Source organism: Phoca vitulina, unplaced genomic scaffold (assembly GCF_004348235.1).
Source record: "Phoca vitulina isolate PV1807 unplaced genomic scaffold, GSC_HSeal_1.0 scaffold5, whole genome shotgun sequence".
NCBI classification, from domain to species: Eukaryota; Metazoa; Chordata; class Mammalia; order Carnivora; family Phocidae; genus Phoca; species Phoca vitulina.
The window spans coordinates 65340143-65908996 of NW_022589708.1; the positions used below are offsets into that span (position 1 = coordinate 65340143).

A 568854-nucleotide genomic window follows, 5' to 3' on the forward strand; every position below is an offset into this window, starting at 1 on the left:
GTGGCTGGGAACTCAACAGAAGACCTGAGGAGTGCAAGCCATACATCCTGGCTCCTTGCTGCTCTCAGTCCCCTTTTCCTTTCAACATGAAGAGCAAGGCTACTAGATCCATTGTTAAAGCTCTGTTTTTTCCAGTGCTGCTTCCCATGATCCTGAACTTCATGCAGGTGTCCAAATTTGTTTCTAAATTATGCTCTTCCAAGTAAGTTCAACTCTCAGCCTAGGAGGAAGAGTTAGTTGAGCCTTAGCCCATAAAAAAAGAGCAGGTTTTTCCTTTGTAGAATCAACTTGGCTGGTCGTGAGACAGTGGCAGTGTTATTTTTACAATGAAAAAGGTGCAAGGAGTTTGCCTAGAAAAAGTGACAGCTTGCAGGTTTCCCACTGGTGATATAACAGACATTGTCCCTGTTTGAACAAGGAGGAAGGGCAGAAGCAAACATTTATTGAGCCCTTTCTGTGGCCCAGGGAAATTACTAGACTTTTTCTTGAGGAGAAAGACTTAGTCTACCTCACTTCTATATCCTCAATGTCAGCCATCTTGCTGGATGGATGATGGATGGAGGCACAGGCGCTTGGATGTGGAGCCAAGAGATATAAGGGTCTGAATTTGAGTAATGGCTATGAGAAAGGAAAGCAAGGGACATAGTCAAGCACTTAGGAACCCGTTTGAAGTAAAGACAAATGGGAGAATGAAAGTTGATGTTTAGCCATCACTATAGTTTTCATTAATAGTTTATCAGTCTGTTTACATCTATTTCCTTCCCCTCTTTTCTAATATATGAGTTAGGTGGTCTCCCAGCATGGCAGAAACGACAGTACTTGGTAATGTTTATAAACACAACTATTGTATGTTTAAAGGAGAACACTCAAATGTTGAATAACTCAAGAATTATCCAGTCATGTATTAATTTGTTCAGCAACTATTTATTTGAGAGGCATTGTTTTAAATGCTGGGAGCACAACTGTAGGTGAGGCATAGTCTTTTTTACCGTCTACATCCAGGAGCTTCGAGTCTACTGGGAGAGACAGGAAAACAGAATTATGGTGGGGTTTGGTGGGTGTTATGACAGGGGAAAATGTAAGGTACTACTGGGTACCTGTAAGCATCAGGCATCCATTCAGGGGACTCATGGGAGGCTTTTGAGGATAGTAACATCTAAGATATCCTCCTCTCTGAAGTACTTGCCTCTTAATGTTGTGGTGAAGGTTAAACGAGATATGTGTACAAGTCCCTAAAACAGTGCCCTGGCATATACCAAGCATTCAATGCCGGGTTGTGATAATTGTGGTGATAATGATTAAGCTGAGATTTTAAGAACCAGGAGGCATAGCTAAGCCAGATGGCGGAGATGTGGGGACTAGTGAGGGAGATGAGTTTTCAGGCAGTGAGAACTGCTTTTGCAAAGGTACCAAGGAAAGGATTGCATAGCACAAATGGAGGAGTAAAGGAAATTCCACAGGGCTGTTCATGGAGTTCAGGTGTGGGATGGAGAAAGAATGGAGCAAAGAGGACAGCCAAGGGCCATGTGATACTGCCTTGATTGAACTTACCATGGTGCTCACTGCTGTCATGATATTGACATAATCAGATTTTCATTTTAGAATCACTGCTCTGGCTTCAGTGAATTAAAGGCAGAATGAATTGAAGGGGGCTAAAACCACTTGGGGGAAGGGGGTGGCTATTTAGTAATTCAGGCAAGAGATGGCCAGAAATAAGTCATTGGCAGTGGGAATGAAGAGAAGTAGACAAATCTGATTAATGTTAAGGGGGCAGAGTTAGCAAGACTTGGTAGATGTTCCGGTATGGGGGTTGTGAAGAAGTAAGGCTAACACCTAGGTTTCTGGACAGGTAGTACCGATGGCCACTGAGGGAACACAGGGAAAGAACATTTGGAGATCTGGTGCTGGAAGATGACAGTTGTATGTGGGGACATGTTGTGTGTAGGGTATCCGCATGGAGGTAGCCAAGAGGCATTCAGATTTGGGTAGCAGAGGTGGGAGATCTGGATGAGAGATGATGTGGTCTGCAGAGTCATCACCCTGGGATGGGGGAATGTTAAAGTTGGGGATTCAAACATTAAATGGTGGGATTGGCCTGGATGACTCATAAGGGCCTTCTAACCCTGCAATTTTATTATAATTCATCATAAGGAGTCACTCGGGCAGGCCCATGGTGTTTCATGGCATTGTAAGTTACCAGAGATTCGAGATGCTCTGGTAAAACCCTCAAAGGCAGAGGGCACAACTTGCCAGTGGCAGCTGTGTTTGTTTGCTGGTTGTTTTTTGAATTGTGGGAAGTTTCTCTGAATCTCTAAGTTCTGAAAAATTCAAAACTCAGGCAATACTAGGTCTATTCCTAGTGTGACAAAATAGCAACCAACTGCTCAGGTAGGTAGTGCCTACCCCTCTTTGTGGGGCATCAGTTTTACTCTGGTCATTTCCCACCTAGCTTGCCTCATTCATTGAAGTGACTCACCTGGTCTCTGTAGGTATTCTGGTGTGACTCCCATATAGGGAAATCACTTTGGGGAAGGGATGGGGGTGGGGCACAGCATGTTAAAATTCAGATTCCCAGGCCATACCCCACAGGGTCAAATTGGTAGACTTGGCTGGGCTAATACTCGGGAATCCACATTTTAACACGGCCAGATGTGTTGTGGGTATCTGATTATCCTACTTAAAAACCCAAAGGACATAGGGACACCTAGGTGGCTCAGTCAGTTAAGCGTCAGACTTTAGATTTCAGCTCAGGTCAGGATCTCAGGGTGGTGAGATTGAGCCCTGTGTTGGGCTCTGTGCTGGGTGTGGAGCCTGCTTGGGATTCTCTCTCTCCCTCTGCCCCCCCCCCAACTTGTGCACACACTCTCTTTCTCTTGTCTGTCTCTAAAAAAAGAAAGAAAGAGAAAGAAAGAAAGAAGAAAGAAAAAGAAGAAAGAAAAAACAAAAAACCCAATGCACATAAATGGATGCAGATACTCATAGAGGATACATAAACAGAATAGACAGAGAGTAAAACCATACATCACTGACTTCCAAACCTGGCCGTGCATCATAAGCACTTGTAGATTTATGAAAACTATACATATCAGGACTCCTGTCCCAGAAATTCTGATTCCATATCTCTAGAATGGGGCTTAGTACCCAGAATAGAATGATTCTGATAGGCAGCCAGGTCTGAGAGCCACTGTTAGATTTATAACCTGCTAATCACATGTATGTTAAGGGCTGATGTCAAGAGGTGAAGCATGAGGAGCATAGCTCTCCTAAACTAGATAGGTCGGCGTTGAGAGAATAATTACTTCCACACTCGTTGATTAAGAAAGGTTTTGCTGAGGAGGTGAGTTTCAGAAACTGCTTTGGTGAGTCAGATAATTAGGTAAAAACATTTCATGCCCAGAGTATAGCTGTGGGAAAACTCAAAGGTTCAAGAGCAGACCCAGAGAGTTTTGAGTAAGTATAACTATGAAGAGTGAAAACCAAAAAAAAAGTAAGGGAGGGTTTTGCTCCCTTTGGTTCATATTGATGACAGTGGAAACTGCTTACATGAAGGCAGGTGATTTCTCATTTTTATTAAATCTTTCACATTTTATAAAATTACTCTAAAGCTATTGTTAAAACCAGAATGCCACTTTTGCAAAATAATATTGGAAAACATGTCATTTCTTTGAATACTTGACATTGACATATCATAAAATCTTGAGGCCAGAATCTGTCAATTTTCTGTGCAACTCTTGGGCACACCATTGGTTTTCTCTTTTTCCTTCTGCCAGTCTCCCTGTTACATGGAATAAGGAAGCCGGAAGCCCACGGATCACCTTGGTTGATCCGGTATCAAGAGCTTGTTTCATCACCACGGAAATATGACACTCCCATGGAAGACAGCGAAACCTCTTATTTCTGTATTTTTGAAGGTTCTTTTTATATCCCAGAATAATGTTCTTTCTGAAAACAAAAAACAGGAAGACACACACGTGATCACATTACTTAGTATCGTGTATGCTGCTGAATTTTACTCTTCAGATTCCAGAAAAAAAATTTTTCATATTTTGCTGGAAACAAAGATTTCTAGAAGTCAGATTATAAACTAGGTGGGCTTGAGCACTGCTGGGAGAAACTTCAGGGAAACAGACTTCAAAAATGCACAGATAAACTTGTTCTGAAAAGTCTGCTAAACCGTATATCCTAAGAAGTCCCTGCAACCAGATATTCCTTTCCACTTATTTCTTCCCCAAATAGTCTTAAGGCTAATGTGAGGGTGTTGGGAGGAGTGTGTTTTTTCAAACACTGAATTCTGTCTCCTTTCATCCTGTCTCAGGCTATTTTCTTGTGTCTCAAAATAATAGCCCAAATCTTTAAAAATTCTAGGGTTTAAGCCTTATGAGACCCCATGCCACTTTTAAACCCCAACAAAAGATCTCAGTACTGCAAGCACTGTGAAAAGTCCTTGCCAGTTATTTTCCCCCATAGATCTGAAGTTGATCTCAGTTTTGAACTAGAAACTCCTGGAAAGGAGAAAATCTTTCCCATAGCCATGTGTATGTCGGGGTAGGTGCAAACGAGAATAAACATTGATTTTTCCCCCCCGCTTAGGCTTTGGTCTCCTACTGTGTTTCTCATGTTGTGGTATTCTAATACTCTTAAACCTGTTGTTTATAAAGCATTAAGGGGTGAAAAACCCATAGGATTCACTTCCCTATAAGTAATTATGTTTTTAAAAATACTTTTATTTACTATAATCAAAAAAAGCCAATGTGATTGAAGCATTGGTTTTTATCTCCTCATGGAGCACTATAGACCTACTCTTTTATGATATCTAATTGGTAAAATAATGATTTTAAACATCTTGCTAAAAAGACACTCCAGACTTTTTTCCAGTGTAAAAGGAAGTTCAATTAATTTATAGGGTTAGTGAGTCCAGACCTGGACAAAAATGCCTCTAAGCTTTCGATAGAGTCAAAGGAAGGGGTCAGGGGGGAGATATCAATTAAGCTATTTCTTTTTTTTTTTTTTTAAAGATTTTATTTATTTGACAGAGAGAGACACAGTGAGAGAGGGAACACAAGCAGGGGGAGTGGGAGAGGGAGAAGCAGGCTTCCTGCCGAGCAGGGAGCCCGATGCGGGGCTCGATCCCAGGACCCTAGGATCATGACCTGAGCCGAAGGCAGACGCTTAACGACTGAGCCACCCAGGCGCCCCAATTAAGCTATTTCTTTTTCTTTAGAAGTAAAAGATAGTGTTTGAGAAATTTGAACATATTATCTTGGCATTAAAAAAGCCTTTTTAGGGGCGCCTGGGTGGCTCAGTCATTAAGCGTCTGCCTTCGGCTCAGGTCATGATCCCAGAGTCCTGGGATGGAGCCCCGCATCGGCTCCCTGCTTGGCGGGAAGCCTGCTTCTCCCTCTCCCACTCCCCCTGCTTGTGTTCCCTCTCTCACTATCTCTCTCTCTGTCAAATAAATAAATAAAAAATCTTTAAAAAAAAAAAAAAAGCCTTTTTAAAGGGTTAATCCTAATCTTAAGTAACTGAGAAACGACTGCAGGATTTGTTCTGAGCTCAAAATACTCCCTTGCTTTCTTGAGTCATGTGAGAAGAATTGTATATGGGGAAGGGAATTCCTTTCTTGACCATCACTGCCCTCACTCTCTGTAGCAAGAGCTGAGTTTCAATGTAAATATTATTACTGGCCACAAGACTTCCCAGCTCCTTTTTAAAAACCTTTGCCACAGAACCTGACTGGCAGAGAATGTGTTTGTACTTAGTATCACTATCAATTCTCCCTAAAATGGAAAACAAAGGATGCAATAAAATGCTGCTCTCGGGGTGGGATTGTGTCAGCCCAAGGGGCAGTTACAGGGAGATCATGTTGAAGGATTTGTACTTACAACCTTGGCTCTGGTCCAGCTAAGGCTGGGAAAAATACTCCCAGTTCCCCAGCTCTGCAGCAAATGATGTAAATTCACTCTACAAGGAGGCACGTCCTCTGGCCTTGTTTGGGGGAGATGAACTTGAAGGTGCTTGTATGAATGGTTTGCTTGTTGAGGCTCAAAATAGATCACAGAAAGAGGGTACCTAACCAGGTTAACTGCATTAGAGAAATGGAGTTAAAATGTTAAATCTCAGCTACTAGAATTGGCTTTGTGTCATTTGGGTGTTTCCTTCAAATGCTAATGGCAGCTCAAGAATACTAATCAGATCCCATTGGCAAAGCCAAGCTAGTCACAGTGGGCTTCCAGCTGCAAATTCTTTTTCACTGTCTACACATGGATATTCTGCTACCCCTTAAAGGCAAGGCCAAGCCATGGGTGATTGTGTTCCTTCTGTGGCCAGTCCAGGCTTCCCACAGTATGTCCCTAATACGACTTGCTCTTTTACATTTCCCTGGCCCTCACCTCTTCATCATCAATGCCTGATGCTCTTGCTCTGTTCAGCTCTGGATGACTGCCTTACACGTGGGCCCCTAAGCTTCCCAGAGTGGTTGAGTGTCTTGGAAAAAGCATGAGGTTAGAGGTCAGAGTGGCTTGATTGAAGCCTAGTTCCACCACTTATTAGTGGCGTAAATTTGAGCTAATTATTTACTTAGTTGCACCTGTTTCCTCTTCTGTAAAATGCAAGTGACAGTATTCACTTAGTTGATCAGGTTCTGAGGACTGACGATAATGTGTATAAAGTTCCTGTAATGCAGTAGACCCTCCCTAAGGGGTAGTTGCTATTATTTTGCTGCAAGAGAATTTTTGCTTCCCTTCCTGCAGCCTCTCTGCTCACCAGGACAACGTCTACACAGGAGGAAGAAGAATCACAGTTCTCAATATCATTTCATGCCACTCTTCCAGCTTTGTAGGACCCAAAAGAGTGAGGGTCTCTCTCAGAAGCTGCCTTCCTTCCTCTGTGACTAGCCGGAAGAGCAGAACACTTATATTTGAGACCCTCTTCCCCATTGCCCACCACTTCCCACACCTCCCACCAGAGTCAGGCTGAAGCATTTTTGTAGCAGGGAGGGAATAAGCAATTTGGATTCTCCACATGATTCTAGGGTTGTTAAGGAGCCTACTCCTGGGTTATTCATCTCCAGGTCCAGGGTTTCTCTTCCACCATCATATGCCAGCTTTAGGGTCTCATTTATGTGAGAGGCAGCATGGCACATTTGAACCCCAGCTCCATTGCTCTGGTCTTTATTCAGGGCTCGTGAGTACTCAGTTTCTCTGAGCCTCATTTTTCTCATCTGTGGAGCTAATACCTAACTTGCAAGTTTGTTCTGAGGGTTAGAGAAAATGCACACAACATGTCATTGAGGATAGCACCTTTCCCATAGTAGGGGCTCAATAAATAAAACAAATTGCTCGTTATACTTTCTTACTCCTTTTTGCACAAGCTTCGCTCTCTGCCCCTTCTTTGCTGAAAGCATGCAGCATCCCACTGGTCGTTTCCCCGCATAATTTCTGCTTTCTTGCCCTTCTTACTTAGACCCACAGACACCATCAACCAACACTAACCATTCGTGCCTTTTTGATCTTATCAAAGATTTTAATTTGTTTTATAAGAGTAACATGGGTTTATAACATTGAAACAAAATTGTATAACATAGAGTAAAAATCTCTTTCTTCCCCTGAAATCGTGCTCTCTCTCGAGGTAACCGCTCTTAACAGATTGGTATGTTTCCTTCTGGATTTTCTTTTATGCACACAAAAACATATGAATTATGCACGTGGAAAGACATTTAGATTTCTTACAAAATTAGAATCATAGAATACTGTTCTGCATTCATTTTTTTCCCCTACTTAGCTTGTTTATGGATATTTTCCATACCGGTATGTCAAGACTTCATTCTTTTATTTAATTATTTATTTATTAAAATTTTATTTATTTATTATGACAGACAGAGACAGACAGCGAGAGAGGGAACACAAGCAGGGGGAATGGGAGAGGGAAAAGCAGGCTTCCCGTGGAGCAGGGAGCCCGATGCAGGGCTCGATCCCAGGACCCTAGGATCATGACCCAAGCCGAAGGCAGACGCTCAACGACTGAGCCACCTAGGCGCCCCAAGACTTCATTCTTTTAAATAGCTGAGTTTGTGTTCTATTTTAAGAATATCTCAAAATATATTTAACCAGTTTCCCAATGACAGATTTATTTTTTCTTCATTTTTAAATTTTTTTACAAACTATTACAATAAACAACATAATTATATCTCTGCATGATTATCAAAATATATCTGTGTGATATATTCAGCCAAGAAATACTTACTGAGAACCCTCCACATAATAGGCACTGTTCTAGCAAACTCCTTAACTTCAAGGAGCTTAATTTCTAAGGGGGCAATACCTGAAATAAATAAATATAAAATGCCATGTCAGCTAGTCATGAGCTGTGATAAATACCTTAAGGAAGAGAGAAAGTGGGGACAGGGATGGTTTGGATGCTATTTTAGATAAACAGGTCAGGGGAGAGAAGTTGAAAAGTTGGCATTTGGAAGAAACTTGACTAAAGTCAGATAGCAAGCTGTTTTAGTGATCTGGGGAGAGAGCATTCCAGGTAAGAGGCCCAAGCACTACAAAGGCTCTGGGGTGGGTGTATTTGAGGAGGAGAAGCGAGGACCATGAGGCTCGAGTGGAATGGAGGAGAGAATGGGGGCCAATATGATGTAGATTCTCAAAGCCTGTGGTTTCCTAACAGATGGAAGCCTGTCTAAGATAGAGCAGGGAGGCACGTGATCTGAGGTACGTTTTGAAAGGGCTAGTGCAACTGCTGGGCAGAGTGTAGACTGGGGACCCAGAGCAGAAGTGGAGAGATGCAGTTAGAACACTCTTTCAGTAATCCAGGCAACTGATGATGGTGCTTTGACTATGAGCGCTGAAACGTAGTTATTAAAAATAAAGGTTTGGATGGGCTAGTGAAGATATCAATCTGATGGGAGGGGTTCAAGAGAGAATGGGAGAAGAGATAGAGGCATCAAGAATAGACAGCTCTAAATGGAGTTTTGCCGTGAAGGAGGGTTGGGAAATGGGGCAGTGGCTGGGAGGTATGTCTGGTTAGAATAGGAGAAATTTCTGCATGTCTGTATGCTGATAGAAATTATCCTGTGAAGAAGGACATATTTATAAGGCAACTCCTTTGAGTAAAGCCAGAGGATTGCGGAGACAAGGGCAGGTGTATCCTGTTGGTGGTGGTAGGAGGGAAGGCAGCATACGTGAGCCCAAGTGCGGGAGAGGGGATAGATGTGATGGTGGGAGTTTTGGAAGGCTGAAGAAGAGAGGAGGATGTTTGACATAGCTTTCTAGGAGAATGGGCGCATGAATAAACTATGGCAGCATAGGGTTGTTGTGCAGCACGAGCCCTCACTTGAAGCATGTGGTCATGAACTGAAGTGAGACCAGTCAGCACGTGTTTGTTTTTATTCCAGGCAGATTCAACTGCCTGGAGGATGCTGTTGAATAGGCAGAGATTTAACTGGGGTCTCACTAAGCACTTTTGACGGAGAAGATACGGTCTAGAGAATCAGTGGAGTATACAAGACAGTCACGATAATGAAGAACGAGGGAGCACAACATAATGTATAAACCTATTGAAAAACTCTGTTTTACACCTGAAACTAACTTAACATTGTATGTCAACTGTACTCAAAATATATATACATATATATTAGAGAGCGTGCAAATGCATGCTTGTGAGAGTGTGGGGGCCTGGGGGCAAAGGGAGAGGGAGAGAGAGTCCTAAACAGGCTCCATGCCTAGTGTGGAGCCCCATGTGTAGCTTGATCTCATGACCTTGAGATCTTGACCTGAGCCAAAATTAAGAGTCGGATGTCCAACCAACTGAGCCACTCAGATGCTCTCCCCCAATTTTTTTAAAAAAAGTATCATTTGGGGGGAAAAAAGAACTGGGGAATGTTGGCTAGGTAAGGAGGGTGGGAAGGACATGGTAAAGAGGATGAGTGGATTGAGGTCTTTGTCCTGTATAGATAAAAAAAATCGTCGGCTTCACAGCACTAGATAGAGCACTGAGATGTAAGGATAAAGGTAGGGGGTAAGATCAGATGTAGTGGTTAGAGAATGGGATACTCAGCATCGTGGGTATGGAGTGGGTGCTCTTATTGGTATAACTTTGGGAGTGTTCTTTCTCATTTGTGAGAAAGTGACCATACAAGGTTATTGAGAGAACACATACACCAGTAACTACAGCAAGGTCTCATTTATCTAATAGTGTCAGCAGTTGAGAATCATATCCTGGAATATGAACATTCCATAAAACAAATACTTAAAGCATATGTTTTATTTTGATAATTTTGATAAAATTCTTTCTAATGGCCATTTAACTGAGTAGCTTTGATCTTATCACTAAGAGAGATTGTACTTGAATAGAATATGTGCAGAGAGAGAGAAAGAACACAGGAAAGTGAGAGAGATTGTGAGTACTTTAAGGAAGTGCCAATATTTTCAGAGAGCAACCATTTCCAGGGAGTTAGACTTTATAAGGTAATAAATTTCTATTTTTATTATTTATTTATTTATTTATTTTTAAAGATTTTATTTATTTGACAGAGAGAGACACAGCGAGAGAGGGAACATAAGCAGGGAGAGCAGGAGAGGGAGAAGCAGGCTTCCCGCGGAGCAGGGAGCCTGATGTGGGGCTTGATCCCAGGACCCTGGGATCATGACCTGAGCCGGAGGCAGACGCTTAATGACTGAGCCACCCAGGCGCCCCATAAATTTCTATTTTTATAGCAGATGTAGGAAGGGGACTCTAATTATTTACTGATCAGTTGTTTATTTCCAGTCGATAGCAATTAGTAGGAAACTAAAGACATAGAAACACAGTAAGAGACCCAGATTAATGTAACCCCAGATACAGAGTTCAGGAATACGAAGTAAGTGCCAAGTACTCAATGTGCTGAGAAAGAAGGATAAGTCCTTAGGTTGATAGAATGTGACTGGATCTAGATGAAGCCTCCTCTTGAGTTGAATGGTAAGTACTTTAAAACGGGAGGATAAAGTTAGCATTTCAAGTATGTTAAGGGAAAGTAGATTGTTCCAGAAGCAGTGATGGGACCACTGCTAGCTATTTGGGAGAAAAGATAGAAGCAGTAAAGCTGCATTCCTACCTCATTCAACATAATTAATTCCTGATATATTAAAGAGTTAGGAATTAAAAATCAAAAGAGTTATTAAACAGATGTATGTTTTTATAAACTTGAAGTGGTGACTTCTTTTAAAGAATGGTAATGAAACCCAGACCCATGTGATTAAACATATACACACACACACCATATTTTTAATTAATATGACTGGCAAATGGCTTATTTCTCCAGTATATAAAGAGCTCTTTAAATCAATAAGGAAAAGACAAGCAACCAGAAAGAAAAATGGGCAAAGTTAATAAACCACATTTTCATAAAGAAGCATAAGGAAAACAAATGTATGAAAAGATGTTTATGATAATCATTGATAAGTAAAAACAATGAGCTATTTCCCCACTACTAGATTTGGCAAAGGTTATAAACTGTAACTCAGTATGGGCAAGGGAGTGGGGGAAAACTGTCACATGTGGGCAGGAGTTTAAATTTGCATCACCTTTTTGGCAATGTTGGTCAAGATTTTAAATGTACATACTTGTAATTCCACAATCCCATATCTAGGAATTCATTGTAAGTTCAAGACCTTCTTCTCCTCCAGAGGTGACATAAGGGCATAAAGACAGCTTGCCTTTTTCCCTCCAATCACAACACAATCTGCCCCACCACTGCAAGTGAAACCAATCCCCAGAGGCAATAATTAGAAACAATTGCCCCTACCAGGCCACGGGGACGAACTACTCCCATGCCTGTTTAATTCAGTCTCCACCAGAAGTCCTAAGGTTCTCATGTTACTCTCTCACCATTATAGCTCTTGACATTTCCTATTGGACCCAACCTCCCACCCCAACTTGAACCCAAACTCTTCTTCTGGAATCCAGTCATCAGCAAAATCCTTTGTACCACACTCCTTTCTAGGCCTCCCCCTTTATCCCCATCCTGGGTCTCATCCCCTCTTGACTCAAGGAAATCCCTCTAGCAATTGCCCCCCCCCCGTCCTTGAACACTGGATAGTCCCTTTGTACAGAGTAGATCTCATAGCACAATAAACATGCTTTAATATCTCCCATTAAAAAGAAAAAACCCAGGGCGCCTGGGTGGCTCAGTTGGTTAGGTGACTGCCTTCCGCTCAGGTCATGATCCTGGAGTCCCGGGATCGAGTTCCGCATCGGGCTCCCTGCTCAGCGGGGAGTCTGCTATTCCCTCTGACCCTCCCCCCTCTCATGCTCTCTCTCTCTCTCTCATTCTCTCTCTCAAATAAATAAATAAAAAATCTTGGGCGCCTGGGTGGCTCAGTTGGTTAAGCGACTGCCTTCGGCTCAGGTCATGATCCTGGAGTCCCGGGATCGAGTCCCGCATCGGGCTCCCTGCTCAGCAGGGAGTCTGCTTCTCCCTCTGACCCTCCTCCCTCTCATGCTCTCTGTCTCTCATTCTCTCTCTCTCAAATAAATAAATAAAATCTTTAAAAAAGAAAAGAAAAGAAAAAACCCAAAGGACGCCTGGCTGGCTTAGTTGGTAGAACATGCAACTCTTGATCTTAGGGACATGAGTTCAAGCCCCACGTAGGGCAGGCATCCTACTTCAAAAGCAAACAAACAAATAGAAATATTTTGACTCTACTTCCTTCTCCACACTCCACTCTCCACCTACACTCACTGCCTTCCAGTTACCACTCCATTTCTCTAGTCTACTTAGGAGGAAAACTCCTTGAGAGAATTGTTTTTTGTTTTTTGTTTTTTTAAGATTTTATTTATTTATTTGACAGCGAGAGAGGGAACACAAGCAGGGGGAGTGGGAGAGGGAGAAGCAGGTTTCCCGCCAAGCAGGGAGCCCGATGTGGGACTCCATCCCAGGACCCCAGGATCATGACCTGAGCCGAAGGCAGATGCTTAATGACTGAGCCACCCAGGTGCCCCCAAAATTGTTTTATGCTTGCCTTCTTCATCACCTCTCATTCTCTCTCTCTAAGCATTTTTACTGAAGTATAATTAACCTCCTGAAAGGTGCACAAATAGTAGGTATACAACCCAATGAATTATCACAAAGTGAACATACAGTGAACCAACACCCAGGTCAAGAAATAGAACACTCTCTACACACCAGAAAACTTATTCCCTCTTCTACTTACTATACACTCCCTCCTCCCCCAAAATAGCTATCATTACTTTTAACACATCGTCTTGCCTGTTCTGAAAAATTGCTTTGGAATAATACGTATTTATTTGAAATAATATGTATTTCTTTGTGCGTATTTTCGTTTGCCCATTATTATGTTTGTGAGATTTAATCAAGTTGTGGTGTGTATCGGGCTAGATCACATAGGGCCTAGTAGGGCCTGAGGATTTATTTTCTGAGTGAAATGAAACCCTTGGAAGGTTTTAACAGAGGAGCAACAAGATACGATTTTTGCACTAAAAATCTCATTCAGCTGCTACCTTGAGAATAGATTGAGCTGGAGAGTGAGGATGAAAATGAAAGCAGAGAGATTGGTTAGGAAACTGTTGCAACAATCCTATCACATTATTCTCCAGCTTTAAAAAGAAGAGGCATTTTAGGTCAGTCCCTCAGTGGAGCTAAACAGAGCAATAATAAACCAAGCTCAGTGTTGGACTGCAATAATTAGGCCAGCTATCACAATTTAGGCCCAGAAAATAATTAACACCTTCACAACAAAAATAGCCTTTGGAAACAACTGTAATTTAAAAAATTAAAATAGGATAAGATAATTTATGACTGAGAATAAATAGAATTTCAGTATTCTGAAAATTTGTGTCTGAAAAGCAATTAATACTACATCAAACACAAAAAACATACTCAAGGCCAGAAAACCAAACTAATTTCAGCTCCAGGAGGGAAGGACAGGATGGTAATGCTCATCAAAAACTGATTGAGAAGCAGTATTAAATCTACAGATTGCCTGGACATACCTATTGGAGGTACAGTAACACACTATCAAGCATTTTGCATTACTGTTTACATTTATTCTTGTTATTCTTAGCACTTGTGGCAAAGAAAAAAAAACAAAAATTTGTTTTCTTTGTAAAAAGTGTCTTTATTTCTTTAAGGATTTTTATTTATTCATTTAAGAGAGAGAGAGAGAGAGTGTGAGCACAAGCAGGGGGAGGGGCAGAGGGAGAGGGAGAAGCAGGCTTCCCGCTGAGCAGGGAGCCCAACTCGGGTCTCGATCCCAGGACCCTGAGATCCTGACCTGAACTGAAGGCAGATGCTTAACCAACTGAGCCACGCAGGCGCCCTGGTAACAAGTGTTTTTAAATGACTTGGTTGAAACCAAGGATTACATGTGTTTGGGTTTTCATCTGTGACGGCACATTTTGTCTTGGTCCTGAGAGTTCCCAGCTTTTGAAATGGAAATTTTAACATTTTTGCTCAGATTCAAATATTTGGTCCTGCGTTGGTTTTTGTAGCACTCTGGACAAGAAATAGGGCTGGGACTTGATGGATTTTATATCTGGGAACATTACAGACCCCAATTTAAATCATACACAAAAACCAACTCAAAATGGATTAAAGACAGAAACCATAAATCTCCTAGAAGAAAACATAGGTGGTGAGCTCTTTGACATTGGTCTTAGAGGTACTTTTTTGGATTTGACACCTAAAGCAAAGGCAACAAAAGCAAAAATCAACATGTGGGGCTACATCAGACTTAAAAGCTATCCCTGCACACCCGCTTGGATGCCTGTTATCAAAAGACAAGAGCAAATGTTGGCAAGAATGTGGAGAAAAGGGAACCCTCGCGCACTGTTGGTGGGAATGCAAACTGGTACAGCCACTGTGGGAAACAGTGTGGAGGTTCACAAAAAATTACAAAAGAACTATATAATTCAGCCATCCCATCTCTGAGTATGTGTCCAAAGGAAACAAAACCATTATCTTGAAGAGATATGTGTATCCCCATGTTCATTGCAGCATTATGCATGATAGCCAAGGTGTGGGAGTAACTTGTGTTGATGGACGGATGAAGGGATAAAGAAAATATGATATATATATATATGATAAATTTATTTTATATATTTATATATAAATATATATATATCCTAATATATTTATACATATAAAATATTTAGTCTCTTTTAAAAAGATTTTATTTATTTGAGAGAGAGAGGGAGAGATAACAAGAGCACAAGGGAGGAGCAGAGGGGAAGAGACAAGCAGACTCCATGCTGAGCATGGAGCCCAGTGTGGGGCTTGATCCCACCATCCTGAGATCATGACCTGAGCTGAAATCAAGAGTCGGATGCTTAACTGATGGAACCATCCAGGTGCCCCAAAATATTATTTAGTCTTAAAAAAGAAATCCTGTTATTGGCAACAGTATGGATGAACCTAAAGGGCATTATGCTAAGTGAAATATGCCAGACAAAAAAAGACAAATACTGCATGGTATTACTTATATGTGAAATTTAAAAAAAAAGAAGAAAACTCATAGTAAAAAAGTGGTTGCTAGGGGCTAGGATATAGAAGAAATGGGGAGAGAGAGAGGGAGGAGGGTGGGGGAGGGGCAAAGGGAGAGAATCTCAAGCAGACTCCCCACTGAACACAAAGCCAGACTCGGGGCTCAATCTCATGACCCCAAGATCATGGCCTGAGCCAAAACCATGAGCTGGACACTCAACCGACTGAGCCACCCAGGGGCCCCATGGTTTTCTTAAAGTAACTCAAAACCTGAATATTGCCGTCCCTACATCAACTGCTCAGAATATTTATTTTTCCTACCAACCAGTTGAGTACAATGCCTTTGTATCGTCTGACCAAAAAAGGTGAATCAAATGACACTCTGAAGCCCGGTTAGACATGAAGTCAACAGTGTAAGAGCTTTGGAGTCAGACAAGCCTCTATCATTAATGAGTGGGTGACTACCAACAGGTAGCCTTACCCCTCTACACTTTGGTCTCCTCATTTGAGGAGGAGTTTAATAGAGCCTGCCTCTCCAGGTCGTGGGAAAATTCATTGAAAAAATGGGCCTGGCACACTGTCACCATTCATTATGTGTTAGCTGCTATGATTATTGTTGCTGATGATGTTATTGTTCCCTTCTGAGGCCAGTGGGGGCAAATGAGTTTTGTGTCAATAGATAACCCCACCAAATCCTACTGGGTAAGCAGCTGCTTCTGCTTCTTTCTCAGGCTGCTTTGTTGGACTTCCTGCCTGCTGGAGGCACCAATCAATAACACAGATGGAGCCCCGCATGTGAGATGAGGCAAGGGGAGGGAGTTTGTAAGAGACGGAGGTGATCACTGAAAAAGTCACGGCAGGTCTATAAACCCAGCACCCCATGTGCTCAGGAAACACTAGCATTAAATTGGTCTTTCTCTCTACATCTGGAGTCTCTAATAAACTTTTAAGCTTTGTAAAGACAGAGAGCATCTCCTCTCTTTCTTGAGTCCCTCCACATGGCTGATTTTAGGTAGCTAAGTCAGCAGCCCTCAATCTTTTTTCTACTGATTCGTACGGTGGATGCCATTCACAGGACTGCTCAGGTTCACAGGGATGTTCAAGGTTCGGTGGCATTCCCAACATACCAGCAAGTGGTAATTCTACTTTATTCCCTGTCCAGAATGCAAGGGAGAGTGACAAATATAGGAACACACTTTAGCTAGCTCCAATTCACTTTTAAAAAAATAAATTTTCATGTCTATCTTTACTGTTAGTAATAAGTTACTTTTGACACCTCACTGATCACCGTCACCATTTTGACAAGCAGCTTTCTGGATGCAATATGATTAAACGAGCCAGGGAGCTAGCTATAAGGAGATAGGATGAGAAGAGTATGGGGATGTTTATCAGTGTTTCCCTGCAAGTGTTATGGGGCTTTTCAACTTGACCCTCCTGCAGGAGCAGAAAGTTTCTTGCCAAAAGGGGCTTAAAGGACTCTTCCTTTCTCTTCAGCAGATCACAACCTGCATAGAAAACAGGAATTAATTCTCAGATGGGAGCAGTGATTTCAATGGCTGATGTCCAAGATAAAAAAAGAAGAATCCTAATGTTTGTATGATACCAACTTCTGAAAATAATGTTTGGCCAACTTTCTTGCATAATGGGAATATGAGAAAGGCACAGAATAATTATGAAAGGGGGAGGCTTGGAGAAGTGAGCTGTATCAGGTCAAAGAAGATGGCCAAGAGGGTTGGGGCCCAATTAACATACTGTGTGAAAAGACACCGGGTCATAGAGGGGGCTGTGGGTTAAAGCAAAGCAGAAGCCGAACTCTTGATTACTTTACCCCAATCAGCCCTCTTCCTCCCTCTTGGTAAATGAGCCAGAAAGCTTTGAGTCATCCTTGACCCCTCTCTTTCCCTCAGACCCTCCATCTGATTGATGAGTAAATGCTGTCTGCTCAAGTTTTAAAATCTTACTGGAACCTGACCACTTCACACCATCTGCTCTGTAACTGTTCTCATCCAAGCCACCAGTATCTCCAACCTGGGTTATTGCAACAGCCTCCTAACCAGTCTCTCTGCTTCCCCCCTTGCCCCTTACAATGTTTTTTTTTTTTTTTTCCACACAGTAACCAGAGTTATCTTTTTAATATTTAAATCAGATGTCATTCCTTTGCAAACCTCCAGTGGCCTCTCATTTCATTCACTGAAAGCCAAAGTCTTTGCCTTGGGTGTGAGAGACCTTGGATGACCTTGACCCTTGCAACCTTTTTCACATCATCTCAGACAACTGTTCCCTCAGACAACTCACTCTGCTCCAATCCCAGTGGTCAACCCAGTGTTCCTTGAATAAGCCTACCTCAGGCACTTTGCACTTGGAATTCTTTCTACAAATTATTTTCTTCCAGAAATTTGCTTGGCTAACATTTCATTCAAGTCACTGCTCAAAGCCTTCATTACCAAAGAGGCCTTGCCCTTCTTTATGGGCACCTTGATCTTAGGTGCTTCAGCAGTCAATACTTGTGAACAAATTAGCAATGTTGAACTGTGCAAAATTTCTAGAAATTTTTTGGTGTGTTGTGTTGTGTTTTAAGGACCTCAAATAGAAAGCTTCTATATCAGAGATTAGTGAAGGTCAGTTTTTTGTTTATTATCCTCAGCACATTGTTGCATTTCCATCACAAACTCCTTCTTTACTTATTTTAAAGAATGGTAATTTGGGGACTTTTGGAATTTAAATCCATTTTTAAACACAGGTATGTATTTTTGTAACTTGTTTTTCACACTGGCACTGATTGTATTTTATCCACCCCTTAGTTCCAGAGACCCTTAATTACAGAAAGCACAGGGAAGCACAAGATGAAGCAAATTGTATTGATGAGAAGGAAAATAGCAAATTAATAGACCTAATGACTTGGAATCTAAGATATGTATGAAGGGCTTTTTTTCTCCCCACTTCTTCAAAGCATAGGTAGGTATAATGTTATGTGGAGTCAGGAAAGTCATAACTCATTTTGACAATTTAAACCCCCAAAGCTCTTTATTTATGAGGCTTTGGGTATTTTGTATTCACCTAATTCCATCACGTGGTGACAATTATGCTCGGGCGTAGATTCCTGCATGGAAATAGGCATCCCCTAATTGTGTTCACACAGACCTTTTGCATCTCAAGAGGGATGAGCAGCTGTTGTGGAGTCTGATGAGCCTGGTTCTGAGTGAGAAGGAGCCCTGAAGAGACCCTGGTGGGGATGGAGGGAGGGCATAGGGCGATTTCCATTTGGGGAGCCCAGGGGAGAGTGCAGCATGCCTTCATTACAGGACCTTCCCACCAACCTCCTGGCAGTGCTCCACGCTCAGGGCTGGGGGAGGATGGCCAGGCTGTACCTCGGCCCCGGCAGCATCCTCCTGCTCTGGGGAGACTCCATGGTGACCTCTGCCCTAGGGCCTGACGGCTGGGGGGGCCCAGCGCCCCCCACCCCTGCTGTCACTCTTAGGTGGCCAGTGATTAGGAATCAGCTCTGTCGTCCATGTGGGAGGCACATGACCCAGCTTGATATGCAGTCTGTGAGCCAGTGCCTGGAAATTTCCTTCACAGTCTGCTTTTGCATCTAGAAACCCAAGGTTAGTAAAGTAATATGTTCAACTCCTACCCCTGGGGCTGCGAAAAGTGGTGTAGCTCTGCAAACCACTGCTTTCAGGAAGTTCGTTCTTTCTCCGCCACCCTAGTTGTAGTGACATTCTCTCGGTTCTTTCTCTTTCCCTGACCAGGAAGATACTGAAAGAAGTACAGCTGTAGTGGCTGATTGCCGCCAGATGGGGAGGCCGCCATGCTGGTTACCACTAACACCCTGACCACCCAGGGCCAGTGATCCTCAGCTTCCTCAGTTGTGAAATAAAGCATTTAAATAAGTTGCTTACATTTCAGTTGCTCTCTGAGCATTCATCAGACTCCAAAAATTGAGGCAGTTTCTCACACTGAGGTCAGTAGAAATTCCATCTGCTATTTCCACATGGCAATAGTTTTGTTAATGTAAGCGACAATTGACCAATTTGCCAGGTATCGATTTTGGTAAAAATTTTAACATTTTTTTTTTCTTTTTCTCTTTTTCTCTCTCTCTTTTTTTTTTTTTTTTAGCTTTCTTGAGGTATAATTGACAAGTAAAATCATAATATATTTATTTTTTTAAAAAGATTTTATTTGAGAGACAGAGAGTGAGCAAGAGAGAGAGCACAAGCAGGAGGAGGGGCAGAGGAAAAGGGAGAAGCAGACTCCCCGCTGAGCAGGGAACCCGATGTGGGGCTCGATCCCAGGACCCTGGGATCATGACCTGAGCTGAAGGCAGACGCTTAACGACTGAGCCACCCAGGCGCCCCCCCACCCAGGTATCGATTTTGGTAAAAATTTTAACATTCTTTTTTTTTCTTTCTCTTTCTCTCTCTCTCTTTTTTTTTTTTAGCTTTCTTGAGGTAAAACTGACAAGTAAAATCATAATATATTTAAAGCATACAATGATATAAATGTGTGAAATGATTCCCACAATCCAATTAACACATCTCTCACCTCACATATTTACCTTTTTGTATGTGTGTGAGAACACTTTTCTACTCTTAGCAAATTTCAGGTATACAATACAGTGTAATCAACTATAGCCAACATTAGATCCTCAAACTTTATTCATCCTACAGCTGAAAGTTGTACCCTCTTACCAACCTTTCCTCCATTTCTCTCAACCCCTAACCCCCGACAATCACCATTCTACTCTCTGTTTCTACGAACTTGACTTTTTTTTAAAATGATTTTACATATAAGTGATACTATGAAGTATTTGTCTTTCTCTGGCTTATTTCACTTAGAATAATGCCCTCTAGGTTCATTCATGTTGTTGCAAATAACAGGATTTCCTTCTTTTTAGAGACTGAATAACATTCCAGTGTGTGTGTGTGTGTGTGTGTGTGTGTGTGTGTGTGTATGTACATACATGCATTTTTCTTATCCCTTTTTCTGTCCACAGACCCTTAAGTTGTTTTCATACCTTGGCTATCATGAATAATGCTACGATGAACATGAGTATAGATATCTTTTTGAGATAATGGTTTTGTTTCCTTTGGATACATATCCAGAGATGGGATGAATTATATAGGAGATCTATATTTAATTTTTTGAGGAATGTCCATTTTTTTCCCACAGTGGCTGTGCCAGTTTACATTCCCACCAACAGTGTACAAGAGTTTCCTTTTCTCCACATTCTTGCCAGCATTTATCTCTTTTGTCTTTTTGATAACACATAGCCTAACAGGTGTGAGGTGATAGCTTGTTGTGGTTTTGATTTGCATTTCCCTAATGATTAGCAATGTTGAGCATCTTTTCATGTACCAGTTGGCCATTTGGATGACTTCTTTGGAAAAATGTCTGTTCAGGTTCTTTGCCCATTTTAAACTGGGTTATTTTTTTTTCTCTTGAATTATATGAGTTTGTATATTTTGGATATTAACCCCTATTGGATATATAGTTTGCAAATATTTTCTCATATTCCATAGGTTGCCTTTTCATTTTGTTGATCGTTTCCTTTGCTATGCAGAAGCTTTTTAGTCTGATGTAGTCCCACTTGTTGATTTTTTGCTTTTGTTGCCTTTACTTTAGGTGTCAAATCCAAGAAGTCATCACCAACACCAATGTCAAGGAGCTTACTACCTATGTTGTCTTCTAGAAGTTTTACAATTTCAGGTGTTATGTTCAAGTCTTTAATGCATTTTGAATTGACTTGGGTAAGATAGACATCCAGTTTCATTTGTTTGCATGTGGATATCCAGTTTTCCCAAAATCATTTGAAAAGACTCTTCCTTCCCCATTTTATATTCTTGGCACTTCTGCCAAAAAATTAATTAATCTTATATGCATGGGTTTATTTTATGTGAGCACCATCTTGTTTTGATTACTATAGCTTTGTAATATAGTTTGAGATCAGGAAGTATGATGCCTCGAGCTTTATTCTTTTTCAAGATTGCTTTGGCTGTTCAGGGTCTTTTGTGGTTCCATACAAATTTCAGGATTGTTTGTCTTATTTCTGTGAAAAATGCCATTGAAATTTTGCATTGAATCTATAGATCACTTTGAATAGTATGGACACTTTAATGATACTAATTTTTTCAATCCAATAAATAGAATAGCTATTTATTTGTGTTTTCTTCAGTTTCTTTCATCAGTGTTTTACAATTTTCAGTAGATGGATCTTTCACTTCCTTATTTCTAAGTATTTTATTCTTTTTTTTTTAAAGATTTTATTTATTTGTTTGACAGAGAGAGACACAGTGAGAGAGGGAACACGAGCAGGGGGAGTGGGAGAGGGAGAAGCAGGCTTCTGGGGGAGCAGGGAGCCCAATGCAGGGCTCGATCCTAGGACCCTGGGATCATGACCTGAGCCAAAAGCAGACGCCCAACTGACTGAGCCACCCAGGCACCCCTATTTTGTTCTTTTTTATGAGATTGTAAATGGAACTGTTTTCTTAATTTCTCTAGTAGTTTATTATCAGTGTATGGAAATACAACTGATGTTTGATATTGGTTTTGTATCTTGCAACTTCACTGAATTTATTAGTTCTAACAGTTTTTTGGTAGAGTCTCTCAGGTTTTCTATATATAGTATCTTGTCATCTGCAAATAAAGACAATTTTACCTCTTCCTTTCCAATTTGGATGATGTTTATTCTTTTTTTTTCCCTTTTCCTAATTGCTCTGGGTAGGACTTCCAGTACTATGTTGAATAAAAGTGGCAAGAGTGAATATCCTTGTCTTTTTCCTGATCTTAGAGGAAAAGCTTTCAGTTTTTCATCATTGAGTGTGATGTTAGCTGTCGGCTTGTCATATATGGCCTTTATTATGTTGAGGAATATTCCACCTATATTTAATTTGTTGAGAGTTTTTATCATAAATTTTATCATATTGAATTTTATCAAATGCTTTTTCTGCATCTGTTGAGATAATTATAGGACTTTTATCTTTCATTTTGTTTGTGTTGTATCACATTGATTGATTTGTGGATATTGAGCGATCCTTGCATCCCAGGAATAAATCACACTTGATCACAGTGTATGATCCTTTAAATCTACTATTGAATTTGGCTTGCTAATATTTTATTGAGTACTTTGGCATTTACTGTCTTGATTTTTCATATTGCATTAGAGTTTCCCAGATCACTTGGCCTTGGGACAGAAGAGGAGAATTAATAGTCACTGTGGGGCTTGGTTCTATTTAGTTACCCTGAATCTTTCCCAAGCTAGCTCTCAGGACTCATGTACTTTGTTCCTACTGCCACTCTTCCTCCATCCCCTGCTTCTTGGTACTTACTCAGGTCAGGCCCCGGGGGAACGGTACTTAGGGTCTTGGTAAATATTTTGCCTTCCCCATTTGCTCTTAGGGATGGTCTCCATCTTCTTTCTTTATTTGTTCATTTTATTAATTTCAGAAACCCCAGAATCTGATCCTGGCCCTCCTCCATCAGATTGGAGGAAGTTTGAGCCTCCTCCCAAGTGTTTTCTTGCAAAGTGGCTCACACAACGGCTTGTTTGAGTCAAGCCTCAGGGAAGATCCCTGATTCCATCATCAGTTCTTCCATCCCCTGGGAATAATCCATCTCATAATTTACCATATTCCACAACATCTGTTTAAGTTCCCTCAAGCATCTGGCAACTTAGCCTCCTACAAGAGACATGGAATTTGGGACCCATAGACTTGACTTTGAGTTCTGGCTCTTCTACATACAAACTGTGACTGGGACACTTTGCTGGTCTGAATCTTAGTTTGCTCGTCTGTAAAATGGGAATAGTAAGAGTTTTATAGGAATCAAATAAAAGAACATATGACAAAGGAGTCTGTGGACTTTATTATTTTTATTTACTTTTTTAAAGATTTTATTTATTTAAGAGAGAGATCACAAGCAGGGGGAGCAGCAGAGGGAGAGGGATAAGCAGGCTCCCCGCTGAACAGGGAGTACGATGTGGGGTTCGATCCCAGGACCTTGGGATTATGACCTGAGCTGAAGGCAGATGCTTAACTGACTGAGCCACCCAGGTGCCCCTGGACTTTAAAGCATTATACAATGGTTTTTGTTTGTGCTTATTTTTTTGTTTTAATGTAGTAGAGTGTGCTAACTAGAAGCACAACTTTTTGGAGTTAGACTTCTGTTTGAAGCCAGGCTTTACTATTTACTGATTTTGTAACCATGGATAAGTGACTTTAACCCCTTTTTACCCCAGCTTTAACATCTATAAAATAGATGAGATAGAGGAGAAAACAATATGTGTATTTTAGAATTATTGAAATATTAAGTGAGATCATATACATTAAGCACTTAATTATAGTTTTTAACATATCATAATAAATAGTGCTTGTTTTTTTTCATTATTATGGTGATTTTTGTCTTCATTATAAGACTATTGCTGACTCTAAGGATGTTTTTGACCTCAAAAGTGGATCCTTCAGACTTTTAATATACCTCGTTTTGTTACCCACCTCAGAATGTTTATCTTTAGAAATAAATGCATATAAATTTGTCTCACTTAATTTCAGTGTGTAGAAAATATTTTTTCAGTAGTTGGAAAATAATAAAAATATAATGCACTAGCTTCTTAGCAGCTGAGATTATTTAAGTTGACTATTGGTTCTTAAATTCAATAAAAAATTTACCAGGAAACTCATGGAAGAATCAATCCTCAGAGACCGGCGTTCTAAGAGAAGGCCTTTGCTGTGGGAATGATAGACCTGAAGTAAGTATTTTGATAGAACAGTCGAGCAAAGGAAACTAAAAAGAGCTTTTGCCTAAAGCCCTTTGCCAATAAACCAAAAGGCTTCATCATTCGGTATGTGTGTCAAGATTGTTCAGGGGACTTGTTGGGGAAATGTAGTCCCGCATTAGGATGGGACCTCTAGGAGATGCTGTCATGGGGCATGTCTTTTGTCTCCACAAGTGGCCCTTCTGAGGAAAATGAGATTTCTGACCATGAAATATTGCTTCTGGAATAGAAAACAATAGTTGCTTTTGCTCACGCATCTGTGGTTAGCTAAACGGTTGCTGGGGGCCGGCTGCTCTAGCATCTCCATGGGGCAGCTAGTCTCTGTGCATGGAACGTCTTCAGCAGGCTTGTTTTCAGGGCAGTTACAGGAAGCAAGAGAACAAATGAAAGGTGTGCTTATGTTTGAGGCCCAGGTTTCAAAGTCTCTTTTGTCGCATTCCATTGGCAGAAGCAACAGAATGGAAAGCCAGCCTAGACGGAAGAGGAGAGAAACTAGACCCCCTTGTGATGAGAGGAACCGCAAAATCACACTGTGAAGGGAGAGACAATGGATCACCACCATCTTTGCAATTCACCACATATAGTAAAACTGCTATGTTGCTCTCTAAATAAGCTATGGCCATTTTTCTTCCCTCTTGCTTGTATGTTGAGAGTTTCTGTTCCCCTACATCCTTGGCAACACTTGCTAGCATACAGTCAGTTTTTTTTTAATCAGTCTGATAGTAAAAGCTAACGGGTATCACATTGTTATTTGATTTTAATTTTCTTATTGCTAGTGAGGTTGAGCATATCTTTATATATCTATTAGCAATTTGGGTTTCTTCTGAGAATTACCAAATCATATCCTGCTAATTTTTATATTTGTTTGACTTGTTTTGCTTTATTTTTATAATTCCTTTATATTCTGATTCTTTAAATGCCATTATCACTGCAAACTTCTTCCTCTTCATTCATTTGTCCTTTTAACTTTGCTTCTCATGTCATCTGCCTTGGGCAAAAATGTTGTGTTTTTATGCAGTGAAATATGCCCATCTTTTCATTTATGAGTTGTGCTTTTTGTGAGTTAAGTCGCTCTCAATTTCAAGACCTTTAATATATTACCCCATTTCTTTCTAAAAATAGTTTTAAAATTTGCCTTTTTATATTCAATTCCCTCATATATCTGGGATTTGTTTCTGTTTATCATATGAAGGCAAGGATCTAAGTTTACTTTCACTTTACCAATATTCTCAATCCACTTTTTGAAGAGTGCATCTTTCTCCCACTGGTTTTGGTGCCATCCCTGTCACATATCAAGACTCCCGATGTGAATGGGACTGTTTCTAGACTCTGGAAGTTCCATTGACTTGTCTGCTGTGACACAAAAAAATGTGTTTTATTTATGATAATTTGACTATGGAATAGTTTCTAATGAATAAGAATACTTTCTATTCTTTTTCAAGATTGCTCAGCTATTTGTATGTCTGTACTTTTCTGTATGAATTCTATGTATACAAGCATTTTAAAAAATCTACTTCACTTTTGACTTTTCTGTTCTGAAATGCAGTGGGCACACATCCAGCAAATGGCAGTTTTCACTGGACACATAGAGCTTACTCCTCCCAAATTCATGGTCATTCCCGTCAAGGGGACCTGTGCCCAGTGGACAAGGGCTGGAACTAGATTCTGCTATACCACCTCTCATCCTGGTAGAGCCATTTCTCTGTTTCTCAGTGTTCCTACTTGCTGAATAATGCTACTACTGTAGAATCTTTAAAAGAGTAGGAATGTTTCTTTAAAAGTAAATAATTACTATAAATCCTATTTCTAATTAGAATTCTAGTACTTTCTGAGTTCATATATAATTCCTCATCTCAGATGTCTCAGAATTTAGCCTCTTCACTTAGTCATTCAGCAAATATTTACTTAGGGCCTATTACAGGGCTGTTACTGCTTAGGTTCAAGGGATAAAATAGCTTACTCAGCAGTTCTCTGAAAAAGAAGAGACACATTTTAATTTTATATGTGAAGGAACTAAAGCACACAAAAAAATCTGTTAAACTAATTTGATTCAATACAAGTTGCATTTGCTGAGTGCTGACAAAAGTTCCATCTCAGACTACAGGGTAATGTGGTAGGTTCTCAGAGATGGGAGTGTAGAAGATGAAGAAGAAAGGTCTTCCCTTCAAGGCTGTTCTCATCCACCATGACACGTTAACAGTCTACATGTAGACATTACACTTGAATCCACAGAAGACCACTTGCCTCCTTTCTGGGCAGATTTTGATTTCTTCCTCAAGCAGGTAGACTCTAAATTGGCTTTTGAAGAATGGCTTCTAAATGGCTTTTGAAGTATCATTGTCTGATTTCTTTCTTTCTTTCTTTTTTTTTTTTTTTTTTTAAGATTTATTTATTTATTTATTTATTTGAGATAGAGAGTGAGAGCTGGGAGACCGGGAGAAGGAAAGGGAGAAGCAAACTCCCTGCTGAGCAAGAAGCCCGACGCAGGGCTCGATCCCAGGACTCTGGGATCAGGACCTGAGTCAAAGGCAGACACTCAACCAACTGAGCCACTCAGGTGCCCCCACTGTCTGATTTCTAAGGAGATTATCCTGTGCGACATACTGAGAGCCAGAGGAGATACTGGAGCAAAAGGGACCTTGGGAAAAATACACATTGCACAGATAGGAGGAGAAGAGGATGTTAGGCTGGTTGGAATGCAGCTAGTATTGGGAACATACAGAGGTGGAATGAGTCCGTTCTCCTGTACCTCCAGGCTAGTAGAAGTCAGTGGATTAGGAGACCAGACATAAATTAAAATCATGTGCTGGCTCTCAGTGCTTTCTCATTGCAATGCTAATTCCTTTCTAAAAGTAACTCCGGTGTAATCTCCTCTTCAAACCCTTTTATAATTCACCACCTAGACTTAACCATTCTTCCATTCATTCCTGCTGTACTCTGTGCATTTTAAAATCATAACATCTGTAATTGTCAGCACACATGTTGATGTGTCTATCTCCCTGAGAATAGGGACTTCGTCTTTTGGGTTTTGTGTCCTTAGCAACTAGCACAGTGCTTATTAGTTGAATGAAATTTTGTTGACCAACTCACCAGTTAATCGCTATTTTCTACATATCCCTATTTCTGCATATTTAATGCATCTTATGAGGTAGTAATCTGTAGCACTGATGTGACCCTTTGGTCACAGAATCTTGTGATTTTGTGGGTGTTGATGCAGAGTGTGATGTGATCCTGAAAAGAAAGCTCACAGTGCAGAGACAATGGTCATTGAGCCACATGTCTCAAACTAATCTAGGCCTTGTTGAGATTTATAGGAAAGATATTTTCTTGGTAATTGGACATTTTCTTCCTAAATCCATGTACTTACCTTGTTCTATAAATTTCAAACTCAAATAACTCAAACTTGTTTTAAAAAAAAATCTAAGAAAACCAAGTAAGTCTGGTGTTTCCTATATTTAGATTTTCTTCTGTTTTTAGATTAAACATTCCTTCTGCATTTCCCAGATACCCTTTATGATATTTGTCTTGAACTTTGAATGAGTGTTCATTTTGACATAGATGGTGTAACACAGCTAGGAAAGTCATTAACTATATCTTCCCTGAGCAAAGAAGGGAAGTTGATTTTGTCAACTTGATAAGTATTTACTAAGACTTTGCCATGAGTCAAGTGCCATTCTAAGGAAGAGGAAATATATTGAGGTTAAAAATTTTGAAGTATACTTATACCCTTCAAAGGGCACACTGCAGTTCTGTTGGGGAATCAAGACAAAGCTCAGAAAGCTGCAAATAAGACAAAATAAAAACATAAGGCACCGGGTAGTTCAGAATATAAGTGCTGGAGGGATCAGAGGAGGAAGCAATGAGTGAAAGGATCTTGAGAGGAGGTAGGACAGATTCATGGGCTTTGGAGTCAAATAAATCTTGTTATGAATCCTAGTTCTACTGTCACTAAGTAGACATGTAACCTAGGGCAAGTGACATAACCTATAAACCTCATTTTACTCATTTGCAAAACTGGGCTACTATCTACCTCACAGATTATCACAAATAAAGAATAGGGTAGCATATGTAAAGCACAAGTGTCTGGTACATCAGTGGGCTCAATAAATACAAGCTACTTTTATAACTAAGAAAATTAGAGAAACTATGTTCAACTACCGTCACCAGAAACATAGTTAATAATAATAATAATAAGTAATAGTGAACCCCCATGTGCCAGGCATTCTGTTAAGTACTCTCCATGCATTTTCTTGTGTAGTGTTTACAACTGTATGAAAATTATTATCACTTTAATTTTACAAAAGGGAAAAATCAAAGGGAAGTTGCTTAAGTTTTTAAAAATTTCACAATTAGTAAATTTGACTTTTAAACAGGTCCTATATGTAACTGACACTAGACAAGTTTAATCTTCATTCAGGATCAGAATTTATCTGAGATTTGAATGCTGTTGCTGATCTGTACATACTTAGTCAATTTTTAGACTTCAGTTCCCTTCTCAGTTTGAGTATTTTTTTTTTTGAAGTTTTTTATTTATTTATTTGACAGAGAGAGACACAGCGAGAGAGGGAATACAAGCAGGGGGAGTGGAGAAGGAGAAGCAGGCTTCAGGCTGAGCAGTGAGCCCGATGCGGGGCTCGATCCCAGGACCCTGGGATCATGACCTGAGCAGAAGGCAGATGCTTAATGACTGAGCCACCGAGGCGCCCCTCTCAGTTTGAGTATTATTTAACAAAACCAAAGGCCTGTTTTATAAAGTCAGCTTCTTAATGAACTTCAGTCTGCTCTTGGACTCTTGTTGGATATTGAGGCATAACCTGGTAGCTTGATGCTATTGCTGATCTCAGCTTATTGATTAGGACCTTAGGAACAAAATCAGGCCATGTTATGTTAAAACATCCTCTGGAGGACTAGCCATGATCAATACTTCCATTAACCTGCCAGAGAGAAACCATGTCCAAGCAGGCATAGGTAGAAAATTGGGAGTGAGTGTGAGGTACCTGGCCAGGCTAAGAATGAGATAATGAATATAAGAGAAACAAGACATACCAACACCTCACTTCCTATTAATATTAAAGGAACTGCACTTTACAGACAGAGGACTAGTAACTCTGTCCAAAAAGTGCTTAAAGATAGAAAAATATCAAATCAACATGAAGCTACTGTAAAAAGAAAATAAAATCAAACATTTTAGCTAACAAGTATTCTCCTCCAAAAACTAACAACAAAGCAGTAGAACACTATAACACTACACTCCAAACTGAACTAAATAGTCTCTAATAAGCATTTTGAGATATTAAAAACACTCCTAATTAAAACTTATAAAACTAAAAACAAAAATGGACAAAACAAACCATGCAAAGAATGCAATAAAAGATGATCAAGCTCTGAAAGAAATCCAATAAAGCATTAGGGACCAAGAGAGAGCAGAGTTGAATGGAAATCTAATAAAGACATTTAGGCAGGAAAACAACAAAGAAAATGAAAATGAGATAAAAAGAAGTAAAAAAGGAGCGCCTGAGTTGCTCACACAATTGAGCATCCAACTCTTGGTTTTGAGTCAGGTCATGATCTCATGGGGTGGGATGGAACGCTGTGTTGAGCTCTGCACTTAGCAGAGAGCCTGCTTGAGATTCACTCTCTCTGACCCTCCCCCTACTCGTGAGCATGCTCTCTCTCTCTCAAATAAATAAATCTTTAAAAAAACGAAGAAGTAAAAAAATGTTAAAGGAAAGTGGTAGAAGTGAACAACAGGCAAGGAAGGTCTGATGCATATATAACAAAATAATTGTGCAAGACTGCTGAATCACAGATCTGTACCTCTGAAACAAATAATGCAATATATGTTAAGAAAGAAAAAAAGAAGAAGTAGCAGAAGGGGAAGAATGAAGGGGGGGAAATCGGAGGGGGAGACAAACCATGAGAGACAATGGACTCTGAAAAATAAACTGAGGGTTCTAGAGGGGAGGGGGTGGGAGGATGGGTTAGCCTGGTGATGGGTATTAAAGAGGGCACGTTCTGCATGGAGCACTGGGTGTTATCCACAAACAATGAATCATGGAACACTACATCAAAAACTAATGATGTAATGTATGGTGATTAATATAACAATAAAAAATTTACAAAATAATGGAACAGAACTAATATTTAAAAGTATAATATAAGAAATCTTAATGAAGACAAGAGAAAACAAGTCAACTTAGTGAAAAGGCTGAGCAGGTACCTGAAAAGATTAACTATGATACATAACCCTAGTAAAATAAAGAAAAGTCCCCAGGGCATCCAGGCAAAAAGATCACATTACCAGTAAAAGTAAGAAAATTAGGCTAGCATCAGATTTATCAAGAGCCATATACAAGGGAAAGAAATAATGGAGCAACAATTTTAAGAAACTCAAGGAAATAAAATGTGAGCCAAGGATTTTTTTTTTTTATCCTGCCAAGATGTTCTTCAAGTACTAAGACTATTTAAAAAATCAAAACAAAAACAGTTTTGCACATACAACAACTCAAAGCAAACTGTACACACAAGTACTTTCTGAGCAATCTACTAAGGATGAACCTCGGAAGACTTGGCAAAAGATGGCAAGAATTTAAGATATTTAAGTGTAAAGCTAATATGTAAAGCAAAGATGGGGACATTGGTGGAAGAATAATATGTAAAGGCAATATGTTCTGATGAAGTAGAATGAATATAACCAAAAAATGAGAGAAGAAAGAAAAAAAATAAGATCATTGATCGACTCTCTTATCAGTAATTGGTGAGTATCGAAGGATACCATTTTAAACTGACAAACTTGTAAGAGGTTAAATAAAAAAAAAAAAAGGAGGGTGCTTGGGTGGCTCAGTCGGTTAAGCGACTGCCTTCGGCTCAGGTCATGATCCTAGAGTCCCAGGATCGAGTCCTACATCAGGCTCCCTGCTCAGTGGGGAGTCTGCTTCTCCCTCTGACCCTCCCCCCTCTCATGCTCTCTCTCTCTCTCATTCTATCTTTCTCAAATAAATAATAAAAAAATAAAATCTAAAAAAAAAAGAAAAATTAATGGCACGGTAAATGATAAAAATACAAAACACTCACTAGAGCAAAAATGCAAATCTTCCTAAACACCAAAACAAATGAAGCAAGGAAGACACACCAAATAAAGATAAAAGCAAAGTAAATGCAGCATAATACACATAAAATAATTTGACAGGATTGAGACTACACAAATCACTCATATCAATAAATGTGAGTGGGTTTTCACTCATCCATTAAAAGAGAATAATTTCAAGTAGGCTCCTAATGCAAAATCCAACTCTATGCTGTTTACAAGGAGAGTAGCTATAGCACCTCTGCTTTAAGCCAGACTGGCCTCTGGGCTGTGTAGACCTTGCTCATTATGCTGGTTCCCTGCACAACTGCTCAGAGAGTGTCCTTGCTGTGTGGACCCCAAGTGTATTGAAAGATTCTGGAAAAAATATCTTGTGCGATTTATTGCTCTATCTATTGGGGAGATTTAGAATGTTTTAGCCCACAGGGTCTTTATTATAGAGCCCTGGAGGAAAAATTCCTGCCAGGCTTTTATTTTAAGAACGATTTTATGTCTTTTGAGTAATGTGTTAGTTTTTAATTTTAAAAACATGACGCTTGGAATGCTTGGCAGTAAGTTATATCTTAATGGGAAACAAGTGCATATGTCATGAGTTTTTTTGTTTCAGCCTCATTCTACTCTCTTTTATATGCCCACCTTTATTTTTCTTATATAATTTCCAGCTCCACCTTTTGTAATCTTATTATATTTTATCTTTTTAACCTGCCTTAAATTATTTATGGAGAGGATGCAGCATAAAAGAATAAATCAGTGAAATATTTCAAATCTGAAAGCAGGGGGAGCAGCAGGCAGAGGGAGAGGGAGAAGCAGGCTCCCCGCCGAGCTGGGAGCCCGATGCAGGACTCGATCCCAGGACCCTGGGACCATGACCTGAGCCGAAGGCAGATGCTTAACTGACTGAGCCACCCAGGCGCCCCTCCTGTTGACTTTTAAGGGTGGAAGTCTTAATACTGAGGCAAGTTTTTCTATACTCTTATTAGTTTGTTTCTTGCTTCAGGAGAATATTTTAAGATCCTTAGTTTTATAACTTTTTCTCAAAGGGTTTCTCTACTAAACTTGAAAAAAAATTATATTTTTAGCCTCCACTGTGTTTTCTTCTTGTGCTTTTTCCTCTCTCAATTTTATAAAGAGAGAGTCCAGTGCCAAATAGTGTTTATATTTAAAATACACTGTACCTAAGTATTTATAGATATGAATTTTGTTTTTTTTTAATACTTTTAACTACTTTTTCTGTACTTGTACCCTCCTGTAAGATGAGATTGGCCTTTTCCGCTCATTCTCCTGTTCCCTTCTTCACCAGTGGCCAAGTCAAGTTGCTGTAGCATTAATTCTTATTTAGTAAGAAAATGCATAACTTATAAGCAAAAAAAAAAAAGATTAACAGGACACACTGTAAAGACTTCAAGGATATGAGAACTAACACATAGCAAGAGAAAATATATTCGTTCACTATTCAGCAGACACTTATTGACCACGTACTATGTTGCAGTCACTAACCCCTCTGGGGACAAAGTGCTGAGAAAACACAGCAACATAGTTTTTGACTTCACAAATATTGGCAGGGAAGACAGCAAGCAGATTTGCAAGAAGGCAAGTAAATAATAATGTAGTGAGTATTGTGATGGGGTAGAGTGCATGGTATGGTAGCACCCCAGAGGCCACCTAGCCTAGACTTGGGTCAGAAGGTCTTCCTGGTGGAAGTAACGTCCAGGATGAGAACTTGAGAATGAGTAAGCAGAAGAAAGAAAAGGAAGGAAGGAAGGAAGGAAGGAAGGGAGGGAGGGAGGGAGGGAGGAAGGAAGAAAGAATGGAAGGGAGAGCAGGAGAGAGAGAAAGAAAATAAAATGGGGGGGAGGAAGGAAAAAAGAAAAATAGAAAATGGAAAGTGAAGAGAATTAGGAGAAAGTTTTAAGCATAGAAAACAAATTATTGTTAAGAAAAAGCTTGGCATGGGGCACCTGGGTGGCTCAGTCGGTTAAGCCTCTGACTCTTGATTTCGGCTCAGGTCATGATCTCAGGGTTGTGAGCTCAAGCCCCATGTGGAGCTCTGTGCTGAGGGTGGAGCCTGCTTAAGATTCTCCCTCTCACCCTCTCCCTCTGCACCCCCGAACACTGCTTGTGTGCGCTCTCTCTCTAAAAAAAAAAAAAAAAAAAAAAAAGAGAAGAGAAGGAAAAGCTTGGCATGTTGGGGAACTGAATATGCATTATTATGGCTATAATACAGAGTTCAAGATTGAGAAGGATAGTGTAGGAGAGAAACCATAAAGCTCTCAGTGCTTCCCAAGCTATTTGTTGTGAAAACCAGTTTTTAAAATTTCCCAATCTGTTGCCAACCCATACTTTAGTAAATTACTGGGTAAAGGAATGACTGATGGCATGTTTGCATGTCGTGGCAATATCAAATGACTATAAAGGTTCCTAACTGCTACTCTGTTTCTGTCCTGACCTTGTGGGGACCAATAACAGCTGGTCAATCCTCAGCAGTCCAGGGCCATGCTTGAAGAGGACTGTTGCATGTCATTATTCACATCCCTATCCTGAGAGTAGTAGTGTGGAACCAAAGAAAGTTAGTCTGGGGAGGGATACTTGACTGCAATGTGCAAATGTCTGGTTTTCCCTTTAAAACTCTTCCCCCTTTTAATCTTCCCCCTTTTAATCACCTTTATCTGGCTTAGATATTCTTTCCTATAAGTCACCCATCCCAAACCATTCCTGAAGGGGTTAGCATAGTCTGGACCTCCTTTGGGTCATCAGAAATCAGCTCCATATGAGTAGCTCCAAAATCTGGGGTTGAATCCTGTGATAATCCCTAGCATTTTCACTTGAATATAGAGCTTCCAGAGTTGGCTTGGGGCCTGGTGAGGCTCCAAGGGGCTTGTGTCTCTAGTAAGACTTCTGTATCAAATATGAGCTCCTAAGGTTTTTCTGATCTCGCAGTTACAGTGGTCTTAGGACTCTGTTCTTCGTTCAGGACTAGGATATGGAAATGATACAGAAATTCCTGAAATAGTTGTCACTTTATTCAGTAGCAGTGATTATACAGATTTCTACAATCTGGAATTATAAATTTTCAACAGAAAATCTTCAACAGGGATTAAAAATACCCATTTAGGCTTAAGCTGAGAAAGCAGACACTTTTCTTAGATATTGTTAAGGGCCCAGATAAAGTAAAATTAGCACATAGGGGATTGCTTTTGGATAGGATGTACAAAGTTGCAAGAGAACATCAATGCTACCCTAACAATAAGAAAAAGAGGATATGCTACCAAAAAAGAAGGAAGGAAGGAAGGAAGGAAGGAAGGAAGGAAGGAAGGAAGGAAAAGGAAAAAGGAAAGGAAATGAAAAAGGAAAGGGAAGGGAAAGGAAGGAAAGGAAAAGAAAGGAAGAATCAGAGAATTGAAGGTACAAAGAAACCTTAATGAACTATTTCCAAAAATTGATGGGTCCTTCCCAGAAGCAGAGACTCATGAATGCTTTCATCCCCAGTGGAGTGATGGGAAGAGAAGCAATAGATCACGGAGGAGGAGAAATCAGCTGGCTGAATTTTTATATAAGTATCAACAAATATTTATTTATTGAGGTATAATTGAGGTACATATTTAAAGTGCACAATCTGATAAACTTTGACAAATATCTGTACCTGTGTAACCATCCCCACAATCAGAATAATAAACATACCCACTGCCCACAAGTTTTCTCCTGCCCCTTGATGATTCCTCCTTCCTGCCCCTCATCCTATATCAAGGCAACCATTGATCTGCTTAATATCACTAAGGAATAGTTGCATTTTTTAGAGTTTATATGAATGGATTCTGTAGTAATTATTCTTTTTTTTTAATCTGGCTTTTTTTTTACACAGCATAATTATTTTGAGATTTACCTGTATTTTATGTATCAGTATTCTATTCCTTTTTTAAAAAAATTTTATTTATTAGTTGACAGAGAGGGAACACAAGCAGGAGGAGTGGGAGAGAGAGAAGCAGAGGCCCTGATGAGCAGGGAGCCCAATGCGGGGCTCGATCCCAGGACCCTGGGATCATGACCTGAGCCGAAGGCAGATGCTTAATGACTGAGCCACCCAGGTGCCCCTCCATTCCTTTTTTTGGCTAAGTACTATTCTACTGTATGGTTGTACCACAATTTATTGATCATTCACTTACTGATGGACATTTGGCTTGCTTCCAGTTTAGGACTATTACAAATAAAGCTGCTACAAATATTCCTGACCATGTATTTTTTGGAAATATACTTTCATTTCTTTGGAATAATTAGCAATAGAATGGCTGGATCATATGGTGGGGTATATGTTCACATTTTTAAGAAATGGCCAAAGTGTTTTCTGAGGTGGTTGTGCCATTTTACTTTCCCCCAGTAGTAAATGAGTCCCAATCCTTCCACATCCTTGTCAACACCTGGTAAGTCCAGTCTTTTAGCCATTCTAATGGATGTTTAGTGATATCTTGTTGGCTTGGTTTACATTTACTTCACAACTAATGATGTTGACCTTATTTGCCATCAGTATATATCCTTTTGTCCATTCAAATCTTTTCCCCACTTTTTAATTAGGTTGTTTATCTTCTTATTGAACTTCTGGGTTGTTTGCATATTCTGCATTCAAGTCCTTCATCAGAAATATGATATGCAAATATTTTCTCAAATCAATGACTTTATCTTTTCATTCTTTTAATATCTTAAGAATTTGTTCCATTTCTCTTAGTATCTTTAATTTTGATAAAATATATTTTATCTTTTTTTTTAATAGATTATGCTTTTGGCATTGTATCTAAGACAGATTTCCCTGTCCCAAGGTCACAGAGATTTCTCCTATGTTTTCTTCTAGAGGTATTATATTTTTAGTTTTCACAGTTTTTAATGGCTTATTTTTTTATTTTAAGTATAATTAACATACAGTATTATATTGATTTCAGATGTACAATATAATGATTCAACAGTCCTATACATTATTACTCAGTGCTCACCCCAATAAGTGTATTCTTAATCCCCTTCATCTTTTTCATCTCTCCCCCACCCACCTCCCCTTTGCTAATCACCAGAATCAGACTATTGCAGTTTATGTAGCTTATCGTAGAGTGGTATAAAGGCTGTATGTAAGTTCCAAATATAGCATTTGGAATTCTTAGATCCACTTTTGACCAGTGTGATGAATCATATAATTTGAACAATAGCTAACATTAGGAAAAAAGAAAATAAAAAAGAACCTGATTTCTGGGTTTTGGTAATTTTTTTACAAATACAATAATCATTGTAGGACAAATTCTCTTGATGTGTTTACTTATATTAGTTTTGTTCCAACTGTGAGTTACATTATGTTACTCTACCCTCAGTACATTTCTTTTTTATTTTCCCCACCTCCTTGCTTTTTATTCATCGTCCCTGAAATGCATTTGCCTTCTAGGCACTTTCTAGGCTTAATGGTATAGTAGAAGGAGTTCTGAATTTTGAGACAGATTTGCCCCCAAATCTTTATTCTCCAACCTTATAATTATGAGAACTTTTGGAAAGTTACTTTACCTGTCAGTGAACATAATGTTCTTAAATAAAAATGGAGCTGAAATCCTATGTCAGACAACTGATGGGAGGATTAAACGAGGGAATGCACACAAAGTGGCTGCCATTCAGTAGACCCTCAGCAAATGTTCATTCTCTTTCTTTTTCATTATGTAATAATATAGTAACATAATGTTGATCTGAAGTTATGATACAATAAATTTAGAAGGTTAGATCTAATTTTTTCTAGTAACTCTAGTAACTCTTACTTCTATCACTAAATTTCAATGTTTTTGTTAATTTCAAACTCTTAAACCAATGATTCACACTTAAAAGGTGAACTCCTGAGATGGGTCCTGATACTTGTTGTAAATATAGAATTTAACACATAAGTAGATAAATTTGGAACCAATATAGTTCACTCTTTTGGCGAATTATGCCTTCCTGATAATACGTGCACAATTGTATTGATATGAGAAAAAAGCAGGGGAAACATGACATTTACTTTTATATGATATGTTCCATAATTGGGAGGTGAAGTGGAAATAGAAGATATTCTTTTTTAAAAAATTTTTTTATTTGAATATAGTTGACACATGATATCACATTAGTTTCAGGTGTACAACATAGTGACTCAGCATCTCTATACATCATGCTGTGCTCCCCACAAGTGTAACTACCATCTGTCACTGTACAGCACTATTACAGTATCATTGACTAGATTCCCTATGCTGTGCCTTTTATTCCCATGACTTAATTCATTCCATAGCTGGAAGCCTGTATCTCCCACTCCCCTTCACCCATTTTGCTCATTTCCCCGCCACACTTCCCTCTGGCAACCATCAGTTTGTTCTCTGTGTTTATAGATCTGATTTTGGTTTTAGTTTGTTTGTTTATTCATTTGTTTTTTAGATTCCACATATGAGTGAAATTATATGGTATTTGTCCTCCTCAGTCTGACTTATTTCACTTAGCATAATGCCCTATAGGTCCATGTATGTTGTCACAAAGCGTTGCAAGTTATATATCCAGTAAGGGGTTAATATCCAAAATACATAAAGAACTTACACAACTCAACACCCAAAAAACAAACTACAATTAAAAAAATGGGCAGAAGACCTGAATTTTTCCAAAGAAGATATACAGATGGCCAGCAGATGCATGAAGAGATGCTCAGTATCACTGATCATCAGGGAAATGTAAATCAAAACCACAATGAGATATCACCTAACACCTGTCAGAATGGCTAGAATCAAAAGGATAAGAAATAACAAGTGTACACAAGGATATGGAGAAAAAAGAACTCTCGTGCACTGTGGGTGGGAATGTAAATTGGTGCAGCCACTGTGGGTAACAGTACAGAGGTTCCTCCAAAAACAGAAATACCGTATGATCCAGTAATTCTACTATACTGGGTATTTACCCAAAAAAATGAAAACACTAATTGCTATTTTTTCTAGATTTGGTAAATTGTATTTTCTAAGAATTGATTTCATCTAAGCTTTAAAGTGTATTGGTGTCAAGTTGTTTTAATATCCTCTCATTATCTTTTAAATACCTGCAGCATCTGAAGTTATGTCCATTTTTTAATTCCTATTACTATGAATTTTCACCTTCCTTATTTTATTGTTACTTGATATTGCCAAAGGTTGACTATTTTATTAGTATTTTTAAGGAACCAACTTTTGTCTTTGGTGATTCTCTGTATTGTATCTTTGTTTTCTGTAACATTAAGTCAGCTCTGTATCAGTTTTCTATTGCTGTGTGACAAATGACCGCAAACTTAGCAACCTGAGTAACACCCATTTATTATCCTAAGTCTGGACATGAGTTAGCTGGATCCTCTGCTCAGAGACCCCACTCTGCTCCTGGGCTGAAATCAAGATGTTGGCTAGGTCTCTGATTCTCATCTGAGGCCTGGGATTCTCTTCCAAGCTCACTGGTTTTAACAGAATTTGTGGTTACATGACTGTGGTGCCCCCATTTTCTTGCTAGCTGGTGACTGAGACCATTCTCAGCTTCTAGCAACCAAACACAGTTCTTTGCCATGTGGGGCTGTTCACAGCGTGGCTATGTGCTTTGTTTCAAACCAGCAGGAGAATCCCTGCTGAAGTTTTGAATCTCTTTGACTTCCGTCTCTGACCTCTAGATCCTCTTTTAAAAGGGTTCACCCAGTTAGGTAATGCCCACCCACATGCAACAACAGGGGATTAGATTGGGTGTGTATACAAGGACAGAAATCTTGAGAGTCATCTTAGAATTTTCCTACCAGAAGTTCTTATATTTATTTTTAAAAGAAACACTTATGTTGGTTTTATTCTGCTGTTTTCTTTATAACTTCTGAAATTAGATGCTTAGTTCATTGGTTTTCTGAAGTATTTCTCAAAATCCATTATAATTTCTTTTTTAAGCAATGCATTATTAAAAGTGTATTTGAAATTTTTTAAATGTATGGATTTTTAAATCTATTTTCCTTTAATTATTAATTTCCTTCTTAATTGCATTGTAGGAGAGAATATGTTGACTGTATGATATCAATACTTGAAAACTTCTTGAAATTTTTTCCATTTTCTTATTATAATGCTGTCAATGTTTTCCTTATATTAATGAGGTCATGTTATTTTGTGTATACCTACTCATGACCATTGTATGTTCTTGATCAATTAAATCTTTTATCACTATGTAAGACCTCCTTATCACTAGAAATTTTTACCTTAATATACTTGTCTCAACTTTGTTACTCTTTGTGTGGTATAATTTTTCTATCCTTATACTTATTTATTTATTTTTAAAGATTTTATTTATTTGACAGAGAGAGACACAGTGAGAGAGGGAACACAAGCAGGGGGAGCGGGAGAGGGAGAAGCAGGCTTCCCGCAGAGCAGGGAGCCCGATGCGGGGCTCAGTCCCAGGACCCCGGGATCATGACCTGAGCCGAAAGCAGATGCTTAACAACTGAGCCACCCAGGCACTCCTCTATCCTTATATTTAAAATTTTATTGTGTCATTATAGTTTAGATGTGTCTCTTATCAACATATATATCTGGATTTAAAAAATCAAGTCTAGAAACTTGGCCTGCTAATTGGAGTTTTCAGTGCAGTTGTATTTTTGTCATTACTAGCTGGTTAATTCCAGCATCTTATATGCTTTCTATTTCTTCTGCTGTTCTGTTTTTTTAAAATTCTCCTTCCACATCTTATTTTACATTAATTAGAAAAAATAATAGAATTATTTTGGAGTAAGATTATTAATAATTAATAACATTATTATTTTGGAAATTACACATCCTAATCTATTTTTTGTGATTCTTATAGATATGTATGCATTCAAATTTAATCTGTTAATACATAAATTTAATCAGCATTTTAGTTCTCCTTTGAAACTCAAAACATTTAAAATTCTAACCATCTCTCCCAAACATTGAATTCTAGTTCCATCTTTTTGTAACTCCACATTATTATTTTTATACATTTACTGTTATCATTTCTTTGCCATTCATTTCTTTTACCACCTGAATGAATTCTTTTATTCTAGAAATACATTTTTTTTTTTAGAATTTAAGTGAGATTTATAGGTGGTAAACATTTTCAGTTTTACTTTCTCTGAAAAATATCTTTATACCACTCTTATTCTTTTTTAAAATATATATTTTATTTATTTATTTGAGAGAGAGAGCATGAGTGGGGGTGGGGAGGGGCAGAGGGAGAAGCAGGCACCCCACTGAGCAGAGAGCCTGACATGGGGCTTGATCCCAGGACCCCGGGATCATGACTTGAGCGTAAGATAGACACTTAACTGACTGAGCCACCAGGCACTCCTATACCACTCTTATTCTTGAAGATGATTTTCTTTGGTTTGTAATTATAATTGATAATTACCTGGTCTTGGCACCTTGAAGATGTCATTCCTCTGTTCTCTGGCTTCCATTTCATTCCCTTTTGGACAAAGTTGCCCATATTATTTGCAGTAGTTTTGTTCTATGAAGTTGCTGTAAACACTGAATTAGCCAATACTGAACTATTGTTCCTAGAGGGAATATAGGGTTAGGTTTCTTTTTTTTTTTTTTTTTTTTTTATTTGACAGAGAGAGACACAGTGAGAGAGGGAACACAAGCAGGGGGAGTGGGAGAGGGAGAAGCAGGCTCCCCGCTGAGCAGGGAGCCCGATGCGGGGCTAGATCCCAGGACCCTGGGATCATGACCTGAGCCGAAGGCAGACGCTTAACGACTGAGCCACCCAGGCGCCCTAGGGTTAGGTTTCTGTGAGCTTCTGGTCACATTTTCATCAGTGATCAATATATAATCTTGTTTTATATGTGTTTCATACATATTGTTGATTCATTAACATTGAACTCACAAGCCAGCAGCACGATAACCCATGACTGAAGGAAGCTTATCTGTTAGGCCCATCACAACCTTCTTGCACTTAGGAACCGTAAGATAGCACTTCAGCACCAAGCTTGGGAGGCATTTTCAATTGCAAAATCACCAAAAAAAAGCACAAAAATGGGGAAGATGAGGCACTCAATAGACTGTGAAAAAGACACAAGTTTGCCCTATGAGAGCTGAAATAAGACGAGGCCTCCCAGCCGGACCTCAGCTGGGAACATGTGTTGGGAAAGTCTAGTATTTTGCCAGTCTGTGCATGTCCATGAATAACCATGCAAGGGCTGCAAGTATTGATTTTGGGGTTACAAATAAATTTTAGCACATAGATAAATTTGGAAATAGGGAATCCGTGACGAGCCAGGGTCAATGTAATTAATCTTATTTTCTCAGTTTTTGTGCTCTATAGTTTCACTATAAACTATAGTTACAAACCATAAACATAAGCTATTCTAGTGAAGAAAGAAGCTTCTTCAAATATTCCCTGTCCCATTCTCTCTTTCTCTCTTTCAGGAACTCTACTTAGATGTATTTTTTGAAATTTTTACTAAATTAGCATTTATGACTCTTAACTATTATTTAACATCTTCTATGTCTTCATTCCTCTGTGTTGCATTATGCATAATTCTTTGGATCTAATTTCTGGTTTGCTAAATCTTTTCTCAACTGTACAAATCTGCTGATAGAGCCATTGCTCAGATTTTAATTTGTTATTTTATTTTTAATTTTTACAAATTCTTTTGGATACTTTTTTTTCAAAGATACTTAGGCTTTTTCATCATCCCTTGCTCTTGGTTTACACTTCGTATCCTCTCTTTTATTTCTTTAAGCATATTATGTCCATATTTATATTTTCTATCCCATGCTTGATAATACCACTAACTGAAATCATTTTGATTCTGATTTTATTTTCTGCTATTTTATTTTCTAACTCATAGCACCCACAACGCCTTCTTTACTGATATATTTTATGATTTTTTTTAAACCAAAAGACTATGTATTTTGGAAGTTTATTAGTAATTTTTTGAGGCCTAGACTGTAGATGGGTTTCTTCAATGAGGATTTCGTTTTCTTCTCCTAAGTGCTTGGAGACCATTTAAACCAAGTTGAGTACTTGAAGGTTTTTCAAGCCACCAGGACTGTAGAAACTTAGACAGCTAACCTCCATGAATCCCAGCCTGTGTACCTAAATTCTTAGGGAGTATTCTTCTTTTCTACCTAATACCAAATTCTGAGACAGGGAATCTTTTGCTGAGAGTGCAGCCCTTTCCAGTCACAACTTTATGAACAGGGTTTCCTTTTTAGTGTCTCCTATTGAGTGTGTTCTAGGCTTTGCCTCCTGCCTCGGGAGGCTGTGAACACTGAAACCCGGTGTGCTTAGGGTAAAGCCAGTTCCGCTTCCTTTCCCTTCTGCGTATTTGTTACTTGAATCATGCTTACTGATTTTTTAAAAAACAATGTATTCACTCATTTGGCCTCATGTTTTATTAGAACCAAGAAGGATAGGGTGGTGTTTAGTGTCACATACGTTATATATTATTAACATACCAGGTTTTTTTTCTATTTAAGACTCTTTTTTTGTATTATATGAAAAAGTTTAGAGGAATATATATATACACACACACACATATACATACATATATATATATATATATATATAACTTTGATTTTTTTTTTCACCTAGAAGATTATCAACAGCAGAAATTTAGTAAATTTCTCTTTGTTTGGAAGATACCTTTCAGAATCCACTTCCACAAATATAAAACAAAACAAAACAAAATAAAACACAACGTGGGATACATTCAAAAGTTGCCAAAGATTCTTTGATTTCATGGATGAAGTTATTCAGTCCACACGCATATTTGATAAAAGGACAATCACTGTTGTCTGAGCTCAGGTCTAAAAAGTCCTAGGTGTTTCTGGTTCTGTAGTTCTCCTACATTCCCAGAGTACTTACATAACTATTGTGATTTCTTAAGTACATACTTATGAATGTCCTATAGAATCAGTGAGAGATCTCAGGGAATGAGAATCAGCAGACTGGTATATTTTAATGTAAATGTGCCTTAATGCTTATAAAAAGCGAATCGTCTACTTCTGGAAGAAACTTCTGGAAGAATGTGGCAAAATAAAATTCTATTCAAATGCATTTTAGCAAAGGTGACTATTTTGAGGTTAATTTTAGGATCCTTAAGTAAAATTTTCCTTTGCTGGGGGAACTCCTCCATGCCTTGGAGCAGTGATAGAATGTACAAATATACATTTAAAAATTATTTTTCTGAAATGACTGTATCAAAAACAACCTATACTTTTAAATGTTTTTCACTTGGAGATGCTGTATTTAATCCATGGATTTAAAAAAATCCATGGATTTAGATACCTTAATAAGCTGAGATTCACATCACAAGAGAAACATAGTAAATACGTAACAGCCGGAAGTTTCACTCCCACCCACTGTTCTTTCCTGCCTCCCTCTCCTAGTGAGACCTTGAAAGTGAAATTGTTCTTATTCCCCTGTGCTTCTCCAATATGCTCCCATAGCAGCCAGGGAAGCAAGAGGAGCTTTGAAACATGCAACTCTGATCTGGCCCGTTTTCTGTTTCAAACCCTTCAGTGATTTCCCTTTTCTCTTAGGACAGGCTCCACATTCCTTAATATGGCTCACGGACCCTGGACCCTGAATCACTGGCACCTGCCCGCCTTCACAGCCCTCCTCCCTCCAGCCTTCTGCAGCCACTCCGCCCACCTCCTGCTCCTAGAACAAGCTACTTCCCACTCAGTCTTCACAGGGCTATTTTTTCTGCTTGGAATCATACTCTTCCACTCTGTTGCCTGGCTAGCTTCAGGTCTCTGCTTAAATGTTACTTCCTCCGGGAAGCGTTCTCTGAAGCTCTTTGTTCTTTTCTTTCCCAGTACTTAGCCGTTTTGAAATTAAATAATTATTTGTGTAAGTATGTTTAACATCGGTCTCCCTACAGGCTGTCAATGCCATGGGCAACGAATACTTGTGATTCTACCTCATGACTGCATTCCTGCCCCCGAGCACAGTGCCTGGCACATTGGAGACACTGGACAATTACTTATTGGATGAATGGATGGATGAATGAATGATAAAATGGTGTGGAAGTCCAGGATACAAGCCTAGATGTAAAAACACAGATTTTAGCTATCACCGGATTTCTAGACATTTATTTGCTGTAGGAGGGTTTAGCCTCTGTAATTACCAAGTACATTGAGAGAGTCATTTGCCATCAATGGTCAACCTGGAGAGAGATCTTGGGCATCCTGAGCTGACAGAACCTGCTGTGACCGTGTTCCTGTTGAAAGCTTTTATCAACAACTGAGATGAGGATGTTGGTGTAGCGTTAACAACACCGACAAAAAAGGCTGCAGCAAGTGACATAATGTGTCCAAAAAGATCTCACTCAACAGGTTAGAAAGGTGGATCAAATTTAATAAGGAAAAATACAGAACATTGGACTTCGGTGCCCCACATCCGACTGAACAAATACAGGATAAAGACCTTAAGAGCAAAACATATGAAATGCGTGGAGATTTTAACTGACCGCATGAGTCAGTCATGTGGCCTGCCTGCCAGAGATGCTGATTTGATGTTAGGCTCCTTTAATAGAAGCAATGTGTGGAGAAGGATGGCAGTCACGGAACTTCCCCAGTCGGACCACCCTTGCGGGGGCCACGTCCAGTTCTGAGAAGCAGATGTTGAGGGAGAGTAGAATTTGGTAGAATGTAATAGGGCTGTCAAATAAAAGGCAGGACCACTGGATTGTCATAGATGGAAAGAAAAGACCTGGGGCCACCAGGGAAATTCCAGGGAAGTGTCTCTCAATTTAATGTGAGGATGCCCAGCAGGGAAGTGGGCTGTGCTGAGCTCCCCTCTGCTAAAGGAAATGACACGTTAGGAATTACACAGGAAAGCGCAAACTTGAGTTTGGGAAGCTCTCTTGTGGGCTCAGGGAGGGCATCTCAAGGTGGGAGAGTCCCTTCCTCCTTTGTGTAGTTCGGCCCCTCAGGATATTTGGAGTGCCAAGCCAGAGATACATGGCCAGTTAAATAATTATTTATAGAGATCTCGTCCATTGTGTCTGGAATTCCCTGATCGAGACTCACTCTTAGAGGATAATCTTATTTGTCCTTATTTTTGTCACATGGGCCACCATTAGAAGCAACAGAGAGGGGGCGGAAAGACCCCTGTTATAGAAGGAATTCATGCATGGGGGAAAAACTGGACAGGATGCTGTCAAGGTCCCTCAGCACTGCGTTTCTGTCTTCCCAGTAGAAGGCAGAAGAAGTAAGTGCTCTGAAATTAGGGGGAATTAAGAGAAGATGTGGGAAATACCATAAAGAACCTTTATCATACACAGGACGAAATACAAGGAAAATTAGAATGATGATCATATTCTATAAAGCTGTTTTTCACAACTGTGGTGGTCGATAAATATGTTTGGGTACCCCAACCCAGGAGCACTGTATCCCTTGGCCCCAGAGAGGACTGCAGGGAGATTATGAATGAGACACAGTAAATTCCCCTTCTAGAGAGAAAAACAGAAAGTGCATCTCTTCCTGCTAATATCCCATTTTCTGTTATTCTCTTTGAATCTACATGATGGAGCTTATTTTCTATGAAGAAGCCAATAAAATGTACCTGAAAAGAGATACATGGTCAACTAAAAATTATTTTTCTTTAGTTCTCTTTCTCTTCCTTGGTTTGGACCTGAAAACTTACTTTCAGGGGGAAAAAAAAAAAGCAAACACATGTAGCTAAAATTGTCCATCAGCCTGTGTCAGAGGGTGACATGCAAATATTCTCATTAAAGTTTAGCTCAGGATAGATACATTTGATGATACTCATCTCTAAAGGAAGCAGTGTTCACAACAGCAAAGAGTTGTTCTCTCTCTCTGTTATGAAATAATAAATTCATTGATTAAAAGACTGCATTTTCCAAAAGAGACTTCAGACTAGAATTTGGTATTGCTTTCCAAGCATATGGCCATAGCAATTGGAAAACTGACTTGAATTTTAAAACAGGGATTTTAAAATGGAGTTGGGCTTGACATTTATTAGCTGCCTATTGGCAAATGACGTAACTTGCCTATGCCTAAATTCCTTCATCCATAAGGTAAGGTTAATGATGCCTACCTTGAATGGTTCTTACAAGTGTGAAATAAGAAAATGTATAGATGCCCCCGCACAGCATAAAAGCAAGCACTCAGCTAATAGGAGTCACTGACAGAGCTGGGACCACACTGTTGTCAGTCTTGCGGGGTGCAGAACTGTGGCCGCCTGGAGCAGCAATCGGGGTGCACGGCTTAAATAGCATTAGCTTTGGGGAGTTGGAGAGAGATCTCCATTAACTTCAGATTTTCATGAGGGAAGGACACATTAATTCCAGTCACTTCTTTGATCGATACCCTGGTCATATAAAGGAAGTAACATCAGTTTTTGAAAATTACTTGAATTAGGAGTTTTCTGGTTAAATTTCATTGAACTTCCTAGAAGTAATTTAGGCACTTCTGTACTTACTTCGGTCTGGTCACTGGGTGCCACTTAGCACCTGCTTGCTGTTCTGACGAAATGAGCCAGTGGGGACTACTGAGTGTGCTCATCAATTCTCAGTGCCCTTGGTTCCCTGAAAGAGTTAATGATGCCCAACTACATCTAGTGAGAGCAATCTGAGAGAGTCAAACTCAAAGGTGGGTTTTTGTTTGTTTGTTTTTTAAACACATTATCTACATGTCCCAGGTAGGTCAGCTAGGAAGGTGGTAAGATATGGTTGAATTACTTGAAGTGCTTAAGAAATGACCCTGATAGAATATTCATAGGGGTTAGGAAACGGAATTTATTTCTTGGTTTAGCATTTTGGCAGAAATTACTTGGCATTTGTCACTTGCAAGATAAATAGAAGTTCTGATTTCTGTTCTCAAGAAAATACACTTGGCTCCTTTCTCTGCGCTTACCCCTTGGCCCTCATTTTGTATTAGAATTTGAATGGGGTAGGCTCAGTACTTCGCATTTAGTCCATTTGATGAGTTCATGTACTCTCATCCCTGGGTTATTAAATAGTTCAAAGATAAATATTGCAGCAACTTGTTGAATATGCAACATGCATCTCATTTGAGTGGCATTTTATAACAAATGGTGATTATTTAGTATTTACATATACTTTGAAAGTATTTCAGATTAGCTCTTATTAATAATGAGTGGTCAAGTATGTAACTGGGCTCAATGGGCAAGAGAAAAATAAAATTTTGATTTTCCACAAAAAGGTTCAAGCTCGGGAAGACAGAAAAATACCTATGTGTCTTTGTATATGTATGCATATGTGGGACAGACACATGTCGCAAGCGGCATGACTGAAGGAGATTAACTGGACAAAAATTTAGGCTGCCTAGTGAACCAGGCTAAGGTTTCATGGAAGTCAGCGACCTGCTCTCACTCCCTGGGCGTTTGTGCAAAGACTGGAGGAAGCTGTCAACAGCCTGGATTCTGATAACATTCCTGCCCCAGGAGGGAAGGCTTGTGATGAGCTCATGGGGCTTTCCAGCGCTGACCGCCAGCCCCGGCAACCACGAGTTCTCCAGTAGTGAAAACTGGCCTCTAAGTTATCAAGCGTCTATTGTAGCATATTCGGCTCTAAACAGAGGTCACTATTTTAAGGGTGACTCAAGTCCTGGGGTCAAATGGAGATGACTGATGGGGTCAATGAACACAGCTGGTCCTTCCCAATAAGGGGACTGAGGGTGACACTGGCGTGTGTAGATTGTGAGGGTCCGGGGTTGGTCCTCCCTGGAGGAACTGCATGGATGCATCTTGGACAAGAGTGATGAGAGTGCATTACGTTGGCTTCCATAATCCTGGGAAAGTGTTAAATCATGAAGTCACATAAAGTGTGAGTGTGTGTGTGGGGGGGGGAGGGGGCTGTGCAGGGGAGGAGGACGTAATTGTTTCCCTTGTCTCCCCTGAGGGAGGGGGACTCACCGCTGCGCCATCTCGCACTTTTCCTGGCTCAGACCTGGCCCCGTCCACGTTCTCTTCCTCTGTCCGCAGGCCCCCAGCCGATCTTGCCCTATCTGCAGACGACCACTCCTGAGGAATGGGGAGGTTGGGGGGCTTGTTCAGGCCAGCCGCACGCAGGTCGCTGCGGTCGGGGAGGGCGCGGGGAGGAGGAGGACCCCGGGCGCAGCCGTGGTGGGTGCGCCCTGCCAAGAAGGGCGGGGGCGCCGGAGCGCGCACGCGGAGTGGGAGAAGGAGGGAGCGGGGAGGGCGTGTGAGAGAGAGAGAGAGCCACAAGAGAAGGGAGCGCGCCCGCCGCCGCCGCCCTCCTCCGGAGAAAGCTGGAGTGAGGCTGTGCGAAGCGCCGCATTTCAATGAGAACCGGCAGAGGCACATCCCTGCACTAGCGGCTGCAGCCCAGACGCCCGCGCTCCAGCAGCTGCTGCAGCCCAGCCCCGGCCCCGCCGCCGCCCCGCAGCCCCGCAGCCCCGCAGCTCCGCAGCCCCGCAGCCCCGCAGCCCCGGCCGCGCCCCGCCGGGTGAGGACAGCACCAGGAGGCGGCCCCGAGCGCGGCCACAAAGACCCCGGGCGGCGTCTCTCCGCGGACCGGTGCGTGCTTTGCCTTCGCTGGGGAAGGGAGCTGCGGGCAGGGCCGGCCGAAGGGTGGGGGTGGCGGGGGGCCTCCGCTGGGGGCTCGCAGCGCCCGCTCCTCCCGCAGCCGCGGGGCGCCGAGGTAGCCCGGGGCGTGGAGGGCAGGGCGGGCGCCCCCCTCGGCCCGCCGCCGCCGCCCAGCCCGCCGTTCCTCGAAAGGCGCTGCCCTGCCGTGGCCAGTGTGTACGGGCGGCCCCGGGGCTGCTGGCACCTGCCTCTTTTGTCTGGTGCCACCGGGCTTGAAACGGGGAGTAGGGCGCGCGCCCCCCACCCTCCCCGCCAGGCTTTTCGCCACGCTGTTAGTGGAGATGGAGAGCCTGGGCGGAGGAGCTGGGCGAGGTGTTTGTCATTGTCAGAACTGGCCGCGGAGCGAGGACCAAGTCTTCGCCTAGAAGGAGTGGCCGGGCCAGGCCTCTTATTGTGTGTGTGCTTTCCTGTGTGCCCGGGAGGGTGGTGTGCTTGAAGATGGGGCGATCTGTGCGTGGTGGGTGGCTGCAGTGTGGGTGTTGCAAGTACATTTGCAGGGTCTCAAGTTCCTTCAGGGACAGCGAGGCTGCCTCAAGTACAAATTAGTACCTGCAGTGCTAAAAGCATGCGGAGAGGAAATGGCATTTTCCTCCTAGTGGGAGCGCACGCACAGCCCTGCATTGCCCCACAAAAGAGGCTGCTTTTGAAAACCAGGTTTGCGCGGAATCACTGCTGGATTTGGAAAGGCAACGCTTGTAAGAGATGGAGCAAATGAAAGGTTTCATTCAAACCGGCTCCCTCTCTCCGCACCTGTGAGTGTGTGTCTAGATTATGGTGCACACGCGTTTAGCGGCCACACTGCAGGGTGTTCCGTGAATACGCTTTATGAATGTTCCTAAATATATCGCCTTTCCACTGGAAAGGAAAGTAGGACAAGCTTTAAAGTATGAAATGTCACATGAAGGTGGTCAGAAGGGATTTTAAGAGGGGTTATATGTAGGAACCTTATAAAAGATTGGCACACATCCTGTGATATCTGTGTCCGAGGTGGTGCATGCCCTCTGAAGGGGTGTGTGTGTGTGTGTATGTGTGTGTGTGTGTGTGTGTGCGCGCGCCTCTTATTCCACCCCTGCCCATCCACCTGCATCTTAATCCCACTGGCAAAATATCCCTTGGGACTTCCAGGTCCAGCATCTGTTTCGATGTGGTAATCTTTATGATGAATTATTTCTTGGGGTGTGTGTGTGTGTTTGTGGAAATCTCTGAAGCAGGAACTCATATCCTTATCTAGAGAATGATGAACACAGACGTTCCTCAAAATGGTGAGAAATCCCACAGAAGACAATTGAGGATTCTTGGCATGGAGGTGTTTATAGGAAAATCTCTGATAAGAGCCAGACCCCCTTCTTCCCCTCCCAGTGTCTGTGATCTCTGTGGCTCCGGCCGTGCGGTTACCTTCTTGGTACTGTGACACATGTGTGCCCAGGGCCCTGGCCATCGATGGGCTGTGAATGTGTGTCTCTGTGCCTTAGTGGTTTCCTGGGCAGGAAGCAAGAACCTGTGGAAGCCCAGGGAATCTCCAGGAGCTCGTGGTTCAGCTATATAAGTAAGCCAACTGCAGAGCTGAGCCAGCCCAGGCAAGAGAAGGAACACCTATTTTGATGTTGCACATAATTATGGGAACATTAGGGTGTGTAGTGTGGTTTTTGACATTCATTTAGTGGTAGCTGTAGCCTTGAAAATGATTCCACTTTGAGTGTGGTTTTTCTTCATCACCAACATCATTGCTTCCTTTTGGGCAGGCTCAGAAGGGAAGTCAGAGATGTGCTTGTCCTGGTTGAACATACACGATCAAGTGTGAAGAAATACACAAATAAAACAAAATCAACTTTTGTCTATTTTAAAATTGACTTTTTTTTTTCATTTGGTGTAGAACTCTTGGTTCTAAAAGCCTGATTCCTCTAGGGAATTCCAACAGTTGCTAAATTATTTGGCTTTTGCAAATTGTAGATCGGTAAAATCCCCTTCAGACTACATCAGCACTCTCTGGTGACACAATTGTGTCATCCTTTGCTGTGGTCCTGCTTGTTGTCTCTTGGTTCATATAGATTTGGGAGGAAACCCCTCGGGTTGGAAGATGGATTACTGCCTTTAAAAATAAAACAGAAGCTTCAAAAGCCAACCTGGCCTTTATAATAAGCGAAGTTTGAAGAGCTTAGTGAGGTGGTATGAGTACTCCCCCCGTCACCGACCACACACCCCTTTTGGAATACAAAAGAGCTCATTTTGAGAGGAGATTAAAAAAAAGTAGGAGCAATGATACCATGGGCAATGGTTGGTTCTGTTACTTAGTTAATATTGGTTCTGTTAGTTAATAGCTGCCTCAAGAACTGGATCACTGTTTTGAAGTTATCCAACTTCAAAATCAATGAAACTGGTTCATATATACCTATGTATGGTATCACTTTTTCTGGAAAATACAAATTTAGGCTATTATGAGTTATTAAGAGACATGAGGTAGTTTTCATGTTTGGAGGAAAAAAATACACTGAACTAATGATCGGTCCAGGTTTGAGTCCCACTCTGCCCCCCCGACCCCTCCGGGTCAGCAGTAGAATGATGAGCAGGTGACGACATTAGCGGCCTGGTGACCACTGCCCCCTCTGCCTGCAGAGGACTTTCCTCAGTTAAGTGGCCTCCCCAAGGTCACAGACCTAGTTAAGAGTGAGGGCTTTAAAAACCCCTATTTTTATAGGTGACCCTCTAGGGAGGCTCTCAGGGGGCCTGGCCTCTAAGACACAGCGCATGGGGCAGAAAGGAGGGAGCACCAGCTTCAGAGTCAGTCTGAGTAAACCTAGGTTCAAATCCCAACTCCCTCAATTATGACTCTGGGACCCTGGATCTATCCCGTACTTGCCTTCAGTCATAATAATATTACCGACCTCATTGGATTGCTGTGAGGTTTAGAAGGGAATTTTTAGCATATTATGCAATTGATTGCTGAATAGTAGTGTCAGGCACATCATAGACATTCAATAAACCCTAGCTTTTTCCACTTCATTTCAGGAGTCCACAATCTCTAGCAATGCTTTTAAACATGAATTTTGAGCTACTCTGAATGGATCAGAGGTTGTCTACTCAGGGTCAAGGAAAGGTCGGGGAGGCTTGGCAGTACTTTTGGTTAGTTTGGACTGACCTTCAGACAGGCAACATCATCTATGTGGTGGGATTTGGGGAGCACTCGTAAGGTTCTTGCCCCAGATTTTCCATTTCCCTATATTATTGTATTTCAACATGCCTGAAATTTTGTCATCGAAACTTCTTTCCTTTGAATGTTTTCTAGATTGACCTTTAAAATCCTGATCCCCTGCAAGGGTCAACATCACAAGCCTTTATCACCTAACCCCTTAGCAAGGATGAATTGATCTCACAGGCAGCTTGCTGGTGACGGTGCTCCATAGAAAGTAAAATGGGGACCATGGGGGTGCAAGCATATCTTTCAGAAGGTCATGAGAGGAAAATCAGGCAGACTCCCAAGGAGCTTTCCTTACCAGAAGGGGGGGATTCTATTCCTACTAGTTCTTTCTGTGACAGAGTTAAGAACAGAAAAGCAGATTTTATTAATAAAAAACATTAATACTTATCACATGCTAGACAGCCTCCCAAGTGCTTCATGTATTCATACTTAATATTAATTATGAGGTAGGTATGATTGGCATTCCTATGTGTAGTTGAGGAAGCAAGGCTTTAAAGATGTTGATCCAAACTTGATCCTGTACCAATCTTGAGAAGTACTTGATCAACATCTCTAAGCCTCAATTCCCTCAACCACGAAAACAGAGTGGAAAGAAAGGCAGAGCCCTCCCAAAAGTAACTTTTATCCCTTCTGTTCTTTTTCCTCTTCCTCCACAAACTTTTTCTGCTTTTTTTAACCCAACTTATCCGAAGCACGAAATGTAAGCAAATGAGTTATGGTGAAATCACTTTTTAAAAAGCTGCTATGGAATATGTGAATATGTTGGACATTCTTAAGCTGGTAGAAGCTGGGGATTGATTCAGTTTGCTCTCTATCTGGCCAGAGGGAGCACAAAACTTCGTGAACTTATTTATAACCTGTTAAATGCTGACCCCCTCCTTTTGGTTCCCGGCCCAGCACCACTTCTTATCATCAGCCCTATGGTAATATGCAAGCTTATCTTCCATCTGCCACCAGAGTGATCACCCTGTAGGGAGGTCTGGGCTTTGGAGTCAAGCAAACCTGGGTGGGAGGACTTGGTTCGAGCATTTCGGAGAAATTTTCTGTGCCTCGTTTTCTTCATCTGTAGATAGGGATACTACTACTCTGAATGGTTTGTTGTGACTTGGAAATAACAGCTGTTCAAAGCCTGAAAGGGGGAGGTGGTCACGCCATAGGAGCTGTTTCTAACTAAACCAGGGTTGATTGATAAGCTCTTTCCACAGGGGCTGCCTCTTCTGCTTCTTCCTTGTCTTCCTTCTCTTCCAACTCGATAACTCATATTAAATATATCATCAATTACAGCAGTAGTTCCACCAGCTGCTCTTGCGCTGAGCCTTTCAAACCGTGGTCTTAAAATAACATCAGTATGTGTCTCTGTTTGTTTTTTTTTCTTTTCCTTCTGTGCCTCCCAGGTTCCACTTTAACTCCGTCATGTCCTTCGGCAGAGACATGGAGCTGGAACACTTTGATGAGCGGGATAAGGCTCAGAGATACAGCAGAGGGTCGCGGGTGAACGGGCTGCCCAGCCCAACGCACAGCGCCCACTGCAGCTTCTACCGAACCCGCACGCTGCAGACCCTCAGCTCAGAGAAGAAGGCCAAGAAAGTTCGTTTCTATCGAAATGGAGACAGATACTTCAAAGGGATTGTGTATGCCATCTCCCCAGACCGCTTCCGATCTTTTGAGGCCCTGCTGGCTGACTTGACCCGAACTCTGTCGGATAACGTGAATTTGCCCCAGGGAGTGAGAACAATCTACACCATTGATGGGCTCAAGAAGATTTCCAGCCTGGACCAGCTGGTGGAAGGTGAGCGCTCACTCCCAAGTGACCCTAGAGGATGCGTTCTCTCATGTTTCCACGTTGTTCTGGGCACCTGCACTTGATTGATCTCTAAGAGGTAGCATTCAGCCCAAGCCTGTGATCCTTATTGTTCACACATTTGGGAGTTCACTTTGCTGTACTGTGGTGTAAAAAGAAAAAAAAACAACCCACTAATGGTATTAGGTCAGGCATCTTATAATAATGGACTGAAGGGAAAAGTGTCTTAATTCTCCAGCATTTTCTGTTCCTTTTGTCATTCTCATGCTACATTTTAAAAGTCCCTTTTTATATCTTTAATCACATTGTTCATATTCATTTCTGGATGCAAATGAACTTTTGCTGTCATGATGTCTGAAATTACTTGAACTGAAAATAACCAATGGATTGTGAGATTTTTGAGTGGAAAGGAACCTTACATAGGTATTGAACCCATTAATTCTGTCACCAGAAACTGGGGCCCAGAAACTTCGAGTGCCGTATCTGTGGTTACGTGGTGAGGTCGTGTTCATACTGGACTAGCAATTAGGTTTTCTGGCATTTCTTTCCCATATGGTGCTTCCTTTTACGTTTAAAGGATTGTTGTCTTTCTCTGGTATTTGAAGCTATAAAGGCATTAGTCTGTTCAGTGTATTGTTTTCCAAAGTCGAATTTAGGTTAAAAGTCATTATCTGTTGTAGACATTTCATGTGGAAAGAGGACTGTTTGAGTCCTCACGTGAGACCTGGTATCTTGTGCCAGCAAAGTAGGTAGACTCGCTTCAGTACCAACCCCATTTGAACAGCACAGAAAGCCTCTAATCACCTTAGAAATCATAAGCAAAGTAAAAGGACGTGGAGAGAGATAATGGGTTAAATTCATGCTAAGGTGCAAATGAGGATGGCTGATCCTCTTTGGACAGTAGGAGTTCCTAAGTCTGAGGTGTTCGGGTCACAACGAAGCAGCACTCAGCACAGAGGAGCATGGAAAGGGAAGTTCAGAGTTTGGGAAGTGCTTGACTTCACCCTGAGTTCCTACTCACTCCAGATACATTTGCCTGGGCCTGTTGTCTTCCTGGATCCTGGAGGAATGCCATGCACGTCATGTCCTCCCTCTCTCGTGCAGGTAGCAGGAAGCATCCCTTTCAGGGGCCTGCAGAGTTTGGGGTTCCTCAGCCCTGACCACACACAGGCGAGCCCTCTTGTCCTCCTGTGGAACCAGGATCTGTACGTGATTCAGGGCTGAGCGAGTCTGTCTCTTTCTCCCATTTTCCTTCCCTTTATCCCTTGGCAGGGATGCCAGTCCGGTCACAGTATGACGGGACTTGAGAGGGTGTGGAGAGCCTGGCTTTGGTGTGTTTATTATGTGGGAATTCACATCTCTTTTCAATGACTCGTCACCCTGCCAAGATGCCTGTAGACTTGGCCTTTTTCCTTCTATTCAGATGTTGGCACTTTCAGTAAATTAAAGGGGAAGACTGAACATGAAATCTCTCTGCATCAGCTTTGATTTTTGTGCTCTGCCCTTTTCCTGACCTTGGAAAATACAGGGATAAATAAAACATTTGGTGGGCTATTCTAAGGGACCTGGATAAAGGTGAAATGCAAAGTCAGGTGCATGATCAGTCACCAAACCATCCCTTTGAGGACTGATGGTAGTAGAGACAAAATATGCCAAGATCCCCAGGCACATTGTGAGGCGGCCGGGCTGGGCTTCTCACTCTGTTCTAGAATCACTTGCGTAGCATCTATGGGGTGGGGCGGTGTCCTTCAGTCAGTTGTCCACCCAGAGCGGATCTTTACTGAGAAGTGGCCAGAGATATTCCCAGGGTTCCTGTCCACCCAGGAGAGAGTGTGAGGGGTGGGAGGAAACAAGGGTTCTTTACATACAAGGAGCGGCAACATCATGGCTTGCTTGCCACCATCTTCTTTGTTGGTTTTTTAACACCAAATAATGCCTGCCCTAAGAGACCGCCGTCTCAAGGATAATAATGACAGCTCACAGTTATGGAGCGTGTGTCTTGCATGTATGAATACGTTTCATTCACACAGTGATCCTAGGAGCTAGGAACGGTGATCATCCTTACACTACGATGAGAAAAGTGAGGCACAGTGTGGTTAAGTGACCTGCTCAAAGTCACACAGCAAGAAATGGTAGAGTTAGGATTTGAACCCAGGAAGGCTGGTGCCAGAGCTTGAACTCATAACTGCCACTAATAAGATACCAAGTGGGGTAATCTTAGTGGCTTTGAAATGAACTTTTATTGTGGTAGATTATTCTTGAAAACAAATGTTTTTAACCTTGACTTAATTCCAGGAATGACAGCTACGGCTCCCAGAAACACCTTAATATTTTCATTTACCTCCAAATACTTTGCTCTCCAATCAATATGAAGCAACTGCATATTGACTACTCTGATGTTAAAAAATGACCTTTTGGAAAAAAAAATGCTTTTTTCTGATTGAATGAATGATAACTTCAGGACAGTGTGTACGTTCACATATCGGCTGTGTTTTTTAAAGAAATCCAGTTTAAACAGATTTTTTTCTCGTTTATAATTCTGACAGCATGCAGCTGCCCTTAGTGTTGAAGTAGCTGGAAATTCATTTAGATCGGCCTCTTTGTCAATTACATTTTTGCTTAGTCTGTTAAAATGCAAACGGTTGCTTCATATTCATCATTAGGTTCATATCTCTCACTTTACATACTAATTTTATGTAAACGTCAATGCATGTTATTAGCTTCTCATTTCCTTTTCCAATATGCTGATGTTTGAGTTTTAAATTAAATCCTTTTAGTGGATGCAGTGACAAGTGTATTTGACTTGTAATTTTTTTTTTAAGTTTGTTCTTTCTCACTTACCTCAGACTCAGAATTCTGAATTACGATGACATATGTGAGTTTCTTTATTTATAACAGTCTCATGGTCACTGGCACTGTTCTGTTATTATTATCCACAGATTATTATGCCTAAATTTGGTTTAAGTGCATTGACAGAGCTGGCTCTTTGCCTCAAGTATAAATGTATGAGTGAGTTTGTGTGTGTCTGGGTGTGTATGATTGTAAGTGTGTCTCTTTATGCATGTTTTATATACCCACACACACATGCACACATGTATGTAAGAGCACACAATGGATAGCAGTTTTAATTGTTTGCTTTCCAAATGGCCGTAATACATTAAAAAAATCAGGATAATTAATAAGGAAAGTGGAATTGCAGTCCTATTTCTGCAAGTGGTTCACCTTGAGACGTGGCCTCATTTTCCCAATATTGCCTCTTTTCCCCCAATTTTACACGATTTGTGTTCCACCGTAGGTGTGTAAATGTTGTGAAGGTAAATGAAGAAATAACATTTAAAACCTTTAAACTCTTAGGAGAAAGATGTAATATAAATCCCAAACATTGACTGATTGATTTTGTTCTTTATCAGATGCTCAAGCTTCACTGATGTATACATGTGTTGGGGGTGAACCATCCACCCCCCCTACTTTTAAATAGGCTTTATTTTTAGTTTAGTTTTAGGTTCACAGCAAAATTGGGCAGAAGGTACAGAGATTTCCCATATGTCCCCTTCCCTCAGCACATGACCAGTCTCTCCCATTGTCATCAGAGTGGTGCATTTGTTATAATTGATGAATCTACACTGACACCTCTTTAGCACCAAAAGTCCAGGGTTTACACTAGGGCTCACTCTTGGTGTTGTGTGTTCTATGGATTTTGACAACACTGTAATGACATGTGTGCACCATTGTAGCATCATCCAGAATAGTTTTACTGCCCTAAAAATCCTCTGTGCTCCACCTTTTCATCCTCCCCAACCCCTGGCAACCATTAATCTATTTGCTGTCTTAAATAGGCATTCTTCTAACATCTTATGTGAATGTAGATATAAGAGGGCCAGGGCATTTCCTGTAAGCATTAACATAAATGCTATTCAGGTATGTTGTCTCCTGGATATAAGTAAGTTAATTTGTACATCAGTTCTGTATGTATTAGAAATGAGTCCCCTTCTTTCTCAGCTCTCTTATGCACCTTGATCCCCCACTTCACCATGGACACTGTCTGACTCCGGAGCTGGAGTGTTAGGGCTGTTCCCAAGTCCCCATCAGAGTTAACTTCTCAAGAACAAGCCCACACTTCGCCCCACAGTTAGGGAATCTCTAACCACGATTTCCGGTCACCCAGTTCTCTTGACAATTTTTCTTCCCCTTGATGTGGTGTCATCGATTTCTTTCTGTAATTCACTGGCTTCTTCTTTGCCTCTCCCTGCTAGAGTAAAAGTTTTAAATGAATCCTGGGATGGCTGTAAAGCGTACTGTCTCTAAAATTCCCCTCCAGCAAATGGCTTACTAGTTCTGTTGTGGTTGTGGTTGTTGTTTTTGTTTTTGTTTTTGAGTATCATGTCAGAGATACCAGGTTAAGGATATACATATCATTTGCCCAGAAGGTAACTTATGTGCTTGCGGCTCTGCCCCTCGCTTTGTGCGCTTAGCAGTACATCATATCATACAGCTAGAACTACTGTGTCCTTTTTACTGACTTCATAGTATTCCTTTATACAAATGTACCCTCATTTATTTAACCAGTCTTTTATTGATGGGCTTGTATTGATAGGTTTTGACCAATCCTTTGTTATCAGACACAGTTTTGCAGTGAATATCCTTGGATTTAAGTTTTCTATCCCATGTAGGAGAATCTTTGTAGGATAAATTCCTAGAAGTCATACTGCTGGGTAGAGAGGTACGAGCATTAGACTCTTAAGAGCTGTTGCAGATTTTCATAGATGTGGTACCAGTTTATACTCCCATCGGTAACATATGAGACTGACTGTTTTCCTATACCCTCAACAAGACAGTGTTTTATTTAATGTTTTGCTACTTGCCAACCTATTATAAAAAGAAAAGCATGTATCCACTTATAGTTTTAATTTTCATCTTTTCATATGATTAAAAATGCATTTGTATTTCTTTTTCTATGTGTTGTTTCTTCATAGCTTTTGACCTTTTTTCTACCAGGTTGGGGTCTTTTTTTTATTGACTTGTAAGACTTTTTTATTTTAGAGCTATTAGCCTTTTGGGATATTAATTGAAAGTTTTTTTCCTGGATTGTCCTTTATGTAGTGATGTTGCTTATTATGTTCTTTGCCATGCAGATTGAAAAAAATTGAAATAATCAAAAGTATCAGCCTTTTCATTTATGGCATGATTTTCATGCCTCTTGGGTTGTACTCTGAGATTATAAAGCTGTTTCCCTCATTTTCTGCTAGTATTTTTATGTTTTCATTTAAAAAAGTATTGTAATGGATGTCATATTCATACAGTGTGGGAGGTAGGGGTTCAATTTAACCTTTTTCTAGGATACATCCTCATTTTTAAAAGTTTTTATTTTGAAACTAATGTAGACTTATTAGAAGTGTCATAAAAATAGTTTTCATATGCCCTTTCATATGCCCTTCCCACAGTGGAACATCATACACAACCATGGCACAATGATTAAAAATAAAAGTTATCTTTGGATATCCTTGGATACTAGTTATGCTAGTAACTACAGGTTTTTTTCAGATTTCATCAATTTTCCCCTTACTGGCCTTTTATTTTTGGTTCCAGAATCACATGTTGCATTCAGTTGTTAACGTCTTCTTCATCTCTGCCAAGCTTTGACAGTTCTTCAGTCTTTCCTTGTCTCTATGGCCATTTTGAAGAGTACTGGTCAGTCATAGAATGTCCTTCAATTTGGGTGTAGCTGATGGTTAGATTGAAGTTAGGTATTTGTGGCGGGAATTCTACAGAAATGATGCTGTGTTCCTTTTGGTGCATCATTTCGGGGTCCAGGATGTTGCTGTGTCTTGTTACTGGTGCGATTAGCCATGATCAATTGGTAAAGTGGTGTCTGCCAGTTACCTTCACTCTAAAGTTACTCTTTTCCCCCCTTTGCAATGAATACATATTTGGGGGAGAAACTTTGGGCTATGTGAATCTCTTGTTTCTCCTTAAATTTTGCCCATGAATTTTGGCATTTACTGGTGGATTTGCCTACAGCAACTGTTGCGGTGGTGTTCAAATGGTGAATTTCTATTTCCCTCTTTACTTGTCTTACCCTTAAACGTAGGTGTCCTCTACTTTTCCTGTCTTTGGGTCTACTGTGATGTCATCAACTCTTATTATTTTAACCACTCTTTTTTTAAATTTTATTTTATTATGTTATGTTAGTCACCACACATTACATCATTAGTTTTTGATGTAGTGTTCCATGATTCCTTGTTTGAGTATAACACCCAGTGCTCCATGCAGAACGTGCCCTCCTTAATACCCATCACCGGGCTAACCCATCCCCTCACCCCCCTCCCCTCTAAAACCCTCAGTTTGTTTCTCAGAGTCCATAGTCTGTCATGGTTCATCTCTCCCTCCGATTTCCCCTCCTTCATTTTTCCCTTCCTACTATCTTCTTTTTTTTTTTTTTTTTAACATATAATGTATTATTTGTTTCAGGGGTACAGGTCTGTGATTCATCAATCTTACACAATTCACAGTGCTGACCCTAGCACATACCCTCCCCAATGTCCATCACCCAGCCACCCCAACCCTCCTACCCCCCTCCACTCCAGCAACCCTCGGTTTGTTTCCTGAGATTAAGAGTCTCTTATGGTTTTTCTCCCTCTCTGGTTTCATCTTGTTTCATTTTTTCCTCCCTTCCCCTATGATCCTCTGTCTTGTTTCTCAAATTCCTCATATCAGTGAGATCATATGATACTTGTCTTTCTCTGATTGACTTATTTCGCTTAGCATAATACCCTCTAGTTCCAGCCACATTGTTGCAAATGGCAAGATTTCACTTTTTTGGTGGCTGCATAATATTCCATTGTATATATATACACCACATCTTCTTCATCCATTCATCTGTTGATGGACATCTTGGCTCTTTCCATAGTTTGGCTATTGTGGACATTGCTGCTATAAACATTGGGGTGCACATACCCCTTCGGATCCCTACATTTGTATCTTTGGGGTAAATACCCAGTAGTGCAATTGCTGGGTCATAGGGTAGCTCCCTTTTCAACTTTTTGAGGAACCTCCATACTGTTTTCCAGAGTGGCTGCACCAGCTTGCATTCCCACCAACAGTGTAGGAGGTTAACCACTCTTTTAAGGCCCATTTCTTCCAAATAATAATAAAACCTTTCTTCTTCACTCCTACCACCTGGATATACTTAACTGATACTTCAGTTGTTAGTCCTTTCAAACTCAGCCTGCATACATGTGACCTCATTCTTTTCCACTACCCAGAATTCATTCCTCTTCTCATATTCTAGATCTTGTGAAATGGTGTCAACATCAGTATTATAGTTTTCAAGTCTCATCACTGTTTTAACAGTATTGCTGTTTTTTTACTGCAGGAGCGATACATTCTTATACACTGAGCATTGTAGAAAATTTGAAAGATGCAAAAACATTTAAAAAAATTAAATAATAACTCTTCATATTCCTACCACTTGAGTCTTGTTGTCTCTTCCCAGCACTATTACAATGGGCTCATAAGCTAAAAATACATATCTTAGTTTCTCTTTTGCAATTTGTTTTCTCCTCTTTATGGAATCTGTATTTGTCCCTGCTTTTCCATTCCAGAGCCTCTCTTAGGTCAGATCCTTTAGGACACACATGTGTCCCAGACAGTAGTCTTTTTTTTTTTAATTTAATTTTATTATGTTATGTTAGTCACCATACATTACATCATTAGTTTCTGATGTAGTGTTCCATGATTCCTTGTTTGCGTATAACACCCAGTATTCCATTCAATACATGCCCTCCTTAATACCTATCACCTGGCTAACCCATCCCCCCACCCCCTTCCCCTCTAAAACCCTCAGTTTGTTTCTCAGAGTCCATAGTCTGTCATGGTTCATCTCCCCCTCTGATTCCCCCCCTTCATTTTTCCCTTCCTACTATCCTCTTCTTTTTTTTTTTTTTTAAACATATAATGTATTATTTGTTTCAAAGGTACAGGTCTGTGCCATACAGTAGTCTTTAAACCAGTTTTCCTGCCTATAAACCTGGCCACAGACAGACCACTTTGTGCTATACCTTTGCTTCATAATGGCTCTCCACTTAGATGTAGAATACAGCCCACAGTCTTTAATGGATTTCTCTCAGTGACCCTGCTCCTGCCCCTTCCTTTCTGTCCGTGTCTCCTATTACCCATTGATACACTTAGCAGTGAGTTTGACTGGGCTCTTTGCTTGTGCTCTCCCATCCCCAGGCTTCCCTTCTCTCCTGCAAGGGCGATAGGATGGTGCTCTCCCGAGGGTGTGTAATGTCATGGTTAAGTTATGGCTCTGGAGTCAGACCACCTGCATTTGAGTCCTGGCTCTACTTTTGCTAGCCATGTGACCTTGAGCCGGCTGTCTATCTCTCTGTGCCTCATTGTGCCCTGTGATAAGTGGTGTGTTAATACTTAGCTCATAGGGTTGTGTTGAGGATTACAGGTTAAACAGCATGGGTTAGAACAGGATCTGCTACATGGCAGACATTCACATAACCTCTTCTGCCAATGCTGTCTCCATACTCATCCCTCAGCCTGCAGATATGCAAATCTCCCACAATCTAAAAAAATTCTTGCCTGGTCTTTCTGACCTCTCAAACCCAGAGGTGTCCTGTGATAAGAAATATCTGTATATGCTGTCTATAGTTGCTCAGCTTCCAGTCATACTTCAACTCCTTGATTAGCATCATGACACTGTAATATACTTATTTATTTTATACCAAAGTCTCTGCCATTGGAGTCCTCACTGCCTAGCATGGTAGTTTTAAGTACTCAATAAATATTATGGGAAGAAAGAGGAAAGAGAATGAATGGATGGAAGAATGGATGAATGAATGAATGAATGAATGAAAGGAAGCCAGCATCACTACCCAACTGAAGTGGCCATTATAGGGCCACATGTGGCCTTTTAGTGGCTAGGCCAGGGATCTCTAAGGAATTCTTATCCTCAATGCTGTCCCTGGAGCATTGGATGCTCATGTCTGGGTCTCTTCCAGTCACACACTTACCGCCTTTCATTTTCCATGGCTCCAAGGCACCTGATTTCTCTTCATTCCCTTCAGTGGCTCCTCCATCTCTGGGCACTCTTTAGAGACTGGTGTTGCCCTGGATTTCTTCTTGTCCAGTCGGGCATGGTCTCCCCTGGAGTGTTTTCTTCAGTTCCATCTCTGTAGCTGCCATATGCATCACCCTCCAAACTCCAGGCTTTTATTTCTAACTGCTTGCTGGAAATCTCCAACTAGTTGGCTCCTAGGAACTTTAAATTTAGTATGTGCACAGCCAAATTAATATCTTTCCTTACCATCACATCCAAACCTGGTTCCCTTCTTACTTTACCTATGGTGGTATATGGGAAGTCAACCAAAATGGAAGTTCTAGTGTCATCATTTCATTTTTGTCATTTTGACTCAGATTCCCTTGGTTCCCACATCCAGACAGTTGCCAATTCTACCATCTAGTCAACTGATTCTATCTGCTAAGTTCTCCTCATTGCACCCACTCCTCTCTGCCCCTAGTGCAGATGTGTAAAGTTCAATTCTCCGTCTCCTCTCTTGGTCTGTTATACCAGCTTTCTCAACTTCTCTCTTCCCACGTCCTACCTTCAGCCCTCCCTTTACATTGAAGCCAGTGCGAGCTTTCTGAAACTTGGGTCTGATCATGCACAAAAACTTTGACCTTGGACCCTACCACAATCTTACTCTAACTTGTTTGTCCATAAAACAATTTTTATTTTTTGAGAAAGACATGGTAATATCTCACAGACTGTCCCCTTACTGTGCAGTGTAGTAGAGAATATTATTATTTTATTTTTATCTGAAATGCTGTCCTCTTTCTTTTCTGCTGTGGAAAATCTTACCCTCACTTCCAAGGCCAGCATGAATTCCATTTCTTCTTTATTGAAGTGGGACGTGGGAAGTGATTTCCTTCTCTCCTGAGTTAGGGTTGCCTGGACCGCTTATTTGGCAATTATCACTTCCTGCCTTGTGATGAATTCTTTTCATATATGCATCTTGCTTTCTAAGCTCTTTACAAGCTCATGACTTAGGAGTCTTTTTACTCCCCAGAGTGGCAAATTCAGATTTTGTACCTCTTATTGGAAATTTAGGAGTTTGTAGTTAATTTTTAGTTTTCATGGCTACTACTGTATGTGCTTGTTGCAGTTTTGTTGGTTTTTATTTTATTTTATTTTTAAATTTTTTTTTAAATTGAAAATTTTTTTATTTTTTTGCAGTTTTGTTATTTGTTATTCTGTTTTTAGGAGAAATTTTTAGCAATGAGTATATACATTTTCATGGTTCCAAATACAGTTGGCCAGCCATGTTGCTTTCAAAAAGGGTTGTTATCGATTTATAATGGCCCTAGTGGTGTTTTCTAATTTCTGTGTATTTTGTCTTTATCCTTTGTCATATATTTTGGTACTCTGTATTTTTGTAAATTTTAATAAGCTTTGCCCAGTATAGTAACCCATTGTTCTGTATAGATCCTCAGTCTGTTTTCCCCTTTTTATTTTAGTTTCTCTACTTTTCAGAACACTTTTAAATTTAAAATTTTGGATCTTTTTTTTTTCTTTATTTTTCTGTTGTATTGAATTTGAGAACTTGACATTTTCCACAGGACTGCATACACATTCAAATTTTATTTTCTGGAAGCTTATTTTTATGTACTCTTATATTATGAAAGACTTCCATGGAAGAATGACCCAAAGAACCTTTGGGGAAACTTTTCTCTTGCCTTTAATAACACTATCAAAATCCTCTTCTTAAATCAGGGCCTTTTGATAGATTATGAAATGTTGCCATGTTTATTTGAGGTAAGCTCATAAAATATAATATCCAGAAGGCAACTTTATATTTTGTTCTGTAAATAATATCTTCATGTAGTTTTACTCAGTTTATTTTTAGAGGTCTCAATACATATTTGAGTCTTTCCCAGTTTTTACTACAATTCACACTAGTAAATTTTAATTGCTAGAGTTTTTAATGAGAAACTTTATTCTCTGGAAAAATGAAATTTTTATAGGCATCTCTCACCTAAGATACTTTTGAATATGCCACATTTGGAACTTAAAGAAGTCCTAGAGGAGGTAGCAACCAGAGATTAGGTCATTTTCAGACTGAGGTCAAGTGATGTTACATATGACATTTACAAGTCGCACCCTGAACCAATGAAAAAGCTCCAGCAGTAAGGGGAAATAGAGCAAACTTCTAGAATCTCCTAATATGGGATCTTGTGGAGGGATACCTTTCTAGCTCATTCATCACAGGCCTGGTTAATCAGGAAGCTGGTACCACATTCCTGGAAGTTTTCAGTAGTGACTTAGATTATTTCTTTTAAGTGGAAATCCTTTAATTTCATAATGGGAGCTGATGGCCAAGGAGAATTAACTTTACAGATTTTTAAATAATAAACTTTGTTAGAGAACATTTATTTCCATACTTTGAATAACAGCAATATAATAAATTTACAAATGCATGTGTGATTTTTTGAAAACAAATAAAACATAGAACCTTCAGTATCTCAAAAATAATCTAATATGCTTACACAGAAATCATTCCATTTTTCCAAGATCCCCAAAATACCTAGATCTCTCAGGGAAGAAATTACCATATTCTGTATTTTAGTAGGCATTGGTCAGATCCAAACATGATATCATGTTTTATTTCCTTACTTTTTTTTCTTTTAACTGTCATTTTCTTTATCTTTATCTTTGCTTAAAAGCAAATGTTAGTTTTTTTGGCTTTTGTAAATGCCATAGCAATCCAGACAGATGCTGCTTCTGCAGCTCTTGCTATTTGTTGGGGTGCCTTGGACACCCAGAATATTAAATTTCAAGTTGAGGATCAGTCTTAACACAAAGATTTTTGGCTTGAATACACTGGAACAAAACCAGCAGTATGATAACCAACCAGCAAGTCATTATGTTTGGTAATTCCCAGCTCTACGTCTAAATAGACTGTTATACCATTTCCTTTAAACCATCAATGATCTTTCCGTCTTGCCATCCTTTTTAAGGTTCACCTAGAGTAAATAATCCCAAACTTTCAAAGCAAATTAGGGGTCCTAAAATGCTGGTCACGAATTCTAACCTGTGTGTGGGTTTTCCCCATACATCCCCCAATCAAATCCAAGTTGTCACCGACTTGGATTGGCCAAAAGATAAGAGGTTCCCATGACCCCCTCCTTTGGTTCAATTAATTTGCTAGAGTGGCTCACAGAACTCAGGCGAACATTTTACTTCTGGGATTACCAGTTTATTATAATAGTATATAATTTAGGAAGAGCCAGATGGAAGAGATGCATCAGGCAAGGACTGTGGAAAGGGCTTGGAGCTTCCATGTTCTCTGAGCTCACCACTCCCATTCAATCTTAATATGTTCACCAACTGGAAGCCCTCTGAACACTGTCCTTTTTTTTTAATGGATGCTCCATTACACAGGCACAATTGATAAAAAATCACTGGATTCGGGGCGCCTTGGTGGCTCAGTCGTTAAGTGTCTGCCTTCTGCTCAGGTCATGGTTCCAGGGTCCTGGGATCGAGCCCCACATCGGGCTCCCTCTTGGTGGGAAGCTGCTTCTCCCTCTCCCACTCCCCCTGCTTGTGTTCGCTCTCTCACTGTCTCTCTCTCTGTCAAATAAATAAATAAAATCTTTAAAAAAAAAAAATCACTGGATTCAACTACTAGAGCCTCCCTCTAAAGTCAGGGAGGTGGACTGAAATCTTCTACCCTCTCATCACACTGATTGTTCCCCTGGCATCCAGCCCCCATCCTCAGGTGCTTGCTGCAGCCTCCTCATTAACATAAACTAAAGTGTGGTTGAAAGGGGACTTGTTATGCATATCAAGATATCTTTATTGCTCTAATCACTTAGGAAATTCCAAGGGTTTTAGCAGCTCTGTGCCAGAAATAGTTTGAAGACCAAGTATATATTTTTTATTATAAATCACAGCATCAGACCATTTTGCTCAAATATACTTTGGTTTTGCTAAATTACCTTTTATTTTATTGTTGCAATATAAATTACACCATAAAACTTTGGGACGGCTTAGTGTGTATGAAAAGTTTATTACAGTAACTACAAGTATTGCTTTATTTATTTTTCAATAGCCTTTAATACCCATACCTCTGTCAGGACTTGAATGCAACCTATTGATGATTCTCTAATCAAGAATATAACATAGGGGTGCCTGGGTGGCTTAGTTGGTTAAGTGTCTGTCTTCAGCTCAGGTCATGATCCCAGGGTCCTGGGATTGAGCCCCTCATCGGGCTCCCTGCTTGGGGGGAAGCCTGCTTCTCCCTCTCCCACTCCCCCTGCTTGTGTTCCCTCTCTCATGCTGCCTCTCTCTGTCAAATAAATAAATAAAATCTTAAAAAAAAAAAAAGAATATAACATATCTCTTAAGTCTTGGCCCCATTTAAGGAGAGATTAAACACTGGAGACTCTGGGGCGCCTGGGTGGCTCAGTTGGTTAAGCGACTGCCTTCGGCTCAGGTCATGATCCTGGAGTCCCGGGATCGAGTCCCGCATCGGGCTCCCTGCTCGGCAGGGAGTCTGCTTCTCCCTCTGACCCTCCCCCCCTCATGTGCTCTCTCTCTCAGTCTCTCTCTCTCAAATAAATAAATAAATAAAATCTAAAAAAAAAAATAAAATAAAATAAACACTGGAGACTCAGCTATTTGACCAAATTAAGACTATGTATTCTTTCCATTCAGAACAATTACATTTGCTAACTTACAGTTGTCAATGATATTAGCACATTAATTGAAAAGTTATTTTCTAACAAAGTCAGAAAATCAACTTTAAATTGAATTAAGACAAGGCAGTAACTCTAGTGGTGGGAAGCAGTTCAGAATTTTTATCAAAAGAAAAGTTTTCAGGGGCGCCTGGCTGGCTCAGTGGGTTAAGAGGCTGCCTTCAGCTCAGGTCATGATCCCAGCGTCCTGGGATCCAGCCCTGCATTGGGCTCTCTGTTCAGTGGGGAGCCTGTTTCTCCCTCTGCCTCTTCCTGCCGCTTCCCCTGCTTGTGCTCTCTCACTCTCTGTCAAATAAATAAATAAAATCTTTAGAAAATAAATAAATAAAAGTTTTCAGAATGTGGGGTCAAATAAGCCTTTAATGTAAATATATTTGCACAATTTAATAGAAACTTTTTTAGCATAAGGAAACCCATCTTGCCTTACTGAATTCCTGAATAGTGTAGTAGATCCGAAACGGCATCAGTGAGTGGTGTGTGATCTTGGGTTTGGTGGCCAGCTCTGTCCTCTCCTCAAAGTGCTGTCACTTTCCTTGTAGCACAAGATGGCTCTTTATTGGAGTCTCACACCCTTCCTCCAAGATTCCTTTGCGGTCTTTGAATCTGGTGAACCAGGCAGAGGAACCACTAAGTGAGCACAGATTTAACTAAGTTTCTTCCCACTCTTGTTGCTTGAACTGAATCAGCATTACCTTCTCAAAGTTGTCATGCTTCAAAATTTTTTCAGTGTTCTTTAAGAAGACGTAAAAAAAGGCGTTTAGTTTCTTGTTTAACAAACCCACTCCACATTGTTAATGTGAGTACCTTAAAATTCCTCACTTTCCTAATTATATACTTTTTAAAGTTAAAAAGGTTTTTTGTTGTTGTTGGAGTGTAAACCACTCACTTTGTTTTTATTTTAATTTTTAGCTTAGGATATAAACTTACAAATAATCAGACAAGTGCCTATCTCCGATTAACACAGAATTCTGACAGACGGGTTTTGCCTGCTCTATTTTGGGCTGTGTGTGCCTTGTTGAGGACCATTTGGGGCATCCTCATATTGAGATGGACCCAAAGTGACGTCTACTGGTAACTAGTTAGAAACAATTAACACCTTATAATGTACGACCGGCTCACTGATTTCTAGTGATTTTCTTTTTTAATATTCCTTTCAGGCTGACTGCACAATCAGGGTAATGCAGCCTTAGAGGGGGTTTTTCACTTGTGTAGCAGTTTTGTATTTGAGATCACTCTGACCTCTGTTATCTAGTCTGTTCTTCACAAAGAACCGGGTGAGCTGAGTCACCACTGGAATAGGCTTCATCTGATGGATGGATAAACTACCACTGAGAAGACTAAGGGACTTGTCCAAGGTCACATGCTTGGAGAGGCCAGAGCTCAGACTTCCATTTCTCTTCCCGCCAGAGCATTCGCACAGTCTCTCCACAAAGCCTCAGAAGCACTGCTGTGGTGGGGATCCCCATGCATATGTTTTTGGTATCTACATACATCTTAAGAAAAGCATAGTTGGGACCAGTAATAATCTGTTAGGTGAATAAAAAAAGGGTTTGCTAAATTTACTATTTGTACAACTTCTAGTGAGACATGGTGTATAAACACACACTAGAGTATATTCTAAAAGCACTTACAGAGTAAATGTTTGATAACATGTATAGCTGTGCTTTTCTATTTTTGAAACACTGGTTCAATTATTTTTATGTGGATATGGTGGCCTTGGATGCTTGCACTATTAATTTAAAAATAGGACAAGGATTTAGATAAAAGTAAATGGGCTGTGTAGGATTAGTCCTAGGTCACTTCACCTGCAATTATGAAAGCTTTTTAGCATTTTAACTATTCCCTGTTACAGACTAACACAAAAAAAGCCATTATAAAATCTTTAACTTCAAAATGCATTGACCTAACTTTATGAAATATATATATATATGGGATCATTTGTTTTATGATTTATCATCACTTGGTACATGTGTTACTTTCTTTTTTGTGTGAGCCACATCTACTTGTGGTCTGAGTTTTTTCATTAAACGATTCTGTGTTAAGGAGTCATTTTTAATAAAATCTAATTTAATTGATTAATTTCTTTTCCTTTTTTCTTAACCCCAGCTTTACTGGGTTATAACTGACAAAATTGTAAGATATTTAAAGCATACCTCATGACGATTTGATATATGTATATATTGTGAAAGATTCCCTCCATCATTAATTAACACATTCTTTATTTACCTCATGCATTTATCTTTTTTCATTTAAGTTCTACTCTCAGCAAATTTCAGTTATACCACAGTATATAGTCACCATGTTATTCATTAGATCCTCGGACCTTATTCATCTTATGTAATTACATTGATTTTAGAGTCAGTTTCTGAAGCTACAGTTTATAAGTTAACCATTCTCAAAATCTTTTATCTGAAAACAAATATGAATTGGCTTACTAGTGTATGTGGATCCCTGTGCTTGGCCCCGTGTAGATGGGAGGAAAGGCAGCGTGGTTGTTACAGGACCCGGGTCCTTGGACCCAGCAACGGTAGAAACGAGGCTGGAGCCAGTATTTAAAAGCACAGGCCAGGCTTTATTGGGGCAACAGCTGCAGCTGAAGGTGTCAGACTGACTCCCGCAACAACAGCCAGGGAGAGTTTTAAAGGAGCCCAGGCGGGAAAGGAGCCCTGTTCAAGCGTGTAGGGCGGGAAATACGGGAATTGGGCGCGCAGGCGCAGTTGACAGACATGCGGCTCCAAACACCCTGTTTCCTTTGCGTGTTAAGTCTCCACCTCGGGGTGTGATTTTTAGCATTGCAGTGAGGGAAAGGTAACTGTTGGCCTCACCATGGTCCATCTGAGGGGCCCTGACTTAGCGATCAAAACTCCAGCTGGTCTGGGTGGTTTGGGTGACCAGAGGCTTCCTCCAGGAAGTCATTATTGCTTGAGGGGTAGTTTTGTTTTCCTTCCGGGGATGCTATGCCCCTTGGGGCTTTTGCCTGATTAAGAGATAAGCTGGAAAAAAGAGCTTCAGGAAAACTGTGGGACAGAGGTTGGTGGGTCCAAGCAGGTGATCAGCAAAGGTCAGGTCTTGGGGTCTAGCTGGTGACAGTTATTTTGCTTGCTTTTGGAATTTTACTTGACTTTACAAAATGTTCAGCACACACTCCCATCAAAGTTATAAGTTACATAGTTGTTTTTTTTTTTTTTTTTTTTTAATTTGAGTATAGCTGACACACAATGTTACATTACTGTCAGGTGTACAACACAGTGATTCAGCTCCTCTGTACCTTTGTTATGCTGTGCTCAGCACGACTGTAGCTACCGGCTGTTACCATACAGTCAAGTCCCGAACTGTTATAAGAAGCTGTTTTCTGATCCAATTTAGGTTTTCAAATTATGTTATTATTTACATTATTACTAAATGTAGGTACCTCTGATTTTGAAGTTTTCTGCAAATATAAATACCCCCAAATCCCAAAGAATACTTTCTTTTTTGAATTCAATTTTATTCCTGAGGTCGACTCAGTATCAGTATTTCTGTCAGAAAAAAGCAGTCGGAAAACAAAGAAAGGGAAGAATGATCACTTTCCCCCTCTAGGATATCAATCTGTTGTTGACAGAGCCAGATTAGAAGTAAAAAAAATCTTTCTTTTCCTTAAATGTGATCATGCTTCCATTGTTTAAGAAGTCACACCTCACTCTCACTTCTGGTAGAAAAGGAAACATCAAAGACTAGGGAAAAGGAAATGAGTTTACCTCAGTGTAAATTTAAATGTATTTCTCTCTTCCTTAGGAGAGAGCTATGTGTGTGGCTCAATAGAGCCCTTCAAGAAGCTGGAGTACACCAAGAACGTGAACCCCAACTGGTCCGTGAATGTCAAGACCACCTCGGCTTCCCGGGCGGTGTCCTCACTGGCCACTGCCAAAGGGAGCCCTTCGGAGGTGCGGGAGAATAAGGATTTCATTCGGCCCAAGCTGGTCACCATCATCCGAAGTGGGGTGAAGCCACGGAAAGCTGTCAGGATTCTGCTGAACAAGAAAACCGCCCATTCCTTTGAGCAGGTTCTCACTGATATAACTGATGCCATCAAGCTGGACTCGGGAGTGGTGAAACGCCTGTACACCCTGGATGGGAAACAGGTAAGAGAGGTGTCCTGGTATGACTCTGACTATAGGAAAGAACCAGGGAGTTGGGGGATCTGTGTGGCATGGGGGTGGTGGGGTGGAGGAGGGAATGTGAAACACGCCTTTTGCTGAAGTTGAGGGAGTTGGGTCATGTGGTCAACAAATACGTAGCTGTTGGCCTCAAACCAGACCAAAGATAGAGGTAGACAGGATTAACCATAGGAATAAAGTAAAATACCTGTCTCTGAAGCTTAAATGATTACTCACAGATTTCTGTATTTTCAGTTATTAATTGCTTAACATAAAAGTGCTTTTTTGCCATCTGTTTTCAATTTTTTACGTGGTAATGTCTTATAGCCTTAAGCATGACTGAGATGTGAACTCTGACCATTAGAGAAAAATCTAATTTCCTTTCTTTGGCCTAAATAATACTTTATGTCTCAGTAATGTTCACTAGTGAGATTTATTTAAATTTTATAGATTTTTAAGTACATATCAAAGGGATGAAATATTTCCATCTGAATGGCTTTAAAAGGCATATTTCTAGAATATTATACAACTTGTATTGAAAACATAATTTCAGAATTAACAGTGAAGAGGGAGGTGTTTTTTAGCTATGGAATGGACATTGGTTGACTTGGATGAGAGGACATTAAATGTGAGTTGCTCAGGTGAACTTAAAGGGAAGTCTTGTGTGGACTTTTGTAAAGGTTCGACAGAGCCCTGATAGTGAGCTGAATATATATATATATCACTGGATATATACTGATATATGTACAGTGCAATTTGCTGGTCATTCAGAGTTTATGTGTCTTTTTATTTAAGATGATAATTTTTAGTGTACAATCCTTGCTTGAAATTTAGTTTTTAATGTGCATCTGTCCACATAGTTTTTAAAAATTATTTTGAGGGATAATTTGTATGTAGAGTGCATATTAAAAATCAAAACTAGATTCATAAATTGAAAGGTTAATCTTTAAAAAAATTAATGGTTAATCTTTATTAAATAGAAGACAAGTTCTTGAAGGCTAACACACATTCAAATTTTATGAATTAGATGCAATTACTAGAAAGAGTGTTAGTCATGAAAGAATTCCTCCCCTAGGGATCCATTCAAATGCTCTAAATTACAAAATTCATTAGGCAAGAAGGAATATCTGCCAGTTGTTCATTTATATTCACCAATCTTCTGCTTGTCTCATAAAACTTGTCTCCTCTAAGTGTCATGTGGAGAAGAATTCTGAGGGATGAAATTCTCAATCTTCTAGATCTAAGAGGGTGTAGCCTGAATGTCACTGATCAAAAGTCCATTGCTAGCTTACGAATTATAGCAACATAAGATGGCAGGGCTCACATTTAAACGTTTGAGCCCTTCGGTGGCTCCTTTTGTAATAAGTCACTCAACCATCTTGTAGTTCTGCATTTTTGTATATTGGATTTTCTCAAGATGACAGCTTACCTATTTTCACAAAAAGTAAAATTTACAACAACGAATACAAATTGATATATCTTCCTCCCCCGCTCACTTCAGAATTTTGGGGGTTCCAAATTGCTACACACTGAATCTAAAAATGAGCTTTAGTTATGTTAGCTAAATTCTGCCATCAACTCATCATTTGTTTATTCCAAGAATGAATTCCTAGATTAGGTACTATGATGTTCTCAATATTTTTCTTCTTTTTAGGAATTTAATGTTTGTATTTTGTAATAGCTGTTTTTGCTGTTGTTTACATGTAAATAATACAATGTAATGGAAAATAATCCAAGGTTTATTGTCAAAAGACCACAATTCAAGTCTTGGTTTGGCCAGATTATTTATGTTTTTAGCAAATCACTTCACTGAGCCTCGTACTCAGCAGTAAAACATAGATAAAATGATCACTTCTGTTTCATAGAGTGCTTGTGGGGACAACTATAATAATACACGTGAAAGCAATTTTGAACTATAATAATGATCACAGCTTTATTTACATTATTCTAAATGTCTTGCATGTATTAACATGTTTAATCCTCATAACAGCTCGATTACTATCTCTGTTTAACAGAGGAACAGAGGAGAATGCTAAGGCACAGAACTTGTTAAAAAAAACAAAACATGTCCAAGACCACACAGATATAAATGGCAGAGTTGGGATTTGAACCTGTCTCTCTCCAGAGCTCATTGCTCTTAACCACTGTACCACAGAAGATTATATTAAAACACTAAAGGGATGTACATATACTGAGAAAGAATTTTCAAGTGAGTAATTTGTCCAGGGAATATCATCTGAAAGTTTTCTGCTTTGTATTGTTTTCCTGCAGTCATTCTGCTAATGGTTTTATTCAGCTTTGTGTGTGTGTGTGTGTGTGTGTGTGTGTGTGTGTAGCATTCGATTTGCTGTTGTGGCATTTCCTCTGTTGTGGCATGTTCTCTTCATAGTGGTGAAAAGCTGCAGAGGCATTGGAAGACAGAGTGGAAGGAATATAAAGACTTTTTGCTTGGGTTCCCAGTAGGAACAAAGATGCTTCCTCATGGACCCCAGGAGTCTTTAGAAGCATTTCTGCTCATAAGAGAAATCTGCCCCCATGAGAGGTTTGTTAGAGTAGAGTGCTTTGACAGCCTTGGCAGAGACCAAGGCTTGATAAGCCTCTGAGAATGAACCACTTTCCTCCAAGCCTTCCTGCGGCATGATGCTCTGCCAGGTGGACTGGCAGCCCATGCCGCCACCATTTTACCCTGCCCACTGTGGCATCGGGGTCCACGTGCTGTCAACAGGACATTATCCTTGAGATCACTCATCTCACCTCTTTGTTTGTTTGTTTTGATCGTGTAACAACTCTCGTAACAACTCCAAAAATCCAATGCTCAGTAAAGATTTTAAAGGTAATTTTTTTTTTTGTATTGAGGAAACAGAATTGCTTAAAAAATTAATAGGTTGAGTGCGTTGAGTAAATGAGTTGAGAGCAAGTGACACGTAAGGCAGGGATGGCTTTTCAGATTGCCTTCAGGCAGCTTGTGGATGTATCCCTGGGCTGGAGACTGGTGACTCCGGGCTTTTTGACAACAGAACAGTGACAAATGAACCGTGAGCACGTGCCTGCTGTTACATGGGCAGCGAAGGGATGGCGCTGGAGGGCGGAGGCCACATGCCCTTCTCACGTGTTCCTCCTACCACTCAGCCTCCTTGCTCAGTTGCCTTTGGGTGTGCTTTAAGCCCTAACCAAGAGTTCATTATACAGTGCTTTCATTGTTGTTGTTGAGGTTTTTAGGCCCAGATAAGGAAATCAACATACTGGATCCTGCACCATGTAGAAAACATTTTGCAGGAAGCTGCAGTTTCCGCAGGTGACTGTTGAGGCTCCTAAGCAGCCTACTGGTGAGCAGACCCTTTCTAACCCTTTCAACTCCGTTCTTTAGTTAGGGGCATTGAAGCTTCAGTAAAAGGTTGCTGCAGCCTTGTCTCCTCCTCACACCTTTCAGGGGGCCTCTGCTCACCGTGTGATCAGGCACTTTCACCAGCAAGGCTGGGAGGTCAAGGAAATGCTTGCCTTGTCTTCATTTCAGTGATGCATTATTTATCTGGGCCTCGATTAAGGGCCCTCAAAGAAGGAAAGAGGGCATTTTCTAGCTGAAGCTTATAATCACGTTCCTTTTCTCCATATCCGAAGGGAGCTTTTGCAGGCTGTGAGGATCTTTTCCTCTTGCCCTAGTCCAGGCACTGGATGTTGGGATTTTTCTGTGGGTTATTCACTCACCCTGCCAAGCAGCCACTCCCAGAGGTCGTTTAGTGTATGACTATTTTTTAAGTGATTGAAATAAACCCAAAAGGTACAAGATTTGCTGCAAAAGATACACTCGTATATCTCCTGACTCCTTTTTTGGAACAGCTAATCTGGCTGTCTTGAGCTGTTGAATCTTCTAATTCTGTGATTACTGAATCCTTGCTTAGAAATACAAACAACAGCAAATCTTAGAATAGCTAGTGCCTAAGCAGGCGATTTATACTATAAAAATCACAGATAAGGCACTTCCCAATGACCTCCCCTTCCCCACTGAAATAGAGCAACGACAAGCTCAATTGCTCTTTAAGTAGAAAAGGTATGCACATCCCCATGGTATCTATTCGTCAGTATTGTAGATCCATACAAAATAGCGGCATCCATTAGTAGCAGAGGAGAAACTCACTCAAAGAGGTTATATTTTTATCTTGCAGACATGTCACGTAGATCATGCATTTTGTAAAATCCACCACTGCTAGCATGCTAGAATGAGCAAACGGCTTATTGTTTTCCTAATACAGGACACACTAGGAGTCACTGAGCTAAAGTAAAGGTACTCATAAACTGATTTAGACCGGTAAACCGTGAGAACAGGCATCATAACTGCTGCCTTCCTCTGTTTGGGTGGCTATAACAAAATACCACAGTTTGGGTGGCTTATATACAACAAAAATTTATTTCTCACAGTTCTGGAGGCTGAAGTCCAATATTGGTGTGCCAGCAGACCTGGTCTGGTGAGAACCCACTTCCTGGTTCAGAAAAAATGCCTTTTGCAGTGTCTTCACATGGCAGGAGGGGCTAAGGTGCCCTTGGGCCTCTTTTATAAGGGTACTAATCCCATACCTGAGAGCTTCGCCCATATGTCCTAATCACCTCCCAGAGGCCCCACGTCTTAACGCCATCCCCTTAGGGGTTAGATCTCATTATATGGATTCTGGGGGGACACAGACATTCAGACTATAGTGCTGTGTAAAGGAAATCCCAGTAGCTGTCAGTATGTTCATCAGTCTTCTCGGTGTCTTTTGATCACTGAATCCCCTTGTCTATTATAAACACAAAGCTCGAAAGATGCTTGTAAATGAATCATAATAATTGCAGCCATTTATTTTAGGTAATTGGTATATAAGCTTATTGGAATTCAGGAAATGGTAATCTGATCGATAGGAATCTATCAATCAGATATCACAAGATGGTCTTTGATTTTTTCCTTTTGGCTTTTTTTTTTTTTTTTAAAGATTATTTGTTTATTTGAGTGAGAGAGAGAGAGCGCTTGTGTGCATGTGAGGGAGTTGGGGGAGGGACAGAGGGAGAGGGAGAGAAGCGCAAGCAGACTCCCCGCTGAGTGCAGAGCCCAATGTGGGGCTTGATCCCACGACCCTGAGATCATGACCTGATCCAAAACCAAGAGCCGGCCACTTAACCGACTGAGCCATCCAGGCGCCCCTCCTCTTTTGGTTTTTAACACCTATTTCTAATCTGAAGTAAGAACGATTTGGTTCAACCTTGAGTTTAGAGACCTTAGAACGTTTCTTCCCCTCACACCTTAAAACCAAGTGGTACATGTAGCTACTGCCTTTACCTTGGCTATTAGCAATTAACGAGCATAGAAAATGTGGAAGTCGGACGTTTTCAAGTGGAAAGGAAGGAATTTAGGATGTGTCAGGATTTGGTTGGACTAGAAAATGAGATTTTCTGTCGCTGTTGGTAATAGTGGCTTTTTCCCTTTTTTTTTTTTTTAAATAAAACTTCTGTGACAGCTCTAATTAACTTCTTCAAGCATATTTAAAGCCTTCGTTCTTGGTCGACAGATTTTTTTTACTATATGATTTGATATATTATCTATGTTGTGAAAGTGAATGTAACACCTTTTAGTTTTGTTTGCAATTGATATAAAAACACAGTTGATACAAATAATTTAGCTTACATTTTAAAATGTCAAATTAAAATTTCCTGCAAAATCTCAGAGCACATGTTAAGCCATCCTCATGATTTGTTAGAGCTCTGAATTGATGGGAAGTCTTAGCTGTTTTCAAAGAAAAAGGAGCTTAAGAGTAATCATGATATTTCACTTAGAGAATTAAAGTGTCTGGGATAGAATGGGCTATTTTAGGTTACATACTTTATGTTGATATTCAGGATTTATAAGCTACACCTGTCCTTACATAGATATTAATTCCCCCAAATAGAGAAAAGTTAAGTCCTTTTGTTCCAGTCTGAGCAACTCTGATAATGTAATTAATTATGTATCCCTGCGGTGGTATATATTTTAAGGCTTAGTCTCAGCAAAAGTCAGTTTTCTGTAAATTGAATACTGATTTGCTATAACATGAATTCTGAGTTCCTCTGTGTCCCACTCTAGGACTGGAGATGTGTTCCCTGAGCCCTCTCTCTAATATGCTGAGGGTGCTTTGGGCACTTTGACAGGACCCTGGGCTTGGGGTCATCTCCTAATGGTGACTTCTGCCTTGCAAAGGCCGAGAGCCCTGATTTGGCCCCTGAGTCTCCTGTACCCTGAGGGAGCATGCTGGAATGCTATAAAGAACTTGGACTTTAGAGTCAGCTGGGCCTGCGCTCAGATTTCTGTCTGAGAAATCTCCCTTCATCTGAAAAATTAACTTAGTTCCCCACTTAACTGATTACTTAAGTTCAAAAATTCTGTATATCGAATCTACTTATAATGAGGGAATTTGCTTTGGTATGCTGTAATTTAAACATGGGTATGTGAAGTAACATAAGATAGAGGAAGAACACTAGTTTTTATTATTATTATTATTATTTTTTAAAGATTTTATTTATTTATTTGACAGAGAGAGACACAGAGAGAGAGGGAACACAAGCAGGGGGAGTGGGAGAGGGAGAAGCAGGATCCCCACGGAGCAGGGAGCCTGATGCAGGGCTTGATCCCAGGACCTTGGGATCATGACCTGAGCCAAAGGCAGACACTTAACGACTGAGCCACCCAGGTGCCCAAGAACACCAGTTTTTATAAACTAGTTTCAAACACCTAGTTGTCTGTCCTTTACCCGTAGACATAGTGGAATCTATTCTTCCATTGGAGAGAATTAAGTCTATGATACTCAGTTTTCTCATCTGTACAATGAGAATAGTAACAATACTGCTTTATTAATTGTCATGAGGATTAAATGAACCAGTCCACATGACAAAACTCAGCACTGTGGTGTAGGTACTGAATTATCAGTATTTATTATACCTGAAAAGCTCAGGGTAAATTGTTTTTGAAAAATAAATCATATTTTATGTGCTGAGGGGATGAACTATTTAAAATGATCTTTTGGGGCACCTGGATGGCTCCATCGGTTAAACATCCAGCTCTTGATCTCAGGTCAGGTCTTGATCTCAGAGTTGTGAGTTCGGGCCCACGTTGGGCTCCATGCTGGACGTGAGTCTACTTAAAAAAAAATAAAATAAAATTATCTTTTAATAATGATTAATCATATCTACCTTTGTAAATGTGGCTTTTCACATGAAAATACTTCATAGTGCAATGAGAACAGCATGGAATTTGAGATAAAATGCTTATAAGATCAAATTCTGACTTTTTACTCATTAGCTGTGTGGTCTTTTGCAAGTCAATAACATTCTCTGAATTTCAGTTTCCTCTTTAAAATGATAATATATACCTCATAATATTGGTGGGATAATTAATTAAGAAAATACATAGGGGCGCCTGGGTAGCTCAGTTGGTTAAGCGTTCATCTCTTGATTTCAGCTCAGGTCATGATCTCAGGGTCGTGTGATGGAGCCCTGCATTGGGCTCCGTGCTCAGCAGGGAGTCTGCTGGAGATTCTGTCCCTCTCCCTCTGCCTCTTCCCCTCCTTACCCAAATGAATAAATCTTTAAAAAGAAAATATGTATATAAAGGCCCTGGCTTGACCTATGGTAGTTCCTCTATAAATATTAGTCCTTCTCCCTTCTGCTTTCCTAGTCCAGGCTTTCTTAAAAGTATAGGACATTTATAGTTGCATAAGTTTGTCAGTGTAGATTTGATCATCTTGCATTGTTTCCATTTCCTGTACTATAACTAAAACTACTAATGACTCTATTTTTATCATTCCATTAATTGTCATTCAGTTGTGAATGTAATTTAGCTGTTATTCCTTAAGGGTATCTTATTGGTGACCCATTATACCAATATAGTGATATTAACATTATTATTACTATCACTGGTTGAACACCAGTATGCCTGGTGCTCTGAGCTAGTTGCTATATGAATATTTATCTCATTGAATCATCACCACAGCTCTGCAGAAAGCAAGAACCTTCTCATTTGTCAAGATTCAGTTCAAAGGTGGCCTCGTCTACAAAACATTTCTTGACTTGCCCATGTAGAACTGACAGCTCAGAGGGCTCCATTCCTGTCCATTGTAGATAGTCCTGCAATTCTTGATTATGCTGGCCTGTTGACGGTCATCGTGCCATGCCTCCCCCTTTAGAATTTAGAGGATGAGGCTAAGGAAGGTGTCTTCTTGGCCTCTGAATCTCAAGGGCCTAACGTGGTAAATGCTTGTTCAATAAATGACTAAATGGATGATTGACCAGTTGGCCATGTGCCACGCATTTGGCATTAGTGCATTGCTTCCAGGGGTTCTGTGAAGTACAGGTCATGGCCATTTAGGAACTCCATGGTTACTGCAGACTGTGGTCGTGTGTAGCTGTCAGCCACGATGGTGCTCTCTGTAGTGAACCACAGCTTGTAAGGTGCTCATCACGGTGCTTGTTTTCTAGCTCAGGCTCCTGCTTCATTAAAGACGCTAGGATAATTTAAAAAAAAATTCATCTGCCAATTTTAGAGCATTTCCTCTATTGAAAGAACTTTTATTCTATGGGAAAACAATATTCTGTTAGAACATTTTCACTGACTGAGCCAGGAGAATTGCTCTAAATCTTCCTGACATTGCCTCAGCCATCCAGTGAATAAAGAGAAGAGCTAATCAATATGTCGTATGGATTTAAAAATCGGGCCAATAAGAGATTTGCATGAATAGCATCTGGCCCAATTATTGCAGAGATGCAGACCTACAGTGTTCAAGGGTGTTTGTGGTGGTCGAGGACAATATGTTACAGCAGATTTTTCTGATTAGTTTAAATTCTTGAAACTAAGTTATATGAAAGAAGGCAGTTTCAGAAATTAAATGGAACTTAAAATATCCAATTTTAAATCTGAACTATGTTGTAAACAACATGCCATAGAAACAAAGGGACAGATGGGAGATTTATGTTTTAATTGGCTTTTTCTATTATAGGATTAATATAGATCATAGTAAAGAATATTAAAGTAAGTGAGAAAATATTAAGATAAAATGACTCAGTCTCATTGATGAGGTGGCACTCATTAATATATTGGCTTTATTTCCTTTGTTTTAAAAAAAAATTCTGATCCTACTCTGTATATAATTTGGTCTCTTGCTTGTAATTTCATGTGATATTATGCACATTCATGTAGGGAAATGTCTTGAAATTAATAAGCCATTTCCTCTCTAACTTTGTTATTGCCCAGTGCAAGATCCTTGGAAGGCAAGTTGTCTGATATGCTTTCCCCTTTAGTAACTCATCTGCAGAACTTCTATCTGTGTTCTGACTTATGGCTGAGAATAATAGTGTTCTAAAGTCAGACTGAAAAGCGAACACAGAATAGTGACTCTTGAGATGTTGTTCAATATAATCAGTTAGTGGAGGTTAAAAGTATCTCAGAATTCATCCACACGGTCTAGAACCATCTTGGAAAAAAACTATAGACATTTTCCAAAACCTGCCTGATGAAATAAGTCTGTTTAAGTTTCCACGAATACCAGATAACTTAGGCTTATAAGGGCAATGGGAGGACAATAACCATGATCCTTTATGAGTCTTTCCTGAAGGAAAAAACACAAGGTAATTTTCTTTCCATGCCAAATCATTTCTGCTTTGTGTTATAACCATTTGTGCAGTTGTGTAAGACAGGAACAGCCTAGGGAAAGAAGACAATGCTTTATTGACTTCTGTATTCTTGGCTACCCTTGTGAGATGCTTAATATTTATTAAATGACATTTCTTTTTTTGTTGTTTTTATTTAAATCCCAGTTAGTTAACACATAGTGTAATATTAGTTTCAGGTGTAGTATAGTGATTCAACACTTCTATACGACACCTGGTGCTCATCACAGCGAGTGCACTCCTTCATCGCCATCACCTAGTTCACCCATTCCCCCCCCCATCTCCCCTCTGGTAGCCATGTTTGTTCTCTATAGTTAAGAATCTGTTTCTTGGTTTGCCTCCCTCCCTCCCTCCCTCCCTCCCTCTCTCTCTTTCTTTCTTTCTCCCTTGGCTTGTTTGTTCTTGATTTTAACTTGTGGCTCAGAGTCTGATATGTATGTAGTATTACAGAACTTTAGGGCCTGGACTGCCCTGACAAGAGATTGTTCTGCTCTTTCTTTTTCTCTACTTGGAAGACCATAAACTAAACTTACCTTGGCAGGTAGTAAGATAAAATCAATATTTTATCTTTAGAAAATCTCGTAGGAAGAAGATAACTCAAGGTAAGCATTATCTTTTTTTTTAAAAAAAAGGTAGACATTGAATGTATTTTCAAAATAATAGCATGGGAACTGGTGTCCGCTTTCAGAGTAATAGTATGAGAACTGGTAACTAGTTACATACCAGAAACAAGTTGTAAAAAGTCCTGCTGTATGCTCAGGTAAACGCTTCAGCCACATTCTTAAAAGCCTTGCTACCAAGAGTGGCCTGAGGACAGTGGCAGTAATGCCACCAGAGAGTCTGTAGAAATGCAGACTCTCAGGCCCCAACCTAGATTTACCGAAGCAGAATATGCATTTTTAACGAGATCTTCAGGGGATCCATATTTTCTTTAAAGATGAGGAAGCAGTGCTTAGGCAACTAAGCAGTACTAATGGAACATTAATCCAAAGACCTAAGGATGGTAAATCCAGGCTGTTACTTGGTAGATGGAATGACATTAATTTTGGCTTATTTAGCAGTTTCATTTGCATACTGTGAACATCAATGTTAACATCAACTAGCAAGATATGACCACCACCCACAATGGTTTGGAAAGCACCATTCCATTAGTATGAAATGCGTGCCCACTGCAATCCAGCCTCAATGGGCTGCCGGTGTGTGGGGGATGGATAACTTCCTCTATGGAGAATAAATGAAAGTTAAGAGATTCAGGTAAGGCTGAGCAATTACTGTGGAAATGCTGATCCTGATGAGATATTAATGCACATGGTTGCCACAGAGTCCATATGCATGCTGTTAGAAGTTATCTTTATGCTCCCCTCAATAGGCTGCACAGATTTAATATTTTCCTCATGGTTTTTCTGAGTATCTTCCATGGGGATGATTGGAAGTCATTAAAACTCTTCCTGAGAGTTGATTTTAGATCTCCTAACTGTTGTCAGGCAGAATCTCTATGCATGGGAAAATTCTCAACATGGAAGATGTCCAGAAGAACATGGGGAAATTTTTAATATGCACCGGGAATAGAGGGGTAACTTTTGAAAATAATTTCTGGCTAGCATGCCTAGGGATTTAATGGCCAAGAGTCTTCTGTATCACAGATGCTGCTGCTGAGAACAACAATGGATGGGGTAAACTGGTGTGAAGTAATCACCTAGCAATCAAAATTGTAGTGGTTTTCTTATAATGCAGCCTGGGAGGTTAAGAGATGGAGGTGATGCACCCTACTTAATTCAGCTGTCGGCTGGCAATGAGTGCAAACCACTTAGGCAGATATGGCTTTGCAAACAGCCACACAATGCCCAGTGACCCCATCAACAAAGACTTCTTTGAATGGGAAGGTCAACTCTATCTCTGGGGTTATGGCTCCAAATTGGGGGAAAAATAAGCTCTAGAAATAAATGGAGTCTCTATACAGAACCAATAGAAAGTTGATTTTTGCCATTGGCTGATGCAGTGGCTCTGGGAAAAGTAAAATTACATATTTCTCAAGACTTTTCTGGAATTGATGTGCTGTGAAAGGGATAGCATGGGCATGTTGGGCATTTTGTCTTTTAGTAACATCATTATTTTCTTCTATAGCAAAAATTCCTTTTCTCTTTTATCTACCTTTCATGACAAATTGGTAGATTAGGCCACCCTGTATTTAAAAAATACATCTCTTTAGGGGTGTCTGGGGTGCTCAGTCAGTTGAGTGTCCGATTCTTGATTTTGGCTCAGGTTATGGTCTCAGGGTTGTGAGATCGAGCCTCATGTCGGGCTCGTGCTCAGCATGGAGTTGGCTTGAGATTCTCTCTTTTCCACTCCTTCTGCCCCTCCCTCTGCTTGTGCCTCCCTCTCTCTAAATAAAATCTTTAAAAAAAATGAAAAATACATCTCTTTATTAAATTCTTGTTGGAATTGGCTACAAGTTATTAACCTTATAGGAAAAGAGAAGATCTCATGGCATATACTCATGCCTCTGTGATACTCTCAGGTGGAGGAAATCTAATCTCATACATTATTTTATTGTGTAGTGCCCATTGTTAATAGTGGTCAAAGAAGTGAAGACCTGTGGCAAAGTGTGTTAGGTGAACCGATTATTGACAGAGTAATCTTTGATTTTGCAAAATTGGATCAAGAGTTTCACATGGGTTCTGTTGAGATGGTCATGCTTTAATGTTTTATTTTAAGTGCCTTCTAATATTAAGAATGTGCATGTTCTTGTAGATTGGTGAGATCAGTAGACATCTGTTGAGCATGGGCTCTGTGCCAGGTGTTGGGAATATCACAGTTTTCTTTCACCGGGTAGTGCGAACACTTGGAAGAATTTCTCATGATGGGGTCATAAGAGGTGGAGTCCTTTTAGGACTTTCTGAATTCACTGCTTGAGAAACTTGCATTTCCATATTTGTGTGTTCATATAAGTAGAAGATGACTGACATAGTTAATTTTATTTGAGGATATCCTTGTATTATTTGGAAATGTGACTGTCAAAAACCACTCTTAAGCAACGTTACCTCTGTATTTTAAATAACTAAAGGATATATTCTATTTTATACTATAATTAATAACACTTCCAGTGCATTCAGATTATAAATAATATTAAAAGCCTATTTTTGTGAACCAGCATGCTAGTAAATGGCTTTACTTTTAAATTAGTTCCTGTGCTGAGAGCTTGTGGCATATTTTTAGAAGCCTTGAAAATATAATAATGTCTTAGCCCTCAGTTTCACCAGCCTGTACTTTCCTAGTGATGTGTACTGGCAGTCAGGTCTGTAAAATGACTATTTATTTCCTCTGTCAAAATGAGATGGAAGTTATCAAGACTTTACAAGATTATCAAAATGTATGGGAAATTGACTTGGGGGTTTTTACCTGGACATTCATACATTTTGGGGCACAAAAGGATAAGGGGAAGAAGTAGGGGAAGTGTTAATATGTTTTGAGAATCACCAACAGTAATAATACTGTGTTCTCAAGGTTTTAAAATAACTTTTTTTTAAAAGGAAAAATGAGGCCTTACCCTGTATATTTAAATGATTATATTAGAAATAGAATATAGAAATAGAATATAGAAATAGAATATAGATAGAAATTCTCTGGTGTTCCTCTCACTTAGAAGGACCTTACTGTAAATGGATTCTGTCTGTCTGACCTTTCTTTTGTCCTGTTTGCCTTATAATTTGGTTTAACACCAGCTGAAGAAAGTGTGTCAGACCCGTTCTGGGATGTCACCCTGGCTCTGTGCCAGCAGATGAGCACTGTCACATTGTGTAATGAATCAAAAGTTGGAAGATATTTCGCTGGAAACAGTTGGCATGAGCATTGCTGAGTAATTGGTCCTCCAGTGAGGTACAGGACTGGAGCTGTCCCTGGGTGCGAGGCTTTGTAGGAAAGAGAACAAAATCGTCTGTACATCGAACCCAACGCAGGGATAATAGCATCAGCAAGAACAGAACAGCAGCTAGGATTTCTTTTTTTTTTTAATTTTTTTATTGTTATGTTAATCCCCATACATTACATCATTAGTTTTAGATGTAGTGTTCCATGATTCATTGTTTGTGCATAACACCCAGTGCTCCATGCAGAACGTGCCCTCCTCAATACCCATCACCAGGCTAACCCATCCTCCCACCCCCCTCCCCTCTAGAACCCTCAGTTTGTTTTTCAGAGTCCATCATCTCTCATGGTTCTTCTCCCCCTCCGATTTCCCCCCCTTCATTCTTCCCCTCCTGCTACATTCTTCTTCTTCTTTTTTTCTTTCTTAACATATATTGCATTATTTGTTTCAGAGGTACAGATCTGAGATTCAACAGTCTTGCACAATTCACAGCGCTTATCAGAACACATACCCTCCCCAGTGTCCATCACCCAGTCACCCCATCCCTCCCACCCCACCCCCCACTCCAGCAACCCTCAGTTTGTTTCCTGAGATTAAGAATTCCTCATATCAGTGAGGTCATATGATACATGTCTTTCTCTGTTTGACTTATTTCGCTCAGCAGCTAGGATTTCTTGAATGCCTACTTTATCCCAGGCCCTCACTAGAGATTTCCCTTTTTCCATTTCAACAAAATCGTGTGATGTACACCACTGTTATCTCCATGTTACGGGCGCAGGAACCAGGGAGGGGAAAGTAACAAGCCTACCCATGTGGTTAGTACGTGATTGAGGCCAACCTACACTCACAACCACAGTGCCAAACCTGGCTTTATATGGTGTTTTGAAAATGTTTTGAGTATATAAAATTCACAGGCATCCATTTTTTGGTAAGAATGCTCATGATTCAGTGCTGTTTTATCTACTTTACCCATTGGAGTTTTAAAATACATCCCTTCTGAAATTATCAAATTCTAGTGATCTGTCAATATGAAAGCTTGAGTGGGTTGCCAAAAGAGTAGTAAATGTTGAGAAAGCTACTGAAGTGTCTTGCTTTGATTTCTTCTCAGTTTTTCTTCCTATTTTGATTGTTGGTTATGAAATTAATCCATTTCCAGTAATTTTAAAAATCATCGAGGAATCTTTTTTTTTTTAAGTTGTCATAAAGATTTTTATTCCCAACAATGGAAAAAGAATGTTCTTAATGTAACTCATCACCAAGAAATACAACTGTTTTATAGAACGGGAATATGGTTGAACTTTTAAACATGTCAACTTTAAGGATTTTATTTATTTATTTGACAGAGAGAGAGAGAGAGGGCACAAGCAGGGGGAGCAGCAGAGAGAGAGGGAGAAGCTGAGCAGGGAGCCTGACATGGGGCTTGATCCCGGGACCCTGAAATCATGACCTGAGCCAAAGGCAGACGCTTAACCAACTGGGTCACCCAGGAGCCCCAAACATGTCAACTTTAAAAAATATTTATAGCTTTATTAAGGTATAACTTTTTTTTTTTTTTAAAGATTTTATTTATTTGACATAGATAGAGACAGTGAGAGAGGGAACACAAGCAGGGGGAGTGGGAGAGGGAGAAGCAGGCTTCCCACGGAGCAGGGATCCTGATGCGGGGCTCGATCCCAGGACCCTGGGATCATGACCTGAGCCGAAGGCAGATGCTTAACGACTGAGCCACCCAGGCGCCCAAGGTATAACTTTTATACCATAACATTTATCCATTGTAAGCGTACTTTTAAATGATTTTTTTATTATTATGTTAATCACCATACCTTACATCATTAGTTTTTGATGTAGTGTTCCATGATTCATTGTTTGCATATAACACCCAGTGCTCCATGCAGAACATGCCCTCTTTAATGCCCATCACCAGGCTAACCCATCCCCCCACCCCGCCTCCCCTCTAGAACCCTCCGTTTGTTTCTCAGAGTCCATCCTCTCTCATGATTTTAAGAAATTTCGAAAGTAGTGCAGCCGTCACCACAATCCAGTGTTCGGATGCTTTCACCACAGAAGGTTCCTCATATGCCCACTGGCAATCATTTCTCACTCCCACCTCCCAGCCCAGCAACCACTGAGCTGCTTTTAAATTGCCTCAGCTTTGGGGCTCCCAGGTGGCTCAGATGGTTAAGCGTCTGCCTTCGGCTCAGGTCATGATCCCAGGGTCCTGGGATCGAGCCCCGCATCGGGCTCCTGGCTCAGCGAGGAGCCTGCTTCTCCCTCTCCCTCTGCCTCTCTCCCTGCTCATGCTTTCTCTCTCTGTATCTCTGTGTCTCAAATGAATAAATAAAATCTTTAAAAAAAATTAAATTGCCTCAGCTTTTAAGTATTGACCTCGCCTTTCAATATGCCTTTATAGAAAAGACCCTTTTTTGCCTTTGAAGTCATGTGTATAATTACGGATTTACTAAGTACATCATGCTTTAACCTTTACTATGATCTTCATCGTCTGCAGCTCCGTGTGAAGAGCCCTGGGTTTCACTGAGTTTTATAAGCAACTTACAGCAGAGAAGATTATGCAGCCAGCTTTAGCACAGTGAACCACTTATTATCTTTGCACTCCTTGCACATATGGCATTTCTGAATTAATTCCAAACTTAGGCAACTAAGAGGAAAAACATTGAATGTTTGTGGCAGGATGGAATAATACTTGTTGTCCTCTGATGCCCCATGGGTGCTCCTCCGAGGTCTGGTCTGCACTCTTGCGTTCTGCACGCTCCATTTGGCAATACTTCGCTACAGTCCAAAATACCATTTATAGGCTGATTAGATTTCAAATTATATTAACATATTTCAAGCTGTATATCTTTTTGCTTTTCATAGTTAAAATATGCTTTCCATGTGCTTTGTCTTTTTCCTGGGTGAGATCCAATTATTTTGTAATCTCTGTCTTCCCCTCTTCATGGCGGTTTTCCCACTTGTCCTTTCATCGCTTTACTATTCAAGATCTTTGAGAGCTTTTTTATTACCTAGTTCTCTCTTCTCAAGGAAGGAGACTTCATTGTGAATTCCAATATGTTGCCGTATAATAAAGCTGCACCTGGGGGGTGGGGGTGGGGCAGGATTCTGTTCGTTGAACCATCATCATTGCAATCCAGGGTTCAGCTGCTGCTGGCTTTTGGAGTCCAGAGAGGCTTGTATATTCACTGTAATATTCAATATTTATGTACATATATTTATCTCCTATATCCTCTTTCTTGCTGTTCAAGGCCGTCTCTAAACCCAAAACAAGACTGAGTCTCCCCTGTGAGACTTCCCACAGGGTGGGGAAGAGAAGCTGGTCTCTGGCCAAGATCCAAAGGCCCTGGGCTCATTTCTAGGCATGATTTTGAGGTTGACGAGATGTTCAGATTGCTATCCAGGATTTTCTCACTTTCTTACCTTCTTGGTGATCTGCCCATCCACAGAACCAAAGGATTTATGGTGGTGGGTGGCTACATTGGAAAGAATCATGTATAGAAACTCTTTATAACTCGTTTACAGTTTTTAAGGCCCCCCCTTTTGGCTAGGTCTATTACTAAGATGAATGGTCTTTATTATAACTCCCTTTAGCTAAAGCTGACAACAAAGAATAACAATAATAAAATGGAAAAAAAATGGACTAATCCAATGATTTAAAGCAAACCAAAACCCTGTATCTTTAGCTGAGGTTTTCTTGTTTTATCTACAACAGTGGCTCTTAAATTTGGGGGATTACCTTCCCCTTTGAGAGTCTCATGAATGCCATGACCTGGGAATACTAGCCCCAAGAGAGTTGCACTTCCCAGGTGAGGTGGCATTTAATTTTTCTATTATGTGCTTATTAGTGTTCAGTCTTTTATTCTTGTATCCTTTTGGGGGGATTTATATGTCTTTGGTATTTACTGATCCAGTGATATAAATCAAATCTTATTTTAGATTACTTTTAATTTCCTTGTATTTAATAGTGATTTTCTTGATACAGCTAGGAGCTTGAGCCCAGAAAGAGATGAGAGGGTAAATTGTGCCACGTGTATTCTTTTTTTTTTAAGATTTTATTTATTTATTCATGAGAGACAGACAGAGAGAGAGAGGCAGAGGCACAGGGAGAAGCAGGCTCCCCGCTGAACAGGGAGCCTGATGTGGGACTCAATCCCAGGACCCTGGATTCATGACCTGAGATGAAGGCAGATGCTTAACCAACTGAGCCACCTAGGCACCCCAAGAATTTTATTTCCTTTTCATGGAGGGATTACTGAATTCAGTTGGGCAGGGGTTTGCTTTCTTTCACTTGCCTCTTTATCAAAACAAAAAGTCTCATGCTTCAGTACAAAGGAAGACACAAATGGAGGGTCCTTCTTCAGACTATCTCCACTTTGTTTTTTCCTTTATAAAGATTTTATTTTATTTTATTTATTTATTTATTTGAGAGAAGGAGCGCAAGTCGGGGTGGAGGGGCAGAGGGAGAGGGAGAGGCAGATTCCCTGCTGACCTGGGAGCTGGATGTGGGGCTCAATCCCAGGACCCTGGGATCATGACCTGAGCCCAAGGCAGATGCTTAACCCACTGAGCCACCCTGGCACCCCTCCGCTGTGTTTTTTCTTCTCCATTTTCCTTCACACTTAAATTTTTTTCCTTTCTTTTGAGCCTTTAGTTTGTGTGAGATCATCTCATTTTTGTTCTCATCTAATTCTTGCACTTCTAGGAAATCGCATTTCTGGCTTTAAATTGGACTTTCTTTTACAACAGATGCTCACCAGGGCTCTTCATCATTTTGTTCTGGACAACACATTTTCAAAATGGTTAAGTGCTTCCCAGCTGATGGTTCTGGAAGTCCTTAGGGGGCCCATAAATGTGTTCCAGTAATGGCGTTTGTTTTAGTATCTTAAAAAAACTGCAAACATATTTGCTGCTTAAAAACTTTACCCTTTTTTTTTTTTTTAAAGATTTTATTTATTTGACAGAGAGAGAGAGAGAGAGCACAAGCAGGATGAGTGGCAGGCAGAGGGAGAGGGAGAAGCAGGCTCTCTCCATGGAGCAAGGAGCCCGACGTGGGGCTCAATCCCAGGACCCTGGGATCATGACCTGAGCCGAAGGCAGACGCTTAACCGACTGAGCCACCCAGGCGCCCCTTAAAAACTTTACACTTAAAAAGGAATCAATTTTAGGGTGTGTCAAGAAGCCTTGCATAGCAGTGAGTGGAGATCAGGTGAGAGTCCCCAGGACCTGTTTCTGAGTTGGCCTCTGATTGAGTGAAATGCTACGAGTGAATAGCATGGTTTTGACCATTATATAACTTTAAACTGGCTTTATTCTAAACCATATATTGTGAAATTTATATTCGTAATGAACCACTGGTTAAGAATAGGAAGTTAATAAGGAGCAGAATATAAAGTGATGATAATACCACTTTTTATATAGTAACATTAAGGTGTTTCTAGTACTTGAGAAAATGTAATGATAATTTTATCCAGTTTAATTTTTATTTACTGAGGTTAAAACTATTGACTTTGAACATTACTAAACAGGGTGATATTTTTTTGGTGCAAAATGTAAATCAGGTCACAAAGGCAGGGTTTTTTGGGGGGGGTTTGTAACGGGTATTTTAATTTGTCTACATTTTAATATAGAGTTGACTCTAATACCAAATAAGATATTGTCATTTTTTTGGTGATCAATTATGTATTTGCCTCATAAATTAAAAATCACTTAGAAACGTAACAAAGGTTGATTGGGAAGAACAAACTTTGTCTTAATATTTCATATATTATCCAAATTCTTTTGTTATTTCTTATTTACATTAAAACATTTTATTTAAAAAAACCATCATTCAAAAATGTCAAAATTATTTAACACGTTCTTAGGATGTTCAAAGAGTTGAATAGTTTTAGAAAGGGATTCTTGGGGAAAAAAGGGTGGGTACATGGTAATGCATTATAAAGGGGTGATTGAATGTCAGGAAGCTAACAGTGCCGTGGGAATATCTTGAACCTCGTGTCTCTAACATGGTACTTTGATTTTATCAGATGTTTGGTAAATGTTTATTCATGAAAGGAATTTACGTTTAACATTTGGTGCTTTAATCATATAGTACCATTTTCATTTAAAATATGCAAGTCATACTACAATACAAGGAAAGTTAACCAGGTGGCTTGGAGCCAATATGGGAACCCTCAACTACAAGACTCGTGATAGCAAGATATCCTTTCACAGATCCCAAGACCTCATACTGCTAAACGAGGTGTTGGTTTTACACACATGGTGACTTCTTTCAGTCTAAGGGAAAAATATGCCTACTTTATTATTCCAGGAGACTTCATAAATAATTTGCCAATCTCTTCCAAATAAGGTACCTTGCCAACTTTTTAGAAGTCAGCTATGTGAGCACTCCTGCCTTCCCCTGTCTTCAAGTAATAGTAACGTGAACCAATTACATATTTAAGGTTTGATATAGAAGTAAGAATTTCAAGAACTCTTCATGACCCATTGTGTGAATAGTTTTGAAGCACTGTTATTGTTTCTGTCCCTTGGTCAATAAGGCCTAATTCTCAAGGATGTTAACAGTACCTTCCTATCTACAGCCACTTTTATCCTTGACTTGTCTTATTTTCAAGGTCTCTTTTACTCAGTTCATGCCTATTTTGTGTGGCCTGGACTCCTGACTAGTATTCATAGGTTGTTTAGAAGGTAGAATTTATAGAATTTCGGGTCTGATTAGATGTGGGCAAGGAGAGAGAGAAGTGAAGAAAAGGAAAAGGAAAGAAAATGCATCTCAGGTGAATGAAGGCTCTGCTTTAGGCAGGAGGGTAGAGAGAGGTGGTATTAAAAGTTAAATAATAGAATATGCTGATGCATATTCAGCAATCTGCTATGTGCTAGGGTCTGTGTTACATGCTTCATACCCGTTATTAACCTAAATCTCACGCTAATCTTATGAGGTAAGTTCTTTTTTTTTTTTTTTCTCTTTAGAACAGCTGAGGAAACTGAACTTTGGATGGGTTTGTAATACATTCAATGTAACACAGCTAGAAAATAATTTAAAAGCCAGAACTCTTATGTACTCTTCCCTTCCAGTGGGGAAAATGAAGCAGGTTTGGAGTTGTGTAGAGTTCAACAGGATCACATGCTGCCAAGCAATTAAACAAAATAAAGTCTGCAGAATATTGGCAAGAAGCACATATAGAGGACATTCTAGGCAAAAGGAACAGCATATGGTAAAGGCCTGGGGTAGGGAAGCAAGGGGATTGGCCTAGAATGATGATGGATGTATTGGATTTGGGGAGCGTTGGTAGCAAGTACAGGAAATAGGAAGATAGATAAATAGGTGGAAAGTGATAGCAGCGCGGGGAGGAATGGGTAGGTAGTGGTGAGAATGGGAAGGGAGATCGGGTTTAATAAGACACGGCAGCTTTCTTAGTGTCTACGTAGAGTGCTTCATCATACGGAACATTTCACACTAGGAGAAGTGACTGTTTTCTTTATGTACCTCATTTCATACATATTTGTACCTGGGGCATGTTGCGACTGAAAGAACTTTTCTAGATTAACTTTACAAACACACAGAGAAGCAAACAGAAGATGTTTCTCTGAAGTTTGGGTTGGCATTTTCCATGTTTATGGCCAAACGTGGATTCAAAGTTGAAGATGAGGCAGTTGTCACATAAGAAGATATTATGTGCCAGGCATCGAGGATGCAAAGATAAGTAAGACAGAGCTCCTCCCTCAAGGTGGGGGCCCCCTTCTCCCATTTCTTGCCATTTCTCCATGCACACCCTAAATCCCAGTTCTCTAAAAATCCCAATGGTCTGTAGATCCCCAGTCCCTCTTACTGAAATGCCCTCCCCCTGGTTTTCCTGGTGACTCCTCTCTTAAGACAAGCTCTACTGGAGCATTTAGACATCTCTGTACATAGAGAGTGAGCAGCTCTGTCGGGCGATAGGTCCAACATCTCCAGCTGTGAGAGTTTTCATCCAGAAAGCCCTGAATGTCCAGACCCAAAGATAAGTATTTTCCTTTTTGTCTCTATCCTTCACCAGACCGGTAAAGCCCAAATGCCTTTCCTTCCCACATCAGTAAACCTACAACTGTTAGGTCAGCTGTAGGGCATCTGATAGTTTATCAAGATAGAGTGCGTTCCATTTCCTTAATAGGTTGTCAGTATGATGTTCATTCCCACAAAGCATGCAGCACATTTGGGTACTATGGTAATTGAAAAAACACAATCTGGATTACTAAAATTTGTTAATCCTCTCCCGTTGGACTGCAGTAATGATTAGTCACCAGCAGAGTAAAAAGCTTTGGTTCTTTCATGCTGGTAAATGGAGATCAAAGTGTCATCAGCCTTTCCCACTAGCTATTGTGGGAGTCACTCTGGTACCAGAGGAAATAAGATTTTGTCTTGTTTCATAGCTTAACTGTTGGAGAGAAAAAAAAAATCAAATTGGGTTATAGGTATTATTGGTGTGTGGCAAGAGCCGGTGCCTCAGAAACAAAAGGGACGGTAGAGAAATAAGTGACCAGCACTGCCAGTTGTAGGTTTCTTTGTACAGAGAGGGAAAAAAAAAGAAAAAAACAAGAAAAAAGAAGGTGCCTTTGCCAGAGAATTGCAGCGGAAAGAGGAGGGTGATGGGAAACTTGAAGCAAAAAGGAACGTTTCACAAATGGACAGCCTGGCGCTCCCCTTGGAAGATAGTGCTGTGGAGAAGGTATTGAGGGAGAGGAATAACTGGAGAGCGTTGCACAGGGAAGAAACATACAGATTCTGTTTCCAGTAGTAGTTCGAGTTATATCAACTGTGCAACGTATGCTGGGGAAAGGCCTGTGTTTCTGTCGGGGGCTACCAGGCCAATGGGTCCTGGGCCACTGGGCCTGTTTCTCCTGGGTCACCCAACTATTTATAATGTGGGTTTTTCCAGTCAAGCAGGGAGGAGCTTACCTATTTATTCATAAATAATAGGAGATTACGCAGAGGAAGAGTGATTTGAAGTGGACCAGCAAGCAGGACTATTGAAGATAGTATTAGAAAAAAAATATATATATATATAAATCTACTCTAATTCATATTAATGATGCTGGTAAAAGTCATTTAAACTGATTTTAGACTTTTTTCTTTCAAACTTGCAGCTATAAATAGCACCAGTGATGGTAAGTAAATTGGGAATGTTTTTCAAAAATACAGACTAAAATTTTATGTCTTTTATTGGTGACTGGTATTTCGTGTTTTTTTAAAAAGTGTTCAGAAAAATGTAGAATCCATATGAACATGGGAATAGAGATTAGAGGTGAGAAGGAATATAATGTGCCGAGGAAATGGTTGCACTGGAAAGCTGGGCTAAGAATAGTTCGAGTTCTCCAGTTATTATGAGCTAAGACGTAAATGGAAACGTGGTTGTCATGGGGCTCATTAGCAACAGAATAAAGTATTTGGGTTTGTCGAGAGATACAGATATTTTCCTAGCACTGGTGTTAAGATTCCATTCCCTCAGTATATCCAGGTACCCCTGGGAACCCTCCCACGTCGTGCAGGCCCCCTGGCTTTCTCTCCCCACCTCGGCCGCCTTCTGCGTGTCCTGCCGCTCTGCTCTCCTGCAGGCCGTGGCTCACCATCTCACCACCTGCTTCCCCAGACTGTGGTTCTCTGCCCCACACCACTTCTTCCCCAGCGTGGAAAAGAGCCCATTCTTTCATTCCCCGCAGCAGAGCGAAGGCCACATTATGATATTTAACAAAACTTTCTGGAAGGCTTTTACATGAAACAATGGTGAGGGAAAAGCCTTCAAACTGGACCCTCCACGGGACTGCCCCTGAAGTCCAGAGCCAAGTTCCTCTCTAGCGTGGTGGGAGCACCTGCTCACCTGCCCGAAGCGGGAATGCCCTCCGTCTGTCTGCCCATTCCTCCCGAGATGCAGGCCCCTGCCTGCAGACCCTCCCCCGGAAATAAGAAGGAAATTTCCCTAAAAGCAAATGCTGTGTGCAGGGCTGCCCCTCACCTGACACCCTTTAGTTACCATGCAGGGCTGCTCGCTCCTTCCAGTCTTGAACCGTCTTTCAGGATAGAACATTGGCTTTACCTTTGCACAGCCGCAGGCCCTTAAAGTATTTTCTGTCACATGTCAGTGATCGGTCTCCGAAGGTGAATTTGGATCTTTAATTCTGAAGAAACACCTAACTTTATCATTTTACTGCATCAGATTAAAAAAAAAAATTGTCGGGCGCTTGGGTGGCTCAGTGGGTTAAGCATTTGCCTTTGGCTTGGGTCATGATTTCAGGGTCCTAGGATCGAGTCCCACGTCGGGCTCCCTGCTCAGTGTGGAGTCTGCTTCTCGCTCTGCCTCTACCCCTCCCCCCTTTTCGTGCTCTCTCTCTCTCTTGCTCTCTCTCTTGCTCTCACTCTCTCTCTCTCAAACAAATGAATAACATCTTTAAAAAAAAAACCCTGTCATTCAGACCCAGCCACAGCATGCTATGTGCACGGGCATCCTGGTCCTACCCAAGGGCTACCCTACCATTTTTGCTAAAAACAAAAAACCACAGGTTGTGTCTCTTGCTCTCTGGTCTCTAACCACCTTCATCGCCTTCTCCTTATTTTCCGGAGGACCTTTGTCATCGGCCCTGTTGGAGCCCTGGGAGAAGGGTGTGTCCACAGCTGGACATGGGTGTGCTAATATTAAGTATCCACTTCACCCGGCCGACCCCCAGCCAAGCCCTTCTCATGTTGGAAGAGAGTCAGGACAAGAGAGGAGCAAATGTCGGCCTCCAGGAGGCTTCTCAGTGAGACAAAGGCATCGATATCCACGGAGCTCCTTCTGGGCACCAGCAGGCCACATGGCCTCGTCCTCCAGTCACACCTCTCCACATTGCTATCTGTCGTTAGGCTGCAAATTTCTTACAGTCAGAAGATGGGTCTTTTCATGTTTCTGTGCCCACCAATGCTTTCCTATAGGAGATGCTCAGAAATCGGTTACCCAATTATTACCTCACACCGTTACCTAACACTTAATTGCAACATGGGTGAAGAAATCACAGGTCCCTTTACAAGAGCTTGTTTTCTTTGTGGCAACACCTTTGCTGGAAGATCAATGCCCTGTTCTGTTGCACACTTTGCATCCCATTTGGGTAGATCTGCAAGTAATCTCTATCACTTAGAGTGTTTTAAAAGCTGTCCAGAAAACAGTTTATTTCCAGCTGAAGTGTGAAGCTTTGAAATCTTCTTATGCAGACTTGTCTGGGAACTGATTGTCTCTCCCCTGTGCTTTGTCCCAACACCTGAGGTATTCTGGAACCCAGGAGATCCTGGGTTGTACAGAGGTGAACTCCAGAGGGCTAGCGCAGGTAGTGTTTTAAGTCACAGCTCCCGACACTGAGTCAGTTTGTTGAAGGAACTAATTAAATAATGCTCATAACTGGCAAACAGTGATGTCGGTTGGGTGAACAGTGATCCTGGCTGTTGAGCTGAATGGGGAACAAAACAAACACAGGAAGAGGATCTAGTTGTAGCTGGTGAAGGAGGAGCGTTTTCTACCTAATGTAGAGTGATAATAGGAATTTTTTATTAAAATTGTCTGCCCTTGATGTGAATGCCACAGAGTTGGTTTGTGTCAAGATTTTTCTTTAGGTGTTTCTTCACAAAAGTATTTTATAACTGGGTAACTAACTGAAAATAAACAATGTGCAAATGAAATACTCTGTTTCCGCTTCCTGTCTATTCAGCATTGCCAGAACACCGAGAAAATAGGAATCCAAAGGAAGAATGAGGGGGCAGCTTCCGGAGTTAGTGCCAAGCGCTCCTGAGTTGCCCACTGGGCCTGTCGCACTCTCGGTTTGCCCTTTCCAAGGCTTCATTAGCAACAAGCAAGCTTACTGTGCTTCATGGCAGACGGTAGCTTTCTTGGTGTATCCCAACCGTCATTTCACTTGATAACACTAAGGATATTGGTAGTTGTCCCCTCAGTTACAAAGAACAGTGTGCAGGCAATTTGGGGCTTGATTTCTGATGGACAGCGTGAGGGTAAATGGTGGCAAACAGCGGCAGGCCTGGGAATTTTATGGTGGAAGTTTGACAGATCGTTATAGATGGACTTCTCCCCTGTTGGGGAAGGTGGCACAGAGCTGGCCTCTAGCCTCTGTTTACCATTAGTAATCTTTACCTTTTAGAGCAGTTTGCAGAATCTGTGCAGTATGGTTTCCTTCATCATCATCATCATCATCATAATAATAATCATAATCATAATAAAAACCCCTAGGAAGTGTATCCATGCGGAAGAAGGTTTAGAAAACACCACAACAATTGGATGAGATGTTACCTCTGAGAAAGACAGTGGGACTGAAGTCTATAAAGGGTTCATTTGTTTTGTATCATTTGATTTGTTCACAATATACATGTGTTTTAAGTATAAAAGATAAAAGTCTCCAAAAACAACTTTTAGAGCACATAGGCTTTTGTTTCAGACTTTTCCAAGGGGGGAAAATCGGTACATTTCACTGACGTAATTTTGAGGTAAAAATCATTATTTTAAAATATTGATAACAAATACTGCTTTGGGAGTCCTCAGGCATATTTATAATATCTAAGTTTATCTAAAAGTGGATACTTAAAGAAAACATCAGTTATTAATAATTTATCTTTGGCAATAAGGTGATAATAAGACATTTGTTTTCCCTGACAGGTGGTATATATTTATAGGGTAGTTTGGGCTTCAAAGTCTTATCTTGACTTATAGAATCACGTAACGTTTTTTGAGAATGGAATGGTAATTTGATTTAATTTTTGATGGGAAAGTGGTCTATATAAATCTAACCTAGGAGTAGTTAAAAAAAAATTAAACTAGATACCATATAATCAATAGTAGTGAAGACTGTTGTGCATTGGCTTGTTGCTTTCATATCAGCTTTTATACCTTGCTTGGTTTACATCTTTCTTCGTGTGACACACTGATCCCTTGTTCTAATAAGGATTTAGTGGGACCATAGATAATCGCAGAGTGATTGTAGCTTTCACAAGTGTAATTAACTTCTTGTAAAGTACAGTTCTGCAGGACAAATCTTGAAATAGAATAACTATTTCCAGATCTGGGCTTTTATCCTCAGCCTTTATAAGTTCCTCCCACCTCTATGCTGTCAGCTTAGTGATTCTTCTGAGAAGACTTCCAGAACCTTAACTTGCTTTCTTGCCTCTTCTTTTTAACCATTTCTTTCAGCAGACTATACATAAGAATTTTTAAAAAGATTTCTGCAAGTTCTGATTCGTGTGCACCCAGTGATGTATATCAGCCGCTTGAAAAATCAAACATCCAGCTGTTGTCCTTTGGAGTCCAATTTCTAAATCATTAACTGTAAGGGAATAAAGGAGATGGAAGGAGATGTTCCTAGCTACTATCTGGTGATTCTTGCATGGATTCTTTTTCCTCATGCTTTTCATTCTGCCAGGGAAAAATCATTCATAAATGTTTATCAACATTTCTGCATAAGTTTTTGAAAGCCTCTGGAATCATTTGACTTTTCCTTTATGATAGTCTAATCCCAAGTGTATGTTTGCCTTAGTCTATTTTTAATGTCAAGAGACAAATTTATTTTCCTTTTGATAAAAATGGTTGTTTGAGAAAGGGGAGTCTCAATTTGACCTATCTCTATGCTTTTCTAGCACATTCTAATTGGGTACAAAAATAACAACACAGAAATTTAGAGAAATCCAGGAGGAAATGAACTTGTTGACTTGGAGACAGCAGATACATCTCACTAATCCTGTGCTTAATAGAATGCACAGAGCGTCTTAAAGAAACAAGTTTCCCATCCCCACTTTAGAAGACCAAGAGTAGGGATAAGAAGCCCAGATACTAAATACCATAGTGGATGGCGCATAAATATCTGTTGAATTAGAAGAAAAAGGAATAAGAAAATGCAAGGGAAAATACTGTTCCTCGAGGAGTTTCATGGATCATCTACTTGCTCTGTGGTGATATTGCAGAGTTGGCTAGAATGTGAATAACACAATTGTACGTTTCTTAGAATCTCTTCCATGTTCAATCCTGTTGAGTTGCATTTGTAAAGTTTATAGCACCTATGTTTTGATTATTGCATGGTCATTAATTGGCAGCATAGGCAATCGACATTTTATTACAGCCATTTATATTTTTATTATCATCATGGATAGTGAATCCCTCTCTGTCCTATAGGCTGGTCTTTCAGACTAGGGGACTGGAGTTGAACTGACAAGGGGTCCAGCAGAGTATTTAATCATAAGATGGCAGAAAAGTTGCAGAGACTTGAACACATGGGACAGTTGAAAACACACTAGAATTTTTTCAGTATATTTTAGGTAATTTTCTCACCCTTTCAGGTCAATGACCTAGGACTTAAAGGCTCTGATGGAGACCATTTAGGGCTAGAGGCCACCATCATGGTCTGTTACAATAACCTAGCCTTTTCCTCCTTAAATAAGATGCTTCCTTATGGCCTAGTGAAGAACGGATTGTTCACTCTTTGAACTACCCTTCCATAAAGACTTTCTAAATAATCACTTTGGAATGTGTGGGTACATTTTTCAATATTGAACAGGTGGTTGGGGAATTCAACTGAGATTTCAGAGATTCTTATGCTCAAAAGGTTTTTAAAGAAACAGCTTTTGTGGTCAGAGCCCATTCCTTATAACTCTGACTCATTAAGGTTTCTGAGGCAACTGTTGTCTTTTTCTAACCATGGCCATCTACTTGTATTCCCTTCTGTCCACATGGGAGCAAGGAAACAAAGTGAGGGATGCAGAAGAGAAAATGCTAGATGGGTAGCTAGGGTTCATCTGGCTCAGGTTTTCATCTAATCTAGTGCATGAATTTGACTCTTTTTTTTTTTTAAGATTTTATTTATTTATTTGATAGAGAGAGACACAGCGAGGGAGGGAACGCAAGCAGGGGGAGTGGGAGAGGGAGAAGCAGGCTTTCTGTGGAGCAGGGAGCCCGATGTGGGGCTCGATCCCAGGATCCTGGGATCATGACCCGAGCCAAAGGCAGACGCCTAACAACTCTTTTTTATATGAAAATATTTTAGTAATTTTAGTGCTTCTGCCAGTTACCCTTGTAGTGAGGTTTGAAAACTATGCTCTGTTAGGGTAGTCTAACCAAGAACTGTCTCAGAGAGGAGGCATTTGATGACATCGTCAGGCCTTCTTGATGCAGGGAGTCTGGGGAAATGGCTTGTCTATGTGCACTTTATAGAGAATTTAAGTGACAAATGACAAGTCTAAGTAATTGCTAAAATAGCAACGCTGGAGATAAGATTATCTAGAGAGGGCAGACTGTAAGCCTCTCCACCCTCAGTAGCTAACGCTTATCCAGTGCTTGCTCTCGGTAGGATGCTACCAGTTCTCTTCACATCATTTTGATCTGATAGCATTGTTGTTCCTGACTCCAGATGACTGGAGCAAATGGAATGTTAAAGGAAAACCACGTTTTCTCTAAGGGATGCCTGTCTAAGTCAGTCTCTGCTTAATTTCTACAATATTTCTGCTTAAGTTGAATGAGTGTTATTTTTCCTGGAAGAGGTGAGAGCATAGTCCAACAGTGGCTTGATGCTATCCTTTGTACACTGTAAGACCTTTGTGTGCTTGTGTGGTGGGGATGGGAACAGGAAGTAGAGACGGTGGTTCCTAGTGCTTTCTACCCACACATAGGTTAGTAGTCTAGAACAATGAAACTTGCCAAGAAGGCCATTGCTGTGAAGTGAGGACCTACTTTTTAAGGCCACATTTTCCGCATATGACTTTTAAATTGGAACTAGGAAAATTTGCATTTCAAAGCCACCCATTAGCCTTGTATACTTTTGAACTGTTGGTGGTCTTCTTAAGTAGATTTCAGCATACTTAATTTTTTATAATATGTGACTTTGAATTTTTTTCTGCTTCATTTGATCTTTTTATAATCTGGCCAAAAAGTTATTTAATAAAGCACTAAGTAATGACTGTGTCTTCAGAATTCACATTATTTCCATAAGGCTTTATGATATTAGACTATATTAATGAGGTGTTAGGAAAAAAGGACTAATTTGAAGGAAAATATACTTGAGTCAAATTGAGTGTTGGTTTCATTATATTAATAATTATTTAATTCTATTTTTTCTCTTAAAAATAAAAAATATTGCTTTCATTTTAACCATTTAATTAATGTTACACTAAATTTTTATATGCATTGAAATACTTATTTTGTGATACGAATGATACACAAAGCTTCTATCAAAAGTCTCTAAATTTAAAGTACGGTTTCTTGACCCTACACAATTGACATTTTGGGCCAGGTAAGTCTTTGTTGTAGGGGGCTGCTGTATGCTTTGTAGGATGTTTGCCAGTATTCACCATCTCTGCCCAATGTAGTAAGAAAAGAAAAGGAAATTCGTGCTGGAGTCCTCACGGCGGCTACACCAGCAGGCACTAAAACCTTGCCCTTCTTGTGAAATGTCTTTTTATCTTGTATTGAAAATGCAGCTTCTATGTGGGTGCAGGATTACTGTAAGAAAGGCATATCAATAAACTCTAATATGATTTGAGACAAAGTGAAGTCATTATATGATAAAGCAGAAGGAAGGTGAGGGATCTAATGCTACCAAAGGACAGTTTGGTAATTTTAGAAAGAAGTTTGGCTTAAAAAATGTCAAGATGACAGGAGAAGCAGCTTCTGTAGACCAAGAGGCAGCAGAAGAGTTCCCAGATATCATTAAGGAAATCACTGAGGAGAAAGGATGTCTGCCTGAACAGGTTTTTTTTTTTTTTTAAGATTATTTATTTATTTATTTATTTGACAGAGAGAGACACAGCGAGAGAGGGAACACAAGCAGGGAGAGTGGGAGAAGGAGAAGCAGGCTTCCCGCTGGGCAGGGAGCCCGATGTGGGGCTCGATCCCAGGACCCTGGGATCATGCCTGAGCTGAAGGCAGATGCCCAGTGAGTGAGCCACCCAAGTGCCCCAGCCTGAACAGTTTTTAATGCAAATGAAAGTGCCCGATTCTGGAAAATATTACCACAAATGGTATTTGTTAAAGGAAGAGAAGTGAGCAGCAGGGTTTGAGGCAGGAAGGGAGAGTCTGGCTCTAGTGTTCTGTGCCAGTGCAGTTAGGTTTATGATCAGCACTGCCCTTATTTATAAAGCTGCTAACGCCTGAGCCTTGAAGGGAAAAGATAAACACCAGCTGCTAGTCTTTTGGTTGTACAACAAGAGGGCCTGGACAACAGGAACTCTTCTTCTGCATTGGTTCCACTGATGCTTGGTTCCTGAAGTCAGGAACTACCCTGCCAGTAAGGAACTGCCTCTTGTAGTTCTTTTGATATTGGATAATGCCTCTGGCCACACAGGACTCCATGAGTTCAACACTGAAGGTGTCATCAAAGTGGTCTACTTGCCCCCAAACAGTGTCTCTAACTCAGCCTATAGCTCAGGGGGTCATAAGGACACACTGTGCTTTATGGAGAGGATTGTCAACCCTGTGGAACAGAACCCCAATAGAGAGATCACTGTGAAAGTCTAGAAGGATTACACCATTGAAGATGCTTCTGTAACAATGGTTGTTACAGAAAAAGCTGTGAGAGCTATCAAGCCTGAAACCATAAATTCCCGCTGGAGAAAACTGTGTTCAGATGTTGTGCATGACTTCGCAGGCTTTATGACAGAGCCAATCAAGGAAGTCATGAAAGAGATTGTGGATATAGCAGACAAGGTTGGGTGGGGGGGTGAAGGGTTTCAGTATATGGATCATGAAGAAATTCAAATGCTAATAGACATCACACCAGAGGAATGAACAGAAGGCCACTTGGTGAAGATGAATGCTTCGGAACCAGTGCCAGACGATGAGGAAGAAGGCGCAGAAGAAGCAGAGCCAGAAAACAAATTGACATTAGAGCCATCTGGCAGAAGGGTTCTGATGACTCAAGACCACTTTCGACTTCTTTTGTGACATGGACCCTTCTCTGATATGGGCACTGAAACTAAAGCAAACAGTGGAAGAAGGATTGGTGCCATGTAGAAACATTCTCAGAGAAATGAAAAATCAAGTAAGTCAGACAGAAATTATGGCGTATTTCCATGAAGTTTCATTGAGTGTGCCTGCCCCCCCCCCGCCTCCCCATCTGCCTCCTTCTCCCACCTCTGCCTCCCGAGACAGCAAGACTAGCTTCCCCTCTTCCTCCTTCTCCTCAGCCTACTCAACATGAGGATGACAATGATGAAGACCTTTATGATGATCCACTTCCACTTAATGAATAATAGTCATCATGCTGTACAGTGAATAAACTTACCTGTTTGTGGCTGTGTGTGAGTGTGTTTGTGTGAACATCTAATAACTGTACGACAAAAACCTGTATGAGACATTTTTGTGTCATCATCGTCATCATTGCCTAAGTTATTCATCATGTAGAACATTGTGTGCAAGACTTGTATGGAAGTGGACAGCCTATTATTAGGTAGGTGTAAGGTGAATGATACTTAGTATAAAGCCAATAATGTGTTAGTGTTCTTACTGTTTTAAAATTTTGCTACCTTACCTTACAGTATGCCTCTCTCCGAACTGGAGAGACTGGGTATCGGCCTATCTTCACAGGTAAGTGGTTTTTGCAAAAAATATAACAGTGTTTCCAAAACTGTATTATGAATTTGACTGTAATACTGTACGCCATAAAAATTTTATAACAATTATTAGTGTATAGGCTAGGCTACCGTGAGGCAATTGTATTGATTACTCTAGGCTGTCGTAAAGCAAACATATTCCTGCTTCTTCGTTATCAGTGTACAAATTGTTATACCTGTAAATAAATACGAATTTCTTTTTCATATTATCTTTTCATTTTCGATGACTAATGTTAGTAATATATATAACGTCTACAGCATTTTGTATTATATAAGACTATTGATGTAGGTACTGACAGATGATTCATCTTGTAAACAGGCAACATAAAGTATTGATAAATATAGTATAGCACTGTGTGTTTTCTCTTCCTTATGATTTTCTTAGTAACATATTCTTTTCTCTAGTTTACTTTATTGTAAGAATATAATATACAATACATATAACATACAAAATATGTGCTAATTGACAGTTTATGTTATTAGTAAGGCTTTTGGTCGACTGTAGGCTATTTGTAGTTAAGTTTTTGGGGAGTCAAAAGTTATATGGAGTTTTTTTGGCTGTGCATGGGATCAGTGCCTCTAACCCCCTCATTGTTCAAGGGTCAACTGTAGTTGAACTTTAGACTGCTAAAGAAAACTGACACATCAGATTCAAAATGCTATTGACCTTGATGACTATTTCCTTATAATATCCTAGACATAAGTAGGAGAATCCATGATGGACAAGAAGCTTCTTGTTTTGTTCCTAATTTCCACGTTTTGATTTTTGACATTAACAGATATTTCTACCTTGATCTTCCTGCTTTGATGTTCATTGATGCCAAATTCTCTTGGTTTTTATGCTGTTCCTTTGATCTGTTTGTTTTCCTTTCTGCCTCTCCACCCTACTACGGGCTGTCCCCCACAGGCTAGTTAGTCCTGGTCTCCTTTTTCTTTCTTCCTTCTTCATTAATCTCAGTTTTTAAATGCAGGCCCATGATCCCTTTTCTGCTAGTCCCAGTCCCCAAAAGCTGTGGAAACAGGAATTTTTGTCATTACTCATTTGTTGGCAAAACTTAACCCCAGTTCATGTGAGGCTATTTTATAGTCCTATTTCTCCCATCCAATGTGAATGTATATACATGTCACTGCAGACTGATTAATATGCTTATCATGGGAAGCTGCCTCAGATTCCACTGGCAGGGACAAGTAATATGTGATATATGTACTGTACTATTTTTTTCTAAAATCTGAAAAATTCAGGATTTTCAAATGCTGCTGGTTCCCCAAGCATTGGATAAGGTATGACTGTATTATTTTCATGTGGGATATCACAAATCAGTAGCTTTTAATGCACTCTCTCTTTTTGTTCATGCCAGATCTCACTAAACTAATTTTGGACCATATCCTTTGAATGAGTAGAATGGAAATTTTGGTTGATAGGTCCATTAACAAATGTGCACCAGATGACATGGAGTAGTACCAGATAAGCAACTTACTAGAGATGTATGACTCATTTAAATGATTAAGAATTGATATTCACAAAATGAAGAAAGATATTTTATTTACCAAGGAGTAAGATTACAAGTCAAAGCTTGCCAAGAGCATCTTATACCTGAAAAAGCTAAGACAGTCATTCATTCTACTGATAAATGTAGGCTTATTTTTAGTTCTAGAACCCAAAAAGAAGTTCTGTTTTAACTGACTCCTTTCTTCAAAGCTACTTAACCTTGTGCCCTATTTTATATAAATTCAGGATCTGCAAATCCAGATGTGGTCGTAAGGAAAATCAGTGATTATTTATTTTACAAAAGCATTCATACTAATCTCCCTTTAGATAGTAAGCTTCTTTAGTGTATTTTTAAATTGAGATACAATTGATAGAACATTCTATTAGTTTTAGATGTACAACATAATAATTTGATAAATGTATATATTGAGAAACGATCACCATAGTAAGTCTTGTTAATATCTATCGCCACGTATTGTTATAATTTTTTTCTTTTTTTTAAAGATTTTATTTTATTTATTTGACAGAGAGAGAGACAGCGAGAGAGGGAACACAAGCAGGGGGAATGGCAGAGGGAGAAGCAGGCTTCCCGCAGAGCAGGGAGCCCGATGCCGGGCTTGATTCCAGGACCCTGAGATCATGACCTGAGCTGAAGGCAGACGCTTAACGACTGAGCCACCCCAGCGCCCCTATAATTTTTTTTCTTGTGATGAGAACTTTTAATATTTACTCCATTAGCAGCTTTCAAATATAAAATACAGTATTGTTGATAGTAGTCACCATCCTATATGTTACATTCCTGGGACTTATTTATTTTGTAACAGGACGTTTGTACCTTTTGACCTCCTTGGCCCATTTCACCCACCCCTATCCCTCATTAATGATCTCTTGCTTGCCTTTTGTGTAACTCCAGCTACTAATGGAGCCTTTTTTCAATGCTTGAAATAATGTATTTAAAATTATGGCAATTCATTTTCCTTGCTTTAGGAAACGCTGTTCCTGTTGGTCTTGTTGCTACTGAGTACTCCTGTCCTCAAAACCTGGGATTGTCTTAATGTCTCCTTTTCTCTACTTACCCTGCCTGTTCAATTCCTAAGCCTTTCTAGGTCCTCATGCACAAGTTTCTTTTCATTTCCATTATCGTGATCAGTGATTTTAGTCTTGAGCTGCCACAGCAGCCTCCATTTTGTGCATGGTCCTTTTCTACTTCAGGGACCTGTTGTGAGTCCACAGAGTAATAGCGGTGGGGTCACCACAACCGTCCACACCTGGGCTTAGCTCCAGCCCTCGGGCACCTGGGCTCCTCTGCTCCAGCAAGAAACACACACCCTTTAATGTCCTGTGTTTGGGGGCTGTATCCTGTTTTTTGTTTACTTTCTCTCACTGACAGAATTGCCGTTTCTCTCAGAATCAGTGTCCATCATGCCCTGCAGTTTCATCTTCTCTAAATGATGATCACACTCCTTCAGTGTGATGAGTCACAATGTAGAGAGGGATGCATTCCTGAAGACCTAGGAAAAGGGCAGAGTCATCAAATTCAAGCCTGATTTCCTTGTATGCATAAATGGACAGCATTATTAATATTTTATATCAAAATTTGAAGTCTATATAAAATAAGGACATTTGGGGGCACCTGGGTGGTTCTGTCGGTTAAGCGTCCAGTTCTTGATTTGAGCTCAGGGTCTTGAGATTGAGCCCCATGTTGGGATCTGTGCTCAGTGGGGAGTCTGCTTCTCTCCTTCTCCCTCTCTTTCTGCCCCTCCTCCTGCTCATGCTTGTGCACGCTGTGCTCTCTCTCTGCCAAATCAATCAATCAATTAATCAATCTTAAAAAAAATAAGGCCATTTGGGAACTCTACCAAAAACTAACCTGACTGTATTTCCATCAGCACTTTGCTTGTAGTTTGCAGTGTTTTACCATCCACCTTACTCTAGTACGCAGATACTTCATTTACACATAGCTCATCCTCCAAACACCCCGAAAAATTTTCAGGATATTCAGCTTGTAAATCACTTTTAATAATAATTTGATAAAATATCATGGTTTTCTTGTGGCTGAGATGAAAGACTAGTGGGAGGGTTTCTACCCTTTAAGGACTCTAACCAACTAGTGCAAATGACAGATCATTGCCAACTTGGAGGGGTTTCAGTTGCATCACCAAGTTATTTAGATGCTCTTAACACACTTCGGTCTGTGTGCTCAAGAAGACATAATTGGTAGACTTATTTTCTTAGTCAGTTAGACTACTATAACAAAATATCATCGACTAGGTGGGTGGAACAACAAACATTTATTTCCCCCAGTTCTAGAGGCTGGAAAGTCCCAGATCAAGGAGCCAGCAGATTTGGTGTCTGGTGAAAGCCCTCTTGTTGTCTTGTAGATGTCCACCTTCACACTGTATGGCAGAGAGGATGCTCCAGGGTTTCTTTCTCTTCCTATAATGTACTAATCCCTTCATGGAGCTTTACCCTCATAATTTCCTCTAAACCTAATTATCTCCCAAAGGCTTCACCTCCAGATACCACTACAATGGGAATTAGGGCTTCAACATAATGAATTTTGGGGAAGCACAGGCATTCAGTCCATAGTACTTATTTTACTAAGTTACAAGTTAGTGAGAGAATCAGATGATGGGTCACACAAAACCATATTAATGTTTGTGATATTGTAATCTCTCCATTTATGTCCCCAATATCAGTTATGTAAGTATTGGTCAGGGCAATAGCTTGACATTAATTTATGGGGAAATGACACGGATTTTGTTAACCAGAACGGACCAACCATATATTATTACTTGCTAAGGCAAACCCAGAGGAGACATATGAAGCAGAGTATGTGGCCCTAGGGGGTTGACTGTCTCACTGCATTCTTCCAAGTGTAAGTCTGTGTTTACAATGCTGACTGCATCTGGTTCTCCTTCCACTTTCTTCCATTACACCTTCTTCATGGCTTTAATACAGCATTTTAAAAAATACTATTTCTTCCTATTTACATGTCTTTTACTCTAATAGACTTTCAGCTGCCTGAGGACTAGAACTGTCTATTCATTCTGCTTTCTCCAGCACTAGCAGAGTGGTTAGTACTTAATACCCTCTTAGTACACAGTTATGGAAATGTCTCAGTGACCCATTTCCAGGGGGATGTTGGCAAGCCAGTGTGCATCTAGAGGGGGGCAAGTAGATTGCCAAAAATTCTTGAATCCAAATTACATAAGAAGTATTTGGTGAAACAATGAATCATGGAACACTATATCTAAAACTAATGATGTAATGTATGGGGATTAACATAACAATAAAAAAATTAAAAAAAAAATAAAGTACTTAAATAAAAAAAAAAAAGAAGTATTTGGTGAACTGGGATTGTTTGGTCTGGAAAATAATTATGAGTACTCAATATGTTACAATTAGGGGAACAAAGACCATGAGCTGCCGAAAGGACATAAAGCACAGTGGTTAAGAGTTAGCAGTGTGACTCTAGGCAAGTCTAGGTGTAACCATTTGTAAAATGGGGCAGAACACAGTGAGCACCTCACTGGCTGGTTGAGAAGTACTTAGCACTTGGAGAAGTCCTGGTACCAAGTGCTCAGTAAATGGCGCCACTTTCTCTACTTCTCTGCCTACTTTTCCTCTTTCCCCTCTCTTTCTCTTTCCCCCTTCTCTTTAGCCCTCAATAGGAGGATTATTATATCTGTTTTATAGGCAAGAAAGATAAGGTTAGAAGGGTTTAATGATTTGTTTGAAATTTCTTAGGAAGATGTGAAAGAAACTATAGTCTAGGTGTTGGTCCATTCTTTCTTTTTAAAAAAATTTTTTTAGAGAGGGAGGGGGAGGAGCAGAGAGAGAGGAAGAGAATCTTAAGCAGGCTCCATACCCAGTGTGGAGCCTGATGCAGGGCTCAATCTCATGACCCTGAGATCATGACCTGAGCCAAATCAAGAGTTGGATGCTTCGCTGACTGAGCCACCCAGGCGCCCCCGTCCATTCTTTCTTGGACAGGATGACCACCTTCAGATATCAGAGTATCATGTAAAAAATGGAGACAAGTTAGAGCGTGCTGCTTCGAAGGGCAGAGCAAGGACTAATGGGTAGGTGTTACCCAGGTGAGGTATAGGGCAGCAGGTGCAATCTGAATTTCTAACCATTGGAGCTGTTAGAATCATGAATTTCCTGTTGTTAGGAAAGTGTACGTGCAGTAAGTGGGGAAGCAGAATAATAGTTAACAGGGCTGGAATGAGGTAATTTACCCACTGGGGCAGAGAACCATACTAGATGCCTCTAAGTCCCTTCTGAATTTAAACCTATACTCTTCTTTTTTTTTTTTTTTTTTTTAAAGATTTTATTTATTTGAGAGAGAGAGAATGAGAGAGAGTGAGCACATGAGAGGGGGGAGGGTCAGAGGGAGAAGCAGGCTCCCTGCCGAACAGGGAGCCCGATGCGGGACTCGATCCAGGGACTCCAGGATCATGACCTGAGCCGAAGGCAGTCGCTTAACCAACTGAGCCACCCAGGCGCCCAAACCTATACTCTTCTTATGTCTTTCTCTTTCCCTTGCATCTGGAATGGCACTGTGCAGATGACAAGGAATCAGCAAATCATTGAATTAGTATAATTTCAGTACTGATACAGGAACCAAGGTCTTTTTATATTCTGCCAGGGAGAACCAGGTTTGAAAAATTGTTCTCTTAAAATATGTGGAAGAAGAATTCTCAGGACTATAGAATGAGAATTGCACACAATAGCAGAGATGGAAGGAGAACACAAATGCAATTAGAGCTTTTCAGGAATCCAGCAAATGACTATTTGCATTAATTCTCAGATTGTTTTTGAGAATTGAGCCATCTGCAGTTTTCAGGCACTGGTTCCATTCAATAAGGAAGACTAGGGAAGTGAAGATGATATTTGAAAATAAGGTATGTGACAGTTGTGAATGTGCCCATAAATATTAGTGTGAGTTCTACCTATTCCAAAGAGACAACAGAAATTTGACATCTTTTATGTTACTGACATACTGAATTGGTAACCCTATGTCAGTCAGCACTTCTTTTTTTTTTTTTTTTAAGATTTTATTTATTTGGGAGAGAAAGAAAGAGAGAGAGCACGAGTGAGAGGAAAGGGACAAAGGGAAGGGAGAAGCAGAGTCACCACTCGATCCCAGGACCCTGGGATCATGATCTGAGCCCAAGGCAGACACTTAACCGACTGAGCAGCTCAGGTGCCTGTCAGTTGGCATTTCTTTGCATAAATTTCAAAACATAATTTTCTCTCTGTTAAACACAGTTTTTCCATGCACCAATTTCTGTTTACTCTATTTCCTTAAGAAAAAGTAAGTAGTCTTACGGATTTAAAAAAAAGTGTGATAGGGGTAAGAAATACAAGATACATTGAAAGGAAGTCAGTAAGACAACACTAGCGTTTATTAAGCATTATTAAGCATTTATTATTTACGCTGTGCTTCAGCTGTTATTCATACAATCTCATTTAATTCTTATTAATTCCATCCATATTTTATGTCTGAGGATTTGAGGCTCACAGGTTAAATAACTCAAGGCTTTGCAATAAAGAAGTCCTGATCTATCTTAAGAGGCAGACAATAGAGAGAAATTTTTCATACAAATGGTCCATTCCTTTGCCTTTATAAAATTGTTTGGGAGCTCTAAGTTATAAGGCAGTTGGGGGCATGTGACATATGCTTGATTTCCCAGAATTGTCAGATGTAGCTTATAAATAATGCTTATGTTTATTGGTTTCATCCTCGCTCATATTTCCCCTCATTCTGTGCTCCCATATACTACTCCCTACATGAGAAAAATGTGTTATTCAGGAAGCCATAGTAATAGTGTACAAGAAGTAATGGAAACAAACCTGACAATATATATCTCCTTGTTTTATACAGGAGTGAAGTCTATAGAACTCTCCTTGTGATCTGGAAGGAATTTATATTTTGCAGGTGATTCTAAAAATATTCTTTTCTTTTTAAAGATTTTATTTATTTATTTGACAGAAAGAGAGACATGGCGAGAGAGGGAACACAAGCAGGGGGAGTGGGAGAGGGAGAAGCAGGCTTCCTGCAGAGCAGGGAACCCGATACAGGGCTCGATCCCAGGACCCTGGGATCATGATCTGAGCCGAAGGCAGACACTTAACGACTGAGCCACCCAGGCGCCCCTCTAAAAATATTCTTTACCTTCAAAAACCATCTGTTTTTTTTTTTTTTAAACACAAATTTTTTATGCTATTCCTCATTTGAATTCTAAAAATGTGTTTGCCACCCTTTCTTCAGAAAGAGGCAGTGGATGGGGTAATGTGGCATACTTGAATTTTTTCCCCTTAAACATTTAAAAATAAAGTAGTTGTGCCATTCCACTGGTAGGAATTCAGCAGCAATGATAAGAATAGAGTTACCTTCTGTGTCTAATATTGCCTTTATAGTTGCTTTGTTTCCTAGTTTTATAAATTGAGCTTTCCGGTTTCCGTGGAAACCCAATTGTCGACATGGGTTGCTAAGGAGCAGCCTTTGCTGCACAAAGCATAAGGAGCTGTGAGTCTGCTACCGAGTGACTTCATTCTTGGCAGTGACAGGCAGTGGGAATCTTAGTACTTGTACGAGGGAGGCCTCCATCTTGATTTTCAGCCTGAAGGATCCCGATGGATTTTCCTGACCTTTCTTAGCCTGACAGTTAGGCTTAGGTATAGGTGCTTATGGGAACTGACAATTGTGTAGTATCCAGAGCATCTAAGCTCTCATCTCTGTTTCATCAATCACTTGATGTCAATGACTTATTCAACAAAAGAGAACCTATTGCTACAGTTACAAGACACCAAAGAAGCTTTACGGTCTTCTTCCTTAAATTTAGCATTGGGCCCTCATGAAAGGAAGTCAACTGGTCGTCTTTGTAAATCAGTGTGATCGTATGATACTGATATTGGATTGTGTATGATCTACATTTTCTAATATTCCAGTTGGAAGTGGTATAAATTATAGTGCATGCACCACTTTCCCAATTAAAAAAAAAATAACCTAGAAACTGTAACCGACCTTTTTCTGTATTTATGTACAACAGATATTGTAGTTCTTCTAGAGATAATTTCTTAACTCGGCTCATACAGTTTTTTTGACTATGATTTTATAAGCTATTTTAGGCATAGTAATTCAGGTGCAGATCTGCCTGTCATGTCCACGTCCTTGTCTACTTCATGGGTGCGTGATGCATTAGGACGTCAGTGATGTGTGAGTCTTTGAGGTCAGAAGTAGAAAGGTTCTTATTTTTAAAGTAGATGCTAAGGACAAGTGCAAGCTCCATTTCCATATCTCAGGTGTGAGTCAGCCAGAGCCCTTGGCTGTCAGGCCTGGAGGGCTGATTTGGGTTACAGCAGGTGGTGATGCAATTAAACCCTGACTGAGCACCATCCACCCTCCTTGCTTGGTTTTGGTTGATAGCATTCTGTAAATTCCTCATATTGCATTAATTATCTATTGGAGATGCTCAAATATAAGCAGGTTATTTTGTGGCCCCAAATAATTGAGACTATTGTTCCTCATTGGACATATTAGTTACCCTCTCAACCTCAAGTTCATTATCTATAATGTTGGGCAAATAGTAATATATTGATTGTAGGTCATCATAGGACTAAGTGAGATGATACATGTGAAATGTTTAGTTAGGTATCTAGGCCATACGAGGCCCTTAAAAATAGTATCTGTTCTCCAGAAGAGGCAAATCTATACACATAGAAAGTAGATTAGTGGTTGTCTGGGGCTGGAGTTGGGAGCAGAGGATGACTGCTCACTGACATGAGGAATCTTTCTGGGTTGATAAAAGTGTTCTCAAACTGGATCATGGTAATGGTTGCACACTGTATATATATTGACTAAAAATCATCGTACACTTACCATGGGTGAATTTTGTGACTAAAAGTTATTGAACTGTACCCTTCAAATGGGTGGATTTTATCATGTGAAAATTATACCTTAATAAAGCTGTTTAAAAAAGTAGTAGCTATAAGTAATAGCAGATCTGTTTTCCCCTTCCTTTTCTCATAAATTATTTGTTGCTTAACTTGAGATTATTTAAATGTAATTTAAATGGCGATGGCATGTACATTGATTTTTGAATGAATTTTAATGTGTGCATATATAAAAATGAATTTGAGTATGTTTGTATTTCTCCAACCATGCTAATCCCAAGACGAGAAACAATTAAAGCATTTTAAGTTGACCAAGTTCTTATTAACTTTTAAAATAAGTCACCTCGATAAGGCAAGTTACTTCCTGGTGTGAAGGGATAAGTAGGTGTGTCTGTGAATGATATCCTCACACAGTGGGAGGTCTTCGCTGTGCCATAATTTGTTTCTCATAGGCTGTCTTTGATGTACTAGTAATATCTTAGAGGATATTATTTAAGCCAGAATATTCCAGAATCCATGTAATGATGAGCATGGATAATAATGAAATTCTATTGTACGTGTACATATTATGCCACAACAGAACATAATTACTTTCATGATGATCTTACAGAATTTCTAGTTATCTGGAAACCTTGACTTTTCATGACGGTGTGAAGGTAGCAAAATAATTACTGTGTTTTTATAACTGACCCAGATCAAATTCTTTTAAAGCAGTAGAGCTGTTAGTTGCAGAGTATCTCACTGTTATTCTGCTTTTGAGACTCGTGTTCATTTGACTGGGCTGTATGTATTTATTCAGTGCAACCATTTTATTGCATGCCTAATACGTGTCAGTGATTTTCTGGATGTTGTGGGTAGAGCTGTGAAGAAGGTAGAAATTCAGCTTTAGATGTGCTAAGTTTAAGACCTCTGTGCTAGTCCTACAAGGAGAGATGCTGAAAGGGCAGTTCATTCAAGTCTGGAATTCAGGAGAGAGATGTGGGCTGAAGATATAAATTAGGAAGAGTTAGCAGATAATATTTAAAGCCGTGAAAAAACGGATGAGCTCGCCAAGGAAATGAGAGTCACAAGAGAAGAGTTCCAAGGAACAACCTTAATTTTGCCGTGCTCCGGAAACAGCAGATCAAGGAAAAGACAAGACGCCACATACAGGACTGAGGAGGGGTGACCAGCTAGATGAGGGCATCAGCAGATGCTGGAAGCTGAGTGAAGGCAGTACCCAGAGGGCAGTGGCACCTGGACGTATGCTGCCAATGGCTAAGGGAAGATGAGTCCTGAGAACAGATGACTGAATATAATAACCGAGGGACATTGACGATCTTGATAAGAGCAGTGTGGATAGAAAGGTGGGGCCGAAGCCTGATGTAGGTAGAGAGTCTAGGAAGAAGCGAGAGGGGAGAAATTGGAAAAACAGAGACAACTCTTTCTGGAAGGAATGGGGAGGAAGCTGGTGAAGGAAGTTATGTAATATGGATGGCTTTAATCAGGTATTTGGATCTGTAAACATTGACCATTTGATCTACATGGACTAATTTAGATAATAATTTCTTTGTTATGCCTATCTCGATTATACACAATCACTAGTATTTTTTGAGTTTCAATTTGCAAGTTGTCAGTTTCTACAATACAATTCAAGTTATCACGTTGTGTGTGGGTTAATTAATGTAAATATTCCCCACAACCAAAAAGCAGTATAATCTAGTGTTTGAGTCCATTCACCTTATGTCATTCAGCCCGGGATTTGAGTCTCTGTTCTGCTCCCTCTTGGCTGTGTGAGCCAGGAAATTAGTTTAGTTGTTCTAAGGCTTGGCTTCCTCATCTGTAAAATTGGGGTGGCAGAAATCCTTATCTTGTAGAGTTTTGTGAACTGACATGAAATACTGTAGTTAAAGTGCTTAGGCCCACAGTAGCACCTGTATAAACTTCCCAGGAAAGGCTAGCTGTTACTATGGCTATTAATTTATATTTTGACATGAAGTAATGTAATGAAGTAGAAAGATCACAGGATTTGGAATTGGCCATCCTTGGGTTTCTACCCCATTTCGTCATCCACCATCTGTGTGTGTTGCTTCACATTGTTGAATTTGTTTCCTTATGTCTGATGATGATGATGATGATACTTAGGGGATTAAATAATATGTTTATAAGCACATGGTATCTTATAAAGTGCTGTACAAATATTAATTTCACTTATTTTAAATGAGATTGTCTTTTCAATGTGTTAGGCTTCTTACATTCGATTTATATATTAAGAAAGAATAAATCTTAACACATTTCTGCAGTTTTAAGTGTTTAATTTCAGGGGAGGTTTGGGTTCCAAAGAGAATGAAGGTATCCAATGGCAATGTAAGAAAATATGTTAACATTATTTATGGTAAAAAAATTTTGAAATGTTAAAGATGCTACAAAAGAGAAGAATAGAAATGTGCACCCTATTACACATATATGCAATTATATAAAATTTATTTTCCATATGGATTGGCTCAAGTGGCCTAGCCTACCAGGAGCCAAGCAGGTTGTCTTTTATCTTTCCACCAGAACACTACATCCCTTAGGTCTCTTTATAAAGATGGAGAAAAATGATACATAACAGCTGGTAAAAAAAACCCAAAGATACTGTAAGTGAGGTCAGCCAATCATCTAAGAAACCTTCCAAGTAAGAATAACCTAATGGGAAAAAAAGAGGTTCGTGTGGCCTTGTTTGGTAAAAATCTGTCCCAATCTCATACAAATTCTATGATTGAAAACTGAAGTGACTCAACTCACTTTTGACCCCTCTTGGTCATCTTTCAGGAATGTAGAAGAGCTAATACTAGTGCTGTTACCACAAGTTCATGTTTGTGTAGCACTCAGATCTTTTCAAAAACACTTCCCTGGGCTTCGTTGCCCGTAATTCTCAGAACCATCTCATGAGATCAGTTTTGGAGTTAGCCTTATATTCATTTTAAGAAGAAGCAAACTGGTTTCTATGGGAGATGACATTATTGTCTTTGGGTCAGAGCTGGGACTGAGGCCACTTGAGGAAGTTGGTGACCTACAGGCTCTTGTTTCACCTTTTCAGACGCTATGCGACAAATGGGAATTGTAAAGTTCTGAGCTTCCTTGGAGACCCGAGGATTTAATTCTTCTCAATAGCACAAGTCTCTTGAGTCAAAATTGTATCTAAACTCCCTCTCTTTTCACCAGACACACAGTTCGCCCTCAAGAACTCTTTGTTGACTAGCTGATTGCAGTATTCTCTTGGAGCCCAGGTGATAATTCTAGTTCATTGCTGCTCCTGAGGCTCAGCACTCGTTTTAAAGGAATAACACCAGATTCTAGCATTTAAATTCTTTGAGATCGTATATCTTGCAGGTCACTATGGAATATACACAACAAGTTAAATACTATCGCTACTCTGAGAGGGATAGAGAGGGAACAAGAAGACAGCTAGATGGTAGTTCCAAAGCAACGTCAACATAAGCATTGAAGTTGTGACACAACCTGAGTAAATGCAAGGTCATAGTGGGAACAGGTGGATGGTTGAGAGACAGGAGGCTGGACCTGTTTCTTGGAAGGGGAGTCAAAGTTGATGGGTGGAGAGGAAGAGAAAGGGTGTTTCAGGGGAAGGGGACAGGGAAAGCAGTGGTGCCAGTGAAAGTGGGAAGGGGAGGTAAGGCCATCTTGGTGGAGGTCATGCAAGTCATTTCCTGTTACTTTCTCAGTGACTCGGTGTCACCTCAGGAGCAAGCTCTGTGGCTTTCACGTGGCCTAATAACTTGGTGATAACCAAAATGTATTTTAACAAATTAAGTCATATTCTCATTGAAGAAAGAGCCTTGAAGAGCATTCTTGGTTTCTTCATTTCTTGTCTATTTCTGGCAGAGTTATGTAGCTTAATTTGAAGTCAATCTACTATCATTTGGGTTCAGGAAGAGGATTGTGTTTTGAAAGAATCAAAATCCGTTGAAGCTTTTACCTCCATTTTAATTACGGTTCAAAATAGCATTTTCCAAGAATGATTTTTCTGGACCCTGCTTTTCCAACAAAACTTTGTGCTTGGTTTCTTTCTCCATCACTGCTCAATTCTTATAGTACCTCAGTTTCTTCCAACAAATGGAAATTAATGCTAAGTATCTCATGTGAGTAAGAGGATGCAATTATTATGATGTCATGTGCAAATCGTGTACACTGGAAAGTGCTTTAGATTACCCTAAAATGATACTATATCTATAACTTTGACCTGACTGCTGTATTTGACTCTACTACCCTAAAGTGATATTATATTTTTAAATGTAAGTCAAATGAAAGCTATACTTTTATTTTATTTTTTAATTTTTTTTTTTAAGATTTTATTTATTTATTTGACAGAGAAAGTGAGAGAGCACAAGCAGGGGGAGCGGGAGAAGGAGCGGGAGAAGCAGGCTCCCTGCTGAGCAGGGAGCCCGATGCGGGGCTTGATCCCAGGACCCTGGGATCATGACCTGAGCTGAAGGCAGATACTTAACCATCTGAGCCACACAGGTGCCCCGCTATACTTTTATTTGATTGCTGTCTTTGGAAATAGTAACATGCATTTTATTATTATTTTTTCCCTTTGTCTTAGCTTATCTTCACATAATCCTGAAGTTTTTAGTTTATGCAAACTAGGTTAGTGTGTTTTGAAAGACCATGTACCTCATAGCATCCATTACTCATGCTCTTAGAAAGAGGATTTGAAATGAATTATGGATTTTTTTCCTGCATCTTTAAAAAAAGCACTCTGGAAGGTTATTGTAGAGAACACATTTAATTTGAATTATTGTGTCTTAGGCCCTGTCATGAGGAGTTTTTTTAAAGCTTTCTTTGTTGATCAAGTTAACTATTTATTAAATATTGGAGATTTCTTTGTAAAAGAATTATGAAAGTTTGTATAAAAGACTGCTCTGCCAAGATTCAGACAAAGCAAAGCTAAATAGTAGAATTAAAAAAAAAATCTAAGGATTTGATTTTTGGCCTGTAAAAACTGTTATATGAGTTTTACATAGAAGTCATTCAAAGCTGAGTTGAAGATTTATTTAGAGAGGCTTATATTCACTGAATACCAAACAGTTCTTTTTATTGTGGCTTTGTTTAAAGAGTTTAGGATTGATTTACATGGCCTCTTATTTATAACCTGAGACCAAGACAGTGTAGCCAGCCAAAGTGATGTGCAGTGTCAAAAGCATTTTAACTAGACACAGTGAAATTCATCTTTGTTGCCCAGCATGAAACTAACCAGGTCATCTGTTGCCAAAATAATAGGAACAGTATGCTTTTATAGGCTTAGCACATTTGGTTGTGCTTTTTTATACCATAAATTTTCAAAAATATAAAATATAAATATAAAATGCTGGAATCCAAACTTGGTATTGTGGATTTTTTAAATGCTCATCAGTTTGGTCATACTTTCTAATTATGTTCTTCTGAATACCTAATTTTTTTCTTTCTACACTTTAAAAATATGAACACTTTTTATGTGTGTAGTTCTTCTGTGCTCCCTAATGTTTAGACTGGTAACTTTTTGTTTTCCACTAAAGCATATGCCCAGCACCCCTACCTCTGACTGAAGAACAAAACTGATTTTGGGGAGTGAGGTGGGGGAGGGAGCTCTTCTCATTTAGTAGAGTGGTTTCGGACGAGGTAGCAGAGAATGTTTCATGTTGTCATCTCCTAGGGCAGAAGGGACAGCCTAAGAGAAGCAGATTGGAAATCTAATGGAAAGACAGAGCCCTGGCATTTTGGCTGTCCCTAGGAGATAGAGCTGTGGTATGGTACCAGAGCTCACATTCTTCAAAGCTATTAGCCTTACTTGCTGAATTATGCCAAAAAGAAAGAAAGAATGGAAGGAAAGTGGGGGGGAGAAGGAAGGGAGGAGAAAGGAAAAGAAGGAATGAAAGAAAGAGGGTATGAAGGAAGAAGAAATAGAGAGAGAAAGAAAGACAGAGAGAAAGAAAAGAAAGAAGAAAGAAAGAAAGAAAGAAAGAAAGAAAGAAAGAAAGAAAGAAAGAAAGAAAGAAAGAAAGAAAAACGACAGGAAGGAAGGGAGGGAGGAGAAAGGGAAAGAAGGAACGAAAGAAAGGTTATGAAGGAAGGAGAACGAGAGAGAGAAAGGAAGGACGGAAGGAAGAAGGAAAGAAAGGAAGAAAAGGAGGGAAGGATGGGAGGAGAAAGAAGAGAGAAAAAGAAAAGAAGCCTGTTATTAGCACAGATTCCTTCCAGACCTCCCAATTTATGATGGAAGAAAATGTAGATGCCTGATTTATTTGAGCCAGGCTGAGCTCATTCAGAGAGGAATGTACTAGTGGTTACTTCAAAGGCTAGTACAGTATCTTGTTTCTTATTATGACAAGATGTGTTTGGGAAAGTGGTGCCATTTACTCTCGTTTTACAGTCCAGGAAAGTAATGTTGTTCCCAATGATTGACAAGGCAGCTACAGCTGTGGATTCTAGTATTCCGGGTCCAGTCTGGTCCAGAATGCCCTCGTGGGAAGAACTGTAACTTGGGTGGGAAAGCCCTGGGTTGACCTCAGGCCCCCCCTCCTTACTGCTTTATTGTGGAAAAGGATTTGACCTTTCTAACTTTTAGGTGCCTGGTCTGATGAAATACTGTGTTCAACATACTTCATGAGGTTATTTGAGGTGCAGATGACACCATGTATAATATAACCATTGGAAAATTGTAAATCGCTACTCAAACTAGAAGTGATGATGTTGTTGTTGTTGTTATTCTAATATCTGGGACTTACTTTTTTTTAGTGTCTTTTTTTTTTCTGTGCAAATATAGCATTTGGTAAAAGAGGAAACATTTTAAAACAGCTATAGTTGTATACCTCAGACCTTTACCTATTGCTATTAGCATTTTGATATAGTCATATATAAATGATGAAGACTGTACATAGATATCCTTCTATATATTCAATTTGATATCTGTTCCTTTTCCATAATATAATGGCATATATATTTTTCTGTGTTACAATGTAATTTCAATGGTTATTTAATTGTTGGCAGTTTAGAGTTTGCAAATTTTTTTTTTTTTTTTTTTTTAAAGATTTTATTTATTTATTTGAGAGAGAATGAGAGAGAGCACATGAGAGGGGGGAGGGTCAGAGGGAGAAGCAGACTCCCCGCTGAGCAGGGAGCCCGATGTGGGACTCGATCCTGGGACTCCAGGATCATGACCTGAGCCGAAGGCAGTCGCCCAACCAACTGAGCCACCCAGGCGCCCGAGTTTGCAAAATTTTTAAAAGGATGTGTCATACTATCCAGATGGGTCTTTACCTAATTGTCTTAAGTCTTATCATAGATTCTTAGAGGCTGGGCAAGGGCGGTGGTGGTGGTGTTGAGTCTCTACATCAGTCATTGAAGGTTGTCTTCCAAACCATTCTTCCTTTCGTAATTTCTTTTCGCTCTTATATAGGAAGAACAACCCAGATTCCAAGTTGTAGGAATGAATACTAGCTAGCATTTATTGCATGCTTATTCTGGGCCCAGCACACGTTTAACATGTAATAGCTGTTTTAATCATCACAAGAACACTAACATAGGTGCTATTATTATCCCCATTGTATAGATGAGTAAACTGAGGCACACAGTGGTTAAGTAACTTAGCTAAGATCACATAGTGAGTGAATTTTGAAGCTAGGGTTTAAACTTAGGTATCTTCTCTGGGAAGTCCTTAGCATTACATGACACAGGTAGCTGAGAAACACGACCTATATATTTTGTTCAGCTATTACATATTTACAATATGTCTAAGGTCAGGAATTCCAGAGACAGCATTTTTTTATGGAAGAGTAAGTGTTTGGAAAACATTTCCAGCATTATTTAGGAAAGTGGATGAATCATGATGACCATTGCCTTTCCTGATTTAATCACATTTGAAGGAAGGTAATGAACTCAAAGTAATGGTGTTGCAATCCTGGTTTTACTTGAAAATAAAATTCTTGGGGTGCCTAGGTGGCTCAGTCGGTTAAGCATCTGCCTTTGGTTCAGGTCGTGATCCCGGGGTCCTGGGATCGAGCCCCACATCGGGCTCCCTGCTCAGCCAGGAGCCTGCTTCTCCCTCTCCCTCTGTTCCCCTGTTCCTGCCTCTCTTTCTATCTCAAATAAATAAATAAAATCTTTTAAAAAAAAGAAAAAATTATCATGATTGGAGTTAAGTTTACTGTTATGCAATAAATATGAAGATTTTACACAGAATTTTCATGTTTCATTACTTTTTTTTTTTGGTACAATAGACCCTGTTATTCCTTGTCCAGAGTAAGGAGGAAGTTACCCCTTTCCTTTGCTGTTTTCTGCCTTCTTATAAACTAAAGTTCAGTGGACCTTTGTCTTATTTGCAACTTGGCGGTATTAGTATTGAGCAAGAGCAAATTTATGATGAACAATTTGCTATACATGTTTCCCTCTGGCCACTTGCTTGACTGCAATATACTCAATGATGCTTAAAGCTTTGTAGGTTTTCAGATGAGCGGCTGCATTATTTTACCTTACTTGCTAAACCCAGTGAATACCTCTAGTCAGTCTTGTTACAGCAGGAATGTGATGATATATGAGTAGAATTTATCAAATAATGCAGAGCTCTTCCCAACACCCTCTTCCTTTTTTTTTTGTGAGAACTGTTTGGCATACGTTTATTACTTTTCATTTTACTTGATTATTACAGATTAATTATAGCTGTCGAAGCACCAAAACCTACCCTATAAGTCATGTTTTAAAAATGTAATCATCTGTTTAATGGATTTATGAAACTCTTTCTGGGGATTTCTTCCAACAACATCCACTAATCATTTCACGTATGCATGCAATAAAGATTTACTGCTTGTGTTTTATGTGCCAAGGTGAGTGCTAGGAACTGGGTCTATGTTAATGAATAGCCTGTAACTTGGAAGCCTTTTAAAAGGTGGAATTGCTAACTAGATATTCTGAAAATACACCAGATATTATTGTCCAAAAGGAGAACAGTTCTTTTCAGCTCTTTCCACATTTTTTTTTTTCAAAAGGGGGTACCGGCAGCCCTTCCTCTTATAGTGAAAAGAAACAAATCCCCTTTATACTGACCATTTCTCTAACTCCCATCTAGCAAGGTGGGCACTTCGGCAGGGATGGTAACTTCTGAAATATCGGGCATGCCTGTACGCTTCTTAGACCTCCTTGCCCCTTGACCTATGCCACAGCTTCTCTGAAAATAAGAGTCTCAGGGCGTCGAAATTGCTGGGAAGCAGAGTAACTGTGCATAATTTTTCTTTCATATATTTCAAAAATGGTTGGAGCCCAACCAAAGCCATAATCTAGTGATCTAACTTCCTCAAGAGGCAGAGAAGTCATTTGAAAGGAAGAAGATTCTGAATCGCCTTTGGCTTTTCCTATTTTTTCCCCCTACCCTTTATAATGTCTCTGGGACATCTGGGGGCACTGAACCTCCAGCTTGAGGTATCATCTAGAACCTTCCAAGGTATCTAAGAGTCAAATCTAAATGTACTTTGCAGTATCCTGGTGACATTGGAGGACCTCTCTGTTAAAAGTTAATAATTTTTAGCTTAGCTTAGATGATGGAAATCACGATCAATATCAAAATAATTTTGTTTCCACATGCACACGGTGCCGTATTGCCTCCAGGCAAGTCAAATTAAACAGACACGGGCCCTGTTCTTACACTATTGGCCGCATTGTTACAGACAGGCAACCAAAGGACATCAGATGCAGACATCAGCAAACAAACGCATGAATGAAGACCTTGCATTGTTTGTGGTCATCTGAGGAAATGTACTCTTTAAGTGTGTAGGTAACAGTTGGGTCAAGGTTATTGATTTTTGATATTAGAAGATGTCAGAGTGAACGTATTGTGAAATTGGAATGTCAAATGTGAATGATGGTTTGTATCTTCAGCTTTTATTTAAAGTAGACCAAGGCTCATCCCAAAGCAGTTTCCACGTGGACTCCTGTCTGTGGCCAGTTCTCTTCTCTGTTGCTTTTTAATCTGAGCCATCAGAGTGTGCATTTGCCATTAATCACTGTCAACAGCATCATCCTCACAGCTATTATTTGGGTGTCTTTGGGTGTCAGGCAGGCACTTTATGTAATTATCTCTAATTCTCACAGAAGCTCTGCTGCAAGGTGTTATTATTTACATTTTAACAATCAACCAATAGGTTTAATTTTCAAAGGGACATATTAAGTAATAGTTGAGACTCCAACTGTCAGGACATAGCACCCATGTCCCTCTCATTCCAGCACAGATGGGGCTTCCTCACGCTTCCCTGTATTGTTCTCTCCTGGCTTTGTGTTTGCTTGTGAACCCTGTCTCTTCCTCTGTGAGTTCAGAAATGATCCATTTATTGAGTCATTTAGCAGTGATTTATTGGGTACTATTCTCAGCATTGACAGTAGAGCAATAAACAAGACAGCATGTCCCTGACCCCAGTATGGGTATCCACATTCCAGTGGACGCCAGGCAACACCCAGTTACCCATAGGAAGGCTTGGGCAAGGGGGCATGATTTAGGGTTGTCTGAATCTTTCTATATAGATCATTGATGAGTGAAATTTAAAAACAATTCTGTAACCCCTGGGCTTCTTAGAATTAAGTATAGTGTTTCTTAAACATCAAAGCCACCATATAAATAAGTGTGGTTGAAAGAACTGGGGTGTTTCCAGACAAGAATGACATTTTAAGATGACAGGGAGCTCAACTAAAGTGGGAATCACAACCAGGACTTGATCAGAATTGTACCTGACAGAAACATTCCAAATTTAGACAGAGTTCTCAGAGGGCTGCTTAATAGATGAAAAGTCTGAAAAATAGGACTTTTGGGATTCCAAGGCATTGTGGTGACTTAAATGGTATTTTATGAAAGATGACACATTGATGGGGGACTTTGAAATATACTATGGTATGATTTAGTGCCAAAAAAATCTCTGGCTACCACTTAGGTTTGAGTAGATGCTAGGTTACTGTATTAAATGTTTGGTTGTTTGGAATAATGATATGTTGGGCTTCCTGTCAAGCACTAAATTGAGACAAACATTCACACATCATCACTTTACTTCTGTCTGTGTTGTGGCATTTAAACTAGAAATTGTCTCTGCCAGTTCTTCCAGATATAATATCATTCTTATGATATTAAGAGTCCTGTGGACTGCTATACCTACTAGAATTATTTGTCAGTCACTTTTCAGTTGGAAGGAGAGATGGAGAGACAGTAGCTAACAACAACAACAAAAACCCAAAACAAACAAACAAACAAACAAAACAATCCAACTGGAAATTTGTGGAGCATTGGGACTTCAAAATATTTTGGTTATAGTTTAAGTGCTTTCTCAGTCATCAGACTGCATGGTATGAACAACTAGCTATTTAATCTAATTTCAGAAAAGAGAGTAAGCATTTGTCTTTAGGTGCCTCTTTACTTATTATAACAAAAAAACATGTGTAACAGGGTATTCTTTTTTTTTTAATGTGCTAAGACTTATTTTAAGATTAGATCTTGCAACTGGCCATAGATGAGAAGAAATTTCAGTTCTGAGTTCAGGAATGTCAGGGTGGAACTAGTTAGCTGTTGCTGTATGCTGGTGACCTCAGTTTCAAGACTTCTATCCAGCCTCCTTGCTCTATATGCCCTCCCTCAACCCCACCACCATGACCATCCCCACGTGCTTTTTCTTGGTTTTGTACGGTTCTACACCTGATTTCTAAGCAGGTGTTGCATTAATCACAACTGATGTAATGATTACTTCATCATCTAGCCTGTGGACCATTTCTGCCAGTCCTTGCAGTCATTATATCCTGGTATTTGCTGGACTCAAAGTAAATACTCTCTATGTTTTCCTGCCTGCATTCTTGGCTGGCTGAGCTATGGCCACAGCTATGTATTTCTTTGATTGGCATCCTATCAAGTAAAATATGGAGTGTCTGTGTTTGATGAACATCCAGAAGTCTGGATTTGCATACTCAGGGAGAGCTCAATGATTAATTGCTCTGATATATAAGGCTGATAAAATAGGAAAAAAATATGCTTTCTGGTTACTGTATCACTGAAAGTGGGAAGTTTGTTTTTAAAAGGCAGTCAACGGTGGGGCTGTGTCAGAGTAACCTGATACAGAGTAATTAATCAATGGTTGAATACATTGTTGATTAATAGGCATTTTATTATTAAAATACTGGAATTCACCAGAAACACATTAGATACCTCATGTGAATTGAATATTGCTATTCTACCTCTAGATAGAATTTTAAAATTAAGTCCTCTTCGTTATGGAAAACCTTATGTACAAATATGGAGTACTTCTTCAGGCTGTGGGGTATTCTGAAAATCAGGGAATACCTGGGTTAGCACAATAGAAGCAAGAATTTCCCCCTTATTCCAACTACTTGCAGTCCATCTATACAACCACTTCCTATGGTGAGTGGAGTTAAGGATTACACTGGTAAACCTGTCAGAACTCACCTTCAGTTCTTCTTCCCTACTTCCGGTCAAGCTCTCTATATTCCAGACTTAAATCCCACAAATAAAGATGAAGGGTTATCTTTTGTGTTTATATTTCTTTCCCCTGAAGCTGGCAGCTGACCACCAGGGTCTACTGGAGAAAACAGTTTCCTGGAAGGATGAAGACCTTGATTTTATTTCCAGGCCTACTGTGATGATTTCACAGAATACTGGCTTATAAACTGCTCTTGGCTTTTTGGGAGAAAGGTGTTATTTAAATGCCAAGTTTCTAACATTAAGATTTCTCTGTGCAGCAATAAAGTGTGTATTTGTATTACTGTGTGAAGGGAGCATGGATGAGAAAGTGGAGCAGTGCCACAGGGAATTAGAAGGAGAGAGCGTTCCCAGTTTTTATCCTCATCTGACTTAAAGAATATTTCTATACAAATGACCCCAAGCATACAATGACATCATTCTGGGGTTTAGCCCCTAATTTTATTTAGTTTCTTATCAGCAAAGGGGGCTGTATGGCCATAACACCATGACTGATGGATTTTAGTGATGGGTTTTGCAAAATGTGATATGCCATCTGATTTGGAGAGATCATTCCAATAATTCTAAACTCACAGGGTGGTCTTCCTGTGTAGGCAGAGTTTTGGGGGTGGAAATTTTTTTAGAAAAGTAACGGAATCAATCAAATATTACCATTATTGCCATGGGTGCTAATTGAGGAATCTACTAGATTCCTTAAGTTTCTCCTGGCTGCCATCACCCCATTTTAGTCGTTTCTTATACCCATGGACCTCTAACATCCTCACCTTATTCTCAGCCTATGTCTAGAATTGCTTCACCCTTTCTCGATTCATGCCTCACTCCAGACTAATTTCAGATATTAGCATCACATTTGTTAATCTGCCTTCTGGTTTTATCCTTCTCTCAGCCCTGAGTCCTGACACTGCCTTTGGCACTGATCTCTAGCTTTTATCTCCTACTAAAACTCATTCTTGCTTCTCACATAGCCCTGCTCTTGGCTACTCTGGGAGAAGTTTACTTCCTCAGTTCCTCGGGCTCCTAGAACCTGTCCCAGCTCAGACATTTGTGGCCAGTATTACAAGGAGTTTGGCTCTGTCCGCTGAATGGAAACTGGACTTTATTGCCCTCCACAGAGATGCCCCTACCCCATGTGCTCTTGTATAAATTGTATTCTTTAAAAACCTAGTTCAAATCCCACCTGCTCCATTAACTTTCTCAGTACCACCAGCCAGCCCACAGCTTTCCTCTCTCCTCCGAAGGACAGTTTATGAACTGTCCTATTCTATTGGTGTTTACTGCTACCGCTTAGGATATGTCTAGATACAAGGACAAAATGAAGTGACTATTTATATACAGCTTGTTTTACCCCCTCCCCCAATCTATAAACATCTGGAGGGCAGAAGGCATGCTGTGCATCTTCACATTCTATATAGCCTTTATCACAAGGCTATACTTCTAACAGACAGATATTCATGACTGACTGACAAAGCCAAGTGGTCACAGGAAGAAAGATAAGCTCAGCCTGAATACAGAGCTTTGAAATCTCTTTTTCCCTCATGCTTTATTCTGCAAACTAAAACCCATGCTGGCTAAAGAGCGTGGCTTTAATTCATTCCATAAATCCAATATAGTAATATTGAATAAATTCAGTCTAGTCCTCATCTGAACTCTTCATGGGCTAAAAGCACAAATAATTTTTCATGGGTGCCTCACATAAAGCAAGGCCTGAGCAAAGATTTAGATCTCTTTAATGCAGAAAATGTTGTAGCTCATTTTCCCTATACCAGGGGCTTTATGAGTGGAATTTTTACACCTTATTTACCAACCTGATTGAATAATTGAGGCCTGCCTTAAATCATGTTCATTTCCAATGTGTATGGTTTATATGCATAAATAAATGTATATGCCATGCATACATTTAAGTAAGCAATTGCTAATATTCAGGATTCACCTCTCTGGAATCTCTTTAACCTTGCCTATATATGCAGGTCTTTTTGTTTTGTTTTGTTTTTAAAGGAAAGTGCAGATTGGAGTGCAGTCACTCCTGTGAAAGAATAAATCTTTGAAGTGAAGGAAAAGGGGTGGGAAGAGTTATGTTGCTGTCCATGGTTCTGATTCATGTTGCAAGAGAAGATAGATTCATTTGTCAAACACACCACTGATAGTAGTTGACAGAGTAATAATAATGGTGATGATGGTGAGAATAGATAATAAGAGAGAACTATTTTAAAACAATATTAAAATTTTAAACACTGACCATATTTCACACATACGTATCTGAGTGTGTGTGTGCCCATGTGCACACACCTACTTGGGGGTGATCCGTGGAAATGGTTCTAAAGTAGTATGTTTTGGTCCTCAAGGTTTGAATAATATGCTGCCATTTATGTAAAAAGGGAGAATATATACACACATAAGCATACATACATACACATGTATGTAAGTATATATATATATATATATATATATATATATATACACTTGTATTATATATTTTTGAGTGCACTTTGAGGTTTGGATGATATAATTTTATTACCTATTCAACAGTCAATTTAAAAAAGCTTATATATTCTTATATTTATGATATTCCCTGTTTTCAAAATTCTGTGATAAACTAGAACTGTTTTAAAATAGAAATGAAATACTGCTTACCCGACTTTAACCCCAGTGTGATCTGGCAAGCTCTACTGAAGTTAGAATGAAGTGAGATAGTCCTACAGCTGACACAAAGAAATAGCATGTGACATGGATTTACAACAATGTGGTGTCTGAATTTGTTAGGCCTAACAGAAGTAGAGGAGATAAATCAAACACTAGCACATTGGTGTTTTTAGGAACCTGTGAAGTGCTGAGAAAATTATGTTTTACCCCCCTTATTATTATTCAGTTCCAAAGGGAAAGAAAAATGTAAATGCTAGTAAAAAATAGACACTGAGTTCATACCTCAGTTTGTTGAAAGAAGGGGAGGAGGCTGATGAGGAACAACCTGTATGGGGCAGCTATTTTGCTCCTGCTGGTTTTCTAATAGGGTCCTGTGGCTGGGATACAGCTAGAGTTTGAACGTGATAAAAGTAGCAGTAGAGAGCAGAAAAACAAAGTCCGTGATACCTCAAATCTGAGGTGAAATTTCAAAGCCTATTCTGCTAGTGCATCAGGCTTGCTATGTCAGAAACCGAATCATTATTTCTCCATTTTCCCATCTCCAGCCCGGCCCCTCCTCCTTGAGCCCCTTATGTCTGGTAATGGTTGTTCTCCTGGCCATTCAAGCTCAAAGCCTTCAATTCCTCTCAAACCTCTCTCTGTGTTTGCCTTTCAAGTAGCCCTAGTGGCCAGTTTTGTGAAATCTGTCTCTCATATCTACCCCTTCTCATAATTCCTACTGCATTTCCCATGGCTCTGGCCCTTATTACTCTTACAGAGATGAGTAGTCTCTCACCTGGTCCCCACACCAGGGAGAATAGTGTGGCAGTAGAAATGCTGGGGCTGCATCCAGATTCCTAGGTTCATATCCCCACCCCACTACTCAGTAGTAAGGATTTGATAGAGACTTTCCTAGCTTCAGTGTCCGCAGCTCTCAAATAGACATAATGATTGTAGTTATCTCATTTTTTCTCAGGTCTCTTCTCATGCTCACCTCTTCTGAGAGGTTTTCTCTGACTCTCCTATCTAAGATAACATCCCCATCACTCTGTCCCTTCGCCTCACTTTATTTTGCTTTATAACATTTATGACCACTGGACATTCTCTCAACTCTTTGGTTGGTTGGTTGTCTGTCTATATTCACCCCCAGAATGTGAGTTCCATGGACACAGATATCTTGCCTATGATTTTGTTCATGGTTCTAGCTCAATGCCTAAAGAATTCTCAGGAGATAGTAGGTACTCAATAATTGCATGTTGAATGAATGACTAAATAAATATACAGTCTATTGTAAGTATTAATTGAGATCATGTATCAAAGTGCATTACCCAGAAAGTAATGAGGATTACCTTTCACAGTCCTCATTATCATTTTCTCCTCTAGGTGATCCTGAATGACCCTGATAATCTTACCAAACATTGCTCTGCTGAAAGTCCATCACTGACCTCCCCTTGCCCTCTCCCAGGTTGGGTGAATGTTCTTCAGCTCAGTGTCCAACTTTCACTATAATAAGGACTCAGCTATGCTGTGAGGTTCTGAGATTTTACCCTACTTGCAAGCTAACAAGTTAGCCTGCAGCAGTTTCGTAGAGGCTGGCTGGAGACATGAGTCTTCTGAGTCTGAGGCAAAGATTGTTATTCCCATCACAACAACATGAGCTTCATGTTCTCATTAGTTTCCCACCAGTTCCGTGGAGGTGATCTGAAGTGGCCCAGGTGAATGCTGGGTGTGCAGTGGCGTTGTGTCGCTGCTGAGAAATCCCAAGATTAGAAAACCCCCCAATCTTATAATAGGGCTGCTACCAAATCCTTGCCCCAGAGAGAGAACACATTTAATATGCTGATCAGAAACAAATCTGCCCTCTACCCTGTAAGACATCACCTGTATCTTCCAAGACTGGTTTGCCTATATGCATATTTTTGGAAAGATAGTTTAGGACTAAACAGATGGGTAGAAATGTCATAGAGAATTGCTCCCCAATTCTCCCTTTCTATACTTATCTTCCGTGACTCTCACATTTCTCCCGTATTACACCAAACCTCAGCACATGCCTTTTTTTTTTTTTGGATTATGTGGTCTCCTTGCTTTATGCCTGTGTGTAGATTTTTCCTTCTAAGTTCTTCCAGGTGAAACCTAGTCTCTTCTTTAAGATCCATCTATTCCCCTAATATCTGCATAGCCTGCCTGTTTGCTTCCTGAAGGTCTGTGCTTAAAAGCCCCCTTAATAACAGAGAGGAGTTTACCTTACTTAAAATAGAAGCCTGCCCCTGCCCAGCAGCACAATCCTCTTTACCATTATTGTTCTGTGACATACATTCCCTTGTTTGTGATCTGTCTTCCCCATCAAGAATCTAAGCTCCTTGAAAATAAAGACTTTGAATGTTTGGTATTCTGCTACAACCTCAGCCCCCCGACCCCCGTGGCCCCCACTAGACAGTACTTGACACATAGTAGGTGGTAAATAACAATTGGTTGATTCTTTGAGTTGGTTTTGTATTTCATTTTCTCCATAGCTTTTTCCAGGTTTGCGAAGTGGAATGTGATCTCTCTGTCCGCTGAACCTTAATTCTATCTCACTCATTCTTCTCTGTGATGATGATCTTTTTCTGCCTCTCGTTATAGATCTTTATTCTCTATCAGACTGTTATTTGAGTAGCTTCTTTTTTTTTTTTTAAATTTAAATTTATTTTATTCACTGAAACTAAGAAGCCCGTTGCATAATAACATAGATAAGAGACTTTTAATGAGAAGAGGTGAGAAGAGTGGCATTGTTTTGCATTTTTTAGAAATCTCTTTAATGTCTAGCTTCATGGAAAACAGCTGTAGCTCCCTATCTGCTTCTGCATCCAATCTGATGTGATACATCGTTTTGGTTGAAGGAGGTGAAGAAAATTCGGCTGTTATTTGAGTAGCTTCTTAGTACCTCACACAGTCCTTCCTTTTAATATAGGCACTCAATAATTGTGCATGGCATTTCATTGTAAGTGAGGAGACCGAGTTGCCCAAAATATAGCACTCCTTTTGATCCTGGCTTACTTAGCTATATGTCTTGGGTAATTGGAATGTACTCCCTAACAGAAGTTAGAGGAAATAACTGATGTCAGTTGGTAGAAACTAAGGGAAAAGAGGTTTTAGCTGAATATAAAACAAATGGAATTTTCCAAAAGTAGTGACTGCCTCAGAGCCACCTGAATGTCCCTGAATATGTTCTGTCACAGAACTCAGGCTAGGTGACTGCTTAGCAGGAGGCTGACAGCAGATTTAAGTACAGAACTGGGTCTGGGGAGTGGGATATGGTTTGACTAGGGTGTTCGAGGACGTCCCTTCCACAGTTTAGATTCTATGACTTCTATGTGCATATAATTTACCCATCCATCACATAAGGATATGGAACAGCATGTTCTGAACCAGGAGGACAGTTGCTTTTCCATCCTTTAGGTGGGGCTTCAATTCTTTTGTCTTTTAAATCCCGCAACACTTTGAATATATCTCTTAAACTTCTCTCCTTTTATTTCAGTATTTGTTTATAGATGTCTGTCTTTCTAGGAAACCATGTACCCCTTAAGAGTGAAAACCATGTCCTATTTAAATTCCTATTCCTTTTATCTGACCTAGAGTCTTAGTTGGGGCTCATTGGATTTTTAAAGAAGGACTGAATAATCATTCTGAGGTTCGCACGTTCTCTATCATTGATATTCAAGTTTTTGAGCACTATTTTTGCTATCTGGACTTGTTGTGTGACCCAGAAATATTGCCTTTCTTTCCCAAATGTTATCCCCACTACTTTGCTGTTCTAAAATGAATTCATCCTTGACTCTCTTTAGGATGATGATGATTTTTTTTCTGCTAGTAGTAATGCTTTTCAAAGAGAAGAATAGTTCTGTCGTCAGATCAAATAAGGACATTCAATAAAAGGAAGCATCTTAAATGGCTATGAGTGGTGGGGGGATATTTACAAAATTAATAGCAGTTGCATTGGCTACCTTTAAGGTGATAGGAATGGAATAGCAGGTGGAGTTGCATTCTGAATCACCTAGGAGACTCAAGCTCCCTGAGAACAGCAACCTTTAATTCTGTGGAGGTAATGAACTTTCATTAAAGGTCTTTTCCTCTTATGTAAGATAGGGTCTTTTTTTGAACAGATTAATTCCCTTCTAAGGTTCTTTTTTAAAAAAATTAATCTGTAAACATAGCTCTCTAGATGGCTATCATTATAATAAGGACAGTATTGAAATTCAGAAAGCTGCTATTGAGAAAAAGGGGGCATTGTACTTTTAGTCTGAAGAAAGATGAAGGTGAACAGTACCTTAGTGTTCATTCTCAATGTTACTTTGATTTTTCACTTCTATAAAGCAAGCTCTCTTTCTTCTGCTCACATCTGAGTAATTTCAGAGGAAAAAACATGTGCTGGTTGAGATTTGGTGAATGAATGAGCAGAATGAAAAGAACAGTGAATTTCAAAAAATTATCATAATTATTAACAAATAAGACTGCACTTGAGATTAGGGATGGAGACTAATATACTATACAGAGGCTTTTATGACCTAAACTGGCAAGAATCGAGTGAGACAAATGTACATATGTGTTGTTAAAGAAAAAGACATTTACTTGTCCATAAAGGGAAATAATCTTTTGTTACCTGAAGCTGTGAATATGGTTGAGCAGTGAGGTTAGTTATTCAAGTGGGGTGATTGGTGAGGTTTGGTAATTGAGGAATCATTGGTGCTTTTCATTCTGATGTGTTGAAGAACTGAGGATTCTCTGGAGACCCTGATAACCGGATAGGCAAAAAATGAATCCTTAAAGATTATGCAAACATGAGCTAGAAGGATTAGTGTATAAGGAGAGGATATTATTTTTCCCCATTTTCTAAATTTCTGAAGTATCTATTTATTTTGTAGTAAATGATATGAAAGGATATAACTGGTGCTTTCTCATTAAACACAGGTAGTATTTTGGGTGGAGTAAAATGTGTTTCTGCCTCTGTAGCATCATCCCGAGTTCACTGAGGTATCATTGTTGTGGATGACTCGTGAAATGTCACCGTGCTCACAGGCAGAATCTGGAGGTTTAATGTTTTGTGTTTTTTTATATGATCCCATTGGCATTTCTCACTCTGACTGGCTCACCTGGTTCACTAGACCTCCAGACAACAGATTATCTGTCCTCTATCATCCTTCAATTCTCAGAACGTGATACAGTTCTTAACAGGCAGAAGACACTCAGTAAATGTAGAAATGAACTGAGTTGGTTTAATCACAAGGGACACTGGTCAAAGATGGTGTGTGCCAGGGCAAATCCCATAATTTGAAGGAAAACTCAAACCTCATGCATAATGGAGGAAGGGATTAACTTAATCCTTGGAAATAAAGGGAAAGCACATTTAAAAGACAAATGAAATAATGGGGTCTAATCCTCACATGTCAAGACTGTCTGAATGTGTAGATTTTATGGCAGATAAAGGAATTGGCACTGGGATTCTTAAATGTTGAGAAGGAAATTATGATTTTGGCATTTTCTGAAATTGGTTGGTCATTACTCAGTGGTTTAGAAGGAGTATTAAAACTGAAATAAACTCTCCCTGATTCTCACTGTTGAATTTAATTTCTTCTCCATCATTGTTGCTGTTCAAGTCCACAAAGAATTTAACTTCCAAACGCGAACATCAGATTCATATGCTATGCCTGTGTTGAGACTTCTATTCGATGATGTGCTTATTTAACTTGTGTGTTCTCAAGTAGCTTTTTAGTATAGGAAAATATTTCAGGTTGACCAAGAAGTCCTACTTTTCTCTACTCCACAGATTTAATTATTTAAAAGTTATCATTAAAGAATCAACTACTAATGGGCTAAAAGAGTCTAATGATGACACCAGACACGTGGTAAATTTTTGTTCCGTGATACAGTGAAAGTTGAATGATGCTTTAACACAATAAGCACCAATTATATAGTAGAGCTGGCTTGTACCAGCTTGCTTGAGCTGATTGTTAAAATTTCAAGGATTTTCTGAGCTAGTTGTTAAACATTTGGTAGCTTGAAATTGGCCATAGATTTCATGGTGGGAGTATTTACATCATGGAGATCAGCAGTGACCACAAATCAAGACCCTTCGCTCACCCACCCCTACCTGGAAAGCAAGTTGTTAAACATTTACTAGCCCTCCACTGGTAGTTAAGTCCCATTTTTATTAAATGATTTTTAAATCAAGCATAGTATGTTAGAGCGCTTATTCTTTATTTTCATCATGACAACTCTACAATTATTGCCACGTTTGCTATCTTTCTATAACCAATTTCTTCAAGGTAATAGCTTATACATTTTTTGAAAAATACTTTTTAAAAACCACAAATATGATCTTAAAGAAAATTCAGTTATAAAACTGAATAATTTAGTAGATCTTTTAAAGCATCGTTAGCCTAAGATAAAATTTTCAAGAGATAAAATCTGGTACACAAAAAGTCATATACAAAGGCAATAGATGATGAAGGTATAAAAATGTGAATTTTGATTTAATTTTTTATTTTATTTTTTTTATTTTTTATTTATTTATTTTTTAAAGATTTTATTTATTTATTTGGGAGAGAGAGAATGAGAGAGACAGCACATGAAAGGGGGGAGGGTCAGAGGGAGAAGCAGACTCCCTGCCGAGCAGGGAGCCCGATGTGGGACTCGATCCAGGGACTCCAGGATCATGACCTGAGCCGAAGGCAGTCGCTCAACCAACTGAGCCACCCAGGCGCCCCTGATTTAATTTTTTAGATAGAAATTGGCAAAGAGTTCTGTTAGACCACATGGGACAGCCAGGGAGCTGTGTTAGGGGAACAGAGCACTAGAAAGTAGGATGGACAAAGAATTGGAAAGTTTATTTTAGAAAATAATACTTTAACGGAAGGGGTCTAGCAACAATCAGATTCTCACAGTGCATTAAATGTCTCCTGAAAGTTTGCTAGATGCTTTCAGATACGCATCTACTCTTTCAGGTCATTAGGGTTTGGGCACAGATTGGCAAATTCTTAGAAAATAATCAGAATATGGCTCATGTTTCTTATGCAGCCACACTTGCCCCAAATGGTCAGGTACAGTACAAACCAGTCTAAAATAATTCAGTCTCTTCAGCCCAGCATCTTATAATCAGCCAGTCCAGACATAATGGCTTCCTTTTTCTGCAGTGCTTTGTTACGTTTTCTTGTATTTCACTATTGTCTTTGGAAAGTGGTGTAGAGGAGGATAAGATGCAAAGTGCATGGAAGCTATGAGATATAGTTTAAAGGGAGGGGGAGAAACAGAATGGGGTAAGAGGAGAAGAGAGAGTAAATAATTATGAGTAGGAAGTATTATGTGAATCCGCTCCCAGCCCCCTCCACTTCCAGCCCTGCTGAATAGATTTACAAAGCCAAGGCTATTTCCACAGCAGAAGGAGGCAGAGAAGGGAGCTCTGAGAACTTTGAAGTGATTGCTCACAGGTGCTGTGTGACCCCTGGCTTACAAATACTCAAGAATAATAAAAGTTGTAAACTTGAACACTGTGAGGGCTCTTGGCCATCACAGACAAAGAAAGAGAGACATTGACTTTCCCAAGAACACACAGCTCTACACACAGAGTCTACAAATACCCTGGAAATTATTTTTGAGTTGAGTGAAACACTCTGTCAAATGGCTCTTACCGGTTTAGAAGTTCACTACTGTGAGGGAAAGACAAGACTGAGAATATACAGTCTTTATCCACAGGGCAATATTCGGAGTCAGGAAGTCGAAATATAATCTACATGCCATAACCATGCAAAGGGAAATATAAAGAGAATTACTCCACATAAAGTAAAATAATATTGTCTTCAAGTATATATTGAGATATATAATAGTTGTTGATTCCCTAAGCAATATTAAAAGAATGTTTTAATTTTTTTAGTTGTTTGTTTCCTAGACTAAAATGTAAAATATTCTCAAGAACTTTGTCAATAAATGCTTCTTCCCTGGTTCATGGTTTCCAGTTTTAGCCCCTATCCAGTGCTGAATATAACAGTTGGCTCCAGCTCAGCTACCATGGAATATTTAGCCAGAGAAAAGTGTGAGTTTAGCAGTGAGGCATGGAGTTGAGCTGCCCATGCAAAATGCCTGTGGATCTGACAGCCCCCTCCCTGGAAAGATGCAATTGCCTTCTCCTTCTGAGAGCTGATTTTTCTGCGTGTAAACTTGATTCTCACTTTACCGCCACTGCTGGCCTTTTTATGACATGTTGATGGGTTTGGAGTTTCAAGTTTCAGTTTCATTCTGTTGGTCTGGTTTCATTAGCCCCAGTCCTTCTCCCTGAAGTTAGTTATTTTATATTTTAAGTCAGGAGTTACTAAAAATAGAAAATGAAAAATCATTAACTTGAAAGGAATGGGGTCATCACACACTCCCCTGAGGGCTGTGAGTCTTGGATTTCTGTTAAAAGATTTGATGCAGCCACTTTGTAGGATGTCCCACTTAATTTTCTTTGCCATCACTTGTCCCTCATGTGCTCTATCCTGGCAAAGCCATCAGATTTCAGAGCAAAGGGTTAATGAAATTTCAAACTACTGATTTACTTTTTGGCTTCTTAGAGGATGTGATTTATGGATCTGGGCAATGCCACAAAGTCATGGAAGTATTTTAAGGGATGTGCTAGATTTAGCATTGTCTATTAAGCCATCGTCATAAAATTATCACTGTTCAGGCGCTCTTTGGCTCTGTATGTTATAATTTGCATTAATTTAGACACTATTGAATGATTAGAGAACCATAAAGTGCCATTAAAATTACTTCAGCAGTTTGCATTGTGACATTCAAATTAGTCACATGTTTCTAACTAAATGTTAGGCCACAAAAAAATTGTGTGTTTGCTATTGCAAGCTTACTAGGCAAGGAGGGAAATGTTAGAAAAGTAAGTAAATATTCATCCCAGCCAGTTCTGGTAACTTCTTTTACTGAACTGATGTTTAGGTTTTTGTGATGACACTGGAGGAACCTTATTATTTAATTATAAACATAGGGTTTGTTTAAAAATGCCACACTGCAAGATGGAAGCTATTCATCTGTCCTAGAATTGGGCTATGAATTAACTAAACTGTGCTCAGACAGTTGAAATTTCAATTTTCTTCAATATACATTTACTGGGCACCTTTACTGAGCATTGCATTTGACTCTGAGGAACATTTACTGGATGGCAAAAAGTTTAAAGCTGAAATATGCAAAGTCAGGTTTTGACTGAGAAGATTGGTACTTTATTGTATTCTCGTTAATCTCTACTTTGTTCATTAATTTGCTTGATTTTTAAATTTTTAAAAATTTCTTTTCTAAAAATATATATGTACGCTGAAATGCTTAGGGGAAGTCTACTGATGTCGGCAACTTACTTTTTTTTTTTTTTAAAGATTTTATTTATTTGACAGAGAGAGAGAGACAGCGAGAGAGGGAACATAAGCAGGGGGAGTGGGAGAGGGAGAAGCAGGCTTCCCGTGGAGCAGGGAGCCCGATGCGGGGCTCGATCCCAGGACCCTGGGATCATGACCTGAGCTGAAGGCACATGCTTAACGACTGAGCCACCCAGGCGCCATGTCTGCAACTTACTTTGAAATGAATCAAAAAAGAAGATGGATTTTGGACCAATAGAACAATGTATAGATGGATAGATATTCATGAGACAAGTAGGAGAAAATGCCAATGGCAGAATCTGGGTGTTGGGTATACAGTTGTTCACTGTAAAAATTCTTTCAACTTTACTGTATGTTTGAAAATTTCCAAAATACAATTTTGAAAAAAGACGATCTCTACCCCTATTCAGCTTAAGGAGGAGAATATTATTCCTGCGTCTGAAGCCAGTTTAATTTTACTATAAGGGATATATTTATTTTTATTTGTGACAAAGTAGTAAATACATGTACTTAGAAATCAAATGGTGCTAAAAGATTTATTACAAAGCAAAGGTTTGCTTAGCCCACCTTACTGTACAAATGTGGTGCCATAGACTTTTTTTTAAAGCTATTTTGGGTATTTACCTCCATATTTCTTTTAAAAATGTGTTTATTCTGCTATTTCTTCATTTATCAAGTTTTTACATTATTTTTTACTTTTTTGATAAATGAAGATTTATTTTCATTATATTTCCCTTAATTTCCCTCCCTCCCCCTGAAGCATCCACATCACAAATGTTTATTAAGTCAGTGGTCAGCATTTACATTTTATTCCTGAGTCAAGAAGTATACTATCACTGTTTCATTTCTTACACATTTTCCTTTTCTTGTTTGGAGTTATTAATGGCTTCATTTTTAAAAATTTGCCTAGTTTTGAGATATGTCAAACACTAATCAAATGATTTTCATATGCTTAAATGCATCAAAGTATCCACTAATTATATTCCTTTTGGCAACATTTCTTGAAAGCCTCCATTCTCCTATTCATTATTGCATTGAACTTTGGCCTTCTGCACAACCATCTTTCCCTTCACCATTTTCTTGAGACCCTCATTTTGACCTTTCAACTGCTCTATAGTGAAAGGGGATGTAAAACAAACTTAACTACCTAAATATTAAGCATGGCTATGTTACTCCATTTGAATTTTTTTAACGGTTTTATTTATTTATTTGGGTGGGGGAGGCAGAGGGAGAGAGAGAAAGCCAAGCAAACTCTGTGCTGAGCATGGGGCCTGACTCAGGACTGGATCCCAGGACCCTGAGATCATGACCTGAGCCAAAATCAAAAGTTGGATGCTCAACTGACTGGGCCACCCAGGTGCCCCTCTCCATCTGAATTTTAAATTGACTACAAATTTAATATGAGTTAACAAATATATGCTTTTATGGAATAAAAGTACTTAACTAATCTCAATAATTGAATATTAAATACATTAAATGTATTTAGATGTTTTCTACCAGAACTCATTGGGAGAAGAAGTTAATGAAGATGGAATAGAATCAACAAAACATTTCTTTGACTTCATTTAAAATGAATGACTCTGAGTTTCCTTATGATCCCCTTTGCTTCTTCAAGATGCAGAATGCATGAGGCACAACTTTTATTTAGGGGTCCCACTAGGTGCCTCTTTGAGGCCTCTTTTATGAGGGAATTCATTGGAAAGCCTCTGGCTTAGTGGTGTTGTCCTTAACATTTGGTTGTTTTATGGACTCGTGGCTTTTTATGCCCTTTGGTAAGCCCTGGTCACAGCATTGTTATTTGAACATTCTCTCTCTTCAGTGTTTTAGAGAGGCTTCGGGAGCCACCCTACCTTTATTAGTTCTTGATAAAGCTAAGTGCATATATAGAACAATGGATAGTACTTTCATGGGAGGTAGAGACTGTTGGCTGAGGATGGGTAATTGTGACTTTCTAAGGCTAGGTGGTGGTGGTTACAAATCTGGCCACTGGTTTCTCAACCACATTAATCAGCAAATAAATATCCTTTCTTTGAATCAGGTTACAATTTTATTTTTATTTTAAGATTTTATTTATTTATTTATTTGACAGCGAGAGAGAGACAGTGAGAGAGGGAACACAAGCAGGGGGAGTGGGAGAGGGAGAAGCAGGCTTCCTGCCGAGCAGGGAGCCCAATGCGGGGCTTGATCCCAGGACCTTGGGATCATGACCTGAGCCGAAGGCAGACGCTCAATGACTGAGCCACCCAGGCGTCCCCAGGTTACAATTTTAAAAAAAGGAAACATGAAAGTAATTTTAGGCATACTTTATTATGTGAGACATAGGTAGACAGACATAATTTAACATTTATGTTTGGAAACTTTGGATATGTTTGGAAATAGCCTGTGACACAGTCTCAGAAATCACTGTCTTCAGTATATAAAACTGGACCAAGTGCCAGATGTCCTGTGTGGCCTGTGCTTATCTTGTATGTCACCATCCCTTCTGGGGTGCAGACCTGGGCCACTGAAGCAAAGCTCTGGCTTTGCACTTTGTTCACAGTCCCTATCTGTCCAGTCTTCAATTCAATTTGTTCCAGCAATGAAGGGAATGGAGTAGTCAAGGCAACGTTTCCCCTGCTCTTATTTTTAAAAGTAGGGAAAGAAGAGGAGAGAAAATAATGAAAATCGTTATAGATGGAGCCATCTCTGAGAGAGTGTGTTTATAAACTTAGATTCTTTCTAATGCAGAATTATTTTCTTAAAGATACAGTTTATCTCCCTAGAAGCTAAAATGTGAGATGTTCCAACATGTAGATTTATATAAAATTTATTATAGTAACTGGGTTTAGGTTTAGGGGTGTGTGTGTGTGTGTGTGTGTGTGTGTGTGTGTGTGTGTGTGATAAGCACCATGAATAAACTTAGTGGCTGGAGACATTAAACATAATGTTCAAAATACCTGGGAACCTAGAATAAAGTATAATTCTATTTTAAATATTCTGGCATCTAGAATAAAATAAAACAGCTTAATATATTTATCTTCCTTTTCTTTGTAAAGGACAATGGATATGACAAAACAATCTAACTGTATTACGAATGTGTGGAACAACCTCACTGCAGGAAGTGGGGGAAAGGTGCTGACCTAAACGACTTTAGGAATGAGGGAGCCTGTAGGACTGAAGGCAAAAGAAATAGTGCAGAAACACTGTCCTGTAGTTGATAAAATGGCTTCCTTTTTTTTTCTTTTAAAGATTTTATTTATTTATTTGAGAGAGACAGAGATAATGACAGATATAGTGAGAGAGAACAGGAGTGGGGAGGAGAGGGAGAAGCAGGCTCCCTGCTGAGCAGGGAGCCCGATGTGGGGCTCGATCCCAGGACCCTGAGATCATGACCTGAGCCGAAGGCAGACATTTAATTGACTGAGCCACCCAGGTGCCCTGATAAAATTGTTTCCTATTGGAGTAGGGTTAAGAATTCTGATACGGCTATACATATGTAGTGGAATCGAACAATTAGGTAAATGGAAGGCAGATGGTGAAAGCCAGGATTCTCACTATTGGAGTGAAATTTCACAGATAAGCAAGGGGAGAAGGCTAAAATGACCCAAGGACTTATGGATTAGAGTTGGAGACATCAGTATGACTCACATTGAACTTAATATAGATACAGATATTACATATAGAAATATTTTAAAATATGTGTATTTACATGGGATAGTATGCACACATATATTTCCTTGCTCTGTCAGTTAAGAAGGCTTAGAAGCAACAACACCCCAGTAACAATGAGTACATCTACTTCCCAGTCTTGGTTTTTAATACCATTGTCCAATAAAAGGAACCAGAAGAGGCTGATTCTAGGACTGGAACAGAATATTCACAAGATGAATTTGGAGCATCTTGTAGTGCCAGAAACAAGGAAGTGCTTTAAAAACAAAACAAATCCACAATGTCAGAGGAACACAGGCGCCAACTGGAAGAGCTCCCAATGGCCAAACTGGAACAATTTGAGCAATACATTAAATAGAGTAGTATTGGATTATAACCAAATGTATAAATATCCATGAGTCCATACTGATATAAGTAATTGACTGAACAAACAAATTAATAGCAGAGACAATTCATGCAAAAGGATTCTAAAAAAACTTATGTGGATATTCTGCCCTCAAGAAGATGGAGCTTAACTCCCTAGTCCTTTAAGTGTGGGCTGCAAATAGTAACTTCTGTTTAAAGAGGACAGTATGGAAAGAAGAATAAAAGATTAACTTTATGGTTGAGAAACCTGACAAACACTACCTCAGCCAGGTGATCAGGGTCAACATCAACAGTGGTAAGTCATGTTGATAGTATGTACTCTTAATATAATGTGATAACTCAACTGCTGTGGTCTTCCTCCCCCGAAAACCCATTCCCCAGTCTAAACACCAGAAAAACATCAAGCAAATCCCAATTGAGGGCTATTCTACGAATATCTGGCTAGTATTCCTCAAAACTTTCAAGGTCATCAAAAGCAGGGAAAATCTAATTAACTGCCCTATCCAAGAGAAGCCTTTAAGAGACATAATGATTAAATATAATGTGGTATCATGACAGAGATCTTAGAAAAGAAAAAATGGATAAGGTAAAAACTAAGGAAATCTGAATAAAGTGTGCACTTTAGTTTAAAAAGTTTGGTGCATTCATTGTAATACTACAAGACATAATACCAGTACTAATGCAACACCAATACAGAATATTAATAATAGGGGAAACTGAGAGTGGGGCATATAGGAACTCTGTATTATCTTTGCATTATTTTCCGAAAATCTAAAACTGTTCTAAAAATGAAGTTTATTTATTTTTTTAAAGGTTTTATTTATTTATTTGAGAGAGAGAGAGAGCATGAGTGGGGAGAGCAGCAGAGGGCAAGGGAGCCCAACTTGGTGCCCCATCCCAGGATCCCGAGATCATGACCTAAGCCTAAGGCAGATGCTCAACCGACTGAGCCACCAGGTGCCTCTGAAGTTTATTTTTTTAAAAAAGTAGGTGTTTGGGGGTTCCTAGGTGGCTCAGTCGCTAAGCATCTGCCTTTGACTCGGGTCATGATCCCAGGGTCCTGGGATCGGGCCCTGCATTGGGATCCCTGCTCGGTGGGGAGCCTGCTTCTCTCTCTCCCTCTGCCCCTCCCCCTACTTGTGCTCACTCTCTGTCAAATAAATAAATAAAATCTTTAAAAAAATAAAAAATAAAAAGTAGGTGTTTGGATGCTCATAGCAAAAGTCAAACTAATAAACAATGGTATACATGTGTAGTTTACATCCAAGACTCTCTCTCATTTAAAGCTAGAAAAAGTTGGGGTGCCTGGGTGGCTCAGTCAGTTGACTAAGGCTGACTCTTGATTTCGGCTCAGGTCATGATCTCAGGGTTGTGGGATCGAGCCCCGAGTCGGGCTCCATACTCAGTGCGGAGTCTGCCTGGGATTCTCTCTCTCCCTCTCCCTCTGCTTCTCCCCACTCCCTCTCAAATGAATAAATTAAAAAAAAACAACTTTAAAAAATAAAACTAGGAAACGCTGTTAACGAATATTGGGGGAAATCTCATCTTAAAAATCCTATAGATGCCAATAGATGGAAATCCCTTCCAGATACTCACTTTTCTGAAGATACTCTCAGTACAATAGATGTGATTTCAGTATTGTCATTTTGCTGAACCAAGGGGCTGGAAGAGTATTGCGTTTTATGAAATTCACTTTGGTGCCTGAATCTAACTGATAATATGATAAATTTAAGGAAAAGGAAAGTTATTTGTGTTATATAAATGTTACTTAGTAGAGCCACCTCAATTTTAATTTTAATTTTTTATTTATTTTTATTTATTTTTTTTATTATTATGTTATGTTAATCACCATACATTACATCATTAGTTTTTGATGAGCCACCTCAATTTTAAATTTAGGGCAATAATATATACATTATTCGACACTGAGTTCAGAAGCATTTTGCCAGTAAAGGATTTACTTTATGCAGCAATATATAAATGGCTCTCGGGCATACCTTCAGAATTTTGTGATGAAGTTAGGTCTTTATTTAACTGAGTCGAAGATCATTTTTTGGACTTGTAGCTTGTTTTGGAGCTAGAAGGGCAGTGTATCTGTGTGTGCCCATGTGTGTGTACACACATGCATACCAACCTTGACTATGCCTCACTGTAAATACAACATTTTACCAAGAAAAATGACAGAAATGTAAATTTGAAAGGAATTTAAAAAGACCGTGTTTGCCTCCCTAGTTCAGCTTTAGAAGAAAGCAGTGCCGAAAAAAAATCACCAATGTTCGCACATTTTGAAGAGTGTGAATTTTATTCACCATTTTGCTTTTTATACCAGAGACCAGATGCTGCTTTTTGGAAGAGTGAAACATTTCATCCAGAATCGTCTGCATCTCAGTATAGTTCTAATGGCAGAAGAAATCCTACCAGATTATGTCCTTTGATTTTCACAGATTTTATTCAGAAGATTTGGCAATGGGTGGCAGTTTCACACTTCAGAAAGCCATGGTTGGCCAAGAGTTATTTCTGGAATTTTCTTTTAAAGCCTGAATGTTTTTGAGATTCTCTGTGTTCCTAAGTCAATCCCCTAGTCACTCCTTACCTGAAGTGAGATATTTGTATCTTTTTTAAGTCACTTTTTAAGGTTGAAAACTGCATTTGCTAGAAACAAAGACCAGAAAGCCAGCTGAGCATCTGAAAGGGTTCTCCTTTCGTAGGCACCTGGTCTAATGACTGGTGCCAAGTCACGTAAAGTACCTTCTTTCTGCGTGGAATATGGGATGTGAATTGTAAAATGTTAGACATAAATTCTGCCCACAGGGCTTTACTTTCCAAAATGGATGACAGAGATCATTGGCTCTGGAGTCAGAGAAACTTCATTCAAGTTTCAAAACTGCCACTTCCTAGCTACGTGGACTTGGGCACCTTCTTCACTTCTCTACACTTCAGTTTCCTCATTTGCAGGGTGGAAAGAAAAAATAGCATCTAACGCCCTGGGTTAGTTTTTAGTGTTAAACGGGTAGTACTGTGCTTCTCGCAGTACCCAGTAAAAATTAAGTAAATGTCAGCCATTTTCATTATTATGCTGGCATTTATGGAAAACACACCAGGACCTACCTGAATAGTGCCACCAAGTATATGGCCTCTAAAAGATCAGTTGTGTATAAGTTGCTTAAGAATGCATACTACAGGGGCGCCTGTGTGGCTCAGTTGGTTAAGCGACTGCCTTCGGCTCAGGTCATGATCCCAAGGTCCTGGGATCAAGCCCCGCATCGGGCTCCCTGCTCCGCGGGAAGCCCGCTTCTCCCTCTCCCACTCCCCCTACTTGTGTTCCCCCTCTTGATGTCTCTCTCTCTCTCTCTGTCAATTAAATAAATAAATAAAATCTTAAAAAAAAAAAAAAAGAATGCATACTACAAAAACCTCCGAGATTCTGTGTTTGATTAAAAGAAAAAATGTGTCAAGAAATGCCAGTGTTTCTTTGGTTCTTGGCTTACAAGAAAGTTGTGCCCCAGAGGCCCTCAGTATTTTCACTTCTCTTTCCCCATTAGAACCAGGCTCTGGAGCTCTTGCCCCACTGTGTTTGGATCTTGGGATTCGTGCCAGGAAGCCCTTATTCCTTTAGCCACTGAGCAAACAGGCTCAAGCATGGGCCCTAGCACAAGCCTCAGGGGGCGGGAGTGGACCCATGCACATCACCCACCACCTTCGCTCTTGCTGCTCGGTGCACAGAGCCCTCCCCTACCTCTCTGAGCCACACCTGTCCCTAAGGCCTGGCTTAGCAAGGTCACCTGAGGCAAGCCACTGAGCTTTTCTTGGACTTGGCTTCCTCCTTTGAAAGATGAGAAGGCTGCAAAAGATAATCTTGATGGCCTCTGGCCTCGCTGTCATTCTTCAGGTTCAGTAAATTATCAGACTTCTATTAAGTAAAACTAAATGGCATGATCAGCGACCTTCAAGAGGCTTTCTGTCTCCATGAAACCTTCCTTTCTCTGCCATTCCAGGCTACAGGTCACTGTATCTCAAATTCTTAATCTGTGATACACAATTTTGTACTTTCAGTGTATATTTCATTTCTCTAGTTGTTTTATGCATGTGAGCTGTATTTCCTCAGCAACACTAGAAGTTCTTTAAGGGAAGGGATAACTTTTTTTTTTTTTTTAACCTCCCTAAGGAACTTTACCAAAATGACATTGAAGATGAACTTATTCATTAAAATTAATAATTCTACATAGTATGTAATGTTTAACATATGGAATCTAATAGCTTAACATGTAAATGAAATATGATTCTGCACACACACACAAACCCTTTTTGTTTCAAAAACACATAAAAATATAAGGAGTCATTGTTATTAAAATCTGTAGCAGATGGTGTTACAGTGTTTTGTAGAAAATCAAGATATTATTAGGTTTGCCATTCAAGAATTTCAAAGAAACAACATTTTATTACCAATGGGTATAATGGACAATATCTATTTGGACAATATTATTATATATATATATATATAAGTGTCAGCATATAGCCGAGGAGAGTAGTGATCCATAGTCTTGCTTTACCACTTTTATGTAGTATGTAACTCAAATTGCCCTAAAATCCATGCTGACCATAGTTGACTACTGCTTTTCTAGGAATTAAAAGGATACATAAAAGTAGTCAGTGGCATAAGTAGCAACCTGATTTCCTTTTGCAACAAAATGATAAAAGCACAGACTGAATGTTAAATAAACCATTAGATTCAAGCTTTAAATTATTTGGAGCCCTCAGTACTACTTAGGAGCCCTATCAATGAAAAATGCTGGGAGAGCCAGAACAGGATAATTAAAAAGAAACTAGTTATCAGATATTTTATGTAAGTAATAAGACTTAGGTTTCTGTTCTAAGTTAAATTTTCAAATCTTGGGAGGCCAGGAGAGTCCTGAAAAGATACTCAAAGTGTGACTATATAAATATTGTGTAATAGATGTTATCAAAAAGGAGTGAGGGGAGCAGTGTGAGTAGAGACTGGGCAAGGAAGAGAAGGACAGAACCCAGAGAGAGACAGAGACAGAGAGACAGAGGTAGAAAGGGAGAGGAAAGAAAGTCAAAGATGGACACACAGAGAGAAATGAGTGAAGGTGGGCCGATGGACGGGGAAACAATGAGCTAGATTCACACCGTAATGGGGAAAGAGGCAGAGATGGAGAGCAGCTGACTTTGGTGAGCAGAAGTGCTTGAAGATGGCAGAGTTTTGTGGTGCCCCTTGACATTTGGCTGATATTTTCATATTTTCCTACACTTGCACCTTAGCAACACCTTTTATTTTAAATGGCAAGTGGTAGTGGTGTGCTTGTCCCTGGCCCATGTTAAATATGCAGACATTTTGTGATCCGGTCATTAAATTTTTAGTAGTTTGGAATCAGCCCAGGTGGGAGAATTTACACCTTGGAAATTGGCAAATGAAAACTTTTTTTTTTTTTTTTTTTCCTGGAGGGCCAGTGTATTAGCATACCAATTAGAGGAGGACTTGGCTAGATAAAATTTGCATGAAATTCATTTTATTTTCCTGCTCATTTGTATGTGTGATTGATGTCAAGACTTACATCCTTCAAAATTTAGGGGATAGAATTGATCTTTGGGCCAATTTTATAATTTAAAACAGTATGCAAATCCAAGGCTCCAACATCTGCAGTTAGGATTAACATTAGAGGCATACTTATCATCACTTCCAGGAGATCATCTCAAAGAAAACTGGATAAATTGAGGAAAACTGACTTTTGTTATTTCAGAAATAAAAACAGAAGTACAAGAAAAGTATATTGTACAAGAGTTATTCATATTTATTTTGATGTGAGGATATATTTAGTACCTTGGTTGTGGTGATGGTATTATGGGTGTATGCATACGTCCAAACTCATCAAGATATGTACATTAAATATATGTAATGTTTTGTGTATCAGTTATACCTCAATAAAGCCAAAGAAGACTTACTCATTTTTAAATCTAACTCAAAATGCTAATGTTGATAGGCAATAACTTAAAAATTCTGATTTAATTATTATTGATTCCATTTGGGAGAAAAGCCCCGAGAAGTCTTGCATTTGTTTGTTCATTCTTTTTTTTTTTTTTTTTAATTCATTTATTTGAGAGAGAGAGAGAGAGAGAGAGATCATGAGCAGGGGAGAAGAGTAGAGGGAGAACTGCAGGCTCCCTGCTCAGCAGGGAGTCCGACGCGGGACTCAATCCCAGGACACTGGGATCATGACCAGAGCTGAAGGCAGCCACTTAACTGACTGAGCCACCCAGGCGTCCTGTTTGTTCCTTCTTATAGTTGCATTAATACACATGATACTTCTTTCAACTGGAGTTTGTTTCACATTTTTTATACTCATGACTTTAATGATAACATTTTGAGTTGGCTTTAAAATATCTAGTTCACTAGTGGACATGCCTGAATCAGGACTTTCACCTTCTGGCTCTCTGCTTTTTTCCATGATGTGTCACATAGATATAAAGGATGACTAGTTTGCTCATTTACTTATTATGCTTATATTATTTTCAGGAAATGTTCAAAATACTTTATATTTGATGAAGTTTTATATTTTAAAATAGACCTAATAGTTATTGACTGCTAACTCTTAACAGGCTGTAGCCTGCACTTCATTTAGTTTTTGTCTTTACAAAACTTCACAGCAATCCCATAGGGTAGGTATTATTACCCCCTTTTCCATCCCCAGAAAGGAGAGTTACTTGCTTAGGGTCACACCCACAGTAAGTTTAAGTGGTTTAAATTCTAAAGCTTAAATTCTTGGCACTATACCAGGCTGTGTCCCGTGTAGTATGTGATCTTAATCTTCCTAATACCTTGTGAAGAATACAGAGCCGGTATTATCACTGTTTTATAGATTAAGTTTTTACAAAGGCTTAGAGGCAACAAGTGACTTAAAACGAGAAAGCTAGAAAGGTCTTCTGACTCTCTTCCGGTGCTCCTCCCCACATGGACAAAATTACAAGAGCAATAACAAAATTAGAATGAGGTCATCATATCTAACTTGATGTGAAACTTTAGTAGGACATTATTTCAGACTCATAAAAGCTTCTTCTGGATGAGTACAAACCACATATAAATGTCTTTAAGTGGTTCCTATTTCAAAAGCAAGTGTGTAGGCCAAGAAAGAAGTCTTTAGTTGTTGGTTGCCTGCTTCAGTCAGAGTATGTTTGGCAGACGGTGTGTTGTGTTCATCAATCCTGTTCCTTCTGGGAAATACTCAGTTCTCAGCTATCCACACTCCCCTTTTACTGGGCCCCCGCTACTGCCTTAGGAAAATGAGACATTTCATTTTTGCTTTTTATTACAAGGGATTATTCTTAGGGAGTTGAAAAGAATTCTCTGTTCCCAAGGAATTTATAGTCACCCCAATTCACACCTTGCATTTGTGACAAAAGAAAGTAGAGACAAAAATGCATAAGACATCAAGAGTGTTGGCCGAGAGGGTGTCCTCCTAGTGGGGCTGAATTGAGAGGAGCCCCTTCTCTGCTTTCCTTTCCTGGCATGGATCAAGGGATCACTGGACACTGGGAAAGGGGACTGTTTCTCCCAGGGAGCATGACGGAATCTGCTTGGCCTATATGCCTCAGAACTGCCCAGCTGATGGGGGCGTTTGTTGCAAAAGCAGTTATGAGAGCCAGAACTCAATGTCACGCTAAGAATCTTCAGATTTACTTTTTTTTTCAGACTATAAAAATAGTAGTAGATACTTGGGCTTAAAAACTGATTATTAGAAACATAGTACCTAATTTCTAGTTGACAACTCACTGTGGGGTTCTGAGCCAGCCAGAGCAGTGGAAGAAGGATTAATTGGTGGTTTAGACGGGGCCTGCCCCCCACAGACCCGTCCTCTGCCTTTTGTTCTCTTCTACTTCCGCCTATCATGTTGGGCTGCACATCCAGCCTCATCCTCAGCTTCTAACCCCTCCTGTCTAACAGGTGGGCCTGGCAGGGAGCCAACAGGGTGGTTCTTTTAGAAAGGAAGAGCAGCTAAGCTGTTCAGAAGCCACATGCAAAGCTGTTCATTACCCTGGGCAACATGACAGCTACAGATTTCAACAACAAAAGACCGCATGGGAAACCAAACCATCATGTGATGCAGTTTCATTCTATCCAGTTAACAGCACCCTACCATTAAATGATCATCTGTATATGTCACTACAAATAACACCATGGGGACAAAATTCATTTTTGCAACTTAACAAATGATACTCTTAATTGTCTAGTAAGAATAAGGAGCCTCCTTATATGATCAATTCATTATTGGGAAATAATTTAGGGTATAGTGGCAATAAAATCATAGGTCTGATTTTTAAAAAACAAATTTGATGATGTGTGTGTGTGAATGTGTATGTATACACACGCATATAATATGTATTCTATATACACATGATTCATATATATAATAAACGTACACACATGCACACATACACATATGTCTAAGTGAGCCCTGATTCTTCTGAAACCATCACCACTGCAGAATTCAAGCTTCTTGCAGCCATATTATAGAAAAGCAAAATAATTTTGAAGGTCCTCCTTTTTGGTGGTTAACATTGGAGTCCGTCCTTGAGCCTCCCAAGACAATTACTCTTCCGTATTTTTATTCCTTTAGCCTAAATGGAATTATCCAGTTTGATCACACATATTATTTGCTAATTTGATTTTGACTGTTTTCCAAAGTCAAATCCATATTTAAAGGCTGATGACTCACCACTCTTTAGGGTTTTGAGGAAATGAGCCCAGCCTAGGAAGGCCTAAAACTTCAGAGATGAGGTTTGAGCAGTCGTGGTGGTGTTGGGGCAAGCATAGGGGTGACTGTTTTGTGTAGATCATAGCATATTTATATTTATAAGTTGTTTAGAAGTAAGTCCTATGGCTTTTGAGTTATACTTGCAGAACACAGAGTAATATTCTTTCTTCAAAGTGCTAAGGGAACAGTACCTCTAAAGACACAGAGGTCTGAAATTATAAGGTACTATCAGGGTATTATAAGAAGATTGGTGTGGTGAGATCTCATGAATGAATTAATAGGGTGAGCTGATTCAGTGGTGAGATTTCCAGGGATGTGCACTCTACTGCAAGCAGAAAAGTGGAAAGAATTGTTACTAAGGCTAGCAAGCAGTCCGACTTCCTTTAAGTCTGATGTGTAGCAGGCTGGCTGGCTGCCTGGTCTGGTTATTGTATATAAAGGGTTGGTCTCCTGGGCAGGCTGCTGCAGGCTCAGGGTCAGAGTTCTGTTTTTATATTTGCTCTGACCAACATCTGTCCGTATATTCAGTCTCCCACTGGGTCTCTCTGTCTCCTTCCATTGCATTCCCCGGTATCTGGTGCTGAATCAGGCAATACTTGTTGAATGAATATGTATATCTAAAGTGGTTTACTACCTTCAATTTTTTGTCAGCATTATGCAAGGGAAATTCAATGTTCTTTTAATATTAAACATTAGACTCTACTAAACAAATAACTGCATATTACTTTTATTTGAGATATAGGCAGAATTCCAGCTATTTCAAAGAACCTGATTTTGAGCCACAACCATAACAAAAAGAAAAGCATAAAAGAGTGGGATTGAGAGAGAGCTGTTAGGAGACCCCAGCTCTGTTTGGAGCCACTACATTTTAGTTCTAAGTTTATCTACATTGTGCATTGGAAACAACAGAAAAACAAGAATTGCTAAATAGAATTTGCATTTCAGATAACATTTTTAAGCATTCATGTGTTTAGTGATGGCGACACTCTGTTTTCCTGTTGGGGAAATATTGTCGGAATGCCTCCTCCATGCTAGGCATTGTCAGGTGCTTACACAAATTGTTAAATTTTATGTAATCCCTCAATAATCTGGGACCCAAAATGATTAACCCAGTTCTAAAGATGTGGTTCAGAAAGGCTAAGTACTTTGCTCAAGGTAACACAGCTAGCACTACACTGAACTAAGGCATCGACCCAGATCTACAAATGCAGAGGCCGGGAGCTCTTTAATGAGTAATAGGTGGTTGAAAATGGGATGCATTCAAAGGAGGTGTCGCCCAGTCAAACGCTTGCAAATATTGACTGAAGTAGAGAGTTAAACAATCACTAGATTTAAAAAATAATTTAGCATCTCATTCAGATCAAAAGAATGTACTTGCCTGCATCATACTTTCAAACTCTCGGAGTTCATATTCAAACATTTAAGAGTTATTAAGTGACCCAAAGTCTTTTACTTTGTTTCTGTTAAACAAAGGGAATCTGGATAGTGCTTAACCATTAGGGGAATAGTATCTTAGTTTGTTTACACTTAGAGGAAAGGAATTGTTAAATTCCAAAGCTACCTTTTCATCAGAGAAAAGCTTCCCTCTAAAGCTTTCCCATTCTTCAGCCTGCCAGGGAGTTTCTCCCAAAACACAAATGACAATGGCTGACATCTTTTCTATAGCAAGCCCAGGATAAATGGTCTTTGCTTTTCTCATTTGATTGGTCTTCCTTTAGTTTCACACCAGACTCTGCTGCCCATGGCACGGACATCCATTAAATAGCCACACAAATAAATGTGTAACTGTCACTGAGAGTGATGTTATGAAAGCTACAAACCGGGTGCTGTCAGACTGTGCAGAGGAGAGGGACATGCACAGGGAGGTCAGCGAGGGGATTCTTGACCTGAGGACTAAAAAAAGGGTAGGGGGCGCCTGGGTGGCTCAGTTGGTTAAGCGACTGCCTTCGGCTCAGGTCATGATCCTGGAGTCCCAGGATCGAGTCCCGCATCGGGCTACCTGCTCAGCAGGGAGTCTGCTTCTCCCTCTCCCGCTCCCCCCTCTTGTGCTCTCTCTCTCTCACTCTCTCTCTCAAATAAATAAATAAAATCTTTAAAAATAAATAAATAAATAAATAAATAAAAAAAGAGTAGGAATCAACTGGGTGAAGAGAAGGCTAGCATTTCCCAAGCCAAGGGAACAGCATGTGTGAAGACAAGAGGAACGGAGGCACATAGAGGGAAGGGGAAATGCAGCAGAGTGGGTGGAGCAGGATGAGTGTGTGTGGGGGGGTGCTCACGTGCATCTGGGGGTGGGTAAAGGCCAGACAGTAAGCGGCCCTGTGAAGGAGCAAAGGGAAGCCAGAGAGTCTTTAAGTTCATGAGTGATGTGGTCAGATCAGCATTTTAGAAGACCTACCTGGAGTTTACACTAGGGCCATTTGGAGTATCATAGCAAAATATATTTTGAAATTAACCAAACATTAAATAATAATTCCACCATGCAGTTGGAATTGAGAGAAATCAAATCGGAATTGCATGTGGTTAATCCATTACAAATAGCCACTGAACTATTTCTATAGTCAGTGGGTAAGTCCACAAAGAAATGCCAATTACATCTCATAATAATCTAAGAAAACCTGGAAAATTGAAAACAAATCTTTAAAAACATTATTTAAAACTGGAGTGCCTATGTGGCTCAGTCGGTTAAGCATCTGACTCTTGATATCCACTCAGGTTGTGGGATCTCAGGGTCCTGAGATTGAGCCCCAATTCAGGTTCTGTGCTCAGTGGGAGTCTGTTTGAGATTCTCTGTCTCTCTTTCCCTCTGTCTCCCCCACCCCTGCACTCTCTCTCTAAAATAATAAATAAATGAATCTTAAAAAAATAAATAAAAATAAAAAATCAAATGTCAATCCATGCAAAAAAAGATAGGTAGTTGATTGTCCTGGCCAATTTATTAGGTAAAGAAATATTTTTCTTCACATATAGAAATTTGTGGGACTTCAGGGGCATCTGGGTGGCTCAGTCTGTTAAGCATGGACTCTTGGCTTCAGCTCAGGTCATTATCTCAGGGTCCTGAGATTGAGCGCCGTGGGGCTCTGCGCTCAGCACAGAGTCTGCTTGAGGTTCTTTCCCCCTCCCTCCGCCTCCCCCCCGTTCCTCCCCCTGCTCACACAGGCACTCTCTCTAAAATAAATAAATAAAATCTTTAAAAAAGAAAAACGAAATCTGTGGGACTTTAAATATTTAACTCACCTGCTCTACATGGACCCCAGAACTGCAGTAATTATTCTGGAGGGTCAGCAGTCGACACATTCATCCCAAAGGGCACATGTTGAAGCTGTCAAATTTATGCACTCATCCAAAGCTCTGTAATATTTCTGAGGTCATGCCTTAGCAATACATGTCCAATCTCATTACATTTAATGTTATCAAAGAGAATGATGGTGCAGTGAAAAATCTCACTGTGTGCAAATAGTTTGAAGACTTCGATCGTAATCCTATTATTTTTGCTGGTATTTGAAAGTATAAAATTAGAAAACCAGTAAAATAATTTTAATATCTCTTAAAGTTTTTTATTTTTATTTATTTTATTTTTTAAATTTTATTTTATTATGTTATGTTAGTCACCATACATTACATCATTAGTTTTTGATGTACTGTTCCATGATTCATTGTTTGCGTATAACACCCCGTGCTCCATTCAATACGTGCCCTCCTTAATACCCATCATCAGGCTAACCCATCCCCCCAACCACCTCCCCTCTAGAACCCTCAGTTTGTTTCTCAGAGTCCATAGTCTCTCATGGTTCGTTTCCCCCTCCGATTTCCCCCCCTTCGTTTTTCCCTTCCTACTATCTTCTTTTTTTTTTTTTAAACATATAATGTATTATTTGTTTCAGACATACAGGTCTGTGATTTATCAGTCTTACACAATTCACAGCGCTCACCATAGCACATACCCTCCCTAATGTCTATCACCCAGCCACCCCATCCCTCCCACCCCCACCACTCCAGCAACCCTCAATTTGTTTCCTGAGATTAAGAATTCCTATGTGAGATCATATGATACTTGTCTTTCTCTGATGGACACCTCTTAAAGTTTTTTAATAAGTAGATTTGATTTTCATATAAATATAGCTTATTTTGGGTTAATGAAGCAAGCTTATATATTTTCTCTAACATCATATTAGTACATTATAAGGTAATATATTATTTCTGACAGTCAAGTGAATTGTCCTAGTTTATTATAATGCCCAAGAAGCTGTTGACTAAGGATATTCCTGCTCATATTGAATTTTGAGTAGTTTCATTTCCAAGGAAACTAGTTCATTGTCAGGAAAAGATGCACCCAAAGCAATGCAAAAATATTTGTCAAAAGTAATCAAATCTATTATAAAATGTAAATTCAAATGTCTCCCACAACCCTAAAGCAGCAATTAAAAGAGGTTTAAATTTCTTGCAGAATTGACTCCATTTAATAAACTCATCATAAAATGTATTTCAAACAAACATTTATATGGCTCAAAGTAAATGATTCACCTTTAGGTTGTATCCATAGTTTTGAAAGTTAACAGCTGTAGTATTGATCTGCTAATGAAGTATTGATTATAGACTTTTGCTTTCTTTACCAATAAATATATTATGTCATTGTATGTAGTGAAATCTAATTTGTCTCAAATTTGTAGAATTGGATGTGGGCTGAGTTATAATTTGTTTTGCATTATGTTATGGAATGTCTTTGTTAATGTAAAGTTCTTGACATATTTGAAGATATTTTTTTGCATGGCTAGTATTCAGTAGTTATGGCTGTAGGCATATTTAAAAAGAGAGAGAGAGGGAGCTGACAAATGTCAGGTTATTTCTAACTTGGATAATGCCAAACCAGCACATTATTTCCTGCCCAGTGGCAAAAGCATCAGAGAATTCTCAAAATACCTAGTTCACAAGCACAATCTAATAGGCTTCATATTTTATTTGTAATCATATATGTAATATGAACAGATGTGTAGGTAACATGATAGTTTCATTTAAATGTGATTAAATTTAGACAAATTTACCAATCAAAAAGAATTGGTGGGAATCTACAAAAGGAAACCTACATTTCCAAATTCATTCCTTTCCTGTCTGCACTGCTACCACCCTAGCACAGGCCCTAATCATCTCTGATTTAGATTTTCAAATTGTAAGAATTGTCTTCATTCTCCTTCATGTTACTCCCAGAGTGATTTTTTGGAAAATATAGATTAAATCATGTCACTTTTGATTTTTAAAAACAATTCAGTTTTTCTTTAGAACAGTATCAAAGGTTTGTAATCATGGTGTTTAAAGCTTGTCCCCACCTATCTTTCCCTACCCCTCCCTTTATTATCCTTAGCATGAGCTATGCTATAGTTTGCCCAAATATGCCTTACACTTTTGTCTCTTCTGGACATTTCATATAAATGGAGCTATGCAGTATGTGATGTGGCATAATATTTTCACAGTTTGTTCATGTTATAGTCTATATCTGTACTTCAATTTTTATGGCTGAATAGTATTCTATTGAATAAATTCACCTCATTTTGTTTATCCATTAATCGGTTGATGGATGTTTAGATTGGTTCTACCTTTTGTCTATTAGGAATTATGCTATCGTGACTGTTCATGTGCATGCTTTTATATGGCCATGGATTTTATTTTTTAAATTTTTTTAAAGATTTTATTTATTTATTTGACAGAGAGAGACACAGCGGGAGAGGGAACACAAGCGGGGGGGTGGGGGAGGGAGAAGCAGGCTTCCCGCCGAGCAGGGAGCCCAATGCGGGGCTCGATCCCAGGACTCTGGGATCATGACCTGAGCCAAAGACAGAGGCTTAAGGACTGAGCCACGCAGGCGCCCCTGGCCTCTTGGGAATGTACCTTCATTCTTTTGCATGTGGATATCCAGTTGTCCCAGAACCATTTGTTGAGAAGACTATTTGTTTCCCCCAATGAATTATCTCAGGACCCTTATCAGAAATCAATTGACCACAAATGTATGGGTTTATTTCCAGACTCTCAATTCCATTCCATTGATCTATATGTCTCTCCTTATGTCTTGATTGCTGTAGCTTCATAGTAAGTTTTGAAATTTAGAAGTCTGAGTCTCCAAATTTATTCTCATTTTTCAAGATTGTTTTGTCTATTCTAGGTTCCTTGTGTTTCCATAGAATTTTAGAATCTGTTTGAAATTTCTGCAAAAAAATAAGAGAGACAGGTTTATGGGGATTGTGCTGCATCTGTAAATCAATTTGAGGGAATATTACCATCTTAGCAATAGTATGTCTTCAAATTCATGAACACAGTATGTCTTTCCACTTACCTAGGTCTTCCTTAATTTCTTTCAATTATGTTTTATAATTTTCATTGTATACATTTTGTATACATTGTATACAATTTTACTTCTGTTTTTTGTTTTGTTTTGGTTTTTTTGGTGTAATTATAAATGGGATTGTCTCCCTAAATTAATTTTTGGATTGTTTGCTGCTAGTTTAGAGAAATACAGTTGATTTTTGACCTAGGATTTTCTCTGTACAAAATCATGTCACCTACAAATAAAGACAGTTTCATTTCTTCCTTTCCACTCTGGATGCCCTTCATATCTTTTTTTTTTTTTTTTTCTAATTGGCCTGGCTGGAACCTCCAGTCAAACAACTAAATAGAAATGGCAAGAGCAGACATCTTTGTTGTGTTCCTGATCTTAGTGGGAAGGCTATTAGTCTTTCCCTAATGATGTTCTTAGTGGGTTTTTTGTAGATAATCCTTTATTAGGTTGTTAAAAGTTGCTTCTAGTCTTTTTTTCTTTAGCATATTTATCATGAAAGGGAGTTAGATTCTGTCAAATGCTTTTTTCCTACATATATTGAAATGATCAGGTAGGTTTTTTTCCCTTATTCTATTAACATGGTATTATATTGATTGATGTTGTTAAACCAATCTTGCATTCCTGGGCATAATTGCACTTAGTCATGATATACGGTCCTTTTTATATGTTGCTGGATTCAGTTTGCTAGTGTTTTGTTGGCATTATTGTATTTATATTCACAAGAGATTATAGATTGTAGTTTTCTTGTGGTATCTATGTCTTGCTTTGTGATCAAGTTAATACTGGCCTCATAGAATGAGTTGGGAAGTGTTCCCTCCTCTATTTCTTTTAAAGAGTTTGTGAAGGATTGATATTAATTCTCTGTTTGGTACTGTTCACTAATGAAGCCATGTGATCCTGAGATTTCCTTGGGGAAATTTTTTTATCACTAATTAATTCTCTTATTGTAAGTCTAATCAGAATTTCTATTTATTTGGTAGTTTGGTTTTCTAGGAATTTGTGCATTTCATCTAGTTTATCGGCATGTAACTGTTTTTAATATTCCCTTATAATCTTTTTTATTTCTGCAAGGCTGGAAGTGATGACTTAGAAATTTGAGGCTTCTTGTTTTTTGGTAACTCTAACTAGAGGTTTGTCAATTATATTGATCTTTTCAAAGAATCAACTTGGTTTCATTGATTTTCTACATTTTGGGAAATTCTCTATTTCATTTATATCCACTCTGATTTTATTTATTTATTTATTTATTTATTTATTTATTTATTTATTGTCTCTTGTCCCCACTGGTAGTCAGTCAATGAATCTTGTTAACTACGTATTCACATCCTTGTTGCCCTCTGACTCCTTTTCACCGGGTTCATGACTTGGGCACCTTTCATCCTGGACTATTATTTTTTATTTTTTAAAGATTTTATTTATTCATTTGAGACACAGAGATACAGAGAGAGAGAGAGCATGAGCAGAGGGCGAGATAGAGGGAGGGGGAGAAGCAGGCTCCCTGCTGAGCCAGGAGCCTGATATGGGCCTCGATCCCAGGACCCTGGGATCATGACCTGAGCCGAAGGCAGACGCTTAACCATCTGAGCCACCCAGGAGCCCCCACTCTGATTTTTATTATTGCTTCCCTTTTTGCTTTGGGTTTATTTTGTTCTGTTTTCCATTTTCTTTAAGTGGATGGTTAAGTCGTTGATTTGAGATCTTTCTTCTTTTTAAGTATAGACTTTCATGGCTGTGATTTTTCCCTAAGTAATAATTTAGCTCCATCCCATAGGTTTATGTTGTGTTATCATATTCATTCATCTTGAACTATTTTCTAATTTCCTATGTGATTTCATCTTTAACTCTTTGGTTATTTAGGAATGAATTATTTAATTTCCACATATGTATAAATTTCCTTCTTTATTAATTTTTAAATATTATTCCAGTGTGATCAGAGAAACTACTTTGTATGATTTCAGTGCTTTTACACTTATTGAGGCTTGTTTTATGGCCTAGATATAGTCTATCCTGGGGAATATTCCATGTCCATATATGTTTATTCTGCTTTTGTTGGGTGGAATGTATTGTTAGGTACATGCCTATCAGGTCTAACTTTTATAGTGTCCAAGTTTTCCATTTCCTTTTTTATTTTCTGCCTAGTTCTATCCATTATTGAATGTGAAGTATTGAAATCTCCAAGATTCTTGCTGAATTGTCCATTTCTTCCTTCAATTCTGTTCATGTTTGCTTCATGTAATTTGGGGCTCTGGTGGTAGATGCATGTATGTATGTTTATAATTGGCATATCTTTTTGGTGGATTGACCCTTTTATCATTATAAAATATCCTTCTTTGGCTCTAGGAACAACTTTTCTCTTAAAGTTTATTTTGTCTGATATTAACATAGTCACTCCAGCTCTCTTTTGGTTACTGTTGGCATATTATATCTTTTCTTATTCTTTTACATTCAAACTTTTTTGTGTCTTTGACCCTAAAATGTATCCCTTGTAGACAGGATATAATTGGATCATTTTTTGTTATTAATCATTCTGCCAATCTCTGCTTTTCGATTGGAATGTTTTGTCCATTTACATTTAATGTAATTACTGATAAAGTAGTACTGTGTCTACTATTTTTATATATATGCATTGTCTTTTTTTGGTTCTATTAATCCATTACTGCCCTCTTTTGTGTGAAATAGATATTTTCTAATAAATCATTTTAATTTCCTCATTTTTTTTTACTATGTTTTTAGTCATTTTTATAGTGGGTGCCTCAAAAAATATACTTATTTTAACTTAAAACAATCTTATTTAGTATAATGCCAATTTAATTTGAATTCTATGCAGAAATTTTGCTTCCATATATCTTTTTTCTCTTTTCCTGCCTTTGTGCTGTTATTGTCATATAAATTACACCTTTATGCATATTGGCCTCATCAAGACAGTTTTATCATTATTGCTTATGCAGTTATATTTTGAATCAGGTAGAAGAAAAGTGTTGCAACAAAAATACATTTATAACTCTCTTCTATATTTATCTACTTTGATATTTAACTATGTACTTACTTACCTTTGCTGGTGCTCCTTATTTCTTCATGCGGATTTGAGTTAATGTTTTATGTCCTTTCATTTCAGCCTGAGGGACTCCCTTAGTATTTCTTTTAAAGCATGGCTACTAGTGATAGATTCTCTCGGTTTTTGTTTATCTCTTTTTGTTTTTAGAAGATTGTTTGCCGGATATAGAATTCTTAGTTGATAGTTTTTTTTTAACACTCTGAATATGTCATCCCACTGCCTTCTGGTCTCCGTTGTTTCTGATGAGATGTTAATCTTATTTAGGATCCCTGTTACACGATGAGTCACTCTTTTCTTACTGCTTTCAATTCTCTCTTTGTGTTTGGCTTCTGACAATTTATTATGATCTATCTGGATGTTGAACTTTTTTATTTTATTCTAGTTTGGGGTTCATTGACCTTCTGGATATGCAGATCAAAGCTTTTCATTAATTTGGGGGATTTTTAGCCTTTATTTTTTCAAATATTCTTTCTGCCCCTCTCTCCCTCTTTTTCTCAGGCTCCTGCTATGTGTATAGCATTTTGTTTCATTCCTCTTTCCTTTCTATTCTTCAGACTGGATCTTCTCAGTTGACCTGGGGAAAATTGGATGGGAATAGGGCAAGAAAAATGCCATAAAAGCTCTCAGTTCTTACTGAGAGTCAGCCATTTTCTCTAACAAATTGTCCTTAATCCTGCAAGCCTTTGGTTCATTTCCAGGCTTCTGGGAAAAAGTTGATTTTGATCATTTTTGTTATTTTTCTTTGTTATGGAGGAGACATTCCAGAAGTGCTTCCCCACCATATACTTACTTGATTTAATGCCTCTTCTCATGATTCTCTCAATCTAAAGATTGTGGTCATCTTTTATGTAAGTTATTCAATAATTATTTATTGCCTAATACTATAAGCCATATATTGGATGCTGAGGATTACAGTGTGCCTTTCACTGGCTTTTCAAACTAGGTACTTCTTACATTAATTCTTTTCATAGTTGCCCTTGTATATTATTAAGAAAGAGGAGGCACTGAATAAGAGGAATGTAAAGAAGTAGGTAGAAAAAGAAAATTTCTAGAGTAATACAGACACAGTTTCTACATGAAATTTTATTAGCCATGTTTGGAATTTTGAGAAACTGCTATCAGGTGCTTGAGTGCTTTAGAGATATGAAAAAGAGATGCAATGTGAACAAAGAAATGAGGTCATTATTATATAAACCTAAATGCATAGATGCATAATTTAGTGATGCATATATACTGTGTAGTAAAGCAAAGAAATAGGTTGACTTAATACTTTTGATAAGATTCAGGATAATTATCTGTTCATCTATCAGTTATACTTATTCAGGCCTAGCATTTGAGACTAGAAAAAGATATATTTCAATAGAAAACTTCAAAGCTTAAGGTGACAGTGGCCAAGATATTTGGAAACTGAGTTCAGTTTACTATATATATGGGTCTGGACCTTGAGAATACAGAGCAGTTTGTTTTTAATCACGGAAATCATCTCATCAGTTCTTTTGATAGCAAAAAGAACACAATCTGAGAAGGTAAAGAAGCAGCTTAATTAAAAGTTTGGAGAAAATGACAGAAAGAAATTAATTCAGAAGGTATTCTTGACATTAATCATGGAAATATGCAGCTCATTTTTCACGGAGCATTTAGAAAAAAGCAAAGTGAGAATAAATTTACATGCCAATTAGATAAGAAGATACTACATATACCTCAAGATAAATTTAAAATCCAGAAAGAAGCAATTGGTATTATAATGTTCTAGAACATATCCATTTGAATATGTGCTATCTGCATTTTTAGTGAAAGGAAACGCATTCAATCAAGGGCATATGGAAAGTGCTATCAATAATATTCTAAGAACTAAACTGAACTTGGAGAGGATTGTGCAAGTTCACTTATAATTTATATGAGAGTAAATTAAAGATGAATAAGAAAGAAACGTGGGTGGGAAAGGGGTAAAACTTAAAAAAATTGTTCAATATTGATAGCTTATTTTTTTCCTTTAAAAAATCATATTCTTCCATAAGTAATTCCACATGAGAAAACTTCTACATACAGCCTTTAAAAATGTCTGTAGTAAATTAGCATATTTGAAATCAAAATTGAAAAGATCTGGTCGTATATAAAAGGAAAGTGTAAATTTTGATTTGTGAAATTGTTCAGTTGAGCAACCATGTAAAAAATAAACAAACCTTTAACAGATTTAATTTGAGATTATTAAAATATGATTAATAACAGAAAAATATTTTTTAAAAAATTTATTTATTTATTTTAGAGGGAAGACAGACAGCGTGAGCAGGGGGAGGGGCAAAGGGAGAGGGGGAGAGAGAGAGAGAAGCAGACTCCCTGCTGGGCATGGAGCCTGTCATGGAGCCTGAGCCCACGACCTTGAGGTCATGACCTGAGCCCAAATCAAGAGTTGGGCACTCAACCTACTGAACCACCTAGATGCCCCCATAGAAAAATATTTTAAACTGATTTCTTAGGAATGCTTAAAGTAATTATTAGTTAAAGTTACAGACTCCACAAGAAAATAAATTATACATTTAAGCCGTAGATCAAATTTGTTCCCTTAAAAGAGAAGTTTTTATTTATATTTAATTGAAGAAAAATAATATAGGATCAGTAGAAAGGTTATCTACAAAATGTGATTTATATGTAGGGATATGTGCTAACTGAATTTATAGGGCACACATGACAATTAGTTGTAATTTTATAATCATACTTGTGTAGTGTAGAGAAATCACGGGAACGGAAGAACTACCCTTAAGTATTAGAGTAGTTGCTCAAATACACGAGATTCTTCTGTTGAAAAATAGAACTTAAAAACTTTCAAGTGTCAGAAGACGTTATTAAATTTTCCTGGGCATGGCAGAAGTAATGACCAAAAATAAATCACCCCCTTCCATTATTAGTGGCAAATAGAGTAAAAGTTGCCAGTATCCTAGCATTGACCTAGTATACCTGGGAACTGAATCTCCTAGTTACTAATAACTCTCCTAAGTCAGGGAGATGATATCAGTGATGGGTCAGTGTTTAAAGTCTTTTCTTATGACAAAGATTTTTTAAGTATGTGTGTGTGTGTGTGTGTGTGTGTGTGTGTGTGATGGGGATGTTCAGGTGGTGAAGTATAAGAAATAAAATACAGCAGCTATCTATATAGGACACAAAAAACTGAGTAAACAGTAAATTCTGGTGCCTGGCAGGGTAGGTAAGAGGGAGTTCTAGTAATCTGTTGTTGTGGTTAGTGAAACATTACCATAAATACCAATGACCAGTTTCAGAGGTTGAGAATACAATTGAATACCTACCATAAAATGACAGTGAACATGATTACATTTTTAAATTAAATTAAATGATTCTAAAGTCACATTTGGCCCATATGATGCCTCAGAATAATCACTACAATATTAGTTGTTGAGTGGCACATTTTTATAGATGCATTGGTTAAAAGAGAATTTTGGTTTTCCAGAAAGCTGGATATCAAACCATCTACTGCGCTGGGTTTTATTTAATTTCAAAGGCTGTGGACTTTCCTGATTGTGTTACATTCAATCTTCATTTGTCTGAAATGACATTTTATTCATGACATTCGTTCTCCTATGTCTAGCCGGAGTTTTGTCTTTCAGTTACCTAAGGATATGATTACTTCTTTCTGAAAGGTTGTGGAAATCTTTCACTCCATGTGTAGAACCTGCAGTTTGGAGATAAGTTCTTATATCAAGAGCTCCAATTTTGTATTAAAGATTACTATGACCATTTTCAAAGACTGAAAATACAATTAAAAATTGTAATTGGTAATTGTCTTCTTCCTTTTTTTATTAATTCTGAAATTTTTATTACCTTTCCAAAAGAATTTATCTTTTCTTTCACAGGTATGAGTGTGTTATTTTATCCAGCTTCTTAATATTAACCTTCTTAATGGACTGTGCAGTTGGTGGTATTTTTTTCTGTAAGGCAAAAAGAACAGCTTTTCTCACCTTGCCAGATGTTTTTGTTCAGAATTTTCCTTCTCTAATGTGGTGGCCACTAGTCACTTGTGGCTACTGAACACTTAGACTGTACCTCATCTGAATTGAAATGCACTGTAAGTGCAATATATAGACTAGATGTCAAAGGCTTCGTACACGAATGGAATAGAGAAGGTTTCAATATAATAAAGAATATAAGAAAAGAATATAAAACATTTCCATGTTTTTTCTATTGATTATGTGTTATGATGATAAAATTTGGTTAAATAAAAATATATGATCAAAATTGATTTCATCAACTTATTTTTACTTTTTTAATGAGGCTCAGTAGCCTCATTAAATCACATTTTAAATCACATATGTGGCTTATATTATATTTCTATTGAATAGCTCAGGTTTAGAGAATAATAAAAATGTATTCAGGTTATTAAGGGAAACCACGATAAGACTCATGGATTCACCTCACTTCCACGGGCGGGCTCCTTCAGTGAGATGAATGCTAGGGAGGAGGGAGTCCTAGTAAAAGAAGGTAATTATTGGCCATTCCTTTCTTTTCTACTGTTATATTTGGCCAGGATCTGCTTTGTTTAATTACTGGCTTGGGAAAGCTGCTCTATAGAGGAGGGAGTGGAATCTCTGGGTTCTTTAGGGCTACTTTTAATAATAACCCATGAGTTTTTGATCATGACTGGTTGACTCATATGACTCTGGGAAGCATGATAGCAGAAGAGGAATACAGGTTAGCATTAAAATATGGCTAAATCAAATGTAAAATACACTACATTTTGTTGTATTATATAGAATTTCAATTTGTCAACTGTTATAGCAGCAATGTCCACAATAGCCAAACTATGGAAAGAGCCAAGACGTCCATCAACAGATGAATGGATAAAGATGTGGTGTATGTGTGTGTGTGTGTGTGTGTGTGTGTGTGTGTGTGTGTGTATAATGGAATATTATGCAGCCATCAAAAGGAATGAAGTCTTGCCATTTGCAACGACGTGGATGGAACTGGAGGGTATTATGCTGAGTGAAATAAGTCAATCAGAGAAAGACATGTATCATATGACCTTACTGATATGAGGAATTCTTAATCTCAGGAAACAAACTGAGGGTTGCTGGAGTGGTGGGGGGTGGGAGGGATAGGATGACTGGGTGATAGACATTGGGGAGGGTATGTGCTATGGTGAGCACTGTGAATTGTGTAAGACTGTTGAATCACAGACCTGTACCTCGGAAACTAATAATACATTATATGTTAAAAAAAAAAAAAAAAAGAAGAAGAAGATAGTAGGAAGGGAAAAATGAACGGGGAGAAATCGGAGGGGGAGACGAACCATGAGACTATGGACTCTGAGAAACAAACTGAGGGTTCTAGAGAGGACGGGGGTAAGGGGATGGGTTAGTCTGGTGATGGGTATTAAAGAGGGCACGTATTGAATGTAGCACTGGGTGTTATACGCAAACAATGAATCATGGAACACTACATCAAAAACTAATGGTGTAATATATGGTGATTAACATAACATAATAAAATAAAAAACAAAAAAAGATTTTATTTATTTATTTGAGAGAAAGAGGGAGAGAGAGAGGAGAATGAGCAGAGGGAGGGGCAGAGGGAGAAGAAGAAGCAGACTCCCCACTTAGCAGGGAGCCCAGTGCAGGGCTCAATCCCAGGACCCTGAGATCATGACCTGAGCCAAAGGCAGACGCTTAACTGACTGAGCCACTCAGGCGCTCATGTCAACCTGCTTTACAGAAAAAGCATGTAGCAGTTTGCATGATGGTATCTATGAGGTTGAATTATATTAAATGTAGAAAACAGTAGTTTGACCAGATCAGTAGTTTTAGCCATTTAACATGAAATATGAATTTTACTCATAACTGATCTGGTTGTTTCTATTACTATCTGTTGGGAAGGCATTTGAAAGAAATAAACTGTCCATGCTCTAGTCTACTGGTTGCTATGTAGGTATTACCCAAATAAATATATGAAAAGTATTCAGTATATTAACATTCTGATTTCAAAACCCATTTAGATTTTCACAAGTGTGCCAGAATTTATATGTTAATGAGGTTCAGTCTTCTAACCAATTGATATTTTTCATTTCTGATCTGAGTAAATACAACAAAGTCCTAAACTAGACAGTGAGAAGGATGGAAAGGGTAGTTGGATCAAAATCACTTAGAGAGTAGAGTCAGCTACTTTGGGACCAATTAGCTGTGAGAGGCTGAGAGTAAAGACTAAATCCCAGGTAAGCCCCAGATTGGTAACATTGGCTCAAGGGTGAATGCTGAGCCTTTTACAGAGTAAGGGCAGCTTTAGGGGGAGCAGGATTAGAGAGAGATTTGTGACAGTCTTGGTGTTAGGCATGTTGAGATTATAAAATCACAGAAGCTCTGCGTTGGAAGAATACTTAAAGTTTATCTAGTTCAGTAACTTATGGTCATATTGGTAGCTTAATATAATAAATATTAAATGCCCTGTTTCCAAAGTTCTGTGCCAGGTACTGGAATCCACCTTGGAGAGGGGGGAGCTGTGTGATTTGAGGGTTTCATTTAGTAAAGTGCTAGATAACTGGGATTTTATTGTAAAATAATTTTGCATGATCCCTCCTTCCTTCCTATAGCACTGAGACTTGTCAGTAAAGAAGGAATCATACATGGGGAGTCATTAGCCCTCCAGCTAAACAGGAAATCTTTAGAAAACACAGGCTTCAAACACCCTGCAGATGAGAGGTGGCATTTCATATTCCTAAGAAGATTTGGAGGATGTTGGCATAATTAATCTCTATTTCTTCCTTTTTTTTTTTTTTTTTTTAAAGAATTTATTTGTTTGACAGAGAGAGACACAGTGAGAGAGGGAACACAAGCAGGGGGAGTGGGAGAGGGAGAAGCAGGCTTCCCGCAGAGCAAGGAGCCCGATGTGGGGCTCGATCCCAGGACCCTGGGATCATGACCTGAGCCAAAGGCAGACGCTTAACGACTGAGCCACCCAGGCGCCCCTAATCTCTATAAATATATTGAGTATCTGTTATATGCTAAGGGCTGAGAATATATTGGTGAATGAAACAAACATGATCACTGGCCCATGGATCAGACACAATCAAATAAAGAAATGTGTGTGTGTGTGTGTGTGTGTATAGAAGGGGGGTGGGAGAGAGAATAATTGGACATTAGAACTTGGTAGAAAGAAGTGATGTTTGAGCTAACATCTGAGGGATATGAAGAAGCTGCTCGCAGATCAGTGTGTGGGACATTGTTCTGTGGGTTACTGAAATAGGGCAAGGTTGAAAATCTGTGAGTTTTACTTGAAAGAACCATTCTGATGAGTCTGTAGTTTAGATTTAAGCATCCATTTTCTTTTTAAAATATAAATGAACATGCTGTTATACTGAGTAATTTGATATTTTTCTCAGTAATACATGTTCTTACTGGAAGAGTATTTTTTTTGCAGGATAGTAAAAGATTGAGAATTATGGTCAATTTATACCTGACTTACCTGATGCTTTCCTCCCCCACCCCCCCAACAACTCCAAGAGACTGCAAATGCTTTGATTACATTTCTCCTGCAAGATCAATTTTTGGAAAACAGTTAATCAGGATTGGTCTTTTCTCTCTGTTAGATTCATTAGTCATTCAAAGGTTATTAGCTTATGGTCCTAGGTTACAAGCATTTCAGGTGTGACAAAATAAGGTAAACAGCTTATCAGCTTAATTTAAAATTATAATTGCAGCAAAATAGTTGCTCTCTGAAATACGGCTCTGAAGAAGAATGCAAAACAAACCCTATTTGATATGTCTTTCAAATGGCAAAAATCAAAGCTGTTCATTCTTTCCAACATGCATTTTGTTTTTATGACCTTGAACTCGCTATAAAATATTGGGGAGATGGGGCGTCTGGGTGGCTCAGTTGGTTAAGCGACTGCCTTTGGCTCAGGTCATGATCCTGGAGTCCCTGGATCGAGTCCCGCATCGGGCTCCCTGCTCGGCAGGGAGTCTGCTTCTCCCTCTGACCCTCCCCCCTCTCATGTGCTTGCTCTCTCTCATTCTCTCTCTCTCAAATAAATAAATAAAAGACCTTTAAAAAAAAAATATTGGGGAGATGGTTGCTGTTAAAAATAGTACCCTGTTAGTGGTTAGGTGATTGGAAATGATCAGAATTGCAAATAAGTATAATTGGAAATATATTAGTTTATAAGAAGAATCCTAACTGCCTACATGGATTTTCATAAAATAATGATTTTATTAATTTCTCATGAAGGATTGCCTGTATAGTATAGAAATTCAGGGTTTACAAATGACACCCAAAACAATTATTCCAACTTCTTGCAAGTCAAAGACAAACAAAAATACACTGAATATGACACAGTTAAGTATTTTATTGTATTTTAATATATGCCAAAATGATTGGATATGCATGCTCTTTAGAACAAATCTGTTTCATTAGTTATTTGAAGGTAGTAATTGCTTATAGTTATGTTTCAGTGGGTTTTTTTCTTTTGCTCTTTCTTTCTTCAAGGGTTTCTTTACCCATGAATAGAATGGTTTTGGAAAGTATTTTAAAGGAAGCCTGGCTTTAGAGAATAGAATATATTCGATACCCTACCAATACAGAATATATTCCAGTTCCTTTTATGAAGGTCATCTGCCTTTGTTTGTCACTTCTTTTTTTTTTTTTTTTTTTTAAGATTTTTTTTTTTTAGAGAGAGAGAAAGGGGGGGGGGCGGTGAGGCAGAAGGAGAGGGAGAGGGAGAATCCCAAGAAGGCTCCACGCCCAGAGCAGAGCCCAACATGGGGCTCGATCTCACGACCCTGAGATCATGACCTGAGCTGAAATCAAGAGTCAGATGCTCAACTGACTGAGCCGCCCAGGCGCCCCTGCCATGCTTCTATAAGACTATTTAGATCCTTTCATTATGCAGTGTCCATCTCTACTCATAGCCCCATGACATAACGAGGCTTCACCGAAGGAATGTGGCTGGGAGTTTGCTGGGAACAGGCAGTGTTTGGATAAAGATTTTGCAAATTCAAGACCGTATGATTCTACCTTCAAGTGTGTTAATACAGCTGTGTAGCCCTCTCATAATACTCTAAAACACTCAAATTGCATTTGCTGGCTGAAGCTTCTGCCTGTGAAATAATAATAAAAGCAATTTCCATTAAGCTTCATTGATAAGAAGGCATTCCTGGCATTCATGGATTTGATATTTATGATCTCAGGTGTTTGAGTCTGTTCCCAAAGGCCCTTGATATATAGGAATTCAAAATTTCTTTGAGGTGCACCTGGAATGGTGAGCAGTCAGCCCACGATTTGGCTAGGCTGTCACATGCCACCCAGTTGACAAATGAGCCTCACCGGATGCCAGACATTGTTCTCCTCTTAGGTAAGGTTACTCTCTCTGAGTGGTAGAAACTTGATTTCTTTGTGTTAACTTCTCATCAAGTGAATTAAAAATCACTGTGGAAGTTGAAAAGAATAATGTTACGAATATAAGCAGAGGAAGCAGCAAATCAGACATTTCCATATTTACAAATATTTAAATGTGAAGGGTACTGAGACATTCTTTCGAATATATGTGATCTTATCTGATTCTCATCGTATTACCATTTTCCCACTTTACAGATGAAGAAACTTAAGCTAAGAGGCTATAAATTACTTGACTGGGGTGAGCTAGCTTTATGCACCAAACCTGGGTCCCCTGGTTCCCAAATTCCTACTCTTTTATCTTCCACAATTGCTCCTGGATCCAGGTCACTTCAGATACAAGGTTTTTCACTCAAGAGGTTGCAAGTCAATTTCTCAGACAACAAAGTCAAGTCATATATTTCTCCTCTGAAGCACCTGCTTTGGGGATTCTGACCTTTCCTTTGCCCTCTCCTGGGGAGCCCTGCCCTCTGGTGTCCTAAAACCTGAGAAGCTGCAAAGCAGTTTTTGCACAGCAGGCAAAAACGGTTTCACCCTAGAGCCATGCATTGTTAAAACATAAATGTAAACGTATATACAAATTTGGTAATGTCATGGCATAGTGTATCGTGTTTCTTGCTTGATTTGATCTAGTTTCACATGTAGATGTGGTTTTTGTGGGCTTTCCTTGTTCTGTTTGCCAGTTTAAACCAGAGGTTTCCATAGAATTTCTCTAAATTGGGTGTCTGTTTACACACCTCCACCCCCCCTTCACTGGACTCCCCGCTCCTTGGTACTGCTCCCTGGAAGATGCGCTTGCCTTTGGGCTTTCTTGTTCTTTACCCATGGTTTCTCTAAAAGTTTCTACATCATTCAAACTTCCTTTCTCTCCTCCAGCCTCGCAAGTGTGCTGCTAATGCTGTGGGTCATTCATTTCTACTCTTTGCTGCAACTTAGCTTTAACAGTTATACCTTTTGCCACTGAATAGCATATTTTCTTGCATCCTTTTATAACATTTTCAAAGGGTACTTAACAAAATGTTAGCAGATAACCTATAAAAGCACCTTGCCGTCTTTTTAGTGTTTTACTATTGTTTCTGCTTTGACCTTTATTTTATTTTTTAAAAAGATTTTATTTATTTATTTGACACAGAGAGAGAGAGGGAGAAGCAGGCTCCCTACTGAGCAGGGAGCCCGATGTGGGGCTCGATCTCAGGACCCCGGGATCATGACTTGAGCTGAAGGCAGACGCTTAAACGCTTAACCGAATGAGCCACCCAGGCGCCCCTCTGCTTTGACCTTTAAAAAGAAGTTGTTAGTAGTTTGACATGTGCTTCTTGTGATGCAGGGTTAAGTACTGAATTTTTAATGTATGTGATCATCATTATGTCACCGTGTCCTGGTCTCTGCAATAGGAAGGTTAATATGCAATAACGGCTTTTTGTGAGTTCTTTTCGCATGTACATTTGTATTTGTTATTCTTTACATTCAGCATGACTGTGCGTGTGAGTCAGGATGGTGAAGCAGCGTAAAGTACGGCGTTCTAGATAGATCTCCTTTGGGGCATCTGGGTGGCTTAGTTGGTTAAGCATCTGCCTTCAGTTCAGGTCGTGATCCCGGGGTCCTGGGATCGAGCCCTACGTCGGGCTCTCTGCTCAGAGGGGAGCCTGCTTCTCCCTCTCCATCTGCACCTCCCCCTGCTTGTGCTTTCTCTCTCTCTCTCTCAAATAAATAAATAAAAAATCTTTAAAAAAAAAAAAATCCTTAAAAAAGATAGATCTCCTTTGTCACAATATTTGTTACCCTTTCACATACTTAACTCTTAGCCAATACTTCTAAATTATAATCTATTAAAATCAGCTACCATTCAAACTTCTTGTTTAGGTTTTATGATGTATACCATAGTTATCTAATTTAGAGTCTCTAAATCAAGGTAGCTTTTGAAATTTATATTCTGTTTTTCTACTGAAAGAATCATACGTGGTGGTATTTCACTTAAGTTCCATTGGGTTTAACAGTCTCTTTGTATTAGTTTTATGCTAGTTTTCAATATTTCAGTGCCATAGTTTTTGTCATCTGTAAAGGTATTAATACTTAACAGAGTTGTTGTTGTGACCATTAAATTAGATAAAATAAATATAGCACTTACTGTACAGTAGACAATAAATAGTAGGTGTAGGGGCGCCTGGGTGGCTCAGTTGGTCGAGTGTCAGACTCTTGGCCTCAGCTCAGTTTGATCTCAGGGTCATGAGTTCAAGCTCCGAGTTGGGTTCCACGCTGGGCATGGAGCCTACTAAATAAAGATTAATTAATTAATTAATTAATATAGCTATTATTACTGTTTAAAACTTATGAGCAGTTTTGTTCATTTCTGACTGTATTTTGTGTTCTTTTAAAGAACCCACTGTTTTTTATTTGTCTCTTTTTTTCTTTGTTTTGTTTCTTAAATTCCACATATGAGTGAAATCATAGAGTAGCTGTCTTTCCCTAACTTATTTCACTTAAAGACTTTAATTTTTTAAGACTTTAATTTTTAATTACAAAGCAATATGTGCTCATTATTTAAAAAGATTAGAAACATTAGAAAATACAGATAATTACCTTTTTAAAAGATTTTATTTATTTATTTATTTATTTAGAGGGAGAGTGCACATTTGAGGAGGGAGAGTGCACATTTGAGTGGGGAGAGGGGCAGAGGGAGAGGGAGAGAGGGGCCAAGAAGCAGACTCCTTGCTCAGTGCGGAGCTGGGCTCGATCCCAGGACCCTGAGATCATGACCTGAGTGGAAGTTAAGAGTTGGATGCTCAACCAACTGCACCACCCAGGCGCCCCCAGATATTTACATTTTTAAAATCATAACTACTTATACAAAAATCTCTATTTTATCCTTAAACAATTTTCAGTGCATCTACATCTCTTTTTTAAAAATGGAATCATAATGTATGTATTGTTTTGTAACTTTTTCACGTATTGATGTATTGTGCAGTTTTTCATGCCGACAACTGATATCGTTTAACAATTTTTATAGGCTTTAGATTTTTATATGGATCTAACTTAACTTAGTTTGTCAATATCATATTTGTTACCTGTTGAATTTATTTCCAGGTCTTTTCATTCTTACAAGCAATCTTGCCATGAGTTCCAGTCTCATAGTAAATATTTTATATATGTTCAAATATTTCCTTCCAATAAATTATTAGAAGTAAAATTGGACATGTGTTTATGGTTCTTCTCATGTGTCACAAAATTGCTTTTCACACAGATTTTTAACATTTACATTTTTCCAGCAATGTAGGAGAATATGTTTCTCCCAACCCTTAATAATTTGGGGAATGGCATATATATATATTCCATATATATATATATGGAAGATGCACTTGCCTTTGAGCTTTGCCTTTGTTCTTTACCCATGGTTTCTCTAAAAATTTCTGTATACACACACACACACACACAATGGGAGATGCAGTTATCATTATGCTTTTCCTCATCCTGCATTTTTTTCTTCATGGCTGTCTGTGGCAAAATGAAAGTCTTCAAGGTCATTTTCTGCTCTCTGGTCTCTAAGGTTTAACTCTGGGAACATTCAGAACCTGGAAAATTGAGCTCGTGGTCACCAAAGTCACATGAGATTTATTGGAATCAGTTTGGCATCAGAATATTCATTCCATAGTTTATGCAACTGCTTCTCCAATATCAGCTGAGATTAGATTGATCAGAAAATCTGGGCAGATAACAGAAGAGGACCCAGTGCTGGCCAGCCTGGCCTCCATGGCCCGTACCCACCAGCTTTGGTCATGAGGTGACCAGGAAAGGGTATGAAGGGGCAGAGGCCACAGCAGGGATCTGTCAAGCAGGGGTCTGTATCCCTTGAGGATACAGCTAAAGCTTTTCTTAGAATTGGAATTGTTCCTTTTTTGATTTCTTAAGAATTGTGGATCTTTTAGAATTTAGAATTCATTCAGTTAATTTCCCACATGATTTAAAACAATAGACAATGAAATCATGAAGTTAGTTGCCACAAGGATGGTGGATTGTTGAAAAGAGCAACAATCCTGGAGGAACACATGTGTGCACATACACTCGCATGCACAGACACACATGCACACAAACATATGCATGCATGCACACACGCATTTGCATTTTTGGCATATTTGACAGAATATGGCATTTTTCTATTGGCCTCAATATTTATTTTGCCATTTCTAATCCTCCGGCCAGTATAATTTCCCCTGTACACCCCAATATAAAACTACACTTGAATTTTCCCTATTTGTTTATTGCTTAAAATGCCTCATTGGAAAAAAAATTTGATGTGGCATCAGCATTTTAATAACTTTTCAAATCTTAAAAAAAGTAGTTTTCCATCTCTTCAAAGGAAAATGTTGGTTCTTCACTGAAGAATAAACTTCAGGACACTTGGGTGGCTCAGTTCATTAAGCATTTGCCTTCAGCTCAGGTCATGATCCCAGGGTCCTGGAATCGAGCCCCACGGGGCGGGCTCCTTGCTCAGTGGGAGACTCTGCTCCTCCCTCTGTCCCTCTCCCTGCTCGTCTGCTCTCTCTCTCTCAAATAAATAAATAAAATCTTAAAAAAAAATAAGCTTAGCTATACAGATTATTTTGGAATGTGTTTCAAGCTCATTTTACTCTCTAGGACCTATTATTCCAGCAATATTTGTTGCTGGGTTTTGCTAAAGAAATCCCGTAACTTAAGTTGGATGATACCAAATTGAAATTCAAAACTATTTTAAAAGTTTAAAAGTTGTCAGCACATTTAATCAACTATATTGTACACGGTTGGGAGAAAATATTTGTTATCTCACTTGCTAAAAAAAGGATGAATCTTGAAAAGACCAAAAAGCCTGTGCTTATGTATTTTGGTTCTTGCCTATACTAAGCCTTGAGTTGTCCATTGCCAAGAATAAAAATTGGATATTTCTTTTCACACGTTATATCTGGCCTTGTGAGTACAGCTTTTGTCTTTAAAGAGATTTTTTTCTCCAAACTCATCATACTTCTAAAAAGGGATAAGGTAGATAATCAAAGCTAAACTAGTTCTTTGTAAAAAAACAAAAAGGCAAGAGTGCATCCAAGCTTCATCTAGCGGATACTGAAAAGAAACCAAGCAAAGCTTCCAATTAGCTCGATCTGTACAATGATGTGCTTTCTTTCCCAGTTAATTAAGAGGGATTCAATAAGATCCAGACCATGGGTTCTGACCTTTCATGTTCCAAGAAAAAAAAAAATGTACCCCAGCAAATCAAAACAAACTAAAAGGAAGGCTTTGTTGAGAGATTCTCCAGGGCGATGAGTCTTATATTTTTTTATCCTGTTTTCTCAAAACAGTTCTTCTGTGTCTTGTAACTTCGGCATTTGTAGAAAACACAGCATATTCCATGTCACACATCTTTTCCATTTAAAGCCCAAAGTCAATGAGATGTCTTTTTGCAAACGAGGAATGCATTATTAGTAATCCATGCTGAAGGAGTAAGACAGTCTTACAATGTCAGAGACAGAGAGGACCAGATGGGGAGACTGAGGCCCAGGGAAGTGACATGACCAGCACGAGATCACATTAAACCAAGAAGGTACTAAAATTCAGTCTCCTGATTCCTTTTAAACCCAGTTTTCCACTAAACTCTTGCTTTGATGATGCTGAAAGAATCATTGTCCATTCAAACGGTAGCACTAGTCTTTGCTGTCATGTTTCTTTCAACATTGTTTTGTTCTGCTACTAAAGCATCACTGATGTACACCTTTACTTTTATAGCAGTGTGTAGGTATAGCATACTTACTGTTTTTGAAAATATGGGTTATGTGAATAAACTTCATATTTGCTCATTCATATAACTAACATGTACTGAATGTCCTCTGCGTGCTAAGTGCTAGCAATATCAAATCAAATAACAGATGATCTCTGCACTTACATAGAGGAAAAAGATATTTTATAGGGAAAAAGGTTTTTTTTCTATATTTATATATTTCCTATAAAAAATACAATATAGTTAACATGGTTTTCTAGATTTTCTAGTCATTTTCCTAGATGGCTTTATTTTACTTATAAATGTCTAAGTTTCTCAATGTGTTTCAAATCGCCTCTTATTTTTATTTATTTATTTATCTTAGAGCGGAAAGGGCAGGGGGAGAGGGAGAAAGAGAATCTTAAGCAGGCTCCACGCTTAGCATGAAGCTTGATCTCATGACGCTGAGATCATAACCTGAGCCAAAATCAAGAGTCCGATGCTTAACCGACTGAGCCACCCAGGCACCCCTCAAAGGACCTTTTAAAGACTTTGAAGTTAGGTTATTTCCAGTAACTCCAGTAATGGTGTAGAATGGTATATAAATGGAATATAATGCTAATTTATATCATGATATTTAAAAATGAGTTCTTTTCAGCATATGGCATCCTTCTCTTAGTGCAGCTTCGTACATGAGAGTTCTTACAAACCAAACAGCCTTCAGTTCCGGAGCTTGTCCCCCGCATTGTCTGGTAGCTGCCGATGTGTGGCTCAGTCAGATCAAGCCCGACCAGAGGCCTGGCTTCCTTCATCCTCACCCTGGGGCAGCCATCAATGGGGACATGCCAGAGTCTGTGCTAGGACCAAAGAAAGCTGACTTGTTTCTGCCCTCAAGTCATGAAACTCTGGGAGTCCCAGGCAAAAAGAAAAATGCCGGTAGAGTGGAAGTGTCCAGTGAGGGCTTTAGGAGGAGGAAGTCATCACTGGGATGGGGGGTGGGGGGTATATGTGGGGTTTAAGATTTGCCTTGAGGATTAAATGGAAGAACTGAGGGAACAGAGTGGGCTAGACTGCTGGAATGGAGGGATGTTAGTCACGGTTAGGAGTGAAGTGGGGAAAGACCTTGCTTGACTTGAGGCTAACGGTTCCCTGGTGTCCTTCCTTTGTCAGCCGCACCAAGTAATCGGCTGCTCTTCCCAGCGTCACTGTCCCAGACATAAAAGCTTTGCTCCCTGGAGCTTAAGACATTTGGGGGGTAGATTGGGAGATTTCAGCAATTATTGTTGTTACTTTTGTAAACAAGTCGGCACTTCTGTACGGAACATTCTGGGATTAGCTCTGACTGGAGGTCCTGGACCCCCAAGAATCATTATCATTCCAGAGGACCTTCAAAGAGACATTTTACCAATTTCTTTAAGAAGACTTTGGTACTAGGACATGAGGTATCATTCACAAGGAGAAAGGAATTTAGTTTATTTTAATACTACTGTTTTTAAATTCCAGCCTCAGAATGGTTCTCTGTTTATGACAAGAAAAACAGAGCCAGAAAGAATGAAAGTCAAAGGCCTCAGGATAAAGGTTCCGTCCATCTCCCTGAGAGCGAAAGGAAGGCCTTGCACGGTCAGATGCAAGGAAGGCATTTTCCTGTGGGGCCTGAGGTTAAAGGGCAGTGTTTTTCTATTTCTTTCTTTTTTTTTTTAAAGATTTTATTTATTTATTTGACAGAGAGAGACACAGCGAGAGAGGGAACACAAGCAGGGGGAGTGGGAGAGGGAGAAGCAGGCTTCCCGCCGAACAGAGAGCCCGACGCAGGGCTCGATCCCAGGACCCTGGGACCATGACCTGAGCTGTAGGCAGATGCTTAACAACTGAGCCACCCAGGTGCCCCTAAAGGGCAGTGTTTTTCTATTTCAAAATGTTCTTGAGGGGAGAAAGACAGAGAAGAGAAGGAAAACAGGTTGAGGCCACCAATACCACCACTGACCTTGACCCCACAAAACAGTGTTTTTGACTTTCAGGAGACAGGAGGTTTGGGTCCAGCTCACCACAGCTCTGAGCATAACGACCAGACTCTCTGTTATGCTGAGTGAGTGCAGTGTCCACAAACAAGTCTAATCTTGGTAGCAGAGATTTATTTGGGGGAATTTAAAAATCACACCAGAAAATCAAAATCCTTTGTCACCATTAAAGTTTGTACTTACCTTGTTCCCATATATTTTGGATTTAATGCCCAGAAAGTGGTAAACGTTCAGGACACTTTTTTTTTTTCTTTTTAAATTTTTTATTGTTATGTTAATCACCATACATTACATCATTAGTTTTTGATGTAGTGTTCCATGATTTATTGCTTGTGCATAACACCCAGTGCTCCATGCAGAACGTGCCCTCTTTAATACCCATCACCAGGCTAACCCATCCTCCCGCCCCCCTCCCCTCTAGAACCCTCAGTTTGTTTTTCAGAGCAGGACACTTTAGTAGTGAAACCTTTACTAATTGCAACTTCATTTAATGCAACGCTTTCTGCAATTTTCATTTCATCTGGAAATATTTCCACACTGTATCCTAAAAGTTATAGACACCTTTTCTTTTAAAGCATAACTACAAAAATTGAATAATCTCTCAATTTGTGCACTGCACATTTAATAAAAATATTAGTGATTTTTTAAAACCTTATGAGAGATTTTCTTTTTTTTTTTTAATTTTTTATTTATTTGAGAGAGAGAGAGCACAAGAAGGGGAGGGTCAGAGGGAGAAACAGACTCCCCACTGAGCAGGGAGCCCGATGTGGGACTTGATCCCGGGACTCCAGGATCATGACCTGAGCCGAAGGCAGTCAGTCGCTTAACCAACTGAGCCACCCAGGCGCCCGAGAGATTTTCTTAAGCAAACTTGGTAATGTATCATTCATTCAACAATCATTAAATACATACTCTCTTGGGCCCTATTCTGTATAAGCAGTTGCAGGGGTGAAGCCCCTCACTCTATAATTACTTCATCATGATGGAGCACATTGAATTTTTTTACCCTCTATGATACTATTTTTTTAATGCGATATTTAATAATGTTTTCTAATATTTTAATAATGTCATTATTTTTAATGTTCATAATTTGATATAAGCCCCACAAGATACTTAATCAACATACTAAAAATACACCTATGTTCACTTTACTTCAGCATATATTTATTTAATGTCTAAAATGTGCATACTACTCACCTAGTTTCTATAGGAAGAAGGGAAATTGTAGTTGAAAGGATAAAGAGAGAGGGAAGAATATTTTTTGGTTGCCCAGAAAAGATCAAGGAAGACCTTTCCTTCCTTGACCCCTAGATATTCAGTAACATCTTTGTACAAAATGCTTGGGGAGAAAGCAGACAGCCTCCTGAAGGAACCAAGAATACGGAGCAGAGCCTGGGAGAGGGATAGCTGGGAAGAAATGGGGCAGGGAGCACTTTAAATTGTCACGTGGTGGGGAAGAGGGTTCAGCCCCAAATCAACTAGCCACTTGGATGGAAGGCTTCTAGCTGATGAGGGTGCAGGAAAAGTAGTGCAGAATGAAGCCCGAATTTTAGAGGTTGAGAGGTGGAATGTAGATGAGGGGAATGGACAGTGTGCCCTGAGGGTTTGGTGGTAAATGGAAGGAAGCTTTAGGCACAGGGTAGGTTGAGGGTAGAGCTCTTCTTTAGGGTAAGGGAGATGTAAGCAAGTTCACTGTCTGAAGAAGAGAGAGAAGAGACAGAGGACTCCTGGTGAATAGAAAAAGGGACGTCTAAGACATGGACTAAGGATTTCACTTTAGGAAGGTGAGGGACGTGTCATTTTCAAAAATGAGAAGGAGGGATAAGAGAGAATAGGATGAGTTACAATCCCAGGAAATTCTAGGAGGAGAGAAGGCAAATTTATGAAGATTAGGCTGAATCATCAGACTTACCTGTTGTGGGTAGGTAACAGCTGCTGTCATGGTTATTTTTATGCATCAACTTGACTGGCCTAAGAGATGCCCAAATAGCTTGTGTTTCTGGAAGAGATTAGCATTTGGTTTGGTAGACTTATGGAGCAGGCATCATCCAATCCATGGGGGCCCTGAATGGAACAAAGAGGTGAAGGAAGAGCAAATTCTCTCTCTCTCCTCTTGAGCTGGAAGTCCATCTTCTTCTGCCCTCAGACATTGGAACTCCTGGCTCTTGGGCATTCTGACTTAGGACTTAACACCTGTGGCCCCCTGGCTCTTAGGCCTTTGGACTCAGACTGAATTATACCATTGGCTTCCCTAATTCTCCAGCTTGCACATGGCAGATGGTGGAACTTCTTGGCCTCTGTAACCGCATGAGCCAACTCCTATAGTAAATCTCCTCTGATATATCTACACATACACATATACATATACATATTGATTTTGTTCTTCTGGAGAACTCTGACAAATGTAGCTACTGAAAAGTAATTTGTTGTCACTCAGAAATGAAGACCATGGGGGCCCAGCTGAGATGTGATTTGGTTCACAGATTTGTAGGAGAGAGAGCATATCCAATTTTGATTTCTTCCAGTAAAAATTTTTCCAGCCAGAAATTCAAGGTGATGACATTTACCTAGAGCCAGAGGTTATGAAAAAAGGTTAAGTAGATGGGGGATTCTTTAGTTGCTGTGGAAAATATGATTAAAATGGCCAATTGTGGGTCCAGACAGAAGCCATGATGAAACCATGATAAGGATTCAGGACCAGTAAGCAGGACTCAAGGAGGGTGGGCGGAAATATGGAAGCCTGTGGTCAGAGAGGAACTCAGAGTTTGGTATCCAGTAAGTCTAGTGATTAGGATGGTTGAAGTGGAGTGAAAGGGAGAGTGGTAGAATTGAGAGGGCTGGAGAACCAGAACACAAGGAGGAAGAAGAGCTACCAACATGGGTATGTAGGAGCCTGCAGTCATATCAGACCCTGAGTGGAGAGGAGGCCTGGCCACTTACTAAAGGGTTCTTGTTTTAAGATGTTAAAAATCAATCTGTTTTCTTTTTCTTCTTTTTTAAAAAAATATTTTATTTATTTGAGAAAGAAAGAGAGCGAGCGTGCATGGGCGGAGGGAGAGGTAGAGGGAGAAGGAGACTCCCTGCTGAGCAGAGAGCCTGACGTGGGGCTCGATCCCAGGACCCTGGGATCATGACCTGAGCCGAAGGCAGACGCTTAACCAACTGAGCCACCCAAGCACCCCAAAATCAATCTGTTTTCAAAAGCACTTCCACTTGAATAATTATTTATCAAAGTGTTTGGTATTTTAATGTTGTGTCATATTTTCAACTTTATCTTGATATTTTAAGACGACTTTTCTTCTAAGACTCCTACAATTTCATACAATTTTTAATTTTATTTAAATTTTATTTAGCTTTAGGGCACTTGAATAGGCTACAGAAATGCTCAAAGAGGCAGTCAGTGACTAAAGTCAGCGAGAGGACAGTACGTCAAAAGAAGAGTTTACTGAGTGATGCTACCAGAACAATGGCCTGAATCAGAGATTGGAACAAGAGAAACTGTTGATCATCCTTAGCAAGGAAATAGACTGGTTGTATTATTTATTTATTTATTATTATTTTTTAAGATTTTATTTATTTATTTGAGAGAGAGGGAGAGACAGTGCAACAGAGAGAGTGAGCATGAGCAGGGGTGGGTGGCGGGCAGACAAAGAGAGGTGGAGAGCGGTGCTCAGCTGGGAGCCCGACGTGGGGCTCGATTCCAGGACCCTGGGATCATGACTTGAGCCGAAGGCAGACACTTAACTGACTGAGCCACCCAGGTGCCCCCACACTGACTGTATTTTAGATAAGTTTTTAGTAGTAAAGCTTGGAGCAACAATGCTGAACTTCAGACTGTTGCACCTAGCTAACCAGAACACCTCAGACCAGGCGCCTGGGTGGCTTTAAATCTGATTTAAAGACTATTTCATTGCAAGCCTCATGACTAATAACCTTATTTGAAACTTCTTGTATTAGAAAGAATGTTTTTACTGCAAACTAGTAATTTTCAATCTAGTCAGAAAACCTAATCAAGCCAACACTACCTCATGACCAGTGGTATTAAATGCTATTGATAGATATAAATATGTCATTGGCAGTTGAACTGTTTTGCTTTGTCAGAATGAAATCAACCCTTGAAATTAGAGCCATATTTATTCCATTCACACTGGAAAAAGTCAGGAAAGTGAAACTGTCCTTTATCCACAAATCAGGTTTTCAACCTTCTGTTCTACCATGATTTTTTTTACCCCTTAAAATGGAAGATTAGAGGAGAGATTAGAAATAAACATATCTGTCTAGGTTTTGGTTGGATTAAGGCCTGTCTTCATCAATAATACATCTCATTTTCCCTTGTCATTAAGAGGAACCTGATCTAGACAATATGTGTTCATACTTCGTGGAGTGGATCATGAGATCAGCTATCCTTGGCTTTGCATTTTATGTGGATGAGTCTGATCTTGGAATTAATTTCAAATCAGAGATGTAACCCCGGGAGAGAAAAGCCACTATGGAAACTGATTGGCTTTTTCCATCCTACCTTTTATTCATTCACAGCTTCATTAAATTCCTTTTCTAACTGAAAGGAAACTATTCTACCTCGTGCAAAGAAATGCAGGGACATGGTTAAGGGGTTTTAAAGAATTTAACTGCATACAGAATACATAGCACAGGAATCACAGTGTTAAAAAAAAAAAAATAGAAGCTCTAAGTACATAGCTATATAACGTTGTGGCCAAGAAATTAAATCCTCATTCTCAGTATTAAATGTGCAAAAATAAAGTTATGCTGTCCAAATAGATGAAAGCAAGATGTGTATAGAGGAGATACAGAGTGGATAATAACCCTTCAGATAAGTGGTGTATTAGTCAGGGTTCCCCAGAGAAACCGAACCAATAGGATAAGTATATATAGAGAGAAAGAGATTTAGTCTAAGGATTGGCTCACGTGCTGATGGAGGCTGGTAAGTTCAGAATCTTCCAAGATAGGCCAGCAGGCTTGGGACTCAGAACCATTGCTGCAGTTCAAGTCAAAGGCTGTGGATGGCAGAATTCTGTCTTGCTCAGGGAGGTCATTCGTATTCTCTTCAAGCCTTCAGCTGGTTGGATAAGGCCCACCTGCATTAGAGAGGGCAATCTGTTTTACTGAGAGTTGCCAATGTAAATGTTAATCTCATCCAAAACCTTCATCACAGAAATATCCAGAATAATGTGTGACCACCTATCTGGTCACCATGGCCCAGCCAAGTGGACAACAAGTGAAATTAACCATTACAAGTGGGAATGGATGGCATTGTGCATGATGCTCTTTGCAATACTGGTGCAACTGAATTTCAAGGAAGAGAAGTCTTCCTCTATTTCTCCTACTTCTAACACTGATGACTTTATTTACATTTCAAGTCAATCAAAAATACTGTCGGCCTTAAGAAAAAGTCTAATTTAGAAGATATTTTAGGCCAACTGTTTTAGTCTGGTTGCTCATGTTTGAAACATTTCTGCTAGGTTTGCATTTATAATACCAGCGAGGAAACAAAGATTTATGGAAAATATGTATGATCTCATACCTGGGTTAATTTATGTTCTTTCAGGTTGTCTGTCACAGCCTGCCACTAAAAATAAGCAATCTTCTTCTGTTATTTGCCCACCTGGGATTTCATCAGAAAAGCCAGTGTATTCTGTCTAATGATTTAGGAAAAAGGGAAATTTTTATTACAAATGATAATTTCCTGTAAATCATTGATGAACTGGAAGAGCCCTGCAGATTGGTCCTCAGTGTTTGAATTGGTCTCAGTAAAAATAAAGGAAGACAAAGGAACATTTATATAAAAGCAAAAATGTTCTTATTCATTCTGATTTTGTTCATAAAGTTACCAGATTAGTTTCCTCCTCTTTGTTCCCTGAATTCTTTTCATTCCTTTCAGTGTATTTCGATGTGTATGTCTCATTAAAAAGATTGTCCCATATTAACTAGGTTGTTAAAAATGTATGGCATTAGTACACTTGTGATGAGCACTGAGTAATGAATAGAATTGTTGAATCACTGTATGGTACACCTGAAACGAATAGAACACTGTATGTTAACTATACTGGAATTAAAATTAAAAACTTAATAAAAAATAAAATAGTTGACTTTAAAAAATAAATAAAAGGAGATTCCTTTTAAAAAAAAGAAAATGTGGGGCACCTGGGTGGCTCAGTCGTTAAGCGTCTGCCTTCGGCTCAGGTCATGATCTCAGGGTCCTGGGATCGAGCCCCACATCGAGCTCTCTGCTCTGCGGGAAGCCTGCTTCTCCCTCTCCCACTCCCCCTGCTTGTGTTCCCTCTCTCGCTGTGTCTCTGTCTGTCAAATAAATAAATAAAATCTTTAAAAAAAAAAAGAAAAGAAAATGTATAGCATTAGATTTACTAATAAAAAGAACTTAGTTCACTCAAACATTAAGTAATTTCCCTCATTTAATTCTTTAAATACAGGTACTTTTTTTATCTTTCCAAGGTGATACTGGGAAAACGGGGAATGTCAGCAATTTGATGTAAAAAAGAAAACCCTTGTAACCAAACACAGAAGCACTGTCCATTTTCTTGATCTTATTCTATTGGAGCAGAGGTTTAAAAAGATAAGGAACAAACCCTGTTACTACCAAGCTACCTTTGAAAGTACTTGGAAAAAAATTGCTCAGAGCATATGCTATTTGATGGAAATCCACAAATTGCTCTTTAGAAGCTTTCTGAATTTGTGGCACATCTGTGTTTTCAAATTGAATGTGCTACACTTACAACCTGTGTGCTTTTGAATGGCTCTGAATGATGGGCCATTTCTTACTGCCATCTTCTGTGCCTTTCTTTGCTGATTTATGTCACTGGCTTTAACTGCATTGTGGTGTTTGGGCAGTGGATAAGATAGTAATGCCATCACATGCTGGTTGCTTAATGATGCAATTGCTTGAAAATTTTAAAGCCCGTAATAGCTTCAGGTCAGGTTCAGAAGTTCATGTACAGTGCCAGACATCTGAAGACTGAAGCAGATCCTGAACTCTGCCAAAATAATGCCACATTTGTCAAGCCTGGTCTTGGGCAAAAGCTGCTGGAAGCCACTCATTCATCTGAGCCAATCATTGATAATGAAGCTTGAAGGAACATGAAATATCTTTTCTAAAAGAACGGACAACTCGCCAGTTGGCTGCCTTCTTTTATTTTTGATATAATTACCAGGGGCAAACTGTCTTGCAAAATTGGTACCTTATATTAGTTTAGAGTCTGTATCTTTGCAAGCTGATGCAAGGCTGTTTTATTAGTTAAGAATATGTGGCTTGAGGTCAGCTGAGCATTATTCTTTCAAGATTTTTCTTGTGGGCCATAATGTGATTGATGATTCAATGGTGTGGGAAGCTTACAGAAAGAAAAGCAGCTTCAGAAGAACCACTTCCCTGCTTTCATGCTTGCATTTTATCTGACTAATTTGCTTGACTCGTGCCACAAACATCCATCAATACACAGGTTTATGCGACATGGAATGTTCCAGAAGAGCTATGTAGTTGGAATACCTCAACCAAACATGGCGCTGAAATTATAAAGTGTGGTTCATTCCAAAATTACCATGCCCTCAATCTATCCCCACCAAATGGCTTAGGGGTTTTTGTTGGGTTTTTGGTTTTTTTTTTTTTTTTTTTGGAAGCTGCATGCTACTTTTACCCCTCTTTCTTCTTTTCAAAGGGCTCATAGTACTGGTTCCAACAACTCAAAAGGATATTTTGCAGATGAGAGAAAAAAACTTGAAAGTAGTTTGAAATGCTAGAAGAACTGACAAGTGAGCTGGCGGCCCCTTTCCCCCGTTCTTCCTGCCTTTCATATTCCACAATCAGCTCTTAAAAGACTTCAGCATTGAAAAGAGGAAATGAGATAAGGTAACCTTAAGACAGACACATTTCCTAGCGCCTCTCGTGAGTGTTCAGAGAAAGCAATTGAACTCAAGTGCTGTGATACTTGCCCAGGAGGCAGTCGGCTCAAATCCGAATGATCCCTCTCTGTAGCATCATGTGATAGGACTTCTGATTAGGGTGTGGTTCAGTGTCATTACCATTATCAAAAAACGTTGGATTCATTCCTCACGTGTATAGGACTTTGTAATTTATAACAGGTTCACTTTACCTGCTTCCTCATGACAACCTGGTAATGAAGGCAAGGTGGGTATTATTGTCAGGGTCACCATCCCCATTGTATAGATGTGGAATCTGAGGATGAGAGCTTATGCCCCTTTCCTGAGGTGTCACGGTTGGTAAGCGAGAAATCTAAGACCAACCATGCTAGATCCTGTGCTTTTCCTGGTTTTCATATTGCCTCCTGTCTGCTGAGCGGACTTTGGTGCCTGTTGAGAAGAGAAGATTATAAGGTCCCTCTGCTTGCTGAGCTTAAGATCTACTTGGAGAGGCAGAATAGAGACACGAAAGAGACCAAGAAGGGTGTAAGGTGGGCCGTGCTAAGTGCTAATGGAGTTGTTCTTTGCTGCAGGAATGTCATATAGGAGAGGTGACTGAAGGCAGGGGACAGGAGAGAAAGCTTTAAGGAGCAATGAGATTTGAGTTGGGGCTTAAAAGGAGAATCCGTCTCAGATAGATAGAGCAGGGGCAGCTTTGGCAATGGGATCCCTGCAGCCGATCCATATGATGGGTGAAAGCTGAGCAGGCCCTTTTGCTGGACTCACATGTTATGTAAAGAAGTAATTAGAAACAGCCTAAGGGCCAGAATGGGAAAGATCTGGAATGCCTGGGTGTGCACTTCATCCATTAAATAATACGAAGATGTTGAGGATTTTAGAGCAGCCGATTCATGTGTATAATTGATTAGAGGTTGGAGACCATACACAAGGGAGTATTAGTACACTTCTTAAGAATGGGGATTTGAAATGAAGGAGTGGATGACCAGGTGTTGCCAAGGAAAAATCAATAAGATTTTTTGGGGAAAAGAGGAAACATAGAGTGATCATATAGTTTGTTGTCCAACCTGGAACTTTTTCCTGGACACGTGCTTACACTGGTCCAGATGCTGAGGAGACAGGCATAAACCAGGACCTCCCAGGTAAACTGGACCTATGCTCATACTGGGCAAGAAAGATGCTAAGGTTTTGAGACAGGAAAGGAAAGTCAGCAAGGAGACTTAGGTTTGTGGAAAGGCCAATGGTCTTGGAGTCGAAGCTTTGGGATGACCATGGGATGTCAGTTTTAGATTGCCAGTAGAAAGTTAGAAATGTACAAACGTTGTGTATCCTTCCGGTTTCACCTTTCATTCCTCCTTGATCTAGACCTAAAGGAGCATTTTCTCTTAAAACAAGAGAAGTCGGAAATGATGGCTTTTTCCTGATGCTGCCAACATGTTGCACTGCAATTCATTTTAGAAATTGAGCTTCGATGTCCTGTCAGGAACTCATCATCTGTGCGAGGCTTTGGATTGCTAAAGCGCGACCACACACATTTTCCCATATCAAAGGGGCTTATTTGTCTCCAAAGTGGATTCAGACAGCTTTGACTTTCTAAACAGCAGAATTGAATGTTGACTGTCTACCTGTTAACAGTTGAGGTTCTTAGGAGGAACAAGTGTGAACTAAAAAGGTAGGTGTAGGACCCAAGTTATTGTCTGTGATTTATTTGCAGATCAGAAAGGATTTGGCCATTTGTTATCAGTTGCCTTGGGACTTATCGGAGTGACAATTAAGCCAACATATATTCCGGCCAGTGAACTTCTAAAACATAATTTCCGTCATTAGAAATATCGTTGAGTTTGTTGTAGGTGTTTGTGTGTGTGTGTTGGGTGTGTGACATTCTAGGTGATTTGTGTGGCACTTTCCAGGCATTTAAAAAAGCTTTATCAATGGCATGTTTAAGATCTTAGTGTTCTTTCCAAATAGATCAGTAGCTTGTTACATGATGTTAGGGCAGGGAAGGCAGTTTCAAACTCACAAAAACTTCTCAAACCTAGACCTAGATTTGCCAAGGAGAGGATATGTCCTCACCACCTTCAGGAGCCTAGCTCACGAGGAAAACAGAAGCAGTCACGACACATTGCAGGAATTTGAAAATGTCATTCTCCATAGTCAGTGTTTTTTTTTTTTTTCTCCAGGCCTACCTTGTAGAATAAGAATCCTTCAAATTCGAAATAACTTGGAATATTCAGAAGTATCTCCCTAAAAAAAAATTTCCAGCATTGGTTATCTGTTTAAAAATCAGCAAATGAGAATAACAGCTACAACATATGAAGGCTCGCTTGGAGTTCAAAATGAGCTTAGACACCATCTGCCATGATTTAATCGGGGGTGGTCAGTGAGCATGGACAGCTCTACCCAGGTGCTGTGAGGAATCCAGAGGTGTCCAAGCTTGGCCTTAAGTAATTCACACTTGCTTGACATTACAGAACTGTGGTCAAGGAACCAGGGGGAGCAGAGGTGTCTATTACACTGAGAGCCACTGTCTCTGAATACATGACAAGTTCCGAGAAGGATAAAAACATGTGGTCGGAATAGCCAGGGAGGGCCTGGGCTGGAGACAGAACCTGGGGGCCCTTCAGGAGAAAGTAAAGAGAGGAACTACCAGAGGCCCTTCAGGCAGGATGGAGAGCAGGGGCCAGGGAGCCAAATGCACTTGATGTTCAAGGGGCCACGGAAGAACGTCCCTCTGTGGGACACGACCTTTCCCAAGTCCTGGGAAATATGGAGGCTTTTTGCAGGATGCTGGCAACTTTCCCACCTTACCCAGGTATGAACAGTAAGAAAAGGGACCCATTTCCTTTCTTACCTGTTGCCAAATCCTTTCTGTTGTCTTCCAAAACTTTAACAAATGTTGCTGAAGTTTAAGCCCCTTTATTACTCAGAAAAAGTCCCTGGCTTTGATTTATTGACAAAGCTGCTGAGCTCTGGAAAATCTTAGGCTGCCGTTAAAAGCCATGCAGCCTTTAGCACTCTCCAGGGCAGGATGTGGAAAAGATTAGTCCAAAATAGAAAGAGTGGTGGCTGTGGAGCTGTGATGTTTTAAAATACAGGTGATGAGTAGATGCTATAATTTTTCAGTTTCGTGTTAGAAAACATGTTACTTACACACAAATGTTAGGTTTTTAAAATTGTGTATTTTGGCATTTAGTATTAGCACAGATTATACTCTGATATTAAACCTATTTTTATATCTTTGGGGACAATTATAACGGTTTTAAAAGGGAGATGCTGTTGGGAACTTGGCCCTCAGTCCATGAATGTGGTTTCTATGGTTATTACAGTCTCTTCACAACTGTGCTGCCTTCAGATATGATTTTCATATTTTTATTAGACATATATAAAAGGACATAATTAAAACTGGATGCCTCAGAGTTCTACTTCCTTTTTAAAAAAAAGGTAATTTATGATGTCATTATTCCCCTTTTCAAGTACAATGATTATATCTGGTACCTATCCACTCTTAGTTTATCACGTATCAGTTATTTTTTCAAGATTAAAGATTTTCTTCAAAGGTGAAAAAGGTAAGGGTCATGTTTTAAAATTCCAAAGTGTGTATCTTTTACAAAAATTAAGTTCATGTAAACTTTTCCAGTAAACATAAATTGTAAGGGAGCCTGTGGGGGCGGAGGGTTGACTCGGAAGAAGAGTAGGCAATCACCATTGGAGAGGGCGAATATCGAATGGAGACCTTACCCCATTATCCTCTAAATGGTGAGGTAATGCGGAAAGTTCCTAATTTATCATTTGTTGAAAATCCCGATTTACGTGGTGGAGGATGTGACTGCAGGCAATGGAGGGCTGGTGTGTCATTTCCGACGGCTCTTTCAGTCCTGGACTTGGCTTCCCTCCTGGCCACGTGCTGCCGATGACCTGTGTGTAGATCTGGGCGGCCACTGGGATGCAGGTCTCCTGAAATGTTTGGGCTGCCATCATTTCCTTACTGCACGTGAATAATGAATGAGCTGTGGTGAAAGCTAATGGTTCGAGAGAAAAATCAGAAACTCACTGCAAAATGGGTAATGTTCCTCTGTCATCTCCATGGAAACTGCTATTTATCAAGACCCGCTAGTATTTCAGACAGTGAGGAGGAAGCAGTTTCTATAACTCCGGGTCGGCTGTTGAAAAACAGACGTACAAACCACAGATTGAGACCAGAATGTGTAAAGAAAAAGCCATCGGCAGGCCGTTCTTTCGGATTTTCATAAATGGTAAAATAAATATTAAGCTTAAATGTGAATCAAAAAATGAGTTAATACTTTTTTTCCCCCAAACACTTTGACTTGGCATCTGGGTGGGCTGCAGAGTGAATGAGTGTCAGACATCCTCCAGGTGGCTCTCCTGGGATGTGGCAGGGGTGGGGGGGTGGATTGGCAGGGGTGGCAGGAACGCTGAGGGCTCATGGCCGCAGGGCGCCAGTACAGAACCATCCCCCGGCTTCATGCGTGAATGACACGCCTTGCCTGCCGCTGGCTGGCTGCCTTGTCAGGCGCGGATGTCAGTCTGCTGCTCTCACACTGGGGGCTGGTCCGATGCGGTGGCTCGTGTCGCAGAGCCCTGAGGACAGCGGTGCCCTAGTCCCTGAGACATGGAGGGAGGAGGCTGGCTGAGCCGGGAAGTGAGCAGTGACGGGAAGGGGCAGGGAAGGCCCAGAAGTTGATCCAGTGGGAGGTGAATCTGCCATCACCAGCACTGTATGCAGTGGGCGTGGGGGAGACCGGGGACCCCCTGGGATGGGGGTGCTCCTTGGCCCCAGGAGAAAAGAAGTGGGAAACAATGAGGAGACCGTGCACTAAGAAATCTGGAAATGTTCAGACATGAGTAATATCTTAGAACAGCGGCTCTGCACACTGAACTTTTGGCCTTTGGAGCACATAGCATCAGGTTACCTAAGATCTGAGGGAAAAGAACAAGTTTTACAGACATAGATTCCGTCTTGGCACCCCCACTTTTGGCTTCATCACTCAGGGTAGGTTAGGTGTCTTCTCTCAGTTTCTTACCATTTGGTGTGTGAAAAAAAATGGGGCAGTGATCCTCCTCAGGGTCATTTTAAGTATGAAATGACACAATGTGTGCGAAAGGGTTTAGCCCCGAGTCTAGCACCGGACTGCTATGAGAAAAAAAAAAAAGCATCTGCATAGGTCCCCTCCCTGGAAGAGGGGGCGAGGGAAAAACCTCAGTTTGGTGCTGGACCAGACAGATTCTGCAGGGACTTACTTTGTGGAGGAAGGAGTGGTGGTGGTGCTTTGACCCTGGTCTCTCAGTGACGTGTCCGAGTCCTTCTGCGGGGCTTGGCCCAGCTGCCCCGGGGTCCAGGCACCTGGAGATCTGTGGCTGTTGGCTGGCCATGTGCATGCATGCCACCGCCTCTGTGGAGAAGTCACCATCAGTATTTTGTCCTGTGATAGCATCCAGCTCTAACCTGGCCCAGTCTCCACCCCTTTTCTCTGCTCAGTTAATGCGGACACAGGGAAGGCAAATACTTTTAAGGTTTTTCTACATAAAATACTATAGGCAAATGGAGCTTTCGTAAAAACCTGAAACATTCTTAGTGTAAACATAAATGACTTTTTTTTTTTTTTTAAGATTTTATTTATTTATTTGAAAGAGAGAGAGAGAGCACATGAGAGGGGGGAGGGTCAGAGGGAGAAACAGACTCCCCGCTGAGCAGGGAGCCCGATGTGGGACTCGATCCCGGGACTCCAGGATCATGACCTGAGCCGAAGGCAGTCGCCTAACCAACTGAGCCACCCAGGCGCCCAACATAAATGACTTTTTAAAAATGATTACCCAGACCTCCGTGAGGCAGCAGAACTTGCCTTCCTACCTTGTTTCCCTTTACTCTGTAGGTCTCCCCTCTCTGACCATGTGTCCTGTGCTCAGCACACATTAAACGTGTCATTACTGGCTAGTTTGTGTACTGAAAAACCAAGAGGTAGGTCTACTTACAAAGGCAACCTGTTGCTTAGGGAAGGATCTTGGTCTTGGTCTGGTATTAAGATCACAAGGGTCCCAATGGTGTCGTATTTCTCCAGCTCCCCATCCCCGGTCATTTACTTAGAGAAGGACAGTAGTGATCTACACAAGAAACCATCCCAAGAAGCGAATCTCAGCCAAATTAGAAAAAATTACCGTTTTTGTGAAAGGAGTGATCAACTCTGCCCCAGTATGTGCTTTTGACTTTAGCTGGCTATTCAGGCTGAAATATAGCAATGAAAGCCAAATGCATACCTCTGAAAAGGTGTAATAGGAATAAACTATAGGAGGAGGGAAGGGGTCACTTGCTAGGCAGAGTTCAGGAATAAATGCTCAACTTCCTGGCCCTTGCTTGCTTCCTCTTATAAAGCGGGAGTAATGTACCTTATCCATCTTCTGAGTACAGCTAGACCTTATGAACCCTTGGTATCTTCTCCAGCTCTCTGATTATAATTCTTCAGATTTTTTTTTTTTTTTACTTCTCTTTAAACCTAGGCGTAAATAATGAATACTAATGCTTCTGTGCTGAGGATGTGAATTTCTTTCTGATAAAATATCTCTTTTTTTCCATTGCAGTAGATTATTTTGGGGTCAACTATGCATTTTAGAATGAACTCTTAGTGTTCTGCTAGTTGGCATTGCCACAAGGCCAGAGGGGAGGAAGATTCTGGAAAGAGAAGAGTGGACAGCCTGACTAGGCCGCATGGGCTTGGGGTTGCCCATCACAGGCAACCTGACCTGGGGCCTGCAAGCCACCAAGTCCCTGAGCCCCAGGGGTCAAGGCTGCCGTGCCCTGTCCTTGCAGTAACCACTTTACTGGTGCCTAGAGAGCTGTCAATTACCTTTTAGTCACTTACCACTTTGCTAATTGCAGCATAAACAGACCCTGCAGTCAGTTTTCTTTCCCAGCCTCTTCCTCTACTTCCCTGGTATTTATGATTTAGCTTCTTTCGAATTGCATTTCCCTTATCATTTCCTAAATACCGTCTCTTCTCCCCATTTTGTATTTTAAGTGTCCTAATTTTTTTTTGAAGCAGAGAACAGGGATCAGTGTCAGATTTTCTAAAGGGACTGCTGGTGCTACACCTGCTATTGTTGATCCTCATAACCTAAAAATCCCTAAGGATGGCTAATCCTTACCCTTGCAGGAGGCATTGTTTCCAGGGAGAACAGGCTGATTGGCTTTCCACACCTCTGCTAAGGAACAACGGTGGAGAAAGACGATGTGAACAGGAAGTCAGCAGGCAGCAGGGCTCAATGAATCTGTATGCAGCAAAGATTTCCAGATTTCCCTAACTGCTGTTTTTATTCGCAGAACTTCTATTTTAAGCACACACACTCACATGTGGATTGACAGGCACTAGCCTCCGTAATGGCTGTGTCTGTCTGTGGTGCCTGCAAGTGCTGTTTCCATGGTGATGGATGGCACTGCAGAGGCTCGATTATGGTGCTGCTGGGACCAGGGTGCTGATACACAGGGAGGTTTCTCGTCCGTGTGTGGGGGGGGGTGGGGGAGGGGCTGGGGGTGGGGGCTGGGTGCTGTCAAATGTGAGAGCCAAAGGAGGAGGGGACTGGGAAAGTTGGATAGATGGGGTGGGGGGGTTCACTGAGCAGCCCCGGGGAGATGAAGAAAAGTGATACCTGGATCAGGGGAATTCTAGAAAATCAAAGAAGAAAGTGAATACAGATGGAAAAAGGAAAAGCAAATGGAGAATCTCTGTCTCAGCAGAGCATTTTCCCCTTCCTCTGAAATGGTTACGGTGGCAGAATTATCCCACGTAAAGATGGAAAAGAGAAAGATCGAATTTAGCCGGCGGAGGCGGACAGTGCAGGTGGTTTGAAGGTCCGTGTTTCTGGAACTCCAGAGTCAGTGGTTTGGTGCTGCCAGCCCCACCCGTGCAACAGGGAGAGGAGGGAGCTGCTCTTTCACCCACTGCAGGACTGGGGGGACATGTGAAGCCTATTACTTGACCACCCCAACACTGTGGGAGCAACGGCCACCAAAGTAGGGAACACCCAGAGCTGTCTCACCCGGGTCTGAGTGAATGACGTCATGGCTTCATCTAGAACTCACATGGGGTATGACTGTTAATCACAGAACTTGAAAGGATGTCCAGAGAATTACATTATATTAGCATTTATTTTGTGAACATTGACTGAAGCCATCTCTTCAGGTAAAGACAGACATCCACCCTAGGGGTCAGCAGCCAAAAGGGAACTTTCTGGGATTATTTGGCTAGTCTCTGGTTGACTTTTGAGAATCTTTTGACAACCAGTTGTGTGCCAGAAGTTTTCACATAATGCTGAGATCTGCACCACTGGGGGTAAGTGGTATCCACCCCACCCCATTTTACAGTTGAGAATATAGAGGCTCAAAGAGGTTGAGTTTTTGCCCACAGTCAAGGAGGTCAAGTCAAACCCAGATTTCCAGATTGCAGCTCATTGCTGTTTCCTGCATTTGCTAGTTCTTCTTTCCAAATCCTTAACTTCCTGATGGAAGGATTCAGGCTAAGGAATCTCTACTGACTGGACTTGGTTCCACTTATGGGCTTGGTAATGGAAGGACTAAGAGGTGGGAACCAGGCCCAGCATGGGTTTGGCTTGGCTCCTTGGCAGAAGTGCTTTCCAGAGATGAACTCTCAACCAACCTTAGCAAAGAAGCTCTTGGGGGAGGGTCTTTGCCTGTATCTCTCGACTTTTTAAATGACTTCAGGGCCCTACCGGAGGCTGGATATAATAAAACAGATGAAGAAGCTGGACACCCTAAAGAATGGACTTTGGAAACCAAACAGTCCCGAATCATTTGTATCTCCCGCAAAGTACATGACTTAGCAATCCAGTTTTAGATTTTTGAAAAATTGTATTCCAAATTTGAAGACTGATGAAAAAGCATTCATTTGTGTTGAGTCATTTGTAGTGGTTTTTGTTAAGTTTTGTTCATATCCACATTGTGCTTTCATTGTGGGCCCATTCTGGGCTTAGAAATTAGTGGAACTTTATGAATTCTGACTTCACTAAGCAGGAATTCACATAAACTGGTTGTCCTCATGTAGGCAGTCAGATTCCTGGTTCCTTCTTTCCCTCGTAAGAACTGCTCATAGGGGGCTGGGACCCATGCTAACACTCCTCCATTCGGACCCAGCATCCTTCCAGGTGGTGTGTAGAATCTGGAGGCAATAAGTGATTTAAATCTTAAATGTGTGATACATTTCTGTAACCATTAAGTACTACTGCAGTGTTTTATCATCAGGGATTTTTCCTAGAATTTCAACCTTGGAAAAAGGTTTTTTTTTTTTTAAAGATTTATTTATTTATGTTAGAGAGAGGGAGAGAAGAGCAGGGGGAAGGGGTAGAGGGAGAGAGAGAATCTTTAGGCAGACTCCTCGCTGAGTGTAGAGCCTGATGCAGGGCTCGATCCCAGAACCCTGAGATCATAACCTGAGCCAAAATCAAGAGTTGGCCACTTAACCATCTAAGCCACCCAGGTGCTCCAACCTTGAAAAGAGTTTTAAAAGGTCCACCTCACATCCACTAGGATGTCTGCTATCAAAGGAAACAACAGAAAATAACAAGCATTGTCGAGAATGTGGAGAAAATGGAGCCCTTGTGCACTGTTGGTGGGGTTATAATATGGTGCCGCTGTTAGGGAAAACAGTATGACAGTTACTCAAAAAATTAAAAATTGTTTTTATACTAAAACTCATTCACTTAATTAAATCTAGTCCAGTCTTAGCCAGAGCTGACCAGAGAGAAAATCCCTTTTCAAGGATTCATTTTCCACAAATCATCTATAACTTTCTTTTTTTCTCAACAAGATCCATCTCCATTCCTCATGCTTTCTTTAACCAAAAACACACATCCTTCATTCCTTGCATACAGAGATGTTTCCCTTATTATTTCTAGTAGCTTTAAGTATATATTAGAATTTTAACCCTTAATATTTAGTGAAAATAAAGAAGAATTATAAACTGTCTTTTGTATTAGCATTCTGTAGCTTGACAGATGTAAAAATACTTTTTATAATTTTTAGGAATAGATTTTCTCATAGTAAATTTTTCAGTATGGCACAGGATGTGTTTACTAATGGATACAAATATCTTTAGTTCCTCTGTAAAAGGAAACCCATGTTCAGTAATTAATGTTTTAGTATTCTGTCTTATTTGGAAATGATCTAGGTATTTAATGACTATCCATCATTTAATTTAACTTAGCAAAATCTTAAGGCTTCAGTTTACCAAAAATATTTGGGGAAACTTTTTTAAAAAGTTCACCTAAATTTCTTTTATCCTATTACATCTATCTATCTATCTATTTATTTATTTATTTTTAAGATTTTATTTTATTTATTAGAGAGAGAGAGAGCACAAGAGGGGGTAGGGTCAGAGGGAGAAGCAGACTCCCCACTGAGCAGGGAGCCCGATGCAGGACTCGATCCTGGTACTCCGGGATCATGACCTGAGCCGACGGCAGTCGCTTAACCAACTGAGCCACCCAGGCGCCCCTATTACATCTATTTAATTTACTTGTTCTTAATAATTGTTTAGATGACCCACAAAACCTTCATGAGACATCAGACAAAGTCAGCCATTATTCTAAGTTATTTTTCTGGCAAATTTTAACAGGGATAACATGAGCTTATTTGACTGATAAACCCAGGCAGAATAAAAGTTGTATGTCTGCATTATATTTAATGCTGGTCACTCTGAAGACATGGCCTGTTTTAATGAAGCCAAACTTAAACTAGCTTTTCTTTGCCAAAGATTATCCCAGATCATGTGAACCTGAAAAGTGGTTGGGTTAGTTTCTATTATATTTTTGAGAATTTTTAAAAAAGATTTTATTTATTTATTTGAGAAAGAGAGAGGGCGCCAGAGAGAGCATGAGCAGGGAGGAGAGGGAGAAGCAGGCTCCCTGCTGAGCAGGGAGCCCAATGCAGGGCTCCATTCCAGGACCCTGGGATCATGACCTGAGCTGAAGGCAGATGCTTAATGACTGAGCCACCCAGGCGCCCCTATTTTTGAGAATTTTTATGAATACTTAATTTATATAAGTGCTTGATTTTCTTTAAGCCAGTTAAATAGAGCTCTTCTACAAATTAATTTTGGTAATACCATCCAGAGGTAGAAAATATCACACATTTATAACACACACAAACACACACACACACACACACAAACATACACAGATGTAAACAAAGACCTTAAAACTTCCATATGCTTAAGATTTCCCATTAGTCCAGATTCCAAATGACCTTTCCCCCTTGTTTTTCTTCTAATAAGAATTGCCTCTCTAAAGTTTGTACTTTAACACAATCTCAAAGGCACAGGGAAGAATGCAAGTTACAAGCCTGTTTAAATTGGGGACAGGGCGGCTGGGTGGTTCAGTCAGTCAAGCGTCTGCCTTCAGCTCAGGTCATGATCCCAGGGTCCTGGGATCGAGCCCTGCGCCGGGCTCCTTGCTCGGCGGGAAGCCAGCTTCTCCCTCTCCCGCTCCCCCTGCTTGTGTTCCCTCTCTCACTGTGTTTCTCTCTGTCAAATAAATAAATAAAACCTTTAAAAAAAAGTAAGATTAAATAGGGGAGTTTGGGGGATTGGTAAAAAGAAATAGGTGAACTTTGAACTGTCTCTAGAGCTGCATTTCTAGTTTTGCAAAGATTTGTAAGATGAGGACAGTTGCTCTTAATTCCTCAAAGAATTGGTTTGCAAAGTAAATGACATCATAGGTTGATCCACCCATAAATCTTTTTGTTTAGAAGGTTTTTCTTTTCCTCTGGGTACATTTGGCTTAGAAGGCCTAAAAAACATTCCCATCAGGCTTTGAATATCAGTTTCCAGTTGGGCCAAATTTCTGATCATAGAGTTATTAAATCCTTTCAAATATGTTGTCACGTTTCAGCCAGAACTCGCAGTAAATATTTCTGGCAGTCTTGAAAAAACTCCATGGACCCAAGAGGCATCCTCAAAGAGCGTGTAAAGGTTATTACCTTCCCAAAATCCAGAGTCACTCCCAAAGATAGCCAAGGGAAAGAACTGACTGTATGTTCCGGGCAAGCAGAAAGCCAAGCCAAGCTCTTAGAACCCAAAACAAGACAAGCAAGAAGGCAGTAACTGTCCCTGGGAAAGAAAGGAACAGTAACCAGTGGGTCTGGCTATGGAAAGGAAGGGACAACATGAAATTTTATTTTTCTCTCGTGACTGGGCACTATGGACAGAGGTTTGGGAGAGCTGACTCTGGTAAGAATTCTTGCCCATCACTGGCCTCTGTTAGTCTTCCCAGGATCCCCTCTACAGACTCTATCTTTAATTTCAGCTTCCCTTAACTGCTTAAGGGAATAGCATAGCAGTTTACCAGAAAATCCCTCAGAATTTTGTCAACTCAGGGAAGGGTTCCTACAGGGGCCCTCCATTGAAGGTAGATACATGGGTGTCTGTGAGGCATTAACTTGATGAATTTTTGTTTATGGTCATGTAAAGGCAATTCAGAGAGAGGATTAGTAGGATGAGTACTTGAATAAAGGGGGATAGAGGGGGGCAGTAGGGGTCGTGTGTCTCTTATAGTCTCTTGTTTGAGGTACCTCTTTAATTTTTCATTACCTTTTTGCAATGTAACTTTCATGAAGCTCTTTTGGAATTCTGAAGACTTTTGGAAGCTTCTGCATACGGATGAAAATAGGTATCCCATTCTGTTTGTTTAATTTGGGAATGCTTACTTTTAAGTGCACCTCTTAAATGATCTTATCTAATTGGAACCTTTCTTCTACTGGCCATTGTCATTCTACTAAAGCCTAGCAGCCAGGTGAGACTCTAGCTGCAAATAGAGTTCAACTCACATTTCTGTCCATCCATGTCTAGCCATAGATGGAGTCCAATCCACATATTTGTCTGGCCATATTTTAGGGAGCCCAGCCTAATCTTTATCAAGACAAATTCTCAGGACACGGAACAAACTTAGTAAGATTTTGCCATTTTTGTAAATATTTATAACTTCTAGGACAATATTTCTTAGATATAAAATAAGCATGTGTACCAGAAAGTGGTACCATTAACGCTTTAGATTTTAAGGATCCTATTTCTTTTAGCTAAGCCTTTGGTTCTCTTGGAATCAAGCTAATACCTAACAAGGACGTGCTTCTGGGTCAGAGAGTGTGCAGTGTTTTACAGTGTACCTCCTCACACAGAAATTTTCTTGAGGTTGACGGTTGACCCGTTCTGTGACCAGCTTATCCTAACAGGAGTCCTTGGGTTAGGTAGTGAGTGTTCCAACAGCTTTTTTTTTTTTTTAAAGATTTATTTATTTATTTGATCGAGAGAGAGAGAGCGTGAGTGTGCAAGTGTGGGGAGGGGCAGAAGGAGAGGGAGAGAATCTCAAGCAGACTCCCTGCTGAGCATGGAGCCTGATGCAGGGCTTGATCTCACAACCCTGAGATCATGACCTGAGCCAAAACCAAGAGTTGGACTCTCAACTGACTGAGCCACCCAGGTGCCCGCCCCCCCACAGCTTTTAAATGCTCAACCTGGGCCCATCAGTTTTTCAGGTTTTTTACTTCGGAGGTTCCCATTAGCAGTTATCCCGTATCTCCATAAAACGAGACAAACACATGCACCTTAACACACCAGCAGTAACCAGTGACTGTGGCCTGGCCAATGAAAGGCCTTGTGCTCCCTTCCAAAAATTCCCAGCATGGAACTGCAGAATGGGTTGAACCAGCAGACCTCCACAAATGGGGACTGCAGACTGATTCCAAACAAATGAGGAGCTGTAGCCAGCAGTTCCTAATTTGGAATCCAACGGCTGGAGTTTCCAATAAAATGAGGGACTGTGGCCCAGACTACTAGCAGCTTCCAATGTGGAACCAGTGATTCTAAACAAATGGGGGCTGACTGGAAAGCCAATTAGATCGGGAGCTTGACACAAAGAGATCAGAGTTTAGAACCAAGAGGAACTTACCCATGACCCTCAGAAACAGCAAGAGAGACAGAACTCAAAAAGGCGTTTGCAGGTCCTGTGCTATGCCTGTGTTCTTGTTGCCCCCCCAAAGGCCATCCCAAGTTTGCTTCAGATGCCACTGCTGCCACCAAATCTGTTAAATAACAAAAATTTACCTGAGTAAATTTGAGGAGTTAATTAGCTTTATTCCGTGATTCATGAATCAGGCAGCATTCCATCCAGCAAGTAGAAGAGAGTTCCAAGGAGCTGTACAAAATAGAAGATTTTATGGGCAGAAGAGAGAAGGAATAAGGAAAGAGTGGGTTACGTCATCTTCCTTTGGGGGATGGGAAGGGTCGATGTGGCAGATTACCTCCTTGGTGCTTGCTGGAAAATTCCAGACTGACCAGTTAAGACTATATTCCTGGGGAAGGTTGAAACTGCAGTTAGGTTAGGGATTAAGCCTTAGTTTTGTGACATGGCCTGTAGCACAAGTGACTCTATTTTGGGTTTTTTGTTTCTTTTTAACACCTACCATATGGATGGACCTTGTAAACATGGTGCTAAGTGAAATAAGCCAATCAAGAAGAGACAAATACTTTTTTCCCCCACTTATATGAGGTATCTAGTGTATTCCAGTTCTGGAAGACAAAAAGAACGGAGGTCACCAGGGGCAGGGGAAGAATGGGGAGTTCTTGTTTAATGGGTACGAGGTTTCAGTTTTACAAGGTGAAGAGTTCTGGAGATGGATCATGGTGATGGTTGCACAACAGGGTGAATGTACTTAACACCACCGACTCTACACTTGCAGAAGGTTAAGAGGGTAAATTTTATGTTACGTGTCTTTTGCCAGAATTAAAAAAAAAAATACGTGAAGAGGTTTCTCCTACTAGTCCTAAACATATGAGATTTCATTATATCCCCAATAGCAGACTTTCGGTTGTGATAGGGTTTACCCAGCAGGACAAGAGACCCAGTGTGCCCGGAGACAGCTGATTTGCTGCCAGAGTTGCTCAGAGAACCCTCCACGTCTCATGAGAGGAACCCACTGCCCACAAGGGGTTGCTTCTGTGGAGACAAAGGTCATTTTCAGCCCTACAGCCGGGTAACTCGTTGCAGAAACTTGTGGCTCTCCAGCTGTTAAGATTTCAATGAAGTAAATGACCATAATTGGCCTTTTGCCACCAGCATTTGTTCCCAGTGAATCATCATCATTTGACTGAGGAGCCAACTCAGCAGCTTTTGGGGGGGGGGGAATTCAGTCCATTCTCTTTCAGCCCCAAATGCTCTGAGTCAGTACTTTGGCCCCGGGAGTGGAAAGCAACGAGAAATGGGTGGGCCTTTGGGGATCTATCAGGAAAGGATAACTCTGGGAACAATATCACTTCTGCAAGGGTTGCTATGCATCTGTCAAACAAGGGCAGTGACTGGGTGTTCACCAGCTTTCTGCCCCTCACCCGCTGGCATATTCTGTCTGAGTGTCTTAGTTCTGAACCCCCTATAAGGATCACCTGGCATCCCTCGACTTCCAGGAAGCCTCAGTGATTCGCCTTAGGTCTCCTAGATCATGGGATGAATTATCTGGGTTTTAACAGTCACTGATCAGCCTCTTGGCACTTAGTGTACAGCCCTTGGACCGCTGCCTTTTCTTTTTTTTTTCTTTCTTTTTTTTCACCGCTGCCTTTTCATGGGTGAGCCTGTCTCTCAGCTGGACTATAGTCCTCCAGGCCCGAGACACGGCTTTCCCCTCTTTGTGGCCTCATTGCTTAGCAAAGATTGGGCATTGGGGACGGTTCGGTAAATATCCAAACTCTGGAGGGCTCAGATTCCTCATTTTAAAAACAAGTCTAACCACCATGCAAAGAAGACAGTCTTATAAAGCTTAGCTAAGACAATAAACATAAAGCTTTTAGTACTGTGCCTTGTGATCAGTAAATAATGGTTATTACACTTAAAAATATTATAGGTCATAGGTGTGAATGGTATCTGGGAGTTAATCTGACTTTAGAACTCTTTTAGAAGACAATTTGTTATTCTTCTAATTCATGCCATTCTCACTTTGTAATCGTTTTGCCTGGAATGGGGGCATTTAAAGAAAAAAAAAAAAAATCCCCGGCATAGAAGTCTGATGTAATGGCCCAGGCTGAGAATGTTTGACTTTCCTGGGGTTCTAGTGACACCATGTGGACAAGTATGTTATACACTGTCGATCCTTCTTTTGACCGTTTTCAAATTACATTGCATTGTGAAATGGCAAATTATTTTGCTGTGTATCATTTACAATTTTTTCCTTCTTAATTATAATCTTGTTTTAAGGATTGAGGTTAAAAAATAGAAAACTGATTAGGAAAGTAGCGTATGTAGATTTAACTAAAGAGAGAGAGGGAATGCTGAATCGTAGGAAGCAGAAAATCATTCTTAGGTGGGCAAGTATTTTCTTCACGTATTATTCATATCATGTCAATACAGTGATATATCTGAAATGGACACCAATTTATTATGAATCATTAGTAACAAGTCATTAAGATTTCATATTATCTGCTTCATACTATCTACCCAGTCTGCGCATGGGGCTGGTACTTGAGCTCACACAGAATGATTGGCAGTGCAGTTGGCCCGCAGTGTAGGGTAGGTTAGCCCTGTTCCCAGAGTTGCTTCTAAATTCCTTCTTCCCTCCTTGACCTTCCTCGTGGGGAAGAGAAATGAGCAGCTCTCCGTCTTTTCTACACGCCTAGGATGACATCTGGGCGTGGAGTTAGTCGTTGAGCATGGAACCGTACTCATGGGCTTATTATTGCTTTAGCTACTGAAGAGCAGACCAGTTTGGGTGAATCGGACTCTTCTAAACCCACTCATTTGTTCTTCTCAACCCCTTTTACCTTGTCTCTGCCCACACCTTTCTCTAGCTGTGTTCCAACCTCATGGGTGTTTCCTCTCTCTTGTTACTCAAGGTGCCCTGGAGAATAAAAGAGACATAGGTCATCAGAACACACGTGGTGCTCAGTATTAAATGCATACATTTCTAAACTTTAATCAGCAATTTTAGTACTGGGTAATCACAGCAGTATGCTCAAGTCACCAGTGTTTTGCAACACTCTTCCATCGAAGTGTAAATGGTTTATCAGAAAGAGGTCCTTAGACACATGAACCCTTTGCTTGCTCTCCGGTAACTTATTTGGGGTGGGCCGTGAGTGGCTAACATAGCTTTCCCTCCAGCCCGTCCCCAGTGAAGGAGAGTACATAAGTTGTACGGAGGGAAAACTTGTCCAATCTGCTTGGATACTTTGAGGGGGACCAGAATCAACTGGAAGTTACAGAGAACATAGTTTTGCATCCAGTTTCTTGGCATGCATGAAGTAGTTTATATATTTGGAACAGCTAATATAATCTGAATTGATATATATTTATGTAATACAGCACCTTATATTTGTCATTTTGTAAATATCTGGAGAAAGTGTGAGTTTCACAAGTTGAATATTACCAACACAACTCTAAATAGCGGTATCCAGATTGGTAAGGACGCTTCTCCAGCTTTGTTCATTGTTTTAGGACATTGCACTGATGATTGGTCTACTTGTTGGAACTGACTGAAAGAGTCATTTAGTGCAGTTTCCAACAAAGCCTCATTCAGAACCTAAGAAAAGTTGAAGTACTGGGAGAGCTTTCTTATTACCACTCACAGAATTTTGCCTCAAGCTCCTAGCTAAAGGTTCCTCCATAACAGTGCACAGAAGTGTCGCTGAGGTTGTGAGGGAGAGGAAGTAAGCGCTCTGCTAGCCCTGGCAAGATGCTGACATAGGAGAGGCATCCCAGAACTTCCTTTTGGGCTCTGTCTACTGCCACCACCCACCTGCCTGACGTATCTGTGCAGTCCTTCCTTTCCCACTGGGCCCCTCCTGTCATCCTGGACTGACCAGAGCTGGTCAGGACAGCCCCTCCTCTCCCACTCCAGCCTCCAAATCCACCCCTTACCCTGCTTCAAAAAGAACCTTTTCTGTGTCTCCTCCTTTTGGGGCCTAGGGAAACGATTAGCTTAATTGGATAAACAGTTCATGCTATAGGGTGCCACAGGGGCTCCCTGGAAGGCTGTCTTCTGCCTGTGTCATTGACAAGACAGTGTCCCAGTTAATCTACTGGTGCCACTCTGGGTGGGGAAACTCAGGCTGGACTTATGTGGCCCCCCCCATGTTGTAGGAAGGAGCACTTTGGGTTTGAGGCTAGTGTCTGTTGTGAAAGTTTCCAAATCACATCAAGTAAATGGCCACTGGCTCTCAGAGAAGATAGGGCTTCCTGCCCTTGTGAGTTGGCACAAGAAGGGCTGAGAAAGGTTGGCCCAAATGACATTAGACACTGGGTTTCCACTCAGCCCTTGTATGAAATCCATAAAGTGATTTCAGTTGAGTTAGACCAGAGCAGTGGAAAGCAAGAGGAGAAACATAAGCAGATCTGTGTGATGCTCAAATTCAGGATTTCAAAAAGCAAACTCATCCTCTTGCTCACGGGTTATAGACCTCCCTTCCCGTTTTTTCCAGTTTCAGAACCATTTTATACAAAGTGACAGTGTCAGAGCTCTGGTAGAAAATGGGGTAGGGGTGAGAGTGACAGCCGGCTCGGAGGTGTCCCTGGCTTCACCTTTGAGTTTGTTGATGAGATAGGCTCCCTGGAACTCCTTCACATACTATGTGGAGTGGGACTCGTCTAGAAATGGTGAGTAGACATCTTGATGTCACATCCCTGCACCTCTGTGCCCTTGTGTTTACGGCATGCCAGGCTGGCGCCGTGATGAGCCGGATGACGTAGTCATTGGGGTCTTGGCCCCATGTAGGTCAGAGCCCTTGTCTCCTCAGTCATCTCTAGCTCTCCACCATGGCTCATATGTGTTCCTACCCATACATGGCCCCACGTCCCCTGATCTCTGACACCTTTGCCCCCTGCCTGGTCCACACCATAAGCCCCATCTGCCTTCTCTGCTCCTGTTCCTGGCTGGAGAAATAGTTAATAGTGGAGAATGATGCCTTTCAAAGCTGTGGTTTTCAACCAAAGTTGACTTGAGATATGCCCTGAACCAGCCTTTGGGCATGGAGCACTTAGTAAGGATGGAGACCTCACTGCAGAACACCTGCCTCATAGGACTGTTGATTTAAATTAGATAATTGCGCTCAAGTTCTTACCTCCATACCTGGTGTATTCGTGACCTTGGGCAGCTGGAACAAAGTACGGGAGACTGAAAATTTATATTCTCATAGTTCTGGAGGCTGAAAGTCCCAGGTCAAGGTGTTGGCAGGGTTGGTTTCTTCTGAGACTCCTCTTCTTGGCTAGGAGATGGCCGTCTTCTCTCTCTCTGTCTTCACATGGTCTTCCCTCCGTATGACTGTCCAAATTTCCTCTTCTTATAAGAACACAAGTCAGATTGGATTAGGGCCCACCCTAATGACCTCATTTTAATTTAACTGCCTCTATAAATCCCTGTCTCCAAGTACAGTCACATTCTGAGGTGCTAAGAAGTTAGAACTTCAACATACTATTTGGGGGCAGGAGACACAGGAGACACTAGCATATACCATGTGCTCAATAAATATTTTCTCCTGGGTAATTATTCTGAACTTCATCACTTTTTCTACTTGTTATTTTAAAATATTTTTTCTGTTTCAATTTGCTATTTGATGTATGACCTTTTCTTTTATTTTACTCGGAGGTACCAGAGCATAAACTCATTTAACTTCCAGACTGTTCCTCATTCTCCCTCCTCCAAAAACCTTACGTACATTTCCTCCTTTCCTTACAGTCTCAGAAAGTGAGGGGTGGCTCTTCCTGCCCCAGGCTTGCTCCTACCCGAGTGCCCTTGGTCCCTCTCCTCTGGGACCTGGGCCAGCAATTGCTCCCTCTTCCTTGTATCTTCAGCCTCTTGACATCTTCTCCTTCATTTTAGCCTTTGAACGTGTTCCTCCTTTCACAAACATGCTTCCTCGGCACTGCCCCCTATCTGCTGAGCTCTCTCTTCCTTTTCTTATCCAAGTCTTTGAAGAAAGTTTCTACATTCATTTTCTTCTGTTCCTCATTTATTTATTCGTTTGTGGAGCACCTTCTGTTTGCCACACACTGGGCGAGGTGGTGGGGACACAAAGATGCCTATTCACAATCCCAAGACAGAGAAGGAAACAGATCATCACAATTTTGTGAGGTTTGTGCCCTGATAAAGAAATGCTCAATGAGCACTGTAGGAGACATGGGCACATCCAGTCCAGTCAGGGAGTAGCAGAGGTGTTGGGGAGAGCTTTCCAGAAGAAGAGAGCCTTGAGTCCAGAGGGATTAGGTGGGTCATGAGCATGAAGGGAAAGGGAAGTCTTCCCTGCAAGCAAATGGACTTGGGTTCCTCTTGGTGGGTAGAGTTTTCTCTCCTCCCATTTACTCCTCAACTCACTGGTTTGTGCATATGCCACTCCATTGAAGTGATTTTCATGGGGTCCCATTGGACCCAACTGCATAGTCCAGAGGATTTGTTGTGTGTGGTTTTTTTTTTTTTTTTTTACTTTGCTTTTTTTTTAATTTTATTTTATTATGTTATGTTAATCACCAAACATTACATCATTAGTTTTTGATGTAGTGTTCCATGATTCACTGTTTGCGTATAACACCCAGTGCTCCATTCAGTACGTGCCATCTTTAATACCCATCACCAGGCTAACCCATCCCCCCACTCCCCTCCCTTCTAGAACCCTCAGTTTGTTTCTCAGAGTCCATAGTCTCTCATGGTTCGTCTCCCCCTCCGATTTCCCCTCCCTTCATTGTTGTGTTTTTATCTTGCTTGACCATCTCTCCTCCTAGCATCTCTTCTCCCTTGGCCCCATGCCCATTTGGCTGTCCTCAACCCTTTCACATCTTTCTTTTTCTGTGTTCTTCATGGATATTTTGGGAACCAATGTGGGCAAGTGGGTTAGTAATGATATTACCAAAAGGTGGGGAAGAGCAGGCCCTGGATGGTGGGAAAAATCATGCATTTGTTCAGTTTGGGGACTGCGAGTCCCATGACTGGTAATATTTGCTGGACAGAGGAGAGAAAGGAAGGTGTCAGACCTACAGCAGAAGGTGGGAGGTTATTAGTTTACAGGATGTGCTTGAGCCACCACTCAGCCTCCCTTTATTTTGTCCCTTATGCCTAATTAACCACAAAGTTCTTTTGTTTTTGCACTCTTGCCATCTTTTGAAGCTTCCTTCTCATTTCCATCTTCACAGCAGTATTCATTGTTGCTTCCTTCCCAGATCTGTTTCAGTGGTAGCCTCCTTCTCACCCCAACCCCGGCCTCCCTGACGTCCTTCTAAAATGCCACAGGCTTCTAGTCATTTCTTCGTGTTTGGCAATCTTTGTGACTTTGCAGCCCACACCATATTAAGGCAGAATGCCTCTCCCAGGCTTTCATGAACCTTCATAACCTGGCCCCATCCTAATTATTTACTTGTAAATTCATTAAGAAATATTTATTGAGCACTATGTGTGTAGCTCTGAGCATAAGGCCTTTCTCTCTCTCTCTCTCCCTCTCTTGCCTTCCCTGCCTCCCTCCCTCCCTGTCCACACACACACACACATACACACGCACACGCACACAAGACACAAGCTGAGCACTTAGTAGGCAGTCAATACCGCATGTCCAAGGGGTGATGGATTTGCATGATTGAGAATCTACATGGAGGAAGAATTTGCTGAAAGATGTTTGGGAAGCACATAAAGGTTCTAAGGGAAAGAAAGGGGAGAGGAACGTGGCCCAGGTTGTGGGCAGGACTGGGCTAGAGGTTTGCTGGTGCCAAACCAAGTGGAGGGCAAGGCTGTAGAAATACTTGAGCAGTGGGAAGGAGATAGGCGTCCAAGTCTGTGGTCAGCAGTCTGTGGATGAGAATTTTAATAATGTGGATGAAAAAGGAGAAGCTCCTGGGAGTGCAGTAATGAAGAACTGGAAGGATTTAGTCTAGACATCAAAAGAAAGTCTGAGGTAAGACTATTATTAGAAGATAGGAGTCGCTTGTACCTTGATCGCTGTCCTGGTGCCAAATGGAAACAAGGTGCAGGGATGGGATTTTATCCCTGTGTCGTGTTAGCAGCTCCATGGCCCAGCGTTGGGCCCCTGAGAGAGCGCCTTTATTATGAACTCTTGATCAAAGCACAAGTCTCCTCCTGTCTCTTCACCTCTCAGGGACTTTCATCAAGCTCTGAGCCTCTGCTTCACTGCCCTGTCATTCAGTGTGTGTGTGTGTGTGTGTGTGTGTGTGTGTGTGTGTGTGTGAGAGAGAGAGAGAGAGAGAGAGAGAGAGAGAGAGAGAGTGCGTATTGTTCCTAATGGTAGAGCTCCCATCTGGGGTCCAGGAACCCCCTTTGGCTTCTCTCCCTCCCTGTCAGTGCTCCAGCTACATTGCAGCCAGTTGATTATTCCCTGCCTGCCTCATTGCAGACATAGTGCAACAAATTGTGGAAAGAGTGGAAATCCTATCACGTCAGTTGGCTGTCTGAGCTACATGAAGCCGAACAGCTGGATTTGACCCACTTTCCTTTTTAACTGAACTGAGTGTACTCCTGGCACATTTGCTTTTCTTGACCAGGTATGTTACCTTAGTGAGAATATAAATTGTTTCTCCGTGACTTGGGGGCCCTTTCCTTGTAGTTCCATTCCCGTGGCCTGGAAGGTTCTAATACTGTCCAGTTTCATCCCTGCTCTGTTACTACCCTGTACGTAGCCTGAGGCCCATCAGTGACATTTGGGGCCCTGAAATGGGGCTACCCCTCCTGCTTCCCTACTCTGCCAGTTCTCGCCCAGTCAAAATACCTGTGAAATTAACTGTTTGTATCCTTGGGCAAAATATTAGAAGCAGGATTGTTTAGGAAATTCCTACCTTTCAAAAAAATGCAAACACCTTTAGAGGCCTGTTCGCACATTAAAGAGAGGTAAATGGTCTCAAATGTGGGAATGTGGGTTCATTTTAGTCTGATATTACTCTCAACTAATTTCTGGTGGGGGCCATGGGTGAAATTTTTTTTATATTCACCAGGAAGATTAGCAAAACCTAGGATAGCTAAGCAGTTTTAAAGAAAACAAAAGTGAGGGTTTGGTCCCCTGAAGGAAAGGAAAAGGGGGTCTGTAGGTGGTGAGACAGGTCTTAGACAGTTACGTCATGACCGGTTTTGCTCCTGTCAGAGCTGAGCGAGTGTGTGTTGGGTGGAGGCAAACACTTCTGCAGCTAAGAGGGACCCCAGGAGGAGGTGTGCGGGTTCCGGTGCTCACACTGTGTTCGTTCTCCGGGGCTGCCGCCATCAGTTACCACAGACTTGGCTTCAAGCAAGAGAAATTCACCCTCTCACAAATCTGGAGGCCAGACATCTGAAATCTACCTGTCAGTAGGGCCACACTTTCTCCAAAGGCTCTAGAAGAGAATTCTCCTCACCTCTTCCAGCTTCTGGTGACTCCACACATTCCTTGGCTTATGGCCACATCACTCCCCCCTCTGCCTCCGTCTTCCTGTGGCCTCTCCTCTCTGTCTTCTCTGCTGTCTCTCGTAAGGACACCTGTCCCTGGACTTAGGGTAGATAATCCCAGTTAATTCAGAGTGATCTCATCTCAAGATCCGTAATGGGTCTAAATAGTGTCACATGCACAGTACTGAGGGTTAGGACTTGGACATATCTTTTTGGGGGCCACCATTCGACCCACAACACGGTCTTGACTTTGGACACTCAGATTATGTGTCCCGAATGTTGATTCCAACACTGCTCCTTACGGGCGTAGGAGAGGTGAAAATTCCTTGAGGCACTGCTTGTCTGTTACCTGGGGTGATGATGTCCCCACTTTTGCTTTCTGTTAACTTGTAGCATTTTACTCTAGACCCAGAGAAATTTAAACTAGAGAGTTTGCTTTGTTTTGGACTGGTGAGGACTGTTTTGTTTCTTGTTGGCTGACTGGTTGGTTAAGACCGTAGCTGGGAGAAGGTCGGGGGTTTGGAGGCTCTGTACCATTCTGAAAAAAAAAACACCTTTCTCTGCAGTGTACACAGAAGCTTGGTAGTTACGTGCAGAGATGTCCTCTGTGCTTGATGTGAGTAAGGTGGTGTTTTTCTGCTTTCTTATTTTGCTCTTGTTTTCTCTTAGGAAGGCTGAGAATCTCTACTGAAAAACTAAGTTGGGAATCGGGAACTGGGTGTGGTACTACCCCCACTTGCTGCCCACCTACGTGAGAGAAGCATTTTAGTGTCCCCGATTATACCTGAGTTTCAGAGAAATTCCAATAGATTGACAGCCATGTGGGCCATAATAGAAATGCCCTCATTTTATGTTCAGTATGGCAAGCTGTTATTGTGAATTTGACTTTCTACCAAGTACTGTAGACAATGGTCATCGCAAATAAGAGCAGCCTCATCTGGTGTTTAGGAAAGGAAAGCAAAGGAACAATCTTCAGAGGAAGCTGTGAATGAAGGCGCTCTTTGCAGATGGCTCAGGGCCCCAAGCTCCCCACGGGACAAACTGTATCCCCCCTTCTTTCCTTTCAGACTGACCCCTTCAAGCCCGGTGGTGGGGGCACTTCTGTGGGAACTGTGGGAGGTGTTCATCAAATTTATTGCCTGGCGCTTTAAAAGGGGAAGGGTGATTTCGCTTTTGAGATTTAAACAGGAATGTTTCATTCCCTCCAACTATATATATATATATATATATATATATATATATATATATATATATATCTTTTTAAAGTTCATAAAACCTTAACAACTATGTCATATGGTTTTCTTATTAGGACTTACTCTGCAGCTTTGACTACAGTTCTGGAATTGCTTTTGAGGTCAAGGTTTTACGTTCTTTGGAGTTTTCTTGCCCATATCCTATAGCAATGTTGTATTATCACCCAATTTTTATATGGTTAGGTATTTGTTCAGTCTGTCTAGTTGTATCATTCAGACCTGTGAAAGCTGTAAGCATCTGTTTTCCTTCTTTTTCAGACTCCTATTTTAATGTAAGAAGACTGTTATCTCTCAGAGAACTGTAGGGAGGTGTAGATCAAGTTACCACTTAGCGGTTCCCCCTGACCCCGTCAGGACCAGAGGTTGTGCGGTTTAGCAGGCTTCCAAAGCAGCATGTGGGTACAAGCCTTCTGGTTCTGTTTCTTAGAGATCACACTTGAAAAGACTACTCAGACTATTATTCATATGCTTCATGATTTTGAAGTGAAAGTGCCGATTACAGATTCTAGATTGTGCACACTAAATCTTACCTTTTATGGGTCTGGTGGCAGGACTGAAATACCGTGTGACTAAACATGAAACAAAACAATGTAGCACAAAATTTATCTAAGAGAGAGAGAGAATAGTGAGTGCAGAGACGGGGTGAGAACAGAAAGAACCTGTCACAAAGTAGCTTCAAAGCTTATATCCAACTTTCTATAGCTCCTGGCTGGATGTCAGTGACCCACTTTATACATAACCCTGAGGAGAAATCCCTAAGCCCATTCCAGGGCCAGTGGCATTTCATTCTGGAGCCTTTGTTTCAGTAAATTTTTTTTTTAAAGATTTTAATTATTTATTCGTCAGAGAGAGAGAGAGAGCACACAAGCAGGGGCAGGGGCAGAGGCAGAGGGAGAAGCAGGCTCCCCACTGAGCAGGGAGCCCAATGCGGGACTTGATCCCAGGACCCTGGGATCACGACCTGAGCCAAAGGCAGAAGCTCAACCGACTGAGCCACCCAGGTGTCCCTGAAACTCTTGTTTAAAAAACAACAAGAACAACAAAACAAGGCTCAAACCTCAGGGCAATGGTTGTGGTCCTCTGTGCCTAAGGGTCCTTTAGCCAGCTAGACAATGAGCTGATTCCCAGGCCCCATCCTACATGGTGACTTGGCAGCACAGTGCACAGGAAACTGACATTATCCAGGAATCCACAGAAAACTTTGATACACATTTTAGAGAATCTGTGACAGGAAGAAGCTGTACAATTTCATGGCCTTGGGGAGCCGGTCTGGAGTTGACTCAAGGGCGGCCAGAATTAGCACCGGGCCATGAAGTGTCTTCTCACCTCCTTCCAAATTGTCCTCACTTCACCTTGTTGCCTGGGAAGCTTTCATAGTGAAATATGTGCTTAGCTTAATAAGCTTCCTTTTCTAACAGGGCTGACACTGGAGGGGATCGAGAGGCAGGGGAACAGGAACATTCACATTTAGGATAGATGTTTCCAGTCAGTTTTCTGCCCTCCCTTCCTGACTGAGAGGTGCCTGAGGGGAGCCCCGGGAATATCACATGGGCCAGGCCAGGGCACTGGAGGTGAGGTAGGGGGTTCTGGGGATTGGCGGAGCCTATAAAAGAATACCATTTCAGATGCCTGTGTCAAAGCTTTGTAAGCCGCCGCTCCAGGAAATGTGGAAGGTTCTGTGGGCCTCTGCCCTCCTGTCATAGGGGACTACGTTCCTGTCCCCAGAGCATGGATCAGTTCTTCTGGTGTATTCACAGACCTGGATTCTAAGGGGCTTTGGGATGACCCTGATGCCCCCGTGAAAATGTGTCTGTTGTTTAGCAGGGCTGCAGCTCTGCTCAAGGCCATCAGGGCATGCCTCATGGTCACTTAATTGTCCAGTATCATAAGGTGCCAGGAGCAGGATCCCATACCCGTTAGCTCATGCAACTTGGAGCTTATTAAGACAAAGGGAAATCACTCAGAACACAACTGTGGAGCTGTGGGTTGGCATCAGGGGGTCTGGCACTGAGAACTGGTCACAAGAATCACACTCCGTGTTTTCTCTCTGTCCCCCTCTCCTCCCTGCTCCCCTTCATACATTTTGTCCCTCTCCCGCATCGCCTCCCCCTCCCCTTCCCATGCTTTCCCTTTTTCCACACTTTGCTCATTCTCCTCCCTCCCACCTCCACTCCTGGGTTCCAGCTCTGCTATGGACCAGCCCTGTGATTCAGCACCTCTGAGCCTTGGTGGTCACATTCTGAATTAAGGAGATGTTGACACCAGGGTTGGAAAGCTGTAGAATTAGATAAAACAACGCAGTGCCCTTGATCACACCGGATACTCAGTCAGTGCTACCGCCTTTCCTTCCTTTGAGACCTTCAGGGCAGGAAAGCCCAACAGTTGTTAAAATTGTTTTATGAATTATGTTTATTTTAAAATTCACTCACTGGCAGCTAACCATGTAGGTTAGCCCGGGACTTGAGGGTTTCTTGGGATATGGAACTTTCAATGCCAAAACCTAGTAACAGCCCTCTCTCCTGGGAAACTGGGAAAAGTCAGTCACTTTTTTACATATACCATCTTAACAAACAGTTTTTTTTCTTTATTATTATTTTTTTTGCTTTTCTCAATCATAAATAAGTCAGTGAAATTTTTCCTTATGTATATATTGCTTGCTGGGCATAACCACTATTTTGTCCAGCAGGTGGGGTGTACTAATGATTCCTTGGAAGCCAATTTTTTCTTATTTTGGTAAAAATATATGTAACATAAAATTTACAATTTCAGCCATTTTTAAGTGTATAGTTCAGTGACATTAAATACCTTCATGTTATTATGTAACCAGTACCACCACCCATCTTGAACTTTTTCATCTTCTCCAACTGAAATTCTGTACCTATTAAACAGTAGCTGTGTATTCCCCTCCCCCAGCCCACGGAACCGCCGAGATTCTACTTTCTGGTCCTAGGAATTTGACTATTCTAGTTACTCATGTAAGTGGAATCATACAATCTTTATGATTTTGTAACTGGCTTATTTCACTTAGCATAATGTCTTCAAGGCTCACCCATGTTGTAGCATGTGACAGTCTTTCCTTTTTAAGACTGATTATTCTCCATTGTATGGGTATACCACATTTGTTCACTCATTCTTCTGTTGATGGATGCTTGCCTTACTTCCGCCTTTTGGCTGTTGTGAATAATGGCTATGTCCATGAGTGTACAAATATCTTTTCAGGTCTCTGCTTTCACTTCTTTTGAGTAGATACCCAGAAGTGGAATTGCTGATCATATGGTAATTCTATGTTTAAATGTGGGGGGAATCCCCTTACTGTTTTCCACCAGGGCTGCATCATTCTACATTCCCACAAGTAATGCACCCCATACAGGTGGATGGAGCCTTGGAAACAGGAATTAAGTGTGGGTTGATTCTCAGTGGCTTCCAGTTGGTCCTTACAGAAAAAGAGAACAGTATGGTTTTTGAACTAGTCCTTAGCTGCTCTCAGATGAACTTTCCTTCATGGAAGGAAATTTTAAGGTTTCACTGAATAGGAATTTTTCTTTCTGTGCTTTGCATAGCAACTGGTAGACTAAGATATATATAGAGAGATAGATATATATAAAGAGATATATAGATGTATATGAATATAAGATTATATATATACATCTATCTTCTTATATAAGATTGTATATATAGATCTATCTTATATATCTTATATATCTATATATCTATATCTATGTCTATCTGTATTAACATGGAAACATCACTTACAACCAAATGAATAAAATTTGGCTAAAAGAGAGCATGTCAGTATCAGATGGAATTAGGGCCGTGTGTACCCAGTACAGAAGCTCCAGATGCTGGTGTTAATTCAATTAAATTTGAGTCAGAGCGAAGAATTAGCGGCAGTGCTGGATCAGCTGGTCTCATGGATACAAATGGCCAGTGCTCACCTAGCCTGGATCATTGGCCTGAGCAGAGTAGCAAGGTATTATCATCTACAGGAATATTCCTATAATGATCACTGAAGGACAGTTGTGTGTATTTATTTTTAAAAATTATTAGCCCCGGGCACCTGGGTGGTTCAGTCGCTTAAGCGATCCCAGGACCCTGAGATCATGACCTCAGGGTCCTGGGGTCGAGTCCCGCATTGGGCTCCCTGCTCAGTGGGGAGCCTGCTTCTCCCTCTGCCTGGCGCTCCCCCTGCTTGTGCTTGCTCTCTCCCCCCCTTCTCTGTGTCAAATAAATAAGTAAAATCTTTAAAAAATTATTAGCATTATGAATGACACATTCATGAATTCCTACCCTGTGTTGAGGAGACTGCTAGGTTTAGAATGATTAACAAACTGCACCGGTGACTTAAGACCTGGTTATATGATATAAAGGAACTAGCTGGGGCGCCTGGGTGGCTCAGATGGTTAAGCATCTGCCTTCGGCTCAGGTCATGATCCCAGGGTCCTGGGATCGAGTCCCGCATCGGGCTCCCTGCTCAGCGGGGAGCCTGCTTCTCCCTCTGCCTCTCTCTCTCTCTGTCTCTTATGAATAAATAAATAAAATCTTAAAAAAAAAAAAAGGAACTAGCTGATTTCATGTCAAAGCAGCCTAAGTTGTGACTTATATTAGAGGTTAGCAAACTTTTTCTGGAAAGATTCAGACAGAAGATATTTTAGGCTTTCTGAGCCATATGGTTTCTGAGGTAGCCTCTCTACTCTGCCATTGTAGCACAGACTATAGGGAAACAAATGAGGGTGGCTGTGTTCCAATAAAACTTTATTCGTGAACACCAAAATCTGAATTTCACCTGACACAAAACGTTATTCTTTCGATTTTTTTTCAATTACTTTAAAATGTAAAAACCATTCTTAGCTCATGGACTCTATAAAAACAGGCAGCAGGGACAGATTTGGCCCACAAGTCTCAGTTTACAAACCCCTTGGAAGTCGTAAGAATGTTTATTTTTGATGCTCACATTTTTGTATGTGTAGAAAAACTTGGACGCAAAAACATTAAAAAGTATGTTCTGGCAAGTCATTAATGAAGATTTAAATTTACAATATGAAGATAATTATTTCCAGCCACATGCCTCAGTGTAATTTGGTTAGCTGCGTTTAATGGCTTCAAGGAGGCAGAGATTTAGGTAGCAAAGTGAACCAGCCAAACAGGAGAGGAATGTGGAGAGTTTTAAAACCCTGGCACTGTCTATGAATTCTTAAATCATGCATTCATGCAATTTGCATGTTCATTTCCTCTTTTACAAAATGTTTGCTCCTGGAATTCTTATAGTTTCATTGTTAGTGGAAGTGGTTTCTTTTTTTTTTTTCCACAACCCTATATTTTAAATTCTTAAAACCTGGCACTTCACGGCATTATTCCTTTGAATGTCTTTAGTTTTGTAATTTTGCACACCCCCTTATATTCTAAATTTAATTCGTTTTCAGAAGTTCTTTACAGAAAAAGACTCATTATAATTCGCGATTATTCCCAATTATCTTCTCATAATTTAATATGAGAGGATTTTACTGCATTCTAAAAAGTAATTCTTAATTTAAAAAAGACTGTTTTCCCCAAATTTAACTTTATAAAACAGTCGCCATAATTTAACTATTTCCTAGTTCTAGAAGTATTTTCGTATCTTAAAAAAAATGGTTTTTCCCAAGTTGTTATAATGCTGCAGTGATAATTTAACTATTTCATGGTCCTATAAACACTTGGAACATTGAATTTTAAGGTTATCATTGACTAGAATATGCGAGAAATTTAGTAATAACCTTTCACTTCTCAGCGTAAAATCAATTCTTCACAATCACAGTCTTCCTATTCATAAAACATGCCCAAAACAAAGCTTCCTATTGGTATCCTACCTTACCAAAACATTCAATAAGAGCATCTAATAAATGGTAAAATCAATGGTATTTTCATTGTTCCCCACTATTGTAACTGTAGATGCCCCTCAGTCTGGTAATAAACATGCATTTTATCTTTAAGACCTTCGGCATAGTAGGCTTGCAATCAACATTTGCCTTCCCAGTTTTTCTGTTGCATGTGGTCCTTTCTAAATCATGAAACGAAAGAGCTAAAAGAGGCATTGCTGCCACTCATTTAGTATAATCCCTCTTTGGAGGAGACAAAATCGCAGTCAAGAGACATCAGGATCCCACAAGAGTGATTCAGAGTCAGGATGAAGACAATCCAGTTCTGATTCACCTCGGTCCAGGGTCCTGCCCGTTACCCACTTGTTCTTGGGGGAATTGTCATGACTCGCTCTCTCCCTGCTTCTGTCTTAGAAGTCAAGGAGGTGTCCCATAAAGGCTTTCCTGTCCTTAATACTCTATCGTGCATATATAACGTAAAACAACTGGCTAACAATGAGCAAAGCAGAAAAGGCAAAGAGAATAGTGCTGCTGTGAAAATTCTTGAACTAATCTTTGTATGGACACATGCTTTCATTTCTTTTGGCAAACACCCAGGCGTGATTTTGCCCGGGCATGGGTGAGGTGCATGTTTTGTTTTATAAGAAAGTGTTTGTTGAGCGTCTACTACATGCTAGACAGTGGGGATGCAGAAGACATTAAGAAATGGTCAGGAGTTGCCTTAGCGGCCAGAATGGGAAGTTTTAGAGGTGGGGAAGGAGTCGGTGAGGAGACGGGAAGGAGAACCAGCAGCAGACCATGATCTCATCTTTCATGTCATGCTGAGAGGTTCGACTTCTATTTGCAAAGTAGCAGAGCTCTCCAAGCCCTCCTGAAAAGCTGTGTGTAAATCCTTTCATGTTTCAAACATTTTACGGAAATGCCCAGGAGATTCTGAAATGTAAAAAACAATATGGGAGATATTTTTGGAAATAAAAAATTATTATTAAAAAATAAAATAAAAAAAAAAAAGGCAAAGAGAAAATAAGAGTCTAGATAGCCCAAAGTCTGCACAGCTCTCATACAATGAAGAATTGGTTGTTGAGGCCTAAGAGCTAACTGGCATAAATGAAAAAGGAATAAGAACCATGTGTTTGCTTTTCTTTCAGGTTAGTACAACATCTATAATATTTTATTTTATTTATTTATTTATTTATTTATTTATTTATTTATTTATAAAGATTTTATTTATTTATTTGACAGAGAGAGACATAGTGAGAGCAGGAACACAAGCAGGGGGAGTGGGAGAGGGAGAAGCAGGCTTCCCGCGGAGCAGGGAGCCCGATGTGGTACTCCATCCCAGGACCCCGGGATCATGACCTGAGCCGAAGGCAGACGCTTATTAACGACTGAGCCACCCAGGCGCCCCAACATCTATAATATTTTAATAAAATGTTCTAGGCTTTAGAGTTTGTCTCTAAAACTCTCTAGAACTTAACAATAGAAAAATGAAGCCATTAACAGTTGATGTTACTAAAAAAAAAAAAATCTTCAGGTTAAAGTTTAACACTAATGTTATGGTTTGAACCTTCCTTCTTATCCTTGTAGTCAAAGTGAGATGAGTGCATTTTGTGGGAAATGTTTATGTTATTCTATATTTTTGTGTGCATGAAGGATATACACCCATATATCCTTTGCTAGGGATGCTGTAACAAAGTACCATGAAGTGTGGGGGGCTTAAACAACTGAAATTTATTCTCAAAGTTCTGGAGGCTAGAAATCTGAAATCGAGGTTCAAGCAGGATTGATTCTTTCTGAGGGCTGTGAGGGAGAATCTGTTCCATGCCTTGCTCCTAGTTTCTGGTGGTTTGCTGGGAATCTTTGGCATTCTTTGACTTCTAGAAGCATCACCCCGATCTCTGCCTTCATCATCACATGGTGTTCTTCCTACGTGCATGTCTGTCTCCAAATGTCCCCTTCTTATAAAGCCAACAGTCAGATTAGAGGCCCACCCCATTCCAGCATGACCTCATCTTAACTAATTACATCTGCAATGACCATAATTTCCAAATAAAGTCACATTTTGAGGTACTGGGAATTAGGATTTCAACATATGAGCCTAGGAGGGAGGCACAGTTTAAACCATAGCAGCACCCCTCACTGAGATATTGTAGAAAATAACTACTGTTCACTGTAAAGGTTCATACAAAGACATTTCTTGAGCTCAAAAAATACTGTTAACAGTTCATGTGTTTGGACACTGCAGGGCAGTATAATGCTACAAATAATGCAGAAAGAAGTTTCTAGCTCAGTTACTTTAGAAATTAAATTATCATAATGGTTTTGTTTAAATACATTTAATGAGAATAGCTGTTGTATATGGTGATTTTAACCTTATTTATATCTGACAAGACCTCATAATAGGGACATATTTCAAACTTGAAGTTGTCTAAATGACACACAAGGAGAGGACCTCAATGTTGAGATTCCTGTTGAATGGTTATGCCTCTTTTATGGTTTTAAAGCTGTAAATGGCTGCTCTTCGTGGGAGTTCGTGCTTAGATTTCATTTCCCTTAACATCAAGGAAGTTGTGATTGGCATGGACAAATGTTTCAGCATGGAGGGAATGTTTAGTGATCTACTTGTCAGGCACTTGAATATGATTTTCAGGGGACGTAAGGAGATAGCTTATATTAATAGAGTTATTGCATTGTATTCTTCACATATGAAAGAAAAATGGATAATACACAGAGGGAAAGAAAATGTTATTTTCATGCACTTTGGTTAGTGTTGATCGCAATTCTAATGTCTTACAGTTGTCTAATGTCTGACAGCCATTAGATGGAATCATTTTCACTGGAAACACAGTATGAGGGAGGACAAACGAGAAACTGCTGATTTATTCTGCCTTCTGTTCCATGATCATTGACTTTTCTGAGAGTAATCTTGGAAGTTTATGCTTCAGCGACATTAACTTAAGGCCCATATACTGTTTTTTGTCTTTTACTGAACACTTCCTCTGCCTGACACATGTCTGTCCATTATCTCAGCAAATTCTTTCTGCCTTCCTGAGAGGTGGATACAATATTATCCTCATTCTCTCTATGAAGAAAAGGAGGTTTCCAAATGTTGAGTAACTGACCCAAGTCACCCAGCTAGTAATTAATGGAACGGAGTTTTAAACCTGACTTGCTCTGATTCCAGAGCTACTATGCAAAGCTGTTCAAGGCCACGGTAGTCGCTGAAAGCTACTATTGTACGCCCTTCTGCGTTGGTACATTGTTAAATGAGAACTAGAACATTAGAAAATGTAAACAGGAGTATGTTCTCATCCAAACATCTCCCTGTGCTAGTATAAATGGGCCTAACCCTTTATATGCCATTAAGGATATTCGGAGCTAATCATCACACTTTGAGAGAAGGCCAGCAATATTAGACAAGTTTGTGAAAGAAAGGAAGAATCATGCCAACTTACTCCTGACTTGTGAGAAACCTAATAAATTGAAACTAACCATTAGAAATTATATGTGAAAAGCCTTGAGTTTTTCCTCTCACTTTGATGTGCTAGGCCCCAAATCTATTTCCCTAGATGGTTGAGTTTTATTTACTCTGCCCCTTTCCAACCAGAGCTAACATTTCTAATAGTTTTTAGTAGCCATGGTTGTTTTTCGCAATTGGGCAGAGCAGATGTGATCAAAAAGAAAATTACTGCTTATGATTGATTTTCTTTTTCTTTCTTTCTTTTTTTTTTAAAAAGAGACCTTTCATTTTTAAGATGAAGCTGGTAGCTATTGAAACTATGATTAGACCTTATAGCTGGGAGATGACATAAGGGGTGGGAGAGAGAAGTGAAATGTGCTTCTGCTCTTTATTACAGGGAATTAATTTGGTTCCATCTCAACTGAGCTGGTAACATTTGCTCTGAAATTTCATGTTACTGATTCTCCATGCTGTCTATTTCACTCCTCTTCTCTCCCAGGAAGGGGGAAGGGAGATGGTCGAAGAGAGAGGAAGGACACAAGAAGCAAGTTCAGCTGACAAATCCACCCTTTGCCCAGGACACCTGTGTAAGCGAATGTGGACATGTCCACAGTGTGCTCGCACACACACACAAGACAGGTTGTATTGTGTCTTTCACAGGCTCTAATTTTCAAGATGTGTTTGGTCTTGACTATGTCCTACCCTACCTTTGGGAATTATAGGAATCAGAGTCTATTGGGAAGCCTGGTTGCCTTCCTTGGGACTTTGGCACAGCCATGGAGACCAGCCTTGAGCACATTAACCATGGCTAATGGCCACTTAGTGTGGAATTCTCCCCCAGAGACTGCAAACTGCCTGCCCACGGGTTGAATCCAGGACACAGGTGTGTTTTATTTGGAGTGCACAGTTGTATTTTTTTAATATAAAAAATGAATTTATTGCCAACTTTTAAAAATCAGGTACTTTCAGATAAAAATCTGATTTCCCTTTTTCTTAAAAACTCAATCAGTCTAACAGCCCTGGGCTTACTTTGTTGCATGACAAATGTCAAGTAACTGCTGCTATCCCATGTAGGTGAAGGGAAACTTCCAGTCTATTACATTCTCTACCAATTTCCTATCGTCTGCCTATGTTAATTACCGTTTATCGCCCCATTTGCACTGTGTTTCATTATGCCTGGCCCACTTCACTGTTTATGTTACCTTCCAGGCCCCTGTAGGCATCTGAAGTCCTTATGTTTTACACTTACAGCTCATGCATTGTTGGGAAATGGCAACCTGCCCTATGTTATTCACGCAACTTTAAATTTAGATAAAAAAAAGAATTACGGAAACAATATACATGGTGTAAGATGAAGACAAAGAAGAAATGTTGGCCTAGAGTGTTTTGGTCACCATCTATAATTTTCTGAAAGACCATTGAGTAAGGAATATCTCTAAGTATGTATTCATAGTTGTATAATCCCTATCAACATTTATTTATAAAAACAGTGTTTTAAACCAAGCCTTCAGTTTGGATGGCAAAACTTTTTATCTTACCACTGCCATCTCTTGCTCTCTCAGCCTTTTATTAGCTGTGCTTGGATCTTAATATGATTATGCAAAAATGGTGTTATTATTCGGACAATTCCAGGGAATGTTTTTATTGGCAATTTTAAAAGCCGACTTACTCTAAAGTATATTTTTGGAAGAAGTACTTTTCTCCAGTAATATTTTTGATGCTATATAAATGTTTTTATTAGCTGCATTTGAGTTTGGGTAAAGAAAAAAAGTAATTTTTTTTCACTTAATAGTTTTAGAATGTAATTTTAGGTTGCATTTGTACTAAATACTCCTAGGATCGTTATTCTCAATTAGAAGTGGTTAAGCATCTGATGAGTAGAACACTGACCAATACCAAACACACAGGAGACAAAAGCTCTATCCTCAGCTTATTTAAGGAAAAAAAAACTTCCAAAGTTTTATGAGGGCTCCCACCATGGAGGTGGTGATGGTGATGGTGGCCAAGTGCTGACGGTCAGGGGGCAGTGCTGATGCTCATGGTGGTGATGCTGATAGTTGTAACAACCATTTTGGAGATTTTCGCTTTACGGGATTGTCATTAGAAAACATCATTTACTTGAGAAGACTAGTCTGAATCATATTTAAAAAAAATCCCTTTTAATGTCAAGCCATACATCCAGGCAAGTAGATTGGAAATAGAAATAGAAATATTTAAAGCAACCGATTCCATTCTTCAATGTCAAGCAACATTTACAAATGTTCCTGGCAGACACATACTTCCATAGCTTTGGGAATATCATTTGTTGCCTGCCAGTGTGCAAGAATAGAAAAGACAGTTTGATTATCTTTATGTTTTTAGCCCCAGATACCTGTTCTTTGGATTGTGATTTTTCTTGCAAAACTTTTTGAAAACCAGGTTTCACCAAAGGGTCCTGGTGAGGAATCAATATAACGATGTGAGTCAAGTGTCTTCGGGGCGTGGCACATTGGAGGTCTTGGCGCTGGCCTCAGGCTCCTTCGAAAATATCAGAAGGGAAATTCACAGCACAGTGATTCACTGGTCATGTACTGAGTTGAGTAAGAGTTAACAACATCACAAGAGAGCAACTGGTTGCTTTAACAATGTTTTCAACTCCCGATCCAGAGAAACTATATCTGAGGGTGTTGGCCTGACACAGGTTTTGTGGGTTGGGTTTCTTTTTCGGGGTTTGTAGCCCAACCTTTGTAATGCATGTGTCCTAACTTTACTTGCATGCCAAGAACCCCAACACATACCTTACATTAACTAGTGTTTTAGCGCCTCTTTTTCTCTAAGGAAAGTACATTCTGTCAGAGTATGTCCCATAACATGCTGCCCTAGCTGCATGTTCATGTAGACTAGCAGCTGAGAACACGATCAAGGAATGAATGTACTTTCCATTTCATAATTGTTGGGTTTTTTTAAATTGACTCAGCAAATTAAATTGCTTACATTTCAAAAGAAGACATTTTCTTTTTTTCTATTTTTTGAGCATCAGCATATTATTTCAGTGTTACTAGCCATTTCAGAATTTCAACAGTATTATTTGCTTTTGCAAAAAAAAAAAAAGTGTCTTAGAGCTTCAAACTTGAGAAAAGTAGTTTGAGGATCTTTATTTTCCTCTCTCTGTTATTATTTGAGTAATTTATTTCTTTTCTTAATGGCTTTATCTTTCTCTGGGCAAGAACCAGAGTTTCTTTAAGAGATTTTTCTTTATCAGAAATTTCTTGCTAGAAGAACAATTGGAGAATACATGACCATTTGCATAAGTTTATCATCAAAGACATGAAAAGGTGATAAAGGTCCAGCGGAGAATGTGTTTTTAATGACAATAACATGACATAACACATTCCTGATATTTGGCTATAAGACAAATTATAGACATATTTTAGAATCAGAAATGTATGGAATTACATGATTATAGAACAGAAAAATTCACAGTGGTTGACTTATAATATCATGTGCATAACAACGCTCAGTGCTAAGAGTAGAGAAAAGAAGCCAAGTGTGGAATGAAATTGGAAGAGAAACCTTATCAAAATTAGGTTTTGACAGGATGAGGGGGCCCACATGTGCCAAGTTTTAACTGAAAACTAATTATAACGGTCACATTATGAACTGTGCAGAAAGAAGGAGGTTATTGATTCTGGTGATTTAGAAGCACAGGTGATGGAATTTTTTTAAAACACAGGTATAAGCATTTCTTTTTGGAAAAGAGCATCTCCTTAAAACTGAACCTTTCGGTCTGTTCCCTTTAGCTGGTATCAAGAAGAATGAGAAATTATAAATAAGTATTTAAAAAAGAAAATTTAAACAGAAAGGGTAGGCTGTACGCAGTGATTCCAATAAATGGATTGCATTTCTTGGCTTTTACTTCTGTGATCGTAATCTCACTTAAAATACATTAGGTAGGTGATGCTAAAATATTTTATTGTTTCACGCAAGGAGAGGCATCTGATGGGGACACAATGACTTGCGTGGCTTCAAAAAAATGAGGCCATGGCTGCAGCGATATTCCATTTTGTTGGTAGAGGGCGCTCTTGTAAAGAAAATATAGTGACTGCTGAAAATCTCGCTCAGCTCCGTGATGTCAGCGTCACCATGGAGATCTCATTCCAGTGAGGGGGACTGGATTCCACAGTCCTGCTTTGGAAATGTGTAAATAGCAGATGCTTTTATTGCCTTTGTTTGGATCTCTGTCCGTGCACAGCAACTCAAGCCGGAAGCTCAGAGGAGGGGAAGTCCATATTTGTCTGTAGTGGCTTTTTACTCCCTGGAAGCAGCTCAGTCTCCTGGGACAAGTGTGCGTAATGACAAGTTAATGGAAAAGATATAAATTCAGATTTCATATAAAAAGAGTCAGAAAGCCGAATATGTTTTCCTAGGATCAAAGAAATAATTCAAACTTCCTTTTTAAAAAATGCGTTAGACACTTTTTAGTGTTAGAAACGATTAATGTACAATATATGTGATAACTATTATTAAAATGGTTTTATTAACGGAAATTTATAATACACAAATATAAGGGTACATATTTCTTTTATTTATTTATTTATTTGAGAGAGTGAAGGAGAGCACAAGTGGGGGTGAGGAGCAGAAAGAGAGGAAGAGGGAGAAGCACAGTCCCCACTGAGCAAGGAGCCCAACATGGGGCTCGATCCCAGGACCCTGGGATCATGACCCAAGCCGAAGGCAGACGACCAACTAACTGAGCCACCCAGGCGCCCCTATAGAACTCTTCTTGTTGCTGTATCACACCAAGAAGAATTTTCATCTTATCCTTATATCTTCATCATATAAATTACTGTGGTGAAGCATATTAGAACCAATGTGGAAACTGAGAACCAAGAGAACTTAACGAACTGTTCCAAATTTGTACAATGTTTATGTCAAATCTAGGCTCAGAACCCAGGTATCCTGATACTCAAAGGGCTTTTTCCAGTACATCTGGCAATTATAACCACCCGTGTTTTTTGAGGCACACAGTGGGTGTGTGGCACTATGCTAAGCACCATCAGAGATAAACTCTGATGCAACAAATGGGATGTCTTTATTTGGGATTAGAGTTTCATATAATAACCAAAGCACTGGGTAAGAATGGAAAATTAATTGATAGAATATTAAGCAGTTTATACCATAAACTGATTACCTCCTTTATGAACTACATATAATACACATACAGTTTCTTTTCTAGTGTAGGGGTATTTTGACAGAGGATGGTTTTCTCAGAGGAATACAGATCTCTGGAACCCAGAAAACTAGAAGTCATGACAGATCCCAAGGGGTCCTGAGTTCAGACATGGCTTATAGAACCAGACCTGTGCCGGCAGGTGACCATACCCGTTACTGACATTCACAGCATCATTTCAGTGGAAGCCTCATGGAAAGCGTGTACTGTATCCCAGCTTCTATGTTAGCAACTTTTACCAGCCTTGCACCATTTCTCTGATGCTAATTCAAAGTGTGCTTTTCACCAAAATAATTATACTAGTAGAATTCCTATTCCCTAAGTGAAAAGGGGCCCCTATATGCTGTATTTTAGCCAGATTCACTTAGGAAGGAAGCCTGTTGGTATAGTGCCCAGGAGCTACCTACTATGTTTTATTTTTTATTTGTTTATATTAGGTATACATTTGGCTTATACTTATTTGGAGGTAAAAATGCATTTGAGCTCATAAAAATAACTAAAATGGATTGAGGACTTATTCTCCTTTGATTCACAGTCTTAACTCATCTAACCTTTAAAGCAACCAGTATGATGAACGTATTTGATTTGAGGCATGAAGAGATGAACATCTAAGTGGCAGAGTTGGGTTAATTCAGAACCTGGGCTTTGGTGACAGGGTATGCTCTTGGGAAATTGTGCCAGAGCAGATGTCTCTGTGGTGATGAAGAATCCCACTCCCTCTGCCCTGACTAAATGGAGATCTTTAGAAATATGATGTGTTTCAAGATAGCTGACTTGGATTTCCTGACTTGCCCGAGTCAGAGGTGGTCATAGTCCAAAGACAGCAACTCAGCCACCTGACTCCAGGCCCATGACATAAACCACTGATAGACAATGCAGTTTACTTTCTGCTAAATTACTAATTCACAACAGTGTGTTAGGAATTCTTTGCAGTGTAAGTCTATACACATATGTACTGGAAAAGAAGAGATGAAGAATGAAGGCAGTTGTATTCTCAAGGCCTAGCACAATGGCTAGTAAATAATGTGTGTTTAATAAACATTTATTGAATGATGACTAAGAGTTCAGGGAAGGGGTAAATCACTTTGGATTGGAGTGGATAGCGAAGGTAAGGCCTGAATCTTCAACTGAGCCTTGAGTCATGGGAGAGATTCGAATAGGCAAAGAGTTAGGTAGGAGGGGGTACCAAGTGGGAAAAAAAAGTCATATAAAAATCCTTGCAAGTAGGAAAGAAGAAGCCCTTTTCTGAGAAGAATATGTAAAGCAGATAAATTGGAACATGTTTTCGGTTAGACCATAGCCCTTGTGTTTGTCCTTATATCCATTCATCCTTCCATCCATATCCATCCATCCATCCATCCAAACATCCAGTCATCCATCCATTCATCCACCCATCCATCCATCCAAACATCCAGTCATCAATCCAAACATCCAGTCATCCATCCATCCATCCATCTGATAAATGCTTATTAAGTATCAGGTATATGGCATGACTACTGTAGACTTGAAAAGTAGGCTGGAACCAGATGGAATGCCAGACTCAGAAGATGAACTTTAACTTGATGATGGTAAGCCATTGATGTTTTTCTGAGTCATGGAGAGATATTTTGAAAGTTTAAAAGAAAGAATAGATTAGTAGAATTAAACAGGATGGATTGGAGAGAAAGGAGGTAGGAGTAAGAAAATTCACCAGAGGGAAATGCCAACATCCACAGGTAAGAGGATAAGCTCTGGACTGATGTGGTAATGGGGGTAAAGAGAAGGAGGACAGGAAAAGGCCTAGGTTTGAGAGATGTTAATCCATGAATGGAATTTGTTCTTTTTCAGCTGGTGATCACACTGAATTTTGAGAACCTCAAATTTAAAAAGGAGTAACACTGTATAGATATATAAAATCAGATCTTTATGCAAAACATTGGTAATCCATTGATATTAGAGTGTCCGGTAATGCTAAAGGAAAATCCTCACAGTATATTGGCCTACAGAAGAAGGTTATACATCTTCTGTTACTCTTTTTTGTTAGATGGAATACATTACAGCCACCTCCAGATCAATGATACAGAGTGAAAGCATGGATAATTGAAGTGCATAGGTTATCCTAAATCCATCTTTATTGTAACCTTGTGTTTAAGCCTCCTTTTCTATCAAATGTTTTATCAAGGCTTCTAACAAGGAGCAGTTTTATAACTTTGAATTTGATCTCCTGACCATACATACCTTCTGTGGTAGGAGGTTGTGAACAGGGAAATGGCTAAATGATGCCAGAGCAGAGAGCACAGAAGACATTACAGTTTCTAATAGTTCAACAAATGCTTTGATTTTAGTCACTGAAGATTGGGAGGTAAATGAATATATGTTGCTTGGCACTGACATGACTTTTCCCTGTTTTTTTGTGTTGGGTGATGACAGTTATTTTTCTTTAACAATCGCTGCATTCCTTTTATGTTCTTGGAATCCTGGAGTTGGAAACAACATCAGAAGTTCATCATGTCTCATTTCCCACTTGCCAACAGAATTAAACCTAAACTGTCCAAGCTGGATCATTGGCCGTTCTGTTCTTTGAGTCTCGGCCTTAGAGGACGGTCATGGGTATATGATGGAAGGGAGTTAGTTAACTGGCAACCTGCTTATTATGTGCTGTAGTTTTAATGATAGTTATCTGCCTGCTTAGCAATAGCATAAAACATGCACACATAGATGAATGTGATCTGGTTGGCAATCTGATGTTCTAGAATACAGATATTGGGAATGTGTGGAATGAAAGGACAGTTGCCTTTGGAAAATAATATTTTTCATCTACTAGAGACTTGTCATCATGTTTGGCACACAGTGTAGCCCAGAGCGGGCCCATCATAAATGTTTATCAGCTAGAGAAATATGGCTGCCCAGGAGAGTGCGTATCGTTACTTTCCATTGTGTGTTCCCGGAGTTCTTTTCACCTCTGGCTGTCAGTGCAGAACCTAAGGGAGCCCTGTCACACATTAGTCCATATGATGCTGTGTGAAGAAGAGAGTTCCAGAATCAAATAAGGTTGGGAAATACTGTATTTCCTATCTCCTCTTTGGAGTTGTGATGTACATGAGCATGTGAAGGGTTTTGCAAGGACCAGAAATAAAGAAACCTGTTTATATTGGATGAACTCAGTATTTACCAAATCTATTTGGTTACAGAACCCCCCCCCCTTTTATTTTTTTACATAGAACATATTAACCATTCACACTCTAAGAAATACTACCTTTTAAGGTTAATTGTTCACATTTTTGCCTGAGGGAGAGACCGTGTTTTATTCATTTTTGTGTGTATATGCTCCATGCTAATTGGCATATAGTAGGCTCAATAAAGACTTGCATGTGTAAGATGAAAATGGCCTGTATGGGGTTGGTTGGGATGACATCAACCGCTGATCATGAAGGCTGGGTGGGGTGCTTGTCATGAAGATAAAGATGGACAGGGTCACGGGCGCCTGGGTGGCTCAGTCATTAAGCAACTGCCTTCGGCTCAGGTCATGGTCCCAGGGTCCTGGGATCGAGTCCCACATCGGGCTCCCTGCTCCGCGGGAAGCCTGCTTCTCCCTCTCCCACTCCCCTCTGCTTGTGTTTCCTCTCTCACTGTGTCTCTCTCTGTCAAATAAATAAATAAAATCTTTAAAAAAAAAAAAAGAAAGATGGACAGGGTCACAGTTGGGATCAGACAGAAGGGGAGGAGTGAAATGGAGTGGGTTCTGAATTCAAAGGGCCTGTTTTTTTATCTTGTTTTGTTTTAAAGATTTTATTTATTTATTTGACAGAGAAAGAGAGAGAGAAAGAGAGCACAAGCAGGAGAAGCAGGAGAGGGAAAGGCAGGGTCCCCACTGAGCAAGGAGCCTGATGTGGGGCTCGATCCCAGGACCCTGGGATCATGACCTGAGCCGAAGGCAGACACTTAACCGACTGAGCCACCCAGCTGCCCACAAAGGGCCTGTTTTTATCCCAAGCAGAAGACCGAAGCTTCTGACACCACTCTTAAAGATTTTTAGTCCATTTTCCTTGATCATTACAATGTCCCTCTTGAATCACCTATATTTTCAAGCTTTTCCAAAACATGTCATGGATGTACCTCCCTTACACTTAATGTTTATTATCAAACTATTCTAGAAATATCATTCTTAAAATTTCAGCCAAGCGATTATTTGGAAAGGAGAGCTTATTTGGAAAAACTATCTGAAGGCTACACATCATCGTATTTGGGGCCTCTGAGTAATGCTGTGTTCTCCCAAATTACTACTGTAAGTCTTACAGTACCTTTGATGTGTCAGGACAGTGCTACCAAGCATTGACATAGAGCAGAACCCCAGAGACGCCCTGCAGATGACTGCAAACAAATGAGGGAGGATCTAATAGTAAACCCAGGCCAAAAGGATCTAACACTCCGGGGGGGGGGGGGGGTTGTCTGTGGGCCTCAGATATCCAAGGGAAAATTCTATTAGAAAGTCTATTTCATATAGCTCTGAATGGGTGCCTTCAATTGGCTGCTTCATGATGTGCTTCAAGCAAAGGAAATTGGAAATAGAAATCAGCAGAGTTCCCGGTGCCTTCTGTTGGCATCATACATGTTGTGAACAAAATATGACACCACATATCCAACGACAGAGAGCAGTGTGCTGGAAATGATTCCTTTTGACCACATGTACTTGAAAAACGACATTTAGCTCTCTTAAAGTTCTTATTGGAGGATAAGTTGAATAAGTACCAAAAGGTGGTTTTAAAACTTTACTTTTGCATAACTACAAGAAGCTGGGTAGCACAGGAGTTTTCAAGTTTAGCATAACTTGAGTGGTGAGCATGCAGTTGCCCAGTCTCTGTATCTGAATCTCAGAAATACTTATTCTATTATTCCTTTCACGAGGACTTCTACTTTTGTTTCAACTAGAGGTAGAATGGGTCTAAAGGAGATGATTATATTTATATTATGATACAGATAATTTTCTTCAGCAGTTACCCCAAGTACCAGTGATCACCGCGTGTATACTATATTTGTTGCTAAAATCATACGCCTTTATTGCTGTTGAGGAATATTACATTCGAATGAATAAAGGGGTGTTCCTTTCCCACATGTTGCTGCATCCACTCTATTACAAAAATCAAGGGCTCTTACCTATTGATACGTCAAGTAATAAATGTGACAGTTACTGGTTCTATTTTCCTTATCCCGTCTTCCTGCACAACCGAAATGTAACATGTTTCTTACTAGTAACAGATGCTGGAAACCTTCTTTTGAAATTCCTCTGGAGACGCTGTCCTGTTGATCCCATTAGATGTGGGAAGTGGCTTTATGCAGATGTCTGCTTGCAGGCATGTAATGTTGTAATTGCCGTTCTGCTGACCCCTTGCTGAGTGCCATGCTCTTCTCTTGTAGGTGATGTGCCTTCAGGACTTTTTTGGTGACGATGACATTTTTATTGCATGTGGACCGGAGAAGTTCCGTTACCAGGATGATTTCTTGCTAGATGAAAGTGGTAAGGAAAAAAAAAAAAAGTTCAAAACCAGGGAAAATTTGAGGCAGCTTTCCATAATGAGCCGCACCAGGCCAAGATTATGTCAACCCCAAAGCTACCAAATCAGTTTCAGATCCTCACCCAGCATGTCTTTTCCATACCTCGAATTTCTTTGATTTTCTTTTATATAGAAAACAGATGAAATGATAATTGGAAAGGTTGAATCATTCAGAAGAGTAAATTACCAATGGTTAATTTATAACCACTTAATAACTAAATTGATGTTCTATAGAAAACCATGATGCAGATTTCTACATTTTTAATTCTCTATTTTTTGCCAACACGTGTAGTTGAGAGATTTGTAATCATAAAATTATTGAGTGTGTTTCTAGGGGGAGCTTTCACGAGCCTCTTCTGGTTCCTAACTGGGAGGGAGAGTGGCCTGGCATTCCTTTTCCTTTAACACATACAGAATTTGTATGTCATTAGCATCTGTGAGGGACCACAAAGGAGGGTAGTGTCCTTCAATTCAAACTGAAATGTGATTGTTTATAATAGATGAAGAAGACCGTTGATTAAGAGGGAAAGACATGTCTCACGAAGTGAATATGAAAGGTTGCGACTTCAAGAAAGACTTTTTTTCTGATGCTATAAGTCATTTCAGAATCTTAACAGCATCCCAGGGAAGATTATTGCACTGACAGAAGAGACCTCTCCTTAATCATATTACTTCTAATTTAATTAGGGGAATATCACATATTTATGGACAATTCAGACACTAGATAGTTGGAAATGCTCTTTGAAGTGGTAATGAATTTTCTGCTTAAATGCATGCAGAAACAAATCAGTGAGCTTTTGACTAAGGGGATGGAAAATACTTGAGCACTGACAGGTTAGGATAAGTGATGTGATGTCGGGGTCCCACTCTCCCACTGCTGATGCACGGTCACATACGGGGCCTACATTAATACATATGGATGCATATCATCTCTATGCATTTAAACCTAGTATGATTATTTCATCATTTAAAAATGACTTAGGGTGTGTGGGGAGGGATAGGAATACGAGATTGCCCCCGATTGTGAAAATTTCAAATGCCCAGTGAAAGTACATATATGATATAATATGTTAGATAGATAGATAGGTAATCTGATAGAAGTGTCATTTGAAGAGATTTAAGTTATTTTGGTTCAAAGAACTTAACTGGAAGGTATCTCTTTCTCTCTAAATAAGTTTTCTCTAAATACATTCCACCTTTATCTCTGGTTGATAATGCCCTTTGGGGGCAAAGATTTATGTAAATACACCAGGCACGGGGAGCCCTCAGGGAGGGCTCTTCCCAACCCACCCCTTCCTTCTACAGGATGAGACAGCCTTGCCGTTGTGTCAAACAAAAGAATGTTAGGAGTCAGGAGGGAACCCACAGCACAGTTTTGAGAAAAATAAGCTGCCTTGACTTCCAATTTAAAGAAAATAGCTGCTTCTGATAGAATAGTCTGAAAGAACAGATGCATTCTGAAGGTTTCATTTGTTGCTTTGATAGAAAACAACCTGTCAGATTCCAACTGGAATACAGTTCAGTTTCAAATCAGCACTGTTGACCTGGGGCTGCCAAAGCCTCTATCCAGCCTCCAGGTAGACTTGGGGCCTCTCCCCAACCTAGGCCCCTCCCTCCCCCACCGTGAGACCTCTGGGCTGGGCTTTCCCTTCCCTGCACTCTGCTCTCACACTAGACACGGCAGCCTGCCCTATTCCCTGGCGACAGCAGGCAGACAGGCTTTCTGGAAAGTACAACAGAAAAAAATACCAGAAAATCCATTGTGATTTCCCTTTAGAATTTTCCTCCTTAAAAAGAATACAGGCAGATAGACAGACAGACAGATTGATATCTACATACATGCATAATGGTGCACACACGTGCATCAGAACACCTTGCCCATCACATGTAGTTTGGCACTTGGAAAGACCACTTCAAACTATTTCAGTGGGAAAGTGAGAACTTCACGTTCTTAGCCCTGATGAATATATCCTAACCGTTTCTTGGTGTGAAATCCATTTGCTGAGTAACAGTGTCCTCCCCCATCCTGAGAGAAACACGTGGATTGGGGGAAGGGGGTAGAAAAAGAATCTAAATTGAGATTTTACTTCCTTGGATGAACTTACTCTGAGACTAAATTCACACATTGACAACTGCAATTTCCCTGTTGCTTGTACAGCATGTTCTAGTGCTAATGTATTAAAATTTGAATCTTTTTTTAAGTGCTCTGAGATGATTTATCCCAGCTTGTCTGTACTTGCTAAATGGTATTTGCACATTGAGGCTCCATTTGGCCTGTTCCATAGTAGCTTCCTAAAAGGAGTATCAGCGGGGGGTTCAGACATCTTCAGAATTAATACTCAGGCAGGGTTGTGCTTGATTTCATGGCATCAAGAAGTGGCCTTTTGCCACCAGACAGCACTTTTATTCTATCTTTCAAAATTAACCCAGCTCCCAGTATGCTCAGGATTAGCAATAATACATCCCCCTAATTACTACTGGGAAAGCTCCCGGGGTCTTTCCAATGAGGAATTCTGCCACTATTGACTTATATTTCATGGGCTACATTAGAGCTAGATCCATATTAGAAACTGTGAGGGAGCATTCTTCCTCCCCTAAGTTTTCACATGGGAAGAAAAACCAAAAAAAAAAAAAAAAAAAAGCCTTCCTTTTTCCATCTTAAAATGTAACTCATTTTAGCAATATCGTCATCAATCAGTGGAGTCTTAGCACCTTTGAAAAATGGTGGATACAGCACTATATATAGAGACAGACAGGCCAGCAGCTCCTTCCCCTGCATGGGCTGCTGTCTCATTTAGAGGATGAAGCATAGGCAAGGAAAATGCCAACTTGGAGACAAGAAGCTTAACATAGTTTTGCTTATATATTGATGATAAACTGACGAATTTGTGATTTTTGTTGCCATTAAAAAGTGACAGGATTTTGTTGAGAAATGCCCACCTCGCACCTGGTTGGGGGGTCAGGGGGACAGTTAGCTCCTTGGTGATGAGCCTGTCACAGGATATCACCTTCTGTCTGCCCCCCAGCCTCAAGCCAACACCCCCAAACTTGCTTGGCCAGTTTATTCACCCATGTACCTCACCCCTGCTGGGCCCGCCACATGCTCAGGAATCTAAGTATATCTCTCACTCTCTCTTTTTACCAGTTCCAGAGCGCTCTTGATTCTGATGTTAATAGGCATTACTTCAAACTTACACATTTTTGCATAGGTGTTGTATGAATTTCCTAAGGCTGCTGTAAGAAAGCACCATGAATTGGGTGGCTTCCAACCACAGAAATTGATTCTCTAATAGTTCTGGAGGCCAAAAGTCCAAACTCAAGGTATAGGGAAAATCTGGGCTCCCTCTGAAGGCTTTGGGTAAGAATCCTTCTAAGCTATAATCCTAGTTCCTGGGGGTTGTTGGCAGTCCTTGGAATCCCTTGGCCAGTACCGCGCCATTACTCTAGTCTCTGCCTCCAACCTCACGGGGACTACTTCTCTATGTGTCCAAATTTCCCTGTTCTTATAAGGACACCAGTTATTGGATTAAGGTCCACCCCAACCCAGTATGACTCCATCTTAACATGGTTACATCCGCAAAGACCCTATTTCCAAATGAGGTCACATTCACAGGTACCAGGGTTAGGAGTTCAATCTATCTTTTGTGGGACACAGTTCAACCCGCAAAAAGATGTTCGAGGTTGTCTGGATTTTATTTGAACTTGAGTTACAAGTAAACCCATTTTTATTTGTTTGTTTTGACCCGTCTTTCGATTTGAGCAGTGATAGCTTTGTACTAATCAGTAGAATGAATAGACAAGACTGCTGTGAGAAGACTGTCCCCTCTGCTGGCCTTTCGTAGGTCGGGTCACTCACCGGATGGGTCGGAAGAGTGCCCTGAGATGGTATGAGCAATGCGTTGGTCAGCAGCGCATTTGACAGAACCTCTCTTGAAATACTTCTGAATAAGATAAAAATATAACGTCTGAAGGACATAGGTGGTTGTGTTTTTACTTGATAGAACTGTCCTGTCCAAGGGGCACCGATTTATAGATTGATGGCACTGTGTTGGAGGAGATCGTTATTAGAATTGGCCCATGAGGTCCCTGAAGGGAGGGAGTGTTTGTGCGCTGGGAGTCATGCCAATAGGGTTCTTCCTTGGATTCCGTATAGTTTAGTGTGGCTCGAAATGCCCATTTGAGAACGCAGTTGGTGTGCGGATGAAATTATCTGGTAGGAAAACAAGGATCCACAGGATTTTAGCAGAATGGATTGTATCCACGAGGATAAAATTGAATTGGTATTAACCAAAAGTAGTGCTTTAGGTTTTTTGTTTTTAAGAAATCCAGTTTTACCAGCTTAGTCAGGAGTAATGTAGTTTTAACAGTAGAACATGTGAACATTTTAGTTGACTGAAGGCTTCTTGTGAGATGTGGCTCATTTGCTGTCTGGATAGTAAGCATATCATATGTGATAAAACCTTTCAGCCTCTCTGATTGAACATGGCAAATGTTGACTGAAGCAGAAAGTTAAAATGAAAAATGTTCTTCAAAATTCACAAAATTACTGTAGAAGCCTAGGAAGTATAGTGTAGAAGAATAGACAAAACTTAAATAATTGGGCTTTCACATGATTTTTGTAAGTTGGTAGCATTCCTACTTTCGAAGTCATGAAAGTTTAAAAGTGCCCTAAGACTTTCGGGATACCGTGTGTGTGTGTGTGTGTGTGTCCATGAGTGTGCATAACGTCCTATTTCTGGGGAATGCCAATCCAGCTTCTCCCTGCACTAGACACGCCTGTCTGGAGTGCAGTGTTTTTTCTGGGTATGTAATTCTAGTAGGAACATTTCCTTGGCTCCTCTTACGGACCCCCTGGTGTTGGGTTCCCAGAATCCATTTGGTAAACACTTCTAGAAATACTCCATCATGACCACGTTCCAGGGACCCATGTCCTGAATGAGATGAAACCGAAGTTGCATTAGGCACCATTTACCAAGCAATGATCCCTGAGTGTTTTTCCCAACTCTGGGTAGTAAGAAAATGGGGTTAGAACCTAGAATAGTAGAAACAATATGGGGTTAGGATTAGAAGGCCGGTGTAGTCCAAGCTCTGTGTCCTACTTGCTGTGTGGTCTTTGTATCTCCAGGCCTGCTTCCTATTCTGTGAAACATCTTTTTTTTCCTGGGTTGTAATGGACCTCAAATGAGACAATAAATGTCAAAGCACATTCAAAACTGTGTTCCTTATTACTTAGTGAATGATGTTAGTGAGTGACAGCTCAGCTGAAACATCCCTCCTAGTGGAACTGCAACCGGACTCAGCCACATAGATTCATTTGCAGGGCTTAATTGGAGGCAGATGTCACCAAGATTTGGTTTGGGTGCTCTTTAGAACCAAAAAGCAATTATCTATGGCTTTCTTCCCACCCTCAACTTTTATTCCTGTGGTGGAGGTGAGAGGGAATTAAGGGACCTTTGAAAATACCCACTCTTCTCTGGAGGGAATCTCTGGAAGATTAAACCGACCACATTTAGAACCAGTCAGACTTTTCAAATGGGCCACATTCAGGGGTCCCAGCTGTATGTCCGCATGGATTTGGGTCAAAGGGATTTTTGATGGCCCGCCGCCCTGTCCCGGGGCTGGTGATGCTGGGAAACCACAAGGTCATTGTGAACACCAGGAAAATGCTCAGAGGCTGGACAGAGACCAGGCCTCCTCACACAGTGGGTTTTGAGCTACCGCTAACAAAATTCATTTGTTCTTTCATGTATCCATTCATTTATTCAATAGGCTAAGCTAACTTAACATGTGCCAGGGAGTATGGTAGTCAGAACTAACTGTCAGCCTTAACACTTACATGAAATAGGACCCATCGTGTGACTTTTAATATTGCGTATGTCTAAAGATGTCAAAGGATCTCTGGTACTGAACTTTGACTCTAAATATTACTTGGTGCTTATTGCTGTAGTGTATTTTATTCCTTTGGAAAAATATTGTGGGAAATGACTAACGGGGTCACAACAGACTGACTTCTCTTTATAGATTTAAATTTTAATCAGATTAAAGACCAGTTTAAATTGAATCTGTGGGCAGATTTCTTTGAGATGTGTAGTACTTCATGCTGGAATATTTTATTGTTTCAATAAATGTTAATTCTAGGAATGTATAGTTCTTATTTAAAAAAAATAAAAACCCGATAGCTGTCTTGTTGAATAACTGCCAAGTTTCTGTGACATTTCATTGTCGTGCAGAAAATCTGGTATAATCTTGACTGCATTGATTTATAGAATACAGTGCGATGCTTAAAGTAGAGGGCTTTAAGGTTTTTGTTTGTTTTGAGTTCCAGAGAGCACATTGGTAACGTGCTTTGCTCTTGTCAGCAAGTTCCCATTCGCCTCTTAGCAGTGGTAAAGCCAGAGGGGTTCTGAGACTTTCTCCACCATAGCTACACTTCAGCTCATGCATAAATATAAAGTTCCCCAGAACATAGTGGTATTTTCAAATTTCATAGTTGCCAAGCTACGGAGACCTATAGAGTATTATCCTTTGGAGACAAGCTCTAACTCCAGTGCAAGCTAGTTCCTTTGCTACAAATAGATGATTTTCTACTTAGGAAATCAAGACATTGTATAACACACGCAGCCTTTCCTTTACACTTTCTCTTCTGTTCCGCACGGGCTTCTTTTTTTTTTGTATTCAGTCACAATGACACCTGAACTGTTGACGGTGGAAATACCCTACACATATAACATTGGCAATGAGTGCCACACAGTAGGAGTCTTGGAGGCCATCAGCCCACTGCCCTGCCCAGTGCAGAAATCTCCCACACAGCATTGCGACAGCTGCTTGTCCATCCCCAGCTAGAACCCTCTGTCTTGCAGCTTACAACTATGTAATAAGGCCAATCCCACTGTCCACCGGTGCTGATTTTTTTTATAAGTTCTTTCTTATTTTGGGCCCCTATTAATCTCTCTCTAGCTTGTACACAGAGGTCCTGATTCTGCCCTATGGAGTAAGAAATACAGCCCATTGCCTTCATTTGCAGAAGATGAGCTGGTGTCGTAGACCACTGGGTTGATCAAAGTCATTCACTATGAACTATTTTATTTGCCTTTCCTCCTAAACCAAAATATCTCTGTATATTCCTCCCTCCTTCTCTCATGTTTCATAGGAAGAAGAGCCTCTTGTTCTTTCTAAAGGCAAATGCAATGTTCTTGATTTTGGCTTCTCTCTTCTTTGTGACCTTGTCTATCAGTGTTCCTTTCCTATTCTTCTTGGGAATTTGTTATTTTACCCCATCTTCGCTGTCTCTTTCTTCTCAACCTGCAGTCATGACTAAATTTCTCCTCTCCTCAAAGGGCCTTCAGTCATCTCTATCATTTAATCAAACCATAGTGCCCTTTCTCTGCCAAACAGCTTTAAAAGGCAAAATTACTAAAAAAATGGTAGAAGTTCTTCTTTTGCCACTGTATGACACTTAGGCACAAATCTCAAGACTTTTCTCTTCCCTCCTAAGGTAGTAAAAAGTATTATGGACTCTTCTAGCTACAAATCACCATCTCAATCCAGAAATAAAAGTATCTAGCCCCAGGCAATAGTCATTCAAAATTGGAATTCTTTTTCCGTACCCACCCAGGGCCCAATGTAGTGAGTCCCTTCTCTGAAGGAAAATGGTAGGGTTCTCCTTTTTCACTTACCTCCTCCCTGTTGTTTTTGATCCTTTCAGGGTTGGAATAGAGAAGAGTGGAGAGAAAGGGGGGGGGATGAGAAAGGGGAGGTGGGGAGTCCCTACATGACAGCACTGTTGCAAGATGGCTTCAGGCTGTCTGGGCCTGCAGATGTTATATTAAGCCAACTTCTCTTATGGATGTTCTTCAGGGACTCTCACTGGGAACATTCCACTCTTCTTTGATGTGGTCAGTTCAGTTTCTTCCAGTTTTGGGTGTTTCTCTGTTAGTCCTTGTTTTCCAAAGCTCTCCCTGTTGACCTCAGATGATCCTCTTGGGAAGAATTTAAATTAGCTCCATGTCAACTCACACCCTCAGATCCATCAACACCCTCACATGTCCTTTCTCCCAACAACAGGCTACCCCATGCAACCAAGCCTCCTTTACTCTGCTGCCCGTGGTTCTCCAGTGAAAGCCAAACACTCAGCCACCAGTGTGTTATTCCCCTCCATCTGCAGATGACACTGACCCGTCTCTTCAGATCTCCCGGTGAAGCCCTAACTGAGAGGAAGAGAAGTATCTCCCCTCTTTTTTAGCACAACTCTCTGAAGAAGGCCTTCTCACAAATCCCTTTTCTCTCTGATAATGTTATGCCTTTTATACCTTTGAAATGGGTAAGAAAACTAAGGCATGTAATTTGTTCAGATCTACTTTGAAATTTCTAGAAGGTGATCAACCTCGCAATTTACTTTGGTATCTGATACACATCCCCTTGCAGTCTGGACGAAAACTCCATTTTGAATCCTGTGACATTTGTGACTGCCTTCCAATCCTACCACATAGGTAATAGTTCCATAAACAAGGATAACCTTCAAATCACTATATCCAATGCTCTTTTTTTCTCTTTTTCCTCCCCAACTTCTTTGTGGCATTTGACACTTTTGAGGCTTCCCTCCTTGAAATTCTCCTCTCTTGTCCTTCATGGGGTTTTGCTGTTCTGGTCTTCTGCCTCCCTTCATGACTGCTCCTGAGCTCCTTTCAGTTTTGTTCTTCCATGTATCCCTTAATAATTGTTCCTGAAGATTCATTCCTCAACCCTTTTTTCTACTTAATTACTTTCAATTCTTAGCCAAGTTCATCTACCTTAATGGTTTCAGCAATGATGGTTATGGTAGACAGTGACGGTGACAAATGGCAACCAGATGGTATGCAATAAGCAAAGTCTTTGAAGTATGTATAATTTTCCCAATTTTACAATTAAGGAAATTAAAGCTTTGATGATAAATAATTTGTCCAAGGCCACACAGCTAGTTAGTGTTGAAGGCAGAGTTCAAACCCAAGTTTGTTTATGTTTGACAATACACTCTTACGCTCTAAGTACACCTCCTCTCACATCTCCATCTCTAACCCTGACTCTTCTCAGGCACTCCAGAACCATCTTTCCAACTTGCTAGTATGAATTTCCTTATGGGTTATTCCACAGCCACTTGAAATTCAGCATATCCCACAAGTGAACTCATCATCTCCTGAGTCAATTTTATCCCTCCTTCTATGTTTCCTGTATTCGTTCATGGCATCAGCATTCTCCTTAACACCAACGTTGCAACACATGGAGGTGTCTTTTACTTCCCCTCACCTTTACTCCTCATATCCCACATTTTGTTGCCTGCTTTCAGTGCCACCACCATTATTTAAGTCAGTTCCTCATAATCTCTTGCTTAGACTCTTACAGTGATGCTTTAACTTGCTTTCCTGGCTTCAGTTGTTAATTGTTCCACACGTTTGTACACAGGGTGATTCTCCTATACTCACCTGAATAGCTCTCCACCACCGAGAGACTCCTTGGCATGTCATTCTAGGACAGTTGTAATTCAGCATTGTATCCTTCCAGACTTATCACTGCTTTATTCCTCTTCTGCCCACAGTATTATTTGCAGGTCTCCCAAAACCATTTATTTTTGGTATCTCCGTCTCTGCTCATACTGTCCCATCAACCTGGAATGCTCTTCTTCCTTTTCCCCATCATCACCCGGCAAACTCCCTTTTGCCCTTTGAAGTTCAGTTCAAAAGTTGCCTTCCCCCATCTTGTTGGTCTCCAAAAATTACTGATTTCTCATTCTTTTTACAGATAGTTATCTCATTTAATCCTCAGAAAAACTCTGCGGTGTTGCTTTATAAATAAAGAACACCAAGTTAAGACGAGTTAAGAAACTGCTTAAGATCACATACCCAGCGGGTAACAGGGTTGGGATGAAAACTGGAAATCCCAGACTCTTTGCTTTCCTCTTACTTAATTGTTAGTGCCTTGAAGCTGGTCCTCTGTATCATTAATCTCTCTATCCCACAGTACCTATCACAGTGCTCTGAATCTAGTAAAAGCCCAAGAGATGTTAGCTGAGTCAGTGGATGCAGAAGGGATCTACTCCACCTGTCAACCTTGTAGACGCTTGAGGACTGAGGCTCGACATTTGCCCAGAGCTGGTTTTTCCACATTTGTTAGGAAAGTTCCTTCAACTGTTGCTCTTAAGACCAACCTACTCTCCTGATTACTTTTCTCTGAATACTTTCCGGTCAGCAACACCCTCCTCAAAATAAACCCAGAACTGAATGCAGTACTCCTTGAAGGCTTCCGATAGCATAGAGAATATAAATTTATTTAATAGAGGCATCGAACTTGTTCAAATGCACAGAAATGTGATTATGCCTTCTGTAAGCACCAGCCAAGCAATGCAGGCTCATGGTTAGCTTGCAGTCAGCTGAACTCTCTGGGGCTTTCTAATGTGATGTCAAGCCAGTTTCTACTTGTTTAAATGCATAGCTAAACCTCCATCCCGTACTTTAATTGTATTCATGCCAGAGAGCACCTTATTAATTTTAGTCATTAATTCTGGCCATTAAAGGGCCTTAAGCATCCAAATTCTGCCTGAGGACAAATAACAGTAGAGGACAGAGTTGAAATCAGGTCTCTCTGATTTCCAGGTCCTTGCTCTTCCCAACTAAGTTATGCTGCTAGGGACCTCTCTAGCTAAAGACCAGTAGCATTGCTGCCTGAAAGCTCTCAGGCAAGAAGAAAAGAAATGAAAAGCTATAATAACCTTTCTGTGTGTCCTCAGGGACAATGGCAGGGCAGCCTCAGGCCCAATGGCCAGCTTTGGCTGGGCCATTCTCTTCCTGCACCAGGTAGCAGTCCCATAGAAGACAACAGGTTCTTTTGTCCCCTGCACTGACCTGCACACTCCCCCCAGCCCCCAGTACAGGAGAGTACAGATAGGACTTTCCTCCTAATGTGCATCCATGGGCCCTATGGACCGAGGTTTTTGTGCCGGTTTGAAATCTGCCAATTCAATTCCCCATAGCAAGCCCATGTGAAGAGCCTACTGTATGTCAGGCATTCCTGGGGTTTAAACAAAGAAGTTCTGGAAAGCTAAATTATCTACTTAGGAAAAGCAGATGAAGTGAACATTATTGTGGAAAAAGACTTGATGTGAAGGTAATTCTAAAATCTAGTTCCAAGCTTGAGTAATAATTTGATATGTGTGTGGATATAGGTTGTCTCTCTAGATTTTCATTATTATAAATGTTCTGAGTAGCTGGAATATAATAAGATACTGATGTTTATGACTCTCTGCTGCCTAAAACTAGATTTTCTTTCATGATAGCTCTGGAAAAGAAACAAATGGATAAAGCTTTTAGTAAAAAAAAATGATCATGCGGGTGACTTATCTTCATGTTTTAATAGCCAGAATCACTGTGAAATCATGAGTCCAGCTTTTCTTGGAGCCCTAAAACCGATCTGAATAAGAATTTGTCTAAATTCATATGAATCTTAATCAAATAATCAGAACAAAGCCAAAGAAAAGCAGCGGCCTTGTCAAGAAGTGCCAGGGATGGAATTGAAAGAGCCACACCTGTAAGCTCAGGGGAGGGAAATGAGTAAAGGCAAACCATTGTCAGGAGGTCAGGGTGAAAACTGGCACCGTCTTGATCAAAGACAAAATCAAGCTTGGCATTTAGTTTAGCTATTAAGGTACATGAGGGCCAACTGATTCAGTGAATGCCTTTTGTTCGCTTGTGGGGTGTCCCACCGATGTGACAGCTGGGACATCTCACTGATATGACCAGTTCTCACTGATATTGAGAAGTGAGGTTATAAGGCTTTTGAGTTTGTTAGCTTTGGGGGGCACAAAATTTCTTCTTTTATAGGTTTGCCTCTCAACCTTTGTGTCAACTTAGCTAAACTTATATCTTAATACCTTTTTTTGTGTTCATTTCATACTTGATAGCCTTTCAACAGAATTATTTTAAAAATAATGTTAAAAGTCAGAAGATTAGTTTACATTATGATTAGTTTTAAAAACCTATGGAAAAATGAGTACTGTTCTTTCTTCTTCCTTAAGTGAGCTATAAAATCTTCCTATTTGCATTGGGTTTTCTAAATATGAAAATCAGTATACTAAGTAACAGAGTTAATAGACAACATGAATTCAATTTATTGTATCATTTATGATATATGTGCATGCGTGTGTGTGTGTGTGTGTGTGTGTGTGTGTGTGTGTGTGTGCTGATTCTACCCAATTTGGCTAATATTTGGTGAATACCTACTATGTGCTAGGTACTGTTCTGAGCACTAGGCATTTAACAGTGAACTAAATAGAGGAAAATTCTTGCCTGCATGGAGCTTATTAGAGGAGGAAAATATTTAATAAGCAAAATCATAAGCAAATTACATAGTATATCAGAAGATAAGTGAAAGGAAGGAGAATGAAATAGGGAAGAAGGGGAGTGTCGGGGGGTGGGATGTGGGAGGATGGGGCCGGGGGTGGTGCAATTGTAAGTAATGTAGTTGGAGAAGACTTCAGTAAGAAGGCAGCATTTGAGCAAAGGCTTGAAGGAGGTGATGGAGCCAGCCATGAAGATTCCAGAGAAAGAGTGTTCCAGGCCAAGGTTAACAGTGCAAAGAGCCTGAGGTGGGCAGGTGCCTGATGTACGGCTGAGAAGAGCTCTCTAGTAGCCGGTGGTCTGTAGGGCTGAACTGGGATTCCGACACTAACGACCGGAGTTAGCACAGACTTCACATGTTAAGGGCGTGGTCCCCAGCAAGACCACCCTCATTTCAGATGCTAGCTGCCAATTTGGGGGTCCCCAGGCCGCCCACACTTCTGACCACCTGGCTACAAATTCAGGGGTTCCCCACAATCTCCTCAGGTTTAATAGTGTGGCGGAACAACTCACAGAACTCAGGAAAGCACTATGTTATAGTTATGATTATAGTTTTATTATAAAGGATCTAATGAGGACCAGCCCCCCATCACATGGTTGGTTGGTTTGGTTTGGTATGACCAACGCCTACCTCGGGTCATCTTTATAGCTTAAACTCAGATGTGATTCGAGGGACCTGCCATGAATAACATGGACATTCCTATCACTTGGGAAATTCCAAGGGCTTAGAAGCTCCTTCCCAGGAATCCAGGAAGAAACCAGACACATTTTTTTAAATTATTTTTTTAAGATTTTATTTATTTATTTGAGAGAGAGAGAGAGAGAGAGGAGAATGAGCAGAGGGAGGGGCAGAGGGAGAGGAAGAAGCAGATTCCCTGCTAAGCAGGGAGCCCAACGCAGGACTCGATCCCAGACACATTTTTTTATACAACACGGGCCCTGTCAAGATCTCAGAAAACATTCATGCTAATTATGTAATGATAACCATACCAACCACTTATAATGAGGAGAAAACAAGCAAAGAGTAACAAAAGCAATGAACTTATCAAAGAGTTTGGATCTTTGCAAACAGAGAAAGGCAAATGACTAGCTTCCAACCCAGAAGGGGCAGACCGACCCCTGTCATCGGACACTCCTATCTCAAAAGTAGATTTCTGTATAAGGGTCATAGAAATGTTTTAATAACCGTGTGGATGGTCCACTCTTGGTGAAACGTGTTAATTGAGAGGGACTTGTCACATGAATCATCTAAAAATGTGCATAGTGCAAAAATCCCTTTCATCTTCTTGTTGAGGGGACTTTGTATTTCACACTCTGTACATTCCCTTCAGACAGATTATTTGGGAACTGGATTACTTTTGCTTAGTGAAATTCCTAATGGTTAGAGTTGAAAGAATCTTCGGGAGTGTCTTGTTCAGTTCCTCCAGTTCCTATGTGAGGAAGCTGAGGGGAATTAAGTTGACTGGCCTAAGTCAAGCAGCATGCTAGTGAGCTGAGGGAGGCTCGGAGCCAGGTTGCTGATGTCCAATCCTAGATTTGTTCCATTGTGTGAGCTTGCCTTACTTAGTCAGTCAGCGCATTGACCTCGGCCTAAAAAAAGCATCCTCAGAAGAGCACCTTGGAGAAGGAGGGTCCTGCCCTTATCACCTGAGTGATCCTGAACAAAGTACTTACCCTCTCAGAGTCAGTGTCCATTGGAAAAAATGGAGACAAAAGTAGTACCAGTCAGAACAAGTTGCCATGAGGATTAAATGAGATGATGTGGGTGAAAATCACATTGCAAAGCTATAACGTAATGGGCAAAATGTTACGATGTGGTATTATCATTATTACTTGGGTGCTTAGAAACCCTCATCTCTTGGTGAAAGTGGAACAGATTTTAGATGTTTATTTTGAACTACTTAAAAATATTTATCTGAACAATGTTAGTGAATATGGAAGATGCCAATTTATGCTAAAAAATTTCACCACCAGCAACTAACTCACGGTAAGAGGCTGTCCACGGTCGGCAGTAGCACTTAATAAAATCAGATTGGAAAACCGTATGAGGTCTGTGTAGCAACCCAAAGAGGAAGGCTCAGACTTCAAGCATGTGTTGGTGCACTTTTGAATAGAATAAGACTCTTGAGGTTCCCTGACATTAAGATTAGATTTGCAAATAGTTCTTCCCCTCTGGCTAAGAGACTATTATTTTATGCAGCTCTCTCTCCTAGCTCCAGATACCTAGCTTCATAAAGAAACTGCAAGTTTAGGTCAAGCATACCATTCTTTAGGTTTCTAGCATGGAAGACACTAACTCAGAATAGGGCTGCATAGCTTGAGGTTCCTGTGTAGTCATACATGCTATGGTATCTGCTTGCTTTGTTCTCCACACACATACAATTACAGCCCATGTACATAAACTGAACTGCCGGCAAATATGACAGAATGCTGAGAGTTATCCAAACAACATCAACAGCAAAAAACACGCAAAAAATTATTTTTGACTTAATGATAAAAAATTAATGTACTTTTAATCAAAAAATGTGTTGAATGTGGCTGTGTGCAACTTAAAATACATTTTAGAATGGCGCTAAACTTTTTCTTAACCTATTTTGCAGCCCAAGAAAAGTAGTCTATCAAATTGAGAGATATCATGATTTTTAAAATACCCTTAGGATGTTTCTCTTTATTTGGACTGATCCTATAGGCTAGTTAATAGATGGCATCGTTTCTGCAGCTTTGCCTTAACATGGTGAGAGAATTAGCATTAGCATATTTTATATAGTCTTTTAAATCTGCTGCAGCTAATTATATAATTTCTCATCTTTGATTTGAAGCCAGCAGCAGGACTCTGAATTATTTAGAGTGATGTTAATTCTCTTGCTTCACTATCTCTTCTCTAGCAGTTTGCAAAGGAAGCTGGGCCCAAGATGCCGGTGGCAGGTCACCTTGGAAGAATTCTAGCTGGTGTCTCTCAGCCACTCCTCTGTCTAGTGGACTTCCAAGGAGGAGAGAAGGAGGACCAGCCTCTAGCACATTCACTCATCTATGAGGTTGCCAGTTAGGGCAAGGGAAACTTTGATTCTAAAATTATTTGCTCGCTTTTCATTTTTGGTGGTGAATTATTAGCGAGCAACCACTCAATTGTAGTGGATGGTTCTAAAAAATATTGTCTAAATTGGGGGTCAGAATCTTTTTTTTTAAAGATTTTTATTCATTTATTTGACAGAGAGAGAGCGCGCACAACCAGGGGGAGCGGCAGGCAGAGGGAGAAGCAGGCTCCCCACGGAGCAGGGAGCCTGACGTGGGGCTGGATCCCAGGACCCTGGGATCATGACCTGAGCCGAAGGCAGACGCTGAACCGACTGAGCCACGCAGGCACCCCTGGGGGTCAGCATCTTTGTCTGCAAAGAGCCAGACCATAAATATTTTAGGCTTAACAAACCATACTTTTTTGTTGCAGCTTTTCAGCTCTACCATTGTAGTGTGAAAGCAGCCACGTAAACACGTGAGTCTAGCTGTATTCTAAGAAAACTTTATAAGAACAGGCTGTGGGCTGGATTTGGCTTACAGGCTGTAGTTCGCTGGACCCTGGTCTGAAATCATTGATGTTTAGTCTTCTGGGGAATATGCTCCTTCATGAGAACTTAATGAGAGGTATGGACCCTATCCTAGAAAAATAAACATTTCATGCCAGGTGTACGCACACGCACACACAGCTGATACCTATAAAGCTTCAATTTCAAGAAGTTATATATCCCCAGAACTCATTCGTGGATCCAGGTCAAGAACTCTTGATCTAGGTGGTGTTTTCATGACAAGAAGCCTTTGTAGTGACCTCCTGGATACTCTGGGACAGCCATTCCTTAAAAAAAAAAGATTTTGCTTCTACTTACCTCATGTCAGAAACTCTAGACTTTAATCAGACTCTAGAGTTTATCCATATAAACATAGAAGTCCTGCCCTAGAAGGAGCAGTAGCATACTCTGAGGGCTTTGAAGGCAAGAAGTCATGGACACGTTGGAAAGATAGGAGGGTATACGTGGGAAGAGATGGGGGTCAGAGGCAGTCGACCTGTGACACTAAAGTAAAGAGTGGGGGACTTGGGTGTGGGCCTGTAATTTTAAACCTGGCTGAATACCCACCTCCTTATGATCCCTCTTGCACTGTCCTGGCCCACATTGTGCTCTCTTTTTGTTAGAACAGGGGCTGGTCTAACATCTACATTTGTTCTGCTTTTTCTTTTTCTCTCATTGTCTTCTGAGTGTTAGTATCAAGATTCCCTGAATTTATTGTGATATTCTTGAAGGCAAGGGGTTAGTATTTTTTTTTAGTCCCCCTATGTGGGGCTCGAACTCACAACCCCAAGATTAATAGTCACATGCTCTTCCGACTGAGCCAGGCGAGCACCCCAAGGGGCTAGTATTTTATACTCTCTTTTAGCTCCCCAGTGCTAAGCACTATTATCTTTGTGGCTCACTTCTCCTTCCCCAGTCTCCTCTCTACACCCAACTTCCCAGACATACCAGACCCTTGTTGTGCATGTGGCCTCTGTATGCTTGTCCCTGGTGTTCACTTAGCTCCCCGCTCCCACTCTACCTGATGAATTTTTGGTCATCCTTTAAGAGCCAGGGCAGTGAGATCACCTCTGAGGAATCTCCTGGAACCTCCCCAACCTCGACATGACACTCATGGCTGTCTCTTGTGTTATTATGGCATTTGATGCTCCAAAGTGTGAGACCCAGTCACACTGGATTGTAATTGTTCACATCCCTGTTGGTCTACTTGAGGAGCTCATGAGCAGTAACACAGCCCAGGCCACTCACTGTCTGTAGAGTAAATGGCTGGACAGAAAAATGGTGGGTACTCTGTAAGCAAGTACTTATTGGTGGAGGGTAAGTACAAGATAGGAGGAAGGGAAATAAGAAAGTAACTTTAAAAGAGAAGGAAATTTCAAGTATATTTATTTTCAAAGTATTTTCTAGGACCGTCCCATCAACATTTCTCTTTTACTGACTTAGTGGTAATTATAAAGAGAAATGTGTTGACCAAGTAGCATGCACGCAAGGCTGTGCTATCCTGATGAATAAGCATTGCTGGGCCAATATCTGCCCTCTTTTCCACGGACACTCCCCACACAAGGGCTCCCATGTCCTGGCCACCTGGTGATGTTGCTCCTGTAAAGCAAAGTGATACAGCTTCCTGAAGGAGACAGGAAGACAGATTTGGGAATCAGTTTTCCAGAAGTGATGGCCATGGGGTGGTGATTTGTTCAGTATTATGTGACAGGTGGCCCAAGCACTGGCATGACTGCTAGGATGACTACTAGGGTAGGCTGTGCGGAGGTCTCCCTATTTGAATCTACTTGACTTCAAAGGGACTGAACCCAGGACCAGCTCAAATGATGTTCTAACATCAGCATTACCTGACTACCACCAGAATTGGATGGATAGAAAGCCCTAGTGTCAGTTTACAAACAGGTAGTCTTGAGTGTGTATCTTCATGCTACAGGCTTCCTCCCAGGTCAAAGGCTAGCGGTAGAATAGCACAGTGGCTAAGTGCGTGGGCATGGGCTCTGGATTAACTGGTTTCAATCCCAGCTCCAACCCAAACTAGCTTAATAGCTCTGTGCATCAGTTTCCCCCTCTGTAAGTTATGGCTAACAATAGTCTGTACCTCATAAGCTTTTTGTGAGACTTTTCTGCTTCTTAGAAGAACATTCTAATAGCAAATGCAGTAGACAGAGGGTATGCTGATAGAACACTCCAGCTATAACCACTTGGCTACTTAATCTACAAGGAGTTGAACCCTAGACACAAAAACCCTCAGGAATGTGAAGCATTAGTAGACCCCCGAGGGTCTCTTCTGCCTTTCAAGGGCATTCTTCACGGAACTGGCACCCTTCTGGGGCAGGAATAGGAGACTTCTGTCTAACACATTGATGCCCTCGTAATTCAGCAATTGCCACATATAGAAACATATGGCATCGAAACATCATTGCTACCACTACTGCTAATAATAAAGGAGTTGCTGCCCTTTAATGAATGAATATTGTGCTAGGCAGTATGTATTCATTTATCTATGGTATTTCTAATTTTCTCAAGAAGAATAGGAATGAGGAATTTGAGGGTTGGAGAAACTATAAAACCTCCCCAAGAACACACAGTTAGTATATGGCAGAACTGGAATATGAGTCCAGATCTGTCTGCCCCCACCCCATAACACATTGTCTTTGCCGTGAGGCCCTTTCTTACTGGGATCAATTATAGCTCTCAGGGATTTAAAAATTGGTCAAGATATTTATTGCATGGCTTTTAATTAATATAAAGGTGTAGCCTCTGTTTAATTATTGTTCTTTTTGCTTCTGATGATCAAAGAGAACTCAGAGACCTGAAATATACCTCACTGTCCTTTTCCACAGCACAATCCAAGGCTGTGCTTCCTGCTCGCAGACTGTGACTCACTGGTGAATCAGGGGGCTGAGCCAGCCTGTGTCGTTTATGTTTAGTGCCACCAGCTTTATCATTTGTCTTCTAGCCTCTCTGCCCCCCATTGCTCTCTTGGAAGAGTCCCGACGCCCACAGAATCGATTGTCTCCTGCTCCATAATGTTTCTCAGGCCCAGGGCAGCCCACCAGGTCCTGGCTGTATTCCTGGTGACTCATATGCCCTTTAAACAGCTCAGGGGAAAGGTCGAGTAATAGTCAGGCTGGGGGCGTCTTGGACTCGACTCTGGAGCTGGGTTTAGGGGTGTAGGTTCTTTTCTGAAGCAGACTAGAGTGTGACTCCATGCAGGACCCTTGACCCGTTATCTAAGGTCCTTCCTGGCTGTCCTCATCTGTTCACATTTCTTTTCAATCTTAGTGCAGAACTTTGGGTGATCTTCCAAGCTGCCTTACCTTCCTACAGTCTTTTCCAGCCTTTCACGGGTTAATTTACTGGCGCATTGACCTGTTCACTTCTCTTAAGTTCCCGATTGATAGCAGTTACTCCACTCCTTTAAGGAGCCAGTGTAGAAGCCCCGTCATTTTCAGGAACAAAGGGAAGATGACCGGGTTTTCCATTTCTGAAGTCTGGTGTTGGAGCTCCACTCCTGTGTATCGGTCCCATGAGGCAGGTGTAAAGCAGCCGGTGTGCTGAGACAAGCCAGGAGGTGCCCTGGGATGACAATGGGCTTTGAGGTCACTTGGGCCACTTGAGGCTGTGTGACCTCGGGAAGGTATCTAACAGCTCAGAGCCCGTTTCTTCATAGAGTTTTTATGAGGATTATAAAAGGTAACACACACCAGGCATTTGGCATAGTCCTTGATCTGGATCAATGCCTAATGAATGTCAATTTCCTTCCATCTCCTTCCATTCTCTTCCCGTGTTAAAGTTCCATGCTGTATTAATAACAATGGAAGGCATGCAGTTATATGTTTTTTACAACGTGGGAAGGGCTTTTACGTGTGTTACTTCCTGCGGTCCTCACCATAACCTTCTGTAGAGATGGAGGGTTTTAGTTACGTTGTACAGCCGAAGAAATAGATTCGGAACCCAGATCTGACTTCGTGTCAGTGATCCGTTCTGTGTCTAATAGCCAACTGATGAATATTTATTGATCATCTGCTATATGTTCAACTCTGAGTTTGGTGCTGTGCAGAGAGTTTGGAGGACATGATCCCTCTCCCCCAGGAGATCGTGGGTGATATGGGCGCAGAAGATGACAGGCAGAAGATACGTAAAACACGCTGCCATCACCCTAAGAAATATTTATGTGTGCAAGGCTGTGAAATTACAGTACAGAGTACTTACTTTTGAAAATGTGATTCCTTTTTTCTGACACTTTTTTTCATATGGGTCTTAAGAGAAACAGAGTTCGAAAATGAGGCTTGATTCAGCTCAAATCATTATTGGAAGAAACAAACAAAACTTCCAGCTGTGTGTTTCAAGGGCAGAGCAAGGTTTCTAGCCTTGATAATCTTTTTTGGTGGATAGAGTTCATCTTCATTAATGAGGTCATATGAAACGTTCAGGGTGGTGGGCACAATATTCCTCTATTCATTTTTACCTCTGACCCAACCTATTCAATTCCAAAAATCAGTTTCTAGTCCAGAAGCCTGGTGCTGTCATGAATATTATTTTCTCCCAGTTCCAGAAGTGGCCACTTTATCCCTGTATCTTCCCAAATGTCTTTAAATTCTTCTTTCATTCTCTGAGTCGCACTGTAGGAGCCTCTTAAGAGATCTTTATTCCTCCCTTCATTCATTCACCAAGTATCCATTGAGCACTCATTTGAGCCAGGCACTGTTCTAGGTGCTGCTACCATATTACATAAAACAGACATGGTCTTTGCCTGAGGGAACTTAAAGTTGAGTGTGAAGGACAGACATTAAATGAATAACTATAGGAACAATATGGACTATGATAAGGGGAATACAAGGGCTGTGAGGCCGTGCCATGTGGACCTAAGGTCTGGGTTTAGGAAAGGCTTCTCTGAGGTTGTCAAAGGGAAGCTGAAACCTGAAGGAGTAGTAGATGTCAGCCGGGCCACCAAGGGGGATGAGTCAGTGGAGTGTGTGGGTGTGGTATGGTGTCGGGAGGGGGAGTGGGGGTGTGGTAACATTGAGTGATTTCAAGAGGAGAGAAAGCATGTTTCAATACCAGATTTGAGGAGTGGAAAGAAATCCAGAACGGCTGGAGTGGAGGGAAGAAGAGCAAAAGTGGCAGGAAGTGAGTTTGGGGCCAGGCTGTGGTATATCTTCTAAATCTCAAGTTTTAATGGCTCGGAACATCCTGGGAATAATAGGAACCAGAGTATGACATGATCCTATTTACAGTTTTAGAAGATCTCTCTGGAAGCAGAGTGGATGAAGAATGGATGGAAGGACCCAAGAGTGAATGCGGAATATGACCAGTTGACACTGAAGATGGTCATTGTAGGGATGTTGGTGACCTTTCTTGGGTTGTTGGAGAGCAGTGCACAGGATTAAGAAGCGTGTAAAAGCAGAAGTGAGTGGTCATGGTGACCACATCAGTGGCCCTCAAACTCCATTTTGACCACATCATCCCCCTTTTAGGAAGCTTTCAATGAACCATTGTGTGTAGAACCATGGCCAGGATCTGGGTGGCTCGGTCGGTTGAGTGGCTGCCTTCAGCTCAGATCATGATCTCAGGGTCCTGGGATCGAGCTCCACGTCAGGCTCCCTGATCAGCAGAGAGCCTGCTTCTCCCTCTGCCTGCCATCCTGCCTACTTGTGCTCTCTCTCTCTCTCTGTCAAATAAATAAATAAAATCTTTTTAAAAACCCCCAAACCATGGTCATCCTCCTTGCCCTCCATTGCCTAAAGCTTGTCTCTAATTAGCCCCCCTCTATTCATTGGGTTCCTCCACAACTCCCATGCGTATCCTCCACATTGCTCATATTCCTTCTAATTCCTAATTCAGTCTCCTCAGGAATACTCCTTCCAGGTCTCCCAGCCTATTTACTTTAAGCTTTTGTTCTTGCTTTCATTTTGGAACACTCTACCCAACATTCCTGCTATTTCTTCTTTTATGTATTCTGCCCTTTCTTATTTACTTAGGAAATCCAAATCAGATGTGGTAATATACCTCATGCCTAGCTTCTTCCACAGTGCTCTATGTATAGTTATGCTCCAAATATATAAGGGCATGGACATAGAAAAGGCAGGTCTGTGGAGTGAAAGATGAGGCAGGTTGATAGAGAAGAGAGGGTTGATAGAAAATATATAGATGTGGACATAGTTATAGATACAGATTGATATATATCTATACACACGGACTCATACATACAAGGATAAGGGGTTAATAATTTATTCGGAGAGAAAACATTATGAAGTTTGAAACAGGGAGATGACACATGGAATGCAGTAATTTATAAAAATTAATCTGGCTCTGCCATATGGGTAGGTTTGAAGGGGAAAACAATTGCTAGTGATTAATGAGTTCATTTTATCCGCCAGACTCTGTGCTGAGCATTTCACATGGATGAACCACCCTATAAGAATGGTACTATCATCATCCCCATTTTACAGAGCAGGAGGACAAGGTTAGAGGAGGCAAACTATTCCTTGGTGGGATCAAGATGCAAAACTAGGCTGCCTAACTCAAGAGCCCCCCTCTTAACCACTACACTATAGTGTCTTCTGGAAGAAGAGGAAAAAGAGAGGAGTCCGGGTGTATGCTAGGATTGGAGAGTGATTTTCAAACTGATTCTGGGATCCTGAGGGTTCCTGGAAGAGCCTCAGAGTCAGCAGTGAAGGGGAGCCCTCCCCTTTGGCCAGAGCAGCCCCACCAGCATCCTGTCTTAACATTTGTGATCTAAGCAGGATTTGAAGAAAGGATCCCTTGCTTAAAAAAAAATGTCTGGAATCACTAGGATTTCAGTTGTTTGGCTTGTTGGAGCTAGAGAACTGGTACCAGGCACTGCCTAAGGTGCTACAAGCCTAGAGAAGCCTTCCTGAATGAAAGGAAGGGGTATTTATTTATTCCCAAAGAAATGAATTCACTAGCTCTAAATGTTAAAAAAAGGCATTTTTTTAAAACTTAAATCAGCAACAGAAGTTTTTACTTGTTTTTTAAACTCTTGGGAGAGAAAATTTCTTTTTGGCTCTTTTGACAAATTTTGACAAAAAGTCAACTAATTAAATAGGAGAACTTGCATAACATCAACCTTGACCGTTTTCAGAATGCTTTCATGAATTTATTTATTTGAGTCTTACAACCGCCTGTGATGTAGGTAAGGCCAGCCACTAGTTAGCCCATTTTGCCCAGCCAATAATAGACACAGAAAGGCGAGGCAATTTGTTCGAAGTTGCTGCCTGTCTTATTCCCTGCTCTAATTCCTGTGCCTAGCACACAGGAGTTGCCCAAGTGTTTGTTGAACTAGTTGAATGATTGAACACAGATAGTGAGTGATAGAGTTGGAATCCAAGCCCTTCAAAATGGAGGCTTGGGGCACCTGTTAAGAGTCCAACTCTTGATTTCAACTCAGGTCATGATCTTGGTCATGGGATCCAGCCCCATGTTGGGCTCCACGCTGGGCTTGGAGCCTGCTTAAGATTCTCTCTCTCCTTCTCCCTCTGCCCTTCCCCACCGCCCCCTCCCACTCTTACTCTCTCTCTCTCTCTAAAAAACAAAAACAAAAGAAACAAAAATGGAGGCTAGTTTTATTATCCCACTCTGCCTAAAACATGGCAAGTGTCCAGTCTATGGGAAGTCACCACTGCAAGTGAGTATAAATACAACAGTGGAAGTCAATTAACTTTTTGTGCTTCATCTATCAATTTAATGTTTAGAATGCCCTCTTCTGAGGGCGCTGGGTGACCCAGTCTGTTAATTGCCTGACTCTTGATTTCGGCTCAGGTCGTGATCTCCAGTCATGGGATCGAGCCCCATGGTGGGTTCTGTGCTCAGCAGGGGGTCTGCTTATCCCTCTCCCTCTGCTCTTCCTCTCTCTCTCTAAAATAAATAAATAAAATCTTAAAAAACAAAAAACAAGAATGCTCTCTTCTATCACACGAGCTTGACAAATCTCCTCCATAAACTTGCTCACTCTTCTGCATTTCAGGTTGGAATCTGTACACTCTCCTAGACAATGTGTCTGCCAGGTATTAACTCTTACTGCTGCCGCCTATAACAATGAACTGTTCCTTTGATTATAAACCTTGATGCAATTTATAGAGCAAATTTTATCTTGATTTGGAGGAAGAGGCTACTTATTACAAATCTATTCAGTGCATTTTTAGAAAGAAAAATTAAAATGTCATATATGAGTTCTCTGAAGATCTAGAATGGATTCATTCTTTTTGCTAGTCACTTGCAATTATTGCATTTTAGTATGCCTGTTAAGAATAAGCATAGCATTTGACTGTAAGAATGTTTGGAGAAGAGAATAAAGATCCATGGCAGGTTTTGGACATGGTCTCTATTTGTTTTCTCGTCTGTCTGGCTTTAAGGAGTGTGAGCTGACAGGCTCATGAGTTGGCTACACTACCTCAGCCTCTGGAAATCTCCTCAAATTCTGAAATGTATGTCAGACCAGTTGGGCAGTCTCCAGCCATCTAGAGAACACCTCTCAATTGGTGACTACCCCTAGGAAATGCTATGCTAATCTCTGCTGAAAATATTCTCAGGATAACTAATTACTTTAAAAATGCCACGTTGCCATGGTATGTGAAACATATGGGTGGAGGGTCATGCAGTTGGGATTCAAATTAAGTCTCCAGGTTATAAGCTTTCATTTTTTTGTTGTTTTCAGTTTGTGTTTAATTTGAAACACAATGAGAAAACCATCATACCAGGCTTGGCTTGCTTGCTCTTTTGCCTTTCCTCCTCCTGGCAGCTTTGCCCTCTACCTCCTGAATTCCCACTGGTGTTCTGTTTTAAAGGCAGAAGTTTTCCCATAGGGGCCCTGGGTGTGACCCCTGTGAAGCGCCATTGACCACAGGAAACATGAACAGGTGATCTGAGGGCCACAACCACAACAAACAAAGAAAACCACACAAAAACCCTGCCTCAATATGCAGGGTAGCTGTTTTAGTGATAGACAATCCAATGATCATTTTTCTAAAAGTAGGGATAGATGGATATGCACCATCATTCATACACACACAACATTTAATTTTAGTTTTATACTTTGGCCTACCAAGGAAAGCCATCTCGAGGGTTTTTGAGGGAGAGAAGGAAGGGAGCATAACTGAAGAAGAAGTAAAAGAGATAAAAGGAAAAAGGAGAAGGGTAGGGTTGATGATGAAGCTAACATGTATCGACCATCTGCTCTGTGCCCCTTGCTAAATTTAGGGGGCTGGGCATTTTACAGGAGAAGGAAGCGCTGCCAGGACTTGGGGATGGGGAGATAAGCTTAGCCATTGGGGAGCAGGGAAGAGCTGGATTTCAAAAGCAAAAGTTATTTATGGTGTGTGTTTTTATGGATGTTTTGTTTTTCCTTTTGCTCTTGTTTTGCTTCTTGGTGTTGTGGAAGTTTGAAGTAGCCTTCCCTGTAGTTATCAGTTAATTTACCAACTGGGACCTGAAGCCCATAGGCGCCTCATCCCCCAGAGCCTGAAGTTTAGATTTGAGTAAGGAGTGCATTGACGCACGACCCCCTGACTCCCATCCTTAAAATCAAATTCCCTCAATTTGCTTGCTTTTTTGTTTTAAAACACTACTTATTTCCTTCAGCGTGGTTTTTATTATTGACCTGGAACTATTGAATTTCTGTGACTTTGAAAAAAGAAAAAGAAAAGATCTTTCCTTTTCTTCAGTCTGCAAAGTTGTGCTATGTTCTAATGATTAATGAATTAATTGCTCTAAATTCTTAATATGATACTATTATACTTAGGCTTAACTTACTATGTTTTCCCATTCAATGAATAGAACATTTAAATTCCTTATGGGAAATTTTGGGTACAATTAGTAGAGATTGCAGAGCATAATGCAACCATAAATGTTTCTTTTCAATATTTATTTGCTACTTAGTGCCTTATAAAACAATTCCTAAAATCACTGGCTATCTCAAATTATCTTCACCTTTCAAGTAATCTCTTTCCTATTTATTTTTGATTAAATTATGAGATGTTACTATTTGCCAGGGACTAATCTGGATGCCGGGATATAATAATGAATAAGCCATTAGGGGCGCCTGGGTGGCTCAGTCAGTTAAGCGTCTGACTCTTGATTCGGCACAAGTCATGATCTCAGAGTCCTGAGATCCAAGTCCTGCTCCGGGCTCTGCGCAGAGTGTGGAGTCTGCTTAAGGATTCTCTCTTCCTCTCCCTGTGCCCCTCCCCAACTCCCTGCTCTCTCTCTAAGAACAAAACAAAACAAACCGACAAACAAACAAACCCTATGATCCTTACCCTCAAAGAATTCCTGTGGTCTTTTTTCTTGTTTGTTTATGAGATAATTCATAATCAACTCTGAATTTGGCAGCCTCAGAAAATATTAGGTTAGTATTTTCATTAACAGTCATTTTGCTACCATATTTTTTTCTTCTGTAAAAATCCCTTCCTCTTTTCTAAATTGACATTACCAACTTGGAATAAAAATAATCCAGGCTAGTATCAAAGGAAAATTAATCCCTTTCTCTGGTCAGTGCCATGATCGGCCGTATGTGCTGGTCACCTGCCAATCACAAGTGTTGTTCTGAGCTACATAGTTCTAGCCAACAGATTCTTCTATCGTGCCATATTTCTGAAACCTTATTTTCCTAGAAGCATGAGCTTTAACTTTGCAACGTTTCTGAAATTCTCACACACCCAGTATCACAGTTTTTGCTGGGTAAAACCACTTAGCAACAACTTATAACAAGAATTATATTTATCTTGTTTTTGCTTCACGTTGTGAGGAGAGTCTGGGCTGCTAGAGTTTTAAGATAAGAAAAAAAAAGTGATTGAGTGAGCAAATTAAAACTGTGATAGCCAAGGGGATAGGCATATAACCTTTTACTCTGTATCTCTATTAAAAATAATTTATTTGAGAAGATGATTATGAAGAAAAAAATGAAAAAAATATTTTAAAATTCTTATGAAACAAAGGTATTAATGGCAGTGCCAGGTGATAAGGTGTTAGAGCATTCATGATTGGACATGGTTTCGGAAAAGTATGTATTCAGATGTGAAGTCAAGGTGAAATAATTTTTTTAAAGATTTTACTTATTTGAGAGAGAGAGAGCGGGGGGGGGGCAGAGCAGCAGACTCCCTGCTGAGCTGGAGGGGAGGGGGCTCAATCCTAGGACCCTGAGATCAGGACCTGAGCCTAAGGCAGGCAGATGGTTAACCTACTGAGCCACCCAGGCGCCCCAGGGGGAAATATTTTAACATATGAATACTGTACACTAAGGGACAATACATTTTTTTTTTTAAGATTTTATTTATAAAAAAAAAAAGATTTTATTTATTTGACAGAGAGAGACACAGTGAGAGAGGGAACACAAGCAGGGGGAGTGGAAGTGGGAGAAGCAGGCTTCCCGCGGAGCAGGGAGCCCGATGCGGGGCTTGATCCCAGGACCCTGAGATCATGACCTGAGCCGAAGGCAGACGCTTAACGACTGAGCCACCCAGGCGCCCCGGGACAATACATTTTATATGGGCTCTGGTGAAAGAAGATACAGTCTTCTCCTTTTTTCCTTCTAAGTGTCTGGGAAAATATCTGGAGACCTTGCTTTGAGGATGTTTTCGGGATCCACTTGAGTTATATTTTTCAGCTGAGTCTGAAGTAACACCAGGCCTTTTAGGCAGACGTTAGCAAAAGCCGTGGTCAGGACATGTTCACATCTCCCTGCGTGGTCCGGAGCACTTCCTGGTATAAGTCACACACTTTCCCAGCTCAGCACAGCCGGCCAAGCATTTCCTGAGGAGCCCCTGCTGCCCAGCTCTCTCCATGCTGAGGACTGTGCGGAGGATGCCAAGACGTCCAGGAAGGCTTTAGGAAATAAGGGACCATATGGAGTAGGTTTCACTGTGGGACAGACACTGAGGGAAAGGTATTTCATTGCATTCCCAGAACCACTCTGAAGACAGGTACGATGATCCACCTTTGCTCACGTGGGAGCGTGGTTTTCAAGGCGAGGGGTCTGTGGAAAGAGGCCATGGCTGTGGGGGGACCCCCGGGGTGTGCTGTTGACCGTTGTACCATCCTGCTGTCCTAAGAGTAAAACCATCGCTGTCTCCAGGGGCTAGACACTGTTTTACCCTGTCAGCTCACTGGACGCCCTTGTTAGTTAAGGTGTGTATGAACTCTGAGATGGTAGATCTATATGGCCCTAACGCATTTCCTGTTTGGTTATCGTCGACACAAGAAACCATCCAAATCTGATCCGTATCCCGGTAGCAGCTCTACTTCAGAACACACAGGGCAGCTGAAATCGAGAAATTAATTTTCTGTGTGGGAGAGGTACCAGTCCCAGAGACCCACCCCCCTGCAGCCCCCTACTGCAAGAGTGGGGCCATTCTAGAGTGTCCGCCAGCAGGACGTGACCGCGTGTGTCTCATATTCCCATGTCTGATGCTTAGGCCCCAGGGGAACCTCATAGATACCCACCATCTTCTCTCACAGAGCAGATCTGCCGTGGGGGTCCCTTGAGGGCCTGGAGAGGTGGGGCCATTGTGTGGAGCTCCTTTCCTTTCTCTTCGATATAGGAGTTTATCTCAGGAAAGGGGGCCACTGCCGACAAAACCTAGGAGGCTCTATAGATCTCTGTTCGAAAATTTGAAACCACTGATGATTTTTCAAAAAGTTAAATTTGAAAAATTTCATCAATGCTCACACCTCCCTATTGGCGGATTATGAATCAGTGTCTTTTGTTAATTTCTGAAAAAAAATGATTAATAGCACAAGGGACAGAGATAGCATTTTTGTGTGAACTATACACTTCTTGTCACCACCTCCCCTACCCTCACCTGGCCCCCACCAGCGATTTGTGGCCTGTTCTCTAGAGGTCGGCTTATTGCCACATTAGGGTCTTCAGCACCTCCCGTGCCGGGAGGATACTGCCACAGTGGGCCCCCCAGAAGGTCCCCACAGTGTAGTTTTCTCTACAGATCTGTCCAAGAGCGATCTGAGGGATTGGAATGGGATTGGGTCCTTCAAGAAATGGTCTGTTTTAAGGAAAGAGTTATCAACCTTTCCTATTTCCAGTATGGAAGGAAAAAGGAAAAAAAGGAAAGAAATATTCAGATTATTTTGAGGATACTCTCTCATTTCTATTACACACAAAATGAGTAGTTCCTTCTCAAATGGCTACTGACTGGGCAAAAACATTGTGTATCTTCAGGCTGAGTGATACCTGTGTTTTTACCAAATTTCTTTTGTCTTCTGTGCTCTTTCATTCATCTCCTGAAAAGAGGCAGATCACAGACTGATTTTAAAAGATAGAACAATGTCCCGACTTCTGCAGAGTAATTTTATCACTGTATTGCTATTAGTGCCTTTCAGTTTATGATTGCTGGTTTCTATAGCATGTCATTTGCATCCGAAAGTAGGTTACAGACCCGTGAGGGAGTTGCAGGTCACCTGTCCAGTTTTGTCATCAAAGTAAACCAAACTCTGTGAGAGGAACTGGGACCATGCACTGGGGTCAGTGGCTCTGCCGTGAACTCTGAAAACAGCTTCCGGAGAAGACAAAGGAGAAGCATATGGGTGCGGTGTCTTTACCAAGGTGGAGGAAGCAAAGTGATAGGTGGGACAGGGCAGCAGTGAGAGCCCAGGGAGGAAGGTGCTGGTGGCTGGAAGCTTCTCTTTGTGGAGCTGTAGATGTAAGCTTGTTTCTGGTGGGAGTGACCAAGTCTCATTCCCAGAGGAGATTTTGTTTTCTTTTAAGGAGTAATAAAGTCTGGGGTGGTTCATGAATGTCATTTCACCCTTCCTTGAAGTTAAGGAGCAGACTAGTTTTCACCCAAAATGCCTCCTTGCCCTCTGAATCTGTCAATACTCATCCCCTTCCTCACCCTGGATTTTAAAATCCTTGCCAGATGCCTTCCTATAAAGCCTTTGACATCCTTTCCCTTTGTGGGGGGAAAAAAAGTAACAATAACAATTAATAGCTGGAGTTAATTGAAGGTTTACAGTGTGCCAGGCATTGCTTCATTATACGCATGATCTCATAAAACCCACCTCAAATGCTACACGTTGGTTGATAGGAAGGTTGATACACGTTGCAGATGAGGAAATCGTAGAGACGCAAGTAAGTTGCTTGAGGTCACACAGCAGAGAGCCAGGATTCCCAGCACACCTGCCTGGCTCCAAGGTTCACGCTTTCAACCTGTGGGGAGGGTGAGGGAGGGGTGTGGCTTTCACAGATACTGTGTCTTCTGTTTCTTGTGCAAATATTCATTTCTAACACCCTCTTTGGAGAGAGATGACGTGTAGAGTATTAAAAAAGAAAATTCAACGGAATAAATTTGAAGTTCTAATTTGCTTCATTAATCAGTTCACGAATTGGGCATCGTCCCATCTAGCAAGGAGAGGGCAACTCTGAGGCAATATACAAAATGGAAGGTTTTTATAGGAACGACGGTGGGGCAAGGAGTTATTAGTAAAAGAAAAGAAAAGATTGTGTCCAGCAAGGTTGCTTTTCCTCAGGAGGATCTTATCCTGCAGATTACCTCGTCTTCTTTTGGGGCGGGGAGAGGGTCTGTGTGTCAGATTACCACACTGAGGCTAATCAGCAAATTCCTGACTGACAGTTAAGATGACATTTCTGGGGGGGGAGGTTGGAAGTGCAATTAGGTTAGGTATTAAGCCCCCGTTTGGTGACTTGGCCTAATTGACACCATTTTAAGCCTATGGTTTTCTTTTTAACAAGAAGTTGTAGGTGTTTAACTAGGAGCACTGAGATTCATGAGTAAATGGTCCAGCCCCCGTCCATTGGGCCAGTCTTGGCAGGACAGCTAGTGGCAGAAGGTCAGGCCCAGGAGAACCCAGCAGCCATGTTGTCCATCCCTTGACCTCATCTCCTTTCCTGCAGCATAAAATAGCTGCTGCCGTGTGGTATTGAAAACATGTTGTCTAGTGCTGACAATAAAACATCTGTATTAAGAGTGCTCGTGACAACTCAGGAGCCGGGTCTCTGCTTGCTGAGATATATATGCAAACTTCTGTAAACAGGTTTCTTTTTCCTAGTACTTTGAAGAGATAATATATTTTTTACTGCAAAAGCTTTAGGGTTTCTTGTTCTGTGCATCTGAGTATCTCTCAGCACACAATTGTAAGATGAAGAAAAGCTCTTTTTTTGCTAACTCAACAATAAGGGTTGATTACTTACATCATGCCCCCACAAATTATAGGACCACAAGAAAGGGCATATTGAGAAGCCTATTGTCTAACCTCGTTTAGAATTAACATAATCCATGTTCTTTTTCTTTGTCCTTCACCCAACATTTTCTCCTGCCTGATTTGAATAATAAAATGGCCTGTCCTGTTTGGATGATAAGAAGTGTCTTATCTTCTACTGAGAAATGATAGATAGTATTGGCTGAGATTTCCTAATTTCTATGCCTTATTCAAAATGTCTTAGATCTTTTATACTAATACCTATAACACATTTTATTTCCTTCCATAATTTATCTGTTCAGTATTATCCATCTCCTACTAATTCAAACCTCATCAGGAAAAGAGAAACAAAGCTTATGCTAACCATTATTCCTTCTTGAGTTGTATTAGAATGTCAGCAGTTCTATTTTAAGATCCTAAGCTCAAAAGCTCATTTTTAAGAGTGTGAATATGTCTAGACTACAATCTCAAAGCAGCCCTAGAATGTAGAGAAAAAAATTAATGTTTAGCATTTCTTAGAAATGTGATTTTTAAACTTAAAAGATAATTTAAATAATAATACTAATCATTAAAGCCAATAACTCCTGTCTGTAAATAGGTAATCTCTAAAATTTTTTTAGGCTATTCTTTTAAAAATTAAAAAAAAAATTGTTTTTCTGTAGAAATGACATTAAAGGTGATGATAAAGGTTTCAGGCTAGTTCACAAAAGGCTGTTTAACCTACACTGAGCCTGAGTCCCGGTTTCCTCTGAGCCCTGGCCTGCTGGGGGCAGGGGGCAGGGGGTAGGGCAAAAGTCTTTCTGGTGTCCACAAAAACTCCCCATGCGCCCTAGTTAGGCTTCTGTGACTTCTCCCTCTGATCTTTTTTCAGGTCAGTGCCAAATCAATCTTTCCTATAACCCAGACCTGGTTATATCACTATCTTGCTAAAAAACCTCCAATGAGTTCCCAGGGACAACTGAATTGAGACAGGACTTAGGATCCTGCACACTCTGCTCTCAACCCACATTTCTAGACCTTATTAATAGTTTCCTCCCCCCAACTAGCATGTGCTATGTTCATCTCCAACAGACTACCTCAGTTTGCCAGGTATAATTCATGGTTTCATTCTTTTCCTTCAGTTCTGCCTGTGGCTCATTTCTGTCCTTCAAAATTTAGCACAAATGGAACAACTGTGAAGTCTTTCCAAACCTTCAGGTCAGAAGTAATCAGTCTGTCCTCAGAAATCTCTTAACACTTTAAATATATTTCTTATGCATCACTTGCATTCAATTTTATATTTATTCAACAAACAGCACAAGACTTTGCTGTAATTCTGTTATTCCTTGATTTTTTAAAAGTGGGTTATTTGACCAACTAATAAAGTGAAAATTAGAAAACATCTACTTCCTAAATTTACTCCAGAGACTTTGTCTTTCATGAATCCCACTTACAAAGGTGAAGACAGGAATTCATGCTGTGTGGTTGCAGTGCTAATTCTTTTCTCCTCTCTGGACCATTAAGTAATTGGGATGAGTGGAGTGGTTCTGGAAGCTAGCAATGATGGTGGTTAAGGAAGGAAAAGAACAATGAAACACATTTGTGTGTATTTGTTTCAATTTTTAGGTAAAAGTAGTCCTTGGGAGAGTTAAATCTCATTTGCATTGTGCTTTATTCAGTTAGTTGAATGATACTTTGCTGGAATTTGTAATGGGAAATGGGACTTCTGACTGGGATAGGTATCAGTTAGGAAATTTCACCATTGACAGGCTTAAAAGCAAGAGACTGAATGAGCTCAACTAAGTGGAAAATCCAGAAGTGGCCCTCAGGGTGGATTTGAGCCAGAGGTTGATGAGGTCTCAGCATTATGGCTTCATTACTTTGAAAAGCTCTTGACTTTCTTGTCCTGTGTGTGCCATCTTTGACGTCATGGGAGTAAGATGGCCACCAAGAGCTCCCAGGGCTCTTATATGTTCCCAGCTCATGTGGAGGAAGGCGGCGGGGGGGGGGGGGGGGGGGGGGGGTGTCTTTTCTCCCCCACTTAATAAACAAAAACATGAGCTTCTCTCTGATTGCACTAAATTATATTACATTTCTACCTCCACAGTGTGCAGGGAAAAAACGATTGGCTTCGGCTAATCAAGCCTGCCTCTGGAGCTGGGGGTGCTATTGATCCTCCCCAAACAACACAGATACTGATGTGGCAAGCACAGTGTCTGTCCACCCCAGGCTGGCTTGGAAGCCAGGACTGATGGGGAGACTTTGACTAGCCTGAAGGCAGCATGAAGTCACTGTACCTGTGAGTTCCCCAATAGGACCAGGATGAGGCAGGGAGTAAGCAAGGGGCTCATTTATCTTTTAACAACCTCTCTTCTGCTCTGTGCCAGGCATTCATCTAAGTGAGGGAGGTGTGAGGTGAACAACACAGACCAGGTTCCTGCCCCTCTCAGAATTTACAGTCTATTGAAAAAGGAAACAAATGAAGCGAACAAGAGAATTTCAGATTGTAACTCGGGCTGTGAAGGAAATGACAGAATGCCTTACAGAGATGGGGGGTGAGGGACTTTTAGGAAAATGGCTAGATTTCAGAAAGAAGAAGAAGGCAAAAAAACAAACTTTGCCTGTCTGCAGTTTTGCTGAGGGCATTGGCTGGCTTGCTGTCCTGTGGAGGCTGCCAGGGCCTAAGCAGAGGTGTCCAGATCAATCTGGAAAGTCACAAAGGGAGCTTCTCCCAATTCACCTGGGTTTTCATAGTTCCTGCTAACCCAGATCAGCCTTTCTGGCTCTCCAAGAGTCTCTCCTTCTTGGTCCAGCCTTTCTTTCTAAAATGCAGAAGGGAAGGAGGTAGATGTAGAAGAGAAGCTGAAACCGTAGCCCTCACCAGCCCGTATCCTGCCACTTCCCCATCCCTTCTTATTGGAGCAGCAAGGGCAATGTTCAATAGAGACCCCCACTGAACAGGCCCTTTAGAAGAGTTCCCTCCTAGAAACACTGCTTACTGACATTTCCTCACCCCTGGAAATGTCGCATGATGTTTTGAGCTGCTTGAAATGCTATTTCCATAGTATTTGCTTTAGAATATCCATAGCTTTGTGATGTTATTTGTAACCTCAGCACGTAGACACACAGCTTTAAGCTTTTCAAAAATATGTGTAATTGAGAAGTCTTTCTTGGATTTATATCTAACAGTAAATGTATAAGACCCTGTTTGATCTTTGCTTCACTGGAAATGAAACTAGCCATATGAAGAATTCTTAAGATCAAAATATTCTTTATATATGTATAATTCATGAAAGTACAGAGAAGAATTGGTATTGGTAGGTTCATCAATAAACTTGAGGGGAGTTTTATTGTTTTTATTTTTGGCAAATGGATCACTAGTGATTTTATGCTTTTATATAGAAATTGTATTGTCTGTGGTTTAGTAGTTTGGTCCAAGACCATATTTGAATTGTTGGTGTTTTCTTAGGCCGTGTATCAAAGCTTGGGCTTTGGAGGGGGTGGACAGTCTCCATTCTAAAACATTTGTGTGTGAGTGTAGCCTTCAACATTTTTTAGATTGAAAGTAGTTCTGAGAAAACTAACTACAATATCTAGTTTCTTAGAAAATATTAAAAACTCTTTGCCTAACATTAGCCATATGGTGCCACATAGGATCATTATAACTTGATTTTATAACTTGACCAAAGCATTCATAAAGTGGATGGCAATGAAATGGGAATAAACAAGTTAAAGATAAAAAAAAAAAGACCCAGATGAAACATATTAAATGCTAAATAATAGAAAACACATTTGTTTTAAGATGAGAAAAATGTTAAACTAGTTGTATTGAGGTTTCCATAAGCAGTGTTCCTGCCTTTGAGTTATAACCAAACATTTTCCATGGCATTCTCTTTAATTTGCCAAGTGTGTGTGACATAATGAAGTTAAGTAACATCATGGGGCTGATAGAAGGCCTTGCATTTTTTTTTAAAGATTTTATTTTATTTATTTATTTATTTGAGAGAGAGCACAAGAGGGGGCAGGGTCAAAGGGAGAAGCAGACTCCGTGCCGAGCAGGGAGCCCGATGCGGGACTCAAACCCCGGGACTCCGGGATCATGACCCGAGCGGAAGGCAGTCGCTTAACCAACTGAGCTACCCAGGCGCCCCCAGGCCTTGCATTTTTAATCTTATGCTGAAGGACAACTGATAGAAGCAACTCATCAAAACTCCCTTTATGTAACATCTTGTGATTAAGCGTTTAAGGCTTAGTACTTAATTTAGTTTGCAGAGTTTTATGCGGATTGCTTATAATTCTCATTGAGAATTGTAAGGTGCCAAAGAGAAATTTTCTTTTCACTGCCCGTCTCCTCCAATTTAAATGGAACCTGGCACAGAGGACTTCAAATTTTTATTATTTGGTGATTATTTAAAATGTAAGAGAATCATCCTGCCTTGCAAAATGATTCACAGCAGTGTCTTTTAAATCAAGACTTTGGAGGGGCGCCTGGGCGGCTCAGTCGGTTGGCCGACTGCCTCTTGATTTTGATTCAGGTCATGATCTCAGGGCTGTGGGATCACCCTGCCTCCAGCTCTGTGCTCAGTAGGGAGTCTGCTAGAGATTCTCTGTCTCCCTCTCCCACTGCTCCTCCCCCTGCTCGTGTGCCCTCTCCCTCCCTCCCTCCCTCTCTCTCTCTAAAATAAACAAATAAATCTTTAAAAAAAAAAAAAAATCAAGACTTTGGATAGGCTTTATTTCATGTCTCCTAAAAATGTTTGGCCAGTATCTTTTGGACATACACCTTTGGGCTCCACAATTTTCATTGTGGAGCCGAGATCATTCGGAGGCCCTGCCTTTTTTTCCTTCCTCACAGACTGCTTCAGCTGTGATTGTTAGAGTTTTTCCCTTATTATGGATTGGATACATCTGAAACCACATGCGATAGTACGGACACCAGCTCCATTCCTTCTGGTAATAGTGCCATGGTCCCCTTTGTCACCACGCCTAACGCCCTAGTCATTCCTGAGGTACATCCTTTTTTTGCTTCTGAATGGATTCCCATAGCTACCAGGGGATAATGGTTCTGCCAGCAAAGCGTCTCTACTATATTATCTCTCCTTCCTGTTGGATAGGTAGCCTGGTGCACTGCAGGATACAGAGAAGTTGGTTCAGGGGAGCTCTCTGGAGTCCTGTGTTCAAAAGGATTCCGAGGCCATGTCCAAGCTTTCGGTAGAAAATTAATTTGTTTGCAGTGGTAAAGAAATAGAGAGGATCGGCACATATGCCACCAGTTTGTTGCAACTAATGTAGTGAATAAAGCCCTGGATTTTGGAATTAAGGAGACCTGAGTTTCATCCATGGCTGCAAAACTTACCAACCATGTGATCAGGGGCGAGTCATTTAGTTCCCTTATGTTAAATAGAGATCATAGATTAACTTCAAATGAATTGAATTGAATTCAACTGAACTAGTATTTATTAAACATTTCCTGTGCATAAAGCAAATCTGAATTTGTGGTTGATTGTTTTAAGGAACAAATAACAGCTATTACCCTGCAAAGTATTATACAAAATGTAAATGGTTCTATTGTGTTCAATGTCTTCTACCAGCGCCCTAGCTTAGGGTCTCATTACCTTTCTCTTGAACAGTTAACTTCCTCACTATTCTTCACACAAACACTTCCTCAAAAAAAAAAAAAAGAATCGTTCTTTGTGATAAAGCGACGCATTGATCATGTCACCCTCCAATTCCCAAACCTTCTGTGGCAGTCATTGTTCCTTTCCTGGCAGTGACTCTCTCTTGTTTTCTAGTCTCTTATCCACACATCCTCCTTCAGGGACACAGTGAACAGCTGGTGGAGCCTGAGGAGAAGGATGTTGGCAGCCTGGGTTGAGGGGCTGGGCTCAGGGTCTAAAAGGAGAAGGCTGAGAGAAAGTAGAGTGGGGAGCCAAGAGAAGCTCCACTTTTAACTGCCAATCCGCCAGTCTCTCTTTCTTCTAAAGTTCTGCCCCATTTCCACCTCCACTGCCACCCCACCTCCGCCATCTTATCTATTCGGTCTTCTCCTACTTATGTCTCCTCTGTTTTATCTTTCAGTTTTCATCTCCCTATTTAAAGCATAATATGGAACTCAAGTATATTTTTATAATCTGCTATGTTTACTGAATTAATTTTATGTCCTCTGTTCTTAATTTTACAAGCAAGAGAGAACATTTCCTTATTTCTGGTTTCTTTCTCACTCTCTCAACACCTACCCTAAAAAACAAAACAAAACACTTTGTTGAGTTTTTCCTTTTGCTGAGTTTAATTTTTTCCTGTGGCTTGATAATTTTCATCGAAGAAAAAGTTCCCTATTCTTGTCTAAAATAGTGAATTTGACTAGTGTATTTAAATTATGACTACATTAACAGAATTTCTTGTTTGTGTACATCTTTCCACATTTTATAAAGCTGTAGCTCTCCACAAGGAACAGTTTTGCCTTCTAGGGGACATTGGGCAATATATGGAGACATTTTTACTTGTCATTTCTAGGAGTGGGAGGGAAAGCTCCTGGCATTTGCTGGTAGAGGGTAGGGATGCTGCTAAACTGTTCTACAATACACAGGGCAGCCCTCACAATAAAGAATTATCTGGCCCAAACTATCCATTGTGCCAAGGTTGACAAACCCAGTTATAAATTAGGGTCAGCCTATGTGGTGCTCATACTGAAAGCTTGGTGAGTAATTTCTATAAAATGTTTATTTAGTTGAATCTAAAATCTCTTAAAGCTAAAGGAATCAACTTATGCTTTCCCTGTAACCACATTTCTTTAGCTATATATTGTATTACTCAAATAATCTAGATTTTTCCATTGCTGGTATTCAGTGATTTCTTCTTCTGATTCTTGTGACATATTTTTCCACAATGTCATATTCTAATTAATGAAGAAAAAAGATATTTAGTCAATGTATTTCGTACTATTTATTATAGAATAGGTATGGTTTTAGAGAAAGCTGAGGGTATTTTTGATGGTTTCTTTATTTATATTTAAAAAAATACCTGTTAAGTGTTCTTTAGGAATTTGATTATAAAACTTACTAGATATTTACTCCAGTGTGTCCATTTCTCCCCTCTCAATACAGCTAAGGTATATTTCATATATAACCAACGTGTGATATAGAACAGCCAGCATATCTTTTACCAAGAGCCTCCTTCTTGTCCTTATTTATAGATGCCATTTTTCTTTTTTTTTTTTTTTTTAAAGATTTTATTTATTTCCTTGACAGAGAGAGACAGCTAGAGAGGGAACACAAGCAGGGGGAGTGGGAGAGGGAGAAGCAGGCTTCCCGCGGAGCGGGGAGCCCGATGCGGGGCTCGATCTCAGGACCCTGGGATCATGACCTGAGCCGAAGGCAGACGCTTAACGACTGAGCCAGCCAGGCGCCCCTAGATGCCATTTTTCTAAAATTATTATTACTTAAAATATTCATCTGATTCCTTCCTCACCATGTCATTTCTTATAAGCTTCCAAGATTTCAAGTTATGGGCCAATGAGCATACTAGAGGAGTGATAAATTATGAAGACTGACTATACATTAGCAGAGTTCAGTGTTGTAGTTAAAATGTGCACAAGTTAATCCGACATATAGTTAATGATTTACATATTCGTCACAGTGCTGCCTGGTAATTAGGCATATGGTAAGCAGTTCAGAGAAATTACTGTAATTAGTATTCCATCTACATGGCCAAACTACATTTTTGTAAGGTGGTTTTTTTTTTTCCCCTGTTTGCTTAGTTATTTCTCCAGTGTCTGTAATCAATGTCAGTGTTGACATTCTCCCTCATATGGAACTGTGGAACTGTGTATACTTTCTGTACACTTAAATTGTCTTCTGTCTCTTTCTCACACACACACACACACACACACACACACACACACTCTTCTTTTTCTCATTCAGACACACTTACATGAAAGACTAGCATGCTCAAGCTGCTCCCTCTCTTGTATTATTATTCTGGGGCTTGGGAATGTTAGGAATAAGGAAGTGTTTGGGAGATAACACTAGTCCCTCCTCTGTTTATCATAATTTCTGATAACATGGATGAATTCATCATTTTCATTTAAGAAAAAATAAGGCATAAAAGATAGAAGGAAAAGGGCATGAACTAGAACCCAAGGTACCATGATTGCATATGTGTGTTTCCCCATAAGTAGGGCATCATTTTCGGCCTATAACTTAAGGAAATAAAACATCATGTTCTAAAGCACAAGAACTCAAAGCTGTAACCAGACTGTGGGACACAAACAAAATGGTACCATTGGTCATATGTACCAACCAAGAACTGTCTTGTGCTTATTTTATCTATTCATGCTTGTAATGTAGGCTGGCTGGGTCCAAGGACCCAGAGGGAGTCCCACAGGACCAGCCAGGAGGGTCCTTGGCTTTGCACAGGATGGAAATCAAACACAAGCTGAAGGAAGTGAGAGCAGAGTTTATTGAATATATAGAGGTGCAGGCACATAGTATCTGGAAGACTCAAAAAAGTTAAGGAGATGGAGTCTCGTTTCTGTCTGGGGTCTAGGGTTTTTATTCAGGATGGTGGTCTGGTGTATGTTTCCTCTCAGGCATCTGGGAACTGGTTAGAACAAAGATGAGTGCCCAGGTGTCCTTCATAAGTCACTTATGCCCTGGAGCCGGGGGTCTTGGTGAGTCGTTGGTCTGGAAAACATACATGACAACCGCACCTAGTTACTCCTTAGATGTTGTCTTTGTGCTGGAAGACTCCAAAGAAGTCATTAACTCCTTGCCTTTTACAAGGAGGACATAGATTATCTGTACTATAAGGCATGTGGAAGGTGGGGGTGCAGGTCCTAGCAAGAGGTGGCAGAAAAAGCAGTCCTTTGTAGGATTCCTTCAGTCTCCCTCTCTCACCTGGACAGGAAGTTTTAAAATTATACTTCACAATTCCTTTTAAACCAATCAGACTATACTAAATTTTTTTCTTCAGTGTTGTTGCAAATATGCTAAAATGGTGAGACTACAGCCAATTTTGATTCTCATTATTTACGAACCAAGTCTTGGTAGTATAGGAAATGTTTACTGCTAATGTGTCCTCTCACTCATTTGTAAGAGCAAGTTTTTCAGACCTTTCTATTTACACACACAAGACTTAATTAAGTATCTTCTCAAGGACTTGAGGTGGGAAATATGTTTCATTTCTTTTGCAAAGTTTTTCCTGGAAAACTAGGCAGGGACCACTATTTAAATAGCCAACAATTGAAGAGACTGTCCATTGTGGCCTACTTTCTTAGGAATAAGACATTTATAGGCATTTTGTAGTTCCAGAAAGTAATCTTGTACCTATATTTGGAACTTTTTTAGGCTTTCCCAGACTTTAAGTGTGAATTCAAAGGTAGCCTTTGGAAGCAATAATGGAAGGGAATCAAAACAAACCAAATTAAAAGAACAGGGTTAACCTAACCAGGCATATCTGCCTCACTTTGGTGTCTTGTGCTATTTGGATCATATATGTTAGATCCATGTAATTTAATGTTTTCATATATATTTGAAGACCTCTACAATATTAATAATCTTGGGGCACCCGGGTGGCTTAGTCGGTTGAGCAGCCAACTCTTGGTTTCAGCTCAGGTCATGATCTCAGTGTCCTGGGATTGAGCCCCTTGTCCCCATGTCCGGCTCTGCCCTTGATGGGAAGTCTGCTTGTACGTTCTCTCTCCCCCTCCCTCTGCCTCTCCCCCAGCTCCCTCCCTCTCTCTCTTTCTCTCTCTCAAATAAATAAATAAATAAATAAATACATAAATAAATCTTTTAAAAAAACAATCTCACCTGTTGCTCATGGAGATGGTCTCTCAATTCTGAATGAAATGTAATTATTATAAACAAAAATTAAGAAAAATTAAAATGTTTAAGATATACTAAGCCAGTCATCTAACTACTTACATGTCAAATACAATTTTATCGATTACACTCTCCTTTATCAGGTGTGTATGTTTTTTATAGTGTTTCCTGAATCAAGTTCATTGTTGTTCTCAGTTTTGTTTTATTTTTAAGTGAGTGATTTGGAATTTTTATGTTTCACTTACATGGGTGGGGAAGACTTAGCCTACCACCAATAAAATCCCGCAACTAACTAATTATAAAAGTTAGTTGATATAGTACTTTAAAAATGTGTTTATTTCTCATTTCCCCCGTATGGTTTAATAGCCTTTGATAGAAAAAAAAAACCTAGAATGTGTATTCTTGTGACTCTGCTTGCATAGTTCCAGCAATATCGTCAAAGTATTCATTGTACACATCAGTTCATTCATCCCTTTGATATTCACTGAGCTCCTGAAGAGTCAGATTGAATTTTTCTCACCCACTCTCCAATCCAGCTAGTTTTACTCACAGTTGGTCCTTGCCCTCCATTCTTTCTACAGAGGCTGGGTCAAGGCAGTCCTCATTTCTCATGGCATTGGGGGCAGTACCTTGGCTGGTTTTCTTGCTTCCAGCCTTGCACTTTTCACATCTTTCCTTCACATTGCCTCAAATGTTTTCTCTAAACTGCAAACCTGATCAAGTCACTCTCATTCTTTAAAAGACAGTACTTTAATAGATCAAGGACCCTCCTTACTACCCTTTCCCCATCCTCTAAGGATAAAGTCTGTGCTGTTTTAAGTGGTCCCAGAAACCTACATCATCTGGCCCCTACCCACCTCTCCACATTCCTCTTCCTTCGTTCCACTGTTCAACTGAACGACTATGACTATGACTAATGGATGACTTTAGTTCTCCACTCTGTGCTGCCTTAGACCTCCCCTCCCCTTGACTTTGTGTTCTATAGCCTGGAATACATTGTCCTCTCTTCACCTAGTTTATCTCCACAGGTTCTTCCCATTTTACCTCAAGTTTGACCTCTTCTGTGAGCCTTTAACCCACAGCCAGATGGAATGTGTCCCTCTTCTGAGCATCCAAGCTCCTAGACACACCTCTGTCTTCTATCCTTGCACTCTTACCACCTCATGTGGAAATGATCTGTTGTGTAGATTTGTCTTTCCCTCTAGTTGAAAAGTTCACCTAAGCTAAGGACCATACCCTCTTCATGTTGGCATGCTAGTGCTGAACTCATAAGAGATATAAGAGAATTTCTCTATGAAGGTTTACTAGATTCCTTGATAAGAAGAACGTTGCTGTTTTCTGTATTCTTTCTTTTTTAAGATTATTTATTTAGAGAGAGAGTGCACATGAGCCGGGGGGGGGGGGGGGGGAAGGGGCAGAGGGAGAGGAAGAGTAATTCAAGTAGACTCCCCACTGAGCTCGGAACTCGATGCGGGGCTCCATGTCATGACTCTCAGATCATGACCTCAGTCGAAATCAAGAGTCGGACACTTAACCAGTTGAGCCACCCAGGTGCCCCTGTTCTCTATATGCTTTCAAAGACAATAGATCATCTTCACTTGTTTTTTAAAGTTCTAATAGCATATTAAAATTGCCTCACTTTCCTTTACTTTTCTTTATTGTTGCTACATACGGTGTCACCAAAGTCTCTCAGAGACCTGTGGTTCTAGAAGCAGAGTTCATCAATTTTCTACCCTGTTTCAAAACAGATATTTAACATATTTCTTTCCCTTGGGGGAACATACATGTTTAACATCTCATCTCTAAAGTTTTTCTAAATGATGATGTCAAAGTGCAGTACAATGTAGCTGTATCCGTCTAAGAATGTTTGGAAGTAATGGAATGTGGTTAGTTAGGTTATGGAGGAGAAAAAAGAGCACTTTTTTAAAGAGAACTTTAGGTTTGTGTGAACTGGAAAAAATACATTGATGAGAGGGTCGAGCAGCCACTGACAGTAATCTGTAATCTTTGTAGTGCTTTGGAATTAAGTGTTTTTGTGGTATTTGTAGAATTTTTTATTTTTTATTTTTTATTTATTTTTTATTTTTTTAAAGATTTTATTTATTTATTTGACAGAGAGAGACCCAGAGAGAGAGGGAACACAAGCAGGGGGAGTGGGAGAGGGAGGAGCAGGCTTCCCGCAGAGCAGGGAGCCCGATGCGGGGCTCAATCCCAGGACCCTGGGATCATGACCTGAGCCGAAGGCAGACGCTTATCGACTGAGCCACCCAGGTGCCCCTGTAGAATTTTTTAAAAAGATTTTTTATTCATTTGGGAGAGAGAGAGAGAGAGTGAGAGAGAGCACAAGTGGGGAGAGGGGCAGAGGGAGAGGGAGAAGCAGGCTCCCTGCTGAGCAGAGAGCCCAACATGGGGCTCCATCACAGGACCCCAGAATTATGACCAGAGCTGAAGGCAGGCGCTTAACTGACTGAGCCCCCAGGCACCCCTAGAATTTTTTTAAATGTGTATTGTTAGTACTATATGTAATAGTCCATTTTTTTCATTGAGATTGACTTATTTTACTTCCACTAAAAAATGTATTTATTATGTTAAAAGTGGGCTTATCTTCAAGTTTATGCAGTGTTGGCAATCCCTGATTTTTTGGTATACTATATGGATACCAAGTTACACAGACCACTGTAAAATAGTTATATTTTCTCATAAAATGGATGCTTTCTTATGTTCCTCTCTAAAATCTTGACATAAAATAATTCATAGAAAGAGCTAACCAGGGGCACCAGGGTGGCTCAGTCGTTAAGCATCTGCCTTCAGCTCAGGTCATGGTCCCAGGGTCCTGGGATCGAGCCCCATATCGGGCTCCCTGCTCAGCGGGAAGCCTGCTTCTCCCTCTCCCACTTCCCCTGCTTCTGTTCCCTCTCTCGCTGTGTCTCTCTCTGTCAAATAAATAAATAAAATATTTAAAAAAAAAAGAAATAGCTAACCACATGCTATAAATGTGAAGGACGTGACTAACCATCTCTGATATCATTTAAAGAGAACAACCTACCCAAAGGCCGTGGGAATAAGGGTAGTGTGTGCCTTGATTATATAGAGGACTTGCTGTACTTTAAAATAGATACAGCTTGGAAAAATACACCCATGTTGTAACTTCAAGGGGGCTGATCTAAAACTAAACACTGTCTCCACAAACCATGAACCATCTAGCCATAATTGGTCTTCTATTGTTATACTTATAAATGCATATTAAAGATAATTCTGAATGACCAAAACATACTTAAAAATCCACCCAAAGAATTTTCATCTGAAGTTATTTTCTTTCCTATAAGAAAAATATACATTCAAGAATACCTGAACATGATTGACTTTTTAGTCACACTCCAGTTTGGAACTACTCTTTCTGTTAATCATCCTTGCAGCATCTAAATATTTGAAAGTGAAGGTCCTTTGTGTGATAGAGTTTGGAGAAGAAACATTGCTGAAATCTGAGCTCTTGGCCATCTTCTCTCCTTCGTCCTCTCTGTTCCTCCTGAGTGCCCATTGTAAGTGGCAAGCTTAAGATCCAGGAACAATCACAAAGGAAGAACCATCCGACCACAGGGCTTTACACAACCCTATTTTCAAACGCCCCCCTCCCCAGCTCCCTATCCAGCACTCTCCAGTGCAGCCACTTTGAACTTCCCACCACTTTCCCGTACATTTTGGTGCCTCTGTCCCTTTCCTCGTGCTGCTCCCTCTTTTTCTTAAGAAAGAGCTTACTCCTACTTCTGGGCCCAGCTCAGAGATCAGAATGCAGGGCAGAGGCTCTGTGCACACTAGTTCTCTTCTCTCCTTGCTCCCAGGCTGGAGGAGCCCCTCTCCTCTCTGCTAGGAGAGCCCTTCCCAGTACAGAACACTCTGGGGCTCTCACATCAGAGTGCACCAAGTTCAAGTTCTGGCTCAGACGTGTGTGTGGCTGTGTGGCCCCAGGTCCTTTGCCAGGCAAACCCTTAATTTCATCTATATAACCATGTCATACTTAATTCAATGCTACATCATAGTGTCACGTGAAATCCTGTATACAAAGGAATTAGCATCATGCCTGGCACATAGGAAGTGCTCAGTGAATGGAAACTATTAATGACTTTGTCAAAGTTGATAATGTATGCTCTCTTCTTTAAGGATAGAGACAGGATTTTATTCTTCTTTGAATATCTACCATGTCTGGCACATAGACGCTGGAGAAATGTTTACCAAGTGGATGAATTAATGAATAAGTTTGGAGTGGTGGTTGGGAATGAACAGCAAGACTATTTCACATCTTTCTGGAAAAGCTGCCTTCCCCCTTCACCTCCTATCCCTTTGTCTGCTGGAGTTTCTGTGGCCCCCTGGTAGTTTGGACCCCTTGAAAGTAACTACCGAGACAGAGTAGATGTCCTTGTTTTGAGTCTCATTTATTCACTGAGTGTTTATTAAACAAATACTATGAGCTTCTCCTTTGTGTACAGGCACAACTTTACATCCGAAAGCAAAGTTTCACTTTTACACTGCTGAAAAGGAATCGATTTGGGCTTGTGTGTTGTTATATACATAGCCGAGCCCATGCACCATCATGTTTCAGCATATTTCAATCATGCCTGTCTCCCTCTGAGATATCAGGGGCTTCCCACTTATGTTTCCAGCCAAGAAAAATTTCCTTGAATCATCCAGGGCTACCTACCTTATGCCTAAATCTCCAAATGAACAGATAAAGATCCTGAGATGTTTAGCAGGAAGGGCTACCAGATAAGGTCCCATGTGTGGAACAGGGAAATGAGAGGTGGTCAAAGCAGAAACTGCCCACGTTAGTGAGATAGTTGACTGACCCTTTATCCTAGGAAACACCTTTACATGGCAAGAGAGCTCTCCATGGACAGTGAACTCCTTGAGGTCACATACTGTATCCTGGACCCTTTGTGGGATCCTCCAGAATACTTGATAAAAATTGTACTGTTGGATCACTTCTATTGGATACTAACTGACATCTGGCTAACATTTTCCGAAGTATAAGGCCTCAAAAATATATTAGTAAATGGGATCAAAAAACTTGACAGTGTTGCCCAATTATGTATATTAAGGATGGATGATTCCACTGAATTAAATTAGTTTTAGAGATTTTTGCTCATCGCTGACTCACTTCAGATTTGTGCAAAGAGAGAAAGGCCGTTTACCTTGATTTTGACTCATACTCTGGGGGTTAATAATATAATGATTAAGGTAAGAGTCATCGAAAGCTGTTGGAAATAATGTAATAATGCCTATAGTTTTATTCTTTGTATTGCATTTTAATGAAAGATCCTAATGAAAAATATATAAAAAGCAAAAAAGTCTACCACCGAATAATCAGTGCAGGTATTTAAAGTGCGAGGTGAGATTCTCCAAGAAGTAGTGATTGTGTAACACGTTATGTGACACTCCCTTCAGTAAGAAGAGGGCACATTAGAGCATAAAAGTCCCTTCTGATATGTCCCAGCTGGTACTAGCCAAGATAAGTTTCCTTGAATCCTCCAAGGCTATTTACCTTCTGCTAAAATCTACACTATAGCATGATGTGTAATAGAGCATCTACATTGAGGTAACATGGTATAATCTCAGGAATCAGAAGGAATAACAAAAACATGGAAGAGAAGGTTGGAAAGTCCCCTCCATCTGCCCTGCCCCTTACCCCAATCAAGAGAATCTGAAAAGGGAAACAGGGTAGATGAAAATAGACGAAGAGGGAAGGGAGTCTCCAAAGCCGAGCCCACTGAAAACCTGCTTCCCAATGAGGCTGTTTCATAGTGGATGTGGAAGATGCTATGGTCAATGTGGTGACAAACCCCAGGGGTTTATTTTGCATGCAGCTGTACTCAAAACGCACCACAATTTATTTCTTTATAGTAGCTTTATGGAGCTATGATTCACACACCGTACAACTCACCTACTTAAAGTGTACAATTGACTGATTTTTAGTATATTCATAGCATTGTGCAACCATCACCACAATCAAGTTTAGATTTTCATCACCCCAAAATAAACCCCATACCCATTAGCAGTCCCACAGTTCATTTTTATTCAAATGGAAGGAGGAAAATCCTATATTTATAAACCTGGATTTATAACATGGTCCTTTTGTTTAACAAAGTACTATTATAATTGGGGATAAAGCAAGAAATGGTAATTTGAAAATTATGTAGATAATCCAATTTAGTTTTTTTGTAAACATTTTTGTAATTTTTTAAAAAATTTGTAAAATTCAACATTTTATACTGTTTCCTTGAGACAGAACTCTGTAGTCCACCTGAGTCATTATTAGTCATTTCCAGAACCTCTCATGTCATCTAATGAGACTATTCTTTGGAAACACTTTGTGACCTTTTGTTTAAATATTATTATTGAATAAGTTTCTTATGATAATTAATCCCCAGAACCTGTAGAACACAAGTTTGGCCATTCAAAACAATTAATTCTGTATGGCAGGGGCGCCTGGATGGCTTAGTCAGTTGAGCGTCCAACTCTTTGTTTCAGCTCAGGCCATGATCTCAGGGTTGTGGGCTTGAACCCTGTGTGGGCTCCATGCTCAGTGTGGTATCTGCTTGAGATTCTTTACCTCTCCCTCTCCAATCCCCATGGCTTCCCCGTGCCTCTCCCCGACCTTGCGTATTCTCTCTTTCTCGCAAATAAATAAATGAAATCTTAAAAAAAAATTCTCTATGGCAAAACATTATACAAATTTCAAGTTAGGAGACAAAAAATACTGTGTGTAAAACATATGTCTTAGAAAGGACTTCATTTTGTAACACAAAGAGTATGTGCTGATCAATAAAGAAAAGGACAAACAACAGAAAAATGGATGGATATGAAAATTCAGTTAATATGAGAGAAAGCCCAAATGACTAAATATATGGGGGAAGAATTTTCAATTCAAGAAGTAGTAGCAAAATGTAAATTACCACAACAGCGAAATGCCATTTCTACTCAACAGGTAAAGAATGTGTTGTGAAAGCAAGAAGAAATTCATTCTCATACAAAGTTGATGAGAATGTGGATAGTGCCAAACAGCACTAATTTATAAAAATTTTAAAGGCACATCTGTCTTTGATCATTGATCCAGCAACTGTGTCTCTAGAAATTTTGTATACAGAAGTTTATATATAAAGTTTATTGCAGTTTATTTGTAACCACAAAAATCTAGAGAAAAAAGTAAAAGCTATTAACAGAGGTCTGGCTAAATTAATGAAGATATATCCATTTGATGTAATACTACATTGTCACTAATAAAAATTAAGTCAACCTAAATGGGCCAATATGGAAGGTTGCTCAATATATATTGTTAAATGGGAAAAAAAAAATCAGTATTATATATTATATTCCATTTGAATACAAAGAGCACATATACACATATATGTTCACATGTGCGTCTTTGTGCATGGTTCTATATGCACTGACATTTTATGACAAACTTCCAAGAAATTATCAGTGATTACCTTCTGGGTACTGAACTAAGAGGGGAAGTGGGGAGAGACGTTTTTACTTAATGCCTTTCTTTACCATTTGATTCATTCTTAGAAATCTAAATTTTGTAAAATTTAAGAGCATTTTTAATTTAAAAATCAATGCTCATATATTACAGAAAATTAAAAATGCAGAAAAATACATTTTTTTAAAATGTAATCTCTTGACCTCAGGGGAAAAACACTGTTAAAATCTGTTCAGAAATATCCTTTTGAAACATTCATTTGCATACATACGCACACTACACTCTTGTTTTATAATCCACTTTTTCACTCAAACATTCTATGTCATGTAATACTATTTTATAGTACATTTTAAATAAATGTGTTCTTATTAATTGTATGGCTGTGATAGCCTGTTTGTGCATTTTCTCTTAATTTCCCTTCATAAATAGAAAGAAAAAGGTTTGAGAGAAGGCAGGAAGAGGTTTGTAAAAATAAAAATGTTACAGGTGAGGATTGAACAATGACTCCGAGCATCAAAAGCCAAATTCCTTCTTTTTTTTTTTTTTTAAAGATTTTATTTATTTATTTGAGAGAGAAAATGAGAGAGAGAGCACATGAGAGGGGGAGGGTCAGAGGGAGAAGCAGACTCCCCGCCGAGCAGGGAGCCTGATCCTGGACTTCAGGATCATGACCTGAGCCGAAGGCAGTCACTTAACCAACTGAGCCACCCAGGCGCCCAAGCCAAATTCCTTCTTAAAAAATAACATTATCACCAAATCCTTTGGGGGGGGGGAGGGGGAGGGGAGATGAGAAAACGAACCAGAATCACAGGATACCTTACTATATTCCTAACAAAATTAACAAAAAGTAATTTAAATAATTAAAAGAAAAATGAAAAAAAATCAATAAATCTTCAGCTGTATCCAAACAAAGAAAGAAGAACAAGTCTACTTTAAAAAGTGGTTGCCAAGGAAGGACATGGAAAATTCTAGTGTGGCCCAGCATGACTTAGCTCCTAACTCCTCATTTGAGAAGATTTATTGCTTTCTTTTAACTTTTTTGCAGTTTGGATTTTTACAATGGGTATATATCATCTCTCTAAAAACAATAAATCCATTTAAACCATTTTGATGGATTATTTTCAAAGAACAAGAGGAAAATTATGCATTAACTGTTTATAATTGCCATGTATGAACATGCTTTCCTCCCTGAGTAGGACCCAGTAGACCTCACATAGAATCATGTGGTTGCTAACAGACCATCATGTTTGATATCGTCTCTGTTAGCCTAAAGGATGTTTAGGTCTCTTTAATTTTTATTGGGTACATGATGTGCCAGGAAGGTTGAGGAGAACGAGATGACTTTTCTGTTTTCTAACGAGAACAGGTTTTTAGCAATTACTGAAATACATTTCTGCTAATATTTACAGAAAGGAAAAAAAAATCCTCTCTATGTGAAATTGAACGTCTTTAAATATGGCTTGACACGTTTTCTTTGTTTTGGAAATAAAGGTCCAGATTTACCATAAAATACAAGTTTACCTTAGCTCATCATTTCCATTTATTGGGTAAATATTTGAAGATGATAAGTCTAGCCACAAAAAGAAGTTATCTACTGTAGTCATTCAGTGAATTACTCTACCAGAGATAACTATTGTGGGGATTGCAGTAATGACTCATTTGTTTGATGGCTGAGGGCCAAGTGCAAATAGACTATTATCTGATTTCAGACAGCTTCCCTGCAAGTCAACTATATTATCTCCCTACTAACCAGACCCTTCTCACTGAAAGACCACAATCCCTCCAAAATCCTATATACTGTCATATTAGATGGCTGTCTTCCTATGACTACAATATTTATTAGCCTTGAAATACTATAACACAGGGACTTACATAAGTACTGAACAGGGAATTCATTTTAAGCCACATTTGACCCCTTGTTTTAAAGGTGATCTTCAAATAGGTTTAAGGGAAATAAATCAAATTTTCAACCCATAGTCTGCTTTCTCCTAATAAAAAAGAAAAGAGGCTTTAAATGTTTCTAACCTTTTTCTTCTTTTCTTCACTTTGGAACAGAAGATTAATCACATCTACCCAGAGATTAATTTAATGTCTGTCATTTGGAATAGAAGGGAAAATAGATAAATGGCTCCTGAAGAGAGTACTTTAAAATTAAACTATACAACCAAGGATTTTATTAGGCCGTTGATGGGGGGGATACTTCTTACTAAAAAGAATGTCAATAACAAGGAAACACGGGAAACAGGATAATAAATATTACACTTTTTGGCAAAAGTGAGGAAAGGAAATTTTAAGTTTTCAGAGTAAGAGATGGAGAATCCGTAAGAATTAACTCACCCTTAAAATGTCCCTCTCACATTGCATGACTGTGAAAGAATCTGGAAAGAAGAAATTGTTTAGAAGTTTGTCTGGTCCAGGAAAACTTTGTCATTCATAACTTTACCTGCCCTATATATGCGTGGGCATGCCTTCCTGCAAAGGTTTCTATTTGTATCTGATATTACTCTGTCCTTAACAAAAACCCTAGCTATAAGACGTAAGTGATTAAATGATGTTAATGAGGTCAGTTCCTAGATAATGATGGTCTTCCTCAGGTTTTCACAGAATAAAAAACTGGGGATTTTGTTTTAAAGATGATATTAATGACCACTCTCCCCAAATTCCCATTTTCTTATTCTTCCCTACACACAGCATCCTTTGTGATCTGTGAGCAGCCCAGATCCTGCAGCCAGAAATCCAGTGATCAGCATAATGGGTCACAAAAATGATGGCAACGATCTTGTCTGCTTGCACACCATTTTAACTGTTCCATCCAACACTCCAAGACCCATCCGAGCTGCTATCAGTGCAGCTCTGGCAATAGCTGGGGTATTCCCCAGGAATGCCCATTTCACATTGGTTTAGCCATTTTCAGGTGTTAGCCTCCCTGCCTTGTCCATTCGAACAGGTCATCTGCAGCCCTTGGATAACCTGTGATTTTCCCCCAAGACTTTTAACATGTCACATCATTAGCTGTGTGTGACAAGTGTGTCACCTAAGAGATTGCCAAGTGTAGACTGTAGAATAGCAGGATTTATCTACCAAGGCATACTCTCACTCTGTCAAAGATAGAAGCAATTCAGAAACATTTCTTCTTTCAGTTGTATTGCAAGGTAATGTCTGGGGAGTCACCATCCAGCTGAAAACACAGTTGCTTTCTCAGCATGGATGGTAGTAGGGCTGAAGGTTGGGCGGTTACCCTGGAGAAGTTTAGAATATATTATTGATCCTAGGCAGCGCAGTTTTTTTACCTCTGACTTATATTAAACCTGCGAAACTTTGTCTCTGGGTTTTCAATTTTTTTTATCCTATTTAATCTTTAAAAGAAATAAACTGACTTGCTGTTTTCCCTGGAGCAGTGGAATAGTCAGGAAACCTAAGACTAGAAAAGTGGTCCTAATGTGGGTGTTGTCTGGTTCATGTACTGAGTTATTTTAAAAAGAAGAGAATTTATTTCATCCCTGTTCCCTGGGTTCTTTCATGCCGCTGTCTTCAAAGAGTATCCTAGAAACGCATAGGCATAACTGATTCACAGAAAACTAATTTCTATGCAGCACTTAATTTACTTTTTCCAGTGGATCTCCCTGGTGGCACTCTTCAGAGACTTTTAGAAAAGCAGTATCGCTTGTGTGGCACCAATGGGGGACTCTTACTAAGACCTTTTTTTCTTTAGATAGGTACTTCCGTAATACACCAGGAAGTCACTAATTCTAAAGCCTTCTCATAGTTAGAACAATAGTTAAACCGTTGCAGAAAAACATAACTGGCTGCCATACTTTTATGTATTTCCTTGGAAGGAAATGAAAGCTTTCTTAAGAACCTATTCAACCATTAGATAATATGTCTAGGGAACTTTTTTTTAAGATTTTTTTATTTATTTGAGAGGAGAGAGAGAGCACACAAGCAGGGGGGAGGGGCAGAGGGAGAAGCAGTCAGCAGGGAGCCCAATATGGGGCTCAATCCCAGGACCCTGAGATCATGACCTGAGCCAAAGGCAGACGCTTAACCAACTGAGCTATCCAGGCACCCCTCTCTAGGGAACTTCTGCTACTATTTTAATTCCCTCTTTTAGGTGGTATATTATTTTAGGTACAGAACATCTTTATGCTATCTCCATAATAATTGTTTATGATGGAAGAACAATCACAAAATGTTTGCAAAGTTGTATTTCTTCGGATACAGAATCATTACTTTATCATTACTTTTGCATTCTAAGGTTCTGATTATTTTAGTTTTGATTATGGGCTCACAAATCAGTAGCAGAATTATATATATATATATATATATATATATTTTTTTTTTTTTTAAGATTTTATTTATTTGAGAGAGAGAGAATGAGAGACAGAGAGCACGAGAGGGAAGAGGATCAGAGGGAGAAGCAGGCCCCCCGCTGAGCAGGGAGCCCAATGTGGGACTCGATCCCGGGACTCCAGGATCATGACCTGAGCTGAAGGCAGTCGCTTAACCAACTGAGCCACCCAGGCGCCCCAGAATTATATATTAAAAAATGAATTCGAAGGGTTTATGTAGGGTATGACTAATTCAATTCCTGATTTTTTGTGCTCTAACAAATGTACACACTTGTGTTACCTGTTTCTTCCCTGAAGTAGCTGAGTTTTTGTTTTTTGTTTGTTTGTTTGTTTCTTCCCTGAAGTAGCTGAGTTTTATCAACCCCTGTGATTGTCCTTATTCCTTGAAGGCAAAACCTCTAAATTAAATTCTATCCCAATGAGACTTTGCTCAGAAGTAGATTTGCATCACTATTCTTGAGTACCAGAATAGTTTTTTCGAACCCTTTTATAACCATGTAAGTTCAGCTTGTCATTTGTCATGACAGTTTGATTATTTTCTTCTACACCAGGGTTGGAATGTTTATTCCTGGTCCTACAGTTAGGGGTTTTTCTCCCCCTCGGTTTCCCTATTGAATTTTTATTTTTTCCTCCTTGAGATGACAGTGCAGGCTCAAAGATGATTTTGGTTGGAGAATTATCTTCTCAAGTCTTGTCTTTACCTCCAGACACAAAAGCAATGACTCCCAAATCTCATTTACTCAATGTGGAATCAGGTTTGGATGTCCTTTCTCAGGATGAGGCTCCGATGATTTCTCTTCAAATGCAGGTACCCCTTCCTGGTGGACAATCTCTATTCCCAATCAGACTTGATGTCCACTTCACAGAACATCTAGATGAGGGTAGGTGAATTTCCAGAAACTTCCTTTGTATGTAAGCCCCTCCCCCCACCAAGAACGTGGTCCTTCTGCTTTAACTGACCAGGTGATAAGCTGGATAGCGCAGGCCCACCTTGCACAGTGCCCTTCTTAACTGTACCAATGATACTTTTCTTGAGCTGTGTGCCTTCCAGTAAAGAAGTTCTAAACCTCTCTAGTTATAAAAAAAACAGGGTACCTATTAAAAATATAAATTTCCAGACCCATTGCATCAAAACATCTGGGAAAGGGATTTGGGAAGTTGAATGTTTACTAATAACCCTCAAGTGATTCTTATCATTAGGGAAGTCAAGAAACACTACCATTAAATATTACTCTCTCAATAAGGTATAGGACTATGTCTGTTATTTAATCCTTTCTAGAGCTACTAACTCCTATTTATTACCATCTATGGCCCTGTTTCTTAAATTATTTCTTGAGTGTTAGAATCATAGTCAGCTAAGGTGCTTGCTCATGATCTAGATGCCTGGCCTATGGGATTGGAATCTCTGGAGACTTGGGCCCAGGAACCTGTTGTTTTTTTTCACATGCTCCCTTAGATCAGAATTACTGATTCAAGGGTGCCCCTCCATAGTTTTAGCTTTATTGTGAATACAAATCACCAGGAACATTGGTAAAATGCATATTCTGATTCAGTAGGTCTGGGGTGGAGCTTAAGATTCTACAAGCTCCCAGGTGATGTTAAGGCCACTGGTCCATGAACTACATCAGCACAAGGTACGAGAGAACTTTCCTAAACAAAATGGCCCAAACTATTGGACAGCACAGAGCCTATGACTTTGTTTTTAATGGGAGAAGAATAGACCCTATTGTTATCCAAACTGTACTAGTCCTAATCTCATTCAGGGGGCATAAGACAATTCAGAATAAAACCTTATCCTTTGTGAATGACACACCTGGCTTTCTCAACTGTCATTACTTTATGTTGCCCACCAGCTCCACACCTTCATGTTTCCCAGTGAGCCCCCTTCCAGACCTCCTGACCATGAACCACTCAGACCAGTGCTAGGCCACTGGACCAAAGATGTACATTTATCCTTGTTTCTGCATGGCTAAGATAAAGTTGGTCATAAAGGAGCCTTACCCAAGGAGAGAGCTATCAAATTTAATTTCAGGTGATACTTCTATGGTATTTTTTTTTTTTTTTGGCTTCCTTTATTTCCTTTTTTCTAGGAGGAGTTCATACTCACTTTCTAGCTTTCAGTTCTTGAGTAATTTATCTGTTTCTTATTTCTTATCTATCTTTCAGATCCTTTCTATTTTGTAGCTAATGAAAACCAGGTGGTCATGAGTTGCTCATAAATGTGAACTCTTATTCTTCTTCCAAAGTCTGCTTTCAGCTAGGTCTCTGGACGATAGTTTATTGTTTTTGAACATTTGAGTTGGGACCAAATCTAAAGTGGGACAGATATTTGTTGCTTTTTCAAGACTGATTTGTCTTGCTAATTCATCTCATTCTGTTAGTTTAATCCTTCTTTCCAAATGCCACATTGCACAATTACTTCAAACTCTGAGCCTCTGGATTTTCTTCAGTAATTTTCTTATCTGTATACCAGAGAATGGCAAAAGGTTTCTGGTCTATGGACCCACACCATCATGATCACCAGGGGAGATTTTTTTAATGCCCTGGGTCTCACTTCCAGTGACTCCAATTGAGTAGGTCAAGGGAAGGACAAGGATTTGTAAAGAGCTAGAAAATCTGTCCTTTATCCTGCAGGAAGACCATAGGCCTTGGTAAGCTCTCGGCTCTCTCCTGCCCTTTGGCACATGAGGACACTGCATGTGCAGACCCCTCAGGAGGACTCAGCAGTACACCCACCAAAGATCATGTAGGCTGAGATTTTCCTGTCCACCCACACCCCATCTGGTCCATCCTTGAGCTTCATGGACTCTATCTTCACATCATACCCCAGGTTTTTCTCTTCTGTCCATTTCCATTACCTCTACCATGGTCCAGGCCACCATCCTTTCTCACTTAGATTAGCTCCTCTGAAACCCTTCCTCTACACAGCAGCAAGGGCGACCTTTTAGACTCACAAATTAAATGCCTTAGCCTAAAACCCTTCTATAACTTCCTGTCATGCATAATGTACAATCCAAACCTCTCCCTTGGTCTTCCCAATCCTGACTTGATCTGTCCTCTGCCTCCATTTCTTTCCTCTAATCTACACATGGCTGGCTCTGTCTTGTGTTTAGAGCTCACCTTCAATGTCCTCTACTCCCAGACACCTTCTCTGACCACCAGTAGAGAGAAACCAGTCACTCAGTCACTCACTGTCACATCATCCTTTCAATTCTTGGCAAAGTGCTTATAAAACCAGCGCTTCTCCTTGTTTTTGTTTTTTAAGGCCCATTTCCTCTACTAGAGGATAAATTCTATGAGGGTGGTTACTCCTTCTCCCAACTGACCACTGTATCCTGGCTCCTAAACAGCAGGGACTTGGCGAATATTTTCACAATAAATGAATTTAAACTGAGCAGGAAGTATGAGCTGCGGTAGCCAGGTGAGGTGGTAGGAGGGCCAACTTGATTCTTGTGCATGGATATTAAAGTTCTAATGCTCAAAGGGAGGAGGATATTTAGGGCATGTAAGAAACTGAAGAAACTGAAATAATGTGTCCAAGGCAAAGAAGAGACAGAGGCTGAGGTAGACAGGAGTCTTACAGAGTATGCTAAGGATGTTCTCAAAAAGCAGCAAGGAGTCATGGAAAGGTTTTTGGCAGGGGAATAACAACAGATTTCCTGACAAAACTTCTCAAGAAAGGCTTGTCCTTAAGTTGTGTCACACGTGATGTTGTACATTGAATAATCTGGCCACCCAAAGATATCAGCTCGGAAATGTTACCTTATTTGGAAAAAGCATCTCTGCAGATATAATTAGGTTAAGGATCTGGAGATGAGGAGATTACCTTGGATTGTCCAGGTGGGCCCAAAAACAAATGTCCTCATATGAGCCAGGCATAAGGGGATAAAACAGGCACACAGAGCAGATGTTCATGTGAAGATGGAAGCAGAGATGTCAGTGATGTGGCATGAGTCAAGGAATGCCTGGAGCCACCAGAAACTGGAGGAGGCAAGAAATGGATTCTTACCTGGAGCCTTCGGAGGGACTGCGGCCCTGCAACACCTTGCTTTTGGTCTTCTGGTCTCTAACACCAGGGGTGGATAAATTTTGGTCACTTTAAGCCACCACGTTTGGGGTAATTTGTTACAGCAGCCTTTGGAAATTAACACATGCACTTTGCAAAAAAGAGAAATAGAAATAGAAATTCAGATGATGTGCACTGTCATGCATGGGAACCCACCCCAACAGTGTGGGCCCAGAGTGTGAGACTGGAGATGCTCGTTCATCTGCTGTTTCTTCAGTCAGCCTTTTTCCCTTGTGGATGTTCTCATGACTCTCATGGATGAAGGTAAGCCTGTTTCATACAACATGATGCTTGACTCAAGCCAGCTACTTCCTTTTGTGCTAGGAGGGAATGCTGTGTGTGTTGTAGAAACAAAGACCAACCAAACAAGATCATGCTAAGGCTATTTATCGTGAGTTTGCTAGAGCAAAGGAGTCAGCTGCCATCATTTGCATTTTGGCAGAGACTTAAAGCAGGCAGAGGAGTGGGAAAGCTTTATAAACGGCGAAAAGGGAAGGCTTCAGGTGTGGGCTGATTGTTGGTGTGGGGAAGCTGTGGGTGGGCTAGCTATGTGATTGGCTGGGGTGCATATTAGCTTTCTCAGTTCTAAGTTGGAAACAGAGACAAAAATTAGGGGAAGCTGTCAGTTAGTAATCAAGTCTTGGCCATTTGGGGCCAATTGTTACGGGAGTTACTGGTTAGCTTCCTGGGTCTTTACTAGGGAACGCAACCTGGCTTGTGGCTAGTCTGACTTACAGCAGGCTGGCTTCCTGGCTGGTTACCATAGTTAAAGCTTTGGCTTCCTGGGCAGCTTGCTGCAAGTAGTGGGTCAGAGTGCTATTGTACTGTGGTCCAGCCATTGTCCATTTGTAAACTCAGTCACTCAGTGTTGTCAGACTTCAGCGAAGACCAAGAAGGCATCCCTCTTGAGCTGGATGATGTGCATGCATCTATCAACGGGAACACGTTGGCCAAAAGGCCCTCAGCATCTGTGATTTGTTCAAACCTCCCACCAAAGGCACATGGGTTTCTGATGAGAACCTCCGAGCCAGCCAAGGGGCGCTTCTCAATTTTAGTAACTGCTTTACTTTAAAAAAGATGAAGATTGTTGGTAAGGTTGCATGGGCTAATGAAGAGTCAGCAGATCTTGGGCAAACAGCTGAGGACTGTCATAGAAAAAAAAAAAAAAAGGCTGCCCTCAGGGACAAGTTTTCATGCTGATGAAGTTGGGCTTTTATGGGGAAAAGAAGCTTACCAACTCCACTTATATTTTAGACCTCCAGAAAGACAAGATCCTGACTTCCTATCAGAGAAAGGGTATATGATTGTGTCGTTTTGAGGCAATTCTGCCTGTCTTAATGAATAGAGTTGCATATTCCCAGTCTCAATAGGTAACAACAGATATCTGTTGCACTCAACTAAATAGTGCTCGGGTAGCACTATTTGGGGATGGGTTCCAAAAGTTTCATTGCAAGGTCAAATGGTCCCTGGAAGGGAAATGATGACTTGGAGAGCAGCTGAGTATGGGCAATGCTCCGGGCCCTTTTCCAACACTGAGATTTGTACAACACAGAGTGGAAGGCTTCTTTCTCAACACTGTGCTCCATGACCTTCTCCATTCTCCAGACTCTCAAGTGAGAAACCCCCAGTGTTTCAAGACCCCATGTCTCCATGTTCTCAGAGATAGGTAAAGCAATGGATGCTGATCCAATTTTAGCAGACAACTGGAAGACCTTCAGTGTTGCCAGTTACATCATCTACACAGTAGTGGATTCATATAAGCCTGAACTATCAATTTGTGTTGGCCAGAGCTATAGAAAGAATATACAATATACATTGTTTCAGGGACCCAGGCAGGTGGTTAGTGACGGCTTCATTAACACCCTCAAGGAAGAATTTAAGAATTGATTGAAGACCACGGGAAACATGGCCTAGTAAAAAGACCCGGCAATGGTTCTCAACCAGGCGCAATATGACCCCAGGGGACACTTGGCAATGTGTGGAGACATCTTCAGTCATCACAACTAAAGAGGTGCTACTGGCATCTAGTATGTAGAGACCAGGGGGTACTAAGCAGTACAGTTGGCACCAAGGACAAAGGAAAGAACAAAATCAGTTTCGGGAAATGAAGACTTGGTGGAACAAGGCACAGAGCAGCTTTTCTTGCCTAGCATCTGGAGGTCTCCCTCTTTTTCTCCCTTTCCCCCAGGGCTGAAACTCAGAGACTGCATGACAAGCTGGCTGGGACCTTGTGGACGAGAACACTCGTGGGTGACAGAAACAAGATAGCAAGAACCTGGGTAACCAGGCGAATCTCCTAGAGCAAAACTGTCCCCCGTCCCTGACCTCCCTACAACTCTCAGCTGTTATGTAGGAAAAATTAATTCTTATTTGACTATTAGGAAAAAGGAAAGTATTTGGAGAAGAGAATCATTCTGAGTGGTGACTCTTGTGATGTTAGTGCAGAAAATCCCAGCGCCATTAAGCCTTCTGCAGAGGTTACATAAAGGAGTCTCAGCCGGCGAGTGCTTCCAGAGCTGGTTCGTGTTAGTTTCACAGCGAGCAGCCCCGGCTGTGGGAACACGTGTGCGCCATCTGGAGTGCTTAGCTGGGTGTTCTGAAAAGTTGTGGTGGGCCAGTCTAGGTGCTGGGTTTAGACACGCGTAGCTGTATTTTTAGAAGGTACTTAAAAAATCTCAATTTCTGGGACTTTACTCTCCAGCTAAGCGACTCCAACCAATGCCTTCACTTTCAGCTCAGTCTGCTACATACTTTGTTTTTTAAAAACTATGTTTTAGAGTGTTTCAGTCTTGACTGCTTTTATTCCAGACATGCTGCCTGTGGAGCTGAGGGAAGTTACACTGGTTCCAAACCCCACAGCCAGTAGGGATGGGAATTCCACTGTAGTGTCAGGACTGACTCAGAATCCAGGTGGCACAGAATCGGGAGAACAGGCTTCAGTCCTTGCTGGGGAGACGCAGACTGACCCTTCCTGTAAGGAGCCTACATTTGGATATCCTATAATGCTGCAGTGAAGTGTGAAAATCATGTTTCTACAGAAGTAAACCTTGGTTGTCGGACATACCCAAGAATGTGCTGTTCAGTTCACCCATGGATGGACTGGACAAGCAGGATGGTGAAGGCTTCAAAACCATGAGACAGACATGGTGAATCCCCCAGGCCCCAAAGGTGCTCCAGGGAGAGCTGGACAACCACTTCTAGAGATAGGAGAGAATATTCATGAATCGAGAAGAGAGTTGATTTGGTAACCACTGATGACCTTGAAGGATTCTCAGAGGGCTCCTTCCAGCTCAGAGCAGACGAACATGTAAGAGCAACTTGGAGAGTTACAGACAGAATCCCAAGTTCTCTCTCGGTCATTGAGCTTGTGCCATTTTTATAAAAAGTCTCTAGAACCGAATGTGCTTCCTGACTCTCTTTTGCATATAACCAAAGAGAGGAATGTTATTCCATTTGGAGGCTTTGTGCCTTTGCCAAGTTGAGAGGAAGCTTGTCTTTGTAATCAGGATGGGGAGGAGAGCACAAAGCGTCTACTGCTCATGATGGATTCTTCCAGATGAACTTGCCCATCTCCTTAACGGTTCTGAACAACTGAGTTTAGAGCAGATACCAGTTGAGAGGCTCCTGCCTGTATTCTGGCTGGTTTTGAAAAGAGAGTAAAAGAGTAAAAAGATAGCTTGTTTAAAGAATATTCCCTAGCTGGCATGCAGCCTGTCACTAAGGCTGTCTGGACACTTGGGAGCTTCCCCTTTGCTCTTCAAGAGTCTCCAAAAGGCACAGGTGGGCCCCCTTGAATGCCGTGTGAGCTCAGGTGAGCTGGGGGTGCCTGGGGCGGCATTCTGTCACCATTTCTCTTCCTTAGCACTTTCCACAACACTACAGCCTACCTACCAACTGTTTCCGAGTGGGGGGAGAATCTGCATAAGTGGAGGTTCTCATGCCACTGGGAACATGGCCAAAGAATTTATTCCTTTTCGAGTCTCTTCCCTATACATCTGCATCTGGGTTGTCTTCTAAATCTGTCCATTTCAGGAGGCTCATTTCTTAAATTGGGGTCCAGGGTGAAGGTGGGAAATGTTTTAACTTCTATCTTACCGAATCTTGAGGACATCTGTAAGGCAAACCTTAGTATAGACCATATGGTGAATGATACTTTCCCCTCTCACAGAACTGTGAATATAGGGACTTTCTAAAGCAGGGATTTAACTAAATCAGGTTCAGTCGCCAGAGACCCATTTAATGTGTTTGATCTGATTTTCTATACTTTGGGTAGGCTTCAACCTTTAATAGCAAGAGAAATTCCTATCCCAAAGTTTCCTTCAAGTAGCTTACCTACAGTCCTTCAATATCATCTTTCTTCCTTCCTTCCTTCCTTCCTTCCTTCCTTCCTTCCTTCCTTCCTTCCTTCCTTCCTTTCTTTCTTTTTTTCTCTCTCTCTCTCTCCTCCCTTCCTTCCTTCCTTCCTTCCTTTCTTTTTAAGATTTATTTATTTATTTTAGAGAGAGAGGACAAGCGAGCACGAGGGGCAGAGGCAGAGGGAGAGAGAATCTCAAGCAGACTCCTTGCTGAGTAAGGAGCCTGATGCGGGGCTGGATCTCATGACCCTGAGATCACGACCTGAGCTGAAACCAAGAGTCTGACGCTTAACTGACTGTGCCACCCAGGCGTCCCCAGTATGATCTTTCTTAAGGAGTGTCTGTGCTGCCCATTATCTCCATTGCCAAAGGAAATGCATCCCTCATAATACAAGGGTGCCCAAAATATCAGAATGAAGTGATACCTCCCCAAAACAAATGACCCCACAAGAGAGGGAGAATGGAGGGTGCTGTTTTCTTCCTTGCCAGAGGCTATGAAAATGTCTTTTGTGAGAACAAATAAGGGTTTCTGTTTTACTGGCCATTTAGATGTGGTTTTAAGCTGACAAAGATTTTGGCATTCTCTCTAAAGTGATGAAGCATTTGTCCTTCACTGCAGTTTTCTCCATTATAAAATACCATTCCCGTTTAAACTAATTAAAATACTTAAAATCTAAACTTTAATGGGAAAGATGGTTGGAATCTTTTGTATTTTTTTTTTTTCTAATTTATGGCTTGGAGCTGCAACTTTCTTCTTTTTTTATTTTGACCTTAGGAAAAAAGCAGTTGCTGTCATTGTTTTGTTTCTGTTTTCTGTTATATTCAACCCTAGCCTTTCAGAATTATTCTAATTCCTTATATGAGTCATGAAGCTTCACTCTTATTCTGAAGGCAAGAGGTACAAGATTTAAAATATTTATAATTATCTTTCAGACTCCATGACCCCCCCCCAACCTACTACTTCACTATAACTCCACTTCTGAAAGAGAGTTCATTGTTTTGTTTTGTTTTCTGATGCAATAGGCATCTTGATAGAGTTGTAGCTTTAGTATCTTCAATTTTTAATTGAAATGGGAACTGGTTGTTTGCCAAGCTTCCCACTACCCACCATCACTCACTTGTTTGTCTGTCCCAACCATGGGCACTGATAGAAAATTTTCAGCTTTTATTCACAGTGGGACATCTTGGTTAAGCGACAACGTCAGATCCTGGGGTCATGAGGAAGCCCCCAGTCCAAGACTAGGGTTCGGAAACAAGCTGGTTAGCCTCTCTGAGACCCAGCTTCCTTCTCTGTAAAATGAGAAGTTGGATGAGGTCAGTGAATAGTAAGAGTTCACACAAGTGGTAACAGGATCAGTAGCAATTTGGGCCAATATTTATGGAGGAACTTTACATGCTTTTTCGGATGCCAGGACTAGTTAGTACCAAATGTAATAGGAGGTGGGGGGGGCAGACTAATAAATGACTACTTTTGATAGATTAATAATATGGTGAGAACCAAGTTCAAGAGAAGCTCTAGAAGCATGGTGGGAGCCCACGAGTTCTTTTCAATGCAAACAAAACGCCTACATTGGCTCTGATAAGGCTGAGCTGCCTAACTGAAATGCCTAGTTTCTTTGTGGTAGCTGGAAAATGTCAACTGAGTGTGGTAAGATTGGTTCCATTATGCCGATCCCGAGCCCTGGTTGGTAGTTGTAGCCATAACCAGCAATTCTGGCACCTGTGGCAAACAGCGTGCGACAAACCCTAAAATCAACTTTTTAATTCATGTTGCGGCTCACAGATGGGTGTTATTACCAATGTGCACCATCTGGTAGCTTTCTATTTTAACTTTTCATTCTTGCTCACTAGATACAGAGCTTTTTGAGTTATTATTTTAAATGTAGTGACCTCCAAACATTCATGACCTGGGACAGAAAGTCCTGGTCATCCTGCCCTCATTATGGTCCTGATTTTGTGTTCAAATGAGCAATGTATTATTACTTAAAACAGTTGGTTTCCTAAACCAGTGTTTTTCAAGCATGAGTTCCATGAAATAAAAATTAGCAAAAGAGAACCCTCAGTTTCAAAAATGATTTTGTTAAAAATGACTGCTGGCTAAAAGACTCCATACTGCACTACCAGGTGGCAAGTATTTCGAGTCCCAAAACTTTGTGTGTTCTTCATAATGCCTGCCGTGTTCAGCACTTGGCCCACAGTGGACACCTGAAGCATGCCAATGGACCAGCAAGATCACAGCCATCTAATTTGGTTGCTAATATATTTCCAAAAGGCCAGGCTGGTATCCAAGACTAGGACAAACTCTAGGATTCATCGTCAGTTTTGTGGACGGAGCCTTGAGCTGAGTGGATGTCCTCTTTGCGTGTTCCAAAGATCTGTTTTGTGAATTAAAACCTCCGTAGACACACCTGTGGACACTGTCACCCCATGAGAACACTTTTTGTGGCTCTGGTCATATCTTCGATGTTATTCTGTTATATGTCTTGCTTACTTCTGTCTTTTAATTTTTGCTTTAAATTTTGCTTCTGTCTTTTAATTTATGTCCAGATGGATAGATTTCTTTCTCTCCCTCTCTCTCTTTCTTTTTAAGAAATAGAATATTTCAGGACCATCTGGCCAGGCTAAAGCAGCCAACAGTGGCCCAAGTAACCATCAGGGAAGCCTGGGCACACTCAGTAATGCCCTGAATCATTTTGTCTCTGCTTTTGACTATGAGGCCACAACTACTAATACCTCAAGATGGAATTTCTTTCCTTTTCTTTTTCCATCTGAAATCCTTCCTCTTCTTTTTGCACGCCCACCCCCACAGTTCAATGCATAAGGCTCTCCAGGAGACTTTCTCCATTATCTATTTGCAGGCTTGCAACATTTATATTTTATATACACTTACATTCCTTCTTTACTAAACAATGTGAACTACTTTGTTGGTTTGGGAAAAAGAGGAAAAGATGTTTATATAAAGCCATTCAGAAGGTATAAAGGAAAAAAAAAACCATGTTTTGAGCTTAGAAAATTAGAAATTGCATGAGTAGGGAAGAAAATTTCAAAGTCAAGCATCAGAATTAGATCTGGAATTATTATGATTTCTTTGTTATTGAAATATAAAATGGTAAAAAATGCATAAGGGTTGGGGGCGCCTGAGTGGCTCAGTCGTTAAGCATCTGCCTTCAGCTCAGGTCATGATCCCCGGGTCCTGGGATCGAGCCCCGATTCGGGCTCCCTGCTCCGCGGGAAGCCTGCTTCTCCCTCTCCCACTCCCCCTGCTTGTGTTCCCTCTTTTGCTGTGTCTGTCTGTCAAATAAATAAATAAAATCTTTAAAAAAAATGCATAAGGGGAAAGCTGATAATCAATTAGAATTCAATTTTAAACTACTATACTTAAAAAGAATACCACATTTAAAGCTAACGTATTTCAACAACTACTTACACAGTTAAATGTTTATAAAATGGTAGACAAAGGGAAAGAACTTTAATACAGAGTGCATTCTTACAAACCAATAAGAAAAAGAACATCCCAATTGCAAATGGCCAAAAAACATGAGCAAATAATAGCAAAAGAATACAAATGGCTAACAAGCATATGGGGAAAAATATATAACTTTATTGGTAATCAAACCAATTCAGATTTAAGGCAACAAAGTCTGATATTTGTGTAGAAATTAAAATTTTTTGAGAAGATAGAACATAACCTCAGTGAGGGGTTAGGCTAATGACTACTCTCATACTCTGATGAAAGTACAGTTTGAGTCAGCTTGTCTGGAGGGCAGTTGGTCAAAACCTTTTCAAAAGTGCTTCTCTTTAGACTCACAATCCCACTTCCTTCAGCAGAATTTGTTAGGCATCTAAAATATACCCCTGGTTTCCAGTAACTAGAAACTAAATTTCAAGGGCCAGGGGCTAAATCTATCCTAAAGAAATAATCAAATAACTGCATGCTCGTTGAGAATGGTGTTTTGTGTGTAGTTATTTATGATAGTGAAATATTGAACCCAAGTTAAATATCCAACAGTAGGAATTGGGCTAAGCAAATTATGGTACATCCATGTAGTAAAATGTTCCATTAAAGACAGGGTGAAAATGCTCACAATATATCATGGTGTAAAAAGGCCTGGTAGCAGATCGACATATACAGACTAATCCCAAAGTTGTTTAAATAGAAAATGAGTAGAAAAAAATTCTAGAAAATTCTAGTTTGTATACCACCCTCCAAAAAAAAAAAAAGTATCACTTGATAGAATTTTTTTTTTATATTCTCTGTACTTTTCTACTCATGGTGAACATTGATTATCATTACAAGCATAAACATATTTTTTAATTATCCAGAGTGGTTTCTTCAGAACAAGATGGGTAGATTTACACAACATCATAATTGGTCAATGCAGCTCACTTAGAAGGAAATAAAAAAACCTCTTTGCTATTTAAGATGTTTAGTGTTAAATTTCATGAACACAAACACCAAGGATTTAAGTCTAATAAAAGCAAAGTTGTTTTACATCCTTGGGCCAAGAACCATCCTATAAACACGGTTGTGTGATGGCGCACACTCACCCGGTGTCCTTGTAGCAGGGTGAAGTCATCTCTTCGCCGAGTTTCCTTCTTTTGAGCGAACGCTGTCATTTCTCACATATGGTAAAAAACCATCACTACCATTGCAAGGATCCCAAGAGCGGTAAATTGGGACCTGATGGGTGGAATCCTCCATCGCTGCATATCTTGGTTTATGAGATTGACCTTTTGTCTAACAGTTTTCTTGGAAGAAAGAACAATCTTTCCTGAAAGAAACACATATACACAAGTAACACAAGAGGTGGGTGGAGAGAAACCAACAAAAGCACCCTTTTACCAAGCTCTTACCCCCAGTCTCTCCAAAATATTATTGTAAACAAGGTAAACTAGAAGGCTTAGAGTATTATTTACTTCCATGTCTAAGACGCCCACTCTGCCCTTTTCTCATTGTTTTCTTGGTTCTTTTGTTCTAGATAAGCACAGGGCTGGCAGGAAGTGGATGTGACTGAGGGGGGCCATATATGTCGTCTCCGGGTTTACTGTGCATTTTGAATGGTTTATGCCATGATCCTATAATGACGTGTGGTTGTTGTTCTTTCCCCCAGAATGTCGAGTGGTGAAGTCCACTTCTTACACCAAAATAGCTTCATCATCCCGCAGGAGCACCACCAAGAGCCCAGGACCCTCCAGGCGCAGCAAATCCCCTGCCTCAACCAGCTCAGGTAAAGCATCAACGGAGATGAAGAAACTGTCTTTTTTCTGACGCATGATGAGCAGAGGGTGTGTGAAGCCCAGAGCGTGAGGTTTTTAAGATAGATTCCGGTTTACAATTTTAGAACAAGTTGGAGTGGTGGAACAGATTTGCCAGAGTCTAGCAGGTTAGCTTTAAGGAAAAGCACCAAGCTTGGGAAAACTTACTTAGCAAAGACTCAGGAAACCCAGATTTGCCCACAAATAGAAATATACCCCCGACTTGCTTCATTTCTACTACAAAAATCAGTTTTTCAGGCTAAGAGCCCCCAGCCCCAGAAGTCTCTGTTGAAGCGTTTATTCTACTTGGGACTGGCTTACGAGGAGTTTCCAATTTGTCTTTGCTGAACTTCCGTATAACATCCATTTTACTTTGGACCCCAGCGTGGCTCTGGAGCTCAAAGCAGGGAGAATGAGAGCCTGGGGCAGGGAAGCTGTGGGGACTCTGGGTCTGTGTCCTATCTCTCAGGGCCTCTAGCGCTGGTGCTAGAACAGGAGGTATACTCACAAAGTGACCATCTCAGCCCTGCGTCTTCCTTCTTCGGTCTTAAAAATGACATGCACCAGTTAGAAGGTGTGTGTTTGGTTTGGTTTGTTTGTTTGCTTGTTTTTCTCTTTGGTTTCAGGCAGAAGGTCTATTTCACTATTGAACAGAATTATTTATTAAATAATATAAACTGTTAAGTGGGAATTTATTAAATGATACATCAAGGTGATTGTCTCTAATTTCATGAAGACGGAGAAGCTTTTATAAATAGAGGCAGAGACCTTTGGGGCCTACACGGAGGCCTTCTTGCACTCGCCAGCGTGGGCCCAGAGGCATGTGCAAAAATCTCTAAGCTGGGCCTCCAAGGCCTGCCTCTGGCATCCCTCACCAGCTGTTAAACTACAGTGTAAGTTATAACCTCCATATTTAAAAATAGAGGTGCTATGATCTGTTTTTCCTAATAAAAAATAAAACCATAACCTCCAAAGTGAGTCTTGGAAAAAGGAACTCTTAGTAAGCTGCATAGCTAGAGCACCCAGCTCAACTTGGTTCTCTTAAGAGTTACCTTCTCCCTGGGCTTTCACTGATCGTAGGTATTCCCTAGATCTTCTCCTTTAATACTCCCCCTAAGGGTGGCAACAATGGGCGGCCCCTTCCCCCTTCTCACAGCATGCCCTACATCATAAGCAGTCAGGGAATGCGTCTCAGATCATGTTTGGTACTTGAGATGCAGCTTGTTTGCTCCTCCTAGTTTAAGGGTGGGCTGAGGACTCCTTCCTTAATATGCACCCAGATTGGGTGGAACCCTGAAATGACACTTTGCTAACGGGCAAGGTATTGAGACTCAAAGTTTAGAGTGCATGAATGTCACTTGGGAACGCGGTAAAGTTTGTCATTCTGACTGCCGCCCCCACCCCTCAGATTCTGATGAAGGCCATAAACCTATGTTTTAGCAAGTATTCTAGGTGATTTTAATCAGATGGTCTTTGCACCATATGATCAGAAGCACTGGGTTAAGGAAGAAGTTCCCAAAATGTGGTTCCCTGGACCGGCAGTATCACCATCACCTGAACATGTGTTAGAAATGCAGTCTTGATGAGCCCCCTCCGCAGACCCACTGAATCAGAAACCCTGGAGCGAGGGCCCAGCCATCTGGGTTTTCACAAGCTCTCCAGGTGATTCCGATGCTCATCCAAGTTTGAGAACTAATGAATTACAGATAACAAAAGGGAAGTAAATACACGGAGTCATTTGACCCTGCATAATCTGGTGAGCGATACGGCTTGCTCGTCTTCATTTATTGACATAACAGCAATGACATCCTCTGCTTGCTTCCAAGTGGCGATGTCCATCTTTAACCCTTGCAACCCAAGAGCAGAGCTCTAGATACCATGAAGTGTAGGCCCAGGTTATAATGACCCACCTTCAGAGAGCCAATTACCTGGGACAAGAGAGAATTCCTGTCTGAAGATCATCCCTTCCCTGGAAACAGATATGGGGGAAAGTCTTTCCCTTCAAGAGAGATACCACCTACACACAGACCACATTTGTAGAGGTTCACAAATTAACCTTGTTGATTAAGCTTGTTCATTAACCAGCTAACAGGTTAAAACTGAGCTCTTGTGAGCATGTTCAGTCTGGACCAAAGAACACTGCTCATTTTCTCTGAGCAAACCTGGGCTATCGAATGAACCCCCATGGAGCAGTAAGGAAGAAAGAGGTCATGGGCCTAGCCAGCCTGTTGCCCCTAAAATCTTGGCTATTTAGTATAATCATGAAAAGTTATAAAGGAGAAAGAAGCCCCACATTACCTGGAACATTGGCAATACTATTAAAAACAACAGTATTAAAAAACAAAATTAGTCCCCAATCCAAAACGAGTCTGACATTGACAAATTTTTTATCTTTTCTCTCTTCTTTCTTAGTATATACCAGGTGTAGGGGGGGAAACGTCTAATAATGGGTGATTAGCCAAATTCTTATGTCTTTTACAGTATAGCTATTTCAACAGAATCTATATGCATTATTTAAGCGCTATAGCTATTGACTTTTTGTTATTGTTTTTAACAGTTTTTAAAATGTTGGTTTAGTTTTATTTTTTTAATTGAAGTAGAGTTGACACACAATGTTGCATTCGTCTCAGGCATACAGCATAGTGATTTGACAAGTCTATACCTTCTGCCGTGCTCACAAGTGTAGCTCCCATCTGTCACCAGACAATGCTGTTTATAAGGCCATTGACTACATTCCCTATGCTATGCCTTTTATCTCCGTGACTTATTCATTCCATAACTGAAGCCTGTATCTCCCACTCCCCTTCACCCGTATTGCCCATCCCCCAACTCCCTCCGTCTAGCAACCATCAGTCTGTTCTCTGTATTTATGGGCCTAGCTCTGCTTTTTCATTTGTTTATTCGTTTAACAGGTTTTATTTTTAAGACCTGTAGGCAGGCAGCGAAGTGCTCCTAGGTTTGGGCAGAAATTTTTTTTTTTTTCTTTTTTTCTTTTGTCCTCACAATTCAAGGAAGGGGGATAAGTCAAATTTTTGTGCACATGTCGAAGAACAGAATCATGAGATCTGGAGTGGTTATGGTCTGCTGCTAAGTTTTCTACTACAGATGCAAAATAAGTGTCCTCACGCTTTCTGTCTGATCGTGGCAGCCAAGATTGAATGAGGGAATACAAGAGAAAAACATAGAGAGTTTTTGCGACTCAGAAATAACCTTGCAAATAGTGAAAAACCTGTTTTACTCCAAAAATGAATCTAAAATTTGAGTTTACAAAAAAGAATCATGAATCTAATTTTAAAAAGATAATTATGAATACGGGAAATTATTGCACTTTAGAATTAACTGGTAACATAATCACTACTCAGCATCTCTAAGATTATATAAATCTCATAAATATAATATATCTAATATATCTAATTATAATCTTATAAATATAGATGAATTATAATTTACCAAAAGTAATTTCAGAAACTCTAAAAAGCAGACAGGCAAATGTAATGAATGCATGTATATTCATCACTGCCAACATTTGTAACTATTCTTTTTAGAAGTTTAAAATCGGTAGGATGCATTAACCTCAAAATCAATAGATTTTTTTCAAACAAGCATTTCTGTTTTGTTTCCCTGAGCCCTTTCAACTCTAGTTAAAGTCTGGTTGATTTGACCAGCACTAACCTGGAATTTATGATAGGTGTGCCATGCTGGGTAGTATCGTTTACATTAAGAGAGTGGAATCCGAATCCATTCTAAAATTAAACTTCACTCAAGGTATTTTTAACTTCTAGGTCAAAATTGATTAAGTGGCACTGATCATATTTTGTTCAACGTGATTCCTTTATGCATATACAGTTTTGCATTTTGATCTAGAAAGTACGCCATGCAACCATTTCTTGGTTGTATAACAGCTTATAATATGCAATGACCCTCTCTTGATTCTGACTTGCTACCAAATCTTATCACCTTCCTCTGGTTGATTCTAATTTAGAGAGGGTTTACAGAGCAGCAATACCCAGTCACAGATTTGTGGATTATATCAATGTTCCCAAGACCACTCTCTTTCCCTGGACCCAGAGTTTAGGAAGTGCAGTGGTATTTCCATTTCTTTGCTGGGCAAACACAGCTGCTAGATGTCAGGGAAGTGCTGCCTCAGTCCCCTCCACTGTGCTTGCTTAAGACTCCCAGCTCCAAAAAAAACAAAACAAAACAAAACAAAACAAAACAAAAAGACTCCCAGCTCCACTCAAGTTATGGCTCTTAAACCCAGTGGAAAGGAGACTGAATTATCTCTATATTAATTGCATCTCCATTTTCTTAAAATGGTCTGTTCACTGTTTTTCAGAAATCATAAAGACTAGACTGTGAATAATTTTACTTTCATACCTCTTAAGCACTGATGTAGCCCCAAACCCAATTTACCACCATGAACCTGACTTTCTAACATTAAAGAATCTTTGTTTCTCCCTGTAAAGTATCAACTCAAAGTTTGAAATGATTTTTATTTCAGTTGTTCAATTTCTACTTCCAGTATACATCATCCTATGTTATACAGAGATTATTGCATAGTATACAGTTAAGATTTGCTCAGTTTTCATGCCATGCTGCTGTTCATGGTAATACTGTTAACTTATATTTAAATGACATCAGAGTTTACATAGGATTTTTCTGTCTTTGATTTCTTTTGATTCTCCTAACCATCTTCCAACTACAATCAAGACATGATAATATTATCTGTTCTATAATAATATAGCCTGTTTTTAGAAATGAGGAAGCAGTGAGGGCTAGGGGTACTGCTTGGCTCAGAGTGACAGAGTTAATCGTGGCAGCTCAGGGCTGGCACCTGGGGCTGGTGCTCCAGACAAGGGAGGCTGGCCATCCTCGATATCAGTTTCTTCACCTCTGTTTATGAGAGATTTGATCTCCAGGAAATCACTAATACAGTACCTAGTTTAACATTGCAGTTTACAACAACATAACACTTTGCAATAGAAGCCTAAGTATTCGTCCCAAGACCAGCATTCCAGGAGGTGAAATGATTCACTCCAACTTCATGATGTATGGTCAGTGGTAGACAGAAACTTTCCTGTGTAAGTCAGTGGTAGAACAAGAATGAGAATCCTCTATAAATCTTCTCTTCGTCCCTTATGCATTCTTCTTCTTGGAACTGAAGGAAGCTAGAAGTGATTTACTAATATAAGGTGTTCATTTACACATTCAGAAATATCAAGTGCAGGTCTGCTAGGCATTTGCTAGGCACTAATAATGCAGAGATGAAAGAAACAGTCTCTATTCTCAAGAAGCACACAGGTCAAGCCCCCTAAATAATTTATAGATAACATAATTCACATACCTGTTGAATTATTATTATTCTCCTTAACAGAGAGAATCCGAAAAGGCAATTGGAACTAGAAAAAAAAGAGAAACCAGGAGCCTTAATAACACTCATGAAGAATAATGAGCCCCCAGATAATTGTGCGCCAAGACTTTGAATGCAATTATCACTAAGAAATGGGAAAAGTGGTTTTTAGTTGCTTCTTAAAGAAACAAGGATATATAAGGGTATCATAAAGAGTGTTTAATATGGGTTGAATCTTTATTCATGTGTGTTTATCTTTGGAACACAGACATCTCATAAAATGTGTAATTTAAAAGTGAAATTCTTTTAAACAAATTCCTTTATCTGCACAAGGAAGTTATAACAAAATATCTCCAATATAAAAGTATACTATGCATCAATTTTATTTCTATAAAAACGGATAATGTTCAGTTTTGCTTTATATTGTTTTCTTAATATTAAAAGTGTAAGAAAACCACATTTACCTACCTTGAATTTTCATTACTGCAGTTCTCCTTAAAACTTACAGATTTCAGAATTTTGACCTCTTCATGGATCACTTAGAAGAACTTTGTGGTTTTTTTGTTTGCTTTAGAGTTTTTATTCCCATTTAAACGGATGGTCATCTTTTTATCGTAAGATAACACCTATTTAGACTCTCTCTCTGTAGAAGCCAATGGCAAACATAATGGAGCCCCAGTGAGTGCCATGAATTCAAGCACGAGCTGATGGACTTTCTTGCCCTTTATAAGTCTATAGTCTAAGATAGGAACCCTCCTGGCAACAACTGTTCATTCACCCAATATGCGTTGAGATTCCACCATTGACCAGCAGTGCTGGGTGCTGGAGATGTAAGGGTAAACATTTGACAGAGGGAAAGTTGGGTGACTTAGTTAATGACTTTCTACCATGACTGAGGCACCATTCTGTCCTCCCCAGACTTCACACTTGTATGTGACTCTGGAAATCCTGCAGTTTTCTTATTTATGCTATTCAAATTTTCTTTTTTTACAGTTATATAAAAATATTTTATGCAACATATGCAGATAAGACAGAAATCAAAGCTGGGGCAGCAAAGAGAATTTTAATCAGCTTTCTAGTCCAATATGTCAACTTTTTTTGATTTCTTTCAAACGCCTTCAAAGGCAGATTGCTAGCTATTATTTTTTTTTAGCTCAGTCTTTTCCTATAATGTAGATTTCAGCCTTCTACATTCTATGGAGGACGTTTGCTGCTTTGGGGTTCCGAGGGAATTCTTGAAAACAAAATGCACCAAGAAAATCAAGGGGGCTGATGATTCATCTCTTGTGTTTTTAGAATCTTCTCCTGCATGTAAAGCTCAGTCCTCCTTCCATTCTCTTTCCCTGCACCTATCAATTCCTGCTAGTGCTCACCCTCAGCAGGTGAGTGTCTCCAAAGGTACTTTTCAAAGCTTTGAACCATTATCTCAACCCACTCTCTCTAGGGGACAGGCAGCACCCTACATCAGCTGCCTTTATGAACTCCTCACTGGACATGCCCCATATTAATTAAATGAATATTTCCTGAACATCTGCTGTGTTCCAGACGTGTATTTGGTCCCAAGCATGCAAAGATGATTAAACCACAGTTCTTGTCTTCAAGTTGCTTATATTCCTGCGTTCAAGTTGGGAGATAAGCTTATATATACCACTTAACTGTAATAGTGTAGAACGTGCCATGACAGCCCAGAGGAGGAAAGGGTTAGATCTCATGCATGGGGTCAGGGAAAACTTCCAAGAGAAAAGGACTTAACAAATTGAAGGATCCTGCTAGGATGGCATCAGCACTTGAAGAAATAATGTGAGGTAAGGCACAAAGGCACGAAAGTGTACAGCGTATTTAAGGAACAGTTGTTAGTCTGACAAAAACGAATGATAGATTGGAGGAAAGGGTTGGAGAAGATGGTGGTAGCCACGTTGGTTGTGGTCATTGCATGGGCTCATGAAGGTGTGTTTTTGTTGTAGGTTTTAGGGGATGAATGCAAATTTTAGGTAAGACCATGATTTGATTTTTATTTGAATTTTAGAAACAATGGTGCAGTGGTAGAGAGGGTGGCTACACAAGGGGCCAAGGGCCATGGAAGGCTCTATGAGGCTGCTGCAGTCATGCTGGAAAGAAATTGTCAGGAAAGAATTTAAACAGCAATGTTGGGCCTGGGGTAGACTTTGAAAAGGAAATGAACCAGGAATTTAACTGGATATGAGGCCAGAAGAGGAGAGAAGAATCAGAGATGAGGAGCAGGTCTGAGCATTGAGGAGGAGTGGTAGGTAAGTCCATTTCAGATGTGTGGAGTGTGAGTTGCTTTGGAAACATCTGTAGGCAATTAGGAATCAGGAACTGTATTTAAGTCGGATTTGAATCAATGATAGATATTTGGGAGATCCTGGCATATGGTAGTGATTTAAATACTAGAAATGCAGGATGCCTCTCCCTCCACCCCAGTGAACGGTTTGTAGAGGAAGGATGGGCATGGAAGCATGGTGACCATCTGCAATTATAAGAGCACATCGGAAGAGGCAGGAGAACCTTGACAGAGCAGTTACAGAAGTCACAGGGCAGAAAGTTTCGAGATGAAGGGAGAGGCCAGAAATGTCTGATGTTAAGTCTAGTAGCATGAGAACTGGGAGGAGGTCATAGGACTTGGCAGTGAGGACACCACTGGTGACCTTTGAAAGATGCATTTTAGTGGGCAAGCCCAGATGGCAGTAGAGCATCCCCCGGGCACGTTGTCCCTGGGGGGAGGGGGTCACTGTAGAACTGCTCCAGGGCTGACTCCCAAGTTCAAGTCTAAGGGCAGGCCATCCTGCAATACCCAGTAGGGTGGGGGGCAAAGCGCCCACCTGGGAACCAGAGGAGCTGAGAGCCCTTCGGTCCCAGGACCCTCATCCACCGTGATCGAAGGTGGTGCCCTTACACACCCAGTTCCATCAAAATAACCAGAGCCTGTTGTGGGATCCCAGCTGACACATAATTTTCATAATTTTAATTTATATTATTTTAAAGATTCATTTATTTATTTTAGAGAGAGAGAGAGAGCATGAGCAGGGGGAGGGGCAGAGGGAGAGAGAGAGAGAGGGAAGCAGACTCCTTGCTGAGCTCAGAGCCTGACGCAGGGCTCCATCCCATGACCCTCAGATCATGACCTGAGCCAACAACACAAGCCAGATGCTCAACCTACTGAGCCACCCAGGTGCCCCACATTTTCCTAATGTTTAATCAAAGGTCTCCAGGTGACCCCATTTTATTGTTGAATTAAATTTTTCCCCCTTTTCCCCTGAAATCATCTTTGACTCCTTCCCCCCCCTCCCCTTCTACATTCAGTTTATCACTAGTCTTCCCCGCTCCCACTTTGCAGTGCTGTTCTAGGGCTCTGATTTCCCATAGGCTACAAAAACTGCTTGCTAGGTGGCCTCCTCCCTGCTTTAGTCCTCGGCCCCTTACATCTACTTTGCACACTGATGTCAGACTTGTTGCCATGACTTGTTGCCATGCCAAAAAAAAGTCCTACCTCCTTATTCTCATAGGAAGAACTGTCTTGATTTGGCCACAGTCTTCCTTTCCAGCGCTAGCTCCCACTTTTCCTCTGGACTTATGCTTCATCCTGTGAACTAATTTACACTGCTACAGATACCCCTTGGGCTGTTGCACTTGGCACCTTTCGGAGTCCGAGGAGCCTTCTTTTGCCCCTTCAGCTGTCAAAAAGGCACACTCCCAGTTGGCCCAGATGACCTCTGTGAAACATCCCCTGATCACCTCACTGTTTAGGGTCTTCTCCACCCCTACAATCCTGTGACAATTGATTTGGCTCCTGGTCTTTACACACTCTATAGCGTTTCCAAGTTCACAGTTAAGTACTGGGTAAATTGACCAGATGAGTGAATTGAGAAATACTAGGATCTATTCAAGTTGCCTAGGTTTCCTGGTGTTCAAGGGCCTTTTTATAAATATTTATTAGAAAAATTAATTCATAGGGACACCTGGGTGGCTCAGCCAGTTAAGCGGCTACCTTCGGCTCAGGTCATGATCCTAAGGTCCTGGGATCAAGTCCCGCATCAGGTTCCTTGCTCAGTGGGGAGCCTGCTTCTCCCTCTGCTTGTGCTCACTCTCTCTCTCTTTCTTTCTGATTAAAAATAATAAAATAATTCATAGAGCCAGGTCACTTCCTGCAACCCCACAGTTTCTGTGGACTTGCCAGTTCCCATTATTCTCAGTAGATAGTCCCTTTGAATTGGACCCATTGTCTTAGTTTAAGAAGGAAATGTAGGGGTGCCCGGGTGGTGCAGTTGGTTAAGTGACCGATTCTTGGTGTCAGCTCAGGTTGTGATCTTGGGTCATGAGACCGAGCCTCACATCATGTTGTGCTCAATGCAGAGTCTGCTTAAGACTCTCTCTCATCCTCTCCCTCTGCCCCTCCCCCCCCAAACAAATAAATAAATCTTAAAAAAAAAAAAGGAAATGTAGATAAACGGAGAAATTCAGGGATCTGCCTCACCTATGAGTTGAGCCTCTGTGAAGATAGAATTAGGAAAAAGCATCTTTCCCCAAGAGTCCCCCGACCCCCCACCCCCCACCCCATGAGATATTTGTCTGTTTTCTCTTGGCCTCATTTGCCTCCATCTGCTTTTTGTTTCTTCTTCTTCTTCTCAATAATGTGGCAAGCAATGGACAAGGGCTGGGAAAAGAGATTTTAGAGTATCTATAGCCTCCTCCATGATCAGGGAATGAGAGAAAGTCTAAGGTGAGTGGTCGGATCTCCTCAACAACACGCCTGAATCACTGCCCCCTAAATCCACAGCCAGACCCCATATGGGTGCAAACATGTTCTTTCCTCTCATCCCTGCAAGTACAGCAGCATAAATACACGAGCCACCTTACATGCAGAAAGGAGATAGGGAAAGGACAAGGTAGATGTTCATGTCTAAAAAGTTACCTTGGGGGCCCCTGGGTGGCTCAGCCGTTAAGCATCTGCCTTCCGCTCAGGTCATGACCCCAGGGTCCTGGGATGGAGTCCCACATTTTGGCTCCTTGCTCAGCGGGGAGCCTGCTTCTCCCCTCCCCCTGCTTGTGCATGCTCTCTCTTTCTCTGAGAAATAAATAAAATCTTTAAAAAAATAAAATAAAATTTAAAAAAATTAAAAGTCACCTTGTGATTAGATAATCTTGCTTGGAGATTGCTCTGATTTCAGGACCAGTTTGAGACATTTAAACATTTAGCTTCCACATGTGGTCTGAGACTTTTAAGAATGAAACAGTAAAGAGAAGAAACCCTTTAAGTTCACAAAAGCATTCCAAATTAATATACACATGCGTCTAGTCATTTAAAAGGAGCAATGAATTAGTAAAAATAAGCCACGTATTTCCGAATTCTAGAGTTTTTTTGGTAACTTTCATATTCAGTTATAAGTTTTGGGAGACAGGGACCAATAGACAGAGTCAGACACGGTCTGTGTGTGGTGCACACTGTGTGTGCTGATTGATTATAGGGCCCTGTAGGGTAGGGTCATCTACCTGAAATGATAAAGGAAAGGGTGAGGCTGGACGCTTCATGAGGAGTAACGTCCTGTGACCAGTTCATGCTGTTGTGTCCCTGATGGGCTCAGGTTGATGGCCCAGTTGGACAAAAGGCAGGGCACAAACTAGGGCTGGTAAAGTCAGCTCCACAGATTTCATACACAGCTCTTTGGTGTCCAGTTACATGACTGATCATCATGGGATCTGTGAATAACCCAGCCTAGAGTTTAGCTTTTCTCATTCAAGAAGAGCAAGGGATACAGGATTAAAGGAAAATGAACCCAGATAGTTCTGAATAAAGGGAACCCTGATGGTACAAGGCAGGGGACCTGATGAGTACTTAGGAATTCAGATGGAGTGACTTTCAGATTGAAATAATGAATCCTTAGACTGCTTGGCCACTTAAAAACAACCATACCAAGTTGAATTTTTCCCCTTCGAAATACAGACTCCTTTAATACAGGAATACTTTACTCTGTAAAGTAATGCCATTGGTTACTTGAATTTTAGTAAGTTCTACTAAATAGGTGACAAAGCCGTCTCTTTTGGCATCCAGAGACTTTGGGTAGCACAGGATAAAAAAACAACTGAACTCAATACTTGTATCAGTCTTACTTATGAAATAAAATTATGTATTCCAGCAGTGATTCAATAGTAAGGTGTGTGGTATTGTCTGGATGTCAAGAACCATTTTAAGAGGTTGCTAATGCTTTTTAGGTGGCCAAGAGGAAGAGTCTGAATAGAAACTCTGACCCTGGGCGCCTGGGTGCTCAGATGGTTAAGCGTCTGCCTTCAGCTCAGGTCATGATCCCAGGGTCCTGGGATCAAGTCCCGCATCGGGCTCCCTGCTCAGTGCAGAGCCTGCTTCTCCCTCTCCCTCTGCCATTCCCTCTGCTTGTGCTCTTCTATCTCTCTGCAAATAAATAAATAAAATCTTAAAAAAAAAAAAAAAAGAAACTCTGACCCTAAGAATACAGGCCGTTCCCGACTTTGAAGCAGGTTGTGTTCCAAAACTGTTTGATTGTAAATGGCTTGTTTGGCACTTGAGCTTCATCTCTCTGGAGAGACGGCAACAGAAGGAGAAGCCCTGAGTCCAAGGGCTTTAGATGAAGGAGGTGCCCCAGTGATAGAGAAGGAAACCCAGAAGCCCTTAGCCCCAAAGATGGGGGACAAAGGTTCTAGACACATCCTGACGTGTCAGGACAGGCCACTCATGGGAAAAGTGTGCAGTTCTTTGAGCAAACATAAATGAGATCTTTCCAGTTGCTCATCTTTGGGCAAGCTACTTCATCGAAAACAGGAAAAGTTCAATCCAACCTACACTGCACAATTGATGTCACCTAAGTTTTTTCAGTCTGACATGTCCAAATTCTCTGTGTCCTTCCAAATTTACTCCCTCTCTTCTTGCCTCAATCCTCTTCAACCAATCAGTTACCATGTCCTATTGTTTTGAATCTCTGAAATCTCTCCTGAATGTCTCCATTTACCTCTACCCCCACAGCACCACCGTCAACCCAGTCACACCATCCCTCTGAGCATAGGACACTTAAACGTGCCATACTCCCTCCTGCCTAGACATTCTCCTTAGGGATATCCTCGAGCCCGTTATATGCTCCCCTAATCCGTTCTTGACAGGCAAGAGCTCTTGAGCGCTTTTAAAAATACAAATCTGATCGCCTGGCTCCTGCTTAAAATCATTCAAGAGCGTGTCATTGCCCTTTGGATAAAAATCAAACTCCTTAACATGAATTTTAAAGCCCTGCATTACGGGATCCCTACCAACTCCTCCACCTTCATTTGTAAGGTTATTTCCCTCCAGCTCCATTTACCTGCCTGGCCAATTTCTTTAGGTCTTTTCAATGCACCACATTGCTCCCTCCCCCAGGCCCAGCCACAAAACAGGTGCCCCCCCCACCCCGGCCTTTGGAACACTTTTCCTTCATTGTGCCCTACCCACTTTCACCTGCAAAATCCTATTAATACTTAGGTTGGGTTTCCTTACCCTCTCTATAGGGTGTAGGGCGACTTTGACCCCATAGTATGTTAGGATTTCAGAGGCAACACCCAAAACCTCCCTCCTCAAAATACTTTATTGTGATTACTAGCTTAGTTATCTGATTTCCCTGCAGGCTAGCAGGCTGGCACCCTAGGGAATGTGGTGGTGAAGAGTGCAGATTCTTGGTTGTCTTGTTTAGGTTTGGGGCTCTGTCCCCATCTTTGCTGGTCAAGTTGCTTATCATTTTATGCCTCAGTTTCCTCTTCTGTAAAAGAATACTGCCTGCCTCATAGTAATTGTGTTAAATGAGCTAATGTATACATATATGCTTATAAGTGTACTTGTAAAAGGCTTAATTAAGTGCATTAACTGGTGCATAGAAAATAAGTCTTTGATAAACTGAGATGCACACAGAACGGGTACTTACCAAATGCAAACATGTTGTAGTTTTGCTTTGCTTTTGGAAAAGGCTAAGGCTGTCATCCTGGAGTCCACTTTCTCTTTTTTCTTCGTTTTCCGATAGCTTTATAAATTTAGTGAATCAAAAGTAAAAAATGTTAATACTCTGCTTGCTTCCCCGGTTACTCTTTTCTTCCCCAGTCTGGGTAGCCTGTATGTGTCAAGTGGAGAAGTAGACAAAGAAAATGTGATTTTCATAAAACCTGTCTTTCTCGGAGGGATCTCTTGCCTTGTTAGTTGTAGATTCTGCCTCTGCCCACAGTTCCTCAGTTCTTGCCTGTGTCCGAGCCCGCCCCTAATAGAGGCCAAAGGCTGGAGGAAGTCCAGTATGAAGAGGCCTGAGCACAATGCAAGCAAATTAAAGCCTTCGCAGTGCTTCCTACTTTAATCTGCACCCCCCCCCACGTTGTTGTTTGTTGTTGTTTCGAAGGCGTCGCTAAATACATTTCAAAGGCAAAACGACACATGAGTGTAGCATGGGTTATGTGACATTTTTTAAAAGGTCTTTAGAGAAGATGACAAGACAAGGAGCTTCCCACTCTCTTGGGCACTCCTAAGTTTTTGTGCCAACATTTGTTTGCAAAAACCCAATCAACATTGTACCAGGCCACTGAATTTTGTGAGGGTGTACTTATTATCCAGGTAGTCACCGGGTTTTAGAAGTTATTGTCATTTTGATATTCGGATGAGTCATTGGGCCTCTTGCCCCCCAGGCACTTCATTATGATTCAGAGCAAAGTAGGAGAGGGCTCGGCTTCCGGGAGGCAGCGGTGTCGGGGTGGGGGTTGCAGTGTCTCTGCTTTGGCATGAGGCTTAATTGACACCTTTGATGTAGCCTAAGACAGAACCCGCACCTCCCACTGCTGCTTGGAAGACGTCAGCCTTACGCAGAAAAGGCATCTGCTGATGAATCCTGCATCTCATTCAGCCTGCTCTGGGAGCAGCCTTAGCCTTAACTAATCCAACTGCTTCCCAGTTCCGCGGGTGCTCGGCTTAGTGCTGAGAGGGGACTTCGCCTCTTGCTCTTGCCAGGTTAAACACTAAGACTGTGTCCATGTTAGAACTCATAGAAGGTAAGTTCAATGCATTATTGCTCTCCTTCATGGAAAATGTTTCTCGTGCGCCCTCAAGAATGTGTGTGTATCTCGTGGCTAATTCTCCTTCATTGACTGTGGATATGAAACATGTGAAAATGTCGTCCTGTTTATGGCTGATAGAGTGGCAACCTTATATATCGTTATAAAGTCACGTCTCCAGAGTGTGTTATCAGTTCCGAGAGGTGATGTGACTCCGAGAAAAGAATCGTTTGTACTTGAGTTCTGTGGCTTTGATTGCATTTAGCGATCATGCTGTATAAAAGTCTTGAGAGTCCGGGAGAATTCCAGTGATTTAAACCTATCAGAAAGCAGCTTTTCTTTTCAGTAGCAATGAGGACAGACTGTAAGGAGTTCCTGAGTGTCTGTGCCAATTAGTTTGTCCCGTTGAAGGCAGGTCCTTCAGAGTTAGGCCAGAGGGATACATAGGGCACAAGTGGATACAGGAGCTTCTAGAAGTGAGTTCTTAACTGTAAAAAGATAGAGGTCTTTTTTGACAAGGCACTGGGAAAATCGCTTGTGAGCTGTGCTAATATTTACTCCTACTGGGTGGTGCTGGGAAGCTAAACTACAGAATTAAGGACGAATCCCATTGAAAATGTCTCAGGACCTTAACCACATGGCTAAAATCTATCGGCACAGTTAAAGGCACTGTTAATAAATTCATCAGGAAAGTTGTCCAAAGTACATTTTTAAGCATTTTTGTGTCGCCTGATGCTATATGTGGCACGGATTAGCAAAACCGTGCATTTCTGAAGAAGGTTATTCCCCGAGGCTGTTTTTCAGGACTACAGATAGAAAGGTGTCTGGAATTTTAGCAAACGTCCCTCTGTAATTGCTTGTTTCTCGGAGGAGACGATTTGTCATGAAAATTTTTTAACAAGCCGTTTTTTCTCTGTGTGATTCTTTGCTTCTAGTTAATGGAACCCCTGGTAGTCAGCTGTCTACTCCACGCTCGGGCAAGTCACCAAGCCCATCACCCACCAGCCCGGGAAGCCTGCGGAAGCAGAGGGTAAGGAACTAAGCAAGCTCCTTGTTTAAGACCTGCCTGAGCTTCCGTGCAGAATGACACAGGTACCAGCTCCCAGGAGCACTGCTTGTCTCTAAGTAATAACCAGGTGAGGGCGGGCAGTGACCCGTGGCGGGTCACTTACGGTGACTGGTTTCTCTTTGCTAGAGCTCAGGGTTTTTATTTTCTCTGTATGTGTCCATAGCTTAACTCTGAGAAGAATCAACAGTTGCTGCCTCACTTTTTTTTTTTTTAAAGATTTTATTTATTTATTTGACAGAGAGAGAGAGTTAGCGAGAGCAGGAACACAAGCGAGGGTGTGGGAGAGGGAGAAGCAGGCTTCCCGCCGAGCGGGGAGCCTGATGCGGGGCTCGATCCCAGGACCCTGGGATCATGACCTGAGCCGAAGGCAGACGCTTAACGACTGAGCCACCCAGGCGCCCCGCTGTCTCACTTTTAAATACCCCACCTCTTTTAGTCCTGAATGGGCAAAGACTTTATTGGCACTAGTTTGCAAGCTTAGTTGTGATGAGTTTCATTAGACCTCATCGCTGACCATCAGCCTTCCTTAAGAAGGAAAAGGAAAAAAAAGTGTCCTTTTGGAGAAGGGGGTTATGGTGGGGAATTGCTCTCTGGCACAGAATGGTGGTCCGGAGTGGCTTAGGGTCCGTGGCACAGGGGATGGGTACAGATGACATGTATTTTTGTGAATGAAACCCACATCGAGCACCTTCTCTTTCATCACTACTTGCTTTGTGTTTGTTTGTTTGTTTGTTTTTTAGCTTCTTGTGTAATACTAGAGAAGTTGACTGAGCTTGGACACCAAAGTCAGAAAGTTACTGGAAACAGTGTTAGTTTCTCCATGTTCGGGGATGGGAAAGAAATACTGTTCTTATCCCCTCCCAACCTGTACTGTCTGTCTTTCCCAGTAATACCACAGCAGGAATAAAAGGGGTGGGAAGGGGAGGAGAGGAAGGTGCAGAGGAGGGAAGGGAGAGCCTTTCACTGTCCAGATTTCACAAGCGCGGTGGAGAGGAGTATGTGCTCCTGGGAGGCTTTACAATGGTGCTCACCGAACATCTTAATAAGCAAGGGCTCCTTGGAGGCTTCTGAACTCAGAGACTGGATTCTTAGTTTGGTTTCTTTTATTATGTGCTTTAAAATGAAACTTCTAAGTTCCATAACTTTAAACTGCATCCAAGATGGAAGCTCTTCCTGTCAAGCCCCCTGCAAGGTTGCGTCCACGTGCCGCTGTCTAAAAGCAGGGGGGGCAGGGGACTCCGTCGGACCCCGTTCCCTTTGGCGCCTGGCCACCAGTGTCAGGTTGGCTGTCTTTCTCCACAGAGCCTCCTGGCACCAGGTGTAGCATGTTTAGATTATTTGATGAGGCCTGAGCTTTGGCACTGGCTCCTGCACTAAATGGCTGTGTTATCTTGATAAGTCTGTTATCCTCTCTGAGTCTCAGTTGGAAAAAACTCTTTGCAGATAGAAAACCCGATAGTTCTGTTCCATCTGAGTGTTTTCACTATTAGTTTCTTGTTGGCCACAGTCTAATTTGGCATTTTAAAGTACAGGAATCATTAGTGAACTACTAAAAGAAGAATTGGCCGAATTTATGGAGTCCCCTAAGTGTCTATCCTTGAGTGGTGGAAGGGCAAGGAGGGTGATTCTTTTCTAGTAAATGCCACCCAGCGAGGCCCCTTCTATGGAGGCAGCCATATATAGCACACATAGTGCTCTTTCCGAGAATATTCTCTCTTTTGACGTATATGCTTTAGTACATCTGGCATAGTAATCCCTGTCCATCCTTTGAGCAAATTAAACTCAGATTCAGGATTAAGCTCATGCTTAGTTGCTGAGACTAAATTATGGTGACTGAGAGTCCCTGCCATAGATTTGAGCTTCTCTCCCTGCTTGCTTATTGTGGACACCTCCATTGTGGGGTTATAAAGTGCTTTGCCCAACTGTCCTTGTGTTGGCAGAATGAGGCTAGAGTTTGCTTCTTCTGCCCCCTGTACTCTTGGCGTCACTATGATTTTGTCCAAATGAGGCAGAAAATCTCTATCCAGTGACTAGGAGCTGTGAGGCCAAGGGCTTCTATAATTAACATCGCCAGCACTTGGGAAATGGTCATAAGGGGTGGTTCTCTTGTAGATTCTTCACTGTGTCATTTAAACTACCAATGCAAGCATCTACTTGAGAGGGGAAAATAATCCCATTTGTTTCAGGGAGACAAAGGGTTTATCGTCATCTGAAAACATTTATTAAGCACATGTTGTAAATAGAGCACTGGATAATTCAGAGATGGTTCGGTTTCCAGGCTTTTAAATCTAGGCCGTAAATGAACATCCTCCATCCATGTACCATGTCAGTGCACAGAGACATTCCCAGCTGCTTTAGCGAGAGAAGCTTTCATCTTGGTGTGGAGGCAACTGCATTAAATAACCCCTCCCAGTTACAATGGGCCTAGAATATCCCTAAAACCTGATCCTGTTTCAGATTTGGTTAATGTTCTTCTCAAATGGTTGGCTATACTCCTATGCAGGAAATACTGAAATAAGTGAAAGATGGCAAGTGCTAAAAGAAGAGACTTCAAAGAATAAATTAACTCTTTTTATTGCAAATTGGAAAACAGTAGCTAGTTCTATTTTTCCTTCTGGGTTGCCTAGCAACGTGGCCAGGAAAATGAGTTGGCTGTGCCCCCCAACACACACAAACACACACACACACACACACACACACACATTTACACTGCCTACCTCGTTTTAAAAAATAACATTTTTTTTAATTTTTAAAGGAATAGCAAGACATTTGACCACTTTCTTCACAATTAAGAAAATCCATATTTTCATTTGTGTTAATTATGATGATTTAATCAGCCTTTTTCCTTCCTTTAAAATCATATTTTTATGTTATAGCTTTTGGTATTTTAGAATAGTCGTATACATTAAGAGTCTGCAGGCCAGATATTTTTCTTCATAAAAGCATTGGTGGCAATGTACCAAACAACCTCCCTATTTTTCCAAAACACTGTTATTTAAATTGCTGCCTAGAAGCATTTAACTGGTCACAGAAGCAGATCTTAGAGGATCTTTTCCATCCATGAACTTTTTGAGGTCTTATTTCTTAATACATCAGGAAGAAATGTGTTGTGGTGTGTAGGTTGAATGAAGCTCCCCATTATACTCCCACATGGCTGACTTGTGTAGATTATCTATCAGTCAGATGATGTGAGGAGTAGGTGGTACAAAATAGAAAAGAAGCCAGGATTCTAGACCGTCTGCAGATCTGAGCTGGTTGCCTGGCTACCAACTGAGAGATCTCCTAGCAGAGAGGGGTGGAGGGAGGAAAAAAGGAGGTGATTGGTGAGCGGTGGGAGAACCGGAAGAACATTGGGAAGGGAAGGGGAGGTCAGCTTGCCTATTTTCTGTCTTCCAAATATAAAATTTTGAAGAGGCAGTTTTTATCAGGTTAATATGGTATGCAAACGCAACACTTGGGTTACTGCTCTGTGACCAGAATTTGCCGGATGCCCTCTGGGGTTCCTGACACATTATTTTGTGAGGTAAGCACATTCCTCTTCAAGGAAGGAAGGAAATGTTCAAGGAAGGAAATGTTCAAGGAAGAATTGCCTAGACATGTAGTAGTGGAGTTGGCATGGACGGCTCTCAGGGGTTATAAAACTCAACAGGACACAGAAGGCAATAGCTCGGAAACAGTTCAAGCCAATAAGGCAAAATGAGCACCATTTATGTCTGTTTAAATGGTTTCTCAGTTATTACCTTTCCTCTGACCCAACTTTGGAGACTCTAAAAGGTCTGATGACATTAGAAACCAAGGATGCTCATTCATTGTTGCTCCATTCCTAAGAGAGCCACAGGGCACCCAAGAAAGCCGAGTAAACAAATCTGTACCGCCCTTCATCTTACAGGACCTGTATCGCCCCATCTCTTCGGATGATTTGGATTCAGTAGGAGACTCAGTGTAAAAGAGACAATGGAACAATGTATATGGTTTGTGATTGGGTGAAGGTGTTTCACATTTCCTAAGAAAAGTCTAACAGCAAAATACACAAAAGAGTTTTGCATACCTTGAAATTATGAACTCAAATCATATAAAAGTAGATATACAGGCATTTTATATTCATGATGCTAATCCTTGAAGATTTTTTTATATGTATGTTTCCTACATTGATTTGATTGGGGGACTCGATTGCTGAGGTTTTTTTTTTTTTTCAAGGCCTGGCTTTAGATGAATTTCATATATGGGCCCAAGATTGAGTATAAGAACAAGCTAATGATATAGCAATATAGGGTCGTAATTTCTGCAGATGAGGTTTTCATTTAATCATAAGTAGACAAATGGATACAATTTTTCTGTCCTTTTGGTCAAGTGAATTAAAATGGCACCAGCAGACATATTTTTTTTTCTAAAAGTTACATTCTTTTGAAAATTTGGATTGCTGATTTTTTTAAAGCTACTTCTATTGCAAAATAATAAAAATACTCAAGTTGATTTTTTTTTTCTTCCTGGACAGTAGACAAAGCTACTTACCATTTTGTGGGTTAATATATCTGAGGAAAAAACACTCATGTCAAGGACACATCTCCTGAAGACTCTAACATTAGGCGTTAGGAACTTTCCTTGTTTTTTTTTCGTCAAGTACATTTTCTTAAGCTTACCTTTTCATTGGAAGCAGCATAAATATAGCTTAAACGATATACCAACATGAAGAACTTGTTCAGTAGCGTTGCTATAAATTACATAATTCATCCCTACAACCATATATGTAATTTTTCAAATGTGAAAAGGCTGAAACTAGAAAACTTTTTTTTTTTTTTAAACACACAGACCTAAAAAAATTGTGTCTGGATTTCTTCTAAGAAGAATCTATTTAAAAGCAAAATTCTCTTAAATGCTGCTATGTAAATCAGGCCCTCAATATCCAAATCTCCACTCAGAGAAGTCCTGATGTTTTGGAAATTTTCATATGCAAAACTCCTTTTGTGTTAACCAAGTAAGTCTATGATTATAACCCACTGTTTAACATTAACCTACTAATTCTGCCCTTCTCGTCTTCTGTTTTAGAAGTCATAGTCAACTTTGCTTACCCATAAAATAATTATTTTAAAATCTGAATGTTAAAAATTAATTTAATGTGTATGGTCTATTGTATGTAAGCCATACGCTAGTGATCATTTAGTTTTACTAGTTCAAACACTAACAATTTAAGACTTGTGAAGCATGGTTTTGATATTCTGCAGGCTTGACATATCTCAGTAGGTGATAAATTAAAAATGTATGATGCCATTTGGAGGCCTTTCCTTGAGTTTTTTTTTTTTTTCAAATTTTACTTGAAAACTGAATTTAAGAACAAAATGTTTGATTCAAGATGGAGAGAAATTCAATTGTCATATACTGTTTTAAATGGTATCAATTTATCTCCTTGATAAATTGCTCAACTATCAAATTTTACCATCTGGTTTATAGTTACATATGTTACCATCTCACTTTCCAAGTGAATAAAACATTTCAACCAAAAGAAGGAAAAAAAAGAAAGAAAGAAAGAAAGAAAAGAGTCCAGGCAATCTAACAGCATCTGAAAACTTAGCCTTATAATAATTAGTGCCTCATTATCCTGTCTGTTGGAGAGAAAGACACTTCTCTGGCAGGTTATTCGAACCGCAAACTGAATCATTCCATCTTGAAAGAACAGTTCATAATAATACCTGTTCCAGACTTCAGGTTTTAAAACTGTTTCCAATAGAAATGAACAGAGACTCCTGCTGAGATCAAAAGGCTGCTTTGTTTTAGCTGAAACAGTAAACATCTGTGGACTTGCCTATGCTGGTGTCTGTTCTAGTTATGTCTTTGTAAAATGCATTACTTAATACAGTTGAATCCATAAAAGATTAGTATGTATTTGACTGAACTGTCAAAAATGCAAAGAAAGCAGTGGAACAGTTAACTTAAATCTGGTGGGGTCAGATGGTCCAGAACAAAAATAAATTCCAAAAATTTTAACTTCCCTGCACTGTCAATCTTAGGGACAAGTACTGCTTAGAAAGGTCCAATAAATGCTATTTGTTCTGGATAAGTGGCAGATAGTGCCAATTGATATGAAGCCCATGGCTTTGTTTAGACATGGCAAAAAGAAACTGTACTTGTACTAATTGCCGATAGATATCATGGCCAACTTTCCATTTAGGCAGTTCCAAAGGAAATGCTGTTCCACAGCATTTAATCTTTTGAACATATGACTTTTATTAAAGGACTGTTCAGAGGCAATATATATCATTTACTTTTTGAAACTGAAGTCCCTCGGAGATTGAAACAACACACCATTTATAGACTTTGAGATCTCTTTCTATGCAGAGCCTAATTCCATTATACTAAAGCAGGAATTAAAATAATAATAATAATAATAAAAAACTCTTAGCAACAACCAGAAGTTTTCGGTTCATTGGTGGAATCAAATTGATGATTTATAGGCACTTAAGATTTACTTACGTACAGAATTCTTTTTAAAAAATTAGGCACTGAACTTTAAAATGGTTCTACGGAGCAGAAAAGAGCTCCAGCAAAAGCCATGCATTTTTGTCCTTATGGTAAACCTTAAATGTGCTATGAAGACGTTGTGCTCTACTTAAAAGTTTGATACTTCTTCATTTGCACTCACTTTTTTTTCCTTAGACATCATAGAAAAAGCTAGGATAAGTATTTCCTTCCTTTCAGCATTTTAGAAAATGCAAATCAATAATATATCAAGTGTGAAGTTTGGTGTGCACTCAGAAGACTGGTTCTGAAAGCCGTGCGGTTTTTTTCTTCTTTGTCTTGCTTGATCAGTCAAGTCGGGGGGGAATCCACAATGTTTCTATACCGTCGAAGGCTTTTAAGACCTTTCAGGTCCACCCATCTGTACACATCCCTGTGTTCTTATATTGGCTCATCTAAATATTAAAAAATCAAATAATATCTTCTAAAAACATTTTGAACCACCATTTGTGTATGGTATGTGTTCCCTATATTAAGCAGCAGGGGTATTTTGTTGCATCCATTGCAAATTTATACATGATTGGGCTCGCTTTTTGTTTTTGTTTTTTCGTTCCCCATTTAAAAACAATGAAGCCTGAAAGCTACATTTCTTAATGAAAATAGAGAATAATATTCTTGAAAAATAATCCCATATGTTTGAGCTATTGGACTGCTAAATTTTTCATATGTGGCCATATATCTATACAGGCGTGTGGGTGTCTGTGTAAATTTTCAGGGCTCAGTGTGTATATGGGTGTGCTTATATAAGTATCTGTGTATGTTCATAGACCATAAATAGTAAAATATGGTGTTTGTGACACAGCCTTATGAGTTACTGGCTCTTGTGGAATTGTATGTAAAACCTTCATGTCACAAATTGTTAAATGTGATATATTAGTTGGGGCGTTTTTAAGTTCAAAAGCAGTATGCTAAATTAGTATGCTAAACTAGTAAGGCAAAATGGTTCCAAATAGATGTACTGATTTATTTAACAAACAAACAAAATGGAATCCAGATACACAAAAAATGTGAAATCCAAACAAATCCAATATTGTGTTAATTATTAAACATAAGCACAAAATTGATGTTTATATTGTTATGTCTTGACATTCAATTATCAAAATGGGTGAATCCTATCACTGATGTTTTCCCTAACATGTATGTATTGGTGACATGTTTTGATTGTCAATCAATATTCACTAAAAAATGAAATATTGATTTATAGAGTTGTGAGTAGATGAATGTTGTATTGAAACACAAATATAAAAGAATCCAAACTATGTTCGATTTGAAGTAAGTTGGTAACAAGGCCAGATAACCTGTAAGGTAATTTTTTTATATGTTCTTTCAAAACATATATGTTGACATATTTTCAGTAGTAACCTTCCTATACTTGCTATCTGTGTGTATATATCTATATAGATATATACACACTTGAAAATGCTAATTGAATGAATTTACTATATATGCATACATTTGCCCATTTATACATATTTGCATTAGCCTTGCTAGCATCTTTAATCGTGCATGTGAGAACTATATTTGTTTGAAATATCCCACAAGAATGTAGTGTAAAAATTAGAGATATATTGAATTCAGTATACCAACTGCCTGATGCAGTTTGTTATACTGTCAGCTAAAAAGTATTTGTAATTTTGTGCTTGTAATGCATGTGGAAAAGATAGGAAATCTGAGGCCCTAGCTGTAATTTTCAAGAGTGCATGATATATGGTGTCTTTAAAATGTGGTTCATTTTAGTAAGGATGATGGATAAATTCCAAGATAGTATAAATGGTGCATGTAATACATGGGTGTTTGTATTATATATGGCCACAAAAATGGTTTTGAAGCCAGGATAATAGGCATCTGAAAGGTCACAGGCAAAGACCTATGAAAGCTAATTTTCTTGCAATGTGTATTTTTTAGTTTATATTCATCAACAAGCAAGGAATTGAGTTATCTGTTCTAAGGAATTTTTACTTCAAAATACACTATGAATATTGTAAATTTGGATGAAATTTTTACAAAGAAGTTGACATACTTTCTGCATACAGTTTGAGTTGCTTGGATGTATATTCTCTTAAAAAGAGCATTTGGTGTTAAAATGTTTTAAACAGCACTATATTTTAAAAATCCATCAATTGAGGCCATCCGCAGAGTTTTATAGAGCTAAATGATGAGATGTTTCATTGAACTACCCAGTTTTGAAAGTTCCATCACTTTGTGTTGTGGTTTATTGTAAAATGTTACAGCTTGTATTTCCCACTGGACCATGTTATTCCCTTCAAAGTTAACTTTGTGACACTTACCCCCTTAGAATAACTATGTAATAAACAGGAAAAACCACCTATGTTGTTCAGTGAGTTTCTTTCAGAAAACTTATAAGTAGACATTGACATTGAAATGACTGTAAGGGGTAACGGTTACTTCCGGTTACTTTCATAACGATGGTTATGTATGGCCTTCTTGTGATACAATTAGCGTCAGCTAATTGATACTTGAGATACTGCAGAATGGCATTCCCATGCCATCCAAAGTATAAAATACTGGCAATACAACAAAATAAGACTATCTGATGAAGAATTCTGCTTCGGCTGCTTATATGAAAATTATTAATACACTTTCTCTCAGGGTTGTCTTAAGGATGAATTTGTCAGACAAATGGTCAACTGATTGAAAAAAAAATCAACATGCATTTTTTAGACATAGTAGCTGTCTCCTGGATTTGAAGGCATTTCTCTCAAGGTCATCTAATTGTAAGGTGGGGGGAATGATCATGTAGATACATGTAGGTGGGCATGTACACAAGTTATTTTAAAACCACTGAATAAATATATAAAATAAATATATAATAAAATATGATAATAAAGTACTTGATTACCCAACTTCAATCTAGAACAAAAATCCATATTTTGTTTCATTCAGAATGTGGTATAAGGGAATATAGACAATTCTGCTGGCTTAGTTAGAAAAAATATTTTATATTAAAATTATTATAGAAGTCCAAAATTCTAGCTTTAAATCTAATATTTTTGGTAGATTCATTTTAACCTCAAAATTATAGTTTGCTTTAGTTAGTTCTCTTTATTATTTCCATGATAACCTAAATGTAACCATTGTCCAAAGCAATAATGGTACAACTGGAAGGAATGTTTACAAATTTATAAAATTCCCAATTGTGTTTATACTTTCTTAACATAATAGAGCTTAAAATAAAGTATAGGGGCGTCTGGGTGGCTCAGTTGGTTAAGTGACTGCCTTCGGCTCAGGTTGTGATCCTGGACTCCTGGGATCGAGTCCCACATCGGGCTCCCTGCTCAGTGGGGAGTCTGCTTCTCCCTCTGACCCTCCCCCCTCTCATGCTCTCTCTCTCAAATAAATAAATAAAAATCTTTAAAAAAATAAAATAATATAAAGTATAGCAGGTGCCTGGAAGAGTAGTGAACTCCCTTCACCACAGACTAGGAATCTCATTTGAGGGGTAAATCACAGAGGGAATTATTTTATCAAGAGGTGAAAAACTAGATGACTTTCTGGTCCCCTTCCAAACTATGATTTCATGAACAATAATTCCTAAGAAGAGACATTGTGTCCTTTCCCCCCTCTCCTGGACACAACAGTCTTCTCAGGACAAATGGTTCAGATTTTGAATTTATAGATCTTGGCCTAAGTGAGTATAGAGACTGGACGTAAGAGGCAAGAGGGCTGCCTGATAAAACAAAGTTGTAACTAAATACATTTATTTTTGAAATCTTGGCTCCTGTGGGTGGCTTCACTAACATCGATTTAATGCCAGTATTCCCATTTTCATTTTTCCTTCCTCTGAGTAAACCAATTTCATGAATAACCATTCTCCAGTCCTTTAAAAACTTTGACCAAATCTTTATGATAATATTTTACAGTTTTCAATATTGATTCTTGTTATGCATGTGATTACCTATGCCATAAACTGTATTTGGGCTAAACATGCTATGAAGAATGCAGACAGAAGAATTTGGAAAAAGGAATTCCCTTTGCCTTGTTTCACATAATAGAACCTTATTAGTTATTACAGATTGATGTCACCAACTTATTGTTCTATACGCACTTGGAAAGCAAATGAATGTGTGGCTTTTTCTAGACACACATAGAATCCTCAGGTTTCAAGCTTTCAACACCAAGAGTATGATTTAATTTTTTTTTTTTTATTAAAGGTGGTCATCTTCAGAGATTCTGTAGACCTCAAGTCAAGATCACCAAGACAGTAGTTTGAGTTTGTTAAATATTTACTGGTTGTGTTTCCTTTATAAAGTTGAGCCACTTGATTTTTAAGTTCTTTTTTTTTTTTTTTACAATTTTCAAATCAGTATTAACAAAGTAATAATTGTGTGCCAAGATAGAATGTGAAGCGGAAGTGATACGATTATCCAGTCAAAGTTAGAGTTATCTGGAGAGATTTTTCTACCTTATGTAGATCAGTTGGATTAATTGGATATTTTTGAAAACTTGATTCAGTGTAGTCCTCAGTTGAGTGACACCATTAATACAAACGGCAGGGGTAACTAGTACCATTATATTTTAAATGAACTGTTTTTAACTACATAGTCATCAGCTACATCTTGGTAAAATGTGGTTAGAGCTGTTATGTCAGCTTTCTCATTTACTTCAAAAATTGTGATATGTTCTCCATCTGTTATATGATCCCAAGCTAAGTAGCTACACTTAGGATGTGTTCTTACTTAGGGCAGTACTTTTATGAAGGTGTGTCATAAAAGCAGCCAGGTGCCAGCAGCCTGTTCACCTGGTTCCCATTAAATCTGCTTGGAGGTGATAACATTTCAAATGTCACAGTATCTCTTAGAGCACCTAATTGCATTAAATTCTAAAATAACTGTATGTTCTGTACTATACCACCCAGATGCCTTAGAATTAGCAAACTGAAGCAAACACAAAATCTTATCATTATATACACTATAAAATGGTTTATCTGTTCAGAAAAACCAAATAAGCAAACTGATTTCACTTGTAAGCATGCAAAAATACAAGTGGGCTTTTCAGCTTCTGTTGGTCATAAATAAAGGCTGATTAATCTCTTTGGGTTAATTTTAAAGAGCAAGAATTTACACATTTTCCCTTTACTATTTTCAAAATCCTTCAATCAGACTTATGGGCAGTAATCAGTGTGTTTCAGCACTGTCTAAATTAGTATATTTAGGATTAGTAACTAGTATACACAAAGAGCCATGATGATTACTGAATCACTTCAACTGGGAGAGAGAACAAAAACATTAGGTGACAAAAGCAAAATCTAAAAAATAACGGTCTGCAAGGATATCAATGTAATAAGTATGACATTTAACGTGAAGTCTTAAGACTCGATCCAAAACACCAAACTCCCAAATACAGACTAGGGAGATCTGACATACCGTGAGCTCAGTGTTAGGCTAAAAAGTTACAGTGCTATCTATCACTAGGCCCATGTGATCTTTAAGTGCATTACTATCCCATTTGCAAGGCAGAAGCTCTGTCCTCTGCTCTGTGCCGGTCAGGGCACACCTAGAATATTACATTTCTCTTGAGCCCTAGCATTAACTAGAGATATTGAGAACTGGAGTGTATCCACAGGATGGTTAAAGGGTCATGGAGCCCTATTCTATGAAGAACAATAAAAAACAAAACAAAACAAAACAAAACAAAAACAAAAAAACTGGGAATATCCAAATTGAAAAAGAGAAGAAGGGGTCCAGTAGCTATTCCAAATTCCTGGAGCACTGTCATATGAAATGTGGATTAGACCTGCACTGGGTAGCTCCAGAGGTGAGAGCTAAGACCAATAAATGGAAAATGTAGAAGGACATCATTTTAACTAAGGAAGAACTTTCTTTGTCTCATATCAACAGTTAAGGGGCCGCCTCAGGAAATAATGTGTTCAGTAGTGGAGGTGGTTGGACAGAGGCTATTTGACTAAATGGCTGGGATTTTTGTAGTGGGAATTTGGCCTCTGGATGGAAGTAAGGTGGAAAGGTAATATTTAAAGTCTACTCCAATCCCTGAAATTCTTTGAATCCATGAATAATCATTGTCTTGGAAAAGTGTATAATGTTAACTATCTTACCTCTTTGGGAAAAAGAAGAGATAACACCATTAGGAATCCAACACATTTATTTTACTGTATTTGAGCATAATAAATAAAATGACTACTTTCCACTCTATTCTCTATTTGTAAGGAAATAAATTTTTTCTCTTGAAATGGTCTGTTACCCTCAGCATGAAATTTGAAATTACTTGGGGGGACATTTGGAAACCTAAAGTTGAAAATAAGCAATTCTAAACGTAAGCAAACTTTGTTAATCCTACTTTTTTTTTTTTTTTTTTTTTTTAACCAGAGCCTAAAACCTTGAGGGGTTTTTGTCCATAAGGCAGAGAAAACACAGCTGACATTGTGGCAAGCATTCAGGGCATCAGACGTTTGGTGGCATTGTTGAAAATGCAGTTTGTTAGTTGATAAGGCACTTTAGTGAATAATATCCAGTAAGTGGATCGAACATTACAGTTTAAAAGATGTTTTCATATACTCTGGGTCAGAGTTCTATTTTGAGTATCTGATGTTCTTATGAAAAGAACAAGCTTTTGGAATTGAGTACATAAATGTGGACATCTTTGCTAGGAAACACGCTACTCGTCTATTAATTCGAGCGCTTGATGAAAGAATGTGTCTCTGTATTCTAAAATTTAAAACACCGTATGACAAGACAGCACCTGCCACCCCAAACCACAATGTGTCTACATTATTAAACACCACTTGCGATGCTGCTGAAGAAATTCAAGGACCAGAAAGCCCAGAAGAGAAGGTCTACATTTTAGACATTTACTTACCGCTTTTCTGCTTGGAACAACATTATGTCTACAGCAAAAGCAGTCACACAGGGGATAAAAGATCTCACCTTCTGGAAAACACACACCTTCCCCTCAGATGTGGTAATGTTAATGTTTATTTTCTCCAGACATGGACATCATAAATCTGCCTTGTCTAAGCCTTGTGTTCCAATATTACAAATACAAGGTTTTCACAAACAGACATCCGTAAAAGTCAGCAGAGCACGACTTAGAAGCTCATACATTTACAGTACCTTCGGCAGAGTTGGTTATGACCGCATAGTTAGTGTCACTCCAAAAGAAAACTGTTTTCAAGGTCACAATCGGAATCCCTCTTTCTAGCCTGAGAGAGGGTAAATGTGTGCTGCTCATCTCAAAGGGAGGCTGGATGAGAAAGGATGAAAAGAACCGCTCAAGTCACCAGACTGATGGGTGGCAGATTCTTACGATACGGGAAAAGAAAGGACACAGCACACAAACTATGTGTCATTCAGGGGTAGACTAGAGTAACCACAAAATTTGTAGGATGTCCTGTAAGGAAGCAGATGCATCCCTGCTGTGAATTTAACTTTCACCCCAATGTCAACAGTCAGCTTTGGTGAACTTGTCCAATGGAACATGCGTATCTTAGCCGCACCCAGGAAAACAGGCAGTGGCCTCAAATGGCCCTGCAATGATTTAAGTAACATTTTCCCAGTGATATTCATCTTTTTGGTGAAAACTAAAATCTTTGCTTTTTTCTATGCAAGATACTATTGGGGGTAATATATAAAACTCTCTCTTCCTACTTTGTGTACAGTTAAGGCTGGATGGAATGGGGAGGAGGTTGAAGGGAAACAGGTAAGCAGAGGAAAAATAGGTCAACTTTGCTTCTCGCCACCTCTTCATTATCAATTCAACTACAGATGCTCTTTCCCTTCTCTCTGCTCCACAGACAGCCAGCACCATGAGCCAATGCTGCCCCCTCACCGCCTCCCGCTCCCATCAGGCCAACCGAGTGGATAAACCCAGGGAAACAGAAGGAAGATCTTTTAGGACAAGCTGTGTTCACTGTTTAGAAATAGCACTGAAATATGCAAATTGTGTTCTCAAGGAATAGAAGCAGAGATGGAAAGGTTCATTGTTAAAGTACTGCCCCGTAGCTAATCATAGTCCTAAATATTTGGTATTGTTTCATCCTCTGAGCTTTGTCATATAGTTGTTATCCTGCCTGCTCTCATTGCTCTTGGGTTAAAATACACCAAAAATACAAGGGAATCACCAGGCTTAGGCTTTAATTCCTGTCCTTGCCTCAGCCTTATTTTGTAACATTTAACATATCGATAACCTGCTTAGTTGCTTGTGTCTCGATCTCAAAGTGGAATTAACAAACCCACTCTTTAACCTTTCTCCAAGAATGTGGTAAGCCTCAGTATTTTTCTTTTAGGATAATCCATAGAACAAACTGAAGAGAATTTTTTTTCTATGGTAAGAATAGAAAAAATTTTGGATGAGATCAGAGTGGCACCATGTTTGAGGCCTGTTTGCAGATAGACTGTGGAAAAGTGAGGTGAGATGCTTAAAATCTGACAAACCTAAACAGTGAGCTAAGGAATGCTGATTTTTGAGAAAAAGGACCAAACAGTCATGGAACATCCAAATTTAGAATGATTATCCTGACACAGTTAAACCATCTATTATTGGTTAATAGGGTGGGAAAGAGAAGTAATCTAATTGGATAGTCTTTTTTTTTTTTTTTAAGATTTTATTTATTTGACAGAGAGAGACACAGTGAGAGAGGGAACACAAGCAGGGGGAGTGGGAGAGGGAGAAGCAGGCTTCCCGCTGAGCAGGGAGCCCGATGCGGGGCTTGATCCCAGGACCCTGGGATCATGACCTGGGCCGAAGGCAGACGCTTAACGACTGAGCCACCCAGGCGCCCCTAATTGGAGAGTCTTAAGAACCTTCCCTTTTGAGTGTTAAGACCAAATCCTCCCTGGTGATGGGTGCAGTTATCCCCCAAGATTCTGGGCTGGGCCTAGCATCTGCAGACTGGCACTCTGACCAAGTGTTTTTATTCTCTGTTTCTGTTCCCTTACAGAGCTCTCAACATGGAGGCTCCTCTACTTCCCTTGCATCCACCAAAGTCTGCAGCTCAATGGACGAGAACGATGGGCCTGGAGAAGGTGGTGAGCTTGGGACTTGGTGTCTGAGGAGAAGTCTTACAGGGGGCAGAGGATGAGTTGGCTAAATTTACTTAGGGAACTGTAACTGCTCCAGCATTATGAAATAGAAGCCTAAAGCAGCTCATAGGGATAGGATTGCATATGGTTTCCCCCAGGGATCATATCTACTCTATGGGAACAGGAAGAGGGAATTAGCCTAATTTGTTGGAGATATTTCACATCCTCGGAGGGCATAAGTATTCTAAGAAGGCCAGCTATTGCATACTTTGAAAACAACAGGAAGTAATTGCTGCCTTTGTCTTCCCAAATTCTGTTCATTTTCAGTATATTAAAGATAATTTACTCTCTTGATTGACTGTTACAGCTCTGCAGATGTACTCTAACTAAAGTGAACTCAATATGTGAAAGTATGGCTTTACAAAAAGAATTACTTGATGGCAATTACAAAAATATTCTTTGTACCTTAAGTTAGGTCATTTTAGAATTTCTCTGTGATGGGGTCAAATGACCTGGATTCCAGAATTGACTTTTTCACTAACTCACTGAATTGTTTTGTTTTTGGTTTTATTTTGTTTTTTCAATTTTATCTTTCTTTCTTTCTTTCTTCTTTTTTTTTTTTTTTTAGAGAGGGAGAGAGAGCAAGGGGTGGGGTTGAGGGGGAAGGGGGGGAGAGAGAATCTTAAGCAGGCTCCACCCCCAACGCGAAGCCTGACACAGGATTCGATCTCAGGACCCTGAGATCATGACCTGAGCTGAAATCAAGAGTTGGATGCTTAACCAACTGAGTTACCCAGACTCCCCTCATTGGACTGTTTGGGATAAGCCTCTTCAACTCTCTACATCTTAGTTCCTCTTCTATAAAATTGTGTAAGATTGTAATATATGCCTGCTTCCTCCCTGGGGGTCATTTTCAGGCTCAAATCAATTATGAGAAAGTTTTAGAAAAGTATAAGACTGGTATGATCAAGCCACTGTTAAAGAATCAGCACCCCTTATTTGTTTGAAGTGATATGATTTAATTTTCCAAAAAAAGTACCTTTTATTATGTCAAGTGAGATAAGTGATTTGCACATGAATTCTTTCCTGACTACTGTGCAATATCAGATTTTTTTTTTTTTGTATTTCCAGAAGTATGAAATTCAGCCATCCTAGTAGTCTCTTTTGTTCCGCTGTGCTGTATTTACCTAATGAAATGAAATGGTCCTTGGCTAAGACTTTGGCACAGCCTTCTTAGCCAAAAGCCTCAAGGATACATTTTATCAATAGGGGAAAAAAAAAAAAAAAATCCCAAGCCATGAGCTCCAGATTCGTGCCTCAGTGATGCCCCCAGTGGAAGGAAGGGTGAAGTACCTCCTTCCATTTCTCGTCTGGAGTCAGCCTTGCTTCTGACAGCCAAGGGTGGTTATTTTTATTATCCATGTAGTAAAGAGCCTTAAGACCGTGTCATCTGAGAGATGTTTTATAAATTCGGGTGCTTTGCAATAGATTTGAAACTTCTCCCACGATCTCCTCTAATTCCCATGGAGTAGACAAAAATCCCCAGTCTGAGTCTTTCAAACAGAGTTAAAATTATTGGCTTCTTTGGGTGTGAGACGGTGGGGATTGGGGGGGGGGGGTGTTAATTGGCTGCAGCTGTCACTTTATTCCAGAGACCACTGTGATAGCTTCTAGTGGGTGAGGACTAAAATGTCACCCATAAAGAGGTAAAGAGGCTGTACAGATGCCAAGGGTAAAAGTAACGCAGCAAATGTCCTACGTTTGTACAACCCTTTCCAGAAATGCCATCCACCCTAGAACCCAGAGTGGTGCAGATCACAGAACCAACATAAGGGTCCTAAAGCAGATGTGTGATAATTGTGAGTTTCCATTTGTCGTTGCCCAGGGTTGCAGGCTAATGGAGAAGACAGAAATCACCGAGAAAGCCTAGGCACCACCTGAGGTTTTAATTTTATTTTGAGAAGAAATGTTTAGTCTCAGTTTATGATTAAAGGTCAGAATAGGAGCACATTCAGAAAGCACACTAGGTTTCCATCCCATTTTGTATCCAGGTTGCCTGAGGGAGAGCTAGGATTTATAACTTTAAAGCATGTAAATTTTAGAGCCCAGCTATAAAAGGCTTTTTACACCCCAAAGATGTTAAAGGTTATCCAGTATATTTATGTGACCTAAGTGTGGCTTATTTAGTTTTATGGCCTTAGATATTTAAAGCATTATTAGGCATTTGTAAAATATTTCAAAATGCATTTTAAGGGGGAAAATGTGTTGTGTTAGTGGCACTAACATAATTGAAACTACAAAACTGTTCTGTTCACAGACATAATAAATATTGCCATTTTAACTCAACATCTGCTATGCAGGTTGCTGGTGAGAACATTTGTCTAAACTCTGCTCATTGATACTGGGGAGTGGGGGCGGGGTGGACAATCAGGGATCAGTTTATAAGGAATTTTACGGAGATCTCCATTTCAGGATGCAGTAAAGCTAAGTGTCCAAACAGCAGGGATGCTTCATGCTTGCACTGTGTCAGGCAGCCCAGAGTCCCCCCTAAGCTACATTTTCCTCCTGAGCCACACCTAGGAATGTCATTTCTCTGTAGACAGTGGGTATTCCGTAAACACCATAGCTCAAATTGGCATGAAACACAAAGACCGAAACTTCCTCCTTGGCCACAGAATGTGTTGGTCGCCCTCCCATTGGTGGAAGTGGACCCCATACGTCTTAGGTTTCCTTTCGGTTTATCATTCGTCTTGGTAAAAACTGTTGAGTATACGGTGTCAGCGGGGAAGGAGGCGGGGGGCTTGCCTCACTGTACGGAAAGTGACATATCGATTCTGAATCGGTTCCAGTCTATGAGATTATCCTTCTAAATGCCTCTCTGGTGCAACATCTGCGTTCCCTTTTCTACCAACAAAAATGTACTAATGATTCTTTCAGAAGTGTCGGAGGAAGGCTTCCAGATTCCAGCCACAATAACAGAACGGTATAAAGTCGGAAGGACAATAGGAGATGGAAATTTTGCTGTCGTCAAGGAATGTGTAGAAAGGTGAGAAGGGTATCATCTGTGTCGTACTTTAAAGGAAACACTTGGCATTATGTTTTCCAAGAGAGTGTCTTTATTTGCCGTCTGTGGTACATATGGAATAGGTTAATGTCTCAACTCCAGATGTAGAAAAAAAATTTTTTTCTAAAGAAAGAAAAGCCCATCTAGCAACAGATTTGAAAAATGTAGTGATTCCTGGGACAATCTATAAATTAAGGACTTTGATTTTTCCTTTTTAATGTACTCAGCAAAACTTTGCCAGATCTTTCAGGTAAGCCCTTTTATTGTGTTAAAAAAAACCATATTGAATGGTTTTTTTCGACGCTTTTCTGAGACATTTTGTAGAGGTCAGAACATTCTTGTATACGGTGTAGTCTAACATACTAACTATCATCAAATTAAATATAATAACCTTGAAAAGCTTTAAAATGCGTAGGTACTGATCCCAACAAAAACAGTGTTTAATACATTAAAAAGTTTTCAAATGAATGAGCTTGGTACTCTTGGGGGCCAAAGGCAAGAGGTTTGGAGTAAAATGTTCATCCCTGAGATCTTGATACCTAATCAAGGACAGTGGCCGGTGGCTACTAGATGAAGTGACAACCAATAAAGTCATAGCCCGGATTAAGGTGGCCTCAAACCCTCAGCCCAGTGTTGGATTTGGAACTCACTTCTTGAGCAGCTTCTTGCTCTACAGGGACCTGGTTGGCTAGCAGCTCCTGCTCAGAACTGGTGAGCAGAGCGTTGAAAAGTCAGGGGGAACCTGCTTTCTTCCTTGAGGAAGATTTCACTGCTGGCTTCTGGGGGCTGGCTTCCCTATCACTTCTGTCTGCCCCCAGGGAGGCTGGGCGCCTACTAGTCAGCACTGTGTGAGAATAATGCTCCTTCGCTCAGCTCTACCACTCAGAGAGGATGCCTTGGACTAGAAGCTTTAGCCTCGCAAGATCCGGAGCTTGTTCTTCTCCAGGAGCTTTGATTTAGAAGCGCAGATTCATGCCACGTTGGAGCTGGGAGCCTACACAGGGCCTCAGGCATCACTAGGGTCCTGAGTTTGGCCAGTGATTTGCTCTCCTGCCCCCTTTGCCACTCTTAGGAAGATGCCTCCCTGACTGAGGTCACAGAGCCCTCGTGAAGATACCCTTGGGCATTAAGTCTCAAAATTGCTCCCCACCCCACCCCACCCCGCCTAGCATAGCAGCTGGGCTGGAATATTCCCACCAGTTCCAGCAAGCCACTGTAGCAGCCAGTCTTTGTGAGGGATGGGCTTGAGAATGGTAGTGTGAAAAACCCCTTAGGAGTTACTGTGAGGCCACCTTTTCTCCTCTCTGTCCCTCAATCACCCCACTGCCACCAGAGTTTGGCCATTTGTTGCATCACTGCCAAATACAGAAAGTTCTCCATTACTTTCCTAGGCCTCACACCTCCAGAAACAGGAACAACCACTGTTTACTGAGCATCAACTATATGCAAAGCCCTTATGATATTTCATGTAATTGTCATAATGATCCCATAATATCAATATTGTCTCCATTTTATAGCAGACAAAGAACGCCTTAAAAAGTTAAATGCCCAAGGTTGCTCAGCTAGTAGGTACTTAGGAAGACCTGGGTCCAACACCCACACTTTTGACCATTCTATTGCCGCCAAGAAAGAGTCTCTCAGGAGAATGTAGCTTAGCTGATCTAAAGTGACACACACTGCATTTGTCCCCGTACAAAAAAGATAGACATTAAATCAGGAAAGCCAGTCTTAAGGCAATGGAGGGACGTGTGTGTGTGTGTTTATATAATTTTATATTTCACTTATACTTTTACTGATAGTAAATTCAACTCTTTTTAACTTTTTCCCGCTGTAGCACAAAATCCCATTTTGAGCAGATTGCCATGCCCTTCCTACGTGGGGTATCTGGTGCTCTGCCAGTGTGCGTCATCTGTTGGGACTGGCATGGCAGCTCTGCGCTGTCTCTCCTAGCTAGCGCAGGGGTCACGAGGGCGGCTTCGCCCAGCAGTTACTGGTCTCCCCACAATGGAAATGTCTCATGTCTCCATCCAGAATTAATGTCTTTCTTTCCAGTTTGGATTGTGTTCATTTTGCATGCGTTCACATCTTGGGTTTCATCATATGAACCTTCCGAGTCTACACACCAGATTGCTCCACCAAGTGTTAGTATTCCACTCCTGCTGAAGGAGGACATATGGCATGTGCCCTCTCTCCCTGGAGGCATCATGAAACATTCTTTTAATATTTTCCAGAGGTCCAAGAAAATAAAAGCAAGCTAAGCATGTTGTGATGGCACACATTGCTTGCGGGTACATCCTGCCATATTTTGAAGGATGCGTCTGTCTTAACAAGAGCAAGCATGTCCCTCCTCTGTTAAGAAGATGCCGTCCCAGAGAAGGTCTTCCTACAACAATGGACGCAATAATAGTGTTGCGTAGGCCTTTTGTTCCATGGTCCCGTCCCAGCATATCCTTTGGTAGTGGCTACCAGGTCCATTTCGATTTCTGCCTCTTCCCCAGTAGTAATTTCTCCAGTGGCCTCAGGAGCCCCTAGGACATGCCAAAGGAAGTGGGTGAACTGAGACTTGCTCTATTCTGAAGCTGTTTTATAGACTACCTGAGGCCCCAAAGAGAACTCCGAGAGCTCAAAAGCACTAGCGAGAGGTCAGAGCAGGAGTAGAGGGCTCGCAATGAGGGGCCTTTCATCTTTGGCTTTCCTGGCTCTTTAAGGACTAATTAGCATACAAGCCAAGGGTACCAGCGGCGCAGTTAAGAGGAGTGACAGTGTCTCCCGTGGCTCTTGGCCCTCCTCTTCACCTGCACTGCATTTTTTAGCAATGTATGCAGCAGAATTGTATTAAAATTCTAGCTGCTCCTGATTCCCTCTCTCCCTCCCTCTCCTATAAACCTGAGGAACTGCTCAAGGAAACTGTGGGCTTGAGCAGTGGGTGTAGGTGGGCTCAAACCCATCCGAACATCCGAACAGGTTGAGACTTCAGGGCCACAAAACCGGGTTGCATCTACCTAGAAAGTCTTCAGAATTCTCAAGAACCTCCAAAACCTCATACCTGTGGTTTGAAGGCATTTCCTTCTGAAGTGTGATTTGGAGCGTGAGTCAGGACGAAGCTGAGCTGAGTCTCAGCTAGTTGGCCGTGCTCTTTCTTCCTTCTTTCCTTCCTGAGGATGCTCTGGCACCGGGCTTGCACTCAAATTCAAAATCAAACTCTACTCCAGAGATGTCTGACCAGACACTCTGGGATGCCTCAGTTCTCTGCTCTCCACAATTACCCCCTTAGGAGGAGGCTGAGATGGGCTTTATTATGATTATGTAGCAAACAAACGGCGGTGTTTACTAACCCCTCTTTGTTGAGGGGTCCCAACTGCCACCATCCTCTGGAATCTTCACAACTCAACCAACATGCTTGGAGCCCCTGCTAGTTCAGGCCATACCCTGGATTCATACGGGGCTACAGAGAGGGACAAGACCCCAGTCCCTCCGCTTGAGAACCAAACCCATAATGGAAGGATGGCCGTGAAATTCATCACATGCTACTATGGGAATGCCTGGGAAGCTGTTTTTCCTTTTACACATAAATTTTTTTAGTACCTTGAAAACCTAGCAAACCTCCCATAACAGCAACAACAAAAAGCACGTTAGTCCAGGACATCCCAATCGATAAGCGTTCTGCTGCCCCCCTGCCCCCCCGTTCCCGGGTGAGGGAGGAGGGTGGGGAGCAGATTGACCCTGGGCTAGAATCACTAAGTTTAAACAAGACAACTTTCTCCAAGCCATTGTATTTTTAGCACAAATATTAAAAATTGGATTTAGTTCAAATTTGTAAAATTTGAAAATTTCTCTCGTAATAGTTCAGGCTCTAACCTTGGGTCAAACTTAATAGGAAGAGGACCTTACAAATTGAATTCCCATATAGGATGAAAAAAGCAAACAAAGTTTGTCCAGCCACTGCTGCTGCCTTGGCCGTGGCATTCAAGGCTCTGTGATTTCGTGCTAGGTCAAGAATGTCACTTCAGGGACAAACAAGCGAATGGCCTGTAGTTTCACCAGCAATCCCGGTGTCTAGTATTCTCACCACAACCAGCTGTAGACTCCTTGGGGACAAGGACCAGGTTTTGCTTACCTGTGTCTAAAATGCCCGGGTTTTGTTCATCTCTGTAGCCACCAAAGAACCATGCTCATAACCACTCGCTGAATAATTCCACGGGCACAGAGGTCCTCAGAGTTTGGGTACGCAGGAAGGCAAATACTTTGTTTAAGGTTTTATTTCTTGCCAAGTGTTTTCACTTACCAACTTAAAGCAAGAAGTTAAATTTTTATTCTTATGAAATACATTTAGTACTAACACCTGTTTTCAGGCTTATTTTCCAGACTCAGCTGCTTTCCTATAAACATATACTTCTAATAATTGAGGATTATAACTTTATAGTTCTGCCCTCAAGGAATCAAGAAAGAAAACTTGCAGTATTAATTTTGGTGGTCCTCTACAGGGCTCTCTGTCTGATATAAAATACGGGTCAATCTAACTGAGTGTTGAATCCTATTATGTAAGGTTCTGGGTACGGAACCCATAAAGTCCGCTTTCCTAGTAAGCCCTGAGGCCACTGCAGTCCAGGCTTGCTCACATTTTCCCTTCAGCCCGAGGCTCAGGACATAACCTAGTTTGCCTGGTGTCCTGGCAGCCAACACACCCACTTGCTCCTTGGAGATTCTGCTCCTTGCCCTTTTGGTTCTTGGGGGGACTCAGTCTTCCCAGTCCCACGCCAGCCCTTTGCTTTGAGTCCTGTAATGTTACTTATTCCAGGGAAACAAGAGGATCAAATGGCAACATGGGGAATGACAAAACTAAGAAATCCCCCTTCTCACCAATACTGTCCCGTCATCCGTCCCCTTTGTGGAAGCACAGAATGGAGTGTTACCTCCATCCCAGCTCCTTGGTCCTACCTGGGATCGCTGGCTTTGATCACAGCGGTCAGTCCAATAGTCTAGTTTTCTCTGTCATCACATGAAACATTTTAAACCAGATAGGAAAGGGTTCACGGATTCGAATCTCAGATTTGTTTTATTTTAGTTTTCTTAGTGATTCGTGAAAAGCAGAATCCAGAAATCTTCAGCGTTTAGTTTTCCTCTTGACTAAGGGTTTGCAAATTTGCAAACAAACTCTTCAAAAGCTTCTTAAGAAGAGACCACTTAAAGGGACCCTGTGGTCCTTCTATGATGTGAGGAATCTCCTTGCACGTGCATAACTTCACTCTCCCATTTATCTAACACGCAGGGGCCTGGAAGTCAAGTGGGAGAAGCAGTTTTAGCAAATGACATGAAATGGTGTCTAAAATGCCCTCGGGACACACTGCTAATATCTGACCTCTTAATTTATGGGCAGATCACTCTTGCTCTAAACACGTAACTAGGAAATCCCCCCCTTTGATTCTCCATACTGAAGATGTTAAAACCCTATTTTAAACTTTTGTTCCTAATCAACCCCACTCCCACTGTATTCATTTGGATCCCTAAAGTTGGCTTTTATCGATGGGTAAAAAGCTAAGCTGTTTTGGTTCCTCACCAGAAATGAAGTGGAAATGCTTGTAAAATAGTGGTTTCTTATGATTATTAAGTATATGTCCTTCGACAATAGAGCTGTCCTTTTTGGCACTCCACTATCTTAGAAATGTTAGCACAAGTTAGGAAGCTATTTAAAGGTAGCTATATGACTAAACCCTCCCTCCCACATCCATCACGGAGGAAGGGCAGTGTTGGCTGGGCTGTATATGAAGGAGAGTCCTCAAGAACTCTAGAGTCCTGGTTTTTTGGGGTTTTTTTAAGATTTATTTATTTGAGAGAGAGAGAGTGTGCCAGGGGGAGGGGCAGAGGGAGAGGGAGAGAGAGAATCCTGAAGCAGACTCCCCACTGAGCGTAGAGCCTGACATGAGGCTCCATCCCAGGACCCTGAGATCATGACCTGAGCCAAAATCAAGAGTCAGAACGCTTTCATTTTATTTTTTTAAGAGTCAGAATGCTTCCCTGAGATCATGACCTGAGCCAAAATCAAGAGTCAGAACGCTTTCATTTTATTTTTTTAAGAGTCAGAATGCTTAACTGACTGAGCCACCTCCCAGGCACCCCAGTAGTGGTGGTTTTATCACAAGTATAACATTAAACAGCTCAGGATGAGGCATCTGGATGGCTCAAGCAGTTAAGCGTCTGCCTTTGGCTCAGGTCATGATTCCAGGGTCCTGGGATCGAGTCCCGTATCAGGCTCCCTGCTTAGCAGAGAGTCTGCTTCTCCCTCTGCCTGCCGCTCCACCTGCTTGTGCTCTATCTGTCTTACAAATAAATAAAGAAAATCTTTAAAAAAAACAGCTCAGGATGTTTCTGTGCTAGCATAGTTGTTATCCTTACACTTGGTCAACCCCTTAAGGTTTACATATTTCCTTGTAAAAAGGAAAAAGAGTCTTTTACAAAATATTTATACCAGTTTGATGCAAGGTCTGGGGGTAAGAAATTAATCCTTAGCAAAATGACTCAACAGATTTGAAATTAAGTTTATTTTTTACAAATAACTTTCTCTTTGCAGATCAACCGCTAGGGAGTATGCTCTGAAAATTATCAAGAAAAGCAAATGTCGAGGCAAAGTATGTATAAGGCTTATTGTTATGAAAATATAGTGTTGTGGGGGTGGGGAGGTAGAAACACACAGATCAGTTCCCAAATAAACATAAGTTCACCCTAGGAGTTGCATTTTGGTGGAATACAATGTTATATATTTATTGGAATATAATTTTATAAATATTCTTGGAATAAAAGTTAATTGGAATGATTATATGTTATTTCTGTTCCTTATTGTTGTTTGCTTGCTTCTTAATTTACTTTTGTGATCTAAGTTTCATTCTATCCTTCTATATGTGATTATAGTTATACTGATAGGTTGCAAGCATCATCTGAGGACCTTCAACATCTTTTGGCAATTCTAGGCTGAGTATCAGAATCTGAGATATACTCATCATATTTTACCAAAACATATCTCCTTTGATCCTCAAATAGTATAGCTTCACTCATTGGAGTTAGCTCCTCATATGTTTTGATGTGTATATTGATTAAGGTAACTCTTCCCTTAAACAGGAGCACATGATCCAGAATGAGGTGTCTATTTTAAGAAGAGTGAAGCATCCCAATATTGTTCTTCTGATCGAAGAGATGGATGTGCCAACGGAACTGTATCTTGTCATGGAATTAGTAAAGGTGTGTATCTTGGAAAAAGAATAAACCCACACAAGGCCCCACACTTTCCTATCTGATAGAGAGAGCTGTCTCCTTTATTTCCTTCCACCAATATTTAGTCTCTCATTTCTATGTATTGGCATAATGGGTAAGAGTATTAACACTAGAATTATACTGCAAGCATTCAAGTCCCAGCCTTGACCTATATAGTTTCTGACCTTGGGTATACCTTTCTGTACCTCAGTTTCCCCAAATATAAAATGAGAGGAATAATATTACCTACCAGGAGTGTTATGGTGAAGGTAAGAGGGATGACTTCCACCATGTACTTTTTTTTTTTAAGGAGGGGGAGGGGCAGAGAGAGAGGGAGAGGAAGAGAAGCAGACTCCCTGCTGAGCATGGTGCCCAATGCGGGGCTCGATCTCACGGCCCTGAGATGGTGACTTGAGCCAAAATCAAGAGCCGGACGCTTTAATTGACTGAGCCACCCAGGCGCCCCCACTAATGTACTTTCTAATACACAGGAAGTATCACAGATATGATCATTGTTATCATTGCTGTAGAAATTGTGCACTTTTTCGTGAACTACATCCAAAGGTATCACCCATTCTTATTAAAAAAAAAAAAGCTTTAAACTTTTAGTCACCAATGTAATAGAAAAATAGCACTAGAAACTATTCTGCTGCCTTTCAGTAGATGTTACAACCTCGTTCTGTCACATAAAATTACATCTGTATTTTATTAGATCATAGAATATAGACATGGCCATATGTTGATAATCATTGAATCTAAGTTAAAGCTGACTTGCCCATTCCCTCTACTTCCATATTTAAAATTTTCAGTAACTAAAAGTTTTTACAAATTTAATGTTTAGTATTTATGAAGTGCTATTTTTCTCAAGCCTTTTTTCTGTTATGTTAATCTAACTGAAGGTGTAACTAATTTCTACTTTAGTTGTAAAATGTCGTAAATTAGTCACACCACCTCTGCGTCAGCCGTGTGCACCCATCAGCGAGAGCCGCGGGCTCCAGGAACCGTGTTTGGAATCGCACGCCCCAGCTGGTGGCAGGAATCAGCACTGAGGAATGTGGCATTTCCTCTGTAAAGATTTAAGACAAAGACAGCATGTAATAAACTGATCTGTTACTATATAGAAAACTGTTCATTCGAGGGTCCTGTAAGCTTTTATTATTCAGAGTTGCTTTACTTTAGATCTGTTGGCTTTTTTTTTTTTTTTTTAGTGGTTATTTATATTTACAGATGAAGCCTGCTTTTTCCTACTTCGTGTTAGGATTTGTCTCTTTCGGAGGGGTGGGACTTGTTTGTTTGTAGTGACACTAGGGTATTGTCACATTTGAGACCAAGGGAGAGAAAAAATGGTAAACTGTTATTTCGACAAAGAAAGGTTGATTTCAGTTATTTGGAAGATTTTTATATTGATGCTTTATGGCCAAATAAAGTTTGGTAATTGCCAATATTGTAAAATATACTTTCTCTAGCACCCAGGATAATATTTTTACAATGACTTTAATTTTGAGAGCAACAAATTCAAACCATTCCTCTTGCTCTTCTGAGTGCTATTAGAAATTGATTAGCCTCCTTTTATTGGCTGATTTTTGAAGAGTTAAGACTAACTTAAACTTGAAGCTGAGAAATGAAAGAGGCAAAGGCTTAAGGTTTAGAACACATTGTGGTGGGAAAGCCTAGTCTGTCACGCTTAAGTTTAGTCAGGTGACAACAGCTAAGTTACCACTGGGAGGTCCTCACTTCACTCAGCATTCCCTCTGGGTGACCAAGATAGCCTAACAAGGCCAGAGAGTGTCTGCATGGTCCGGCATCGGGACTCGTCCGTTGTACTGCCAGATCATACCCTTAAATTCAGGCTGACCCAGAACTGCTGTGAGGCCAGGTCTGGAAGCATCCCAGGAAGTGAAGGCCAACCCCAGGCTTGACTTGAAAGGCTCCCACAACATTTCCCCCTGACAAATGTAGCTAGGGCCACGCTTCTCCAGAGTCCGGTGGTGTGCCGAAGAGGGCCTGCAGCTGGAGGATAAACAAGGCCTGGATTCTGGAAAACAGTGAAGTAACAGTAATTACAAGTGAAATTCCATAATTAATAAGAACAGGCCTTTGGACTTCTGCCTACAGATGTGTGCACATACACACTGCGTATGTGCTCAGAGGAATGCAGGCCTTGTGTAGGAGGTGGCCCTGCGGCCGGGCCCTAACTGATCAGCAGGAGTCAGAAAGACAAAGGCACTCGAAGGGACCTTCCAGGAAGGGGGCTCTCGGGAGGACAGGTTTGGAACGCAGGGTGATTTTGGTATGTTTTAGTGATGGGGGAAGAATCTCCTACCTGGAGCATAAAGGCGACTCACGGGTCTAGCGAGTGGCAGGAGATGCATCGAGACAGGTTGGAATGAAGAGGGGCGCCCGGACATGGAGAGCCATGGGAAAGGAATGCCGACTTCTTGAGGGGAGAAGGAAAAGGCCAGCATCCCATGCGGGAAGGTAACAGTCCGTTCGCTGGATGCCATGAATGAAGAGGCCGGAAGCAGTGTAGGTTGTGGGGCCTCATGAGAACCACCCCGGGACAGCGCAACAAAACCTTTCACCCAGCAGATGGAGCGACTGGCTGCGTACGTGGCACGTCTTACCCGCCTTACCGGAAGGACTGGTTGTCTTGTTGGGGACGTGGAAGACGTGAGGTCACAGGATGCCTGGCGCCTACCTAGACAACTAGGACAACGGTGGCATCATTGTGGGTCACCACACACAGCCGCACACCCATCCCACTGCATCGGGGTGCTGCTCATGTAGACCACAGTGAAAATGCTGCCTCCTGGAGAGGCACGGAACCCTCGGGCAGCCTTGCCTTTGAGAGAAACAGAAAGCGGAGAAGGCGTTCATTTTGACGCTCGTGTACGTGTTTAGGTTGGGAACTGCCGAGGCTGAAGGGGCCGCGGGAGAAGCCTCCCGAGCAGAGGTGGTGCAAGGCAACGGAGGACAGGCCAACTTAGTGAGATTCGAAAACTATCAGCCTGCAAGGCCTATATTTTGCTTTTGCTATTTAAAAAAACAAAAATGAAATCCCTCACCACATTAGGCAACAGATGAACACAGTTGACTCCCGTGCTCAGCTATTTGGTGCATTGTGTGCAAGAACGATGCAAACGTCGTTAGTAAATCAGACCCAACTTTCTGAAAGCGTTTCCAATAAAGAGAACTAAAATTGGAGCCTAAAATCATTCTGTTTCTCCAAATAACAGTAAGCTAGCAAGGAACAAGGGAAACAAAAGTTCAGATGAATAATGGTCCTGGAAAACTTTCTTTGAAATTCCTCCACCTTCCTCCCTCCTCCTCTCTTTTCTCTCTCATCTTTGGAATGACAGTTTCTGGTCCTTTTTCTCTGCTCCTTACAAAGAAGCACATTATTGGAAAAGAAAACACTACACCCACTCCAAGAGAGCACAATCTAGAGAATGAAGGGAACTGAGTGTGTGTGTGTGTGTGTGTGTGTGTGTGTGCTTCATAAGGCAGCCGCACATTTTGTTAAGGATGTGGTCTGCAGGATTACCTGTTTCTCATTTTGGGAGGGTTGGGGTTGTGACTTTGAACTTCTGCTGGCCGTTGCGATGAGGCATGTCACACATGCCACCAGGGCACCTGCCAGACCTGGCTCTGTGTCTCCCTCCTGGCTGGGGCTGTGGATATGACTGCATGTCCCAATGGTGGAGAATCCTCCTCCTGCTCCTTTGAGCCATGGAGGAAATGCCCCTGGCTTTCACAGCGGGGAGACAAATCCCCAGGTAGAGTTGCTGGGCCTTTGAGAGGGAAGTGGCAGGGAAAGCTCTGGGAGCCCAGAGATCCTGCATGCGTCTTCATCTCCTTGAGAATGTGTCAGTTGTCTCTCCAGGACCATCTGCTAATTGCTGCTCTACGTGCCGTTCTGTTCTCAGGGCGGAGACCTCTTTGATGCTATTACTTCAACCAACAAGTACACGGAGCGGGATGCCAGTGGGATGCTCTACAACCTGGCCAGTGCCATCAAATACCTGCATAGCCTGAACATCGTCCACCGGGACATCAAGCCAGAGAACCTACTGGTAAGAGGAATTCAAACCTCAGGCATCTTGAGTTCCAAGCACTCATGAGTGAATATGAATGTTTCTTTTTTTTTTCTTTCCTATTTCCTTTCCTTTCTTTTTTGAAAAGAAATATACTTTAAAGGCTAGTTTCCAGCTGGACTTCAGTGACTAGCTAGAAATGAACCTTTTAAGTATATCTGTATGGGTTAATATGGGTTAATGTGCCCTTAGGAGTACTTGACTAATTATTAACAAATAAAAACCTGAGACAGGGTTGGGGGAATAGAGCTTGGGAAATCTAAGGCTGTGGTTAAGACCTTGGGCTAGACCAAGATAGTCATGAGGAACATTTACATGTATGTTTATTTATCTACAGCACTTTGATGTTAAAAGTTTTTACTTGGAAAAAAAAAAGGAAGCCCTTAGTCTCCCAAATTTACTTTTCCGTAATATGATCTAAAAGCTAAGACAATAAGTCATGAGTTTTAAAGACACCAGCCCTTCAGCTTAAAAATAATCACAATGAAGACTGATTTTAAAAATCAGAGACATCCCTATCCCCCTTTAAGGCTATTTGTTTTACTTTTCATGAACTCCATGTCTCTGGGGAAACACTAGGAGTTCTTTACCCAAGCAAATGAGGATCCTTTCCTAGTCCAGTTGTTAAGGGGACAGTATTGGAAAGAATTGAGGAGACAGAGACTGGGCGTTTGGGGAACTGTCACTGGTGAATATGGGAGTAACATAAATTTTGCTGGCTATCCAGGCTGGAATTTTAATGAAATCTATTCATTTTCTCCCCCCCACCCCAAGTTGCTAGTTCTTCTTTCACTTTCATTACCCAGGCCCAAGAGTCACGTATTATATATTACTGTTAGTTTGTCCATCTCTTCAGAAATCTGGGAATTGAGGATTCTCTTTCAAAAGAAGTGTTTCTCCAAGGGTGGTCTAAAGACTCCCTGCATCTGAACTACTCCCAGATGCCTGTTAAAAATGCAAATTTCTGAGCCTCCCTGCAGCCCTAGCAAATCAGAATCTGGTGACTGGTGACAGGGTACAGATCTTCCTTGAAACAAGCTCCCCCACGTGACCCAAATGAGCTTCCAAGTCGAGAAGCAGATGAGCAACCCAACTCTCACGGCACAAGAAGGGCTGATGAAGTCTGCTAAGATGGCGACCCACCCATGGGCTAGCCCTGCGCTTTACGCTCATGATCTCACTTAATCCTCACAACAGCTGTATGGGGTAGGTTCTATTACTGTCCCATTTCACAGGTAAGGAAACTGAGTGCCTAGAAGTTCAAAGACCTGTGCAAAGCCATTATAACTCATATGTGGAAGAACTAAGATCTCAATTTAGCTCTGTCCTACTACAGAGCCCAAGATTTTAACCACTAGACGACACAAAGCTGTGCATTAGGGAGATTTATTGCGTGCTGGCTCTGTGCCAGGTTGTGCCAGGGAACAGAGAGACAGATGCCTTCATGGAGTTGACATTCAAGTAGGAAAAATAGGCATTCAAGAAATAAATACACAAGCAGTTAGTTCGCTGTAATTATGTTCATAAACTTGCAGCTACTGGCTAATGAAGGGAGCTGAGGTCAAGCGACCGAGTTCTGACTTAATTGCTCCTCAAATTCCACGTCTCCGCAGTAGCCTGAACATTCTCTTCTGCGTAGTTGCCTCCATAACCTGCAGCAGTTTTCTCTTGTCTGCATTCATTATTCCTATGTCCTGAATTATGTAGGATCATCTCGTGGGAACAGACTCACAATTGGCCTTTGTTTCAAAACTTCTCTAAACCCCGAAGTTCAGTGATTGAAAATTAAAGTTTAGTTTCCTCCCCTCCACTTTGCGGTTTGGTTTTGCGTGACATTGTCCACTTGCTTCTCACCAGAGCGTTATCTGTTTCTGTTAAATGCCATACGTGATTACTTAGCAGGGTAGTTTTTCTAAAATTACAGTTTGCATGACACTTTGAAAATATTGTGCTCATTCTAACATATTTTACTTTTTAAATTACCCAAAAAGAAAAACGTTCACTCTTTTTTTTCCTTTCTCTTCTAATGTGAGAATGTGAAATACGCACACCATTGAAATCATTTGCAATATAGGTTTAAAATATATATATGAGCTAAAGTAATTCTGCTTCTCCAGTATAGTAATTTCTTACTCTCAGGAAGTAATAAGGGTTGGTGAGCTTTGCAGGAATAAATCTATTATAGTATAAAATAGGTAGAAGAATAGAAGAAGTTGAGCAGAATTAGGACGACATCACTAATTGAACTTGAGACTTCTGTTAATTTCACATTCTGTTGACCTTTATGTGGAAATAAGAGAGAATCGTCATGGGAGGCACATTCACATCCCAAGGATTTATAGTCAGATGGACCAAAGTTCAAAACCAAGTGCTTCACTCTTCCAGTGGCTGGTCTTATGACCTTGAACAAGTTTCTTAACTCCTTTGAGCCTCCTTTAGGGGGATTTTATGAAGATAAAGAGATAACATGGAACTATTGGCTTCCTTCCTTTTTACTCCTCTTTTATTTGTAATAAAAATTAAAGTATTCCTAAAAATAAAACTGTTTCACAACAAATTGTATGTTGTAAAAATCATCTTGCATCTTTTTTGACATTGCTTTTAAAATTTTACTATTCACCCGTGCATGGAATTGCCATCTCCTCACAAAATGTAGAGCCGGAGATTATTTTTGAAAAATGCTATGACAAATTTCGTGTAAAGATTTTGAGTCCATTTTCTTACTACCAAATAAATAAATTTACCAAATAAATAAAAAGGCCTCACTACACACTTTGCATTACTCTTTTATTAAGGGACCTCAAAAAAGCCTAAATTGTTGGGTTGCTAACAAGATTTTTGCCAGTTTAGTGTTTAATGTTTGTTATAACTAACAAAGTATTATTTTTAAGTTATAGATTTCATTTTATATATTATCATATATGTAGAACTTCCAGAATTTTTTATTTGTAAATTCTTATAGAACTATATAAAAATGTTGTAGCTTGGCCTTAAGGATCTATATTGATCCATTCAAGTCTAAGTATTTGTCAGGTCCAGGTCTTTTAATGAGAAAACATGATTTGATTTACAGTGATGTATCTAGACACAGATGGTGTGAAAACTGGGAATTGACCCAATATAAATACCCCCTATAATTTTATTATTGTATCACTTCTAAGTTTTTGTCTTGTTTGTTTTCTTTTGTTTTTGTTGTCACAAGTTAATCATGCCAGTGATCTTACATGGTTGTTTTTGCTCTGTCAGCCCTGGAGCTTAATGATCATACGGATGAGTGACCAGTGGGATGAGAGGGTGGATGAGATGGAAGAGTGAGTAAATGAGTGACACTTCTTCACAGACTAGAGGACAGACCCAACATGACAGATCCAAGCCATTCTTCAACTCATTCATTACACTGAGGGCTCACATGGGCCTCAGTCTAAATGCCACTGAGTGGGGGAAGTGCAGTGTTTCCCTCGCTGTACTTATGCGCAGTGTGTGTGCGTGTGTGTGTGTGTGTGTGTGTGTGTGTGTGTGATAGTATATAACTAAAAGAGACTTTTTGCTTTTTAAAAAACAAACCAAACCACCAAAACCATCCTACTGAGATCAATCACCTTTAGTTGGCAGGAGTCACCACTAGATGGCAAGCTTGCACCCTTGGCAGGAAAAATTCTCGGTAGGAGCCTGAGTTTTCTTCCTAAGGAGCTGGGAGGGTCTTTTAAAATGTGTATGCAGGTGCTACCTTCTTAGGAAAATTAAAGTATTTACTGGCAAAAATATAATTTGCATCACTAGTTTTTATTAGATTCCAGAAATAAATGGGAATTTTCTTGAAATACAGAAGTTTATGTTCAAAAAACTTTTTCCTTCTAAACTCCCCAGTACTTTCTGGGAGAAAGCAGTTTCTCAGAGAGTCTGCCTGTCTTGGTCAGAAATTTTCTTTTAGAAACTTTCTAGCCAGGTGTTTGTACCTGCTCCTGGCTGCCCATCAAAATGGCATGCCTAGCACATGACCCTCATTTTCACTAACTGGATTATATGTAGCAGTAAGGTATCGTGTTCTCTCCAAGTGATGACCATGTGTGACCTAGAGCTGATGTGCTCCAGCACCTCTTGGTTTCCATGTCAAGCCAGCCCCAAGCCCACAAGATGGCAGATTTCCTTCTGCCTTAATCCCATGACCCTTAACAAATAAGTCCATTTTGTGATAAGATAGCTAACTACACTGGTACACAAGGCAAGTGCCACCGATAGACTGCATCTAGAAGTCATAGGCAAAAGCACGGTTGAGTAGATCTGTAGTCAGTCCACTGTCTTACGATCTTGAGCCAGCAGAGTGTTGATTAATGGTTGGGGGACCCAGAAGAAGGGAGCCAGGGGCCTCTCAGGACTCTGTCACTAGCCCTGGCCTAATCAGCATTATTAGTGATGCGAAATGAAGATGTATTATAGCAAGTGACAAACTTGAGATCCAAAAGTATCTTTGGCTCTGTGAGGGTCCCAAATCAGTAGGATGAAATTTGACAAGAGAGACGCATAAATCCCAGTGGACTAAGTGGTTTTGGTATAATTGTTTTAATGATCATTGCAGCAAAGCAGTAATGGAGAAACTTGGCCAGACCAAGTCAAAGGCTATTAATTGACCATAAATTCAGGGTGAGCCTCAGTGGGATATGACTGCTAAAAAGTGCCCCTCAATTCCTTTCACTGAAAGAATGCTGCCATCGAGAGAGTCCTCTGCCTTGCTCATGCCAGTTACCCCTATGGCGAGGAATGTGAGCACGTCATGGCAGGGGCCTGGAGTTCAGCCCACAGAGGGATGGAGAAAGTGGAGCATGGTGGCTCTGGTTAAATATATGAAACACTGCCAGATGGAAGATGGGAAAGCTTTTCTGTGCTGTACTGAACTCCGACTAAAGAGAAGACGTTACTGGATGAGAGGTTCAAGGTTGATGTAAGAAAAAACTTTCTAACAGTTGCACCTGTTTGCAAATTAAAGGGCCTTTACTACACATAGCTTGTGGTCATTGAAAATGTCCAAGCAGAAACTGAATGATCATTTTTTATAGGTGTTTAGAAAAAAAAACCTCTGCTCTCCGAATTTGGATAAAAGTTAAGGGAAAAATAGAAGCAAAACAACATTTTCCCAAAACATTGTTTAGTACAATAGTATACCAGTTTCTTTACTAGCACCTTTGCTGAGGGCCCTCTTCCCAGGACCTGTGATTGCACGTGGGAGAAGACAGGAACGTGTAGTGTGTTGCCTTGGTGGCCTGGGTCTGTCTGCTCCCCTGCTCATCCCTTCTGCCGTTAAGGACTGAAATACTACCACTCATCTCATTTAAAATGACATGGTCTTATTGGACTAGCAAAGATTAATAAATAATAGCATATAGTGTTGGAAAAGTTATTAGGATACCAATCATCTCCTATGTGTTGATGTAAGAGTAACTTCGTAGAAGCTTTCTGAAAGGTAATTTGGTGATAAAGAACTGGAACCTTAAATAGTATGAGTATCCTATGACCAAATAATTCTACTTCTGGAAATGGAACCTAAAGAAAAAAAATTTAGATCTGTATACATATATAGGGATGTTCATCTCAGTGGTTTTTAGTATGAAAAAGTATAAAACTACTTATTTCAGGGCACTAATTAGTTAAATAATGGCGTGATGATGGGGGAGGAGGACATGGTTAAAATCTTGGACTTGGACGTACTTAAGCTTATGTTCTTGCTCTGCCACTTACTAGCTGGGCGACGTAACAGTGCAACATCTCTGAGACTCAATTTTCTCATCTGCAAAATATCAGTAAGATGACTTAATAGGTTGTTGTGAAGATCCAATAGGATAATGAGCATGAGCTCCTCCACACAATGCCTGACATATCCTGTGTGCTCAGTAAATAGCAGCCGTAGTCGTTGTTGGGATTATTATTACACTGCACCCGTACAATGGAATATCCAGTAGCCACTGAAAATCGTGTTGTAGATACATGCATATTCACTCAGGATTTATATTGTCCAGTGGAAAAAGAAAAGCAGAAGAGAGAGGTAAAGTAAGGGCTGGAAGTTCATACCCCAAAATGTTAACGATGGTTATTTCTAGGTGTCAAGATTATGGGTGAGCTTAATTCCTTTCCCTCTATAATTATCTGTCTTTTCTAATTTTCCTACAATGACATGCTGGATATTACTTGTGTGACAAAAATGTAATATGAGTTTTAAAAAGAGCAATGGCACTGAGTTCCCACAGTCTTTGCAAAAGGCTGGTATGTGCAATGGGCTCCCAGGATCCGGAACGTGCCGGTCTTACTGCCACTGCGTAGAACTCCTCCTTAGATGGTTTCATGACTATTTTAAAGTAGGATGGGAATCGGGTTTCCTGGAGTTCCCACTCATCCTCCCATCTTCCCAGATATCTCTACAGTAATACTTTGAAAGCTATTTTATTTCTCCCTCTGATATTGTTACCTCTCTTCTGACTTCTATACAATGTTGACTCTTCTTATTTCATTTAACGTTTGATTTCACAAAGATTTTACACGTGGGTATAAAGTGGGTTTGGTTTTTTTAAGAATTAATTTTTTTTCCCCCGGGAGATTTAATTTTAAAGTATGTGGACCCTAAAGTGCATTTTGTAAAATAATTTCCTGCATTAATGTTGTTTTACTTCACTTCTTTAAGAGTGAAGATTTAAATTTAATTCATTTTCCTTAGAAAGGACTATAAAGGCCATATACCATGGCCAGAGGAAAATCAATGTCTTTTTAAAGGGATACCATAGTTGTGAAAAAGTATATTGACTTTTTTTCATGGCTTTGTCAATTTCATGCCACTTTTGTTCAGTTCTATTTGGTGAAATTATTTTTTAGTACCTATTGAGCTTCGCTGTGAAAAATATTTCCGTGGATACTAATGATTCATTAGCCAGCATTTCAACAGGGTTATCCTTGAATTCACGGCAGCGCTGAGAATTATGGTTGTTCCAACACATCTGTTATATTAGTCAGGTTTTAGTTCTCTATTATGGGAATCTCAGAAACCATTTGCCTGGGTTCAGGTTATCTGTGAATTTTCATATTATTTTATGGCCACCAGCTGCATTTTATGACTATATATTAAATTTTTTTTGTTTTTCAAATAACTTTTCCAAATGGTCTCAGTTTCTAATCCAAAGGAAATCAGGCCTATGCCCAGACATCTACTGTTCAGCAAGTTACAGCTACTGCAAAACCCCAAATAAACGAAAAAGAAACAAAAAGAAAACTCTTCTTCAAAAAGGAAAAACCCTGTGTAAAATGCCAGTGTGCCAAAAACCTAATACCTGACCTTTCCCTATATCTATTCTTGCTGGGACATGCCTTCAGCTTTTAATTGGAACCTTTTTTCATAATTGTTGCCATTTAACACATTTAGTCTGTCAAATCATGGGATGTCTTTATAGCCATATAATAAACCCTAGAGAACAACTTCTCTGACTGTAGCCATCTGCAATGATCACAAAAGTAGCTTACAAAATACTGACAATCTTTATGGTAATAGGATACATATGGCAGCCCACAATTATGTGTAGCTGCATCCAATTAGTGTTGTACAATTACACAGTTTTATTGCTTAGTTAAAACAGTGAAAGCACTACATACTGGTAATTTGCACTAATCCCCGTCTCTTTAATAGCCCCTCAGTGTTTAAAATGTGGGGGAACAGCTATAGTATTTAAAGGGCTTGGGATGAACATTAAATTATATCTCATGTTGTGAATACTCATTGATTGGCAATCAGTGGACTCCCACCTCACTTGTGGGTCATGTTTTATGGAGGCTTTAAAATACAGTCATAGCAAGAAGTTTTTTTTTGTTTTGTTTTGTTTTTTTTTTAACACCAGAAGCCCACTTGCTGGATCGGGCTGCCCAAGCCTGTGCTTGCAGCCTGTTAATGTCCTTCCTGGAACATGGTCAGGACGGGGATACATCCAGAGGAACAAAGTCAGAATCGGTTCAGGGAGCAGTATATGCCAGGGACTCCACATTTTAAATGTGAACTTGTTAGAGGTGTGTCCCATTCCTAACTTTTAATTAAAAACTTAGTTCAAAGTAAATTTATAGCTGCCATTTGGGAAAATACTTTCTGGAGAGGGTTTTGTGTGTGAGTGTGTGTGTGTGTGTGTGTGTGTGTGTGTGCTCACGCATGCGTGTGTGTTTGAAACAGATGTATTTAGCAATCTGTGATTTTAACAGAGTTTTAATTACATTTTTAAATGGCCTCACTTGTGCCCCTCCGTAAGTGGCTTGGTAAGAGATAAGGGTGAGCCCAGCTCAGGTTGCAGCAAGTGCTAACAGGGAACCCCATTTGTGAGGTGGTCTCATTACACTGCTTAGGAAAGGTGCTCTCCCATTGGAGGAGAGGAAACACTGGAATATATTCTTCTGTATCCTTCTCCCAAAGTGTTGACAGAGAAAAACCCAAAGCAACCTTGTTTCCTGCCCTGCCTGACAGTAAGTAAGTTAAACAGAATTCCAAACAAGAGGCCTGGACATTTATTCACCTGCAAAAACATTTTGCTGAAGCATTGCTAATGTAGTTGTGTCCAGAAATGTTTTCAATTACATGGATTAGGCCTTTGTCTCTCGTTCTTTTTGTCTATCATAAGCATCACGCTAACCTCTTTATGTTCATGAAAATTCTGTATGCTTTTTCAAAGCAGAGGAAGGGGACATTGTGGAAGTGATAGAAAAAGAACATTAAAAGGATAGATTCTGTGTGTTTTATTTAAATGTTGTTGGTTTATTTGAAAGAATTATTATTTTTATGTAATCCTAATTTTCTTTATTTTAGGTTAGACTTTTTTGGTGCTTTTTTCCCCCTTAGGAATTGAAACTTTGAACTTCATTGCTCAGTATATTAAATACAACTGGCATATGGCTCTATGTGAGGTGGAATTCCTGTTTAAATGTAGATGCTTGAAAATAAAACCTTTGCTATGTGTAGGGGAATTACGTGGTCATATTCAGAACCAAAATGTGACTTATGACTGGATCTGCCAACATCTCCTTTCGTCCAACTTTTGAATACAGTTAGGTGATTATAGATAGTATGTTTAGAGGAAACCCACAAAATTCCTGTGTAAATGGAGTTGTGTAAACTCAAATCTGCATGACCTCCCAAAACACGGCCCGTGGATGTTTGGACCTAACAGAACATCAAAGCCAGAGATTATTTTGCATTTTAGGAAGGTTATTGCTAACAAAATGGAATTAAGGAAGTAAACAATTCTGCTCTGTCCGGGAAGTCAACTAGATAATTTTCTAGATGTTTCCATCTCAGGATTCTGTTCATGAAAAACATTTGCTTGTCACTTGGATGGCTGGAATGGTGGAGGTGCTAAGGCTACGATTTAGGGATTTTTTTGCCCAAGAACGTTTAGGCTGGGGGTGACATTGTGCTTTGCAGCTCTCATGTTTCAGCGTCCCTAACTCAAACTTGGTCCTGCTGACGGGCTGGAGAGCTGTGTTGTTAAAGGAGGGAGGACAGTGTCCATCCCAGATGACAACTGGGCAAAGCCACATCTACGAGGGATACACAGCTGTCTTTGCCCTAACAGCCTATGTGCAGGTGACCCCACAAGCCTCTGGGCACCTGCCCAAGGGCCCAAACTAGATGGTGGTCAAGCCCTTAAGGAGAAGACTCCACGTTCTGAGTGTGGAGAAAATGTAAAAGAATATTTTCTGCACAGAAAAGACACGGTCTCTCCAGAAGGGAAGATCCGACTCCCTGCCTCTGCCAAAACAGTTAGATCCAAATGATCGATGCTGATGCTGCCGCTTAGCTGGCCAAACATCTGCACTTGAAACTGCAGGGAAATGGGAAGTTAATCTACTTTCTCCAAAGAAAGGGAGACGTGGTGTGTGTTCATGGTAGTGGGGCTCCTGATGTGTGGAGATGCGTCTTGCTGTGCTAGAGATTCAGGCTGCTCTATCAAGTACAGATGATCACAAGGCGACAAGAGAAGAACATGCAGGCTTCTACTTGCTGGATGAATTATTTTGATGTATGTGGAAAACTTCACCATGTCCTCAAGGCATCTCCTGCCTTTACTGGGAATACTAGCTTTCTACTGTGGTTTTCTTTATCTTATTGATTCCAATGGAGGACCCTGAATTAGAATTCTGAATGCCCTTTGATCTTTTCTTTGAAACAGTAGAAGTGGTTTGGGATACGCTTTAGAGCAAACCCATTTGGTTTGATCATGGGCTGGAATTAAAGCGGTATAAACACTTGCCTATGGTCACATGCATCCTTTTCTTGATTTGTTGGGTGAAAGACTAGAGACTTTTACTGCCTTAATAAGGAAACCTGGACTGAATGCTGACTCTGCACCTGATAAATCTTTCCAAATTGCCACAGGTGAAATGAAATGTTAATATCCCTTTCAATTATTAATAAAAAAAATGTAAATAGATTTTGTTGGAAATGTGGGCCACTGAAAATGAAGTATTTTAATATACGTGTAGATTTTTTTGTTCAATTACTAAAGAACTGTATTTTTAAAGCGTCTTACATATTAAAATGGAGAGGTAATTACTTTCATAAATTGGAAGTACTGCACTAGAGACTTTCTATATTTCATTGTATTACACAAATCAATTTTAATTGTAGAAAACATTAAATACAGATAAGCAAAGAGAAAAAAAAATCTCTCATAATCCTACCACCCAGAGACAGACACACTAACACTGTGTTCTTTCAGACATTTTTCTTTGCATGTATTTTTTTCTTTAGCACACCTTTTATGCAAACCAGTCTGAAATCTGACCTTTGCCAAAATAATTTATTTCAATAGACATAAACCCACATCACCACGTTAATGGTCATGTAGCATCCCACCGTATCAACACACCGTCATTTATTATTGAATTTCCATTTGCTGGTTGTTCACCATGTTTCCAATTCTGCAGTAATCTAAAAAAAAGATATTCTTATACGTATACCATTGCATAATTGCCTGTTTTTTTCACTTTATGATAAATACCTTAAATTTAAGCCACAATGCCTCTCATTCCTTCAAGAAAGAGCTTTTGAGCTCTTGGTTGTAAGGCGATTCCACTCTTTACTTTTACTTTAGGTGTACGAACACCAAGATGGCAGCAAATCGCTGAAGCTGGGTGACTTTGGACTGGCCACCATTGTAGACGGGCCCCTGTACACGGTCTGTGGCACCCCAACATACGTGGCTCCAGAGATCATCGCGGAAACTGGGTAAGTGCTTCCGTGGTTGACTGGAGTGCTGTGCTCGCCAAAGAACCAGTCTGCTTCAGAAATAGGAGAAAACCACCCCGTCCCATCCAGACAGAATTAGCTGTCAGATTTCTTGCAACTTTTTTTTTTTTTAACTTTAAATTGAGAGCCACTTTCTCCGTTTCCCCAGTCAAGTTGCCAATTACTGCAATCTTGTTCAAGGCTTCCACGTGGCCTTTGTTAAAGGTAGAACAGCAGTTATTAACCCCAGAGTAAAAAATGTTCAGACTAACAGAGAAACATATAGCGATAACATTAACTCGTTTTTGGATAAAAGAAACAGACACTGCTGTGTGCGGTGATTACAGTCTCCTGTGGTTATTTCTCTCAGCTGTCCTTATTCTCCTGTCCCAGTCTCATTTTGGCCGTCTTGGCGGTCCATTGATTATCTGTGCAATACAAGCACCCTTAGGCATCAGAGGGCCACTGGGAATTTTCTGGTTTCTGTGTGCAGCAGTGTAAGATGAATGAAAATCTCTAGAACTGGGGGAGAAGGTGGGTGGCCTAACACTGATTAAGGACCTACCCTCTGCCAGGCCTTAAGCTCCTTTACTTGATTCTTCACTCTTCCAGTAGACGGCATGATTCCCATTTTGCACATGAGTAATCTCTCTGCGATGGTTGGGTTTCATGGAAGCTCATGACTAGGTAGTGGTTGAGTCAGCATTTGAACTTGGGGCGTGTGAATAAAGGGCTCTTTATGGAAAGAGCCCTATTTCTTGCCAAGGATCATAGGCCAAGTTCTGAGGCACTAGTCTAACACGGGAGGATTGGGGAAGGGTGGTGCAGCAAGGGGAGACGGCCTTACTTTCTCCCCTCAATGAGTGGCGCAAACGCACACCTCAAGGTCTAGGCTGTATCCTCTGGTGACCCATCAGAGATAGTTTTACTGCTTGACTATTGACCAGAAAGGCAGAAGAACAGAATAGAGGAGAAGGGAATGCCAGCCGGGAAATCCCTCAGGTGGGAGGTAGGGTAATGGGGACTTTTTTATCCATCAAATTTGAGTGAGTTGGGAGCTCACATGTGTAACCTTGCCTGACCTCCCTCAGAGCATGCTGCCTCGGGTTTGGCTACGTTTTCTAGTTTTCTGCCGTGAGTACTCTGACATCCTGCCGGGAGGGAGGGGCCCCGGGGAGAAAGAAGATTGAGTTGGGCTCTTGGAGGCCCTGGTTGGAACCCAGCTCTGCCACTGATGTGTGATCTTGAGCAAAACTATTTACCCCCCAGATCCTTGGTTTTCTCCTCTATAAAATAGGCAATAATACTTATCCTGTGTAATGTAAAGAGTGGTTGGAAAAACAGCATAAGATAACATATATCAGTGCTTTACAAATTGGAGAATGTCCTATATGTAATCATTTTTTTCTAACATCAGGGACTTAGTTTCAAGGGTCCATCCCTATCTTAAAATTGATATGACTATAATAAACCTTTTTGATGAAACCTCTCACTTACTGATACTTGGATATGATCCTAGGCATGCTTTACTTCGATGTTTATTCATATGTCTTACTCTCTTTCTCTCGTTCTCTCTCTCTTTTTTTATTCTTTCCTTGAATTCTGTTTAGCTGGTGGGTTTTAGTTTAGTGTTTGTTGTTGGGTTTTTAAATTTTGTTTAGCTTGGTTTTTGGTTTAGAATAGTAGAGTCATCTATTTTGCCAATGTCCCATAATTTGTCCTGGCCCGACTTTTGCTAACTCTAACATCACTTACTTTTGCAGATATGGCCTCAAGGTGGACATCTGGGCAGCTGGTGTAATCACTTACATCCTGCTGTGTGGTTTCCCTCCGTTCCGTGGGTACGGGCAGTCATCTTTTATTCAGCACCAACAAAGCATTTCTGTATTCTCTGAGTGATCCATTCTGCCTTCTTGCACAAAGGAGCCTGAAGCAGGAAAGGAACATAAGAACTTGACTTCCAGTGCCTGTTATTTTTTCTATGTTGTACATACTCATTTACATGCCTTCCATAAATATTCCTCATATAATTTAAAAACTCATTCTTTCCTAATTGTCCAAAACAGTTCCATGCTGACATTTTGAATGGCTTAAAAACACACATTTTACACATTTATGGGGAAAGGAAAGGCTTGAATGCCTAAGAGTGAAGAGACATACTCTGGGTTGACAATTTAGTGCTGTTTTTTTCCTTGTTGTGGTTCATCTAAACAGAAGCGGTGATGACCAGGAGGTGCTTTTCGATCAGATTTTGATGGGGCAAGTGGACTTTCCCTCTCCATACTGGGATAACGTTTCTGATTCGGCAAAGGTAGGTTTCCAGTGCGTTTCCTTTTCCTGAGAGCCTGTGTGTCTTAATGCAATTATTGATTTTGACTCATTTTGTGCAAAGAGACCTAATGATGTTGTAAATAAGATTTCTGTCCATTTTGGTTATAATTACCAGGTTTTCCAAGAGTTCACAGTCATCAAGTCTTCTGTTCGTAGCCATCTCAACTTATCAAGTGGTCTCTGTTCCCCTGTTTTCATCACTCCCTGTTGTCACTCCAGTTACGTTGCTATAGCCTCTTGCTATACCCAACCCACACCAGGCTGCCTTAGATTTCGACATAGCTTATGGCTTTATCTCTTTTGGGTCTCAACTCAATTTCATCCTCTCAGGGAAGCTTTCCCGGACCACCCTGTTTTCAGTTGCAGGTCTTTAATCTACCTAGCTCACCTTATCTTCCTCATCTGCTTTATTTTTCTCTATAGGACCTACACCCACATGTCCTTCTGGTATACCATCTAACTGCCTTTCTCTGTCTACCTTTATAGATAGGTAGATACAGATAGGCGGATACATCTTACTTATGTCATTTATTTTCTAATTTTCTCCCACTAGAACACAAATTTCATCAAGACAAGGATTTTTATGTATTTTGTTTATTATTATATCATCAATGCCTATGTAGTAACCAGTATATAACTAGTGCTTAGCATGTATTCAAATGAATGAATAAGAGAGCAACCTCTAAGAAAACTAAAAATCTTACATGGAGACATTGGTAGAGCTTGAGATAAAAAAGAAAACTCTTTAATTGATTCCTTAAACTTACGTCTCCAAGCATTGACTTAAATTTTTGAAAAATTGATGTTGAGAAATAATTGACTTTTGATTATTCAGTGTGTATGCCTTTCCTTTCTCTGTGTCCTGAGTGTGAGTTCAATTTAAAACCTGACTTTTTCTGTGGGGGTAGAGGTCTTTTTGCCTGTGAGCAATCTCTTCAGGAACCAATCTACCTCTCAGTGCTGTCACTCATAACAAGAGGGCTCAAAGTCATTGACAGATAGGACCATCTCCCACACCCCCATGTCACCTGGCAAAGGGCATCACACCAAATAGTTGCTTTAATAAGTCCCGGCCTATGTTGGAAACTGAATGAATGCCTTCTTGCACAAAGGAGCCTGAAGCAAGAAAAGAACATAATGAGAACTTTAAGGTAGAATCTCTACATCAGTGGAAATAAATCATCCCCATCACAGAATGGTACTCAGACCGTGAATGTAAGGAAGTGGATAACACATATCTAACCATTTTGTTACATGGGAACTTCTAATCCGAAGTGGACAAATGTATGACAGACTCATCATTAAAACCCAAGCTGTGCTTTCCTGGTCCAAATCATTTTGAACTCATGAGGAGGTCTCATTAATTTCAGAACCATTAAATCATTTGCCTCTTAATAGTTCCATTTTATTGGTATTGATTAATGTGGAAATTTTTGAAGCAATGTTAACAGATTTCTGTATTAAACTAACTTAGAAATCTGCCGTTCAAGTGTGAAATTCTAGACAAAGAAAGGAATATTAATTCTTTAACTTATATAATTTATTTCTTCTCTATTAAATACACTTTAATACACTTTCATTTTAATCTTCATTTCTTTTTTTTCTCCCAACTATAAGCCATATATTTATAGTTCTAAGTATTCACCTTTAACTTCTAAAGGTGTTAGATGGCTGTGGGTAAGTTGAGTTGATATATTTAAAATTTAGAGCTTTTCCAAACTAAAAGAGAACTTCCACATATGAAAATGCTCAGAATTTTGCCATAAAAATGAGACAAATGGAATCAAACGTTCCCTTCCACAGGAGCTCATCACCATGATGCTGTTGGTCGATGTCGATCAGCGATTTTCGGCTGTGCAAGTCCTTGAGCATCCCTGGGTTAATGTAAGTGACTTCCTCCTTTCCCTATATGTACTCCTAACGTTCCTTTCTAAAATTGCAGATTTCCTAATGATATCGCCTCCTTTGTAAAGTGTTGTGTTCATATTTGTTCCTCCCCTTCAAACACACCGGAACAGTGATGGGATCTCAGACTGTTCCTCTGATGGATCCGTGCTGACGTGTGCTGTCATGGTCCCCTGCACAGAGCCTTTCATTCGATTCAGATGGGGCTGCCTTCTGACTTGGGAGGTGCATGCACGTGGTCGCCAGCCCCCGCCCCCCAACCTACATTCTGAATACATCAATAAGAGCAGATTTTCTGAGTCAGTACCGCTTTTGCATGATTCCTACCAAAAATACAATTGACCCAAGGGTCTCCACATAAGCCTTGAAGTACTCCAATGCAGCACTTCTCAACCTTGAATTCGCTCACAAGTCACCTGGGGATCTTGTTAAAATGCAGATTCTAATGTCGTAGATGTGAGGCTCTGAATTTCTCAAAGCTCCCAGATGCCACTGCTGCTATTTGAGTACTAGAGTCGAATGATACATCTGTATGAAAGAATTCTCCGGAGCACAGTCGTTATATTTTGTCCCTATATCTCTCTACAATGGATTGATAAGGTTTGTTTTGAATCATAATATATGCATAGAGTGCTTCACTTATAAAGTCTGCCCAGGACTCTTTTAAGCACCTCACATACATTAACTGATGGTGTTCTTCCCAACAACTGTATAATCTAGGTACTATTGTAACCCTCATGGGTACATGGAAGCTCCAGACCTAGGTTTAATGGTTCTTAGAAGACAGACATGTGCATATTGATACGGACATGAACACAGGCAGGAACAAGTATAACATGGCTAGCTCGTTGATAGAAATTTTGCCAGCCTTCCTATGGCTTCAAGTGATCTGGCTGTGAGTTGAAGGCAACAAAATATTCCACTTCTCTAAATTATCACCATAGTGATTGGTCAGGTGGTTTTGTGTCTTTTTTCCCCCAAATCACTAATTTTAGGGATAACGTATGATTGAAAGCACAGTGTTGAGACAGACTACATCCAAGGTGACAAGAGCTTGGGATCTTGTTCATGTTCCACCACGTGATGGCCATGGGCCGAGGTTCTAGCACTTTTTTTATTTTTTTGTTTTTTGTTATTGTTTTTCTTGTTTTAAATTATTATTAACATATAATATAGTAGTTGTTTCAGGGGTAGAGGTCTGTGATTCATCAGTCTTACACAACACCCAGCACTCACCACAACACATACCCTCCCCAGTGCCCCTCACCCAGCCACCCCATCCCTCCACTCCCCTCCCCTCCAGCAGCCCTCAGTTTGTTTCCTGAGATGAAGAGTCTCTTATAGTTTGTCTTCCTCTCTGGTTTTGTCTTGTTTCATTTTTTCCTCTCTTCTATGATCCTCTGCCTTGTTTCTTAAATTCCACGTATCAGTGAGATCATATGATAATTGTCTTTCTCTGATTGACTTATTTTGCGTAGCATAATACCCTCTAGTTCCATCCACGTCATTGCAAATGGCAAGATTTCATTTTTTTTTTAAGATTTTATTTATTTAGGGCACTTGGGTGGCTCAGTTGGTTAAGCGACTGCCTTCGGCTCAGGTCATGGTCCTGGAGTCCCTGGATCAAGTCCTGCATCGGGCTCCCCGCTTGGCGGGGAGTCTGCTTCTCCCTCTGACCCTCCCCCCCTCATGTGCTTTCTCTCATTCTCTCTCTCTCTCAAATAAATAAATAAATAAAATCTTTAAAAAAAAAAGATTTTATTTATTTATTTGACAGAGAGAGACACAGCGAGAGAGGGAACACAAGCAGGGGAAGTGGGAGAGGGAAAAGCAGGCTTCCCGCCTAGCAGGGAGCCCGATGTGGGGCTTGATCCCAGGACCCTGGGATCATGACCTGAGCTGAAGGCAGACGCTTCACGACTGAGCCACCCAGGCGCCCCAAGATTTCTTTTTTTTTTTTTTGATGGCTGCGTAATATTCCATTGTAGATATATACCACATCTTCTTTTTCCGTTCATTTGTCAATGGACATCTGGGCTCTTTCCATAGTTTGGCTATTGTGGACATTGCTGCTATAAACATTGGGGTGCAGGTGCCCCTTCAGATTATTACATTTGTATCTTTGGGGTAAATACCCAGTAGTGCAATTGCTGGGTCGTAGGGTAGCTCTTTTCTAGCACTTTATGTGTAGAGATGTAAAACAGGAGGATATTTATGAATGTTGAATGTGAGGATAGATATACAGCTAAGGGTTGTTTTAAATATTTTCGTAGAGCAGAACTTCCTAATTGGTGTATAAATGTATAAAGATATCAATCCCCTCAGCCCTTGGGATGGTCAGGCAGGGCAGCTAGAGTCCAGAAGTGATCACCTCCAGCCTCAGAACCTTTGCATTTATCCCAGGGTGCTAAACAAAAGTTACCCTTTTCTATGAAGTGGGAAAAGTTAGGAAGTGTCTCAGGTAAGCCTAATAATAAACCTGCAGGATAGACAGAGTGGATATTATTGTACCCATTTTACAGGTGAGGAGACTGAGGCTAAGGTAAGTGATTTGCCCGGAGTAGCAAAGGTTGTGATTGAGTCAGAATTTGCAGCCAGGTCTCCTCACTCCAAGCCCATTTGCTTTAAAGTCCTATGCACTGAATTATATCTACCTGTCCTTTGTTATACATGAAAGCACCGTGAATATTGCAAAAGCATGCATGTGTACATCATATCGTTATAATGATTGTTCATGCAAGTTAGCAACATCTTCAAAGGAACTTACCTAGGTCGTGGCACCTTTCCCTTAGATTTGCAGGGAGGAAGAGGCACAGGCCTGCTGCAGCCTTTCCTGTGGCATCAGTTGGTTCTGATTGATCAACATGCTAATTAAAAGCCCATGATCTACAAATCGTCCAATTGCATGATAGCACTAGAAACAGTGGGACTCTGACCACACAGAATAAACCAGAAAATCAGAATTTGAAACATGGCCTTTGAAGGTTCACAAAGAGCCATAGAGGAAAGAGATTTCATAGACTGCAAATAGCCATTTTAGGTTTTTAAAGACGTTTTCGTCAGAGGACCCCCGCCTGGCAGGCCCGCCCTCTGGAAGCTCTGATACAGCAGACAGTCGCAGGGCATCGGAGGGAGGCCCCGCCAGCCAGCCTCTGGGTGGGGAGAGCGGTGCTATAGAGGGTTCCCTGGAGGAGGAGATGCCAGTGCTCTATCCCAAAGGAGGCGGGGAAGGAGATGTCCAGCAGAGCCAGCTCCGACAGGGTATGCATATCTGTTTTAAGATACCTTTGTGGATGGAAGCACATTTGTCTGTATATTCGGGGGGGGCTAGAAAGCAGTTAGAAGCACCCTTACCCTGATTCCAAACCAAATGACCCTGTATCCATATATATATTCCCAATTCCGTGGGATAAAGAAACAAAATTAGGAAGACTTTTGGCTGTTACCTTTGGAAAACTAGGTTGCTCCTTTCCCTAAAGCAGCATGTACATTTCTCAGCAGTAACTTTCTGCCTTCTCAACCAGCTTTGTACACATTTTTACACATGGTCCCACTTTGCTGATAATTAGGCTCCACCACGCCCTCTAAAACGTGGACTTTCGCTGTCATTTTAGTTTTCCCTCTCAGATTCCCTAAAGACATTTCTTAAAAGTTAGGATAACATTTAAGGGATTATCTAGGAGATTTAAAACTAAAAAGTACCCTTTTTATCATTCTAACAGACCTTAGATTCTGAGGGAAAAAACTATTGATGTTAGCAGAAACTTAAAAAAAAAAACAAACCCGAAATGTATGAAATGATTGCTTAACTTTTGAAATTGTATTTATATAGTAACTAAATCAGAAAAATGATTATTGTCTCAGAAACATAAATGAAAAAGCATATATAAGCTTTCACAACGAGCCTTTAGTGTTTTTCAAGATCTCTAAGTGCAACAAATGAACAACCAAGCAATCAAAATAAATAAATTAGGCATTTAAATGGAAGTCCATTTGACAAGACATTTTGCATTTGGTGATCAAATTATATCTGATCACCGCAGAGAACTCTACCTCAGGGGGAAAGAGGTAATAATAATTATCTGAGCCCTGAGGAAGTCGTCAGAAAGCATTTCCTGTACTCTCATTTGTCCTAATTGTCTCTGTTGCTTATCCAGTGACCTTTTCACTTGGTGCCCTTGGAATTGAAAAGGCAGTCCCTTATGAAACAGAGAGTAGAGCAATAGAATCGGAAAATCTAGTCAGCAAAAGTCACTTGTTTTAACCTTACTCTAGGCTCATTTTTTTCATTCACTCTGGGTGGGAATGCCATTGTGCTCCTTGGTGTTTTGGGCGCCTGCTCTGTTATGCAGAGAGTCATGAGCGAGGCATCTAGGTGGATTGTTCTAGCAAACCAGATGGACAAAGGCAGCATCAACGTGCAGCCAGGTGTCTAGGAGAGGAACGTGGGCTTCCGGAAGGAGCACCAGCTCACCCTCCTGTGGTAACCTTGGGACAGTCATTTCACTCCCTTAAATCTGTTTTTGTGTCTGTGAACTGAAGATAATAGAATCAGCCTCTTGGGTTGTTATGAGGATGGAGAAAGGAATATATATTTGAAGGGTCTGAGAGGACAGTCTTTAAGCACTAGCACTGTGTAGGTACTTGATACATATTTGGGGAATTTGGGTCTGAGAGAGGCAACAGCTCTGTCATCTGTTGCTATGTGCTGGTGAAATACAAATTGTGATGGATGTTGGCGTATGAGAAGTTTGATTGAGAAGGAGAACCTTCTCATCCTCCCCCCAAAAATTCCATTTGTGTACCCCCAGCTCCATGTAGATAATGTGTGCATTATCCGCTCTGTTGTATTCTTTAGTATCACAGTTGTTTCCTTTACCATGACTACAGAATACCAACAGGAATTGTCCTGGCTTAAGTTTATTTACCTTAGTGCTCATCTAGTAGAGAACCACGGGATTAAGGCACATAGGACACTGAAATTGACATTAATACATCTTGCTCATTCCAGGGATTGTGGAGAAAGTTGGGTCCCTTTCCCCCAAAGGACACTTTGTTGATAGAAAAGGTAGGTTAGTGATAAGTTCATAAATGTAATTGACATGTTCCCCCCCCAAAAATTCTCATTTGTAAATAGGATTAAATTATCACCATTGTAATATTCCAGATATATTACTATTATTGCATTTTTGTTTTCAAAGTGTTGACCTATTTTATCCCATGTTATTCTCCCGATACTAGGGTAAATGTCCATCTCAACACTACAATTCTTTGAGTTTATGTTTTACCTCCAATTATTTTCCTGATTTCATTGATGAGGAAACTGAGCCTCAGAGAAGTCTCCAGCGTAAAGCTCCGTGGAGTTTCTAGCACAAGGTCTGATGCTTGGATTTTGCCTCTAGTGATTCTGACTTAATTGGGCAGGCATCTGGGCAGGCAGCAGGAAATCTAAGAGCTCCCAGGTGGTTCTACAGTGAAACCAAGATTGAGAACCTCTGTCCTGGTGGAAAGAATGGGTTGAAATAAGTCAGGTGTAAGTATTTAGCCAATTCAAGACTTCTATCACCTTCCTGGCCTTTAAATTTTATTTTACTTCATGTGTCTCACCTTCCTACTCTTTTTTAAAAGGTAGTACTAAAAAATAAACAAACAAACAAACAAACAAACTACTAAGCCAAGATATTCAAAAAGAATAAAGAAGGAGAGGAAGAAGAAAAAATAAAAAAATAAGAGCCTGGATAATCTCCCGAGATATTCCATACTAACTAAAAGCAGCTCTCCCCACACAAAAATTTATATGCATTCATCTTGTGCTGGCGGAATTTGTTAGAAATTAAGAGAGCCCCCAGTGATACTGTAATAATAAATAAAACCATCTATTTATATTCATAAATTAGAAATGATGACATGGAGTCCCACTTTCCAATTGGGCATCTTACCTTCTCCCTTCTCCGAGCTAGATCATAATTTACTTCACATTTTCTCCTCCAGTGCAGTGTGAGGTGTAGACATAGAGGATGCATCGGCCCCAGCTGAACAGAGTCAAAGGTCCTGGGTGCCAGACAGCCGGAGATGGTTAGCAAGAGTCAAGAGGCCAAACCCTGGGATGCGAGAGGGAGCTGCGATTGAAGAGTACTCTAATGTACTTGAGAGATTGTTTAAAACTAAATCAGGATATTCTAGTAGTAAACGTCTCAAGACTGCCGTACTTCTCATAAATTCACAGATATTATTAATAACAGAGTCTGGTAATGAATTGACTGCAAATCAGATCCATGAGTTGAAAACAAAAATCCATGAGGGGAGGAGGGTTTTCTAAAGCATGACCCCTGGAATGGTTTCCCTGAGGAAAGAGGGGAATTCACTCCCCCCCAACCCCCCCACAGCTGCTCCCCAACATCCGCTGGAGAAATGGAGACCAGGAGGCTAGGTCTCCGAAAGACAGCTGTGAGAGTTCATTTTCCATTTTGCAAACTAATTTTGTTCTTGTCAGTTGCAATGCTCTGCCAAGTGGTGGATGGGAATTTCTAAATCAAAAACCACTAACCTCAAACCACAACCAGCGCATGTGAAACTTCAGAAACTACTCCCAGAAACTACATACCAGAACGTATGGTAATGATACTATAACTATTTGTAACATACTGCCAGGTCGGTCACGTTTAGAAAATTCATAGCACATTTTTGGCACACAATCTATTCAGAATAATGGTGATAAAGATGTATATATAAAAATGTATGTTTTTAATGGCCCTATTTATTTTATTGATGCAAGACAGTAAGTTAGCTAAATCTCCATCATCAATCTGTATGCCTCAGGTACAGATTAGGTCCCTGCAAAGCCAGTTGTTTATACCTTTTAATCCAATTATGCTCAGTCTTCAAAACTGATATAGAAACTCTGCAGACTTTTAGTTGCTGTGAGGGGTGCGTGTGTGTGTGTGTGTGTGTGCACGTGTGCGCGCCCGCATGCACGCACACCCCTCTCTGAGACACCTTATTTCATTGGAAAAAAAAACAACCCTGAAATGTTTTAAGATTTATGAAGTCAGAAGCATCTCTGACAACTTGTGAGGGTTGTTTCAAGACTTTCATTGCTTCAACATGAACTAATAACCCAAGGGAAGCTGAAACCTTCACTAGAATTTAAAGCTGGAGGTCTGAACCCTCAGGACCCAACATCTAAAAGAGTTGCAAAGAGTCTTGACAGGAGATCAGGACCAAGACAGAGCTGGGAAATAACAGCAACAACCATTCTGAGGGTGGTGAGAAAGCAAACTCTTAGCTCAGGAACTGGCAGGGGGAAGAAAAGCCAAGTAAAAAAAAGAAAGTTCTGGCTAAGATGTCACCACAGGTGGGGAAATGGGGAGATGGTGGGTTGGTGCAGCAGGGGATGAATTGCCCTCAGTAAGTCGGGAAGGGGCTGCTCCTATGGAATCCCTACTATTTGTTCTCTGTTTGCACCAAGCCCGTTCAACATAGCCTGTGTGGATCATAGGACCACGCTGTGACCCAATGCAACTTCATGTCATCCAGTGTCAGCCAGGCCTTCTGGTGCTGTCTGCCCCACAGAGGATTCGAGAGCCTGGCCGGAGTAGGTCACATTGCCACATCCCAGATTCGTGGACATCCAGTCTCTCCTTGACATAAAAGTCAACTGCATTCCACTGGGCCCCCTGACGTGCTCAGCATCCCTTTTACTGACCTCCATGCAGATGCTTCCCAGGCTCCACTGAGGCCTAGCCAGATATTCTGTTTTTTTCAGTCCCTAATTTAATCCTTCTTTCTCCTTACCATCGTGCCACTTTCATAGTGGGAGAGAGGACTCCTCAAATCCTAGCATTTAACTCTTGGGGAGCCCTTTGTAACCGATGCCATGCGAATGAATGCTCTGGATGGATGCAATGTGGTGTTGTGGAAAGAATACTTTCAGACCTGGTTCAGTCCTGACTCAACCGCTTTCTAGCTGTGTGACCTTGAGCAAATTACTTAACCTTGCTGAGCCTCAGTTTGCTCATCTTCGAAATGGTCCTAATAATGCATATCATCATAGAGGATAATCTGAGGCTTAAGGGGCTCGTATGTATAAATCACTCGCCAAGGGCCACATAGCACTTAACACCTGTGTCACCTTCCTCTCCCTGTCTTTCTCTTTTATCTTTGCTCCCCTCCACCTTCAAACTCGGGCCTCACCCTTTCTCTCCTTACTTCATCATGCATCAGGTAAACCTGCGCCTCCCCAGTGCAAACGGCTTCCCCTCCCTTCCATCCCTGCCCCTCACTCTGATTAGCTCGTCTCGTGTCTTCTGGCTCTTCCTTTCCAGCAGCTTCTGATCCTGAGACAGCAAATATGCTCAAGGTGTTGTTGTCCTAAAGAGAAAAACCTTCCTTCAGCCAGCTTCCCGATTATGTTTTTCACATTTGTTGTCATACAAATTTGCCATACAAATCGCTTTGCCTGAGCTAGCCTGGAACTCTATTAAGAGATGATTACACATACAAGTATAATCTTGGGGGTGAGGCCCAATGGGGAACCCCTGTCTCAGGCTGCTCCCTTTCCCTCAGGCAGAGCCCCAACCTCTGCCAGATACATGACACTAATACTTGGAAGACTCTCAGTAAACGCACGTCCTTTCATCCCTCGTCAAATGTTTAAATGCTTCCAAAATTCTAACTTAGATTCCAGAGGCCTGTTGTTCCATCCACCATTAAAAAAGCATTTTCTCCCTTGTGTTTAAAGCTCTGGATTGCAAGATTCTAATTCTTCGTGAGTGAGTGAAAGGTAGTTAGCCCTCCACACTTCCTACCCTTACACCCCTCTTATTAAAAAAAGCATTGTTTTTATTCCTAATGGAGACAAAGGCTTCCATCTCCGGATCTTTCTGGTAGTCATTTGTGGCCAGTCTTTTCCTGTTTTTTTTTCAGCTTTCTCCATCATTAACCAGATAAACTGGTTAACTCATTGTTTGGCAAACAGGCCTTGAGGTTTCCCACTCGCTCACTTCTGTACACCAAAACAGCAGTTCCCTGATCTCTAAGGGTCAATTGTTCCTCCTCATGAAGGACCAGGCTGGATGCCATAGTCCTCGTGAAGTCCGCTCTGTTCACAACTGAAAATACGTCCTCTCTCCTCTGAACTCCTTCCTTGTTTCTAGCTGAGCCACAAGGCTCCATGCCTTATGACAGCTCCTTCTTATCTTGTTGATCTGCTTTATTATTTGACATTGTGTGTGCATACTTTGTCTCTCAATTAGCCCACAAGGTTCTGGGGGGCAGAGACCATTTTTCTCCCACCCTCTGCCATCCCTGCATAGCCTGGGACAGAGTAAGTACTTTGTATGATCCCGTTTCTGTTCCCTCCCCAAGTATTATCCCACTGTTACCCTCATTGACCTTCACTTTATGTCTGACTCTTTTCACAATACGGATTTTTAAAAATTTTTTGAATTCACTCTGCAATCACTGGAAAGCATCCTTCTTCCAGATTTGATTTCAGGTGTGACTTAATAAGCATAATAATTGTTCCTTCTTCTAGCCATTAGTAAATCAGTCCAAGAATATCACAAATTGAGTATCCACTGTGAGCAGGGTGCTGAACCAGGGGCTCATATTAAAGATTACAGAAAATGTGGAAGATGTGATATAAAAGGGCAAGAGTTTGGAGTTGTTGATATGCTATATATATTTGCACTCTTTACATTCTTTTTGGTCTTAGGTGATTTCGTACATATATAACTTTTTTATGTAAATATATAGAGAGAGTTGAGAGTTATATATTACACATATATAGAGAGTTATATAGTTATATAGAGTTATATAGAGAGTTATATATATAGTTATATATAACTCTCCCTATATATAAGTTATGTATGTACATATATATGTTATATATGTTATATATGTACATATATAAGTTATATATGTGCGAAATCACCTGAGATCAAAAAGAATGTAAAGAGTGCAAAGATATATAATGTAAAACCATTAGGAGTTTACAGAAGAACCATTCTAATGAATTATGCCTCATGGGGGAAAAATGTTTTGGAACAGGTGATTTGGACCCATGTTTTGAAGAAAAAGAGAGGCCACAGGGTCCATAAGAGCAAAGCCCACGCCTCTTTTTGCTCACCAGCTTTCCCCACTACTTCCTGCAGTGCCTGGTCCACTGTAGACATGCAGTGAATAGCGCCTGAATGCATGAATAGCCAAACACTGAGGGAAGGGAAGACTAGGTTATGTAGAAGAGCGAGCATGTTATGCTAGGGAAGCAGCCATTTATTTTCCTGGGTGGAGCCAAGAAATAACATGCAAAATGATGGAAAGGAAAGAGAGAAGGAAAATGATGAATGGCATTGAAGTCTTGCCAGGAATTTTGGTTTTAACAGATAGTAACAAACACTTTATTATCCCTTCATTCATTTATTCCGCAAATACGTCTTAAGCATCTACTGTGTGCCAAAGCACTATGCTAAGACCCGAGGACTCTGTAGCGAACAGAACCCAGTCTCTGTCTTCAAGGACTGGGCAGCCTTTTCAACATGAGCTAGTAAGTGGCAGCACATACTTAGGGCTCTGGTTAGTGTTATCCTAACAGTCTTTAGCAAAGGGGAGCAATCTGTCTAGCCTCCATCATAGACAGCTCCGGCGGAGAGCAGAAGCCTTCGTTAAAAGGAGCCTCGATGTGAAGTACGTCAAAATAACAGATGATTTGAAGGCAGTGAGGAGGATTGAAAACCTAAGGAAGAACTTTTTGCCTGGGAGGTTGTCTGGGATTATAGAATGGTCGACTGAGGAGCTGTGGACCCAGCCTGAGTTTATTTATGGGCCCTTGCATGAGCCCAGGACTGTCAGTTGCCTCGTGTTGGGGTCTGAATGATGGGCTAAGAGGATAAAACTCTTGGTTCAGGAAAAAAAGATGTTTACATTGATTTTTTGTGGGGTTCAGATTTAACTTGCCCTTTGGCGTATGTCCCCAGAGCCCTGGCTGAAATCAGTTTTATTAGAAACCAAAAACAGAAGTAACAACTTTTATTTAGGGACAGAACTCTGGGGGTCAGATGACGCAGCAAATTAATTTTAAGGCAGGTGTGGAAATGAACAAGACCTCAGAGCGCTACTTCCAACAACAGACATTGGTTACTTTATTTCTGAAATCTTAGGAATTCTAAGATCCCAGCTTGTTACTAGAAGATCTCGGCCTCATTTTCCGTTTAGCTCATTTTTTTTTTTTCTTTTTCTCCTTTTTTCACTTCTTTCTTTTTTTTTTCCCCCCCAGGATGACGGCCTCCCAGAAAATGAACATCAGCTGTCAGTAGCTGGAAAGATAAAGAAGCATTTCAACACAGGCCCCAAGCCGAATAGCACGGCCGCTGGAGTTTCTGTCATAGCAGTAAGCATCTGAAATATCCACCTTAACTTTTTAAAAAGCAATCCACCTAAGAGACAGGCGTTACTCAGGAGATCCCACCCAGAGACAGCAGAATGGGTCATTTCTTTAGACAGCTCGACCACTTAATGCACCGGGGGAGGTTTGGGGCTTGTATATATGGTGTGTTTTTGCTGAACATTTCCCTAGGAGTCACATCATTATCCAACACCTCCAGGGTGTCTTGCAGGATATATTAATTTCATGATTTATTTTTTAAAGCAGAAAACCTCCCCCACAGTGGACTCTGTGCCAATGCAAACTTTGGGGCTCTGAGAAAAAGAGTTCCCAGTGTCCTTTTGCCAGGACCTGGAGGGAGAGGGAAGCCGAGAGAGACAACACTGCAGAGAGAGATCGGAACACTATAGATCTTTGTACGAGACCCAAATGAAAGCCAAAACATAGCAGGAGGCTTGCACAGTAAGATTTTCAGTGAAACTGAGTTGCTGTGAACACCCAAAGAAATAATGGTGTCTTGCTCCTTAGAAATCCCTGTTTTTAAACTTGAAAGTCTTTTACCATTTACCATTTTATTGATGTGGCTTCACAAGGATTTTTTTTTTTTTTGTCTGTTCTATACATGCAGACATACACTATATGCAATTTGATAGCAGCTCTAGGCAAAGATTAAATTGGGCAGAGAAATAATGAAACCTCATACTTCCTGGTGTCATATTCTAGAGTAAATATATTCAAGTCCCAGATTACTTGAGTTTTTAATAATTTCCTTTTTTCAGAGTATGTAAATTTTAACAGCATATTCCATGTGGAATCACTTGAGCTGTTTTTCTTTTCTCAACAAAGAGCTTAGACACTGCAATGTTGAATTTTAAAAAGTATATGTACTACGCAACAGTATCTTATGCTCATGAGCAATACTGAATGTTTTACCACTACTTTGGGTGTTCTATTCCCTTTCTCTTTCTCTTTTTCGGGTGTGTTAGAGCTCCAGATAAACTAAAGATAAATAAGTGACATATTCGATACAATCCATCCTAGATCTGGGTTACTAACTATTTGGTAGGAGCTTCCAGAATTTGCAGGTGGCACAAATGTATGCGTACTCTTTCTTGTACTGTTTGCATTTCATGTTTTTTGACTGAACCCTTTCCACAGTGAGTTACAAGTGAGTAACTGGCTCATGAGCCCACTCACAGTGTTAAGTCGAGACTCTTTCACATGCTCCTCAGTGCTGCTGAGGGTTTAAAATTGCAAGTTGTCCTTCTTGCCCTCTCTCTCTAGTTTGTTCTAAGGAAATTCAACGTAGAAGTACATTGTCCTTCATGTCTTTATAGATGTCAGTGTTCTTTGTGATCAGCTAATATTCAGTCAGTAATTTGGGGAAGTAACAATCTCATGGTGATTCTAAACTAAACCAGACCTTCTATACTCTGTTTTCATCATTCATTCAAGATATAAGTCTATTCCAAAATGTTCGATTCCACAATTTTCTTTTGGAATGGACTGCCAGCACGCTTGTCCATGAAAAGGACTGCTTTTCTACTCCCGCTGAGGGCTTACAAAGCTGCTAGAAAGGGTGCTTTCCCACCTTTGTCATTTTGTTTTTGTTTTCGTTTTTCTTGGTCTTTTATTTTAATTAGTCTTTGGTTAAGTTTGCCTTGGTTGCTCAATAATGGTTTGTTCACAGTATTCTGGGAGTCTTATAATGACCAAGGGCAGGAACTTCAGGGCAATTTTCCAGTGGATAGACAACACAGATTTGAGGAGAAATCCTACTTTAATCAAACGGGGATAAATTCCGAAACCTAATCCATCTGAGTTTATTAAAACTTTATCTAAGTAGATCTCAAAAAACTTAACTAGTATTTGAAGATCAAGGTCTATGGATCATGATTGGACCATTTTGAATACAATTTCATATCTGTTTCTCGGTTCATCACTAACATGTTTCCATGGAAACTGTACGAACTAGCAATATACTTATAAATTGCAAAACTGACAGTGTAGGGCTGAGTTATGCATTGTGTGCTTATTGAATCTTCTTTATTCACTACAAATGTAAAAAACATTCTCAACTTAACTCAGACTCAAAATAATTAACTATTTGGAGAAATATCTGGAAAGTGCCTTGTCCACTCTAAAGCACAATTCACATGTTAATTAGTATCACTAGTATTTTAAGCATGAAAGAGAGCACAACTGTAAATTTCAGGGGTTGTTTCAGGAGAATCTGGCCTGCCATGCATCCTCTCCAGAATGCTTTTCTCTCATAAATGTCCACACCCTCCATTAGAACCTGGGAGTGGTCACCAGTGGCAGGGAGGGGCTGGGGATCAGAAGTTGGCCAATTTAGCTGCCTTCGTGAATAACTTTCAGAATAGCATTGGATAAGTCAATTTACACTCCACAGCAGTTTTCCCATTCTTACAGGGCAAAGACTAAGTCTCAGGGGACTATCACAAGAGAAAGGAGCCCTGGCATTAAATAATACAGTTGACCCTTGAACAACACGGGTGTGAACTGCATGGGTCCACTTAGATGTGGATTGTTTTTAAATAAATACAAGACTGTAAGTGTATTTTCTCTTATGATTTTCTTAATGACATGTTCTTTTCTCCAGCTTACTTAATTTATACAGTATGTAATACATATCCAAAATATGTGTTAATCGACTGTTTATGTTATCAGTAAGGCTTCCTCTGGTTAGCAGTAGGCTCTTAGTAGTTAAGTTTTTTTGGGGGGGGGTCAAAATTTATACATGGATTTCCGACTGTGCTGGGGGTCAGCATCCCTAACCCTCTCATTGTTCAAGAGTCAACTGTATTCCAATTCAAACTAAACTAAGGTTTTCAGCATCCCTAACCCTCTCATTGTTCAAGAGTCAACTGTATTCCAATTCAAACTAAACTAAGGTTTATCTGCAAAAGAATGACATTCTGCTGTGAGGCAGAATATAAGCGGTAGGTAGGAGGAATAGCGTTCATAAATGGTGCATTCTGTCAACACCATTTGGCAATTTAATAATGCAATATAATTATTTATTCATCTACGTGAAAATTCCTGTAATTAATATAATTTTGTAATGGCTTCTATTGATAGATACAGAAAAAAATTGATTGCAGCACAAATTTCATTCAGATAATTTTTTTCCCACAGGCATGTATGCTCTCCCCAGAGGCTATAAAATAATGTATTTTGTTTTAAACTGCCTCTATGGGACTGATTGTTTGGAAATTACATACACCCTTTAAAATGAAAAATTCTACTATAGAATGTAGTGTCCATCAGCTTGTATTTTCAGGAAATCAACAATTAAATCATTAGTCTTTAACTGTCACTTTTCCTTCCTTAGATAGAAATCTAACTACCCAGTGGAGATTGGCAATGCTTATAAAGGAATTTGGGGCACTTTTTTTTTTTTCCTAGAGTGACAAAGGAAAAAAAGCATACTGTCATAACAAACAAGATCTAGTCACAGATGTAATTTATGACGTGAGCGTAGTTTAGCATGCGCTCATGGTTCTGAACCTCAGTGTTTTTTTGTTCCTGTTGTCATTTTTTTCTTCTCTGCTTTCCACCCCCTCCATCATTAAGACCAAAGAAAGGACAAATGATAACTTTATATTAAGGTTGCAAGAGGTCCTCAAGTTGGCCAGGAGAGTAATTACCAGCTGGAGGCTTGCCGGGATCATCTGGCCCTTCTAAAAGGAGAAAGGGTGTTCTGACATTGAGGTCAGGCAACGTGATTAGGTGGAAACCCATTGCTGTCCTTGTAACTGCTGCCTCTCAGAAAGACTCCTTTGTCCCTTTACTACCTTTCCCAGTAGTTGGGGGATTAAAACACACACACACACACATACACACACACACACACACACAGCAGAACAGAGAAAGGGAAACAAAAGGTTATTAAAATGCAATTTATAGACATAAAATGGAATTAGAGATGACATTTTAACGGTGGACTTCTTGGGAGCTGAGGGAGGGAGGGAGGCATTATTAGATTTGCTCAGCTTGATGAAGAACCGATGACTAAGATGTCAGTTCCAATTTATTTTTCCTCATTTAATTCTGTTTATTATTTTAACCGATAATTTTCCTAATGCTTTAAAGTTCTTCTTTTGCATTTTGCTCATGCAAATGGAGCATTTCCGTCTAATTGAACGAATCCATACTAATCAGTGTGCAAATAATTGTGATTCTGGGAAGCTGAGTTGTACACGGAGTCCCACTAGCGCGTTCCCGTGTGTCCTGTTATGGGACACTTTGCCTGTAGATGGCAACAGAGGACTAGTTACTAAGTAGCCAACTCTGAACTAAAACAAAAACGCGGGACTTCATATGACTCCCGTTTAACCGCAAGGGGACTTGGATTTTTTTTTTTCCTAAATGAAACGAAATGCACTTTTTTTTTTTTTTTAGGATTAAAATCTCACATTGCTGTTCTGTGAACACTGGGATAGCCTAGTTTATAATCAGAACACCAACCACACCCCCCAGCAGTTTTTAGTTTGAACACCTGGTGCCCCAGCATGTTGTTGCAATGCCTTTGTGAATTCAGAAGTAGAAACTGTGAGCACGGCGCTGGTACCACACTTGAAAGCACTCATGAGCGGCTCTCTAAAGAAAAGCGTGCAAGTTGCATCCTCTCAGGGGACGGCATGGGGGTGTGGGCATACAGCATGATTACTGTTTTCCAACTGGGGGACTGAATCTTTCATTCCTAGGTAGCCAAAGGCTGACATCTTATTCCAGGATGAACAACTTTGAGAACTTACTCTGTCTTCTATTTATTGTACCTTTTGTTGATCATAAGCACTTAACTGTACATACGCATTTTTAACATACAGTGAAAATTCTTTTTCCTTTTCTTTTCTATATTTTCAGAGAGAAAACTTACTGTTTTATATTATATCTTTTTAGTTCTGAAATGTAATTAAGATTCGCCTTTAAGAGTAGCTCTGCTTTTGAAGATTAACTCTTAAAGAAAGAAATCCAAACTGTTGTGACTTGTGAGGGTTCCTTTCATCTTTTATTTCATATGCACGAAGCCCTCAAATTTAAGCCTGATGGGGTAAGATGGGGAGGAGGGAGTCCAATCTGCTTTCTCTTAGGTGACTAAAACGGATTTCAGTACTTTATTTAATTGTAACGCATTTTCCATTCTATGGCATATGAAGAGGTGTTTATATCTTTTGAAATTGAGAGGACATTATTAAATGTGCATTCAAAACCTTGTCTGACAAATTAGATCTATTCTAACAAATTGGCCTCCGAGATATTCATGAGGGATTAGTGTCTTTTCTTGCCTTTTTATTTTCAATGTGCAGATTTAGGATATTAGCTAGTCACCCTGCAAAAGAGGCATGGTAACTATATCTCAATATATAGTCAATGAAGAACAGCTTGGTCTGGAGTCGTAATTCTCTAGCACAATGTCGATCCACTGAGTTGCCCCCATTTCTCTCTGCTCAGCTGGACCACGGGTTTACCATCAAGAGATCAGGGTCTTTGGACTACTACCAACAACCAGGAATGTATTGGATAAGGTATGAGATGGTGCAGCTCAACAGTCAGTGTTTCCATGGCAACGTGCTGGCAGTCTCCATTAACCAGTTCCTTCAGTGGATAAACATGCTTTTGATTTGTTATCCAGTCCATATGCTGCTTTATCAGTTTCATTTTAATCTTGATTGAGATGCCACACCCCCTCATTCCTTTTTTTCACCCATTATTCACACTGACATTTGCCAGCTTTCTTTCCATTGCACATGCTCAGTATCAATTTTCCTTACAGTTAAAAGGACAGTATATTTAGCGTTAATGCCAAAGCCTTTTCCTGATGTTGTTAATTAAAACAATGATTTCTGGTGCTCTTCTGTCCCGTAACAAATGGAAGAACAATAGTGCCTTAGTGTACGTTCTATAGAAGTATATACTGTCATTTTAAAGTCATCAAGCCCAACCTTGACCTTACTAGATGGATGAAACAATGCATTTACACGTTAGCAGTAGAAGCTCCTCCAAGTACAATGGGCTATAGAATGCATTGTGTGTGTTGGTAAGCTTGTGTTTTCAAATTCTCCACCTTTCTGTTTTGTTTTGTTTTCGTTTTATTGTTACCTCTCTCCCCCTGGAAATCCCTTTATGTACTAGCTATTGCATGAATCTATTTTTCAATATTTTGTAACTGTCAGATTACTTAGCTGGCTTATCTGCAGAAGCAAACGGGGCTGTGTATGGGAGGTATCGATTTTTTTTTTTTTTTAACTGGGTTAAGAATTCTATCCAATCATTTTCTATTCTAGTCAACTGCCCTGGCATTTCCTTCAAGGGGTATTGTTTGTGTCTCTTTAAGTTATCCACAGGCAGGATGGTTTTTGATGATTTGGAAAATTTACTCGGAGAAGTCCCAGGGAACTTTCCTCCTCCATCTTAATGTTTCTGAAATGATCTCCTGGTAAAGCTCCACATCTTTGTGTTTGCTAAGGAAAGTTCAGTATTTGTTTCCCCCAAATGATGGAGCCTATCTGCAGTAATGTAGTGGCTACCTGATGTTTTTTTCATGGATTAGACTACTAAATTTTACAAAAAGAGAAATATGTATGTATGTGTGTTTATATATATGGGTGTATGTGTATACACATACACACACATACAATACATAATTTTAACCCCCAATAAATTATTCCTAATTTTTATTTCTACACTCAAAACAAAGGACTTAAGGAAGCAGTAAAGGGCACACTTTGACAAACTATCCAATATACTAAAATCATGATAATTTCCAAGTCTGTTTAAAGCAAGAAAACACCTAAACTTAAATGAAATGTTTTACCATCAGGTTTACACAGAAGCCTGTTTCTGTCTTGTAGACTGAGAAGCATGCAGGAGTTGCAACACAACCTTTCTTATTTACTTAAGTAAAATAGCTTTATAGGTATAGCAAGAACTTTGTTTTATTTATAACCTTTTGGGGGGATTAATCATGATTTCCCTTTATGCAGACTCTTCTTTTTGACGTTTTAATGTAGAATATGGTCCATTCGTCTTTTACGTTTTACTGAAAGATAATCTGCATTCAGAAGGGTACAGGTATCACGAATGCACGTTCCAGTGAATTCTCACAAACGGAACACACCCCTGTAAGCAGGACCCAGATCGGGCACAGAGCATTTCTAGCACCTCCAGAGACCCCCTCCCTCCACCCCCCAGGAGGGTCACGTAGCCCCAAGGGTAGACACTGACCGGGACTCTATCCACATTAATTAGCTTTGCCTGGTTTTGTACTTTATATAAATCAAATCACACCATGCTCCGCCCTTTTTTTTTTTTAAATTGTATGCCTCCTAACCTCAGGCATAGTAGAAAAATATATATGAGTAAAGTTGATCTACAATTAAAAGTATGCATCAAATATGTCTAATTACAGTTGTGCATGTTTGTATAACAAAAACGGCACATACAAATATATAATTTCAAAAAGAAAACTCTAGAAAATGACATTGCTAAATTTGTGGGAGTAAGGGTGGGAGCAAAATGCCAAGTAAACACAATAATTAATAAACATAGCCAAGTAAAAAAAGGCCATTTGACTAAAATCCTAGTGATGGTTCCCATCAGCAGACAAAATGACACATCCCTGAATAATGGGCAGGAGCAGATGGGAGATAATCTCTTTTTTCTTCCACACATAAACTGCTCTGTTTTCCAGCTGGGGGCAGTAACAACAATGTTTATAGTTAATGCTGTAGTAAACAGCAAACCCAGTATGTAAAGTTAAATTGGAGAAACGATGCTAAAAACTCATCGGCATATATGCTTAATTAGGAAGTTTTATAATGCCATTTAGCCTCAGAACGAACACACTCTCCTCACCGATTGCAAATGCTTGCCTTTTATCTCCACGGAAGTGGGAGCATTTGTCTAACCATGGTGGCAGCCAACTTCCAACATAAACAATCATTACAGGCAAACATCCCCGCTCCCGATTGTTGTGTTTACAAGTGCTCGTGGCTGTTTTCGCTACTCTGAGCAGAACGCTTGGGTCGTGGTTGCTTTTTGTAAAGCAGCTCACATCAGGGCATAGGCTAGAAAAAGCATCTCTTCGGGGTGCCCAGAATTGTCATGTCCCTCTTAACAGGCTTTTTGGTGATGGTGGAGAAATGGCGGGGGTCCATCTTCCTCTTTCTCCTTCGTTCTCTTGCCTCTTAACAGAGAGCTGCTTCCAAGCTGTAGCCAAGGGAGCAGCATCGTGCTTGGCCCGTTTTTCCAGGAGACCTTGCTCCTGTCACCTTGAGTCCAGAGGGGACCCTCCCCCAGGAGTGAGCTGCCTGGGCCATTCGGCTCCCTCATGGCCTTACTGCAAGCCACTGGAAAACATTTACATCTCATTACATTCCCCACCCCCCACCCGGTCCTGAAGATGCGTCCTGATCCAAAGGGGATGTGGTCACACATATTGTGTGCCTCTCTCAAGTGAAGCTGTCACTGGCAGGTGCTGTGGCCAACAGCACATGAAGAAGAACCCTGCATCTTTTGCAACGGCCAGAACGGGGTAACCCGATTAAATAAAACAAACATCAAAACAAGACAGAAGCTAAAAATGCTAAATACGATAAAACGCGGAGGTGAGCTAGGACAAAAGGGTGGTTGAGTTCCCAGGCATGACGTGACTCAAATGTGCATATTGGATTCAAGCACCGTCCTGAAACAGTGAGTAATGAGGCAGAGCGGTGGCAGCCCCACGCAGTCTTTGCAAGGCTATTAAATGCTGTCATGCTCGGCTGTTAAAAGGAATGGGGTCAGTTAAATGCATCTTGCTTGGTGTGGGTCTGAAAGACGAGTTCCCACGAAAGCCAGGGAGGAACCCCAGCGTGGTGCCAGGAGGGCTCCTAGGCCAGCCTCAGCCCCAGCCAAACGCCCACGGCAAGTTGCATGCGTTGTGGGCTGTTTCACTGCACGTCGCCTTGGCCTTGCTCGGCCCTTGAGAAAGCGCTCCCCGATGAGAGAGCACTGCCAGAGGGACGAGCAGATGCCTCTGTTCCAGCAAGGATTAACCACCCTACTCCACGCTAGCCCCGAGACTCCCTCTGTAACAGAGAGTTTAACACGTAGAGGAGACAGAGATTTAAACTTCAAAACCCACCCAAACTGTGGTTACAGAGAAAAGGATCAGGCAAGTAGGAAGTTTGCGTTTGCAGCCTTGATGTTAAAAAGTGAAGCCGCCAAGAGGCTCAAAATATGGGTGATGCCTCGCACTGTCCTTCCACAAACGGTATTGAGAGGAGCACAGAGAGAGCGAGACGTCTGTGTTCTTTCCCCAAGTCAAACAGGTTGCTCACTGTTGGAGATTTTCTTTTTCTTTTCAGAGGCCTCTTAAGAGAGGATGCCAACCATATCTCTCTGTCTTTTTAAAAATATAACTTTCTTGTTACTGAAATGAGAAGTGGCCATGGCATTCCAAGACTTACTAATTGGCTGTAAACTGAAGCAAGATTTTATACTTCTCCTGACATCCTCAATGATTCGGTATCAATCGAAAGTTTGGTGGTATCCTATCCTATTTATTTTTGACCTTGCTTAGGAACCTCTTTTTTTCTTTTTGATTTAAAAAAAAAATCTCCACTCATCTACATATTTATTCCTGCCATACTTTGACTCCAAACATTCCCCAGTGATGGTCACTGATATGCTATAGGTTTTATTAGGTGTAAACATGTAGGAAAGGAGAGTCATGAAGAACTTAATCATGAGTATAGACACACTGTTATTTATTCAGAAAGAGTGCAAATGTCCATCTGCTGAAGTCAGACGATTCTCGAATTCATGTGAGCCACATGACACTTTCAGAAACCAAAAAGTCTTGAAAAGTGAGATGAAATGAACTTGGGCCAAGATTGGCAGCATGGCATGAGGAGAGTTGGCCACTTTGCTGTCAGGAAGCCCGGGTTGGGGATCTAGCCCGTGGTGCTTCCCGCCGTGTGACCTTAGGCAAGTTACATGGTTTTCTCTGATTCTCCATTTCCCCACCTATACGCATGAGAAGAGTATTACCGACCTCCCAAATCTGTGGTGAGGATTAGAGCTGCCTATGCCAAAGTGCCTTCACCGACCCCACAGCCCAAAGGAAGAGCTCAGAAAAGACGGCTTCCCTCACAGGGTCTCCCTCACTTCCACGAGAAAACCATCCACTCCACACAGCAGCCAGATTTTCCTGAGAAAACGGGTCTCCTCGCTGCAGATCGAAGCATTTGTGATTAAACTTGAACTTTTTTGATGCTCTGATTGGGAGAAACTGCTAAGTAACTTACAGGATTCATGAGCATTCGTGGCATTAAATTTTACTTAAGGTAGTCTATTGCCAAAAATCCTAGGGACGTGTAAGTTTTAAATGTTACCCTCTAGGGCAGAGATTGGCAAACTACAGTCAATGGGCCAAGTGGCACCCACTGCCTGTTTTCGTGAAGAAAGTTTTATTGGGAAGCAGCCACACTCATTCATTTATAAATTGCCTATGGCTGTTTTTGTCAGAGAGTTGAGTAGTTGGGTCAAAGAATTGTATGGCCTGCAAAGGCTAGAATATTAACTATTTGGCCTTCCCAGAAAAAATTTTTTGACTCCTATTCTAGGGGGAAAATGTTTCTAAATTAAACGCACCTTCTGGTGGGCTTGTTAAAATCTGTATCTCTACCATTTACTGGAATGCCTGGCACATAGGAGGCCCTCAATAAATATTTGTTAAATTAATGAATAAATGATTGAACTGTATAATCAAGGGACCATTAATATAGAGAAACCTTAATTTTGAGGATAAACATGTTTTTGAAGGATTTGGAGTAAATTCAAGTTTGGACAATCAAATTACATATGAGATGCTCTAGGATAGCATTCCATTTATAGCAACCTGAGAGTAAGTCTTTCAGTAAAGCTAAAAAGTTGTTTTTGTAAAAAAGGAATTACCCATGACTTATCTGCTTAGTAAATTCTAAATTTTTATAGATTTTCATCAGATTAACTATGGCTGTGGTTATGCTTTAGTTTACTAGAATGATGAAGGAAAACCAAGATGGCAGCTCAGTTTAGCTTCTATTATGAGAAAATCAGGGTCTGTAGGGCAGAGGAAACACATGAATTTTGTCCTCTAGAAGCCTGAGCTCAGCAAGTGGCTATAATTTTAACCCTCTGGTGGGAGGCCATGGGAAACCCATTGTAGAGAACAAGGACAATTTGGGATTCCATTAAGAACAGAGCACCAGGAGGAGCCTATGTTTAAGATGGTGGAGAAGCATGGGGGCGGCTCTGCCCCCGGGAAGTAAGGAGTAACATTTAAGAGAGTCACACCTAGAAAGTAGCTTAGAAGGCTACTAGGTTTCATTCCACAAGACATCCTTTTGCCATTTTAATAGTCTTCACTTCAGGGAAGTACCATGTCATATATCCAGATACGGTGCAGTTCCTGGCGCAACCCCAAAAGGATATTAAAGCAAAACAAAACAGAATCGTAACAAGCATGACAGTAAGCCAAATAAAATGAGGAGGGTGGATATCTCAATCGATTTGCCAGTTTAATTTTACTAGCAGGCAAAACATTTCCAGAGTGGCAAGGAAATCGTAACTCAGTCCCTACAGAGTGAGGGTGAGCAAGGGGAAGGGTTCCTGAGATTAATGCCCCAACAGCTGCATCCTCAGTTCAGTCTCCTTGGTGGTATGAATAATGGATGGGCTAAAAGGCAAAATGCACAATAATGTTCTTTTATTAATGAAATGAAGACGACTTGTGATGGCTAGCAATAAATTAAGAGCAGCAAAAACGGAAAATCAGGCAACGTTTGCCTCTGAAAAATGCAGTTACTTAAATGCAATAATTACTGCCACGACAGAAAACATTGCCTCACAACTTAAATGAGGTGCATCCCTTGCAAGTCCTGCACGTATATTGCAGAACAGAATTAGTTTTGATCCAGAGACTGCAAGGCCTATTGTTTGCTAAGAGAAAAACGTAACCCATTAGTGTAGATTGATGGTGATATTAAGCATATTCATAGTATTTCGTAGGTGAAACTTTCCCTAGGGATCGTGCACTGTACCTCCCCTTTAGTCTATGGACTGGGGAACTGGGGCTCACTGTGCTTAAGAAACATGTCCAAGGACACATAATCAGCTGAGCTAGGACAAAAAGCTAATTCTCCTGACTTACCCCTACTGCTGCTTCCAAGGGGATTAAGCTAAAGCCAACCAGACAAGACAAACATTGCAGACATGTGGGTGATGCAGACTGGCAGAAACAAAGCTAATGTTCTGGTTCGTACTCTTGATTCATTCCTGGCTTTCCTCCCGCATGCTTTGTTTTGCCTTCAACATCGCATAGATATGCTAGATGGCTATGTCCTCCATATTTATGCTGATTTCCGAATGTAATGTCAGAGATGAAGATTTAAAATATCTGAGCGCTCCGTGGAGGATAGTATCGTTCCACTGTAATACAAGAGGCCAGTGACCAAATTCATTAGATGTCTCTATTGTCGGAATGTATTTCCTCAGTATTAGGCAAGCGCTGTCTTTCATTCATGCGTTCCTGCTGTCATGGCCGGCACCAAAACCTGATGGATAGTAATTTCTCTAAGATTTCTAACTACTGTGTGGGCAGCCACCTGAGTTGCCAAAGTCACCAGCATTATTTTCCCATTCCTCGGTTTTCACACTGGATCTAGCAAGCTCCTCAGGACACTGTGAGACCCAAGGGCTTACAGTCTGAGGTAGGCATATACAGTTTCTTCTGTGTAGGACAGGTTTATATTAGTTTCTCCTTATCATTTTATTTGGTCAACTATTTGTACTGTTTACCAGGATCCCCCAGTGCACTATTGTTTAGCTGTAACTCAGTACACAGGATAGCCGTCGTTATTGGGTACATATTTTAAGTAACTAGATTAGAGCTTCATATTCGGTTACTACTGGTCAACTCCAGAATCTCAAGAGATTTCTTGCTCACCTCTAACCTGTGGTAATTAGCACCAAAATGTGATAATGCAGGCTTCAGATTCTTTTGCGAGTTCTTAACGAAGTGACAACTTACTGAGGAAAACACTTGGGGATTCTATTGCAAGTCCGTTCATGTCATTTCTAACAAACCTACTCACTGTGAGCAAAATAACTAATAGAATAATAAATCTGTTAGGAAGTCTTAAGTCTTAATGGAACATCAAGGCTGTACTTGAGGACGACCTTCCCTTACAGAGATAGGCAGTAGGAAGAAGAGACCCTATTTTCTTGATACTGGGAATTTTGGTAATTGAAAAAGAGGAAAGCAGACTTTCAGAAATGGTTGGAAGTGCCCAGAATTTAAATTTGTAATGCAGCACTTAAGAGGAAAAATGGTGTTTGGAATGCGTTTTTTTTTTTTTTTTTGTGGGGGAGGGGGCATAAATTATCAGTGGGATTATATATATTTTTATAGCAATACCTTTTTAAAGTTATGGAAAAGCACATTGTTCTGTTTCCTTGCTGAATTCATCTATCCTGAACTACAAATGCGCTCTACAGAATTCAAGTGTAAAATTGGAACTGTACATACTTTAGAGGCAAGTTCATTTTATAGCCACAATTAAAATTCTAAAAATATGATATATGACAGCTTACCGTGCTGAGAATTTCACAATAAATGATTGTTGAATAGATAAATATATGAGTATAAGAGATATTAACTTTATGTGATGTAACCATTTGGTCACATACATCATATCCTTAAATATTGACTTGTGATACCTTTAAGTTCTTACTTTTTTTTGTATTATACAGTTGCTTTGGCTTCTGTTTTTTTGTTATTCAGAAAGTACATCTGAAAAAGTTTAATCGTGTATTAATTAAGAAATATTTTAAAAAAAGAAATATTTAATATGTCTCTAGTATGTGTGCCACAGTCTGCTAGGCATTCTCTGGGAAATGCAAAGAAGTTTCAGATTCTACCATCGAGGAGCTTGCATGGTATTTGGGACATATGCACAGAAAGATAATTAGGAGGCAATGTGCAAAAAGTGCCAAAAATTTGGTCAAGACAATACTTGCCTGAGAAATTTAGAAAGAGAAAATGTGATGCGGGAGGTGAAATTTGATCAAATCTTGGAACATAGATAAATTTGAGTGGACGGGAAGGAGGAGAAGTAATTTCAGATAGGTGAGCACCTTGAACCAAGATGTAGGGTGAGAAGGATTGAAGTGTACTCAGAGACACATCAGTTAGGACTTTTTTGATTGCAGGCGACAGACAGCCGAACCAAACTGGCTTAGGTAGTTAGGAAATTTATTATTTCATCTAATCTGGAAGGTTCCAAGGTTTGGTCTGGCTTCAGTGATGGATGGATTCAGCACTCAGTCATGGCCTGGTTTCTTTCCATCTCTCCACTCTGCCTCCCTATATTGGTTTTAGTCTGGAGCTTCACATGGTACCAGGTTGTGGGAAGCAACGCCAAGCCTACCATCCTTCCAAAATGGGGATTCATTATAAAAGTGAAGTCCCAGTGAAAATCTCCTTGTGTCCTATTAACTGGGTTGGATACCCATCCTGAACCAGTCGTGGGTATTGGGGAATGCAGTAAGCTTATGCTTGCTCCTGGGTCACAAACCCATCCCATCCTTGTCCCACTCTCAAAGATGAGACCATGGTCGTCTTCACTGGAACCACACAGTGTAGGAATGGGGCATGTCCAAAAGGAAACTGAGGTATGGTTAACTGTAAACAGAATAAATGGATGCTATGTAAGAAAATCAAGTGTCCGCTAATGGAGCATAAGTCTGCAGGTCATTTTGAGTAATTACAGGATCAAGACCCTGGGAGTTTTTCCTGTAAGCACATTGTGAATGTTAGGACAAGGAATTGGGCTTTATGAGGAATTGTAAATAAATTGGACCTGGGGATAATTGACCTGTCAGGTACACAGCAGGATGGACTGGGGCTTGGGTGCTCAAGAGGGAAATAATGTGACCTCTGTGGTATTTCCCCATATTTCAAAAGCTGCCGTGTTTGCAGAGTATCTATTGTGTGCTGTGAACTATGGAGAACACAGAGAGGGTGCCCAAGACTTGATCTTGCCCTTCCAAGAGTCTACAGCGTGGCAGAGAAGACAGTGAATTGGGGGCAATTGTGGTGTAGGCAGGGTGCACAGGGATAGCAATACTAGGTTTCATGGAACACAGAGAAGGAGGACATTCTTAAAGTGAACCACAGTCATGGAGCTGGAAGCAGAGTGAGCAGGAACCCAGGGAAGAGAGGCCTATAGACAGGGACCCCCTCTGGAGCATCTTTGCGAGCAAGTTGGTTGGGAGCCCCAGTCATTAGTTGTGTAGCCTTTGCGAATATTAGGAGGACATGGGTGGGTAGGAAACTGCCTCTCTGTCATCAGACCCAGGGCTCCCTTGGAGTTAACAGACCCAGAATGGGATTGTACACCCAGTGGACGCTGGCTTGCTGTCCCTGAAGGAGAGGGGTTCTCGGGCCGTCAACATGGGAAAGCCCTGGTCTTTGGGCGTTTGATGGTCAGTGTCTTCTCCCCAGCTCACTCTGGTTGGGAACAAAGGAGTGAGCTACCGGCATATGGTGACTCCATTTTATTCTATTTCAATAGACTTCAGAGTAAATGGGAAAAAATCTCTCAGGCCTTCTGCAGGAGGAGAACTGAATTCTCTTCCTAGTTAGCAATGCAATTCAGGCAAGTCTCTCCACGTGCCTGGGCCTCAGTTTCCCTGCTTGCAAAGGCAGAGCATTGGACAAAGACTGCTTTATAAATTCTCTTTCAATTCTAAGAGTCTATAAATCCAACAGAAACAGCCTTCACACCCTCATTCCATGACATGTGATCATGACATGATCTATTTCCAAAAATAACTGCTCTGAAGTTACTGGTTAGTAGCGCAACTGAAAGCAGGGGAGCATTGGAGCCCCAAGGTTCATCCACTGAGGCGGCGAACATTTAGAAAGCTGCTAACTAGAGAAAGGGGCAGGAGTGGTGAGAACTGACCAGTCAAAGGGGTCAGGGCAAGTGTTGTCCAGGCAGAGAGACAAGTAAGGGAGAGAATGTTGTTGCCCTTATAAGGATCTGGAGAAATGAAAGTGAAAATCAGGGGACTGGAACCATCCAAGCATGGGCTCAGCATTGAGTGCCACCAGCCCCCGCATAAAGTGTCCTGCAGGCTTTATGGAGAAATGGCCCATTTCAGGGGCTGCAGCCGAGAGCAGGACTTGCAGGGATTGAGTAGATTATGGGGAGACACGGTAAATATGGAGAAGGTGCCAACAAGAGGAAGGAGGGAGGGAGGGTGCTCTAAGTTCTGATGTGAGCTTTGTTTTGCATGTTTTCCTCTGACCTGCAGTTACTTAACTTTAAAACTGTCTCTTACATCCAGTTGTGAAGAGGGAAAAAAAACAGCAACAACAACGAACGCCTTCCATTTCTGAGCATCTCAGCCATTTAAAAAGCATTTGCACATCCATTTTTACCTACAGCAACTCTAGGACAGCGGGAAGGGATTATTCCTGTTCCTTATTTAACCGAGAACTGAGTAAATAGTTCCCACAGCCAGCGATGGACAGAGCAGAGTCACAATTCCTGACTACAATCCTGGTGTGCTTTTCTTCCCCACACCAGAAAGCCTCAGTCCACTACTCAGTATTTCGTCCTATGCCAATGACTTTTTCTTTCTCAAGAAGGTAGAAATAGAAATATTTTTTATGACTAAGAGGAGAGTTTATATTACTCTTGGATTAACTACGGAATGGTTTTTATGTAAGTCAGACTAAATAGACGTCTGTTTTTTTTACAAACATTCAACTCTACACAAACAACATTTTCAGTTTGCTTTGAAAGCAAAATACCATGTGTCGTAACTTTACAATGTTTTAAATAAAGTTAGGAATTTGGGTTTATGATGCTGAAAATATCATAAAATCGGAGGGTAGAAGACCAAGAACTACATATATGTGTGTGTGTGTGTCCTTAAAAAATTCTGCAAGTAGAAGAATCAAACGTAGACATTTCAACAAACCAGTTATTGAATCATTGTATTAACAATCTAGTGAAACGAGAAGTGAATTATTAAAGTTTATCTTCCTCATTGATTTGTAACGCTGTTCTTCAGTATGTGGATAGTTTTTAAAGCAGAGCAGTTCACCCTAACAAAGCCATTTACTGTACTGGTTCTACACACTGGCACTCTTTTTCTCTTTATTACTTCATTTTGGAACTTTGATTGCCCTATTTTAGATCTAAGATTGCTCTAAAGCTATACTGCAATTGTATGAGGGGCTTAGTTTTCACTTTGTTCTCAGAACCAGGCTGGCTATAAATTTATCTCTGTTCTTTGAAGAAGCTAACAGTAAATTTTCAAGAGGAAAAATGGTGGTATATATCCCTACAGAGGAAAAGTAATCTCTTAAAAGCAGAATAACCTCCAGGCTACATCCTTTTAAAGAGGGACTTTCAAACAAGGACGCCTTCAACTTTTATATGTGTTCTATATTTTTCTTTAGGCTTTGTACCTACTCTTCTCTCTGTGTAAGGTTTCTCCATAATGACCCCGTTCCTCCCCACACCCATTAAATCTGTAATGAAGTCATGCCGTTCCCAATTCTGATGTCATAATAACTTCCAGAGCCACGGCTGGGTAGCACATCCTGGAGATCATCTGAGGTTTCATCAGGAAAATGAGGCGGAGAGATCCCGGAGTTGGAATACCTACAAAATTGAATCTCTGTTTCATAAATTACCACATACGACAATGAAAATGAACTTTGTAAAGTTAAATCCAGGGGAGGGTTTCCATTTGGTTTAATTGCATTCAAAGCAGTTTCCAGTTTCAGGGCATTGGTTTCATTAAAGTTAAACCAGTCCTTCCCAGAGATTCAGCCACACTCCCTCATCAACAGATAATAAGATAATTGCGCATGAGGAGGTGCTAACATAACAGGATGAGCTTGTGGCTCTGTTTCCATGCCTGACAACTTCATCACCTTTCATCTTTATTATACAGCCGCCTGGAGCTGAATGTTGATGAATGAGGCACGCCTGGTGTCCTCACGTGTCACACACACGGGCCTGGGGCTCCCATTTACCAGGGGCTCTCTAGCTTGCCTGGGGGCGACCGAGGGGAATAGATGTGGAGCTTGGGGAAGGCCGGGGAGGGGGCTGGGGAGAGGTTGAACCCAGGACATCATCCATCCTGCCTGTGCCTCCTGAGGTCATGACCAGGTGCTCTTAAGAGCTGCTCTGGGAGGGAGCAGAGAGCTCCCCCCAACTGTGGTGACTTGTCGACACAAGTGAGCCATCATGGACAGTTAAGTTGGCCAGTCTATTTTTCGGACCTCAGAGGGTTCCTGAGCGTGAGTCTTTCGCCATTTCCTTCAGCCTAATTGTCCTCTTTCTCATTTTATGCCCCTGCTAGACCACCGCTCTTGATAAGGAGAGGCAGGTTTTCCGACGAAGACGCAACCAGGATGTGAGGAGCCGGTGCAAGGCCCAGCCAGCGCCACCTGAACTCAACTCGGAATCGGAAGACTACTCCCCAAGCTCATCCGAGACTGTTCGCTCCCCAAACTCGCCCTTTTAATAAGACCCTTTTACTCGAAGTCCTAGCTTAACCCTTTGAGACTCTGAGATTTTTTTTCCAAATTTATGTAAAACAGTTTCATCTGATCTATCTAGCACTCAATGCTTGAATGGCAGAACAGAAAGTGTGTTTTCTGGTATCTTTGTAGCAATTTCTCTTTGCTGAATGAGATGACCACATGTTGTTTGCGAAGATGGCAACTTGCTGCTAATAGGGTCCTCAAAGGGTTAAGGCTAATTTGCAACTTTTTTAAACATAGAAGCAATGAATGTGTTCATCAGTCAAACTAGGATCTGCAGTATTGTAAGATAGCACGTTAACCCTCTGAGTGCATAGGATTTTATGGAGAACCCCTGGGGAATTTTTCAGGCCTTTGGATGTATACACACACGTTTCTTGATTTTGCTGCAGATCAAGGGATGTTATTAGATGCTGAGATGTCCGGACAAGAAGGACATCTAGAACGATATCTTGCTTGTCATTTTTTTGTGGGTTTAGAAAATAGCAGGCTTATAACTTAGACATAAGACCTCTCTTTCTTCTTCACAATCCCATTTTGAAAGGGACTTTTCTCACTAGAGGTATGACTGTCCGCGGCCTCGAGTCCTGCGTCCCGAGTGGAGGCGATTGGGTCTGTGGCAAACAGCCTGACCCAGGAAAGACCTGCACCCCTCCCCCACATCGCCTTCCCATGAAGATGGGCTGGTGACGCCCCAGAAATGCTGCTTCCACACCAGCTGCTGCTAGTGACAGCCCAGACCCTCGGAAGTCACCATACCTTGTCTTGTGCGTGGTGAGTGAGGGTCTGCCTGCTCAGTATGAGACATCTGTAGGGAAAAAAAAAAAAAAAAAAACAAGACACAACTGGTGGAAAAGAGCAATAAATTGCCAGGTGCTCTATAGGGCTGGGATTTCAAACAGAAAGAGGAAACAAGATCCTGTTCTTTTTCTCACCCGCTTTTCGTGCGCTGCAGTCTTCAGTGTGAAATCCATATAGCGTACGAAATCCGTACAGAGGAGTGCTGGGGCCCAGGGGCCTAGAGGCAAGTGCTTTGCAAGGTGGCTGAGGAGAAAGCGCAAGGGAAGGCACACTCCAGAATGTTCTAAAGATGGGTTTTGAGAAAATAAACCATTGGTAAGAGAATTCCATGTGCACCTTTAGGTTACCTATGTACAGTCTCCCAGGAAGAGCGGGATGGAAGACCTAGAAGATATCCCTGAGAATAAAACTTCCATTCCCTAAGATGACCTTTTGATACCACTGTCTTTAGCTGTCCAGAGAGACATGTTGTTTTTCCCCTTTGGGCCAAGTCCTGTCTGAGACCTGTGTTTTCGCTCCTGTAACCAAACCTTTCTGCCTAGCCCTGTATCCCCCGTGAGTTTCTTCTAGAATGTGTCCCGTTTCAGAACGGGGGGTGGGGGGGGCGGGGGCGGCCTTGTCACTGCAGTGCTTAGAGAAGAGGCTGGTCATGGCGTCTTGGAGGCAGGGGTCCGACTCAAATGTCCTGCTAAGGTTTGCTCAGCTCTCTGATCCAGGAGACAACCCGTGAGTGAGGATGTCTCGTGAAATTTGCAACCGGACGCCCAAACAGCACTTGCTGTCTCTGTTTTACATATACTTCAGTATCTGAAAGTCTTGAAATTTGTATAGTCAGTTCTTTATTTTCAGATACACGTTGGTCTTCAGTCGCTGCTTTTCACTCTTCAACTCATCAACTATGGTCTCTATTAATATACATTTTAAAAATCCCAACATCTCGTGGCTTTTGCAGCAGAGTTTCCCCAGTTTTTTTGCTCTTCTGCATTTTGGTTTATCTCTTTGGTCTGCGTTGTCCTGACATGTAAACAGTAGATCCCATGTATTGAGAGCTCCCCCCGCCCTTTTAGAGAGTTCTGCAATGATAGCACACAACATCACAAAGTGGCACAAATCAGTTGGTTTTTTGGGGGGGTGGGGGAGGGCAGAACACCAGGAAGGGTGTTGGTGTGTAGGTAGATTCCATATTAGTGAAATACTTTGAACCGGTCAGAAATTACTGCTTTCTCTAGAACTATAAAGCAAAGCACTCTTCTAAGACTAAGAAGTAGCTCTGTAGCTTGGCCTCAACTTTAAATGTGTGAATATGAAGAATCCTATGGGCAGAGACCTACCTGCAGTAGATTGTCACTTTTGTTTCTTTTCTCCGAATTACTGTCTTTCCCGTGGGCATTACATACATTGCTACAGCATCTATGTCCCGAACTTCCAGTGCATGGCTCAGGCCTTTTTCCATCTAAGTCTAGGGGGACCGTGGACCCTGTAAAGCTGGGGAATGTTTCCCAGCACACTGCAGAGGGGCATTTAGCATGGGGATCCCAGCGCATCGCTGTAGAATTTGAGTGATCTATGCTGAATAAACAGTGGAATGTGACCTGTCAAGTAGAAATATTGAGTAATCAGATGGAATGCATTCTTCAGCATTAAGCTATTGAGATTCTGAATGTCAGAGATGTACTCAGAGGGTTAACAGACAAGCACAAGGCATGTGATTACATTGGTGTATCCGGACTGCTTTGCTTTTAGCCAGTGCTTTCTAATTTTTTTCACAACATTCTTGGGATAGTTCAAGTTTGAAATAATTAAGTGGTGGTGTTCTTTAAGGAATTTCTATAACCAAATCGATCTTATTTTTTATTTCACTTTATCATAGAATAAATATGTACCATTATGGCAGTGTATCTCTGTAATTATCGATCTCATCATTGCCACAGTGTTGCCATATTTTTTTTTTCTAAGTATTTAATATAGCTCTTATGGTGGTGGCCTGGTGATGGGGACTGTCTTTCCTTTATTGATACATGACCAACCAGATGGTATTTTCAAGGGAATTTTTAGATTCATCCTTTCAGTTGGGTAGTAGACTAACTAAAGAAGAACTCCTTCATGACTTGCATCGTGTAAATCATCTCTGTAGATGAGAACTGTTCTTATTGATGAACATGTTTTTTTCTCGACATTGTAGCAGAAATCATTTTCTTTGTCATAATCAATGAATATGTGATTTGCTCCACATCATTAGAAGGAAAAGTAAGATTTCAGTCACTGAAAATGTTTCTACCGTAGCCCTCATCTAACTTACACGTGGTGCATATTAGCATAAGCAGAGAAAACAAAATACAAATAAACTGCTGAAAACACTTGGTGTTTTGTATTCAGTGAGCCCTTCCTGCAATGCTCAGCACCCCCTTGGGTGGTGGTTAACAGGCCCGTCAGATATTGTTGAAAGAAAGCAATATATCCATGAATGAAGGCTAAAATTGCAATCCTTTACCCTTTGAGGCACATTTCAGTTGGAAAAAAAAAAAGAAAAGAAAAGAAAAGAAAAATTGGTTTAGCTTAGAGGGTCACGGAGCTAGCGTATGACCAAAGCTCGAGCACATTAAATCACGGTTGTTTGCTGGCCAACGGCGCCCATTAGACAACTGTGTACCCCGCGCTGAAGTGCAATTGTGCTTGAGGGACAGCTTCCCTAATATTATTGTGTTGCCTGCTAGCCTTTCTCAGGGTAAGGATCTGTCAGCATTTCCATGATAAACTTCTGTTTTCAAAGGTTTTTAATTTGACCATAAAAAGGTGCCCTGGGCTGAAGTTTGCTATATAGGGCCTGTACCAAAGAGTGTGAAGGTTCACTGCCTTCTCTTTTCTGCCCAATTCTCCCTAGAAAAGGGCAGCAACCACAACAAATTTGGTATGTCCCCTTCTTCACTGTAATTGCGGAATTGTGGAAAGCACCAAGATCCAAGATGGTAGTTTCAATGTAATGATTCATTTGGATGTGGGTTTAAAACGACATGAATGAGTCACCTGGCATATACTGTAGAGAACATATCTTTTCTATAATTTGTAAATCATTAATTTTTTAAACTGCTACATGATTTTTTTTTTTTTTTTTTTTGGTCCAAAGATCTTCAAGAAACTTGAAGTTGGTCAGTTCAAAGGTTAGCCTTTCCTGCGTGTTGTCTGCCATTTCCATTAGGAGTTTGGGAAAAATCCTTTCAGACCGACCCTTACTTTGCATGTAGTGATAGAGGGTCAGACAAACGCTTCTTTTGGAGATAACGAATTTCTTTATTAAATCATCAGGTTTCAGGAAACCATTCTTGTCTGTTGGGAAAAAATAGTGATTAAAAGCACTTCCAAAAGTAACATTTTGTCAATTCAGATGTGAAAAGAGCATAAATGAACACACTTTACGCTTTTTTTGTTGTTTAAAGGCAAATAAATCAACAAAACTTGAAGACACTAAACATTTGATTACTGCAAATGTGCTTTAAAATTGGCTCAATGGTGCTTATACATAAAACAGTAACAAATGGGGTTCCTAGGACTGTCAGAAGGAATTTTTAATTTGTATGTAATTACATACTTGAGGAGGAGGTGCTTTTAAGCCAGTCTTTTATTTTTTATTCATCTCAAATATGCAACCATCCATCCAGTAACATTAAGGGTCCTAAACTGGTGGGAAACAGGAAATTCAATGTAGAGGCTTAGAATGCCTCTGGCTAGGGTGAGTTTTGGTTTTGTTGTTGTTGTTGATGACCGAACTTCTAAAGGCAGGTGTTTTGATCATGAGGTTTGCAGTATCTTGCCCTTGGAGACAAGTGAGAAACCTAGTTTCATTCTTTTTCCCCAAAGGAAGAGCGATCTCTGTAATTAAACCCTACCTGTAAATTTCCTCAACATTCTTTTTTGGTCAACCGAAATGAGACCCTTAATGTTGCTTTAATGTAAAATTGTATATTTTTGTCTGTGATATACTTTATTAATTTAAAGTAAATAATAGTTCTAAAAGCCTTCACTGTTGGTATTAAGAGAAAGTAGGATTTTAAAAGTGATGATAAAGATGCTATAATGTCAATTCATTCCAGTCCAATCGAATGTGGTAAGAAAAAGACCTTGAATAGTTCTCTAGGGACAATTTCTCACTTGCCATTGACATTAATCTTCGATGTATGCTCAGAAAAAATAAAAAGAAATTGAAACTGGTCCAAGGTTAGAGTCATATCCTCGATAACTATTTTTTTTTAATTTTATTAGGAAATTAATAATAGCCTTTTTCATTCTGGCTGAAAGAAAATTATTAAAGGATTAGTTGAGTGTGAAATTAAATAGTATTTTGCTCATGCATACTAAAAAGGTGGGTTAGGTACTTGATGTGTTTAAACAAGTTTCTGAAAGGTTTCAATTTGGTGCAAGAAAAAAAATTCAATGTTTCCTTTGAAAATACTGAATTTATCAATGGCTGCATGGGTCAGATGGCATAGGTTAATCTTTGATTTTCAGAATCTTAATGAAATAACTTTCAAACGATTTGTATCCACGATTAAAGCTGGAATGAGATCCAATTTTTCCCCTAATCTCTCAGTTTAAGCTAATAAATGTAGGTTAATGTGGAATGAAATCATCTGTGATATATTATGTTTATTTATCAACTGAGCTTTTTTGATGTTGCCTGTTTTTATGTAAAACATGTTCTTAAAATTAATAAAATAATAGTACTTGGTGTATGAACTACTATGTAATACCCTAGCTGCAGCGTCCCCTCCTCGGTTCCCTTTGCCGTGATGGAATAAAATTTCATTTTAGTTCAATTCATAATTGACACATTCAGTCCACGAAGGAATAACCCAGCTGTGTTCTTGGGGGGGAGTTCTCCCCATACAAAGCTTTAAAAATTAGTCATGCGGTCAGCGTGTAGCTTTCCCACATGTCCCCCACAGCAGAGTGTATATTTCATGGGCATAATTCAAAAACAACTATTTCAAAAATGTCCCTTTTCATATATTACCTTCCTGCCTGGGCCAGCGACTTGGATAAACACACAAGAAATCAAATACCATTCAGCCCTATTTTATCCTTCAGCCTATGTGCACAAGCTCTCCAGAGAAGAGTGTTGTGTTATCCACTAACCTGTAATTAGCTGCCATTTTGATAGCAATTCCCCATTAGGCATTCCACGTGCAATATTGACCTTCGAGAAAATGGCAAAACTGCGCAATGGAATCAAGTCCCTTCCTGTGTTAGGTTTTCACTGCTAGGAGATTGAAAAGTCGGCCTGCCACAGTACCTGCGGGTCCCCTGGTGTCCTGTGAAGGCGCCAGAACATGGCCGAGCCCTTGTGACCTCGGCGGTCACCTTCCGTGCCCTGAGCGGGCTGCCCCGGTGGCTACTGTTTTCCCTTTTGCTCCTCTGCGGTGAAATCGCTGGGTCCTTTCTGGGCTCTTCGGACACTGCGGCGAACAACAGCTGAAGCGCTTGCTTCCTTAGGACCATTACCTTGTTTTACGAGGCTGGCAGCCCCGCCAAAAACCTGCTCTCCGAAAAATGGGCCCCCGATGCAGAAGCTTCCCACAGCAGCAACTTTGGGACCGAAGATGATAAAGCTGCCACGGGAGGAAACTGGGAAAGAAAGGCCTCCCACGACTCCACCTCCATGAGGGACTGGTAGTTGGGGAGGTGGGGCTTCTGTTCAGATGAGGTTTATGCAAATGGAGATAAAGGGGTAACAAGAAACAGGGAACGAAGCCTCCTGGGACATGTCGCCTAACATCTCCTTACACAGAAGGAAAGCTTTGCTGTATCTTAGAAGGTAGCCCATTCCCCCAGCTCCCCAGCTCCGGGAAGAGCCCGGAGGGAAGGCGAGGAACCCCACCCAGCCAGCTGGACCAGCCAAATCCGCGCTGGCCATCAGCGCTGTGACAGATGTCCCTGTCAGCTTGCCTGCACATCCAAATCATTCATTCAAATGTGTCTTGAGTAAGTGCCAACGACATGGAAGGCCCTTCGTTTGGGCTTAGGAAAGAAAAGGGGAACTCTGCTGTCCGTTTTTATTTTTACTACGATCAGAAGACTTTTAAAGGCGAGAAAATATCTCTAGCTGGAAGGGTGGCCATTTATCCTGAGGCTCCTGGTCCAGAGGTCGGATAACGTAGACGGACACACCCACCCACGTGCAGTGAGACCTTGTGTTCATGGCAACTTGGATTTTCTCACTTGAAGATGTGTATTTACCATCTGCCCGTTCGGTGGTGCACACACCCTGTGGTACTCTTGGCTTTGCTCCTGGCCTCTGAGGTAGAAGGCCTCCCAGAGTCCTCTCTGCCATCTGTAATTAGCATGCGGTTTTAAACCCCGTCCTAGACTAATACTGAACTGTGTGCATTTATGCAACAAGCATTGTCAAGGACTGACTGAGAGTGATATGTTGTGGGGGCTAAGACGAGTAAGTCACAATTCCTGTTCTTAAGACTCTCGGATCTAGTGTGAAATCTTCTACTTTGGATGTCCATGGATTGAGGAGACTAATTTATCACTCCCAGATGGTGGAACGCCAGTTTGTCAGGGGGTGCAGCATCCCTACTGGCCCGCGACTGGCCCTCTCAGCATGTGTAGACTGTGGCTGTCTGCAAGGCAACCGACAGTCACATGCAAATACATTCGTGACCCGCTCGATTACAACGATTCATATGTCACCCTTAGAAAACCTCTAGAAGGAGGGAAAAAAAGGAAGTGGGGGGAGAGAAGAGAGGGAATGAGGGAGGGAAAGAAGGAAGACGTGAAGGCCACTGAGATCAAAGGTGCCTCAGTCTTATGACCTGGTGTCTTATCTGGAGAGTTTAAAAGGAAAGAAAAATATTAATGGCTCACAGCTTGCTCCTCAAAACCAGTCTCAGGAGATGCTCTGTGGGAATCACAGAACATACCTTGGTGTGGATACAACATGGCTTTCGTCTCTTCCACATTCTTTAGCCAAGTGAATGATCCCCTGTGATAGGGTGAATAATCATTAAGATTTCACCAATGGCACCATCCCTGTGTTTCCGTGGGAAGCAGGAGGTGGGGCATTTCCCAAGAATGTTTGAATTCCCATCCTGCACTATCCATTCTCTCCTTGACTTTCAAGATCCCCTTGGAGGACCCATTCTTCCCCACCTGGAAGAACAGTCCCTGAACCTCCATTACTAATAGAAATTTCAGCCTGAGGGCCCCCCCCTCCCCCAATCTGCCATGGAGGGCAGGTCAAATCCCATCTCCAGCAAGTTCCTATTAGGTGCCAATCCCTCTGTTGTATCCTAGCTCACAAGGTAAAGCACCTAACTACTGTCTCTACCAGGCTCGAGGTCCTGTGTAGGAAACAAGTAAATAGAGAGGAATCATCCAGAACGATCGGGGCTGTGACAGAGAAAAGCATGGGATGTTTTGGGAGCACTTTGCAGTTCATCTGTGACGGGGGAATTCAGAGGAGGTTTCCTGGAGAGAATGCCCCCGAGTGAGGGCATGAGGCATAAGTAGGAGTCAGCCAAGAGAGGGAGGAAGATACTCCAAGCCATGGGAACGTACATAGAGAACACAGAGGAGCTCAGAATTGGTAAGACTGAAGCCTAGAGTCTGCCCAGCGAGGCTGGGGTACATACAGCCCAGGGATCTGGGTCTCCGGACCTGCAGCTGTCATGTCACACATCTCCTCATTGCGGGTGGTAGGTAAACTGAAAACCGAAACAGTTCCAGATACGGGTCTCCGGGACTTGGCTAAGGAGGAAGTAGGACAGGGCAGACGGCTCTGGAGGGGACATTAAAAACACTTTCATAAATAATATGGATCCTAATCACCCCCTCACAGCAATAGCAGAGGGTAACCTCCCCTTACCAACAAAAGAGCTGGTCACACATTAATCCTTTCCTATAAGGAGTAGAATCTCCATCTCACAAAGCTTATCAGCTCACTGCTCAAGGGGGAAAAACCACTTTTTCTCTCCTATGTTGCTCACTTCTGAAAGAAAAAAAAAAGAAAAGAGAAATTCACTGACCCTGAAAATAGCACTCTCCTTCTTCCTGGACAAATCCACATTGTCACCTCTCCCTACAGCAGGGTGATAATTACTGTTCCACCCAAGAGAGGTTTCGTTATTCCATCAGACTTACCTATTAATTTGCTGGATTTTTCTGATTAAGTAGTGAACTTGTCAGAATGTGAAATACTCTTTCATTTTCAACAGGTAAATCAAAGCCCCAAATAACCCAGACATTTTCAATTTCCTCTCTCGACATGGTCCCCGTCGTTCTCACCATTGTAGATGTTCCATTTTTTTTAATAACATTTTCCAAATCCTCTGCTCTCCTGCTGAGTAAACCATTTTTGCTTCATCAGTAGCTTCTATTGTTTCTACTTTCCTTGTAGAGGAGGGTTAACGGTTCACATTGGTTTCTTAAATTGGAAAACTGAAAATTTCCTGCTCGGGTTGGGAGGGGAGCCTCATTTGCACACTTGTACCCTCTGATTTGCTCAAGGTACTGCTCCTTCCTCATGGGTGTGTGGGTTCTCCTGACTTGCCCAAACCTGGGTGTGTTCTTCTGCCAAAAGGTTGACAGATTATGCGTGCCTTAATATGGCTGCTTCTCACCACAGACCCTTCCTCTCTCAACATGCTTGCACTGAAATAGCTGATGAAAATACACCACGGTGGAGAACAGGAAGGAGGCAGATATCACCTAGGCAGCCCAAGTCTCTAGAATGCCCAGAGTTGCATTCATAAAAGTGGGGAAAGCAAAGAGCCATGGCCTGTGTGACCAAGCTGCTGGAGGATGCTTGCCCCTGAGCCTCGGATCTCTTTAGCATCAGCTCAGCAGAGCCTCTCTGCTCTTAACCGGAGCCCACTGGGCAGCGACGGTGCTTACAGGAGCAGAGGATGCCCTTGGGCCTAAGGGGTCACACTCCTATGAGTCACACTCAGGATTACCCTACTCAGCTCTAGCCCCAACCTGTCAGCAGGGCTTACTTTCATGGGTAGGAGGAAGGCGAGGCTTCATGGTACCAAGCGAGGCCTCCTACCATAGGCTCTGTGCCCTCCCAGTGCCCAGCTCCCCTAGTCAGTATTTTAGCAAAAACAGCCACATAAACCCCAATGTGACATGGCTTGCACCTGCTGAGTCCCAGGCTTCAACCTGCTCTCCTCCACAGGGGCCCAGCTGCCGCCGAAATCCATGTGGCTCCCCCACCATATATGCACACGGTTTTGCTTCTCCTTAATGTGGTCTTAAATGCAGACTGGCCTCTGGGCAACTCTGGCCTTGGCCTCCACCATGCCTCTGACAGTCTGGAGACTTGGGAATCATTTCCAAGAAGGTTAGCTTTCACGAGAGAGGCCATGCGCCCTGATCAGAGAAACAGAAACCATGTCGAGGTAGGTGGGTAGGCTGTTTGCTGTTTCCTGCCCTGCAGGGCATGAATATGTCCTGAGAAATGTCCCATGTGAGCCAGGGAACCTGCGACACAGAGGTGGAGCTTTTCCACTCTAAAGTCTGTTGCACCGGGACTTAGCTTTAGGGCTCAGACCCGCAGCACCACCGCTTCTGAGCTGCTGCGAGTTAGCAAGCTCATTTCCCTGCTCTGTGGCCTCAGGGGCACGGGTGCCATTACTAGAGTTCTCAGTGGTGCTATGAACTGGTTCCCCTCAAAGTATGTGTGTGTGTGTGTGTGTGTGTGTGTGTGGTACGTGTGGTATATATATGTGTGTATAGTGTGTGTATTTATCCGTGTGTGGTTCGTATATGTGCACACGCATGTGTACATGTGGTATGTGTGTATCCATGTGTGCATGTGTGTGCGTGCGTGTGCGTGTGCTGTGTATGTGTGCATGTAGGGGGACATGATAATTAAAAAACGTGGGTCCACATCCTACGGTGCAGCAAGCTTCCTGCTGGGGATAGCTTAACAATCTAAAGGTTTGCCATCTTATCCCCCATAAAGATGATCCTCACTCTCCCACAGTGTCAGTCCTAATATCTGCTGTAACGTGGGACCCCGTTCCTGGCCAGAGCCGCCCCCTCGAGCTCTATTTACTCTCCTACGCAGTCTTCCACTTCATCATTTGCCACAAGCACGGGAGGCTGCTGCAGTAACTTTAGATTTGAGTCGTCAGCCTCAAAAGTCTTGCCGTAAATCAGGAAGGCACAATCTGGCACTTGGAAAATGAGTCACTCCTCTCTTCAATACAAGTTACTATATTTTCCGTCCAGGGTGAGGGTTTCCTGCTCCCTGCCTTCCCCCAGTGCTGATGCTCTTCACAGACATCTGATGTGAAAGGCTGCCTCCTGGCTATTGGCATCTTAAAAATGTTTACATGTGAAATCACCAGACCATTATCTTTCTTCCACACGAGGCCCAGCTTTAACAATCTGCCAGTTGCCCTCAGTATTGACTTTCTTTCTTCCTGTTGGTTTGGCTGACACCAGCACGCCTGCTGGGAACCCTCACGGTGTCTCCGGAGAACAGAGGGAGCCCGCCGTGCCCCTTGTCTGCTGATGGGGTCACGGGAGGGAAAGGGCCACGTTTGTAAGTATAAGCAGGGACTCATTCTGTGCAGCAGATGAAAACTTCTGGGGGCAGGAGTGTGAAATTCCCCTTCTCCTGAGAAAACCTATATTCTTCCATTTGGTTTCAGCCCACCCGAGAGGCTGTGCCTTGCAGGGAAGTGCAGTTTCCAAAAAGGGATGGATCCTAGAAGCCAGATTACAAAGGGGGTGGGGGGTGAGGAACAAGGGAGCCCCCTTTGTACCACCCTAGGGAGCACCAGTCTCCTTGTATTCCGGAGTTGTGTAAATGGTGGCCTGTGGAGGGGTGAGTATGGGATAAGGAAATAAAGCCAGACAAATATAGCTAACTCTTTAGAGGTTAACTGATCTGAAAGCCAGAGATTTAAAAAAAAAAAAAAAAATGTGGCTAAAAGGGAACAAGTTAGTTGTGTTACGTTTTTTTAAATCCAGAGAAGCATCTATGTATTAAAAAGCTAAGCAGACAGATACATTGAGAGAAAGAAAATGATTATAAAAACACAGGGAGTCTCAACATCATTACTCATTAGGGCAATGCAAATCAAAATATCAATGAGATGCTGCTTTACACCCAGTGGGATGGCTAAAATAAAAAAGGCAGACACTAACAAGTGTTGGAGAGGATATGAAGAAATTAAACCCCTCATACATTGCTTGTGGGATTAGAAAATGGTGCATCCACTTTGAAAAATACTTTGGCAGTTCCTCCAAATGTGAAAGATAGAGTTACCACATAACCTAGCAACTCTACTACATGTGTGCCCAAGAGAATTGAAAACATGCGTTCACACAAAAACCTATACACAAATGTTTACAGCGGCATTATTCATAACAGCCACAGTGGACATAATTCAAATGTGATTGATGAACAGATAAACAAAATATGGTCTATCCATACAATCAGTAGTATTCTGCCACTATAGGAAATGAAGTACTGGTTTGCACTACAACACGGATGAGCCTTGAAAACATTACGTTGAGTGAAAGAATGGATAGCCTTGTCCAATCACTAGGTTGTCCACCTGGAAGGAATGTAACATTGGTGTCAACTCGACTTCAATTAAAAAAATGTACTCTAGCTTTTACATTAAAATGCATAAAGAGATAAAAATTCATGTGCCTACACACTGGTAAACATTGATCAATAGTGTCTATTTCTTCACTATTGATAAAAGTTCACCAGTGTGTAGGCACATGAACCTAAGGGTTGTTTACCTTGTTAGTCTGAATCTGGCTTTTAATATAGCTATGTAGAAAGGATGTTCAAGAAATACATGCTAACCCTGAGTACAAAAAAAGTAAATGCAGGCAACATCTTGATTCTCCAACCAACAGACACCATTTCGATGTGCTAATAGTTGCAATTAAGAACTGGAGTGATCAGTTAACATTAAGGAGAGGCGTTAACTAAATTTTAGCATATGTGGAACTGAAATAGCAGATTAGGAAACGTTTTTGGGTAACAACAATTTCCATTGACCCATGCCCTAAAGTAGAACGTTGTTCAGAGTTGATGTTTTCCTCTTGGCAGTTAAAATACTTGTATCAATAACCCTAGACCTCCCAGATGCCACAAACATAAAAATACTTGAGCCCACAATGTGGCAGTGAGGAGGTGTATCTCCCTAAGAGTAGTGGCTAGATGAGTTACAGTTTATTGTTGCAAGGTTTAAGTACCCAAATGGTTTTTTGACAAACGGAATGTGTGTTCATTGTTGAAAGTTGAATATTATGGATAAACAAAAAGAAGGAGGAAAATAATCTGTAATTCTACCACTGGGAGATAAGTACAATGAAGACGTCAGCATGTATCCTTCCGATCTTTAAAAAAAAATAGGATTATCCCATATTTACATACATTTAAGACATTTAACTAATATTTATTGAGCCTTCTAGGTGGAAGAGATTCACACATCAGTAAAACCAGACAAAAATCCCTCCCTCTTGAAGCTTATATTTTACTTGGAGGGAAATATACTATAAACATAATAAGAAAATTATTCATGTATCTCATTGAATTTCAGACATCATTGGTATCAGTCATTATTGCCTAATAAAAGACATCAAAGCAAAAAACATTATTTAAGTCACTATTCTATGGGTCAGTTTTGTCTGGGCTCAGCTGGGTGGTTCTTGTGACCTCTTCTGAGATGACTCCTCTAATCCACAATCCGCTCCCTAGAAGCTGGCCAGCTCTGCTTTCAGCATTTTGTCTGTCAGTTGGGACAGTAGAGGCAACTAGGCCATTTGTCTGTCATCATCCAGCAGGCTAGCTTGGGGATGTTCGTATGGCAGAAGCAGAATTCCAAGAGAGATCAGACATACACAAGGCTTCTTGAGGACCAGGCTCAGAACTGGCCCCTCACTCCTGCCACAGTGTATCTATCAAAGCAAGCTACCACAGCAAGCAAGTAGAGAAATAGAGCAACTACAAAATAAAAAGGGCAGGGGGGATACAAAGAAGAGAATAATCACAACCATTTCTGCAAACAATCCATCACACGTCAGCTATAACATGCACCATCATCCTATGCACGACTCTAAAAGAGAAAAGTGAGGCGCCTGGCTGGCTCAGTCAGTGGAGCATGTGACTCTTGATCTCGGGGTCGTGAGTTCGAGCCCCACATAGGGTGTAGAGATTACTTAAGAAAATTAAAAAATAAAAGAGAAAAGCTGCCAGTTAGTTGGAAGACATAGTGATTGTCCGCTGTATCTCAGTATCCGAAATGTTTAACCATAGAAATCATATTGCATCATAAATCAATGAAAAATGGCAATTAGGAGGTCCTAAGTCTATGGGAAAAATATAGAACTGGGAAAGGTGATTGGGAGGGCTGGCAGTGGGGGAGGCAAGGTGCAGTTTTAAGGAAGGCAGTCAAGGTCACTCAGAAGGTCTGAGCAAAGACTGGAAGCAGCCAAGGGAGGGTTATGAAGGTATCTGAGAACAGCCAGTAGATAAGGCCTGAGGTAAGAATTTGCCTGGTGTGTTCAAGAAATGAGAAGTGTGTTGTGGTGGATCAAGCAAAGGGGAAAGCAGAAAGAGATGCAATCTGAGAGGTAATAAGGGAAGAATGAGGTGTGGGGGGCTTTGTAGGCCATTTTATGTGTCGGACTCTGAGTAAGCCAGGAAGCTATGAGCAGGGGAGCTCCGTGATGAGTTCTTTGCCTTACCAGGGTCACTATGCCACCGTGTTGAGAGAAACCTGTGAGGTATAACAGTGAGAAGACCAGAGGAAAAACCATTGCACCCGCCCAGCTGAGAGGTGACGGTGGCCTGTTCTAAGACAATAGCAGTGACTCTGGTGAGGTTCAGATTCTGGGAACACCTTGAAGGTAGGGGTCAAAGGATTTCCTGAGAGACTGGATGTGGGCTGTGATGATCAAGGATGACTCCAAAGTTTTGTCCCAAGCAGTTGGAAGGAGGGAGTTGCCATTCACTGTGGTAGTGGCTATAGGTAAACATATTTGGCAAATGGATGGACATCAGGACTTCATATCTTTTAAACAGTCAAGATTAATTTTTTTAAAGATTTTATTTATTCATTTGTCAGAGAGAGAGAGAGCATGCGTGCGCGCTCACAAGCAAGGGGCGTGGCAAGCAGAGGGAGACAGGCTCCCCGCTGAGCAGGGAGCCCGATGCGGGACTCGATCCCAGGACCCTGGGATCATGACCTGAGCCAAAAGCAGATACTTAACTGACTGAGCCACCCAGGCATCCCAGTCAAGATTAATTTTTGTCTATTAAATATCCAAGTGCATTTTAACCATCTTTTCTCAATTAAAATGTTATCACATCATGCTTATCATTCAGTATTATTTTACAACCTCTTTTTAAATGATTGTACTATTCCTTGTATGGATATATCATGATCTTTTTCATTATCTCCTACTGATAAACATTTAGGTGTTTCTAATATTTTATGAATACAAACAAGGCTTCAGTGACTATTCTCACAGCAAAATCTTTGTGCAGATCAGCCAATTTCTTAGTATAAATTTCTCAAACTGGAATTGCTGGTATGGAGAGTTTACATATTTTTAAGATGTTTGGTATATGTGGTAAAATTTCTCTGCAGAAAAGTACCAATTTGTGTTCCTACCACAATGAGTGACTGTTTTCTTACACTCATGTGCGTTTTTAACTGCAGAGATTCAGATCAGAGAAAATATTTCCTGAGATAAAAATAAGTTTACTCTAAACCCAACAATCATTTATGGAACACCTACTATCTTACAGATGTATTCTCTATGCCTGCCCAGGCATAACCTTACCGAATTCTCACAACTGTGGTAAATAGCTATTAAGAAATGAGCCCAGAATTAAAAGGCCAGTAAGTGACAACATCAGGATATGAATCACTGAAAGGCAGTCACAAACCTAAATGCACTTGGATCCACTGAGAGTCACAGAACCCCCTGGTGGGGGGTGGGCTGGGGACACACCAACACACAAAACATCAGAGTGTGAATAATAAGGAGAAGATCAAGACAGGAGGAAAGGCTCATTTTGTGAGCAGGGACAAATAAGTGTTGTTGAACCAGAAAGAAATGAGCAGTTCAGGAAGCTAAGAAGAAAGCCTAAACAAGAGCTTAAAGGCAGGTTGGTTCCATTGTCTTTCCACAATCCTATAGAAGAGAAGAAGCACAGCAGTTGGCCAGAAAATACACATTATCCTGTGAAAGGAAATGATGATGTTACTCAGGCCACAGACACTAGGTCAGTGAGGCTGGGTGATTAAATTGCCAAGGCCTAACCCCCCCAGCTGGGAGGAATCCAAGAGGAAGAAGGAGGTGGGTCCGTATGTGTGAAAATAAAGCACTACCCTTAAAGTAAAGGCATTTTCAGAAGGCCTTCAAAAGGCAAATGGTAACAACGATATGATAAGAGCGATATCGCATTGCACATCACCTCTCATTTCACACCTAGAAAAAGTTATAGATTGGGCCAAAGGAGTGATGAGACGAGAGAGAAAGATGCCATTGTGTGGTAAACGTTAAGGGTAACTCTGAGTGAGGCAGGTGGCGATAATAAAATCCGCCCTGCCCCGTCAGACAGCCGGTGAGCTGTGTGGTCAGGTCCGGGCCACACCAGCTAACAACGGACTCTGGCTGACGGTCCTCGCAGACCAGACTGGTGTGGACGTAAGCTCCTCCCGCCCCCGTTCTCACCGGACGCGAGGCCCTCCTGCTCTGATACAGGGCTATCTTCGGGCCTTGACCTTGTGAGTTCCTTCTTCCTTTCTGGTGGTAACATTCAGCCTTGAATCTCGGGTGTTTAAGTCATCTTAGGCCAGCAGGGGCCCAAGGGGCAATTAGCTGTTGCTGTTTTTTTTAAATTGAAGTGACATTCACATAACACAAAATTAACTACCTTAGAGTGTACAGTTCGATGGCATTTTGTACATTCACAGTGTTGTACAACCACCACCCCTCTCTAGTTCCGGAACGGCAGCTAGCTTTCTGAGTTTAGTCGTGGCTCTCGTGAGCCCTTGCTATATGCATGAGATACGTTCATATACGAATGTGTGTGAACTTAATACAGGTGAACAATGCCTGCACTTAGACTGCGAACCGGGCGCTGTTCTCAGCTCTGCTAAAACACGCTTGGCATTTGTTCATTCGTTGCTATTATTTTTCAGAGGCTTAAAATTGAGGCATGCCTTATAAATGAGGGAAAGGTAGAACAAAACATCACTATAGTTCATTCTTTTTTTTTTTAAGCTTAAGATAAAAAGGAAGACCAATCATTTGAATGTTTTCTAGTGTATTCTAAACCCCTGAAAGTAGGGACCATCTTATTTGCCTTTGTGTCCCTAATACCCAGCCCAGAAGTGTTTGTGCTGTTAGGTCGATTCACGCCCACACACCTCTATATACTGTATGTCCTCAACATTTCAGGAAAACTCTACTCTCATGTGGTTGGTTTTGTTTTTTGGTTCGGAGATGGTTTTTTTTTTTTCTTCCCTTAGAAAATTACGTCTTTTACAAAGATGAGTAAGAAGAAATACTACCGGGGAAAAAGTGGTTTTAGATCTGGAGAGGACCCGAGAGAACATTTTATGCCCCTAATTCACATGTGACTCTAGAGAGAAATAAAGTCCTGTGAGCTGGAGAGCATGCTCCATCTGCCCATGTTAAGCAGAACTCACCTGGCAAATCAAAATCCACATCTCCCTCCCCACTGAGCGAAGAGGAAGAGGAATTCGGGTTGCTGAGTGCAACCCCCGAGCAAGAAAGCCTCATCGGAAACGTACCCACCTGCAAGCATCTTACTTGACTAGGGGGTTATAATCAGCAGCCTCGCAAACGTTATGTCACCCATGACGAAACCGAGGCCAGGTCAGGTCAAAGACACAGGACTGAGCAAGGGCCTAAGGGCGCTCTGCACCCAGCCCTCCTGCCTGTCCCTGTTTCTCCAGTGCGTTCATCTGCTCGGCCGGCTGTTGCAATACCACAAACTGGGCTGCTAACAACAGAAATTTATTTTCTTGAAATAAAAATAAATACGTTTATTTTTCAGAAAATATTATTATTGCACTTCCTGGGAAGTCCAAATTCAAGCTGCTAGGAGGTTGATGCGTGGTGAAAGCTCTCCTCTTGGGTGTCGGTTGTGCGCTCACCCAGCCTTTCCTCTGTGCATGCTCCTGGAGCGGGGCTGGGGTGGGGTGAGGGGGGTGGGGGGTGGGGAAGAGAGGGCTAGCTGCCTGTGTCTTTTCTCACAAGGACACTAATCCCATGTGATCAGAGCCCCACTCTATGACCTTATGTCACCTGATTACTTCCTTAGAGGCCCTTCTCCAAATGCAGCCATACTGGCAGTTAAGGTTCCAACACAGGAATTCGTGGGGGCGGGGGAGGCGGACAGAATGTTCATTCAGTCCAGGACACAGAGCATGCAGCTCATCAGAATAGACGCTCTTTTAAAAAGCAAACAGGAATCCACACTTTAGACCATAGAAAGACTATTTCCCAGTGTAGCACAGTCGTGCAGTTTCAGTTTACCTGGGAGGTAGCTCAACACAATGCGTTTTGTCTGCACTTGGGTTTTGGTTTGATTTTCTTTGCTTTTGCTTTAGTGTTTATCACAGCACACAAGCATTTGATGGGCCCATGGCCTTTTGTCCTCATAAGGCAGAGGCACAGAATCCATATCCTCTCAAGACCCCTTCCACCAAATTTGAAGCCAAATGCCAAAGTGTAGACACCAAGCCCGGTTTGGAAATGTCACAGTGAGATAGATGTTCCTTGTCCTGCTGAGTGCGGCTGCTGATATGAGTAAGGGCACTTCCGTCCCACTAGGTCAGTGACATCCGGGCCCCACTGGTCAGCCCCAGGGTGGGGGACAGAGACAATGGACACTGGAATGCCACTGTACTTGGCCATTAGGCAGAGAGCTGGCAGCTGGCTTCTGGCTCATGGAAAGACAGTCCTGACCTGATCTTGGCCCTGCCCATCTAACCCTTGCCATTGTGGTGGGGGCTCCCAGTACCATTGCATGAAGCTTGGGTGGTTCTACTTATTTTGGCAAATAAAAATATGGTAATAAATAACAGGATGTGATGAAGAGAGCTATGTTTATGCTCACATGTATGTGAAAAAAGAAACAGAGTAACCCCATCTCCCAGCTGAATGCTTTTTGCCAGGTCACCCTCCCACACTAGAACTATCTGGAATCGCCTTCCTAGTTGTCCTATGAGTCTCTGTCTCTTAAATACTAAACACACATTTGGAGGGAAGGATCAACAAGTGCTCCCTTTGGTGGAGCAACCCTGAGCAACTTCCTCAGAATACTGGATCTGTTCACAAACATTTCCTCACAACCCGGTCCCAGGAGCTGATTCCGCCTCTGGACACAAACTCGGAATGTTACTCCCAGATCTGAAGATGATTTTCAAACAGCAGAATGCCAAATGCATGACTGAATTCAGTCTCTCCTTTCCCCATGGTCTCCTCAACTTTAGAAAGAAAATAAGTCCTTTTCTTAGCCCTTTACAGCAATGGTAACATCTTTACACAATGGGAAAAATGCTTCTTATACGGAATTAATCAGTCTGACCAAACATGAAAAGTGCACAATGATGTAAAACCACTGACTTGAAGACTAGAAATTGAGGAGACATTTGTTTTCTTTTTTTAAGATTTTATTTATTTATTTGAGAGAGAGAGAGCTCGTGTGTGTGTGTGTGAGAGAGAGAGCTCGTGTGTGTGTGTGAGAGAGAGAGCTCGTGTGTGTGAGAGAGAGAGAGATCACAAGCAGGGGGGAGGGGCAGAGGAAGAAGCAGACTCCCTGCTAAGCAGGGTCCCAGGACCCTGGCATCATGACCTGAGCCGAAGGCAGATGCCTAACTGACTGAGCCACCCAGGCGCCCGAGGAGACATTTTTACAAAGGACTTTTAAGCAGGGCAGTTAATAAGAAACCACAGACCTGGAACATGAGATAGGGTTGAATATGAGTCATAAGAGTAGGGACTTATGGTCACATAGACCTGAGTTCAAGGCCAACCTCTGCTACTTACCAGCTGCCAGAATTTGGGCAAATTACTTAAATCCCCAACTTCAGATTTCTCCTTGGTAAAAGGGAGATAATAATCCCCCCTTTGCAAGGCTGTTGAGAATTCAATAAGGTAACAGCATCAGCTGGGAGCTGTCAGAAATAAAAGTGCCTAGGTTCCTATAGCAAGTGGAATAATGCTGCCCTCTGCCCCCCAGAATTTATGTCCACATGGAAACTCCGAATGTGACTTTATTTGGAAAATGGGTCTTTGCAGATATAATTAGGCAAGGATCAAGATCATCCCAGATTAGGGTAGACCCCAAATCTAATGAGAATATCCTTATAAGAGACAGAGAAGAAGACGTAGAAAAACATAGGAAATAAGTCCATGTGAAGATGGAGGCAGAGATTGGAGTGATATGTCTACAAGCCAAGAAATGTCCATAATTGCCCCCAGAAACAGGGAGAAAAGCATAGAAGGGATTATTCCTGGGGATCTGGGTGGCTCAGTCGGTTGGGTGTCTGCCTTCGGCTCAGGTCATGATCTCAGGGTCCTGGGATCGAACCCTGTATTGGGCTCCCTGCTCAGCAGGGAGTCTGCTTCTCCCTCTGCCCCTCCACCCTCCTCGTGCTCTCTCTCTCTCAAATAAATAAATAAAAATCTTTTTTTTTTTTTTAAAGAAGGGATTATTCCTGTGAGTCTCCAAAAGGAACCAATCCTGCAGACAACTTAACCTTGGACTTCTAGCCTCCAGAACTCTGAGAGAATACATTTCTGTTGTTTTAAGCCTCCAAGTTCCTGGCAATTTGTTACAGCAGCGCTAGGAGACCCAGAGACCCTCATTTAACTGTAGTCTTGAAATATGTACAGGGTGCTAGCCACGTGCCGACAACTGTTCTAGGTCTGTGATGACCACAATACAGTAGCCACTCGCCCCGTGTGGCTGTTGCGCCCTGGAAACGTGGCCAGTGTGGATTGAGGTATGCTCTAAGTGTAAAATACACACTGGATTTCAAAGACTCTGTACACAAAGAAAAGTAAAATGTCTCACTAATAACTTTATATTGACTACACGTTGAAATAACATTTTGGATATATTGAGTTAAATGATAAACAGTATGGATTATACATGAAAATGAATTTCACTGGTTTCTTCTCGCTTTTTAAAAGTAGCTACTAGAATATATTTTTTAAATTACACATGTGACCAAAATTATATTTCTCTTCGACAGTGCTCTTCTAGGCATTGGGAATACACCAATGAACAAAATCCTTGCCCGCGGGGGCCTCACATTCTAGCACTTTCCCCTGGGTCAGGACAGTGGAGAGTGGTCAGGGAAGAATTCCCTACGGGGTATGTGCTGCACCTGAGAGAGACTCTGGGACATTTTCTGAGCACCTGCTCCCTTGGGTTCCCAAACCCCCAGGCGGCACCCCTCAGTAGGGACCTTCACCTCACTACAGGGACCATTCTCCAGTAACAGCCCTAGGACCAGACTCAAGCAAGACGTCAGTCACTAATTCAGGTTTCTTTCCCGTTTCCTACTGGTGGGATGGGTGCCTGGGAGCAGAGTAGGTACTTACCTGTGGCGTCACTTCAAAACTCTGCAGGGCCTGCTTCTAGCTCAGTAAAAACTGAGGACAGAGCGAATTGCCCACTTGATTTGCTTACTAGTTACATGAAAATTTTAAGAAAAGAAAAGGACAGGTAGTTGTGTTTTAGCATTGTTTTGCCAGTTGCACTCTAGGATGTATCTGAAAGAAGCATTACTTCAAATGGGAGGTCAACCAGGATAAATCATGGGAATATTGTAAAGCAATTATGTCATCTGCAAATATAGTTTTACTTCTTCCTTTTGGGAAGTGCTTTTTATTTCTGGGGTGCTTTTTATTTCCCTTTCTTGCCTTGTTTTCCTGGCTAGAACCTCCAGTACTTGCTGAATACAAACGTAGGCCAGGCGCTGTGCTAGTGTTTTCCGTGCTTCCTTTCATTAAATTCTCCAAACAACCCTATGAAGTAAGTGGCACTATCAACCGTGTTTTATGGATAAGTTAACTTGGCCTTCGAAGGGTTAAATGACCTACTGAGGTTACCAACCTAGTCAGGTTACCTACTCAGTTTACCTAGTCAGCAACTCAACCTGGGATTTGAACCTGCCTCTGTTGGATTCCACAGCCCGGGGTCTTAAATTACACATGCTAGGTTGCCAAACCGAAGCTTCCTCTCAGCTAGGACGGAGCTCATCTGACCCCTCCAGTGGAGACAGGGCAGGAGGGCCCCCAGATGCCTTTCCAGCTGACCCGGAGGCCCAAACTTTTGGGTTGCCAAGACAGTACTTCAAGTTCGACGACACTGGACCTCAAGAAACGTGACATGCTCCACTCTCTGCAGCCATAAGTAGTGTTATTCCTAAGAACAAAGAAGGCAGTGGGAGGAGAAGAAGGAAAACCCCACAGAGAGAAGGAGCTGAGGGCAAGGCTGGCTCTGCAAAGGTGTCCAATGCAGTAAAGACAAAGGGATATAGACACACAAAGTGACTGTTCTCTTTCCAAGTCCTACAGACTCAGTCCTAGTAGCAGAGGACTGTTGTGAGGTGCTTTGTCCCTAAGAATTCTCGAGAAGATAATAAATGCCCCATGTAGCTAAATCCCAATAATCAGTATTTCTGTAGTAGGAAAGGCAACTCATAGATAGGCACTGAGCTCCACTCTTACACACATGAGTCCTTAATCCTTTCAGCAGCCCTGTGGGGGAAGCAGCTTTAGCAAAGCACCTTATTTTATTTTTTAAAAAAGATTTTATTTATTTATTTGTCAGAGAGAGAGAGCACAAGTGGGGGAGCGACAGGAAGAGGGAGAAGCAGGCTCCCCGCTGAGCAGGGACCCCGATGTGGGACTCGATCCCAGGACCCTGGGATCATGACCTGAGTCAAAGGCAGACGCTTACCCGACGGAGCCACCCAGGCGCCCCTAGTGAACCACTTTAAAGAAGAGACAGCTGAGGGTCAGAGACCTAGGTTTCTTATCTGCCAAAGTCACACAGTTAGCAAGCAGTAAAGCGAGCTTGGCTGACGTCTCCACTCTCACCCTGAGCTGTAGGATTCACGCCTCTGACTCCCAGAGACAGGAAATGTTGGTCCTCACAGTACGATGCAGGCCGGTCGTCTTCAAACTGAAGAATGCGTCTCCCTCAGACCGCTGCAACCAAATCTTCCCATCTGGTACCTGCATGTGGATAATTTCAAGGAAATCAATCTCGACTCCTCAACTTCCATGAATTCTCGCTCCTAAAAATCAACTAAGAACAAGCCTGTGTGTTTTCCCTTTGTGATTTCACCTGCACAATATTCCTTCCTCTATTTTTATAAGAAACACAAAACCAAAAACAAGCAACCACAGCTGTGTTGTCCCAGGTTTAAACACCTCCAGGGCACCAAACAAAGGAACGAGTCAAAACACCATAAACCCCCTCTCATCTCATTAAGACATATGTCCAGTACAAACTTTAAATTTTATGCTTATTCTTATTTTTTAAAACTTGTGAGATCTTAATTTGGTTATGATCAATTGCTTATTCATAATTATGATCATATCTCAACCCAGGAGACAAATTTTAAGCCTATAAACTTAAAAATAGACAGATGCACATACATCTATATTTATCACAGAAACACAAGAAAGAGTATTCGTAAAAGACAAGCACACAAGTTTAATGCAATCTGACGGGTCTTAAAGGGAACTAGAATGGAAATATGATGTCAAAGAGAAGCGTCTGTACTTCTGTTTTTAAATGGATGTTGGGGGGTATTCAATCATCCAATTGGACAGATTTAAAAGAGTTCATAACAGTTATAACTTGAATTGTCAAATTTTACAATCTGCCGGAAGTTACATCCTTTGCAGTTAACATAAGCTTATGATCAAAAAGTCTATGGATCATTGCTGTAGCCTCTTCTCGTTCTCTGGAAACTGGTCATCCATGAAAAATATCAGACTGCTTGTTAAACACACACACCCTACCCTTAGGTATTCTGCAAAGAGAGAGTGTGGAGAGAGAAGGGGGCAAGTGACCTCATCTTTCCCGAGACCACACGGAAAAGTCCCCACCCACCGACAAAAAGAGCACCCAGACTGTAGGGCTCCGACCACTGCTGCACTATGCTCTTCCCAGGTAGCTTTGGAGCCTAATCCTTCAAGGCTGAGAATGCAGGCATTGTGTCCTTGCCTTTTTACCATTGTCAGTGGCCAGGTTCACTCCAGAGCACCCTGCAAATAATAATGCCTCACAGGTGTATGGCAATGGACTCCCCCCTGACGATTTGCAAAGATCTTTGAAGGACCCAATACTCTGTGAATGCGGAGCATTCTCTTTTTTATTCTACTCCATTAGGCGTGTTTTCTTTTGTTCTCTACAAGCAGCGGGCTTGAACTTCTGGAATATTGAATTTCATTTGCTTCTTCTCTCCTTCCCCAGGCTACTGAAAGTGGTTGCTATCTTCAACTGCTCACCCCACCCCCTGTTCTTCTCCTGGTCATGGTGAATTTGGATCTGTAAAAGCCTTGTAGCAACGTCAATTATTGTTTTTAATAAAAGATAATATTGGTCTTGGCACCAAGGCTTGTCAGGAACGCTCTCTTTTGCTTTCCCTGAATGAGCGACTTGCTCCTAATTATAAACCTCTTTTTTGTTGCTTTCTCAGGCTGAGTTCAGCCTGGTGTGAACATCTTTTCCCCAGCCTTTCTGGTTCATGCTCTGGATGCAGAATGATCGCATGCCTCATCATTTCTTCTTGTCCAATTCCGAGGACACGCCAGAAATACTTGTTTTGATGAACCTACTGAGCCCGGCTCTTCGTTAGTCTACTGTTAGCACGGGGCTCCCAGGTGGCTGGTCACCTCGGATTTTTGAGGGGAGACCCAGGATTTCCCCTGGGACTGAGTTAGGCACCAGCCTGGCCTGGGATGCTGGCTGCTGCACATGCCGACAGCATGATCTCGGGGCCAGACCTCCCTGAACCTCCTCGCCCCCATTCAGAAACCCGGAAGCATGACTCCTACCTCATGAGACTTAACCAAGACAATGCTTGTAAAATACCTGATTTAGTGCCTGAGACCTAGTAGGGGCCCAACAAATGGCAGCTAGCATTCTGAGGGAGCGTCCAGCATAAGAGCCATGACTTAAAAGGGTTCCTGGTCCATTTAGTGAAAACTATTAATGTAACTCTTTCCTCAACCAGATGCCATGACCTCATATTTCACTAATGTCACTTTTTGTTATATTTAAAATTCTCAACTGGAAGCCTTTTATATCCCTTTCTCTAACTTGCATAATGAAGTTCTGCGGAACTCAAAAATTAAAGTAGCATTTGCTTTCTTTTAACTGCTCTAAGCAAAATCATTTGTTTTATTTCTGCAATTTGAGTCTCCCTTTCAAAGGCTGGATTTTTGCCGATTCCCCCTGGGGTTTCCTTTCATCAGCACATTCCCGGAGTCCCCTCCGCCTTTAGAAATCACAGGATGCACTGGTCATCCTGCGCATATTCAATTTTCGAAAGGCGGCTGAAAAAGCTCAGCTTCTGAGATTGGTGCTTCTCAGCTTTCAGCTTTGGTTTCTCTCAGCCTACGGACCGTTTGGACGCGGGCCTAAGAACATAGTCACACAATGTCAGAGTATTAGCATTAAGTGGGCGATGCCCCTCTTCCTGCCTTGCGGCCTCATTTAGAAAAACAGGAGAAAATAAATCTAATCTCCTCACGGTTCCCTTGCGCTGCGCCACAGCCGGAATGTTCTATGATTTCAAATTACTTATTAGATATATTCCTGTGGGTATCATGTTGAGGATTACTTTTCCAAGGTTATTATAGTGCCTGTATCGTTAGGAAAATGAGGTGTAATTCTACCTGCTATCTCATTCCAAAGGCTTCCTCTACCTTTGGACAAAAACCAACTTCCAAGTCAAGGAGTGGGACATTTATCTTCTGTTTCACCCTCGCTTCCCATCACATTTTGGATGACAAGCTGAGGGTGGGAAAAAGGGCTTTCTCGAACCATTTGCTTCTAATAATAGAGTGCAGGCTTATCTCTTCTTTCAAAAGAGCTGATGTGACACCCAGAGGGAGCTTAGCGTTAGAAAAGGCCAGCGCCCAAGAGTGGAATTGTTCAAGGTTTGCACTCGCGCTCATTTGTGAGCAGAAAAACAAGGAAAGTGCTTGTGGAACGAATTCAGGGCAATGCAATGCAAGTACAGGTGTCAGAGGGCTACAGTCCCAGAGACTCTTGATGGGATGCGACCCTGCGAACCGAGTCCCTGAGTGACCTTGAGCAAGTCACTTCACTTCCCTAAGCCGAAAGGGCCTTCCTTGTATCTGCGGGTGGTTTGGTTGCAGCACAGATGCATGCATCAGTTATCTGCATTTGGGTTTACCTGAGGCAAATCTTTCAGATTCACTGACAGCACTCACCATTTAATTATTTTTCCGAGTGGACAGTTCCCTCGTTCTGGAAGAAACACTAACATTTCCATTCCTTACTTTCCTGACATGTAGGTCTCTTATAGTTCTCGCTTCCTCTAGCTCATCGCTGCTGGGAAGCCCCTTGCCACATAAATGACACTGCCATTTTTGCTCCAGGGACATTTGAAAGGGCAGTACAGCTTTTCCTAAAACCTTCCAGAGAGCCTACAAGAAAGCCGCCTAGGTTTTTATTGAGGTATAAACAAAGAGAGGAGATGGGAAAGGAAATCTCTTTCCAGCACATTCTAAGTCAGTCTTTTTTTTTTTTTTTAAGATTTTTTATTTATTTATTTGAGAGAGAGAGAATGAGAGAGAGAGCACATGAGAGGGGGGAGGGTCAGAGGGAGAAGCAGACTCCCTGCCGAGCAGGGAGCCCGATGCGGGACTCAATCCAGGGACTCCAGGATCATGACCTGAGCCGAAGGCAGTCGCTTAACTAACTGAGCCACCCAGGCGCCCCTAAGTCAGTCTTCAAAGCAAGAGTCCTTGCTTTGCTGGAAGGGAATGTCCACAAAATTTTAAAGCACTGAATCTGATGAAAAGCACCAACCCATTTCCAAACCCAATACCAGTGAGTTTTGAATAGCTTTCTCTTCTCCCGGTGCAGAAAATGGAAGGTTGACTTCATTTGCATTCACACATTTTTGTCCTTCGAATTTGAAAGATGTAATTGCTCTCTGGCTATGCAAACATGGCTGATTTTGACCTGTCCAAAATGAATAAGTCACCCCTTGAAAAGTGTTTGGGGAACCTGAAGAGATCAACCACATTTGTTTTACTCTCATGACTAAGTCTCCTCAGCTAAAACAAAGTAAGAACATTATGCAATTATTTAGAGGAAATTTGGGACCTTTGGGACAGTCAATCATATAATTCAGGCAAAAGTGGATATGGGGCCCTGGCACTTGCAGATAATTGTGCAACCCTCAGCTGTGTGAGCCGGTTCTAGAAGAGCTTGCACCTTCGATTTGCCCCTTTTCTCCCATTCTGCTTCACTTTGTGCCTCTTGATTAGCAATAAAATGAATAAATCACACACAGACCCTGTCTTGGCTCTTGTGAGATATGCTAAGAGAAACGAATACGAAAACTGTAAAATACCAAACTAAAGGTGTCCTCCCCAACCTCATTTCTCATTTAAAAAAGAAAGACTAGAGAAAGACTCGTTCAGCAAACATGAGCTTCGAAACTAAGGCTCAGCCCAGATGTTATTAAGTATAAATATTTATAAGACCCATAAAGATCCTGGCTAAGCTCAATTTTGCCTTAATGTGGCAAATGTTTCAAATTCGGCTCTTGCACTGTTTGAAGCCTTTAGAAGGCAGGATACAGTAGAAAACGCATTACTGCTGGTGAGAGCAGGGAAGTTTCTCTTTTATGTTTTATGACCAGTTTTTCATTGGGGGGTATTGCTTTTCTCAGGAATCACTTCTCGAAGCCTGTCTTTTCCAAGAAGCCAGAAGAAGGTATGTTTGCTGTGGTCATGAATTCAAGGGGGCACTGAGTAAGGCCCCCACATGGTGAAACGTGCATCCTCGATGTGAACGGGTGGAGGAAAGCCAGGTTCTCTTTGTTCTTTCCCTGTTTCGGTTATCATGAAACATACAGCAAGATCCTAAAAGTCTCAGTGTAGTCATCCATTCAGTGGGTATGCGACTATTATAAGAAGCAGCGCACTATTCTCTCATGCTTTTAAACCTTTAATTTGGCTAATTAGTGCTTGCTTTTCCAAAGAGAAACGTTTAGCCACACTATGAAAACAACTGCTTTAACTTTTAGAGGCTTAAGTGAAAGAACTGTGGGCATACAAGCTGTGATTCTGTGATGAAACGGTTCTAACTATATGATGGTTGGAGCTCCAGATTCTTGAACAGGGCTCGATGTATGAAGTCATTATTATTTTTCATCCATGGTGTTATGGTAAGAAAAATCCTCTGCCCACATGTCTTGTCCACCCATGAACCATGCAATGCCTAGCGATCTAAAACCCCTTTGGTTAAACACATCATGTTAAGATAACACATACCCACCTGCTGCAAAAAGATTTATTAATAAATAGGATGATTCATCTGTGTATGGGGATAAAAAGAACCTTGAGTTTCACCCTTAGGATAAGTCCTAATCTGTGAAATAATTCCTGCTTCGTTGGGAAAGTCTTGAGGCTCTTTCAGCCAACTGGCAGCAGCCTGGGTCTGGCCCCTATCTCTCCACTGTGGCGATGGGAGGCCTTCCTGTTGCTGAGAGCTCAGGAATGGAGGCCCGTGGGCCTTCCCCAGCACCTGGCTTCCACAGTTTTAGCAAGTTCTCCAGGCATATCCATGCCGGCCCCACCCGGTTCCTTACCCCCATTCTCACCCACCGCTCAGCCCTTTTTGGCTCCTGAACTTGGCAACTGATGTTGACCCTGGGTGCACTGATCTCTTCAGTGGAGGCCTTCATCTGCTGGACACATCTGGCAAATGCTCCGTGGTGCTTACCTGGATTCCCTGATTAATGTAGATGTAAAGATTTTATCAAGGCTCCTGGCGGCTAGACTTCAAGATGTAATCACAAAATCAATCCACATAGACTAACTGGGCAGAGACTCACTAAGAAGACATCCCACAATGTCAGGCACTTAATTAAGGCACTCTGGTTCCTCTGCCCCAGATTGATTCTTTTCTTTGCCTAACAGGTGATGCTGCTCCTCTAGGCGGACGCCCCACCCCCGTCCTGGAGACCACCCTGCTTTCAGAGCCTTGCAGTTCATAGGAAGACCACCAGGGGGCACCTGTGCATCATCCCACTCCCCAGGGAATGGACCAGCCAGGACCAGCAAGATCCCTCTTGCAGTTGCAGCCCCCCAGCCAACTTCAAGAGGCAGCTCACAGGATCTGTAACATCTGCTCTGCTGCATTTTGTTTGCTGAGCTCCATGATTCTTCCCTTAGCTTCAAGCATCTACTGAGGATCAGCAGAGGCTCCTCTCTTCCCCTCATTTTCCCCTCCCACTCTGCACCTGAGTGGACAGTAGGGCAGAGGGATCCCCCCACCCCTGGGTGCTCAGCCTGCTGCTCTGGCCTTAGCATCTGGGAACACCGGCCAGGTTGGCTGGCTTGATATCGACGTTTCCCATTGGAAATTCAAAGACTTCAGACATAGAGGTTATTAACAATGTAAGCACCTTGTGAAAAGTAGCACAGATCAGAGATTATCAATTTACTGCCGCTTGACAATCCTGAGCTCATTCTGTGCAGCTATTGCCTGGCCTTGATTCGTCAGGCTCATCTGGCGTGATTTTAGCACATTATCATTTAATTCCGCAAACATTTGCCAGGCATTGTGCTGGGGATATACTTGTCATGCTCCAGTAATTTACAGAGTAGTGAGGGAAGAAAGTCAAGTCAACAGGCCATTATAAAACAGGGCATTCTGGCAAGAGCTAAGGGGAAAGGGCTTCCAAAATAAGGCACTGTCCGACTCAGTCCTGGAGGATGAGTCACCTCACCAGTCCTCTGTGGCTCTGAGTAGCCCTGGGCCAGAACCATCAATAGCGGCTCTAGGGCCTGAGCGCCTGGCTATAGAAAAGCAATTCTATTCCCCCGTAGCAGCAAGGGGCAGGAAGGCTCCAGAGAAGTTCAGGCCTTCATTTATTCATTCAGCCTTTACCAGAGTACCTACTATATGCCAGACAGCAAAACCAGTCCAAAATAAACCAGGCTGGGCAGCACTCTTCACCACATAGGGAGGCTACTCACCTGGTGGTGCCCACATTCGGCACCAAAATCTTGAGTCCAATAGTCAAGTAGAATCCACCCAGTCCTGGCCTGAGAGCCAAAGCATCCTGTTCTTCCTCTCAGGGTCCAGGCCATTGGCCATCCTGGGGGATTGTCTCTGCTGTAGCCAGAATGCGTCTCATCCACAATTCAGTGGTCTAAGAAATACAAAATTTTAAATGTTTTCCATAACTTTATTTCTATTTCAAGTTCCTGTTCCACCTGAGGGTCAGAATCAGGTTTTCCATTTATTCTGGATTTCCTCTCACCACTTTTCCCAGAGTGGTGTTGACGTTCCACGAACTTGGTTATATTGAGGCAGGAGAGTGGGCGGGGGGGGTTTAGTCCTTGAGTCATCTGTCTGGTCTGAGGTGTCAGCTGAGCCTGTCCACACAGCCCCTCAAGTAGAGGCTCTTTTCACCAAGGCGAGACATTGAAATAAGTTCTTTCCGCTGGTCCCATGGGGCCCAGACCCGCCAGCAAACTCTCTCTGTGGTCTTGTCTTTTAAGACTCTGTTCTGGAAAACTATCAGGGTATCCTCTGAGGTAGCCACCCTGGGACTCCATTCTCATTCCTGGGGAGCATTTTTTTTTTAGAAGCTAGAGGGGAAATCCTTTTTCATTCTTGAGATTTTTCTCTCAGAGAGATTTCCTGTACCTTCAGGTCTGCTTTGGAGGCACAGAACAATACCCTTATGGGGTTAGGCTTTGGAAAACCAAGGTAGGAGGCAGGTCTCTCTTGTACTTTATAATTTTTTTTAAGAAAGTGCTTTATTTCAACTTTATTTTCATTTTCTGTTTAAGAGTGTGTGGAAGAAGAGACTCGAACAGTTCCTACCCTTCCAGTGGCCTGAGCAGTGGGAGTCGCAGACCAGGCTTCATGGCAGGCCGAACGCTGCAGGCTGCAGCAGTGGACAGGCTCAGAGGGCACCTGCGCCGGCGGACCAGTCTGTGACCTTGGGTTGAGTAGCAGTAAACCCGGGAGCTGGAACAGTCCATTCGCCCTGACATTCCTCCTTGGTCCTGGCCTTCTCAGCAGCCGCCTGCTCTTCCTTCTCCACCACTTCAGGATCTCCGTGGAAGGAGACATCAGGCATGACCACCCACGGGTGTTCAAAGGAGACAAAGCCAGGCACGGCGCTAAACTTCCCGGCCGGCACCCAGCGCACCAGACCTGCTGAGCGAGCTCCCTGATGTTGCAAGGGATGGCAGGGTCTGCATTGCACAGAGGAGAGTCCGTATCATAGAGAGCAGTGGTAGGCAGGTTAACATACAGCGTCTGTGCTGAGAGGCTGGAGGACAGCCCTGGGATCGGTAGCCACCAGAAGTCTCGGCTCCCTGAAGGCGAGATCTCATTAGTGAGGGTTCTCGGAGTGAAGCGGCCACCAACGGTAGGAGTGGATCCCGTGGCAGCAGCGAAGTTCAGCACAGCCCCCTGGCCAGTAGTCCTGGAGGATGTGACAACTGACATCAGCCGGGTTTTCCATGGCAACAGTAGCTCAAGCTGCAAGCAGAAACTTCTCCCAGGTTCTCTTCCTATTTGTGACATAGATGCCATCACTTTTCCTTTTGTACTGATCTGTTTGGAGGTCAAGGTTGGTGCCACTGAAGTGGGACATCCTCCCCTTTCAGTTGCAGGACATCAAGGGCTCCGGACATTGTGAAAGGGTCCCTTTACCCAGAATATAACACTGTATGGACTTCTCTCTGGGTATTGCAAAGAGGTGCCTTCTGCAGCTTGTGGCTGAGCCATCTACTTGGCCCTCAGGCAGTGCAGAAGGAGGGGACACAGGGGAAGAAGGAGGGTTACCAGGAGAGAGATGCTAAAAGTCAGTTAATGTCTCTGCTAAAGTATCAAAGATGTTATTCTACCACATCAAGGCATTCTTCGTTTCTAATCCCTGCCTAGACCAAGTTCCAAGTTCATGTTAAGAACAATCTTTCATCTACCCGCTCTGTGTGGCTTCAATGTGTTCTACAAAAAGGTTGTCTCCAGATTTATTTCTGCTCCTCCAACCCTGTACCTGTCTCTCTAAGGGTAAGTCTCCCAGCACCGAGGCAAACAGAGGCGTGGATATAATATAGCTTGATGGAAAAGCCTCAGTGCCATAGAAATTTGGGCCAACCAGATCCCCCACGAGCCCCAGCTCCCCCACACTTCTCTGGGTAAATCAACCACCACACATCTCTAGGCTACAGTCACTTGGGAACGTCACTAGGCAACTATCTCACCACACACCCCCTCCCCCACAATAAAGAGAACTGACTAGTAGCAAACCATAAGAGATTCTTAAGAATAGAGAACAAACTGAGGGTTGATGGAGGGAGGTGGGTGGGGGATGGGCTAGATGGGTGATGGGCATTTAGGAGGGCACTTGTGATGAGCACTGGGTGTTGTATGTAAGTAATGAATCACCAAATTCTATTCCAGAAACCAATATTGCACTGTATGTTCACTAACTAGAATTTAAATAAAAATTTGAAAAACACAAAAACAAAACAAAAGAGTTGACTAGGCTCTGGAAAAAACAGATCAAAGCCACAGACAGGCATGCCCTCAAAGAGCTTATAGTATAGGAGAAAAGGACACACAACATGTGTTTGAGGTAAGAAAAGGAGTTCAGGTGTGAACATGCACTGTTTGAGTTGATTGGCAGAAATTTCTGGAACTAAGGATGGAACCAGTAAGATATAGATGATAATTCAACACTGATAGGGGACAAGATCATTACAACAAGAAGAGCTGCTATATTGAACACTCTATGTCCCAGGCCATGTGATATCCTAATGTCTTCACATGCATCTTCTCTTTTAATGAGGTTGCTATTATTATTATTATTATTATCCCAATCAAAAGTTAAAGAACTTGTCCAAGGCCTTGGAGCTGATAGGTGGGGATGATGGGGGTCAAGGTCAAGTTGAAGGGCTCCGAATCCATGCTCCTAACCAGGATGCTGCACGTCTTGACCAGACCCTTATGTGTCTCCACCATTCTGTTGTGAGCAATTGCGAGAAGCAGCGCCATCATTTGTCTCTCGGATTTTCCCGAGCACCACGCACACCTGGCCTCCACTTAGTGTCATTGACCGACTGACTTTTTAAGTCTCCTCCTTTGTGAGGTGGCTGTGAAATGTTATCGGAGACATTGAACTTCATTCCACAAACTTGCATTGCATATCTAAAGCAGGCAGGTGTGAGGGTGGGATTCAAAGATAAGTAAGACAGGATCCCTCGCCTCAGGAAATTTCTGATTTGTGTGCAAGGAGGAGGGAGAGTGAGGAGTAGAAAAACAGCTCAAACCAGCTCCGTGCCCCAGTACGGGCACTGGGAATCTTCAGGGCTCCAAGCCAGGTCGCGGAGACACTGTGACCCCCGTGCGCAGCCTCGGGAGCCTTGGTACAGGACTGACATGGGCACAGCGGGTCCTGACGATGTTTTTACTTTTCTTTTAAATCAGAAGAGCAATGAATAATAGTAATGAACTCAGCCTGGATTATACTTATCTTATGCCAACACAGCCATTTAAAAGTTTTTATTTATCTATTTAATTATTTATTTATTTGTTTACTAATTTGTTTATTTCGTTACTTGCTTGCTTACTGACTTACTTATATGGAGGTAGGAGCTCATGAAAGCAGAAGCGTCCAGGGCCCATGAAAGTCATGGCTCCATTGTGGCCAAATTAGACACTCAATGCATACTGGATTTTATAAGGTACCAAAAATTGTCATTGGCTCTGAAACTTGGGGTCATGTTTTATCATTGAACATTAACATCTCAAGGTCCAAAGTTGAGAGGAAAACAACCTTCGAACCATGATATTTTGTCCTTATTAGACCAGGGGAAAAAAAAAGAAAGCTCTAAACACCAGCATCCCCCTTCTTGGACCCCAAGTAGCATCCCTGTGTGTCCCAAACCCTAGAATTATTCAGAATCGATTGCTAAGAACGGGGCCTGATCTCTCTCCCTGCTGTAAGTGAGGATGCAAAGTGCCAAGAGCAAAAGCTACATTCTGGAAACACGTACGTAGCCTACGCATGCTACTGGTGATTGAGAAAGGAAAGCTGCACCATCCCACCTGCTTCAATTCTGCTGCTCGTCAGTGGGCACAGGAGGCCCTGCTGGCTACCGGCTGGGGAGTCAGACTCGGAGGGGGCACCAGAGCTGGAGTCCAGAGCCCTGGGTGGTCAGGAGGAGGTGCCTGTGGAGAGGGGAATGCCGGGCCACTGGTACCAGGGCTGGCGGGAAAGGCAGGGTGCTCAGTGCAACCCCGAGAGCAGGGGCTAGCCTAGAGAGGGCCTGTTCCCCAAGGCCCTCAAGGAATGGCCCTGGGTGTTAAGCTTCTTTCAAAGCACCACGAGGACTTGCTGGAATCAGGGTGAGGGCAGTTAGTCGACATCTGTGAAGAGTAAGATGAGACAGTGACTCATGCTTGCAAATGCTGACCGATTATACCTCATACCTGAAGCGCAAAGTGACATTTCTCGCCCTTTCCCCAAATAAATCTTCCCTGCTCTGCATTCTCTGAGGACCTCAAGGCCTGTCAAGGACTTGGCCCTGAGCTCACTGAAACCACAGTAGATTGCCAAGTTTTGCAGATGTTTGCACTGACTGCTTTATGTTTTGCAATATTCTAGAGCTGTTCCCAAGTGATGTTCATCCATTCACCACGTTAATGCTTAATAAGAATGATCTACAAAGGGTGACAGCTCCAAAAGATGAGGAGAGGGACAACCACCTCCAATGAGAGTGGATGAGCAAAATAAATAAATAAATACAGTGTGGCTCCCAACGGCTTGAGGTGCAGAAAAGGGAACTTGAGCAGCAGTTCCTAGGAAAAGAAAAGAGGACAACGGTGTTTATGGACACAGGGGCATGTTTCTTTTTCTCAGAAGTGCTGTGAGCCCCGACCTGGGCTGGGAATGCTCCTGCTGACCCGAAGCGGAGTGCAGTTGACGATACGGATGAGCTAGCCACAGATGAGCTGCGCCTGAGCTCGACAAGGTGGGCTCTTACGGAACCACGGATCAATTCAATAGCCAAGGAGGGGTTAGTACCCAGGGCAAGAAGAGTTTGGTTAACTCTTAAGGAAGCAGAATGATCCCAAAGCTCCAAAACTTGAATTACAATTCCTACTTTTTTAACCTGCTTTTATCGATAGCATCTCATTTAATGCTGGAAAAATCCTGTGGGCATCCGTATGAGTATCTCTGTAGAAAGGCAGAGAGTTAAAGGGTTTCCTAAAGGTCGACCGACAAGTTAGCAGCAGATCCAGGATTAAAGGACCGGTCTCTATTCCTGCCCAGCATTTCGTGGGATGTGTAAAATGCAACGTCTGCTTTATGGCTGTGATGCACTGCATCGTTCACACACAGTGTCTCCACCCCTCCCCTTGACCCTACAGGAGTGGTATTATTATCTTCATTAAAAGACGGCAAAATTAACGCTCAGGGAGAGATTACACAACAGACCCGAGGTCACAACCGATTCAATAAAAATATGAGGCCTCCGTCTTGTGCTAAGGCCTGGGGTTTCTCAGATATTAAGCAAAGCAAGGATAATTGAGAAGAAAGAATTACTAAAAGTCCTCAGTCAAAGTAAGCTGTATTTGAAAGAATTTTTTTTTAAGGCAAAATAATCATTTGGTGCACTGTGGGTTTGTGTGTGTGTGTGTGTGTGTGTGTGTGTGTGTGTGTGTGTGTGTGTGTGCTAACAGGCTGAATTCCATGTAGGAATGGGAGAAGAGCTGTAATTGCTTGGAAGGATTGCAGATGTACCCAGACTCATTTTATTAATTAAGCAGGCCTGGATGCTAATTCAGTTGCTATGCACCAGAGCTCCCGGGAAATGCATGCAGAGGCGGAACCTTTAAGGAGATTTATATACAATGCAGGTGGGAATTTTAGCGACGAGAGGAGGAATGTGGTTGCACAACCATGCTATGCTAAGCACAGAATCCAGTTTCTTAATAGCATCCGTGGCCTGTGCCAGCCCCAGCTCCACACCAGCTGGAGGACATGAGGAGGGATCTGGACAATTATAACAGTAAATATAATAGTAATCGTCATAGTAAGGAAGCATTTAAAAAAAACCCAATTCTGGACCTACCCTCTTTGTAGGAAACCCAGCCTGCCTCAGTTTCCCCCCAGCTGGTGATGGGGCCAGACTTGCTGTCTCGCGGTGGACACCAGCCTCCTGCTGCCCCAGGCCCCCCCACACACCTCCCCCTGCCCCGTGGCAGCTTCCGTCTCTGAGCCACCCAGCTGCTGATGCGACAGAGGCCTGACATGGCCCTCCAGCTGGAGGCTGCCCCGGCTGACCCCGGGCTGTCCTGTCCCTGTCCCGCTCCAGAGACTGGCCTCAGGGGCAATCTTGGTCTTTAACACGTGGCCTCCTCTGTTCCAGAGGTCACAGAGGACTGCACCCAGAGCTCTCCCGTCTTACGGAGATTTTAATGAAACAGCTCTCCTATTTATTTGTGTTGCTGCTCCATTGCCCGGGGCCATGGCACCAGGCCTGGAGCAGGGGGGCTGAGGTTTGGGGGTGGGGCTCAGCAGGGACAGCACACTTGCCGTCCAGTCGCTTAGCTCCCGGCCCTGACGCGCCACCCCGCATCAATTCTTTATCTTCCCCTCTGTTTTTCTCGGGCATGTCTGAATCCTGGGGTGAATACAGTTTAGCTTGTACCCTGTGACACTCACTAAAGCTAAACAGGTTTCCCCCCAATGTGGGAGATTCCACCAGAAGGAGAACAAAGGTCAGTGCGGTCATGTGGAATCTGATTAACACAAAGCTGCAGAAACACACTCCTGGATTAAATGCTTTCCCCAGACACCCCCGCCCCTTGGGCAGCAGGAGCTGTTCTCACTGTGGCGGAATACGGCTCAATGTGCTTTGCTTGCCCAGTGGGGTGGGTTTAGCACCCACATTCAAGTTGGGTTCTCCCATTGTTATTTAAAAATGATATATATTTGAGAATGACACTACCGCTTGAATTTAAAGGAGAGGGATTAAAAAGAAGTTTATTACATTGGGATAAAGAAGAAAATGTTGCTCTTTAAAAAATCAGGATTACTAAGGCATAATGTACATACCTCCTCTTCAGTGTATAGTTGAGTGACAAATACACACAGTAGGGTATTAACCACAATCACGTTTCCACTCCTTCCCCCCAGAAAGTTCCCTGTGTCCCTTGGCACACCCACAGCCTACACCCCAGCCCCCCACAACCATCAATCTGTTTTCTGTCCTTATAGCCTTACCTTTCCTAGGATGTCATTTAAATGGAATCATACGCTGTATATAGTGTTTTGTGTCTGGTTTATTTCATCTAGCACAATGCCTTTGAGATTCCTCCACGTTGCTCTCTGTACCAGCATTTCATTCCTTTTTACTGTGGAGCAGTATCCCTTATATGGATGCGCTGCAATTTGTATGTACATTCACCAGTAGATGAATATTTCGGTTGTTTCCGGTTTTTAGCTGCTATGAACATTTGTTTACGAGTCTTTGTGAAAACATATGTTTTCATTTATTTGGGGTAAATACCTAAAAGTGGGATTGCTGGGCGGTTTGGCAAGTATATATAGAAGATCTTTTGAAGCTGAGGGGAGTTTAAGAATGTTGCTCGGGTAGCTTACACAGGGAGTAACATATCAAGGTGATGGATTTTAAGAAGAATTAGCTCAGCTCTGAGCTCTGTCCTGCCTTCCCAGGCCTGGGGTGAGTCCATTTACTGCTTTGTTGGTCTGGACACAAGGGATGGGGCAGGTATCTTTCATTATTAGGGGGGCTCCACCCCTTATCGATGGCATGACCTTGGGCAAGTACTGAAGTTCATGGTGCTTTTGTTTTCTTCGCTTTCAAATGAGCCACAGCATTGTGCCTACTTCACAGAGACATGTGAGGATTTTTTAAAGTATACAAGTAAAGAGTGTAATACAATGGCTGGCACCCAGCAAGGACTCAATAAACACCACCTATTTAAAGTCTAGGGGGAAATCAGAACTAGAATTTAAACTGAAAGAGATCATAGCAGAGATCATTTGGCTTCCTCAGAAGCTCTGGTATTTTGCATCAGATATGCTCACCAGATACCATGAAGAACACATTCATGCGTTCAATGCATATTGAGGGCCTGTTGAGTGTCAGGTAAGACAGGCCCAGTTCCCATCCTTCGTATGGGGTTTACAGTCTGGTCGGAGAGGCAGGTGGCATGAAGGGTACGTCTTGTGTGTCATGGCGAACTTGAATGAGCGCAACAAAAGCAGAGAGGACAGGGGAGAGTGTACAACAGTACAGGTCTCCCAGCAGACCCCCTGCCACCAGCCCCAGGGCACTAAGATACCCCTTTACCCCTTTAGTTTCTTTTTTTTTTTTTTAAGATTTTATTTATTCACTTGAGAGAGAGAGAGAGCACGAGAGGGGGGAGGGTCAGAGGGAGAAGCAGACTCCCCGCTGAGCAGGGAGCCCGATGCGGGACTCGATCGTGGGACTCCAGGATCCTGACCTGAGCCCAAGGCAGCCGCTTAACCGACTGAGCCACCCAGGCGCTCCCCCTTTACAGTTTCTAACCTCAGCTCAGTGATTGCCTGCACTTAAGAGGAAGGGAAAAGCAGCCCCTCCTGATCTCCTTCACTCATTTCCCCCCTATTCATTATTCATCAGCAAACACTTGCCTGATGCCTTTTAGAATCAGGCTGCTGTCCTGGGTGCCGAGGCCACGTGCACACGGGAGTAAGACAAGCTTCTCCTGCTGGGGGGTTTCCAACAAAGGATGAGACCAGGATGTATACACAGTGACAGCCCCTCTCCCTGCTTGCAACCACTCCACGAAGAGGATCATGCAACTTTGATGAGTCCATGGGAGACGAAGCTAAGCACCATTTCCGCTGGCCCAGATTTAGCAACAGGATGATGCCGCAGGGACTAAAGGCACAGACTCGCTGCTTTGGCTGAATGGGACCCACAGACGTGGGGGGCGGGTCTTCTCCTTGGGGGCCCGAGGGATAAGTTAAAGCCCCCTGAGGAGGAGGTGGTGGAGCAATGCAGGACCCACCAGCAGTCCCCTCTCTGAAGCCAGATGGTGCTCGCCAGAGACTTCCAGAGGAAATCAAGTGTTAACATGCAGCAGGGCTGCTGTGGAGACGTGGAACATGTCTTGGAAAATAACAACTGTTTCAGAAAATTGGAAAAGCACTAACATGCTGAGAAGCCAATCCTGGATGTGCAGGAACCAGGACCTGCATGGGAGTCTCAGGGACTAACAGATTGGCCCTTCTCGTGGGTCTCAGCCAGGTCCAGCCAAAGGCGGCGACTGGCCAAGCAGTAGAGTTAATGCCACCTATGTGTTCCCCTTTCGTCCTTACCTAAGATTTCAGGTGCACCCACTGAATGCCTTCTGAGTGCTAGGGACAAAGCTCAGTCCTATGGGTAGGTATGGGTTGCATTGGCTTCTCAACACCCTCAACTCCTTTGGTACTTGTTCCTTCCCCACCCCCGAATCATGTGGTGCTGTGGAGCTATCCATCACAGGTTCATACCCTCCTAGTCAAGAGATGGCCATGACATCCAGGCACCACCATTCTACCCCTTTCTCTGGTGGTCAAGATTGGTCTTGGGGTGGTCATATGACCTGAGCTGGACCCGTTAGAAACTTTTTTGCAGCCCGGGTGTGAAAGCTTTGTGGTGAACTATGGTACTGAACTACATATCTTAGAATTTCCTTTCCAGTATGTTTTCAGACAGGGCGGGCTATAAGAGATATTCTTTTGGGAGATGTGGAAGACAGAAGGGAAGCGGTAGCCATTTTGTAAGATATACATACCTTCTCCCAGTTATTCGCTCAAACACTAATTTAGGTGTTGCTGTAAAGGAATTTTGCAGATGTAATTAAAGCCCCTGATCAGTTGACTTGAGGTTAGGGACATTATCCTGGGTTGGCCTAACTTAATCAGCTGGGAGTCCTTAAAAGAAGGCTTAGGCCTTCCCTAGACAGTGGCTTGCACCCATGCCTGTGGGTCCAGCCTGCTTCTGAATTTCCCCCTCTACAGGACTGCTCCCTGGATTTCTTATGTGCTTGGCCAGCCAATTCCTCACAATAGATCTCTAGGGGTTTGTATGTGTGCGCGCGCATGTGTGTGTGTGTGTGTGTGTCCTATTGCTTCTGCTTCCCTGATTGAACCCTGACCAGTACGACAAAAGACAGGGTTTTATGTTTGGGTTATTATTGCGGTCTGCTAGCTGTCCCATGCATCCATTTTCTTCTCCTGTTATACTAGGACTTCTGATTTGCAGCTAGGCTCACAGTAACCCTGAGGTTCAAAAGTCAAAAGGTAAGTATTGACCCAAGAGAAGTACACTGATATTTGTAGCAGCTTTTTAAAAATTATTATTATAGCTAAGAACTAGAAAAAACCCAATTGTGCATCAGGTAGTAAATGGATAAATGGACCATGTACATCCATATAATGGGGTATTACTCAGCAATAAAAAGGAACAACTATCATTCACAAAGCAACATGGATGAATCTCAAAATCATTCAAAAGCTAAGTGAAAGAAACCAGTCACAAAGGTCACTATTTGCAAATCATATATCTGATAAGAAAATTGCATCCAGAATATCTACATAACTCTTACAAAGCAAAAATAAAGACATGTAACCTAATGGAAAAGTAGGTCCAGCAAAATCTGAATAGGGATATCTCCAAAGAAGATACGTAAGTGCCAATAAGCACATGATAAGATGATCAACATCAATAGTCATTAGAAAATGCAACTTAAAACCACAATGAGATACTATATTACTCCCACTAGGATGGCTAAAATAAAAAGACAGACAATTAGAAGTGTTGGCAAGGATGCTGAGGAAATGAGTACCTTCCCCAAGGCAGAAAGAAGAAATGGAGTTATCAACAGAGATAGGGAGCAGAGGTAGGAGATCCTTTATACTTCAGAAGAGGAGTGACTCTGGAAGAGAAGTCCACAGGCAGCTGCTTCAGGTGCTGCTAAGTGGTCAAGGAGGATCCAGACAAATAAAGAGGGGCATGAACAAAGCAGGTCTTTCATGTCCCCCAAGATAGCCCCACTGGTTACACCACACCACTGTGACTTGCAGGCTTGGGTAGAGGGGTGGGAAGAAGAGCTTGAAGAAGTCATAGGAGTGAGGCAAGCTCTTTAGGAAGACCTGGATGTATTTCTGGGTACAAAGGACTCCCCCAGCGAGTGCAGTGCTGTGGGAGGAAGCTGAGAGCCCAGGAGGATGAGGAGTAGGGCCCATGGTCCTTTCCCCAAGCTACAACTCTTTCTCCTCTTTCTCCAGTCAGAATGAATAACAGACATCTTTGCTCAGGATATTAGAAAACTTAGTTTCTCAGGCTAAAAGCCCTTTGGTGTGATAATAATTGTAACTGATTTATTGGGGGCATAACTCATTGGATATAAGCATGAAATGGTTTTATTCTTTCTAATAACTGGCCCTTGATAAAGTCCATGTTGAACTCTCCTTTCTAACTAAGGACCAGGTGCTCTCATCACACCGATTTGACCAATCCCATTAGTTTCCATCATTCTTGGTTACTCAATAGCTCAACTAGTTGGCATCTAAAACTCAGTCTTTATCGTGAAAATGTCTTCATTCTTGAACTGGGGCTATCACGGCTTTGAGAGGAGGAGGCAGTGTGCTCTGGCTCTGAGACTCTTCCCTTCCAGTAAGAGCTGGCTTCCCCACGGTCGGGCCGGAAGGAGGCAGAGTCTCTGCTGGTGATCGTCGCAGAGGTACTTGCCCCTGACCTTCCGTGGCTCAGTCTGGTTCCGTGTGCTCTGCGGGCGGCCTCATGTGAGGTGGTTACCTCCGTATAGCCAGTGTGGGGGCTCTTCTTGGAGAAATGTTCAGTTTCACCTCCACTCCTGAAAATAGTTCAGCTCCACTAGCAATGCCTATCTGCCACCCATTCTCCAGATGTGATGCCTCATTGACCTTGAAACGTCCCTGGCTATCACGCCTTTAGTAAACGCTGTGCTCCTTCATGGCCATAGACACCGCTGGGCTCCTCCTCCCTAACCTATGAGGGCCATGAATGTTCACTTAGTAACCCAGGTGGGGCTCCCTAAGAAGCAGCGGTGCTAGATAAAATATGCCAAATATTCTAGAAAGTTATTCATTGTTCTTCTGAAATTCAACCTGGGCATCCTGCTGCTTTACCTGCTAAATCTGGCAACTGAAGTAGAAACAAACCCTGAGCTGAAGACTTGTATGCAGAAAGTTCAGGAAGGAGTGCCCTGGGATAGACGCCTGTGGGGGAGTGAAGCCAGCAGAAGTGGGCAGAGAAAGAAGTTGAACTGAGATGCAGTCAGAACAAAGACCTCAACCCATCCTCCAGGGAGCTCTGGAGCTGGGAAGATGCTTCAGAATTGCCCCACATTGAGGGGAAGGTGGCTGGGGCTTTATACTCCCCAGATGACCCATCACTAGATGAGGGCTGCCCCGGGAAGGTGTGACCTTGGGCAGCGCAGTGCTCTTCAGCAAGGTCCAATCCGGCATGAGGGGCTCAGCTGAGGGCTGTAAGCCGCCAGCCAGTCCAGCATATAGAAGTTACGCCTCTCTCTCTCTCTCTCTCTCTCTCTATCTCGTGGAAACCGGGTGTCATTGGAACTCACCATACAGAGGTTTCCCCTCCATCAACAGCAGCTAGTGGCAGAAGAATTTGAATCGTCACGAGGGCAGAGGGCAAGAAGCCAAGGTAAGAAAAAGCTGCACTGCCGCAGACTGGACTATTTTGTGAGGGAACCAGTGATTTTGTTTGGGCCCGACACCCTTACCAGGCATATCGTGGGTATAAAATGCGCACAATTGAGTTTAAAAGCTATAAGCCTGAAGTGTACTGTTTTAGGACCTCTTCAGATTTAACAGTGGGGCTCCGTGAGCATCCTTTCCCTTTAACGGAGCTGTGTGCGGGGCTCACATTCGGGGAGCGCGGCTCTAAGGCGCGGTGGGCGCTGCACCCCATCCTGCGCCCCGGCCGCCCACGCCCTGCCCCACCCCCTCGCTCTTTCCCACGGTCCCCGCGGGCAGGGGCTGACTTCTGACACACCGGACACTACTTTGGCTGCCTTCAGCGAAGGTCTCCGAGGTGCGGCCGCCCCCACTGGTGTCCTGGAATGCCCCGCTCCGCTTCCTACACCCCTGCTGGCTCGGCAGATTCAGGCACTCACACCCACAGCCGCACCCAGGCCTTGTCATCACCGGGCTGCCCTCGCAGACACCCCGCACTCCCTCATCCCACTCGCTGGCCACAAACCCTGTTTTTCCAGTTCCCTCCCTTCCTCCCTTCCCCGGGCTGTTCTCCCAGCCAGGCAGGCTGCCCCGGGTCCCTCCCTACACCACAACTCCGCACCTCGGCCGCTCTCACATCAGCGTCCTTACCCCTTTCCCTCCATCCCGCCCACCCGGGGCATCGCATCTGGGGGCTGTTGGAGCAGTGCCCACAAGATGGCGCTGCAGAGTCAGAGCCTCCGGGTTGGCTGTTCTCCCAAAGCCACTCAGGGGCCCTCTTCCTCCAGACAGTTCCCCCTCACTCCTCCAAGAACGTCCCAATTCCTCCTGCCCGCCTCTCTCCCTCCTTCCGGCAGGTGACCCCACCTGCTTCCTCACAGAAGATGAGGAGGCCTTCAAAGGAGATCGCCTCAGCTTTCTGCTGCTTCCTCAAGCCCACAAGCTTGGACACACCTCTCCGTTCTCCCCTCTTTGCCCTCCTCTCAGAGGAAGATGCAGCCCTCTCTGTCGGAGAGTCCTCTTCCATCTGGACTCCCAATCCTCTCTCCTCCCATATCTTTAGTCTCCTGCTACAATGGTTTCCTCTCTTACCAAATCACTTCCCTCTGCTGTCTCTCTCTGTTCTGATGTATAAATATACTCAAGATCCTACAGGACTTTAAGAGAAATTACCAACTGGTCCTAAGCTTTCAGGAAGTATCACCAGGTCCCTGTCTTGCTGGCACTTAGATTACCTGAGAATGAGCTATGGGTAAAGTTTCCATTTCCACATGCCCCACCTACAATCCAGGTCTCAGGAATACGCCTCCTGCCTCAACCACCTCCCTGCAATGCCTACATCGAGACCCGTTTCAGTCTTAACTGGACATCACTCCAGTTCTTGGCTCTGTTGACTGTTCTCTCCATGACACCTGGCAACCACCTGAGGGCAAACAAGACTAAACTTTGAGTTTCTTAAGCAGTATTCTTATATTGTGAGTTTGCATCTCAGCCCTCATTAGCAGTGTTTGTTCATGCCTTTATTGTTTCCCTCACCGGCTTATCCAGCCACGAACCAGAGCTGAGTGTCTCCAGGGCCAGGACTGTGCTCAGCATGGCCTGGAGTGGCATGGGGGATGGGGAGGGACTGCTAATGGGTACAGGGTTTCTTTTCAGGGTAATGAAAATATTTTGAAATTGGATTGAAGTGATGCTTGCACAAACCTATACATCTACTGAAAAACATTGCATTGTGCAGTGTGTGAATTATATCTCAATTTTTAAATTGGCTTACCTGCGTTTTAATTTTTGAGTTGTAAGAGTTATTTGTATATTCTGAATACAAGTTCCTTATCAGATGTGTGATTTGATAATACCTTCTCCCATTCTGTAGGCTGTCTTTTTACTTTCTTGATGGGATCGTTTGCAGCTCTAAATGTTTGAGTTTTGATGTCATCTTCAGTTATCTATATTTCTGCTTATTTATTTATTGTCGCCTGTGCTTTCCATGTCTGGAAAACCATTGCCTAATCCAAGGTCATGAAGATTTACTCCAAAGTTTTCTTTTAAGGTTTTCTAGTTGTAGTTGCCTTTCCACTGAGGTCTATGATTTCATTTATTGTGTGAAGTAGGGATCCAATTTTATTTTTTCCCCATTGAATTGTCTTGGCATCCTTGCTGAAAACCAATTGACTGTAAATGTATGAATTTATTTCTGGACTATCAATTATATTCCATTACTCTCTATATCTCCCCTTATGCCAGTACCACATAGTCTTGATTACTCTTTGTTATAAGTCTTAAAGTTGGGAAGCACAAATCCTACAACTTTTTCTTATTTTTCAAGGTTGTTTTGGCTATTCTGGGTAGCTTGAACTTTCATGTGCATTTTAGGATCAGCTTGTCACTTTCTGCAAAGAAGCCAACAGGTCCTAGAAGATAACATAGGAGAAAACCTACATGACCTTGGGTATGGTAATGACTTTCTAAGTACAACACCAAAGGCATGAAATAAATAATTGGTAAACTGGACTTCATTAAAACTAAAAACTTCTGCTTTGTGAAAAACAGTGTTAAGAGAATGAGAAGACAAGCACAAACTGGGAGAAAATATTCGCAAAAGACACATCTGCTAAAGGACTGTCACCCAAAATATGCAAAGAACTCTTAAAAGTCAACAATAAACAAAAATAACTCAATTAAAAAATGAGCCACAAACCTTAACAGACACCTTACTAAAGAAGATACAAGATGACAAATAAGCTTAGGAAAGGATGCTCCACTTCCTTTCTATGTCATCAGGGAAACACAAATTAAAACAACAGTGAAATATCACTATACATCCATTAGAGTGGCCATAATATGAAATATTGACAACACCAAATGCTGGCAAATATGTGGAGCAATAGGAACTCTAAATCATTGCTGGCGTGAATGCAAAATGGTACAGCCATTTTGGAAGACAGTTTGGCAGTTTCTTACAAACTAAACATACTCCTATCGTTTAATCCAGAAATTGCATTCTTGGTATGTACCCAAAGGACTTGAAAACTTACATCTATACAAAAATTTGCACATGGATGTTTATAGCAGCTTTTTAATAATTGCTAAAACCTGGAAGCAACCAAAAATATCCTTCAGTAGATGAACAGATAAATAAACTGCAGTACATTTAGACAGAGCAATATTATTCAGTGCTAAAAAGAGATGAGCTGTCAAGCCATGAAGACTTGGAGGAAGGAAGTGCAAGTAGCCAATCTGAAAAGGTTACATACTGTATGTTCCCATTCCATATGACATTCTGGAAAAGGCAAAATGATGGAGAAAATAAAAAGCTCAGTGGTAGGGGGTACAGGTGGGAAGGCAGACATAGGTAGAGAATAGAGGATTTTTAGGGCAGAAGAAATACTCTATGATATTATAATAATAAATACATATTATTATCCATTTGTCCAAACCATAGGATGTACAATACCAAGACTTCACTATCATGTAAACTATGGATTTTGAGTGATTATAATGTGTCATTGTAGGTTCATCAGTTGTAACAAATGTACTACTCTGGTGAGGGATGTTGAAAGTGGGGGAGGCTATGTCTGTGGGGGGCAGGGAATGTATGGAAAATCTATGTACCTTCCCCTCAATTTTGCTGTGAACCTAAAACTGCTCTGAAAGAGTTGTTGTAAAAGAAGAAGAAGAAGAAGAAGAAGAAGAAGAAGAAGAAGAAGAAAGAAGAAGAAAGAAGAAGAAAGAAGAAAGAAGAAAGAAGAAGAAAGAAGAAAGAAGAAAGAAGGAGAAGGAGAAGGAGAAGAAGAAGAGGAAGAAGAAGCAGCAGCCATGAGGAGTTCAGTAGGTATTGCATTACAGCTGTAAATCAATTTTGGGAATATTGCCATCTTAATAATATCAAGCCTTCTAATCCATGAACATCTTTCCATTTATTTAGAACTTTAAGTTTTTTAAACACTGTTTTGCAGTTTTCAGTATACATGTATTGTATTATTTTGTTAAATTTATACTTAAGTATTGTTAAATTTATATCTAAGTATGCTATTGTAAATGAAGTTGTTTTCTTAATTTCATTTTCAAATTGTTTATTGCTCATGTATAGGAATGCAACTGATTTTTGTACATTGAATATTATTATAATGAAAAAGTGTTGGATTTTGACCAATGTTTTATCTGTGTCTATTGAAATGATCCTGTGGTTTCTGTCCTTTATTCTATTAATATGATTTGCTAAATAGATAATTTTTTATATGTTGAGCCAACCTTGCATCCCCAGAATAAATTCCACTTGGTCATGCTATATAGTCCTATACACATGTTGCTGGATTTGGTTTACTAGTACTTTGTTAGGAGTTTTGCAACTGTATTGAAAAGGGATATTGGTCTGAGTTGGTTTTCTTTTTAACTTGTGATGTCTTTGGCTGGTTTTGGTATCAGGGTAATTCTGTGGCATTCTTGTCAAAAATGCATAACTTGAACTCAATCATGAGGATATCAGCCAAACCTAAATAAAGAGTGACTCCACAAAACAACTGGCCAGCACTCTTCAAAAGTGTGAAGGCCATGAAAGAGAAGGCAAGCCAAAAAAAAAAAATGGGCCATAATAAAGGCAACTAAGTTGACGTGACAACTAAATGTGAGGTGTACGATTAGATGAGAAACTGGAACACAAAAATGACATCAGTGGGGCAATTATTGAAATGTGACGTAGGTATATAGATTAGATAATAGCATTGGATCAATGTGATTTTCCTGACATGGATAATTGTACTATTTCTTGTAAAATGTTAACATTTGGGGAATTCTTTTACTAGTTTCCCAACTTTTTTATGTCTGAAATTACTACAAAATGAGGAGTTAAAAATTAACAACAAAAAGATTTTAAGTGTCTGTGTCTGAGGTACCATTGATTCAATGAGGAAAAGAATGTTTGAGAGCCAGGGAAGCATGAGAACCAAGGCCTCATGTCTAGTATTTTCTGGCACCTGTAAGTGGTTGAGTAGTTTCTGGAACCCAGAGTGTGGAGAAGGGAATGGGACCAAGGGCAGTGAGGATATCCTGAAGGCTGTGGGAAGTCATGGTGGGACTGGACAGAGACGCAATCAGATGAGCTTTTTTGATGGATGATTTAGGAGACCAGCAGGGACAGATAGGTAATACAGGAGACAAGGGGGAGACTAAGGGGAGGAAGTGATAGAAATGGAAAGAAATACAAAGATTCTTTGTGAACTTGCAAAGAGAAATTATTTTGCCCAATGATGTTATAGTCTCCATGGTTTTATTGTAGATTTTTTTAAAAATCTAATATTGGAGGGGTGCCTGGGTGGCTCAGTCAGCTAAGTGGCTGATTCTTGATTTCAGTTCAGGTCATGATCTCAGGGTCATGAGATGGTGCTTCGTGTTGAGCTCCACACTCAACATGGAGTCTGCTTGTCTCTCTCCCTCTTCCCATTTGCACGTTCTCTCTCAAATAAATAAATAAATAAAATCTTTTAAAAAAATGTTTAAAAAATAAAAATAAATTAAATAAATTAAAAAATCTAATACTGGAAAGAAGGAAAGACCATACTGATGTCTGCATCTACAATGATAACAATCTTCAACCCCCAATTCAATCTCAGAGAACTGAGGAGTGTACTTGGGGAGGAATTAAAATGAAATGTGGGCTTTTAAATGCAGGGAGGGCAACGCAGGGGAGTTTCTTCATCATGCTAAAGAGATCTGGCTAAAGGGTGTGAAGTTCCAATCTTTAGGAGCTATAGTTTCTTTCTCTGAGGATGGAGGATTCTCACACTGGCCTCCAGGAGAGACTTGAGAAAATTTCTGTCAGTGGAGAGCTGAGGCAAACTGCATCTGGGTTATGGTGACCTTGAGGAAAACGATTTTGACCAGAGAACTAAGGAACTAAAAGGGAGTGACAGTCTGTAATGGGAAGTGCAGGATAGGTAGGAAGAGAAGAAGCAGGGAGGCTGTCCCCCTTCCAGCCAGTTCCTTGGAGTTCTAGAGACACCAGCCACCTTATTTGGGTCTCTGATATACTTTTAAAATGGAGGGGGAGGGTTGAGACAAGCTTACATACATTCTGCCATATATGAAAATGTTTACATCCAAGAATTATTTTTTTCACCAGCATGTATCTATTGGGTTGTAGCATATGACATTGACAAGTTGACAGCAGTAAGTTGTGGGGTAAATTGGATGGTAATATGGGACTAGACATAGTCTGGATAGGACACAGAGGGGTGCAGGCAAGAGACAGTGAGAGCCTACATGGCTCAGTGGGTGGAGTCCCCCGACCCGGCTCTTGATTGAGCAGTGGGCAAATGAGACTCTAAGGAAGAGGAGGTTCAAAGGGCATGATGGGTGGTGCCAAATGCTTCTGCCAGAAGACATGGAGACTGAAAGATAGCCAACAGATGTCTTATTGAGCAGTTCTTGAAGACTGTATTCGTTTCCTGTGGCGGCTATAACGAACTGCCACAAACTTGGTGCCTTAAAATAACGCACATTTATTTTCTTATAGTTCTGGAGCTCAGAGGTCCAAAATCAGTCTCTTTGGGGGTAGAGACAAAGTGTCAGCAGGGCTGGGTCCTCTCAAGGCTCTAGCAGGGAAATCTGTCCCTTGCCTCTTCCAGTTTCTAGAGGCTGCTGGTATTACTCGGCTGATGGTAAAACGGGCCACTCTGGTATTGGCTTCCACCATCACAGTGCCTTTTCCTCTTCTGTGTCAAATTTCCTTCTTTCTCTCTAAGAATACTCATGATTGCATTTAGGGTCCATCCAGATAATCCAGAATAACCTCCCAATCCCAAGATCCTTAGCTTAATCACACCTTCAAAGTCCCTTTTGCCATGTGAGATCACATCCACCAGGTCCAGGGATTAGGATGTGGATGTCTTTGGGGGCCATTACTCAGCTTCCCGCAAAGACCTTGGTGACAACAGTTCCCTCTCAGCTGGGGGTGTAGCAGCAGAATGGCCCTGGTGTTGACAGGGACCCTGGCTGGATGACTCATTTGAGACTGTGAGGGAGATGTAGGGGTGGGAGAAACCAACACCTGGGAATGGACTAAAGAACAGGAGTTGGCAGGGGAGAGGAAAAATTAGAGGTCACAAAAGGCAGGGGAACCTGAGTGGCTCAGGCGGTTGAATGGCGACTCTTGATTTTGGCTCAGGTCATGATCTCCAGGTCCTGAGATTGAGCCCCACACAGAGGGCCACATGGAGCCCCACATCGAGTTCTGCTTCAGGCTCCGCAATAAGCGGGGAGTCTGTTTGAGGATTGTCTCCCTCCTCCTCTGCCCCTCCCCCTCCTGGAGAGCGCTCTCGCTCTCTCTCAAATGAATAAATAAATCTTTAAAAAAAACAAAGGAGTCACAAAAGGCAGAGGAGAATAAAAGAGAGTGTGTTGGGAAGTTTGGAGAGGAGAGAGATTCTAGAAGGGAGAGGTCAACATCAGCAGGCACCATGGAGAGGACAAGAGATGGACTGAAAAGTCCCCTCTACCTTGGCAGTCAGAGATCATCGAGAAACCCCGGGCAGGGGCAGTAGCAGGGTCTGGGCAGGGAAGTCAGTCTACAGGGCTCTGTTACAGGAGCAGAGCTGAGGATGTGAAGACAGGGACATTGATTATTTTTGAGGAGAGTGATTAACATGAAAATGGGAGCAAAAACCACAGTCTGGGGATAAGGATGAAGGACCCCAGACCTTTAGGAGTGTAGGCAACACCAAAGCATGAGAGAAAGTTGCCCAGCCTTCAGCCTTCTGAGCTAACAAAGACACTGAGGGACAAGTTATGGTCCTGAATGATTCTACCCTAACTGCTAGGATATTCTACTGTTGTCCATGCTTAGTTTCTTAAAGTTATGTTTATCCAGAGCATAAAAGGACCAAGAAAATTATGAGGGCTTTCAGGTCTTTGTGTGGTTCCTCTGCACAGCCCCAGATACCAGGAAATGGCATGTGTGCAAGCCTGGCCCCCAGAGATGGGATGAGATGACCCCCTTTTCTCTGGGCCAAGAAGCTATTAAGTCAGGAAGGAGCTATTTTGAGAATAAAAGCTCACAGCCATGGGGAAACCCCCTTTCTTTCTCCTTCTGAACTTCCTTTTCTTCTCTTAATTGGCAAGGTCATGGCAGATGTTTGAAATGCAACTTCTCTCATTCATCAGGAGGAATCACAATAATTCGATGTTGCTGTCCTGGGTTCAGCTTTCATTGTGCCTCTTAAAACTGAAACAACTCTTGTTTTTTTAAATTTTATATTCCTTTCTCTTCTTCCCCAGGCTTATCTCTCTGGTTCTTGGAAACCGTTTCTGTGGGTTGTGGTTGTTTGTATTGTACTTTCTCCTGCTTCTCTGTTCTCTACTCTCTTCACTGCAGCCCCTCCCCCCCACTCACCCCACCGTGCTGGCCTCTATTGTCCCCCATTTTGAGAGGGAGAAGCTGCTCCCAGGTATCTGAAACAGTCTTCTGAGCAGGAGCCCCAAACACCCCAGGTGGCCTCCAGAGCCTCTGCCTGCCCGGGGAGGGAAGCTGTAGGCCAGCCAGGGCTCCTACCCAACACAGACAAGGTGACAATCCTCAACTGCCTGGAGGCGGAATCCCAGAATCCCAGAAACACATTTGGGTCTGTCTTTGTGAAAGAAAATGATACTCCTGCAGGCAGGTGGTACTATTTTGGGGCACATTTTAATGTGCAATTTAGAGTGCACATTTTACACACAGCTCAGACAGAAATAATCAGGTTAATGTGTGTCTGCACTGTCATGTGGTCAGGCTTTAGGTGAGAGCAGATTTACACACCGAAATCAAAAGGAAATCGGGGGAGCCGTCTTCTGCTACATTCCATGACAATAAATGGTCACGCGATGAAGGGCTGCCAACACGACTCTGCTCCTTTTATTCCTTCCCAGAAAGTTCTTGAGTTTGAAAGAAAATGCATTTCCAAGGTGCTTGAGTGCATCTGATAAATACAGATTTTTTTATTCACAGGGGGCACATGTAAACAAAGGCTATGTAAACAGAAAGACAACTGGCAGCAAGGGAGATGGATTCTCTGTGTCAGGGAGATTTTCTTAAAATGAAATGTAAGGAAGTTTATAGGAATTCTTGAGCAGTATGTTTTGGTTCAAGAAGACATCCTGCCTCACAGAAGATGGTCAAACCATAGGGTTTAATTTCTGCAGCATCGGGCATTTGTCATTGTGTGTTTTTGTTCTAGGAAAAGCGTTGGGTTTTTTTGTTTGTTTGTTTTGGTTTTGATTTTGGTTTTAGGGGCTAGGATGCTAGAGGAACAACATGTTAGATTCACAGCATATTTTTTTCAGAAAGTTCAGCCTTCAAATGAAAGAATCGTACCGAGGGTTATTTTTTAAGTAAAAACTCCATCGACAGTGCCTGCATGTGAACACATCAAGAAGTAGAAGCTCCCTACATCAAGCCACGACGCAGATCTGCCCACAGGGTAATATTCAAAATATGTGTGTGTCACCCTTTGGCTCCCTGAGGTAATGAATCAGTGCAGACTTTGCAAAAGCAGCTGTATCAAGTCTGCAAGTCACCTCGGCCACAGCCTTCAGAGTTGGAGGGAAGAAACTTCAAGATTAAAGCGCAGCATTTTCCCTCTGAAATGGAATAATTGTGATATGGGATTTGCTTTTTTTCCTCAAGTTTTGAAGAAAAACAATGTTCTTCCTGCTGTGATGAATTTATTCAGGAGGTTTGAAAAGAAAGCTGAGTCCCGAGAGGAGGAGGACCCTGAGTCAAGAGGGTGAAGGCCGGGTTTTCGGCACATGTGTTCTCATTTATCAAGGGGCGGTGCTCGGTGTGAAGGGGGAAAATACCCAGGGTGAAAAGATTCAAGGGGATCAAATTATTTTTCCATTTGTCTCAGAAGGAAAGGAAGAGAGGAAATAAAAGAGGGAAGGAAAATCATTTCATTATGTGGTCATCGAATGCAACGTGGGCTGGTCAGCTAGTGGCAACTTTATTTTTCAGAGAAGCTCGCTCTAGGGCGTCCTGAGCCTCCCAGGGTGACGCTGTGACTGTGGAATTTGAAAACAGCAGGAGCACAAGAACAGAAGTTGCAGGATGTCTACACTTGTCATCTCTCACATGACCTCTTGGCTATGGTCCTTCCTCGCCCCACCTGGATGAATAGGTTCGAGGGGGCAGAGGGAAAGGGAAACTGTGAAGTTGAGCATTTACGACAAGCGGGGCATTGCACATGCATTTTCTCTGCCATGATAAATCTGCAAAGTAGATACCATTGTCCCCGGTGTGGAAGTGAGCAAAAAGTTTCAGTATCTTGTGGGCCTTGTCCAAAGGGCCACCGCTAGGAGGGGAGCGGACCTATCCACTATCAGAGCAAAGCTCTTTTTAGTTATTCCTCACTGCCCTCCTGGCAGGCCCTCTATCTATCACAAGATAGAGGCCCCAACCATCTCCCTCCACAGCTTAAACCCTATTAAACAAGGGATTGGGTGATGTACTCAAAGGGCAGGAATGAAAAAAGCACCGTAGGACTTCACCGGGGGGACAGAAACTGTGCCTTCCGGTAACTGTGGGGTAAGGCAGAACGGGGCCAGTGGTAGGGGTTCTGGAATTCACCCTGCATTGCACAGATAGGGAGGGCCGTCATTCATCACCCACCGGTGATGGGCTCCGTGGGGCCCTGCGGGCCGGCGGGCTGGGCTGTGCTCTAACACATCACGCTTGCTTTGCCTGCTGAAGAGCACAGTTGGGGTGTGAAAAGCCTGGGTCCTGAAGCTATTCATCCTGATCCCACACCCTTATTGCGGGCAGGCGCAGTACCCTAACATAGGGAATTCAGTCCCACAGCCGCCAAAGGCCTTTGTCTCAGATCCTCCCCGCAGAGCGAGGGCCACTTCTGAAATTCCTGTTAGCTGCCATGACTTTCCAGAATTCCTCAGGAGGGTCACAGATTGGGCTTCACACTGGGCTCGGTTCGGGGGAGAGGGGGTTAAAGGTGCTCTGTCCTCAGGCTCCCCAGAGCTGTGGGGAGAGAGGGATAGAGCTGTCTAGAAGCTGAGGCTTCTGCAGATTTTTGAAACAAAAGTCTCCTACTTTTCTTTTAAGTTTAAATGTGGGCCTATTGTTTTCTCCCGATAATAATGAACAGGGTGGGGAAAGAGGAAGACACATGGGGAAAGAGGAGGGGAGGGCAGGTGGCTGTCCTGTCAAGTAAAGTGATCCAAACTCGGTTCCAAAGGGGTGTAGACGCGGTTCTGTGGCAGTTGCCGCAGCGTGGGCTCTTCTCTCTGTTAGTGAGGGGAGCAGGTCAGACACCAGGAGGCCCCATCATGGGGAGCAAACACGCCCCTGCCCGCCACTTCCAGCCTCCGCCAGGCGGCCAGCTCTGCTGATAGGAGGAGTGGACTGGGTAGATTTTGAAAAGAAATCAAGAGAGTCCTGAAATGCGATCCCCAAGGAACTGGGGAAATGAGATCCTTAGTGTGAAGGCTCCGGGCCCGTGGTCCTTCCTGATGTGCGGGAGCCCAGGCTGAGGGCTCTCATCACAAACGTGATTGCCCCGTCCCTCCTTCCCAGCCAGGGCAGAGGAAGGTGACTCTGTTCACAGGCCCACTATAGTCAGGAGGTGTCCCTGGCCTCTAGCAAATGGCCCCAAACCACAGGTTTGCTTGGTCTAGAACTTTCTCCTTGAAGTAGCAGAAATAAATGTTTAGAAAGAAAGATGCAATGAGCGTCACAGCTTGTGACCTGACTTTGGTGCCAGTTAGCTTAGGTGGTACCTGGGGACTCTGCCGTCACATCAGGGGTGATCCCTGCACTCTTACGGAGACAGAACAGCCCACCTCTGTTCAAAGACAGACTCCCGAGGAGGACAGTGTGTGACTCGCCTGAGGATACAATGGGCCTCGCGGAAGTGAAGCTGCTCCAGGCCATAGGAAGGTCAAAGTGCAGTAGAACACATGCATCCCCGCGTCAGGATGATGGAGCTCAACACCAGTTCCATACACAAAAAACACCGTAGCTCGGGAAACAGATAGACCCGAGTGCAAATCCACAGCCTCAGTCACCTTACTGTTTAGGGGACCTCCTGAATTTTTAGCCAGTGGTTCCCCGCCTTTGAAGATGGAAATAGTAACCCCTGCCTCTGGGGCTGATGTACGGATTAAATGAGACAACATATACAATGACCTAAATAGTCAATCACCTGGCAATTATGAATATCATTATGCAGATAAAAATCAACGAAGATTCATAAAGGTAACCGCCTTGCCCAGAATCAGTCAGTCAGCGGAAGGTCAGGGATTTGAGCCCTCTATCTATTGTGGTAGGGGGCTTCCAAGGTGGCACCAATGAGTCCTACCTCCGGGAGGTCAGTCACATCCTGGGTAATCTCCTCTCACATTATATCCCCAGGTACAGCAGAAGTTACAGTATGTCACAAGATGAGGTTTTAAGAGACTGTGGCTTAGAGTGGAATGGTGGTTGCCGGGAGAGAGTGGAGGAAATGGGGAGGTGTTCATCAAAGGGTACAAAGTTTCAGTTATGCAGGATGAAGAAATTCTGGAGATCTAATGAACAGCATAGTGACTACAGTTAACAGTACTATATTGTATATTTGAAATTTGCTAAGACAGTAGATCTTAGGTGTTCTTACCACACACACACACACAAGGTAACTATGTGAGGTATTGTTAATTATCTTGTTGTGGAGATTATTTTACAATATTTACATGTATCAAAATATCAATGTGTACACCTTAAATACATACAATTTTAATTTGTCAAAAATACTTTAATAAAGCTGAAAAGAAGAGCCTGTGGCTTTCATCTTGGCTCTGTCTCGGTCCCTCGCTCTGGGGGGGAAGCCAGCCGCCATGTCCTGAGGATGCTCAGGCAACTCATGGAGGCCCACGTGGTGGTAAGATGTTCGTGGCCAGCAAGAACCTGAAGCCTACCAGCAGCCACTTACGTGATCTTCGTATTTTATTTTAGCCAGCCTCAGCCAATAGCTTGCCTGAAACCCAGCGGAGCTGCTCCCAATTCCTATCCCACAGAACTGTGACAGGATAAACTGTGAAGCTTGGGGTAATTCATAGCATAGTAATAGACTAGTACATCTGTCTTTACATTACACCGTTCAATATTATTTTTCATTTATTTATTTTTTTCAGTGAACATTAACTGAGTACCTGATATATGCCAGGGTTCGAGTTAGGGGGATCCAAAAAAGATAATCTCTAGAGGGCTTGCAGGCAGCATGGGTAGGAGTGAGAAAGGACAAAGGAAGACTTTTTTTTTTAAGATTTTATTTATTTATCAGAGAGAGAGAGACAGAGAGAACATGAGCCAGGGGGAGGGGCAGAGGGAGAAGCAGACTCCCCGCTGAGCAGGGTACCCAATGTGGGGCTCGATCCCACGACCCTGAGATCATGACCTGAGTCAAAGGCAGATACTTAACTGACTGAGCCACCCAGGTGCCCCAAAGGAAGACTTTTAAAAAGGCAACTGAAAGAAAGCCTAAAATGAGGAGTGGGGATAACTGTGGGCATGGAGGGCATTTCTGGAGAGAGGAAGCTGACGATGGGGTCAGGGACAGAGTGAATGAGAGCCATTAGGTGTGAGTGTGGGGGTGAGGGTGGGGGAGAGATGAGTCTGAAGACATCTACTCTTGTACACCAAATATGTCAAACTATCCAGCCCCACAGCTGCCTGGGACAACAGAAGCCAGCTGGAACCACAAGGGGATAATTCTCGTCACATTTCCAGGAGATGAGCGAGAAACACCCCACAGAGAGGCTGTGATAGAGTCCTGGGGCTGAGGTAATAAAGTACCACAGACTTGGGGGGCTTAAACAATGGGGATTTACAGCCCCGCTGTTCTGGAAGCCACAGTCTGAGATCAAGGATCAGCAGAGTTTGTTCTTTCTGAGGACCACGAGGGAGAATCTATTCCATGCCTCTTGCCTAGCTTCTGGTGGTTTGCTGACGATGTTTGGCCTTGGCTTGTAGAAACATCACTCTAATCTCTGCCTTCGTCTTCACATGCATTCTATCTGTGTTTGTGTCCAAATTTCCTCTTTTTATAAGAACACCAGTGATATTGGATTAGGATCCATGCTAATGACTTCATCTTAACTTGATTACCTCTGTAAGGACTATTTCCAAATAGGGTCACTTGCTGAAGTACTAGGGGTTAGGACTCCAACATATTCTTTTTTGGGAGGGTGGGTGGGCACACAATTCAATCCATAGCAGGGACACTGCAGATTATAAGGGGTAGTTGATGGAAGTCTTTTAGAATGACCCAGAAGTCCATGAATAATTATACAGTTACCAGATGGTTTGTACAACTCACCCTGGGCAGTTAAGGAGGCTGAAACTAAGCAATTGCGTTGGTATTAGGTTAAGAAGCCAACCTATTCTTTTCATGTTGGGGCAGGCAAGAAAACTGCCCACCTTCGGTGCCATAGGAGTAGTTTTCTTCAGTAGTAAATTCGTTTGCTAAAGGAGCCCTAACAAAATACCAACAAAAGACTGTGTGACTTAAACAACAGAAATCTGTTTTCTCCCAGTTCTGGAGGCTGGAAGTCCAAGATCAAGGTGCCGGCAGGGCTAGTATCTCCTGAGGCTTCTCTCCTTGCCTTGCAAAAAGCTGCCCTCTTACTATGTCCTCACATGGTCTTTCTTCTGCATGAACATACGACTAGTTCTAGTCTTCTCCTTGTAAGGACGTCAGTCCTATTGGATTAGGGCTAATGCTAACAGGCTCGTTTTAAACTCAGTTATCTCTTTAAAGACCTAATCTCCAAATATGGATACATTCTCAGATGCTGGGGGCATGAATTTTGGGCGGACACAATACACAATATAACAAGTAGCTATAGAGGAAGTCACTGTTCTGACTTACAGGAACAAGCCAGTGGTTTTAAGTTTGGTCTTTAAGATGAGCATATGAATAGCTTTTCCCTGGGGGAGGGTATGGGGAGGCTCCTGGAGAGACCTCTCTTAAATCCAGGCCATCCTCGAATGTCTCCTGCCCCTTTAAAGTCCTGTCCCAGCCCAGCCCCTCACCTTTCGGTGTGTGGATCCCTTCCCTTCTCCCAGGTTCTGCCTTCCATCCTCAGGTCTGTGGGGTTGGCCCTCAGAAGCCTGCTCTCCCCCCACTCCTCAGGATGGAGTGGCTGCCAGCCCCTAGGGCCCAGCAAAGAGGACTTCTGTTTTGACTCTTCATTTTCTCACATTTTCCCTTTAAACATAGTCTGTCTTATATCTCTCTTTCTTATTTTTGTTTCTAACCCCCTCTGTTCCTCTTCAATGTAATTTTAAAGTGAAAACACATGGCTACAAAACCAGGTCTCTCCATTTACTCAGCTGCACCTACTTATTCAATTTAAACTGGAAGGCTAGTTTACAAACTTTCAAAAAGAAGTCCCGGGCCAATGTGGAGAACTGTATAAACACAGGTCTAATTTCATTCTACTTGTTTCGTTTTTTTTTTTCCCCCCTCTCTCTCTTTTGCAAATGACCTTCCTAGTATAAAAGCCAGAACATATGCATGCACACACACATACACACTTTTTCTTTCTGGAAGTTCCTCCTTGATTTCTAATTCTGTAACAAAATAAATAGGTCTTGAACAGAAAATGAGAGTTTTTAAGAGATGGTTTCCAGCAAACTGTCAATTAACATTAGTGACATCATTCAACACAATATCACTTTAAAGGGCTTCGGGATAGAGTGTTTGATTGTTAGGAAAATGACTAACTGAGTAAGTGAATTCTGCTTTCTCTCCATGAAAGACACACATGTACTAGTTTATCTAACTGTTAATCCTAATCCTTTTTCACTTTTGGAAGGAAAAGGAAGGCAGCTTTGGAAAATGGGGCAAAGAATTGCATTTCTGGTAACCCAGCTGTTCATATTTTGGTACAAGGGAACCAGAATGAGAAAATTAACCCTGAAATACTCTGGAAATAGATTCACGATGTTTTATCCTAAAATGATCGATATTATAGCCATATAAGTTCCTTATTTGACCCTACCCAACCGTACCATATTAATTATACCTTTCTGAAACATATAGAATGATCAGAAAGAGTCATATTGAAGTATAACATATTATTTATCTCCCATTTGTAGGGCTCAGGACCACCCATTTTCATGCAGTGTCTTATGTGGCCCTCACAGAAACCCTGTGAAAGAACTTTCTCCCAAGACCGCTTTAGCAGATAAGTGGTAGAAGATTCAAAACCCTGTCTTGTGAAAGTAAAAGCAATGCATCTCCTCTCAACTGGGAGGATACACAAGTGGGGAGTTTTGTCAAATTCTCAAGTGTCACAAACGACCCTCCATAAAGCAATATTCTTGTTATGGAATGAACAGTGTCCTCCCAAAATTCCTGTGTTGAAGCCCTAACCCCCAGCACCTCAGAATGTGACTTTATTTGGAGATAGAGCCTGTAAGGAGGTAATGAGGTGAATGAGGTCGTAAGAGTGGGGCCCTAATCCAATAGGACTAGTGTCCTTATGGGAATAGGAAGAGGCAACAGAGATTCCCCCACCCCCACCCCACCTCTGAGCACAAAGAAAGAAAAGGCCACGTGAAGACACAGCAAGAAAGTAGACATCTACAAGCCAGGAAGAGAGACCTCACCAGAAAGCATTCCCGAGCCTCCTTGATATTAGACTTTTAGCTTCCAGAACTTAAAAAAATTAATTTCTGTTGTTTAAACCACCCAGTCTGTGGTATTTTGTCATGGCAGCCTGAGCAGACTAACACAATTTTATTGGTGAATCTTGGTTGGAGGCTGCTTCCCTAATTTTATCCTATTTAGGGCACCAAACTCTTGTCGTTAATGGTGCCATAAATTTCTCTCTGTGCAGAGACCCCCTATGATAAAACCTGGAGAATTTCTTGAATTTAGGACTTTATGGAAGAAATCAATGGTAAGGCCCAGGCTTGGAAATGAAAACCATAATTGCACAATGTGAAAAGTATTTCTATTTCTTGCCTGATTGAAAAATTGGTGATACCCTTCACCGGTGTGACTTAAGGAGTTATTCCAATGAGACTTTTAAGTCCTGCCCTCTCAGTGAGGGTCCCCCCACTCTTGTCCCGGTCCAGCTCATATCACAATGGCACGCCTATACATCAGGATGTTCTTTCCCTGCAGAAAAATTTGATCCATAGGTGTGTTATTATTAGGGTTCATTTTCAGGATATCATCTTACCAACATTATTTCTAAGGAAATTTCCTCCTTGCTGTATTTTTTGCTAAACACTTGAAACTGAGTATCCAGTATTTCCTTCTCAGTCAGCCTGGTGATTCCTGTTCTTGCCACTTGATATTCTGCTTTACTTCGCCAGGTCTTCAGCGGAAGAGCAACTCCTGATTGGAGTCTCCCAGAAAGCAGGACTCCTGTCTGAGCCAAAGCCCTCCCTGTGTGATATCATTTCACATCCCTTCACCTGCAGGCATTCTGGGTATTTCTTTTTTAAAGCCACCGTGTGCCCATTCTTCCATGGGCCACCCCCTGATGAAGTCCAGAAAGATAGCTATTCATTATTAATCCTTACTACTTTCCAAACAGCTGTGGAAAATGTAAGCCAAGTCTACGGATGCTTAATCATTGAGCGTTTTCCTTTTCCTGGTCCTGTAAGGACCTTCTCTTTGTGTACATGGTCTTAATCCTCTAGCTCTGGGTTTGGTAATAGTCAGAAATAAAAACAAGCATGAGATGGTTGGAGGTAACACAACGACAAGTACAACACTCAAGAAACTTCTTGTGAGTTCATTACATTTAAGGTTTTTTTGCCTAAGTAAAACTTACCATCTATAAGAGATGGCAAAGGGAAGCCTGAACTTTGCTTTTTTTTCAACTAACAATCAAAGTGGAATTGGGGATGTGGTGGAGTGTTGTATAGTTTCAGTACCAGAGGTTGTGGAAAGCGAGATGATGCCCCCTGACAGTTCTGAAGGCTCACTGATCCCTGGACAACTGTCCAACTGGGACCCATCACCTTTTTTCATCCTATCAGCCACCTTAAACAAAGTCCCAAGAAAATAAATTTTGTATTTAAATTGTTTATCAGCTTTCTTTCTTTTTATTCATTTATTTTTTTAAAAAGAGGTAAACAGAAAAAAGCTTTTATTTATTTATTTATTTGTCAGAGAAAGAGAGAGAGATCACAAGCAGGGGGGAGGGGCAGAGGGAGAATCAGACTCCCCACTGAGCAGGGAGCCCAATGCGGGACTTGATCCCAGGATCCTGAGATCACAAACCGAGCCGAAGGCAGATGCTTAACAGACTGAGCCACCCAAACAAGCTTTAATGCTATTTTTGTTGCTGCTTTATGCACTGGAGAGGAGAGGGCAGCTCTGCAGCCCAAGGTGAGGGATTAGGGATCTTCATACCTCCAGGCAGGGAATGGCTTCTGCAGATGAGGAAGGGAGAAGTGGCTGGTCTGGCCACTTAATCAGCCTCTCAGAAGACAACACAAGAAGCCTACATTGCTTTATTACTGTTACGGGTTGAATTATGCATACTCCCCCCCCCCACCCGCCACAACACACTAAAATTCATATGTTGAAGTCCTAACCCCCCAGTACTCAGAATGTGACTGTATTTGGAATTAGGGCCTTTAAAGAGATAATTGAGGTTCAATGAGGCCATTAGGGTGGGTCCTAATCCAATGACTAGTGTCCTTATAAGAAAAGGAGATTAGGACATAGACCTGCACAGAAGGAAGACAGCCACCTGTAAGAGGATTAAGAGGAAACCAACACCTTGATCTCAGACTTGTAGCCTCCAGAACTGTGAGAAAATAAATTTCTGTTGTTGAAGCCCCCTCGTGGGTGGTACTTTGTCATGGCCACCCTAGCAAAGCAGTACGACCACCAATCATTGCCCTACCCACTTAACAGGATTCCTTCTTGCATCCCATACCTTTCTCTGTCATTCTTTTTGTTCTGCTTGAAGAATTAAATTCCTCTGTGAAGGTCTGTTATAATTATGCTCTCAGTGTTTGCTTATCATTCATTCTTGAATGATAGTTATGCCATGTAAATATATTTCATTAATTATTTTCCTCCTAGCACTTTGAAAATGTTGTTCCATTGCTTTTCTCGTTGAGAAGTCTACTTTCTGTCTGATTTTTATTGTCTCGAAGGATGATATGTCTTTTCTGTCTTGGGATCTTCTCTTTGCTTTTGGTGATTCATTGTGTTTCCTGCTTCAGCAGATTCACATTTTTCATTAGTTTTGGAAGATTCTCAACAGCTATCTCTTTGAATATTGCTTTCCTCCCATTCTTTGGAACTTCAACTGGACATGTAGAACTTTTCATTCTATCTTACATGTTTCCATATTTTTTTTTTTTTTTTTATCTCTTTGCTTTCTATCTCGCATTCTAGTTGATTTCCTCAGATCTAAATTTCAGGTCACTAATTTTTTCTTCAGCTGAGTCTCTAATCTGCAGTGTAACCTGTCCATTAAGCTTTATATTTTACTAATTTCAAATTTCTTTCCTTGAAGTTTGATTCGTTTTGTTTTGTTTTTGAAACCAGCTTGGTCTTTTGGATAGTGTGTTTTTCATATTCATTCTCTCTTCTCCTTTTGGTTTAAAAAAAATAACCAGGGGTGCCTAGGTGGCTCAGTTGGTTGAGCATCTCCCTTCAGCTCAGGTTACGATCTCAGAGTCCTGGGATCGAGCCCCACATCGGGCTCCCTGCTCACTGGGGAGTCTGCTTCTCTCTCTCCCTCTGCTGCTCCCCCCGCCCCCTGCCTCATGTTTGCCCTCTCCCTCTCTCTCTCAAATAAATAAAATCTTAAAAAAAAATAACCGTAAGAACTTCAGGGTATAAAATTACATATTAAAAAATATAGAACATATTAAACTATTTAAACCATTTTGATTTTGACACTTCCAATATCTGTAATATTTAGGAGTCTAATTCTGCTGGTGATTGATTCTTGTTTCTGGTGGCATGTTTCCTTTGCGTGTGTGTGTGTGTGTGTGTGCTTATATTCCATGCAAATTTCACCATAGGAAATTGCTGCAGACTGAGAGTCCATTTGTCTATTTCTCCAGGAGCAATTTGGACTTATTTTTTTGGTACTCAGGGAAATACCAAACTAGGACCTCTTTGTGTGCGTGTGTGTTTTTTAAGATTTATTTATTTATTTGTTTTGGGTGGGGGGAGAGGGAGAGGAAGAGAGAGTCTCAAGCAGACTCTATGCTGAGTGCGGAGCCCAACATGGGGCCCAACATGGGATTCAATCTCACCACCCTGAGATCACAACCTGAGCTGAAACTGAGAGTCCAATGCTCAACCGATTGTGACATCCAGGCGCCCCTAGGACCTCTCTGAATGGAAGAATTGGCTCGAGGCTTTCAGCATCACACAGGAAGTGGGCTGGGCTGAGATTATGAATTGTCCATGGAGACTTTTTCCCTTCTCTACACAGAGCCAAAGCAAGTTAGAAAAATTTCTTGGCTTTGTTTTTTTGTTTTTTCCTGGTCATTTAGAGACTAGCCTTTCACTTTAAGAATAGGAATTCTGGTTTTGGGTGAGTACAGCTCTGTTCTAGCTCTTCACTTTGATAGGTTCAGGCCTTATCTTTTGTTCCCCACAGGGCCTTAAAAACTGGGGATTTGCAAATGACCTTTGGGTCATCTGTAGAATTTACCTCTCTGGATTCATGACTCAGCTTTGTTTTTGGCCTCTGGTGACCTCCCTTAGGTTTTTGTCAACTCCAGTATTTTTAGATGTTTTGTAGTGGAATGGTTTTTAAATAGCTAAACCTCCATATTGCTAAAATAGGATCTAAATGGTTTGTTCTGATTTTTGCAGAATTTTTTTTAGTTCTATTTGCTTTTTTGATTATGTACCTTTCTTTATAAAATAAAAGTGTATTTTACCCAATTTTCTCAAAGGGTTACCCCAATATCCCTGTGCCAATAGCTCACATGCCTTTTCGTTTACTTATATAGTTTTCCCCTCTAAACTTGTGCCAGTTTTCTCCTTAGAACTTTAGGTCTGGATTTCTCATTATACTATATGAGGAACAACTGGATCTCATTTCCAAACATTGGCCACTTCCTTACTTCCTTTTACATTATAAAGAAATCTGGCAAGGATAATGCAACAACTATTTGCATTTTTCTTTGGCCTATCTGTGGACCAAACATCAGTGCCATTATAAAATCTGGATTCTACTTCCAAAAATCAATATAGACACTCATGATCTCCCAACTTTGTAGATAGCTGCTTGAAGTTCTCAGAAACAGGGATTTTGGGGTTTGTTTTTACCTCCCTCATTTTCAATTGATAAATAAGCGGTCAGGACTCACTTTTAGATGAACTGATTATGGGCTCCCTTGTCAAATTAAGTGGGAAGGTGGTATTCTATTAATTAACGGTGAGGTTTTTGTTGTTGAGGCCCGTCTAGTAAGCAATAGATGTTGTCCAAGGAAAACTGGGACTCCTGGTACTGGGGGAACTGTTTATTTTTTCCAGCACTAGTTTGTTCTGCTTTTAGGGCCAGAGCTATGGGTATGGTTGGAAGTTTCAGTGAGGTTTATATATATATTTTTTTTAATAACAAGAAGAATAAAACATTCCAGATCTGTCCAACCAAGGAACCAGGGCTCTGTGTTCCCCATCCCTTACAGGACCAGATAAGAGGCCGTGACAAGGATGAAAACAGACTTTTATAATGGGAAACACAGAGCTTGTTTCCATCTGTATTATCAGAGATGAGTGAAATTTAAGCATTAGGAAACAAATGACTTCCCAACAACCCCAACATAGGCAGCCATGCTCTGTGACATTCCTTTCAGAGTCCTTAAAGTGAACCCACACATTCAGACTTGGGGGACATGGCGGAGACTCTGCTGCCTGAATCCAAAGTGTCATGGGATACCCCTGAAGTTCTGAGGGGCTGAGGTGGGCACTATACAATATCTGCTTCCAGAATCGTCCAGGCTGTGTGTGTAGCAGGTCAGCGCCTGAGGAACACCCCGACTTTGCCTGTGGCATGCCTCATGGGCGCTTCCCCAAGGGTGGGACTCGCTAGTCTCCTCCCGTACATCCTCTTGTCAGCTAAAATCCCCACCTGTCAGGCCTCAGCTTCCTGCCACCCCGTTTCCCAGGAAGGCTGCCCCAGCCCTGGCCCCCACAGGGATCCCTGCTGCATGTTCCCTGCACTCATCCCCCAACTGTCCTGAAGTAGTGATCGCAATATCTACTGGCTTCCAGCATTCCCGCTTACTGTGTGATATTTAAGGACAGGGTTACTGGAACTCTGGTTGGTGTAATACCAACTTTCCAGAATTTCATTCTGAGGTCATTGTCATTTATACATTGATAGGCAATTATGTAAAATAAAGACACACTGGCTTTCCATTTCGAGTTCAGCAAAGGTGCACGTGTGTAGAAAATGCTCTGATCACATCCCTCCTTGGTGTCAAATGCTTTCCCAAAGATCTCTCTTTAATTCCCATCTTTTCTTCTGATTAGTTTGTTCATCCCCTCAAGGCAGTTTTGGATTCCAGTGTTCTTCCCTAGGCTGGAGAATCACTTAGAATGAGGGTGGGGTGGACAGATACAGTGAAGCGAACAGGTGGAGGATGCAGGGAGGGGATTAAGGTGGGGGAAGGGAGGGGGAGCGGAGGGGGAGGAAGGAGGGGAGGGGAGGGAGGAGTTTCTTCGCTCCTCCTTTGCCAGCCCTCTCCCAAAGGCGAGTTCCTTCCCTTTCCCGCCTCTCATCCCCACCCCTCTGTTTTCGTCTCAGCTAAAGCCGGTCAGTACCCTAGGGCCTGATCTCTCCTGCCTGGGAACATTGATTTTAGACTGGACCTTCTTCCCTGATCATCCTACATGAAGAAAGCAGTCAAGAAGGACCTCAGGCTTGGGCCCTAGACCTCTCTTGGCAGGAGTAGAGACTAAAGACTAATTTGGAATATAGTTATTTAGCTATAGGTGCAATAGTTTGGATATAGCTTATTTAAAAATAAAATAGCACTACCATCGCTCTTTGGGGACTCTCTGATATAACACCATGGAATAAGAGCTGTATTGTCATTTTGCCTGTTTTGCCATCACTTGTCTAGCAGTTACACTTGATATTGAAATGATAAGTGGCTCCTTAGTCTCCCCACTGAACTGTCACCCCCTGAGGGTTTTACTTATGCTCTGAACCCAGGACCTTGCATGAAACTTGGCAAATGGTAGAGGCTTAAAACTACTTGTCACATGAATGAATAAGCTAATGAAAGGGCAGCCTTCACTCCCGAAAAGATACCAGCTAAGCTTCTAGACCTTCATGGGAGATCATGGTCCCCATTTCTTATATTCATGATTTTCAAAACATCCGGATTTGCCCTCACCACCATGTTGGTTGCCAGCAGAGATGAGATTTCCGGAAGGCTGCAAACCTCAGGCCTGCTAAGTTAGTGCTTCCAAGGGTGACCCTCATTGAGCTGCTTTCCCGTTAAATCCTTGGATTTTACCACTATAGAGAAAGCCAAAGAAAAACTGCATTTGCCTATGCTACTAAAAAGGCAGAGCTCATTTGATTTCTCAGTGTCTCACACTGAATGATGAATTATATTCAGACTTTATGGTGAGGCATCCCTTATGTGTGTACCTATCTCTCTGGGCCTCGGGTCTATTATGTGAAAATGACAATGTTCCCTTACGTGGCCGTTGTTGGGAGAGGAAGAAATAACGCATTGAGGGGACATAACGGAGCGGGGCTCCCAGTAGGCACTCAGCAGGGCTGTGGAGAATATCTCAGTGTATTTCTGATGCTGCTTCTCCCCTTCTGTTTCCCGCTGGCCCTGCCTGAAAGCTCACAACGAAGCTGATGTCCAGTCACGGCAGTGACAACCTCCCGGTTGGCAAAGCTGCTTTTTCTTCGTGGTTCCTATTGTTCTCTATTTATAAATCCCTGTGGTGTGGGCCTGTGCTTTGTGCCTGTTATCATCCTCACCCTCAGGCCTCACTCTTTGAACCACCCCAGCTCTCTGAGGAAGCCACGGTCTCCCATTTCCTCACACAAAGCACAACAAAACACAGCAAAAGCAATAAACCAGCACGCCCACAGACCCCTGCCACAACCAGGTCCTCAGTGAGAACAAACACTGGGGCTCCTGCCCGGCTGGGCCACCCACTGGGCTGAGGACACCGCCTCACAACCTCCTGTCCTCCCCCAAACAACCCGTTCTTCGTTCTTCGCAGGCGACCTGCCTTCCCACTTTCACGTTGTGCTTAGCCTCTGGGGACTCATCCACTTGTGCCAGCTCAGCAGATGCATTTCAACGAGAGCTTTTGTATTTGACCCAACTTTCTGGTTGTTCCACTTGGGAAGGGTGTTCAGGGCGTCCGGCTTGCCACACAGCTTGAAACAGAGGAGGCTTTCCAATACTTCTCTAAAGCACTTTTCTGCTTTAATTACCTGGAGCTGGTTTTTTGCTTGTAAGAAGCCTGGCTGATGGGGAGAGACTCCTTCGCCAAGGCTTCTGCGGGCTCCTTCTCCTGCAGGTGACCCTGGGAGGGAAGTGAAGGCAGAATTTGTCTGTGGATCCAGGATTTGGGGCGCTCATACCCCTTCCCCTGGCTCTGCGCCTCTCAGGACTGGATTGGGGGGCACTGCAGACAGGGGGGCCCTCACCGGAGCAGCAGGGGATTTTTGATGAAACCTATGTTCTCTGTGGGCAAGGCTGAGCCAGCGGCTTGCTGTTATGTCCAATAGACATAAATTTGGATCTAAGTGCTGTTTAACCACCCAGCCAGAGAGAGTTAGTTTGTTTAGCTTAGTTTGTTCTGGTTTCATCCTGGGCAGAAGTTGGCACCACTTCTGGCCTCTGGGCCTTGAAACTGCCTCTTCCTGGATTTCTTTCATTTTCTTTCTTTCTTTCTTTTTCTTTCTTTTTCTTTCTTTCTTTCTTTCTTTCTTTCTTTCTTTCTTTCTTTTTTTTTTTCTTTTTCTTTCTCTCTTTCTTCTTTCAAGATTTTGACAGAGAGAGAGGGCACAAGAAGGGGGAGCGGCAGAGGGAGAAGCAGACTCCCCGCTGAGCAGAGAGCATGGTGCGGGACTTGATGCCAGGACCCTGGGATCATGACCTGAGCCAAAGGCAGTCGCTTAACCAACTGAGCGATCCAGGCATCCCGCCTCTTGCCAAATTTCTGTGTCTGCTCTGTTTCTGAGGGCAAATGCCATCTCTAAATCAGGTATTTTGGGATTTCAGGAAATAGAATTTCAAAAACATTCTGGACACCGACTTTATTTGATCAAGAAAGACATGAACAATGATTGACTATTTCCTTAATTTCATTCAAAAGGAAGTGTTTAGCACACACAAAGCATAGTCTCAGAATAAGAAGGCTCAAATGACTTTATCTGTAGGACAAACCCCTTCACCAGGTTTTATTTGTCTGATTTCACTTTAGACCAATATTATCTTCGTCCTGGGCCTTCAGGTCAGGCTTGGGGAGTGCTGGTTTATTTCATGGGTTGATTCCAGACCTACCCCCTCTTTTGCCCTCTGGGGGGTACTGACCACCGTTGCCGGCAGCTGGTGACACTAGCAGTATGAACCAAGGGCCTCCCTCACCCCAAACTCCTCATCTCCGCACTCCCATGGAGGACGCCCAGCCTCTCTCCAGCCTGCCCCATCTCTGGCTGTTCTGGGTGTTGGAAGGTGGGCAGGGGAGCAGGGTGGGAACCTGGCCCTTTTACCACATGGATGGCTGACTGAGGCAAGGGTCATGACCTCTCTGGCCATCAGCTTCCTAGTAAGGCAAAGGGGGAGGGCTGGGGGGATCTTTTGGGGCCATGGTCTGTCTGTCTCCCCCAACCCTCCCCAGATATGGAGAACTCAACCCTTCCCGAGGCTACCCGCGAAGTGTGGCTCAGACCCGTCTAGCCCAGAGCCCCCGGGCCTGCAAGAGCCACAGCCCCTCTGGCTTCAGAGCAGTTCCCATGGGAATCTCACCACCAGAGGAGAGGAAGGTCTGTACAGAGGCGTCCAAGCTTCTAACCGCAGCTTTCCCTGCCAGGGTTTTGGCTCCGGAGGCAAACAGGGAAAACATGTCATTATCCAAGAGAATCATCGCTCAGAGAAGGCCCGGCTTAGAAGTTGGATCTCCCAGTGGTGTTGAGTGGCTTCTTGTTTTTGTTTCTGTACGGACCGAGAAGGGGCATTATAAAAATAAACCAACCAACAAGAATTAAACCAAACAAAATCTCTCTTTCTTACTAGGTGCTAAGCAGAGCTGAAATCCAAATTTATGTCTGCATGTGGTGCTGGGAAGCTGCTGCCGCAGCCTCTTCCGTGGAGAGCTCAGATTCCATCAGAAAAGTTCTACGGTCCCTCCGTCCCCCGTCAGTTTTGCCCATGTCCAAAAAGCACTTGACTTGGTGCCTGGGGGCTTCCTCGTTCGGTAGTAACGCCTCACAGTTCTGTAATGCTTCATGATTTGCAAAGCATACATCCTGCACCAAGGCTCTATCTATCATGCACCTGAAAGGCCCGGCCTCAGAAACATTCCGTCACCTGCCCAAGGTCACAGAGCTGGTAAGCAGGGGAACTTGGACTCAGACCCAAGTCTCCAAATCCCAAGTTTATTACTTTTTTTCCCCGCATGACCCACGCATTTACTTATTCATTGGTTTATTCATTCATTAGATCAACATTTTCAAGGGCCTAGCATGTAGGTTCACAGTCGGGTGGGAAAGACAGACACATAAATGACAGTGACAACACAGTTTTGTGCTCAATGTCCGGGACACCAAAAGGAAAAATCCGACAGTCGAGCTGTCTTGTCGTGAGGGAAGATATGTGTCAGTAAGCAGTGAGAAGACAGGGAGATGGGTTCAGAAGGTGGGGTGTGTGCGAGCGATCCTCTGCGCAGAGATGGGCACCGACTTGGGGGGAAGGGGGCTTCCTGGAGGAGAAGGCATTGGAACCAAGCCCGTCATTAGAAGAAAAACAGTGCTCATCAAGACAGGGCGGCCAAGATGGCAGACCTACAGACCTCAGGAGAAAGAGGCTGCTGCTGGACGTGGTCACCGGCTCTGACTTTGGGACAAGCTTAGGCTTGACAAATGTGGAGTGGTCACAAGAGTCTGTGTGAAGCAGGGCATATTTTTAATTTTTTAAAGCCTGCTTTTTGCTCAAGTATAACACACACACGGAAAAGTACACGAATAATTACTGAACATACAGCTCAATGAATGTTCACAAAGTGGATGCCCCTGGGTAGCACACCCAGCTCACCCCAAGGTAGAACCCCGGCCCCCCAGGCTCCCCCTTCCTGGCCTTCACCGGTTACAATCTCTGACTGAGACTAACCCCCATTCTGATTTGTAACAGCCGGTGTCAGCTTCACCAGGTGTGGTACTTTATGTAAACTCTGGCAGGTACTCTTTTATGTCTGGATTTTCTAGTCAACATCGATGTTTAGTTATCAGGAACAAAGTTGCTAAGGGCATTTTTTCCCCCCAGAACTTGTTGATGGAAAAAAGCAGGCATCTCATTTGGATCTTTACCTACACCTGGGATTGCCAGGTCCTACAATAGTCTGGGAAGAGGCTGTTTTACTACCAAATGTAGATCATGTCACATTTTTTTCAGCAGAGGTAGGGGGCTGGGGGCAGGGGACTGTGTTAGTCAAGGGTGCTTTCATTTGATCTCAAGCACAAAAATACAGCTTTGATCGATTAAGGCGGGTGGGGGGGATGTTTCTTGGTCATTGAGTAAAGCAGGGGTCCAGAATTGGGCCACCTGTAAAAATGAGGGCAATTTAGGTGCTCGTGGGCTGTGGCTATATGGCTATATTATGTGCACATAATCTTTCATTTCTAATGGCTTTATCTTCACCTGTTGTAAACAGGCTTTCTCTGTGTGACAGAGAACATGGCTGCTAGCAGTCACTGGTTTCTTAGTGACAGATTAGTGACACCAGAGGAGAAGACTTCTCTCCCTCACTTCAGATAATATACAAATTTTAAGGAAGGCTCTGGTCTACCCAGCCTTGCCCAGTCACTGGAGTCGCCAGAATGGAGGTGATATGGTTGGACAGACCTGAGTCCAGGAGGTCCCAAGGATTGTGTTCCAGTAAATCACATTACAGGAAATAGAGGAAAAGTACCCCTTCCCCACCAGTGCACAGAAGACAAATAGGGAAAGGATGCAAAGCAGATGAAACATGTTCACTAGACTGTGGAAGGCAGTGACCATCCGGAACTCTACTGAGAGCCAGGTGCTCTGCTCCACTAGGGGTTAGACATATGTTATGAAATCTGATTGTCAAAAACAACATGTAATGTAGATGCTATTATGCCCATTTTTACTGACAAGGGAACTTAAAGTTTACTTCTGGAGTGAGAAGCCCCGTTATTGGCTCATGCCCTTCAGTGCTCAAACTGACCAGAATACCAGGAGAAGTTCTTACCCCAAATCAACTGTCAGCTCCCCCTTTCTCCCAACTGGATGAATGTGGGTAAAAAGCAGTAATTTAAAAATTTATTCCTTCTTTTATAGCTATGGGAATTGCTATAATCAATGATTCCTTGGACTCGGATGGAAAAAGCCCATGATGGTGGTGATGACTGGAACATGGCGCTCTCTGGGAGGACCACAGAGCAGGGCAGGAGACAGCAGCCCGAGGCGGTGGGAAGAGGTAGACTGGCAGGCTTTTGAGCATCCCAGCCAACTTTGTCACTTTACCCACGGATCTGGTATTTATCCGTTATCCATACATTCAGCAAGTCTACATTTATTGACAATCTATTGAGTCCAACACTGTCCTAAGGATACAAGATAAAAGAGTACCGTTGCCCAGGAAGCTCACAGCCACCGGAGAGGAGAGGCAAGTAAGCCATGACCATACACCACTCAGTGCTATGAGAGGGACATACCAGGCTTGAGGAAGCTAACTCAGCAGGCAGGGAAAGCCTCACAGAGGAGGGAGCACTTGAGCTGAATCTGTAACAATAGGTAGCTGTATTATGATGTTGTAATTTACTTGAAAACATCCACTATAGACATTGTGATAGTATCTGCTAATTGATATTGCATTCTAAGGAGTGGTCAGTTGCTCTGATCAGAGATTTATGCTCCAGATCATTTAATCAACAAGGTCTCAATATAAGTCAGGGCCCAGAGCTCCAACTTACTTATTCCAAAGGAAACCAGAAGCTTTTATTAAGTTAGGATAGTGAATACTAAGAACAGCTTTTCAGTGGGGGAAATTATTGCCTTCTTAATTAGCATAAGGGATGCCCATACATGGTTTCTCATTGATGAAATTAGTGGTATTTAATATGTGTGAATTCAATATGCACTGGCTACAGTATTTTAGAGACCTTTCCTACCTCTCCACAACCAGGTATAAGAATCCACTGAAGCCATTAGTCTATGCCCTTAGTTTGCGTGCCCAAGGCTGATGCCTAAATGATTGGATTGGAGGATTCTGATGGCATCGCAAGGTTAATAGGATCCTGCTTCAGCAGACAAAAATGGTTGGTTGTCAGATCATTTAAAAAGGCACTGGAATTCACCACACAGAAGAATTCTATGCTCAGTTTTGTACTTGACTGCTAAAGTATGTTTGGTGAAAGGGGCACTTGGGTGGTGCAGTCGGTTGAGCATGTGACTCTTGATCTCAGCTCAGGTCTTGATCTCAGGGTCATGAGTTCAAGCCCCACATTGGGCTCCACACTGGTGAAAAGGTATCTCCACATGTGGCAGAATTTGGTCTTGAAAATTGTTTGCATCATAATATAGTGTGCACATGGGGTTTGGGTACTACCTTTACCTGCCAAAAGATTGTCCATGACCAAATTGGTTTAGGTCGATTTGCAACAAGTTCAACCAGATAGTAAAGGCAATGAGGTGCTCTCTGGGTGGGAGAACACTAGGGTCCAAGGCACAGGACTTGGAGTTTCCAGGGACTTGGAAATAGGTGGATTCCCGTGAGGTACAGGGTGCCAGGGGAGGGATAATATTTCTCTCCTGAAGGACTTCTGTGCTCAGTTACTGAGTTTGGATCTCATCCCTCACATTAGCCATGTTGAAAATGTGCCCGAGAATGACCCACCTTGGAATCACCTGGGAGGAATGGGGGTCTAGGTTCCGCTCTTAAAAATGAGATCCCCAGGCAAGCTTTCCCCCCACCAGAGTTTAAGAATATCGAAAGCCAGTGCAGGGTGCTCAGCAGTGGGAAGATTGGGGAGATGATTGGCTGGTGGTGAACCAGAACCTCCGGCAGCAGGGGGAAGTATGAGGGGAGGGTCTGACTGGAGACTCCAATACTGGTCAGGAGGTTTCGGTGACAGTTCAGATGATGGTTCTAGAAGCGGGGAGTTGGTTTAAAGAGCCACCGGTAGCCAGCCTGACTGAGTGACTGATGGGCCACCAGAAGGCTGGTGTGAGGGAGCCGGCTGGGCTTATGATGACTGACAGGTGTCTGGCTGGGGGACAGGGTGGAGAGTGATAGGCGCAAGCCTTTCTCTGGCTGCTGTTGGTTGTCCTTTTGGTCTGGAGTACGCAGATGGAAGCCTGCTTGCAGGTCTGTCACTCCCTGGGCCGGCCTGGCTGCCAGCCCACTGCCCGCACTGAACCAGAGCGACCGAGCCCCCTTGGCACCCCCCCCGCCTTCCTCCCCCGCCCCGGCCCTGCTGGCAGCGGCTCCTGCCGGTTGCTCAGTCCCTGCTTGTGTCATGCCCGGTCCAGGACAAATTCTAGAAAGCATGGTTCCAATAAGAACAGCATTATTTGATAATATTAATGTAATGAGCAATTGTACTCTTCACCATCACTGGCATTTAGTTCCTTTTAAATAAAATAAAAATAATCCAGAAAGTGGATTATGTGGAAGAAACCCCAGGGCTGTTTCCCTCTGGTCACTGTTGCCCCAAATCCCTGCCAGATGGTCAAGCAGAGAAGCTCGTGTTTCAGCAAATTACGGAACCTCATTAGGACTCTATTTCATGTTTTGAGATGCTGTAGGCCTTTATATGAGGTGATGTTGATTTCTTAAACTTGTATGACAGCATAATGAATGCATGTCAGTGAAGTGTCCAATGAAATGTGAAACAATCAGTGAATTCTTTGCATATTTTATTTTTCTTTTTTTGATTTCCAACTCACACACATCTGGCATATTTTACATCTTTGCAATAAAACATGGTTACAATAGCTTAAGGAATTTATATATCCAAAATATTTCACCATGATCTCAAGATGAAATGAACTTGTCTTCCAGATGTTCGGTATCCTCCCACTTCTAAGCTACAAACTCAAGATATTGCTTACAGCCTGGTGATGAATAACTTAATCATTACGCTGATCCCCCAGAATTTCAGAATATCATAAATACAAACAACAATGAAGAAGGAATTCAGTGCTAAAACTTACTAATACAAGGTGGATGACAAATAAGTAATCACATCAATAAATAATGATATGTTTCTGGTGCAAAGTGCCAATACAAAGAACCCATTATCTTGTTGTATCTTTTTAAATAAATGACTGCAAGTGAGTATAAATTCTGAGAAAATTACATTCCTGGAACATGCCTCATAGCCCTACCGACACAATATGTACATCTATGACAATACGGCCACCAAATATACAAAGAAGAAACGTGAATAAAGTGTATATACCCCTGGGTGTATAACTTGATCAGTACAAGGTATGGAAAATCATTTGATACCCATCATTTTATATCATAAAAGATGAAGTGCCTTAGGCTAAGAATGTGGCTTTAGGTGAGAACTGCACGAGAACCTAAAAGAATAGCCTCAGTTATTGTTATAATAAAGTCTGACTCGTTATTAAAGAAACTAAGCTATTCGAGAACCAAAGAGGAAAAGAAAAAACCCAAGAAACAAAACCAAAAATAGTTAGCATCAGATTCTCCTCCCCTAATGTGCACACACTAAACCAGCAGGATGACTCTGGAAGAGATGCCCAGGAGCTGGGAAGTCATTACCATGGAACTAACGATCGTGACTCCTATTTATACAATAAAAACCAAGACCTCATCCCTAAGCCCCCTTTCTGCTGTGTCTTCAAATTATGAAGGGTAAGGCTGAATTTTCTTTGTATAAAGTAGCAAAAATGGCAAATAATGGCTTAGTATCCAAATGCTTTATGAGCAAATTTCACTGAGAAGGGATGAATTTAGATTAAAAAGTGCAAACCATATTTTGGTGAAAATGTCAAAAATTACTGATTGAGCCCAAATTCAACCCTTTCATACAAGCTGTGTCCTTGGACAGATCTTTCTGGTTCATAGTGTGAATGCACCTGTTCCATCAAGACATCAGGATTAAAGAACATGCAAGTTGTAACTCCACAATAAAATTAAGAAATGTTTTGTTCTTTATACAAGGTTTTACTTTTACAAAAGTATCCCTTTAAATAAGATGCATCTGATGTACAAAGTATCAAACGTGTTTTTTTTTTTTTTCTCAGCTTGAAAAGAGGCTGGAAATGGGATGCAGGTTAGGTTCAAAGCTTAAACTTTGTAACAACTGGACACAAGGTTCCTCAGAATTGTCAAAAGTCTCTTGTGACGCGTCCTACTACCTTTTCTCAATAAACAACAATATATGAAATAATTACCAAAACATCTCCTAATTCATATAATTTACATGATATAAGCTTGCTTGGTAGCAGCTGGTGTTCAGTCGTGAAAAAACACACAAAGTAAAATGGCTGCTGACTATAATGTACAGCTATTGCTGGGTGTGATGGAATGTACAAACGGAGGTCGATGTAGACGAGTTTTTTCCACCAGAGATATTGCCTTTCCATGCAGCACTTGTGCTCTCAGCTCTGACTTGGCTTTTGGTTCTTCATTTGTCTTCAGTATCTGTTCTGATGCTCATAATGCCACCGATTAAAATCTATATTAAAAGCTACAATGCTACCGGAAGCCATGCCAGTGATCAGCGTCCTGGAAAAGCAGAGACGGCAGTTAAGAGTGATGCAAAAATCACTGACGTGGTTGCTACTTTCTACTAGACGGTATCACGATCTCTGAGCTCCCCAGGGTCTTGGTTTTGTGGTCATCGACACAGGTTTTATTCCTGGTCCTCCTGGGAGAACTGGAATCAATCCTGCTCAGACCCGGACTGCCAGACCAAGGGTTGTTTAGCTTGGGATCAGACAGCTCATCTGATAAATACCGTTCGAGTAAGCACCCTCAATGTGCGTATGCCACTTCTGTGCGCGTGCCACTGCTCCAACATATCAGGGACATTATAAGACACAAAAATAATTGAAATCGGGGCTGAGATTCAAATAGAAATAGAAACTTGATCAGCGTCTTTCTTCACTCCTCTTTGGAGACTCCTGACACGACTGTGACTGCAGACGCTCCCCATCTACCCTCCCTCCTGATGCCTACTGAATAGAGCCTCTCTTGCCCTCCTCACCCCTCCAGAAAAGTCAATCACTTCCTTCTCCTGCCATGCTGTCCCTGCTCCCCTCATATACAATTATTATGATTATTTGAGCTCCTAGGGGGTCAGTAATCTTAGGACTTGGTAGTGCTTAATCTATGATGGGGGCAAGGGTTCGAAGCATGAATACATGAATGAGTAAGAATGTCAGGGAGAACATTTAAACTACTTAAAAACACAATTTCAAATACTTTATTTCAAATACTTTAGAAACCCTCATGTATATACACGTAATTACACAATAAAGCATTCCCATCTACTCATGAATATGGACTACAGTATTTTGGAATACCGCTTCTTAAAAGTTTTCTTTAAAGACAGGCTGGGCTGCAGATCAAATATATCCCTTCCCCAAACTAAATTAAATTATGTTGCTTTTCTTGATGACCTCAGTAACATCTTACTAGATTGTGAAGATGCTTTGTTAAGTTTGTGATATAGCCTTACTATTTATAATATTTTGAAACCCATATCTTTATAAAGAATATACCTATAGTTGAAAAAAGTTGGTTAATAAGCTTTTCTTATTTCTGTTAAATATACAGCAAAAAGAAGAAATTACATACCACATTAAGATTATAGAGTTTAAAAATTTTTAAATCTAGAAATTTTAGACTTCATATTCCAAGTATCCTTTTCACTTTACAGTAAACCCCAAGGTGAGTTTTAGGAAATAGTAAAATCCTCTTGCCAATCAAGGAACAATGGAAAATCATATTAATTAATTAACTCTGTCAATTCTTTCAAAAAATAAAAGATTATAGTGTTCCAGGGAAATATATAAAATATAGCAAAATAACATAAATGAGGAATATGTGAATAAGGAAGTGGGAGGTGGGGATTGTTTCAGTAACAGGTGAGTGTTTTGCATCTTTTCAAGCAGAGGCCAGCTCTGCTGGAAATTGCTAGCTACAGGTATGTCTCAAGCTGAAACACACCTGCGCTGAGAAACATGGATCCCTTCTCAGAATGGAAGCGAGGGGGTCCGGTCTGAGACGAGGTGAGGGTCTTAGAACAGAGACGTTGGTGGGAATAATTCTGTTTTGAGCAGTGTCTGGATGTGCCTGTTCTTCCTCGGACCCATTTCTTCCTTTCTTTTTTCCGCCCCCCACCCCCTCTTACTCTCTTCCTCTGTTTTCTTCTTCCCAGACTCCTTTCTTAGTGCACTTACTCCCCTCCTCTATTTACCCTTTTCTGTGCTACTCTTTCTTCCATCTGGGCGCTGGAATCTTATTCACAGCACATTTCACCCTTGGTAGAATGTAAAGAACTTTCAGTGACAGCCCTCACATGCTTACATTTCCCCCCGACGGGGCTCACCTCTGGTCATGGGACAAGTCCATTGCTCTGATGCCAGCATCACATCCGGGGTAAATGTACAGCTGCTTGAAGTCACAGGCCTGCCAGACCTCCACCACACCATTGTCCCCTCCGGTCACCAGGTTCTGGCCATCGCTACTCAGGAGAATGGCCTTCAGAAAAGGCAGAAAAACAACAATTCGTCTCAGCTTTTCCCATTTGGTCAATGCTCATTTACTGAAAAGCACTCCACACAGTTCCCTCATAATTATTATCTACTTTTAGCCATTGGTCCAAGTTGCCTGACGTCCAGTCCCCAGCATTTCCAATGTGGAATTCATCAGAGTTCTTACATAAGCAAAGGGTCTTATTAAAGCCAATAAGGTTACAAAATAACAGAAGTCCCAAAGGGAATATTATCAATCTAATTCAGGAAGAACTTGAGAATTAAGGAACATGATGTTTTAAGTCCTGAATATTAACAATGTCAAGACTTTCAGAACAAATGGCGGAGGCATATTTTAAAACAGCTTTTAATAATGATAAACCAACAATTACAATTCATTTATGAGTGAAGGGCAATCTGGTACATGTAATTTTGGTCTGGGGCTCTAAAGGTAAGATTCTTTGACAATAAACTCACATATAATGTCAGGGGGTGCAGCACAGTTTATAAAGGAGCCAAAGAAAAATCTCCTTAGGGGTCTGACCTCTAATCAAACAAAAGCTGTCATCTCTAAAATCTAATTCACTGAGTTAACTACTTGGGATTAAATGAATTTTGGGTTTGTTCAAAGCATCCATCTACATGCATTTACATGCTTTTAAAACCAGCACACATTTGGGGTGCCTGGGTGGCTCAGTTGGTTAAGCTTCTGCCTTGGGCTCAGATAGTGATTTCAGGGCACCCCCCCTCCTCTCCCCCCCCATCAAGCCCTGCCCTATTCAGTGGGGAGTCTGCTTCTCCCTCTCCTTCTGCCCTACCACCCTGTTCATGCTCTCTCTCTCAAATAAATAAATAATCTCTTAAAAAACAAACCAGCACACATTTATTTATCCAGATACCAGAAATTCTATCATGAATCGTTTAATGTAAAATAGTCGATCAATCTCGTGGCTTCAGTCCCTGTTTAGCACTGAACATGCAGATTTACCCTGGTTGAATCGTTGATCTCCATCTGAGCCAAAAGTTTCCCATTAATGCTGAAATTGCTGAATCGCCCTCGTTCATAGTATATGATACAGTGGCCTTCGCTAGAGACGGAAATCAAGCGTGGGAACAAGCAGTTTTCTGGTCCTTCAAGGGCTCGCAGCAAATCTCCAGTGATGGTGTGGACAAGGCAAGGGCCCTCTGCAGAAGGAGGAAATCCATGGCCAGAGTCATTCGTGACAAGTCACATATGAGCTCTCACTAACCTACAAACCCTACCTGGGTATGTATACTCCGATTTGTTGCAAGAAGGCAGAAAAGAAAAGAGGTAAGCCTGGCAGGAGCCAAGCACTGATGGTATATTTAAACAGATCATATACGCAACTGATGAATCATTGAACACTACATCTGAAACTAATGATATACTATATGTTGGCTAATTGACTTTAAATAAAAAAATATATATATGAAAAAAAAAACACCACACAGATCAAATACAGGGAGCTGTTAACACACACAGAACTTCCCAACTTTTTATCTAGGGAAATACTTGGTCTTTTCCCTCACGAGATAATATTCATAAAAAAAGATACACTTCATAGATAACGTGACAAGAGAAGATTGTATGTCCCGAAGTTTTCTTTTTTAGTTTGTGTTTTTGGAAGTTTTCTTTTTTAGTTTGTGTTTCTCAAAAGTTTAGGAGAATTATCAAAGCAACTGCTAATTTTCTTGAGTATCATCAAAACTTTAACATTGTACCACATAAATACATTACTATGAAATGAGTTTTGCCTTCTCTATAGTCCATACACAAAATGTAAAAGGCAAAATTAAGATATTTAATTAAGTAATTCATACTACAGAAACATGTTTCGTCTGTAAATATGAACAATGAGGCAAGAGTATAAAAAAGTAAGCTGGGGAGTGACTTATTTTGCTCTGATTTCTGCCCTCCCCCATAGAAATTGTGTTGATAAGATAAAAATTTTACTAGGCAAGTTGATAGAAATAACTGGTTCATATAGTTTTGTATTACCCACCCCCCAACAAAACAACCTCACACAGACAGTTAATTAATTACATTTCTATTTTCCAATTGACTCCAGTAGATACGTAGTTTACAAAACAAGTGGCATTAATAAGGCTATACCTAAATTTTTTCCTGATTACTAAAGTGATAGAAAATACAGAAAATTTGGGAGAAAAAGAAAATAGCAATCACCTCTAATATCGCCCATCGCTTTTAGAAAATACCGTTTTTTTCCTATACCTACTATGTGTCTTTGTTTTCTTTTCCTTTTCACTTTACAGGACAGAATAATATTACACATGTTGTTGCTCTTTTTTTTTTTTTTTTTAAGTAAAAAGACATTTATTGAAAATATCCTATGTGTCCACCGGGTCATTTTACTCTTAGATACGAAAGTGAAAAAACATAGTCCCTAACCTTCAGACATTATATCCGTTCTCCATAAAGCAGCCAGGATAAGCTCCTGAAAACCAAATCTGATCATCGCATCACTTTGCTTAAAAAAACTTCAGTGGGTTCCCACTATGCTCCGAACAAAATACACAGGGCAAACCCCTATGCCCCCGGCCCTCCTGCCTGTCAGCCCTCTTGCTCCCTAAGTCTGCGCCACAGTATCTACTCAGCCCCTCTGGTATTCTTGCAGTTTCTCCTAGGCATCAGGCTCCTTCTTGCCCCAGAGCCTCACCACGGAGAATTGGGCTTCTGATCCGGAATTAGAATCCAAGTTTCCTGACTTTTTCTGAAACAACACTTCATCCACAAAAAGTCAAACCCTCAACAAGTGATCATGTTTCCTTTCCCACCAACCTCTACACAGCCCCGGGCCTTATGAAGGAAGGGGCTCTGGAGGGAGGTGGGTCCAAGGCTATGTCTGAGAAGCAACCTGACGCCCCCAAGACTCCCACTGCTTCACGGATACCTCCCCCAACTTTTATATGTTATTTTTAATGGCTGCATCCTAGGGATGTGCTGCAGTTTAATTTACCAGTGTTCTGGCTAGAATGCTGGTGACCACAAAATACTACATAACATTTTATGTATATTCCATATTAGTACTAGTAAATATTAATAATAAAACAAAACAGTTGCAAAGAACCCAGGGATTCCATTGTCTGTAGAGAGGCTCCTAAAGGAAATAAATCATAAATCATGGTTAACTTGAGAAAATAGTACAGGTTTTAAAGACCTAAAATGAAGGAAATGCCTTCTGACCTTTAGCACCACTGATAACAAGTCCAAGTTCTGCACAGACAGAAACACAGACAACTTCATGGTCATGGCCTGTGAGGACAGCTCTGGGTGCTGGATAGTCACCTGCAAGGAAAAAGGAGCAGTGAGTTAGTACAGACCGATGCCAGAAATGAAGAGCTACACCATTAAATCGAACATTTAAAAGTCGTTCATGTTTATTAAGGGCATTTACTAGCTGTGTGACCATGAGCCAGTGGCTTAACCTCTCTGCTGTTTCCTCACTTGTAAACTACTGCTACAGTAAACCTACAGCGTGGGTCCTTCAGGTGACTTGAATAAGTCGACAGATGAGACGTGCCTACAACATTGCCACAGTGGTGATGGCTCTCCTGCCTTTCCTATTGTTACGAAACAGACACCAAGCCTGCCAAAGCACATATATGCATTTTCTCACTTACTTATGGCAATATTCACATGAGGCAGGGACTGTGATTATCCCTATTTTATAGCCTAGAAACCCAAGGCTTTGCAAGGTTATTCAACCTGCACAAGTTCATACAGCTACCAAGTGCTGGAATTGAACCCAGAGCTATCTAATTTTGAAACCCATGCTCTTACCCATTTAAAAATGTTCCTTAAAATCTCCAACAAAACAGGCTGAGGTGCTTTGATTTTGAGGGGAGAGGAAAGTAGTGAAGGAAAGAAGAGATGATCATCTTGAGTTTCCCCTTGACTTAATATTAAATCGAATTTAGCTAAAAAGTCCAGCTGCGTTATGTGACATAAGCATTTTCACTGCTAAGTGCTTTTGCAATCATTAAGGGGATGACTTTTAAGTGACAGGCATTCTTCTAAGCAGGCCAGGTACAGAGTGTAGAGAGGTGGAAGGCATAACCTGGAACTCCTGAGAACTCCTCAAACAACCGCGGCCTTCCCCAGGCTCGACACTGGAGGTGCTCGCCAATGCCGAGTGTGAGGAAGAACAGCTTATGTGCACCGAGTACAGCAGGGATCAGAAGCCCGCCATATAAAGACGGCATCGGAATGTCTGCTGAGTAACCTGCACAAAGGCAGCGTGAGAAGGATCAGCAAAGTTGAGAGGGCATCATGCCAGCATTGTCTTACGGGGCAAACTGTTGGGAGAAGCCCGTCTGGGACAGAAATGAGGGGTCTCTACAGTCTTGGGTGCAGACTTGTGAAGGAAAAGGAAACAATAACAAGTCACAGAGGCACTGTGGAAGGTGAATGGGCTATGGTGCCAACCTGGGTAGGGTTCTCAGTGGTCCCATTGGTGGGTGGGAAAAGAGAGCCAGTGTTGGCCATCCTGGGCCTATGTGAGGATCTTTAAAAGACTCACTGAAGTGAAATTCTACTGAAAGTGGGGTGATCAGAAAGGAGGATGTGAAACACTTAGTAACAGTACAGTTTGGACCTGAACCACCCAATCAGATTCAACAAATATTTATCGATGCCTTGTAATACCCCACTATTTCCATTTTTCATTAACATCACGCTTATTAATGTCTTGTGCCTATTAGTTTTTATTTCATTTATTTTTAAAAAGATTTTATTTATTTATTTGACAGAGAGAGAGAGAGCAGGAGAGCACAAGCAGGGGGGAGGCCCAAAGGGAGAGGGAGAAGCAGGCTTCCCGCTGAGCAGGGAGCCCGACGCAGGGCTGGATCCCAGGACCCTGGGATCATGACCTGAGCTGAAGGCAACCGTTTAACCGACTGAGCCACCCAGGCGCCCCCGTTTTTATTTTTAAACAGTTCTAGCTGACTCCTATTGTATGACTTTGGTTTATCTGGATGTGTGGTTTAGATGACTCTACAGTAATACCTTAGCAAACAGTAAGTGGTATACATAAATACGCCTCTGTGCATACATACAAATATATTATTTCATCTTAAGTTATCAGGTTTATTGACCATTACTTTTTCTCCTTGAAAAGGCATGTTGGAACTTGGTCTTGTAACTGCAACTCTTCCAGAATCCTTGGTATTTCTCAAACTAGGGTCTGTGTACCCTGGGCTCTGTGGATGTTTTCTTGGGAGTGAAAAGTTCCATGAAAAATTTTAAATTTCAGATTTATACTTTGATGATACTCTCAATATATTTGTTAACCAGTTATAAAGATGAGATCTCTCTTTGCTGTCAAAAATTTATGCCGTGGCAATTTAAAATTGACATATGCTTTAAAAATTAAGATGAACTAATTAATTCAGTGTTTCTCAAACTTGTTCATGGGGTCCAAGAACACAGTCCTCAGAGTCAGAGGGTTTTTTGTGGGGGTGGAGGGGTTAAGGGTTAATGACAATTTTGTTCTCTTTAAAAGGGATCAGTGTATGGGCGCCTGGGTGGCTCAGTTGGTTGGGCGACTGCCTTCGGCTCAGGTCATGATCCTGGAGTCCCGGGATCGAGTCCCGCATCGGGCTCCCTGCTCGGCGGGGAGTCTGCTCCTCCCTCTGACCCTCCCCCCTCTCATGTGCTCTCTCTCTCATTCTCTCTCTCTCAAATAAATAAATAAAATCTTTAAAAGGGATCAGTGTAACAGTGAAGTTTGAGGAACATTTTTGTAGATTAATTTTTTTCTCCAAGGTCACAAATTCTTTTCATGTTGGTAGCTTCCATAAAGCTACCTGATTTTCCTTTGTTTTTAGAAATAAATAATTAAAAATTAGCTACATATTAAATATTTATAACACATGTATAAAATTAAGAGAAAAAAATAAATTCACTTGTGCTTACCTCCTAGGTTAAGAAATATAGAACATTACCAGTAACTTTGGTGCTTTCTTATATCTTATACTTACGCCTTTTTATTTATTTATATTTTTTTAGGAGAGAGAGAGAGAGCACGCATGTGTGAGCCGGGGCTGGGAGCGGCAGAGGGAGAGGAGAGTGTGAATCTCAAGCAGGCTCCATACCCCTCGCGGAGCGGACTGGGGCTCCATCTCATGACCATGAGATCATGACCTGAGCCGAAACCAAGATTAAGACGCTTAACCGACTGAGCCATCCAAGGGCCCCAGACATGCCTTTTTAAAAAAAGTTCTGTATTTTTCTCTTTTGTTCATTCTGCTTCACCTGGTTGTTGAGTTTGTGATCTTTTTTAATAGTGCTTGAGTTCCTTCCGTGCCGGCCTGTTCTTCCCTGTCAATCCTGTTCCGGATGGGGTGCCCCCCACTCCCAATTCTTGTCTCTCAGAGAACCGCCCTGTGCTTCGGGCTTGACACGGCTCTGAGCGTTGCCTCCCGGGCTGCAATGCCTGGGCCTCACTGTGGAGGGGGCGGGGGGGGGGGGGTGTGAAGTGAATGTTCAAGGGCTGGCAATTGTGCCTGCCTCCTGGATAGCCCCTCCCTTGGCACCGACGTGACCCGCAGCACCGAACAGCTGCGCCGGCGCTCCAATCCTATGCCCCACAGTGGCCGGACGGAAGGCAACAATAGGTCTGGGAAAATTCTGGGGGAAAAGAGCATAACTAACTAAGATGCCTCATCCTGCATGGCACACAATGCGCTTCCCTCTGGTTTGCCAATACTTCCTCCTTTACACCCACCCATCTTCTGTCTCTCCAGGAATTGCTCAGTTTTATGTGAGCTTTCCCAGATCTATCAATTTCCATTTTGCTTTTGAGGCATCTCTCTGATGGAGTATGGAAGAAGGGGGATGGCGGCCCAAGTGAGTGTGTCATCTTCTTCTAAGTTTATGTATACTGCTATAATGTGTTTGAATATTGGCAAAGTATCCATTTATATTTGTCAGCAGTCCCGGATTTGTCTGAGACATATTTATAAAATGATGCTTCAAAGATGCCTTGCGTTCCCTGGTAAAATGAGAATTAAGATTTTCTGTGTAAATATTATCCTTAATTTTTCTAAGATTATTTTATGTCAGAGAGACTGGTGAATTGAAAAATCCTGAAATTATATGTTTAATAAAATTTACATAAAGAGTTTTCTAAACTTTTCCCTTATAGGCTACAGAAAAAAGTAGAAAGCAATCTAGTTCTCTTGCAGGGAACTGAAAAACATGTATAAAACTATTCCTCATGTATGTAATTTATTTTCTATTAAGAAGTAAGGTTTTCAAAGGCTCGCCTCTGATTTAGAAAGCTAAAAATTTTTTTTCATTACAATCTCCCCAGATCATTTGAACATATTGTGGAACTTAACTATTACGGGATATTGTTTAGGGCCCCTAACAGCATTGTTTTCCCTCTTTAAACTAGAGAAAAGTCAATAAAATGTTATTCGGGGGTTTCTGAGTTGGGAAACCCGCAGCAGGGGGAAAGCATATTTCCCTGCCAGGGACATTTCATTGCCAGGGACAGATGTCACATACCCCAACAATCATTCAAAATCTTGGGAATATTCTGTCACTGTCACATCACAATTGATGGATGTAGCTGGGGGTTAAAGGGCCTGTGCACAGGGAGGTGCAGGTGAGGACCCCCCCACTAGGACCACAGCGTCATCGCCCTCACCCCCCCTCATCTCCTCAACAGAAGAGCTCTCCGTGTGATGGAATCCCCATGGATGATAAAGAACAAACATGCCTGATTTTGAGATTGCTTATAGGCAAGCGTTTGGAAACTCCAAATATAAAAGGCTTATTATAAACAGATTCCATCTCATTTTTAAGCAAAAGCCATTTCAATATTTTCAGAATGGGTGATGAAAACAGTACAAAGATATTAGATGCTGTTATTCACATGGCACTGACGAGGAACTTTTTCAGTGAGATGGGTCTCTGCTTTTAGAGAAATGATCAAAGTAAAGATACTCATGGTTCTTATTATTTTAAACCTTATTTGTGGCACTACTACGCAGGGGGAAGCTTTGGTCCTTCTGAATTAAGAGCTAAACAAAAACAGCAGAGTTTCTACAATCTATGACCCTCAGCGCAGTTCTGCTGGAGTCAGAGGATGAACGTCTCGATGATATATGACGTTCAGATTTTATCTACAACCTTTGTTAGCTCACTGCAGAATCCCTGTGGAAGGTATTTTCATTCATGTTTATACCTACATAAAAACCGGATGGCTTGAAATCCCAGAATAAGTATTTTATTCACTACTCTGATTTTCAAGATTTATTTTTAAAAAACTGCTAGATAATTGTTAGGGCAGCTCAGAAGAACTGTGTCCGTGAAGAGTCCCTTATGGAGACTCTGTGTCCTCAGCCACCTGCAGAGGTCTGGCCCAAGCACCCACAGTGCCTGGGCCTACATTTTCCACAGGTCACAGGTGACCCACATAAAAACATCCCTGGGCTTGGAAAATGTCCTCTGATGTGGTTTCCTTTTTATTACATACTCACAGAGTACTCACTGGAAAACAGAAGATAGCTATTCATTAACTCTACATTTTTTTCTCTTGCAGAGATGACACTGACCACCTCTGAGCACTGAAATGGCAGGACAAATCTCCTCCCTTGAAGTCCTGAACCTGGATCTAGGTCAAGGACATTACTGTCCTGCCACTACCTTCCCCAAAGTCAACAGTATAAACCAAGGAAGTAGAGCTTTGCATAACGCCCAGAGACACCCCCAACCCTCCCAGAGCGGATCTGAAGTTCTCTGATCACGGAAATGTATTAGTCAACTCCTACATTTTTTTTATATTGCTTTTGACCCCAGCCAAAGAGCCTTGCAGCCTCAGTTCCATAAAGGGACAGGAAAGGCACTGACCAAGTGGTATTCAGCCCCCTTCTTAGTCAGGAACCTTATAAAGTCTCCCCATGTTAGGCTGAGGGGATTCAAGGCTGAGAAAAGGATGTTACATTTCAGACGTCATTTTTGAAAGTCCGAGGAGTTAGGAATTGTTCACAGATAACTATGCTTCCTCTGATACATTTCATACATTCATAAGCCCTAGATAAGATCCCTTGGTCTGAGAAGTGAGGCAAACATACATATATGTTAAAAATATCTCTGGACTGTCCTTTGTCCAGGCTTTCATCTGGTACGATACCAGTGGTTAGTGGTGGTCATGGAGCTGGGCACCAGGATAGCCACAGTAAGAGAAGGCTGGATGCAAACAAAGAGAGGCCTAGGATTTGGCAGATGTTTAGTGACAGGCTGTGGCTGGCAGGAGGCTCGGTGTCCAGAGCTGAAGCTCACACAATGGGAGCCCAGGGAAGGGATGTGCGCACAGCTGGAGTCTCCTTTTCAACGGGCTTCTCGTTTCATACTTTGCATAATGCTCATACATGAGCTAAAAGACTTATTTTTAAAAAGTGAGATTGAAAAGGCATAATCATGTCTTATGCATGTCACTCGATGAATATCTGTAGATGTGATCTGAAAAGATGAACAGTAAATTCTCTTCCAAAATTTCCTACTGCTATGATTTAAAAAATGTCCTATGTATGTATCGACAGACTCTCTACCAAGCACCTTATATCTGGTATAAACATTACAACCACACACTCTAAAAGCAAATTGGATTTTGAGCTGAGGTCCCAGTGTATTTTAAGTGTCTGCTGAAGAGACAACAATGTTGACTTGCCCCTCTTGTGACTATCTTGTTGGAAGCTACAGCACGTAATGAGAAATGTCAAGTCCCAAGATCAATGAAATTTTGGGCTCCAGGGATTCAACAGGAATAGCATTGATCCTTTTAAAGAACACCAGTCAGAGATGGGTTGTAATATATTGCGAAGAGGGGCTCAGGAGGATAAACGGCCAAGTCCAAGATACCTACCTGACAAAAAAATGCAATCAGCTTTTAGCACAAATTGCCTGCTCTGCTCTCCTTTCTTTCATGCAGTAGGCTGATTCCAATTAGAGTGCGCAAATTAATTTTTATCACTTCCAAATTAGTTTCAGAATTTGTGCAAAAGAGTGTTTCAGATGAAAGCATCTGTCCCTCACATCTCTGCGATTCTGTTATCTAGTCAGGGGCCTATTTAAATCTCCAAGAAAATTTTCTATGTTCAAAGTCCCAAGTTTGAAAGAGTAACACTGGATATTAGTATTAGAAAATATATTCATAAAACAACTGTAATTCAACTGCAACCTGTGCTAACTAGCACCTGCTTATTTCTTTTATGGTCTGAAACTCTTTATAATAATCTGCTTATAAATGTTCATCGTCTTTGTGGCGAATCCAATAAAAGTATAAAAATAACTAGGAAAAGACTATTTCTGAGATGTCTGAATTAGCCACAATAATATATTTGACTCAATGAAACCATAAACTCTTTCTGCACCTACCTAAAAAAATCTACAAGCATTAGTTATATTTTCTCTGTGGTACTAACAGAGCTCTCCATTAAAAAAGAATAATGACAATGCAAAAGGGACATAAATATATTAGCCACTTGAATTAATCTTGAGAAAGTGATTAAGTGAATCCTATCATTTTATGTTGTGCTGAATAAATAAGATTCAGCCTCTGACATACAAAGCAATTCAATGTCCACACCAAGACCAAACCCCTGAATTCTAACGGCTACTGGCATATTATGTTTCACACTAGGACTTCCCCCTTCAAGTCTAGGTTAATATATACAACCCTCAAAACCTAAGGGCATTGTGTCGCACACTGTAATATGAATTTAGACATAACCAGCTTTTTGGTCTTGAGTAGCAATGCATTATAAGATAGAAAACACACAGCCTGATTCTCTGACCTGTGAATTGGTAGCTAGAATAGATTAAACTGGGACAGAAAAAAAAAATCTTTTTCTTTCATGTTGTGAGTTTTCTGATGGCAAGGACTATGTCTGTGTCAGCACCCATGGCTGATCCCTGATGTGACAGGCAATTCAGTGTGGGCTGTGACTGCCTTTACAAAAAAAAAAGTGCATTTACCGGTATATGTGGTCTCTCTAGTCATGCATACCTGTGTTACCAGGTTGGCTATTTTAACAGACTCAGTGAGCCATAAATCACTCTATCAAATACTAGATATGACTAATTATTAATTTTTTACTATTATAATTATCCATATGGTAAAAAGCTGACACCAATTTTTAACGTAATTATTATTTTGTACCCAAGATGTAAGACTAAACATTCTGTAGTATGATACCAAATATTATCTGATAGCAATTTATGATTCATGTAATAAATACTCAATGTGTTCAGTACATTCAAGCAGAAAAAGCAGTTTGGTGATTAGTATAATATGGGTTTTTGGAAACTCCAGAAGGCCAGAGACTTTGACTATCCAGCTTTCCCGGAGGCTAAGATAGGACCAGCACCCAGTAGGCCTTCAATACATGCTTGTTGCTTGCCTAACACTTTAGGTGATCATCCTGTTTATTCTAGAAGAGCATATCTCCCCCCTTATATTAAGGATGATGGATGAAATAAAGCCATATGACATACGTCCATATTAAATGTTCAAGAAGTCTTGGCACGGTGGGTTTTATAAAGTCATTTAGGGTCGTAATGATGACAATAGTTTTGACCAAAAATAAATTCTTATTAATGGAGGCAACAGTAAAAGATATGTATCAATAACATTCTTAATTTCTTAAGGATAATCTTGTCTTTGTTGAAAGCCTAAATAAAATGCTGCATTTAACAAATACAATATTCACAATTTTGTTCTTAAGGGTCAATATAAACATTTTTATTTATATAGCTCCCGTTGTAGGGCACTTTAACCAGTCTAAGTATTACTACGTTTAATTTTTCTTGATAACTGAACGACTAAAGCAACTTTCGTTAACCATCTTTTCATTTAAAAGATCATCAGAAAATCACATTAAAATTAAGTAGCTAACACAGACAATTACGATAACTTAACATGTAAAAAAATTCTTTACCTCATAGCAGTATGATATATAAAATATCTTATCTCAGCTACCCGGTGGTAGCTTTTAAGAAATGAATCCTTTTTGGGGAACTACCATTTTCATCATTTCTGAGCTCCAGTTTGAAGATGTTAGTTAATGAGATTTCAAGCACTCTTCTGTTTCTTAAAAAAAAATTTGTTATCTAAAATCTTTTAATTTTTATCAATATAGATGGAAGATACTACACAGACCTGCTGCTTAATTTGACTTTTCTAATGAATACTGCACTACTATGCAAATGAAGATTTGTAAATATGCAAAAATAAATTTAGATAAAATATATGTGATAATGTGCCACGCTTGAGAATAAGAAAGCCATCCATGGTAGATCGTGTCTTATACACATGTACACGTACACACACACACACACACACACACACGAATTCTGCTAAAAATGAAGTTTCTGGTTTTTTAATGGTATGGTTTTAGAAAAGAATAAATAAGGAGATTAACTTTTTAGTAGTTACAGTATGATATTTGTTATAATGTAGAATTGGTAGCTAATTGTTTGAGCTGGCTGGAAATCAAGCAACACCGAATATTTTTTTCCTCAAACCAGTTTGTTTGTTCACAACTTGGTTCACAACTTAGAGCAGAGGCTGATATGCATAATGCACTACTTTCACTCAGTGTCTATGCTAAGAGACGTTACTCCATGATATACTTCTAGTTTCTTTATCTGTTGGTCTTCAGCTCCAGCAGCAAGAATGAAACCTCACATAGTATTTGGTTGCATCTGGTTCATCCCCCACTACCTTCATTCATATATATTTCATTTTACATATATTTCATTTTCTTCTCTACTATGATAGGGTCTTTGCTCCTATCAATCAAAAGCCATTTCCTCTTTTTGCAATATTCTTGTCAAAATGCTTAAGAGCGGGGGTGGGTGGGACTTGAAGGGTGGACAGACGTACAACTGGGCTTCGATCCTCAGCTTTCTCATAGGCTGGAATGAACAGACCAGGGGTGGCAGCCTCCCGCCATGCAGCTGAAACACAGCATCTCGTCCATTTGGCAACTACTCTTACAACATCTCAGTGGCAGATACCCAGCATTCCTGGAAAACTCTTATCTCTGTCTTGTCATAAAGAGGACCCAGACTCATGGTTCAGTTTGTTTGGAGGTACCTTGTAAGCTGTGACCAGCGTATGAATTACAAGTAGAATTGCCCTGGTTTAGGTACTTGTCATTATCAACACTGTACAGACACCATTTTTTTATAGGAAATATTGCATTGAAACTACTGAAAGCTTGGTAATTAAAAACAGTGATTATTGCTAGGCAATCTCTTATCTAGTTCTTCATTTAACAATATATATTTTTTAAAGATTTTATTTATTTATTTGACAGATAGAGAGAGACAGCGAGAGAGGGAACACAAGCAGGGGGAGTGGGAGAGGGAGAAGCAGGCTTCCCGCGGAGCAGGGAGCCCGACGCGGGGCTTGATCCCAGGACCCTGGCTGGGACCATGACCTGAGCTGAAGGCAGACACTTAACGACTGAGCCACCCAGGTGCCCTTCTTTTAACAATATTGAAAACCCTATTATGTGTATCACTATCCCAGGAACCAGAGATTTAAAATGGAAAGGGAGAGACTCGTGATCCATTTTAGTGTTTCCTCAGAACAACAATTCCAAAGAATAATAACTGTTCTGCCATGAGCAAAAGAGGCCATGGAAAAACACGTTTGAGAAATTGTGGGTTAAGCAAATTTCAACAGATTTGTTTGTGTAAGTAAGACTTTCAGAACTTACTTACATAGTAAGAGTAAATGCACTGTTTTCTAAAATTATTTTACCCTGGAGTCCCCCCATTTTTTCCCTACAGGATATCTTAGGGAGTACTGTTGAATAAAAATACTTAGGAATCATCACAAGCAAAGGAACTGTCTTACTCAGTTTTTGGTGTCCGGATGCCTAGTCTGAAGGGAGTACCCGATCATTGTTAAACGAATGAACAGAGAAATTTACTAGACTGTGTGGTAGGAAGTAATAAGTGTCCTCACTGAGGCACAAATAAAACCTTATAGAAATTCAGAGGAGGGAGAGAATATATTCAGTTGAGAGAAATTATACAAAGTTTAATGGATGAGGAGATACTGAAGGAAATTTCTGAAGGATGGAGACATTTGGAGGTTGGGGGAAGACTGCCAACTACAGGGTCAATCTGGAAATTTCCCCAAGTTGAAGGTTACAGTAGTTACTCTTTTTATACTCTGACCATAACAACATTCTAGCAAAGATTTTTGCCACCTACAGCTTCCATATTTTAAAAACTAATGATGTATTGTATGGTGACTAACATAACAAAATAAAGTAAAATAAAATTAAAAAAGAATCCTTATAACCCTAGGAAAAGCTGTTAGAGAAATAAAAAAAGCAAAATATATTTAAAGAAACTTTAGTCTGATGGGACACTTCTACACAAATACTCACTGCTGTTGGGGTTGTCCCCTATGATGTGGTGTCGCCCGCTCCAGTACCAGAGAAGCAGGGTAGCATCTCGAGACCCAGACACAATGTAGCAGTCCCCGCCTATGTACGACTCAGACCTGGCCAGGCACGTGACCACATCCCAGTGGCCAAACACGATCTGAGTTAATTTCCCTGAAACACACAAAAAAACGGTAGGTTTAATTCATTTGTTATTTTTCTTTAAATGGTAATAAGCTTAACTTTATTTTACTAGATTTGTGAAAAGTGAATCCGTAAATGTGAAAATTTATAAGCTAATTCAAATCCAGCTACAGATGCTTTCTTGAATTTCTTCTGAAAAATGATACAAGAATGCTCCTTGGGATTTTTAAGGACATGACTTCGAAAACAACACAACCATGATTTTCATTCTCCAGGAGTTGGGCCAGACTAAGGGGAGGTTTAAGGTCTTTTACTGGACTTGATTTGGGGAAGGGACAGTAGTCCCATTTGTGCTATGAAATCAGGACTCATGCTAATGTTTGGAATGGATAGAGTTATAATGAGTTACTTACAACGTGAACATTTAATTTGAATCTTGACACTCAAGATGAAAATGCGTACATTATTAAGCATGATTTTATTTTAAGCTCTGGGTCTAACAAAGGCATTTTGAAGAGAAAAAGGTATTTCATAGTTACGCTTACCTGTTTCTGTAGAGTAAACTCTGAAGCTCTTATCCCAGAATCCACAGATAAGAATATAGCGATTATCTGCTGTGACCACAAAACAATGTGCATTGATTTGTATACTCTGATCAACAAGGTCCGTGATCTGCCGTTTGTTCACACCAGAGTTATTGGCTAAACATACACAGAAAAAAAGAATTTAAAGAAGGATTCCACAGGAGGTTCATCAAGGAATATTTTTATGCTTCTTTTATCTAGAAATGCGTTTTTAAGGCCATAAGATTATTAACATTTTAACATTTCCCCAGGAGGAATAGAAGCTTAATTTTTAGTAGCAGTGGTTATTTATGAACCATTTTAAATATCTAAAAGTTGTCAGAAACTTCTCCCCCAATAAATAAAAACAACATGAAGACTTCAGATAATAAATTGAAAATAAAAATACTGAGATGCCTTGAATTCTATCCATGTTCGCTACGCACAAGTTCATTAGTGTCCAACAAGTTCTGTAATCAGGAGGAAGAAATATTGTGTGAAGTATGGTATAGAAGGAAAAAAAAGTCTTAATAGTTGCCCCAATCTGTCATCTTCTGATGGCATTTACAATTCATGTGGAAAAAAGAGGGGAGAGGTTTGAGCAAGGGATGTTGTTATGTGGGCAGCCCCACAGGGAGCTTTAGGTCAGCAGCTTTAAAGACCTGGATTGTCAACAGACAGAAGGCCTTTCCAGAATGGGCTGGCAGGGGAGGAGACGAACAGAAAAGATGGGAGAGGGACTGGGGAGGAAGGAGACAGGCAGAGACTCCGGTGGATAGCACTGGGACTGAATCTGAATAAAGTCAGGAACTCGGAGACACCGTCTGATTTCCCTAGTGCCTGTCTGCATGCTAGCCTGTTCCGTTCTCTGCGCTGTCCTTTCAGGCTAAATCCCTGGGCTGAATTCTTAAACAGGAGATGCAGACGATCACCCACACTCTCTCACGCCAATTAGACTGAAGTGCTACTCTTTGTGGATTCCCACTAATGCTATAATAATAACAACGACCAGGGAGGTAAGCCAAAAAAAAATTATACTGAGAAAGGTAAAAAAGAAAAAGAAAACCAAAGGTTCTGAGTCACTTGAAAACTGTGTAATTGGTCCTTGATTAATTAGAATAGAGCTGCTAATTTTTCCATGGTTACATTCCTGCTGCATGTGACACTGTCGATGTTTCTTGGACAAAGGAATAGCTGGAGTAGACTCTAAAATATTCCCAGTCCTAGACCTTATCTCTTCCCAAAGACATGTAAATGCTATTCTGCGTAGGGGTATAAGTAACTAACTTAAATGACTGCCTTTTAACTTATTTCTGGGTTCAAAGATGAAGGGAGAATTAAGAAATATAAGGAAAGATATACCATAACTTGCATATGGCTTTATATTTTTTCAAGGCATTTTTTGTTTTTTTCTAATTTAGTTCTCTACATGATCCCATGAAAAAGTCAGGACAAACATCCTGATCAGTCATCTTGCAGATAGGAAATTGAGGCCTAGGAAAAAGAAGGGGCTTGTTCTGGATCATCTGCTAATAAATGTGTATATGATTTAAAAATATTTCCGTTATCTTTTGTAAAGAGTTATAGCTCATAAGTTTGCAATTCATATGAAATCTTTAATTAAAAAAAATTGGCCCTATTGAAAGGAGATTTCTAGAAAAGATATCTTTCATGTTAGTTCTCTTTAATGATTTTTTTGAGTCCTCACATATTTTAAATATTTTAAATAATATATAGTTGTTAAAAAATAGTTTAGGCTGAAGGAAAGGACAGTTTGGAACGATTTGCCTTGTTTAGAGCCAACTTAAATGACCTCCTAAAAAAAAAAATCAAGAAAATGCCATAAATAATTGCTTAAATACCAAAAAGTTCTTAGATGGCATATTATGATCTACACAGCTCCTTGATGGTAATTCAATGTTATTTGCACACTAATTTTATGGCAGAAAAATTATCATTCGACTACCTTTTGTAATAAATAACTACATAGGAATCTGTGGACAGTCAGCATTCATGAAAATGTATTTTTGTTGTTAACGTACCAATTAGGGGGTCCATTTCAATGGGAAGATGATGAGCTTGATCCAAAGAGTATCCTGGAGCTCCTCTGAGGCCTAAAGTTTAAACAGAAGGAGAAAACTACCACAAAAGTCTCAGAGAAAAGGAACTTCCTAATAAGCAGTGTTTTATGATGATTGTAGAAAAGGTGTATTGCTTAAAAATTATTTGGCAAATTGTTGTAAGAATGATGGTCATACTACACATCTTTGTAGATACTCTCAAAAGAAACCATCACAACAGGGACGCTGGCTTCTGTCAGATGTAGGAAGCTGGAAAGAGTGTTCTTATCCTAACAACAAGAAGAAGCCGCATATAACAGAAGATCACAACATTTCTTGAGCCCATCAGAGAGCTAAGATCCCAGGCAACCAATGAGCTTGAAATCTACGAAGCTGTGTCTGCAAGCGGGGGTGGGCGTGAGCACGGCAGGGCTCACCTGGGCCAGGGCAGAGGGGAAGATGGGGCTTCCATTTTCCGTCAATAGATGGCAAGTCAATTGAAGGTAAAAAATGGAGCCACACCTAAGACCTTACGCTCAGGAAAAGCTACTACCAGAGGATTAATATTTAGGGCTTGATTGAGTTATTAGTCATAATTTTTTACATGTGATTATATAACATATATAATACTTTTGAACAATGCTAAAGAAAAAATTAATCCTTTACAGTTTTTTTTCTCAATGCAAAATATTTCTAGAGGCTCAGACTTCTGTGAATAATAAAGTTATGTATTTTTTAAAGATGTTTGTTGCATCTTTCTGATCAAATGGAATTAGTTATACCTCATGTTGATATATCACCAATAAACACAAAATAAGTGCATTTAGAAATTCTTAGAAGAATAAGCTATGATATACCTGATACTGTTTTTCAGAGCAATACAGAAGTCAATAGAATAGAAAAATTCAGGTTAATTTACCATGGCTTATCCATTTAGTCCTGGAGACAGTGAGAGTCCTGGGGTTTCCGAGGATATCGTAAGGGATGAATTTGGCCAATTAAATCATTTGGTCACATCGACTTCTGTCCCGGTTAGGTAAGTATCAGTATGTCTAATTTTGATAATAGAATCCTATCACTTCAAGATGTACCAGCTGGAACTCTTGGGAACGAGTTTAAAGAAAACACACATGAAATCACTGAACAATTTAGATTTTGTCTTTTCTCAAAGACTCTCAGCTCAAGGAGGGAGATGGTGTCTGTCTTATTCATTGCTGTGCTCATGGCTATTTGACATAGAGTGGCCATTCAAATATTTGCTAACTAAATTAATGAAGTGGAAGAAAGAGGATTTGAAACCAGATTCAAACTCACTTTTGTTTAATATGGGATAAAAGTGGTTTTTCTTTTTTCCTGTGGGGCAGGCATAGGGTAGGGTGGGAGGACCTGAATTAGTTGTAGACCTGCTTCAATTTATCGAATATTTATTGAACACTTAACCATCAGTCAAGCATTCTGTGAGGCCCCAACACAGAGCAACAGTGGATAAGACAGACAAGACTCCTCTCGTCAGGTCTGGCACCGATTTGCTCTGCTGCTGTCCGTAGATAATCTGGCATACCAGCTAGCCCCCAGCGCACTTACCTTCACTTACCCGCACCTCCTAAGACCCCTCTATTAAGTGACGTGCTTGGATACACATACCTACTGTGTTGTGCCATCGATTCACCGCAAACAGCCGGCTGCAGGTCACGGTCACCACCGCAGGGATGGTCAGGTGGGGCAGCGTGTTGGCTGCCACGTGGGTCACCGGAGAATTTGATGGGAACTTCAGCACCATGATCACATCCTGTTGCATCTGATCTTTAAACATGAGTGGACTCTGTGGAAGGAAACACTGTTGAATAGAAAGGGAAGAGAGCAGAAGAGAACAGAAGGGATAACACAGTTAGTGAAAGCTCTGGGGAGACAGAGGTTAACACAGACGAGGCTAGCATGAGCAGAGAGCAAAGCAACCCGAACTTCCATCCGGGGAGGATGGCACGGGGAAAGGGGCAAGGGCCCTGTGCCGCCGCCAGCCGAGGACACGAGATCATTCACGACCAGCCTCTGTCTAAGCCTCTCGAGACTGCGGGGTGAGACATGAGCTCCCAGGTCTGTCTCCTGATGCAGCGGCATTATTCAGTGCGGTGAAAACATCAGTTGAGCGGAAAAATTAGTGACGTCAGGGACTGACACTGTTTACATGAAAGATAAAGTGAATGGACTGATACTTTCATTTTTTACCTGGTTGATCTGGGGTCACGGCTGCAATCTAAATAACTAAAATGTACTAGCCTTCCCCATTAGAGCTTTGCACGCGTCTCTGCTGTGGCAATCCTGACTGCTTATGGCTGATGCCTCCTTTCTAGACTGTGCGCTTGATAAGGGCTACCCCCTTTTCCTTCCTTCAGTCTGTGCTTTCAGACGTCTAGCATGTGACTCGACAGACAGCAGACACTATCGATGCTACAGTTCCAGCAACTATAAAACACCATCAATACTCCTGCATCGAAAGCCCAAAATGGGGATGCTGGAAATAGCCATCATGTTGCGTTCATAAATGTTCTGTAATTGTTTTCTATGTGTATGAAGTGTCTGCTCCACGAACATAGAAGGCTTAGGTTTCCTTTATGAGCAGTTCCATGCCAATTTAGTCTCTCACAATTTTCCCCAGGAAAGCAATGAATCCTGACTGGGCACTTCTCCAGGATAAGTATTTTTATTATTATTATTAAACAGAGACAACTAACACGGGAATAAAACTCTTTTGCCAAAGCATTTCATAAAATAAAGTGTTAGAGATATTCTCTTAGACAGTTTATTAAAAATACTTCATCTAGGGGCGCCTGGGTGGCTCAGTCATTAAGCGTCTGTCTTCAGTTCAGGTCATGATCCCAGGGTCCTGGGGTCGAGTCCCACATCGGGCTCCTTGCTCAGCGGGGAGCCTGCTTCTCTCTCTCCCACTCCCCCTGCTTGTGTTCCCTCTCTCGCTGTGTGTCTCTCTCTCAAATAAATAAAATCTTTAAAAAAAAAATCTTCATCTAAGGCTTGAGGCTCCAAGGCCACATCCCCATGTCTACACCGTGACTGTGTGTTCATATGGAACCGTGTGCTTGGTATCAACCTCTTTGCTTTGTCACATGCAAAGACCAATTTCAAGCAGAAGAGTTCATTAGGGACCAAGAGGGCTGAAGCTGTTGGAGCCATTGTAGAGAGTAAAAACATGTTTCCAAACAAACACATTTATTTGTTTCACTAGGAGTGTGACTGTCGACTCGTTGCAGGTCTGGAGGATGCAGCCCCCTCTGTGCTGCCAGTTCCTTAGCGTCATGTCTGACACACAAAAGGAACTCGATACGAATTTATTAACTGAGAAAATAAATGAAAGGTCTGAACAGTACTTCTGCCACAAAATAACAGCTTATAAATTTGTTTGCACATATACTATGGACCATATTTCAGAGCTCTTTACTCCAAAATTAGGGTACTTGCTGCCTTGATAACTGCCTAGAAAAATGGATGAACTTTAATTCATTTTGCAAACACGTTCTTTTACCTTCAAGCATTTTTCACTTCAGTAAAGAAATCAGTGAAAACCCACAGCTTAAAAAATAAAATTCCTTCTACAGAAGTTTCTCAGAAAAAATGTACCGTCTTCAAATTAAAGAGGGAAATGTTGTACAATTTGCTAATAAACTGAAAAAGGCCTGTTTTGTTACGAAAATGAGCTTTTAAAATTCAGATTAAAATGAAAAGAATATTACCTCTTCCCTTGTAAAACGGGAATAAAAGTTTTAATATGAGGAGGTAGCGGTGATGATGACACCGGCGAACATTTATTGAGAACGTACTGCACACCAGGTGCTGGTCTAAGTGCTCTACGGTATTAAGTCATGATATTCTCAGGGCAGATGGTATTTTTGCTTTCACGTAACAGATGCCGCAACATAAACAGGGAGGTTAAATACCTTGCCCAGGTCATTCCCTAGCTAGAGGCAGAGCTGGTGTTTGACCAGACGGGCTCTGGAGCCCTTGTTTTTAACTCTCCTGCCTCTGCAAGTTACCTCTGTATTTCTGCCCTCTTCTTAAAATGAGCTACTCCCCCTACTCAACCTTGCCCCAAAAGATTAAATTGGGCCATATCATATTGTGTTGATATTATATTTTCATCCTACCTTATAAATCAAATCTAATTCTGGTGCCTGTATGTGTCTGAATGAGTTCAGGCAGAGGCATATAGAGTCAGAGAAGAGGGCAATTGTTGTGAACCCCAAATTGGGCGAGCGGGGCAGGACTTAAAGGTAAGAACCGCATTCCCCGCTGTGTGTCTGCAGGGTATCAGCATCTACTGAGCCTGAAGACTTAACCAATACATCGAGAAGCCTTTAACAGCGCTGCTGAAATGACGATCTTATTTGACGCGTACCCAGGTACAAAGAAAGCAGAAAACTTTCTTTTCAGGCTGCTCTGTCTTACCAGGTGCATGGCAGAGCTCCGAGGCGGATGTGGCTCAATAAGCAACTGAGATGGCGTCTGTCCAAAGTTCTGTATCTGGGCCTCCATGGCCTGCAGGGGAAGGAGAGTGATTGTCATAATCAATATGCATCAACGAGAGAGGTCAACACACTCCCTGACAATGCAAGTGGATCCCAAGTCAGCCATGAAAGAAGTCCAGAAAATTCACCGGGTGCTCTTCTCTCAGGGTGCAGAATCATCCAAGTGTTAGTATTTTGTAGACAGGCTTTGCTTTCTCCTTCCAAACATGCTTCCATTAACCAAGTGGCTATTCTTACGTAGAAGCTGGGGTTAAATGTGGGAGTGTTATGCCTGTGAGTGCATGCAGCTGAGGCCAAAGAACACTTCTAACACTAAATACACCATGTATACCTTAATAAAGTCCTGTGTAAGGAGGAACGTATGGGGATCTCTAATGAAATAAGCTTCTGGGATCTTGGGAAAAAAGAATGATACATAGTCAGTCCACCAATGATACGAAATAAAATTCAGAAATAAAATTCACATATTCCAGCCAATACAGAGGGTAATCATTAAGACTTTTGTATAATGATTAATTAATGATGGCCAAATTTTCAGTACAAAAAAATATATTTTAGCATGTCATGCTTTTTTAAGATGAACGCTGAAATATTATTTAATGTCTATAAGGTATGAATTCACTTCTCTCAAAAATTTTTTGAAATTTTAGAGATAACTAGCCCAAAGAGGAAATAATTCTTTGGGCATCTTGAGCCATGAAATATTTTATTAAAGCCTGTGCAGCTAGAAATATTAATGAGATTTTATGGCTCCCAATGAATAAAAATAATCTTGGACCTCAAAATGTCCGGACTGTATAATATGCCTTTTTCTGTGTGTATGTCAAAGATATAATCTTATAGGAGATTTATGTATTTCTTCTATGTATAAATCCTACAGGCGAAAAAAAATTCAATATATTAAGCTAGACTAACAGAAAAGATTTTTCCAGAACACTGTTAGCGTGTAATTTAAGTCAACAAGGAGAAGCACAATATTTACAGTGGTCATTACTCTGTTACCATGCTAATTTTTCCCCTCAAATTGTGTGCAATTTGGTTGCACATAAAAGTGAAATACGAAACTCACTGCTGAGTGCTTAGGAATGCAGGTGAGGTGGTAGATGGCTCTCGACCCTGTGGTGCCACTAACCGCATTCACTGTCTAGAAATCTCATTTATAAAGTACTTAAATTTAACAATCTGTCTGCCTAGACTGCATTTCAAGAAAATGTTTATCAATAAAAATGTGAATTTTCAAATTTATTAACAATATTAAACATGAATGCATCATTATCTGCCATATTTTAGCAATTGCATAAATGGGGCTTTGGTTCTTTTATTTGCAGAGGCAACAGGATGAATTATTAAATCTCTTTAAGTGCCGTCCAATCTTAACGTATCCATTTATTTGCACGGTGTCCACACATACGCAAAGTGGGACTATTTAAGTAAATCGTACTCACATAGATTCCATCATACTTTATCTCCCCAGTGCAAGATTTACGATTATAAAAGAGGGAAGAGACCGTTTCTGGTTAGGTTCACATCATGAACAATAAACTCCTGAGAGTTACTTGAAAGAAAAAAAGTAGTCATTTCATTGTTAAAGTTGCCCTGGCTAGAAAATGTCCAATACCTAGCTTAATGTATCACGAACAGCTAAAGTCGCTCTAACAATAGGTCCTCTGGCTTGTGTTCCGAATCCTCCAGAAAGGACTGCGGTGGGGTGGGGAGACAGGAGTAAAATTAAATACAGTTTAGTCTCTAGGTCAGTGCTTGTACTTAGTAGGTAGCCTTTAAATGGCTATAGAAGGACTAAATCCACAAACATGCTCTGCTTGACTTGATTTTTGTTCTGAAGGGCAAATATTAAAACTATACCAGAAAATCTTAGGAGACTCACTTACTTTCCCGAAATCTGTACAGTTCTCTTCAGTGGGCCTACCTCCAATCCTTTTTGGACTGAGGCAGAGGACACACACGTATTTATTTTAAACAACTCTCAAATGGCATCAGGATAAATATTAAGCTGTGATCAAGTTAATATTGTGATTTTGCCCTTTCATTAAGACAATCTATTCCCTACACTTAACATTTATTTATTTTTTTTAATACTAAACTGAATCCCTCTTCCTTGTGATCCAGATCACATGCCTTCATGACCTAAAAGTTCTTATTCCAATATTTACCTTTTGGCTCCCTTGTAATCCTGTCTACCAGTAATTCCTTAACCCCTGATTTAAAAATATACAGATCTTTCTGATCTTGAAAAAGCATGCTGCCTCCTCTGAGTTCTCTTTCTTGTCACTACCAACCCGTTTGAATGGGGAGTGAGCACCTACTGATTTTCTTCACCTCTCCCCCGTTCTATGTTTCCTGTTCTGCCCCACTTTTAGAAAGTCATCAATGCCTTCTTTCTGTCAAGAGTGAGGTATTTTGTATGGGAGGGTGCCCAGGGATATACACAGCCCATTCTGTAATCTATGAAGCATAGCAGCTGAGTGGTTGTTCTGAGAACTACTCCCGATGTAGGAGAAAATGTCTCCCCTTCATGCGAACCTTGGGCAGGGTTCTAAATCCTTCCCAGACTCCCTAAATCATAATGAATGTCCTCCATATTCTCATAGCACTTTTTTTCCCCTTTATCATGAAACTCAACGCACAGTTCTTTACATAGGTCTGTTTGCTCAGACTGTTGATCTTTGCAGGTCAAGGCTGTGACTTACTTCTAAGAGAGTCCAAAAACATTTGCTGAATATAGAAGTGGGGCAACGGTGGGACATTTGTGCAAAACTGAAAGCACAGAAAAGGAAAAGCACAGTAGTAGAGAAAACGTCGGAGTGCTTACTTTTACAATTCAGTACTACAAAGACAGTGACGTTAACAAACGTTGTTAAATGCTTACTCAATGCTGAGGGATAAGAAATCAGATACCAGCCTGTCCTCAAGAAGTTTGCAGCCCATGAGGACATAAGATGAGTGGTAATCAGGGCACACAGTAGGTAGAGGACCACGGTGGAGGCCATCCTGGAGTGCAAGGGAGCCCAGGAGTGATGTCTACATCAGACTCAGGGTAGAGCAGGGCACAGGGAGAGCAGGGCTGTTAGGAAAGGGGCTTCCAGAAAAGGGACATGAGCTGAGGTCTGAACGATAAGTAGGAATTCTGGCTAGCTGACAGCAAAAAAAGATCATCGGAAGTAGCGTTTTAAAAAAATTCAACATAGGGCGCCTGGGTGGCTCAGTCGTTAAGCGTCTGCCTTCGGCTCAGGTCATGATCCCCTGGTCCTGGGATCGAGTCCCACATCGGGCTCCCTGCTCGGCAGGAAGCCTGCTTCTCCCTCTCCCACTCCCCCTGCTTGTGTTCCCTCTCTCGCTGTGTCTCTCTCTGTCAAATAAATAAATAAAATCTTAAAAAAAAAAAAAATTCAACATATGTCTATTTTTCTATACATATTCTGCGTGGGTTGGAGAGACTTAATCTAGCTTTATTTATTCATAAAACATATACTTATTGAGCACCTACTATGTACTGGGTACCATTTTAGATATTTGTGATATTCATCAAACATAACAGATAGAGACTGGGGCTCTCGTAGAGCTTAACGTTCTAGCCAGGACAGCACAGGCGCTTACATTCAGCCAGATGTCACAAGCCAGCAGTCCTTGGGCTAGATAGAAGCAGCTCACAGGTATGGTTTCTATTTCAGCCAACATTTATAGGTCAGAAAATTTCAAACAATAAATTGGATTTTTTGGCGTCTCTCAAAAAAACCACAGGAGGTGGTTCATCAGCATTCCTGCACAGCAACACCTGGCTGGTGCCAAGGCACAGGGCCCTTTTATAATGCTCACAGCTCACAGGACCCAGGCATGTGCTGTCTCCCGGCCCGCTTCACTGGTTTATTCCCTGTCTGACTTGTACAGACTTCGGCATTTGTTAATCCTTTAAAAATCTACTACCAAAATGTTAATTTGTATTACAAGGAAGCTATCGCTTTATAGATCTACAGTAGTCCCGTGTTCACCCTTGGGGTATATGGTCCAAGACCCCAAAGAATGCCTGAAACTGTGGATGGTACTGAACCCTATGTACGCTGTTTTTTCCTATACATACATACCAATGATAAAGTTTAATGAATACGCACGGTGAGAGATTAACAGCAATAACTACTGATAAAATAGAACAATGATAATATACTGTAATAAAAGTTACATGAATGTGATCTCTCTCTCAAAATACCTTATGGTACTGGGCTCACCTTTCTCCTTAGGATGATGATGTGAGATGGTAAAATGCCTATCTGATGAGGGGCGCCTGGGTGGCTCAGTCGGTTAAGCGTCTGCCTTTGGCTCAGGTCATGATCTCAGGGTCCTGGGATGGAGCCTCAGCAGGGAGTCTGCTTCTCCCTCTCCCTCTGCCCCACGCACCCCTCACTCCCGCTTGTGCTCTCTCTCAAATAAAATCTTTAGAAAAAAATGCCTAACCGATAGGATGAAGTGAGGTAATGAGGTAGGCACTGTGACTTAACATCAAGCTACTCCTGACCTTCTGAGGCTAGGTCAGAATCACTGCTTCCAGAACATGGCTGACCTCAGGTCACTGAAACCGTGGAAAGCCAAACAGTGGATAAGGGGAGCCTACCGCATTGCACTTTCCACTGAAGCAAGAATGAACTGACACTGTATGTGTGAGCTCATGACTTTTATAATGTGTATGAGAGAAGAGTAAAACTTGGGAAATAACTTTGTCAATCTAACTTCATCGAATCTCAGCTGTCATCCATTGTGAGAAGTGTCACTAATTTATATACTATTAAGAAGTAAAAAAATGTTGCCAATTCAATTATGATCCACTATTGATTGCAAGACACACTGCGATATGGAGTGCTGAGAAGTGACAATGACAGGCATCTCAGAATCAGTAAGTGATAGTAACATTTTATACATAATACACAGCAATAGAAGTCTTGCACACTTCATATAAATCTAGCATAGGTAATAGACTTAAAAGAGAAGATTTTTCAAAACAAATCTGACTGACAAAATCTTTGGTGTTTTACAAATAAGAAAGACCATGTATTTATGGGTCTTTAGTGGGATAAGATGAAAATACGGATCTGCTGATACTTAAATAATATTCTTTCGTAGGCCTTTGTAATCGTTGAATGTGGCATCTTAGACTAAAGCTGCTTATGTGCATCCACTTTAATTAATTGCGTGTGTGTTTTCTCCCTTTTAACCAGCACTCAGATCAAAACAGAGGGCTTTGGCACGGAACTGGAAGTTTCCACATCTTGAGCTGGGTGGTGTCTTCATGGGAGTATATATATATACATATACATATATACACACACATATATGTATATATATGGGATGGTACCGCCCTCGTGCCCCTCCACAGCAATTTTCCCCACGCCTCACCCTCTGCCAGGTTAATCACGATTTTGATGGTAATTAAATTGCACCAACAAAATTATCATTGATTATTTTTTCTTTTCTTGAACTTCTGATAAGTAGAATCATACAGTACCTCTTTTCATGCCTGCCTTTTTTTGATCAACATGGCTGGGAGATTCATCCCTACTCTTCTGTGTATCAATGTTTTGTCGTCGTCGTGGCCATTACAGTGTCCCACTGTATCCGTCTACCACAACAGATCAATTCTGTCCGTGGGTATTTGGGCTGCTAACAGTTTCAGGTTATCATGAATAAAGTAGCTTAGAAAATTCTTGCACGTGTCTTTTGATGGAGGTGAGCAGTCATTTTTGTTGGGTGCATAACCTAGGTATTGGGTTGCCAAGTTAGAGGGTAGGAATATTTTGTTTTACGGCCGAGTTGTTCTCCAAAGTGACTCTACTGATTCTGTGTATTTATTTGTATAAGTATCTGTGAATGCAGAATGCAGTGGTCAAAGCTGTAAGTAAAGTGATGATTCAGACTATGTGATCTTTGAGGGTACAGATCTGCTGAAACTCTTACATATCAAACTCAACTTTATCTCAGAAAATAATCATATAAGGAAATCCGCTTAATTTCCTCACGAGGAATTGTTCAGATAGGAACGATAAGTAAGTTAGTTTCTTAAGAGTTTTATATTTTAGTTGTTACATGGATTCTTACTTATTCTTATAAAAACTATTTGGTTGAATACTGAGCTGTTACCATGTACTTAGTATTTATTTATTTATTTTTAATTAATTTATTATTTTTTTTAGCATTTATTTTTCTCCCCAGCTAAGACTCATCAAGAAACAGGTAGGTCATAAGATTAGAAAAAAAGTTTTTTTTTTTTTCACACTTTGGAGGGACAGCTAAAATATGGAATTTTTCAGGGGTAAGCAGAGAAGTAAAGAAAAATGTGACCTAAGTTATGAAGAGCAGCACAAAATAAGTAAATTTGAACAGGACTTTCAGATTTCATTACACACATAGGACACATAACTCAGTTTTACCTGCTTATATGTAATATAAAGCTCCCATTAGGGCAAGTTCCTATTAGGGACAGTTTCCTGTTTTTCTCCTCCCTACTTTCTTGTTAGGCCCGCTTTGTAAAATCCTCCCTGACCCACCTACCAAGTTACAAAATTACCCACATTTTCACAAGCTCTCCTTTTTTTCTCCCTTATTTTCAACAAGCTCTCTCGTAGCCTAATGTTACTTAAAGGTCAGGACCAGGGGTACAGCTGCGTCATCTATGCCCTGCACAACGGTGCCCAGTTGGGGGGCAAATGAGGGATAGAATCTACCTCAAATGTCAAAGGAAGGAGCATCTTTTATTATTCATCCTTTTAATGAGGGCTTCTTTTTTAATTTGCACCAAGGGGCCATATGCGTTAGCTGTGGCTGCAACACGTACCTTATTCCTTTGACCCGCTGCACCTCTTGCTTAATTGCTTTTGTCTCCTTCTTGCCTTCCCTCCCCCCCAAAATTCTACCTCCTCTATAAATACACATACAGAGCTGGGATTAAATCCTCACAAGAGGAAGTAAACACGCTGTGGTTTATGTGCATTATACATACGCCTGCTAATATGAAGATTTCATAGCCAGGGTAAAATTACATATGGCAACGGGTAAGTGATAGTTCAGAATGATGTTTAAATTACTGATAAATTCAAAATATTCTAAAAGAAAGAAATTACTATTTAGGTGAATAAATACGTTTTCTCCCTCCCCTTGGGTTTACTAGTTATCTAGTGTACACCCCCTCCCGTAGCCAAGAGATAAAAACTTTGGTTAATCTTGTCTTTTCCACAATGCAAGTAAATTTAACTCAGATACATTTTTCTCCTGTAGAATCTTTACAACTTCTAGTCTTTTTTATAAACGTAATTTAGTATTGTCTTTCTGATGAAATGTCATAAGGTCTAAGTGCCATGAGAAAGTGTGAGGAAGCTAATAAGGTAAAGCTGTCAAATGACCTAGTTCATCCATTTTGCTTGGTTTGTGCCATCTTTTAAATTGTTTTCCAGAAAAGTCAGCATTTTATAAAGTATGACAGGTCGTGCTACCCACAAGGCTAAAATCAGACTACGTTGAAATTACTAGTTAATTATTGATAATTTTCAGAAAATTCAAGATAAAAATAGCAAAAGTGATTCCTTGGGAACACAGAAAAGGATTTTCCAAAAATTTCCTTAGGATTGTGTTATCTCACTTTATAGCTCATATTTAGCGAGATTTTATTTTAATGCTTTAAAGTGGATATTATTTTTTTTACCAGAAAATACATGTTTGACATATAATTAAAAATACATAGGTGATTTATATCATCTTTCTGTGCTACCTCCAATTCTACCAGTTCTATACCAAATAGGGGAAAAAATGGAATTTTGAGAAGTCTGAAATGATAAAAGAAAAGATTACTTAATGGCAGACTGTATTTTAACTGATATGCTTTTGTTTCTGGTTTATTGTTGTAATAAAACAAGATCATATAAAGCATTACTTTTTAATGCTAGAAAAACGGGAGCAAAATAAATCAAGAAAATAATATCTGCACTTTATTATTTCTTGCTTTACAAACATTAAACTATATAAAAAATTAAAAATGCTATTTTATATTCAACTGCTTCTAATTTTTCATAGAAACTACACAATAGAAGAACAAACGTGTTTCCTTTTAACAATCAACTGCATTAAGGCTAAGTCTATACTAGCAAAATTATTAGACTATTTCAGCAAATACTTAATAACTCAAGTAAAAAAAGCACCACATTTGCTGTAACTATCAGACTATGTTAGACAGTGTTGAGGGAGAGGATTCTGATGGTCATTTACCTGCCTCAGTGCTTGGTTTTATTCTTTTGGTATAAACCTAAAAGAAATAAAGAGGAGAATTATCCTCTCGCTGATTCCTATTTCCTCCTTGGACTGATGAGTTATAATGATGATATTACATACCTGACTTAACAAATTAACACGAACAGTGAATGTGAAAAGCAAGCACCATGTCCTTTGGATTAAAAAAAATGCTCTGTCCAGAACAGTTTTTCTTCAAATCAGGTCAGTGCTGTTGGTGGCAAGCTCACTCAATTTTTATATTTAAAAATAAGTATAAGTCAACTCAGGCAGGAAAAGTACATGTATTTTAATGCATCAGGTAGCGGCTGTTCTCGCCAGGATGCCTTAAATAAATTTGCCTAAAGCGGTGACTAACTCAGGGGGAACACAGACGTGAGCTGGATCATCTTCCTTGCCCCCGGGAGACTGGCCTCCAGAGACTGCATCCCTACCACTCTCTTGCTCCTCTATCTTCCCACTCTTTTCGGCCAATGAGAGCTCAGGACAGGAGACAGGAAGGGGATGTAAAATTTATCCTATGGTCCTTCCTTGCCAGGTCCTAGTTTGGCAGTGGCTGGATTGTAGTCTTCTCTCCAAGGCCACAACTCCACATCGTGGAGCCCACTGGGGCTCGATCTCATGCCAATGAGATCATGACCTGAGCTGAAACCAAGAGTCAGATGCTGAACCGACTGAGCCACCCAGGCACCCCAGCGGATGACGTCTTAAGGACTCTTCCAGGTTTTTTGTTCTTTGTTCACTTTTGGGGTGATCATTAAATAGTACATAGTTGTAAAGGACCCAACCCAGAAATGCATAATGAAATGTGAGAAGAATCAGTACAATGTCCCTGCCAAATTCTCCCTGGTTGAATCAATGTATATAAAGCAAACTCAAGGCTGGCTGAATCGGGAGATGGAAGTTTGGGGAAGGCAGTGGTGGAGGAGGAGGAATGTTAGTACCAGTGACGACCTTTCCTCACCATACAAAATAAGTTCACTTGGAGTGTCTGATCATGGAAAGGAAATAATAATGAAAATAATAAAAGTTGAGAAGATTTGCCTGGAAGTGGAATGACATCAAGACAAAGGTTTACCAGGTGGTGGGATAAACATCACAAAATGAAATCATATACTTTTATTAGGCTAAAATCAAAATCAAAATAGTATTGCATGTATTTGGCAGAACAAAGTGCTCTTCTTTGATTTTGACATAAATGGGAAACAATAATTTAGATATACCATATTGAGATTTCAAATGGCTTTAAATAGGTTCATTATCAATATGTTTAAAACCTTTAAAAATGAGCTCTAAACATCTAACTGAAATGCTTAGTATTGAGATTCAGTAATATCTACTTCAACAAACTGAAGCATGCAATATGTTTTGAATAATTGTTATTTTATGCTAAGGTAACAACTGTGTAATATAACTGAAATCTATGTTACTAGAAGATAAGGAAATCCCTTCCAGCTATTTCCGTTACAAACAGCAGGCTGCAATTTTCGCCCTTCTTCCTTGTGTAAAATATGACTTTAGATGCTTGTGAAAGCATTTGCTGTTAATTTCTGAAAATCAATAATTAGCACTTCTCAACACTATGCAATAAAAATAACACAAAGACGAGAAAAAGCACATCTCACATAAATGACACACATCCCACTGTGACTAGCTGCATTATTTATGCTTTCCTAGTGGACGATTGATGACGATGGACTAGCTAAGGACTGCAGTAATTACAAGGAGAAAAGATAAACCTAAATTAAACATTTATTCACTAATCAAAATTAAATGTGTGTCATTAATTTTCTTGATACTAATTTCTATATAGAAACTTTATTCACTGATTCTTTGCAATTGCAAGCCTTATTGCTGTTGGGTGAGGAACACACAAACAGACACATTTGAATCTATACTTTTGTTAGTTTTAGGGATCATAATATTCTTCTTGTTCCCCAAATATTCTTTAAGCTTAAAAGAATACCTAATGTGCAAATATTGCTACTCCCATAATTTAAAATGTAGGGGTTTTCTTTCTATTTTATTTTATTTTATTTTTCTTTCTATTTTAATTTGGCTTTTGAATTTGCTGACATTTTTAACTCTGTAAAAGTTCCAGTAATTATAGGGGGAAAATTAAGGTGGTTTTAAGAAATCTTTATCAGCCATTTTGTTGATCATTTGTTGCAATCATGTCTCAGAATAAATGCGCAGGAGAAAAACCCTGAATATGCCCCATGTGAAGACAATTAGGCTTCATGGCCGTTGTAAATGGACAACATTGTGCTACAACCCACTCACGCGATCCACAAGGGGGGTGTTGCTATCCCTTGTCAGACAGAAGAAAGGAGTTAGAAATGGGGGAAGGAAAAGACAAGGGATAACAAATTCACAGAAAGAATAAGCAATGACCAGACAGCCATCAATGTCGTCACTACAAATACCTTCATTTACATCATTAGGATGAAAAGTGGGTTAATTTTTTCCTTATAAATTTTATGAGTTCATCTTCTAGGAAAGCCAACATTGTAGGCTGTTTTGGTTAAAGACATGTCTGTCTTGTTGGTTCTTGACAGCCTTATCATGTCAGGTTTCTGTAGTAGCAGGAACGGTTCAGCAAGAAAATAAAGTGAAAACTGAAGGAATCTATTCTACTTCCTTTGGGCATATTCTCACTATAGCAGATCCAAAGGAATGCTTTGTTATCCCTGTCAGATCAAAGAAAGAGATAAACACAGAAAATATAATCTAAGAAGACCAAGAAATATTAGTAACGAAAAATTAGACTAAAAATGGCTCACTTTTAGAACTACTGGTAATATTAAAATTTATTATTTAGTGTTTTAATATTTCCAGCATAGATGAATGTGTATATATGTATAAGTAAATAAATATTGCATGGCCCATATGTTCTAGTAGTTCGCCAGCAAAATAGCCTTTTACGATAGGCTTGTGTATCTACCTCTTACTGTCAAAGAGAAATCATTTAAGTCATTTTTCAGTTTGGCAGTATCGACTATACATATGATGATATAGAGAAATGAATTATTAAAACAAAAGTTCTTCCAAGGTATTTCATTTAATTATGCTTTTAGGTAAAATAACAAATGTCTGTGTAGTGCTTTATGGTTTACAAAGTATTTTCCCATATCTTTTCTCATACGATCCTCAAATACAGACCTATGAGTTATGTATCATTTCTGTTATCATTTTATAGGTGGGAAAACCAAGGTACATAAAAGTAAAGTGACCCAATGTCTCAAATTTTAATGACTGGCTGTGATAAAACTTATTATCTGGTTTCCACCTTTCTATCATTTTTTATTGCCTATTAGATACCATATAATCACACTCTAAGGCAGACAGACTTGAGTAATTATATCCATGATCGAAAGAGTGATCCATTTTAGACACAATTTTAGAATGCAATATTTTTCACTCATTATAAGAGTACAGTAAAAAAAAATTGTGACATTTAATTTGTAATCTCTACTAACCAACCACTGCTTTTTTAATCCCCTAGTGCCTTTGGAACTCTTAGAGACTGACAAAACAAGTTTTTCTGGAATGTAGTTAAAATAAACAATGAACAAAATGGCTGAGAAAGATTTCTTTCTTTCTTCCTTCTTCCTTTTTTATTTTTAAAAAAATATTTTATTCATTCACCTGAGAGAGAGACAGCGAGAGAGGGAACATAAGCAGAGGGAGTGTGAGAGGGAGAAGCAGGCTCCCTGGCAGGGAGCCCGACATGGGACTCGATCCCAGGACCCTGAGGATCATGACCTGAGCCGAAGGCAGATGCCTAACGACTGAGCCACCCAGGGGCCCCCCTTTCTTTCTTTTTTCAGAGATAGAGAGAGCACACGCAAGTGAGGGGAGGGTCAGAGGAAAAGAGAATCTTAAGCAGGCTCCACACCCAGTGCTGAGCCCGACTCAGGGCTTGATCTTACAACCCTGAGATCATGACCTGAGCTGAAATCAAGAGTTGGACACTTAACCAACTGAGCCACCCAGGCACCTCACTGAGAAAGATTTCTTAAAACCATCTTAAAATTTCCCTTATAATTCCTGGAAGTTTTACTGAGTTGAGAGTTTTAAGAAATTCAAAAGCACAAACAAAATAGAAAGAAAAACCTTACAGGTTAAATTAGTGAAATGGCAATACACATTAGGTGTTCCTCATTTTTAAGAATCATTTTGAAAGTAAGAAGAATATCATCTCTAAAACTAGTATTAGTAAATACTGTTATTTTAAAATTCCTAGAAAGTAATGGGATTAAAGCAACCCCGACTTGAGAATCAGGAGACCTCACCTAAACCTGACTCTGATGCTACATAAACGGGTGTCCTTGGAAAAATTATTTAATAAGAGTGTTGGCCTAGCTTAATGGTTTTTAATTGGAGATGTATATGAAATGCCTGGAAAGGTTTTTGTTTTTCAAAATAAACCTGCTTGAACCCTCTCCCTGAATATCCTGAGATGCCCATGGGATGGGCAGTGGGACAGTGGATAGGAAGTTAGATGGGGTTAGATGGATATGGCAGGTGTATTTGAAAATAGTCAAGGGGCTGGGGATATAGAAAAAATTAGAGTTTAAAATTTGAAACTAGGTGATAGGTACACTGAAGTTCATCACACCATTCTGTCTCCTTTTGTAGGAGGGGGAGAAAAGCTTTCCAGACCTTCTTATACACCTTTAGTAGACAGTGCTTCTTAAACTTCAATGTCTCAGACAAGTCACTAGGGATCTCCTTAAATGCATGTTCTGATTTAGTAGGTTGGGAAGGTCTGAGAATCTGAAGTTCTCCCAAGTTCCTCGGTGATGGTGTTACTATTGGTCTATGGACTACATTTGAGTAGAAAGGAATTAGAACACCATGGGACCAGATAATTACTAACTAGAATATTCTATTTCCTCAGCAGGTCATAGGATGGAGTTTCTTGGCCATCATTTGGGAAATAAAAATATAAAGCAAATCACATCATTTTTATTAATATGTAAAAACGGTAAGAAAGAATATTCATTACCATGCTTAAAATTACTGCTCAAATAGTCAGTTGAGCTCATCTATGAAATAATGTGTCTAGAAGATTATGATGTAAGCCAAGACTTAAGACAATTTAAATAATATCTAATATCCAACAGATCTAGTGTTTACATATTAAGAAGAGCTTTGTACCAGAACTGTTCTGTCATGTTTCTGCCCAGAGGCTGTCATGATGAAGTTTATTATCAGTTACTGCTTTACAAGTATAAAATAAGTTAAGCTGTCATATTTTTCTCAGGCAAAGATCCTAAGCTGTCAAAGAATGTCAATTTTAAATCTGACATAGAGAAGAAAATTATCTGTTATTCTGACCTTTAATTTCTTGACATTTTAATGCCATAATTGCTGTGGTTAGTGCTGCTTCATGATTTCAACCTGTCAAGGAAGAATGAATCAATAACCTTAAGCCATTTCTCAAATTTTAGCCCTAACTTCAAAGCTCGAAGTTATAGGCAGATTGTGGGATATATATATGTATTTTTTTTACAAAAGGGACATATATTGATGTTCATATATTAAATATTTATTGTTTAAATCAGGGTTTAAGCAACAAAAAAGTCATCTTCCTTAGGCTAGTTGGAGTTTAGTATAAGATAACTATAACCTTTCTTTGGTTTTATCTATGTGAAATGTAATGATCTTAGTATTTAAAAAATACAAAGACAAACATTATCAAAAAGAAGAAATTGATTAAGCTCGATAAGAGGGCTAACATTTTGAACACTGCTTTTTTAAGAGTTTGTGTCCAACCATTTAGGAAGGTATCAACATTCTCAAGTCATGGTACCATAGCACAGACCTCTGGGATATCAACATTGATGTTTTCATAAAAGGTGTTGTGCCTCCCAGAAGGCCTCCTCACAGGGGAAATGTATATGTAAGGGGGTAGAAATGGCTACCAAATAATGAATATACTGCACTTCATTTCACTTATCTACAGAGTTCTACTGGGTGACAGTAGATGCTAAGCGCTTTTTAGGTTGGCAAACATATGTCACGTATTATTCCTCCTTTATAGAGATAGCAATTGAAGTAGAGGGAGATCTAATGTCTTGGCCAGCATTAGATAGCTCACAGATTTTAGGTGGGTTCCCATCTATTGCAGGTTCTTTCTTAAATGATAGTGCAGTATGTTTTTTTTTTTTCCCCACAGAATATCAGTTTTAATTACTGATATGGTAAGAATGGACAGGTTAAACGTTTCTGAGAATATATTAGGTTTCTGGGGTAGAGGAGATAAGGGTGGGGAGTGGGGAGAAGGACCGTTAACTCATGTCCCTTGATATAATTTAATCTGCTATGGCTACAACGTAATAAGCAGTTCCTTAGCGGTCTTAAGGAGGTAAAGCATCTTCCTAAGCAATCTTGAGCTGACACAGGTCCACGGGGTCAGAGCAAATGTGTGTGTGGTTGGGCCTCTGCTGGTGTGTGCTTGGGCCTCTGCTGGCTGGCGGAAGGAAGGTAACCGTGTTCCAGGTATGGGCACACTTAGGGTGGATTCTGAGAACGGACATCAGAGTTTTTGGGTCAGAGAGGCGGGTGAGGAGCTGGGATGGGAGGACATATCTATCACAGAATGACTCTGGAAGTTTCTCTAGTGGAACCTCAGTATTCAGCAATTATGTGCTCAGAATGAGAATGCTAGAGAGAGTCTTGAACTCAGGGCCCCTAGTGCTTGGCAGTCGGCCTCACTATGAGGGAATCAGGAGCAGTAATATATTGTTCAGACCATCTCTATAATAAGCGAACATCATGGCTGAGCCACTCCCATCCAATAAAAACTTTTTGAAAATTATACATTTTCATGTAGTATTTCATTAGGAAGTCCTATAATTTGATAATTAAGGCCCATACATAGTTTTTTTCCCCACTGTCCAAAGCAATGGTGTGACATTTTATAGAAGCAGGTATTTTTATAGAATTCAACTAATAAACACATATCTATGTAAAGAAAGTCTCAATCCTAATTCCATTTTCTTTTTATTTCCATGTATCATTTTATTTACTCTCATTTAAATGTGAAAAATCTGCTATTTTTCTGTCGATTTTAATGCTGTCTTGCACTTTCATTACATACAATATGCTTAAAATACTTTATTTTCCCAAGAGGATTAACTTGCAACCTTCTTTACAAGGACAGAACTCTATAATGGATAAAAATGTATGATCAGATATTCAGGAGCAAAAAGGTTTATGGTATTTAAAAGTCAAAAACCAATTTGGAGGTGGTCTTGGGATAAAAGGATAAGCTACTCCAATTCTTTTTTTCTGATTCTAAAGGTATTGGTTCTAAAAGGAGGATATAATTTGTAAGGTGTTTACAGAACCGGGCAAAGGTGTATTGTGAAAAGAGTAATTAAGCTCAGAATGATCTCCTATAAAATAATCTGATTACAGTTTGTACAGGGGGTTCTAAATCAGGTGAGTGTAATGGTTTGCAGAGAAAATCCCTTCTTTCACCCGTGAATTTCATAATATCTGGCTTCTCTCTCCTTCATTCATTCTTTGCCTCTATCCCCTTCTCCCAGCTTCAGGCACTAATCCATTTCCTCCCGCGTACAACATGATATAACATTGTGCCTGATAACGTGCTTATGACGTGTTCTCTGAATATTTAGCCCTAAGGGTCCAATGAGCCCCGATCTTGAGCCTCTCCCTTCTCTTTTCTGCTTGAAGCCACGCAAATGGAGCCATTTTGTTTTTGTAGAGGTAATGTAAGAAATAAGTTTATGGATGCAAATTTTCCTTGTAGAGCTTTATTTCCCTAATCTACAAGTTTTCCACCTCTAAAATTAAAAGTGAAAAAATAAAACAAGCATTACCCTGACGGGAAATGTAGCCATGATTGCTTGTTTTGCACACAGCAGATGGCCGCTCTCGGGCGGAATGGAGGCTGGGACGTGGCTTCCTGGCAGCGACACTTACCCAGCAGCTGTTGCTCCTTTACTCTTTCACCTATCTGAAGTCATTGGGTGCAGTGTGGAAGTGATTTAAATAATATTTTATATGAATATTTTCACTAAAAATACGTATGCACATAGTAGAGCACATAATTCCCAACTGTTAGCTATAAACTTTCAGGGTAAGAACATACAGGAATAAAAATACTCTACCCTCATCTATTTTATTGATGTATTTTGGAGAAGATTCTGGAATAAAATACTCTACCCTCATCTATTTTATTGATGTATTTTGGAGAACATTCTGGAATAAAATACTCTACCCTCATCTATTTTATCAATGCATTTTTTTGAGCATTCTGTCTGGAAGTCTGTAATTCTGCTTTTATTAAGAAAAGATATACTGGCAACTCATTTTAATGTGAACGATTCTTATTCAAATATTCAACTAGGTTTCATTAATAACATGCACAGAGCATTAAGCATTTTAATGAAGATGCTGAAATAAAACAAGTAAAATAGGGATATTGAAGTGCATTATATGTGTCTACAATTCAAAAGAGAAGAACACAATGGTCTCATTACTTGGTTTTAACATATAATACTCATTTTCCTACATTGTCAAAACCCCGAAATTTATGTTTCGTAAAAATTTATGTTGAAAGGAAATTTATACAGAAAGAGATGGAAAGCCAAATTTGTGTTTGAGAGATGAAAGAAAGTTTTGGAATAATATGGGACTTAACACCTACCTCCCTGAGCACAGGGTCAGTGATACTATCCAGGTTCACAGAGCCTTCATAGGTTAAGTAGTGAAAAACATTCAGAGCACGGACTGCTTCTGGTCCTCGCTGTTTGTAGCCAAATATAAGGTCAATCCACTGATGGAGTTGGCAAGAAACAAATTCACTTTCCAGGGCCTGCAATGAATGAGTCAAGAAAGAAATAAGAGACTGTACAAACTTAGCAAATCTCCCTTTTTCTTACTTTGAAATATTCTACGTAAAGAAGTACCATATGCTCTTTGCATTACTGCATTTTATCTATATGTATTAGATGTCCTGTTCCTAGAAATGGCAAAATAATAAAACATAGACCTGAATGAAAATTTTCTCTTTCTAAAATGCTTAACTTTTTTGTGGCTCCATTATGTATAGGATACGATTTTTATATTAAATAGATTTCTTAAAAAGATGCATTCATGTTCAAAACAAAAATAATCTGAAGTACCTATTTTAATTTTACAATAATTTCATTTCTCATTTTTAAACATTAATTTAAAACTAAGCAATTTCATTAGAAACTTTGATATACATTTATTTTCCTGCCTAAAGTCTTCAAATTTACCACTAACACTACTAAAAGGGGATGCCTTCCTTTGGCTACAAATGAACTCTTGCTTTTACACAATCTAGGAATCACTGGGCAATTTTACACGTTGGCTAGCTAGTAGGAAATGAGTGCAAATTACTGACAGTCAAGGACCATACTAAGCTTCCATAAAGAGTCAGGAAAAAGAGAAGGCCTTTTCATTTCCTAAGAAGCCATCATAAGCTTCCGGGAGGTATCCTGACACGTGGGCACGGAGTTCTGTTCATACCTGTGACATGAACAGTGTCTATTGCTGTGTGGCTCTCTATGCCTCTCACTTACTGCACCCACTTGTCATCAATTTCTTACTGGTTTTAAGAGCACATTGATTTCAGCAACATGAACAAAAGCTGTAGAGCTAGCTTCTTAAATTTCAACTAAGTGTAGCCATATTAAACAATTTTCTAAATTACAGCTGTAACCAAATATGTGAATGAAGTCATTCTCTGGCTTCATGACCCTGATTTCTAAGGCGTTGACACCAATTTGGAATTCACTTAATTAATAAATGATTTCTTAAATCAGCCCTCTGATAATTACATTTAATTTTTTTAATCTATAAAATATCTGAATGGTACTTTGCAACTTTTCCTGTGATCACATTTTACCAGCAAGTTTATATCCCTCAACCTCTTGATTTATTTCTTTCAAAAGTTTTGGCATTTTACTTACACCAATTATTGTGGATGTTTCTCATTCAGAAATATAAACAGACTTTATTAAAGGGTAGTTTCTGTACTAAAACTAAACAGAATTCTATATTCTATATATTCTATATTGGTGGTATTGACATAACAGTTCAGACTAGAATATAGGAAAGAAGACTAAAATATAAGAGCTAGGTTGGTTAAAATTCTGTATTGGTTATGTCAATACTGTTGGTTTGGTCGGTATGTATAAATGATTCTGTAAGTGCAGTGTAACTAGTTAATAAAGAAAAAAGTCCATTTAGTAATGTTTTCAGTGCTTGGTGCGATAAATGAAAGAATGAAAACCAAAAAATTATGGAGTAGCTATTGTCCAAATGTATTTATGGGAATTCAAAATAGTAGTAAAGTCAGATATGTTACTTAAAAGAAGATTTTAGGGGCGCCCGGGTGGCTCAGTCAGTTGGGCAACTGACTCTTGGTTTCGGCTCAGGTCATGATCTCGGCTCAGGTCATGGGTTCTGAGATCTAGCCCCGCCAAGGGCTACATGCTCAGTGGGGAGTCGGCCTGAAGATTCTCTCCCTCCACCCCTCCCCCCACTGGCGCGCATGCTCTCTCTCTCGAATACATAAATAAATCTTTAAAAAAATAAATAAAGGAAGACTGTACCAACACCATCACATAATCAGTTAAGCAGCAACCATTTCAAATAAATTTTACTGATACCACTAGACGTATTTGGAAAGTATTGATGAAATTTAATATTATTCTGTTAGAGTAAAATAATTATTGAATAAAATGCCTAATGTAGTTGTGAGAGGTGGAGGGAATGATGATTTTTCACTAATTTGAATTTTAAAAATAGATCTGTTCTCTTTTATCTCCATCCACTACTTTCACTTCCCTCCTCCACCAGAGACAACATCTGTAGTGTGTTTGATGTTTCTCCTTTCGTTTGCATGTGTTTTTATAAAACATTACTCGTTATTTGTGTATGAATTTTTGATCCATAAAAATGGTACAAGGTTATAGATTTCACTTAGTTTCTTACTTTTTCCACGTAGCATTGCTTTTGAAGATCAGCCTATGTCGCTGTGTGCATAGGAAGTCCGTTGTTTCTAGTGGCTGCACAGAGCTGCCCCAGCAACGAGCACTAGACTGCCTCTAGCCCCCTGCGACACAATGTTGGGATGAATGTCCTCTCTTGCACCTCTTTTTGGATCTTTGTGAGAACTTCTCTGGGACTCATCATCTGGAGTGGGACTGCTGTGTCCCTGCCGCGGATGTGCCCATTAGTGCCCAGCTGCACTTCAGGATGGCTGCCCTCATCTCCACTCCCTCCCACAGTGCATAGAAGGCTCTATATGTCCACAAGCCCATCCACTCTTAGGATTGTCCGCGTTTCTAATTTAGCCAGTGTAACAGATATAAAACAGGATCTCATTGTTTTAATTTGTATTCCTCTGATTAATAAGGAATTTGACATCTTTTTAATAGAGCCTTTTGGGTTTCCTCTTCTGTAAACTTCTTGTTCACGTCCTTTGCTCATCTTTTTATGGAGGTTCCTGTCTTTGTGTTGTTATTTTGCAAAAGTTCTTTATGTATTTTAGGTAATAGTTCCTTGTTGGTTTTAAACATGTAAACGCATGCTCCCAAATGTTACATGTCTATGAACTTTATCCGTGTAGTTCTTTGTTGAATAGAAATTCTTAATTTTGAGCTCATCAATTATTTTTTCTCTTTATTTTTATGCTCTTGGGATTTTGTTCTGAAATTACAAGGATAACCTTTTATAATTTTAATGTATTAGCTTTTTTTTTTTTTTAAAGATTTTATTTGTTTATTTGACAGAGAGATAGAGAGCACAAGTAGGCAGAGAGGCAGGGAGAGGGAGAAGCAGGCTCTCCGTTGAGCAGGGAGCCTGACGCGGGGCTCAATCCCAGGACCCTGGGATCATGACCTGAGCCGAAGGCAGCCGCTTAACCGAATGAGCCACCTAGGTGCCCCTAATGTATTAGCTTTATGTTTATGGTTATCCTTTTCATATATTCGTCTTTAATTCACCTACAGTCTACTTTCACTCGTATGTGGTATTAAATAGGGATCCAGTATTATTTTTGTTTATATAATAAGTCAGTTTTTCCAATACCTCTATTAAACAAACACACTTTTCCTCAGTGGTATATGATGCCATCTTTGGTGTGTGTATATTTGAGAGAAAGATATAAAACTGCTAGTGTTTACAAATAGGATAATCTACCTAGAAAAAGCAATACAATCAGCAGCCAACTTGTTAGAACTAATGAAAGGGATGCAAGGTACCTTTTTCTTTCTCTTTCTTCCCTCCCTTCCCTTCTCTTTTCCCTATCCATCTATCTATCCATCCATCCATCCCTCCATCCATCTATCTGGATATATGTGAGTCTCCAGCTCTTTCCACTCTTTTTATTTCTATTATTACCCTAATTTATCTTAATTATCTTCTTTATTTCTCATATATCTTTGTATTTGGTGGGTTTATTCTTTTTCAGTCAATGCAGCTATTCTTGGACCTTTATTCTTCCCTATAACTTTTACAGTAAGTGCACATAGATACATCAAAATAATTATGATTGGGAGTCCAATAAATTTATGGGTTAATTTGGGAAAGCTGATATTCGGTTCCCATCCAAGGTCCTAGAATGTCTCTTTACTTACATGGGTTATTTTCTATGTATTTTATTAGAGTTAAAAATTAATATTTTCTCCATAAAGGATGTGGGAATTCTTGGTTAATTCCCAGAGAGTCCATAAGTTTTGATGCAATTACAACATTCTAAAATTACATTTCATATTTGGTTACTGATGATTTAAAAAAATGCCACTGATTTCTTTAAGTTGATTTTGTTTCTGGCGAGTCTTACTAGTTATAACTATAACGTCTTTATTTTTTTCTTATAGAATTGTTCTTAACTTTGAGGACTACATTACACAATAGTGGTGATATGAAGCATCTTTGTCTTTTTCCTAATCTTGAACAATTTAGTCTTTTTGTAACACACATACACACATTCACAAATTTTATATATGTATATATATATATATATTACATATATAAATACACACTCACACATTACATTATACATATACACACTATCAGATATTATATATATATATATATATATATATATTTTGGGGGTTGTTAGATAATATTTTGCTTAGAATTTTTGTATTTATAGCTATACATGAAATGGCCCTATTTTTTTATTCTTTTTTTCTCCCTTTAACTACTTTTGGAATCAAGATCACACTAGCCTCACGGATGGCTTGCCATGTTTTCTGCAACTACTTTCTAAGAAATTATTTTATTATCTCTTGAAAATTTGGTAGAATTTACCTGTAAAATAATATGGCCTTGGATAATTTGGAGATGGGAAAATTTTACCATTTAAATTTCTTTCAGGCTTTTAAGTCTCTATTTCTTTTGGTGCCAATTTCAACGTTTTATATATTTTTTCTCAGTATTTATTTCATCTCAGTTTAAAAAATTATTAGTTCGTATTTGTTTACAACAACCTTTAATTCAATTTTAAAAAACCTCTAAGTCTATAGTTATTTATCCTATCCTATTCCATATGTTAGAGAGGCAGCAGAGTGAATCACTGAACAATTAATTGTTTAAATAATTTTGCCCCAGGTTTTTTTTGGGGGGATTATAAAATTAAATGACAAAGAAACAAGAAGGTAGCAGATTCAACAGATAATGTCTTATATATTGTCTGTCTTGCTAGTCACTGTGCGGAGAGAAAAGAAAATCCAGTTAGAACATCTAAAAGCCAACCCGGTTTTAAATCAAATGCATACCTGAGAATCGAATTTTAGGTACCCCATAATGAAAGCATAAAGACCTATCTCAAGCTAAGGCCTGACACTGAGACTTAACTGTACTCTAAATAGTATCAATCTGTTACTAAATACATGCTGTCTGCTTATTTGTTCTCTACAGAACTATGTTTTCTTGTACAAACCCATTTTGGACTCTGAAACAAGATTTTATTGCAAATACTTACAATGGAAAAATATAAAGAAATACTTGATTACTAAGCTATTAGGGTTATAATGGTCTTAATAGCTTTCTTTACCCTTTACTTGCATATCTAAAAGCAGAAGCAATTGCTTTAAGCCTAGATAAACCAATTCCCAATCCATAATTCTACCCTGGGGATCTGGGAGGAAGGAAATAAAGAGCGAGATTTAAACCAGAGAGGATATCTCTTAGATGGATAATAGTTACCTAATTCTAATTTCCATATTGTCCCATGAGTATTAGATGCTAGAGAATTCTTTCTCTAGCAGGTTTAGGATAAAGCATGTCTGAACTTAAAAAAAAAGGAAACTAGGGCTAGTGGAATTAACTCTGAGGAAAGAATATTTATTTCTCCCGAATTCTTTTTATTTAAGAATGCTGAATTTCCATATCCTCTTCTAGGCTAGAGCAAGAATATTTCCAAGACTTTTCTCTTATTGCCTCAAAAATCTGCTTCTGATATTGAAAAAATTCTCTGAAGAGAGTTGCATGTAGTCAAGTGGACAATCAGAAATCATAGCACGACTTCTTCTGTAGGGGGCTTAATTTATTCTAGGACTTGATTGCTTACTGGAGGTATAATCCAGAGGATTCTTTTCCAGTCCCACTAGCCCCACCCTGGTTTTAGCTCTCACTGCTCTCCACCAGGGCGACAGCAATACACCTCAACCTCTTTCTCTAATCCGACTAATCCAACCAGTCTTGCACCCTGCTGGGGGAACAGACTTTTGAAACCATCACGCTCACATTGTCCTCCTCTATTTCCAAATCTTCGAAGGTTCTTCCCAGCAAGACACATTAGGGTAAACTTTACCTAACCCCTAATGTCTTTTCATACCTTGATCCCACCCTTCCCCACTAATTCTTAGGACTTCCGGATATACATCCATGGCTCCAAGGAGCACAGACAATTCACAGCCCCCAACACAGAGCAGCTCGTACAACCTTTGAGCCTCTGTTGCTCCTTTATCCCTTTTGAAAGCATTTCACCCTCCTGCTTCTTTTTCAGGTCTTAGCCATCCTTCTTACTCAACTGCGAGGTTTGTTTCCTGGGTTCTCCAGCTCACACTCTATGAATTCTTCTACGAATTTCTATGACACTTGAAATCCGTACCCTCCTGTTTAATGGAGTAAGATAATGTATACACATTTACTTGTGAAAATCAATTTGCATATAAATTGGAAAGTGCTATACAAACAAATGGGGTTATTACCAATTAGCACTTGTTTCAAACTTGCAATACTGTATCCTCAATTAGAATATAAGCGTTTTGAAGATACGGATCGTATCTAATGCTTCTTTTCCATTTGTCATAGCTCCTAACCTAGTACTAAATAATAAATATTTAATAAATATTATTGGTTAATTAATTAAGCAATGGGAAAGATGTGCTGGTAACAAGAAGGAAGAAATGTCAGGAATGGGAAAGAAGCTCATTCATTCATCCAGTGAATATTGACTGAGCATCTGCTATGCGCTGACACTATTCTAGATTTTAGGGTTATGACAGTAAATAAAAGAAACCCAAATCCCTGCTCTGCAGTGTATACATTGTAGTGGGGGGAGATCGACACAACACCAGATAATTAGTAAGCTACAGAGTATGTCAGAAGGTGGTTAAGTGCTAAAGAAAAGAGAAAGGTATGAAAGAAAGTTAAGGAGTATGTATGGATGGGGAGGGGATTGTTAATTTGGAGGAGGTGGTCAGAGAAGGCTTCTTTGGGTTTGTGACAATTAAGGACCACAATGAGGAAGTGAACTATAAAGATATCTGGGGGAAGAGGATTTCAAACAGAGGCAATAGCCATTCATTCATTCATTCGTTCATTCATCCCTCATCCATTCAATATGTAGCATCTTTTCTGCGCCAGACAGTTATTTTAGGCCCCAGAGATACTATGATAAACAAGACAAAAGCTCTGATCTCTAGAAGCATGCCCATTGAAATGCAAATAAACAAGGTGAAAATACTCTAATCTCTTTCCAGCCCCAAATTACTGACTATCTACCCTGTGCTATAAACTAGCCTTGGAGAATATACAGATGAATAAGGATTCCATGTCCTCAAAAATATCACAAGTCTAGTGGGAGATAAACATGGCAGCTTGGGCTTTTCCTGCTTCTCAGACTTTAAGCTGACAATAGGCACTAAACATCCCATCCCATCCCATTTCTAGCAGAAACTACTAAATATAATGATGCAACTCTGCTGCTCTATCCATCACCACTCTACACACTTGTCCCCTACCATTTACTTGCTCTATAAGACCAGAGAAATCTGAGGGAAAATGGTCACAGCTGGGAAGCTAAAGAGAGAGGCTGTTGGCTTGAACTTTATTATTTTTTTAATCATTTTTTAAAAAATTTTATTTAAATTTAATTTAGTTAACATATACTGTATTATTAGTTTTAGGGGTAGAATTTAATGATTCATCAGTTGCATATAAGACCCAGCACTCAACACATCAAGTGCCCTCCTTAATGCCCATCATTCAGTTACCCCATCCCCCCACCCAGTCCCCTCCAGCAACCCTCAGTTTCTTCCCTAGAGTTAAGAGTCTCTTATGGTTTGTCTCCCGTGCTGTTTTCATCTTATTTTATTTTTTCTTCCCTTCCCCTATGTTCATCTGTTTTGTTTCTTTAATTCCACGTATGAGTGAAATCCTACAGTATTTGTCTTTCTCTGACTGACTTATTTTGCTTAGCATAATACCCTCTAGTTCCATCCATGTTGTTGCAAATGGCAAGATTTCATTCTTTTTTGATGGCTAAGTAATATTCATTGATTAACTTCTTACTGCCTTCACTGCTACCACCCTGGTCCAAGCCACCATCACCTCTTATAAAGCCTGCTAACAGATATTCTACCCTGTGCCTCAACAGTTCATAACTAAGACTGCAGCCAGAACGATCCTTTCAAAATGTAAGTAAGATCATGGCACGCTTCTGCTCCAACACTGCAATGACTCTCCATGTCACTCAGAGTAAAAATGCAAAGTGCTTATGATGGCCTTCAAGGCCTTATGTGATCTGGCCTCACTGCTGCTCAGTCTTCTACTAGGTGCCCCCTGCTCACTCCACCCCAGCTCCTTGGCTTCCTTGGGAAGCACATCCCTGCCACAGGGCCTTTGCTCCAGATGGTCCTTCCGCCTGCAAAGGTCTTTCCCCAAGACAGTCACTTGGTCCACTCTCTCACCTTCTTCCAGTCTTAATGCAAATCTCACTTTCACAGTGAGGGGATCCTGACCACCCACCCCTGTATTCCTGATCCCCTTACCTTCCACTACTTCTTTTTTCCATAGTATTGATTACTTTCTATTATTTACTATTTTGTTGTCTGTCTCCCTTTGATCAAAAGTCAGCTCTACGAGGGCAGGGATCTTTGTCTTTCACTGGTATATCCAAACACATGAAATAGCACCTGGAACACTTAATAATTATCTGTTGAATGAATGGATTACAGCACCTATCAGCGTTTGCTGGGACTGATGTGTACTTGTCAATGTTCCTACTAGAGTGCGAGCTCCTGAGGGCCACTCACTGCGGTGCTCATGCTTGTGTTTCCAGAGCCCAGAGCAGTGTGAACTGTGTAACAGGCCCTTCGTGACTGGGATAAAAGAAAGAATTTCTCTACTTTAGCTTTCTTTTGAGTGGGATCTGTGTTCAAGTCTTCTTCGTGTTTTTCCCATAATGCTTTCCTCAGAGCTGGCTCAAAGATTTGTGGAATAAACAAATCCCCAGTTTCAGAGAGAAGGAGGATCCTGAAGGTCCATGAGATTAAGGGTGCCTTATTTGTCCAGGGGGTCACAGCTGACACTGGCGGAGCAGGCACTTAAAGACAAGATCTCTGTCTCAGTATTTTGAATTTGCCGCAGAACACTTCTGCAAGTTCTCATTTCCTGAAAATTCTTTTCAGAGCAGGGTGTGCTTTTTAGTATAAAAATATACCCCAAATGCAAACTGTTACCCATCAAAAAGAGACTTTTTCTTTAAAATATGAAAATTGTATAAAGGATGTAATACAGGAAAAGCAAAACCACATTTGGTTCTGCTTTCTCTGCCTCAGTGCACCCTACTCTGCTCTGCAGACAGAGAATGTTCTACATTTGGTCCAGGAGCACCAGGGATCTGCTGGGCTGAGGGCCGGATGAGATTATCAGTGCACATCCGTGAAAGGCCTTTTTCTAAAACAAATTTTAAAAAAGGGCAGATTATGATTGATGAACCCAGCATTAGGGTAATGTTATCAGAGATACTTTCTATTTCTGTCCTTTGTGGAGAGGTCAGATTATAATCATGTTAGAACTGAACACAGTGCTTTATTAATGTTTCATGAGTGAGTCGGTTGTAATCAACCTAGCTGGGTGTGGCTAAATTAAACCAATTCTTGATGTATGAACTCAATGCACTTAGAATTTATTGAAATATCTACCCAAAGTGTTCATATCACTTTTCCAGTTTTTCTAATGAGACCAAATTTTGGATTTCACAGTTCTTCAGTGAAACACAATCCTTGTCCCTGTATTTACAAAAGTATAAACAACTGTAATTAATTATATATATTATTTCCTATAACTAGAAAACCAATTAACCAAAAAAAGTACATTCCTAAAAATCAAAGTACTGTCTCATTTTTAAAAATGAGAAGGAAATTAGGTTGTAGACATACAAAAGTTTCTACAAAATGTATCAAATACCTTTTCAGTTGTTGCCATGAGATAATAAAACTGATTTCTCATCAATGATATCATCCCTTTTTATAATACTACTTTTGTCTTCTTTGCCTTGAATTTCTTAATGACAGCTTGAAAGAAGAAGGAGGGAATGCTCATGGATATAGAATACTAATCCATACAAAGAGATGAATTTTTTTTTTACCACTGTGAATGTCATTTCTTTGGGATATAAGACATTTTCATTTTATACTTTAGGCTCATTACAAAGAACCCCTTCAAATAACTGAAGATAATCCCAGCCCAAATTATACATATACTAGAGCACATTTTCTCTAAACCTCTTTCCTAAGAACTAAATCCTGTATGAGCTACCCAGCTGGTACAAAGTTAGAAACTTACAAAACAATATGAAAGAACGAAGGCTGTATTCATGGAATTTGTGGAAAATTTAAACCCTCTGTATTTTCTGTTACCACTCAGGCTTTGTATATTACAGAAATAGTCATCAAATACCAATTCCTTCAGTAGGAAAAAAAAGAGAGAGAGGCACGTGATTGATTAAGCTTCCTAGTGGTAACACAGATGTCTGACATGATTTCTGCATGACGTCAGTATGATCATTTCCCATCAGTGTGATGGGAAAACTGACCAGAGCTGGAGCGAAGGGCTCTGTGAAGGACAACTGTGAGCTAAGGAAAGCAGCGCAGGGGACGCTGAGGGAGGAGAGCAGCTGTGGAGACACACAGCTACTCTTCATAAGATGTCCTTTGCGTGCTCTGCGGCCTAGCGCTGTTCTCAGGGGCGGCACCTCTCACTGCCCCTTGGTTCTAATTCTGCCGCGACCGAGAATGGTGGCTACAGATGAAGAACCTTGTTGATGCCATGGCAGCCTTCCCTTCCCATCCTGCAGGCTCCCTTCAAGGAAAACCCAGGCAAAGAAGACAGGAAGAATAAACACTTTGCAGGCCACCCAGTCCGTGCGAGCAGTCACTGCCTGCCTGTGGTCGATCTAAGCTGGCACTGCATCCTGGTGCTGCAGAGAACCAGGACCGCGGCACTTTGATTTTTCCCAAGTAGGCAGAATTTTGTGTAAAGTCTTTCACCCCATGGAGCAAAGATTTAGTTAAAGTCTTAACTGACTCATTAATGCCTATAACAGGAATTTGGTTTACAATAGAGAAAACCCCTCATGCCTTGCTTCCTTCATTTCTTCACAAAAACAAGCTGGAACTTGTTATTATAATAAAAATGTAATATATAACATGTAATATATAAATATGTAACATATGAATATGTAATATATAAATAAGAATATGTTATATGTCAATTATATCTCAATTTAAAAAAAGAACTACAAGTAAGTACGATGCATTTCTGAAAATGTTTTATGATAGTTTCAGAAATGCACAAGTTTTTATCCCTTATACTTCAGTCAGTTATAAACCTTCATTCTTTTGAATATGTGAGAGCAAATCTTTGAGGGACAGTTAATTCACCATATTACATGCAATCTTTACAATTCCTAGTATACTATATGTACTTGGCTTGATGACACACTTGATAAATATATATTTACAGTGACAGAAAATAGTGAGATTAATTTTAAAGAAGCACTGCATTTTGTCTTAAAGTTTGCTCAGCAGCACTTAAGCTGATAGAAAGACAAAATATAGGAGGTATATAAACAGAAGTCAGGTAATTAATTATCAGTCACCTGATAGTAACTGGTAAGGTTAGTATCAGGAGTAAATTATTTCTTGTATTTTATTTAGATGCAATAGAAGTACTCTGAACAGTTATAAATATAAAATAATTTATTACTGAAAAGTATTCATGAATTTTGTTCTTTCTTAAAGTAAGAGGGAAACTCCATTTTAGAGTTTAACTTGTCTTTACAGTGTCACAATCATTTCTCAGGCTGTATCTTTCAATGAATAATCTGCTAAATTCTCTTAAGACCCAAATGATATGAAACCATTTGGTGAGAATCAGGTATTTCTAAGGAAAAGAGATTTTTAAAAAAATCTTACGTGGTGATCATATGAACAATACAGTTAAATAACTTAAAACTCAATTGTAAGTCTCAGCCAAAATTAGGTATATGGGGGTCATCCACGCATAGATATAAATAGTTTACAGATAACAACTAGGTTATATTCCAAAGTGCCTCGTGGTATTTCGGAGCAGATATTGCAATGGAAACAGCATTAGTCTAATCTGCTTTGGTTCTCAAGTCGATCTATAAAGCCACATTTAATTCAAAATACAGGTAAAGTTTTAGAGACTTTCAGTGGTTCTAGGGGATTTTACGTTCAGAGTTCCAATTTGCAATGCCAGGCATGGTAAGTTAGAAAACGCACTTGGGTTAAGACTCTGGGTGAGCCATTTGGCCTTTTTGGGTCTCAGTCTCCTTTCTCAAATAAAGGCCTGTGCAAGCTGTAAAATCCTGTGGGTGCCTCTAAGTTTGCCTTTCCGCCATCTGCAGAGTTAAAGGATAGCTTTCCTCTCACAACTGCTGGGCAGTGGGACCTAAGACCTCCTTAGCTCTAAGCAGAGGTCTTACCAGCTGGGGAGGGAGCCTTACAGGGTAAGGCTGGGGGAGAAAGAGGTAGAAATGGGATCCCAGAAAGTCAGGTCTGCATGGCCATTGGGGCTGGAACATTCTGCTGGTTTTGGGGCAATTCCCACTTGTTTCTTTCTTTTTTTCTGCTGACCCCAAGGTACTGGCTTCTTGTTAAAAGACATGTTTCACTTCCTTCTCCTTTCCCTTCTCCCTTTCCACAGCTCCTTAAGTCACCATTTTATCCTGGATACTGTGGGGAAGAACACTGCCACTTTGATAAGTAGGTGATATCTGGCAAGATGATTGACCTTGCTGGGTTTCAGGATAATTCCTAGAAGACTTTTTTGAGGATTAAAAATAATGTGCCTGAAGCTCTAGCCTCGTATCTGAGACAAAGAATAAACACTCAAAAACGTCACAGCTTATATGGACTATCACTGCCATTATTGTGTCTTGGTCAATTCAGGACCATCACTGGGGTATGGGGTGCGTTGACTAAGATTAGGGTATATACAGCCTGATTTGCAGCAGTTATGAGCAGTAAGTATTGGAATGAGGACAGTAGAGAAAACGAATGTGAGCAGCTATCCCAGGGAAGTAAGGAGAATGTACTAGGAAAGTCTACATAGCTGTAAGGAGACGTATAAACTTGGTATGCTCTCTAGTAACATTCCACTTCCTAAAGGTAGAATTTGTCACTTCACGTTTCAATGTTCCAGAACTTCACTCCTAAACTGGAAGTGATCAGACACTGACCAGTGAAACCTGAAGCACATGTCACTCCACCAAAGCCACAAAGTTTCCATTTTCTTCAGGGCCCCAGTTAGCACCTGACTGACTGGTATTTATCATAAGGCTTTGATACATTTGATTAACTGGTTTTGTAAACTAGAAGAGATTTTAAGCAACACATTCTAATCAGAATGGCTAAAAAGGGAAGTGTGCTGATAGCTGACAATTTCAAGAAGAAAACAGAAAAAGAACAGATAGAGAATTATAGCCTTCATAGAATAATAACAACGGATACTTATGATAATAAAGAGAAGTTTTCCTCTTTTGCATAAAAGGATAGGGAACCAAGTAGTGATAAAGTTGAGAAAAATAACAAACCTCCAAGAAAGTTTTCACTTAGCTATAAAAATCTAGAAACTTCCTTTATCTGGAATGTTTACTTGGTTGGATTATATTACTGCCCATATTAGATGAATGAAACTTTGTGATTTTTCTGCAAATTTAGTCAAGTGTGTATGGTCTTGCTTATTCAGTTTATATGAGTACTAATGACCTGATGGTTTCATATCCATAATAATTATCTTTCCCTATATTCAAGAAATTCTGTGTATGATGCTGTCTTGGGGATTTGCTTTTAGAAACACAACTACCTTTTCTTTTTCAAGTAGGCATATCATTAATAAAATTATTAATTCTGGGGGCATATGAACTTCTTTCACTAATGAGGAACACAAAGGTTGTGTCTATAATGAATCACTACTTAATGTTTTATTAAAATATATGTAAAAATGTTCTAGCATCTAAAAAGCACACAAAGAGGCACAGAACATCATTAGTCACTAGAAAAATGGAAATTAAACTATAATGAGATTTTACTTCATATCCACTAGAATGGTTATTATAAAAAAAAAAAACAAAAAAACAGGCAATGACAAGTGTTGGTGAAGATAAGAAGGAACTGAAAGAGTCACCCTTAGTAGGAATGTAAGATGCTACAATCACTTTGCAAAATAGGTAATTTCTTAGAAAGTTAAATGTAAATTTACCATGACTCAACAATTCTACTGTAGGTATACACCCCAAAGCAATGAAAACATATGTCCACATGGAGACTGGTATGTGAATGTTCATAGTAGCATTATTTATAACAGCCAAAAAGTGGAAACCCAAATGTTCAACAACTGCTGAATGGGTCAACAAAACATGGCCTATCCGTACGTGGAATACCATTACAAAAAAAAGCAAAGTACGGATATATGCTACAACATGGATTAATCTCAAAAACTGCTAAGTGAAGGAAGTCAAACACAAAAGAACACATATCATACAGTTCCAGTTCTATAAAATGTCCAGAAAAGGCAAACCTATGGAGATAGAAAGTTGATTAGTGGTTGCCTGGGGCTGCAGGTAGGCATGGGGAGCTACTGCAAATGGGCAGAGGATCTTTCTGGGGTGATGGAAATTGTCTAAAATTAGATTGTGGTGATGGTCACACAACTCTGTAAATTTACTAAAAATCATTAAATTGTACACTGAAAACAAATGAATTATATGATAATGGTTTAAAAAAACATTTATAAGGTATCTATCCACATTTTACAGATGAGAAATGTGAGGACCAGAGATGCTCCACAACTTAATCAAGGCAATGAAGTTAGTAAATGGCAGAGCCCAGGTTCAAGAGCAGGAAATTATTAAACTCTAAGTCACACTCTTTCCAGGACAGTATTTATTATTAGCACCCACATGAAAACTTCTATTTAATCAGTTGGGTGCAATAGCATGAACAAGCGAAAAATCTGGTCCAACAGTTTTTGGCTACTTTGTTTGCCTGAGTGAAGGATTCATTCAGTTTATTTACTCATTTTTTATTAGTTTCAGGGTCAGTTTAACTAGTTTGGACATAACTAGACAACATATTAAAATCATTGAGATTATTACCCCTGGGTGATTCATTCATTCACTCAGCAGACATTTACTGCCAACTACTTTGTGTCAGGCACAGTTCTGGGCTGTACAAATATACTGATACGTGGCAGGTTTCTAGGGTTGAATTTGTAGATTTGGTATCCTTACACTGATATTATAGCCAGCACTCAAATATGTAAGGGTAGTATGGAAATGGATGACTAATTCTAAAAATAAGTACAGATTTTAGAAGTATAATGTATTACTGAAGTATAAATTCCTCACATTAAAAATATAAATTGAAATATGTTATTCAAAGAGATAGTATGATATAACTCCATATATCTGGAAGTACCAATTTATAGATTGAAAAGTGAGAGAAATCATACCTACAAGTTACGCAATACATGATATTCCCTCAAAAGGGGGAGACCAGATTGCAGATTATATATACAGTACTTTTAAACATAGGCCTACCACATCAGCAACAGCTTTAAAATAAAATATAGTAAAAGTAAAATATTTCTGAGAGACAGAAAATATAGTTCCAAAGTTGAGGGGAGCATGAGACTAACAGTAATGTCCAAAAAAAGAAAAAAGAAAAAAGGAGAGAGACAGACACACACACACACACAAAATCAGGGTGTAGAGGGAAGAATCACATATTATATGATCATATTTATGTGAAATGTCCAGAATAAGTAAATGTATAGCGACAGCAAAGGTTAGTAATTGCCTAGGGTTGGCTGGGGAAAATGGTGGAAGATACTGAAGGTATTGGGTTTCTTTATGGGGTGATAAAAATATTCATAATTGTACAACTCTGTGAATAAATTAAAATCCATTTTTTTTACTTTACATGGGTGAACTGTATGGTATGTGAATTATATCTGTATGACATATGTGAATTTTCACAAAAAAAATGGGCTAAGGAATATGTGAACTCCATTGTAAATGTGGACTTTATTTGGATTCTTATTCAAATAAATTAGGTATCAAAACAAAATAAAATATATTTATAAGACAGTTGGAAAAAATTGGGAGTGAGTGAAACAGAGTTAAAAAAATATTTTGAGTCATTCGACTTTCTTAATTCCTCAATTTACTAAGAATAATAGTATACTAGGGAGGTTGTTTGGCAAAGTGGTTCATTTCCATATACCATAACCACGCTAAGATTAAAATCTCCTTAAATATGGATAAAATACATCAAAATCTATAAAATTCCCACATGCAAACATTCTATTTACACATTTTTTATCTGAACACCCAGATATCTGCTAGATATGTCACACAGATTTAAAAAGTAATGACATTTTTCAATCTAAGAATGTTTATTAGATGGGTGTTCTCTTAAAGACAAATATTATATATATATATATTTTTTTTGAGAGAGAGAGAGAACACACACATGTGTGTGCATGTACATGCACGTGAGTGGGGGGTCTGTGGGGCCGAGGGAGAGGGAGAGAGAGTATCTTAAGCAGGCTCCATGCCCAGCACTGAGCCCCAAAAGGGGTTCAATCTCAGGACCCTAAGATCATGACCTGAGCAGAAATCAAGAATCAGATCCTTAACCCACTGGGCCACCCAGGCGCCCCACAAGTATATTATATTTTAAGGTTATGTTTCATAGCTTATGATTTCCTGCATGCAAATATGTTCTAAACAAATTATTTTGTTTTGAATATTTTATGAGTGAAAAAGGAGTACAGATTTAGCTGGTAAACAAAAATAAGAAATGGACATTTATTTCAAGCATTTTGGAATATCTTATATTAGTCAACAGATGTTCATCTGATTGTCTTCTCCTAAGGGAGCAAATATAACTGAATTACCATTCCTTTATTAGTCTTCAATGAAAGGAAAATCCACTCCACAATAAAGAACAATGTCAAAAGACAATAGTAAAATGCTTGCCTTCTTTTTTCTTAAAATTTTAACCTTGTATTTATAGATGTTAAATGACAATTTGTTAATAGCTGGAAACAAAAGAAAACAACAGAATGTTTTTACTTCTTGATGACTGCTCAAGCAAAAACAAAATCTCTCTTACCATCCTGTTGATCCGTACAAAGTCTTCAGGTTTTTTTGCCCAAGGGGGAAGACCAACATCATTTACTACAACTTCATCTTCTCTGACTCCGAGATTGTATCCATTACTGTTGACAAACATCTCCGGTAGGTAATAGAACTCTGGAATTAGTTCCTGCCAGGAATAAAAATGTGGCGTATTAAACCACTTTAAAAATGAGTAGAAAAAAACTATTATAACTTGTTAACTATGAACTGAATTAAACAATTTTTTTATTTAAATTCAATATTTTATTATCTAATCTTATTCTTCATTTGATTTCCTTTACATAACAGGAAGAGAAGGAAGAGAGGAGAAAGAAAGAGTAGACAAATATTTTTCTTGAACATTTGATAATTTATGTTTATAAGACTTTCAATCTTATCTTGCCAGAATTGGTTAAGAGAAATGGGTTACAGGATCAACAGTAGTTCACAATATCATTATTAAACAAATATGTAAAGCTATATCTACAAGTCTATGCCATTCATCAAGCTTTTCTGAATATTATTAAGGAAATAAACCAAATTAAAAAAAAAAGTTGTTGCCAGTATTGTTTAAAAATCATGTAATATCTTCTACTTTTCTTTTTGATCACAATGGCAATTATACTACATGATTTTTACAAAAACATTTTTATTTCATAATTTGGCAAAATTAATTACTTTTGAACTTATCCCTAAACACAATGAAGAGATGATATACAACGTGATAGTAAGTTTTAAATGTGTAACACATGGCACCTGAATGGTAATGGTTCTTAATAAATTGGATGCAAAGATAACCTGTGTTACTTGTATATAGAGATGGCATAAACAACTTGATTCAAGGCAAACTCGTGTTTGATGCACAATGTCTAACATGAGGCTTATGCTTCTTTGGAATAAATCTGATATAGAAAGAAACTGCTTTTATGACCCTAGAAGTATTTTTTGTTGTCTGTTTTTTTTAAGCAACTGCGAGAAAACGAAAACAAAAAACACGGTCGTTTTTATGTATACCATCTATACAATGATTAAAAAAATGAACAACAATCTTTTCAAATATCAAGATGAGGGTTAAATTAACTTTAAATTATGTTGTGAAAGGCATAAGGACATTTATTTGTGTAACATGATCAACGCTGATAATGTAGTACCTGAGATTCAACTCTTGCTGTAGCCTTCTCTAGGGATTCACAGAAAAATTAAAAAAACAAAACAAAACAAAAACCACCAAACACTGATGTCTTCATATAAATCAAATTATTAACTTTCAAAGAAAAGCATATACAAAAGCTCTCTCTTTATGGGTTTTCCTGCTAAAACCAACATTTGTTTGTGATAGCATAAGTGGGTGTTTATCTTAGTAATGCTCTGTGAGAATTTGATATTATCCATTCTGATGATGATAAATGTGACATAAGAAAAATCAAACATAATAAACTTTGAGTATGGGGCACTGCGACAAGTATGAAGAAAGAAAAAAATGAACAAGACATGGTTTTATTTCATGAATATAGAACCAGATTATAAATTACAATCTTGTCCATGGGGTAAATGCATAAACAGATGGTTATAATACACAATAATAATAGCTTGAAAGAAGTATAAAACAAGGGCAAGAGAGAACAGAGGAGAAGGCAGGGAACTCAGGGCAAGCCTGGAAAGACCTCACTGGAGACCAGACATTTTGAATTCAACTATGCCTAAGATAAAGGCAGGGGGAAGGGACAGGGGGACCATTAGGGAGTATTATCAGGAAGTGGTAAGGACTGAGTATGGGTGGAGTATAGGATATACTGGGGGATACAGGTCAAGATGGGGGAGGTGGGCTGGTGAGAGTTAGATGGAGCCAGGTGAGGAAGGCAGCTTTATGCCAAGCTAAACTGTTTGAATTTTGTATTATTGGGCAAATTTGTTTTATAACAAGACATTGGGTGTCAACAGAAAGAATGGACTGGAGAGGAGAGACTGGGTATCTATGTGCATGCAGGGAGAAAGAGAACCAGAAGCAGCAAGAAGAATGGGAGGGAAGGAGGGGAAGGCAAGTGCATGTTGTGGTAAGGGGGCACACTGTGGGACTTTTGCAGGGAGGGCAACTGTGACAGAGGTGGGGATGGGTGTGCAAAGAACAGTGGGAATTAGGGGGCTCACACTGTGTGATATTCATTAACAACAAACTATGTACAAGACATCGAGGCCACAACACAGTGTGGGAAAGGAGAATTATGGTGAGATTAATATAAACTCCTGTAAATTTTCAGTGACCTGGATGTAAAAGGGGAAGAGTGAGAAGGGGATGAAAGAAAAACTAACAGGTAAACAAACATCCTTATTTGCAAATCGTGATACAGTTTAGTTGGTGGTTAAGGCAGGAGCTAAAGACTGCTTCCGAAATATTCTATCAGCAGTGACTATAATGAGCTGGTTTCTGGGCTGGGTAAGCATAGTGGTGTATATTATATTGCTTTGAAGGAGCAATTTGGCAAAGGTGTGTGATCACTGATTAGAAGGTTGAAGTGAGGCATCATTGCTATTCTCATTGATTGGCAGGCAATCAGAAGTGCATAATTGTTAGGATCTGACGTTTCTGTTCCTCTAAAATTCAAATGTTGAAACTCTATCCTCTATGATGGCATTAGGAGGTGGGGTCTTTGGAAGGTAATTAGAATTAGATGAGGTCATGAGGGTGGAGCCATCACGAATGGAATTAGTGTCCTTATAGGAGCCCTGAGGAAGCCCGCTTCTTCTCCCTCCATGTGAGATACAGCAAGACAATGGCCATCTGTGAACCAGGAAGCAGACGCTCACTAGACACTGAACCTGACCGTGTGGGCACCTTAGTTTTGGACCTCCAGCCTCTACAACTGTGGGAAATAAATTTCTGTTGTTTATAAGCTCCCTAAATTTATGGTAAAATAGAGCTGCTTGAGCTGACCAAGACAATAATTATTAACTTATTATTTCAATGCATTAAGAGAAAACTTGTAATTTTCTTTTGATCTTACTCTCATGGTTTGGGAAAGCACAGACAATTAATAAAGGATGTAGAGAAAGGTAAAGAATATGGCTATTTGCTCATTACCCATTCTTTATGTGACACAGCACAACACTAGCATTCTAAATGGGCCAAAGAGGGGAAAGAATATAAGCTCATGCAGTCACTCTTTGTGGAGGGTGATTTATATGTCATAGACTCACATAAGTCAGGGATTTCCCTCCCTGCCTTTCATCAGTTATTTGTGTTCATGTCCCATCTCTAGAACCAGACTATCTAAGCTTCCTGGAGGACAGATGAGAGACATAGCCACAAGGATATAGCAACATAGATTTATTTTTTATTTAAACAGCCTAAAGAGTCTTAATTTATCTTCACCTGTCTTGGTGCTTTATAATGTTTTCCAGATATATTATTTTCCATTCTCTCCTGTGGTATAGGGTCACATAAACTATGTGGTTATTATTAACCTACTTACCACTATAATACTATTTTCCTGAATGTCATTAAATTAGATTCACAAAGGCAACAAAGCCCTAGGATTTTATATTAATAACAGTTTGGGCAAAAGCAGATTTTCAAGCCTGATTTTGTGAGGTTTATATTTTGTTGAACCCCTCACAGCTCTTGGTGTTATACTTTGCATGCAGCAGGTGCTCATTAAATATTAAGCTACTGACGATATTAGGTAAAGTTATTTTAATATCACTAGAAATCCTCTGGGGCAATATGCAAATGGTTGGAAGAATGCCTCAAGATTGGAAAGGAGCCAATGAAGGACTTTATTAAATAAAAGAAAAAGGATGAACCCCAAAATAAAATTTGTACCCTTTGAGGGGCAATTTTCACAGCTTAAAAAATGTTATCTTGCTTATCCTGAGGTATAAAAGGTTTAACAGTGTAAAAGAGTTCACTTTAAAATGCAGAAAGAGTTGGTTTTAAAGTTGCTGACAAAATTGTACCCAAATTGCAGAAGTGGAAGAAACAAGACCTACTTCATTTCAATTTAAACTCTCTAGCATAAGAAGGGGCTAAAAGCTGGCCGCCACTAGGGAGGAAAAGGGAGGCTAAGAAAGGTCTGGCCTGATGGTCACCTAGAAAGGCAGGAGGAAGAGTAAGGAGTTCAGCAGGAACATTCAGGAAGGCTTTAATCAAGGCCAGTTATATGGAAAAGTAGCATCACTAGGGCCATCAGGATGATCCCTTAAAGGCGGTGCTCTCCACTCCAGTCCATCTGGTCAACCAAACTGTGCTCTCACTAATTAGGCTGTTAACTAAGATGCTGGAAAAAGCTGTTAGAGGCCTGACGTTTGAAGGGCTGAAGAAATGCTTTCAGATTTCTAATAGAGAGAACAGTCACAAATAGACACATACTAGAGGCAAATATAAAGAAATTCCTGAAGTTCAGCTTAATTGCAAGGCCCCTAAAAGCTTCAAAAGACCAGAGCTATATGGGACTAAAGCTGTCTGAATCTTGAAGTCCTGAGCTAGGGAAGTTTTTGTTTTTTCTTTTTCTTTTTCTGAAGGGGAAGGAAGAGAGTAAAATCACACAGTCTAGGGAGAAGTTGCTAAAGTAGCAGAGTAGGTGTAAATTTTTATGCCTTGGTTTTAGATTAAATTTTTAAAATTAAAAGATTAAAAGATCTTGTTTCAAATAGCATTTTAAAATTTAACATTAGTATATAAATACAGGACATTAGTATATAATTTATATTCATATTTATATGATTTAAAAGATTTGCTTATTTAAAAAAGAAAAACCTCACGAATAAGAGAGTTTCATCTCAGAGATTCAACTGTGATGTCCAAGAAGATGACAATTACTGCATCTGTGCTCTAAGACAAGGATCAGCTGAAATGTTACCTCTGGTCGTTCAATCTTAAAACAGCAGACAGAATTTATTTGTATCTTTTTTAAAATTTTATTTTATTTTGCATTTTATTTTTTTTATTTTATTTATTATTTTTATTATTTGTATCTTATGTTACATCTTGGCACTGTTGTAAGTGCTTTATATATATTTTCTTAGTCTTCCCCAAAATTTCATGAGGTAGGTATTCTCATTCTTCCCACTTTCTAGACATGAACACAAAGAGAAGGTAAGTAATTTGCTAATGACTACACTGGAAATAGGTGGTAAAGCCCCATATCAAAACCAATCGCTTTAAATCCAGGATCTCTGCTCTTATATTCTCTATTTTGCCTTCTGAAGCAATGACCCAGTCCGTCATTCCATATGACTTCATTCTATTTTGATTTTCTGCACAGCAATTATAATTTTCTTTTTTTATATATTAGGCTCCCGTGTCACACTATCCTGGAAATCTTATGACAGTAGGGGTCATTGTCTATTTTGCTCACTGCTTCACACCACTCACTTGCTAGCAATGGTGCCTAGTACATAACAGACGCTCAATACAAATATGTGAGATACAAAAAAAAAAAAAAAAGAATCAATTATTGTTGTGTGTTTATCATTTCCTGAATTTCAGGCATGAAATAGTGATAAAAACAATACTGAAGGCCACGGTTTTCAAGCTGTGTTAGCTTAAGCAGAGGTCGTTAGGGCGAGCGGGTAGTTGAAGGTAAGAGGGAGACGGCAGGGAGGTGGTTTGGGGGTTATCCCCTTCTTCTGCCAGGAAGGGCTATTTTATGTGTGCCAGAATCAAATAGATCTGATTTTAAATCTGGACTTCTTGCCAGCTTGGGCAAGTTTCTTGACCCTTTGGAAAAAAAATCAATTTCTTCATATGCAAAATTGTGATGATGATAGCTATGAACTCACAGGGGTAGATATATGAGGATTAAATGGTGATAATGTGTAAAACAATGCGTTTAATAGCTGTATGCAAAATACCTTTTAGAAGCTATTCGTTCTATCAATTTTTTTTGATGCAGATCAAAAATATTGCTGCTGAGTTTACCCAGTACCAGAGTATACCCCGTAACCAGTAACAAAATGGTCACTTTGGATGTTTGTATTTGAAGGAACACAAATGTAGACAATTCAGATGATTAAAGGGTTTTATCAAATATATGGACTAACTTATATGTTACCTAGCCTAAGCAGACATATTTTTAAAGCTATTTGCATTTCAGGTTTTAGTTTTGTCTAAGTGCACAATCAGATTGAACTGCATGGTATAAACCAGACTAGAACTTATAATTTTTAAAATTAGTAGCTTGTAAAATTTTTTCAAAGATTGCTGTAACAAGCCCTCCTATCCCCTGTTCTCTCTGGCATTTCCACGTTACCATTCGTTCCTTAAAGTGGGGGACTCTATTTCTTCTCCCTTTGAATATGGGCAGGCATATTTCAACGCACAGAATGTGAAAAAGTCATAGTGTAGGGCTTCTAGAGAAGCCTAAGACTTAAGAGGCCTTGCAGCCTCTGTTTTTATCCGCTTAGAAGCCAACAGCCACAGAAAGTAGTGGGGCCGCCTTGCTGGCGTGATCGTGGAAAGAGACAGACGTGTCTGGACGGTCCCCAGCTATTCTGGCTCGCTCAGATGGGACACGAAACACGTGAGGAAAGCCACGCTGGGTTCTCTGGCCCAGCCACACCCCTCCAGCTGTCACCATGTGGCACAGCTATGAGCCGTCCTTGCTGGGCTTTAACTCCAACTGCGCAACTGTCAACAAATATATAGTTGCTGTGTGGTTTTTTTTAGAGGGGGAGGGGCAGAGGGAGAGGGAGAATTTTTTTTTTTTAAGAGGAAGAGAGATTCCAAGGTGCTGCAAATCAAATGTGGCAGCAGGGTAAAAGGCGTGGCTATAAACCCCTTTGTAAGTGCTCAGCAAAATTTAAGGTGGTGGTTTGTAGACTCACTCAGCTACACAAAGGGATTCTAGGAATCTCAAGGGCATTATAAACAGCATCTTAACTCATAGGCAGAAATAGAGAGGATCCTGCCTCAAAAGGATTTTTGGGTGCTAGTTTTTTCTCATAATGAACTATAAGTTGATACATAGAAAGTCCACAGAATTTTAAAGGAGGTTAAAAGATGCCTTGGTCCCAACTTTCTCTGATCAGGAAGCATTTGCAGAAAGCCACTCGGCTGCAGACAAGGGCTATTTCTTATGGAAAAGAAAGCTGATCCAGAGGGCAAAGCCAAGGTCCCAGAGGACCTGTCCCCAGAGTCCAGGAAACTGGCAACATGTGCCTGGCGGCAATTGCCAAGAACCAGCCACTGTTCTGTACCTTCCACAGCCCCTCCTCCGGAGTAGAGTCTGTTGAGGTTTACCTGTTTCTGCCTCACCACCGTATGCTGAGTGTACACGGGACAGATAACTTGTCTTTCCAGGTTCCAGGTATCCAAATTAGAAATTTCTGCATCGTATCTGTGTCTGGACCTGATACAGATCATGAGATACTAGATTTTGGTCCTGATACAATAATGTGGCTAACAAGTTGAGTATATTTTGCAGTAGGAGGAATGTGAATTGTGACCAGAGAAAGGACTTTAGTAGACTATTTCCAGAGAGGGCCACCAACACCCCTCTAACCTCCATGTCCTCTTGAAATGTGACCTTGCTGCTGAGCTCACCAGGAGGTAGAGTTCATTTCTCTCCTTCCTTAACTTGGGCTGGCCCTGTGACTTGTTTTGACCAACAGAATGCTGTGGGGGTAACACTATGTGACTTTCAAGCTTAGGCATTAAGTAGCCTTGCAGATCCCCCCCCCCCTTTTTTTTTGTTTAAATCCTCTTGCTAGCAAGCCACCATGAAAGAAAGTGTGATTTTCTTAGGAAGACTATATAGAGAAAGAGAGGACCAGCCAGGCCCTAGCAGTTCTAGTCATCCTTGCTGAGGCAACACATAAGTGAGTGAGCTCACCTCGAATCCTCCAGACCCACACAGGCCACCCCAGTTGACTCCAGGTGGATCAGAGACAAGCTGTACCTGATGAACCCTACTCTGATTGCAGAACTCTAGGGAAATAAATGGCTGTGTTTTTTTTTTTTAAGCCACTAAAGTTTGGGGTGGTTTGTTACACAGCAATAAATGACTAAAGTAACACTTGATTGATCAATGATTCGAAACTAGTCCAAGTGGCTGGATATGATTATACAGTCATGCAGAAGAATGAAAGCAGCACGCCAATCAATGAAAAGGCAGTACAAATAACTAAACAGACCTCAGTGCTAGTTCTGGCTTCCTCCTTATCTACGGTGTGAACTTAGGCAGGCCACTTAATATCCGCGGATCTCCTTTACAAAACAAGAATAAGGATAGCTATCTCACAGGGCTGTTATGAAGACTATCAAATAAATGACAAAAAAAGCAGTTTAAAAACTATTGAGAACCATTCAGAAAGCATGCATGCTACTCTGGTAACTGGTAAGTGTGCTCCTTCAGAGCACTTTAGGTACCAACTTGCCTACTTCACATAAGAGCTCTCCTGCTTACTCTCTTCCCATTGATTTCTGTTAATCAGCTTCTCTTTAAGAGTCCAAGTAGCTTAAGATTTCCTAAATGAAAAACAGTGCGGAAAGACACCAAATACTATCAAAGAAATGGCAAGATGAATATTATAACAGGCATTTTGTGTCTGTAAATGTGATTTCTGGTTTATTTTAACAGCTATACTAAAACCCCATGGTACAGTTAATAGTGTTATATGCGTTCTGTCAATAATAAGAAAATATCCTCAAACACAATTTCTAATTTACAAGCTTATGACAAGTTCAAGCTGCTGAGAAATTGGACTTGAAAGTATGTCTTAGAGTGATAGAAGACCACTATTAACACTATCATAATTGTATACCTATTGCATCAAATCTGACATTTCAGTTTAATATATTTTGCTGAGAGAGCATACCATTTTATGGCTTCCTAGTGAAATCAAATCCAACCCAGACGTTTTCACTTCTCTAATATAATTCACTGCAAGGTTTTAAGGCTGCCATCTCTTTTCTTCCTTTTTTTCAAAAGATTGATGCCCTGGCATTCGTTAATTCCACAAGAGCTCATAATGGGTCAATGAGTCAGTGGCGAGCACCTCCATTAACTGTATTAATTTACACTATGTCACCTTAATGACATTTTGTCACAGCTACCTTTCCTGACATCTACATAGCTATTCAAAAGTAATATAACAACTTTTGAAGGCATTAAGGAATCGTAGTGTAAGAACTCCAGTAAGCTGAATGTCGTTGTTACCAAGACTACACTAGAGAAGAGAAATAAAAAATAAAATAAAAATAAAGTAAAAACTAACAAGTCTGACTTAACTCAGGGGACCTGGCTCCTGAAAGGTCACTTCACCAACACTCCATCGCTGCCCAGCTTGTATGCATTACCACAGGAAGAGACTGATGTTAATAAAGCAAGACAGAATGAAACCAACTACTCCATTCTAGTTCTTTCTTATATGATTATCTAAGCTGGGAGATATTGCTAGACATACTTTTATTCACAAATGGAAACGCATTTCCTTAAAATTATATCCAATGCTTTATTTAACAGGGATATTTCTTAGGGATAAGAAATCAAAAGCTTAGGTTTTAACACACAGTTAGCAAAACTATTATTACTCTTGGTAACATATTCTTCCCTGCTAAATCAAGTATTATTTCAGAGGGAAAAAAATATCGTGTGTTTTAATCAATATATTTAAATGTGAATTTAGAAAGTCTGAAGTTACTACCAGTATTACCAAAAAAACCTAACATTTCCTTAATGAGAACCCTCAAATTCTGATGCCATACATGGAAAGATTGATACATTTGGACAAACAGACACACATACACACATACTCGAAATAGAGGAAAACAGAAAGACTGAGAACCCAAGATCTTTTTCAAATCAGTAAGAAAAAGATATTTAACCCAACTGAAAAATGGGAAAAGATATGAGTAAGTTTAAGGGTCAAATATTGAAATACAGAACATGAAAATGCTCAACTTCACTCACAATTAATGACATGCAAGCCCAAACAAATTTTCACTCACCAGATTAGCAAAAATTACACTGTTTATTATAATAGCAATGGGGGGGGCGTGGGGAAGGAGGCATCTTCACACACTGCTCTAGGGAGTGAATTACCATCTTTGGGAATAAAGGTTTGGCAATATCTTTCAAAATTAAAAATGTACATAGCCACTTAGCCATTAATAGAAATTATCCTTTACACGTATATGCAAAGTTCATCAAGATCACTGTGCAAGGGTGTTTACTGCAGCCTTGTGTTGAATAGTAACAATCAGAGAGAAAGACAAACTACTCATAAATAGGAGATTGTCTACATAAATTATTGTGTATGTGTGCAGTGTGCAGCCTTGAAAAAGAAAGGGTCTACATGGGAAGATATTCAAGATAGAGTATCATAAAATATGAAAGAGAACTGAAAATGCAAAAAATCTGTGCAATGTCAAGCTGGGGAAATGAGCTTCTTATGAACTAATTAAGTCCGGGGGTGGGGGAATAGGTCCTGTTTGTATTCAGCACAGCTGCTTGAGGATAAAAAACAAAAAACCTCCCCAGTTAGCGACAGCCACATTGGTCTTTGTCCTTGATGATGTGACCCCCAGGAACCAAAGGAACACAACTGGTAACAAAATGTAAGCATTTCTTGAAAGTTCCAGAACAGGAAAACTCTGGGAGAAATCCTAGCAGTTGTAGAGGGAAAAGCCTGATACAAACATTGGTCATCAGAGACTGACCTGTAACTTGGTGAGATATTTTTGGTGATGAGAAGCATCAATAAAGTTCTCAGGATAGAAAGTAAAGTGTAACACCATATCTACTTAGGTATATTAGAATGATTAACTTTGATCTGTGTGTGTGTGTTTGTGAGGGTAGGTCTTTGAATTAAGCTGAAAAGCCCATTTTCTTTTTTGTGATGATGTCTGATAAGAGTGAGCAGGCATTTTCACTTGAAATAATTTGATACAATGTGGATACCACTCCGAATTAAGATATGAATAACCTTAAATATGACAGGAAGCCTTAAAATATAGATAATAATATTTAATTCAAACACAAAATACTTATTGAGTGCTTTTTATGAACACTAGGCTAATTCTAGAAGCCTCTGGACTCCTCATTTTCTGGGTAAATTCTGAGAATGTTACAAAATAAGAAACAGATTCTCTCCCTGATTTCATTGGTAGGGAGTTAGTTTAAATGATGACTCATGGATACTTTAGAGTTTAATTCCTCAGTGAAGTTATAAGGCTGCTAGGAGAAAAGTGTATGCCTTAAGAGTTTAGTATAGTAAGAATGCATGTTAAATTATCTTATTTCCAAATATGAATATGTTATATGCACAAATTAGTATTTATTTATGCAAACTTTGATAGTAACGAACAAAATACATGGAGAAACTACACACTACTTGGATCCATTTTGTTTGTTTTCTGCTTTCAAAAAGAACCGAACAAAGTTATATTCATCCAGTTTTCTTACACTTCAGTAACACTGTAATTGCCTTTAAAAATGTTTGCAATAGATAAACATAAATATGAAAATGATAATTTTGACTTTAATTCACTGCCTTTTGTTGGATTAAGACCCTAAATGGAATAATTCCATTATATTTTTATATTTAACAATATGAGTGGCAGTGATGGGGGAAAAACTGCCTTGAAGAAAGAGGCCTTAGAAAGAAACACATATACCTATGCAGTAACCTGATCAAATCTCATTACCAGAGAAAAAATTGAGAAAAATGAGAGAACAAATGTATGTTATTGCTTTGAATACAACCTTTTTTTAAGAGACAAAAGCCCATATAAATGAATAATAAATATTTGTATTTAACAATAGTTAAATCGTACCAACTGTAGAATTACTCTGCTCTCTGGCTGTTTCTGGGTATTTTGTGTGTGTTGGTTTAGTCTAATGTGTATTGTTGCATGATATCCCCAGGCACACTCAAGTAAAAGCTAAGGCGGTACGGAAAAGCCTACATTTTAAATGGGTCTTGTCATTAATGCTTTATTAATTGCCCCAGGCTACGTAAACCCAAAGCTGGGCAAGCTATAACAATATGACACATTAAGGTCAAATCCAATTCCTGCTGTGTTTTATGGAATGGGCCAAATATTGAGTTAACAGCAGGAAAGGCAATTTATGGCCTTTTTTTTCCATCTCCAGATTATTCGATCTAAATTAGATAGGAATTTTTTGAAATTACAAAAACACCTTAACTGAATAATATAAATGAATTCTGAATCATTTTCTGTGATGCTCAAAATTATTTCCTCTAGTTTCCTTTTAGGTTAGATGTACCACATGATTTTAACATACCATGGAACAAAACTGTCTTATACATCCAATTAAAAAAAAAAATCAAGATTTCAGCATATTTTGAAATTAAATTACTATCAACAAATAAAAGAACCTACCTTTACATCAGAAGTATCTCTTTGACTAGTTCTCCAAGATCTTGCAACCGACGAGAAGGTTCGATCTGGATGGTCAAACTTTCCATCATTTGCATTGAGGAAGAAGGTTGTGAAAGGTTCCTAAGCAAAAAGAGGAAGAAGAATCAGGAATTTGACCCTCCTGAAGGCAGCTGCCTTATTCCTTTGAAACCCTCCTGAGGTAGAAACAGTGAGGAGTCGGGAGGTGCCTAACGGGGCCTGACTGGGCTGGGGAGGCACTGTCGCCCTGTAACCTTGGCAGGCCATTTTGGTTCTTGGGCTTTAGTCTTCTGATACATAAGATGATGGAGTTCTAGTGCTCTATGATTTAATGATGAATGATTCTGCATTATTATCAGTTTGTAACTCAGATGTTCTTTCTCCTAACTAAGGCCACACATAATAACACCGCCATAAGAAAACCACTCCGGCACTGTTCACTGCACTGTGGAATTGGGTAGGGAATGGCCATCTTAGATTACCTATGAAGGTCTATTAAAGTACTTGTACCATATCACGGTCTGATGATCTTTTTAAAATGCAAAGTTCTGCTTAAAATCTTCCAGTAGCTCTTTAGAGCTCTTTGGAGAAGGTCTAAATTACTCAATTTGTCTTAAAAGATCCCGAATGATCTGGAAACTTACCTGTCACCTTCCCTTCTTCACATTCTAAGGTCATGCCACGCGGCTTTCACTTCCTGTCATTTGTAGGGGATGTTCCCTCTGCCTGGTACCAATTTATCCCTTCCCCTCACCATCCTTACTTGGCTAAGTTCTTTCTATCCTTTATGTCACAGCCGAGATGTCACTTTTCTCCTGAAAGATTTTTCTTGATTTGCCAAGCTCTCCAGTATGTTCAAATACAACCTATATTTTCTAAATACGTCACTGAAACACTTGTCACACTGTTTTGTAAGTGATTTGTAACTTGTCTATCTCTCCCCCCCCCAACCCCATAGAAACAGATTCCATCATCTATCATGTTCACTGTTTTATCTCCAACACTTAGAATAATACCTGGTACACAGAAGTTGCTCCATGTATAATTTGGCAAAGAAATAAATGAAATACTGTGCAAATGAGACTAGATACACTACAGTCCTTTCAGTATTCTGTCACTGTCACCTCGCAGAAACACAGTATTTGCCACCCAGTACATGTTCCCATAGCAGGAAACCTGAGAATGACTATCACATGGTCCTAATGTGTTTAATTTTAATGCTTCTTGTATACTTTTTATGTTGGGAGAGAGGCATTATTTCTGATGTCATTAAATTCACTTCTGAATGACATTCATTCTTACCAAGGATTTCTTACTTAACCACAAGTATAACACAGATGAATATCTATATCTTTTTCCATGGTTTTAATTCTCTCTTAAGTCTAGGATGAATGACATGTCACCTCTAGGTTCAATAATGCTAAGAAATTGACATGACTTTTTCCTGAACAGTTATTTTTCTTTAATATATAATCCCTATTAATTCTTTTATTATCTATAAAACATTATGGGGCCCCTTTGAACTTTTCTTGTTGTCATTGGTCGTAAGGGCCAGCTGTTGGGCAACAGCTACAACCATTCATCTTCCTCAGTCTCTTCCTGAAATTTAGTGTGGCTGGATGTCATCAATGTTATGAGTTTGTAACAGATCCACCGATTTTTCATGATCAGTATCGGATGACAGTAAAGTATGATTAAAAGATAGGAAGAAGAATGATATAACAATATATAGAGAAGGGCTGTATTATTGATTCACCTGAAAATCAGATCTGCATCCAGGAAGCCCATATTGCTGTTTAAGATTTTAAGTGACATGAAAGACAGACAGATGTCACCGAAATTAAGTTAGGAAGAAAAATTTTACGAGATGTCCTTCACTAGTTAATTTGCTTTGCAGATTTTTAGCTCACTAATGAACATTAGGTAATTAATGCGGCATATCCTATCACTGAGTTAGTGCAAGTGGGGATAAAAACAATTCTAGAAGTAGCAAATGGCAAACTGAATGAAATATGACAGATGTAAGTTGGAATCTTGGTGGAACAAGCCATTGACTTCTTTTAGGCAAGTTATTTAACCTTAAGTAGCTGTGTTAAGTAACCGCTTCAGGTCCTTCATCTATGTTAATTGGGAAGGACAACACCTCAGGGATAATTACGGGAATTAAATACAATTAAATAATATTGAGAAAGCTTGAAGTGTCTCACCTGACACAGTTATAAAAATGACTACAGCTTTATGCAGTGTGTCAAGTCTTCATTGCTGGGCTGGGCTTCATGTGAAGCCAGACTGACAACCTGACCAGACTCTTACTGCCTTGGGGTCTCATCCATCTCTGTACCCCTAGCACTAAGTACCATGCTTGGCTCACAGTCAGTGTTTAATAAATGTTTCCTGAATGCACCTAAACATACAGGTACTGTTGGGAGATTAGGTGTGGCTGGGTAAGAGTAAGATAGTTTTTGTCAGTTCTTAACTACTCATTTGACCAAAAAGTTGTAACTTCAGAATCCACTTCTTCATTGCTCTAGGATGCCGATGTCAGGTGTTTTTTTTCTTTTTCTTTTTCTTTTTTTCTCTCTCTCTCTGCAAGTCATAGGCAGAGATTAATTTAGAAGGATCGCACTTGTCTCTATGATTTTTAACCTATTACACAGATGTGAGTGAAGCCCCATTTATACATCAAAGCCTTACTTTTTTTTTTTTATCATCAGCCACTAAAAGCTGATCTATCTCTATCCTGACCTAAATTATAAAATCCTTCCTGGTTTTCAAACCTTAACAAAGACATGCCAAAAATAGCACAGATGGGCACAGTAAAAAGAAATCTGAAATTAAAGAATTGCTTTTATTTCTGGTCATGAAGTTTATGAAACTGGTGGCACCCAAAAGCAGAGAATACGGAAGAATTCCACATTTCACAGTTTTAAGTAGCTTTTAAAAAGATCTGATTAACAACTGTTTTAAGGTCACATACTACATTACAGACATATATTCTCATTATTCCTGAAGGCCTCCAGCTGCGACAGTGGTAGAGAACGAATAGAAATTGATAACCTATTTGTTTCTAAGTGAGTATTGATCTTTCAAGCTCTGATTACCGTGGAGATTACCTTTTTCCATGTGTTTCCTTATTAACTTCAAGGCACAGTGGAAGGCTTTTCTTTTTTCATTTGACTCATGCCCGACTAACAGAGAGGACTGTTACATTAAGCTTAAAAAACTTCTGTATTTTTTTACTTAACATATGCTGACTGAACCATTTTCTATGTGTACGTTACCATATTAGATAATTTATCATCCTATTAGAAAAACTTTCGGTTCGGAAGATGTACAAATGAAAACATATTAAGCAGAAATTTCAGAAATTAAAATGTGGGCATTTGTTGGATTTTACGTGCTTCCTGTTAGATCCTACGATATGAATGGCTGATGGCAGACCTCCTTCTCCTAATTACATCTATCCTAAGGTCACTTTGTATCTTCCAACCCTGTCTTAGTACTAGAAAACCAAACTAACCAGGCCCGCACTGGGTAGTTGTACCTGTCCTACTGAATTCTATCACAACCCTTATCCCCTACGAGGACACTAACAACTTTTCCTGCCTTTCAATGACTACAGACCAGTTAACTCCATCCTGGGCAATCTACCCTCCTTCCCCTGCCCCTCTTCTCTTCACTCAACCCCTTTTGTCTTCTGTCTTCTATGATATTTGCTCAGTAATATCATAAGAATCTTTTCTTAAGTCCCTCTCTGCTGTACTTTTCTTCTTTGCCTTCTTTTCATTTGAAACAAACCCCATTTGTGGGGAATAGGCAGTGCTTGGAACATAACTCTATCAAAGAAAAGGTGTGTATCTTGAAGTGATATGAAGCATAATAAAGATCAAAGGGAAGGGAACAAAGACAACTGGGCACCTTTTCTGTGCTCAGCACTGTATTACTGAAATCAGTAACTCCCATCCTTGTGATTATCCTTCAGAGTAGGTATAATTATTCCTGTTTTACATCTGAGAAAATTCAGGGTCACATTCTAGGAAATGGAGGAGCCATTATTTGTATTGTGCATTGTCTAACTCCAGAAGTTTGTTTTCTCCCATTCCTTTTGAAGGAATCCAGAAGTATCTTTTAGAATCTTCAAAAAGTCCTTTTAATTAACCTATATACCTATTATAAACCAGGCTTTTGGTTAAAAATTCCTTATCTGTATGGAGATTCTTCAAAAAATTAAGAAAAGAATTACCATATAACCCAGCTCTTCCATTTCTGGGTATTTATCCAAAGAATACAAAAAGACTAATTTGAAAAGATACATGTACCCCTATGTTCATTGTAGCATTATTTACAATAACCAAGATATGGAAACAACTTAAGTGTCCACTGATAGATGAATGGATAAAGACGTTGTGGAGAATTTATACAGAGGACTACTACTTGGCTATAAAAAAGAATGAAATCTTGCCATTTGTAATAGTACGGATGGAACTTGAGTGTATTATATGCTCAGCAAAATAAATCAGATAAAGACAGATATTGCATGATTTCACTCATGTGGAATCTAAAAAAAACCCCACACAAATAAACAAACAAAATAAAACAAAACAAATTCGTAGATACAAAGAATAGACTAGTGGTTACCAGAGGAGAAGGGGTTTGGACAGTGGGTGAAGTGGATGAAGAGGGCAACTGTATGGTGATGAATGGTAACTAGACTTGGGGTGGTGATCACTTTGTAATGAATACAGATGTCAAATTATAAAGCTGTATACCTGAAACTTATATAATAATAGAAAAATAATGAAAAAACAAAATTCCTCATCTTCCTCTAAGTAAATCTGCATTGTCCCTTAAGCATCAGTATTCAAGACAAACATGACAACACTATTTTATTCAGTAGCATTATCTTTGGGCTTTAATTACAATACCTGTAAAAGTGTCTCTACTATTTTTTCCACTACAAATACATACTTTTAAAGATATAGGCTCTTGGGTAGGCTTTCCAAAAAACCCATAATTTATTTTTAAAAGTCCCAAATTCCAAATAACTGATTTATAAATGAACTTTTGTTGCATGACCTATTTAACTTCCTTAAAGATTATGATTAAATGTTTGACAAACGAGTTTTGAATAGTTAGGTGGAATATAGTGAATTTAGAGGGTGGATATGTCGCTGAGGGATGTAAAGGTCAGAGGGTAAGATTTAATTACTTCTGTGTGTATGTTATATGCTGTATGTTCAGGGTAAGATTTAAAGTAAAAACATTCCAAGTAAAATGTGCCTTTTATACGAGTTAATATCTGAAGAAACTCCAAACTCCACTTTAATAGTTCATTCATCATTTGCCCAATGGCAGCTATCAAGGAACCAGCCTTTTCAGGGTCTTGTAATTCAGACAAGTGATTTCACTGGTAGTTTGTCTAAAATAGTATTTTTAATTTAAAGAAATGAGGTATGTGGTTGATTAGCATTTTAAAGCAGTTATCATCATTGTTATACTACGCATATTGATTGAAACTAATAATGAGTTTAATGACTTTGGGTCCAAAAGACTTGAAAGGTAAAGGGCAAATACTCTGTATTTTGTTTTTATGAACAAATTCTTAGTGACATGAATTTTAATGCATTTTCTACTTCATAAACTCCATGGGATGGGAGGGAGGAAATCACAATTCCCTGGACCATTACGTTAGACACTTGGTAAGCTATTAGACCGGGATACTTTCTATTTATAACAGCACGGCATAAGATGTGTTGGCTAAATGAGTCCCCATAAAAGCAATCCTGTAGATCTGTTCTGTCCAATACAGTAGCCATTTGCCACACGTGACTATGGAGTACCTGAGGTATGGCTCCTTCACAATGAATGTGCTGTAAATATAAAAATACATTCTGGATTTCAAAGACTTAGAAACAAAAACGAGTAGAATATATCTTCAAAATTTTTTATATTGGTTATGTGTTGAAAGCATAACATTTGAATATACTGGGTTAACAAATGTGTTTATTAAAGTTAATTCCACCTGTTTCTTTTTACTCTTAAATGTGGCTACTAGAAATTTTAAATTACGTAAGTGGCTTGCATTATATTTCTATTGTACAGCACTGTTATAGATAATACTGAAAGAGGATTTATAGAATAAATATGCACAGAATTTCTGCCATACTCTTGTACAGATTCAAATTTGTACTCCATTTCACTGGAATAATAAATCAACTTAAGGATGAATTATGATTTATGATTTGAGAAAGTATTTAGCTTTATTAGGGATACAAGAGTCTTAAGTTAAATCAAGCTGTTGATAGCAAGTATTTTTTTTTTACAGATTTATTTATTTATTTTTGAGAGTGTGCATGTGCAACGCGCATGTGCAAGTGGGGGGAGGGGCAGTGGGAGAGGGAGAGAGAATCCTCAAGCAGACTGCCTGCTGAGCAAGGAGCCTGAGACGAGGCTCAAATCCAGGACACCAAGATCATGACCTGAGCCAAAACTAAGATTCAGATGCTTAACTGACTGAGCTACCCAGGTGCCCTAATAGCAAGTATTTTTATGGACTCACATAAATAAGTCATAAATCTGACTTCAGACGAATTTGATTACATACAACTATTGAATACCAATTTATATATTTTAAAATACTATCATATATATACTCTCAATTAATTCTCAAACAGTCCAGTTTTATGATAATGTTCTTTCTGAAATGATTTTTTCTTTTAATCACCAATAGAAGAGGTGTCTTCCTCTCCCCATGGCAGTGGCTCACTACAGCAATGACTGTCCTTGATGGAACCCAAGGTGATGTGAAAAGGCCTCCCAGGATGAATATCTCTGGCTTCAATGCTTTCTAAAAATTTCCTTCTGTAACAGTTTTGGAAGTCCCTTTGAGCGTGAACTCTATGAAGCCAGATAGACCGTGCTGCTTAGGAAGTAAATCTCAAGGGCCGCTTAATCCTGGGTGTGTCTTTTCTTGTCCTGTAGAGTGAATTCTGGGCAGCAAACATAACTTGAACTTTACTGACACACTATTTCTCTAGGTTTTTTTTTTTTTTAACCCCCTTTGCTAATTTTGTTGTTATAACATTTATACCATGCACAGCGAATCAGTCATTTCCCATTGGTGGTGGTAATGACCGAGAATTTGGTTTTATGATCTCACCATTTGGTGATCAGATAATTTATTAGTCTTTTTGTTTTCTTGTCTGCCTATTTGTGAGCCCAAATCAAATAAGAACATATTTTATGTCCATTGTAAAGGACACCAGCTCCTTGAGATCTTGAATGGTAATTTTTTGTGTTTCTGTGTTTCGTTTTGACCTGTGGCTGATACTATAGGATAGAAGCTATAAGTTCTCAATATACCTGTGTGTCTGTAATTCAGAAAAGCCTTTAACTCCTGTGTGAGTGTGAATTATTTTCCTACATCTGGAGAGTATTAAAAAATTATTACAACCCATAAACTAAAGTGCTCTGTTCTGGTTGGTTTATAGGGGTAACTGGGCACCTATTTAAATCTTATATGCTTCAAAAATTAACAGAAAATAAATAGAAATTCTCAGTCTTTAAAAGTGCTAGAGTTAAAAAAATTTCTTAAGAAACATTAGCTCAGAAACATTTTTATAAAAGAATCCAGGTTCATGTAATTAAGGTGAATCTTTGGACAAATCAGACTAGTAACTTTGGTCTAAAAAAGAAAGTTTTATGTATTTTCCTTTAGTTTATAATTACAGAGTTTATTTTTTAAATAAGATTTGGGTTTATTTTCTCATAGGCTAGTTAAATCTAAACTTTTTAAAACTACTTATACTGCTTTAAGATTATAAAAATACAAAATCTCTGTTCAGTTAAACTGAATCATAACTCTGACAAATCTTTTATTGTAATAACAGTAATTGTTTGTAGCATATTACTTATCAGCGATTTACAAGTTACTTAAAAGATACTCATACTGTATTTGTTATAAGTTCAATTTGTCCCCATAAGAGAGAGAATGTTTGAGAAGGACCTCCAAACTAAAGCTGTCATTTAGGTAGAGGAAAAAAAATCTTTGAAAATATAAGATGTGGTCCCATGTACACACATTTTCATGTCCTCTACCAATGTGTTTCTGAGGCCAGTCAGCCTCATGAAACAGAGTGGTCTAAGGTATATTTTGGTAAGGGGAGAAGACATTATTGATGGTATTGATTTACAGATTTGGTTTAACATTCTTCAGTTGCTTATAGAAAAAAAAAATTTCAGACCATCTGATTCCAGTAACTGCTCTTAACTAGACTGGATTGAAGAAGGCAAGACTTAAGACTAAAGGCAAGAAGATTTGTTAAGGGCTTCTGCAATAATCTAGATGAGAAATAATGGGAACCTAAACTAAGGAAATGCCAGAGTTAATAGAGCAAGGAGACAGATTGCAGAGATACTTAGTTGGAAGAACCTAGCTGATGTGATGTCTGATTGGATGTAACAGGCTGGTAAAATAGAGAAAATATCTAGATCAGGTAACTGGGTGAGTGATCACACCATTTATTTAGATAGGAAATGCAGGAAGCACCACCACAGGTTTGTGAGGGAGATGAGGAGTTCATTTTTGGAAATGGTGTACATGGTGTTCATGTAGAAATATCCAGTAGGCACTTGGAAATAAAAGCCGGGAGCCCAAGAAAAACACTTGCAATGAAGACAGAAGCTGGAAGGCATCAGCTTATCATTGAACGGCCTAGCCCAGATAAAGTATACAGAAAAATCCTGGGGAACACAAACATCGAGAAAAAAAATTCTGAGCATGAGACTGGGTAGGGCAGTTAGGATGATAGGAAGTAAAACAAGAGAGGATATTGTCTGAGGAGTCATGAGAGGGAGGAATTTCTTTTTTTTTAAGACTTTATTTATTTATTTGAGAGAGAAAGAGAGAAAGAGAGAGCACAAGCAGGGGGAGAGGGAGAGGGAGAAGCAGGCTCCCCACTGAGCAAGGAGCCCGATGCGGGACTCAATCCTAGGACTCCGGGATCATGACCTGAGCCGAGGGCAGACGCTTAACCTATTGAGCCACCAAAGCACCCCGAGAGGGAAGAATTTCAAGAAGGAGAAAGTGAGCGATGGTGCCAAATGCTTCAGATACATCATGGTAAGAAATGGGAAGTTCTAGCCCCATAACTTGTGACTTCTGCAAAAACAATTCAGTAAAGGGGTGGGTGTGGAAACTAAATCAGCCAGGCTAAAGACTGAATGGGAGGTGATAAAGCAGAGAGAAGCACAGGACATGTGCACTTCAGTGGAGGCTGTGCTTACATGTGACTATGAAGGGAGAGAACTGGAAAGTAACTGCAGTGCTGGTTGGGGCGCAAGGAGGCTTGTGTGTGTGCGTATGTGTACAGGTATGTGTGTACATATGGATGTGTGTATGTATTTGAAAGATCAGAGAGACTTGAATGTGTTGGGAGAAAGAGAAAGAAACAGAAAGAAGCCTTCAAAACATTTAGAAACTGTTCTAAATTTGTCCTGCCCAAGAAGCAAGATTGAGAGGGCCAAGGGAGAGAGCCAGCTTGCAACCAGCAGTGAACAAAAGAAACAGTGGACATTATGGATGCACTCCAAGAGTCTGGTTCCTTTTATAACTGGTTTAGGCTTAAGAAGCGCACAATAATCTATCTTCCTAACCCGATTTTGTAAATGAGAAAACCCATTTTAAAAAAAGGATTCAGGTTTTGCTAGAGTTTGAAATCTCGTTTCTATTTCACTGGCCTCTAATCTTTGTTTAAAACAAATAACAAGTATAGTAACTTAATGAAGATACTCACAATTCGAACAAGCCAGGATAAGGTAGATGTTGCTGTTGAGTAATGCGTATTATAATGGTAGGGGGGGCTTTGATCATCTTCCCACGTCTCATAACGCTCTGCGTAAAATACAGCTCTCTTTGGGTTCAAAGCACCGATTGGCTGTTAAGAAGTGAAAAGAAGCATTTCACTTAATACAGTTATATTAAACATTCTATATTATAACTCTTTATGCTGAAAGTATTTACCATTAATTCATTTTAACCATAGAGCATAAATAATTTTGTATTACATTTTATCAAATTTGATTTTAATATTAATTATGGATCCTTACACTTGCTAAAAATCTCTCAGGAACATGATTTATATATGCGAAGTTTCTGGATTTTACCAAAAGTTTCAGTAAACTGGATTACTAGGAATGATCCAGTTTAAACTGTCAAGGCGAAACCAAGACTTTTAATGTCATTTTCCTTCCTACTTAGTAATAACCATAATGAACATTTAGCTTGATCACAAGAAATCCAATGAGGAGAAGGTGAAGCAGTTGACCATGTGACAACCATATTAGAGAAAACCTTGTCTTAGTAAGACAAGAGGGTCACCCAGAGTGAGAAAGATAATAATCACCCATATGGAAACCCTGTTGGAATGCTGGTTCCATTCTGTTATTATACAAATGGTGCATACAGTTTCTTTATTAAGTAAAACTACAAACCTAAGTCTGATGAAAATAATCCAGACAATTCCGAGTCCCTAGAAAGCATTGTGTAAGGCCACCAAGACCTTTCCTATCATCCCAGTGATGATGTTAGTCCTAGAGTGGAGCACACAGTAAAATGCTCAGGATACAATATACATACTTTTTTTTCCCCCAACAAAGCATGTGTTAATTGGATCATTGCCTCAAACTTCTTAGCACACCTAATCATTAAAAGAATTTCTAGCATATAGTCCTTATGATTTCAAATAATAAACTGTTTTAGCTTTAGTTTCTGTCTGATTTTGGTTTATGAGACACGGAGTCCATTCTCATGATTCCTAGTAGCTACATTATTTTGCTTTAGGATGCATACTATTATATATAAATATTTATGGAGAAAACAAAAGATGAATACTAAGTATAATATAGAACTCCTTTATTCAAAATTTAGTATTACTAGTTAACTATGAAGTTCCCCCCAGGGCTTAATTTTAACAAGAGAAGTAGTAGAAAATGAGTGTTTCAATGGGACAAGTAATGTTACACAAGAGAGAAAGATTCATTTATAAATTGTTTGGAAGCTTTTTCTTTTGGTTCCATGGGACTAATTCAAATAACACAATGATGTCAGCAGTTAAAAGTCTGTTAGAATTTCCATAAAAAACTCTTATTTGCAAGGGCTCTTATCCTTAATATTATTTGTAAACTATGCTCATTTTTCTTTAACTTAATTATGACTTAACAAAGACTAAACAATTTAATTATTTTTTAAAATTTTTGAAAACTTTGTTTTAATTTAACTATTTAAAAAATGTTGAAGAACTTTGGTTTTAAACATATTTTTTAAATATTCTAAGGCTTACATTTTATTCTGTGTTAAATTTCACTGTTCATCTCTCAAATCTTTTTACACAGATATTAAAAGGCAATGTAATTTCATTAAATGTCACATAGAATATTAATAATATTTAAAACAAATATATCATTTTTTTTTTTTTTTTGGTAAAAGGGTACTTACTATAGTGGAATGAATGTGAGCTGTTACTGAATTGGGATAGTTTTTGATTTCAGATAGCCTACATATTTTATGCTTGTCTAGATGTGCAGACATCTGTTTTTTTACCTCAATATTAAAAGACTATTCTTTCAAAGCATTTAAAATGTTTAATACTTTGTCCTCTCTTGAATAGGCTAACGGATCTTTCACATGCATAAAATGGCTGCACAATCCGTAAGGACTGACCTTATCTGAGATTTTGTTTGTTCTGCAAGACCACACAAAACATTCTTGAAAAAGGAACAAGGCCCTTCCTCTAATCTTTTCCAGCCTTCTCCCCAACTACTGGAAAAGGGATAAAATAAATATTTGCTCTTTTTATTTTACTCAAGTTTCATCAAAGTCATTGTTTTGGAGTGTCTGACAGAATAATACTTTGTAGGAAACAGGTGCAGAGTATTGAAAGTATGTACGTGCCTCCATTCGTAACTTCTTAAAATGAATTTCCAATTGTGAATTTTTATCGAATGCATTTAGAAATGAATTTTATATAACCAAATGTATATGATCTAGTTTGTACTTACTATTTTTCTATTATTTTGCTCTAGTAATCAGGAAGCAATAAATCATCTGAAGGGAAAATGCTTGAAAATGTCTGGGAAACAAAAATTTCATCACAGATGATATTTTCTTATGGGATCCAAACGTATAATGTCTATTTATCTGCCTATCTGTCTAACTGTCCATCTATCATCTACCTACCTATAATGATCTACTTACCTATGTATAATCTGATACGGTTGTGTTTGTTATCCTTTTAAAATCTGAGCAAATAATGCAACGTCAAAGCCATTTGGATTTAGCAAATGAATAAGGTAGGAAATCTGGTGAAACAGTAAAACTCTACTTAATAAAACATATAAGCTTATTTTGTAATCTCTTTCCATTTTTATCATAATTACCATAGTAATTATTACCAGTTTCCTTTTCTCTCAAACAGTAGGCTTTTAGAAACAGCCACCTCTATGCTTTTTAAGTGTTTCTACATGAAAAGGTTTAAGTGAAAGTTTAGAACTTGCTATTAGATGTATTATGATTTTGTTCTTGTCAGTTTGTATGCCATAACTTGGCATTGTAACAGATAAGAGAAAATGATGCAGATAACAATGAAAAATTAAAAATAAAAATTCCACCTCTGTAGCACTTTATTATTTTTATTATATATATTTTATATATTCATATTATATATTTATTATTTATATATAAACTTATATATATAAATATAAATATTTATATATTTATTATTATTATATTATTATTATTATCATTTTCTAAAACTGCTATAAAGCCTACATGGCTTGCAAAAGAACTATTTTCAATATAAAATTGGGGGAAAATCATACGTGTAACATTACCACGTCTACATAAAACAATTGAATTTACTGAAAAACTGGTGTTGAGGATTTTCTCTACTCTATCACTCAATTTCCCCTGTTTGAATATTAAGGAGAGAAATTTGTCTCAGTCTTAAATACCACAAAAAGCTTTGTTTTCCTGAAAAAAAAACAAAAACAAAAAAACAAACACACACCTGTGACTTTATGATATGGAACAAAAATCCTGACAGATACTCATGGAGATTTACTCATGAAAGGCTCTGAGAAATATTATTATAAACAGAATTGGTTAATCTTGTTCACTCCAGTGTTTACTATTGATTTCTTTTTACTAGAACCTCATCTTTCTTTTTTGTTTTCATAATAACTATTAATAAAGCAATAGAACTAGAGCTCTTTGAAAAGTTCTGGTTAGAATCCTTATGGCATGCATTTCTGAGTGTGAACTTTTTCTTTGGTTACATTTTCCTATTTTCTTTCCTTTTCTGTTCTCTTAGCCTTGATTGATCGACACCTTTCTCTTTTATGAAACCTTACAAGTTTTATCAAGTGCATTTTATGGGATAGATGTATAAATTAAATAAGAGAGGTGAAAATGAACAATAAAGATAATTTAAATAAAAAATACTAATTGGGTAAATGGTACTTCAGGAAGCATTTGAAGAACTTTAGAGAATGTGAAAGTCTGGGCACACAGCTGGATTGTTTTGAATGAATAAATTAAAAAATAAAAAATAAATGTGGGTTGACTTGAGGTGCAGTCAATGCCATTAAAATAGATTATAATTTTTAAGAGTAAAAAAGGTTTTCAAGAGGAATCAGAGGTCCAATTAAAGTAATATTAATAAAACTGAATTCTGGTATTTCAAAAAAAACTTGAAAATGCTCATGTTCATGGTATTAGGATTCTACTTATATATATAAAATATTTTTGAGCTCACTATTGCTAGTGCTCCCTGCTGCAAATGCTAATGGTACTATATATTTATATAAGATATTGTTTTCACATCCATTTTCTAGATTGATTTTCATAAGTCTTGAGGTGGGCAAGACATTCATTCTGAACCTAATTTCATGAGGAGGAAACAGGTACGTGGGTCTCTACGCTTTCCACAACACTGAGATGCCATTTCATGGCTAAATAGGAAATTCTGATCTTGATGTCTATAACTGCCTACTTAATTCCTAAACCATCACAGTTCTTCAGAAATGGAATGCACCCTACAGGCCTACAAGTCCAACTCTGTCACATTATAGATGAGGACAATGAAGAAACGTCCAATCAAGATTGCATTAGTCTGAGAAAGACATGTATCATATGATGTCACTGATATGAGGAATTCTTAATCTCAGGAAACAAACTGAAGGTTGCTGGAGTGGTGGGTGGTGGGAGGGATGGGGTGGCTGGGTGATAGACACTGGGGAGGGTATGTGCTATGGTGAGCGCTGTGAATTGTGTAAGACTGTTGAATCACAGACCTGTACCTCTGAAACAAATAATACATTATATGTTAAAAAAAAAAAAAAGATAGCAGGAAGGGAAAAATGAAGGGGGGAAATTGGAGGGGGAGAAGAACCATGAGAGTCTATGGACTCCGAGAAACAAACTGAGGGTTCTAGAGAGGAGGGGGGTGGGGAGGATGGGTTAGCCTGGTGATGGGTATTGAGGAGGGCACGTTCTGCATGGAGCGCTGTGTGTTATATGCAAACAATGAATCATGGAACACTACATCAAAAACTAATGATGTAATGTACGGTGATTAACATAACATAAAAAAATGTTTAAAAAAAAAAAAAGACTGCACTAGTCAGAGGCCATACATTTTACAGAACCAGCTGAAGCTCTGTGCCAGATACAGCTGGAAGTGGGATACAGCTGATTGATCTGTTTGGCTTCTAGGTATTGCTTTTGTTATCTCAGTTCTCTCAACACATCTGAGCTTCTAACATATCGAAGTTATCTTGTTATCTTTCAGTATAATAACCAAGGGCTTGGGAATCCTGAGAAGAGGCTTCAAGGATTCTTGTCTTTTCATTTTTTTCAGTTATGAGCTATATATCATCAGTCTTAAAATTCTCAGTTAGGACAACATAGAAATCGTACCTACACATGCTTCTGTGCTCAAGGAAATTCCCTGCCTCTCTTCTTATCTGACCAGGGAATTTCAATGCATTCTTCCCGAAGCAGCTCCAATTTCATCTGTGAAGGCCTATATGACACTCTCTGGTAATAGGCAAGTGTGTAACTTTTTTTACCCCATAAGTTAGCCTTTCAAGGCAATGGCTTTTACTCATTTCTATGTTCACAGCACCTGATACACTACTTGGCTCTTTTTAGGTACGTAATAAATGCTGAATGAATGAAAACTGATTGATCTGATGATATAAGATTGATTGATTGATTGATTTCTTGGGGCAGGGTGGGCAGAGGGAAAAGGAGAGAGAGAATCTCAAGCAGGCTCCACACCCAGCGCTGAGCTTGAGATCATGACCTGAGCCAAAATCAAGAGTTGGATACTTAACTGACTGAGCCACCTAGGTGCCCCTGATTATATAACATTTAAATTTCCATATGGAAACTTCAGACAAAAATTTTAGGCAAAATCAAAAGACAAATAACAAAGTGAAAAGTATTTATAGCACATATGATAAAGGGCTAGTTTCCTTAAAAAGTGAGCTCTTACAAATCAGTAAGAAACTAATGAATAATCTAGTTGAATAAATGAGCAAATGAGATGAACAAGCAATTTACAGAAGCAAATTTTCAATATATGTAGGAAAAACAGTGCCAGCTCATCCAATATAATATTGTTCAGCATACATTACTCCTTCTTCCTTTATGAACCACTCCTTCCCTACTCTTGGAATACCCGGTTCAGGTGGGCTGACTCCATTATCTGATCCCCTGGGTGAGCATGTGATCCAGACTTGGCAATCAGCATATTCCATCCATATGGCCACTAAGATTAGTACAGAAATGGGCAGATGATTCAAGTTATTCCAATGAAACTCTGCTGAGACTATCTGGGAAAGAAGGTCTCTCTTCTTCTAGTGGGATTACAAAGGCATCACCGCTATAACATAGGGAAGCTGTCTGAAAATGAAACCAATGAGGAAAAATACCAGAAATGTAGCAACCTATGACACTTGTGAGCCCTCGGGTCCGGTTTTCTTGAACTAACCAATCCTGATTTCTCAGTTATGTGGGCCAATAAAAAATTTCTATTTTAAATGATAGCCAGTTTAAGTTGATCTTCTGTTCTTTACAGTCAAAAGTCAGAAGTACATGGCAAGTTTTAAAACTTTTCAAATAAAAACTATTTTTATTCATTAGGTTGTCAAAAATTACGTTTCACAATACTCAGTGGTGGCCAGGGTATAGCAAAACATGACATGTCATAATACTGTTGGTAGGAATATAAACTGGTATACGTTTCTCATGGGGCAACCTGGTAATATTTTTTAAATATGCACTTGCTTTTGATCCAATCATTCCACTTTGAGGAATTTATAATATGGAAAGAATCAGATACAAGGATATTTATATTTCTCACAACATTGCTTAAAATGGCAAAACAAAACAAAACAAAACAAAACTCCCCACAAAACTAGAAGTAGTCTAAATATCCAGTAAGGCACTAGTTAAACAAATGATATACTCATCCTGCTGCGTATTATGCATCTAATTGAAAAGGCTGATTTGAAAAAAATTCCAAGGTAAATTCATTCAATAGATATGGAGCGCCTACTATCTGTCAGTAATTACTGTAGACCCTACAATAAGATAAATGAGGTTGCTGTTCTCATGGTGCTTCATGTGTGTGTATGTGTGTGTACGTGTGTGTATGTGTGTGTATGTGTGTACGTGTGTGTACGTCTGCGTACGTGTGTGTATGTGTGCATATGTTTTTAGAGGCAGAGACAGATGGAACCTAAATAAACAATTAGGTAAATGAGAAAATACCAGAGATAAGTGCTTTACTGACAATTAAAACAGAATGGGATAGTAGCAACTGGGTGATAAGGACGGCATCTCTCAAGGAGAACCTCTCGGCCGAGATGTGAATGACCAGAAGAGTCAGTCATACGCAGTTCAGAAATTAGAGAACTCGAGACAGAGGAAGAGCTAGTACAAAGGCTCTAAGGAGGCCTGACTGACATGTTCAGGGAATAGAAAGAAAGAGTGTGACTGAAGCACAGTAGATAAGAGGAAGGGATTAAGAGATGACGTGAGAAAATAGGTAATGGCATATCATATGGCTTTGCAGATCAGGGAAATGAAACATATTTTATGGTAAGTGAAGGGGAGTCACTGAATGCTTTTAAGCAGGAGATAAACAAGATCTGAGTTAGGCTTTAAAAAGGTAACTCCAGTAGTTTTGTGGAGAATGGATTACAGGTAATATTAAATTATTATTATGAGTACTAGGGTTGCAAAAAGCCATTTGCCTCATAGCATTATCAGCATCATAGTATTATCAATGGTTTTCTAAAAATTCTTTAGTACATGAGTAATATATTTTTGCTACCTATTCAGAGAAAAAAATTTGAAGAATATTCATAATACTACAATAATAGTTGCCTCTGGGGAGTGAGAATAATGGAGATTTTTAATCTTCCCTAACTCCTTTTTACTGTTTGATTAAGAATTTGGTTTATCCTGGGACCCCTGGGCAGCTCAGTCGGTTAAGCATCTGCCTTCAGCTCAGGTCATGATCCCAGGATCCTGGGAATAAGTCCTGCATCGGGCTCCCTGCTCAGTGGGGAGCCTGCTTCTCCCTCTCCCTCTGCCTGCCCCTCCCCCTGGCTCATTCTCTCTCTCTCTCCCCATTGCAAAATAAATAAATAAATAAAATCTTAAAAAAAACAACAGAATTTGGTTTATCCTGTGTATAGAATGTTAGGGGCTTTTCTCAATTAAATGACCCAGAGAAAGCTTTCAAATATGAACATTTAAACTTTTATAAATTTTATTTTTTAAATTTTTTTAAAGAGAGAGAGCAAGAGAGAGAGTGTGCAGGTGGGGAGGGGCAGAGGGAGAATCTCAAGCAGGTTCCACACCCAGCACAGAGCCTGATGCGGGGCTCGATCTCACCCCTCTGAGATCATGAGCTGAGAGATCATAGAGGGGGAGGGAGAAGCAGGCTCCCCACTGAGCAGGGAGTCTGATGTGGGGCTCGATCCCAGGATCCTGGGATCATGACCTGAGCTGAACTCAAGACGCTTAACCGACTGAGCCACCCAGGCGCCCAAAGCTTTCTAAATATTAAGTAGTACAATGACGAGACTATACATTAGTTTCAAGATCATCGCTATTGGATCTTCTGTTTTGGCTGGAAAGAAAGGTTAAAGGAAACCGACTCTGGCTTAGGTTTGCCTTGATAATGCTGTACTTCAGATGTGACATGAAAACGCATAAGCAGGCTCCTTCCTTCTCTATAGGTAGTATTCTAAGAACACACACCACAGAAGGGCTCCTAGTGTTTCCAGTTCCTTCTCTAACAGCTCAAAGTTTTCCTTTCTTTTTAAAATTTTTCCTTTTTCCTTTTTTTTACAAGCAATCTTTCACCCAGCACGGGGCTCAAACTCACGACCCTGAGATCAAGAGCTGCATGCAGTACCATTGGAGCTAGCCAGGCACCCCTGACAGCTTGAAGTTTTCAAAGCAGGACAGGCTCTAGTATTTTCTCTCTCTCTGAAAGGGTAGGGCAATTGGCTAAACGAGAAGGAACTAGAAAAGAGACTATAAGGGGGGACATTCAGCATAAGCAGGCAGAGCATGGGACCTGTTTGGGACTTCTGTGTAAATCCTCAAAGCTCCCCGTCACCCTATTACGTATTTCCAACAAACAGTGGAGGTAAAAACAAACAAAAAACACCTCACTCTTGCTGGTTACCACAGTGCCTATGAACCAGCTCTCTTCTTTGTCTACACTTACTTGGTTCTTCCTTTCAATTAGAAGGAAAAGAGCATAATACGCCACTGGGTAAACTAAAAATGTCTGTAAACCCTGAAGAGTGTGGACCAGTTCTTATTGTCTTTTTATCTCCTGTACCTGGCACAACGTAGGTTTGGAATAAAAGTTTGTGTAAGGAAAGAACAAGTAAATGAATAAAATTATCAACTTCAATAAACCCGATTTTGAAATTGGTACCTTTTTGCATTTCCCCCCTTGCAAGTTGTACCCTCGGCTTGGGTTATTCCATGAGTTTAAGACAGTATCCAAATATTGCTAATCAATACTCTGTCTTCAACAATGCAATATAAGCAAGCCTAACAAAAACAGTTTTCAAGCTGGGTTGTATGTTAAGGTGACATTCAATATATATTTAGAATATTTCAAATTTGGCAGTAAGTTTTTTGGCAGATGACATAGAATAAATTTACACATTCAATTTTTGTCTTCTACCAAGTTTTACATCATCATAGTCAGCTACTAATACACTTAATAGTTTTGCCCATTCTTCACGTGTTGTTGTTAAAACCTAAGCATTAGGGAGATTATATATTAACGTAAATAGAATGAGTTTCATTTTAGATATCGTTAACTGAAGATGAGAAAGAAAGATACAATAACTGTGGAAACTTGCCCCACATTGCTGAATTGAGCATTCCCCACCTTCACAACGTACACCCTTTCCTATGTGGTATATAGACATTTGGCAGTGCTATCAAGGGTGGATATGGCTGAAGAGTATTCACACTTCAGTGCATCCATTTGCATTCTCACATTTCAAAGCCTCAAGGCATTATCACTTCCTTTTTTTAAGTGGCATAATAATTTGGGAAAATGGTTATGCTTATCATCATCTGTCAGTCAAACAACTCCTGTGTTAACAAAATATATTTTTTCCACTCAGTGAATGGGTGTGTGTGTGTGATGTCTTACGCTCATGTCAATATTAGCAGGACTTGGCTTTGTGATGAAACTATTTCATTTATCAGAGGGCATGACTGGGAAATAGGAAAATTCCATTTATACTTTAATGAGCAGAAGCTGCGCTTCATGTCAAAGTCATGTAACCACTATAATTTAAGAGCAAAGTTCCTATGAGTATATGTAAATAACTGAAGCACCAGTGTGTATCATGTTTTAAGATAGATTTCACCATGAGGTCACATCTCCATAAGGAAAATCTGGATACATGGAGGGAAAAATTGTCTACACCGGCTGTTGGTTGAGTATTGAAGAGATAAGTCAATGACAGATTGTTTCATTTGCTGTCCATCATGCCAAACGATAAACATAACCTCTAACCTGTACATGTAATAAATAAAGCTTGTAACTATGAGGTCTAATCAAATGAGGGGTCCAATAAATTTTACTGATAAAGAACTTTCATTGTTCCTGTGCTCTTCATTCACTGAACTGGGTTAAAGAAAGAATATGAATATTCTAAATAAAATAAAATAGTTCAGTCTAAATAAATGTGCCTCTCAAGTTTCAATAAATATTTACTTCAGTATCTCGATGTTTACGGTTCTGAGAAGTTGACAATTTAAAGAGATGCAAAAGCAATTACTTATTGCATGAAAATCTGACTTTATTATTTTATTAAAAGGTATTGCTTTTTATTTTATTAGAACAAAATTAAATCAAGCAATCTTTCCCTATATTTTTTTCAGTCGTACCAAAGACCGTGAACCCTCAGCTGACAGTTATGGGAATTTGCTTTGTAGCTCCCAGTCACTGAATGCCACTAGTGCGCCAGGCCTGCCACGAGGGGCCTTTGCTACCTTAGTGCATTTAATTCTTTCAGCAACTGTCTTATGTAAATATTACTGTGCTCATATTAAAGAAAAGGAGAGAGAAGTTCAGAGAGCTTAGGAGTTTGTTGGAGAGGGGCTCTCTAAGAAAATAAACCCAGGACTACGAACATAAAAGGAGGGGCAAGGAATACGAAGCCCCTGAAACCTGAGGGGCTTTGAAGTTTAAGCTTCATGAGCTTTATGGCAAATTTATCTCTGATTCCACCTAATATTCATATATTAAACTTGTATGGATGTAATCAAAAGCTACTGCCTATTGGCTATTTTTCCCTCATAACCAGTGACTATTCCTTGAGGGTGAGGACTACATTTTAAAGTCTTCTTAGCACCTTGCAAAGCTCCTTTTATGAAGTAGCTATGTGCATATAAACCTGTAATTTATTTGGTATTCTCTAGATTATAGAAATTAGAAAGAAGAAACTCTCAGATACACTGTATATTTTTCACTTTATAACAGAGAGCTGTTTGCTGACCACAACTCAGCCCCCTTTCTTTAGGGACAGAAATCCAAATTTCCTTTGGTCAACTTTCAGCCCATCCTTTGGCAGGTGTCTTGTGTGATCCGGACTACCTTTGGCTCCAACCATGGGAAATGACTGGCTCATCGCAAGTGAACACACTCTACCCCTGTTAAGCAGCACCAATGACACACAAGGAGACATTTTTGGGATTTCTAGGAAAGAAAATTTTTTCTGTCTTCCATGAGCGTGACTTTGGTGAGATTCTCTCCCTTCCTTTGGGTTGTATGATGTGAGGTGTGGTACCGAGGCACTCATTTTACTACTATACTGTGCAGAAGTTCTAACTGATGACATAGAATTTCATGAAGCCAGTGTAATGTGGGCGTATAAAGATGAAAAATTTTTTCTTTTATGACTGTATATTTTATTTATTGTATATTTCACAGCTTCTTAATTTTTAATACTTTTTTATGCTTTTTTATTCTTTAGAACATAAAAATTGTTTGGGGCTTCAAATATTGCTAACTGTAACAAATTCTAGAATTATTCACCACTAGAAATTATTCCATGGGTCCCAATCTTTGTTTAGGAACAACTTCTTTTGCTCTTAGAGAGTTTTTAGAAGGTTCCTGATTAATAATACTATTTAGATACTCAAATTCTTGCTTGAGCTTTTGAAGATTAACAAACTCTCTATTAAAAATTTCATTTGTAGTATGGATTATACCTACAAGAATTTCATGTGCTTCTTAGTGGTCATCTCATTACCATAATATTTCATTATTAGTAGTTTGTCCTTCCAATTATATTATTATACTTCAAATGTCATTTTCCTAGTAGGTGTATAGTATGATATATTTTCATACATTAAAATCTTGTTTATTAAGGATTTTTATACAGGATAGTTTTGAGTTTCTAGCCCATTTGTAAGAAGTTCCTATTAAGAAATTCAATGAAGCATGGGAACAATGCAAGAGTAATTTATTAACACATCAGGAGGCTTTAATTTGCTAACATTTTCCTATCATGTTAGTCTGACAGAATATAAAGAACAAATTACTAAAGCATGGAACACAGCAGAACTGAAAAAAAAAAGCTATCTATCTTTTAAGAGCTCATGGGTTCAAATGTTCACAACATGAAGGACTCCATGCTTGTGAAAGTATAGTTAGTATTCACGTTGCCTTGTCTGTTTACCTCTTCTACTTATTTAACATTATATAAAATCAGGAGAGCACATGTGAATTACAAAGGGAAATGTTCTGCCAAAAGGAACACAGATTAAATGAATCAGCATTAAAAACCTGAAGAATGTTTACATATTCCAGTTACTTTAGAAACAGTGATTTCCTCACATTTAGTTTATGTCATCTTTTCTATATGGATATACTAAAAATCTATAATTACTAGCAAATATTCTACCATATGCCTTCTCTTATCCGTATTAATCATAATGAAGGCTATATTTTCTTTGGTTGGGACAGTGTTGCAAGAACATTGGAGTCCCATGTCTTCGAGTAGTTAAGTACAAATTCTCCAATTCGGTACAGTCCCCACTATACTGACTTCAGATACGCTGGCCTCAGATTTCTGCGAACTACCTGAGTTTTCATCTCAGCTTGGGACTGGTCTCTTCCCAAGAAGGGCTGTGACTAGGTCTGTTTTATTAACTCCTGTACACCCTTCCACCTAGTACAAGCTTGACGTATATGAAGTGTGTGATGAACATTTGTTGACTGAAAGAATGAATAAATAAACAGAGGAAGTAAAGGAAACTTAACTGAGAAGCTTCCTATCCCCACAATATTCCAGTTGATTTCAAAGAAAAAGGCCTTCTTTCCCTGTTTTTAGAGTAATCTAAAAAAAAAAAAAAAATCTAACGTAGCCATAGTGGCAGTCAGCTTTTGAGGTTTTAATACCGTGTGTGTATCATGCTACTTGAGAATCTACAATAAATTGTATCATATGTATATTTTATAGTGATTAGTACGTAACAGTCATTTGAATAATGCTAAATAAAACGTATACGGATGAGATTGTGTTAAAGGACTAGTTCGGCAGTTTTTATCCTCACACTTAATGAGTTAGTTTGGTTTTGTTTTATACCCAAAGATCACACTGCAACTTTGGCAAGTCGTGTCAAAAGTGCATACCTTCAAACATTAAAATCCTAATATGAATAAACAGTATGTATTTGTCATCAATATTTGAAAGACAATTCAAAATACATAACTTCTATCAATGATTTACATCATTTTTAAACATACAGTGCTAGCTAATATTGATATGCTAAGCACTATCCCAAGTTCTTTACACGTTTTTTTTTTAGTTCTTTACACTTATTAACTCATCAAATCCTCACAAACCCATTATTATTGTCCCTATTTTACAGGTGAAGAAATTGAGGCAAAGAGAAAATTAACCTTGTCTAAGACCCTGAAGCCAGGAAGTGGCACAATTAGGATTTGAACCCAGGCCGTCTAGCTCCGGAGTTCTCGTTCCTAACCACTACTCACCGCCTCTCATGTAGTTCTCTCTATATAATATTGGACCTTATTATTTAACTTTGCAGAGATTGGTTTTATGATTCAAATACTTTATAACTAGATTTGCTCCTGGAGGGCAGGCCCCATGAATTACAACCCTTCCATCTACCTGGCCCAAATAATTACTTGTCCATGGTAAATGATGCAAGATTTTTGTTTGGTTCATTTGAATCGGAAAAATTACTGCATTTGAAAACCATATTGGAATTCAGTTGCTAGTACTTTGTTTTCTCCCAGATGTGGGACTCTCAGGTGTGGGCTAACCTCTTAGGTCCCTTTCGTACCTATAATATCATAACTAAAATTAGCAATGAGCTGGCAACGGAGATTTGATAAGGAAGTCACATAAAATAACAGAACTAGAGAGTGAATGACAGATAAGAATATGCAAATATTAGTACACAGGCTTCAAAACGGGCTGAGAAATATTCCATGTGTAATAATCATAGCTAATAATCACGAAGTGCTTCAGTGTGCTAAGAACCATGTCACATTCTTTTAAATGCACATGTCATTTGATCTCTGCAACTGTGTGGCTTAGGATAGTAGTGCTGTTCTCCTATTACAAATGTGGAAACCCGGGCTAAGGGAAAGTGAGTTCAGGTCACACAGCTAGTAAGCGGTGGAATACAAAACTTCAACTTAGGTAGGTCTAGTTTTCAAAGGTAAGAAAGCAGGCAAGAGAAGGTGTGCTGATTAAAAACCATGTGTGGGATCACTTTTAAATTGGCTGCAATGCTTATGCTACCTTGGTTCATGAGCTCCTCAGCCCTCCCCCCACCCAAACCAAACATATACACATATATATGCCTTGTAACCAGCTGTGGAATGCTAAAGCAGGCCACCAAGTATGATAGAAAAGAGAACGAAATTCAGAGTGAATGGCAGCTGAGGCTTAAAATGGCTAAAGTATACATATTAAACTTAACGGTCTGGCTCTGACATTGGCTTAGGCTATAGAGAAGCTTTTTGGGGGCTTAGCTCCTAGTCTTTCACTGCACTTCCAATAATTGAGTATCCCACTTAAGTTTCCTCTGGACAAATGAGGTGAACTAAACACAAATTTGCTTTTTATTCTTATCCCCCATTATGTTTTTTTTTCTCGCCAGTTTTTGGGCCAAATCTCTCTTATATCTTAACAGATCTGTGATGAATTATTGTGTCCTACTTTCTTTTCACTAGGATGTTCCCCTACATAGTGTGTGTGTGTATGTGCATTATGGTCAAGATTACATGTCTTATCACCTAAGAAATATATCACAGAAATAATTTGCAACCATACTTTGTTCTAATTTCAGGTTTTTTACCTTGACCTTTAAAACCAAAGATATATGAGCAACCTCCCCTTACATTTGCTCTTTCTCAAATATGTACTGCATTTTGCCTATGCTAGTACTAATTTATCTTCTTGTAGCTTAAAACCTATGCTAAGAATTGATGAGATTTAGATGTTGACCACAAAAGGAGAAGATCCAGGTTTACTTTCTTACAAACATTAACTGGATATATATATTGGATATATTGGAGATGTATCTGGTAGAAATGCTTTTAGAATCAAGTTTTATGAAGAAAACTGACTTCTATATATTTGAAAGTTACCTTTGATAGATCTCTGAAGTTTCCTGGAAGAGTCAAATCCAATTCTTCTGATTCATAGTTTGTTAATACCCATGGAAACACGGGATATTGGTTCAGGTCATTATATGTCCGTCCTAGTAAAGAAAAAGAGAAATGAAAATCTGTATATGCACTAATTGCTTATGAAATTGTTCTTGTTCTTACATAAGGAAACTATTGGATTTCAGAAAAGAGTAACTCGTTTACTGAACTATGTCTTTGTTTAATCAAAAGCACTCTAATAACAATGCATTTCAAGTGAATTCACTCAATAATAATTAAGAAGTGAGTAACTAGAATTACTTTCTAGAATATAAGCTTGTGGTAGAAACTGAGAGCCATTTATCATAATTCATTTCTCTTCCTGGGCTAGACCACATTTCTCAACCTTCCTTATAAGCAGCTGTGGGCATGGTACTCAGTTCTAATCGACAGAACCTGAGCAGAAGTGATACGTCCCACATCCAGTCCTGACCTAACCTGCCACATGGGTGCCTCCATTCTCCATCGCTTTTCTGCTGGTTCTGATGAAGATATTACTGGTACCTGAAAAGCAGAGCTTCATTGGTGAAGACCCCCGAAAGTGATCATTGATGAGGGATGAGGGATTGATGAGGGATCCTGCCAACCCCCAAAAGTGGTCATGGATGAGGGATCCTGCCGATCTGTACACTTGCAGGTTATGTGATTATCACTACTACAGTGATTATATATCTAGAAATTATATTGCCAGCGTACAGAATACTATATTGAGCTTATATCACGAATTACCAAAACAAGAATAACTTGAGAATGTACAAGTGAACAGGAGTCCTCTGAAGCCAGCAGGAAAAAGTTCAGAGGCAGATGTCTTCCACATCTTTTTCACTCCTTTGGGTTCATGCATTTTGTTTTTGTGTTATGTTGTTTCTCTTTGGTGGAGAGCTGCTGCACCTTAGGATAGGTTTGCTGTTTATTTTCTGATAGAATGACTTAAGAGGCTCAGGTGGGCTATCAAAGCACAGTGGGAAGGTAAAAAGTTTAGGGAACGTACAGCACTGGCTCACCCTCATAAACTGGTACTGAAATAACACATGAGAAGATGAAATCCTGTTGGACAAATCTTGTTGGGCAAGATTTTTTTTTTTTTTTTTTTGCAAAAATATGTTATAATCTGATCATGGGTAACTTTCTAAATTTCCATTTGAATTCACACAAAAGAGTGATTTCCCCAGTATTTAGTGATACGGATTTCATCTAGAATGCTTTAGTGCACACATCCCACAGAGCGTAACCGTGATACAGATATGCACACATTATTTCGTTTGGCATTGAAGAATTGTCATTAAATGATACCTACTTTTTGTAGCAATTGGTATATGTGGTTGTGAAACAGAAAAAAACCCAACCCTGACCCAAGGGAGAACTAAATCTGCTATTACAAGCATCAGATCAAATTAATTCATTCAGTTCATAAACATCTGACCAGGTGAATATTATATCTGTTAATGATACGAATCTCTGCATTTTACAACAAAATGATATATTATTTTAAATGTGTAAATTGATGGAGGTAAGGGATAGAAAGCAGGATGTTGCTTCCACTTTGCACTCCCTGCAATGAGGTGAGAGGCAGGTTAGGTTCCCCTTTGTTCTCCCACGCCAGCACTCAGAGGACGCGGGTTGCCGCTAATACACATCGTTGTTTACTTGTCTGCTTCTCCATCACTCTGTAAACACGTGAATGTAAAATCTAGGGTTTTGCTTCGTTTTTAATCTCAAACATACCGTCTGCCAATAAATGTTGAAGGAATGAACAGAGAGGTGATAAAAATGGGATAAGATGAACCAAATTTTAGGTAAACAAATAGCCAAGTGAAAAAGGAAAATTGCAGGATAGTCTCTGGCGGATGAGGACTACATAAGGGCAGAGCAGTACAGAGGAGAGAGAATGACACTGCGAACATGCATGTTAAGCTAGAAGGAAATGTCTGCGGCTAGATGGCTCAGCCAATGAATGCACCTGTTTTATGTTTTTAAGTCGACTGTGAAGAATCAGACTGATAAGAATAAACACAAATTCGGAGCCTTTATTAACGTCTCGTGCACGAGAATGTTCTGCTAAAGTAGGGTCACTGTAGAGTACGAAGTGTAAAATTCTAAAATTTGAAATGTATTACTGATAGCTCACGTATATGTCAGTCTAAGACACTTGATGACTCTCAGTTTTTTTCCTATATAGGTATATATATGGAAAGTGCAGATTGGCTAGGCAGAGCTATTTCTGGGATTCAAACTGGGCCCAAAGCATTTTTAGGGTCCTGTCATTTTCTGGGTTACCATTCTACTTAAAAAATCTGTAGGTTTCAATGAAAAATAGGGCTTCAAGTAAATAAGTGTATTTTTATAGAATAATGTTGCTGTTATTTCTGTAACACATATTACTTATATAAATAAAATTAGATACCATAATTGTTTTTAAATTTTCTGATAAGGTTTTATTCCATACATACTAAGGAAAAAAACTGTCAAAATAAAATAAATACAAAGCCCGTTTATATTGACTTAGTACTTAAATGTATCATGTAAATACAAACATCATAAAAATAGAGACCATATTTGAAGACACCAGCTTTTTAATAGAAATGACTTTCTAATATAGGTATTTCTGGAAAACATGCAGAGAAAGAAACCTTCATCTTTAAAACATACACACAAAATTGATTGATGACCACAGTTATAGCTTATGACAATTGCTCTGTCCTACATTTTTTGTATTCCACTTTTAATAATCTATGGAAGGTTCCTTCAAAATAAATTCTAACAAAAATTTAGCAATTTTTAAATTACCTAAAGCTGATAGCACCATTTAAATTCTAATACAAGAAATTTTATAAATCAGTGTGCTTACATATAGTCAAAGCTCTTTAAATAAAAAATTTTCACATAAAAGCTTTACTGTATGGATAGTCAATATAAATTTTTTTAATTTAAATTAAAAATGCTCAATGTATTTAAAAATCACATGGATGAAAAGAATAAATGGGACTTTGGGATTTTTCATTCATGAATTAGCATTATTACTTAATTATTTTACTGAACAGCTTTGTGAAACGAACAAAAAAAGTGACTGTTTACTACATTAGCAAACAAAGTGAAGTATTTCCAAAGTAATACCTGTTACTTGGAGGTACCTATTTATCAACTGTTCTGTTTTTTGCTTTTTATGTTTTGTGTGGTTTTTTTTAGGATAATTGAAGTTTAGTAAATAACCTTGTGCTGTAATTGATAGGGTTCTTTCCTTTTCCAGCAGTGGTAAGTGATGATTTTTTTTTTTTTTTACTAACTATGCTTATAAGGTTTTATCTTAGAAGATGAATATTAAATATTGCAAGCCTATGACACTAATCTACTCAAACAATAAAAGTGAAGCACAGTAAATGAGATCTCAGAAACACTGGATATGTTTCTTCATTTAAAAAAAAACTTTTTAATTAAACCATCCAATTTAATGTTTTTATATGGCACTTTAGTTTTGAAGGTAAAGTGATCTAGAGACAGCTGACAAAGAAATTATAACTGCAATTCCTTGGTGAAAATGTTAATGACAGCAAAATATTGTTTAATTAGATGATTGCAGCATCTGGATTAACACTCTTTAAGAGTGATGTTCCTGTGCTTGTCTGCTTCTTCACACTTTACAGACATTTTGTCATCTCTAGGTCATTAGGAAAGAATTTTTAATGATTTTTTAGAAGCAAGCAGTTCAAGTTACATCTAATTAGATGACAATAATAAGCCCAACACATGCAGTAGCTAAATATATACATAATTAACCAGGGAGGGCTTGTACATCACAGAGTAAAAAAGTGGAAAATGCTAAACAGGAGAAAAAGGTTGGGGTTGGGGAAGTTGTGCTGAATTCATTAGCTGATCATATGAAACACAACTCAAATACCTTAAAAAAAATTCTTAGACCTAACAGAATCATTTATACAAAGCTATGTTAGCAATCACTCTATTTCCTTAAATGCAAGAATGCCAGATTTTAACGTCTTGTTCATGGTAGTATCTAATAAGGTATAAAATGAGGCATAGGTTGTATCTTTCAGAACACAATGAACAGAAATCGGGTCAATGCCAGGAATTAGAGGTTGAAGCCATATTTTTATTTGAACTCTAAGCATCATTAAAATTCTTCTACATGTAAAAAAAAAAAAAGAAAGAAAAGAAAAAAATTCTTCTACATAAATCTTCCAAAACTTAAGTTCTTTGAAAATAAAAAAAGCATGGGTTTCAAAAATAGTTACATAAATTATACCAGAGTCCTGAGCTAGACTTTCATGTAGTTTTAAAAATCATGTCTTCCAAGAATATTTAATGAAATAAAAAAAGAAGAATCTGAACTTGTATGTGTAGCAGGTTCCCAATGAGACAGCACACATGGAAAAAGAAAAAGGAGGAAAACCACTAACATTGTTAAATGGGATGTATACAATGCTAGGCTTATGAGTGAGTTAATTTTTTAATTACTCTTTCCCATATTTCCAATTTTCTATATTGAGTATTTATTAAATTTGTAAGTAGAACAAACTGAAGGCCATGAAAACACGTGTGGGCTTTTAGGTGCCTTTTAGAAACAGTATGTTTTCTGAATTTTTGATAAACTTCTTTTACTACGTAAAGTATTTTTAACAAAACTCACCTATATATAATAAAATGTGTGTTTATTTATATGCAATTATGTATATTGTATATAAATAAACATGAGGGTCTAAAAAAATCTAACAATGCATTAATACTAAGACACTGCTGCTATATGCTTTATACAGAGTTTCTTTTTTAAAAGCATCTAGAAAGGAGAACAGCAAAATTTGCCGAGTATGACAGACCTCAAAAAAATGGAGAACAAGAAATGGGGCATAAATGTACTTTGTATTTCATGTTAAAATAATATTCTGGAGAAAAAAGGTAAGTCTGAGAGTGTAATACAGGAACCAAATTTTTTTTTACAGAAAATGTAGATTTACTAAGTCACATTAGTCTGTAGTTTTAAAAATGTGAAGCCAAGAAAGATTGTTTCATCTTTCTAGATTCCCATTCTGTAACCCTTCTCTTTAATCCAGGAAATTTAAAGAATCTCTCATCTAGCAATTCCAGTAAATTCACATAACAGATCTCACAATCAAGCAAAACACTTGCAAAGCTTAAGTATTCAATCAGTTCAATTTGAGGGGTATTTACTTGGCAAAACCTTTTTTATTTTTATTTTTTTTTCTGTAGCGATCTCGTAATCTCATTAGAAAGATGAAATACAGACATAAAATGCTAAGGCCACATTACCATTAAGTGCCAAAACGTGTGATCCAGACAGTGCCATAGAAGGGGTGAGTGCTACAGAAGATTAATACGATTATCTTTAGGTATGTCTTTTAAAGAATATACATGTAGTGCAGTGGTTCTCAAAGTGCGGACCCTAGACCAGTGGCCTCAGCATCGCCTGGGGATTTGTTAGAAATGCAAATTCTTGAGCCCCATCTTCAACCTACTGAGTCAGAACCTGTGGGGATGGGGCCCAACGACCCGTGTGGGAGCAAGCCTTCCAGGTGATTCTGGGAACCACGAGTATCCTGGATGCTGGGTTGGTGGCCATGTTGCGGTATTGTGGTGGGTGGTACTCAGCTAAGTTCCTCCCCAGGAGTTGCCATCATCAGAAGAAAGCCCCCTCGCCCAAGGTCTGTCTCCTTCCCAGGAGCCTGCATCCAGTGACAGCAGTGTGGAGAAGGTAATGAGGCCTGGCCCCCTTGCTTCAAGGCAAGACGACTCTGAAGGGTTATCCTAGCTTCTGGCTCCCTGTGGGACCTGCTGAGGCCTTTGCTGCACTGCCTTGGGTTCAATTTCTCTTTAGTGAAGCTTCTCTATAAACCATCAGCTAAACCTTCAAGGCTGGTGCTCAATACAAGATGGCACTCCTAGTTAAAACTTCAGAATGATGGCCAGGGAAGAACTAGCAGGAATATATCCAGGGAGGGTACCTCAGGATATTTACATTTGTAACTATTTTTAACTGTCCTTCTATTTCTGTATAAAGGTTCATGTTGCCTGGATCATCATTAATGTAGATAAAATCCTTGAAGAGCTAACTCAAAGCCCACCTTTTCTACAAGACTTCCCTTTGGTAGACTGGCTTATCCTCATCTCCCACTTCTGTAAACTTTTAGGACTGTTAATGGAATGTAACTGCATGCCCTCTTGTATGTTCTAAATGTCTTTATATGCAAATATTGTTCTGATAATTAGGTCTTAAATGGCTAGGGCAATGGTGCTCAAACTGCATATGCATAAAACCACTTAGAAGGCTTGCCGAAGCACAGATTGCTGGGCCCCACTCCCGGGGTTCCTGATTCAGAAGGTTTGAAGAGGAGTCTGAGGATATACATCTCCAACGAGTCCCCAAGTGATACCGACACTGCCGGTCAGGGGGCCACACTTTTCAACCACTGAACACACAGTGTTCACATCACAGGGATTTCTACTTTTTGTATAATGACATGGTATACGGAGTCATGCACTTCTCTCTCTCCCTCTCTCTCTTTCCCCCTCTCCCATTCTCTTTTAGCCAAACCTGCTGCCACTACTCTAATCTAGCTCTTCACCCCACGTCTTCTTTTCTCTTGGAATGCCCTCTGTTTACTTTCTAGTGAATTCTTTCTCATATTACAATTTCCAACTTAAGTGTTACCTATGAGAAGCTTTTCCAGATCTCTTAGTTGTAAGTAATGCTGTCTAGACCTGTGACTTTGTATATTCTCCCATTCTAATAATGATCGCTTTCTCCTGGAATTGCTGGAGTGCATGGCCGTTTTGCTGACTACACCATGATCTCTTCAAAGGCAGAAGCCATACTTTAGTCTTCTCTGCAGTGTCAGCACCGGCATGTGTGCTCAGAACTATTTACTAAAGAACTGAAAAAATTGACTTCATATCTGAAGACCTGTCGAACTCTCCTATCAACAGTTCTCCCCAACTTTAGGCTATCTCATTTCTGATTCAGGCCATCCATAGTTACCAGTTTAATTTTCCTAAAACTCCACATTGCATCCCCTTCTACTCCAAAATCATACTGACTCCTAAGAGTCTAAGATCAGGCTCTTTGTAATCTGGCTTTTACTGATGGCTCCAATATTATCTCCTCTTATTCTCTGTTCCAGCCAAGATATGGTACTCATGTCCACTGAACACATCACATATCCGACTGGCAGAAATTTGTAAAGCTCTGCTCTTTTTTTCCTCCCCAAAGACATATTTAAAATTCCTCCACTCTGCTTAGCTCTCACAGCATTCATTATTTACAACTCTTATTCAGCACTTAATATCAGCTCTTAAAATGCTCTCATTTATGTATATTTCATTTACCCATCCAGTTGTAAGTGCTCTGCTTTCCTAGTCCCAATTTTATACTACTTTTTTATCCCACTGTCTACAACAGACAGGCTTTAATGTTTAGTTACAATCACTGTAAAGGAGAAGCCTAATAAATTCTTTTAAAAAGAGCCAGTGGCCTCTACACTCTTTATGTCATCAAGTAAAACAGACCCCAATGATTCAAAAGAGAGTAGAATGGCACTTAAATATCCCTTATGACCTGCATGCTCTGGCTCAGAAACCCAAAGACTGTCTCAAACAGAAACACACACACACACACACACACGTGTCTGTATCGCTCAGGTGTAGATTTCAGAAGGGATCACAATGTTATCTCTATCCAGACTGCAATCTTTCCGAGCTTGACAGAGAAAGAAACTCCCAGAAAGCAACAGGCGTGTAGTGGGCAATGGTTATAGGTGGTACTGTCCCATACTGTGGGAAGTACATCTGACATCAGTAAAATATAGTGGGAAAGGATGGAGACTAGAAGAGTCCTTTAAAAAATGACCTAGACCACATTCCAACCAGAAAGACAGCAAGGATCCCATCTTAGAATAGCAGGACAGCTTAATATGAATGCCAGCTCGCCCGGAAACTGAGTTGTGAGTGAGGGCTAGCCCCTCGTCTTCCAGTTTTACATACAACAGCTCCAAGTAGCTAGCACAGCCAAGGAAAAAAATCATACGCCCATCTATGACATATGGTAGACAATGAGCATTGATAGATTTCTCAAGGATAACTCAAAAACTTAACACACTGAATATGGAAAAATACTGCAGAAAACTGGAAAGAGAACAAACATTATTCTAAAAATCAGGTAAAGATCCATGTAGCTGAAAGTAATATACTGCACTAACAAGAAGAAAATTTAAATAGGGTGTGAAATCCTTCATAATATGCAAAATGTATGGACTCCAAAAAATAAGAGTTTAATAAGAATATGGATTCTAAGTAGTAAATCATATTGACAGAGATAGGCAATGAATGAGGAGTAAATTGAGTTAAAGTTGAGAGTTCAATGTTGATTCATTTTTGAGTTCAAAAATAAGAGAAATATATTTTAGAAGGTTTTTAAAAATTTAAACATATCTCTAGGAGCATTAGTAACAAGATGCCTACATTCTAAATCACTAACAAAGTGGGCAAAAATGTGTAAGGCTAAAGAAAAACAAAAGAATACAAAAAACAAGAAAACATTTTAAAAACAATAGTATAAAATGAGATGATAGAAGACCAAACATATCATTTATTACACAAGAGATGTGAACATATTAAATATGGTTACTGAAAGATTAAGGTCCAAGATAGGGTTAAAACTTGAAATTCCGCCTATGCTCTAGGACAAAGTTGGCACATCTGAGATTCTATCTTTCTTCTCTTTGGCACTGAAGCTTCTTTCTGCTACATTGTGCTGTTAGTTGAATACGCTAATGAAGTTTTTACATTTACATTAAGTCCACTCTATCTATACATGTAAATAGTATGTGCTAATTAAACAGTATAACCCATTTCCTATGTCTTTGAAGGAGTAAATAGGTTTCTTTAAGATATAAACATCATGTACTCTGATGTACACTGATGTAGGAGTGTGTATATCTTGAAGTGTGTATTTCTTCATATACGTGAAGATATATGTATATAATGGAGACGTGTATAAAATATATACTAAAATTTAATTTATGTAATAATCCTTTGGGTGTACCTCTAGTATCCTATTAGCAAAGGCATTAACATTACAATATGCTTTAAATGATTAAAGTGCAAAACCATTTCCAACAACTCTTTTATCCCTTTTTGTTCACAAATTGTGTTCTCTTGCCTACTGAATACATATCTGTATTATCCATATTTAGTATGTATAATCCCTAAAGCATCCATATTGACCCATATATGATCAATTTAAAGAGTGCTATTACGCAGTTATCCTTTAAAGCAATGATTCAGAGAACATGACTCTAAATTCATGGTTCTGGGCCTTTATTCATAATAGAACAATAACCAAAAGGAAGCATGTGTATTTATGTAGTTACTTCAATTTATCTGATTCCAAAAAGTTTTTGTAGAGCCTGATTTATAGAAGTAAACTTTTTGTAATTCAACTTGAATCAGGGCTTCTGGAGCTTAATTTAGGAAAAAAGAAAGAGGTACTTAAATCTCATAAACATGCTTAACCACTGACAGCCCCAGATTTAGCACAAAAACAAAGCCACTGCCTTCTTCTAATTTACAAGCGTGGTACTGCTGAGGCTGATGGCAGTTACTCATCATTTAGAAATCCAATCTGATTTTATATTTTTATTTGAAGATTTTAAGAAAAAAAAAAAAGATCCTGTAACCCAATCATGCCATAATCCAGGTGACATCTGTACTAGGCAGAATCCTGTTGTTATTCTCCTGTCTAGCTGCTATTGCTGAGAATGACAAAGTAGGGAAATTACATTTTCCCATTATTATTTCCAGACATTTTCTGGCAATGGTTTGTTGACTCTAATAAACCTTCAGACAAAGCTGTCAGCAAAGGAAATGGCAAAAGGAGAGCAAGGAAAAGCCTCTTCAACAACAAATGCATCTAAAACCTCAGTACCAGCCTGTAGAGTTTCTGATAACATTTAATGTGAGTGCTTCAATATTTATTCTAACGTTGTATTTGAATTCCAAGGAAAAAATGTATGCCATCAAGTCATATTACCAACGATTCTGATGAATACAAACATATTATGAAATTAAAGAATGAGATCTCTTACCTGCTATAGTGTTAAGGAACATCAAATATTCGAAGTTTGAAATTTCCCTTCTTTGCCAACGCTGAGTCATGTTGGAAGATTTATAAAGCTGCCGAGGAGTGGCCAGTGATATCCTCCTAGCAATTAAGCAAACGGTAACAAATGTAGTCTCTTTTAACTCCTGACTTTTATTTTTATTTTTTTTTAAAGATTTTATTTATTTATTTGACAGAGAGAGACACAGCGAGAGAGGGAACACAA

General features: G+C 40.5%; 2 protein-coding genes across 21 annotated transcripts in view; one reads left to right on the forward strand and one right to left on the reverse strand.

Moving 5' to 3' along the window:
- The first annotated feature begins 48498 nt into the window (after nucleotides 1-48498).
- On the forward strand, nucleotides 48499-392556 carry DCLK1 (doublecortin like kinase 1). 10 transcript variants are annotated; one of them, XM_032403190.1, is made up of 18 exons: nucleotides 48527-48855; nucleotides 53515-53909; nucleotides 71463-71809; nucleotides 229615-229714; nucleotides 296024-296140; nucleotides 311496-311590; nucleotides 327057-327141; nucleotides 330076-330184; nucleotides 336771-336828; nucleotides 337316-337435; nucleotides 341374-341520; nucleotides 352650-352783; nucleotides 354547-354624; nucleotides 354998-355094; nucleotides 356918-356998; nucleotides 368295-368408; nucleotides 373881-373954; nucleotides 386841-386997. In XM_032403190.1, exons 2-18 carry the CDS (start codon nucleotides 53534-53536, stop codon nucleotides 386896-386898), a joined length of 2190 nt encoding a protein of 729 aa, XP_032259081.1. In that variant the 5' UTR covers nucleotides 48527-48855; nucleotides 53515-53533; the 3' UTR covers nucleotides 386899-386997. The 10 variants fall into 10 exon arrangements, 8 of the variants coding, with proteins under 8 accessions (XP_032259082.1, XP_032259081.1, XP_032259079.1 ...); XM_032403189.1 differs by having other exon boundaries at nucleotides 48530-48855; nucleotides 327057-327144; XM_032403188.1 differs by lacking the exon at nucleotides 373881-373954 and having other exon boundaries at nucleotides 386841-392556.
- A 68453-nt stretch (nucleotides 392557-461009) lies between these two features.
- The window catches only part of NBEA (neurobeachin), a 696015-nt gene continuing 588170 nt past the window's right edge, over nucleotides 461010-568854 (reverse strand). For 8 of the 11 annotated variants that reach the window (XM_032403204.1, XM_032403196.1, XM_032403202.1 and 5 more), the window contains 15 exons: nucleotides 568615-568730; nucleotides 558446-558558; nucleotides 542993-543133; nucleotides 533181-533300; nucleotides 520833-520985; nucleotides 503564-503731; nucleotides 486518-486607; nucleotides 483704-483896; nucleotides 482042-482113; nucleotides 479982-480137; nucleotides 479296-479466; nucleotides 468065-468166; nucleotides 465827-466023; nucleotides 464694-464845; nucleotides 461010-462865 (listed from right to left, as the gene is read on the reverse strand). In XM_032403204.1, the coding sequence (XP_032259095.1) occupies nucleotides 462775-462865; nucleotides 464694-464845; nucleotides 465827-466023; nucleotides 468065-468166; nucleotides 479296-479466; nucleotides 479982-480137; nucleotides 482042-482113; nucleotides 483704-483896; nucleotides 486518-486607; nucleotides 503564-503731; nucleotides 520833-520985; nucleotides 533181-533300; nucleotides 542993-543133; nucleotides 558446-558558; nucleotides 568615-568730 (2035 nt within the window). In that variant the 3' untranslated portion in view covers nucleotides 461010-462774. The remainder of the gene's footprint in view (nucleotides 462866-464693; nucleotides 464846-465826; nucleotides 466024-468064; nucleotides 468167-479295; nucleotides 479467-479981; nucleotides 480138-482041; nucleotides 482114-483703; nucleotides 483897-486517; nucleotides 486608-503563; nucleotides 503732-520832; nucleotides 520986-533180; nucleotides 533301-542992; nucleotides 543134-558445; nucleotides 558559-568614; nucleotides 568731-568854) is intronic. The other 3 variants (XM_032403205.1, XM_032403200.1, XM_032403197.1) reach the window with 1 other exon arrangement.

Excerpts from the sequence above, each read along its gene's own strand:
- DCLK1 (XM_032403187.1), top strand. The coding sequence starts at position 53,534 with ATGTCCTTCGGCAGAGACATGGAGCTGGAACACTTTGATGAGCGGGAT. Across the intron at positions 53,910-71,462 it reads CCTGGACCAGCTGGTGGAAG|GAGAGAGCTATGTGTGTGGC; the intron begins GTGAGCGCTCAC and ends TCTCTTCCTTAG. Across the intron at positions 330,185-336,770 it reads GTCAAGGAATGTGTAGAAAG|ATCAACCGCTAGGGAGTATG; the intron begins GTGAGAAGGGTA and ends TTCTCTTTGCAG.